At 45.2% G+C, this 576,716-nt stretch overlaps 4 protein-coding genes across 13 annotated transcripts in view; 2 read left to right on the forward strand and 2 right to left on the reverse strand.

Annotated features, from left to right (window-relative positions):
* Positions 1-72,924: 72,924 nt before the first annotated feature.
* SMAD2 (SMAD family member 2) lies at positions 72,925-114,148 on the reverse strand. 3 transcript variants are annotated; one of them, XM_077283289.1, is made up of 11 exons: positions 113,747-114,148; positions 99,160-99,423; positions 91,502-91,591; positions 88,650-88,843; positions 79,449-79,583; positions 78,810-78,884; positions 78,514-78,567; positions 77,628-77,840; positions 77,387-77,524; positions 77,042-77,186; positions 72,925-74,583 (listed from the first exon to the last, which is right to left on the reverse strand). In XM_077283289.1, exons 2-11 carry the CDS (start codon positions 99,393-99,395, stop codon positions 74,460-74,462), a joined length of 1,404 nt encoding a protein of 467 aa, XP_077139404.1. In that variant the 5' UTR covers positions 99,396-99,423; positions 113,747-114,148; the 3' UTR covers positions 72,925-74,459. The 3 variants fall into 3 exon arrangements, with proteins under 3 accessions (XP_077139404.1, XP_077139414.1, XP_077139424.1); XM_077283299.1 differs by lacking the exon at positions 113,747-114,148 and adding an exon at positions 104,547-104,632; XM_077283309.1 differs by lacking the exon at positions 91,502-91,591 and having other exon boundaries at positions 113,747-114,125.
* Positions 114,149-127,450: 13,302 nt separating this feature from the next.
* ZBTB7C (zinc finger and BTB domain containing 7C) lies at positions 127,451-412,556 on the reverse strand. 7 transcript variants are annotated; one of them, XM_077283344.1, is made up of 5 exons: positions 411,989-412,555; positions 263,474-263,542; positions 191,509-191,553; positions 136,439-137,617; positions 127,451-131,101 (listed from the first exon to the last, which is right to left on the reverse strand). In XM_077283344.1, the coding sequence occupies exons 4-5, from the start codon at positions 137,599-137,601 to the stop codon at positions 130,489-130,491; spliced, it is 1,776 nt and encodes a 591-aa protein (XP_077139459.1). In that variant the 5' UTR covers positions 137,602-137,617; positions 191,509-191,553; positions 263,474-263,542; positions 411,989-412,555; the 3' UTR covers positions 127,451-130,488. The 7 variants fall into 7 exon arrangements, with proteins under 7 accessions (XP_077139459.1, XP_077139476.1, XP_077139467.1 ...); XM_077283361.1 differs by lacking the exon at positions 191,509-191,553 and having other exon boundaries at positions 411,989-412,556; XM_077283352.1 differs by lacking the exon at positions 411,989-412,555 and having other exon boundaries at positions 263,474-263,725.
* Positions 412,557-465,996: 53,440 nt separating this feature from the next.
* On the forward strand, positions 465,997-469,184 carry LOC143793693 (uncharacterized). Its single transcript, XM_077280731.1, has 4 exons — positions 465,997-466,518; positions 466,829-467,024; positions 467,179-467,341; positions 468,175-469,184. Exons 1-4 carry the CDS (start codon positions 466,375-466,377, stop codon positions 469,136-469,138), a joined length of 1,467 nt encoding a protein of 488 aa, XP_077136846.1. The 5' UTR covers positions 465,997-466,374; the 3' UTR covers positions 469,139-469,184.
* A 95,616-nt stretch (positions 469,185-564,800) lies between these two features.
* Positions 564,801-576,716, forward strand: part of CTIF (cap binding complex dependent translation initiation factor) — a 174,706-nt gene continuing 162,790 nt past the window's right edge. The window contains exon 1 of one of the 2 annotated variants that reach the window (XM_077283384.1): positions 564,801-564,946. The gene's annotated coding sequence lies outside the window, so the exon portion shown is untranslated. The remainder of the gene's footprint in view (positions 564,947-576,716) is intronic. The other variant, XM_077283393.1, reaches the window with a different exon arrangement.

The raw sequence follows: 576,716 nt of genomic DNA on the forward strand, positions 1-576,716 counted from the left end.
TCATTAGAGTATGTCAGGATTGCATCAGGATTTGCTCAGGATTTGACGCAGGTAAAATCTGCACCAAATCTGCACCTGAGATCACTGGCAGGTCACCTGCGTTTTTGATGCGTTTTTACATGCGCTTTTGATGCAGTTTGTGATGCGTTTTTCATGCGGATTTGTGGGTGTTTTTGTAAGCTAAATAAAGATATGCCAAAAAAAAAAAGAATGGTTTCTTGTCCAACCTCTTCATTTACATATTCCATTGAAGAATAATGTTTACACACAGAGATAGATAGATGATAGATCGATAATAGGTAGATCCATTGTATCTATCTATCGTATATATCTATTATCTATCTATAAATATATCGATAGCTATATCTATCGATAGCTAGATAGATATATATCGATAGATAGATAATAGACTAGCTGTTTCCAGCCAGCTAACGCTCGGCATGCTCATTGCTGTCTAATTAACGCTGCTAGTGATTAAACTAAAGTAAATAATGACAACTTTCAATAGCGCTTACGCAGGTGGTAAATTAACTTAAAATTAAGTTAATAACAATAATAATAATAATCAGAATACTACTAATACATTTTATTCACAGTGCAAAATCAAAAGCAAACTGGATTCGTGTGGTAATGTGTGGGGACGGAGCCTCGTGTGGTAATGTGTGAGGACGGAGCCTCGTGTGGTAATGTGTGAGGACGGAGCCTCGTGTGGTAATGTGTGAGGACGGAGCCTCGTGTGGTAATGTGTGAGGACGGAGCCTCGTGTGGTAATGTGTGAGGACGGAGCCTCGTGTGGTAATGTGTGAGGACGGAGCCTCGTGTGGTAATGTGTTGGGACAGAGCCTCATGTGGTAATGTGTTGGGACGGAGCCTCGTGTGGTAATGTGTGGGGACAGAGCCTCGTGTGGTAATGTGTGGGGACAGAGCATCATGTGATAATGTGTGAGGACGGAGCCTCGTATGGTAATGTGTGGGGACGGAGCCTCGTGTGGTAATGTGTGGGGACGGAGCCTCGTGTGGTAATGTGTGGGGACGGAGCCTCGTGTGGTAATGTGTGAGGACAGAGCCTCGTGTGGTAATGTGTGGGGACAGAGCCTCGTGTGGTAATGTGGAGGGACGGAGCCTCGTGTGGTAATGTGAGGACGGAGCCTCGTATGGTAATGTGTGGGGACGGCGCCTCGTGTGGTAATGTGGTGGGGGGGCAGGATTGTGGTGGGGGGGCGGTATTGTGTGTGGTGATGTGGTGGGGGGCGGGATTGTGTGTGGTGATGTGATGGGGGGCAGGATTGTGTGTGGTAATGTGGTGGGGGGTAGGATTGTGTGTGGTAATGTGGTGGGGGGGCGGGATTGTGTGTGGTAATGTGGTGGGGGCGGGATTATGTGTGGTAATGTGGTGGGGGCAGGATTGTGTGTGGTGATGTGGTGGGGGGCAGGATTGTGTGTGGTAATGTGGTGGGGGGGTAGGATTGTGTGTGGTAATGTGGTAGGGGGGCGGGATTGTGTGTGGTAATGTGGTGGGGGCAGGATTGTGTGTAATAATGGGGTGGGGGGCGGGATTATGTGTGGTGATGTGTGGGGTTGGAGCTACTGTGCAGGGGGCGGGATTAGCGAGTAATCACGATGCCTCATATATATAGATAGATAAATAGATATTACCAAGCCCGATGTTTAGTAATAAATATAATAAAATGGTACATAAAGAGCTAGGCCGGGATCACACATGCGAGAAACTCAGACGAGTCTCGCATCTTAATACCCGGCACTAACAACGGCACTCAGGAGCGGAGCGTGCTGTTGCATGTATTTCTGTGCAGCCGCACGCTCCGCTCGTCTGAGTTTGATCCCGGCCTTAAATAAAGACACACACATGAAATCTGCGTTAGGCCAGGGTCACCCTTGCAAGAAACTCGCACGAGTCTCGCACCTCAATACCCGGCACTGCCGCCGGCACGCAGGACCGGAGTGTGCAGCTGCATGTATTTCTATGTAGCTGAACGCTCTGGCCCGAGTGCTGGCGGTAGTGCCGGGTATTGAGGCGAGAAACTCATGCGAGTTTCTCGCAAGTGTGACCCAGGCCTTAAAAGCAATATCTGTTTAATTGAAAAAAATTGAAAAAAAAAAAATGGCGTGGGCTCCCGCACAATTTTCTGCGCCAGAGAGGGAAAGCCAGAGACTGGGGACCGATCTTTGTAGCCTGGGAAGGGGTTAATACCCATGGAGCTTCCTAGGCTATGAATATCAGTCCGCAGCTGTATATTTAGCGTTTACTGGCTATTAAAATAGGGGGACCCACCAAAAAAAAAAGACGTGGGGTCCCCCTATAATTCATAGCCAGAAAGGCTACACAGACAGCTGTGGGCTGATATTCATAGGCTAGGAAGGGACCATGGATATTGGCCCCCCCTGGCTACAAATACCAGCTCCCAGCCGCCCCAGTAATAGCGCATCTGTAAGATGCACCAATTCCAGCGCTTAGCCCCTCTTTTCCCACTGCCCTGTAGCGGTGGGATATGGGGTAGCAAAGGGTTAGTGTCACCTTTGTAAGGTGACATTAAGCCGCTTAGTAATGGAGAGGCTTCAATAAGATCCCTACCATTACTAATCCTATAGTGGTAAAAGGGTAAAGGTACCATCACACTCAGCAACTTTGCAAAGAGAACGACAACAATCCGTGACGTTGCAGCGTCCTGGATAGCGATCTCGTTGTGTTTGACACGCAGCAGCGATCTGGATCCCGCTGTGCCATCGCTGGTCGGAGCTAGAAGTCCAGAACTTTATTCCGTCGCCAGGTCGGCGTGTATCGTCATGTTTGACATCAAAAGCAAAGACGCCAGCAACGAGCATAGGGGGCGTAACAGCGTCTCCTTCTAGCCAGTCGGTACACTCCGGCTGTTTGACATGGAGCTAACAACCAGTGAGAACGAGAAGTGAGTCACCGTTACGTCACTGGATCGCTCCTGCATCGTTCTGGAGTTGCTGTGTTTGACGTCTCTACAGCTACCTAAACAGCGACGCTCCAGCGATCTAGTTTAGGTCGGCTCGTTGTCTATATCGCAGCAGCGTCGCTGAGTGTGACGGTACCTTTAATAAAACACACACAGGCAGAATAAAGTATTTTAATGAAATAAAACACCACACAGTTTTGACCTTCTTTATATTGAACTGGTAATCCAAGCGAAGCCCTCGTTCATCTAGAAAAAAAGAAAAATAATAAACCAACAGTATACGCCCTGAGTCCGACGTAGTCCTTAATAACGAGTGTCCCACGACGAGTCCGGCTCTGCTACATCTGGATGCCTGACATCCAGACATAGCAGAGCTTGTAGATGACCACTGGAGATAACTCTCCAGCGATCACCTACACTGCAGCGTTCTCACGATCAGCTGATTGTGAGAACCAGACTAGTGACCGGAGATAACCCCCCCGGTCATGTGCACAGCAGTTCTCGCAGTAAGATAAGTTATCGCGAGAACTGCAGTGGACGCGGACTTCCGGCGGCGTGACAGGTGAGCCTGCAGACATGCGTAGTAAGCTGCGGTTACGCAGTTTCTACCATGTGACTAATCATTAGGTGCGGTTTTACCGCATCTAATGATTATCTATGGGTAGTGTATGGTGCGGCGACGGAGCGTCGCCACATTGTAAACAGACATACTGCGTTCTGAAAAGACGCACCGCATGTCCGTTTACGTGGGTCTGCCGCCTGCGTGTTTTACCCATAGTGGAGACGGGATTTCAGGAATTCCCCTCCACTATGCTGTAACATATGGACGCTGCGTGTTTGACGCTGCGGCTCTACACAGCGTCAAACACGCAGCGTTTCCTGACCGTGGAAACATACCCTTATAGTTTGTGAAAAACATAGATGAAACACGTACGTGAAGAACCGTCGTCTCTGAATCAGCTGCTTTCAATTAGCGCTGGATCCTACCAGCTCCTTAACTGTTTGGAGTTCACCCAAGGAGAGGTAACGCTGATAGAAAAAGTTAGGGTTCCACATAGAAAAGGTTGTTTTCTTGTATCTCGGCGCAGACAGTGTGATGCTGGAGTGTTTCGTTTGTATCTCTTATCAATGAAAAAACAAATTAAAAAAAAGATGAAACACCAATCAAATAAAGTGCAGATGTGAACCCCAAAGTCCGGACCACCGTACATATAAAACAAAAAATGGCAGCACTCCCATTTTAAAAAAGTTAATGAAGTAATTTATTACAAGTACTGTATGTATTCCAAGTATTATATATACTCATGTACAAATCATTTAGGCTCTGGGAATGAAAATGTGCTGCCATTTTTAAATCTGTTATCTATCTATTATCTATTATCTATCTATTACCTATTATTGATCTATCATTCATCTATCATCTATCTATCATCTCTCCTATTTATCTCATATATATCATATTATACAGATCAAAAAATAGATGAATAACATGTCTTTCTATTAATGTAACTATTGTTTCTTTAGAAAAGAGAAATCCAATTTCCGACAAATTACTGAGAGTTTACAGAGATTTTCTGATCATCAATGATTTTTTACATCATATAATTATGCTTCCACATAACGACTATCTAATCAACAGATTTCTTACCATTTACTTTAAGTTGTGACAACACTGGAAATTTTCAATGAAAAAAGTTGTAGAAGTAAATTCTTAATCAGGAATGTTCATTGTATTATAGTTTTATATGTGATATATGAAAGAGACGGATGAGAACTAGAGAAAGGATAAATAGATAGATAGAGATAGATAGATAGATAGATAGATAGATAGATAGATAGATAGATAGATAGATAGATGATAGATGATAGATAATATATACGGTAGATAGATATTAGATAATAGATAGATAATACATAGATAATAGATAGAAAGATAGATAAGAGATATATGATAGGTAGATAATATATAGAAAATGGATACATAAAAGATAGATAATAGATAATAAATAGAAAGATGATAGATAATAGATAGATAAATAGATAGATGATAGATAGATAGATAATAGATAGTTAATAGATACTGTAGATAATAAATAGAAAGATGATAGATAGATAGATAGATAATAAATAGAAAGATGATAAATAATAGATAGATAGATAGATGATAGAAAAAAGATATTAGATAGATAATAGATATAGATAGGAGACATTCTGTCCACTACTTTTGCTATTTAAAAAAAAAGCATTGTCTAAAAATAAGAAACAACATATACTCACCTACCAATCTCTCGCTGTACCTCTCCCGAGTCCCCAGCTGGTCTCACTCACTCTTTCGGTGGGACACAACACGTGATAATGCTGCCAATCACTGATTAAGATTCATAAGAGAAAGAAAGAAAGAAAGAAAGAAAGAAAGAAAGAAAGAAAGAAAGAAAGAAAGAAAGAAAGAAAGAAAGAAAGAAAGAAAGACTAAGAAAAAAGTAGGCAGCAAGAAAGATGAAAGGAAAAGGAGAAAGTAAGATGAAAGAGGAAATAAAGAAAGTAGGAAACAAGATACATGTAGATGGAAGAAAGAAAGAAAGAAAGAAAGAAAGAAAGAAAGAAAGAAAGAAAGAAAGAAAGAAAGAAAGAAAGAAAGAAAGAAAGAAAGAAAGAAAGAAAGAAAGAGTAGGAAGCTAGAAAGACAGAAAGTAATGGGGTTATGTTAGTTATGGTGGAGTGACATCAGGTGTTTTCTGCATAGATCCCGATTGTTCCCTTTCAGCCTGATGAGGGTCTCATGTGCAGGGATATGGGGGCAGCACACTGTGGAGGAGCAGCTCCTTATCGCGGCCCCCAGAAATAATCGCACTTATTACATCTCATTCTTGAATTTCTCTCAGATCTTTTACGACCCAACGAAAAGGACTCACTCCATTTCCGTAAGGCCTGGATTTAACACACACACTATGTTTTAAGGAAGACATAGAGCTCATTAAAAATGAATGGCAAATATAACAAAGCGGAATTAATATTTCATCAATGCTTTTATGCTATAAAAATAGATAAATAACATGCAAAATATTATTATTACATTACACCCGGCAGCAAATCGGTTAACACGCTGGAAGCGTGCGACTTCTAATAAACACTCAGCTAATTCTGTAGGAAAAACACTAATTAGAGAAGCAATAATAATTGGTGTAATTGTTCTAAATTACCTTCCTAGCAGAGAAGTGTGCTTATATGAACAAGCCCCAGCTGCTGCGCCACATCACACCTTCCCCTCTCTCTGCTGCCATCCAGTGGCCACCAGGGGGTACTGCACCCAGCCATAGGTAATAAATTTCCCAACTGCACAGCCATTTACCAGCACCCTCAGGTGTGCAAACAATTCAATTTAACATAAGAATGAATTGGGTGCATTTAAGAATTACAAGTTCAGATTACACTGGCACAATTTCTTATATATGGCTGCAGCTAAATTAACAAAGCGATACCGGTTCATACAAGTATTGGCAAACAAAGAGCAATTTCAAAGGCGCTTAAGGGGAAAAAAATGATTGTTGCTATTTATTTTCCAGTGCAAGAGTTTGGTTATCAAACACCTTGGCTACAATTTATTTTATTACATTTCCTTCTCATGTGTCTTGTTTTTTTTATTCTCTTTTTAATTCCAATGTGAATGAATTATTATATCAGACTTTTATGAACTTGGCGATTTATAACTGTTAAAGGGGTTGTCCGGTCAAATAATATTGATGTTGTGGCTATAGGATAGGTTATTGGTATCAGATCGGTGGTAGCACACATACTAATTAGCAGTTATTTTCTTTGGCAGCCGCCAAATGAGAATACACTGAGCTACAAAGTGTAGATCTATTCAATACGTAGTTGCAGCTGCCAAGTGCTGCAGAGCAGCTACTGATTTTTTTTTAAAGAACTGATCTGCAGCACCTGGCAGTCAAAACAAATGGATAGGATGATGACCCATCCTATCGGTAGGAAAAACCCTCTGGCTGAGGGTATGGGAGGAAAGTTTTGAAGCCAGTCACTGGTTCAGGAAACATTCCTTCTTTGACTATGTGCTCATGGGGTCTTTTAGACACCACCAACCAAGTTTTCCCAGGTAAAGTCGCTTCTGGAAAATGCCAGTGGTCTTTTTCATGAGATGGCTTTGCTAGTGGTTTTGACGTTGTTCTTGCAGTATTTTATTACTCTATACTGTGAAGGACAGAGAATGGGCAGCTTCCGGGTGGAAGCCACTTAAAGAATGAGCATGTCCCTTCTTTTACCCACATTTGAAAAAACTGACCGTCACATCCAAACATAGACTAAGTGTGAACAGGTGCTGAACCTAGAGTCACCAACTCATACAGTCAAGCAAATAAGGCAGCACACTGCAGCGCTGAAACATGCAAACATGAAACACGAAAATTGAACTGCATTACTGCACTAGAAATATGAAAAATGAGAGCGTTTAGCGCATAAAAAAGGCCAATTTTATGTGTACCTGGTAGCCACTTTACGGCATCTCTCTTATACCAGGTCCTACGCTTTCCTTTCCTCGCTGAGAATAAACATCTCCATCTGAATGGGTGCCTATGAAAACCTCTTGTGAGACTACCATTCTCTCTCTCTGTGGAGGGGTAATGGACCTGCTGTAATTAAAACACCTGTGACTAGGAGGTGGAGTGCTCGGTCAGAAGGCAAAATAATACATTTGAAAAAACTGACCGTCACATCCATACACAGACCAAGTGTGAACAGGTGCTAAACCTAGAGTCGCCAACTCCTATACATTCAAGCAAATAAGGTAGCACACTGCAGCGCTAAAACATGCAAACATGAAACACGAAAATTGAACTGCATTACTGCACTAGAAATATGAAAAATGAGAGCGTTTAGCGCATAAAAAAGGCCAATTTTATGTGTACCTGGTAGCCACTTTACGGCATCTCTCTTATACCAGGTCCTACAATTTCCTTCCTCACTGAGAATAAACGTCTCCATCTGAATGGGTGCCTATGAAAACCTCTTCTTAGACTAACATTCTCACTCTCTGTGGAGGGGTAATGCATGTTTCAGTGCTGCAGTGTGCTGCCTTCTTTTACTCACTGCATGGTTTCCGAACCCTGAAGCAGTCAAAAGAAGTGACATTATATTGTACGTGTGCACAGCAATGTTGTTTTCACATCGCTGTGCACTATGTTCATTTTATGGGGTGCTTTTGCAGCGCTTTTTCAGGCATGTTCCAGGAAAAATCTCCCTGAAAAAGACATAGCCTTTGGGAAGTTTTTCTTCTACAGCGGAGCCGTTAGAGTATTTTTTCACAAAGCCACGTCAGGAAAAAGCCTGTGGCTCTGCCTGCGTTTTCTCAGCTGCTCCAACATCTTTATCTTCTATTATGCAGAGCAGGAGCCTTCAAAATTGCCTGAAGAATTGACATTTTAATTCTTTTAATCTATTCCAGTGTTTCTAAACCCTGAAGCGGTTAAAATTAGTAACAAAATAGTGAACATGTGCACAGCAATGTCGTTTTGACAGTGCGGCGCTTTCTTAACCCTTTTTTCAGGCAGATTCCGAGCGGAATCTGGGTTAAAAGAACATTGCCGCTGGAGCATTTTGAAGCGTTTTTTTTTTGTTCGGTAAGCATTTTTTTTTGTAGCCTTTCGATGGGACATTGCCTAGTTTGAAGTGTTTTCCATCAGGAGATGCTTCAAAAAAATAACACGCACTTTCTTTTTTACTGCCATGCATTTTTCAAAACCTGAAAAGATAAAAACTCTTAAAAGACTGAGCAAAGTGGTTTTACAATAGAAATAAATAGGAAGAGTATTTCATGCGGTTTGTAGGCACATTTTCTTGTGTTCTTTTCAAGCAGACCCACTCAAAAAAAAAAAACTCCTCAAAAAACACTGTGTGCACATAGCTTCAGGGTCAGGCCAGAACCAGCAGAACAATTCTGTTATGGATTTTGCTGCATATCTTTTCATGGCCAAGCTTGAAAGCAACATTTTGTCCTCATGTCCCATCAGGCCTCTGGCATATTACCGCTACATTGATGACATTTTAATCATCTGGACGGAGTCTGAGCCACAGCTAAAGACGTTCCATGAACAGTTTAATCAATTTCATCCAACCATCAACTTGACACTCAACTACTCCTGTTCTGAAATTACTGCAATCGACCGTGCAACATACCTTAAATGGGACAGTTTCCATCCAAAACACAAACTCTATTGTCTACAGCCAAGGCATCAGATACAATCGTATATGTTCCAACCCAATGGATAGGGATGAACACCTTGGTCCCCTCAGAAAGACCTTTTCGAATCAGGGCTACCATCCAAGAACAATTGAAAACCACATAACAAGAGCCTCCAGAATATCAAGGAATCACCTGCTACATTACAAAGCTAAAGAAGAAAATAACCGGGTACCTCTAGTAGTTACCTACAATCCAAATCTGGAGGTGGTAAGGGGAGCTGCACGGAAATTACAACCTTTACTACAAAAAGATGCCCGATTACAACCCATTTTTCCAGATCCCCCACTGCTGTATTTTAGGCAGCCCCCAAATCTAAGAAGCATCATTGTCAGAAGCTCTTTGTCCTCTCCAACAGCTGCAGGAACCTTTCCCTGCAATCAGAAAAAATGTGAAACCTGTCCATTTATAATGACCACGGACAAGATAAAGATCCCCAATTCACATCAGGATGACAAGATCCCAGGTACTTTCAGCTGTGACACTTCTAATGTGGTGTACCTAATTATTTGTACTAAATGTCCAACTGGGGGTCTGTATGTGGGGGAGACAGGGCAGGAACTGAGAACAAGGTTAAATTCTCACCGCCATACAATAAAAGTAAAAATGGATTTACCTGTGGCCAAACATTTTTGTGTGCCTGATCATAGCACCAAGGACCTGAAATTACTTGTATTAAAAGGTAGCTTCAAATCTCAGAGAGACAGGAGAATCTGGGAGTATAAACTTATGACGACCTTTGACACACTTAGTGCAGGGATGAATGTGTCGCATGGATTTATGTCTTCTTATATCAAATAAGAAATGTGCACTTCAGACCTTATGGGGCATCATAACAGAACCAGACCCCAATCAGAGGACAACAAAACATTTACTCCTAATCTAGGAACTTTCCAATATTTATGGACACAACTGTTTATCACACTCTCATAATGACAGTTCTGTGCTATGTTGTGTATGAATATGTGATTCTTCAGATTTTGTGTTAGTCAATGCCTGATGAAGAGACCTGAGTAGTCTCGAAAGCTTGCAATTTGTTACCATCTTTTCAGTTAGCCATTAAAAGGTATCAATCACTGAGAACTCTCAATTCTAAATATTTTTCTATCTACTGGCTAACACGGTACAAAGATATATATCTTTCCTGCAGCATAAAATAATACACCCACTTTGAAAATTAATATTTTAATCAATATCTTAGTGATCACAAGAACATTTTTACAAGATTGAGTTTCATAGAACATTTTTTTAAACCATAACATGAAAGTAAAGTTAATGGTATAGCTTTCATTACAAAATCTTCAACTTTACTCAAATTAATTGATGCAAAACTGAGTACATCCCATATCAAAAAATACTAATCTAGTATTTTGTATGACCTCGATGATTTTTACGGATAGCAATACATCTTCTAGACATGGAATGAAGTAGTTGGCGACATATTATAACATTATCTTTTTCCATTCTTCAAGAATGATGTCTTTTAGAGACTGAATCCTGGATGGAGAGTGATGACAACTAGGGATGACCGGACCTGTGGAAGTTTAGGTTCATTGGGTTCAGAAGAAGTTTAGTCCAAAGTCCGGTTCAGGTACCAGAATTTGATCCAAACCCCATATTAGTCAATGAGGACCGGAACTTTGGTGCTGTAAAATGGTCACAGTAGGAGCTGGGGCTCAAAAAAGTAAAATGGTAGGGGGGGGGGGGGAGAGACTTCCTTACAAACAAATGTGGATAGGGAAATGACTTAAAATAACATAGAATTAAAAAAATAATAATAATAAATAAACCAGGAGGTGAAGATCCAAATGAAGGAGTGCAGCAGTGACTCAAATGTGTATTTTACTGTACTTGTTAAAAAATAAATGAAAACAACAATGTGGGTTCCACTTTCTTTTTATAACCAACCAAGAAAAAGCAGACAGCTGTGATCTGGTTTATTATGCTGGGAAGGGGCCAATATCCATAGCCCTTCCCAGGCTATTAATATCAGCCCCAGCGGTCTGCTTTGCATCTGCTGATTATTAAAAATGGTGGAACCCACAAAAAATGACTTGGAGTCACCCCTATTTTTAATAACCAGCAAAGGCTAAGCAGACAGCTGTGGGCTGCTATTAATAGGCTGGGACGTGCTATGGATATTGGGGCCTTACCAGCCTAATGAGACCGTCCCTCGGCTGACTGAGAAATGGTCCATCCATTATATTCACCAATTCTGACTCTTAGCCTCGACTTTTCCCGATTGCCTTGGTGCGGTGGGTAATGGGTTGTAGGGTCCATATCAGCAGCTGGTGCTGACATCAAGCCCTCAGGTTAGTAATTTGAGGAGCATGTGTCAGACACCCCTTTGCTAACCAAGTTGTCAAAAAAATAAACATACACAAAAAAATCTTTATTTAAAAAAAAAAAATCTACCCAACAATTTCCCTCTTTCACTCATCTATTAAAAAAAAACAACACACCAGTCCTCCGTAGTCCACATGGAGGTCCCACGCCGGTCCACTGTACCATGACGATCCCTTTCGACAAGTTTTATTACAAGTACACAGACTTCCGGCAGAAGTCCATGTTTAACCACTTTCTGACATACGACCTACTATCCCGTCGAGGTAGTATGGGGTCGTATGACCACCGACGGGATAGTACGTCATCACCAATCAGCTGCGCTCACGGGGGGAGCGCAGCCGATCGGGGCCGGGTGTCAGCTGACTATTGCAGCTAACATCCAGCACTATGTGCCAGGAGCGGTCACGGACCACTCGTGGCACAGTAACCCCCGAAACACTGCAATCAAACATGATAGCAACGTTCCGACGGCATAGGGAAGCATCGCGCAGGGAGGGGCTCCCTGCTTTCTTCCGAGACCCTCGGAGCAATGCGATGTGATTGTGTTGCTGAGTGGGTCTCCTACCTCCTCCTCCCTGCAGGCCCCGGATCCAAAATGGCCGCGGGGCTCCTTCTGGGTCCTGCAGGGAGGTGGCTTGCAAGCAGAGCAGGCGCCAGGAAGCCTCCCTGCAGTGCCTGTCAGATCGCTGCAAAGTGTCAGATCAGCGATCTGACACTATATAGTCATGCCCCCCAGGGACAAAGTAAGCAAGAAAGAAAAAAAATATTTTCATATGTAAAAAAGAAAAAATCCTAAATAAAAAAAATAAAAAAATTTTGTTCCAATAAATACTGTACATTTCCTTATCTAAATAATTTAAAAAAACAATAAAAAGTACACATATTTAGTATCCCGCGTCCGTAACGACCCGACTTATAAAACTGTCCCACTAGTTAACCCCTTCAGTGAACACCGTAAAAAAAAAAAAAACGAGGCAAAAAACGACGCTTTATTATCATACCGCCGAACAAAATGTGGAATAAAACGCGATCAAAAAGAGGTATATAAAAAAATGGAACCGCTGAAAACGTCATCTTGTCCCGCAAAAAACGAGCCGCCATACAGTGTCATCAGTGAAAAAGTAAAAAAGTTATAGTCCTCAGAAAAAAGCGATGCAAAAATAATAATTTTTTATATAAAATAGTTTTTATCATATAAAAGCGCCAAAACATAAAAAATTGATATGAATGAGGTATCGCTGTAATTGTACTGACCCAAAGAATAAAACTGCTTTATCAATTTTACCAAACGTGGAATGGTATAAACGCCCCCCCCCCCCAAAAGAAATTCATGAATTGCTGGTTTTTGGTAATTCTGCCTCACAAAAATCGGAATAAAAAGCGGTCAAAAAATGTCACGTGCCCAAAAATGTAACCAATAAAAACGTCAACTCATCCCGCAAAAAACAAGACCTCACATGACTCTGTGGACCAAAATATGGAAAAATTATAGCTCTGAAAATGTGGTGATGCAAAAAATATTTTTTGCAATAAAAAGCGTCTTTAAGGCTATGTGCACACGTTGCGGATTGGGGTGCAGAATTTTCTGCACAAAATCCGCATCCCCTGGCAGAAAACGTAGTTGCGGATTTGACGCGTTTTTTATGCGGATTTTGTGCATTTTTGTTGCGTATTTTCTGCGTTTTTTACCCCTGCGGATTTCTATAATGGAAGGGTTCAGAAATGCTGCAGTTCCGCACAAAAGAAGTGACATGCTACTTCTTTTGATCCGCAGCAGATTTTTCCGCTCCATTAGCACAGCATTTTTTTTTTTTACATTGTACTGTAAATCACTTTGCGGAACTGCAGCGTTTCTGCGTGGAAGAAAACGCTGCGGATCCGCACTAAATCCGCATCGTGTGCACACAGCCTTAGTGTGTGACAGCAGCCAACAAACATAAAAACCCGCTATAGGGTCTCTTTCACACGTCCTGATATCTCCGGTACCTGAGAGGTCAGTGTGTGTGTGTGTGTGTGTGTGTGTGTGTGTGTGTGTGTGTGTGTGTGTGTGTGTGTGTGTGTGTGTGTGTGTGTGTGATACTTGCGGCACACGTGTGGCATGCGTGCCGCATCAGTACCATATGGATGGGCGTCAGGGAAGCTTTACAGCAAGTGCTGTTCCCCGGCACCAGGTACTGAACACGGATCTCATCATTCTCCCCTGCTCTGCTGGCGATCGACGAGAGCAGGGGAGAATGATGAGAGTTATTTTTAGATGATAAAAGAGACAGCAGGCAGTGGCTGATGGGACTGTTACGCCAATAAGCCTACCCCTGCTGCCACTAATAATAGTGACAGCAAGAGTGGCTGATGGGTGTGTTTTATATTATTTAAATAAATAATTTTTAAAAAAATGGCGTGGAGTCCCCATCATTTTTGACAACCAGCCTTGCTAGAGCTCACAGCTGGGTGCTGGTATTCTCAGGTTGGTAAGGGGCCATGGATATTGACCCCCCAGCCTAAAAATAAAAGCCCCCAGAAGCCCAGAAAACGCACATCTACTAGATGAACCAATTCTGGCTCTTTGCCTGGCGCGGTGACAAGTGGCGTTCATATTTGTGGGGTTGATGTCACCGTTGTATTGTTAGGTGACATCAAGCCCAGAGGTTAGAAATTGAGAGGTGTTAATAAGACACCTATCCATTAATAATCCTATAGTTACATGGTAAATAAAGACACAGCCAGAATAAAGTCTTTAATTAGAAAACACACTTTTACTTTTTATTTAAAAATGGCAAACACAATTATAACGCCTATTCCACCGAAGCACTCGTTCTCCTGTAATAAACCAAAAATAAAAAACAACAATATCCCTCACCTGTCCGTCGTTCTCTCCCACATTGTAATCCATGTGTGGGGGAAAAACAGTTTTCAACCTGGATGGTGCCAAGATGCCAAGATGCGACTGTCCAGGCTGAGAACCACTGGTGTATGAGCTGCTGTGAGCAAAGCGTCAGTGACCGGTAGTGACGTCATAGAGGTTACATCCGGTCACTGGGCTCCGTTCCCAGCTGGGCTGAGCTGCGGTGAAATCCGGTGAGATCCCCGCTAGCTCACAGTGCTCTGGTGCACCAACTCTATCCACCATCAGTCTCAGGTTGCTTCTTGCTTCCGCTTCCTCACACACACACTGCTCTATGGAACTCTCACGTATATTTCACTTTCATAAACTAAACTCCTCTCCAGGTCCAGGGCTTTCTAACAAACCTTTAACTCGATCCCATATATAAAGTGTGGAGTAAAGTTTTTCAAGTGTCTCCTGTGTATATCTGCATTCCTTCCTCCATCACTAAGTGGATGCCCACTTTACTAGCTGATTTCCCCAATTCCAGTGTCGGCTGCCCACCCCTGCTAGGTGCTTTAGCTGCAATGGTGACATCACATATAACCACTGTAGATAATCACTGAGCTCAGTGACTCACAGTGTCTACCTCATCACAACTGCTTATGTTAAGGAATAGCTACATACAGCAGTGATGCGGGAGCCGGCGCTGGAACCCAGGGAGGTCTTTTTATTATTTTAGATAGTTTAGAGTCCACTTTCCTAACCATAGAAAACCCCTTTAAGTCCTTTTCTCTACAATTGCTAGACTCATGGCAAGGTGCCACATACTGTAGAGTAGAGGGGGAATCTGTAGCAGAGAGCAAATGTTCCTGGTATTGGTTCATTCTACCACATACTTCCATCCCCATATAGTGGACCCGGCTTGTGCTCACCTCCTACTTTCCTGTTTGTGGTATGAGAAACTGGTAGCAGGACCTACAGGTTGGCTCATGCTCCCTTCTCTGCTAATATTTTAGTGTCTGTGCAGAGGAGAGTGTAAAGGTGCCGAATGCCCATGAAGAAGTAGGATAGGTCCCTCTTAATGGATCCCATTGTAGATATCTTCAATGGTCTTAAACCCATAAGGTTCATATTATACTAAAATTAATTCTGGATAACCAGGGATCAGATGACCTTCTAATAACTTTGGTGGCATAGTCTACTACTACGGGAGGTCCTTTAGTTATCCTGCACAACTACTTTCTGAACAACTCTCTAAATCTATTGGCTCTCACCAAAACCTGGATCCAGGATTCTGACACTGTCTCCCCTGCTGCCATTTCCCATGGTGGCCTACAATTCTCCCATTCCCCGAGACCCAAAAACAGACCTGGTTGTGGAGTCGGCATACTCCTCTCCCCACAATGCACCTTCCAGGTCATCCCCCCAGCTCCATCATTCTCATTCGCTTCTTTTGAGGTCCACACCATCAGGCTCTTCCGTCCCCTCATCCTCAGAGCAGCGGTCATATACCGGCTTCCAGGCTCACCCACCCACATCCTGGACCATTTCTCTGCCTGGCTGCCACACTTCATGTCCTCAGAGCTCCCAACCCTTATCCAGGGAGACTTCAACATTCCCATAAACAGCCCTACTTCCACATTTGCATCCCAGCTTCTATCACTAACCACTTCGCTCGGCCTCTCACAGCTCTCAACCTCAGACACACAAGGACGGTAACACCCTTGACCTGGTCTTTGTCCGGCTGTGTTTACTCTCCTACCTAAATTATTATTATTATTATTTATTATTATAGCGCCATTTTTTCCATGGCGCTTTACATGTGAGGAGGGGTGTACACAATAAAAACAAGTACAATTATCTTGAACAATACAAGTCACAACTGGAACAGGAGGAGAGAGGACCCTGCCCGCGAAATAGCTCATCGCTTCCCCTCTCTGACCACAACATTCTCTCCTTCAGGCTCACAAATCCTCACCCAGCCCAACACTCTCCTACCTACCATACAGTCAGAAATCTACAAGCCATTAACCCTCATACACTTTCAGACTCCTTACAGTCATCACTGTCCCCAATCTCCTCTTTTTCCTGTCCTGATCTGGCAGTACATCACTACAATGACACTCTTAGAAGCACCCTGGACCAAGTAGCTCCCCTCACCATCAGAACCTCCAAACACAGAGTAAAACAGCCCTGGCTCACATCGCAAACCCGATTTCTCCAGCGATGCTCTAGGAGTGCTGAACGCTTATGGAGGAAAGCTCGCACACCAAAAGACTTCATACACTTCAAATTTATGTTAAAAACCTATAACTCTGCCCTTCACCTCGCCAAACAGACCTACTTCACCACTCTGATCTCCTCCCTATCCAACAACCCCAAGACACTTTTTGACACCTTTCACTCCCTCCTCAGGCCAAAAGCACAAACCCCTATCACAGACATTTGTGCTGATGACCTGGCCTCCCACTTTATAGAGAAAATAGACAATATCCATCAGGAAATCTGCTCCCAATCACTAAGTTCAGTGACTCCCTGCATCTCCCCTGGCTCACTCTCCACATTTGATCCCATCACAGAAGAAGAAGTCTCCAGACTCCTCTCTTCTTCTCGTCTGACTACATGCACTACCGACCCCATTCCCTCTCATCTCCTCCAATCTCTCTCTCCAGTCGTCACTACTCACCTAACTACAATCTTTAATCTCTCACTCTCCTCAGGCATTTTCCCGTCCTCCCTCAAACACTCTATCATTACTCCGTTACTAAAGAAACCCACCCTTGACCCATCCTGCACAAATAACTAGAGACCGGTCTCCAACCTCCCCTTCATCTCTAAACTCTTGGAGCGCCTAGTCTACTCCCGCCTTACCCGTTACCTTTCCATTCACTCCCTCCTAGACCCTTCACAGTCCGGCTTCCGCCCCCTACACTCGACAGAAACTGCACTCATCTAAGTGACCAATGACCTTCTGACAGCAAAATGTAATGGTGACCACTCTGCTCATTCTTCTCGATCTTTCTGCAGCTTTTGACACGGTTGACCACACTCTCCTACTCTCTAGGCTCCAGTCACTAGGCATTAAGGACATTGCTCTCTCCTGGTTCTCCTCCTATCTTTCTGACCACTCCTTCAGTGTTCTGTTCTCTGGCTCCACTTCGTCTCCTCTTCCTCTCACTGTCGGGGTACCTCAGGGCTCAGTCCTTGGCCCCCTTCTTTTCTCTCTCTCTACACGGCCCCAATTGGACAGACCATCAGCAGATTTGGTTTTCAGTACCATTTTTATGCCGACGACACAACTATACACGTCATCCCCTGACCTTACTCCCGCTGTACTACAGAACACCAGTGACTGTCTGTCCGCAGTCTCTGACATCATGTCCGCTCTCTATCTGAAACTCAACCTCTCCAAAACTGAACAACTTCTGCTCCCGCCAACTACTAACCTCCCTAAACCTGACGTTTCCCTCTCCGTGGGTTGCACCATAATAACACCCCGGCAGCAGGCGCGCTGTCTGAGTGTTACGTTTGACTCCAATCTCTCCTTCACATCCCATTTACAATCTCTTGCCCGCTCGTGCCACTTACACCTAAAGAACATCTCTAGAATCCGCCCTTTTCTCACTATGGAAACAACAAAAACCCTCACTGTCGCCCTGATAAACTCCCGCCTGGACTACTGCAACACTCTACTAATTGGCCTCCTCCTTACTTGACTTTCCCCTCTCCAGTCTATGCTTAATGCAGCAGCCAGGGTTGTCCATCTGGGTAATCGGTATTCAGACGTGTCCGCTCTTCGCCAGTCATTACACTGGCTGCCCATTCAGTATAGGATCCAATTCAAAGTACTTGTTCTCACCCACAAAGCTCTCCACAGTGCGGCACGTCCATACATCTCCTCCCTCATTTTGGTCTATCGGCCTTACCGACCTCTGCGCTCTGCAAATGACTTTCGACTAACCTCTGCACTAATCCGTACCTACCACTCCCGACTCCAAGACTTCTCCCATGCTGCGCCAATCCTCCGGAATGCTCTACGCCAAGATATTAGGACCATTCACAATTTGCATAGTTTTAGGCGCTCCATCAAAACATATTTGTTCAGAGCGGCCTATCACATTCCCTAATCAAAACCATTTTATGTTTGTGTGTAGCCCATTCCCTACTTCCATCTATTCCCCACTCCTTGAAGATGGCTGGACCATCATTGTAAATACATCATTGTAAATACACACCTGTACTTTGTATCTCCCCCACCTCATTGTAGATTGTAAGCTCTCACGAGCAGGGTCGTCTTATTGTGCTTTAATTATTGTATTGTTAACGTTACATAGTTATTAAGGTTGAAGGAAGACTTTAAGTCCATCTAGTTCAACCCATAGCCTAACCTAACATGCCCTAACATGTTGATCCAGAGGAAGGCAAAAAAAAACCATGTGGCAAAGAGTAAGCTCCACCTTGGGGAAAAAAATTCCTTCCTGACTCCACATACGGCAATAAGACTAGTTCCCTGGATCAACGCCCTATCAAGGAATCTAGTGTATATACCCTGTAACATTATACTTTTCCAGAAAGGTATCCAGTCCCCTCTTAAATTTAAGTAATTAATCACTCATTACAACATCATACAGCAGAGAGTTCCATAGTCTCACTGCTCTTACAGTAAAGAATCCGCGTTGTTACTTATGACTGTTGTGTTTGAAACTGTTAAGCTGTAAAGCGCTGCGGAATATGTTGGCGCTATATAAAGATTATTATTATTTATTATCCATGATACCAGATGAGAATTCGATAGAAAGGAGCAAATCTTCAAAAATTTAGATTCACTCACTGTCGGGACCACACTCAGTCGGAGCAGCCTTTGGAAGTGGGGAATCACCAGAAATAATACACAAGACACGTCTCGTATAGTATATCACTGGGAAGTCTCTGAAGCACGCCTGCCTTCAAGGTGCTATCCCCTCTTTATATAGTTGTACAGGTAGTTTCAGTGGTTATACAAGTTTTGCTTGTTTAAACAAAGAGAGAAAAGAGAAGACAAAAAAAACAGTTTCGGCTATGTGATAGTTTCACAACAAACAAAACAGTACAGTTTCGCCTAAGTGGCAGTTTCACAAACAAAAAATAGGATTTCACACTATAGCTAAAATGTCCTTGAATGGACAGGTCAATATTGATCACAAATTCTTTTTGGTTTATTGAGATAACCATTTTTGTTCCGCTCTTCACATCACTTTTGACAAAATTATTTGATTCAAGAAGGAAGACCATACCAAGGGGACAAAGGTCAGGGCAAGGTGAGGAAATAATTCTTTTAGCCCCTTTCCAGCCCTAAAACAAATTAGGCAAATTGTAGTCCAGACACCATTTGGCTAGATTTGGGGAAATCGAATCGCAAAACATTTGGTTAGCTTTGAATTGTTTTGCTCATCTCTTGTCTTCACCCTAAAGGCAGCGTCAGACATTGAACACAGAACATCAGAGCTGACACAATCCTCGTCTAGACCATAGACGGGTTTTATTGTCACTTCATTGATTGAGCCAGAGACCTCCTCAGATCGGAAGAGCTTTGTTTCCTGCTCATAAAAAGCTTGTGTTACTTAATCATGGGTTAGGATATATAGTTGGTGGCTTCTCAATGTGCAAAATGAATTGAAATCCTATTTAACATGGACAGCTAAGTCATGATATTAAGGAATGCTGCTCCTTTCATAGGAGTCATAGATTGAAGATAACTTGGCAATGAATTCTGCAAGGACTCCAAGAAAGAAGCCAAAAAGTTCATTTTTGTTATTTACATTGATGTATTTTTTTTCCTTAGGTATCAGGTTGAATGTGACAGTGATGTCACAGAACAGAGCTAACAAGCACAGCAATGTCACAGAACAGAACTAACAAGCACAGCGATGTCACAGAACAGAGCTAATAAGCACAGTGATGTCACAGAACAGAACTAACAAGTACAGTGATGTCACAGAACAGAGCTAACAAGCACAGCGATGTCACAGAACAGAGATAAGCAAAGCGATGTCACAGAACAGAGATAAGTACAGCGATGTCACAGAACAGAGCTAATAAGCACAGTGATGTCACAGAACAGAGATAAGTACAGCGATGTCACAGAACAGAGCTAATAAGCACAGTGATGTCACAGAACAGAACTAACAAGCACAGTGATGTCACAGAACTGAACTAACAAGTACAGTGATGTCACAGAACAGAGCTAACAAGTACAGTGATGTCACAGAACAGAGCTAACAAGCACAGTGATGTCACAGAACAGAACTAACAAGCACAGTGATGTCACAGAACTGAACTAACAAGTACAGTGATGTCACAGAACAGAGCTAACAAGTACAGTGATGTCACAGAACAGAGCTAACAAGCACAGCGATGTCACAGAACAGAGATAAGCAAAGCGATGTCACAGAACAGAGATAAGTACAGCGATGTCACAGAACAGAGCTAACAAGCACAGCGATGTCACAGAACAGAGATAAGTACAGCGATGTCACAGAACAGAACTAACAAGCACAGCGATGTCACAGAACAGAGATAAGCACAGTGATGTCACAGAACAGAGCTAACAAGCACAGCGATGTCACAGAACAGAGATAAGCACAGTGATGTCACAGAACAGAACTAACAAGCACAGCGATGTCACAGAACAGAGATAAGCACAGCGATGTCACAGAACAGAACTAACAAGCACAGCGATGTCACAGAACAGAGATAATCACAGTGATGTCACAAAACAGACCTAATAAGCACAGTGATGTCACAGAACAGAGCTAACAAGCACAGCGATGTCACAGAACAGAGATAAGCACAGGGATGTCACAGAACAGAGCTAACAAGCACAGCGATGTCACAGAACAGAGATAAGCACAGCGATGTCACAGAACAGAGCTAACAAGCACAGCGATGTCACAGAACAGAGATAAGCACAGTGATGTCACAGAAGAGAGCTAACGAGCACAGCGATGTCACAGAACAGCGATAAGCACAGCGATGTCACAGAACAGAACTAACAAGCACAGCGATGTCACAGAACAGAGATAAGCACAGTGATGTCACAAAACAGACCTAATAAGCACAGTGATGTCACAGAACAGAGCTAACAAGCACAGCGATGTCACAGAACAGAGATAAGCACAGGGATGTCACAGAACAGAGCTAACAAGCACAGCGATGTCACAGAACAGAGATAAGCACAGCGATGTCACAGAACAGAGCTAACAAGCACAGCGATGTCACAGAACAGAGATAAGCACAGGGATGTCACAGAACAGAGCTAACAAGCACAGCGATGTCACAGAACAGAGATAAGCACAGCGATGTCACAGAACAGAGCTAACAAGCACAGCGATGTCACAGAACAGAGATAAGCACAGCGATGTCACAGAACAGAGCTAACGAGCACAGCGATGTCACAGAACAGCGATAAGCACAGCGATGTCACAGAACAGAGCTAACAAGCACAGCGATGTCACAGAACAGAGATAAGCACAGCGATGTCACAGAACAGAGCTAACAAGCACAGCGATGTCACAGAACAGAGCTAACAAGCACAGTGATGTCACAGAACAGAGATAAACACAGCGATGTCACAGAACAGAGATAAGCACATGGATGTCACAGAACAGAGCTAACAAGCACAGCGATGTCACAGAACAGAGATAAGCACAGGGATGTCACAGAACAGAGCTAACAAGCACAGCGATGTCACAGAACAGAGATAAGCACAGTGATGTCACAGAACAGAGCTAACGAGCACAGCGATGTCACAGAACAGAGCTAACAAGCACAGTGATGTCACAGAACAGAGATAAACACAGCGATGTCACAGAACAGAGATAAGCACATGGATGTCACAGAACAGAGCTAACGAGCACAGCGATGTCACAGAACAGAGCTAACAAGCACAGCGATGTCACAGAACAGAGATAAGCACAGCGATGTCACAGAACAGAGCTAACAAGCACAGCGATGTCACAGAACAGAGATAAGCACAGCGATGTCACAGAACAGAGATAAGCACAGCGATGTCACAGAACAGAGCTAACAAGCACAGTGATGTCACAGAACAGAGCTAACGAGCACAGCGATGTCACAGAACAGAGCTAACAAGCACAGTGATGTCACAGAACAGAGATAAACACAGCGATGTCACAGAACAGAGATAAGCACATGGATGTCACAGAACAGAGCTAACGAGCACAGCGATGTCACAGAACAGAGCTAACAAGCACAGCGATGTCACAGAACAGAGATAAGCACAGCGATGTCACAGAACAGAGCTAACAAGCACAGCGATGTCACAGAACAGAGATAAGCACAGCGATGTCACAGAACAGAGATAAGCACAGCGATGTCACAGAACAGAGCTAACAAGCACAGTGATGTCACAGAACAGAGATAAACACAGCGATGTCACAGAACAGAGATAAGCACAGCGATGTCACAGAACAGGGATAATATACATAGTGTTGTCACAGAACAGGGATAATAACCACAAGTAATAGTACAGGGACAATAAACACCATGATCCCACAGTGCAAGCATAAATATACACTTTGATATCACAGTACATGGATAATAAACACAAAAGTGTTACAGTACAGAGATAAACAATGATGTCACAGTACAGAGATAATAAATGTTTGATGTCACATTACAAAGATAATAAACAGTGATGTCAAAGTATAGAGGTAAGAAAATTCTGAAGTCACAGTACAGGGATAATACAGATACAAACATTGTTACTTAATTTGCAACAACCTCTGAGAAACGATCACTTGACCAAGCATTCAGATATATTTAAAACCAAAACCCGTTCTCTCACGTTGATCGTGGGTCTATTCACAATTAATCAGATAATTAGAACAAAAAGATAAAATGTAACAGAATTCAGATAATATATGCAACAGTGTAAACTAATAAGTGGACAAGACTGGGGCAGAGGAGATTCCCAGACCAGTAAACTATAGCAGATGTTGTTTATTTTAAATCACAGCACCAAGTAGAGCCCAATGTTACTCACAGCACCACTGCTGCCTCTCCCTCCCTCCTCCCGACCACCAGGGACACTGCAAGTATCTGAAGAGGACACAACAGAAGGCATGCAGAAATTAAAGCATAAAAAAAATTAAAAAGCAAGATAAAATTTTATGCAAACACAAGTGTATATTAACTATTCGGATTACTCTGGTTTTGGCATAATTGAAGGGGAAAAAAAAAAAAAAAAACACAAGAAGGATGTGTGACAAATTTTTGCAAAAATTTGTGTTCTTTTCATCACTAGATAAACTTTCAAGGTGACAAAAGAAGTGGTCATGATGTCCAAGGAGATGTGGTTTAGGTAACATTTATCCGGGACACCATCGGTCCCTGCAATGTGTAGTGGCCGTTTTTCAGGATCAAAGTGAATAGTTACATGGTGTCTGATGGGGTCCAACTAGTTCCATTGCGGTTCTCATCAAATCTGCCGAGACTCCACTGATGGCCGTGTGTACACGTGAATGTGAGCCTTTTGATCGATGCAGATCTTATGCAAAATTTCTTCTACTGTGGTCTAAATCTGCATCCAAAATGCAGTAGTAATAACTTTGGATAAAAATGGAAAAAAATCCATAATGATGTTTCTCAATCAGCATATATACTATATGGACAAACGTATTGGGACACTCATCTTAATAATTTAATTCAGGTTTCTCATCCAGCCCCATTAACCCCAGGGTATAACATTCAGTCTCTCAACGCTGTGCTGATTCCACAACTGCAGAGTCCAGACCTCCTCTGGTATAACATCAGCAAAAACACTGCGTCCCCGCCGGGAGCTTTATGCAGCCGTACATCACCAAGCACAATGCTGAACATCGACTGGAGTGGTATAAAGTCGTCATCACTGGATTCTGGAGGAGACGTGTTCTGTGCAGTGACGGGTCACACTTCTCTATCTGGTGTCTGATGGAGAAGTCTGGATTTGGTGAAGGAGGACGTTACCCCCTGACTACATTGTGTACAGATGGTGGAGGAGGATAACACTATGGGCTGTTATCAGGGAGCAGCCTCGGCCTCTTAGTTCCAGTGAAGGGAAATCTTAATTCTTCAGCACAAGACACTGTGGACAATTTTAGCCTCCAACTTTGTGGGAACAGTTTGGGGAAGACCCTTTTCAGTTCCCCATGACTGTGCCCAGTGCGCAAGGTCCGTACAGACACAGAGGGGGAGAAACATTACAGGCCGCACAGAGCCCGGACCTCAGCCCCATCCAATGCCTATAATGGTGATTGGGAGTCCGGCCTCCCCCCAACATGAGGGTCTGACCTCACTAATGCTCTTCTGGATGAAGGGACAAAAATTCCCTACAACATCTCCAAAATGTGTTAGAAATCTATCCCAGAAGAGCCGGAGCTGTTTTATCGGCAGAGCGGAAAACTCCATATTAATTCCTATGGATTTAGGATGAGTGACATCTCTACCTGGATCTTCCCCAGTGACATTATTTCAGTCACCAAGCACTGCTGTATTCACTCTGCAAACTGTACTCTCTCTGGATAGCGCAGATGAAACTTGTGGTTCTGCTCAGATGGAGTAATCCGCTCCCAGCTGTTGCCAATAGCACAGTACCACACCTTGCTTAAAATCTAAGCATTCTGCTAAAATTGCCGGATAGTGTGCCTGGAGACTCTCTGGCCTCTGGTGGTGTTTGCATTCTGTACCCTGACTTTGCCTGATTCTGTTATTCCCCTCTGTCAGGACCTTGGCTTGTTTGACTACCTTTTGACTGATTACCTGCTATCTGGCCGTGGCTATACCGCAAATTTTGGATTTCTGATTCTGTCCTCGTTCTGACATCCAATTACAAACTGACTAGCTAACCTTCTTTTGCCTCTGGCTCACTCCTTCAGCCAGCAGCCACTCCATGAAAGCAACCCAGAGGACCCCATTTGAGCCCAGATCCCTGTATAGTGGTGACAGGGAGAAGGCTTGGGGCTTTCTCTGGGATCTGAAAGATAGGGTGACAACAGCACCAAGTCTGTCTGACACAGCTTTTTTGAGATAACATTCTTTGACTAGTGATGAGTGAGTATATTCGTTGCTCAGGTTTTCCCGAGCATGCTCGGGTGGTCTCCGAGTATTTTGGAGTGCTCTGAGATTTAGTTTTCATCGCCTCAGCTACATGATTTGCGACTGCACAATACTTACATCCATATGGTGCAGGAAAAGCAAAATGGCTAAATAATCATACACATGATTACTAGTGATGGGCGTACCCAAACAGTAAAGTTTGGGGTCTGTACCAAACACCTACTGTTCTGGCATGGACCCCGAACACTGACTTCTCCAGGAAGTCCGTGTTACTGTTCGGATTCGGTATCCCCAACATAGGGTGTTTCCTGTGCTGTCATCTGCATGACAGCTCTAGAAACACCGGCAGTTCTGATCGGTGGTAACATCATCAAAAAAAAGTAACTCCAGTCACAGAGGCGTCGAGTGATGAGAGTACTACTTCCATCAGCCTACGCCTGCTGCCGCCAATAACACGAGAGCAAGCGCGGCTGATGGGAGTATTCATCAGCCTGCACTATAAATACAATTAAAAAATAACGTTGGATCTGTTCTATTTTTGATAACCAAACCAGCATGACAAAACTGACCTGTGGGCTGCAACCCTCAGCTGTCAGCTTTATCATGACTGGTTGTCAAGACTTGAGGGGTCCCATGGCATTTTTTTTTTTTAAATTATTTAACCCCTTCACCAAAAGGCCTGTTTTCAACTTCCTGACCAAGCCAATTTTTATAATTCTGACCACGGTCACTTTATGAGGTCATAAATCTGGAACGCTTCAATGGATCCCACTGATTCTGAGATGTTTTCTTCTGACATATTGAACTTTATAATAGTGGTAAGATTTCTTCAGTATGACTTGCATTTATTTGTGAAAAAAATGGAAATTTGGCGAAAATTGTTAAAATTTTGCAATTTTCAAACTTAATTTTTATGCCCTTAAATCATAGAGTCATATCGCACAAAATAGTTAATAAATAACATTTCCCACATGTCTAATTTTCATCAGCACAATTTTGTTAATTTTTTTTTTGTTAGGAAGTAATAAGGGTTAAAAGTTGACCAGCAATTTCTCATTTTTACAACAAATTTGCAAAACCATTTTTTTTTTTTTTTTTTTTTAAGGGACCAACTTACATTTGAAGTGACTTTCTGGGGCCTATATGACAGAAAATACCAAAAAATGAAAAAAAAATCTAAAAACTGCACCCCTCAAGATACTCAAAACCACATTCAGGAAGTTTATTAACCTTTCAGGTGCTCCACAGGAATTTTTGGAATGTGGAAGGAAAAAAACATTTAATAATAATTTTATCTATATAGCACCAACATATTCCGCAGCGCTTTACAAATTATACATGGGATTTGTACAGACAATAGGCATTACAGTATAACAATAAATACAGTTCAAAACATACCGAGAGGAGTGAGGGCCCGGCTGCTCGCAAGCTTACAAACTATGAGGAATAAGGGGAGACACGAGAGGTGGATGGTAAAAATTGCTTTCGTTCTGACCAGCCATAGTGTAAGGCTCGAGTGTTCATGTAAAGCTGCATGAACCAGTTAACAGCCTAAATATGTAGCAGTACAGACACAGAGTGCTATTAACTGCATAAAGTGTATGAGAACATGATGAGGGGAACCTGATTATGGTTTAAGTTTTTTGAATGGGCCACACAAGGATAGTTAGGTTAATGCGTTGAGGCGGTAGGCCAGTCTGAACAAATTAGTTTTTAGGACATGCTTAAAACTGTGAGGATTGGGGATTAATCGTATTAACCTGGGTAGTGCATTCCAAAGAACTCGAAGCACGTGAAAAGTCTTGGAGATGGGAGTGGGAGGTTCTGATTATTGAGGATGCTAACCTCAGGCAGGGCCGGCGTTGGCACAGGCAGACGCCTGGGGCCCCCACCTAGAAAGGGGGCCCCCTACCTCTGCAGCCCCTGTATGAAGTGCCCAGAGGGTGTACAGCAGTGAAGCAGCAGTCTCAGAGCATCTCTCCCAAACCCCCCTTGAGACCCCCTCAGTGCTGTGATTTACTCATGTGGTCTGGAGCTCTGTGCTGTTTGCTGTAGGATCAGGTTTCACAGTCACATACAGCAGCCATCAGCATAGGCTCTGACCAGAGCCACTGAATCATTGCTTGTAATCTGACAGGGCGACCTGCTGTCACTACTGTCTGGATGACACAAGACAGGAATATTGTCTGCTGAATCAGGGCATTTATTATATAGAAATAAATGAATTCCCACGTGAAATAATAAGGGTAAACCATACACATATAGTACAGGTGTGCATAGGAATCAGCGTTTTTGGTGCATTTTTTTTTTGCAGCCAAAGCCTGCTCTCTTGGCAGTAAAAACACTGCTTTCAAAGCACCCTTTTTTTAGGGTATGTGCAGAGGATCCGGAAATGGCAGCCCTTTGGATGCAGTGGACATGTGTGTTGTCCAAAGTGCTGCCATGTTTTGAACACAGGTAATTCCACATGTGTTCATTGAACCGTACGGAATCACCGCGTCCTATACATTGCAGGGGTGAGATTTCTCTTGCGGAGACTCGCGCCTACACCAGATAAATTGACATGCTGCAGCCTGGACAGACGCGCCCCATGTCCGTCTCCACAGGTGAGGTGCAGGTGTCATTGCACGCATAGTAGAGATGGAATTTCTTGAAATCCCATCCACTATACTGTAACATCTGGCCGCTGCGGGTTGGACGCTGCACAAGTACACAGCAGCCAACCCGCAGCGTTTACTGACTGTGGATACATACCCTTAGAGCTTTTGCAGTTTGTTTTTTTACAGTATGCATTTTGTCTACAGTACATGTTTAATAAAGTTAGTGTTATTCACAAAAAAACGCAGCGAAAAACCACGTTGCAACATTTGCAGCATTTTTTTTACTTTTTCATTGCTTTGTACAGGTGAAAAAAATAGCTGAAAGAAGTGACACGCTGCAGATTTAAAAAACGCTGCAGTTGTTAAATTCAGTCAGGAGAAAATAAAAGGGTGCGCAGCAGATTTCTGAAGATCTCAATTTTTGCTTGTGCTGTAAAATGCTGTAAACTTCTTATTTGCAGAAGAAAAAGCTGCAAAAATTCTGCATATAAACATGGCCAAAGCTGCTTTATAAAGTGCCAGCAAAACATAGGAAATTTCCAAAAATCTCCTGCATGCGCTTGTTTGTTTTCTGACTGGATTTCAGAACTGTAGCGCTTTTTAAATCCCCGGCAGATTTACCGCGGATTTATTGTGGAATTACCGCGTTTTTTGTGCGGTTTTCAACAGCGTTTTTACACCTGTGGATTCCTATTGAGGAGCAGGTGTAAAACGCTGCGGAATCTGCACAAAGAATTGACATGCTGCAGAAAATACAACGCAGCGTTTCCGCGCGGTATTTTCCGCAGCATGAGTACTGCAGATTTTGTTTTCCATACGTTTACATAGTACTGTACAATGCATGGAAACCTGCTGCAGATCCACAGCAAAATCCGCAGCGTGTTCACATAGCCTGAGAAACACGTCACTACTTCTGTATTTCTCACCCTCCTGGTTTTGGCTTACATATGCTGATTTGAAATACTGACCAAACATCCTTACTCCAAAAAAAGAGATGAAAAAAGCGTGAAGAACACCACAAAACAAGCTGAAAAACAGGTGTTTTGAACCACTCCTGGTTTTGGCTTACAAATACTGATGTAAAATACTGACCAAATACTGCTAGTGTGACGGCAGCCTTAAAAAAAAAAAAAATTAAGAGTGGGTTGGGGGCAACTCTTTGTCTTGGGCCTCCATTCTTTTCTGACCCTAGCAACGCCCCTGCGTACAGCTAATAATGGCAGACCCGTTGGCCGATATAAGGCCCCTAAATATGGGGGCCACAGTGCAATGTTATCATTTGGGGCCCCCACTTTAAATTTTTGCCTAAGGCCCCACTTTGTCTAAAACCAGCCCTGACCTCAGGTCATTAGCAGAACGGAGAGCACGGGTAGGGTGGTAGACTGAGACCAGGGAGGAGATGTAGGGTGGTGCTGAGCCATGGAGTGCTTTGTGGATGAGGGTAATAGTTTTGTACTGGATTCTGGAGTGGATGGGTAACCAGTGTAATGACTGGCACAGGGTAGAGGCATCGGTGTAACTGTTGGTGAGGAATATAATCCTGGCTGCAGAATTCAGGACAGATTGGAGCGGGGAGATTTGGTAAGAGGAAGTAGTAAAGAGTTACAATAGTCCAGAAGAGAATGAATGAGTGAAACAGTGAGTTTTTGCAGAGTCGAAAGTAAGAAAAGGGCGAATTCTAGAAATGTTTTTGAAATGCAGATAAGAAGAGCGAGCCAGGGATCGGATGTGGGGGGTGAATCAAAGCTCGGAATCAAGGATGACCCCAAGGCAGCGGGCATGTTGCATGGGAGCAATGGTGGAACCACACACGGAGATGGTAATGTCAGGCAAAGGTAGGTTAGTAGAGGGAGAGAACACGAGGAGTTCAGTTTTTGACAGGTTCAGTTTCAGATAGAGGGAGGAAATGATGTTAGAGACAGCGGTAAGTCAATCACTGGTGTTTTCTAAAAAGGCAGGCGTGATATCAGGAGAAGTGTATAATTGGGTGTCGTCAGCATAGAGATGGTACTGGAAACCAAATCTACTGATTGTTTGTTCAATAGGGTCAGTATACAAAGAGAAGAGGAGGGGGCCTAGGACTGATCCTTGAGGAACCCCAACAGTAAGAGGAAGGTGAGAGGAGGAGAAACCAGCAAAAGATACAGTGAAGGATCAGTCAGAGAGATAGGAGGAGAACCAGGAGAGAACGGTGTCCTAGAGGCCAATGGAGCAGAGCATAGTGAGGAGGAGCTGATAGTAACATAGTAACATAGTTATTAAGGTTGAAGGAAGACTTTAAGTCCATCTAGTTCAACCCATAGCCTAACCTAACATGCCCTAACATGTTGATCCAGAGGAAGGCATGTTGGCATGTTGATCCACAGTATCGAATGCCGCGGAGAGATCCAAGAGAATTAGCATGGAGTAGTGACCATTAGATTTAGCTGTTAGTACGGTAGATCATTAGAGACTTTAGTGAGGGCAGTTTCAGTAGAGTGTAAAGGTACCGTCACACTCAGCGACACTGCGGCGATATAGACAACGAGCCGACCTAAACTAGATCGCTGGAGCGTCGCTGTTTAGGTAGCTGTAGAGACGTCAAACACAGCAACTCCAGAACGATGCAGGAGCGATCCAGTGACGTAACGGCGACTCACTTCTCGTTCTCGCTGGTTGTTAGCTCCATTACATCCATTGTTAGCGTTGTTGCTTTTGATGTCAAACATGACGGTACACGCCGACCTGGCGACGAAATAAAGTTCTGGACTTCTAGCTCCGACCAGCGATGGCACAGCGGGATCCAGATCGCTGCTGCATGTCAAACACAACGAGATCGCTATCCAGGACGCAGCAACGTCACGGATTGTTGTCGTTCTCGTTGCAAAGTTGCTGAGTGTGACGGTACCTTAAAGAGCAGAAACCAGATTGAAGAGGGTCGAGAAGAAAGTTATCTGAGAGATAGCGGATAAGAAGGGAGTGCACCAGGTGTTTTAGGAGTTTAGAGATGAAGGGAAGATTAGAGACCGGTCTATAGTTGTCGGCACAGTTTTGATCGAGGGATGGTTTTTCAACTAATGGATGTATGATGGCATGCTTAAATGAGGAGGGAAAGATACCGGAAGAGAGAGGTTGAATATTTTTGTGAGGTGAGAGGTGACAGCCGGGGAAAGGGACTGGAGGAGATGTGACGGAATGGGGTCACTGGTGCAAGTGGTCGGACGAGAAGATGCAAGGAGCCTGATTACTTCTTCTTCTGTAACTGGTTCAAAGTCAGAGAGTGAACTAGATGCAGGGGAGGAGGGAGGACAGTGCATGGTATGATGGGATTGGGAGATAATTTCCTGTCGGATGTTGTAAATTTTTTCTTTGAAGTAAACATTTACTTTTCTTTCACAATAATTTTCCTTTAGACTTTTTTTTTTTTTTTTTACTTTTGCAAGGGTAACAGGAGAAAATAGACCTTACAATTTGTTGTGCAATTTCGCCTAAGCATGCTATACCCCATATGTGGGGGAATGCTACTGTATGGGAGCACGTCATGACTTGGAAGAAAAGGAGCGTCATTTGACTTTTTGAATGCAAAATTTGCTGGAATAATTAGCGGACGCCATGTTGCATTTGGAGAGCCCCGTCACCATCTATTCCCAACCTGCACAAATTTCTCATCCTGCTGATACCCCAATACTGAGCCTCTGCTGTATGTGTCCCTATTACTGCCCCTGATACCCCAATACAGAGCCGCTGCTGCCATATGTGTCCTTATTACTCCACCTGATACCCCAATACTGAGCCGCTGCTGCTGAATGTGTCTGGAGCGCCCCCAGATGCAGGGCCGCGGGATACTCTGTATCGGGCCTCTCTGTCTCGGTCCTGGGGTTGGGGCGTCCAATGAAAGGTGTGATGATGGTGCGTGGTGCAAGGTGCGATAAATAACGAGGACACAGGGTTGCAGTCACTTTACCTCTTTACTGAAGGCTTTGGGATCCGCAATCCAGAGCACTGCTAACAGGGCTGGCTGAGACCGGCCGGTCCGAAGGCACATCCAGAGTTCCCTTTCCAGGTGGAAATCCGTGTCCTTCCTACCAGCGCCTGTGTGTTGTAGTACTTCCCTGCTGAGCACCACGGGATAGTCCTCACAACTGTTGTGTCTGTTTCTGATGTTCTTTCTCGCTCCGTCCCCCAGATGATATGGCTAGGACGCACCCGTATGACAGGGTAGGCCTGGAGTTATTTTATAGGGACCCTAGAGATGCCCCTCTCCCACAATTGCTTCCATTGTCTGTGTTAAGTGTAAAGGTGAGACAGCCAACCTATAGTTAACTGCCCGGCCATAGTTCAAAGTAATGCGTGGAGTCTCTTACTTTCTCGGCGTTCCCGCCGTCGGCTACGCGCCTCAGAAGGATGTTGCTACGATCTTAGGGCACAACTCCTTCTGGTTCTATCTCCTTTGTGCTGTGATCCCGTTTCTCACTCCTCCACAATATGCTTTGCTTCGTGTCCTTTCTTAGGAGTCTGCCACTATAAGGCACAGGCACGACTCCGTAACGATCTGTCCCTTTCTAGGCCTCTGTCAGGATCCCACCCCTGACAGGTCCTCTCTCGAGCTCTTCCCAGCTACTTTCTCCCTGACTTCCTATCCAACCCCCAGTTTTACCCATGTGTGAGGAGTGGCCTAGTAGATAGGACCTTTTGCTCCCCCTGGCGGCCGGAGTGTGAAGTGTAATGTGTATCTGTGATACTTGCAAGGTGAACTCCTTAAGTGCCATCAGACGTACCATCACTCCCCTTAGTGGCGGAGCAACAGTACTGCAACGACCAGGACTCTGGGGCGCTGCACTCTCCCCTGGTTAAATCCAGTACTCCCGGACTGGGAAAGAAGAACAACAATACATGTTAGCAAAAGACATACAAATTTTTGAAATGCAATAAACAAGTAAATTTTAGCAATGCTTTCCTTTATGGAAGGTGAGGACACTTGAACGTTGCGAAAGTTTGGTCATGCACAGTTTATGACTCTCAGTTCAGTGGGGGCAACCTTGAAACAGCAGGGACCCCGGGTAAACAAAGGGGTCCCTGTGAAAGTTTTGGAGCAATTCACTGTCCATTACTCCATCGTCCATTTTTAAACCTGTAACAAAGACATTTACACAAACATTTTCAACCAAATAGTAACTATCGTTAATATCTCCAAGTTTTGTAGCGAAGTGGAGTTTGATTCTTGGTGCTATGTGTAGACCTCCGCAGTGCAGGGGTTGCTATTGGCCTAACAGGGCCCGCTATGCTTACTACCGCTGGTGTAGTGCACTGTCTTCTAGCTACACTTCTAGTGAGTCTGGGTAGCACTGGCATGCTGGAGCTCTCAGGGCTGCTGCTACTAATAGTGGGTATGGCAGATTCACCGATAGCAGAGGGAGGACTTGCCAGTTCAACGGTTGGCATGGCATCCTCTGGTGGGGTCTGCTGTGATTGTGGGTCCGGATGATCTGGCACCACACTTAGTTCTGGCGGTTTCGGTTGACGAAACATTAAGACAGGTACCACGATGGCCTGATTTATTTGAGTCCAGGACTGGGGAAAATCGCCAAGAACAGTGCATCATCATCTCTTCTTCTACAGGCGGAGAGGTTCCTGGATCTGTTTCCCTCTCTCTCAACTTATCAGGACATATTTTAAGGTGGTCTCTGGATATTGCCGTTGAGGTTTCCCCTCCATCTTTACTGATGAGACAGACCTTCGTGTTGTCGAAATTGGATGGCAGGATTGTATACGGTTCCGCTACCCATTGGTCGTCAAGCTTGTGTAGCCTCCTCTTCCGTTTGAGTACTTGCTCACCGGGTGACAAGGGAATCGCAGGAGCATGCTGGTTGTAGTCCCTTTCTTGTTTTTGTCTGGCTTGGGCGAGACTTCTTTCCACGCATTCCTGTACCTTGCGGTACCTTTGCTGCCTTTCTGTATCCCAATCTGCATCTGGCGAGGTATCTTCGGGGGTTAGGACCCCCATGTCCAGATCAACAGGTAACTTGCTAGATCTTCCTCGCATCAGGTACGCTGGAGTGCAGTTGGTGGAATTCACTGGGATGTGGTTGTACATGTCTACTAGGTCAGGCAACTTTGTTGGCCACAAGTTCCGCTCCTCTACAGGCAAGGTGTTCAGTAAGTCGATCACCACTTGGTACACACATCCCGTTGGTTTGTGGATGGTACGGTGTGGTTCTGATCTTTTTACACCCGTATAGATTACAGAACTCCTGGAACACCTCCGCTTCAAATGCTGGTCCCTGATCGGTCAGTACCTTCTCCGGGTACCCATGGGGCCTACAGAAGTACTGCTGAAAGGTTTTGGCGGCCGTCCTGGCCATTAGATCTTTGACAGGTACAACCACCAGGAATCTGGAGTAGTGATCCACGATGGTAAGAGTGTAGACATAGCCTGACCGGCTAGGTGTTAGCTTCACATGATCTAGCACGACCAGTTCAAGCGGCCGTTTGGTGATGATGGGCTGCAAGGGAGCCCATTGGCTGTCACGGTCCTTCCTGCGTAGGCTACATGGGCCACACTCCCGACACCACTTCTCGATGGCTCTCTTCATGCCAATTCAATAGAACCTCCCTCGGAGTAGCCTCTCCAACTTCCGCCACCCGAAGTGTCCGGCTCCATCGTGGTACGCCCCCAGAACCATTGGCGCATCTTGCCTTGGAACCACTATCTGCCATACCAATTCATGAGTGCGTGGGTCGATACTTCTTTGGCACAACTTACCATCGTGAATAAACAGTTTGCCTCTCCCCTTCCACAGCTGTTGTGTTTCTTGTGGATCATCCGGGTCGGGATGCAAACCTGCCTGCGTCAGGAGCTCTTTCACCCGACGGACCGCGAGGTCACCATCCTGGGTCTCTGCCCATCCGTGGTGGGGCAGGGGATTCAGCGTGGCATCCTGTTTGTTCTTGTGCCTGTTCTTCACGTGATGGGAGCACTGAGTGGCTTTGGGGCGATGGAAAGCGGGCAGCTCTACCTCTTCAAGTGCCTCCGTGTCATCCCCCGTTTCTGGCAGATTGGGCATCCGAGACAAGGCATCAGCATTCGTATTCTTGCGTCCTGCCCGGTACTTGATGGTGAAGTCGTAGTTGGACAGCCGGGCCATCCACCGCTGTTCCAAGGCCTTGAGTTTTGCTGTGTCCAAGTGCGTTAGTGGATTGTTATCCGTGAAGACGGTGAATTTTGCTGAGGCCAGGTAGTGCTTGAACCTCTCCGTCACTGCCCATACGATGGCGAGGAATTCCAGCTTAAAGGAACTGTAGTTGTCAGGGTTCCTTTCCGTGGGACGAAGTTTCCTGCTGGCGTAAGCGATTACCCTTTCCTTGCCTTTCTGGACCTGGGACAACACGGCTCCCAGTCCTATGTTGCTGGCATCTGTATACAGCACAAACGGTTGGTCATATTCAGGGTAGGCCAGTACCTCTTCTCCCGTCAGCGCCGACTTCAAACAAGTGAATGATCCTTCCAATCCCTGGTTCCAATCAAATGGGGTATTCTTCCCCCTGGTCTTCTTGGATTGGCCCACCAACAGGTCTTGCAATGGCGCGGCCTTCTTGGTGAAGTCCTTGATGAATCTCCTGTAATAGCTTACCAACCCGAGGAACTGCCGGACTTCATGGAGGTTGCTGGGCTTCGGCCAGTCCTTGATCACTGTAACCTTGTCGGGGTCTGGGGCCACTCCTTCAGCACTCACCACATGGCCTAGGTACTGCACTTTGGGTTTTAGCAGGTGGCATTTGGATGGTTTCACCTTTAAGCCAAAGTTGGACAGGTGCTTCAGATGGTCTTCATGGGTCTTAGAGAAGACAATGACATCGTCCAGATACAGCAGCACGGTTTCAAAGTTCTTGTGTCCCAGACAGCACTCCATCATCCTCTGGAACGTCCCCGGGGCATTGCACAATCCGAAGGGCATGTAGTTGAATTCGCAGAGACCCATCGGCGTCGTGAAAGCCATCTTCTCCTTGTCCGCCACAGGAACCTGCCAGTACCCACAGGTGAGATCCAAGGTAGAGAAGTAGTTAGCAGATTTTAAAGCAGCCAGGGACTCCTCTATCCTGGGCAGTGGGTATACATCCTTATGTGCAATGCGATTTAACTGCCTATAATCAACACACATCCTCATTGTGCCATCTTTCTTCTTAACGAGGACTAATGGAGCTGCTCAGGGGCTACAACTGTCTCTCACTACCCCAGTCTCCTTCATCTCTCGCAACATGTCTTTGGCACATTGATAATGAGCTGGGGGTACAGTAGGGTATCTCTCTTTTATGGGCCGATGATCTCCTGTGGGGATATGATGTTGAATCCCTTTTACCTGCCCAAAATCTAGGGGGTGCTTGCTAAATACCCGCTCGTACTCATGAACCACCCTGTAGGCCCCCTGTTTCTGGTGAGATGGGGTAGAGTCAGTGCCCACATGCAATTCCCGACACCAATCTTTCGGTTGCTCTGCAGAACCGTTGTTCTCTGCCGGATTGGACGGGACCAAGGGTCCGGGTGCCTGTATCATACTACTATTAACAGTAAACAGTTTGGCAAGTGTGGCATATTTGGTTAGATGGACTTCCTCCTCCCCACAGTTAAGAACACGTACCGGCACCCTCCCTTTGCGGATGTCAACCACCCCTCTGGCTGTCAGAAGGGTAGGCCTATTATCTGAGTATACGGGTTCTACCAGGGCCTGGTAGTCTTTACCCTTGAGGCCTATGGCTGCCCGACACCATATTAACATTTCACTCCTGGGGGGTATCGCAATGGGGTTTGAATCACTCACTGTGACACGACCAATTTCACCACCAGTCAGCTCCACCTGCTGTCTCTGCATCAGGGCCCTGATTTATTTTTGCAGGGCGCGTTGTTCTTTGTAGCCAGCTGTTTCTGCTACCTGCTGTAACAAGACAATAACTTTGGCAAGACAGTTTTCTATGACATTAGTACCAATGGTCATCATGGGATTACATTCGCGGCGGTCAATATCAACAATTACAATCCCTTGGGCCTCTAATTCTACCCGCCCCACTTTGATGGTGACCTCTTTATACCCCACTTGCGGCAATGGCTGACCATTACTGGCTATTATGGTGAAATCATTATCGGGGCCACGGGTAATGTCGGTGTCCTCCCAATAACGTTTATAAAGGATGTAAGGCATAGTCGTCACCTGGGAACCGGTGTCCAGCAAAGCGTTCATGGGGATACCGTCAATCACGATAGGGAGAACTGGTCGCCCCCGATGTATTTGGCTCCCCAGTTTTGCGGGCCTGATCGTCCTACTCCTGGGGGTTGGCCCTCTGCCCCAGGGGATGCTCGTTTAAATGACAGTACATTGCAAGATGGCCCACCTGGTGGCAGCGGCGGCAGATAGGTCGTCCATCCCGATGAAAGCGATCGTCGTCCCTGCCTCTGGTCGGCGGAGTCCTCCTCCGCCGCTGCCAGGGGACATCTTCTGGGCTGGAAGCCAGCTGGATCTTCTCCTTGGGGGCCTCTTGTAGAGACTGTATGGTCCGGGCTAGGGCAGCAACACTCTTGGTCAGCTCCTGCATCTGGAGGCGTAGTCCTGCAGGGGAGTCATCTTCCAGGATCTGGGCATCGGCCTCGGCGGAAATTAGAGTATCCGGCGCCACCTCCTGGTGGTACGTGAGGGCTTGACGCCCGGGAAGTACGGCACGGCTGGGCTGTCGCTCTGGTAGCGCCTGGATGGCTTTATCTTTGAATTGCGCAAAAGTCAGGTCTGGATTCTGCATGGCAAGGAAATGTAATTGCGCCCTTTGGTGACTGCACAGGAGCCCCTCGATGAACCGCTCTTTCAGGAGTTTATCTTCATCTAGCATGTTGTTTGGGTCACTCTGCTTGATGGCCCGCAGCGCCTCCTGGAGATTAAGGGCATAGTCCCGTAAGCTATCCTGCGGCTTCTGTTTGCACCCATAGAACGTCAACTTAATTTCTGTAGCGGTGCGGGTGTCAAAGGTGGCTTTAAGCTTTGCAAAGACCTGCTGCACAGTTCCCTTATCCGCGGCGGGCCAGGACTTCACTTCTCTCAGAGCCGCCCCAAAGAGTTGGCCGGTTATCATATGAACTTTCTGAGGTTCTGTCAAGGGATAGAACTCGAGCAGGCTGCAGATCCCCTTTAAAGTCAGTCAATGTATGTGATTCTCCAGAGTATCGCGGGAGCCAGGCTGCTCCAGGTAGATACGGCATGGAGAAGGGAATTATGGCTGCTGTAGCCGCGGCAGTATCCGGCTGGCTGATGGGGGCGGCAAGCTCTGCAGCGACCGGCACAAGGCCCTCGGCGGCGTCTACTGCGGGGCCTGGAGCAACCCCTGGGTCTGCGGCTACGACCGCCGCCTCTGCCCCTCCCGACTCAGACATGGCCGTTCCTTCCCCCCGCTAACCTGCTGAAAGTCGAGGTTCCTCTTCCGGAATCGGCACTTCACCGCGTCTTCTGGTTCCGCGCTATTTTCGGCCGGCTCCGCCCACGAAGCTATGGCTCCTCCCTTCGTGCACGGCGATGGTGGATTTTGGCGGCAAATGGCAATACACAGTCTTTGCAATAAATCACGTTTCAGCACAATTCAGTCACAGTTCCAAGGCACACATCACCTGATTCCTCAGGCTTAAGTAGATCCTGTTCGTGACGCCAAATTGAAGCGCCCCCAGACGCAGGGCCGCGGGGTACTCGGTACCGGGCCTCTCTGTCTCGGTCCTGGGGTTGTCACGGTGGCTAGACCCGGTCTGTGACCCTGCTAAGGGGCGTCCAATGAAAGGTGTGATGATGGTGCGTGGTGCAAGGTGCGATAAATAACGAGGACACAGGGTTGTAGTCTCTTTACATCTTTACTGAAGGCTTCGGGTTCCGCAATCCAGAGCACTGCTAACAGGGCTGGCTGAGACCGGCCGGTCCGAAGGCACATCCAGAGTTCCCTTTCCAGGTGGAAATCCGTGTCCTTCCTACCAGCGCCTGTGTGTTGTAGTACTTCCCTGCTGAGCACCACAGGATAGTCCTCACAACTGTTGTGTGTTTCTGATGTTCTTTCTCTCTCCGTCCCCCAGATGATATGGCTAGGACGCACCCGTATGACGGGGTAGGCCTGGAGTTATTTTATAGGGACCCTAGAGATGCCCCTCTCCCACAATTGCCTCCGTTGTCTACGTTAGGTGTAAAGGTGAGACAGCCAACCTATAGTTAACTGCCCGGCCGTAGTTCAAAGTAATGCGTAGAGTCTCTTACTTCCTCGGCATTCCAGCCGCCGGCTACGCGCCTCAGAAGGATGTTGCTACGATCTTAGGGCACGACTCCTTCTGGTTCTATCTCCTTTGTGCTGTGATCCCGTTTCCCACTTCTCCACAATATGCTTCGCTTCGTGTCCTTTCTTAGGAGTCTGCCGCTATAAGGCACAGGCACGACTCCGTAACGATCTGTCCCTTTCTAGGCCTCTGTCAGGATCCCACCCCTGACAGGTCTTCTCTCGAGCTCTTCCCAGCTACTTTCTCCCTGACTTCCTATCCAACCCCCAGTTTTACCCATGTGTGAGGAGTGGCCTAGTAGATAGGACCTTTTGCTCCCCCTGGCGGCCGGAGTGTGAAGAGTAATGTGTATCTGTGATACTTGCAAGGTGAACTCCTTAAGTGCCATCAGACGTACCATCACTCCCCTTAGTGGCGGAGCAACAGTACTGCAACGACCAGGACTCTGGGGCGCTGCATGTCCCTATTACTGCCCCTGATACCCCAATACTGAACCGCTGCTGCCATATGTGTCCTTATTACTCCACCTGATACCCCAATACTGAGCCACTGCTGCCATATGTGTCCTTATTTCTCCACCTAATACCCCAATACTGAGCCGCTGCTGCTGTAGGTGTCCCTATTACTGCACCTGATACCCCAGTACTGAGCCGCTGCTGCCGTATGTGTCCCTATTACTGCCCGATACCCCAATACTGAGCCGCTGCTGCCGTATGTGTCCCTATTACTGCCCCTGATACCCCAATACTGAGCCGCTGCTGCCGTATGTGTCCCTATTACTGCACCTGATACCCCAATACTGAGCCGCTGCTGCCATATGTGTCCCTATTACTGCACCTGATACCCCAATACTGAGCCGCTGCTGCTGTATGTGTCCTTATTACTGCACCTGATACCCCAGTACTGAGCCGCTGCTGCCATATGTCCTTATTACTCCACCTGATACCCCAATACTGAGCCGCTGCTGCTGTATGTGTCCCTATTACTGCACCTGATACCCCAATACTGAGCCGCTGCTGCCGTATGTGTCCCTATTAGTGTTGAGCGATACCTTCCGATATGCAAAGGTATAGGATTGGATCGGCCGATATCCAAAAAATATCGGATATCGCCGATACCGATACCCGATACCAATGCATATCAATGGGACACAAAATATCGGAATGGTTCCCAGGGTCTGAAGGAGAGGAAACTCTCCTTCAGGCCCTGGGATCCATATTCATGTATAAAATAAAGAATAAAAATAAAAAATATTGATACTCACCCCTCGGACGGCTCCTGGCTCTCACCGGTCCAAGCGTCTGCCTCTGTTCCTAAGAATGCAGAGTGAAGGACTTTCGATGACGTCGCGGCTTGTGATTGTGGTCGCGTGACCGCTCACGCGACCAATCACAAGCCGCGACGTCATCGAAGGTCCTTCACTCCCTGCATTCTTAGGAACGGAGGCTGCCGGTTACATCGCTAAGGTCCAGGGTCCGCCGGAGGGGTGAGTGTATATATATATATATATATATATATATATATATATATATATATATATATATATATATATATATATCAAAAATATCGTAACTCGGTATCGGAATTCCGATACAGCAAATATCAGCCGATACCCGATATTTGCAGTATCGGAATGCTCAACACTAGTCCCTATTACTGCACCTGATACCCCAGTACTGAGCCGCTGCTGCCGTATGTGTCCCTATTACTGCACCTGATACCCCAGTACTGAGCCACTGCTGCCGTATGGGTCCCTATTACTGCACCTGATACCCCAATACTGAGCAGCTGCTGCTGTATGTGTCCCTATTACTGCACCTGCTGTGTGATTCTCTGTGCCCTCTAAATTCTAAAGCAACCCTCTAGAATATAGTAATGCCGGGTGCAAATGCCCTAGAAAACAGTGCCCACATTTTGCTCCCTAGAAAGTAATATTGCCATGTGTGCCCCTTTGATAGTCACAGTAACCTGAGATCCCCTCTAACAATAAGTGCCCACTTTTCATTTAATAATGTCCAAAGTCTCACCCCTGTACAGCTCCCCTATACAGTATAATGCCCCCTCACTGTATAGTACCATCCACACAGTATACGGACCCCTTAGTAGCCCCCAAACTGTTTGATGGCTCCAACACTGTATGATGGCCCCTTCACTGTAATCTCCACACTGTATGATGGCCCACTAGATGGCCTCCATATAGTATAATGCACTCCCCATAGGTCTCCATATAGTATAATGCACTCCCCATATGCCTACTCTATAGCACAAGACAGCACCCCCATAGGCAGACCCTGTAGTATAAGACAGCACCCCAGAGGCAGATCCTGTAGTATAAGGCAGCACCCCATAGGCAGATTCTGAAGTATAAGGCAGCACCCATATAGGCAGACCCTGTAGTATAAGGCAGCACCTCATAGGCAGACCCTGTAGTATAAGACAGCACCCCATAGGCAGATTCTGAGGTATAAGGCAGCACCCCCCCAATGGCAGATCCTGAAGTATAAGGCAGCACCCATATAGGCAGATCCTGAAATATAAGGCAGTCCCCCCCATAGGCAGATCCTGAAGTATAAGGCAGCACCCCTATAGGCAGATCCTGAAGTATAAGGCAGCCCCCTATAGGCAGATCCTGAAGTATAAGGCAGCCCCCCTATAGGCAGATCATGAAGTTTAAGGCAGCACCCTTATAGGCAGATCCTGAAGTATAAGGCAGCCCCCTTAAAAAAAACAAATACTCACCTCTCTTCCTCCTTGTTCCAGTGGTGCTCCGACCTCCCGCTCATCTTCTGACAGCGGGCACCGGGTGGTGACGTCATCGCGCCCACTGTCAGCGTCGGCGACGCCAGACACTGACAGGGGGATGATGGGAGGAGCGCAGCGCTCCTTCCCTCATCAGTGCGGTGACGGGCGGGGGGCCCACTACTGGCACCAAGCCCCCCCCGGCCTGCTCAGGGGCCCCATAGCAGGCAGCAGAGCAGGGAGATCGATTCTCCCTTCTCTGCCGCAGAACGTAACTGTATCGGCGCGCGCCGATACAGTTACAGTAGCGTAGCTCCAGGTTGGCCCCCTCTGAGCACCGGGCCCGGGGCAACGGCCCCCTCTTCCCCCCCCCCCACCGGGCCCGGGGCAATGGCCCCCTCTTTCCCCCCCCTCCGGTAGCTACACTACCGGACACTGCCGGATCACAGGTCCTATGGTGTCCACAGTGCTTCCCACGTATTTCAGAGATTTACACGGACACCCCGATGTAAGAACTCAATGCAGAGCCCAGGATAAATGTGCGCCAAGCCTTACTGCGATCTTTTGGAGGCAGAATGAAAAATGCATGTGAAGAATTGTTTTTATTTGTTTTTTATAAACTGCAACTTTATTCTTCAGGTCCGTGCGATTACAGCGATACCAGATTTATATCAGATTCTTAGGTTGCTGTCACACACTAAAAGACGCTTTTTATTGCGAAAACTAGTTTTTGCATCACTATATTTTGAGAGCTATCATTTTTCTGTATTTTGGCCGACAGTTATCTTATGGCTTGTTTTCTGCAGGATGAGCTGCTGTTTTTATTGGTACCATTTTCGGGCACATGACATTTTTTAATCGCTTTCTATTCTGATTTTTGGGAAACAGAATAAACAAAAAACAGCAATTCAGGAATTGCTTTTTTATACTGTTTCACATGTGGTAAAATAGGTAAGACCGCTTAATTCTTCGGATCAGTATGATTACAGCGATACCTCATTTATGCTTATTTTTATGCGCTTTTACACAAACTTATAGAAAAAATTATTTTTGCATTGCTTTATTCTGAGAGCTATAACTTATTTATTTTAAGCCACCTCCCTGCAGGACCCTGATGTAGCCCCGCGGCCATTTTGGATCCGGGGCCTACAGGGAGGAGACGCTCAGTACAAGGTGAACACATCGCCTTGTACCGAGGGTCTCAGGGAAGCACGCAGGGAGCCCCCTCCCTGCGCGATGCTTCCCTATGCCCCCAGAACGCTGCGATCATGTTTGATCGCAGTGTGCCGTGGGTTAATGTGCCGGGGGCGGTCCGTGACCGCTCCTGGCACATAGTGCCGGATGTCAGCTGACACCCGGCCACGCTCCCCCCGTGAGCGCGGCGATTGCATATGACGTTATATCCCATCACTGGCAAGTAAGTCCCAGGTCACCTCGACGGGATAGTACGTCATATGGGATTAAGGGGTTAAAAGGCGTGGGGACCCCTCTATTTATGAAAGCCAGCCATGATAAAGCTGACACCTTAGGACTGCAGCCCACAGCTGTCAGTTTTGCCATGCTTGTTACGAAAAATAGAAAGGCCCCATGTCATTTGTTTATTTATTTAATCCCTTTCTGACATCAGATGTACTATCCTGTCGAGGTGACCTGGGCCCATATGACCATCGACGGTATGGTACGTCATATCCGATCAGCCACGCTCACGGGGGGAGCACGGCCGATCATGGCCGGGTGTCAGCTGATTATCACAGCTGACATCTGGCACTTTAACCCCCGGAACACTGCGATCAGACAAGATCGCAGCGTTCCGGTGGCATAGGGAAGCATCGCGCAGGGGGGGGGGGCTCCCTGCATGCTTCCCTGAGGCACTCAGAACAACACGATGTGATTGCGTTGTCCTGAGGGTCTCCTCCGTTCTTCTCCCTGCAGGCCCCCGGATCCAAGATGGCCGCGGGGTCCTTCCAGGTCCTGCAGGGAGGTGGCTTGTCAGTGCCTGTTGAGAGCAGGCGCTGAGAAGCCTCCTGAACTGCCTGTCAGATCGCTTTGCTCTGCAAAATGCCAGATAAGCAATTTTACAATATATAGTGATGTCCCACTCTGGGACAAAGTAAAAAAGTAAAACAAAAACATTTTTTTTTACATGTTAGGGCATGTCAGGTTAGGCTATGGGTTGAACAAGGTGGACTTAAAGTCTTCCTTCAACCTTAATAACTATGTTACTATGTGTAAAAATATATTTTTTTAAATTCCTAAATAAAATAAAAAATAAATATTGTTCCAATAAATACATTTCCTTAGGTAAATTTATAAAAAAACAATAAAACTACACATATTTGGTATCCTCGCGTCCGTAACGACCCGACCTATAAACTGTCTCACTAGTTAACCCCTTCAGTGTACACCGTAAAAAAATAAACTAAGCAAAAAACAATGCTTTATTATACCGCCGAACAAAAAGTGGAATAACACGCAATCAAAAAGACGGATATAAATAGCCATGGTACCGTTGAAAACGTCATCTTGTCCCGCAAAAATGAGCCGCCATACAGCACCATCAGCAAAAAAATTAAAAAGTCATAGCTCTTAGAATAAAGCGATGTAAAACCAATTATTTTTTATATTAAATTTTTTTTCTTGTATAAAAGCACCAAAACATTAAAAAAATATAAGTGAGGTAGCGCTGTAATCGTACTGACCCAAAGAATAAAACTGCCTTATCAATTTTACCACACGCGAAATGGTATAAACGCCTCCCCCAAAAGAAATTCATGAATTGCTGGTTTTTAGTTAATTCTGCCTCCCAAAAATTGCAATAAAAAGCGATCAAAAAATGTCATGTGCCCGAAAATGGTACCAATAAAAACGTCAACCCGCCCTTCAAAAACAAGACCTCACATAACTCTGTGGGCCAAAATATGTAGAAATTATAACTCTCAAAATGTGGTGATGGAAAAACTATTTTCTGCAATAAAAAGCGTCTTTTAGCACGTGACAGCTGCCTAACATAAAAACCCGATAAAAAAACAGCTATAAAAGTAAGTCAAACCCCCTTTATCACCCCCCTTGTTAGGGAAAAATAATAAAATTAAAAAATATATTTATTTTCCCAGAGTTAGGGTTAGTGTTGGGGCTAAAGTAAGGGTTAGGGCTAAAGTTAGGGTTAGGGTTGGGGCTAGGGTTTGGATTACATTTACGGCTGGGATTAGGATTGGGGTCAGGGTTAGGGGTGTAGTTAGGGTTAGGATTAGGGGTGGTGTTGGAGTTAGAGTTGTCGTTAGGATTGGGGGGGGTGTTCGGGCTAGGGGTGTGGTTATGGTTAGGGTTGGAGTTAGAATAGGAGAGTTTCCACTGTTTAGGCACATCAGAGGCTCTCCAAACGCGACATGATGTCCGATCTCAATTCCAGCCAATTCTGCGTTGAAAAAGTAAAACAGTGCTCCTTCCCTTCTGAGCTCTGCCGTGTGCCCAAACAGTGGTTTACCCCCACATATGGGGTATCAGCTTACTCAGGACAAATTGGACAATTACTTTTGGGGTCCAATTTCTCCTGTTACCCTTGGGTAAATAAAAAATTGGGGGTAAAATATTTTTGTGAAAAAAATATTTTTTATTTTTATGGCTCTACATTATAAACTTCTGTGAAGCAATTGTGTGGTGAGCACTTTGAACCCCCATCTAGATAAGTTCCTTAGGGGGTCTACTTTTCAAAATGGTGTCACTTGTGGGGGGTTTCCACTGTTTAGGCACATCAGGGGCTCTCCAATTGCGACATGGCGTCTGATCTCAATTCCAGCCAATTTTGCACTGAAAAGTCAAACGGCGCTCCTTCCCTTCCAAGCTCTGCCATGCGCCCAAACACTGGTTTACCCCCACATATGGGGTATCAACGTACTCAGGACAAATCGTACAACAACTTTTGGGGTCCATTTTCTCCTGTTACCCTTGGTAAAATAAAGCAAACTGGATCTGAAGTATATTTTTGGTGAAAAAAAAGTTAAATGTTCATTTTTTTAAATATTTCAAACATTTCTGTGAAGCACCTGAAGGGTTAATAAACTTATTGAATGTGGTTTTTAGCACCTTGACGGGTGCAGTTTTCAGAATGGTGTAACTTTTTGGTATTTTCTATTATATAGACCCCTCAAAGTGACTTCAAATGTAATGTGGTCCCTAAAATAAAAATGGTGTTGTAAAAATGAGAAATTGCTGGTCAACTTTTAACCCTTATAACTCCGTAATAAAAAATAAATTTGGTTCCAAAATTGTGCTGATGTAAAGTAGACATGTGGGAAATGTTAAGTATTTAAGTATTATGTGTGACATATCTGTGTGATTTAAGGGCATGAAAATTCAAAATTGGAAAATTGCGAAGTTTTCAAAATTTCCGCCAAATTTCCATTTTTTTCACAAATAAACGCAAGTCATATCAAATAAATTTTATCATTGTCATGAAGTACAATATGTCACGAGAAAACAATGTCAGAATCACTGGGATCCGTTGAAGCGTTCCAGAGTTATAACCTCATAAAGAGACAGTGGTCAGAATTGTAAAAATTGGCCTGGTCATTAACGTGCAAACCACCCTTGGGGGTAAAAGGGTTAAAGCACAAGTGTCGACTGATGACTACTCACATCAGCCGTGCCTACTCTCGCTGTTATTAGTAGCAGGAGGTGTAGGCTGATGGGAGTAGCACTCTCTCATCAGCTGATGGCTCTGTGACCAGAGGTAAACTTTTTACCTCTGGTCACAGCTGCTGGCTCACGCTGTCATCTGAAAGCGTGGGAACCGCTGCTCTCTGACCTACAGTAATAATCCAGAAGCAGTGTTTGTCGCGCTGTCATGCAGATGATAGCGAGGCGAACAACAGATCTTTGGGAACCCCATTCATATGAATGGGGTCCGATTCGGGTACCCAAAACAAACTTTTTTAAATGGGCAATACAACTGTACCCAAACATCCAGGGGTTCACCTATCACTAATGATTACAGGTAAGCAAGATGCATATTGTAAAGCCTTATGAACAGCTCTGAGAGCCGTGGACAACCTAGAACATGGCTAGCTACTCATATAGCAAGTACCAAATTATTGGGCAAGCTACATATATTGTTCTAATGATGTTAGTGTAATGCTTGTTATCAGAGTTAGATAAAAGTGTAAGCATAGTGTGCTGCGATTCTCTCAGATGTGGAGAAGATGGAGAAAAAATTGTCTTTGTCTTCTCCGCTCTGTCAATCTGTGGAAACTACACTCGTATGTCATTCAAGTGCGGTCCGATCTTTTCCATGGACTGACTTGCATGATCAAGTGTGATCTAAATGTTGTATCAAACTCTTGCAGGCAGTGATTTTTTTTTCCTCTGAAGAAAATATGTGCATTGCTCTACAGGCTAACATTGGTCTGAGTGCTATCCGAAAATACGCTCGTCTGTATCTGCGCATTCCACTGCGACCGGGCTCTAGGGTTCGGCAACAAGTTCTTTTTACTTTTCTCTATGTTTAGAATTCATACATTAATAAGTTTTCCTGTAACAAACAATAAGAATCCAGTGATCCCTTTCAGAATAGGTTTCCGACCCCTCATTACAGGCCCCATCATTCATTACGGTAGACGTAGGTCTGGGGGGATATCCGTTTTCTCAGTGATTAGTCCGACTTCTATCTTCTTCAAAGAGCATTCTGGTATCTTAAGATGCCCTTGTTATTCTTGATCAGGAAGAGTGGAAAATTAATTTTGGACTAATTAGTCCAACATTGGTGGTTATTCTCGGATTACGGCAACAGCTAAGCCAAGGTGCGTTCATCCAACACTTGACACGGCCCGAATTAAGAGAGTTAACACAAAGACGCCAGGGCTGACTATTGTGTTGAGTGAAAGGTCAGGGGTAGATCTAACAATGTTCTAATTAACAATTAATAATTGACTACGCTGCCTATTGTTGGACTTTAATTATTAGTAGCATTTACGCTTCAATGGATGAAACCATATTGTTCTTTTTCTTCTAGATGTCCTTCTACTCTTTTCGGCACAATGAAGCGTTCTGTGCGGACAGAAGGCAAGACAATTTGCTTCTTTAAACTAAATGCGAGAATGTACAGAAGGTAAATTTCACCTTCAAGGTGTACGACAAGAAAAGGGCTAAAGGGCAACTCTACTTTAACCCCGTAGAGTTGTGGTCCGAAACCAGTATGGATTTTTATGGTAAATGTCTGTTTATTGTAATCAAATCGTTTTTCCAATATACTTTAAATGAAAAATAAAAATATACCCTTCCCTCTCTAGTCAAACTGCTTTATGTTTTGGGGATTTTCTCCACCCATTTCAATTTTAATGACATTTTGTTTCAGAATCTGCTGGGATACTCAAATGAGACGTCATCAGAGGGCAGTGGCTGCAGTCACTTCTGTAGCTGGTGTCCCCAACCTGAAACAAAGCATCATCAATTACGTTCTTTTCAGGGGCTGGGTTAGTGATCCCTTCTTTACTTAGCATGCATCAGTAAATCTCAACATATGCTAAGAACAAGCTCCCTTGACACTGTGCAATATTCTTGTCAATGCATAGTGACAGTGCGCTCCCTCGTCGTTGGCTCTAATGAGAAGTGATGAGCTGGCAAGAGAGTGAGTGCACTGTTATTGCGCATTGTAAGAAGAAAACGGGGTGAGTATGGAACAGTCCAGCCCCAGGAGCTGGGCTTTTTTCTGCTCTCATGAATGCTCATTAGAACTGGCGAGGGAGCGTACCGTCACTGTACATTGAAAAGAACCTCATCACTGGGGATTCTCTAAACAAAATGTCATCAAGACAGAAGGTACTTTTTTTTTTTCCCTCTCTGCTCTAACTAATTAACTAACTACATATATATTACTTAGTTAGAGCAGAGAGGGATCAATATTCTTAAAAAAAAAAAAAAAGAATTTACATTCTGTCTTAATGACATTTTGTTTTGAGATATATATATATATATATATATATATATATATACATACATACACACACACACACATTATATATATATATATATATATATATATATATATATACACACACATATACATACACACACACACTACTGTTCAAAAGTTTAGGGTCACTTAGAAATTTCCTTAAGTTTGAAAGAAAAGCAGTTTTTTCCACTGAAGCTAAGATTAAATGACTCAGAAACACACTCTATACATGGTTAATGTGGTAAATGACTATTTTAGCTGCAAATGTCTGGTTTGTAATGCAATATCTTCATAGGTGTATAGAGGCCCATTTCCAACAACCATCACTCCAGTGTTCTTATGGTACTTTGTGTTTGCTAACTGTGTAAGAAGGCTAATAGATGGTTAGAATACCCTTGAAACCCCTTGTGCAAGTATGTTAGCACAGCTGAAAACACTTTGGCTGATTAGAGAACCTATAAACCTGACCTTCCTTTGAGCTAGTTGAGAATCTGGAGCATTACATTTGTTGGTTCCATTAACCCCTTCACCCCCGGAGCTTTTTCCGTTTTTCCGTTTTCGTTTTTCGCTCCCCTCCTTCCCAGAGCCATAACTTTTTTATTTTTCTGTCAATTTGGCCATGTGAGGGCTCATTTTTTGCGGGACGAGTTGTACTTTTGAACGACATCATTGGTTTTACCATGTCGTGTACTAGAAAACGGGAAAAAAATTCCAAGTGCAGTGAAATTGCAAAAAAAGTGCAATCCCACACTTGTTTTTTGCTTGCCTATTTTGCTAGGTTCACTAAATGCTAAAACTGACCTGCCATTATGATTCTCCAGGTCAGTACGAGTTCATAGACACCAAACATGACTAGGTTCTTTTTTACCTAAGTGGTGAAAAAAAATTCCAAACTTTGCAAAAAAATAAATAAATAAAATTGCGCCATTTTCCGATACCCGTAGCGTCTCCATTTTTCGTGATCTGGGGTCGGGTGAGGGCTTATTTTTTGCGTGCCGAGCTGGCATTTTTAATGATAGCATTTCGGTGCAGATACGTTCTTTTGATCGCCCGTTATTGCATTTTAATGCAATGTCGTGGCGACCAAAAAAACGTAAATCTGGCGTTTCGATTTTTTTTTTCATTACGCCGTTTAGCGATCAGGTTAATGCTTTTTTTTTATTGATAGATCGGGCGATTCTGAACACGGCGATACCAAATATGTGTAGGTTGGGCTTTTTTTTTATTGATTTATTTTGATTGGGGCGAAAGGGGGGTGATTTAAACTTTTATATTTTTTTTATTTTTTTCACATTTTTTTTTACTTTTTTTTTTAACTTTTACCATGCTTCTATAGCCTCCATGGGAGGCTAGAAGCAGGCACAGCCCGATCGGCTCTGCTACATAACAGCGATCATCAGATCGCTGTTATGTAGCTAAAATGCAGGTGTGCTGTGAGCGCCGACCACAGGGGGGCGCTCACAGCCACCGGCAATCAGTAACCATAGAGGTCTCCAGGACCTCTATGGTTACAATGCACAAGCATCGCCGACCCCCGATCATGTGACAGGGGTCGGCGATGCGCTCATATCCGGCCGCACGGCCGGATGCGGTAGTTAAATGCCGCTGTCTGAGTTTGACAGCGGCATTTAACTAGTTAATAGCGGCGGGTGATCGCGATTTCACCCGCCGCTATTGCGCGCACATGTCAGCTGTAAAAAACAGCTGACATGTCGCGACTTTGATGTGCGCTCACCGCCGGAGCGCACATCAAAGCGGGGGTCCCGACATGTGACGTACTATTACGTCACATGTCGGGAAGGGGTTAAACTCTCAAAATGGCCAGAAAAAAAAAGAACTTTCATGTGAAACTCGACAGTCTATTCTTGTTCTTAGAAATGAAGGCTATTCCATGTGAGAAATTGCCAAGAAACTGAAGATTTCCTACAACGGTGTGTACTACTCCCTTCAGAGGAGAGCACAAACAGGCTCTAACCAGAGTAGAAAGAGAAGTGGGAGGCCCCGCTGCACAACTGAGCAACAAGACAAATACGTTAGTCTGTAGTTTGTGAAATCAATGCCTCACAGAACCTCATCTGGCAGCTTCATTAAATAGTACAAGCAAAACGCCAGTGTCAACGTCTACAGTGAAGAGGCGACTCTGGGATGCTGGCCTTCAGGGCAAAGAAAAATCCATATCGGAGACTGGCGAATAAACGGAAAAGATTAATAATGGCAAAATAACACAGACATTGGACAGAGGACGATTGGAAAAAGGTGTTATGGACAGACAAATCCAAGTTTGAGGTGTTTGGATCACACAGAAGAACATTTGTGAGACGCAGAACTGAAAAGATGCTGGAAGAGTGCCTGACGCCATCTGTCAAGCATGGTGGAGGTAATATGATGGTCTATGGTTGCTTTGGTGCTGGTAAAGTGGGAGATTTGTACAAGGTAAAAGGGATTTTGATTAACGAAGGCTATCACTCCATTTTGCAGCGCCATGCCATACCCTGTGGACAGCGCTTGATTGGAGCCAATTTCATCCTACAACAGGACAATGACCCAAAGCACACCTCCAAATTATGCAAGAACTAATTAGGGAAGAAGTCCCCTCCAAGTCAGTATTGAAGTCCCCTCCAGAGACAACCTGCCGACTTGTAAAAAGGTAGGGCTTGATCCTCAAAGAGACACTTCCCGTCTCACTTAGATTGGGGACCATAGATGTTAATGAGTCGGAGCTCTTGTCCCTTCATGAGGACATCTAAGATCAGGCACCTTCCCATTTCTACCCCAATAACCAGTCGGCATTCCACCGCTGCGATAAAAAGGACCACCACTCCGCATTACGGCTCGGCTACAAGAGACCAGTAGGAGGGCCTGAGTCTCCACTCCCTCTTAGCTTTAAACACGTCTGCCATGTTTGGCAGCCTGGTCTCCTGCAAAAAGGCTGAGAAGATCAAAGGCCGCAAATCTGGCTGTATTTGACTTTATGCTCGCGACATTAATGGAAGCCAGCGTCAACGGAGTGGGTACCGCCATCATTGGTGATTAAGCTAGATGGCTTTCTTCTTCCCACTCCCCTTGTCCTCTGCCTCAGAGGAAGAATCCTTCCCCCTTTTTAAGGGCTGTGTAAGGGCTATTTGTCCAAGAAGGAAAGTGATGGGGTGCTACGCCAGATGACCTGGCCTCCACAGTCACCAGACCTGAACCCAATCGAGATGGTTTGGGGTGAGCTGGACTGCAGAGTGAAGGCAAAAGGGCCAACAAGTGCTAAGCATCTCTGGGAACTCCTTCAAGAGTGTTGGAAGACCATTCCCGGTGACTACCTCTTGAAGCTCATCAAGAGAATGCCAAGAGTGTGCAAAGCAGTCATCAAAGCAAAAGGTGGCTACTTGGAAGAACCTAGAATATAAGACATATTTTCAGTTGTTTCACACTTTTTTGTTAAGTATATAATTCCACATGTGTTAATTCATAGTTTTGATGCCTTCAGTGTGAATTTAGAATTTTCATCGTCATGAAAATACAGAAAAATCTTTAAAAGAGAAGGTGTGTCCAAACTTTTGGTCTGTACTGTGTATGTATGTATGTATGTATGTATGTATGTATGTATGTATGTATGTATATATATCTATAACGGTCTAAGGGGTACTTCCGTCTTTCTGTCGGCAACTTCCGTCACGGTCTATTCATTCGCTGATTGGTCTCGCCAGCTGCATGTCATGGCTGCCGCGACCAATCAGCGACGAGCACAGTCTGATTAGTCCCTCCCTACTCCCCTGCAGTCAGAGCCCGGCGCCCGCTCCATACTCCCCGCAGTCACGGCTCACACAGGGTTAATTCCAGTGGTAACGGACCGCGTTATGCCGCGGGTAACTCACTCCGTTACCGCCGCTATTAACCCTGTGTGACCAAGTTTTTACTATTGAGGCTGCCTATGCAGCCTCAATAGTAAAAACATCTAATGTTAAAAATAATAATAAAAAAAAATAACAAATCATTATATACTCACCTTCCGCCGCCTTTCCGACGCTCCGGTGACCGGTCCATACAAGCGGCAGGTTCCGGTGCTAAGGTTGGTGTGCGACAAGGACCTGCCATGACGTCACGGTCATGTGACCGCAACGTCATCACAGGCCCTGCGCGCCTGCGCGAGAAGGACCTGCCGTGACGTCACGGTCATGTGACCGCGACGTCATCTCACCCTCGGACCGGAAGCTGCCGCCTGAACTGAACACAGGCGACAGAACTACAAGGGGCCCCTCGGAAGGTGAGTATATGTTTATTTTTTAACCTGTGACATAAGTGGCTGGGCAATATACTACGTCGCTGGGCAATATACTACGTCGCTGGGCAATATACTACGTCGCTGGGCAATATACTACGTCGCTGGGCAATATACTACGTCCCTGGGCAATATACTACGTCACTGGGCAATATACTACGTCACTGGGCAATATACTACGTCACTGGGCAATATACTACGTCACTGGGCAATATACTACGTCACTGGGCAGTATACTACGTCACTGGGCAGTATACTACGTCACTGGGCAGTATACTACGACACTGGGCAGTATACTACGTCACTGGGCAGTATACTACGTCACTGGGCAGTATACTACGTCACTGGGCAGTATACTACGTCACTGGGCAGTATACTACGTCACTGGGCAGTATACTACGTCACTGGGCAATATACTACGTCACTGGGCAATATACTACGTCACTGGGCAATATACTACGTCACTGGGCAATATACTACGTCACTGGGCAATATACTACGTCACTGGGCAATATACTACGTCACTGGGCAATATACTACGTCACTGGGCAATATACTACGTCACTGGGCAGTATACTACGTCACTGGGCAGTATACTACGTCACTGGGCAGTATACTACGTCACTGGGCAGTATACTACGTCACTGGGCAACATACTACGTGGACATGCATATTCTAGAATACCCGATGTGTTAGAATCGGGCCACCATCTAGTATAGTATAATATATAAATATATATATATATATATATATATATATATATATATATATATATATATATATATATATACATACATACATATACACACATACACATATACACACACATATAAACATACATATATACACACACACACACACACACAACTTGTAAATTATGCCTCAAAGATGTAGGCATATCTGTAAAACACAGAAGAGGAATTGCAGGATTCCATTAGAAAAATATTTAGAATTGAGAGTCCTCAGTGGTTGATACCTTTTAATGGCTAACTGAAAAGATGGTAACAAATTGCAAGCTTTCGAGACTACATACGTCTCTTCATCAGGCAAAGACTAAAACAAATTCTGAAGAATCACATATTTATGCACAACATAGTATAGAAAAAAAAAAAAAAAAAGGGAGAGGGGAAAAAACCATGGATAAGCTAGGTGACATGAAGCAGAATTACCATGGGTCAAACAGTTACGTCCATAAATATTGGGCCAATTCTTAGATAAGGATTGTTTTATTGTCCTGTGATTAGGGTCTGGTTCTGTTGTGATGACAGATGTTGTGATTTTATGTAGGGGAGACAGGGCAGAAACTGAGAACAAGGATGAACTCTCATCGCCATACAATAAGAGAAAAAAAGAAAGGATATACCTGTGGCAATACATTTCTGTCTCCCAAATCATAACATTATGGACATGAAATTACTTGTATTAAAGGGTAACTTCAAATCGCAGAAAGACAGGAGAGTCTGGGAATATAAACTGATGACGACCTTTGACACTCTAAATGCAGGAATGAATGTGTCACACGGATTTATGTCTTTTTACATCAACTAATGAACTCATCAGACCATGTGGGGTCATCACAACAGAACCAGACCCTAATCACAGGACAATAAAACAATCCTTATCTAAGAATTGGCCCAATATTTATGGACGTAACTGTTTATGACCCATGGTAATTCTGCTTCATGTCACCTGGCTTATCCATGGTTTTTTCCCCTCTCCCTTTTTTTTTTTTTCTATACTATGTTGTGCATAAATATGTGATTCTTCAGAATTTGTTTTAGTCTTTGCCTGATGAAGAGACGTATGTAGTCTCGAAAGCTTGCAATTTGTTACCATCTTTTCAGTTAGCCATTAAAAGGTATCAACCACTGAGGACTCTCAATCCTAAATATTTTTCTTTCTACTGGCTAACACGGTACCAAGATATATTTCTTTCCTGTATCAGGATTCCATTAGTAAATCCTTGGGAGCGCTCAATCTTTAAAATGTTGGACTGTGGCTCCATCTCGTGGTGAACTGACAAAATGCAGAAATGGTAGCTAAAAATAATCTGATGCACAGTACAGGAATTTTGGCATAAAATAGGAATGAATCCCATTACAAAAAAAAAACAAAGTACTTTTTCAAAGGAAATGGATATATTTTTATTTTATTCTTTGCTGCTGATGACGATTCAGATTTTTTAAAAATGCAAGATAATGTGTTCCCCTTATTCTACATCAGTATGATTACATTGGAGGACACAGTAGCATAGGTATATGTCATGCCACTTGGAAGCTGACACTAGGTGGGGGGGAAAAAAAAAAAGTGTTGTCTCTGGCAATACAGTCACTAGGAACCTCAGTGTTAGCCGTGTGCGTAGGAGGAAGACAACCTATACAGTCTACTTGCTTTATTTTTTTTGCCATTTCCATTGTTAGCATTTTTTTTTTCCCTTCACCATGACAGCACCGCACGGGAGATGGCATCCGCCCCCAGGAACAGGAAACCTGTAGCAGAGATAAAAGAATGGGGCGGCCCCTCTCTCCTCAGTTTGGTTTCCTGTTCCTGCAGGTGGACGCCTGTCGCAGAGCTCCTACCTCCGGAGGGATCCCCCTCTGATGATTCCGGTCCAGAGGCCGAGGTCCGCGGGGGGGCCAGCCATACTTGGCGGCATTGCGTGCGGTGCTGCCGGGTGAAGAGGCTGCTATGTCCGCGCCTTCCTTCCCCCTCGCTGGACTCCCCGGCGACCGCTCTGTGCAGGAGGCTGGTCCGGGGATAAGGGGCGTGTCCTTCACTGATGCCGAAGTGAAGGATGACGACTTCCAGTCGCGCAGGAAGTGACGTCACACACCGAGGGAGCCGGTGTGCTGGACACTTCCGGGCGGAAGTTGTTCCAGAGGCGCGCACACCACTCCTATATAACACCGCAACAAGAGGAATCGCTGGTCCTTCACTGCAAGCAATCTGCCTGCTAAGATGACCGAAACAGCGATGGATCCAGAGACGCTGATGATGCCTGCGCCCAGAATGTCTGAGGAGACACAAGCTGCCGCGGTATCTGGGGTCCTGGAGGGGTGCGTGCCTTTGTAAGGCAAATCACACATACTGACACCCTGTACACTGTGCTTTTTTTTAGGGAAGGAAAGCCATCTCCAAGCAGAAAAAATAGAATTAGAACTTACCGGTAATTCTCTTTCTAGGAACCTTCCACGACAGCAGTATCGGAGGATGTCTCCCCGCCCTAATAGGGGACAGGAACAGAAAGAGGTTAAATACCCCTCCCCTTCCTGCAACCACCAGTGTTTTTTCTGGACACAGTAGCATGTTTAGTTACCACTTAAGTGCAGGAAACATTTAATACATAAATCAGATAGGGAGGGAAATTAGTGCTGTCGTGGAAGGTTCCTAGAAAGAGAATTACCGGTAAGTTCTAATTCTATTTTCTCTAGTCACCTTCCACGACAGCAGTATCGGAGCAATACCAACCGCTAATTTCTTTAGGGAGGGACAACAGCCTGGAGAACTCGTCTGCCAAACGATAGGTCCCTATTGAAGTTGAGCCTGTAGTACCTGGTCAATGTATGGACTGACGACCAGGTGGCGGCTCTGCAAATCTGCTCTGAAGATGCGCTACCCCTCTCTGCCCAGGAAGTTGAGACTGCACGGGTGGAGTGTGCTTTCAGAGAAGCTGGAGGAGTCAGATTCTGGGATGAGTAGGCAAGGCTAATGGCCTGTTTAATCCAATTTGCTATTGTACTTTTGGCTGCCTTCTTGCCTTTATTTCGTCCTGACCACTGGACGAATAGATTCTGATCTACCCTCCAACTTTCTGTTTGTTGAAGGTAGAATAGGACTACTCTGCGGACGTCCAGGGTATGAAAGACTTCCTCTTTTGGGTTAGATGGATTCGGACAGAAAGAGGGTAAGATAATTTCCTGATTTCTATGGAATTCAGAGACCACTTTAGGCATAAAGGAAGGGTCTAATCTCAGGATTATGCTGTCCATAGTTACGGTCAGGAATGGCTCTCGGATTGATAAAGCCTGTATCTCCCCTATGCGCCTGGCGGTAGTGATAGCCACCAAAAAGACCGTTTTTAGGGTCAAGATTTTCAAGTTGGAGGCTGAAAGGGGTTCAAACGGGTCACCGGTTAGACTCTTTAGGACCAGATTCAAGTCCCACGGAGGGGTGTGGATGAGACGTCTTGGACGGATTCTTGTTGCTGAAGCTATAAACCGTTTGATCCATCGGTGATTTGCCAGATCTTGGTCAAAGAAAGATCCGAGTGCCGACACTTGGACTTTTAGGGTACTTGGTGAGAGTCCCAAATCCAAGCCATTCTGAAGAAATTGAAGGATCTGAGCAATCTTCGGGTTAAATGGATCTGGTTTGTTCGGAGAACACCATGAAGAAAATTTCTTCCATATTTTCCCATAGATGGCATTGGTTATCGGTTTCCTACTTTTTTGTAGGGTTTCAATCACGTCTTGAGAAAGCCCCCTGGCTTTCAGGATCTCGGCCTCAGAAACCAGGCTGCTAACTTCAGCTTGTGTAGGTCTGGATGAAATAGAGGGCCCTGTTGAAGCAGGTCGCGTCTCTGGGGAAGTAGGATTGGACCTTCCAGGCACATGTCTATTAACGCGTTGAACCAGCTTCTTCCTGGCCACCATGGGGCTATCAGGATGGTTGAGACTTGATCTATCCGGATTTTCTGCAATGTTCTGGATAGTAGCGGAATCGGCGGGAAGGCATATGCTAGGGTAAATTCCCAAGGATGGGAGAATGCGTCCAGTCCCCGAGTCTCGTTTGAGGTGTTTAGGGAGAAAAAAATTGTCTGACTTTGTATTCTGTCTGCTGGCGAACAGGTCCACCTCGGGGGTTCCCCACTTCTGGACCAAGGACATGAACACCTCCTGGTTTAGGGACCATTCCCCCGGATGAAAATCCCTCCTGCTGAGGTAATCTGCCTGGGAGTTGCCCAGTCCCTTTATATGTACTGCAGAGATGGACAGGAGGTGTTTCTCTGCCCAGGAAAAAATCCTTCCAGCAGTTAACTTCAGGCTTGAGTATCTCGTGCCCCCTTGGTGTCGGAGGTAGGCGACAGTGGTCATATTGTCGGACATCACCCGTACATGGTGACCCTGGATGAGGGCCGATGAGGCTTTTAGCGCCTCCTCCACTGCTTTTAATTCTCTCAGATTTGAGGAGCTGCGTCTCATATCTGGGGACCACAACCCCTGAAAGTGGGATTTCTCGATCACAGCACCCCAACCTCTCTGACTTGCGTCTGTTGTAAGGACTCGGAGAGGGGTCTGATCCCAGCTGACTCCCCGCTGTAGGTTTCGGGGGTTCTGCCACCATGAAAGGGAGGATCTTACATGAGTGGGAAGAGGGATCTTCCTGGATAGAGCCATCTGGTGTCCTCTTGAATAGGACAGGATATGAGATTGTAGAGTCCTTGTATGGGCCTGTGCCCAGGGAACTGCCTGGATACATGATGTTAGAGAACCCAGGATTGACATAGAGTCCCTTAGAGTTGGGAATTTCTGGACTCTGAATCTGGAGATCTTGTGGATAAGATCGATCCGACGGTCCCTGGGTAAGAAGGACATTCTCTTCTCTGAGTCCAGAAGAATTCCTAGAAATTTCTTCTGTGGAGATGGTTGGAGATCTGATTTTCCCAGATTCGGAATCCACCCGAGACGTTAAGATGTTGAGAACCTTTGTCACGTCCTGATTGAGGCGAGAAGCTGACGGTGCTATGAGGAGGAAGTCGTCCAAGTATGGAATGACACAGACCCCCTGTTGTCGGATAAAGATTATCACTTCCAGCATGATCTTGGTGAAGACCCGTGGGGCAGATGATACTCCGAACGGAAGGACATTGAACTGGTAATGGCTGATCCGATTGTTCTGGGAAATGGCGAACCTGAGGAACCTCCTGTGGTCTGGATGTATTGGCACATGGTAATATGCGTCCCTCAGGTCCAACGTGGCCATTACCCAGTTCCGTCCAATCAACGGGATTGCTGATCTGATAGATTCCATCTTGAATCTTCGATATCTTATCACCTGATTTAGGGGTTTCAGGTTTACGATGATACGGTGTTTCCCTGAGGGATTCTTCACCAGAAAGAGATGGGAGTAATGGCCTTCTCCTCTTTCCCGATGAGGTACATGGGAAATTACTTTTTCCCGGAGCAGGTTTAGAATATCCGCCCTCAGAGCCTCCTGAAGTTTTGGAGATTGTGGGGAAGTGATCGTTAGATGGTAAGGGGGAGGAGTCTCGAATTCCAATTTTAGGCCGTCCCGTATGGTACGCAGGACCCACTGATCCCTGGTGATCTCCTGCCACCTGGAGAGAAAATCCGAGAGTCGACCCCCGACCTGGGAGCAGTCATTGTTTTTCAGAGGACTGCTGGGGCTGGGGAACCATGATATTTCTGGTTTTCCCCCCTTTGGGGTAGCTCCATCGCCCCGTTTTGCCTTTTCCCCTATAGTTCTGTTGGGGTGGTTGTTCACGGGGGGGGGGACGAAAAAACCGCTTCCTCGGGTTCCGTTGTTCTGGAAGGACCTTCTTTTTGTCTGAAGCCTTGTCCAGGATGTTGTCCAAGGCTGGTCCAAAGACATGATGGCCCTGGAAAGGGATACCACAAAGTTTGGACTTTGAGGTAATGTCTCCTCCCCAAGACTTAAGCCACAGGGCCCTCCTTGCTGAGTTTGTAAGGACAGCGGATCTAGCGGCTACCCGAACTGATTCCGCGGAAGCGTCCGCGAGGAATCCGGTTGCTTTTTGGAGCAAGGGGAGAGAATTAAGGATGTCCTCCCTGGATGTACCTTGTACGAGGTGGTTCTCTAAGGTACGAAGCCAAAGAAACAACGATCTGGCCACACATGTTGAGGCCACGTTGGATTTCAATAAGTTAGTTGAGGTGTCCCAAGATTTCCTCAGTAAACTCTCAGTTTTACGATCCATAGGATCTTTCAGCTGGGAGGAATCTTCGAAGGGTAGGGCCGTTTTTTTAGTTACCCTTGACACCTGAACATCCACCTTGGGCATATCAAATAAAGAACAATCTCCCTCCAGGGGAAAGCGATTTTTGAACTCAGATGGGACGTTCAGCCCCTTTTCTGGCAGGCTCCACTCCTGGAGGATAATGTTCTCGATGTTTTCATGTATGGGGAATCCCTTTACCGATTTAGGTTTCAGACCCCCGAACATATCATCCTGTACGGAATGGCCCTCTATCTCCTCCTCTACCCCCATGGTGCCTCTCACCATGGCAATTAACTCTTCCAAATCTTCAGAGGAGAAGAGGTACTTCCTACTATCAGATTTGGGAGCAGAAGTAGAACCCTCTTTTTCCCAGCTGTACTCTGAACCCGAGGTATGTATCTCGCCTGAGTCAGAGTCTGAGGCTACCCGGCCCAATTTCCTTTTCTTAGGAGGGGGAGGCTGCGGAGTCAGGGCTTGAGAGGTTGCCATAGAGGACTGAACCTCCTGCCTGATGAGGGTTCTGATGCTATCCATTAAAGAAGGCTGTTCGCTACGCAGCACTTCGTCTGTGCATGGTTGGCAGAGCTTCTTTGTGTATGCTGAGGGGAGCTTGGCTGCACAAGCACCACACTTGCGGCTGGGCTTCCTAGTGCCAGTGACCTTGTCTCCCTGGAACGAGAGAGAGAGGTGGACTAAGCCGCTTAAACTTTTAAAGAATGGACAGCAAGGGACATCATCCCACTACTTACAGTAGAGGGGTGTGCGCTGGGCTCTGCAGTGGCAGAGTGAGAGGGTTTGTCGCCGTCCATAACGCCAGAGGTACAGTCACAGACAGACGTCTCACTAGGAGGGCTACCCCAGTCAGGAATAAGTAGTCTTACCGAGATTCCAGCGAGTTTGGTGCTCCTCCCTCGATAGTGTCCCTGGGGGGGGTCCCAGACACCCGCCCTGGCCGCCGCTGATGTTCCCAGGCTCAGGACGCCGGCCAGCTTGGGGAGAGGAGGAAGCCGGGGAGCTGCAGGAGGACCCCGGAGCACTACACCGCTCTGCATTGCCACCCGAAGGTGGCGCAGGAAGAGCGGGCGGAGGTCCCAAGTAACGCGGGGACCGCGGAGATGGGAGCAGTCTGGAGGCGGAGGAGGAGAGCGGAGCTCCCGACCGCGACTGCCCGGCTGTCAGGTAACAGTGCTCTCGTTCGCCGGCCACGGCAGCACTATCGGAGAACCTCTTCATGCCCCATAGGGGACAGGAAAAACACTGGTGGTTGCAGGAAGGGGTATTTAACCTCTTTCTGTTCCTGTCCCCTATTAGGGCGGGGAGACATCCTCCGATACTGCTGTCGTGGAAGGTGACTAGAGAAATAGGGTCTGTGCGCTATGTAAGGAGACACTCCCTAGGCTATACAGCAAGAAAATCTGCCAGTCCTGTATTGATAAAACGATTGCGGAAGAATCTTCTTCCTTATTACAAAATATTAAAACAATTATACGGGAGGAAGTCAAATCTACGGTTAAGGAACAGCTGAAACATCATACAGCAAAGGGAACCCCCCCTCCCCCAACAAGTGAACAAGGGTCGGACGTAGATTCAGGGGATGAGCCGGGAGCCTAAACCCCCTCTGATGCCTCAGATTTAGACTCCTCGGATGAGGAGTATGGCCAACCTTATTTTCAGTCATCAGATATTGGGAGACTGCTCAAACTCGTCAGAGCGACTATGGGGGTAGAGACCCCTAAGGAGCCGCGGACAATCCAAGACACCATGTTCAGTAATTTGGAGGGGAAAAAGCGTAAATTTTTTCCCTTCCATGATAATATAGTCAATTTAATTAAACGTGAGTGGAAAAAGCCTAATCAAAAGATGTCCATCCCTCAGGCCTTAAAACGCAAATACCCCTTTGATGAGGAGGTCTGTGAGAAGTGGGAAAAGGCTCCTAAGTTAGATGCAGCCATCGCCAGCACCTCTAAAGGGGTTGCGTTACCATTTGAGGACATGGGAGCCCTAAAAGACCCCCTCGACAAGAAAGCAGATGCCTTTCTAAAGTCAACTTGGGAAGCAGCGACATGGTCATTTAAACCCGGGGTTGCTGGCACTTGCACGGCATGTGCTATGGTCAAGTGGTTAGAGGAGTTAAGTGCCCGAGAGAGAGACTTCTGGAAGCATTGCCCTCTCTACAGGGTGCCGCGAGATTCCTGGCAGATGCCTCAATTGATTCTGTCAGAAGTGCCGCACGTGCATGTGCTTTATCCAACTCGGGACGTAGAGCATTGTGGCTGAAAAATTGGACGACTGACTTCCAATCGAAGGTCAAACTCTGTGGGGTACCCTGTGAAGGGCAATATCTTTTTGGTAAGGCTCTAGTCCGATGCCTTCTCAAGGATCTCGTCAAAAAGAAGCGGTTTCCACCTCCTTCCTTTCCCAGGCGCCGATGGGAGACCTCTCGTTCGTCCTTTCGTGGATCTGGATATAGAGGGACCCGCGGCCGATCAGATGACAGGTCTAGTCGAGGTAGACCCTGGAAAGATCGAAAAGAGGATTTCTTTTCAACAAGCCTCCCCCCCAAGTCTGATCCCAAACATCAATGACGCCAGCATTCCGGTGGGGGGGGGGAGACTCCGACGGTTTGTCCACCACTGGGCAGCACTGCCGGCTTCTCAATGGGTAACCAACTTATTGTCAGAGGGTCTAAGACTCAAGTTCTCCAGCCTCCCACCAAATCGTGTAATAATGACGCAAGTGGCTGGAAAAAAATCAGGCCACACTGGAGAGAGAAGTTCATCTCCTCATACAAAAGGAGGTATTAGTAAAGGTACCTCATCAAGAGATAGGGAAAGGGTTCTACAGCACCTTATTTCTAACGCCAAAACCAGACGGCTCGCTGAGAGTGATATTCAACCTGAAGGCCCTAACCCATTATATTCAAATAGAGAAATTCAAAATGGAGACCCTAAAAACGGCAGTAAAAGTACTCGACCCGAACTGTTACATGGCAGTGATCGATCTTACAGATGCTTACTACCATGTACCAATCGCTGTCCAACACCAACAATACCTGAGATTGGTGGTAAACCTTGCAAAAAACCCCATCCATCTCCAGTATCAATGTCTTCCCTTTGGGGTAGCTATAGCGCCCCGCGTGTTTACAAAAATCATTTCCGAAGTGGCGTCCTTCATCAGAAAAGAAGACGTAATGCTGGTACCTTATTTGGACGATTTTTTGGTAATAGCGAACAACAAAGAAAATTGCGAGAAAACGGTCGCAAGAGTACTGGAGGTACGGACCAGATTAGGATGGATGATAAACCTGAAAAAATCAAGACTTATCCCAACACAGGCTCAAGAATTCCTCGGAATCTTATTAGATTCAGTCAAGCAGGAGTGTGTCCTTCCACAGAGAAAAATTCAATCTATTCAACAGAAAGTACAACTGTTCCAGCTACAACGGACCATCTCTCTAAGGAATGCAATGTCGCTCTTAGGAGTCCTAACGGCAACAATTCCAGCAACACGGTGGGCACAAAGCCACACACGAGAGTTACAATGGCAGATACTAGCCGAACAAGTGAGGAATCCATACAATCTGAATCGGAAAATTCTTATATCTCCAAAGGTTCAGAACTCACTAGAATGGTGGCTGAGAACAGAAAATTTAAACAACGCAGTACCGTGGTCAGTACAGGATCCAGTAGTCGTTACTACCGATGCGAGTCCATGGGGATGGGGAGCACACTTAAAGGATCAGGTCCTACAGGGTCAATGGGGGGCCCCAATGACGGCAGCATCCTCCAATCTATAAGAATTGTCGGCGGTAAGGCAAGCACTTCTTCATATAGGAGAAAGGATACGAGTTAGACATGTGGTGGTGTTGTCCGACAACAACACAACGATAGCCTATATAAAATCGCCAAGGGGGCACAAGATCACCATCCCTTATGGCAGAAGCCAAAGAACTTTTTATATGGCCCGAAAACAACCTTCTTTCACTAACCGGAACATACTTAAAAAGGTCAGAGAATCAAGTAGCCGACTTCTTAAGCCGTCACACATTACATCAAGGGGAGTGGTCCCTGAACCAGAGAGTGTTTGGGAAAATATGTGCCAACTGGGGCGTTCCAGAAATAGACTTGTTCGCCACAAAAGAAAATCGGAAGGTGAAGAAGTTCTATTCTCTGAACCCAAGAGAACACCCGGAGGGAGTGGACGCGTTTCTATACCGGTGGAACTTCCATCTAGCATACGCATTTCCCCTAATACCATTAATCCCGACAGTCCTCAAGAAAATTCGGGAAGACAAAGCACGAGTGATCCTCATAGCTCCCTTTTGACCGAAAAGGGCATGGTTCACGTGGCTCAGACACATGTCTATCTCGGACCCGTGGATCTTTCCGGATGCCCCGGATCTCCTACACCAGGGACCAGATCAACATCCCCAAGTACACAGGCTACATCTCACTGCCTGGAACTTGAGAGGGGGCTTCTGTTAGCAAAAGGATTCTCAAACCCTTTGGTGACCACATTGCTCGCCAGCAGGAAAAAGGTCACCTCAGAGAAATACCAAAAAATCTGGCAAAAATTCCTGGAATTCTCGGGGCGTCAATTGTCCGAAACAAGTCAGGAAGTCCCGGTAAAAGAAATTCTTGAATTTCTCCAAAGAGGGTTGGAAAGGGGGCTATCTACTAGCACCTTAAAAGTGCAAGTCTCCGCCCGGGGTGCGCTGTTTGATCAGAAACTTGCTGACCACCCTTAGGTCTATAGGTTCATCCGAGCCTCCTTTACATCTAGACCCTCAAAATTGTTACCTAAGGTGGCTCCCTGGGATCTAAATTTAGTTTTAAATTGCTCTGTTTCCCCCTTTGAGCCTCTCGATTCCATTTCAATAAAATTCTTAACCTTAAAAACTGTCCTCCTGGTTGCATTAACTTCAGCCCGACGTACCTGCGAGCTGCCTCGGTGAACTCCCCTTACACTACCTTCCAGGATGACAAAGTAATTATCAAAACCGACCCGGCCTTCCTACCAAAGGTCAACTCAAAATTCCATAGGGACCAGGAAATTATTTTGCCCTCATTTTGTCCTCAACCAAAATCCCAGGGAGAGCAAATCTTCCATTGTCTTGATGTCAGACGCTGCCTGCTTCAATACATAGAAGCCACAAAATCTTGGCGTCTGTCATCAGCCCTTTTTGTCGCCTTCCAGGGGACAAACAGGGGAAAAAAGGTCTCAAAGGCAACTATTGCACGGTGGTTGCGTACGGCTATTTCACTTTCTTATTCCTCTTCTGGCCAAGTTCCCCCACAGGGTGTTACGGCCCACTCCACGCGTGCTATTGCCACATCCTGGGCGGAAAGGGCAAATGCCTCGGTGGAACAGATTTGTAGAGCGGCAGTATGGTCTTCACCCTCTACCTTCTTCCGACATTATAGGCTAGACTTAGGTCTATCGAACTTGTCTTTCGGGAGAAAGGTATTGTCTGCTGTTGTTCCACCCTAGGAGTCTTCTATTTCTTCCTCTCACGTGCGGTGCGGTCATGGTGAAGGGAAAAAATGATAATTACTTACGGTAATTTGATTTTCCAGAACCATGACAGCACCGCATTAATTCCCGCCCTATCTTGGTGATGGTTGTGATTCACAAAAAAAAAAAAAAAGGAAAAAGAGAAAAGCTTATTATATATGAGCAAATATATATGTGTGTGTGTGTATATATATATATATATATATATATATATATATATATATATATATAAGACATGTGTATAGATAGAAACTAACAAGCGGTTGTACAATGTAAATATAATACATGACTGTGTACTAACAAAGCGGTCATCTTCCATACTCTGAAACAAACTGAGGAGAGAGGGGCCGCCCCATTCTTTTATCTCTGCTACAGGTTTCCTGTTCCTGGGGGTGGATGCCATCTCTCACGTGCGGTGCTGTCATGGTTCTGGAAAATCAAATTACCCATAAGTAATTATCATTTTTTTTAAGGTAGCATGGATATCCTCTAGCTTTGCTCAATTGCTAGGGAGCCTAAATTATGTACTCTACTCCGATACTTCCTCCCGAAGCAGCCACTTTGGACACTCACTCAGACTACGTCCACAATCAAGAGTTATCATTACTATGTGACGCCACAAAAGGGGTGACTTAGGATGCCCAAAGACACCAGGCAGATGAAGATCAACTTTTTCCAAGGAAGACTGCCCATGCAGTCATTATTTTGTTTGTTCATGCTGCAAAAAGCGCTAGCAATGTGGTCGGCCCTTTGTGCCTTAACCCTGTGGTTTTCAAGGACCCACTCAAATCTCCTTAGGCACCAAATCTTCCAGATTGGTAGTCCTTCTTGGTTATGACCCAAGGTACCAAGGTATCCTGACCAGCATTTCCCAGACAATAGTAGAATCACGTATTGGCTCAGATTGCAGCTTAGTCAGGTACGATCCTGGCCCCTTCTGGTGACAAGTCTATTATGGTTCCTGGAGACGAGCCTGTGAAAGAACTAGAATCCTCTCCAACAGATCTTCCTTGGACATGTTTGCTCTATTTCCAGGAAAGAGCCACTATGGACAAAACTGTCTCCTCCTGCCCAGTCCGAATTCTCAGGAGGAGCATGTTGGGAGAAGGACACCTGACTCAGATTCTAAGCTTGAGCAAAATGTTCATCTGGCCTAGACAATGCGAGATCTTCTTGGGCAGTAAAACACATGCTCCATATTAATATTGCCTTTACTTATTCTTCCCAGATTTCTTTCCGCAAGGTATGGTGCCAACCGGTGTTCTACCCCAACATTTTTAGGATCACCTAGGCAAAGAATGGACACGTCCTGACAGGCTCATGCCATCCTTTAAAAGGTGCCAGATCCCCATTTCAGAGTAGTTGGAAGCAATTTGTCCACACCTCCCTCTGTGGATCCAGAAGTTGCTCGTCTATCTATAAGCAACACCTCACCTGTTTCCGATGCAGTATCCTTCATTGATCAGCTGTATTAAAAGATCAACACCCTCTCTAAAGCAGCTTCTTCAAGGCAGGTTCTGCCTTTTTTCCTACTTTCGCTGCATTCTAAGTCACCAAGGCATGTACAGATGGTCTACGCAGTTTCATCAGAGCTTGTACTCTGGATCCCAGCGGGATTTGTTGCATACTTCAAAATTCCTTTGTAGGTTTCTAGGGTCAACACCCCTTGCACTTCGGCCAATTCTTTTCATTTGTGTTGCTCCATTTAGCTCCAAAGCTTGGGCTGCTGATCCAACATCTTAGAAAAGGCCTTCACTGGTCTTCCTCTATGTGGAGGTAGACTTTTTGGCAAATGTCTGGATAAAATCATTTTTGACGCCAAGAAGAAAGAGTGCTTTTCTTTGCAAGAACCATGGACATTCTCAACCATCTAGGCCAGGGGTGTCAAACTGCATTCCTCAAGGGCTGCAAACAGGTCATGTTTTCAGGATTTCCTTGTATTGCACAGGTGATCATTTAATCACCTGCACAGAATGATTCCAGCACCTTGTGCAATGAGAAGGAAATCTTGTAAACACGCATGGTTTGAGGCCCTCGAGGAATGCAGTTTGACACCCCTGATCTAGGCAGTCCCAAACAAACTCCATTCACAACTCTTAGGGCCACTGTGACAAGACGACCTCCAGTTCATCTGACCCTTTGACAAGCCAAAACAATTCCAAGCATGCAAGATCTAACACTTCCGCCGCATAAAAGGTTTATCTCTACTCAAATGCTCTCCTTGGGAGGGGAATGTCTTCTCTTTTTTAGATTTGTCTTGCCGCAGTGAATAATGTGCCTTGGTCAGGGAGGTAGTAGGCAAAGGTCTTCTTCCTGCCCCTATGCAAAGTTTCTTGTTTCACCGTAAGAGTTGATGCACTATTTATAGGGTATCAACTGTCCAAGTCATCAATGTCCTCATTACTTTAACCTGTTGATGGCTAGGTCAGACACTTCCTTGATCTGGATAGACTGAACAGACTTCTGTTGTTTAAAGATTGTGCATGGAAACGCTGCAATTTGTAGTCACATCTCTGAAGGTATGAGAGTTCCTCTCTTCAGTGGATATATGCAAAGTGTACCTTCACATCCACATTACCAAGAGTGACCAACTATTCCATCGTGTTGCCGTCACCCTTTTCTTTGGCCCTTGTCAGCTGGTGCTAGTCCTAACAAGGTACTCACTCTGCTCGTGAAGCTTCTTTAGGCCAGAGGGTTGCGATCATTCCTTACCAGGACGATCTTCTGTTGAAGGTCCCTTCTTGAAAGGAGATTCATTCCAGTCTTCAGATCACCTGGGATTCTCCAACTTTTCAGTTGGATCTTTAACCGAAAGAGGTCAAGTCTCACACAGTCCCAAAGCATGCGTCTCCGGGAAGAGCTTCGATAATTGCATAGTTGGCTGTTTCTTACTCTAGATTACGACCATCTATCCACAGTCAGGACTTCATCAGAACCAACAGGACATAACTATCCATAACAAAAGCCTTCAGATTATATCTTTATGGTACCTGAAAAGCCTTGCAAGGACCTGCCGGGCCCCAAACCAACCATTGCCAGATGGATCAGATCTGCAATTAGTGAAGCCTACAAGGCCAGGAATAAAAGCTCAGTCTTTTACATTCACTGACGATTATTTTAAAGGGCAGTCCGGGTTCTGGCTTCCAATTCCGAGGTCTACAAGGATGCCATCTGGATTTCTGTTCACCTTCACCTGGCTCTACCACAACTCCTACTACAGCTTACTGTCGATGCTAGACTGGTGCATAAAAGTGCAGCTATCCATGCTGTGCTAAGCAAGTCGCATGGTCAACTGTTCTATTTCAAGTCATCTTATGGTGCTGTGTCCCACAATACTATCGGTAAGAAAATGTTGTACCCATCAAAAAATTATTAATTTGAAAAATTGTTTTGTTTTATTAATTTCGCTCATTGTAATTTAATTTTCTCTTTTTTTTTTTTAAATCAAATTATGCAAGCTGTTTTTTATGTTGATGACTTTATCTTTATTTGCAACAGTTTAGGAATACATATAGACTTTCCTTTTTTTTTTTTTTTTTTTTGGGGGGGGGGTGAAGCAGAATGAACAAACTGTGGCATACATCATGCATTATGAATTGAGATGTTACTTACCCTTCCGTTCAAGCTTACGGCAATATCAAATTTCATTAGTTTATGTAAATGCGATGAAAAATTCTGCTACAATTTGAGCTTTTTTCAATAAAGCACCATGATCAGGAGAGGAAGCATGCAAGGCGTTTAAGCCTCCTCATACTGGAGTGCCAAACCTGGCACTTGTCTCTTTCCACAAGGAGAAAACTTAACCCTTAGATCACAGTCTTAGCTTCTAACCCAGCCAAATCAGATCTCAGTTTGTACGGACGAGGGGCAATAACCCAAAACACCACGTCTGCAAATTGAGATTCTGGTTTGGCTTTTATCCCAAGTCATATTGCAAGGCTCGTTGAAGGGTCGATAATGACTTGTAGGATCGCTACTTCCAATAACTGGAGCTAGAGTTCAAGTCCTCTTCCTCTCTGAAAACACAATTTGCATAAAACCTTATTTAAACATTTTAGGCTACTTTCACACTAGCGTTTTTTTCAATACGTCGCAATGCGTCGTTTTGGCAAAAAAACGCATCCTGCAAAAGTGCTTGCAGGATGCGTTTTTCCCCATTGACTAACATTAGCGACGCATTTGCGACGCATTGACACACGTCGCAACTGTTGTGCGATGGTTGCGCCGTGTTGTGGCGGTCAGCCGGGAGCAAAAAACGTTACATGTAACGTTTTTTGCTGCCGACGGTCCGCTTTTTCCGACCGCGCATGCGTGGCCGGAACTCCGCCCCCCCGCCTCCGCCCCCCACCTCCCCGCACCTCACAATGGGGCAGCGGATGCGCTGGAAAAATGCATCCGCTGCCCCCGTTGTGCGGCGCAGAGAACGCTAGCGTCGGTAACCTCGGCCCGACGCACTGCGACGGGCCGAGCCCGACGCTAGTGTGAAAGTAGCCTTAAGCAATCTACTATATAATTGTCTAAGGGTCACTTCCGTCTTTCTGTCTGTCTGTCCTTCTGTCTGTCACGGATATTCATTGGTCGCGGCCTCTGTGTCATGGAATCCAAGTCGCTAATTGGTCTCGCCAGCTGCCTGTCATGGTTGCCGCGACCAATCAGCGACGGCCACAGTCCGATTAGTCCCTCCCTACTCCCCTGCAGTCAGTGCCCGGCGCCCGCTCCATACTTCCCTCACACACGGTTAATGCCAGCGGTAACGGACCCAGTGACCGCTCCATGCAAGCGGCAGGTTCCGGTGCTAAGGATGGTATGCGACAAGGACCTGCCGTGACGTCACGGTCACGTGACCGCGACGTCATCACACCCTTGGACCGGAAGCTGCCGCGTGCACCGGGCACAGGCGACAGAACTACAAGGGGCCCTCGGATCGGAAGGTGAGTATGTTAGAACTACAAGGGGCCCTCGGATCGGAAGGTGAGTATGTTTATTTTTTTTAACCTGTGACATACGTGGCTGGGCAATATACTACGTCGCTGGGCAATATACTACGTCGCTGGGCAATATACTACGTGGCTGGGCAATATACTACGTGGGCTGTGCACTATACTACGTGGGCTGTGCACTATACTACGTGGGCTGTGCAATATACTACGTCGGCTGTGCAATATACTACGTGGGCTGTGCAATATACTACGTGGGCTGTGCACTATACTACGTGGGCTGTGCAATATACTACGTGGACATGCATATTCTAGAATACCCGATGCGTTAGAATCGGGCCACCATCTAGTATTTAATAATGGTGAAATCTCGCTTCAAAATCGGGAGGAGCGAGGGGCTTGTGGCATCGCGTCTACACATTATTTCCGAGACGTGAGCAGGGAGTGGCAGGTATCGATCCCCTTCCTATTCATTATGGGGCCGATCGCTGTAGACTAGTGATGAGCAAGCAAGCTCGGATAAGTGTCTTCGACGTGATAAAAATAATATGTTCAAGTCCCCGCAGCTGCATGTCTCGGTGCTGTTCGACAGCCGCAACACATGCAGGTGCCGTGGTTGTTATTAATGTGTTGCTGCTGTCGATTATCCATGAGACATGCAGCCACAGGGACTCAGACATATTATTCGAGCATGCCGAAGACACTCAGCACCAGAGCATGGATAACACCTTATCTCAGCACGTTCGCTCATCACTACTGTAGACGTCACCATCCACACTCGTTCTTCAATGACGAAAGCAGCGCCGGATCACCCCTTCAGTTAGTGGTCAAATATTCCCATGACTTTACCTTGTGTTTTGTACAATTCTTTTGTTTTGTTTTTTTCTTCCCTTTGTTGCAGAGGTTCCAACCCAAATCTGCAAGGAGAGTATCCTGTATGTTTGGATTTTACTGGGCACTGTGCAATGCTTCTTAGCCCGCCATTGACTTTGCCTAATCATTGCGGCATTGGCATTAGGAACTGCTGATGGGCCGACGGCTGCCTGCCAGGTAACAGCGGGTGTCTGTTAAGGCCACCAATATCTGCCATTCTTGCGCCACAGTTCTGTCAATGGATTACCTTAGCAGTCTGATACCTAACTAAAAGCACCTCAGCCGCCATCTTGGTACTCCGATGAAGCCCAGGAGACTTCATATGAGATTGTTAATCTGATCATATACTGTAATACTACAGCATTGGTATATACTGCACCAGATCAAACACTTGCAAGTTCAAGTACCATAGGGAAAAAAGGAAGGAAAAAAAAAGTGTATAGTAGATCACACATTCCAAATCTTAAAAAAGCTGAATATTTGGTATTGTTGCATCCTCAAAAGTCTGAACTATCAAAAATATGAAAAATTGTTGAACCAACAAATAAAAAAAAGACAAAATTCCCACTTTCAGTCAGCACTCCTGTCTCAAAAATAATGCAGTGAAAAAAAGCAATCAGAACACTGTAGTATGTACCTCAAAAATGGTACAAAGAAAGACTACAATTAAACACAAAAAAAGACCTACATTGACAGGAAAAAAGGAAAAGTTACGAGTTTCAGAAAAATCACAAACCAGTATATATATTTTTTTTTATAAAAAAAAAAAAAAAAAAAAAAAAAGAAAACTGTAAATATAGTATCACAGTAATTGTATAGATTTTCAGAATGGTGTTGCCAGGTGATTTTTACCGTACACTAAACTCCATTAAAAAAAAAAATATAAGAAACCCAATAAAACCGCGGAATAGCTTTTTATTTTTCATCACCATTTCATCACATTTGGATTTTTTTTCAGTACATTATATACGGGGAAAAAAAAAGATGTATGGAGTCATTCAACACAAAAAAAAAAATAGAAAAATTTAAAAAATAAGTTACAAAAGTTATGGCTCTTGGAGAGGGGAAAAAAAATAAAAAAAATTGGGGAAGCAGTTAAACCATTCTGCAGCCCTATGTAAAAAAATCACACAATACTAATATGCCCTCTGTGACACTGACTTGTGATTATTGGTAGTGACGAAGTTTTGCCCATCTGTTGGAAATAACCCTTTAATGAACCTTATACGTGCAAACAAAGTAATATTGCTTAGAAGAATAAAAAACGTGACCATAAGAAACACCACCACCACAAGCACACTGCGTGAGAATTGATTTTTTTTTCTCTTTTTTTTTTTTTTTATTAGCGTATTCACATACTCTGCAAATGCAACACGCACAAAGCTTACGTCAAGTTCACGAGTTCTACCAATACACTGATCTACTGGTAAAACTAGTTCACAAATGTTAAATGCTTTGCCAGTTACGAGTCAATGGTTTGGCGTTGTGTTTTAACATCAGTGTGATTTTTTTACATTTTTTTATTATTTTTTTGGTTTTGGAGCTGCGCTATAGGCAGAACAGCAGAGGAAAGGGGGGGGGACTTTCTCAGGTTTGGCGCCCGTAACGAAAACACAAGGCATTCTTGGTCGGGCGTCCGATTTGTAGCTTGCAGTCGGAAACCTCGCAATCTGACCTATGGCGGGTGGGCCAGGGTATTGCCAACCGTGAGGCATCGTTAAACTGCCCGGCCGCTAGTTTGTTCTGAAACCCATGATTTTTTCACTAGAGGTACTCACAAAGTACACTAGCGTCACTGATACAGTCCATGGTGATAACGAGAGAGAGAGAGAAGAAAGGCAAGTCTGACACTGTCACGTGTATAAAAGGATGACAGACAGCTACAGAACAAGTACTGTATGTTAATAAGATGTACACTTAATTCTGAGTACCCTTTACTACACAACCTTTGTCCCCCGCCCGTCCCTAACCTTGCATGTCCGTAACATAATTCTAAAAATGCATTTTTTGTTGTTGTTTTTATAGGGTGCAAAATGTAGTGTCCAAGGGTTCAAAATAACATGCACTTTAAAAAAAAAATTATAATAAAATCTATTTCTGCTGTCTGAACTTTCTGCACTGCGAAAACGTTAAAAATAATAACGATAATAATACGGGAAAAAAAAAAAAGTTGCAAATCTTTCCAAAGTAGTAGCTGATCGTTGTCCGAAAGCTGCTTAACGCGGGGAACTACGGTCCTGGGTCTACGTAGCTTACAAGCAAAAAGAGACAAATTGAAATTGAGCAAGCGGATGCAAAATGAAAAGGCCAACTTATAAAAAAAAAAAAAAAAAAAAGGATATATTAATAATGGGAAAAAAAAATTATTAACCCATGTTTGGATTTATGGAAGAAAAAAAAAATTAAAAACGCTAAAATTAAGAAAGCAGACAAACCCTATCTGATATCTAAAAACAGCAAAAACAAAAAAAAACAGATTAACTACACATGACAAATAGGTAAGGGGCTACTCATGTTATTATTAAACCGTCTGGACACTTGCGCTATATGCCCGATAATACATTAAAAGTCCTTTTAAAATAAAAAGCTTCCCGGTAAGGAGTGACTTCACACGGCACTTTCTTCTAGGGGGGAGAGGGATGTTCATAAAACAAGGTGCTTTCGACGCTGATGGGACCTCAAGTGCTGCATTCTTGTTTTTTTTTCTCGTTTTTTTTTTTACATTGTAAACAGTTCATGGGGGACCATACACGAATACTATAACAGACGAGCTGTACTGTAAAGTCTGTTGTCAGGACTTCCGGGTTAGAACCCGTAGGTTGTATGGTAAAGAAGGACAAATAAAAAGGGGGAAAAATAAAAATTGGAGGGGTCCCCCATTAGGACATGCTGGAGCAACGGACTGAAGGAGAACCCATCTGAGTCAACACTTTGTCCAACCATTGCAAAGGTCCATTCAGGTGAAGCTCAATCCAACAGGGAGTGCTTGTGACTGTCTGCCGCCTGCAAAAAAAGGTACAAAAATAAGTAAGGACCAAGCATTGATCTCATGGACGCAGCAAGAAAGCATGGACTGAAACTAGACAAAAAGATGATGTGGAAATATGATCATGGCCTACATCTGGTATTCATTCACCTGAATGGGAAAAGATACAGTACCAGGCACAGCTAAAGTACCAGAAGACGACTGTCAAGGAGGGAGATGGGGGGCCTCTACCATGCTGCAATTTAAAGGGTTCATAAAAAAAAGGTACGCTATTTTACAGGGCTATTTCAAAAATCAGTTATCCCCTATTCACAGGATTGGGAAGAACCTGCTGATCCCTGGGGGTTTGGCCAATGGAACCTTCAACAATACCGATAATGGGGCAAAAAACAGAGGCGAGGTGGTTGTGCTCGGCCTCCGCTCCATTTATTGACTATACTGCTAGAAAAGGCAGAGCCGACCCCTTCTTTCTTTAGCCGTACCATAGACAAACGTATGCCGAGCATGTGCATCTCGCCTCCATTCAAGAGGGGACTACAGATTCCTGACCTCAGGATCACTGGTGAATAAAAAAAAAAAAAGTCAGACCACCAATGACAGGCAAGTCATCCCGGATCCTATAAGGATATGGTGTAAACTTGTTATTTTGGTAATAGCTCTGTAAGCGTCCCTCTTTCTGCAGGACTCAATAACATTATATGGATAATCAAACGACTTTATTGAAAACGGTGTAATGCTTCAGGTCTCCTGCGGAGGTGCTGCAGGAACATTGAATTGACAATGTCCTCCTTTATTTTTATAGTTGGAGCGGTTATCGTTATAATTTGCGACAATAAAATAAAAAATGTAGAAAGGATCAGAGTAACACAAAATAGTATAACTGACAGTGGCATCCATTTGCCTGTAAGCCATGATATACATATTACTCTTCTGGATATGTGTGGAGTAGCACAAATTATGCTATTCTATACAGCAGGTAGAAGGCGACAACAGAGACCGGAAGGGTGCTCTTTAGGACTTCATTTAGTTAATAGGGGCCTATAGATCCCTTTTATGGAGGGATTTTTAATATTGTTTCCTGACTGTTGCCTAGGTTACTGTCCACCTCTGCAGCTGGTCTCTTAAAGAGTGCAGCGATTAAGCGCTGGGGTGAAGCTGACCGTATCGCTGGATCTGACCAGCTTAAGTTCCCCAACGCTCCTCCGAGGCTGCAGAGACAAAGCTGTGTCTGCATGCAGCAATAAAGGACGCGACGCCCTAATCTGATCTTTTAGGCTATGTTCATATTGCATTATAGTCAGTGGCTTTTGTTGGAGCTTACGTCTGAAGCCCTGGAAAACAAGACGCTGTCGGACATCATCGGCCATATTGAGGTGGGCTCCAATACACAGTCGACCCTATAATATGCAAATAGTCTTGGTCAGGAGCCCACTGCCCCCCAGAAACAGGAGCTGGAGAGCAATGCACTCCTGACGAACAACCTTAGAGAAGCCGTTTAATGCCTACGCGCCTGACATCTACCTAAAATTGGCACAGGTGGGTTTGGAAATGTGTGCCAATGTGCACCAATATATTCAATGTATCCGTGTGACCCGCGCATGGGCTTAACACGTGGATTTCATGTCATGGATTTCATCTTTATTGCTGCGGATTGATTCCATTGTGTGGAAATATTATAAACGTGTCTTCACTGTCAGATTGCAAGGATCTGTAAAGCACTCTTAACACCCTTCATTTCTTCATGTCAATATAGACGGCTTAGGAATGACAGATGCCATTTTGTGCAAGCTTTTTTTTTTTTATGCAGAAGCAATAATTGTGGAAATTCCGTGCTGCTGGTGAATGAAGGGCAATTCCAGGTACACACAAGAAGGGTATGGTTTTTTGTTTGTTTTTTTTTTTATTTATGTCTACGCATTTTGAAGTAACTTACTTCTTCCTCAGGACAAAAACCATGTGCAAGTTAACAGGATACAGAAACATTTATACTGATGAATTTTCAAATTATGGCGCCAAGAGGGACACATGATGCGTCTAAGTTCATCATGACCATAATACAAGTGGTTAGTTGAAATGGCATGATGAACTTTGACACATCATGTGTCCCTCTTGGCGCCAGAATTTCAAAATCCATCAGTATAAATGTATTCCAAAGAAGAAGATACCTCGAAACGTGTAAATAGTAATAAAAGAAAAAAAAAAAGCATACCCTTCTTGTGTTTACCTGGAACAGACATTCAGCAGCAGCACGGAATATCCAAAATTATTCCTTCTGCAAATCTGTACCGCAGCAGCTAGGATTACACGCCCTCAATTTGTTATGTGATCACAACCTGACCAGCAAAACTTTTTTTTTTTTTTCACTATTTAAAACTTTAATTGGATAAAACCCTATTGCATTTTCCTTTGCTTCCTAGTATTGTATTTTGTGCAAGCAGTATTGGATTATAATGGTCTTCCTGCCCGTTTACCTACCTGTACTCGGCACCCCAGCCTTTTACAAAGCTCATTCTGATGGTGCACATTCTGGTTAATTGGTAAACTGCTTCGAAGCCCTGGTTCACAGACTGAGCGAGGAGGGCAGCAAATTCTTGGTTATTGAAAATCTTCAAATTGCAGCCTAAGAGAAAAAAATGAAAACAAAAGAACAAAAAGAAAAATAGGTGGAGAATCTAAAAATTGTAATAAAAGCCACTGGGTTTATACTTAATAGTCGTTTAGCAGCTTCCACCTTGTGGAAAATGTGCCATTAATTAAAACAATTAAGTAATCCTTTTGTAATTTCCATTGTGCTTCACATGTAAAGGGCGCCGAACTTACCGGGTGGAATCTTACACACCGTCGCAGGATGCCAACCATACCGCTGGTTACAATTAGGACTCTGGACAAATATAGCACTATCACTTAGGCACTCTGCGAATACTTCTCCCCCAATGTAATACAACCGCACTCCTCTTCCTGCGAGAACAGAGAACATTGTGTTTATAAGGGGAATTTTTTAAAAAAACGATATAAAATAAAATACTACTACGGTTTCTCCACTTGTAGCGGACGACATTACCTATATGGCGTCGGGTCATTTCCACCGTGGCGTTCCGGTTCACATTTGACAGTAAACCTAAACAGAATCTCTCTGAATTTGATGGATCTGTGAAACCGTCCACTGTGAGTGAAGGCTGTGATGCGTGAAATGTTTCCCCCACTCGCTGGTTCAGCTCATAATAAGCTATTGAACACCAGAAAGCCGGCTCAGAGTAAGTGACGGGCTGCAAGTCTGTACGAAAATAAAGAAATAACATTAAAGTCAAAACAGAGCAAAAAAGGTGCAACTACTGAGCAAAAAAAAGCTTGAATTATTTGTAGGATATGCTATCAACCATAGCTGTGATTACCATCACCTCTCCAATCAGTGGAGAATGGTGGACATAAGACCCCCTGTTCTGGCAATCCTTAGGGGGCCCATCTGGTGGGATCTACATGGATCTATGCATTATAAAGGTGATTATTTTACTGCCTAGAATAATCTTCAAGGGAACTCTTCATTTTCTGAGACCACAAATATGCAGATTGAAAAGCTGAAGACGGGCAGCAACACATTTCAAAATTATGAAAATACTCCTACCCTTTTACTCTGCTTTTAGGGCCACGTCCCAGGTTGTCAAGTCCCATATATACCCCGTGTGTCCGATGCAGCATTGTTGGTATAAAGCAATAAAGCACCGTGGAAAGTGATTGGCTGAAGCGCTCACGTGGGGTATACAGGACGTGACCTCTGCATGGAGCAGATGACAAGCAGAATGTATTGAGGGGAAGACATGCCGGATTTGCCGACATTAAAATGGCGAGTGTATGGATTTTATTATTTTAGATGTGATTCTATCTGCAGCTTTTTTTTTTTTCTTTTCTTATTACCGCCTTTAAGTCCAAGTTACTACTTTCAGACTTACCCAGGTTATGATTGACTGGAGAAAGTGTACTAGGAGAAAGCTCGGCCGGAGAGCCTGCAAATGAACAAAACACAGAAGTTAATCAGAGGTGACATTTGCATATGTTGGTCATTTGTTAGGGGATACACCAATATTATTTGATGGTCACATTTAGCACATACACAGATGTTATAGAAAGACTACATTAGTCTGTAGCTCCTCAATGGCCGCTTTCTGCGCTGTCAGAAAGACGTCTGCTGAAATTTCACCTCAATTCAATGATAAATCTTTACCAGCCGCCTGTGACGATTGGGTACCTGTGTCCATGCTTTGGTTAAGTTGCTGATCGCTTGTCTCGCCATCTTCACTAATGTATCCCGGAGGTGGCGTTTCTGCAAAAACCAAAATAATTAGTTACTGGCTAAAAGAAAAACTAAAAGAACCAGAAATCCCATAATAAAGATATCGCAATAGCAGTGCTGCAATTATAACACATTTTGCAAAAAAATTGTAAACTTTATGTGACCTTTTGATCTGAACATTTTAACCCGCCCTTATGAATGAGCCGGCAGATGAGTAGAAAGTAGTAAAGCAGGTGGGTTATAGAGAAAAATGACGGGCTCACGACAGACCTAAGGGCATTTGATTGGCACCAGACTGAAGTGACAACCCACCTGGCATTGCTGCCTGTAAAACCCCTTAGGTGCTGTGGACGCAATTAAATATGGATCTAAGGGGGTTAATGGTTTAGAGTCTTCAGACTCATCTCTGGAGAGCAGCTGTGGATGCCAAGGGCACAAGCCTGTGCCCACCTCGCGCTGTAATAACAGGGTGGTGGTAACCACCAGCTTCTTACACAGGCTGTCTAGGAGATTGGACTCTCTGCATTTCTTATAGCAGAGGTCTCCATAGGACACACGCATCTCTATACATTACACAGAAGCTGACGGACTCACCAGGTATGTAGTTGCTCTGGGGCTCGATTCCTGCTGGAAAGTTAGTGTTCTCCGGAATGGAATGCGTGTAGTCGTCGAGCGGAGGAAGTTCTGTTAATATCTCCGTGTGTCGCGGCACCAGTACCGGCGGTAAAACTGAGAAAAAAAACAAACAACATTATTCCATCACAGTGTACAGGGACAACTTCACTGTCTGCACCTAATCTCTGCGTTTGGTGGCCATGAGCACTGACGGCACGAGACAATCGACCCCAGTGACTGGCTGCAGTGGTTTTGTATTTGTGACAATTTCGACAAACACCATGGGCAGAAGCAGAGAGGCAGCGCAGGAGAAGAACGGGATAAATTATATTGTAGTCCTGGCCATGAACGGCTAAAAGGCTAATCACCAATTAAATTGGCCACATGCATCAGTTTTCTTGCAGTAGACAAGAATGGCCGGGCGATCCGTGCAGCTGTGTGTGAGGGAGGCTGCTCTGACTTTACTGAGCAATGTCGCACCACGTGGGACACCATTAAAGGGAACGCGTCGGCTCTGCAGATCAGAGTTATAAAATACGCACACAGTGGAGCATCTTTCCTTACTGGAAATGAATGTTATTGGGGGATCCCTTCATCAATGGGGCAGAAGCTTACACCCTGACTGTGTCCAATCTAAGCTGGCCACATCGGAGTGTGTAGGGGCACATCCTACCGACTTGGGGAATAAAGGAATGATCTCACTAACATAACCACAGTCCTCTGAGGGATCTGCAGATAAACCTGTGGATGAGGCCTCTGTTTTCACCAGACCCTACAATATACACACTTGGGAGTGTCAGAGATACATGTACGTACAGCAGAAGCAGACAAGCCACCTACTTCTGACAGCTGTCATTCAACCAACACAATAATCACAGCCATTTCATAACTCTTAATTGGTGTATGTGCCAATGCTCGGACCCTCGCCGTTTGCCAGAACAGGAAACTACATCTCCTAACTCAACTCCTGCTTCTTCTCTAGCTGAAATATTGAGCCGAGGAGGAGCTGCGGGTACCAAAGTACGGTAGGTTCTCCTTGGTGGGACATCCAGCAGCTCCTTTCTACTCCTCCTGGCAGTACCGTAATATTGTAACCAGAGAAGGAACCTAGGGGTCCAGCTCTAGTAATCAATCAGTGGGGGTCACGGTGGTGGGACACACATTGATCTTACAAATGTCACCTGTCCGTTCAATCAGCGATCAGTTTTGCAGGCTGGAATAGCCCTTATAAAAAAAAAACCATTTTCCCCCACTTTCTCTTCCACTAACACAGTCATATAAGGGCTTGTTTTCTGTGGGATGAATTGTGCATCGAGACATAAAAGGTCATAATTGAGTTTATTGGGCTCCAAATAATACTCAAATTTACCAGGGCTCAATGTTTGGTGTGGATTGTCATCCAGGGGTTTAATTGGACCACTTTTCTTGTTTTTTAATCACGCCACTCAACTTCAACCAGCGAGGAACCCTAAAGAATGTCGTATACCGCATAAAACCAAATATACTGACTTCCCTACGGGGAGAAAATGAAATCTCATGCAGAGCAGCGCACGAGAACTAATGCTGTTCATGCAGTAGTTTGCCACAATCAGAAATGTTTGGATGTTAAAAAGGTAACCGGACCAGGGTGCCTGGATGCGGCATCCCAAAAAATCACAGACAGATTATAGGCGCAATAAGGAACGCAGATTGTATTCAAAATCCAATAAAAGGTGCTTCATCCCCATCTCTGCATATTGTAGTACATATGTGTCCACAGAAGTGGTGTCCATCACAGCACAACCCAGCAACGTGCGCTCCCACCTTCTCCATTACTCTTAATGTACTGTCCAAACATACTCACCCCATGTGCACCTTTCTTTTTGTTCATATTGCATACCCTCCCTTCAAGGATATCAATGGTGACCACTTTAATGTCCGCAATCACATTATGTGCTCAAACATGACTTACAGCTAGCCTGCGTTTGTCTATATGTTCTGTGTACAGATATTATATATACAAACATACAGTGGGGGAAAAAAAGTATTTAGTCAGCCACCAATTGTGTAAGTTCTCCCACTTAAAAAGACGAGAGAGGCTTGTAATTGACATCATAGGTAGACCACAACAGAGTCAAAATGAGAAAACAAATCCAGAAAATCACCTTGTCTGATTTGTTAAGATTTATTTTTGGAAAATATGGTGGAAAATAAGTATTTGGTCATTAACAAAAATTAATCTCAATATTTTGTTTTATATCGTTTGTTGGCAATGACAGAGGTCAAAAGTTTTTTGTAATCTTTACAAGGTTGGCACACACTGTTGTTGGTATGTTGGCCCATTCCTCCATACAGGTCTCCTCTAGAGCAGTGATGTTTTGGGCCTGTTGCTGGGCAACATGGACTTTCAACTCCCTCCAAAGGTTTTCTAGGAGGTTGAGATCTGGAGACTGGCTAGGCCACTCCAGGACCTTCATATGCTTCTTATGAAGCCACTCCTTCGTTGCCCTGGTGGTGTGCTTGGGATCATTATCATGCTGAAAGACCCATCCACGTTTCATCTTCAATGCCCTTGCTGATGGAAGGAGGTTTGCACTCAAAATCTCACGATTCATGGCCCCATTCATTCTTTCATGTACACGGATCAGTTGTCCTGGTCCCTTAGCAGAGAAACAACCCCAAAGCATGATGTTGCCATCCCCATGCTTCACAGTAGGTATGGTGTTCTTTGGATGCAACTCCGCATTCTTTCTCCTCCAAACACGAGTTTTGTTTCTACCAAACAGTTCTACTTTGGTTTCATCAGACCATATATTGAAGAAAACAGCTGCACTCAGGTTTGGATTTTTTGAATGCAAAACAGGAGCAAAAAGTTTATTCAAGTCACCACAATGTTAAGGCAATTAGGAGAGGGACTCCATGGTAGGTATAAAGTAGGTAAGTAGGTAACGTTTAGACCCCGTGGTGGGTCTTTGTCAAACCTCACTTGAAAGAGGAAATTCCCAGTACGGGAATGCATGTGGAGATCCGGAATGGGACGGAAGGGGTATGTCCCTGGGAATACTGCAGGAGCTGGAGCGGTGCCTCTTTCAAGTGAGGTTTGTCAAATACCCACCACGGGGTCGAAATGTTACCTACCGTACTTACCTACTTTATACCTAACACGGAGTCCCTCTCCTAATTGCCTTAACATTGCGGTGACTTGAATAAACTTTTTGCTCCTGTTATGCATACAAAAAATCCAAACCTGAGTGCAGCTGTTTTCTTCAATATATGACTTTGTTTGGATCATTTCCACGTCCAGCCAGCACTTATTTAATCATACACTGAGTGCACGCCTTCTTCTCTATAACTCATCAAAGTATATGACATTCTCCCAATACTTCTGGATAATCCAAATTCTCTCTAGCAAACTTCATATATATTTATTGAAGGGGACAAAGATTTGCGCAGTATAGCAATCCAAAAAACTATTTTTTTCATAGAGAGAGGATGCAACTTGGGGGACATTCTGGTCCACAAAAGAATGGAACCCGTAATAAATAGCTGAATTTATAAAAGTAGTCCGAAAGGCAATTACAGGTATGGAAATTGCTCCTCCTGTCCGATGAACATAGTAAAATAATTACGATAGGTTCACTTCAACATCAAGTAGGGGATTTCATATGCGGAACCACACAAGTGGTTTGTATTATTCTTTGTTCTTGCAATTTTTTTTTTTTTTTTTAAATTGGGGAAAAAAAATTATTAGACCCCTTTTATCAGTTTTCGTGAGCATTATAAATCTATTAGCACTGGAAAAGGCTCCCACAATTGATTTAGCATATTCAAGAATCCCATGGATCAAACCCTAATGTATTGTGCTTTGCTGGTCTGGAAAGGGATAACTACCCTCTGCAACGGGGAGATCACAATAAAATGTTACTAAGAAAGGAGGCTAAATGGATAACGAAAACTTCAGCACAAGGTCCGTTAGGCTTAACCCCTTCATGAGCTCCAGCTTTTTTCAGTTTTGCATTTTCGTTCCCCTTCTTCCCAGAGCCATAACTTTTTTATTTTTTCCATCAATATGGCCATGTGAGGGCTTATTTTTTGTGGGACGAGTTGTACTTTTGAACGACTCCATTGGTTTTACCATGTCGTGAACTCGAAAACGGGAAATAAATTCCAGGTGCGGTGAAATTGCAAAAAAAGTGCAATCCCACACTTGTTTTTTTGTTTGGCTTATTTGCTAGGTTCACTAAATGCTAAAACTGACCAGCCATTATGATTCTCCAGGTCATTATGACTTCATAGACACCAAACATGTATAGGTTATTTTTTTTTTATCTCAGTGGTCAAAAAAAATTCCAAACTTTGTTAAAAAAAAAAAAAAAAACACGCCATTTTCCGATACCCATAGCGTCTCCATTTTTCGTGATCTGGAGTCGAATGAGGGCTTATTTTTTACGTGCGAGCTGACGGTTTTAATGATACCATTTTGGTGCAGATATGTTCTTTTGATTGCCCGTTATTGCATTTTAATTCAATGTGGGGGGCGACCGAAAAAAACGTAATTCTGGCATTTTGACTTTTTTTCCTCGCCACACCGTTTAGCGATCAGGTTAAACCTTTTTATTGATAGATCGGGAGATTCTGAAAGTGGTGATACCAAATATTTGTATGCTTGATTTTTTTATTGTTTTATTTTCAATGGAGTGAAAGGGGGGTGATTTGAACTTTTTTTTTTTTTCTTCATATTTTTAAAAACTTTTTTTTTTTATTTCGGCATCCTTCAATAGCCTCCATGGGAGGCTAGAAGCTGCTACAACTTGATCGGCTCTGCTACATAGAGGCGATGCTCAGATCGCCCCTACGTAGCAGAATTACTGAATTGCTATGAGCGCCGACCACTGGGAGACCTCTTATTAAATGCCGCTGTCAGCGTTTGACAGCGGCATTTAACTAGTTAATAGGTGAGGGTGGATCGCGATTCCGCCCGCGCCTATTGCGGGCACATGTCAGCTGTTCAAAACAGCTGACATGTCCTGGCTTTGATGCGGGTTCACCGCCGAAGCCCACATCAAAGCGGGGGTTCTATACTCGGATGTACTACTCCATCCGAGGGCAGAAAGGAATTAAACCACAGGATTGACCTACGAATGTTCTTGTAAATCGTTTTTTTTATAAAATGATAGTCATTTTAAATGTATTGTTGAAAAGTTTTTTCGCAATTAACACTGAATGTTTGTTAAAGCTGTGATGGGGTGTGGATTTGTCAAACTACTAACAAAAGGAATAGACTCCCACAATCCCTCCAGCACCATGCATTCTCCTGTGTACCCTATGTATGTCCAGATGCATTGAAAAATAAAGGATTTTCCATCTTTTAAAAAGGTTTGGCGAGTGCTGCTCTGTTTCTTCAAATGACTGTCGCATTATACTTGTGAGCTAGCACCACAATCTTCCTTCCTTACCTGCAAAAGCTCTAACAAATGGAAACCGTTTCATATGTGTGGCAAGTACCGTAGTTGGCTGGTGCCTGAGCTCACCTGTATCGTACATATACATACACAGTGATGGCAGTGTTGGGACTCTTGCAAGAGTTCCAGAAAATGAAGTATTTCTCACAGAAAATTATTGCAGTTACATGTTTTTCCTTTACGTGTATTCATATCATCATCAACAACCTCTCAACTGGAATTTCGGATTACTCTTCTTTTGCAAACTGCTCCAGATCTCTCATATATGAAGGCGTCTTCTCCCACCAGCAGTGTTAAGATCTCTACACAGTTGTTCATTGGGAGGTAGATCCGGACTCACTGTTGTCACTTCAGAACACTCCTACGCTTTGTTTCTCCGTGCTTCTTCAAGTATGTTTGGGGTCGTTGTTCTCCTGTAAGACCCATGACCTAGGACGCAAACCCAGCTTTCCGACACTAAGTAGTACATGGGGACCCAAAACCCTTGATAATCTTTAGATTTCATGATGCCCCATACACATTCAATGCACCCAGCATCAGAGGCAGCAAAACAACGCCAAAACAGGTTTGAACCTCCACCATATTTGACTGTGAGTAGTGTGTTCATTTCTTTGCAGGCCTCATTCCGTTTTTTGGTAAACTGTGAATGATGCGTTTTACCCAAAAGCTCTATCTTAGACTTATCTGTCCACAAGACGCTTTCCCAGAAGGATTTTGGCTTACTCAGCTTTCTTATGCCTCTGTCAGTAGTGGGGTCCTCCAGGGTGTCCTGCCATAGCGTTTCATTTCATTCAAATGTTAACAGATCGTTTCGCTGACACCGAAGCATCCTGAGCCTGCAAGACAGCTTGAATTTCTTTGAAACTTGATTGGGGCTACTTATCCAGCCGGACTATCCAGTGTTGCAACCTTTCATCAATTTTTCTGTGTTGTCCACGTCCAGGGAGATTAGCTACAGTGCCATGGGTTGTAAACTTGTTGATTACGTTGCGCACCATGGACAAAGGAACATCAAAATCTCTGGAGACGGACTTGTAACCTTGAGATTGTTGAAATTGTTCAACATTATTGGTTCTCAAGTCCTCAGACAGTTCTCTTCTACATCTGCTCTCCATGCTTAGTGTGGCACACACAGACACACAATGCAAAGATTGAGTCAACTTCTCCCCTTTTTATCTGGTTTCAGGTGTGATTTTCATATTGCCCACACCTGTTACTTGCCACAAGTGAGTTTGAACAAGCATTACAAGCTTGAAACAAAGTTGTTTTCCCCTCAATTTTTGAAAGGTGCCAGCGATTTTGTCCAGAGGGGCAGTGTGTAAAATTTTGTTTTGTGCCGGTTTTTTGTATTGTTCCAATACAAAGGAAATAAACATGTGTAATTACAATAATTTTCTGGTTACATACATGTATACACACACGCATTATAATTACACATACATTATATAGACATACAGTGGGGAAAATAAAAATTTGACACAGTTAATTTTGCACGTTTTCCCACCTATGAAGAATGAAGAAGTCTGTCATTTTTATGGTAGGTACACTACACCTGTGAGAGAATCTAAAAATAGAAATCAGAAAATCACATTATATGATTTTTAAATAATTGAATTTTATTGCATTAAATAAGTATTTGATCAACCAACCAGCAAGAATTCTGGCTCTCACAGACCTGTTAGTTTTTCTCCTACTCTGCACTCATTACCTGTATTAATTGCACCTGTTTGAACTCGTTACTTGTATAAAAGACACCTGTCCACACAATCACACTCCAACCTCTCCACCATGCCCAAGACCAAAGAGCTGTCTAAGGGTCTGTGCACACGTTGCGGATTTGCTGCGGATCCACAGCGTTTTTTGAGGTGCAGAAACGCTGCAGATCTGCAATTGATTTACAGTACAATGTAAATCACTGGAAAAAAAAAAAAGCTGTGCACACTTTGCGGAAAATCCGTTGCGGAAATGCTGCGGCTTTAAAAAAAAATAGCATGTCAATTCTTTTTTGAGAATCTGCAGTGTTTTTGTACCCACTCCATTATAGAAAACCGCAGGGGTAAAAAACGCAGCAAAAACGCACAAAAAAATGCTGCGGAACTGCACAAAAACCGCAGGTGCGTTTTCGGCCAGGAGAGACAGAATCCGCACCAGAAATTCCTAAGCCTAATCCGCAACGTGTGCACATAGCCTAAGGACACCAGGGACAAAACTGTAGACCTGCTCAAGGCTGGGATGGCTACAGGACAATAGGCAAGCAGCTTGGTGAGAAGGCAACAACTGCTGGCACAATTATTAGATAATGGAAGAAACACAAGATGACTGTCAATCTTCCTGGGTCTGGGGCTCCGTGCAAAATCTCGCCTCATGGGGTAAAGAGGATTCTGAGAAAGGTCAGGAATCAACACAATTTACACAGGAGGACCTGGTCAATGACCTGAAGAGAGCTAGGACCACAGTCTCACATATTACCGTTTGTAACACACTACACCGTCATGCATTCCAATCCTGCAGGGCACGTAAGGTCCCCTGCTCACGCAGCATATGTCCGTTTGAGGTTCGCCACTGACCATCTGGATGATGCAGGAGGCATGGGAGAAGGTCATATGGCCAGATGAGACCAAAATAGAACTTTTGGTATCAACTCCACTTGCCTTGTTTGGAGTTAGAAGAAGGATGAGTACAAACCCTGGAAACCCATCCCTACCGTGAAGCATGGAAGGGAAACAATACTTTGGGGGTGTATTTCTGCAAAGGGGACAGGACGAAGGCAACGTACTGAAAGGAGGATGGATGGGGTCATATATTGCAAGACTTTGGCCAACAACCTCCTTCCCTCAGGAAAAGCATTGAAGATGGGTCATGGCTGGGTCTTCCAGCATGACAATGACCCGAAACACACAGCCAGGGCATCTAAGGAGTTGCTTCTTAAGAAGCATTTCAGGGTCCTGTAGTGGCCTAGCCAGTTCTCCAGACCTGAATCCAATAGAAAATCTATGGAGGGAGATAAAACTCAATGTTACCCAGCGACAGCCTCAAAACCTGAAAGATCTATATGGAGGAGTGGGCCAAAATCCCTGCTGCAGTGTGTGCAAACCTGGACAAGAAATACAGGAAACATATGACCTCTGTAATTACAAAGATTTCTGTAACAAATATTAACTTCTGCTTTTCTATTGTATCAAATATTTATTTCATGCAATAAAATGCAAATTAATTAATTATGTAAAAATCATACAATGTGATATCATGTTTTCTTTATTTTAAATTCTGTCTCACAGTTGAAGTGTACCTACGATAATAATGACAGAAATCTCCATTCTTTGTAGGTGGGAAAACTTGCAAAATTGGCAGTGTATCAAATACTCATTCTCATCACTATATAAAAATTACATATATTATATCTCCCTCTAGAATTAGATATAGATATATATATATATATATATATATATATATATATATATATATATATATATATATATATATATATATATATATATATATATATACACACATACATACATATATAATTTACTTATTTATTTAGACTGTCTAGTATAGGACTTTGCAAGACTTGTTGGAATGAAAGTAATTTAAGTTACATTTCTTGAAGAATTTTATTGGACCCAGGGACCACTTTGTCTTGTCCCCTGTCTAGCAAAGAGACCAGAGGCTCCATTGTCAGTGAAGGAGAGTAGCAGTGAACCAAAAAGAAAGCACAAAAGTGTAACCTTGCACTTACCTGGAGTTTCCACCCTCTGATAGTGATAAGGGTTGACACAAACTTCATCTTTCTTAAGATTAAAAGCATATTCACAATTTTCAATAGCCTTCAGTTCATGATGACTATGGAGGTCCGGCCAGCGCCAGAGACGACAGTAAATAACGTGCGGTAAACCCTTGCGGTGGGACACTTGAAGGCGGCCATCTAGAGACCTGGGCAGAGGAAGAATGAATATTAGGGAGAAAAAAAAAAAAAGAAAGAAAAAAAAAATGAAAGCTTTAAAAGGATATCATTACATTAAATAAAATGTGCAAACACTGAAGCGAGAGGAGAAGATGGAAGATTACAGCAGAGAGAGTGCACAGAGAAAGCAGGAGCTAGATCAGCATTCACCGAGACGAGGAGGCACAGGGTGCGGGTGAATGTACCCACCACTGACACACAGCACATACACCTGGCAGTAACAATTAGTTGAGAGGAAGAAAAATAAAAATGAAGATACACTCGAGACTGTAGCAGCTGAGGTTATAACCAAGCGTAGAGAGAAGCTGCAGCAAAACGGATGCTAGATCATCATGCAAACACAAAGACGGCAGCAGCACTGGAAAAAACAGAGCAAAAACATAAGCAAAGCCGTAAAAAAGCGAGACACTGACATGTATCCTAACGTTTACAGGAGGCGGCATATTGCACAGCAGAACCATCCCGAAAGTCAGGACTACAGCGCCCCCTATCTGTACTACACTAACGGTCACCTATACTGCTAAGTCCATCTGGTATAAGAGCAGAAAGTATCAGCCGCAGTATGCATTAGGGAGAAGCAAAATAAAGAGTAGCCAAAATAAATACATTTATTATGCCCCATCTACAGCGCGCTCACTGCTGAACACCATTTTACACACACAAGAAATCTACGTAAAAAGTTGAGTCAAATTACATTACTTAAACTGTATTATACTCCAGAGCTGCACTCACTATTCTGCTGGAGTCACTGTGTACATACATTACTGATCCTGAGTTACATCCTGTATTATACTCCAGAGCTGCACTCACTATTCTGCTGGTGCAGTCACTGTGTACATACAGGATGAAACTCCTGATCTTCAAGATCAGTAATGTAATGTATGTACACAGTGACTGTACCAACAGAATAGTGAGCGCTGCTCTGGGGTATAATACAGGAGGTAACTCAGGATCAGTAATGTAATGTATGTACACAATGACTGCACCAGCAGAATAGTGAGTGCAGCTCTGGAGTATAATACAGGATGTGACTCAGGATCAGTAATGTAATATATGTACACAGTGACTGCACCAGCAGAATAGTGAGTGCAGCTCTGGAGTATAATACAGGATGTAACTCAGGATCAGTAATGTAATGTATGTACACAGTGACTGCACCAGCAGAATAGTGAGCGCAGCTCTGGAGTATAATACAGGAGGTAACTCAGGATCAGTAAAGTAATGTAATGTATGTACACAGTGACTGCACCAGCAGAATAGTGAGTGCAGCTCTGGGGTATAATACAGGATGTAACTCAGGATCAGTAATGTAATATATGTACACAGTGACTGCACCAGCAGAATAGTGAGTGCAGCTCTGGAGTATAATACAGGAGGTAACTCAGGATCAGTAATGTAATGTATGTACACAGTGACTGCACCAGCAGAATAGTGAGTGCAGCTCTGGAGTATAATACAGGAGGTAACTCAGGATCAGTAATGTAATGTATGTACACAGTGACTGCACCAGCAGAATAGTGAGTGCAGCTCTGGAGTATAATACAGGAGGTAACTCAGGATCAGTAATGTAATGTATGTACACAGTGACTGCACCAGCAGAATAGTGAGTGCAGCTCTGGAGTATAATACAGGATGTAACTCAGGATCAGTAGTGTAATGTATGTACACAGTGACTGCACCAGCAGAATAGTGAGTGCAGCTCTGGGGTATAATACAGGAGGTAACTCAGGATCAGTAATGTAATGTATGTACACAGTGACTGCACCAGCAGAATAGTGAGTGCAGCTCTGGGGTATAATACAGGATGTAACTCAGGATCAGTACAGGATCAGTAATGTATGTACACAGTGACTGCACCAGCAGAATAGTGAGTGCAGCTCTGGGGTATAATACAGGATGTAACTCAGGATCAGTGCAGGATAATTAAATGATTCAACCTTTTAAGTAGATCCTAGACTGTAACATAGTGCTCGATAGTGAACATAGCCTTAAATTAACTCCCCCTCCAGTTTTCTTTCCACACAACAGCCCATGAACACTAACTGCATATGTACATACACAAATGCAGATGTAAATGGTTGTGAAATGGACAAAATAATGAGACAAACAGAAAATAAATAACTGAAATAACATGAACCAAGAAATATCTAAGCGTGGAACTTGAATGTAAATTCTCTGGCTCCTCAATCAATGGCTGACAAAAGAACCGTGGAAGGATGGATCGGAGAATCACTCTTAGACTATGCTTGGGATCCGTTTGTGCAATACATGATGTAAACGAATGTATATGGCTTTAAAATGTACATGTTGTCCTGCCCAGTTGAAGGGGGTGAATGGCCACTGAGAAGTATAGTACGCCTTCATCACGTCAGCCGCTCCCCAACATTGATAATTGGATATTTCCGCTGGGCCTGACCAACACTTACACTCTAAAATCAGATTTCGTTGGTCAAAGCTAGTAAATAACAAAAAAAAAAAACACAAACGTAAAAAAAAGAAAAGAAGTTAAATTAAACATCCAGAAACGTAATTGTAAATTGATTTCAGAAGAAGCACCCTCCTGAGGTCCATGTCTAGCCCCTCTCCCCCCACCCAGAGCTCTATGCGACAGAGTGCAGAATATTCACCTGGTTTGTTCAGAGAAGCTGTAAAGGGCTGTGGTATCCCACTGATCTATGGTATTTGGTGTACTCAGTCCCCAAATTTCAGAGCAAGTGCTGTGCAATAAATCGAAAAAACAAAAATTGATGTGAACAATGGAAGCATGGTTATTTGATATACCATGAGGTCAAAACATGGAGGAAAAAAAAAAAAAGGTACAGAACACTTCCTTCACATAGAAGATACAAAAAGAATGGCATCGTTAGTGTAAAGGAAGGGGTTAAATGGAAGAAGTGATCGGAAGTAAAAGCTATGACAAAATGTGGAAAAGCTGAACACACAGAGAAGACGGGATGGAGGTCACAACAATGCAGCTCGGAGGATTACAGTTCGGCCCCCTCAAGAATGAGTGAAACATGGCTGACAACAATGGTAACAGCACAGAGCGGAGGGTGGTCCCATACTAATCATCAGTTATAGAGACCCCCCAATCTGGGAGGCCCTACAAGTACCAATATGACATGTCGCCTAACTGTGCTGCACAAGTGTCAATATCATATTCCTGCATTTAGAGAAGAGCAGGAGTCGGTGTATCCGGCAACGCTCCCTTCTCAAGTAAAAAGTCATCAGAGCCTAAATCGGGCAAAGCAGTGCTCACAACCGGCCCCCATAAATGAACACAGCCTCACAATCATCAATATTCTGCATGTCAACATTCAGATTTAAAGGGGATGGCCCCCTTTAAGGACATTTTTTTTTCTTTCATTTCATGTAAGTAGTAAACATTTTTACAATTCAGTTTCATTATATATATATTTTTTACACTGCTTGATGTCTACAGCTTCCATCTTACACAATGAGTGAACCAAGCTACAAACGACCCTGGTCACAACCAGACTCACTGACGGATTCTCTGACTTCCTATCACCTGATTTATGATAGCGGGCCATATCAAAATGGATCATGCAGGGAAAGAAACAGCCTGGAAATGGCAAATAGTGCAGACCTTCGTAATGAAACCTGAATGCAAATAGAGTATATATATATATATATATATATATATATATATATATATATATATATATATATATATATATATATATATATATATATATATATATATATATATATATATATATATAAAATTTTTGCATGCACTTTGGCCTAAAAAGACAAACACACAACTTTTGCATTACTTTTGGCATGAATGCTTGCACCATTTGCCTTTTCCTGGTTCTGACATTTGTACTGAAACCTGAATGCAAAAATGATTTTTAGCCCAAAATACATGCAAAAAAAAAAAATACATAAAAAAAAAAATATATATATATATATATTTATTTTATAGATTTTTCTTTTTTGCATGTATTTTTGGCTAAAAATCATTTTTGTATTTCTGCTGAGCGCTTGTTCCTGATCATGGGCCCCTGTAATCATGGCAGCGGCCAGGTGCGGTTTGCATCAAGAAATCAGTGATCGCACATCTTATGTAGACAGGAAAGGGGCAAACCATATGTAGTGAGGATTGATTGTCATCCCCCCATGTAAATTACCGCTGATTGACTTGTTACACTGCCGTTCGGCGCTTGCTGTGGCAGCTGTAAATGATCCCTTCAGGGTAGCACTGATGGTAATCTCATCACTAAGGGCATGATCCCAACGCACAGCCTGGGTCAGCCATCATTTATGTGATCACTGGGGACATCAGGCTGGTGGGATCTCTCATGGATATGTGCTATTAGGACACATGCATCATAAATACACTGGGAGATACATTATGTTCCATTAACTCACAAAAGAAGAAAACAAGGTCACCTCCAACTGCGCTCCTCCTTATGTTCTGCATCTACAGGAAAACAAACTTCACCATCTAAGTTTAGCTTTAAAATTCACATTAAAAAAAGGAAGTGCACCCCCTTCCCCTAAGGCCAGAGTTGGGCAATCTGCGTGCCAGATTTCACTAGAGGTTTACTCCTGCAGAAAGTGACCAGATGAAGCGATGAGTAAGTCCTGCGTCTGCCTGTGACACGAACGTTGCCGCTTCCGATGTCCGCGCCTTTAATCCGGAGACACAAACTCCAAGGTCTTATCTGCACCAGCCACATCTTCTGTCGTTACCACCTAGCTGACGTATACGTGTAACCTCTGTGCGAGCTGCAGACAATATCCGGTGGCCTGAATGAAGCAGGAGGCGTTCTACAGAGACTCCATATAAGCGACACACGGACTCTGTACATCTGCCGATGTGAAGAGCACGAGATACCAAGTGCTGAATCCAGGGTGCCAACAAAGCCTTCTTCATTGGTCTCCATAAATGGGGCACAGGATGTGCTAACAAGTCTGCCTCACCTAGTTATAGGGTTTGTCTCATCTTGCAATGTGTTTTTAAATACAAGCAACTTTGCAATATATCTCTTATTAAATATCTTTTTCGTTCCTGAAAGCATTTTTAGTTACATTGTATAAGGCTTGTTGCCTAGGTTACCGGCCACCTCCGCATTCTATCAAGAGTGGGTCGGCTACCTAGCAAAAGAGTGCAGCGCTTACACACTTGGCGCTTCAGCGGATGCAAGTCGTCTCTCGAACTAACATGGGAGGGTACATAGTTCAGACCGGCGGCACGGCCAAGCCGCTGAAATGTCAATCTTCAAGTGCACACCTCCTCCAAAAAGTAATAAGCCGGGAGGCAGAGGAACGGCACGCTCCTGAAGACACAAGATTAGATTGTGAGCCAATAAATTGTCTAAAAAAAGATTTTTTTTTTTATTGGATTGATTTTTTTTACTTAATGGAAATATATGAAATGGTTTTTTTTGCCTGTTGAAATGTATATTTAATTATCATCTGCGGGACAGTTACATCTCACTTGTATGGCCGGTTTATGTGAACATAAATGTCATCTCACTCACCGGGGCCACATGAATGTAAAGGCCGTGTTTAGAGGACGGGTAACGGGCGAAGACAAAACAGTCGCTGAGACAGTAACTCAGCCCTGAAACTTTAGAATACTTTCCAAGTTTTCCTCTTTGCTGGAGCGCAGCTGACCTCTGGTATTTTTATCAAATATTTGAGAGGCCGCAAAGCAAACACAGATAATTTAATGCACGCGATTACACAAGGGAGGACGTATGAGGAGACGGTCAGCGCGCACTGCAAGGTTTAGGAGGCCAGCTAAGCGCAATTAGACTCAAATGTCGTGTAATTACATTTTTACAGATTATCCGGAGCACAGAGATCCGTTCAGACGTTCGCTCTGGACCCACAACCGCTCACTCATCAGCTGGTCAGACAATCCGACACTAAAGGAGAAAGAACCCTGCTGACCGCAAGCAAATCCCACGCACACACGAGTCGTCATCAGCTCAACAGTTTCCTACTGAAACCTTGGGAAGTTCCCATTGCTTATGAGACAAGCACACTATAGATTTAAAAATAAAAATTAAAAATTAAAAAAAGCGCATCACTCAACCTCCTCGGGTCCGGCACTGTTTCTCCATTGCTATGGTAGTCTTCATTTGGTTGCAGTGGTGACGTTATATCGACAGCGCTGCAGCTAATCACTGACTGAGCTCAGCATCTTGTGCCGTCTGCCGTAACACCGCCAAGATCAGAGACAACTCCAATCCCAGCTCTTTAACCCCTTAGATATTCTGATCAATGACGACTATGGCATTCAAGTGATTAAAAGAAGCACTACCAAACTACACACATACATCCACACGTGTCGGTATTTAACAAAAAAACGGGCCAAAATGCAGAAGCAATGTGGGAAAGAAGTAAGTGCACCCTTCCTGCTTCCGTAGGAATTAAAGTAGCAGTCGGGTGCTGCCGATCAGATGCCATGTTCACCAGCAAGTGCGGCCGCCTTCATAAAAGCAGAAGTTTTTGCAGTTTCCTGGTCTTCACTCCGGCATGTGATGACACGATGCAGACGAGGAAAGACATTGGTAATGAGCTTACAGAAGGAACTGGTGCTACGGTTATCAGCCAATTTACTAATTATTTGGGGTCCATCAATTATTCTACATTATGAAAGATGCGTTTCAGCAATTTGTTTTATACATTTTTGCAAAAACTTGAGCTCTTTTGGTGAACCCTCAACTGATCATGATTCACAATCACTGCTACTAGGGGAAAATATAATAATAATCTAACCCCCCGATAGCACATGCATTGCATCACTGGTTGGAATACGCCATGTTATAGGACATAAATGAGCCCCCCGATGCCATGTGAACACAGAAAAACCAATCACTTCCCAAAAATTAACGATCCCCCATCCGCAGAGCGCAGTTTTATAGGAGCTCCTGAACACTGCCCTGAGCTTGTCCCACCCCGTCGGCCTGCCATTGTAAAGATCAGACAGCACAGACTCCGCTGACAACAGGTTGTACCCTCGCATACAGTATACAGCCATTAGCAGCAGAGCCAGGCACTCGCCGCATGCAATACAAACACACTGCAAAAGGTCATCACTGCACACATCAGGGCGGCTAAGACTAGTGTGATTCCATGGCTGCAGCCCTAAAAGCATTCATTTCTGATTAACAAAGCCATAATATCATGGAAATATGGCTGTAGCATTTGGGGGTGGGGTGGAGGGCACTGGTTCTTAAGTACATGCAAAAGGTCAATAAATGTAGCATATAAAAAGGTGTAAAATCAGGTACAATGTACACGTGTAGTGGAAATACGCCATCACCATGATTGGTCATTCCTGCGTCCTACTTTAGGTGTTTTTTTGTAAATCCACAGGATGAAAAACAGATTCTCAGCCCTGCGTCCTACTTTATGTGCTTTTTTTCTTTCCCGGTGGTACAAAGACACGGTGACTACTGGCCCATCAATCTCAGGATCAGCTTAAGACACGCTGATCCCAATCCGTGTGCATAGAATACCATGGTTCTAGGCAGCACATACAGTTTACGACACAATGTGCCGCTGAGAACAATCATTTTTAAGCAATCCACGATAGTTTCTCTCTTTTTTAGGGGGGCTGTGAGAACGATAACCGAGAATGAGTGCGGACCAGGAATGCTTGTTGCCAATTATCAGGCACTGTACATGGGCCCCCCATATAAAAAAAAAAAAAGGAATTGTTGCGATAAGAGATGGATTCTTCCAATCAGGACACCACCATTGCTCCGCCATTTTCTGCCTATAAAGGCTAATAACATAACAAGCTCTCTTCTCTGTCTACCTTGGATGCATGAAGATCATGTGAGAGGGAGTAACAACACAGGCCAGTTCATATCTCGCTCAGTGACATGGCCTCTACCGGTGGGAACACAATCATATTACATTGTGAAGAGTGCAATCAGCCTGTTCAGCGAGTTCATGAGGGTCCATGTTCCAGAATTTTGTAAAAGGGGTTGTCTGGCATTGGGGTACAAGTCTGCAGTCACTATGTGACTTGTGAATCCTCACATTGTAAGCACCAGGACTCTACGACGCTGGCAGGCCCATGACCGTAATCACCGTAGTCACATGCCGACTAGATGGGCTTGTATTGAGCAAGGAAAGATAGTCTAGTTGGAATGTGGCCAGAATTATGCATATGCTATGCCGTTCCCGGCACCAGAGAATCCTCACTGTGCGCACGATGTAAGGATTCGCAAGTCTGAAGTCGCAGGAGCTGGACAATCCCTTTAAGGAAAGGCTCAAGTAACGTTTTTACCCTATAACTGTGCAGGATATCAGGTGTACATTCCTATTCGAGCCATCTTGTGACACCTGGGAAGGCTTGCTTTTTTTTTTTTAAGTGGCTGCTAAACAGTAGTTCTGGCTTTCAATATTTTTTTTCCCGCTTTATGACGTCTTTTTGATGGGCTAGGTCACCAGTCTTTCATGGTAATCCATCGGCACCCAACAATAGTATTGCGTGGGGTGCTTTGGGTGAAGGGGGCCAGAAAGGTACCTTGACATTCACTGCACTTAAAAGGGAACGCTGCCGCTGGACCTGGGGAGGGCAAAACCAATATAAGTGACAAAACAGCAGAAATCAAGGCTTCATATTCAGCGATCAGGCACGTCGCTGTGGATTTCAGCAGCCGCAGCCCAAGTTATAGGATGTGCTCCACATCAAAGGCAAGTAATCATCCAAAGCCAATTATAAGGACAGTGGTCACGTGGATATTGGAGCCATTGTGCATAGTGATTTAATAGAATGGAAGGAGGGGGGGAATCAGATTCATGTAAAAGTGGTGGACTATTATATGGAGATTAAACAAAAACAGAAATAAGTCAGACATAAAAAAAAAAAAAAGCAATAAGGGTATGTGTCCACGTTCAGGAATACATAGATTGAACGTTGCGTACAGCTGCAGCGTTCAACCCACAGCATCCAGATGCTACAGCATAGTGGAGGGGATTTTATGAACGTGGACACGCACCCTAAAAGGGCAGCCATTGAAGGTGTTTGTCCCACAATTTACCACCCATGTACAGCGTAAGTAATAAGTGTCTGATCATTGGGCGGGAGTAGGGATTTAGCCCTGTCAGACCCTTAGACAAGGAATAGGAAGTGAGCGCACACATGCATGACCCCCCACCCATTCAAGCAGGGGGACACAAGACCCCTATAACCCTAGCATTGGAACACCCAACAATCAGACACTTTGTAATTGTGGGACTACTGCTTAAAGGATGTGATATTAAAAAAGGGAACCTGTCAGTAAGATCAACCCCCAACCACATAAGGTACATGAATATGCAGGTCTTTGAAATGGAAATCCACCGACACCTTTATATCTTCTATGGGTTGTTGCATTCCTGAGAAAGTAGCGTTTTTAATCTAAATGACAATAAGACGTTAAGTGCTCTGGGATTGTCTGAGCACTTCAGCAAGCTTCTGCCTCCTGAGGTTGTTTCACCGCATGACATCAGGAGAGGAAATCAGACAGTAAGCTATCAATCATCCTAGAGAGGCCACTGCTGGGTGGCAAAGCAACCTCGGGAGGCAGGGGCTTGGGAAGTGCTCCAGAACACCCAAAGCACTTAACTCCTCAAACGATTTGCAGATCGATGAAAATTAAAATTATTACAAGTATTTTCTCGCCAATGCAAAGGTAACGAACGATGGATTTGTATTTCACAGACCTGCATGCTAATATATGCAGTTTGGGGCGGATGATCTTACTGACAGATTTCCTTTAAGCTGATCTTCAATCACTATCTGATGTAGCAATTTGCATACTAAAAATGACATTTTTACCACTCATTTCCTTAATTTGTGCTGTAAAGTAAATGAAACGTGAGGACACAGTAACCACATACACGACAGCTTCACAAATATAGCCATTATGTTAGAAAATCCGCTATGCAGCCCACCAGGAAGCAGTGACATCACCCGAGTGAGTAATTCAGTGACAAGCCAGCTCCGAAACACATCGTGTAGTATCATCTGGTTATTTAAGACACAAAGAGCAAGATCCTGAGAACCATAAAACCTTGTGGAGCGGAGTTATGGAGGACACACAGCTCACGGAGATGTGCGGGGGAAACACACGACCCCGTCACATCTGCCCCCTCAAATGTTAGTCTTTTTAAAAAAATAAAATAAAACAAGTTAGGAACACTGGTCTGAGACACGTACTGCCAAAAGGGGAGTTTAAACAGGTACAACATACGCCCCGCTCCTCCAAATAATGAGAGCAAGACACTGAGCGGTGATCTCAGCGTATACCTGGGGATTGTAATACATTTGGTACTGCTGTTCTGCATTGTGATTGCCTTTTCGAGTTCATCCAGTTGTCCGGTCTTTTTCAGCTTTTTCACCAAGCTCTTTACCGCCTTCTCGCACCATTTTTCTTCCTGGCCATTCTGCTCCCCGCCGCCGGCTCCTGTGGTGCCACTTGCCGACTTTTTCCATCCGAGGAGACGTTTTACAACGGGAGGCGTAAAGGGCAATATGGAGGACATAATGGTGCAGGTTCAGCTCACGTCTGACCTAAAAGAGATAAAGCGAACATTGTGTGAATTGCTCAGACAACGACATTAGGGCCACAAAATACTTAATTGTAGTGGAAACTAAATTGCAAAAATCACTAAGTGGCTATAAAAAAAAAAAAAAAAAATCAGTCTAATGGTTCATTAACATAGGACCGACAACATGAACGCACGGGCGATGGAAAGATCCTATGAGCCCCTCTAGGCAACCAGGCGAGCCCCTCTAGGCAACCAGGCGAGCCCCTCTAGGCAACCAGGCGAGCCCCTCTAGGCAACCAGGCGAGCCCCTCTAGGCAACCAGGCGAGCCCCTCTAGGCAACCAGGCGAGCCCCTCTAGGCAACCAGGCGAGCCCCTCTAGGAAACCAGGCGAGCCCCTCTAGGAAACCAGGCGAGCCCCTCTAGGAAACCAGGCGAGCCCCTCTAGGAAATCAGGCGAGCCCCTCTAGGAAATCAGGCGAGCCCCTCTAGGAAACCAGGCGAGCCCCTCTAGGAAACCAGGCGAGCCCCTCTAGGAAACCAGGCGAGCCCCTCTAGGAAACCAGGCGAGCCCCTCTAGGAAACCGCACCAGCTCCTCTAGGAAACCGCACCAGCTCCTCTAGGCTACGTGGAGATTATGTGGATCCTTTAAGACGAGAAGCTTTTCCACTCCATGGTGCGTTCTTACTTTCCTGCATAGGTGCACGCTGACATTTGGCTGGTGAAAAAGTCTCTTGTTCTGTGCAATCATCATCAAGGCTCTCCAGCTGTACAAAACCAATAGATACTTAGCAAAATGAGAGATCAGCTGGGGATCACCCTGAAAAACCTCCCAAGACATCAACTGATTGAAGAGGGTGGCTTTAGTAAACGCTGGTTATAGCTCTGTACATTTATGGAGTAGGGAGAAGAGAAGAAAATAGGAATACCTGATACTGACGGTCATCGATTTAGCAGAGCCTCCTTAAGAGGATTGTCCCCATGCTGTCAGGGCATAATGACATCACAGCCGGAGGTGGACCCGCGCAGGGGAAGTGGGGGGTGACTCCACAAAATGAGCCACGTAGGAAAGCTGCCAATAGCCGTCATGGCATGCTACACTCCCCTGCAGGGACTGCCGCAATGTATCTCACTAAGGCTAGGTTCACATTGCGCTAGGTGAGTCCGTCTAACGGACACGTTTTTAAGTAGTGAAAACGCAATATAACGCACATAGACTTGCATTGTCTGACGCCTCGTGACGCATGCCAAATTTGGCATGCGTTAGTCACATAACGTTTTTTTCTGACGGACCTTGGAACGCGGCTTGCAGCGTTTTTGGGTCCGGCCAAGCTAACGCAATACTAACGGAAGCGTTAATTCTGCCATTGATGTCTATTGCAAACGCAGCCAGACGCAAATCTTGATAAATTTCAAAAAAGAACCATACGTTTTAATAGCGTTTGAGGGATGTCCATGTGGTCATGTGACAGGAAACAGGATTTCGGCCATTACTGTCCCCAGCGCACATCCTGAGGCCTGCTGCACACCAGAGAAAAAGTGTCTTGCAAAAGATCACAGGAAATGTAAGTACATTTGTATATATATATATATATATATATATATATATATATATATATATATATATATATATATACACTAGATGGTGGCCCGATAATGCATTGGGTATTCTAGAATATGCATGTCCACGTAGTATATTGCCCAGCTACGTAGTATATTGCCCAGTGACGTAGTATACATCACAGAGCCACGTAGTGTATTGCACAGAAAAAAAAAAAACTTTATTGACAGTGACAAACGCAGACAAACGGATACATCGCGAACGGACATCAAAATGAGAAAAACGCTGTCAAAAGCGTTAACGTGAAGCCGATTTTTCAACAAATTTGATCCTTTTCTGTACATGCGTTTAACGGATCCGTTTAACGCCATGTACTTGACGCAATGTGAACCTAGCCTAAGGATTATTCATATAGTCCATGGACTTTATTAGTGTGACTCTTTAATGACTTCTCCACAGAACAAGGTCATCAATGCAAGATCAATAGACTTCAACACCCAACACACACCCCCGGTCACCCATAAGCCGGCAGCAGCCGTACGGACACACTGTACGGAGCGACGCAGCACCACTCACTGCGTAGTGGCCATTCTCAAGCACTGCAGCTCAGCTCCTATTCACATTAATAGGCCCCTACAACCTAAAGAAGAGTCATGGCTATAGATCCGTACTGGACAAACCCTTTCACGAGTATCTCCCAAATATATCAAAAACGGGCAAAATAGACTTGAGCTAAAGGCAGCTCAATCCTATTCATGTGAACTCAGGCAAAGCCATACATGATAATGAAGTATCCTTTACAAAAAAATTACATGCACTTCATTTCTTCATTCTGAAAGTCACTTTATTTGTGAAACAAGGCAAAATAGAATTGAAGGGATTAATTGCACAGGATTTATATATTTTTTTCTGCATTTTCTATGTTTCATGGTCCTTCAATTCACCCAATAAATCTTCAATACCTTCATGAACAGAATTCTAGATCCGGTAGCTAGATATCCCACAAATAGAAGAGAACTTCTTCAAAGGAGAAATTGGAAAAAAAAAAATGGGTTAATATCGTGACAAAACCACATTTCCCCCATTGTACTGAAGTGTCACATACATGACTTCCCCTGCACTCAGGAAGAGAGTCAATCTGTTATTTCTATTACACCATGACATAAAAATACTGAACATAACACATTCTTGTGGGGGAAGAACAACGCTGCGGAGAAATGCAAGACGGTAACATTTCCACTTAAGGTGTCTGAACCACAGAAAAAAACAAAAAAAGGGCCAGAGCCATCTGAGGGAAGACAATAGATTTGTGCTATTCTCTGACAGCAGCAAACCTCACTTCTAGACCTACACAGATGTTGTCAGCTGCCTACAGGCCATGGCATTTGCACTAGACCCACCATTCTTTGTAGTTACCTTACTAAAGAGGCATTCCCATCATGTGAACTGTTAGGAAAAGCCGTGACGTTATGATACGTGGTGTTCTGGACTCTGTGACCCCACTAATGTGCTGCAGAGCTGCGCCCCATCGCTGTATTTCCCTGCAGCGCACTGGCCGGCCGTCCACTGTGCAGGGACATGCATCCAGCCATTCAGGTCCCCTGCACAGCTGGGCGTCTGAGAGACCCCATGCGGAAGCAATATATCACCACTTTACAAGATGCCAGCACATATTCAATCCTGGGTACAACGCATTGAACAAACTCTTGATAAAAGGGCTTGGTGATATAATGGAGGTCAGATTTCACTTTGACACTACATAAAAAGTATGCTGCAAATACTGCTGAGTTGGCAGGAAAAATGCAGCATAAAATACATGCATTCTTCCCAGTCATCAGTATGAACTATGTACTAGGAAACTGTTGAGGTTTTGTGACAAGTATGTGCAGAAAAAAATGCAACAAAAACAAGAGAAAACTGCAACGTGTGTACATGCCTTAAACCTCCAGAGCAGCACTCACTATTCTGCTGGTGCAGTCACTGTGTACATACATTACATTACTGATCCTGTACTGATCCTGAGTTACATCCTGTATTATACTCCAGAGCTGCACTCACTATTCTGCTGGTGCAGTCACTGTGTACATACATTACATTACTGATCCTGAGTTACATCCTGTATTATACTCCAGAGCTGCACTCACTATTCTGCTGGTGCAGTCACTGTGTACATACATTACATTACTGATCCTGAGTTACATCCTGTATTATACCCCAGAGCTGCACTCACTATTCTGCTGGTGCAGTCACTGTGTACATACATTACATTACTGATCCTGAGTTACATCCTGTATTATACCCCAGAGCTGCACTCACTATTCTGTTGGTGCAGTCACACACACATACATTACATTGCTGATCCTGAGTTACATCCTGTATTATACTCCAGAGCTGCACTCACTATTCTGCTGGGGCAGTCACTGTGTACATTACATTACATTACTGATCCTGAGTTACATCCTGTATTATACCCCAGAGCTGCACTCACTATTCTGCTGGTGCAGTCACTGTGTACATACATTACATTACTGATCCTGAGTTACATCCTGTACTATACCCCAGAGCTGCACTCACTATTCTGCTGGTGCAGTCACTGTGAACATACATTACATTACTGATCCTGAGTTACATCCTGTATTATACTCCAGAGCTGCACTCACTATTCTGCTGGTGGAGTCACTGTGTACATTACATTACAGATCCTGAGTTACCTCCTGTATTATACCCCAGAGCTGCACTCACTATTCTGCTGGTGCAGTCACTGTGTACATTACATTACATTACTGATCCTGAGTTACATCCTGTATTATACCCCAGAGCTGCACTCACTATTCTGCTGGTGCAGTCACTGTGTACATTACATTACTGATCCTGAGTTACATCCTGTATTATACCCCAGAGCTGCAATCACTATTCTGCTGGTGCAGTCACTATGTACATACATTACATTACCGATCCTGATTTACATCCTGTACTATACCCCAGAGCTGCACTCACTATTCTGCTGGTGCAGTCACTGTGTACATACATTACATTGCTGATCCTGAGTTACATCCTCTATTGTACTCCAGAGCTGCACTCACTATTCTGCTAGTGGAGTCATAAGAAAATAACCGGAAAATGGAGAATATGATTGATGTCCCATATCTGATGGATGGAGCGGTGGCCGAGCATTCACCTCTCTGCTCCATTCAAAACAGGGATCTGCAGTGTCTAACAAAGGCTTACACCACTCTCCCCATAGAGAATATGGGCACCTTAGAAAGTAAAGACAAGTATTACAAGTAGAACAACCATACGTAAAGTAGAAATGACTAATTACTACATTATTAATGCCTGGAGGGACTAGGGCACATGCCAGCAAAAAAAAACATAAGGGACATGCTGGGTCACACGAGGTCTCACACAGGTGTGCACCACAGATGCTTCAGATACGGCTGCTTTCTCCTACAGAGCAGAAAACCACAAGCAAAATCTGCACTGAGCAGCGACTGCTCCCCCGTAATGCCACAATCTACCAACCTGCCTCCATGAATTACTCTTATTCAGTGATAAATGCAATAGCCTGGAGAAGAAGCTACGTACCTAGCCTGTGAGGACGGACGCAGCATGCCTCGTGTGGACTCTTTCTCCAGACGAACATCTCTGGGTTTACTCGGGGAACATCGAGTGCAGACGCATTGATTGAGACTAGATCATTTTCTGCCAATAAGTCCCCCTTGGCCTAGAGTCTGGGGGGAGGGCAGATCCAGGAATGTAAACAATGGGGGATGGGAGAGCAGCAATCTCCGCTATAGATCCTGTAATGCACGTCCTGTCCTGTGTGTTGTACAAGGAAGGTGAGAACAATCCTCTGACAGGTTCGATAAGTTTATAAGACGAGGGCGACAGCTGTGGAACCCCCAAAAACTACCAGAATAAAGATTCAAAAACGATCAACACAGTTGTATGCAAGGGAGGGCATGGATAGGACCTGTCATTCCGTCTTAGGAAGTCTCAGACGATTACTTAAGTGGATTAAGACCCCTATTACCTGAAAACAAAAGCAGACAAAAAGGAACTCTGGACCTCAGAGCTTGAAATCACAGGATTCAGGCTCCCTAACTTTAGAAACACTGAGGATGCACATAAGGGGACGAGAGGTAATATAACAGCAGTAATATGTAATAATAAATGAAAACCAAGATCGAAGAGCTAGCAATCCATTCATGTAATCTGAGTCAGGGTGGGTTTTGATAAAAAAGATTTTCACGTAGTTTGCTATTGACAAATATATAAAGCTTATGCAAAAACTCAATATTTACAGAGTTGACCCTTATTTCTCAAGACTCCTGCATTTCCATTGGGAAACTGTGGTGAAGCGTCAAAAAGCAGAACGCCGCACAAAATCTCACAAATTGCGATAAACTCCAAGCACTGATAAGACAAGAATGGGCATCAGTCAGGATTTGGCCTAGGAGCTGACATCCAAGTGGCAGGAGTGAAGGGCAGAAGTCTTGAAAAATCAGAGTCGACACAGGAAATATTGAGTCCTTATATAAACAATGTATTTGTCAATGAAAGCGTAAAAACGTACATGATAACTGTACTTGAGTAACCATAGAAACATCCAACTAAAAAATCTAACAATAAAACAGCAAACTTTGCAAAAAATATAATTTGTCTAAAAACTTTTGCCCATGGTAATTGCTGCATAGAACGATTGTTGTCTATTCACAGGACCTCACCTATAATTGCCATGGCCTACCGTGCTGATCACAATGCATACAGGGACTCTGAAGATCAGTCATCAGCCTGCAAGCCAGGTCTAGGCAAAATGGCAATCCAGAAACATACATGGATGTGAAGACACTGGACATCCATGAATGGCCTGTTGGTCCAAAAGCAGCCTGTGTTTAACCACTTAACATCCAATGACGGGCATAGTCCGTTATTGGACGCCTCCCCATTTGGTGCGGGCTCTGGCAATGAGCCTGCACCTTTTCCGGCACATGACAGCTGATCTGATCAGCCGTCATGAGCCCCTAACAGCCGCAGGTGGAATGGCGATCTACCCGAGGCTGTTAACATGTTAAATGCTGCTGTCAAATTGACAGCAGCATTTAACACGCGGTCCCGGCAAGATCGCCTGAAATCCGACCCATCGGTGACCCCCGTCAGGTGATCGCGGGACACCGATGGGTTGGCATGACAACTAGAGGTCTTCTGCAGACCTCTATGGTTGTCACTGCCGGATGGCTATGAGCGCCGCCCAGTGGTCAGCACTCATAGCAAGTGAGTCATTCTGCTACATACAGGCGATCTGATTATCGCCTGTATGTACCAGAGCCGATCGGGTTATGACAGCTTCTAGTCTCCCATGGAGACTATTGAAACAAGCCAAAAGTTAAAAAAATCATGACAAAATACAGTTTCCTATGCTAATAATTTCAGTGTATCCGTAAAAACAGATGCAGTTCAAACCATTTATTTATTCATTTATATAACACCATTAATTCCACAGCGCTTTACAAACATTATCATCACTGTCCCCATTGGAGATCACAATCTAAATTCCCTATCAGTATGTCTATGGAGTGTGGGAGGAAAATGGAGAATCCGGAGGAAACCCACGCAAACACGGGGAGAACATACAAACTCCTTGCAGATGTTGTCCTTGGTGGGATTTGAGCCCCACTGCTAACCACTGAGCCACCGTACTGCCCCACATGGGATCAGACTTTTGTTTTGGGCACCCATAGACCTGAACTGTCAAGTCACAAAATTAAAAAAAAAATAATAAATGGAAGAGACTTGTGAATCTTGTGAGTCCATTACACAGACACTCATCTGAACACTATTCAATAACATCGGTCCATATGCGGCCTGTGAGATTCCCGATTCTAACATGGACAGCATACATTCTATGATTCTATCACATCTGTAAAGTTCGCTGGTCTGAGTCCAGCCTTAGGCAATCCTTGGTAAATAAAAAAAAAAAAAATTTCCTAAATAAATAAAACAAATTGGTATTCCTATAAATACATTTCTTTATCTAAATAATAATTAAAAAAAAAAAAAAAAAACAATAAAAGTAAACATATCTAGTATCGCCGCATCCGTAACGACCCCACCTATAAAACTGTCCCGCTCGTTAACCCCTTCAGTGAATGCGGTAAAAAAAAAAAAAACGGGGCAAAAAACAACACTTTATTATTATACCGACGAACAAAATGTGGAATAACACGCGATCAAAAAGACGGATATAAATAACCATGGTACCGCTGAAAACGTCATCTTGTCCCGCAAAAAAAGAGCCACCATTCAGCATCATCGGCGAAAAAATAAAAAAGTTATAGTACTCAGAAAAAAGCGATGCAAAAATAATTATTTTTTCTATAGAATAGTTTTTATCGTATAAAAGGGCCAAAACATAAAAAAGTGATATAAATGAGGTATCGCTGTAATCGTTCTGACCCGAAGAATAAAACTGCTTTATCAATTTTACTAAACGTGGAACGGTAAACGTGGAAAAGAAATTCATGAATAGCTGGTTTTTGGTCATACTGCCTCACAAACATCGGAATAAATAGCGATTAAAAAATGTCACGTGCCCGAAAATGTTACCAATAAAAACGTCAACTCGTCCCGCAAAAAACCCAAGACCTCACATGACTGTGGACCAAAACATGGAAAAATTATATCTCTCAAAATGTGGAGACGCAAAAACTATTTTTTTGCAATAAAAAGCGTCTTTTAGTGTGTGACGGCTGCCAATCACAAAAATCCGCTAAAAAACCCCGCTATAAATAGTAAATCAAACCCCCCTTCATCACCCCCTTAGTTAGGGAAAAATAATAAAATTTAAAAAAATGTATTTATTTCCATTTTCCCAAAAGGGCTAGGATTAGGGCTAGGGCTAGGATTGGGGCTAGGGTTAAGGTTGGGGCTAGGGTTTCAGTTAGAATTGGGGGTTTCCACTGTTTAGGCACATCAGGGGCTCTCCAAACACGACATGGCGTCCGATCTCAATTCCAGCCAATTCTGCGTTCAAAAAGTAAAACAGTGCTCCTTCCCTTCCGAACTCTCCCGTGAACCCAAACGGGGGTTTACACAAACATATGGGGTATCAGCGTACTCAGGACAAATTGGACAACTTTTGGGGTCCAATTTCTCTTGTTACCCTTAGGAAAATAAAAATTTGGGGGGCTAAAAAAACGATTGTTTATTTTCACGGCTCTGCGTTATAAACTGTAGTGAAACTCTTGGGGCTTCAAAGTTCTCACAACACATCTAGATAAGTTCCTTGGGGGGGTCTAGTTTCCAATATGGGGACACTTGTGGGGGGTTTCTACTGTTTAGTTACATCAGGGGCTCTGCAAATGCAACGTGACTCCAGCAGACCAATCCATCTAAGTCTGCATTCCAAATGGCGCTCCTTCCCTTCCGAGCTCTGCCATGCACCCAAACGGTGGTTCCCCCCACATATGGGGTATCAACGTACTCAGGACAAATTGGACAACAACTTTTGGGGACCAATTTCTCCAGTTACCCTTGGGAAAATACAAAACTGGGTGTTAAAGATAATTTTTGTGGGAAAAAAATAATTTTTATTTTCACGGCTCTGCGTTATAAACTGTAGTGAAACAATTGGGGGTTCAAAGCACAACACATCTAGATAAGTTCCTTAGGGGGTCTACTTTCCAAAATTGTGTCACTTTTGGGAGGTTTCAATGTTTAGGCACATCAGTGGCTCTCCAAACGCAACATGGCGTCCCATCTCAATTCCAGTCAATTTTGCATTGAAAAGTCAAACGGCGCTCCTTCCCTTCTGAGCTCTGCCATGCGCCCAAACAGTGGTTTACCCCCACATATGGGGTATCAGCGCACTCAGGACAAATTGTACAACATCTTTTGGGGTCCATTTTCTCCTGTTACCCTTGGTAAAATAAAACAAATTGGAGCTGAAGTAAAAATTGTGTGAAAAAAAAGTTAAATGTTCATTTTTATTTAAACATTCCAAAAATTCCTGTGAAACACCTGAAGGGTTAATAAACTTCTCGAATGTGGTTTTGAGCACCTTGAGGGGTGCAGTTTTTAGAATGGTGTCACACTTGGTTATTTCCTATCATACAGACCCCTCAAAATGACTTCAAATGAGATGTGGTCCCTAAAAAAAATGGTGTTGTAAAAATGAGAAATTGCTGGTCAACTTTTAACCCTTATAACTCCCTAACACAAAAAAAATGTTGGTTCCAAAATTGTGTTGATGTAAAGTAGACATGTGGGAAATGTTACTTATTAATTATTTTGTGTGACATATCTCTGTGATTTAAGGGCATAAAAATTCAAAGTTGGAAAATTGCAAAATTTTCACCAAATTTCCGTTTTTTCCACAAATAAACACAGGTAATATCAAAGAAATTTTACCACTATCATGAAGTACAATATGTCACGAGAAAACAATGTCAGAATCACCGGGATCCGTTGAAGCTTTCCAGTGTTATAACCTCATAAAGAAACAGTGGTCAGAACTGTAAAAATTGGCCCAGTCATAAACGTGCAAACCACCCTTGGGGCTTAAGGGGTTAAACAGAAGATCGATACGATCAGAGAAAGCTTTGGCCCATGGCGCCCAATACCCCTCTTACCTGCTCAACCCTGCTCCTCCAAAACCAGCTTCTCCACCATGACAGAAGATCAGCTCTCCACCCTCCTGTCAAGATCACACCTCACCATCTGTGCACTCGACCCGATCCAGTCCCACCTCATCCCTAACCTTGCAACGGTCTTCATCCCAACCCTAACACACCTCTTCAACCTCTCACTCACAACTGGTGTCTTCCCCTCATCCTTCAAACATGCCAAGATCACACCCATCCTCAAAATGCCCTCCCTGGACCCATCCTCTGTATCTAGCTATTACCCGATATCCCTTCTCCCTAAGGGTGCGTGTCCACGTTCAGGATGGCCGGCGGTATCGTCGGAGCGGCAAAGCCGCTCGGCGCTAAGCCCCGCCCCCTTCTGGGACGCGATGATGGTGAATGTGTTCATTGTACACATCCGGGATCATCGCACCCCTCGCATAGGGCCCTGTGTTATGCCTTGCGGCGACGCAGCGGCGACGCAAGGAACACGGACATGCTGCGATCTGAAAAGATGCGCAGCATGTCCGGAGTCGCAGGGCCGCCGCGTGCGTGTTTCCACGCATAGTGGACACGGGATTTCAAAAAATCCCCTCCACTATGCTGGAACATCTGGACGCTGCGTGTTTGACACTGCGGCCCCACGCAGCGTCAAACACGCAGCGTTAACTGACCATGGACACATACCCTTATGCCTCAAAACTACTGGAACAGCATGTCCATCTTGAACTGTCCTCCCACCTCTCCTCCTACTCACTCTTTGACCTGTTACAATCTGGCTTCAGACCCAATCACTCAACTGAAACTGCCCTAACTAAAGTCACCAATGACCTACTAACCGCCAAGAGCAAGCAACACTACTCTGTCCTCCTCCTCCTGGACCTGTCTTCTGCCTTTGACACTGTGGACTACTCCCTCCTTCTACAGATTCACTCATCTCTTGGCATCACAGACTTGGCCCTAACCTGGAACTCATCATATCCGGACATTCAGCGTCTCCCACTCGCACACCACCTCCTCACCTAGCCCCTTGTCTGTAGGTGTTCCTCAAGGCTCAGTTCTAGGACCCCTACTCTTCTCAATCTACACCTTCGGCCTAGGACAGCTCATAGAATACCACGGTTTACAGTATCATCTCTACGCCGATGACACTCAGATCTACCTATCCGGACGTGACCTCACCTCCTTACTCACCAAAATCCCACACTGTCTAAAACTGAACATGGACAGAACAGAATTCATCATCTTTCCCCCATCTCACTCTACCCTTCCACCTGACCTATCCATCAATGTCAATGGCTGCTGATTTTCCCAAGTCCCACATGCTCAGTGCCTCGGGGTGATCATCGACTCTGCCCTCTCTTTAAAGCCACATATCCAAGCCTGTGCCTCTTCCTGCCATCTCATACTCAAAAATATTTCCTGGATCTGCGCATTCCTTGACCACAAAACCACAAAAACACTAGTGCACGCCCTTATCTCCCACCTTGACTACTGCAACCTCCTACTCCATGGCCTCCCGTCTAGCACCACTCCAATCCATCCTACACTCTGCTGCCCAACTAATCTACCTGTCTCCCCACTATTCCCCAGCCTTTCCCCTCTCTGCCAAGCCCTTCACTGGCTTCCTATCGTCCAGACTCCAGTTCAAAACCCTTACTATGACATACAAAGCCATCCACAACCTGTCCCCTCCATACATCTGTGACATGTTCTCCCAATACTTAACCACACACAACCTTCGATCGTCTCATGATCTCCTTCTCTACTCCCCTCTCATCTCTTCTTCCCACAACCGTATCCAAGACTTCTTCCGTGCTTCCCCCATACTCTAAAACTCTCTGACCCAACACATAAAACTCTCACCTACCATAGAAACCTTCAAAAAGAACCTGAAGACTCACCTCTTCCGACAAGCCTACAGCCTGCAGTGATCCTCAACCTACAGAACCGCCGCACAACCAGCTCTACCCTCTCCTAGTGTATCCTCACCCATCCCCTGCAGACTGTGAGCCCTCGCGGGCAGGGTCCTCCCTCCTTATGTACCTGTTAGTGCCTTGTTTTTTGCTCATGTTTATTGTTTTTTTGCTCATGTTTATTGTATTTGTCTATATTTGCCCCCTTTTCACATGTAAAGCGCCATGCAATAAACGGAGCTATAAAAAATGAACAATAATCAAAATGTGTATGAGGGACTGTACTGTCATCTAAAGTGCTGACTGCACAGCCAGAAATGCATCATATGGTAAAGAAAGAGGTTAAGTTTACAGAGGTAGTGATCCCATCTACAAAAGCAGAACAGTGAGTGCAGCTCTGGGGTATAATACAGGATGTAACTCAGGATCAGTAATGTAATGCATGTACACAGTGACTGCACCAGCAGAATAGTGAGTGCAGCTCTGGAGAATAATACAGGATGTAACTCAGGATCAGTAATGTAATGTATGTACACAGTGACTGCACCAGCAGAATAGTGAGTGCAGCTCTGGATCAGTAATGTAATGTATGTACACAGTGACTGCAGCAGCAGAATAGTGAGTGCAGCTCTGGAGTATAATACAGGATGTAACTCAGGATCAGTAATGTAATAAATGTACACAGTGACTGCACCAGCAGAATAGTGAGTGCAGCTCTGGAGTATAATACAGGATGTAACTCAGGATCAGTAATGTAATGTATGTACACAGTGACTGCACCAGCAGAATAGTGAGTGCAGCTCTGGGGTATAATACAGGATGTAACTCAGGATCAGTAATGTAATGTATGTACACAGTGACTGCACCAGCAGAATAGTGAGTGCAGCTCTGGGGTATAATACAGGATGTAACTCAGGATCAGTAATGTAATGTATGTACACAGTGACTGCACCAGCAGAATAGTGAGTGCAGCTCTGGGGTATAATACAGGATGTAACTCAGGATCAGTAATGTAATGTAATGTACACAGTGACTGCACCAGCAGAATAGTGAGTGCCGCTCTGGAGAATAATACAGGATGTAACTTAGTATCAGTAATGTAATGTATGTACACAGTGACTGCACCAGCAGAATAGTGAGTGCCGCTCTGGGGTATAATACAGGAGGTAACTCAGGATCAGTAATGTAATGTATGTACACAGTGACTGCACCAGCAGAATAGTGAGTGCCGCTCTGGGGTATAATACAGGAGGTAACTCAGGATCAGTAATGTAATGTATGTACACAGTGACTGCACCAGCAGAATAGTGAGTGCAGCTCTGGGGTATAATACAGGATGTAACTCAGGATCAGTAATGTAATGTATGTACACAGTGACTGCTCCAGCAGAATAGTGAGTGCAGCTCTGGAGAATAATACAGGATGTAACTTAGTATCAGTAATGTAATGTATGTACACAGTGACTGCACCAGCAGAATAGTGAGTGCCGCTCTGGGGTATAATACAGGAGGTAACTCAGGATCAGTAATGTAATGTATGTACACAGTGACTGCACCAGCAGAATAGTGAGTGCCGCTCTGGGGTATAATACAGGAGGTAACTCAGGATCAGTAATGTAATGTATGTACACAGCGACTGCACCAGCAGAATAGTGAGTGCAGCTCTGGAGTATAATACAGGAGGTAACTCAGGATCAGTAATGTAATGTATGTACGCAGTGACTGCACCAGCAGAATAGTGAGTGCCGCTCTGGGGTATAATACAGGATGTAACTCAGGATCAGTAATGTATGTACCCAGTGACTGCACCAGCAGAATAGTGAGTGCAGCTCTGGAGTATAATACAGGAGGTAACTCAGGATCAGTAATGTAATGTATGTACACAGTGACTGCACCAGCAGAATAGTGAGTGCCGCTCTGGGGTATAATACAGGATGTAACTCAGGATCAGTAATGTATGTACCCAGTGACTGCACCAGCAGAATAGTGAGTGCAGCTCTGGAGAATAACACAGGATGTAACGCAGTTACAGGGGGAGATCAGGGCTAGACTGAAGAGCTTACAATCCTTCCCTATGTGATAACAGCTGAGCACACGGTGCGGTAGTAGTGCGGTAGTGGTGCGGTAGTAGTGGGGCGGCAGGAGGCCCGGGCTCACACCGCGGCGCTGGCGGTCACGCTCAGGGTTGCGGAGGGCAGTGGAGGGTAAACATGAGGGGCCTCGCTGCTCTGGAGGGCGGCAGTTACCTGGAGCCGGAGGTCGCGCAGTCTCTCAGGCCGGGGCTCCGCTGCGAGGTGCGGCTTGTACTCCGTTCACCCCCCGCAGGCCGCGGTCTCGGCGGGATCCTCAGCCCGGCAGTAGGCCCAGGCGGCCGGGGAAGGTGGAGGAGGAGGGGGTGGAATACGCAACGACGACCCCTGTTCAAAATGGAGTGAGGGGCAGAGCCCGCGCGGCGGCCCCGGCGTCGTCCGACCCCCGCTCCCAGATCTCCGCGATATCGTTATGATAACAGTAATATTGTTATTATTCCCCAGCAAAAAAAAAAAAAAAAATCTCCTCAAAACCGCGCACGCAACCGGCCAACCTCAACCTCGCCACGGCCCGCAGCACCGCCCCGCCGCCTCTACCGCTATGCGCCATTGGTTCACGGAAAAGAATCTGGATACACCATTGGCCAGCTCTACTGTCAATCTATCTTACCCCGCCCCTTTATTTCAACTGCAGTCATTCATTGGCTGAAAGAGAGGCATCAAGCTATTTTATTAGTTGCATAGACTGTCAATCATTTTCACCCCGCCTTCTTTCGTGTCCATGTCTTACGTCAGAGCTTTTTTTCATGCTGGAGGGTTTAGACAATCCCCGCCCATCGAGGGGCGTGGTCTAGTGAATAAGAGACAATAAAAGTGACGTTCCACTGGGATGTCGATCACGATGAGTCCCCGCCTACTTCCTATGACGTGTGACGTAGAGTGCGTGCCTTCGTGATGCGCTTTTGAGCGAGAGGCAGAAATTGAGTTTTCTGCGCATGTGCAATGAGCCACACGGATTTAGCTGCGGTTAGGGAAGTATTTCCTTTCTATTTAGGCTGTGTTTCTTTGCATTTTCCTGTTTATCCAGTTTTGACACCTTAATTTTTACCTTTTGTTGGAGTGGAATGAAATGGTGTAGAAAAAACATACAATTCCAATTTTTTTTTATGTGGTGTATTTATTTTTCTGCCATTGGAGCAATTTAACCCACATGCCGACTCTCTGACTTTAATGCAGGTAGATTGAAAAATGTATTAAAAAAATACACGTATTTGGTATCGCCACGTGCACAAACACCCGATCTATCAACATATAAAATAAATTAAGCAGATTTGTAACCGGCGTAATGAGAAAAATCAAAACACCAAAATTACGGTATTTTGGCCAACACTACATTGAAATAAAATGCAATAACGGGCGATCAAACTGTACCCCAAAATGGTTTCAATAAAAACTTCAGCTCGGTCCGCAAAATATAAGCCCTCTCCCAGCCCCGGATTCCAAAAAATGGAGACGCTACGGGTCTTGGAAAATGCCGACTAAAGCATTTTTTTTTTTTTTTTTTTTTACAAATTTGAATGCGCAAATTCTGAAAATTGCTTGATCGTGAAGGGGTTAAGGGCTAGATGGTTGTTTTTTGGGTTTTTTGGGACGTGATGACGATTTTATTTTAATGTCAATTTTGACCACATACGATGTTTTGATCTATACTTTGTTGCATTTTTTTTTAGGCAGGTGTGGCGACCAAAAAACAGCAAATTAGCTTCTTCGATTGGTTTTCACTTTTTTACCTTAATTTTTATTTTTTGATACATAACTTCTAGAAACCTGGTAATACCAAATATATATATATATATATATATATATATATATATATATATATATAATATTTTTATTTTATTTTTTATTTTTTTTAACGGGAAAATGGATTCAAATATATGTATTTTTACACACATAAAATTTTGTGTTTCTTTTTTTATTTTATTTTTTGTTTTCTTAGGAGACTTGAACCTACGTAGATCGCTCAGACTATTGCAGTAAATTGTATTATATTATACTGTAAATATATATTTATTATATTATAGTGTAGATTGTGGCCTCCTATGAATCCCAGCCCATGGCTAAGCTGTACAGGAGGAGCAAGATGGCGGCCACAGGGACCCCTGACTGCAATGGTAACTCGTCGCTGCCCCGTGAACTTCACCACAATGTTTCCCCGCAATGTTTCATCTGCTGTCAATCTCTGATGGAGGTATTGAAATGGCGCCCATCACCCTCCCACCACATGCGCCATGATTGTACAGTGCTGAGGGTTGCCATGGCATGCAGAGGCATATTAAAGGCCAGCACCATCTTATACACCTATGTACCCTGACCCAGGCAGGCCATCGTAGATCATTATTTGTGCTGTAATATTGATGTATTACAATATATCATATACAGTGCTGGTCACCGTTATTGGCATCCCTTCATTTTTTTCATAGACTGCTCAATATCTTCAGAATTAATTGGAAATGTACCATAGTTATATCCTCAGGATTTTTTCACGATACTTGGTTGCCCATCCTCTGGCATTGATGACGGCCTCCGAACCTTTCGTGTAGCCATCTATAAGCTTCTCGCACTTCTCAGCCGGTATTTTCTCCCACTCTTCCTTTGCAGTTTGTTCAAGCTCTTGAATGTGTGCAGGGTTCTTTTCCCCAATGGCAGATTTCAGTTCACCCCAAAGATTTCCTGTGGGACTTAGGTCAGGACTCATTGCTGCCCATTTTAGAACAGTCCATTTTGTCTTTTTTCAACCATTCCTGTGTACAGTGTAGTTTTGGATGTGTGCTTTGGGTCGTTGTCTTGCTGGAGGACCCATGCTCTTCGACTCAAACCAAGTTTTCTTACTCTGGGTAAGACATTTGGCTTTAAAAACTCTTCATAATTCTCTGATTTCATGATTCCTGTGATATGGTTAAGGCCTCCAGTACGAGATACAGCAAAACAACCCCACAGCATTATGGATCCTCCACCATGCTTTACTGTTGGTAGGGTGTTCTTTTCCTTGTAAGCTTCATTGCGCTGTCTATAAAAAAATAAAAAATAAAAAAAAATTGTTGCTTTTCTCTGCCCAAAAGCTCTATTTTTATTTCTTCTGTCCACAGAACACTTTCCCAGAAGGATTGTGGTTTCTCAAGGTAGTCTTTGGCAAAGATCAGCAGTTCCTTTTTATCTTTTTTCTTCAACAATGGTTTCTTCCTTGGCTTTCTCTCATAAAGCTTTGCTTGATTTAGGCTATGTCTCCACGTTCAGACGCTGCATCCCCGCAAGGTGTACGGACATGCTGCGATCTGAAAAGACGCGCAGCATGTCCGGAGTCGCAGGGCCGCCGCGTGCGGGTTTCCACGCATAGTGGAGACGGGATTTCATAAAATCCCCTCCACTATGCTGGAACATCTGGACGCTGCTTGTTTGACGCTGCAGCTCTGCGCAGCGTCAAAAAAGCAGCGTTTCCTGAACGTGGAAACATACCCTTAGTGTGTCGCGTATGGTACTTGTTGAAACCATGACCCCAGAATGTTCCAGGTTGGCTTTCAGGTCTTTAGATGTTTGATGTTATGTTTTATCCACTATTTGCACCAACCTTCGAAGACATCTCTTGTCAATTTTCCTCTTTCCCCCACGTCCAGGGAGGTTCTTGACCGTTCCATGCTTGGCAAACTTCTTAACATTGCGCACTATTGAAACAACTGGGATACTGAAGTCTTTGGAGATGGCTTTATACCTTTGGAAGTCCTGTGTTTGCTAATAATATCAGTTCTGATGTCCTCAGACAGTTCCTTTGTCTTCACCATTGTGACAAAGGAACATGGCCTACTATATGGCTTTTTAAAACACTGAAGTCCTCATTCATTGGCCAATTCATGTCACATGGGCACCGACAATTATTCACAGGTGAGTCAAAATGTGTTTTCATACTAATTTAAAGGGAACCTGTCAGAAGGATTGTGCACAGTAACAACACAGTGTCAGGTCGGCACCATTATATTGATTCCAATGATACCTGTGATGAAATCTGTCTTGTGGTTGTTGTGTAATCTTTATTTTCAGTTAATGAGATTGTCGTGCTCCTGGGCGGCCTGTGGAAGGGTCTTTATGTGGTGCTCTGATTACGTATTCATAATGAAGACTGCTGACAGATCACTGATCCCTTACTGATCTGCCCGCTAGTTTACATAATAAATTTATGTAAATACTGCAAAAAATCCTGCTGGTGGGTGCCGGCCGTGGTCCCTGCGGTGCAGCATAATCACATGATTACTGTGTTGTTAATAAATGTGGCTGAGGTTATCCTGAGGAGTATAAAAAAAAACCAATTTTTAAAATGGCGCCCGCCGCACCTGCGCAGTAGCAGCTATCTGTGTATATAAAGGGGATCTGATAGCTGATACTGTACAGGTGCCGGCGGCACCATGTTGCTAGAGAAAAAAAAATTCCTTCTCCAAGATGGCGCCGCCCGAGCAGTAACAGCTATCGGATCGCCTCTATACACCAATAGCTGCTACTGCGCAGGTGCGGCGGGCGCCATTTTTTTGTTATACTCAGGAAATGCTCAACCACATTTATTAACACAGTAAACATGTGATAATTTATGCTGCAGCTCAGGGGCCACGGCCGGCACCTGCCTGTAGAAGGTTTTTTTTTTCTTCAGTATGTACAGTGGGTACGCCTTTAAATTTTTCACTCTTTGTTTCATTGCAGCCATTTGTTAAATTCAAAAAAGTTCACTTTTTTTCACATTAATGTACACTGTGCACCCCATCTTGACTTAGAAAAAAACAGAAATGTAGACATTTTTGCAAATTTAATAAAAATAGAAAAACTGAAATATCACATGGTCATAAGTATTCAGACCCTTTACTCAGACACTCCTATTTAAGTCACATGCTGCCCATTTCCTTGTGATCCTCTTTGAGATGATTCTGCTCCTTCATTGGAGTCCGGCTGTGTACATCAGGATGGTAGCAACACAAATTTAAAGAATAAGCTTCGTCGACAAGAAAAGAAAAATGGTATGGAACTAAGGAAACGAAACAATTTCTTCCTAAAAAATTCCCCCTTAAATGTATCCAAGGTTCAATTTTTTTTGTAATAAAATCATAGCATATTTAAAAAATTTAGATGCATTTGATATCGCCGTAATCGTACAGCTCTGAATAATTGTTATCTGGTCATTACCACACACTGAACACCATTAAGATGAAACCCAAAAACAATAGTGGACTTGTTATTCAAAATAACAAGTCCTTCACCAAAGAATAAGACCACATATGGCTGTGACCGATGTTAAAATAAAAAAGAGATGGCTATAGAGGAAAAGGAGGAAATAATGAAAAGTGCTAAAAAAATGGTCTGCATCACTAAAGGGATGTTAAACTGGACACATAATAGAATAATGACTGCAGAGCTGGATAAAACATAGTTTTTATTTTTAATTTCTCATGTCCTTTGCCGTAATTTTAGCTTGAAAAGTTTAGGTGATACATTTCTGATAAACACAATGGGATTTTACCAGAGATTCAGAGGTCAGAAGAACAGGCTTCTGTAATGAGACAGCCCTGCTCTGCCAGTACTGTGTAGAGTACAGCAAAGATGAGTGTGATTACAAACACCTCCAGCTTTTATATCACAGCAGCTAGTGTGATGAAAGGGTACAAAGCAAAGCTGCGTGTGATTACAAACACCTCCCGCTTTTATATCACAGCAGCTAGTGTGGTGAGAGGGGGAACAAAGCAAAGCTGAGTGTGATTACAAACACCTCTCGCTTTTATATCACAGCAGCTAGTGCAGTGAGAGGGGGAACAAAGCAAAGCTGAGTGTGATTACAAACACCTCCAGCTTTCATATCACAGCAGCTAGTGTGGTGAGAGGGGGAACAAAGCAAAGCTGAGTGATTACAAACACCTCCCGCTTTTATCTCACATATATTGGTGGAAGGGAAGAAGACAGCAGAACTGAATGTGATTACAAACCCCTTTTGTAGCAAATCATGGCAGTCAGTGAGAGAGGAGTACAGTAGAGCTGACAGTGCTGTGAGAGGAAAGCTGCAGCTGTAATAGGTCTTTCTCGGTCTCCCATGACAGCACTATGGAGAGAGGGGATCCGCCCTTCGGGGACAGGAAACCTACAGATAAAAGGGCGGTACCTCTCCCTCGCATCAGATGGTTCCTGTCCCTGACGGGGAACCTCTTTTTCGGTGGTACCTGCAAGAAGACACCGTATTCAAAGGACCGGGACCGGACAGCCGGGTTCCGGCAGCGGGGAGGCTCCTGCCGCGGCTCGTCCGGTGCCTGAAGCCGCCATCGCTGGAACCGAGGGGTTCTTCAGGGTGTGCGGGGGGAGAATCGCTGCCACTCTCAGGAGAGGAAGGGGCGCTGGAACACCCGGAGCTCATGTGCCGACAAACACACGCTCCGGGTGTACAAAGATGGCAGCTGCTCCGGAAACGCGGCAGGACTTCCAGGTCATCTCCGCGCGCATGCGCAGTAGCTTTTTCTCCCCGGGGGACGTGACGTAGGAGCCGGAAGAACGCCGGGGGTGGCGCCAGATTCAAATAGGGAGATAGTGCACACATGGTTGTTGCACTAACTCCCTGGAAACATGGAGGACAGCGACGTGCAGCAAGAACCGGAGCAGAGAAGTGGGTCCAGCAGTCATTCCACGCAGCGCAGCAGATCTGCAGTGACCAACTCTCCTCCTCAAGAGTTTCCTCTACCAGACCTGGGCCCTCCTCCAGAACCGGTACCTACGTCCACGTCTGAATGGTGAGTGACCTCCCAGAAAGTTCATATTTTATAATGGGGTTCCTTCTTCTCCCTTAATAGGGAAAGAAGAGATTGGAGAAAAAGAAAAATAAATGCTGCCCCACCTGTAACAAAGCTTTGCCGGTAGCCTGGAACAAAAAGCTTTGTAAATCATGTATTCAACGGTTATTATGTAAAGAGACCCCTGATTTCGCATCTGAGCTAAAAACGATAATTAGATCTGAGGTTCAGAATGCCCTTACATCTTTCAAAAAAGTGAAAGATAAGAAAAAAGAGACGGTATATTCCCACTCTGACCAGTCTTCATCTGAGGACACGGATTCTAACAAATCTAATTCCTCCTTATCTTCCTCCGACGAAGATTCGGGCCGTCACTGCTTCCCACTGGAGGAGGTAGATACTCTAGTAAAAGCAGTTAGAGCTACTATGGGGGTAGAGGATCCCCGACCCGATAGAACGGCTCAAGATATAATGTTCGGTGGTCTGGGGCAGAAAAAGCGGAGAACATTTCCCCTAAATACCAATGTCCAAACACTGATTAAAAAAGAGTGGGAGAAACCTGATAGGAGAAATTCCTCAGTATCCTCGCTTAAAAGGAAGTATCCTTTCGAAGACGAGGCGTCTACTTCCTGGGACAAGGCACCTAAATTGGATGTCGCGGGCCAAGGCCTCGAAAAAATTTGCACTCCCGTTTGAGGATATGGGTACCCTTAAAGACCCTTTAGACAAAAAAGCGGATACTTTTCTTAAGGGGGCATGGGAATCGGCTGGGGGTAGCTTGAGACCTGCAGTTGCTACGACATGCACCTCCAGATCTTTAATGGTATGGATTGACCAATTAGAAAAACAGATTAAAGACGGGTCACCCAGGAATAAAATGCTGGATTCAATCCCAGTAATTAGAGCAGCAGCGGCATTCCTAGCGGATTCCTCAGCGGACTCTGTGCGCTTAACATCCAAGGCCGCTGCCCTCTCCAACGCAGCCAGAAGAACTTTATGGCTTAAAAGTTGGCTGGGGGATCTCCAGACGAAACTAAAATTATGTTCTATTCCATGTGAGGGGAATTTCTTGTTTGGGGAGACCTTGGATGATATCCTTCAGAAAGCTGGAGATAAAAAGAAAGGTTTCCCAAACCTGGGACCAGCTCCATTCAGACAGTCCTTTCGGAACCGGAGATTTTTTCGCCGAAGACCCCCCAGAGAGCAGAATACATGGGAAGAAGGAAGAAGAAGAGATAGGGGTTACCTTTTCGGCAACACCTCCCGTGACAAAAAAACCCTCTAAATGACATTTTTCCTACGGTGGGGGGGAAGACTCACTTCATTCCTTCCCGCCTGGAAGAAAATATCCAACAATACCTGGACTTTAAATCTAATTCACTTCAGTCTAAAAGTAGATTTTCTCTCTTTACCCCCCCCCCCCCCCAAAAAAAAAAAAAATTATGTAGTAACAAGAACAAGGTCGTCAGCAGCAGAGCAAGCCGCACTAGAAAAGGAAATTATTTCCCTGTTACAGAAATCTGTAATTCAGGAGATCTCCCCTCAAGAAATAGGGAAGGGTTTTTACTCCCCACTATTTCTAATGCCAAAACCCGACGGCTCTTTTCGAACGATAATAAATTTAAAAAACCTGAACAAATACGTAAAAAATCAAAAATTCAAAATGGAAACAATAAAATCAACCATAAAAATCCTTTTCCCGAACTGCTACATGGTCGTGATAGACCTAACCGACGCATATTACCATGTGCCCATCCACAAACAATCCCAAAAATTTCTCAGGATGGCGGTCTCCATAGAGGGACAAGAAATTTCCAATACAGAGCCCTCCCGTTTGGGATCTCAATTGCTCTGCGAGTATTCACAAAAATAGTAGCGGAAATGATGGCCCACATAAGGGAACAAAATATATTAATTGTCCCTTGGACGATTTCCTTATTGCAAGCGACTCGGCTCAAGGTTGCAGGGAACAGCGGGACCGAGTGATAACTATTCTGACAGACTTGGGTTGGCTCATAAATATAAAAAAATCAAAGTTGGAACCCTGTCAAATTCAGGAGTTTCTGGGACTAACATTAGACTCCCAGGTTCAAGAATGCCGACTCCCAGTTTCCAAAAAGGACAATATATTGACCATGATAGCACGAACTCTACACAACCCCTCCATGACTCTAAGGAGGGCGATGTCGCTACTGGGCTCTCTCTCTTCATGTCTGCCAGCAGTACCTTTCGCACAATTCCACACGAGAGAGCTTCAATGGCATATACTGGAATGGCAGTCAATACTAAAAAACTATTTAGAAGGTCGCATCATTCTAAACTCCTCAGTTATTCATTCCCTTCTCTGGTGGGGAAAGAACCAAAACCTTTCAAAGGGAATCCCTTGGGTACCAAAAATATCTCGGATAATAACAACCAATGCGAGTCCCAGGGGGTGGGGGGCCCACATGGAAAACAGAGTGGCTTCGGAAAACTGGACAGTTCGGGAACTATCAGCATCCTCAAACCAAAAAGAACTTTGGGCGGTGCATAGAGCTCTTCTATTTTTTCTAACTTACATTCGAGGACATCATGTCCAAATTTTTTCGGACAACAAAGTGACAGTAGCATATATAAATCACCAGGGAGGAACAAGGTCTCGATCACTGATGAGTTCCTCCGCCAAAATTATCAGTCTTGCAGAGGAAAATCTACTATCCCTTTCCGCGCTACATATTCAGGGGTCAAACAATGAAAAAGCAGATTACTTGAGTCGAACTCAGATGAAACAAGGCGAGTGGTCCCTAAACCAATCTATCTACAACCAGATTACAGAAATGTGGGGAACCTCAACAATAGATTTATTTGCCAATTCCAAAAACAAAAAAGTAAACAAGTTTTGCTCACTAAACCCGGAAGGGAATCCCCAGGCTCTGGATGCCTTTCTGATTCCATGGACCCACAAGCTAACATATGCTTTTCCTCCGAATGTTCTGATACCGGCAGTCATTCGGAAAGTCAGAGAGGACAAAACAAAAATGATCCTTATAGCCACATTCTGGCCAAAAAGGACATGGTTTTCCTGGCTAAGGATGCTATCGGTCTCAGACCCATGGATCCTACCGAATATGCCAGACCTGCTACAGCAAGGACCGATCTTCCACCCACAGGAGTCGAACTTACATTTAACAGCTTGGATTTTGAACGGAGACTATTAAAAGAAAGGGGGTTTTTGGACAACTTAGTAGCTACGTTGTTGAAAAGTAGAAAACCTATTACTACTAAAGCATACAGGAAAACATGGAGAAAATTCTTATCTGTCTCCAAAGTGAAAGTCCAGGATGGGCCTTCAATTGATAAAATACTTGAATTCCTACAAAAAGGTCTGGAACAGGGGTTGGCGGTTAGTACTCTAGAAGTACAGATAGCAGCTCTGGGAGCACTCTATAATCAAAATATTGCAGCCAATCAATGGGTAATAAGATTTATTAAAGCGGTAACAAGATCAAATCCTTTAGTTACTCAAAAAATACCCTCGTGGGACCTAAACTTAGTCCTCTCTGCACTAACGGGTTCTCCATTCGAACCCATAGACACAATTTCCATAAAAACACTATCACTTAAAACTATTCTTCTGGTAGCTTTAACATCTGCACGCAGAATAAGTGACATTCAAGCCCTGTCCTCTAACCCACCTTTTACAAAAATATTAGATGACAGAGTCACTCTTAGACCCGACCCGGCCTATTTGCCAAAAGTGGCATCAAAATTTCATAGGTCACAAGAAGTATCCCTGCCGTCCTTTTGCCCAAACCTCAAAAATGAGAAAGAGCGAAACTTCCATAATTTAGATGTTAGAAGATGTCTAGTCCAATATTTAGATTCCACCAGGGAGTATAGGAAGGAAGGCTCTTTGTCTGTTTTCAGGGTCCCAGGAAAGGATTCCGGGCATCCAAAGGTACCTTGGCAAGGTGGATAAAGGAGGCAATAGCCTTGGCATATTCATCCACGGGAATACGATCCCGGATGGTATAAAAGCGCATTCCACAAGAGCAGTAGCTACCTCATGGGCTGAGAGGTCAGAGGTATCAATTGAGCAAATCTGCAAAGCGGCCACCTGGTCATCACCATCAACCTTTTTTAGACACTATAGATTAAATCTAGCCTCTGTGTCTGACTTGACCTTCGGGCGAAGGGTTCTCGAGGCGGTGGTCCCTCCCTAAGCTTAATCTCTGCAATTCTCTCCGTAGTGCTGTCATGGGAGACCGAGAAAGTCATAGTTACTCACCGATAACGGTGTTTCTCGGAGCCCATGACAGCACCCGCTTATTCCCTCCCATCACGAGTGCGGTGAGCACTTTTCTTACATATAACTTATCTAATATAATATAGGCACGGTGTTCCTCTAATAAGCAATGTTATAATATGTTTTCTCTGTTGTAACTAACCTGGAGGTCCTCCGATGCTCTGTAAACCAACTGATGCAAGGGAGAGGTACCGCCCTTTTATCTGTAGGTTTCCTGTCCCCGAAGGGCGGATCCCCTCTCTCCGTAGTGCTGTCATGGGCTCCGAGAAACACCGGGAAAACATCCGAGAAACATCGGTGAGTAACTATGACTTTTGTATTGATTCTCTGCTCAGCTTTACCCGTCTTCCTTCTACACTGACTGCTGTGAAAAGAAGGCTACAAGAAGTGTTTGAAATCACACTGCCTGCTGCTCTTTTTGAGTCCCCCCACACTGACTGCCATGAAGAGAAAGCTGGAGGTGTTTGTAAAGACACTCGCCACTGCTTTATACTACACAGTATACTACACAGTAGGTGCAGAGATCAGAGCTGTGAATCATTACATGTATTATAGGAGAAGGCATGTTCTTCTGACCTTTTGTGCTTTTTTCTTTCAGCATCCCTACAGTAGTCATGCACATCTAAAAAAGTTTCTCTTGTCGATTCTCACGCCAACCAGCCTGCTCTCCATATAGGAGATTACTGTCTTGATCCAATCTGCTTCTTTATGTGTATAGTTATTGTCTTGATTCACCATCAGAGGAATGCCATAACGTTGAATAAAAGTGCTCCAGAATGGTGTCCTCGCTTCTATATTCACAGGAATATGATGGCTAAGCCAAATCTGCCATGATCTGTTGTAAGTACTCAGATCCCCTACTTGTTATAATAAAGGGAATGTGTCATGAGAAAATCACCTACTGTTTAAATAACGCAAAAAGTAAGCCCTCACCCGACCCGAGATCCTGAAAAATGGAGACACTACAGGTCTCGGAAAATTGCGCAATTTTTTTTTTTTTAGCAAACTTTGGAATTTTTTTTTCACCACTTAGATTAAAAATAACCTAGACATGTTTGGTGTCTATGAACTCATAATGACCTGGAGAATCATAATGGCAGGTCCGTTTTAGCATTTAGTGAAACTAGCAAAAAAGCCAAACAAAAAAACGCCCTTGGAATTTTTTTCCCATTTTCTAGTACACAACATGGTAAAACCAATGGTGTCATTCAAAAATACAACTCATCCCGCAAAAAATAAGCCCTCATATGACCATATTGACGGAAAAAACAAAAAAGTTATGGCTCTGGGAAGGAGGGGAGCGAAAAACAAAAAATACAAAACCGAAAAAAAACTCCGGGGGTAACGGGTTAAAGATAAAAAATATAAGCTCAAATCATCCCCCTTTTGCCCCGTTCAAAATAAAACAATATTAAAAAAAATACACATTTGGTGTCGAATTACGTTTTTTTTTTTGGTCATCGCAACATTACATGAAAATGCAATATTGGGAGATCAAAAGATGGTATCTGCACCAGAATGGTATCATTAAAAACGTCAAATCAGCAAGCAAAAAATGGAGTTGCTATACGTCTCGGAAAATGACGCAATCTTTTTATTTATTTATTTTTTTTTAGCAAACTTTGGATTTTTTTCACCATTTAAATAAAAAAAGCAACCTATACATGTTTGATGTCTACAAACTCATAATGACCTGGAGAATCATACTAGCAGGTCAGTTTTAGCATTTGGTGAACATGGTAAAAAAAAATCCAAAAAACAGTTGTGGAATTGCACTTTGTTTGCAATTTCACGACACTTGTAATTTTTTTCCCCATTTTCGAGTACACGATATGGTAAAACCAATGGCGTTGTTCAAAATTACAACTCGTCCCGCTTAAAAACAAGCCCTCACATGGCCATGTTAACGGAAAAATAAAAAAGTTATGGCTCGAGGGGAGCGAAAAACAGAAACACAAAAACTAAAAAGGGCTGCGGCATGAAGGGGTTAAACTGAGAGGAAAATCCTTTATCACGGTTTCCTGGTAGTAAGGCTATAGGGAATGGTTGTGAATTGTTTGACCTTAGCATATTTCAGGGCTAAACTGTGGGATTATTTCAGCCACATTCCGTTCTGCGTGGGAAGGCTCCGCTGTAGAACCCACCTCTTTTTCAGTCCAGTTCGTGGGACGGTCCTGAGAACATTGGGACTGTGAGTAGGATATATTTGGAGAACACTAAGGCTCTGTTCACATATTCATTATGACATGGCCGATCTGCCAGAAACAATAATCATTTTTACATTATTGACATATAGTAGAGACCATCAGGTACTTCCAAAGTTTCTGTAGTTTAGAGGGGGGAATTGTACTGCATGAAATGCTATTTTTCCCATTAAAAACAATGTTTGCTAATCAGTGTCCAAATCAATGACCAGATTTCACAGTACAAGCTGCATATATTATTAAATAGATCTTAGTCCTGAAGAGGCTGGTGTACTTTTATAACTCCATATTTGGATGGCTATATAATCCTTTTTGATTACTGCAGTCAGGCTGGGTGGGTAGAGACTGAAGACTCTGGGACTCATGAGCTCTGTCCCTCTTTAGCTGGATTCATAAAATGCTCCTACTGATATCACAGCCATCCTCATAGGGTAAGTACACCGGCCTCATCAGGTCTAATAGCTATTAATAACGCGTGCTGTTTGTATTGTAGAATCTGGTGACAGATCCACTTTAAGATATCGAAGCTCATGAATAATGAGCTCCACAGAGGACGACGGTGAGCGGATGACAAAGATCCTCCTTAAAGTCTCCATGTAAGAATTGATACAAGGACAACAAATTGGAACAGAATCAGTATTTATTAAAAAAGGAAAAAAAAAATCATAGAATTTAGGTAAAAGCCTACACAAGATAATCTTAAATAACTTTCAAAGGAACATGTTACCTAATTCGTTCTGCTCGAAATGCTGCAGTATTTCCGAGAAAACCGTCTGGAGAGAAACCTGTCAATCAAAAAGATTGGGGTGTGGAGAAGCTGCCGGGGACCTGCGTTGGTCAGGTCAGCAAAGATGTAGTCCCAGAACGTCTGATTTTTCAGAAATGTTGCAGAGTTTCCGAGTAAAACAAACACGGCTGTAATAGCATAGCCAAACTTTGAGGCATGATTCGGACAGCATGAATCAGTTCCCTTTAAACAATAACTTGTATTTTGGACATTTTATCACCTTTCTCGGAAACATTTCCTCATGTTATCACCACCTGACTAATCACAGCCTGTTAATCTCCTCTCCACCCCCTGTACAACCTCCAGGGATCCCATTGGAGATTATACAGGAACTTGTTTTCATGTGATCACCCCTCTTAATGATCACAGCCTCCTATTTGCTTATTCTTCGTAACCCGGAGAGAAAGGAAACAGAATCTTTTCTTCATGTTATCACCCCTTGTACCAAGTAGAAAGGTGATCTGGCATCTGATTGTCACATCTAGAGGGTGATTTTTATTTTTTCTTTCTAGTAAAGAGTGAGAAGATGAATATAATCTTCCCAAGGGCCTGATCAGACCAATTGTCATTTCTGTGGCTTCGATGATTACTGGCCTCTTCACCTAGGAGATGTTTGGTGACTTTAGTTCTATGGATCAGGGTCAACCTTTCCCACCATCTTTTCATTAAAAAGTTCCTACCATTTCATCTCTGTGCATGTCTGTAGAAGCAGACATCAAATTCTCTGTAGTCTGAGCCCACAGTCATGTCGTTCCTCTATTCCATTTCTTCTTCACATAAATTTGGTAAATTAATAGGAAGTCGGGAAGAGATGGAAGTGAGTGTGACCTCGAGATCTGACTACACAGGGTTTGTTGTCTGTTGCCATAGAGACTCATAAATCTGAATGCAAGCTGTAGTGGTCATGTGTCCATTTTTCCAAAAAATGCATTGTACATAAGTGCTATATATTGGAGGATGACTCGCTTCTGAAACAAATGTCACACAAATGGAGGAAAATATATGCTTGCCCATACAGACATGATCTCACTACCTGGAGAGGACCATCGGCAGGAGAAGTCGTGACCTGAAATGGGTTAAACATGTTTGTTTGTTTTTATAACTGGAAATATATTTTAATAATTTTATTTCCCTATATCCCTCACATTAAATTGATGGTTCGATATCTATAGCGCCTTTTATAAATATCTATCTTTAAACCGTAGTCACATTTGCAATTGCTTTATTATAAAATTCCCTACTACTCTCCCTATACAGCTATTCTCTATAGCAGTCATATTTTTCTTTCCCTCCTGTGATGTTTCGTTTGAGGGGAGTGTCAAAACAGGGTATCACAGGAGCATGGCCCTGCAGTCACTTCTCCGCACCTTCCATCACTCTTCTGGAACAAGACATCATCGGCAGGCACTGCTGCAGTAATGTATCACGGTTTCGTAACTTCCCCCTGATGTCCTGTGTCGGTCGGGTGCTATATGAGTGGCCACACTTTGCGTCCCACATCTTCAGCAGTATTGTTAGCCCCTGCTATACACCCTGCTTCTGACACCGCCATCTCTTTCGCTGAAATGAGAAGTCATCAGGGTGCGGTGATGAAAGCAGGGTAAGTGATAGCAGTGCTTTCCTAAAGTTTTTATCACTGCCCTCTAACATATAGTTATCAGGCGGCACTTCTGTCACTTACCCTGCTTCTATCACCGCACCCTCCTGACATCTCATTTGAGGGAAAGACAGCATGTCACAAGCAGGGACTGTGGCAGAGACAGAAGTTCGGCGACAGCCACTGAAGATGCGGGCACCAGGGATGTAACTACAATAGGTGCTGGGGTTGCAATCGCATCCAGGCCCTAGAGACTAGGGGACCTAAAATTTATTTTCCTCCATATAAGTTACTATTAAAGGCCTCTATTAGTTGGGGGGCACGGTTGGAGATTCTGCATTGGGGTTTGGGGCCTGCAAGCTTCAAGTTATGCCAGTGGCGGGTACCAAAGTTTAGAGCATTTCCCTTGCACCCCCCAACCCCTCCGAAACATGACACAATCCATGAACGGCGATGGAAAAAAGCTGAGGAAAGTAACTGCAGCGCTGTCCCCGGATGATGTCCTGTTTCGGGTGGTAATAGAAGAGACGGGAAGTGACTGCAGGGCCATCCTCCGGTGATGACGGAAGCTACACCTCTGGCCAGGGGCGTAACTAGTGGCAGAGGCAGCAGTCACACCCGCACCTTAGGAGGCCCAAAGGCCACCAGTATTATAAGGGGCATGTGGTAGCAGTGGGACCCACTTATAGATTTGTATTGGGGCCTGGACACTTTAGTCTCTGCCGTCCATAGAAAACCCTCTTCCATAACACCTACCTGCAGCAACATGCGCCATTATTCTAAAGCCTTTGTATAGTTGTAAACCTGGAGGGTGGATTTAATACTCTACCCAATTTTAAAATAAATTATTTGCTCTTTCAGAGCGTGAATTACAAATTCAGGTCTTTACCAAGTGTCATCAAAAAGTTTACTACAAGAAGAAGTTTACATGCATAAATGAACTTTATACTCGTATATACATATAGTCACACTATACATATATATCGTGTCTGTGCTTCTTTGGAATGATTCGTCGACTGTCAATTTCCATACAATTATATAGTTCTCATGGAAAAAAAAGGAAGAAAATAATCTACAAGGGATAAAATGGCGTGCATGTTGGTTCGTTGATGTGGACCAGCCACCTGGTCAATGGTTATGGCAGCAATTGCTTGTGTCCAAAGAGTGCAGCCAATCAAGAGCTGCACTTTAACCCCACGTCATTAGTAGATCAGGACACTATACAACATGGCCGCCTCCATGAAGTGGTGCCCCTTTTAAAGCCAATATGTTTTATCTAGTTACTAGTATCAGAAAGAGGAGCATGATTCAGTGTCATATTCCAAGGATCACCTGCTCCTACAAAGAACGGCTGAGGGGAGATATTCTCATTGTGCGCCAAAGAAAACGCGTAAAGTCTGTCCGACTCCAAACGCGTTCTCTCCAGGAGTTTTAGGTTAGAGTCCTCATATTGATTGTCCAATCCTTGTAAATTAAGAAGGTTTTTAGGTTCTTCAAGTAGATGTTTTGGGCTTGGCCCTGGTACACCAATGGTCCCATTAGGCCTGTGATTACCACCGCTTTCTAGACCTGGCGGCATCATAACAAAGGCCTCATCTTCAGGACAGTTGTTGTGGGCAAACAGTAGACTGGACGTTCTCCAGTAGGCCGGCTTCCTGCCTCTTCTGGGCCTGGACATCCTACAGCTCTGTCTCTTGATGTGACGGTGGAGGTGGTCGGACCTGGTGAAGCTCTTGTAGCAGAACTCGCACTGGTACGGCCGGATTCCTGTGTGGATGCGCATGTGATTCTTGAGGTCGTAGTTATGGACAAATTTAGCATTGCAGTGGATGCACAAATATGGCCGCTCCCCGGTGTGTTTCCGCATGTGAATCTTCAGCTTATCCTGCCTGAAAGAATAAGATATTTGTTTATTTTCTTGCCTGACACGTATCATACAATTCCAAATTTACATCAAATGTAGCTCATATCTATTTACAGCACTGGTGTCGCTAGCCACTGGCCCCGGCACGAGCCACGGACTTTTTACCTATTGCCCTGTATCTCCAGTGAGCTCCATTTTGAACTTGTATAGGTGTCAACATGGTGCCGATACAGTCCGATCATGTGGTAGTATAGAGAGCCATACACTCCCTGCCCAACCAGTCCTTGCTGGCGGCGGCGCCACTACGTCACAGCATTGCGCCACCTACGCAGACCCTCTCTCGTGAGCGGAGCTGAAGAAGACGACTCAGCTTCTGTGGATCATCGAGGGATAAGTTTAGTAGAGAATTAGCTTTATTTTTAGTGGAGGTTGTGGAAAAATGGTGGCAATACTCGAAATGGGACTCACTCAGGGGGCATTATTATTTGAACGGGGCAATCGGGGCATTATTATCTCAAGGAGCACGCAATGCATTATTACTTGAGGGGGGCACTCACTTGAATGGGGAACTCAGAGGCCATTATGACTTTCATGGGGGCACTCAAAGTATTATTACAAGTGGCCATTATTACTTGACGTGGCACTCATGGATTATTTTTATTTTAGCAGGGCATTGAGTCAGCACACAGGCCACATTTTTATTTTAAGGGGATGCTCAAGAGTCCCTATTACTTTCAAGGGAAATTATTATTTGAAGGGGGCACTGAATGTCGTGGTAGGTATACAGTGGTGGTATTGGTAATATATTTGGTTCTGTAGTGATATAGTAGTAGTAGTATTTATTCACTGTGCTGGCCATCATGTAGCGGTATTATTTGGCCCTTGTATAGTGGTCATTTTTGCTATTACTGGTCTCTGAAGATTGTGATATAGTATGTAGGTAATATTTAGCAGTTGTACTATATCATAATTATATATGTATATTTTAAGTTTGGGGGGGAGTATAAGGAGATAAAACACTTCAAACTTGGGCCCTTCATCTCTTTGGGACCCTAGCATCACCCTGATTTACAATATATACAGTGAGTAGCTAAGTTATCTTTTTTTTTATGTGCCAAATAGATTATACAGTGTTGTAAAGAGATTTAGTTATAATTATTCCATTCCGAGCCGCATTATCCAGGTATAGTTTCTATTGGGGCCTTGTTGTTGCAGTTTACATTTGTGACAACTAACATGGCCGCCTTTCAGCTCCCATAAGGGTTGTCACCCAGTTTAACCCATATTCCTGAAGAACACGCTAAGACTGAACTTAATGACACAACTTCACCTGTGGCGCCCAGCAACTTTAGGTGGAGAGGGGGAACAGGGTCAATTGCTCTGGGTGCCAAAATCTATAGGGGTGCAAGATTTCACACCAGTATGAAATGAGTTGTGCTGGTAAGCACTACGTCTTCTTAGAGCGGCCTGCCCAGCATTGCCCCCCATGCAGAGCGCAGCAGTCAAGATGTCATCAGCTGTTACGCTCTGCAAAAGCAGCGGCTGAGATGACAAAGCTCTCAGGATACATACATGAGCTTTGTCATCCTGATTGCTGCCTATGCAGAGGGCAGCAGCTGATGGCAAATATATATCGACTGCTGCACTCTGCAAAAAACTTGCTTTGCCCTGGTTGCTGGGAATCCACTTTACGCCACTGGTTGGGGTTGTCCAGATGAGCAGATCCGAGCTTATGGATGCGATGCCCCACTGGTAACTACCACTATGACATGTAGGGAATTTACTCTTTAACAGAAGCTATGTGATTTCTATAACATTTGAATCAGACAAAGTTTAAAAAAAAAAAAAGCAAGACCTTACCTGTCTGTCATCTACATCCAGAATATGGGGGGCGACCACAATAAAGGCTTCATATGACCCAGCCAGTGATGGTAGACGGTCATTATGTGTGTCACCGATTACAGGGCAGATCAATAGGGAATGGGTAGAAAAATTCTTTTAATTTTATTTTCAGTAGGACATGAGAAAATATTCGGGATTACAGGGAAGAGGAACTTTCTGTTTGTTTCTGTCCATCTTCTGGTCTAGGGAAATTATTACATTTTATTGCTGGATTACCAGTCTTGATGGGTCAAGAAATAGGTTCCCTTCAATAAAGTACCAGTCGATTCATGCTGCCCAAACCACAGGCCACATGAAACAGAACCCGGCTGAAAAGCTGGAACGTTTTCTGGATGTTGCTTTTTGGAGAAAATGGGGTAAAGATCTGGCTGGAGACCATGAGGAGAAATTGGCCTAGTTTGACTCCTCCTCTGGCCGGCCTTTCCTCGCATCACTCCAGATTATTGACAGGTCCCTCCTTATGTACATACATGGGAGACATCTGTCAATCAACTACAGCAATGTGAGGATCATTAGGGTATGTGCACACGTTCAGGTTTTTTCGCGTCTTTTTCGCATTTTTTCGCAGTAAAAACGCTATAAAAACTCATTAAAATCGCATACATTATGCATCCTATCATTTAGAATGCATTCTGCATGTTTTGTGCACATGGATGCGTTTTTTTCCGCGAAAAAAACACATTGCTGTAAAAAAAAGCAGCATGTTCATGAATTTTGCGGATTTTCCGCGTTTTTCCCGCAATTCTATGCATTTGGGAAAAAAGGCACAAAAAACGCGTTAAAAACGCATGAAAAAATGCGAAAAAAATGCATGTGGATTTCTGGCAGAAATGTCCGGTTTTTGTCAGGAAAATTTCTGCAAGAAATCCTGACGTGTGCACATAGCCTTCAACTGTTTTCTCTGAAATGCCAAAGAGCTTCTGAGAAAAAACACAGGGCAGTAATCGTACATGGTTCAGGCGGCAACTTTCGACCAACGGAAAAACAGGCTTATGTTTCACTGTTTCGTGCTTACGTGCCAATGGTTCCAATTTGGTCAAGACAGTCTCACGAACTCAGGAGACAAACAAGAGGGTTTTAGGAATCCCGTCTCAAAGTGGGTGTTTTGGGCATTCGTAGGCAGGGCTTAGAGTCCCGATTTTGATTATTCAAATGTTGGTAAGGTTTTCAGTAAAAATAGCAGTCACTGTCAAGCCCCGAAAACCTGAATGTGACCCAAGTACCTTCTTGATTGAAAAATACACAAATTTTGGTTCAATTGAGATCCTGAGTCAGCGTTCAAGTTCCACCTTTATCTCTGTGGTTTGGAATTTATTTATTGCAAAGCATGATCCTACACATAATATTTTTAACCTTTCCCGAAATACCGCAGCTAATCAGATATCGGATTATTTCTAAATTAATTTTTTCAAATAAAATGGAAAAAAAAAGTGTCCAACATTCACCTTCTGATCTGCGTCCTTTGTAACAGATTCCCAATCATTGCATTCTTGTTCTCTTTACATTTTACAGTGTCCCAACATTTTCAGAATGTAAAGATAAAGCATCCCCCCTCCTTTTGACAATACTTGCCAACTTTTCTAGGATGCCCAGTAGGCCCTCAAAAAAAATAAATCTTCTGGACTCCTGGAGGAGTTGGCAAATTTGCCAGGAGCCCCCAAATCCTCCTGAAATCGCACAGAAAATACTAGCAGCACTTTCAAAGGAAGCCTGAAAAGACAAGAAGGGGGTGCGGGCAATTTGTGAAGAAGACATGACCAAAAAACGCCCACTTCTGAAAAGTTTGAAAAAATGCATTTATGGCATATCCAGAGGACATATATCTCCAGCATGGTGGTCTGATGAGGTGCCCAGTGCATCCAGACAAAGAATGAATGGACAGGTGACAATACTCATCTCCAGCTCTCAACAAGGGCAGCCATTTGCACTAAATTTATTATCTGTGGAATATCTTTGCTGTCACTGGGATACCGCGACATTGTGGAGCCAGAAGACCAGCGCTGAAAAGAAGCACTTCTTCATTTTAAATGTGTTTATTCCTTCTGCCAGAACAAGGGTTAATCGGCCATGTTGGAAATCCCTGTGTTCACAGCTGTGCTCGGTTAGCCACTCCTTTTCCCTTTATAATCTGGGCTCTGATACTAATCCTTGTCAGAGCTAGTGTTTGCTGCATGGCTAATGGTGGGAGAGGAGCACATATGAGAAGGAGAGTTGAAGGAGTTATCAGTGACTGTTGCTTGGTTTGTATGCGTGGTAATTCCTTATACTTCTCTATTTTGGTTTATTCCCATACCTCCACACCCCGGTGCATTCCTCTGTTACATGTGAGTGAATATTTTGGATGTCTAGAGTTTTGTGTTAACCTTTGTTTGTGTTGCCTTGTTTGTTGGGTTGGTGTACTACGGTGCACAGTAGTGCCTCCTATTCCCTGTGTGGGGGAAGAGAACATACAGGGGGCTAACAAGAGATAAGGCAAGGGTGGAGGCCCCGACATCTTCACATCTGAAGCATCCCAGGGAGTAGGGTACCCCCCTAGTGTTAAGGACAGGGAAGGAGCCCTTGGTCCTGGGTCACCCGACCGTGACATATGCTATGAGGAAGTGTAGGTTTGTGCCAAAATGTGGTCTATAAATTTATCAAGCCACTAGAAAAGTTGCAAATTTTATGTTCTGCTTACACTAAACGCTGCGGCTTTATAAATAAATATATACAAGGTGTAAAATGATATAGGCTATGTGCCAATATGGTTGGCTGGCACATGAGTCCATATTTCGGATCATACACCTGATGGAGAGCATATATATGTATCAGAGGAGTATGCGCAGTCCAAAACTGTAGAGTGTGAGGACTTCTATCAGGGCATTTGGCAGCACATCCCATCCCTCTGGGACGGGCTGAAATTAAAAGAAGAATTAGGCATAATTGAAAAACAGGAGTAAAAACCCGAAAACTTAAAGGAAAAAAAAAGGAAAAAATGTAAATGAATTGGTTATGTAGAGTTAGTTAAAAAAATAAGAGGCAAAGGATTTATCGGGGATAAAAAGCTAACCAAAATGCACAACACTAAAAAAACAAAAAAGTTTGGAAACAATACCTTAGTTGACCACTAGATGGCACTAGTTCTTTGCTGACTGTATATGTGCTCCTGCTGCCCCTGTATACATGAGAATTGCTAAACTTTCTAAATTAATTCTCAAAACTGACCTTGAGATGTGTGACTGTTGTTTAAAGGTACGGATCTAATTATTTACCAGCTCCATACCCCATCAGATAAAGGAAAACAACATTTACAATACAAGCTTGAAGAATGTTTCCCGTTTGTATAAAATGCTACTTGCATACTTTGCCCCCTACAAGCTGTGATGCCCCGATCAGCTAAATTTTATACATTTTCTATGATACAATCAAGTAAATATTAGTACATAAGTAATGAAGTTGGTATTTTTTACTAGCTTCTAACCTGGTGAATCGGACCTCGCAGATGGTGCACATGTATGGCTTCTCTCCAGTGTGTGTCCTCATGTGTCTTGGAAGTTTTCCGGCTCCCATGATGACCTTATGACAGATCGGACATTGTTGGGAAGCCTTTGGCTTTATTTTCCTCTCTTCTTCCAAAGGCCATGGTGGAAACATACCCAGGTGAGCAGCACTGAGAAAGCTAAGGTAGGCACTGTAGTCCATTTCCGCCTTTATTTGCCCAAAATGTTTAGAGGAATGATCCAGGATCATCTCTTTGAAAAAATCAGTGGAGAAGGGAAGGGTTGGTATCTCATCGTTCTCTTCCTCCTTTATTTTTTTATCTTTGATCACGAGATTGAGCGGTCCGATATCGACCTGCGGTTCTTGGAGTTGGGAAAAGGCAGCGAGATCCCCATTCCAAAGCTGCGGAAAGAACCCTGGGACAAAATGAGAAATGGTCGGTCTTTTGTCTGACTTGGTGTTTTTAGGATGGGAGTCTTCACTTAACAAAGATTCGATGGAGAAGTCCTTGACAGCACTTTGGTGGCCAGAAGAATTATGGGTGGAAGAGTATTGGGTGGGTAAGTCCTTCTGAGATCTTCGGTAGGGTTCTTCTGTATGATCCGATGCAGAAGGGCTTTGGTTGCAGCTGCTTTCCTGAATATCAATTTGGTTCTCCTGGTTCACAAAGTCTTTTGTGTCATCTTCATCCTCCTCTTCATCATCATCGTCATCATCTTCTTCCTTCTCCTCCTCTTCCTCATCCCCATCTCTTGGTGCCTCTAGGATTTCAAGGCAGACATTGATAACACATTGGATCTCTAACATCTCAGCGGCATCCAGGATGTGTTTGACATTGGACGTGGTGATCGTGAGCGTGGACGTGTAGGCGAATTCCAATATGGCAGAAAAGGCTTCGGGTTTAACAAAGTCAATCTCGTAAATGTACGGTTGTTCGACAACGGATCCTGTGGTGAAAAGCTTCTTAAAATATTTGCTGCAGGCGGCTAGGACAGATCTGTGCGTACGGTACTCTTGGTCCTGGATGATAAGGATGACGTCACAGAGGAAGCCGTCATGTCGCTGCTGATTGAGTCCACATAGGATGTCGCTGCTGTGGTTCGGAAATGGAATGCCGATCAGATCTTCATGGCCACTTGCCATGTTCTCATGAGTGGTCCTACAATACAGAGAATGTGGGATCAGTATAGAAGCCAGGGGGGTATTAATACAACAATCAGATCACAGCTGATCACTAATGGTCCCACAACTGGCTGACACTTCATGACCAAGTCAAGGAGCTAGAGAGGAGAGGATTGATTCATGGGACTCTGGTCCAGCGTCAAGGTCAGTGGCAACTAACAGTTAGACACCCGCAAATCTCTTACCTTCTGGTGTACCCGGCGCAGCATTTAAATTGTTAGGGATGGCACAATGTCATCTTACAATATGGTGCACAGATGACATCTATCCAGCCCTGGTTAATCAAAGGTTTTGCCGGAGACGCCGAGAAGGTTAGAGATTCATGGGATTCCTACCTAGCCGGCATATACCACTGACTTGAAAGCTGAATTGTAGTCCCACAAAACGACCCGCTCATCTCTACAAGGAACCCTTCAACAATTAGGGAGTGTTCAATATGGAGAAACCCTTGTGAGACAGGTGTTATATGCGACGGTGGCTATGTGTCCCCCAGGATGGGCATAGAACTGTATTGAGACCGCTGGAATGCATTGCAGTCACAGGCATAGCTGTGATTGCAGTGCAAAATAAAAGTTTGGTCTTGGGCAATCTATTTGCCCAAGGCATATTTAAGAAAACCCGCCATGGGCTTTTATTTTTGGAGCGAACTACAGGATGGTAGTGGGGCATTTATCTCCCTCCAGGCCGGGTCTTACAAGTGGCCCATGGCCACAGATTCCATTTTAAAAACCCTGCAGCAAAGGGCTGAATGTGTCAGTCTTGGTTTGCAAACTTGCAGAGCAGGTGGCTCTGCAGAGCTCAGCTGGTGTGAAGTAAAACGGAGCCAAGCGAAGCCAAAAAGCCCGGTAGCGTAGAACGGTGGTGCAGTCGCCCACGGCAACCGGTCCCGGATACAGACTGTCTTGATTCACGGCTGCGATCCGGAGAATACCATTTATTTTCCGTTTGTGACTACGTTGAACATTAAAGAGACTTTATTTTGAACTTTTCCTGTGGTCACTGCCTGTCTATCATGTTGCACCAACCCCGCTGCACTACACCCTTTAAAGGGGTTGTCTGGTTTCATATAACATAACGAACAGGATTAACTAAAAAAGCCATTGACGATCCAGAACTTTCTCTTCGCTCCTCCCAGCTCGGCTTTCTTCAACCGGACTGAAGTTGGCTCTTGTCTATAGCATGTCACCACTTCTGCCAATCACTGAGCTTAGCGGACACATAACCTAACTACTTTGGCATGACTGCGAGAAGTGTGGACTTAAGTGAATAAAGGATGGGGCTTACATTTCAGAAAATCCCTGTCACCCGTTTGCAGTTTGCTTTAAAAAAAAAAGGGTCTTCCTCCCCTTTCTCCGAACCCAGCGCTGCACCCGATGATCGTTACTGTCTGCAGCGCTAACGTCCAATTGACAACACTGCGGCCAATTGGTGAATTCAGCGGTGCCATCTACTTGGGCGGAGCTTAGTTACTAGCCGTGGTGCTGTTTACGAGACGTCAGCACTGCAGGCAGTAACAGACAGGGAGCAGCGGTGAAGAGTCGGCACTGGACCTGGGAAGGTGAGTAAAGCACAGTTTGTTTCTAAAAAAAAAAAAGTAACTGGAAAACATTCTTAAAATGGACATCCCAGTTGTCTGGCTGCTTCTGGAGTTTGTCCCAGGACCGGACTATGATTTCTCCAGGCTTGATGTATGGTGCTTGCAATTTTAGCGCCAATCCTACAGACTATTTCCTTTGCGCGGCAGTATGGATTACAATATCTTCTCTCCATGACGCCCTGCCGGGGCTGGGACACCATTATGTTGTTGATGACGGCTTTTCCCTATAGGACCTAACTGTACCATGACCTCATGTCTCATGTAGTCATTTATTAGGACGCAGCTCCACCCACTGATGTTTCCAATATGCGTTACTCGGCTTTCTTTTTTACCCAAAACATAACACTGTCCATAAGTCTGTAATTAAGAAAGTGGTACAATTATATTATTTAATGCTTCCATCTTTTATTTTTATGCTATCATTTTTTTTACCTCCCTTTTCTTCCAAGAGCCATAACTTTATTTTTTTTTCTTATGACACAGCCGTACGAGGGCTTGTTTTTTTTTTTTCTCGGAAAGAGTTGTCATTTTGAACCGCATCATTAATTATATCATATAATATTAAAAAAAATTCCAAGTGTGGTGAAATAGTGAGGGAAAAAAAAAAAATCACAATTTTGTTTTAAGGTATTCATTGTGCAGTAAAATGAACTAAATATAATTGTCCAGGTCTATAAAAAGTATAGAATATATGGTATAAAATTCTGGACTTTTTTTTTATGTCACCACTTTTTAAAACGCATTCGTTTTTTATTATTCAATCCATGGAGTTGCTGTTTTTTATGTGGGAGTTAGAATTATTATTGATACCATTTTGGGGTGAATATCACATTTTGATAGCTTTTTAGTGCATTTTTGAGGGCAGGTGCGGATACATGGATTCATTGACTTACTGTTTTCATATATATTCATATTTCATATATTTAATTTATTTGTTGTTTAAGTGGGAAAAGGGAGGGTGTTGACTCAAATGTTTTTTTTTTTTAATTATTATTATTATTTTCTTATTTTGAAAACTTTTTAAATTCATTTTTACTTTATTTTTTTTAGGCCAATCTAAGAGACTTGAACCTGAGATTGTGTGTATGATATAGTGCCATATGACAGTGTTGCAGAATATAGTAAGAATAATGACCTATGAATCCCAGCCTATCCATTGGCTTCATTGAAGTATAAATATGGCGGTGACAGGGCCCTTCAGCGGGTCAACTGCCATGGCCATCCATCGGCGCCACATGATCACAACCTTTATATGCCACTGTCAGAGATTAACAGCATTCATGTGATTAAACAGCAGTGATCGGAGCCACCTCTGATCTCTGCTGCTAGCGGCTGACACTTGTCATGTATGTTGCAGGCTCAGCTCCTGAGCCTGCTCCATAAAGCCACACCTGATGGGTAAGGTTTAACAAAATTTCTATGTTAATTTATCACATTTTTGAAGATTTCTGCTTGCTGTCATTGAATGGGAACCGCCACTGATTATTCCCAGGGCCCAGGACAGATGTGTAGCCCATGAAAGTACCCAGATGTAGACCGCTCGTACAATACATTATATTGGATGCCTTCAGGATGGAGGGAATGGCGGCCTGGCCTGACCCTGCTACATCCCAGTTTCCTCTCCTATCTGCTGGAGCAGAAACCTCATCTTCTCGTGTGTTTTTCCTCCATGATCGGGGCACCTTTAATTTGCGCGGTGGAATTTACACGCTGCGCTGGCTTCCTCTTTCTTCATGGAAGATCAATGCATACAAGGGACCTTGTCCTGGGCCACCTCCCACCCCCACACACCCAGATAGCAACACCACCATGGTCAGCGTGTGGGAGCAGGAAGCCTGGGGCCATGGGAAAAGGGACGTGTAAATACGACCCTCCAGCTGCTGGAGGGGGCTACCTACATCCAAGAGCCAGTCAGGACGCTGACCCCTCTCTGCAGGGACTGTTAACCCTGTCCAGGATCATTTTCCCATCATTTATTACACACAAAAAAACATTTTCCTGTTTCCTTTATGCGATTTGTACAGGATAAGGCCTAACCAGCCTCCTTCAGCACAACTCTCTTATTGTAAAACTAAATTTGTTGCCCGCAACAACTAATCAGAGCCTATCAGTCATTTTACCATAGCAACTAATCAGAGCCTACCTGTCATTTTACCATAGCAACTAATCAGAGCCTACCTGTCATTTTACCATAGCAACTAATCAGTGCCTACCTGTCATTTTACCATAGTAACTAATCAGTGCCTACCTGTCATTTTACCATAGTAACTAATCAGAGCTTACCTGTCATTTTACCATAGCAACTAATCAGAGCCTACCTGTCATTTTACCATAGTAACTAATCAGAGCCTACCTGTCATTTTACCATAGCAACTAATCAGAGCTTACCTGTCATTTTACCATAGCAACTAATCAGAGCCTACCTGTCATTTTACCATAGTAACTAATCAGAGCCTACCTGTCATTTTACCATAGCAACTAATCAGAGCCTACCTGTCATTTTACCATAGTAACTAATCAGAGCCTACCTGTCATTTTACCATAGCAACTAATCAGAGCCTACCTGTCATTTTACCATAGCAACTAATCAGAGCCTACTGTACCTGTCTGTAATAATTATAGGGGATAACTCAGGACACTCTTTGTGTGGAACAAGACAACTACAGGACACAGTTTTATAAGTGGTAAAGTCTATATTATCACACGGTGATTCAAACAGGTGCAGAGAGAAACTCAAGTCCACAACACTTGGTGCAAATAATGAACGCAGCTTAGCAGTCTATAGGAAACTTCAGAGGGAAATGCAATCAAGCAGAAAGTCTATGAAGCACAGTTATTCTTGAGGATACTTGACACGAATAAATCCTTGTCTTAGTCCAGACACAGATAGATATGCTTATAAGGCAGTTCAAATCATATCTTAGCTCAACCAGGGAGGCCTGGGTAATAGTCTCAGGTATTCGCAGAGCAGCAACAGCTTACATGTCCAGCAAATGCAGATGGAAGTAAACACGAGCAGCAGATGAAGGAGGATTACTGAACACTGGTGTATGCAGCAGGAACTCAGAGCAGAGTAGCAGGATCACCACACAGGTTCACAGGAGCAGGTGTATAGCCAGGGAGTCACCAGAGGTCAGGAGCTGAATGCAAGGCAGAATACTCTAGCACAGACTGAAGGCTGGGGTGGAGTTTTATAGCAGGAAGACACAGTGCACATGAGACCAAAGATGCCATCTTGGAAAAGGGCAGTAATGCACAAAAGGTAAAAAATGTTCAGAGTCCTGACACTGTCATTTTACCTTAGAAACTAGAGCTTAGCTTTAATTTTACCATAGCAACCAGAGCTCTGCTTTCACTTTACCATAGCAACCACAGCTCAGCTTTCATTTTACCATAGCAGCCAGAGCTCAGCTTTCATTTTACCATATTATCAACTAATCAAAGCTCAGATTTCATTTTTCCATAGCAACTAATCAGAGCTCCACTTTAATTTTACCATAGCAACCAGATATCAGCTTTCATTTTACCTTAGCAAGTAATCAGAGCTCAGCTTTCATTTCACCATAGCAACTGACCAACGCTCAGCTGCCATTTCATCATGGCAACTAATCAGTGCTCAGCATTCATTTTACCATAGCAACTACTCAAAGCCCAGCTTTCATTTTACCATAGCAAGTAAACAGAGATCAGCTTTCATTTTTCCATAGCAACTAATCAAAGGTCCGCTTTAATTTTACCATAGCAACTAATCAGAGCCCAGATTTCATTTTTCCATAGGAACTAATCAGAGCCCAGCTTTCATGTTACCATAGCAACCAGATATCAGCTTTCATGTTACCATATTAGCAACTAATCAGAGCTCAGATTTCATTTTTCCATAGCAACTAATCAGAGCTCCGCTTTAATTTTACCATAGCAACTAATCAAAGCTCAGCATTCATTTTACAATTTCAACTGACCACTGCACAGCATTCATTTTCATGTATACAGCATTAGGCATCGCTGTAATTATACTGACTAGTAAAACAATGGTAGAATTTTGAAGGTTTTTTTGCACCATTTCAGCCCACTTGGATTTTTTTTGCCATTTTTAGGCACATTATATTTTAAAGTTAATGATGTCAAACTACATTTCATCCCTCAAAATACGCAAAATCCATTATACGGCTATGTTAACTGTAAAAACAACCCAAATGGATCCTGGAAGAAGAAGAGAAGGAAAAAAATGAAATTACAAAAACAAAAACTGTCCCGCCAGAAAGAGGTTAAAGTTATCTTAAAGAAGCCATTCTAGAAAATATGTTTGGATCCTTTGCTCCTCATTCTTGGGCCGTAGTTATACGTCTGCTAGCAGTGGAATAAGTTCATATTTGGCAGACATGTCAACACAGTACCCAGTAATGTAGACTTTGTCCTATGGGCATGGTGATGGACGGATTCTTAGCATCCAGATGCCTACACATCATGACTCATGTCCACTGGGACTGTGACGCCTTAATCACATTGTTTTCCATGGTATAACAGCCAAAGGCGTTACTTCCATGAATGTGTTAACAGCTATAATGAACATGAACCCAGGGGGCATGGGCCTTACAGTGCCAATGAATGAGCAATGCGTTACCCCATGGTAATCTGCCCTTCTGTGCCAAACTAAGGCAGCATTTGGACCTTTAAGGGAAACCCCAGTCTAAATATCTGCCACCCTTCTCTCCAATAGGGTTGGGGTGGTTGAACAAGGACCGAGCCCTTCTTCTGAGGGATGGTAGTAAACTTGCTGTAGAGAAAGTGAGCTCAGTAGTTGATACCACCCATGAGGAGGGTGAAGAAATTGAGGTTGGGCCCCCCTTCTTCATACACTACATAAACTACCAGTAAGGGGTAGGTCAAGCACTGGTTTTCTCAGCTTTTCTATGATAGAAAGTTGTCATCATGACCCTTAGGCTATTTTCCCAGCGGCCCATATACACACCCATGAACAGGAGGGTCAGGGCCATACTGAGCTGAAGCCCTCTTTTCAACACATTGAGTTTGAAACATATGGGGGGCATATATTATGGCGGTTGCACCAAAATGTTTGTTGTAAATATCTAAGCCAAATCGATCAATGTTTCACATCATTTAATAACCCATTTTTTAGTTCCTGTTCCATAACTTAAAAATGATGAGACAAGGGGGCATGGTTTGTCTTTTGGCATGAAGTACAACTTACATTTCTACATAAGTCACCAAAAGTCACTTTTCTAGACAGGTCATAGTTGTCTTTAAAAAAAATAATAATAAAAAAAAAATAACGTCTTCTCCTGACCCACACCCCTAGATGGGACATGCACTGGGAGAAACCTACCAGTCATTACTGGGGTTCACCTGGGGAGCTGTAGATCAGGGTGAACCCATGGATGGAAAGTGATGGTACAAGGGACAGTGTGGACCACACCATGGAGTAAGTCGGGTGGCAGGCAGGCAAGCACAGCAGTACACACCAGAAGTCACAGACCCAAAAGTGTAGACCAACACAGGAACCGAAAAAGTATAAGCCAGTCCAGGAATTACTGCAGCGTAATGTGAACAAATGCAGAGGAGTTCATTATACTTGCAGCAGCTGAAGTTTTTTTTTAGAAAACAAATGGATAGCCGTTGGTAGCAGAGATGAAGCCGCAAACATGTGCTGCATATAGAGAAGATGCACTTTGATGCATGAGCGTTTGAAGTGTATACAAGTTCAGATAACAGTTTGTTATGCTTACAGCAGATGAAGGGTTAATCAGCAGGTCTGAACCAAGAAGTAGATGATTGCAGCAGAGAACTGGATGTTTGCAAGTTCCAAATCTCATGGTAACTGAACATAAAGCTTACTCAATACTCATACTTGTGACCTAGCTGGAAATACAAGTGACCCCCGCCCATTAGTGCCAGTACAATAATCTGAGGAGCTTGAAGAGCATATTGTATAACGGCCTATCGTGGGGTGTGATGCCCGTTAAGCTGAGACAGAAAAACCTTAATAGCTGATCAATCAAGAGATAACTAGACAGAGCATAGAATTGTTATACTGATGTTGTGTGATTTGTTACTTTATACCCGGATAACCGTCTGATCCATGGTTAAACATTCATTCTGTGATAGTAAAATGAATAGCTTCAGTTGACTACTTCCTCGTCATCATCATTATCTGTGTTGTTGCATCCCAGTAATCTGTTAACACATATATACGGTAAGCTGTAAAACCGCAGCCTGTGTCTGATCCATTCCGTCCGTGGTTCCGGCAGGATGGATCAGCTGACAGATTCCCTTTCAGGTGGGACATTTGATAAATATGGAGTGACAGATTTATCACAAATTTTGCCGTTTTTCGTTAATGCTTTCTTGGAAAGTTTATTTTTTTTACCCTCAAATGTAAAAAAAAAAAAAACACTTTCTGAAATTTTCCTGTTTGTAAAGACCCTAAGTGCCAAACAATATAGCTGGCATGACCGGTCCAAAGGAATGGTCACCCAACCCCCACATGGCCTTGGTTACCGTGATGCACGCCCCATTTTCATATCCCTGGTTAACAAGACTAATGCACGGAACTTGAAACTCTTGGATTCCAAGGAAAACTTCATGGCCCACATCTACTAGTTGACATATACTAATGTTTTCTCAAATGAGAGCCCCCCAGGTATCAGGACCTGGATACAACTGCTAACGATGTGGCTTCTCTTTGACTTGACTAGAAGATATTGGTAGTAACCCTTCTATGGAGCCATAAGGTGGCCCGACTTTGCAAGAAACATGGTCATGGTTCATCTGAAAGCCTCATTTGCTAGTGATATAGGTGAATATAAGGGTTAAAGTTTCTTTTATCAGCCGAATTGAGGATCATTTTGAGAATAAGAAACGTTCCGGAATGCGAACACTCTGCGGTGCCTGTCATTAAGATCAGTGGCCCTTCCATTGACCCGCTCTTCGATTTTTCATGTTGTATAGGAAGAAGATGTTCACGGGTCGATATTTAATTGAGAAATAGAAGAGGATCCTGTTTATTCAGTATATACAGAACACATTAATTGGCGATGTGCGCTGCCTGCAGCCATTGTCCTGGTTAACCTTGATATATCGTAGATCAATACAGCAATAAAAATATAGCCACTTCTCCTGGAATAGTAGAAAAGTGCTCAAGGAAAGTAATTGTTTTGTTAATCTTAGGCCGTGTCAGGCTCTGGGGAGACATTCGTTCTAAGTCGCAGACACATGATACTCCGGCTCATCACACTCCCACGGCGAAACACACAAAAAAGGGAAAGCAGAAAAATATTTATCCAATTAGTGAATATTATGGTTCTTGTAACAGAATGAATACATTGTATCAGGTAGAATTCCCTTAAAGGGAACCTCACAATTAGAGGCCGAGAATGGAGGTTATTCTGCGCCCTCTGGAGTCCCGACAAACCACTAGTAAAGTAAAAATGTAGATTTATTGTCCACGCGTTTCAGAGTCCACCGACCCCTTCTTCAGGACAACTTGGGTAGATTGTGAGCTTTTTAGGTGTTGTGTCACACACAGCTCTATTATTTGAGCAGTTCTGTTAGTTCTTTACTAATCATTTATGTTGGATAAGAGCCTATTGCGGTCTTGTATTTCTTTATAGCTTAAAGGGAACCTGTCAGCAGGTCTACAGGCCACCACCACTATCTGACCGCGGTTTTAACCAGTACAAGACTGGATGATTCCTCCCCCCCCCCCCCCCCATTAATGAAAAGGTACATTTTCATTCTTTTCCCGTCCACCTGCTCTAAAAGCTCTAGATTTTTTTTTATGGATATTTAAATATTTCTTTTCCTCTTTCTTTCATAATAAGTAGGGTCTAATATTCTTTTAATTTTGTATATTTTAATATTATTTAATGGCCTTCAGCTCGATCTCGGGACATGGTGACTTGATGGATGAACAATCTGTAGGAAGAGCGAATTTGTACAAGCTTAGATAGGTCCACCAGGGTCTTCTCTGCCATTATCGATCTTGTAAAAGCCTAGATAGGTCCACCAGGGCCTTCCCTGCCATTATCGATCTTGTAAAAGCCTAGATAGGTCCACCAGGGTCTTTTCTGCCATTATCGATCTTGTAAAAGCCTAGATAGGTCCACCAGGGTCTTTTCTGCCATTATCGATCTTGTAAAAGCCTAGATAGGTCCACCAGGGTCTTCCCTGCCATTATCAATCTTGTAAAAGCCTAGATAAGTCCACCAGGGTCTTCTCTGCCATTTTTCGATCTTGCAAAAGCCTAGATAGGTCCACCAGGGTCTTCTCTGCCATTATCGATCTTGTAAAAGCCTAGATAGGTCCACCAGGGTCTTCTCTGCCATTGATAGTATCAAGTCATCGGGTTGCTGGTCTTCCTCTTCGCCTTGGTTCCTTCTATTCTTCCCACCATGATGTCCTTCTCCAGTGATGGCTTCCTTCGCATAATGTGTCCAAAGTAGACAAGTCGTAGCTTGGTGATCCTTGCTTCTAGTGACATGTCTGGCTTGATTTGTTCCAAAATTGATTTACTTGTTCTTCTTGTCATCCATGATATTGATAACCTCCTTCTCCAGCACCACATGCCACAAAAATTGGAGGCAAAACATGTCTGTTTTTCACATTTTTTATGACCACTAAAATACATTATAAATTGTGTTCCCTTTTCCATAAAAAAAACTATTTTTATGTATTAGACACTGACTGTCTTACTTTTTTTGTGTGCGCACCGTACAGAGTCCAAAAAGACTTTATTTAAAATACATTTTTATTGTTGATGATTTCCCCTGTAACTGTGACTAGCACATTACTCTCAGTTACAGGGGAAATTATTATTAATTTATTTATTATGCTTTATTTATATAGCGCCATTAATTCCGCAGCGCTTTACAGACATCATCACTGTCCCCATCGGGGTTCACAATCTACGTTCCCTATCAGTATGTCTATGGAATGTGGGAGGAAACCGGAGAACCGAGAGGAAACCCACGGAAACACGGGGAGAACATACAAACTGCCTGCAGATGTTTTCCTTGGTGGGATTTCCACCCAGGAACCCAGCGCAGCAAAAACACAGTGCTAACCACTGAGCCACCGTGCTACCCATAACAAATTAATTCTCTTGCCTGCACAGCAGAACTGCTCTGGCTTTGCTGAACGCCTACTGCCTCCCTACACCCAGCAATCCCATGATCACTGGAACCGGAGAGGGGAATGCTATCAGTGCTATCTCCTCTCATGTACAGCAATGACTCAGCCCTTTGTGTACAGAGATCAGGAAGGTGAGGATGGTAATTAACCATCTCTGCCTTCTCTATGGAGTGCAGCAGTCTCTGACCGCCAGCTCCCGGATCTTGTAGCTTTATAATGTTGTGTAGCTGCTTACATTGCAAAGATGTTCTAGAATATTATTGCGGAGTACTATGCGGACCAACCTGACGTTTTAAATCGTTGGGCGGTCCATAAGGAATTTAAAAAAAAAAATGTAGTACCCACAAGCGGCCGTATACTAATTACAGGGAAGTCAAACTAGCTGCTGACTGCTGCAGCCGATCACATGTGGGACCAGCTAGAAAGAACGCACGAAGACCTTCATGGCATCTAATTAGCATGGGTGATTAATGGGTAATTAACCTTAATAAGGCCGAATTTAGGCATCCGTATGCACCATTTCCAAATACACACCGTGACCAGATCTTGGCAGACTCCTAGGTATATATGATGCCAGTCCATGCATCACGGTGCATACTCAGACCATAGTATACAGGACTGATTTTGGCCTTAGTTTTATAATTAATTTGCTATTTTGAGAATATTTTAATACATCTTAAAATATCCAATTAGGGGAGTGTAAGTTAAATGCATGGAATTAAGAGAGGGGGGATTCATTGTTCAGGAACCTGGTTTGTTGGTCGGTTACAAAGTGTCTCTCACAATGGAAGACCTGTCCTGCCCTGCTTTACTAAGAAAAATGCATTGGTGTGAGTGGGCAATGTGTAATTCTACATTTCTCGTATGCTGGTGCTCCAGGGAAATTGAACTTTAAATGGAATCTGTCATTATTTTCCATGTAATCCGACAGCAGCACGATGTATGGGTAGAGACCCTGATTACAGCGATGTGTCGCTTACTAGGCTGTGTTGCGGTTTCAATACAATTATCGGGAGGAGATTATCACTACAGGAGTAGGTGTCTTGTGTCTCCAAATCATTCCGCTCTGCCCTCACCACTCGTTCACAGCTTTCTGCCTATGCATAGTGTATACAAAATGTGACCAATCAATGGTGTGGGCGGGGTTATACAGGGCTCAGCATTCCGAGCTCTGCTCCGTAAAAAAGCTGCGATTGTATCAGAGTGGCAGCAGCAGACTAGCAAGTGGGGGCTGGAATCAGAGTCTCAGCCCCTACAGGATGCTGCTCTCGGATTACATAGCAAACACCTGGTGACACATTCCTTTCCTTACAGGTTACAGCTGATAGTTGGGGCTTTAATCAGGTCAACATTTACTGCCCAAATAAAACCATCCCTTTAATAAGGCATTACAATCCCCAGCTATTACTTGGAAATAAAGCAGCGTCTTGCTCTGTAATGCTTACTTTGCCCTGTGGTGGCGCTGCAGGGTTATTGAAAAGTTACTGCTTGGCACCCCCACATCTTACAGGTAATTTGTTTGGGTCCCAGCATATTGATGGAGCGCCCTTTTAATAAAAAGGACTTTCTCAAAGCAGACGGCTCCGTTGTTGCAGAGTTATTATAAACGTGTTGGCTTTCTTTTTAAATCTAATATATAAAGCTGAATGTGTGTGTGTGTGTATGTATGTATGTATGTATGTATGTCCGGGATTGGCATCTGAACCGTAGCAGCTACAGCCACAAAATTTTGCACAGTCACACGTCTGGACCCCGAGAGCGTCATAGGCTATGTTGTGAGGTGAAATTTTAACCCCGCGCTTTCCAATTCACCAAACAATTTTGCCCCTATCTACATAATGGGGAAAAAGTGAAAGGAAAAGTGTTGGAGGCGTCGCAGCTACAGGCACAAAATTTTGCACAGTCACACGTCTGGACCCTGAGAGCGTCAAAGCTATATTGTGAGGTGAAATTTTAACCCCGCGCTTTCCAAGTCACCAAACAATTTTGCCCCTATCTACATAATGGGGAAAAAATGAAAGGAAAAGTGTTGGAGGCAAATTAACAGCTGCCAGATGTGAACAAGGGGGACTTAAAGAATGACAGCGATGGCACCAAAGAGTATATACTGTACAGTTGCTAAGGTGGGGCCCCAACATGGGATAATCACACCACCACGGGGATATGAACACACACACAAAATGCGCCACACACTACCACGTGCTCGAACACATATACCACCCTCAGTGCACATTTCACCACACATACACCAACCTCGCCACATAAAAGTAGAAACACAAAAGTCGCCGCTCAAAACTCGCCACGCGCAAAACTCTCCACATGCAAAACTCGCCACACGTGCAAAACTCGCCACACGCAAAACTTGCACACGCAGAAAAATTGCCACACGCAGAAAAATTGCCACATGCACAAAAGTTGCAACACATGCAAAAGTTGCCTCACACAAAACTTGCACATACTCAAAAGGCACCACACATAAAACTCGCCACGCGCAAAACTCGCCATGCGCAAAACTTGCTGCACACAACTTGCTACACTAACCTGTCACATGCAACTCGACACACAAAAAGTTGCTACACGCATGTCGCCACACAAAACTCATCTCACAAAAGTCCCTACATGCATGTCGCCACACGCAACTCAACACACACAACTTGACACACGAAACTCGCCCTAAAACACACACAAGTCTGGTATCCTTCAAAAATAAAAATCTGATTAATAAGCAGACAAACTACAAGAGCAACAAATGTACCATATAGGAATCCGGCAGCTGTCAGTCACATGACCAGTCTATTATGTGTATGTGTGAGCTAATATATACTGCCAGGGGGTGGGCTTACTGTTGGCTGGGGATTTATCAGGCTGCCATTTTAGCTTACAAATACTGAGGTAAAAATACTGACCAAATAACGTGTGAACGAGGGCTAATACAGGAGGAGATGGCATACAGCTATATACTATATACAGGAGATGACACACAGGTATATACTATTTACAGGGGAGATGACACACAGGTATATACTATATACAGGAGGAGATGACACACAGATATATACTATATACAGGAGAGATGACACACAGGTATATACTATATAGAGGAGGAGATGACATACAGGTACATACTACATACAGGAGGAGATGACATACAGGTATATACTATATACAGGAGGAGATGACACACAGGTATATACTATATACAGGAGCAGATTACCTACAGGTATATAGTATATACAGGAGGAGATGACACAGGTATATGCTATGTATAGGAGGAGATGACATACAGGTATATACTATATACAGGAGATGACACACAGATATATACTATATATAGGTGAGATGACACACAGGTATATACTATATACAGGAGATTACATACAGGTATATCTAATATATAAAGCTGAATGTGTGTATGTATGTATGTGTGTATGTCCGGGATTGGCATCTGTACCGTCGCAGCTACAGCCACAAAATTTTGCACAGTCACACGTCTGGACCCCGAGAGCGTCATAGGCTATGTTGTGAGGTGAAATTTTAACCCCGCGCGTTCCAATTCACCAAACAATTTTGCTCCTATCTACATAATGGGGAAAAAGTGAAGGGAAAAGTGTTGGAGGAAAATTGACAGCTGCCAGATGTGAACAATGAGGACTTAAAGAATGAGAGCGATGGCGACAAAGAGTATATACCGTACAGTTGCTAAGGTGGGGCCCCGACATGGGATACTCACCACACACGGGGATATGAACACAAACACAAAATGCGCCACACACTACCACGTGCTTGAACACATATACCACCCTCAGCACACATTTCACCACACACACACACCAACCTCGCCACATAAAAGTCGAAACACAAAAGTCACCACTCAAAACTCGCTACATGCAAAACTCGCCATATGCAAAACTAGGCTCACGCAAAACTCGCCACACGTGCAAAACTCACCTCATGGAAAACTCACCTCATGCAAAACTTGCACACACAGAAAAATTGCCACATGTACAAAAGTTGCACCACATGCAAAAGTTGCCTCACACAAAACTTGCACATACTCAAAATGCACCACACATAAAACTCGCCACGCGCAAAACTCGCCATGCACAAATCTTGCTGCACACAACTTGCTACACTAACCTGTCACATGCAACTCAACACACAAAATGTTGCTACACGCATGTCGCCACACAAAACTCATCTCACAAAAGTCGCTACATGCATGTCGCCACACGCAACTCAACACACACAACTTGACACATAAAACTCGCCCTAAAACACACACAAGTCTGGTATTGTCCTTCAAAAATAAAAATCTGATTAATAAGCAAACTACAAGAGCAACAAATGTACCATATAGGAAATACGGCAGCTGTCAGTCACATGACCTGTCTATTATGTGTATGTGTGAGCTAATATATACTGCCAGGGGGGAGGGCTTCCTGTTGGCTGGGGATTTATCAGGCTGCCAATAGCAACCAATCACAGCTCAGCTTCTATTTTGCTACAGTTAATTAACCTGAGCTCTGATTGGTTAATATAGGCAACAAAGACATTCTCAGTATAACAAAGCTAATATATGTTGTGAAATGCTTCTATTTGCTTAGTTTTTGCCTTTTAATAATTACATTTCTATCTATTTGTTTTGTGGTTTTTGTGTGCAGAATAAATTTTTGTTAACACATTCTATTTTGCTAACAGCAGTCATTAACCCGGGCGAAGCCGGGTAGTACAGCTAGTTGTGTTATAAACCGAAAATGAAATAAATCCAATTTTTTTTTTTTCTATACTATATTTCTCGGTTTGTTCTATATTCTTGAAGCAACCCCCCCCATGTAACAATTTTGGTTGGGGAGGTGTTTATTGCTGTCTGTTCTGTCTTCACTAGAGGGCAAAGCAAGTACAACGGTAAAGATATTAAATGCCGAAACACTGCCAAGAAGAAGAAGAGGAGGAGGTGGAGGCGGCAGCGGCGGGGAGACTGAGACAGGCAGAGGCAAGAGGAACTTGAGGGCATCAATTAACCCATCCAATGCCATGATAAAACAAGTTAGCTACTTATATAGGATGATAGAAAGAAATCTCCATTATATATAGAAGTCTCAGCATTAATAATGAAAAAGGATGAGAAATCGAAGGACAAAATCTGGACTAATTTAGAAGCTTCCTAATTATTGGCTAGAAGTTAATAATCACAGATTCACCTGGAGCTTTTGGCCCAACATATAGGAAAACTAATACAAGTCATAGGCTTCCTATGTATTTTTACAGTAAAATAAAAGGGATAAAATTATGTTAAATTCCCCACTTTAGGTATGGACAAGTCTAGCTTGAAACCGAAAAAAAAAACACATCGTCAATATATCGGCAACAACAAGCTATGGTGTAAACTCTGGGATACTAGAGCCATCAGAAGGAGCTTTAGGAATTTGGCACCCAGTTAGTCCTATTATTATGGGTCGGGATTCCAGTTTAATAAAAAAAAGTTTTCTTTCCATTATAATCAGACCGGCAATCCAGAAATATACCAAAAAATGTACATTATTTTACTAAGATGCAAAAAAATAAAGTTACTCCTAGACAAAAAGTATCAAGCGGTATATATTCGAACGTATGGGATGTTTTGGCAGATCTGAAGCTAACCCTTAGAAATTTGCAGAAAACGACTCAATAATGCATTATCCTTCCTTACTGCAGATGTACAGCACAGATGTTACAGAGCTGAGTTTGTCATTTTGCACAATATGTTGTCTAGAACACTGTACTTGGTGTTATCTCAGAGTTATCACAGCCAATACCACCCCAAAAAGCTTTTAGACCCATTATGTTCTGCTACGTCTACACCCATCTCACCCCCTTTTTCTCACTGTGCCCCCAGCATTGTTTCCATGATTTGCAATAGGATTTCTTAATATGCAGATAAACATACGATACCTTGGTGTGTCTGTGCTGCTGGAGTTATGACCCCATTTGAGCAGATTATTGCAGTTTGCAATCATTGGATTCAAAATACTGCAGTCAGCGCTGCAAACAGTAATCCAAAGCAAGGAACTGATGAGACACAGTCCCCTAGGGTTAGACCGTGCTCCAGACAAGCCTGAGAGTTTGGCTTCTACTCTGGTCTCACCACCTACTAAACAACCCTACTAGTCCCCCCCACCCAACAACATCAGCACGTCACATCTGAAGGTAAAGACCAACCCTTGTGTCTTCATTCAGAACTTGGAATCCGGGCCAAGAGTGTGATTGTAAACCTGCCTAATAGCCACACCCGAGCCAATAATCAGAGGGCCCAGCCCCAGCTTTCCCTGCTAATATCTCTGCTACACAAACACTTCTGGGTCTGTGCTATGCCCACTGTTACATAACCCTTAACTGGTCATAGAATCAATATATACGTGGACTATACCTTATACTATATTCTTGTACATAGGAGCAGTATTATAGTAGTTATATTATTGTGTATAAAGGTAGTATTATAGTAGTTATATTATTGTGTATAAAGGTAGTATTATAGTAGTTATATTCTTGTACATAGGAGGCAGTATTATAGTAGTTATATTCTTGTACATAGGAGCAGTATTATAGTAGTTATATTCTTGTACATAGGAGCAGTATTATAGTAGTTATATTCTTGTACATAGGAGCAGTATTATAGTAGATATATTCTTGTACATAGGGGCAGTATTATAGTAGTTATATTCTTGTACGTAGGGGCAGTATTATAGTAGTTATATTCCTGTATATAGGAGGCAGTATTATAGTAGTTATATTCTTGTACATAGGGGCAGTATTATAGTAGTTATATTCTTGTACATAGGGCAGTATTATAGTAGATATATTCTTGTACATAGGGCAGTATTATAGTAGTTATATTCTTGTACATAGGGGCAGTATTATAGTAGTTATATTCCTGTATATAGGAGGCAGTATTAAAGTAGTTATATTCTTGTACATAGGGGCAGTATTATAGTAGTTATATTCTTATACATAGGGCAGTATTATAGTAGATATATTCTTGTACATAGGGCAGTATTATAGTAGTTATATTCTTGTATGTAGGGGCAGTATTATAGTAGTTATATTCCTGTATATAGGAGGCAGTATTATAGTAGTTATATTCTTGTACATAGGGGCAGTATTATAGTAGTTATATTCTTGTACATAGGGCAGTATTATAGTAGATATATTCTTGTACATAGGGCAGTATTATAGTAGTTATATTCTTGTACGTAGGGGCAGTATTATAGTAGTTATATTCTTGTACATAGGAGCAGTATTATAGCAGTTATATTATCGTGTATAAAGGTAGTATTATAGCAGTTATATTCTTGTATATAGGAGGCAGTATTACAGTAGTTATATTCTTGTACATAGGGGCAGTATTATAGTAGTTATATTCTTGTACATAGGGGCAGTATTATAGTAGTTACATTCTTGTACATAGGGGAGCAGTATTGTAGTAGTTATATTCTTGTACATAGGAGCAGTATTATAGTAGATATATTCTTGCACATAGGGGCAGTATTATAGTAGTTATATTCTTGTACATAGGGGCAGTATTATAGTAGTTATATTCTTGTACATAGGGGCAGTATTATAGTAGTTATATTCTTGTACATAGGGGCAGTATTATAGTAGTTATATTCTTGTACATAGGAGCAGTATTATAGTAGTTATATTCTTGTACATAGGAGGCAGTATTATAGTAGTTATATTCTTGCACATAGGAGCAGTATTATAGTAGTTATATTCTTGTACATAGGAGCAGTATTATAGTAGTTATATTCTTGTACATAGGGGCAGTATTATAGTAGTTATATTCTTGTACATATTGGCAGTATTATAGTAGTTGTATTCTACTCCTACTGCAGGATAAATTCTGTATCAGAACTGGTTGGAATTAATACAATTGTAAAGTAATCGAATTGTATGAAATCTATAGGTTTGACTATTAGCTCTATATAGAAATATTGTCATTTACTGACCGCAAGCAGAGAAGTTGAAAATGGTGAGAAATTAAAATTAAAGGTTTATTTGAATGCTATGAAACTTTTTATTATACCATGATCAGAGCTTATGTATATAAAATCTCATAAAAAAAAAAAGACAAGTGAAAATTATCTCCTGCAAATAATGTAATAATGCGGTGCTGGCGCCCAGGTGATCACCAGGGAGTGATAGGTTTGACTACAGGGCAGAGGATGACGCGGCGTATTCTAGCCTGATAATAACAGGAGCGCAGTGTAATTTTCCTTCATTATCACCATCAGCGTCAGATGTCAGTGACAGGTTACATATTCAGCAGCTTGTCCATTAGCACATTAGACGTGGATGATAGATGAAAATCCAGGACATGCAATGGCGCACGCGTTGGTGGTAAACGGTTACATAAACATTTATCTCTACATGTGGATTTCACACTTGGATCTTGATTTCACCCTCTCTATTAATATTAGCCGTGAATAACTGACCAAGGAAATTATTGTTTTTGATAATTAATTAATTCATCATTATCAACCATCAACTGAAAATAGAAGTTTCTTTTACGCTTTTTTTTAAACTTGGATGTTTCTTAAAAATGCATGCGTGACATGTTATCTCGTGAATTATCCTTTTTTAATGATAAACACGGTTGTGTATGATCTCGCAACTTAAATCCATTGATGTCAACGTGGCTGTAATACCACACACAACCTGTGGACAAGTGTGGCACTGTTTTTGGAAAAGAAGAAAAAAAAAAAGTAGCCATGCTTTTCTAATCTTGGTCAACCTTCTCGATGTAAATCATAAAGTCCCCCCCCCAAAATGTCACAGAAAAGGGCGAGGTTAGTGATCTGAAACCTGTGGCTGTCCAACTGGAGCGAAACCACAGTTGGCCACAAAGCCTCTGGCTTTCAGGACATGGTGGGAGTAGTTGTAGTTTTGTAACAGCTGGAGAGCCATTAATTGAGCCAGAAGATGACTGTAGGCAGTAAGGATGCTGTATTGGTAATAACATTGTATCTCCTGATGGAGCACAGGCGAAACGTTGGGGCAGATTTACTAAGCTGCATGCTCCAGAAATCTAGATAAAAGGGGCTTTCCATTATAGTTATGTCTCCCCTATCAATACTTTTTTCTGTCCTCTTCAGTTTTGGGATTTTGCTCAACAATGTGTGCAATGCTTTCAGTTAATTCATCATGTGCAACTTTTTGAAATGTTGCCATTTGTTTTGTGCAAGGCCATTCTGCAGAACAAAATCTCCTTTTTTTGCCCATGCAACGTTCTAAAACTTGTCGTAGAGGATCCTAACAACACAGGAACATGTCCTTAGCTTATAGGGGACCTGCCATCAACCAAGAGAATAGTAGTTATCTGCAGCCACAGAGCTAATCTGCAGTTGCACGACATTATAAACATATTATGGGATCGTTCACACGAGCGATGGTTGTCTCTTCCGAGAGAATCTGATCGATAATGGTAATGAGACCGGTCTCAAACTCTGATTGGGGTCTGTTTACAGTGATCTCGCATGAGACAATCTGATCACAACTATGGAGAAGATGGAGAACTTAATTTCTCCATCTTCTCCATTGTTTGTGTCCAAGGATTTCGGACTGAACTTTGATGCAGTCCTATGTTTTACATGCATCCGTAGACTTGAATGGGTGCACGTGATCCGATTTGCGGAACCACCATTTTTTTTCTCATACCGCATTGGCGTGATAAAAAAACCAAAACGCAGATCTGCACAGCCCCAAAGAATAACATTGCTCCGAGTGCAATCCTATAAAACATCGGATAGCATTTGGCCATGTTTTAGGCTTGTGTGAGAGAACCCTAACTGGAAGTTATTTTGAATATAAATTTTTTTACATATCACTATCTTTATTAAAAAAAAAAAAAAAAAAAACTACTTCCTGTTCTTTTCAGGAAGAGTTTACAGCAGTTTCATTATCATCAGAGGCAGGATTACAATGACCAATAACATCTATATACACCGCTGATAACACAGTATCCACTAATCACAAGAGGTGATTTTCATAGATTCCGGACCCTTCACAATGATCTTTGCACACGCTCATTAGATGCTTCAAAACAAAAGATATTGCTGCTAATATTCGTGTGGATTTCCTGAAACAAAAGCAAGTTAGTCTAAAAAAAGCAAATGCCTAGTGCGAAATGTGCAAGATTTCATAAGGAATTATAATATAAGGAATTAAAGGAAATCTATCGTTACAATATTACTACCGAAACTAGTGGTACGGCTGTATAGGAACCAGTACAACAATTAAAATGATACCTGACTTGTAGCTATCCGATGCGTTAGTGCTGAGAAATATACAAGCTTTGATACCACATGCAAATTAGCCTTTGAGTGCAATGGGGGCGTGTTCATGAGTCTATTAACACGCCCCCAGTGCATTTCCTGGCTAATATGCAGCTGGATTTCTCAGCGCTAACGCATCGGATTGCTGCAAGACTGGTATCATTTTAATTGTTTCACTAGGACCTATCCAGCCGTACCACTAGATTGAGCAGTAAAGTAATCCTGACAGGTTCTCTTTAAACATGAAGCTGTGACAGATTCCTTCTTAAGTACAGAAATCATCCAGTCCTGCTCAGGATCTTCTTTCTCGCTGTGATTCCTTTCTACAGCCCCACAGGGCGACAGACTTTGCAGGGAGGACAATGCGGCCCCGGGTCTCCTCCTTCCCGCACACCCACATTTTGAACATCTTGTCTCAGGGATAATGTGTTATTAAACCACCCACCCTAATAGCAGCGAGCGCTTCCCCCCGGGCAAGAAGGTGTTTTCAGCACCTGCTAATATCTAAGTAGCGAGACACATCCAAAACATGAAATCCCAGCTATGTTTATTCAACCCTGGGCGAGATGATTACTACATGCGCCCCTCGCCCTCAGGGAGTGTCAACTACTCAGGTACGCCATCGCTCCGGATTTCCCTGCACTCACGGTCATGTACGGAGTCACTAACCTCATCATCACTCTTATTACACCGTCTACCCCAGGGGGTTGGACCCGATGACCCCGGAGGGCCCTTCCATCTCCAATACTCTAGGCTTCTATGATGAATATAACATTGCTATTCCCCATCTCATCACCCTTGTAATATGATCACCCTCATCTATAACAATTATAGGACTATCTCCCATCTCACTACCGTATAACACGGCCTAGTGCTAGAAGATAAAACATGGCATAGCCCTCGGCCCAGTGTTATTCTGTGGGGCAGATCACATCTGCGATTGTTTTTTCATGCCGATTTGGCATGAGAGAAGAATCCATTGGCAGCGAGACATGGCTTAGTCGCTCCTATACAAGTCTATGGGTGTCTGTGAAACATCGGACTGCACTCGGATATCATCCAAGTGCAGTGCGATTCCCACCGACGCCGGCAGCAGAGAAGATGTAGAAATTACTTTCTCCGTCTCCTCCGCACCTGTGTTCCGATCCTGTCAAGCGAGAAGATCGGAGGACAGTAGCATGACACTCGGCTCACGCTCGCAGCAGAGCAGGAGCCGAGGGTCGTTAGCATATCGCATCCAATGCTCTCACATCATATGCTATACGCTGGTGTGACTCCGGCCTTATTATTACACTTCCATCACCCTTACTACGGTACATCAAACCATCTACTCTCATTCTTATCATCAGTGTATTATATTATTATTATACCTTATTATTACATCGTACCCCAATCTCCTTATTAATGCCCTAATCATATAATATGGCCCACGTATTATAACCCTTAATACATAGTACACCCCATTCTCCTTACTATCACCCCTATTATATAATATCCCAGGAACAGCTATTGGCTTTATTATATCATACCTCTACTCTCCGTATTATCACCCTAATCATATAATACCCCTCATTCTTTTTATGATCATCCATATTATATATTACATCCCCACGCTCCTTATTATCACACTTATTATATGGTACACTCCCAATCGCCTTATTATATAGTATCCCCAATGCCCCGTACTATCACCCTTATTATATAGTACACCCCACTCTCCTTATTATCACCCTTATTATATAGTACACCCCACTCTCCTTATTATCACCCTTATTATATATTACATCCTCACTCTCCTTATTATCACCCTTATTATATAGTACACCCCACTCTCCTTATTATCACCCTTATTATATAGTACACCCCACTTTCCTTATTATCACCCTTATTATATAGTACATCCTCACTCTCCTTATTATCACCCTTATTATAATGTATAATACCCCCACTCTCCTTATTAACACCCTTATTATATAGTACACCTCACTCTCCTTATTATCACCCTTATTATATAGTACACCCCACTCTCATTATTATCACCCTTATTATATAGTATCCCCAATGCCCCGTACTATCACACTTATTATATAGTACACCCCACTCTCATTATTATCACCCTTATTATATAGTACACCCCACTCTCATTATTATCACCCTTATTATATAGTACACCCCACTCTCATTATTATCACCCTTATTATAATGTATAATACCCCCACTCTCCTTATTAACACCCTTATTATATAGTACACCTCACTCTCCTTATTATCACCCTTATTATATAGTATCCCCAATGCCCCGTACTATCACACTTATTATATTACATCCTCACTCTCCTTATTATCACCCTTATTATATAGTACACCCCACTCTCCTTATTATCACCCTTATTATATATTACATCCTCACTCTCCTTATTATCACACTTTTTATACTGTATAATACCCCTACTCTCCTTATTAATGTTATAATCACATTTGTTACATTAGTACTATCTTTACACGATCATAAATCTCATCTGATCATAATCGCCATCTTTGCCATCACTCCAATTTTCAGCATCACCCTTTTCTATAGTGCCCATTTCATCTGAGCTCGAACCACCTTTTTAAGGTCATGCCATAGCATCTCAATCAGATTAAGGTCAGGACTTTGACTAGGCCACTCCAAAGTCTTAATTTTGTTTTTCTTAAGCCATTCAGAGGTGGACCTGCTGGTGTGTTTTAGACCATTGTCCTGCTTCATAACCCAAGTGCGCTTCTGCTTGAGGTCACAAACAGACGGCCGGACATTCTCCTTCAGGATTTTTTGGTGGACAACAGAATTCATGGGTCCTGAAGCAGTAAAACAACCCCAGACCATCACATTACCACCACCATATTTTACTGTTGATTATTACCCCCCATGTATTTCATTATCCTCTCAAAAATCATAAATAGATTTTCTTTTTATTGTGCCCCCTTATTACTTCATTGTCCTGTGTCTGATGCTTAGTTGTAGCCGTTTTTTCAGCTGTAGGATGAGAATAACTTCTTATGTTATCACTCAACCACCGATTGTTAGATTTAGACATTTGTCTGCGCTGAGCTCCCCCTAGTGGTGGCTGACAGAAGCTACAATGTTATCAGTTTACTCCATTCCTTTGCAGGATATTCCTATATCTATATGAGAAAATAAAAAAATTATGTACAATCTAAAAATACATTAAGAAATTAATCAGAACAGGTTAAATGCATAAACCCCGACAATAGGTCCACTTTAACTCCCAATTGACCTTGATATACTGGACCGATCATTGCATTACATAAGTAGCCATAAAATCTGTTCTACCTTATTAAGTAAAAGTTGTGATCTCATGTAAAAGAAAAACTACACTTCACTAGTTATTACGATGGTTTATTTCCAAGCAATGGAAGTGAAAGGTGAAGGTGCTCTCAACGGGGAAGACCAATCCCAGTGATACATATCCTGCCAGAGAGAGAGAATAGCCAGGAAGGAGATCCCCTCCCTCCGGTCATTTATGCCCACACCTCTCATCTGTCCCATTGTATTTCTATATATACTGTATACATATATATCTCACTCACTGCACAATTGCACTTTTTCTGCCATTTGCTTCATTTTGGGTGTAAGCGGCAATAAAAGTGATGCAATAATCCTGTTTATTACACTGTGAATCAGTTTGGCTGTGTCTCCAGTTCCAGCTCTGGCGTATACGGACCCAGTATGGCAGACGGTCGCACAGACAAGAGGAAATGAAGACTCTGCAATTGTCTCCCCTGGCACTTCTGCCATGCAAGAAAATGCCAAGTATGACCTGAAAATTGACTCCCCGGCCATGAGGGTCGATTAAATAAATGTGCCACCCATGTCACCATTAGAGATGAGAGGACCAGTGGAAGTTACGGCTCATCTGGTTCTACCGACCGTTAGTCCAAAGTACCAGAACTTAAACCTGATCCCTAATCCCTTAGAAATCAATGGGGACCTGAACTTTGGAGGCTGGAAAATCTCTCTCTTTCTCTCTCTACCTCCCTCTCTTTCCCTCTCCTCCCCAAACTGTATTTCCAGAAGAAGTCCACGTTCGGAGTTGCTCATCTCTACTTACCATGTCTCTTGGTGGCTTCCAGATACGGATCATAGATGAGGGTCCAATAGTTGGGTCCAAATGAGAAGTGTGATGGTGTGATATGTTATGTGGGTATCATTTTGTGTATATTTATACTTTACTGATTTTCATAGTGTTCTCTTGTTGCCCTGTATCATTCAGTGTATTCCCCATATTGTCTAGAGTCTCAATTACCTTCCAAAAGGCTGATAATTGGATTAGCTCACTTACTGTCTGCAGCCTGACTGTATCTATGCCTCTTGATGACCTCCTGTAATTCTTTAATCCCAGAGGCACCTTTGTCAGGTCTGGGAGGCCTGAAAACCACCCTAACCTGTCTGACTACCCCTGGACATAAGGAGGGGGCTGGGGAGGACAGGAGCTGGGAAGTCAGATCCTGTGTAGTGAGGATGGTGTGAACACAGTACGTCAGAGAGAAAGGGAAGCATATGGATTTTTTTATCCTATGTCTGCTGGATTGTTGGACTCTCATCTCCTTGGACATTTTATCCTGTTACTGAACTGCATTCGTGTTCTGGACTATCTTATCCTCAGTGTGGTGGATTGTTTATGGACCTTTTAGTTTTGCCTATAATAAAGGTCTTGGGATTGTTCACACTTCCCTCGCTCTGTTGATTGTGTGATATCGGAGAAGGACCCCGTGACAAGAAGGTTCTGATACCAGTGCAGCAGAAGAAGGCGGGTAAATAGTCTGGAGAAAATCAGGATTTAGAAGCCACTTACATCCAATCTATTTAGAGGAATGAAGACAATTTCCCTTATACAAAGTTTTACAAAGTTTCGTAACTTTCCACGCTTGTCAGAATTAAAAGGAAAAAAAAAAGTTTAGTTCCTCTTTAATCATTGGGGCACTATGGGGTACTCATAGAGGGGATGTCAGTATAAGGTACTGCGCCATTTAACCTAAAAAAAAACCCTTACCCCAGGCTTTGTCTTAAACTCCCACTATAATCGGTATTACATTGCACACAATACCTGCCTAAAAGTATCAGGACTCATTCTGGTCCCCTGTCCTCAATTGGTGCAATATCCGTTGTATAGGAGCTTCCTGCAGTCTAGGCGAGGTGCAAGTGTTACTGCCAGGACATGTTTATATTGTGGAAGTTTGTGGCTGACCACCATGACAGCAGCAAACATTTCTGTTGTTTTTCTTGAACTTCTGACCACCACCGGTCACCTCCTTACAGGACACCTTAATATATGCCTACTTGACAATATGACTCTGCCTTCTGTTCAGGTGCCCAGAGGAAGCGACCCACTACCCCCTTTCTTTTTTCCTGAAATAAACCAAGATTTGGGAAGAGCCTGGGAGATACTATTTCAGCTGCAGCCCACTCTGGGTGGGTTCGCTTCCTTTCTAAAATAAAATTCAGACCATTTCCCGACCGCAACATCTCAAAGAGCTGAGGGCAGAATGGAAAAAGTCAGATAAACACATGGTGATAACTCTGCCCGTCACACAAGGATCGACGGTCGTGGCTGTGCCCACCAGGATGTGTATACATATATATATATATATATATATATATACAGTATATATACTGGGGAATGTGGGGGGACTGATATTTACTGCGTAGCAATGAAATCAGCAACAGATGCTTAGGGGAAATAATATCATGCAGGGTGGACGCCTGAGTCACTGACAGCGAGGGTGCGGACGTCAGTCGCAAGGATATTCTAAGGAGCTGGGTGTGGGGCTACAGGAGGGGGAGAAGGGCGTATTAAACAATGCAAACACCAAATGTCAGAATGTTTGATCTAGCTCAGCTCCGAGGGCGCAGCAGGTGAAGGCAGGCCAAGCTTAGTGTGCCAAGCAGAAGTGCCAGGCAATTTCTTGCAAAAGATGCCAATTGGAAGGCGGATGATTTGTGGGGTACTAAAAGTGTAGTTTGCGACGCTACTAACACATACCAGCATCAAAAAGCTTTGTGGGATTGTGAGGAAGCTTATATATTTCCCAGAAGGTATACAGGAGTGCCATTTTTTTTTTAGATACTTTATGGAAGTATTGTTACGACATTATTATTAGAACACTGTATGGAGGTATTATTTAAGTTGTATAGGACACTGTTATTTAGTCATTATTTTGGTACAATTTGGCAAATACCTCCATATGGCGCCAAATAACAGCACCAGATAATCTACATAATACTTCCATACAGTGGCCTAGCAACAACATGTATAGAAATATTATTTAGATTATCTGGCGCTTTTATTGGGCACCATAAGGAGGCATTATATAGGTACTATCCAACACTTTATTTGGATACTGTACAAAGTTATTCTTAAGCTATATGCGATTGTTATTTGGAAACTATGGAGGTATTATTTATACTCTATTTGGCACTGTTATTTATATTCTGAATTATTATTCCAACACATCAGACTCTCGCCTACCACGGAAACCTTCAAAAGGAACCTGAAGACCCACCTCTTCCGACAAGCCTACAACCTGCAGTGATCCTCAGTCTGCTGAACTGCCGCACGACCAGCTCTACCCTCTCCTAGTGTATCCTCACCCATCCCCTGTAGACTGTGAGCCCTCGCGGGCAGGGTCCTCTCTCCTCCTGTACTTGTGTGTGCCTTGTTTTACTCCTGTTTATTGTACTTGTCTATATTTGCCCCGTTCACGTGTAAAGCGCTATGGAATAAATGGCGCTATAAAAATGTATAATAATAATTAAGGTTTTATTTGGACACTATATGAACCTACTATTTGCATAGTGTGTGGAGGAATTATTTAGGTTGCGTATTACACAGTTCAATGGGCACTTGTGCATGACTTTATGGATGACTATGGGCTGTGCAATATACTTTATGGATGACTGTGGGCTGTGCATTATACTTTATGGATGACTGTGGGCTGTGCATTATACTTTATGGATGACTATGGGCTGTGCATTATACTTTATGGATGACTATGGGCTGTGCATTATACTTTATGGATGACTGTGGGCTGTGCATTATACTTTATGAATGACTATGGGCTGTGCATTATACATTATGGATGACTGTGGGCTGTGCATTATACTTTATGAATGACTATGGGCTGTGCATTATACATTATGGATGACTGTGGGCTGAGCATTATACTTTATGAATGACTATGGGCTGTGCATTATACTTTATGGATGACTATGGGCTGTGCATTATACTTTATGGATGACTATGGGCTGTGCATTATACTTTATGAATGACTATGGGCTGTGCATTATACTTTATGGATGACTGTGGGCTGAGCATTATACTTTATGGATGACTATGGGCTGTGCATTATACTTTATGAATGACTATGGGCTGTGCATTATAATTTATGGAGGATTATGGGCTGTGCATTATACTTTATGGATGACTATGGGCTGTGCATTATACTTTATGGATGACTATGGGCAGTGCATTATATTTTATGGAGGACTATGGGCTGTGCATTATACTTTATGGATGACTATGGGCTGTGCATTATACTTTATGGATGACTGTGGGCTGAGCATTATACTTTATGGATGACTATGGGCTGTGCATTATACTTTATGAATGACTATGGGCTGTGCATTATACTTTATGGAGGACTATGGGCTGTGCATTATACTTTATGGATGACTGTGGGCTGTGCATTATACTTTATGGAGGACTATGGGCTGTGCATTATACTTTATGGATGACTATGGGCTGTGCAATATACTTTATGGATGACTATGGGCTGTGTATTATACTTTATGGATGACTATGGGCTGTGCATTATACTTTATGGAGGACTATGGGCTGTGCATTATACTTTATGGATGACTATGGGCTGTGTATTATACTTTATGGATGACTATGGGCTGTGCATTATACTTTATGGAGGACTATGGGCTGTGCATTATACTTTATGGATGACTATGGGCTGTGCAATATACTTTATGGATGACTATGGGCTGTGTATTATACTTTATGGATGACTATGGGCTGTGCATTATACTTTATGGAGGATTATGGGCTGTGCATTATACTTTATGGATGACTATGGGCTGTGCATTATACTTTATGAATGACTATGGGCTGTGCATTATACTTTATGGATGACTGTGGTCTGTGCATTATACTTTATGCATGACTATGGGCTGTGCATTATACTTTATGAATGACTATGGGCTGTGCATTATACTTTATGGAGGACTATGGGCTGTGCATTATACTTTATGGATGACTATGGGCTGTGCATTATACTTTATGAATGACTATGGGCTGTGCATTATACTTTATGGATGACTGTGGGCTGTGCATTATACTTTATGGATGACTATGGGCTGTGCATTATACTTTATGAATGACTATGGGCTGTGCATTATACTTTATGGATGACTGTGGGCTGAGCATTATACTTTATGGATGACTGTGGGCTGAGCATTATACTTTATGAATGACTATGGGCTGTGCATTATACTTTATGGAGGACTATGGGCTGTGCATTATACTTTATGGAGGACTATGGGCTGTGCATTATACTTTATGGAGGACTATGGGCTGTGCAATATACTTTATGGATGACTATGGGCTGTGCATTATACTTTATGGATGGCTATGGGCTGTGCATTATAATTTATGGAGGATTATGGGCTGTGCATTATACTTTATGGAGGACTATGGGCTGTGCATTATACTTTATGGATGACTGTGGGCTGTGCATTATACTTTATGGATGACTATGGGCTCTGCATTATACTTTATGAATGACTATGGGCTGTGCATTATACTTTATGGAGGACTATGGGCTGTGCATTATACTTTATGGATGACTATGGGCTGTGCATTATACTTTATGGATGACTATGGGCTGTGCATTATACTTTATGGAGGACTTTGGCTGTACATTATACTTTATGGAGGACTATGAGATGTGCATTACACTTTATAGATGATTATGGGATGCATTATACTTTATGGATGACTATGGGCTGTGCATTATACACTGTGGAGGACTATGGGATGTGCATTATACTTTGTGGAGGACTATGGGGTTCATTATACTTTATGAATGATTATGGGGTGCATATATGAGGATGGAGGGTATTCATATATATATTCTGGATGGGGGGGCCCGGTCCATATCTTGCATTGGGGCCCATCAGACTCTACTTCTGCCACTGACTACCAGCCATGACACAGTACATTGGATGTTGACTTATTGGTGTATATTGCTATTCAGCGTCTCGGCAGGAACGATTATACAAGTAGAATATGCATGTGTATTTTTTCTCTGTTTTTAATCATGTTATTTAAAGGGGAAGCCTCTTTTTAAATCTGGAGGAAGTGGAGATGACCACACTTAACCCATAATTATCAAAAACACATACAGTTATACTCTCACAACCATATTTCCATGAAAAATTGAATTTGCTTTGTGGCCTGGAGACAATCAGATAAATTGTGAAAAACATATGTTAAACTCATCTTTTGATTTATTTTTTACTTTTTACTTATGAAAAAAAAGAAACACAAATTGCTCCGGTTTTAACCAGCAGTGATGGGCAAAACCATGAAAATGCAGAGATTTAGCCAAGTCCTCCAGGCTATGACTTTCATCACATAGCCAAGAAGACTGAGCTGAAGATATCCTTCTGCCAGAGCGAGTGGAAAAACACAACACGGTGTCATGAAGACCAGATTTCCATGTTTTATATGTGTATTTTTAGATAACCTATAGCCATGGGCCAGTAGAAGACAATGCCCAGAGATATCAGGAGTAAAAGGATCGGAAGACCTGAATCACTTGACTCTTCCCTCTGTAGGGCCTCATTCAGACATCCGTTTCTTGTGTACGAGTGTGATCTGTGCTTTTTACACATATCACGTTTACCTATAATAGAGAATGGGGTCAATCACACGTCCATGACTTTGCACGGACTGAGCAATCTGCGTAAAATCAAGGAAACATGTCCGGTTTTGACCTGAGCATTGGATCAAAATTGTCAATACAAGTGTGAAAAAAAAAATCCAACAGTACTCGAATGGCATCCGATTGCAGTCTGATTTTCATGGACTGTCAAATAGGAAAAGGTGGAGAAACTTTTTTTTCTTTTTTTTTCACGTACGAGAAATACTGAGGCAATTCGGACCAAACTTGGGCCGAACTCTCAAATGCACCCATGAGGCTGTAAAATTCGGGTCATATCTGCGGCCAGTCCGTGCTTCACGGTCCGTATATGGATCACAACACCCGGATGTGTGACTCCAGCCTCAGCTTTAGAAGAGGACTGGTTATCCTTAAAGGGGTTGTCCAGGACTTTGACATGGATAGATAAACAATATGAGATGGGTGGGGTCTAACACCTGGCTGCATGGGACTGCTGTGTCTCCCCCCCCCCCCATAAATTGCTGGATTTCAGCTTGTTGATGAGTGTACCAAAGTCGGACCCCCATCAATCTCATATTGATGACGATTCCTATGGATAAGTTTTCAACTAAAAAGTCCTGGACTACCCTGATAAATACGCAGACAACCCATTCTTAAATATTGTATTTACCCTTGTAAAATATGAGCACCGTGTACTCACTTATCACAGCGGAGTCGTTCCAGCAGTTGGCGCCAGGTCTCTGGCCACTCACTTCACATTGATAAGCCTCGTGAACTCTGCTGACAATCAGCGACCGCTGATAGCAAACTCCACATTGCAGTATACCCTAATGGTCCTCTGATTAGAGTAATGCTTGATTGGACCAAAAATTATCCGTGTCAAAAAATTATCCCAGTCCCTTTAGCTGACCCACCACTTTTTTTGTTTGGTTTTGTTTCAGATTTTTTGCATCCTGTGCAAATAAAAGTGTAGCCTCCTCTTCCTTTGAGCTGGATATTACATTCTTGTTGTTCCCCATGGCTTTGTGTCTACTAGCCGGGTCTCGGTCCTGCTCGCCCCATATCCACATGCATGTCACTTGACAAATGGTAAGGTTTTACTATGAGCAGTTAGGACTGTCTCGAATAGGGTCACCGTGACGTGGTGGGATGGCTTTTACATTTACTAAGCACACTATATTATTGTCATGCACTTTTGCTATTTATTTATTTACTGCCTTTGTGTGATAGTGTGTTTTGTCCACCACTATCTTTTCAAACATATGCCTAAAAAAGGCAAAAAATAGCTAAGTTTTGATTAAAAGTACCCTACGGTTTTTTGTACACAGGTCCTATTGGGTCCAATGTGTCTCCATGGTTACAGACTACAAACGAGCCCTATGTAGTCTGAGGCTGAAAAAAATGCATCTGTTAAAGAAGATCACTCCCATGCACAGTTATATGGCTCATGATGCTGTTTGTACAAATCCATATGCTGTGAGTTACCTCTTGAAGAGAAAGAAGGCGGCCAGAATTGTATTATTTAAAGGGATTTTCCTGAGACTTTAATATTAATTACCTATTCTTAGGATAGATCAGCAGGGAGTGAAATATCAGCACCGTCCTCAAGCAGCTGATTCCGTCAATTGAAGGAGCCTTGGTGTTCCACCCTCCACACATTCTTTACCTAGGACAGCGCCACACCTATGCTAGTGGATGTGTCTGGTACTACAGCAGTCTGCAGCAAATAAAGGGGACTAAGCTGCAATGTCAGCCCTATCCACTAATAATGTACAATGATTTGTCCCCATGAACCAGCTGATCAGTGGCGATGCTGAAGCCGGGATTCTACCAATCTGATATCGATGACCCATCGGATACGTAATTAATAGATCATATGTAGTAATAGCTATAAACCTTGTATAAGTTTGTGCACCCATTATCTAAAGATGAAATAACACTATGGAATATCTGATTTCTACAGGTCTGCAATTCTAACAACAAAAAAGGAATATCCACCCTGTATTTACCAGGCACCGTGGCTGTCCAGGCTGGTAACCGGCATCCGGGCTGAGATCTGGGCTCTAAATCCAGTGCCTTTGTTCTGCGCCATATCTGCACCTTCACATTATACAGGTCACAGGCTTTTCAGGGGCCGTTTTCTGTCCAGGGTCAGAGATGGCGACACGTAGGCTCCAACACTCAGAAAGAAAATATTGCTGCATGATATGCAGAATAAGAGAGGTTGTGCTCAGGTCCTTACTGAGAACCGCAAAGAGAAATCAAGTTATAAATCTGACGTATGTGTGCCATGACAAAGACAGACCCCATAATAAAGAGATCCACTAGGACCCCATAGCAAAGAGATCCACAGTGACCCCATGGTAAAGAGATCTGCAGTGACCCCATAATAAAGAGATCTGCAGTGACCCCATGGTAAAAAGATCTGCAGTGACCCCATAATAAAGAGATCTGCAGTGACCCCATGGTAAAGAGATCTGCAGTGACCCCATGATAAAGAGATCCACTGTGACCCCATAGCAAAGAGATCCACAGTGACCCCATGGTAAAGAGATCCGCAGTGACCCCATAGTAAAGAGATCCGCTGTGACCCCATAGTAAAGAGATCCGCTGTGACCCCACAGCAAAGAGATCCACAGTGACCCCATGGTAAAGAGATCTGCAGTGACCCCATAATAAAGAGATCTGCAGTGACCCCATGGTAAAGAGATCTGCAGTGACCCCATAATAAAGAGATCTACAGGGACCCCATAATAAAGAAATCGGCAGCGACCCCATAATAAAGAGATCTGCGGTGACCCCATAATAAAGAGATCCGATGTGACCTCATAGCAAAGAGATCCACAGTGACCCCATGGTAAAGAGATCTGCAGTGACCCCATAATAAAGAGATCTGCAGTGACCCCATGGTAAAGAGATCTGCAGTGACCCCATAATAAAGAGATCTACAGGGACCCCATAATAAAGAAATCGGCAGCGACCCCATAATAAAGAGATCTGCGGTGACTCCATAATAAAGAGATCCGATGTGACCTCATAGCAAAGAGATCCACAGTGACCCCATGGTAAAGAGATCTGCAGTGACCCCATAATAAAGAGATCTGCAGTGACCCCATGGTAAAGAGATCTGCAGTGACCCCATAATAAAGAGATCTGCAGTGACCCCATAGTAAAGAGATCTGCAGTGACCCCATGGTAAAGAGATCCACAGTGACCCCATGGTAAAGAGATCTGCAGTGACCCCATGGTAAAGAGATCTGCAGCGACCCCATAATAAAGAAATCAGCAGTGACCCCATAATAAAGAGATCTGCAGTGACCCCATAATAAAGAGATCTGCAGTGACCCCATAATAAAGAGATCTGCAGCGACCCCATAATAAAGAGATCTGCAGAGACCCCATAATAAAGAAATCCGCAGAGACCCCATAATAAAGAGATCCACAGGAACCCCATAATAAAGAGATCCACAGGGACCCTATAATAAAGAGATCCGCAACGACCCCATAATAAAGGGATCTGCAGCGACCCCATAATAAAGAAATCAGCAGTGACCCCATAATAAAGAGATCTGCAGTGACCCCATAATAAAGAGATCTGCAGAGACCCCATAATAAAGAAATCCGCAGGAACCCCATAATAAAGAGATCCACAGGGACCCTATAATAAAGAGATCCGCAGCGACCCCATAATAAAGAGATCCACAGGAACCCCATAATAAAGAGATCCACAGGGACCCTATAATAAAGAGATCCGCAGCGACCCCATAATAAAGGGATCTGCAGTGACTCCATACTATAGAGATCCACAGTTATCCCATAATAAAGACACAGTGGCCACACAATAAAGAGATCTCTGTTGCATCAAACTAAAGGTGCTGCCTGCACGGCTCCCATGATGGACTCAGTGGTTTCATAATAAACTAGCGCTACTATGTATCACAATACAAAGGCCACAGTGACACCATAGCGCCCCATAACAATACCAGCCAGTGCACAATAATAATAATACCCGCCAGTGCCCCATAATAATACCAGCTAGTGCCCCATAACAATACCAGCCAGTGCCCCATAATAATGCCAGCCAGTGCCCCATAATTATACCAGCCAGTGCCCCATAATACCATCCAGTGCCACAAAATAGTGCCAACCAGTGCCACATAATAATACCATCCAGTGCCACATAATAGTGCCAACCAGTGCCCCATAATAATGCCAGCCAGTGCCCCATAATAACTTGTCATGATTAAGGGAGCTTAGTCTCCAGAAATGCGTTGAGATTCTTACCCATATGGTTTGTGCTGAAGTCTGTATCCTCTATGTTTAAAGTTTGCTAATAAAGAAAACTATTTTCTATGGATTCGGTGAAGCTGGACACTCTCTTCTTTTTTGGACTTTATACGCTTGGACACAGCGGGTCCGTGCTCCCAAAGATTGGTTTATGCATCACGGGTGAGCTGGTTTATATTCCTGTCCCATAACAATACCAGCCAGTGCCCCATAATAATTCCAGCCAGTGCCCCATAATTATACCAGCCAGTGCCCTATAATACCAGCCAGTGCCACATAATACCAGCCAGTGCCCCAAAATACCACCGGTGCCCCATAATAATACCAGCCAATGCCACAAAATAATGGCAGCCAGTGCCCCATAATAATGCCATCCAGTGCCACATAATACCAGCCAATGCCCCATAATACCAGCCACTGCCCCATAATACCAGCCACCGCCCTATAACAATACCAGCCAGTGCCCCATAATACTAGTAACTAGCGCTACTATGTATCACAATACACAGGCCACAGTGACACCATAGCGCCCCATAACAATACCAGCTAGTGCCCCATAATAATAGCAGCCAGTGCGCCATAATAATGCCACCCAGTGCCCCATAATAATGCCAGCCAGTGCCCCATAATACCAGCCACTGCCCCATAATACCAGCCACCGCCCTATAACAATATCAGCCAGTGCCCCATAATAATGCCAGCCAGTGCCTCATAATACCAGCCACTGCCCCATAATACCAGCCACCGCCCTATAACAATACTAGCCAGTGCCCCATAATAATGCCATCCAGTGCCACATAATAATACCAGCTAGTGCCCCATAACAATACCAGCCAGTGCCCCATAATAATTCCAGCCAGTGCCCCATAATTATACCAGCCAATTTCCCATAATACCAGCCAGTGCCACATAATAATGCCATCCAGTGCCACATAATACCAGCCAGTGCCCCAAAATACCAGCCAGTGCCCCATAATAATACCAACCAGTGCCCCATAATAATACCAGTCAATGCCACAAAATAATGCCAGCCAGTGCCACATAATAATGCCATCCAGGACCACATAATACCAGCCAATGCTCCAAAATAATACCAGCTAGTGCCCCATAATAGCAGCCAGTGCCCCATAATAATGCCACCCAGTGCCCCATAATAACGCCAGCCAGTGCCCCATAATACCAGCCACTGCCCCATAATACCAGCCACTGCCCCATAACAATACCAGCGAGTGACCCATAATAATGCCAGCCAGTGCCCCATAATAATGCTAGCCAGTGCCCCAATACAATACCAGCCAGTGCCCCATAATAATACCAGCCAGTGCCCCATAATAATGCCATGCAGTGCCACATAATAATACTAGCCAGTGCCCCAAAATAATATCAGCTAGTGCCCCATAATAATACCAGCCAGTGCCCCATAATAATGCCAGCCAATCCCCATAATAATGCCAGCCAGTGCCCCATAATAATACCAGCTAGTGCCCCATAACAATACCAGCCAGTGCCCCATAATAATACCAGTCAGTGCCCCATAATAATACTGTTTATAGTGCCCCAATAGTTTTCTATTCCTCTGTGCTGCTGATCGTCCTCCTCATGGTGGGATTCATGCCCCTACTATAGACACTGTCTCACCCCCAATATACACTGCTTAAAAAAATAAAGGGAGCACTTAAACAACAGAATATAACTCCAAGTAAATCAAACTTCTGTGAAATCAAACTGTCCACTTTGATTGTCAATCAGTGTTGCTTCCTATTTCACATGCTGTTGTGCAAATGGAATAGACAACAGATGGAAATTATTGGCAATTATCAAGACAGCCTCAATAAAGGAGTGGTTCTGCAGGTGGGGACCACAGACCACATCTCAGTGCCAATGCTTTCTGGCTAATGTTTTGGTCACTTTTGAATGTTGGTTGTGCTTTCACACTCGTGGTAGCATGAGACGGACTCTACAACCCACACAAGTGGCTCAGGTAGTGCAGCTCATCCAGGATGGCACATCAATGCGAGCTGTGGCAAGAAGGTTTGCTGTGTCTGTCAGCGTAGTGTCCAGAGGCTGGAGGCACTACCAGGAGACAGGCCAGTACACCAGGAGAAGTGGAGAGGGCCGTAGGAGGGCAACAATCCAGCAGCAGGACCGCTACCTCAGCCTTTGTGCAAGGAGGAACAGGAGGAGCACTGCCAGAGCCCTGCAAAATGACCTCCAGCAGGCCACAAATGTGCATGTGTCTGCACAAACGGTTTGAAACCGACTTCTTGAGGATGGTCTGAGTGCCCGACGTCCACAGATGGGGGTTGTGCTCACAGCCCAACACCATGCAGGATGCTTGGCATTTGCCACAGAACACCAGGATTGGCAAATTTGCCCCTGGTGCCCTGTGCTCTTCACAGATGAAAGCAGGTTCACACTGAGCACATGTGACAGACGTGACAGAGTTTGGAGACACCGTGGAGAGCGATCTGCTGCCTGCAACATCCTTCAGAATGACTGGTTTGGCAGTGGGTCAGTAATGGTGTGGGGTGGCATTTCTCTGGAGGGCTGCACAGCCCTCCATGTGCTCGCCAGAGGTAACCTGACTGCCATTAGGTACCGAGACCAACCCCTTGTGAGACCATATGCTGGTGCGGTTGGCCCTGGGTTCCTCCTAATGCAGGACAATGCCAGACCTCATGTGGCTGGAGTGTCAACAGTTCCTGCAAGATGAAGGCATTGAAGCTATGGACTGGCCCGCTCGTTCCCCAGACCTGAATCCGATTGAACACATCTGGGACATCATGTCTCGCACCATCCACCAATGTCACGTTGCACCACAGACTGTCCAGGAGTTGGTGGATGCTTTAGTCCAGGTCTGGGAGGAGATCCCTCAGGAGACCATCTGCCGCCTCATCAGGAGCATGCCCAGGCATTGTAGGGAGGTCATACAGGCACGTGGCGGCCACACACACTACTGAGCATCTTTTCCTTGTCTTGAGGCATCTCCACTGAAGTTGGATCAGCCTGTAATTTGATTTTCCACTTTGATTTTGAGTATCGTTCAAAATCCAGGCCTCCATTGGTTAATAAATTTGATTTCCATTGATGATTTTTGTGTGATTTTGTTTTCAGCACATTCTACTTTGTACAGAAAAAAGTATTCGATGAGAATATTTCATTCATTCAGATCTGGTATGTGTTATTTGAGTGTTCCCTTTATTCTTTTGAGCAGTGTATATTACAAGTGTGACTTGAGCCAGAGATTGCAGCGGAGTCCACACCTGGATGTCATATTACAGCGCAGGATTATTGTGGAGGAGCCGCGCAGGAATCCCACTCTCCTCCCTCTATTCATATTTGATTTTCTCTGCCAAAAATAAATGAAAAAATAAAAGCCAATGTGACTGTGCGAACCTGTGGTGTAATCCAGCCAAGCCCCCACGTACAGCCAGACACCTGTGTAATCAGCCTGCACAATGCTGGGATATCTCCCTGCTGGAAACGCTCCACTATTCAACCTACGGCTGAGCGGCTTATGGGCTGCAACCTGACACTGAGCTGCCCCATGTGATGCACTGCCTATAAGAAAAGAACATAACCCTCTAATGTGAGATCCAAAGGGGTGAACAATAAGACGCAGAGATTCAGAATTATTTTGGAAATTGGGGTTACATTAAAAATGTTGAACCGTTTAGCGTTTATAGGCTCATAATTTCACTGCATATTTAACTTTGATGTGATCTGTGCTCATAAATCAGCTCAGAAGAAAACCCCAGAATAAAAAGTGTTATAAACTCACCCACCATTTCCATTTGTGCGAGCTCACTGATAGATTCTCAGTTAACTCATTCTGTAGCCAGCAATAGACAGCGCAGCAGAGAGGCTATGGAAAGTAAAAGGTGCACTACGGCGCTATAGAAATGGCTTGGGGCGCAGTCAGACGGCTGCGAGATCAGGACGCAGTGCAGTGCCTCGAAAAAGTATTCATTCCACATTTTGTCACGTTACACCCACAAATGTAAATGCTTTTTATTGGGATTTTTTAAATGTAATATATCAACATAAAGTAGCAAGTATTTGTGAAGTGTAAAGGAAATATGTGATTTTCTAATTATTTAAAAAATATAAATCTGAAAATCGTGTCATGCGTTTGTATTTGCAGCAAATGCACACAAAAAAACCCCGCACCATGGCAGCAAACTGTGAAAACAGCCAAAGATACATTTTTTACAGGCTGAACGAGGAGTTGTGGTCTATAGCAATGGGATGTGGTCTGTCAGGATGGGGTGTGGTCTGTCGAAATGGGGTGTGGTCTATAGGAATGGGGTGTGATCTATCGGATTGGGGTGTGGTCTATAGGAATGGGGTGTGATCTATCGGAATAGGGTGTGCTCTATAGGAATGGGGTGTGATCTATCGGAATAGGGTGTGCTCTATAGGAATGGGGTGTGATCTATCGGAATAGGGTGTGCTCTATAGGAATGGGGTGTGATCTATCGGATTGGGGTGTGGTCTATAGGAATGGGGTGTGATCTATAGAACTGGGGTGTGATCTATCGGATTGGGGTGTGCTCTATAGGAATGGGGTGTGATCTATCGGAATAGGTTGTGCTCTATAGGAATGGGGTGTGATCTATCGGAATAGGATGTGCTCTATGGGAATGGGATGTGATCTATCGGAGTAGGGTGTGCTCTATAGGAATGGGGTGTGATCTATAGAACTGGGGTGTGATTTATCGGATTGGGGTGTGCTCTATAGGAATGGGGTGTGATCTATCGGAATAGGGTGTGCTCTATAGGAATGGGGTGTGATCTATCGGAATAGGATGTGCTCTATAGGAATGGGGTGTGATCTATCTGAATAGGGTGTGCTCTATAGGAATGGGGTGTGATCTATAGGAATGGGGTGTGATCTATCGGATTGGGGTGTGCTCTATAGGAATGGGGTGTGATCTATCGGAATAGGTTGTGCTCTATAGGAATGGGTGTGATCTATCGGAATAGGTTGTGCTCTATAGGAATGGGGTGTGATCTATCGGAATAGGATGTGCTCTATAGGAATGGGGGTGTGATCTATCGGAATAGGATGTGCTCTATAGGAATGGGGTGTGATCTATCGGATTGGGGTGTGGTCTATAGGAATGGGGTGTGATCTATAGAACTGGGGTGTGATCTATCGGATTGGGGTGTGCTCTATAGGAATGGGGTGTGATCTATCGGAATAGGGTGTGCTCTATAGGAATGGGGTGTGATCTATCGGAATAGGATGTGCTCTATAGGAATGGGGTGTGATCTATCGGAATAGGGTGTGCTCTATAGGAATGGGGTGTGATCTATAGGAATGGGGTGTGATCTATCGGATTGGGGTGTGCTCTATAGGAATGGGGTGTGATCTATCGGAATAGGTTGTGCTCTATAGGAATGGGGTGTGATCTATCGGAATAGGTTGTGCTCTATAGGAATGGGGTGTGATCTATCGGAATAGGATGTGCTCTATAGGAATGGGGTGTGATCTATCGGATTGGGGTGTGGTCTATAGGAATGGGGTGTGATCTATAGAACTGGGGTGTGATCTATCGGATTGGGTGTGCTCTATAGGAATGGGGTGTGATCTATCGGAATAGGGTGTGCTCTATAGGAATGGGGTGTGATCTATCGGAATAGGATGTGCTCTATAGGAATGGGGTGTGATCTATCGGAATAGGGTGTGCTCTATAGGAATGGGGTGTGATCTATAGGAATGGGGTGTGATCTATCGGATTGGGGTGTGCTCTATAGGAATGGGGTGTGATCTATCGGAATAGGTTGTGCTCTATAGGAATGGGGTGTGATCTATCGGAATAGGATGTGCTCTATAGGAATGGGGGTGTGATCTATCAGAATAGGATGTGCTCTATAGGAATGGGGTGTGATCTATCGGAATAGGTTGTGCTCTATAGGAATGGGGTGTGATCTATCGGAATAGGTTGTGCTCTATAGGAATGGGGTGTGATCTATCGGAATAGGATGTGCTCTATAGGAATGGGGGTGTGATCTATCGGAATAGGATGTGCTCTATAGGAATGGGGTGTGATCTATCGGAATAGGTTGTGCTCTATAGGAATGGGGTGTGATCTATCGGAATAGGTTGTGCTCTATAGGAATGGGGTGTGATCTATCGGAATAGGATGTGCTCTATAGGAATGGGGGTGTGATCTATCGGAATAGGATGTGCTCTATAGGAATGGGGTGTGATCTATCGGAATAGGTTGTGCTCTATAGGAATGGGGTGTGATCTATCGGAATAGGTTGTGCTCTATAGGAATGGGGTGTGATCTATCGGAATAGGATGTGCTCTATAGGAATGGGGTGTGATCTATAGAACTGGGGTGTGATCTATCGGATTGGGGTGTGCTCTATAGGAATGGGGGTGCGATCTATCAGAATAGGGTGTGGTTTGATAGGAATTGGGGAGTAGTCTAAATTGTGATCAGATTGAGATAAAATGTGGCACAACTTATAGGACCAACTAGTAGGTGGGGCCAATTGAAACTAGATAGTCTAAAAATGCACCACAACCAGTATGGACCATTATGATAAATCTAGTGAATTTTAAGGCTGGATTCATATTCGTATTTGATGTAGATTTTACTTGGGGAGTAACATAAAATCCACAGCATTTCACATTTTGCATTTTTTGCTGCAAAATTTACTAGAAATTGGCTTTTGTCACATTTTTTAAAACCCACAGCATTTCAGGTTCTGTTTCAGGAGTGTACAGTTTTGGAGTAGATTTTACCCAATAATTTTACCAGGTTAAACCTCTATCCTGGGATTTGGTCAACAAAAAATGCACATAATAAAGTGAGGAAAATAGGCACGGATTTCAGCTGAAGTATTGATGTGGATTCCAATTTAGAAATCTGCTCGTAAAATGCGCACACATACACAACGTGTGAACCCAGTCTTGGAGTATGGTCACACCTAGCTTTTTTTTATGCATTCTTTTCGGCATGAAAAAAAAACACAGTGGAAATTAAGTGCATTTTTTGTGCATTTTTTTGGTACTAAAAGGCAGACAGATTTGCAAAATTTGTCCCAGTATGTGTGTCTGTATAAGTTCAGTATATTTTCATTTGTTTGTGTATATGCAAATGTATCTGTCCATATTCTTGTGAGTTGAGGCATGTTTGTGTGTATTTTTTTTTTCATATACCGTATTTTGTATTTGTTTTTTTGCTTTTTGCTAACCCTAAGCTATAACATTGATTTCCGCTGCTGTGGTCATAGCTAAAGGGAGCCCCAAAGCAAAATGTGCTGTACAATCTCCCGAGTGCTTGTTAGTTGTTACCTTCGTGGATGAAATATCACATTTATTTAGTTTTGTGGATACAAATATTACTTAAATGTTCTTATACGTTGACACATGTTAATGCCGACCTCTCTTTCTTAGCAGTTAATAACATCTAGTTACTGTCTACGCCAGGATAAGCGGTGCCAGGACAGAAATCACCTGGATGGCAATCTACATGGGTGGGGTCCCTTCTCCCACACATTGGCACAGAAAGAGAGCAAACGAGTGGGGTGTGAAGAGAGGAGAGGAGGGCAGAGACAGACCTGCTGAGAGAAGGGGCAGGCAGTCATAGAATGCTGCCACATGGATGAAGGGAAATGACTCTCATCAGATGTAGATGAACTGGATGAAGTACAATCCTAAACTCCAAAGCAAAAGACAGTAAAAAAACGAAATATATTAAGGCCAAAAGCTTCTCTATGACAATTAGGGCCCTTGCATATTGTAAAGATATGGTGACATGTTCAGTTCATACAGGTCTGTATGACTAACCCATAGACTCTCCATGTGACAATGAATGGTGCAGCCATAAGGCACCATACTGTTCCCCATAGGCAATGCTGAAGGATTCTGTATGATTGCATATCTCACGCAGTACTGTATACACCTACAGTATATGTCACTCACCTAGCCTGACTCCTACACTAGGTTGTTCTGGCCAGCTTTCTCTGGCAATCCGGTCACTCCTATGTTGTCGCACTGTTAAAGTCACCGAGTATTCAGGTTGAAACTGTCAAGGACTGGATCTAACCTTTTGACAACCCCAGCTCTAAAATAACGCTGGATACTTTGCAGTGGACTCTGTGACAAACCCAGCTCTGTAATAACACTGAATATTTTGCACTGGACTCTGTGACAAACCCAGCTCTACTATGATACTGAATAATTTGCATTTGGACTCTGTGACAAGCCAAGCTATACTATACAACTGGATACTTTCCTTTGGAGTCTCTGACAAACCCAGTTCTATTATACCACTGTATACTTTGCATTGGACTCTGTGACAAACTCAGCTCTACTATAAAACTGAATCCTTTGCAATGGACTCTGTAACAAACCCAGCTATACTATACCACTGTATGCTTTGCATTAGACTCTGACAAACCCGATTCTACTGTACTGCTGGATACTTTCCATTGGACCCAGACCTGTTATAACACTGAATATTTTGCATTTGACTCAGTGACAAACTCAGCTACACTATACCACTGTATGCTTTGCATTGGACTCTATGACAAACCCAGCTGTACTATAAAGCTGAATCCTTTGCATTGGATTCTGTGACAAACCAGCTCTACTAAACTACTGGATACTTTGCATTGGACTCTGTGACAAACCCAGCTCTACTATACCACTGGATGCTTTTCATTGGTCTCTGTGACAAACCCAGCTTTGCTATACTGCTGGTTAGCTTCCCTATATCACTATGCTAGTTCTACATTGGACTCTGTCACAGAGTCTCCGGTGGGCCCAGGCACTGACACCTGCTGACATATTGGCCAGCAGCTGCCTAGGGCCCCCACTGCTCCAGGGGCCCCTCAGCCAGTGGAGTGTCACTAATAGCGGCACACCCAGCTGCTATGGGGCCCCTGAGTCAAGGGGGGCCCTCCTGGTGCCAGAGAACAGCAGATGGACAGGAGCCTGTCCCCGCTGCTAAAGAGGAATGGATATCCACGCTTCCCCACGCCCCCATGGGCGTGGAGAGGCGTGAATACCATTTCACTTTAATGGTGGGCAGCATTAGCCGCAGGCTGAGGCTACCACTGCCCGCTGCTGCTGAATGTGGGGCCCCGGAGGTGGGCCCCTAAAGGGTGGCGATCCTTGATTGCGATCCCTGTAGCTTGGGACCAGAGCGGAGCTGCAGGGATCCACGCCATCCTCCTTCCTGCCCAGCACTTCCTGTCTGACTCATCATTCAGCGCGGCTGTTTCAGAGAGAAAGTTGCCAGGGTGTGTGAGTGTGCGTGTGTGTGTGTGTGCGGCTGTGTGTGTGTGTCTCTGCCTGCCTGCATGTGTGTCCCTGCCTCTGTGTGTGCAGCTGTGTGTGTGGGAGGCAATGATGATGATGGTGCTGGAGGCAATGATGATGGTGGGGGCAATGATGATGGTGCTGGAGGCAATGATGATGGTGGTGGGGGCAATGATGATGGTGCTGGAGGCAATGATGATGGTGCTGGAGGCAATGATGATGGCGGTAGAGGCAATGATGGTGGTGGTGGGGGCAATGATGATGATGGTGGGGGCAATGATGATGATGGTGCTGGAGGCAATGATGATGGTGGTGGGGCAATGATGGTGGTGGGGGAAGCAATGATGATAATGGTGCTGGAGTCAATGATTATGGTGGCGGGGGCAATGATGGTGGTGGGGGCAATTATGATGATGGTGGTGGGGCAATGATGATGGTGCTGGAGGCAATGATGATGGTGCTGGAGGCAATGATGATGGTGGTGGGGGCAATGATGATGATGGTACTGGAGGCAATGATGATGATGGTGGAGGCAATGATGATGGTGGTGGGGTGTTGTGAATTCCGTTCTTGGGCTCCATCCTGTGGCTATGAATGGTATTTTTGGGAGTTCTGCTGCGGTTCCCTGGCCTTGTTATTTAACTGGGCTTTAGTCTATAGTCGATGCCAGCTGTCAATGTTTTCCTGTTGGATTCAGTCCTCTCCTGGAAGTACTCTGTTGGCCAGTCCATTTCAGCTTAAGATAAGTTCTGCTAGTTCTTGGTTGTATCCCTGCTTTTGACCTTCTGTTCAGGTTTAAGTTATGTCTTTTTTGTCCAGCTTGTCATTATGAAATATTCAGGCTAGTTGGAAGCTCTGGGGTGCAGATTTGCCCCTCCACACCGTGAGTCAGTGTGGAGGTTATTTTTGTAAACTCTGCGTGGATTTTAGTTTTTATACTGACCGCACAGTATCCTTTTCTATCTCTATCTATTTAGATAGTGTTGGCCTCCTTTGCTGAAATCTATTTTCATTTCTGAGTTTGTCATTTCCCTCTCCACTCACCGTTAATATTTGTGGGGGGCTATCTTTCCTTTTGGGGGTTTCTCTGAGGCGAGATAGTTTTCCGTTTCCATCTTCAGGGGTAGTTAGTTCTTAGGCTGTGTTGAGGCATCTAGGCAGAGTTAGGAACGTCCCACGGCTATTTCTAGTGTTGGTGTTAGGAGTAGGGATTGCGGTCAGTAAAGCTACCACCTCCTCAGAGCTTGTACATTTTACCCACCAGGTCATTTCTGTGCTGCTCCGTAATCACCAGGTCATAACTGTGATTGTTGTCGGTGGAGCTGCCACCTCCTCGGAGCTTGTCCATGATTGGTTTTACCCACCAGGTCATCTCAGTGCTACTCCGTAACCACCAGGTCATAACAGTGGGGGCAATGATGGTGGGGGCAATGATGATGATGGTGCTGGAGGCAATGATGATGGTGGTGGGGGCAATGATGATGGTGGTGGGGCAATGATGATGATGGTGGTGGGGGAAGCAATGATGATAATGGTGCTGGAGGCAATGATGATGGTGGTGGGGGCAATGATGGTGGTGGGGGCAATGATGATGATGGTGTTTGAGGCAATGATGATAGTGGTGGGGCAATGATGATGATGGTGGTGGGGGAAGCAATGATGATGATGGTGCTGGAGGCAATGATGATGGTGGTGCGGGAGGCGATGATGATGGTGGTGGGGAAGCAATGATGGTGGTGGGGGAAGCAATGATGGTGGTGGGGGAGGCAATGATTATGGTGGTGTGAAGGAGGCAGTGATGATGATGGTGGTGGGGGGCAATGATGATGGTGGTGGGGAAGAAAGCAATGATGGTTGTGTAAAGGACAAAGATGGTAGTGGTGGAAAGGACAATGGTGGTGGGGCAGGAGGTGGGCAATGATGATGATGGTGGTGGGGGCAATGATGATGATGGTGCTGGAGGCAATGATGATGGTGGTGGGGGCAATGATGATGGTGGTGGAGGAAGCAATGATGATGATGGTGCTGGAGGCAATGATGATGGTGGTGGTGGAGGAAATGTGCCGCTAATTATAGACCTGTCTCTAATCTTCCCTTCATCTCTAAACTCCTGGAACGCCTGGTCCACTCCCGTCTTACCCGCTATCTCTCAGATAACTCTCTTCTCGACCCTCTTCAATCTGGCTTCCGCTCTTTATACTCTACTGAAACTGCCCTCACTAAAGTCTCTAATGACCTACTAACAGCTAAATCTAATGGTCACTACTCCATGCTAATTCTATTGGATCTTTCCGCAGCATTCGACACTGTGGATCATCAGCTCCTCCTCACTATGCTCCGCTCCATCGGCATCAAGGACACCGTTCTCTCTTGGTTCTCCTCCTATCTCTCTGACCGATCCTTCACTGTATGTTTTGCTGGTTCCTCCTCCTCTCACCTTCCCCTTACTGTTGGAGTTCCTCAAGGATCAGTCCTAGGCCCCTTCCTCTTCTCTTTGTATACTGCCCCTATTGGACAAACAATCAGTAGATTTGGGTTCCAGTACCATCTCTATGCTGATGACACCCAATTATACACCTCTTCTCCTGCTTTCACTCCGACCTTCTTAGAAAACACCAGTGATTGTCTTACCGCTGTCTCTAACATCATGTCCTCCCTCTATCTGAAACTTAACCTGTCAAAAACTGAACTCCTCGTGTTCTCTCCCTCTACTAACCTACCTTTGCCTGACATTGCCATCTCCATTCAATCATTACTCCAAATCAACATGCCCGCTGCCTTGGGGTCATCCTTGATTCCGAGCTTTCATTCACCCCCCACATCCGATCACTGGCTCGCTCTTCTTATCTGCATCTCAAAAACATTTCTAGAATTCGCCCTTTTCTTACTTTCGACTCTGCAAAAACTCTTACTGTTTCTCTTATTCATTCCCGTCTGGACTATTGTAACTCTCTACTAATCGGCCTCCCTCTTACCAAACTCTCCCCGCTCCAATCTGTCCTGAATGCTGCTGCCAGGATCATATTCCTCACCAACCGTTACACCGATGCCTCTACCTTGTGCCAGTCATTACACTGGCTACCCATCCACTCCAGAATCCAGTACAAAACTACTACCCTCATCCACAAAGCACTCCATGGCTCAGCACCACCCTACATCTCCTCTCTGGTCTCAGTCTACCACCCTACCCGTGCCCTCCGCTCCGCTAATGACCTCAGGTTAGCATCCTCAATAATCAGAACCTCCCACTCCTGTCTCCAAGACTTTACACGTGCTGCGCCGATTCTTTGGAATGCACTACCTAGGTTAATACGATTGATCCCCAATCCCCACAGTTTTAAGCGTGCCCTAAAAACGCATTTGTTCAGACTGGCCTACCGCCTCAACGCATTAACCTAACTATCCCTGTGTGGCCTATTAAAAATAGAAAAAAAAACAAAACACATAATCAGGTTCCTTGCATCGTGTTCTCATACACTTTATGCAGTTAATAGCCTCTGTGTCTGTACTGCTACATACTTATGCTGTTAACTGGTTCATGCAGCTTTACATGAACACTCGAGCCTTACACTATGGCTGGTCCAAATAACTAAAGCAATTGTTACATCCACCTCTCATGTCTTCCCCTTTTCCTCATAGTTTGTAAGCTTGCGAGCAGGGCCCTCATTCCTCCTGGTATCTATTTTGAACTGTGATTTCTGTTATGCTGTAATGTCTATTGTCTGTACAAGTCCCCTCTATAAGTTGTAAAGCGCTGCGGAATATGTTGGCGCTATATAAATAAAAATTATTATTATTATATTATTATGATGGTGGTGGGGAAGCAATGATGGTGGTGGGGAGGCAATGATTATGGTGGTGGTGGGGGAGGCAATGATGATGGTGGTGGGGAAGAAAGCAATGATGGTTGTGCTGTAAAGGACAAAGATGGTAGTGGTGGAAAGGACAATGATGGTGGGGGAGGAGGCAATGATGGAGGTGGTAATGAGTACAATAGTGGAGGGGGAGAACAATGATGATGGTGGAGGGGGCTGCATTATACCCTTTCAGGGGGACTGCATTATACCCTATGAGGGGGCTACATTATAATTCTGTGGGAGGCTGCATTATTCTCTGAGGGGGCTACATCATACTATATGAGGGGAGCTGCATTATGCCCTATGAGGGGCTACAGTATATTCTGTGGGGGGCTGCCTTATGAGGGGTTGGCATTATTCTCTGAGGGGGCTACATTATATTCTGTGGAGGGGCTGCATTATATTATATGTGGGGGCTACATTATTCTCTCAGGTGGTTAAATCATACTATATGAGGGGAGCTGCATTATGCCCTATGAGGAGGCTACAGTATATTCTATGGGGGGTTGCCTTATGAAGGGGTTGCATTATACTCTGATGGGCTACATTATATTCTGTAGAGGGGCTGCATTATGCCATATGAGGGAGCTACATTATATTCTATGGGGGGGCTGCATTATATCTTATGAGGGGGTTGCATTATATTTTGTGGGGTGCTGTATTATACCCTATGAGGGGGGCTGCATTATATTCCACTAGGGAGGCTACATTATATTCTATGAAGGAACTGCATTATATTCTATGGGGGGGCTGCATTATATTCTGTGGGAGGCTACATTATATTCTATGAGGGGCTCTACTTTATATTCTATGAGGGGGCTACCCCAACCCCTGCTACATAATTAAGATGTGTACTACCTTATATTATGCCCTTATATTAGCGTGTTTTACTACACAATTGGTGGTCTTGAATTTATTTCTATGTAGCTACATAGTGGGCCTCAAGAATGATATTCTCTGGTGGGCCCAAGGTGCTCCAGTCCTACGCTGACTCTGTGACAAATCCAGCTCTGTTACACTGAAACTCACAGCAAAGACGACTCTGCATCTTCAGTTGCCATTTTCCCCCATCATTGTCCCCGATGGTCCGCTCAAGGGCACCAATGCCACTTGTCTGTGCTGCATTAGAAATGCTCCCTGACAAAGGGCTTTACGGATCCACCTCAGCAGGTGAGACCTCACATAATAGTAGTCTCCAGCCAATTGCATAGATGCTAACATAAAAAAGACTAATAAGTCTGGAGGAAGGGGAGACTGGGATGTGACTATGTATACGAATGCATGTGTGTGACTGGGTGCCGGGGTGACCAAACATGACAGCTTAAAAAATTTTAAAATGGGAGACTACAGTCTAAAGTGCTAGTCCGAAGTGCAGCTCTGAAGCACTAACTGCTGCTCTAATGAGTGAAATACAGTGTATAGAAGTGAAGCAACGAGTATATATTTATATTGGAGCAGACGCTATCTTCAGATTACTCGCAAGTGACATGTTGCTGTTCTGCTGCAGCAAATATAGTGTTAACAAGACATTAGCTAATGTTGTCCTCCCCCGGAGCAGAGGAAAGGCGCAGCCTGTCTGTTTTATGTGGTTGACATTACTGAACTTGAGAACCGTACAGCAGCTGGCTGAATGGGATCCAGCAGAAGCCATAGGAAGCCGCCTGCCCTGCTGGATCTGTGCTCAGCACTATGGACCATGGGGCCGGTCCTTCCTGGTCACTGCCCTATAGATAACAGCATCTGACTGATGGCGTGCCCACTGGTGACTTATATTAGGTGTGCCAGTCCTTATTTACCCTACTTATCACAGGCTGGGGCCCCTCAGCCTCATTCCAAATCCTCCCACCTCTGGGGAAACCTCTGCAGTGGATGAAGCTTCTTCTCTTTCCATCTTGCCGGAAACCAACAACTGGTCAAAATGGATTCAAGTTGAGCCCAATTCCACCAAAATAGCATAATCCTCCCCGCACACCCCACGTCTGAAAGACCTAATCAAGTAACAAACATTTATGTGACTCCATGATTTATACCAATTACAATGAGTAAAATATAAAAAGCCATAAAATGATCTCTAACCTGCTTGCTGATGGTTTCCATCAGACACATCATAGTAGGCCCTTTTCATTCCTATTAGTAGTTTCTGTTTAGCTCCATACTAAGGCCTCATTCACCTGTGATAGTCTATGGGGCCATTCACATGTCCTTGTTTTTTTTGCTGACCGAGGAAAATCGAGGAGACGTTCAATTTTGATCAGATGGTTGGATCAAAATCGGCCATGCAAGTCTACTAGTCTGTGAAAAAAAATCGGACATTGGATGACTTCTGAGAGTCGTCCGATTTTCAAGGACTGTTAGGGTATGTGTCCACGTTCAGGAAACGCTGCGTTTTTGACGCAGCGCTGAGCCGCAGCATCAAAAACGCAGCATCCAGATGTTACAGCATAGTGGAGGGGATTTAATGAAATCCCGTCTCCACTGTGCATTAAAAAACGCATGCGTTTTTCCCGCAAAAACGCACATGCGTTGGGTTTTTTCAGAACGCAGCATGTGGCTACAATGAGCAAAACACGCAGGAACACCGCAGGTGACCTGCCAGTGACCTCAGGTGCATTTTTGGTCAGGATTTTACCTGCATAAAATCCTGACCAAAGCCTGAAGCAAACCTGAACGTGGACACATACCCTTAGGCTACTTTCACACTAGCGTTAACTGCAATACGTCGCAAATGCGTCGTTTTGCCGAAAATACGCATCCAGCAAAAGTTCTTGCTGGATACGTTTTTTCGTCATAGACTAACATTAGCGACGCATTTGCGACGCATTGCCAAACGTCACGTCCGTTTTGCGACGCTTGGGCGTGTGGTAGCGGACCGTCGGGAGAAAAAAACGTTACATGTAACGTTTTTTGCTCCCGACGGTCCGCTTTTTCCGACCGCGCATGCGCGGCCGGAACTCCGCCCCCACCTCCCTGCACTTCCCCGCACCTCACAATGGGGCAGCGGATGCGTGGGAAAAATGCATCCGCTGCCCCCGTTGTGCGGCGGAGACCACGCTAGCGTCGGGAACGTCGGCCCGACGCACAGCGACGGGTTGTTCCCGACGCTAGTGTGAAAGTAGCCTAACATGGGAAAAAAACTGATGTCATTCGGATTTGATCACAATAATCGGTCTGTTTTTTTCATAATATATATATATATATCTTGAAAAAAGTTCTATGAACGGAAACGTTGCCACCTGGGCTGAATAAAGTCCACACTTTTTTTTGCATCTTTACTGGAGTGCTGCCTTTTATATATACAGTATATACACATATAGATTCCTGCTTCTTATTTTTCAATAATTCCATTTTGTCAGACCTCGTAAAGTTTTTTTGGGGGGTATTTATAATTCATTGATGGAATTTTAGAAACTTGTAAAAATAAGTAAATGAATAAAAAAAAAACAGCAATTTAAATTCTCATAATAAATCAGTGTTAATAATTGCGGCAGATTCGTAAAAAAAAAAAATAATAATTATGGTGTCCGCATGACGTTTTTTAAATGCACCCATTGAATTTAATAGGTGAGCCTGATCACCAAAAAAACAAAAAAAAAACGGATCAGACTATTTCATGCTGGACCATTGGATCACAAGTAAAAATGTTAATGTGAACCAAAACATAGAATGCTGTGCTGTCCTTATGTTATCCATTTTGCAGGCTCATGTGAATATATAATTTGCTTACTTATTTTTATGTTATTTTTGCACCATGTAGTATAAATAATAAAAATATTTTAATATTTAAATTTTTTTCAAAATAATATTTTTTATTTTATATATATATATATATATATATATATATATATATATATATATATATATATATGTGAAGTACTTATACTCATACTACACGATCACCATACACTGTGCTGAAGGCCTCCAGCCTGCTTGTTGATGGTTTCTAATTAACAAGATATAAAGCAGCAGAAAAACCTTGGTCTTCCAAAAGTATAATAAATAAAAATAAAATACAAAATCAATAGTACAGAAATATTTAAAATAAATAAATAAAATTGACTGTGTGTTCCCCGGAGGGCACGTACATACGATACATATAAAATATTTGCTACATATGTGGAAGTAGAATAAAAGTAAAACTTTAAAACTAAAGATATAAATGAAATGAATGAACAAAAGAGACCGGACAGGTTCTGAACCGTCAGATTTTCCGTATTATTGGACATTGAAAAGTCTATCTTCCTTCTAAGGTTGCAGCTTATTGGTGACCTGGAGTCACCTCTGGTTCCAAGTAAAAGACTGCAGCATTGACATAACTCAGACTGTACATTGTTTCCCGATGGAAGAGATTGGTGGAAACAACCTTGCAAAAATTGAAAAAAAGAAAAAAATCCAACTGTAGGGAAAAAAAAGGTAAAATAATCTGCAGATATTACTTTTTTTTTAAAAGGGATATTCCCAATTATTATACAATGGTGTAAATACGCTCAGTTATGGGGTCAATTCTCCTTCATTATTTATACTGTTAACGTGGCACTGCTGTACAGGGAGCTGCTCCGGTCACATACATAGGGCTGTGTTGCACTTCCCTACACTGCAGATAGATGGCAGTGCTGCTGTGGAGGGGAAAAAAATGCTGCTGCCCCTGTTCTTTTGCAAGGTCCTGATAATCAGACCCCTTCTGATCAGTAAGCAAAATACCATTATGTTTAATGTTGGGGGATCTCCCTTAATCAGAATTCTGGATTATCAGATTATCTTCACGCTGGATTAAAGGAATTTTATTCCATTTTTTTAAAACTTATTATGATGCATTACTATTATGGTAATTATTCCGGGTAAAGGAACAGTATACGGGCCAATTGCAGTCCGGCAGGTCATCATATAGCCCTTTATATGTCTCCAAAGGGGCTGCTTGCTGCTTTGGAGGTGGATGTGGCCCCCTCTTATCTCTTGGGCCCCCTATTATATACTGAATTATAACTCGTAGGTATCATCCTTTTAGTGCAGCGGTCTCTAAAATAAGGCTTTCCAGGTGTTTTATTCTCAACCTGCAGCTGTTAGGACATGCTGAGAGTTGTAGTTCTACAACACCTCAAAGCGCCACATGTTGCAGATCACTGCCATAAAGTAAAAAATGATATTAGCAATATATAATTCAACTGTAAAGTCGCATCTGCACACACAACTACCCCCCCCCCCGAAAAAAAAAAAAATCATCCAAACTACATCTCACAGCTATTTACACTGCACAGGATCCTATAATCTCCCTTTTAGCCGGTCATATATATATATATTTTTTTCTCTTTTTATATCACATTGCAACGTATCCAGCAGGGCCTTCTCCGAAAATAATCCAGATCCCGTCTGTCTCCTATAACACATTATAAGCGTCCGGGGTTTTATAAGAAATCATGTCACTGACCTTTTTTCGCTGTGTCCGTCGGAGCAGGCTGCTATTATAGAACTGCTGGTTTGTTCCAAAAGTGGGAAGCAAAAAAAAAAAAGAAGAAGAATATCAGTAGTGGTGGTGGTGGGGGGGTGTGGACTGGAAATTGTCATTGATTTGTATGAAGAGAGCACTGCTTCCCTAGGAGTGGTTACATGAATGTACTCCCACCACTCCCTCGTAACCAAAAGTATTTGGCGTGGAGCCCTTCCCGTCCACCTGTACAATTAAGCTCTCGGCTCTGTGTGGGACTGTGCACGGTGCCATCTTTCATCAGCGCCGCTCCTGGGCGAGATTTGTTAGTCTGAATTACAGTATATCTACTACGGACTGAATGCAGTAAAGGAGAAGAGAATAATCGGCAAAGTTTAGTAACATGAAGCTCCTGGACCCCAATGCAAAATGTGCCATAGGGTCCCGCATCTACCATGTCCCCCACTAAGGGCTCGATTTTCTCGGATGAGTTCTATCTGTGGTTTTCACATAACTGTGATATTATATGGGGCTGTGCAAAATAACACGTTACTCAGGGGGTAAATAGACCCTATATAAGGGAGAAATTAAAAACTAACTTTTATTAATTTGATTTAAAAGTGGTCTTTTCTTAAAACTACTATAGTGGGCCAGTAGATAAAGGGGTTTCCCAACATTGGAATACTTCTATAACTGGCTACATATAACCAGCATCTTATAGTAAGAAAGCATCTTCCTAGCTAAATCATGGCAGCAGCCCATGAATTACTAAAGATCTAAAAAGCTTACCAAAACAGTTTCGCCTAGACAGGCTTCATCAGGGGTTTAGAGCTATAGCTCTATTACTGTAGCCCCTTGATGAAGCCAGTATGGGCAAAACTGGTTGGGGAAGCTATATACATGTGCTTCATGAGAAATTTTGCGTAGAAGCCGTATGCAAATCAGTCTCAAGGTGCACCGAGGGCGTATCAGTGCACTTACAGGTGCTTCTCACAAAATTAGAATATCATCAAAAAGTTAATTTATTTCAGTTCTTTAATACAAAAAGTGAAACTCATATATTAGATAGAGTCATTACAAAAAGAGTGATATATTTTACTTGTTTGTTTCTGTTAATGTTGATGATTACAGCTTACAGCCAATGAAAACCCAAAAGTCATTATCTCAGTAAATTAGAATACTTTATAACACCAGATTAAAAAAATTATTTTAAAATCCGAAATGTTGGCCTACTGAAATGTATGTTCAGTAAATGCACTCAGTACTTGGTCGGGGCTCCTTTTGCATCAATTACTGCATCAATGCGGCGTGGCATGGAGGTGATCAGCCTGTGGCACTGCTGAGGGGTTATGGAAGCCCAGGTTGCTTTGATAGCAGCCTTCAGCTCATCTGCATTGTTGGGTCTGGTGTCTCATCTTCCACTTGACAATACTCCAGATTCTCTATGGAGTTAAAGTCAGGTGAGTTTGCTGCCAATCAAGCACAGTGATACTGTTGTTTGTAAACCAGGTATTGGTACTTTTGGCAGTGTGGACAGGTGCCAAGTCCTGCTGGAGAATGAAATGTCCATCTCCAAAAAGCTTGTTGGCAGAAGGAAGACGGCTGCGCTGACTTTGGTCTTGATAAAACACAGTGGACCTACACCAGCAGATGACATGGCTCCCAAAACCATCACTGATTGTGGAGACTTCACACTAGACCTCCAGCAGCTTGTATTGTGGCCTCTCCACTCTTCCTCTAGACTCTGGGACCTTGATTTACAAATGAAATACAAAATTTACTTTCGTCTGAAAACAACACCTTGAACCACTGAGCAACAGTCCAGTTCTTGTTCTCCTTGGCCCAGGTAAGACACTTCTGGTGTTGTCTGTTGATCATGAGTGGCTTCACACAAGGAATGCGACACTTGTAGTCCATGTCCTGGATACGTCTGTGTGTGGTGGCTCTTGAAGCAATGACTCCAGCAGCAGTCCACTCCTTGTGACTCTCTCCCAAATTTTTGAATGGCCTTTTCTTAACAATCCTTTCAAGGCTGTTGCTTGTGCCCCTTTTTCTACCACACTTTTTCCTTCCACTCAACTTTCCATTAATATGCTTGTATACAACACTCTGTGAACAGCCAGCTTCATGACTTTTTGTGGCTTACCCTCCTTGTGGAGTGTGCCAATGACTGCCTTCTGGACATCTGACAAGTCAGCAGTCTTCCCCATGATTGTGGAGCTACTGAAACAGACTAATGGGCCTTTTTAAATGCTTAGAAAGCCTTTGCAGGTGTTTTTTTGTAAATTATTCTAATTTACTGAGATAATGACTTTTGGGTTTCCATTGGCTGTAAGCCATAATCATCAACATTAACAGAAATAAACACTTGAAATAGATCACTCTGTAATGACTCTATATAATATATGAGTTTCACTTTTTGTATTGAAGAACTGAAATAAAATCACTTTTTGATGATATTCTAATTTTGTGAGAAGCACTTGTATGTAGCAAAGGATCAAAAAGCAGAGGACTCTTTTGGTGACAGTGACTCAAACTGTTCTGTCTGGAGGTCGCCACCCGAGGTAAAGGACAAATAAAGCAAAGTCTGGGAATTAGAATGATGTAAAAAAAAAACTAGAAAACTTTGTGGGAAAAATTTAAATTGTTACTTATGCGGCAAAGCAAATTGTGTAAAAGATGTCTGAACAAAGCGACTCGTATTGGAACACAATGCGGCCTACAACGCAGGTTAATGACCGACATACAAGACGCGGGAATGAAGAAGTCTCTCTCTGGAGATCATAAAATCTACAGGACAACATTTATTATTCAGATAATGGCAAAAAGTTTCCAAAGGTCACAAATTGTGCAAAATTTCCTCTGGGCATGTTTAACAAGCACTGTAATCTAGATTTAATATGCCTAAAGCCAGAAAATGGAACAAAATGTGCCACAAATCTAGGTCTGCTCATAGCACGCATGGGGGTGGGGGAGCTGCTCATGCTTTTGCACCAGTTTTCTGGAGTCAAAATGTCTAAAACCTTATCCGAGGACGTTCACTCTTCACTACATCCTGTCTTTGTGCAAAAGATGTCAACTTTTTGCTATATTACATACATATATTACATAGCTCAAACATCGACACGGACACGGATGAATTTCGGCAACTAAAGATAATGCAAACAAAGGGCAACACAGGCACAGGCACAACTGACTTCAAAAATTCTTCCTGTAGATTTTATTTTCTGACTTTAGTTAGTGAAAAATGAGCCAAATTACGGTAATTGAGTTGTTGTGTGCCTTGGAAGACATTTGGCCCAATTTACTCCAATAATCTCAGACTAAATCTGGAAGTCAATGGCAAACATCCATTATGGAGAGCCAGATAGAAATCTTAACTCCTGCTATTTAAGGCTAAGGTCACATGTCCAGTAATCATCCGTTAGAACGGATCCAGAAGCAATCCGTTGACAAAAAAAGTTGTGCACACACAACTTTTTTGTCCTTCTGCAAAAAACTAATTTCAACTTGATCTGTTTTTTTTTTAACACAAGTCTATGGAAAATGGATCCTTTAATTAGCCGCCTGTTTTTTTCCATTTGAAATTGATCCAGTAAGCAAAAAACGGATCCTTCTCAAATGGAAAAAAAAACGGATGGCGATTTAAGGGATTCATTTTCCAAAACGTCAATGTAAAAAAAAAATGGATCTAGTTGAAGCCAGATTTTTTTCAGGAGGACAAAAAAGTTGTGTCTACACAACTTTTTTGTCAACGGATAGCTTTTATAACTGGTGATGATCACTAGACATGTGAGCATGGCCTAATGGACAATGTATATAAATTATTCCTGGAGGCTGCTTTGATCTAAATGTCTTGTGGCTATTCTGCAATGTCATTTCTACTAGGTAGGATGAAGTCCCACTGAATAGTCTAAAAATTATCCACCTGATATGTCCTACTGTTCTTGATACTTGTTCTCAAATCCATAAAATAGATAGCTACCTAACGTCTGTTCACAGTCAACAATCAAGACCTTTGGAGAAGAGTTGAAGGAACTTTTCTTCAAACTTCATAATTGTTGACCATGAATGTGTGTTAGGTACCAACTGTGTCTACTCCGTGGATTTGATAACAATCCCAGCTCCAGATAACGCTGTTATTTGCCAACTTTACTGCCAATAATAATTACGCTCTTTGTGGCCCAAGGCATCTGGCCTCTGTATGACCGTACTATTTTGGGACTGTATAAAAATCGAACATGTACACTGTATGGAACGATGTAGTCACTGATTGGTGGGTATATACAGTGTGGGCAGTGTTTAGTCAGATATTGATATACAGAGTACGTGGCCCTAGACAGTTTCTTCCTTCTGGAGGAGAGCAATTTTGCATATTTGCTCAGGCCTCATTACTGGTAAGAAGCCTTATGGAAGCAAGAACTCCACATTCTTTGGTATAACGGATCTTGACTCGGGGTGGACACTGCGGTGACAACCAAGGTGGTAGCTGAGAGCCAGATGAGCTGTCCTTAAGCTTTGAGAAGGTTAAGTCACTGATCAATTACCCTTGCGATAGAAGAATAGCAAAATTGTTTGTTGGTGGCCCTTTCTCCTTTTACATCCTTGTGTTTTTTGCACTTGGGTGAGGAAAGTCATGTTCTTGGGTTTTAAGAAAAGCCATGCTTGCAATGTTGGTTTAGCCCTGTCGTCTCCATTAGTGTGCCTTTCGTTGATCTACTATATATCTATCTAGGATCCTCAATGTATTTTCCTTCTACAGTAGACATTATGGAAGAAGCTGTGGCTCCTGGAGTTCCGAACTGACCTCATCCAACAGCAGAGATGAGTTAAAGATATGATTTGTCTTCCACGTGTACTGTGTCGATAGGAAATGATTTATGGAGGAAGGTTAACTACATGATTTGGCCTTATCCACTAGGTGTGGTGTGTTTATTTTGTTTTTGGGTGTGTTTGTATAGCTGTAAGGCATGCGGGAAGGGGCTAGAATTATTAGATCATGTGACCCACAGACGGGAAGAAGCACGATGACCTCAGAACGCAGCGCGCCCTCATCACCCACATGCATGTATATTCATCTTCGAACTTGCAGTATTACGAGCTATGACTGCTTTTATTAATCCCCTTTGAATGCTCTAATAGACCATACTTGTGTAAGGTCCAACATAATTTTTGGCCACAGGCTTCCATTTTGACCTAAAAGAACCCAGTAATTTCAGCAGTCGGCCTGGGCGTCACTTCACTGCAATGCTTTGCTCGGCACTGCCAGCTAACACATGAATGTTGAGGGCTACCCAAGGGGATGTCCAAGCTCCGCGGACCCTTGAAATCTTATTTGACAACTATCGAATAAAGAACATGGATAGTCCTTAAAAGGCCACTAAATCTAACGTCACAAGCTTTTAGAAGTGGTATAAAGCATTAAGGAGAGAGGATCATATCAGTCACCCCACGCACAGAAATGTTTCTGGGTGTTTAGGACCTATACTATATGGACAAAAGTACAGAACATACCTTCTAATAATTGAATTCAGGTTTCCAATTTCGTACTATTTCCCCACGATGTATAACATCTGGCCTCAGTGACTCCGTGTATAATACCAGGCCCCATTAATCCCAGTATATAATATCCAGACCCCCCCCCCACTGACCCTGGTGCACAGCATCCGGCCCAACGTCCCCGGTGTAAGATCTTCGTCCCCTGCCATGCTGTCTGATTTTACTAAAGTGACAAATTGGCTGGTGGTGCAGAGCTCACTGGTACCAGTGCGACCCTGTAATAAGAGCCACTGGGGTAACAAGTCCGTTCAGCTGCTGCAACCTTACATAACCAAGCACAATACCGAGCATCGGATGGAGTGGTGTAAAGTCGCCACAACTGGATTCTGGAGGAGACGTGTTCTGTGCAGTGACGGATCACACAAGACATTGTGGACAATTGTAGCTTCAGCTTTCCGGGAACAGTTTGGGGAAGACCCTTTTCTGTTCCCCATGACTGTGCCCAGTGCACAAGCTCCATACAGACATGAAGGGGAGAACATGAGCACAGAGCCCGGACCTCAGCCCCATCCAACAACTATAATGGAGATTGTGACCCCAGCCTCCCCCCAATGTCAAGGTCTGACCTCACAATAAATGCTCTTCTGGATGAAGGAGCAGAAATTCCCAAAATCTTGTAGAAATCCTCCTTAAAAGAGCGGGAGCCATTATATCTTCAGAGGGGAAGACTCCATATTATTATCTATGGATGTAGGATGGGAGGTCAGAAAAGCTCCTGGAGGGGAATGTAGAGGAATCCCAATATTTATGTCCTTATAGTGTATATGTCAGAGATTAATACAAATTGGGCAAGAGCTTTTTGTCATCCATCCTACTAAAGAATAATAAAATCAGTTTCTGTCCAGACCAATTCGTGACTATTTTTTGCCAGAAAACTGCCATACAAGCCTTGATGAATTCCACAAACTGGCAAAAAGTAGCACCCCCTTTTGAAAGTATCACAGCTTGTAAACGCTTTTTGTAGCCAGACGAGAGTCTTTCAATTCTTGATTGGGTGTTTTTCATCCATTCTTCCTTGGAAAATTCTTCCAGTTCTGTGAGATTCCTGGGTCATCTTGCATCCTCTGCTATTTTGAGGTCTAGCCACAGATTGTCAATGATGTTCAGATCAGGGGACTGTGAGGGCCATTGTAAAACCTTCAGTTTGCACCTTTTGAGGTCGTCTATTGTGGATTTTGACGTGTGTTTAGGATCATTATCCATTTGTAGAAGCCATCCTCTTTTCAACTTCAGCTTTCTTACAGATGGTGTTATGTTTACATCAAGAATTTGGTGAAATTTAATTGAATCCAATCTTCTCTCTACCTGTGTGGAAATGTTCCCAGTGCCACTGGTCGCAATACAACCCCAAATCATAAGTGATTCACCTCCATCATTAACCCCTGGAGCTTTTTTCATTTTCGTTTTTCGCTCCCCTTCTTTCCAGAGCCATAACTTTTTATTTTTCCGTCAATATGGCCATGTGAGGGCTTATTTTTTGCGGGACGAGTTGTAATTTTGAATGATACCTTTGGTTTTACCATGTTGTGTAACAGAAAATGGGAAAAAAATTCCAAGTGCGATGAATTTGCAAAAAAAGTGCAATCCCACACTTGTTTTTTGGTTGGCTTTTTTACTAGGTTCACTAAATGCTAAAACTGACCAGCCATTATGATTCTCCAGGTCATTATGAGTTCATAGACACCAAACATGTCTAGGTTCTCTTTTATCTAAGTGGTAAGAAAAAATTCCAAAGTTTGCTTAAAAAAATAAATAAATACAGTCATATGAAAAAGTTTGGGCACCCCTATTAATCTTAAGCTTAATGTTTTATAAAAATTGTTTTTTTTGCAACAGCTATTTCAATTTCATATATCTAATAACTGATGGACACACTAATGTTTCTGCCTTGAAATGAGGTTTATTGTGCTAACAAAAAATGTGCAATCTGCATTCAAACAAAATTTGACAGGTGCATAAGTATGGGCACCCTTATCATTTTCTTCTTTTAAATACTCCTACCTACTTTTTACTGACTTACTAAAGCACTTTTTTTGGTTTTGTAACCTCATTGACTTTTGAACTTCATAGCTAGGTGTTTGCAATCACGAGAAAAGCTACTTAAAGTGGTCACTTGCAAGTTGTTCTCCTGTTTGAATCTCCTCTGAAGAGTGGCATCATGGGCTCCTCAAAACAACTGTCAAATGATCTGAAAACAAAGATTATTCAACATAGTTGTTCAGGGGAAGGATACAAAAAGCTGTCTCAGAGATTTAACCTGTCAATTTCCACTGTGAGGAACATAGTAAGGAAATGGAAGAACACAGGCACAGTTCTTGTTAAGGCCAGAAGTGGCAGGCCAAGAAAAGCATCAGAAAGGCAGAGAAGAAGAATGGTGAGATCAGTCAAGGACAATCCTCAGACCATCTCCAGAGAGCTGCAGCATCAACTTGCTGCAGATAGTGTCACTGTGCATCGGTCAACTATACAACGCACTGTGTTTTTTTGCCGCCATGCATAACGCCTTTTTGTATTACCAAACAACTCAATCTTGGTTTCATCAGTCCACAAGACCTTCTTCCAAAAAGAAATTGGCTTCTCCAAATGTGCTTTTGCATACCTCAGCCGACTCTGTTTGTGAGGTGCTTGCTGAAACGTCTTCTTTCGCATCACTCTCCCATACAGCTTCTCCTTGTGCAAAGTGCGTTGTATAGTTGACCGATGCACAGTGACACCATCTGCAGCAAGTTGATGCTGCAGATCTCTGGAGGTGGCCTGAGGATTGTCCTTGACTGATTGACTCACCATTCTTCTTCTCTGCCTTTCTGATGTTTTTCTTGGCCTGCCACTTCTGGCCTTAACAAGAACTGTACCTGTGTTCTTCCATTTCCTTACTATGTTCCTCAGAGTGGAAAATGACAGGTTAGATCTCTGAGACAGCTTTTTGTATCCTTCCCCTGAACAACTATGTTGAATAATCTTTGTTTTCAGATCATTTGACAGTTGTTTTGAGGAGCCCATGATGCCACTCTTTGGAGGAGATTCAAACAGGAGAACAACTTGCAAGTGGCCACTTTAAGTAGCTTTTCTCATGATTGCATACACCTGGCTATGAAGTTCAAAGCTCAATGAGGTTACAAAACCAAAAAAAATGCTTTAGTAAGTCAGTAAAAAGTAGGTAGGAGTATTTAAAATAAGAAAATGATAAGGGTGCCCATACTTATGCACCTGTCAAATTTTGTTTGAATGCAGATTGCACATCTTCTGTTAGTACAATAAGCCTCATTTCAAGGCAGAAACATTACTGTGTCCAACAGTTATTAGATATATGAAACTGAAATAGCTGTTGCAAAAAAAAAATAAATAAATAAAACATTAAGCTTAAGTTTAATAGGGGTGCCCAAACTTTTTCATATGACTGTAAAATTGCGCAATTTTCTGAGACCCGTAGCATCTCCATTTTTTTGTGATCTTGGGTTGGGCGAGGGCTTATTTTTTGTGTGCCGAGCTGACGTTTTTTATTTATACCACTTTTGTGCAGATACGTTCTTTTTGATCGCCCGCTATGGCATTTTAATGCAATGTCGCGGCGACAAAAAAACATAATTCTGGCGTTTTTATTTTTTTCTCACTACGCCGTTTAACGATCAGGTTAATCCTTTTTTTTAATTGATAGATCGGGCGATTCTGAACTCGGCGATACCAAATATGTGTAGGTTTGATTTTTTTTTTTTTTACTGTTTTATTTTGATTGGGACGAAAGGGGGGTGATTTGAACTTTTATATATATATATTTTTTTTAATATTTTTAAACACATTTTTTTTTAAATTTTGGCATGCTTCAATAGTCTCCATAGGAAAATAGAAGTATCCACTACTCTATCACCTCTGCTACATAGAGGTGATGCACAAATCACCTCTATGTAGCTGAATTACAGCATTGCTATGAGTGCCGACCACAGGAGACCTCTGGTTGTGATGGCAACGCACTGAAGACCCCCGATCACGTGACGGGTCAACGGTGCGCGTATTTCCGGCCGCGCGGCCGGCAGCGCTTGTTAAATATCGCTGTCGGAGTTTGACAGCGGCATTGAACTAGTTAATGGGAGCGGGTGGATCGCGATTCCGCTCGCGCCCATTGCGTGCACATGTCAGCTGTTGAAAACAGCTGACATGTCACAGCTTTGATGTGGGCTCACCACCGGAGCCCACCTCAAAGTGGGGGATACTGCCAGCTGATGTACTATTCCGTCAGCTGGCAGAAAGGGGTTAATGGTGGGTGAGATGTTCTTTTCCTAAAATTCTGTGCCCTTTTTCCTCTACACATACCTTTGATCATTGTGGCCAAAGAGTTCTATTTTAACCTCATCAGTCCACAGGACTTGTTTCCAAAATGCATCTGGCTTGCTTAGATATTCTTTTGCATACTTCTGATGCTGAATTTTATGGTGAGGACGCAGAAGAGGGTTTCTTCTGATGACTCTTCCATGAAGGCCATATTTGTGCAGGTGTCTCTGAACAGTAGAATAATGTACCACAACTCCAGACTCAGCTAAATCTTTCTGAATGTCTTTTGCAGTCAAGCGGAGGTTCTGATTTGCCTCTCTAGCAATCCTACGAGCAGCTCTCACTGAAATTTTGCTTGGCCTTCCAGACCTTATCTTGACCTTCACTGTTCCTGTTAGCTGCCATTTCTTAATTACATTTCAAACTGACGAAAGAGCAACTTGCAAATGCTTTATCATCTTATCGTCTTCTCCTGCTTTGTGGCCCTCCACCATTTTCATTTTCAGAATTCTAGGTAACTACTTACAAGAACCTATGGCTGCTCTTGGGAAATTTGCATCACCTGGCCTTTCCTAACGATAATTGTGAACAAACCATAACTATAACCGGCTAATTAAGGACTGAAGCCTTGGTCAAAGTTATCTAAACACACAAATATCCAAGGGTGCACCAACTTTTGCATTGGCCCATTTTTGTTTTTGTAGTTTTTAAAATGTAAAAAATGACTTTCTTTTTTTTTTGTCTAAAATACAAAGGAAATGTGTCATTTCGAACTTTATGCCTTTTAGAGATCATTTCATCTTCAACTTGTGTAACTGTTCACAATATCAGTAATTTTGACCCGGGGTGCCCAAACTTTTATATTTCGCTGTATACTTGCAAGCATTTGTTGTTCCATAGCATATTTAAAATAAAGAAAAAAACAAAACATCCTGAATGCAAGCTGCAAGGAGAAGTGAGAAGTATGGAAGAATGAAGGTCAATAAAGAATAGGACTGGGAAGAGGGAGATCTTGTGTGACCGAGTGACAAAGAAATGGGAAACCATGATATCAGGCAGCTCTTTCCTGTCTCAAGTTCTAAAAGCGGAAGTCTGAGACACAAGTCAGTTTCCATGCTTTACTGAATACACTTGAAAAAATTCAGTGTCACTTCAACAAGCTTTGCATATATAAATAGTACATGCAAAAATAGTAGAAACTTTGTAATAAATCTTATTATATATTATAAATCTTTTATATATCATCCATTCCCTGCCTCAACCTCCTATACTTATCATCCACTCTGAAGAAATTCATCTTGGTCAAACTGCTTTCTAGTATTTTATCTCATTCGAGTGCTGGATTCACAGCTACACAGCTCAGAGCCGCTGTATAATGATCTGCATGCTGCAGCTGCTTCTGAACATATGTAAGCAAGTTACTTGGATGCAACAGCACAGACAATTATGAGACAGCGGTATTTAACCATCATTATTTTTTTAACACAAAATGGAAAATGTATTTAAAAGTTACAGCAACAGGGTTTATACAGTATATCATGACAAAGCAATACGACTAAATACAATATCTATGCAACGTTCTATTACATACACTGTTCATGTTATGAATCAGTTAATGCCTTTATGTCTCAACCTCTCAGGCGTCACTCTCCGTACTGGACCCGTTCCAGTTGTAGTTTCTGTAAACATCTTTGATCGTTATGCTGGCCCTAGCGGAGGTCACCGGTGTTTCCCACTAGGCCGCAGGCCCTAGATATACAAGTTACTGAGTTTACAGTATGCTCATTGCCCTGGCCATCTCCATTCCCTAAAGGACGGCCCCAGCCCACACCCTGTACCATACATCTATGCTGGAAGTAACGTCACCAAGGAACTGTCCTCTGCTACAGCCTGATCATCTCCCAAGCCTGGTTCGGATCTGGTTACGGACTTCTACTGATGCTGCTTACGGATCTACTACTGGTGCTGCTTACATATCTTCTAACCTTAGCTGCATACGGACTTCTGTTGGCTCTGCTTACAGATTTCCTCACAGCTCAAACCTTCTCTGGCATCTTATTGCTCTTAGACCATTCTGTGGCGATGGTGGCTGTAAGCCCACCTAACAGCCACATGACCTGTCCTGTACAGGTTCTGGTGCCAACTGCCTCTTCTTGGCCTGGCGAGGTCTTTTATAATTAGTAACTGCGACACAGGTGTTACCTGACCTGGTGCTGTCTTTTAAACTGTACCTAGGAGAGCATAGGTTCCCACTATTAGGTTCTTACAACTGTAATTCTTTCTTTACTTTCACTGTCGCCTTTGACCAGCAGATGGCGGTGCTTGCTTGCAATTACTCAGCTAGGCATCAACTTCAACTGAATTCTCCACTTCCTTACACATACATAGAAAAAGGAGAGCCGGCATCCCTCATGTCTGTGTGCACTGTGGATGGGAGACATAATGGCTGCTATCGTTCACCCACTAGCTCAGAGTCAGTTGCAAACTTGACATTGAGGCTGAGAGGGAATAACTGGGGAAAGATACAGAATATAGTCAAAGTGGCCAGAAATAGTGTTATTCCCCATATACACACATGACAGCTTGTACTAAAGAGTCACCTGAAATGACAGGAATGTTTTCAATGACTCAGACACTGCCTGCACGATTGCCTTGCCGCTGGGTATATTTTACTCTGAAACACTGCAGTGGTTCAGAGAAAACATACTTTTAAAATCTAGTGAGAAAATATGGACCTGAATCATTAAAGTAATTACACCAGAATTGTAGTATTAATTGATGTCACAAATTTTTTGCGCAACTTGGAATTGCCCCCCCAAAAAATGTTTCTACTTCTGGAGCTTTCACACCAAGTTCACTAATCTCTGCCAAAATGGATTAACGTGGGTTGTGACAGGGTTGCACCGATTGTGTGATGTCACAGCTTTGTGGTTCATCCCTGACTGGAGTAAGATTTATGGCAAGGGTTCCCTGCACACTTCCATCAGGACAACACAATGCGATCGCGTAATCCTGATGGTCTCCATAGAGACACCCAAGATGGCCGTGGGGTCCTTTCGGGTCCTGTAGGGAAGGTGGCTTCCCAGTTCCTGCAGAGAGCAGGACCTGAGACGCCTCCTTCCCTGCTTGTCAGTCGCTGCTTCGAAGTTCTGCAGTGCAGATGCATTGCAGAACATCAGATCAGCAATCTGATGTAATATAGTGATGCCACAGGATGGGACAATGTAAAAAAAAATATTAAAAAGTGTTAAAATAATTTTTTAATAAAAATCCCCAAATAAAGAAAAAAAATAAATATATTTTTCCAATAAATACATGTATATATACTAGGCTTGAGAAAGGCTCATTGCGAGCCGAAACGTAGCACAAGAGAGATGTGGGTTTGAATAAACTGCACATGTTTCCACTTTGAAAAGGACTTGGAGTGCTGCCTTCTTTTCTTTAATCTATATATGTGTATATATACATATATATATATATATACACTCACCGGCCACTTTATTAGGTACACCATGCTAGTAACGGGTTGGACCCCCTTTTGCCTTCAGAACTGCCTCAATTCTTCGTGGCATAGATTCAACAAGGTGCTGGAAGCATTCCTCAGAGATTTTGGTCCATATTGACATGATGGCATCACACAGTTGCCGCAGATTTGTCGGCTGCACATCCCAAAGATGCTCCATACAAGGCAGGATGGATCCATGCTTTCATGTTGTTTACGCCAAATTCTGACCCTACCATCCGAATGTCGCAGCAGAAATCGAGACTCATCAGACCAAGCAACGTTTTTCCAATCTTCTACTGTCCAATTTCGATGAGCTTGTACAAATTGTAGCCTCAGTTTCCTGTTCTTAGCTGAAAGGAGTGGTACCCGGTGTGGTCTTCTGCTGCTGTAACCCATCTGCCTCAAAGTTCGACGCACTGTGCGTTCAGAGATGCTCTTAGGCCTACCTTGGTTGTAACGGGTGGCGATTTGAGTCACTGTTGCCTTTCTATCAGCTCGAACCAGTCTGCCCATTCTCCTCTGACCTCTGGCATCAACAAGGCATTTCCGCCCACAGAACTGCCGCTCACTGGATTTTTTTTCTTTTTCGGACCATTCTCTGTAAACCCTAGAGATGGTTGTGCGTGAAAATCCCAGTAGATCAGCAGTTTCTGAAATACTCAGACCAGCCCTTCTGGCACCAACAACCATGCCACGTTCAAAGGCACTCAAATCACCTTTTTTCCCCATACTGATGCTCGGTTTGAACTGCAGGAGATTGTCTTGACCATGTCTACATGCCTAAATGCACTGAGTTGCCGCCATGTGATTGGCTGATTAGAAATTAAGTGTTAACAAGAAGTTGGACAGGTGTACCTAATAAAGTGGCCAGTGAGTGTATATATAAAAAGAAAAGTACACATATTTGGTATTGCCGCATCGGTAACAACACGCTCCATAAAACTAACCCACTAGTTAACCCCTTCAGTAAACACCGTAAAAAAGGGACAAAAAAACAATGCTTATTATCAAACTGCCAAACAAAAAGTGCAATAAAACGCAATCAAAAAGATGAATGTAAATAAAAAATGGTACCGCTGAAAACATCATCTTGTCCAGCAGAAAACAAGCCATCATACAGCTCCATCAGCAGAAAAATAAAAAGAGTTATAGCTCTCAAAATAAAGCGATGCAAAAATAATTATTTTTTCTATAAATTAGTGTTTATTGTGTAAAAGCACCATAACATAAAAAAAATATTAATTGGGTATCGCTGTAATTGTAGTGACCCAAGAATTTTAACACAAGCGGAAATGTATAAAAAAATAAAAGCAATTCCTGAATTGCTGTTTTTTTGTTCATTCTGTCTCCCAAAAATCGGAATAGAAAACCATCAAAATATGTCATGTGCCTGAAAATGGAACCAATAAAAACGTCAACTCGGCCCGCAAAAAACAAGCCATGAATCTGTGGGCCAAAACATGGAAAAATTATAGCTCTCAAAATGTGGTGATGCAAAAGCTATTTTTTGCAATAAAAAGCGCCTTTTAGTGTGTGACAGCAGCCAAACATAAAAACCTGATATAAGTCTGGTACCGCTGTAATCGCATCGACCCAAAGAATAAAGTCGCCTAATCACTTATACTGCACGAGGAACGGCGTAAAATAAATAAATAAAAACAATTCTTTACATGCTGTTGATGTTTTCATTCTGCCTCCCAAAGATCGCACTAAAGCTCGATACACATTTATCCTGCGCTCTGCGATGAGCGCTTACACCAGGGTTTCCGTGTAGATCTTTGAAATATGTGATTCAGATGGAACCACTGGTGGAAGATTCCCTATAATAAGGGAGATGGAGGCACTGTGGATGCCATGTTGTGTTTGGAGAGCCCGTGATGTGCTTAAACAGTGGAAACCCCCAACAAGTGACACCATTTTGGCTCTAGGACCTGTGATGTGGCGGTGTCTGTCTTTTTAGGATTGCATAAAAGTGCTGTCGGCAACAGTTTTGTGCACTTCTGAAAAGAAGGACACTGCTGAACAGAGGCCAGATGGAGTCCAGATTAACTCTTCTGCCTCATTATAGTGAATGGATTCATCGGGAGTTTCATCTGTCACATCATTCGGAGATTTAGAAGGAAACCCCGCTGTAAGCGCTCAGTGTAGAGCGCTGGATAAATGTGAAAAATGTTATGTAAAATGTTCCCAATAAAAGCTTCAACTCAATACACAAAAAAGCAAGCCCTCACTCAGGTCTGTCATCTGTTAAAGGAAATATAGGAGCTTCTACGTTACTGGTAGCACAAACGCTCTGGAAAAGCAAAATGTCTCGTCCCTCAAAAGAAATTCGGCAAATTCTCCACTCCCAAATCCAAGTGGATCCCCTTCTGAGCCCCAGTGTGACTAAACCACATTTAGCGCCCACATGTTTGGCATTTCTGTAGTGATAAGGGCTCGACTACCTAATGGGTGCTGCTTGCCTTCAGAAGCACGGGCAGAGCATAATGTACTGGTGACTGCAAAGTACTGGTCACTACAGCGTACTGGTCACTACAATGGTAGTTTGCAATTTCCACTCAGCAACATCCACTGCTGTTTGTTTCTGGAAAACACCCATGGAGTCAAAATCGTCATTACATCTGTAGATAAATTCCCAAAGGGTTATAATGTCCAAAATGGGGTCACTTAAGGGGGGATTCTGCTTTTCTAGCACTTAGGGGCTCTGTATATGGAGTCCACAAACTATTCTAGGAAAATCTGCACTCAAGGAGGAAAATAGCGCTCCGTCCCTGCTGAGTCTTTCCATATGGCTAAGTAGTGCTGTACAGCCACATATGGGATATTTCAACATTTAGCAGAAATTGCGGGACAAATTTTGGTGCCATTTTTACCGTTTTCCCAGTATGAAAATGAAAAAATTTGTGGCTAACACAATTTTGGTGGTAAAAATGTCAATATAATTACTTCACCCCTAGATTAATTCATTGAGAGGTTTAGTTTGTAAAATGGGGTCACTTATGGGGGTTCTACTTTTCTGGCACCTCAGGAGCTCTTCCAATGTGACATGGCACTGTGCCTCAGAAGTAGTTTTTGACCACATATTGGGTATCTGTGAACTCAGGAGAAATTGTCCTTGTAAAAATTTAAAATTTGGAGCTAAAAAAAGATTTTTGCGGGAAAAATGTGATTTTTTTATTTTCACGGCTTAATGTTATAAATGTCTGTGAAGCACTTGGGGGTTCAAGCTGTTCAACACACATCTAGATAAGTTTCCAAAGGGGTATAGTTTCCAAAATGGTGTCACTTGTTGGGGGTTTCCACTGTTTAGGCACATCAGGGGCTCTCCAAATGCGACATGGTATCCGCTAATTATGTCAATGAATTTTACATTCAAAAAGTGAAATGGCGCTCCTTCCTTTCCGAGCCCTGCCATGCGCCCGAACAGTAGATTTCCCCCACATATGGGGTATTGGCATACTCAGGAGAAATTGCACAACAAATTGTATGGACCATTTTCTCCTGTTACCCTTGCGAAAGTAAAAAATATTACGTCTAAAGGAACATTTTTGTGAAAGAAAAGTTAATGTTTATTTTTTCCTTCCACATTCCAAAAATTCCTGTGAAAAACCTGAAGGGTTAATAAACTTCTTCAATGTGGTTTTGAGTACCTTGAGGGGTGCAGATTTTAGAATGTTGTCACTTTTGGGTATTTTCTGTCATATAGGTCCCTCAAAGTCACTTCATATTTGAGGTGGTCCCTAAAAAAAAATGGTGCTGTAAATTTCGTTGTAAAAATAAGAAATCTCTGGTCAACTTTTAACCCTTATAACTTCCTAACAAAAAATAATAATGTTTCAAAAATTGTGCTGATGTAAAGTAGACATGTGGGAAATGTTATTTATTAACTATTTTGTGTGACATACACTATGGTTCCAAAGTTTACGGTCACCCAGACAATTTTGTGTTTTCCATGAAAACTCATACTTTTGTTAATCAAATTGCTTTAGTCACAGAATGCTCCATTTGCAGCAATTCCAGCATTGCAGACCTTTGGCATTCTAGCAGTTAATTTGCTAAGGTAATCTAGAGAAATTTCACCCCATGCTTCTGCAGCGCCCCAGAGTCCTGGTCGTTGCAGTACTGTGGCTCCACCACTAAGGGGAGCTATGGTACGTCTGATGGCACTGAAGGAGTTCATCTGACCAGGTATCACAGACACCAATACATTTCACAGTCGGGCCTCCAGGGGGAGCTAAGGGTTCTATTCATTAGGCCACTCCTCACATACTGGTAAAACTGGGGGTCAGGCAGGAAGTGAGATCAGAAAGCTGACTGGGTTGGAACCAGGCAACACCTTGTGGCAGAGGGTGTTGCAGGGGAAGATTCGGTAGGGTCCCTGTCAGGGGTGGGATCCTGACAGAGGCCTGGCTACTTGAGAGAACGTAACGGGACCGTGCCTGCTCAGCATAGCGGCGGTGCCCAAGGAAGGATCAGAAGCGAGATATATTGTGCTGAGTGAGAAACGAGATCAAAGCAAGAAGGAGAATACCAGTAGGAGTCGTGCTGTAAGACCGAGGCAACATCCTACTGAGGCGCACAACCGGCGGCCGGAACGCCGAGGAAGTATTTCTATACAGAGCTTCAGGCAATACTTCAAACCAACGGCAGGACAGTCAGTTATAGGCGGGCTGTCTCACCTAAATCCCCTACGAAGACATAGGGGGCAACCTGTGGAGAGGGGCGACTCTAGGGTCCCGGAAGAGCTCCGAGCCTACCCGTCATACGGGTGCCGTCCTAACCGCAACATCAGGGAGGGATGGAAGATTAGCAGAACATCACCTAATCGAGTTGTGAGGGAACTTAAGAAACAGACACAACAGTTGTGGGGACTTTCCGTAAGCACAGCAGGGAAGGACCGCAACACCTAGCGCTAGAAGGAAGGCACAGATTTCCACCTGCTAAGAGAACTCTGGAGGTGCCATTGGACCGGCCGGACTTGCGCAGCCTGGTTATCCGGATTCCGGACTGAGGACCCAGAGATCTTCAGTAAAGAGGTAAAGAGACTGCAACCTGGTGTCCTCGTTATTTACTGCGACCGGCACTTCACAACTACATCATCATTCACCACTCAGTCACCGGACGTCTCCCACTGACTGGCAGGGCCACGGACCGGGCCTAGCCACCGTGACCACATACCCCCAGAACAGAGACTCTGAGGCCCGGTACCGGGTTCCCCTCGGCCCTGCGGCAGTGGGGCCGCTCCATTTTGGCGTCACAAACAGGATCTACTTAAGCCTGAAGAATCAGGTCATGTGTGCCTTGGAACTGTGATTTGTTGTGCTTGGACTGTGCTTTATTGAAAGAACTGTGTGCTGCCATTACTATAAGGATTACCGCCAAAACCGCCGCCATTGCAGCGCTGAGGAGAAGCGCAGGAGAAGAAGAGGGGCGTGGAGTGGGCGTAGACGAGCTGGAGAGCACGAAGGACAATGGCCGCCCAGTCTAAATATTTCTGCACTGTGAGGACGTGTCCGTCAGCAGCGGAGATCCGCCTCCTGATCCTCAATGGAGGGCGGAGACCGAGAAAACGACACCGCCCACGAAGGAGAGAGCGGGAAAGAGACCAGGAAGCGACCCACGTAGGGGACGCCATGGCCAGCAGCTCTGAACCCGAAAGTGGGGTTGAAACAGGAATCTCCCCCAACTACCCGGAGGAGCACCGCAGCCAATCCTCCACGGATAGCACTGGTTTCTTACGGACTGAGATGGAGGACTTAATCGATCAGCTCCTCCAGCTGCATGAGAAGGCCCAGGCTCCGCACCAGGTGGCGCCGGAAGAGAGCCTCCGAGCATCGGAGCCTGTGCCACCGCTGGAGGTGCTACCGGAGTCCTCGCCGATGCAGCCAGCGGGGCCCGTCGCGGAGGAGGAGCCTACGCCGGCTGGTGAGTCCGCCGACCCTGTCTCGCTGAAGGAGGATTTGTTAGTGGGCCCCGTTGCAGCACCCCCTCTCCCTGGGACCCATAAACTCCAGCGCCTGTTACCATGGGAGGAGGCCACGGGTATGGAACACCGCATGAAAGCCCCGATCTCACCCACTCCCCTGCTGTGTGAGGTCCATGCAGAGCGCACAGTGTGCTGCTGGGTGAACCCAGGATCCAACCTTATGGGGTTCCCCAGGGTGAAAACCCAGGAGGGAGAGATGGTACAGGCCCTAAGCTGGGAAGAATACCAGGTCCAGCTAGAGCAGCAATGGGAGGAGAAACAGAAGGAATACCAGGCCGGGCTAGAGGCCTACCACCAAAAAGACCTGGCGGTCAACTACCGGGCCCGCAAGGACCCCACCGCTCACCAGGCCCCGCGCAGGCAGGGCACCGTTGTCACCTTTAGGCTCCGTGGAGGTTGGGGCTTCATCAAAGAACCGGGCCTGTATGCGGAAGTGTTTGTTAATCGGAGGGATGTCGAGTCTCACTTGAGGGAAGGTCACCGGGACCGGGACCTCCACCCAGGGGATGAAGTCACCTACACCCGGCACTTTGGGGAGAAGGGATGGTTCGCTTTAAATGTCTACAAGAGAAAGCTAATGGAACCCCCGACTAAGGTGCCAGAAAAGACATCTCCCGTAGCCAAGGTGTCCCCTTGTGGTCGGCCCATGATCACTACCGAAACCACCGTGGTCACCCCGACATGCACCGTTGTGAAGACCACGACTTGCAGCATTGTGACCTCCACCGCTGTCGTGGCTAAGCAGGTGCCTCCTCGGGTGATTAGTGTCCCTGCTGCCCCAGAACAGAAGACAGTGGGTACGCAGACCCCCAGATGGGACAACACTCCCCCTTATGCAGTACCAGGTGGCGCGCAATATCCTAAGGGATTGCCTCCGCCGGTGCTGCCGCCTGCGTGGTTCCAGTAAGAAAGAATACTGCATTATTTGTAAATAGTTCTTCAAACTGTTTGTTTCCTGATCTTTTCTGCTAAACCCATCTAGGGTTAACTCTTAAAGGGATCCCTTTGTTGACCCGGGATCCCTCTTGTTTTTGGTTATTTTCTATTTTCTCCTTCGTTAACAAGAACTGCTGGATCATGAACAATGCATGATACAAACTCCTTGTATATAGTGTGCACCTTCTTAAAGGTGCTCCCTACTGGTTTTACTTAAAGAAGGACTCTTTGCGAAGATACCGCACCGGAGCCTTTGCTGAGTACGGACTGGTAGCTTGAGAAGATGTGCTACCTCATAAAGACTTAGTCCTCTCTTAAAGGGGAAGTTCACCTGTAGCACTTATGAACAGTGTTGCCTTAAAATGGTTAAGTGGCAATGATGTCTTAAAGAGAAAGTGATGATAATGCTTACATGTAAAAGTTATATGTAGAAAATTCGTTTATTGTGAAGAAATGTTGATAATGTTGTCAGAAGACTGGGGACAGAAAGTGAACCCGTACGGGGTTAGTTAGCGAGTCCTCTTAGGAGCCATATAGGGATGGCTCAGTGATTTCAAACTGAAAGTAATGTTATGTTCTATACTGTGTATAGTAGTTGAAAAGGCAGTAGGCCTGGGCTGAAAGGGGCGGTCATGTATAGAAAGGAAAGGCAGTAGGCCTGGAGCAGTTAGGACAGGCGGTCCTGCAGACTTAAAGTAGGAGAATAAAAGAGACAAGTTAATTGGTATTATAGTGTTTTTATAAGTAAGTCTTTAGTGGATAGGAAGTGTACGTCCTTAAAGACAATGTTAACTTATTATTCAAAAGTTTGCACTGAGTAGAATACCCGGTTGGGTAACAGGAGTTATTAATAGCCTGTAATTTATAATGTTTAACCATGTTTGTAACGTTCAAGTGTCCTCATCTCCCATAAAGGGAAGCTCTGTTCAAGCTTACTTATTGTTATTGCATTTTCAAAATTGTATGTCTTTTTGCTAACCTGTATTGTCGTTTTCTTCCCAGTCCCGGAGTACTGGATTTAACCGGGGGGGAGTGCAGCGCCCCAGAGTCCTGGTCGTTGCAGTACTGTGGCTCCGCCACTAAGGGGAGCTATGGTACGTCTGATGGCACTGAAGGAGTTCATCTGACCAGGTATCACAGACACCAATACATTTCACAGTCGGGCCTCCAGGGGGAGCTAAGGGTTCTATTCACTAGGCCACTCCTCACATACTGGTAAAACTGGGGGTCAGGCAGGAAGTGAGATCAGAAAGCTGACTGGGTTGGAACCAGGCAACACCTTGTGGCAGAGGGTGTTGCAGGGGAAGATTCGGTAGGGTCCCTGTCAGGGGTGGGATCCTGACAGAGGCCTGGCTACTTGAGAGAACGTAACGGGACCGTGCCTGCTCAGCATAGCGGCAGTGCTCAAGGAAGGATCAGAAGCGAGATATATTGTGCTGAGTGAGAAACGAGATCAAAGCAAGAAGGAGAATACCAGTAGGAGTCGTGCTGTAAGACCGAGGCAATATCCTACTGAGGCGCACAACCGGCGGCCGGAACGCCGAGGAAGTATTTCTATACAGAGCTTCAGGCAATACTTCAAACCAACGGCAGGACAGTCAGTTATAGGCGGGCTGTCTCACCTAAATCACCTACGAAGACATAGGGGGCAACCTGTGGAGAGTGGCGACTCTAGGGTCCCGGAAGAGCTCCGAGCCTACCCGTCATACGGGTGCCGTCCTAACCGCAACATCAGGGAGGGATGGAAGATTAGCAGAACATCACCTAATCGAGTTGTGAGGGAACTTAAGAAACAGACACAACAGTTGTGGGGACTTTCCGTAAGCACAGCAGGGAAGGACCGCAACACCTAGCGCTAGAAGGAAGGCACAGATTTCCACCTGCTAAGAGAACTCTGGAGGTGCCATTGGACCGGCCGGACTTGCGCAGCCTGGTTATCCGGATTCCGGACTGAGGACCCAGAGATCTTCAGTAAAGAGGTAAAGAGACTGCAACCTGGTGTCCTCGTTATTTACTGCGACCGGCACTTCACAACTACATCATCATTCACCACTCAGTCACCGGACGTCTCCCACTGACTGGCAGGGCCACGGACCGGGCCTAGCCACCGTGACCACATACCCCCAGAACAGAGACTCTGAGGCCCGGTACCGGGTTCCCCTCGGCCCTGCGGCAGTGGGGCCGCTCCACTTCCAGTCAGGGGTAGATTAAGGGTAGCCAGGGCCCCGGGCTGTTCAGACACTGTGGGCCCTCCGGTCATGTGACAGGGTCATGTGACGGGGTCATCATATACCTGAACCAGATTATTCCAGAAAAATAGTTGCTGTGTGAAACTATAACCTGTTAAACATCCATTGATCTAGTCAACTTACCCTTCAGTTAGGAAGAAAAAAAAGAAAACAAAACACAATACTATCACCATAAGTGCCATTATTCACAGGAGATCTGTACTTAGTATGCAGTGTCTGTGTAGAGGTAATACAGTGATCACCGGTGACATTATACACAGGACCTCTGTATATAGTATACAGTGTATTGTGTCAGTGTATAGGTAACACACTGACTCACCAGTGGCGTCTCTAGGTGAAGTCCTTCATCTTTCATCCAGCACAGACCGCCATCACTTCTTCCAGCCAGGACTCGTCTCTGCAGGAAATAACACAGTTATCTAGAGCTCCGCTTGCAGAACACATTACTTAATTTTTCACAACTACTACATTACACCACATGAAGAAAAAAAGGCGACATAGTGTCACTCTGCACAGTAACAGGACCGCCCCCCCCATTTAAAACAGTATACTCAAAAAATAAAATAAATACATCACTGCAGTAATAATATCCCTTAATTAGCCCCTATGGTAATAATATTCCCCATCCTGGCCCCGTTTATCTCATTCCTGGCTCCAGCCATATGTTCTCGCATCCTGCCCTCATGAGTATCCATTCTGCCCCATATGATCTCCCCATCCTGCCCCATCAGTCTCCATCATATCCATCCTGCCCCATGATCCTGCACGATCTGTTTCCAATCCTGCCCCATGTCTTTCATTCTGCCCCGTGTCTCCAATCATGCCCCGTATCTACATTCTGCCCATGTCTCCAATCCTGACCCATCTGTCTCCAGCATCTCTGCCCCCAGTGTGTCCAGCATCTCTGCCCCCAGTGTCCAGCATCTCTGCCCCCAGTGTCCAGCATCTCTGCCCCCAATGTCCAGCATCTCTGCCCCAGTGTGTCCAGCAATCTGCCCCAGTGCCTCCAGCATATTGCCCCCAGTGTGTCCAGCAATCTGCCCCAGTGTCTCCAGCATATTGCCCCCAGTGTGTCCAGCATATTGCCCCCAGTGTGTCCAGCATTTTGCCCCCAGTGTGTCCAGCATTCTGCCCCCAGTGTGTCCAGCATTCTGCCACCAGTGTGTCCAGCATTCTGCCACCAGTGTGTCCAGCATATTGCCCCAGTGTCTCCAGCATTCTGCCCGTGTGTCCAGCATTCCGCCCCAGTGTGTCCAGCATTCTGCCCCCAGTGTGTCCAGCATTCTGCCACCAGTGTGTCCAGCATATTGCCCCCAGTGTCTCTAGCATATTGCCCCCAGTGTCTCCAGCATATTGCCCCCAGTGTCTCCAGCATATTCCCCCCAGTGTCTCCAGCATATTGCCCCCAGTGTGTCCAGCATTCTGCCCCAGTGTGTCCAGCATTCTGCCTCCAGTTTGTCCAGCATTCTGCCCCCAGTGTGTCCAGCAATCTGCCCCCAGTGTGTCCAGCATATTTCCCCCAGTGCGTCCAGCATATTGCCCCCAGTTTGTCCAGCATTCTGCCCCCAGTGTGTCCCGCATATTGCACCCAGTGTGTCCAGCAATCTGCCCCAGTGTCTCCAGCATTCAGCCCCCAGTGTGTCCAGCAATCTGCCCCAGTGTGTCCAGCAATCTGCCCCAGTGTGTCCAGCATATTGCCCCCAGTGTGTCCAGTATATTGCCCCCAGTGTGTCCAGCATATTGCCCCCAGTGTCCAGCATTCTGGCCCGGTCCCCCCGGATTGCCGTTCGCAATAAAAAAAGAATAAAAAAAAAGAGTTCTCATCTGTCCGCGCTCCAGTGTTGAAGCTCCCTCCTTGCAGCTGAAGCGCGCACTCGCCGGCGACTGACAATGACATCAGACGCCGGTGACATGTGCGCTGCAGCTGACATCAGCTGCCAGCCTCCGATTGGCTGGTGGCTGTTAACTATTGACGTGCGGGTGCAATAGCGTTAAACTACCGCAGCGCCGTTAGGGGCCCGGTAAGCAGATGAGACGGGGCCCGATGCGGGCCCCCTCTGCCCACCGAGCCCATACGCCAGTCAGGGCAGTAATGCCCTGATGGTGGCGGTCAATCTGAGCGGTTGCCAAGGGCCCCCCCACACCACTGGGCCCTGGGCTACCGCCCAGATTGACCTCATTATAATCCGCCCCAGATTCCAGTAACCCCTCCCACAAGTTGTTTTTTCTGGATGGGCACTTTGCGTTCCATACGGTCAAGCTGCTCCCACAACAGCTCAATGGGGTTGAGATCTGGTGACTGCGCTGGCCACTCCATTACAGATAGAACACCAGCTGCCTGCTTCTTCCCTAAATAGTTCTTGCATAATTTGGAGGTGTGCTTTGGGTCATTGTCCTGTTGTAGGATGAAATTGGCTCCAATCAAGCGCTATCCACAGGGTATGGTATGGCGTTGCAAAAAGGAGTGATAGCCTTCCTTATTCAATATCCCTTTTATCTTGTTCAAATCTCCCACTTTACCAGCACCAAAGCAAACTCAGACCATCACATTACCTCCACCATGCTTGACAGATGGCGCTAGGCACTCTTCCAGCATCTTTTTCAGTTGTTCTGCATCTCACAAATGTTCTTCTGTGTGATCCAAACACCTCAAACTTGGATTCGTCTGTCCATAACACTTTTTTTCCAATCGTCCTCTGTCCAATGTCTGTGCTCTTTTGCCCATATTAATCCTTTCCTTTTATTAGTCAGTCTCAGATATGGATTTTTCTTTGCCAGTTTGCCCTGAAGGCCAGCATCCCGGAGTCGCTTCTTCACTGTAGACATTGACACTGGCGTTTTGCGTGTACTATTTAATGAAGCTGCCAGTTGAGGACCTGTGAGGCGTCAATTTCTCAAACTACAGACTCTAATGTACTTGTCTTGTTGCTCAGTTGTGCAGCGGCGCCTCCAACTTCTCTTTCTACTCTGGTTAGAGCCAGTTTGTGCTCTCCTCTGAAGGGAGTAGTACACACCGTTGTAGGAAATCTTCAGTTTCTTGGCAAGTTCTCGCATGGAATAGCCTTCATTTCTAAGAACAAGAATAGACTGTAGAGTTTCACATGAAAGTTCTTTTTTTCTGCCCATTTTGAGAGTTTAATGGAACCAACAAATGTAATGCTTTGGATTCTCAACTAGCTCAAAGGAAGGTCAGGTTTATAGGCTCTCTAATCAGCCAAACTGTTTTCAGCTGTGCTAATGAAGCGCCCCCAGACGCAGGGCAATGGGGTACTCGGTACCGGGTCCCTCTGTCTCGGTTCTGGGGATGTCACGGTGGCCCGACCCGGTCCGTGGCCCTGCTAAGGGGCGTCCAATTAAAGGTGTAGGTGGTGGTGGTTTAGGTTGCGGTAAATAACGAGGACACAAGGTTGCAGTCTCTTTACCTTTTACTGTAGACTTCGGCATCCACAATCCAGAGCACTGCTAACAGGGCTTGCTGAGACCGGCCGGTCTGAAGGCACATCCAGAGTTCCCTTTGCAGGTGGAAATCAGTAGCCTTCCTACTTGTGCCTGTGTGTTGTAGTACCTCCCTGCTGAGCACCACGGGATAGTCCTCACAACTCTTGTATCTGTTTCTGATGTTCTCTCTCTCCGTCCCCCAGTTTGGATAGGACGCACCCGTATGACGGGGTAGGCCTGGAGCTATTTTATAGGGACCCTAGAGACGCCCCTCTCCCACAATTTGCCTCCGTTGTCTGCTTAGGTGAAAAGGTGAGACAGCCAACCTAAAGTCAACTGCCCTGCCGTGACTGAAGTAAAGCATAGAGCCAGTACTCCCTCGGTGTTCCGGCCACCGGCTACGCGCCTCAGAAGGATGTTGCCACAATCTTAGGGCACGACTCCTCCCGGTATTATCTCCTTTGTTGCTGTGATCTCGTTTCTCACTTCTCCACAATATACTTCGCTTCTTGTCCTTTCTTAAGATACCGCCGCAATGAAGTGCAGGCGCGGCTCCGTAACGATCTGTCTCTTGCTAGGCCCCTGTCAGGATCCCACCCCTGACAGGGACCCCCCTGAATCTTTCCCCGCAACACCCTCTCTCACTGGATGTTGCCTGGGCAAAACCCAGTCAGCTTTCTCCCTAACTTCCTATCCAACCCCCAGTTTTACCAGAGTGTGAGGAGTGGCCTAATACATAGAACCTTTTGCTCCCCCTGGTGGCCGGAGTGTGAAGTGTAATGTGTGACTGTGATACCTGGTCAGGTGAACTCCTTTAGTACAATCGGACGTACCATCACTCCCCTTAGCGGCAGAGCGACAATACTGCACAACCAGGACTCTGGGGCACTGCAATAACATACTTGCACAAGGGGATTCAAGGGGATTCCAACCATCCATTAGCCTTCTTACACGTTAGCAAACACAAAGTACCATAAGATCACTGGAGTGATGGTTGTTGGAAATGGGCCTCTATATGTGTCGCCCCCACCGCCGCAGGGCCGAGGGGTACCCGGTACCGGGCCTCTGAGTCTCTGCTCTGGGGTTATCACGGTGGCTAGGCCCAGTCCGTGGCCTTGCCGAGGAGGCGTCCAGTAAAAAGGGGATGAGGGATGGTGGTGTTGTCGTGGTGCAGTGAAGTGCCGGTCACAGTAAATAACGAGGACACCAGGTTGCAGTCTCTTTACCTCTTTACTGAAGGCTTCAGGGTCCTCAATCCGGAATACGGTTAACCGGGCTGCGCAAGTCCGGCCGGTCCAATGGCACATCCAGAGCTCCCTTTTCAGGTGGAAATCTGTGCCTACCTTCTAGCGCTTGTGTGTTGTGGTCCTCCCCTGCTGTGCTTACGGGATAGTCCCCACAACTGTTGTGTCTGTTTCTCGTGTTCCCTCACAACTCGATTCAGATGTTCTTCCACGTCCCCAGATGTTAAGGTTTAGGACGCACCCGTATGACGGGGAGGCTCGGAGCTCTTCCGGGACTCTAGCATCGCCCCACTCCTGTTGTTACCCCCCTGTGTCTTCCTAGGTCAATTGGGTGAGACAGCCCGCCTCTAACTGACTGTCCTGCCGTAGGTTTGAAGTATTGCCTGGAGCCTAATACTTCCTCGGCGTTCCGGCCACCGGTTATGCGCCTCAGTAGGATGTTGCCTCGTCTTACAGCACGACTCCTACTGGTATTCTCCTTGTTGCGTTGATCTCGTTTCTCACTCAGCACAATAAACCTCGCTTCTTGTCCTTTCTTGGGGCACCGCCGCTATATCGTGCAGGCGCGGTCCCGTAACGTTCTCTCTGTTGCTAGGCCTCTGTCAGGATCCCACCCCTGACAGGAACCCCTCCGAATCTTCCCCTGCAACACCCTCTGCCACAAGGTGTTGCCTGGTTCCAACCCAGTCAGCTTTCTGATCTAACTTCCTATCTAACCCCCAGTTTTACCAGACTGTGAGGAGTGGCCTAATACATAGTACCCTTAGCTCCCCCTGGAGGCCAGACTGTGAAATGTATTGGTGTCTGTGATACCTGATCAGATGAACTCCTTCAGTGCCATCAGACGTACCATAGCCCCCCTTAGCGGCGGAGCAACAGTACTGCAACGACCAGGACTCTGGGGCGCTACACTCCCCCCCCGGTTAAATCCAGTACTCCTGGACTGGGAAGAAAACAACAATACATGTCAGCAAAAAGACATACAATTTTGAAATGCAATAACAAGTAATTTTAACAGAGCTTCCCTTTATGGGAGGTGAGGACACTTGAACGTTACAAACATGGTTAAATATTTAAGATAATTTACTATAAATAACTCTTCTTACCCAACCGGGTATTCTACTTAGTGCAAATTTTCTGAACAATAATTTAACATTGCCTTTAAGGACGTACACGCTAAATCCACTAAAGACTTTCTTATAAAACATTATAATACTAAGCAACTTTTCTGCATTCTCCTTCTTTACATCTGCAGGACCGCCTGTCCTAACTGCTCCAGGCCTGCTGCCTCTCCTTTCTGTTACAGGACCACCCCTTTCCGCCCCGGCCTTCTGTCCCTCCGCTACTATACACAGTATAGAACTTATCATCCATCTTTCAGTTCAGGATCACTGAGCCATCTCTGTATGGCTCCTAGGAGGACTCACTAACTAACCCCATACGGGTTCACTTTCTGTCCTCATTCTTCTATCAACATCATTAAACATTTCTTACAATCAACTAGTTAGCTACATTTAACTCCTTCTGTCAAGACATTATTGCCATTTAACCATCTTAAGGCAACACTGTTCATAAGTGCAATATGTGGACATTCCCTTTAAGAGGGAACCAAGTCTCTATGAGGTAGTGCAACTTCTCAAGCTGCAAGTCCGTTCGCAGTAAGGACTCCGGTGCTAGTTCCAAGACCAGTGTCTTCGTAAAGAGTCCTTTCTTTATGTAAAACCAGTAGAGAGCACCTTTAAGAAGGTGCAACTATGTACAAAAAGTTTGTAATCATGCATTGTTCATGATTCAGCAGTTCTTTCAATGATGAATAAACAGGAAACAAAACAAAAAGCAGAAGAAGGGATCCCGGGTAAACAAAGGGATCCCTTTAAGAGTTAACCCTGATCGGGTTTAAAGTAGCAAAAAGTGGGAAAACAAACAGTTAACTATTTACATTTGCAAAGTATTAGGGTATTTACTTGAACCACTCAGGAGGCAACACCGGCGGAGGCAACCCCTTTGGGTATTGCGAGCCGCCTGGCACTGCGTAAGGGGGTCTGTCGTTCCACCCGGGGGTCTGCGTACCCACTGTCTTCAGTTCTGGGGCAGCAGGGGCACCGACCACCTGAGGAGGCGCCTCCTTGGCCACAATGGTGGTGGAAGTGACGATGCTGCAGGTCGTGGTCTTTACAGTGGTGCACGTTGGGGTGACCACGGTGGTCTTGATGACGATCGCGGGCTGACCACAAGGAGGCACCTTGGCTACGAGGGGCGTCACGGGGTTGCGCTTCTTATGAACGTTCAGGGCGAACCACCCCTTTTCCCCAAGATGCCGGGTGTACGTGACTTCGTCCCCCGGATAGAGATCCCGGTCGGGGTGGCCTTCTCCAAGCTGAGACTCCACATCCCGCCGGTTGACGAAGACCTCGACATACAGGCCCGGTTCTTTTATAAAGCCCCAGCCTCCGCGGAGCTTAGGTGACGATGGTGCCCTGCCTGCGCGGGGCCTGGTGAGCGTTGGAGTCCTTGCGGGCCCGGTCCTTGACAGCCAAGTCTTTTTGGTGGTGGGCCTCTAGCCCGGCCTGGTACGCCTTTTCCTTCTCCTCCCATTGTTGTTCCAGCTGGGTCTGGTATTCCTCCCAGCTCAGGGCCTGCACCATCTCTCCTGCCTGCGTCTTCACCCTGGGGAACCCCATAAGATTGGATCCTGGGTTCACCCAGCGGCACACTGTGCGCTCCGCACGGACCTCACACAGCAGGGTAGTTGGTGAAATCGGGGCTTTCAGTAAGTGTTCCATACCCGTTGTCTCCTCCCATGGTAACAGGCGCTGGAGTCTATGGGTCCCAGGGAGAGGGGGTGCCGCGACGGGGCCTACTAGCAAGTCCTCTGTCGACGGGACGGGGTCGGCGGACTTACCAGCCGGTGCAGGCTCCTCCTCCATGGCGGGTTCCGCTGGCTGTGTCGGCGAGGACCTCGGCAGCAACTCCGGCAGCGGTACAGGATCCGGGGCCTGAGGATTTTCTTCCAGCGCCACCTGGTGCGGAGCCTGGGCCTTCACGTTCAGCTGGAGGAGCTGGTCGATCAAGTCCTCCATCTCAGCCTGCAGGAGATCAGTGCTGTCCGTGGAGAATTGGCTGCGGTGCTCATCCGGGTAATCGGGGAAGGTTCCTGCTTCAACCCCACATTCAGGTTCCGAGCTGCTAGCCATGGCGTCCCCCACGTGGGTCGCTTCCGGATCCTTTTCCCGCTCTCTCCTTCGTGGGCGGTTCCGTTTTCTCTGCCTCCGCCCTCCAATGAGGATTAGGAGGCGGATCTCGGCTGCTGACGTACATGTCCTCACGGGCAGAAATATTTAGACTGGGCGGCCATTGTCGTTCGCGCTCTCCAGCTTGTCTACGCCCACTTCCACGCCCCTCTTCTTCTCCTGCGCTCTCCTCAGGGCGCTGTAATGGCGGATTTTGGCGGTAAATGGCAATACACAGTCCTTGCAATAAAGCACAGTCCAATCACAGTAAATCACAGTTCCAAGGCACACATGACCCGATTCTTCAGGCTTAAGTAGATCCTGTTCGTGACGCCAAGTTGTGTCGCCCCCACCGCCGCAGGGCCGAGGGGTACCCGGTACCGGGCCTCTGAGTCTCTGCTCTGGGGTTGTCACGGTGGCTAGGCCCGGTCCGTGGCCTTGCCGAAGGGCGTCCAGTAAAAAGGGGATGAGGGATGGTGGTGTTGTCGTGGTGCAGTGAAGTGCCGGTCACAGTAAATAACGAGGACACCACATTGCAGTCTCTTTACCTCTTTACTGAAGGCTTCAGGGTCCTCAATCCAGAATACGGTTAACCGGGCTGCGCAAGTCCGGCCGGTCCAATGGCACATCCAGAGCTCCCTTTTCAGGTGGAAATCTGTGCCTACCTTCTAGCGCTTGTGTGTTGTGGTCCTCCCCTGCTGTGCTTACGGGATAGTCCCCACAACTGTTGTGTCTGTTTCTCGTGTTTCCTCACAACTCGATTCAGATGTTCTTCCGCGTCCCCAGATGTTAAGGTTTAGGACGCACCCGTATGACGGGGAGGCTCGGAGCTCTTCCGGGACTCTAGCGTCGCCCCACTCCTGTTGTTACCCCCCTGTGTCTTCCTAGGTCAATTGGGTGAGACAGCCCGCCTCTAACTGACTGTCCTGCCGTAGGTTTGAAGTATTGCCTGGAGCCTAATACTTCCTCGGCGTTCCGGCCACCGGTTATGCGCCTCAGTAGGATGTTGCCTCGTCTTACAGCACGACTCCTACTGGTATTCTCCTTGTTGCGTTGATCTCGTTTCTCACTCAGCACAATAAACCTCGCTTCTTGTCCTTTCTTGGGGCACCGCCGCTATATCGTGCAGGCGTGGTCCCGTAACGTTCTCTCTGTTGCTAGGCCTCTGTCAGGATCCCACCCCTGACAGGGACCCCTCCGAATCTTCCCCTGCAACACCCTCTGCCACAAGGTGTTGCCTGGTTCCAGCCCAGTCAGCTTTCTGATCTAACTTCCTATCTAACCCCCAGTTTTACCAGACTGTGAGGAGTGGTCTAATACATAGTACCCTTAGCTCCCCCTGGAGGCCAGACTGTGAAATGTATTGGTGTCTGTGATACCTGATCAGATGAACTCCTTCAGTGCCATCAGACGTACCATAGCCCCCCTTAGCGGCGGAGCAACAGTACTGCAACGACCAGGACTCTGGGGCGCTGCATATACACCTATGAAGATATTGCATTACAAACGTTTGCAGCTAGAATAGTCATTTACCACATTAACAATGTACAGAGCGTATTTCTGAATCATTTAATGTTAGCTTCATTGAAAAAAAATGTGCTTTTCTTTAAAAAATAAGGAGATTTCTAAGTGACCGTAAACTTTGGAACGGTAGTGTAACTCTGATTTAAGGGCATAAAAATTAAAAGTTTGAAAAATTGTGAAATTTTCGCCAAATTTCAGTTTTTTTCACACATAAACGCAAGTCATATCAAAGAAATGTTACCACTATCATCAAGCACAATATGTCATGAGAAAACATTCTCTGAATCAGTGGGATCCATTGAAGCGTTCCATAGGTATGACCTCATACAGTGACAGTGGTCAGAATTGTAAAAATTGGCCTGGTCAGGAAGGTGAAAACAGGCTTCTGGGTGAAGGGGTTAAAGGCGTTGTCCAGGCTTGAGGTTCAAGTCTGCAGTCACGCTACTTGTCTGCAGACTTGTGAATCTTCACAGCCTGCACACTTCACACTATCAGAATTCTCCAGTGTCGGTGCCGGGAACAGGCAGACCACAAGTATACAGTTTGCACACTTCCAACCATATTCCAACTAGATGTGTACAGCCTCACCATGCACATCTAGTCTGCATGTGACCGCATGTATGCAAATCAAATACTTGCGGTCACTAGACTGCTCGCCTGGTCCCAGCACCGGCACTGGTGAATCCTGACAGCACACACTGCGAGGATTAGCAAGTTTGCAGTAACATAGAGTGAAATAGAGAATCAGAAGCGGTTGACACCCACACGTGTCTCATCAAAAACCAGTGTGAACTTGCCGAACTTGATGAATTAGCTCCTATGTCTATCAGCTGACTAGTCCGATGTGGTCTTAGGCCAACTATTCAACACCATGTTCCAATTGTCTGACAGGTCTCTTCCTCTGTGTGTGTATAGTCAGAGACCTGTTAATGAAGGAACGTGGAATCCACCAATTTCTAGACAAGAAAAACGAAAATTACATCTATAGAATGGGAGGAATAGAACTAAGCAACAGCACGTGTGACAAAGACTTGGATATACTAATAGATCACAGACTGAACATGAGTCAACAGTGTGATGCAGCAGCAAAAAAGGCAAACACAGTTCTAGAATGTATTAAGAGAAGCATAGAGTCTAGATCACATGAAGTATGTATCCCCCTCTACTCCTCCTTGGTCAGGTCTCATCTGGAATACTGTGTCCAGTTCTGGCACCACATAAAAAAAAAAGGTCATTGAAAAACTGGAGCAAATTCAGAGAAGAGCAACCAGGATGGTGAGCGGACTGCAAAGTATGTCCTACAAGGAACAGTTAAAGCATCTGGGAATGTTTAGCTTGTAAAAAAGAAGTCTAAGAGGAGAATTCATAACTGTCTACAAAAATCTGAAGGGCTGTCACAGTGTAGAAGGATCATCCTTATTCTCACTGGCACATAGAAACATGAGAAGCAATGGAATGAAACTGAAAAAGAGAAGATACAGATTAGACATTGGAAAAAAAATTGACAGTGAGGGTGATCAATGAGTGGAACAGGCTGCCACGAGAGGTGGTGAGTTCTCATTTAATGGAACTCTAACATTCTAGGATTCTATGATTCTATCAGTCAGCAAAGACGCATAGTCCTCAGCTGGCTTTTCGAAGTGTTTTGCAGAGTAAAGTGGAGCGCCCCCACACCGCCGCAGGGCCGAGGGGTACCCGGAGCCGGGCCTCTGGGTCTCAGTCCTGGGGTTGTCACGGTGGCTAGACCCGGTCCGTGGCCCTGTCTGTCAGTGGGGGACGTCCGGTGCAATAAGTCGTGTTGTAACGGTGCAGTTGTGGGGTGCAGGTCGCGGTAAATAACGAGGACACCAGGTTGCAGTCTCTTTACCTCTTTACTGGAGATCTCTGAGTCCTCAGTCCAGAATACGGTTCACCAGGCCGCGCAAGTCCGGCCGGTCCAATGGCACTTCCAGAGTTCTCTTCACAGGTGGAAATCGGTGCCTTCCCCCTAGCGCTATGTGTTGTAGTCCTTCCCTGCTGTGCTTACGGAAAGTACCCCACAACCGTTGTGTCTGTTTCTTAAGTTCCCTCACAACTCGATTAAATGATGTTCTTCTAATCTCCCGTCCCTTCCTGATGTTACAGTTGGAACGGCACCCGTTTGTCGGATAGGCCTGGAGTTCTTCCGGGACCCTAGAGACGCCCCTCTCCCGCAATTGCCTCCCAAGACTTCATAGGTGATATGTGTTAGACAGCCCGCCTCAAACTGACTGTCCTGCCGCTGTTTAGAGTATTGCTTGAAGCTGAATGTTATAATACTCCCTCGGCGTTCCGGCCACCGGTAATGCGCCTCAGTAGGGTGTTGCTCCGGTCTTACAGCACGACCCCTACTGGAATTCTCCTATTGCTTGATCTCGTTTCTCACTCAGCACAATCTATCTCGCTTCTAGTCCTTTCTTGGGGCACCGCCGCTATTCTGAGCAGGCACGGTCCCGTTACGTTCTTTCCAATGCCAAGCCTCTGCCAGGATCCCACCCCTGGCAGAGACCCTACTGTCTCTTCCTCCACAACACCCTCTGCCACAAGGTGTTGCTTCGTTCAATCCAGTCAGCCTTCTCTCTAACTTCCTGCCTGACCCCCAGTTTTACCAGTATGTGAGGAGTGGCCTAATGAATAGAACCCTTAGCTCCCCCTGGAGGCCCGACTGTGAAATGTATTGGTGTCTGTGATACCTGGTCAGATGAACTCCTTCAGTGCCATCAGACATACCATAGCTCCCCTTAGCGGCTGAGCCACAGTACTGCAACGACCAGGACTCTGGGGCGCTGCACTCCCCCCTGGTTAAACACAGTACTCCGGGACTGGGAAGAAAACAACAATACAAGTTAGCAAAAAGACATACAATTTTGTTGAGTGCAATGACAATAAGTATACTTGAACAGACTTCCCTTTATGGGAGGTAAGGACACTTGAACGTTACAAACATAATTAAATATCATAGCAACAGGCTACAATTAACTCTCATTACCCAACCGGGTATTCTACTAAGTGCAATTTAATGAACAATAATTTAACATTGCCTTCAAGGAACATACACTCCTAGCTCGCTAAAGGCCTTCCCATAATCACATTACAGGGCAAGTTAACTTTTCATTCTCCTACTTTGAACCTGCAGGACCGCCTGTCCCTATGGCACCAGACCTACTGCCTCTCCTTTCTCTTACAGGACCGCCCCGTCCAGCCAGGGCCTACTGCCTTTCTCTACTATACATGGTATAGACATAACATTCCTTTCAATTAGAGAACATGGAGCCGGCTCTACTTGGCTCCTATTAGGACTCACTCACTAACCCCTACGGGTTCACTTTCTGTCCTTAGTAACACATTATTAACTTTCTATGGGGACTCAGGGTTTACCTTCTATCCTCACCTTCATTATTACTTTCTTATATGCAAAACAGTTACATTTCTTCCAGAGCATCATCATCAGTATTTCTTTACATTTAACCCCTTCATGACCCAGCCTATTTTGGCCTTAATGACCTTGCCGTTTTTTGCAATTCTGACCAGTGTCCCTTTATGAGGTAATAACTCAGGAACGCTTCAACGGATCCTAGCGATTCTGAGATTGTTTTTTCGTGACATATTGGGCTTCATGTTAGTGGTAAATTTAGGTCGATAATTTCTGAGTTTATTTGTGAAAAAAACGGAAATTTGGCGAAAATTTTGAAAATTTCGCAATTTTCACATTTTGAATTTTTATTTTGTTAAACCAGAGAGTTATGTGATACAAAATAGTTAATAAATAACATTTCCCACATGTCTACTTTACATCAGCACAATTTTGGAAACAAATTTTTTTTTTGCTAGGAAGTTATAAGGGTTAAAATTTGACCAGTGATTTCTCATTTTTACAACAAAATTTACAAAACCATTTTTTTTAGGGACCACCTCACATTTGAAGTCAGTTTGAGGGTTCTATATGGCTGAAAATACCCCAAAGTGACACCATTCTAAAAACTGCACCCCTCAAGGTGCTCAAAACCACATTCAAGAAGTTTATTAACCCTTCAGGTGTTTCACAGCAGCAGAAGCAACATGGAAGGAAAAAATGAACATTTAACTTTTTAGTCACAAAAATGATCTTTTAGCAACATTTTTTTTATTTTCCCAAGGGTAAAAGGAAAAACTGGACCACGAACGATGTTGTCCAATTTGTCCTGAGTACGCTGATACCTCATATGTGGGGGTAAACCACTGTTTGGGCATACGGCAGGGCTTGGAAGGAAAGGAGCGCCATTTGACTTTTTGAATGAAAAATTGGCTCCAATCTTTAGCGGACACCATGTCGCGTTTGGAGAGCCCCCGTGTGCCTAAACATTGGAGCTCCCCCACAAGTGACCCCATTTTGGAAACTAGACCCCCCAAGGAACTTATCTAGAAGCATAGTGAGCACTTTAAACCCCCAGGTGCTTCACAAATTGATCCGTAAAAATTAAACAGTACTTTTTTTTCACAAAAAAATTATTTTAGCCTCAATTTTTTCATTTTCACATGGGCAACAGGATAAAATGGATCCTAAAATTTGTTGGACAATTTCTCCTGAGTACACTGATACCTCACATGTGGGGGTAAACCACTGTTTGGGCACATGGTAAGGCTCGGAAGGGAAGGAGCGCCATTTGACTTTTTGAATGAAAAATGATCTCCATCGCTAGCAGAGACCATGTCACGTTTGGAGAGCCCCCGTGTGCCTAAACATTGGAGCGCTCCCACAAGTGACCCCATTTTGGAAAGTAGACCCCCCAAGGAACTTATCTAGAAGCATAGTGAGCACTTTAAACTCTCAGGTGCTTCACAAATTGATCCGTAAAAATTAAAAAGTACTTTTTTTTCACACAAAATTTCTTTTAGCCTCAATTTTTTCATTTTCACATGGGCAACAGGATAAAATGGATCCTAAAATTTGTTGGGCAATTTCTGCTGAGTATGTTGATACCTCATATGTGGGGGTAAACCACTGTTTGGGTGCACGGCAAGGCTCGGAAGGGGAGGCGTGCCATTTGACTTTTTGAATGGAAAATTAGCTCCAATCGTTAGCGAACACCATGTCGCGTTTGGAGAGCCCCTGTGTGCCTAAACATTGGAGCTCCCCTACACGTGACCCCATTTTGGAAACTAGACCCCCCAAGGAACTTATCTAGATGCATAGTGAGCACTTATAACCCCCAGGTGCTTCACAGAAGTTTATAACGCAGAGCCGTGAAAATAAAAAAATAATTTTTCTTTCCTCAAAAATGAGTTTTAGCCCAGGATTTTTTAATTTTCCAAGGGTAATAGGAGAAATTGGACCCCAAATGTTGTTGTCCAGTTTGTCCTGAGTACGATGATACCCCATATGTGGGGGTAAACCACTGTTTGGGCACACGGCAGGGCTCGGAAGGGAAGGCACGCCATTTGGCTTTTTGAATGGAAAATTAGCTCCAATCATTAGCGGACACCATGTCACGTTTGGAGAGCCCCTGTGTGCCTAAACATTGGAGCTCCCTAACAAGTGACCCCATTTTGGAAACTAGACCTCCCAAGGAACTAATCTAGATGTGTGGTGAGCACTTTGAACCCCCAAGTGCTTCGCAGAAGTTTATAACGCAGAGCCGTGAAAATAATAAATGTGTTTCCTTTCCTCAAAAATATTTTTTTAGCCCAGAATTTTTTATTTTTGCAAGGGTAACAGGAGAAATTGGACCCCAAAAGTTGTTGTCCAGTTTCTCCTGAGTACGGTGATACCCCATATGTGGGGGTAAACCACTGTTTGGGCACATGCCGGGGCTCGGAAGGGAAGTAGTGACGTTTTGGAATGCAGACTTTGATGGAATGCTCTGCGGGCGTCACGTTGCATTTGCAGAGCCCCTGATGTGCCTAAACAGTAGGAACTCCCCACAAGTGACTCCATTTTGGAAACTAGACCCCCCAAGGAACTTATCTAGATGTGTGGTGAGCACATTCAACCCCCAAGTGCTTCACAGAAGTTTACAACGCAGAGCCGTGAAAATAAAAAATCATTTTTCTTTCCTCAAAAAAGATGTTTTAGCAAGCAATTTTTTATTTTCACAAGGGTAACAGGAGAAATTGGGCCCCAATGTTTGTTGCCCAGTTTGTTGTGAGTACAGTGATACCCCATATGTGGGGGTAAACCACTGTTTGGGCGCACGTCAGGGCTCGGAAGGGAAGTAGTGACATTTGAAATGCAGACTTTGATGGAATGGTCTGCGGGCGTCACGTTGCATTTGCAGAGCCCCTGATGTGCCTAAACAGTAGAAACACCCCACAAGTGACCCCATTTTGGAAACTAGACCCCCCAAGGAACTTATCTAGATGTGTGATGAGCACGTTCAACCTCCAAGTGCTTCACAGAAGTTTACAACGCAGAGCCGTGAAAATAAAAAATAATTCTTCTTTCCTCAAAAATTATGTCTTAGCAAGTAATTTTTTATTTTTGCAAGGGTAACAGGAGAAATTGGACCCCAACAGTTGTTGCCCAGTTTGTCCTGAGTACGCTGGTACCCCAAATGTGGGGGTAAACCACTGTTTGGGCACACGTCGGGGCTTGGAAGGGAGGGAGCACCATTTGACTTTTTGAATGCAAGATTGGCTGGAATCAATGGTGGCGCCATGTTGCGTTTGGAGACCCCTGATGTGCCCTAACAGTGGAAACCCCTCATTTCTAACTTCAACACTAACCCCAACACACCCCTAATCCTAATCCCAACTGTAGCCATAACCCTAATCACAACCCTAACCCCAACACACCCCTAACCACAACCCTAACCCCAACACACCCGTAACCCTAATTCCAACCCTAGCCCTAATTCCAACCCTAACCCTAAGGGTATGTGCCCACGTAGCGGATTCGTGTGAGATTTTTCCGCACGACTTTTGAAAAATCTGCAAGTAAAAGGCACTGCGTTTTACCTGCGGATTTACAGCAGATTTCCAGTGTTTTTTTGTGCGGATTTCACCTGCGGATTCCTATTGAGGAACAGGTGTAAAACGCTGCGGAATCCGCACAAAGAATTGACATGCTGTGGAAAATACAACGCAGCGTTTCTGCACGGAATTTTCCGCACCATGGGCACAGCGGATTTGGTTTTCCATAGGTGTACACGGTACTGTAAACCTGATGGAAAACTGCTACGAATTCGCAGCGGCCAATCCGCTGCGGATCCGCGCGCTGCGGATCCGCGGCCGATCCGCTGCGGATCCGCGGCCGATCCGCTGCGGATCCGCGGCCGATCCGCCGCGGATCCGCGGCCGATCCGCTGCGGATCCGCGGCCAAATCCACACATGCCATAACCCTAACCCTACCCGTAACCCTAACCCTAGTTCTAACCCTAACCCTAGTTCTAACCCTAACCACAGTGGGAAAAAAAAAATATATATATTTTCTTTATTTTATTATTGTCCCTATCTATGGGGGTGATAAAGGGGGGGGTTTATTTATTATTTTTTTTATTTTGATCGCTGTGGTAGAACCTACCACAGCGATCAAAATGTACCTGTAAGGAATCTGCCGGCCGGCGGGCGTACTGAGCATGCGCCCGCCATTTTGGAAGATGGCGGCGCCCAGCGAGGAGACGGCCGGACACCGGGAGGATCGGTAAGTATGAAGGGGTGGTGGGGGGGTGGATCTGAGCACAGGGGGGGTGATCGGAGGACGGGGGGAGCAGACAGCAGGACGGGGGAGCGGGCAGGAGCACGGGGCAGCGGAGCACAGGACGGAGGGGACCGGACCCCATAACGGAGCGGTGGGGGGGCGATCGGTGGGGTGGGGGGTGGTCACTTCAGGTTTTCCAGCCATGGCCGATGATATTGCAGCATCGGCCATGGCTGGATTGTAATATTTCACCTGTTTTTTAGGTGAAATATTACAAATCGCTCTGATTGGCAGTTTCACTTTCAACAGCCAATCAGAGCGATCGTAGCCACGGGGGGGTGAAGCCACCCCCCCTGGGCTGAAGCACCACTCCCCCTCTCCCTGCAGATCGGGTAAAATAGGAGTTAACCCCTTCACCCGATCTGCAGGGACGCGATCATTCCATGACGCCACATAGGCGTCATGGGTCGGATTGGCACGGGTTTTCATGACGCCTATGTGGCGTCATGGGTCGGGAAGGGGTTAACTAGTTAAAACACATACAACTTTTCTCATTCCAACATTATCATGGCATTACTGTTCTTAAAACAGTATCTCTCGTAAGTACGCTGTTAGACATCCCCTTTAAAAGAGGATCAAGTCTTTCTGAGGTAGCTCGTCTTCTCAGCCTACCAGTCTTTGTTCAGCAAAGGTTCCAGAACGGTATCTTCGCAAAGAGTCTTTAAATAAAACCAGTAGGAAGCGCCTTTAATAAGGTGCAAACTATTTACAAGAAAGTTTGGATCATGCACTGTTCATGATTTCTCAGTTTGTAAAACTTGTGCAAAACTGTAGAAAAACAAACAATAAGGATCCCGGGTCAACTAAGGGATCCATAAATTGTTAACCCTGGACGGGTTTAGTAACAAACAATCAGGAACAAACAGTTAAACGAAGAACTATATACATTTTCAGGTTTCCGAGGTTTATCCTCATTCAGGCGGCCTTGGCCCCTGGGCCCCGTCCACGGTGGCACGGATTCCAGCGGCAAGCCCCGCAGGGGCCACCAGGTCACTCGGTGTCTGGATTTGAAGATTAACCCGGCGGGCAAGCTCGGGAGCTACTACAACGCGCACAGTGGAGACAGTAACAAGATCCGGCAACTCGGGATCATTCATGATCGGAGCAACAGGGGGCGCTCTTTCAGGCCCACACCGTCGAACGTTCCGGGCACACCATCCCTGTGCACTCCGATGGCGGGTGTAGGTCACCTGATCTCCCCTCTGTAACGGATCACCATTTCGGCTGCAGCAGGGGGTCTTCACGTTATAGCTAGTAACAAAAACATCAGTTGGTAGCCCCGGTTCTTGTATGGAACCCCATCCCCTCTTCGGGTGGTAGGCCAGCACGGTTCCCCGCTTTATCACGTCTTTCCTACCGGGACCAGACTTCTTACGTTGTGTGTCGGGCGATTCGGTCTCGTCTCGATCTTTCCAGTGTTGAATCAAACATTGCTTATACTGTTCCCAGGTAAGTACCGCAAGGGTGAGGCCCTCTTCCCGGGTCCCATCCGGCCCGGTCCAGGGGGTGTCCCACCGAAGGATCAACCCGTCTAGGCCCACATCTAGGGGTTCTCCCATCTTGGTTGGTAGTGGGGGCACTAGCTTCCCCATCGCGTTAGAGGTGAGGATCACCCGCTCCACCAAGAAGGAACGATCATTGCTAGGGTGAGGAGCGGTCACAGGAGCGGGATCGATCGGAGGAACCGGATCGGTCGGGGGAGCAGAATCGACCGGGGGAGTAGGGGCGCTTTCCATACCTGCGCCTGATGTGATTCCACCGGTGTCGATCCGCTCCGCCGACAAGGACACTGGAGTCAGCTGCTGCTCGGACCGCGGCTCCTCCAATGCGGACTCCGAACGCTGCTCCACTCGCTGGGGTTCCCCCTCCGCTGACTCCGAGGCCAGGATTAAGTGACTCGGCTCCGCTATCTGTTCCAAAGGCTTCGGATCTGCCGGCTGTAGAGGACACGGGTCCACCTCTAGTGAACGAGGGTAAGCCGGGACTGCTCCTTCCCCGTTCCGGCACTCGCTGTTCTTCATCATGATCTGTTGATCGGTGGCAATGCATGCATCTGACTCCGCCATTTCTCCGAGGTCGGGCCTCTCCATCACCCGCTTCCCGCCGTTGCAAATCAGGGAGTTGTCCTCTGCTTTGGGGCAGGTCATCTCCTTGCAGCCAGAAGCGCAGGGGGCGGTATCCATTTCTCGCGCCATTCTGGTAGTCTCCTCCCATAGCACGCCCTCCTTCTTTTCCGAAGTAGCAATGGCGGCGGCTTTTGGCGGGAACTTCTCTTGGTCAATGATAGCACGCAGTCTTCTTAATAAAGTACAGTCCAAGCACAACAAATCACAGTCTCTAGGCACACATGACCTGATTCTTCAGGCTTAAGTAGATCCTGTTCGTGACGCCAAGTTTGGAGCGCCCCCACACCGCCGCAGGGCCGAGGGGTACCCGGAGTCGGGCCTCTGGGTCTCAGTCCTGGGGTTGTCACGGTGGCTAGACCCGGTCCGTGGCCCTGTCTGTCAGTGGGGGACGTCCGGTGCAATAAGTCGTGTTGTAACGGTGCAGTTGTGGGGTGCAGGTCGCGGTAAATAACGAGGACACCAGGTTGCAGTCTCTTTACCTCTTTACTGGAGATCTCTGAGTCCTCAGTCCAGAATACGGTTCACCAAGCTGCGCAAGTCCGGCCGGTCCAATGGCACCTCCAGAGTTCACTTCACAGGTGGAAATCGGTGCCTTCCTTCTTAGCGCTATGTGTTGTAGTCCTTCCCTGCTGTGCTTACGGAAAGTACCCCACAACCGTTGTGTCTGTTTCTTAAGTTCCCTCACAACTCGATTAAATGATGTTCTTCTAATCTCCCGTCCCTTCCTGATGTTACAGTTGGAACGGCACCCGTTTGTCGGATAGGCCTGGAGTTCTTCCGGGACCCTAGAGACGCCCCTCTCCCGCAATTGCCTCCCAAGACTTCATAGGTGATATGTGTTAGACAGCCCGCCTCAAACTGACTGTCCTGCCGCTGTTTAGAGTATTGCTTGAAGCTGAATGTTATAATACTCCCTCGGCGTTCCGGCCACCGGTAATGCGCCTCAGTAGGGTGTTGCTCCGGTCTTACAGCACGACCCCTACTGGAATTCTCCTATTGCTTGATCTCGTTTCTCACTCAGCACAATCTATCTCGCTTCTAGTCCTTTCTTGGGGCACCGCCGCTATTCTGAGCAGGCACGGTCCCGTTACGTTCTTTCCAATGCCAAGCCTCTGCCAGGATCCCACCCCTGGCAGAGACCCTACTGTCTCTTCCTCCACAACACCCTCTGCCACAAGGTGTTGCTTCGTTCAATCCAGTCAGCCTTCTCTCTAACTTCCTGCCTGACCCCCAGTTTTACCAGTATGTGAGGAGTGGCCTAATGAATAGAACCCTTAGCTCCCCCTGGAGGCCCGACTGTGAAATGTATTGGTGTCTGTGATACCTGGTCAGATGAACTCCTTCAGTGCCATCAGACATACCATAGCTCCCCTTAGCGGCTGAGCCACAGTACTGCAACGACCAGGACTCTGGGGCGCTGCAAAAGCATACCATGCTGCATTCGCACAGCCAATGTCCGATTCTTGCTGCTGTGATTCGAGCAGTATGGACCTAGTGACAGGATCTTTTTACAGCTTATTTTCCTGCCCCAGGAGACACTGCTCGGTGCTGCATTCATGCAGATTGCTGATCCATTATCGTTCATGATCAGAACTGCGATGCCATTACTCGATGTCGCGAGGGGCTCTCCTCATCCTCCTCATCCTCAGGTTGTGTGGCAGTAGACGCACTAATCCACCTGCCAGACGATTGTTTGCTATTGCATACAGTAGCTGTCATCATTCAGTGTCCTGCAAAGCTGCAGCTAAACCGCCATTAATCTATCTCGTCTGATTTTCACAAGGTGTACAGTACAAACTAGGGTAAGGTCTGAATGCTACAAAGCTACAAAAAGTCACCCTGCCCAACTGAACTGCTCAATAACCCCAGCTTAATCAGGGCTGGATTGAGCTGGAGGGGGCGCCATCCCGCATCTGAGACCCAGACACCCCCTGAAACTCTATGCATGCACCAGTCCTTCACCACTGAAGTCTATGGACGTCACACAGACCCCCTACTAGCATGCACAGCATCATTGGGGTAGTAAAGGACTTGGAACATGTGCCCTTCCTATCATATAATTTATAACATTCTATTAAGAAGTCTTGAGTTCTATTCCAGAATCCTCACCTTTTGGTGTCAAAATGAAGACCAAGTGCATAGGGCGTCTCTCGCCCTCCAGGACCTGTCCTGTCCTACATTGCACAGGCAATCTACTTATCTGTTTAGACACAGTGTAATTCTTCATTTCTCCTGCGGAGGTGCTGCAGAGAAATTGAACACTTACAGAGAGATTTCCCTACTCACAGGTAATTGCTGGATGCCAATCAGGAGAACACTTTGTGATCAGGGATAGGATTTTCCAAAGCAGAGATACCCTTTAACACTGTATACATTTGACATAGAAATTGAGTCTTCAAAGAGTTTAAGGGGTTTTATCATATTCTATAGATGGGTCAACAATATCAGATTCCCGCACCCCTCACTGCTTAGCTGACCCTAATCAGAAATTGCAGGCCTATCCTAAAAAATGTAATTTAATGGCCACATCTGTGCCCACTGGACGAGCTCTAATGTCACATTGCAAAAAATGTAAACATTTTATTAAAAAAATAAAAATAAATAAAGCACCCGTCTAGGTGTCAGTAATTTGCCATTGCAGTACCAATTTTCACCACAGTACATCCAAATACTTTCCATAGATATTTTTGCAATAGCGCCCCCCCCCCCGGGATCTGATTGGAGTCAAAAGCAGCACATTAAAAAGATAAAATCAGTGGATTACTCATTTCTTAAAAATACTCCTGGTTTTAGTCAACAAGAACAAGTTTACGCCATTTTTTTTTTTCAAATTGGTGATGCAATCCCTCTAATTATTAACGTCAGTGGGAAGATAAACACAAATTAAAAATATGTTTAACTCATTGAGTTAAGGCAGAAAATCAAATAGGAAATAACAAAAAAAAAAAATCCCATGAAATAAAACAAAACAAAACACGTAGGTGCCTATATTTACCCTCCCTATATCTCTGGCAATGCCTCGGTCTCTGTTGATTGGCTGCAGCGGTGACATCACAGGAGCAGCGCTGCAGCCAATCACTGTGCCAAGCAGCTCGTGCCATCTGCATGCAGTCACTTGCTTTTATTACTTTGCCTTGGACATTATTATATTCTCTGTATTGCTATCTTATTATTGAATGTGTGTGGAGGGGTGAAACATATTAGGGTGCAGCCCCATAGGTATCTTTGGAGCTTGTGAGATCTTTTAGGCTTGTGGGGTAAAAAATAGTTGAATAGGGACAATCCTATATCCCCATTAAACAGAATGAGAGGGTGGTAAAAGGGTTAATAGCTAAATATATTATTCAAGGAATACATGGTAAAAGTAATATTGACATTTTTATATTGGCCACTAGGACTATTTAGACTGATACTTCCTGGAATAGTTTTCAGCTGTTTCCTGATCATCAGGGTTACAATGACAGGTATCACTTTTATACACAGAGGGTGACACTCTACTCCCCCTCCCTTAACAATGACCTTTGCACACGCTCATTAGATGCTTCAATACAAAGGATTGGGTTCATTGTGACTAATGTACATGGGCACTTCCTGAAACAACAGGAAGTTAGAGTCTAAACAAGCCCCGGTGGTCAGTGTGAGAATTACAAGATTTCTATTTTTTTTATTGCTATGAGAGATCATGATAAGGTAAAAAGAAAAAAAAAAATAAGAAAACATTGCCAAAAAAAAAAAAAAATTTAAACAAAGGGTCATTTTCTTATGACAGTCTTCCTCTAAAAGGGATGTCCGCCACTTTGATATTGATGACCCGTCTAGTAGCTGATAACAGCTGATTGGAACAGCTGCCGGATGTTGGACCCCCACCATGGTATTGCTGACCTATTCTAGGGATATATCATCACTATCAAGGTAGTGGACAACCCTTCACCCCAAATTTTTTTTTTTTTTTTTTTAAATTGCTCCTCTTCTAGTGTTGCCTTCATCCCCGTTGGTCGCCATGCTTCCCCTGAAGGTGGGAATGTCATGTGACTGTCACCACTGCAGTCAGTGATTGGCTGCAGTGGTAGCATATTCTTATGACTGTAACAGGATATAGAGAGCCGATCAGAGCAATTGGTCATGTACTGGAGATGGCCCAAGATGTAAGGGGGCCCATTTCCACTTCCAAAGCAGATGGAATTTTGCATTATGATGATTTTTTGGACTTCAAAGGGCCCATATATTATTCTTGCACAGGGTCCATCTTCTGTCTGTGTCTGGGGTATGGTAGGTTAGTGTCCATTCTTTTTTTTTAATTACTATTTCTTTGTTTTTTATACATTGAGTATACAGATCATGATGGAGAAAAATATGAAAAAAGCGTAATTCATCACCTAACAATACAAATTCAATGGTGTTATCTTTCTTGGGTGTTAGTTCCAGAATGATCTAATCTCTATATTTATTTCTTTATTCCTTTATTTTACTCTTTTAAATAGCGCCATTAATTCCACAGTTCTTTACAGACATCATCATCATCGCTCTCCCCATTGGGTCTCACAATCTAGATTCCCGATCAGTACGTCTATTGGAGTATATCACTATTGGTATGTTATATTACGCCGCGATAATTAAATAGCTCGTATTCATGTTCATGTACAATTTTTATTATTTTTAGATTTTTTTTTTTTTTTTTAAGACTCTCACAATGACAGGTGCACCACGGAGGGTTAACCCATCATCAACAAATCTGCAAAATCTGTATTAACGGTATAGAGTAAAAATGGCCGTCCGATGCCTGCTAGATCTTCCGCCGTGAGCCGGTGCCAGCGTCAATGCAGCTTGAAGAGAAGACAGAATTAGGAACATGTTGTATCCACAAACACCCTCCTAAAAAATACATGACTTCAGCCTGGGCCACCCTCCCCCTCCCCAATCTCTGCTCAGGATGGAATGTTTTTCTTAGCCTCTCCCACACATGTTCACACAGCAGAATCTCTGACACTGCAACCCACCCAGAGATACAGGGTGGGCACCGGCGGCCCCTCCAAACGGCCACATGAATTAGACCAGTCCCTCCGTCCATTTCCTGGACCTCAATATTCACTACAATAGGGTCACATGGGTTTATCCCAACAGCGGAGCTTGGCGCCCGCGGGCAGTGCCATGGTGGTGCCTAAAAAAGACCCAATATAAAAAAAAAAAAGATTTTTACAAAATGATCAACTTTTGGAACCTCAAGGAGGTTTTTACGACTGTGGTGTCTATCCACCCCTTCTTTAACCCCTTCACACCATGGCGATTTTGAGTTTTTCGGGGTTTTTTTCCTCCCTTTATTCCAAGAGCCATAACTTTTTTTTAATTATTTTTCCATATGGCTATTTTTTTTTTTTTTTTTTTTTGCAGGACGAGTTGTACTTTTGAATGACACCGTTCATTTTATTATGTGATGCCCTGGAAAACGGGAAAAAAAATCCAATTTCGATGAAATAATAAAAAAAAGTGCAATTTCACAATTGATTTTTTTTTTTTTTTTTTAGTTACCATGTTCACTATACGGTAAAACTAACCAGGCAATATGATTCTACAGGCCAGTACAAGTACGCAGATACCTAACATGTTTTTTATTTTAGTGGTGAAAAAAAATAAAAAAATTTGTATAAAAAAAAAAGAAACCTCTGTGTCGCCATTTTCTGAGACCCGTAACATTTTCACCTTTTGGAATCTCGGGTTGGGTGAGGGCTGACGTTTTTACTGACACCATTTTGGGATTGATACAATATTTGGTCGCCTCTTGTTGCATTTTGCTGCAATGTTCGTAGGCCAAAAAACTATAATTCTGCATTTTTATTTTTTTTTATTTTTTTTTCTCGTTACGCTGTTTACTGATCGGACTCATTTGTTTTATATTTTGATAGATCGGACTTTTACAAATTCAGTGATATCAAATTTTTTTTTTTTAATTGTTTTATTTATAACTGGGCAAAAGGGGGTGATTTGACTTTTTGTATTTTTATCATATTAATAAACACTCATTTATACTTTTACTGTAGTTAATAGTCTCCTTAGGGACAGGTTAACAGCGGAGGGCGGACCACCGATTTTTAAAATTATTTATTTAGAGCGCAGGGTGTTATTAGCGGCAGCAGGCATAGGCTGATGGGAGCAGTAGTCCCATCAGCCCACGCCAGTGACCGGAGGTAAACTTTTTACCTCCGATCACAGCATCTGTCTGACTGCCAGCAATGATTTTACCGCTGATCAGAAGTAGTGTTTGCTATTTGCGACAAACACCTGGTGTTCGGGGTCCGTGCCAAAAAAGTAGGTGTTTTGCACAGACGCTGAATTTTACTGTTTGGGTTCATCCATCTCTACGCATCAAGTGTGTCTTCTGGATTTTACAGAGCTTTGAACTGGTAACAGTGGTGGCCGTTATCCTAGGCAAGGAGCTTGCAAGTGCGGCCCTGGGCAGATTGGTGGATCTAGGCATCTCCAGTGTCCCTGCACTCTTCCGATGCTGCAGAGGTAACGTGGCCTCTGCAAGCAGCATAGCAGAGTGCACAGTTCGGTTCAGCAGCCCAACGATGCTACAGTTCGGATATGTCAATCATCAGGTGTACACAGTTCCCCCGACAGGCAAGAGGCAATGAGCTCCTGACTGCTGACATGAGACAACCCCTTTATCCAGTGATAACAGTGCCAGCCATTGTGCCCTAAAAACAATAGCCGTGTCAGCCACAGTACCCACATACCGATGCATCCAAAATTGGTACGATATACACAGGCCGATGGAGAGAAAACAATGTCAACAGCAGCAGTGATTGTGCTCAGTCCAAGGGGTCACATCCCCCATATTCCCTTATACAGTATGCTTTCTTAAATCAGGCAATCGGGCAGATTTGCTATTGAGAGTATGACTAGGCTTTGTGGGGAAACTGACAAGTTTTATCAGCTTTGGATGCAAACTGCATGATCCTAGTTTTAGGCTTCTTTATTATGTGTTTAACCCCTTAAAGGGAATCTCTCAATGAGTTTTTGCTATGTAATCTGAGAGCATCAGAATGTAGGGGCAAAGACCCTGATTCCATCATCATATTACTTAATGGTCTTCTGCTGTCTTTTTGATATAATCACCATTTTCTGTGCTGTAGATCTAGCCAGGTTTAGATTAGCCTGGCGGGGTAACGGTGAAATGCCTGAGAGAAGAAGGGGAAACATTTTTTGGGGGGACACAGGCCCTTTAAAAGCGCAGGAGGCAGGGGCACGCGCACACTCTGACTTGACCCGCCGCAAAGACCAGGGCCGGCGTCATCACCCGAGGCACCTAGGCAAGTGCTGGGGCCCATTCACTGTCAGGGACATTGGCACGCTATGAGGCCTGTGAGTTTGGGGATCCCATTGCCAGCGCTGGCACCAAGCCCCCCCTCAAATACTCACCTCTCCCGTTCCCCGTAGCTCCATGTCTTCAGCTTCTTCTGACTCTGTGACGTTTCAGGGCAGAGGGCGCGATGACGTCACTACAGAGCGCCCTGTACTGAGCAGTGCAGAGAGTCAGGAGGCATAAATTGCAAAATTGTGTTTTTTTTCTCCATTTTTATTCCCTTTTTTTTAGAAAAAAATCAAAAAACTAAAAACGTAGTATTTGAATAAGGAGAACAAAAAATAATTTTGAAAGGTGAGGCAGAAAAAATGTAAGTGTTGCCAGGAATGTCTGTGCTGGGGAAGAGTTAAAGGATCGCCATTCCAGGACTAATGGGACCGGCAAAATAAAGGAAAACAAATGAACGATAGTGAAAAATATGGAAAAATACACCTTCTGCTGCAAATAACAAGCCGTCATTCAGCTATGACATGGGTATAATGAAGGTGTGCAAATAAAAATGCTGAGCATTAATCCTTAAAGAGAATCCATCAGCAGGTTTTTGCTATGAAATCTGAGAGTAGTCAGGTGTAGGGGCAGAGACCCTGATTCATGCAGTGTCACTTACTAGGCTGCTTTGTGCAGTTTTGATACAATCACAGGTTTCTCTACTGTAGATGTAGCAGAGCTCGAATAGTAAGCTGTGCATAACCGAGCACACATCACTGATTGGCAGCTTCCCTGTGCACTGTCAGCAATCTGCCAATCAGTGGTGGAGGCGGAGTTATATAGATTAGCTGGACTGGCTTGCACGTGACACCTAGTCCTGTAGTGATAATCTCCTGCTGATAAAACACTGATTTTATTGAAAGAGCAAAACATATCCCAGTAAGTGATACATCCCTGGAATCAGGGTCTATCACCCTATATTATGCTGCTCTAAAATTAAATAGCAAAAACCTGCTGACAAATTCCCTTTAAGGGATTAATCAAAATCACTGAAGTATAATTTTAGGCCTTTCATAAATGTTTGCATTCATCACTTTGATTATACACAACCTCTGACACAAATGTTTATCATTTTCCATTTCTATCTCTCTGCATCATAGTGAGATTCTACCTCTTATCATGTAAGGACAGGTGGTCCCGGCATCCTGGCCAGGACAGTATGGGCCAAGGAGCCCCTAATCTTTCACAGCATCTCACAAGACATTAAAGTAGCGGTATCTAAGCAGAAGACTGTAATGACGGGATTATTCTTGTGCAGCAGGAGCGGGTGAATGGATTTATACAACAACCTGGATAACATGAAACGTGTGGACGTCTTGTCAGGTCATAAACCGGAGTTAAATCACCTGAAAAATCTAGATCTACTGAATTCTAATAACCCCTTACGGAATCAATTTTCTCCTTCCAGATGCAGAATATGCATAATTTTTCCCCCATAAAATGTTTTATTTTTTCTCCTAATATTGCTGTATGAGGTCTTGATTTTTTTTTCTTCTCTTTTTTTGGGGGTATATGATTAGCATTTCATTTGCATTCATTTTTTTTTGCAGCTGAATACAAAATTCTAAAAAGCTTATGACATTTTCTTTATTTTACTTTACTTTATGTATTATTATACTATGACGGAGTATGAAAGTCCCCTCAAAATCGCCAAATCTGGGTTGTCAAAATTTGAGACTGAAATCCTCCCTTGTGACCATAGAAGGAGAAGGCTGAAGAATCAGTCAGAGCTGTGGATGATGGCAGTGCTGTCCCGTCATTCTGATGATCTGAGGTCAATGGCCGAGCCAAAAGAATAACCAGTAAGGGTTTTTTTTTGCCTGAGAAAAATAGAAATGTTCGAAACTTGCTAAATTCTTTTGGGAAGGTTGACGCATTTTGGCCGCCAGATTTGATTTTTTCTTAAGTTCCCCAATTGCCGTGAAAATATGTTTATCACCCTCTGAGGTCTCTCCAGAACCCATTGCTTGATAAACTGGGGGAGAAAAAGGGTTAAAACATAATATACTTTATACATACCGGTCCTTATGCCACCTCCGGCGCAAGTCCCCTGTCTTCAGTGCCAGTGTTTGGTTCTTCCTGCACTGGAACCAGTAATTGGCCTCACATGGTCACATGGAGGGTGGTGGTACAAGTCTTTGCCCTTAATAATATGTGTGTCGCCCACCCTCTCCTTTCATGTGAAAGTGAAGGTGGCGTAAGGGCAGATGAGCATAATTTATTTCATTGTTTCACACATTTGTGGCCCTCAAAGGCAGACAGCAAAAATTAATCTAGCTGGAACCCATTTTGCGGGATATTGGATTCGGTACTGATCAATTTACACATATCAAAAGAAATAACCCTTACTGAGTTGGTTTGGAACAGTTGGCCATTCCTAAGTTAAACTACAAGTCCCAGCATGGGTTGAGTGGGGCAAGAGGCCAGAAGTGGTTACACACAGTAATAGACTGTGCTCGACCATCTGACATAAAACATTAGCCTCCTGGGAGTTAATATGGCTGACAGGAAGTAGGTTTAGAACTGTGAACACTGGGAGAAGTGTGGAGCATAAACAGCTCGTAACAAACAGCTCGTAACATGACACGGGCCGGTAACCGTGGGCGAGGTACTCATGCCCCGGCATACTACATGAAAATGGAAGTCCTGGCTGCTTGTGTGCACTTCAGCTGTGATGGCGATAGGCCCTTGGAGATTGCATAGTGCCGTTGTTTTCAGCCATGACCAGCAGTTACAGAGTTCAATAAGGGAGGCCATAGTTCATAAATAAATGTGTTTTTACTGAACAATAACGTTTGAGGAACTATGTACAGCATGTAGTAGGAATTCATCTTCATGGACATTTCTGTTATGACTAGAAACATTATCACACTCTTCTTCCTGTCTTCCCGGGAGTCACTCTCGCCCACTACTTTATCTAACTCTTCTCCCTCCACACAGACTAGCATACTCTATTCAGGGAGCGTCCTAGTCTCCAGTAATGGCACTACAGTCCAGCAAGCAAGAGTCCCGTACTTCCAACCACTGTTCCACGTCATTTTCCCCTTAGGGAAGTTTTCTATGCCAATATGGCTTCCACTTAACTTTCTGCTTTATTGACGCCTCTGGACTATCACGCGGGGCCTTTTCTCTTCACCTTGCTTATCCTTTCTTCTCCGTTCCATTACCGGACTGACAGACAACCCTATACCGTCCCTCTAGGCTTCCTGCCCCAGGCCTCAATACTTCTCACTTTCCTCTCTTTCGCTCTGGACCGACTCTGGACACTAACCACGTCCATCTTGTTGTCGTTTCCTTCGTAGAATTTAATATCTGCCTCGGTCATCTCCCTTCTGCAACAAACGCACCCACCACATGCGGTTCTGATACTCAGCCAGACCTTGGGTCTGCTACTGCCTCAGGCACGTCCCTATCTGATATTCTACCTGGGAACTCTCTGTCATGCCCTCACTTACCTCCTCTGCCCTGGGCTAGTCCCAACTATTAACTCCAATTATTGCTGTCAACTACCTAGTGCTGGGCCGAACATAACTATATCACTAACAATGTAGATCACTAGACATTTCAAACACCATTACATCATTTTATATCTCTTTAAGGTAAAACGTCGACTTCCTTACAAGCTGAAGGTCTGGACTCAATTAATGCACTTTCGGCACCACTGGGTTTTTTTTTTCCCCTTTTTTGCTTGACGTACACCCTACAATTAATCATGAGAAATGCAATAGTGGTAAAGAGGGACCTCGAATCAGGGTCAAATGTACAAATTAATTTTGACGATACCATCTATGACACTTAATGCCTGGCAGTCCCCTCTTTAGAGCCTTGTGGCAACGATTGACAGTTTTGTGCCTTATAGTTGCTTCTGTGTAGAAACCTAGATTGGTCTAAATCTTTTAAATCTCATTTCCCAAGGCCAAGTCGCCTCAAAGAATGTAATACAAGACCAATTACTGCGCTCGGCTTTAGAGATTTGCTGCATTTTGAGGATCTATAAATATTTCAGCTCACTCAGAAGCAGGTAGCTACTTAGCAATCAGCCATTACCCATGTCCTGGAAAACAGGGGAATAGTAATTGACCAAAAAGCAACATAGTAATTCAGTCTACAATGACCTATTATCTGCAAGTCCCAGATGAATAAAGCATTTGCTTGTGCTAAGACTGTGAGGAGCCATATTATACAATACAGTACATAGAAATGGGATTTATAGTCCTCTCCGTCCAATATACCCTCATTTATAGCTGCAACTGGAGTCTAAAAAAAGGTGACGTGGTCATGATTGGATGCAATGCAGATATGTCGTTGCATCACGTCATCATTATAAGCTCCGACTAAAGTCTAGATTCTTATGGAATCCAATGATGCCCTATAGAGATGACCACCCAAAAAAAAAGTTCCAAGTTGTTCACATTCTGCTTCCATTACAACCTGCTTATGATTCTTTTGAATGTCACTTGACGGTGGGCATGGACAAGAACAGGCTGAGTCAACAAGGGAAGAGGTTGGTTGAGGGCATGGCTAAGAACAGGCCAATATTTACCAAGGGATGATATTGATGGTGGGCTTGGTCAAGAACAGGCTGATCATCACCAAGGGATGGCCCAAAACAGGCCAATAGTCACCAAGGGATGAAGTTGATTGTGGGCAAGGACAAGAACAGGCCGACAGTCAACAAGGGATGGGGTTGATTGTAGGCATGGCTAAGATCAGGCCAATAGTCAATAAGGGGTTGGGTTGATGGTAGGCATGGTCACGAACAGGTTAATCCCCACCAAGAGATGGCCATAAATATGCCAATAATAACCAAGAGATGAGGTTGATGGTAGGCATGTCCAAAAACAGGCTGATGTTCACCAATTTATAGAGAAGAAGAGGCCAACAGTCATTAAAGGATGAACTTGTCTTGTTTCATTTCTGTCTTGTATCAGAATCAAGAAAGACCACTTGCAGCAGTGACCGATGACTAGGATAAGCTCAATGGAGTTTTGTCAATTGGTAAACCGCCTGTCGTTATGGCCTCTCTAAGCCTATGGACATCGACATCATGCAGTCAAAAAAGGGTCTTCATCTGGCATCGTAATCTTTTTAAGCATATTGAGCTCTAAACATGCATGTTGAGCATTTCCCAATCTATGGTACAGCCATATTGAACATGGCCACTATTTCATAAGTTTAGATCCAGAAACCAAAACTCCCATTGTATCATGTCTTACCGGGTGAGGTGGATCCTCAAATCCATTGGTCCGGATGGACAGTTGTGATGCAGCATGGACAGAAGATGTGGGCTCAGCTGGGAGATCTAGATGGAAAATCTGAAGATCTGGTGGCAAAATGGCAAAAGGAGACGCAAAGGGGAATCCCAGATGAGGCAACATTGAGAAAATAGTCATGACAGAATTGTAAACCACAAGGAAGCAAATTAGCCTTAGTTATGAGAAACCATTGTACCTGAACTGAGTGACCCGACAGTTAAAGGGAACCTGTCATGTCTTTTGTAGCATGTGAGGTGTAGATGGACCGATGGTGTAAGTAGAGTTAAGTCAGTGATGTAGCAGAGCAACGTTTGTCATAGAGTCCAATGCAGAGCTGACTGCAGTATGGCAGATTTGACTCTGCGATATATAAGAGCTGAGTTTGCTCTTTTTCAATAGAGCTTGTAAATGCCGATTTAAAGCTCGCAGCATCACGATCCATCCGGTTTTAGAGACCCTGCATTTCTCTGACGCTGCAGCAGTATCAGAGAGCGTACGGTTCTCGACAGGGCAGCAATCGTGCCTTGGTGTGAACATTACATTTTCATGAGCGCAAACAGGAAGCCAGGAGGCAAGGAAATGGTGACTCCCGAAGGTAAGACTTAGGAACAACTCTTTAATTTATAATTCTCCTTTTCACAAACTTGTAATACAGTTGTGTGGTTAGTCAAAGCTATTTCAATAGAAACGATTGCTCAAAATGTTCACCCAATTGTCGTTAGTCCTTGATTAAATAAAAACTCTTTTAAAAAACGTTAGGGCCTGTGCAGACAGCCGTATGTTCTCCAAGCAAGAAAATTGGTCCGTTTTCCCTAATCACACTCTGATCGGAGTTTGATCACAGTGGGATCCGATTTTCCCAGAGGCCTAGAGAAAAATAAAATGTTACTCCATTCAGTTTGTCTGTGAAAATCTTCATGGACCTACGGCTGTGATTTTACACATGCGGCCCCGTGCTGCCCTGGAAGCCTGGCCTAACAGAACAAGAAGGAGGAACCATTGGAAGAATCAAGATGCCGAATGTCCTGTGTATTCCTGACACCCTGAGGAACGGTGCACCATGTCAATATATTATTCTGTGGAGCGTCAAAATTGGATTGAAACACAATTAATGAGCAAAAAAAAAAGATTATTATTCCTCTAGGTTTATAATCCTTTTTAATAAGGTTCCCGCACTGAGATGACTTGTGAAATATTAAGATCAGTATCCTGAAATAATCCAGTGCAATGTTTGTAATTAAAGCGTTCGTCTGGTTTATAAGACCCACTAGGACATCCTGAGTTCATGAAGACCTCTAGTAATAAGATGGGGAGTAGCAACAAAGAGCGTCTGTGCCTCTGTAGGTTCCAGCATGTTCGTCCATTACAAGAGCAGTCTATTGATTTTTAATAAGGTCGGTGAAATACTTACTTTTACCTCTGGAGGCGCTGTAGGGAAATTGAACATTTTCTGCCAGGTTTCCTTGCTGATCGCTAGTGATCCGCTCAGATGAACCACAATCCAGTGTTGCACAAGTAATTTGGCAGTTAGATGACAATATAAAATATCGGAGTCTTCTCTGTGATTGTGATTGACTTTCACTTTTATAGCAAAACTCCATAAAAAGTTGGAGTTACACTTTGCCTTTGGAAGTCAAGTGGGAAATCAGGCATTCATTCCTGAATTTGGCTGGTGTAGGACTGAGCAGCTGGTTAGTATTAGCGGCGGGAAGCTTGTGGTCCCGTTACTTTACTGGTATATATGCAAAATATGGCCCTACCCCTTTCGCCTTTATCTGATTATTTTAATAAAAGACATATAAGTTGTAGGCAATCTCACCCCACGCCCCGTGGAATTAAATCAAAACTATGGAAATTATCAAATTATCTCTCACCCGGAAGGAAAGAAAACTATGTTACTAGTTCCACCTTGATTTTCATGTTTTCCCATGAAGTATAGTAAGACTATGTTCACATTTTGCGTTTCTTTTTAAAATAGCAGCATGTCACTTCTTTCAGCGTTTTTTCAGCATTTTTTCAACCCTAGAAAGCAATGAGTAAATGCGAAAAACACATAAAAAATGCAGCAGATTCTACTGCGTTTTTAGTGAAAACAAGCAGGTACTATGCAGTACTTTTCCCAAGTTTAAACCATAATGTCTTTGTTTCCTCACCTGAGACTATGGAAGTTAGGATTAGTACCGTTTAATTAAATTAGTGATATGTGTAAAGTAAACTTTGGCCGACCAAGGTGAGAAATTGAACAATGCCTGATCAACAGAAAGGCCGACCAAAGTGTGAAAGTAAGCAGTGTCCTAACTCTGCCAATGTCTTAAGGTACCGTCACACTAAACGATATCGCTAGCGATCCGTGACGTTGCAGCGTCCTGGCTAGCGATATCGTTTAGTTTGACACGCAGCAGCGATCAGGATCCTGCTGTGATGTCGCTGGTCGCTGAATAAAGTTCAGAACTTTATTTGGTCGTCCGATCGCCGTGTATCGTTGTGTTTGACAGCAAAAGCAACGATACCAGCGATATTTTACACTGGTAACCAGGGTAAACATCGGGTTACTAAGCGCAGGGCCGCGCTTAGTAACCCGATGTTTACCCTGGTTACCAGCATAAAATGTAAAAAAAACAAACAGTACATACTCACCATCTGATGTCCGTCAGGTCCCCCGGCGTCTGCTTCCCACACTGACTGAGCGCCGCAAAGTGAAAGTGAAAGCACAGCACAGCGGTGACGTCACCGCTGCGCTCTGCTCTTACTGTACGGCGGCACTCAGTCAGAGCAGGAAGCAGACGGCAAGGGACCTGACGGACATCAGATGGTGAGTATGTACTGTTTGGTTTTTTTACATTTTACGCTGGTAACCAGGGTAAACATCGGGTTACTAAGCGCGGCCCTGCGCTTAGCAACCCGATGGTTACCCTGGTTACCCGGGGACCTCGGCATCGTTGGTCGCTGGAGAGCGGTCTGTGTGACAGCTCTCCAGCAATCAAACAGCGACGCTGCAGCGATCGACATCGTTGTCGCTATCGCTGCAGCGTCGCTTAATGTGACGGTACCTTATAACTATTCCCAACCATTTAACCCCCCCCCCCCCCTTCCCCGTCCCCGGATGTTAAATTTGTAATTTTGTATTTTTTCATGATTTTTTTTGTTCAGAATAGTACTTATTTTGCAGACATAAAAATCTTTTTGCTCTAAATAATTTGATCAAGTTGTCTCTTTTATTCCAAAATGGTTTTATGGTTTCATACATGTTTTGCATTGGTGACATAACACCTTGCATTGTTCAAGCTTCTGTGGTGGAAGATAAGGCTGAATTTTGGGATCTGAAAAACACAGCAGAAAATGCAGCAAAAGCTGCCTTTTGAAAGCAGCATCTTTACTGCCAAGAAAGCAGGTTTTGCCTGCAGAAAAAAAAAACGCAAAGTGTGAACAGAGCCTAAGACTCCATACCCAACCGGTTTTCCTTAAAGGAGCAAGTTTTCCCCAAAACATTATGCAAAATTATGTTATAAAACAAAAGGTGCCTCTAAGCTCTGACCCCCACTAGTCAGCTGTAATTTCTGGGGAAATCTGCGTCAAGTATGCGGCGCCCCAGGGTCCTGGTCGTCACAGTGGTATTGCTTTCCTCTCGGGGAGAGTGATGCTATGTTTGGAGGCAAAGAAGGATAACTGCATCCAGGTATCACAAACATGCAACACATTTCACACTCCAGGCCGCCAGGGGGGAGCTCCTGCTCCTATTTATTAGGACACTCCCTATATATATATATATATATATATATATATATATATATATATATATAACTGGTAGTCTGTAGGGAAAGTTAGAAAGTTCCAGATAGGAGTTAGTTCCTGACAGAGCTCCAGTCAGGAGTTCTGTAGGAGTCAGTTCCAAACAGTAGTCCGAGGAGGACAGAAGGTTAAAGGAGTTGTGCATGCCCTCAGAGCTGCAGCTCCCAGAAAGAGACATTGAAAGGCAGAACTGTATTGCAGCGAGCGTGAAGGAAGTCGAAGCAAAGGAGAGGATACCAGGAGGGGACCAGCCCCGCTCAGGCTGCCTCCTTCTGAGGTGCAAAATCCCAGTAGCCGGAACACCAAGGGAGCAAGGACCTCTACTCCTTATTTTGGAGACCGGCAGGACAGCTAATTGCAGGTTGATGAGCTTCTACATCAAGCATACCAGGATGGTATCATCACAGGTAGAATGTTGGAGGGGCTGGTCACACAGACACCGGTTATCCCAACATTCTACCTGATACCTAAAATACACAAGGATATGACAAACCCACCGGGTCGCCCTATAGTCTCGGGGATCGGAGGCATCAATGAGGCCATTTGCCGCTTTGTTGACTTTTATCTCCAACGTTGCGTAGAAACCCTGCCTTCATTCATTCAAGACACCACAGACATCCTCACACGTCTTAATAATGTGCAATTGGAGCAGGATATGTTTCTTGTGGTATGTGACGTTGAGTCACTGTATACATCGATATTTCACGACCATGGGATCGCGGCATCGAGGTCCTTCCTAGAGATGACAAATTTAGACAATTCCTTGATTTATTTCATTTTGGACCTTCTGAAATTCATTTTAACTCATAATTTTTTTACATTTAAAGACAGATTTTTCCTACAGCTCCAGGGAACTGCGATAGGGGCGACTTGTGCGCCTTCATACGCAAACCTGTTCCTGGGGCTGTGGGAGAAAGAGGTGGTCTATGAAATGGAGGACTTCTCTGCCGTGATCTCATGGTCTAGATATATCGATGATATACTATTTATATGGCAGGGCTCTGAAGCATCGTTGGTGACATTTATGACAAAATTGAACGACAATCCGTTCAATATCAAACTCACCTATAAATACAGCAAAAAGGAGGTGGAGTTTTTGGATGTCCTTATTCAAACGGACAGTAATGGTCTTCTTACTACAGATGTATATCGGAAAAGCATGGCGGTAAATGCCCTCCTTCATGCCTCTTCGGCACATCATCCCCAGACAACTAGGGCGATTCCGGTGGGTCAATTCCTCCGTATGAGACGCATCTGCTCTGATGAGAACAAGTTTCAGAATCAGGCAGGAATCCTCACCAGGCAGCTACAACAGCGGGGTTACAACCATAAATATATACGCAAAGGCTATAGGAGAGCCATTAGTACACAGAGAGGACAACTACTAGTCAAAAGAAGATTGCAACACCAACAAGATGAACCGATCAGATTGATCACAACATTCAACTCAAGATGGACCGATATTATGGATGTTTTGCGGAAATACTGGTCCATCTTGAAAGCAGATGAGGATCTAAATAGATATCTACCTGCTACCCCTTCGGTAACTTGGAGACGTTCCAAAAACTTAAAAGACTTGTTGACCCGAAGTCATTATGTAGCCCCACAAAGATCTCATTTTTCTACAAGGGTAGGTCCGGCTTGGGGGTCCTTCTGCTGCGGTGACTGCTCTGCATGCCAATATATTGAAAGGACATTTACATTTAACAACAGTGATGAGACCAGGACTTATAAAATTACACACCACATTTCTTGTACTACAGATATGGTGATTTACTATGCCTATTGTCCATGTAAACTAATCTATGTTGGCATGACAACGAGACAACTTAGGGTTAGAACCCTGGAGCATGTCAGGGATATCAGAAACGCAGCTTCAGCCAGTGACCTTTCAATATTAAAGTCGATTCCCAAACATTTTCGGATCCACCACAATAGTAATCCTAAAAAACTTAAGGTCAAGGGCATAGATAGGGTACAGCTGGGAATCCGTGGAGGGGACTATAAAAAGGAACTACTGAAAAGGGAAACTAAGTGGATGGTCTGCCTCGACACGGTTGCCCCCAAAGGCCTGAATGAGGCTATAAGCTTTAAGTCCTTTCTATAATAAGTAGGCGCGAATTTTAATGTTTTACATGGTTGGGTCTTTTGACGATTCAATCATGGTTTGTGTTTGTTTTTAATCGGTTGTTTGTCATCTTATGTTTTATCTAATTTTTTCATTTTCTGCAATACAGTTTAGGTCCACATTATTGTCTTATATATTATTTTTGAAGTTCCCGGTGAATATATGGAAGAGGTGAAAGATGGAGCCCTGGAAGATTTCATGGACTTTTACAAACCTATATGGCTGGCTCATCTATCCATCATCCCTGTACACAGCAGCCCACCTATGATGTTGGTCGTTTGAATGCAATGTGTATCATGTTGCACATACAATTTTTTGTATAATCAACAGCACGTCATGACATTAGGAGATAATAGGGTAGCGTAATCAGTGTGTGTACATGTACATAATACTCAGTGCACATTATGTTATTTATGTATGTTGAAATTATTCTTAAGATATGGCGGTACTAGCATCTATGCAATGTATACATCCGAACGCTCATGCTTGTGGGCTCTAGTTACAGAACCTTATTAGCTTAGGCCCTGAGGGTATCTCATTTTCATGCCATCTATCTGAGCCTTATAGTTTAGTCCCCCTAAATAGTGGCCATTCTGAGTTTATTCGGTATAGCCTGAGGGGCGTGACTTCTTCCGTCACATGTAAACACTGGGGCGTCACAGTTTCATTCACTCACCTCCTCCTGAATCAGCCAGTACGCGCACCGCGCATGCGCTGCTTCGCGCTGTGGTGGAGGGCGCTCTACAATGGTGACGCGTCGCCATGGTCACGGGGCGGGTCAGCTGACCGGCATCACATGACGTGGTGACGGGCATCATGAGCGCCGTCCTCCTCAGCAGCGACACAACATGGCGGAAGCGCACCACACGGAGCTGATTATAATTACAAATTCAAGCCATCTCATATATATAGGGGTCACATTCATAGCCTACCTACCTCCTGACGAAGCCACAGGCGTGGAGAAACGCGCGTCGAGGTGCATTAGTGCGGGACGGACGCTCTGGCCATCATGACCACAGGTACTATACATACCTCTTTCTTTTCCCCTTATGCCCTTATGTGAACGGTTATGATTAGGTTCAACTGGCATTTCAGGCTATAGGGCTGGTGCAATATAAGAGACAGCAGTATATGATATTGCAGACTGTTTTTCTATCGGGTGTATTATATTATTAGACTGCTTTTTGTACTAACACTTAGGGCTTATTATCATATTGCCCTACGGATGTTTTCAAGTTGGTCTCCTGGGCCTGGGGTCTTGTTCCCGTTACTTTCTATTTCTGCTGATACCCATCCACAGATGGACTGTTCCATCTAGCTGTACTCTCTTGTATTATAATTTTTCTATTTAATGTATGTTGTATTTTGGATATTTTAACTAATAAACGGTTTATATTGGATATTACTCCTCCAATTGTTTTCTTCTATCGGTACAATTGCAGGTTACCTGTCCGCCCTACACCCAGAAGGCACGGTGACACCTACGGAGCCGGGTTATCTAAGAGACCCTATAAACAGGCTCAAGTCACCAGTCATACAGGTATTGTCCTATCCTATATGGGGGACATTACATCTGTGAGGACCTTATGTGAAGCCATAGGCAGTAAGGGACTACACCACCGCAGCGCAAGGAAAGGCTACTGATTTCCACCTGGACAAGGGGACTCTGGATTTGCTTCCAAACCGGCCGGACTCTGTCTGCCCTGTGGTCTGTACCCTGGACTGTGGATGCTGAAGTCTTCAGTAAAGGTAAAGAGACTGCAACCTTGTGTCCTCGTTCTTCACTACGCCTCACACCATTCACCATCTACACACCGGGAGACCCTGGGGATACACTTCACCTGTGGGAAGGTATACCATCTAGCTGCCATAACATCTCCCCAGCGGACCCCTTAAAGCAGCATCGGTAACCCTGACCGAATACCACAGGTAGCGTCACAAACATAAACTTTACCCCTTTAAAGACCTTTCGCTTTTATACGGACGTCCCAGGGACACGGACCGGGTCAGCCACCGTGACATCCCCTGTGAACCGAAGGACTCGGTACCGAGTACCCCACGGCCCTTGCGGGGTGATCCAAGTATATGATTTCGCTCCACAATAACAAATGAAACATTAAACAGATCTGTCTGAAATCCGTGAGCTGATGTATTGTCTCACCTGGTAAGGGGGACCCTTGAAGCCCCTAATTTAGAAGTTCCTGAGCAGCTTGGACAGGTGCAGCAGGTTGGAGGAGTTGCTGTAGAGGAGATGCCGAAATGATGTAGCATAGCTAGATCAACGATGACTGATGTAGTAGAGCTAAATCATTGGAATAGCAGAGTTGTACAAGTGATGATCTGGCAGTGTGAAAACCATGGAATAGCAGAGTTGTATGGAGGAATTAAGTGGCGGCAGGATGCCAACTACCTGAATACTCTGGCGCACTGCCACCTGAGATGGGCTAAATGGCCCTGGAGGAAAATCACAGGAGTGCAACCAACTCATGGACCTCACAGGTAAAGAGGACACAACGGCAAATGCTGGAGCCAAGAGAGATGAGTGACAGCTGTAATGCATGGTCCTGCAACAGACAACAGTGCCCTGTGGATTTCCAAATGTTTCCATGCTATAATTATATGCAAAATCATATGAGAGAGGCATACAGTCCTGGAAACCGCATTATTCACTCTCCCATCATTAGATTACTGCAAATGGATTTATAAATTAAAAGTGAAATAGATCTACGGTATTTAGGTCTTCATATCTGGGACATAGCTCCTATAAAAATCGTACTAGTACAAAAAGTTGTAGTAAATTTATTGCATACATGTGTGAATGAGGGGCTTAGGTGCACCCTTGGTGTGGCCAAGTGCTCAGGCCACTCAGATACCATCCCCTGCTCCTCCCTTTATGGTGATTCACAGGGTTTGCTTTGCAGCCGTGCCTGATCTATGCCGCCAGCCCTGAACTCACTGAATCTGCAGGGGTCGAGTTCTCATCTCTTTCTCCTGTGTGTAGTGGTCGCTTGCTGCACACAGGATCGCACAGCGTTGGGCACCATTACACACAGGAGAGGTAGATGAGAACACGCACATACTGACATTGTGCACGCTCTCATCTCCCTCCCTCATCTCCATCTCCCCCTTCATTCAGTATCGGCAGCCGCTTCTTTGAGATCCTGTGTGCAGCGAATGGCCACTACACACAGGACAGAGACATGAGTACTCGGCCCCTGCACACGCTAGGAATTTAGATGAGGCAGCACTCCTAAATGAGTGTTGTCAATCATCATAAGGGGAGAATGGCAATTGAGCGAGAGGAACGATGCACCAAGGCCTTAGTCACACCAAGGGTGCACTGAAGCTCCTTATTTCCATATGTAATAAAACAAATTTACTAAAATGGACAGTGTCAATACAATTTTTATAGGGCCAAGTCCCTTCATATGAAGGTCTAAATAGTTCTATTTTAGTTTTGCGTGTGACAGACAGACCCCCTTTAGATTCAATATTAAACTAGTATACATTGAGCTCCCCCTAGTGGTGCCTGCAGGCAGACAGAAATCGATCATGCAAATGATTTAGACCTCTGTATCAGGAAAAAATATATCTCTGATCACAATAAATATACGTAATAAAATTTACCAGCACCTAAAAACGACAAGGTGTTAATATCTGAGACAGGAAAATATCTATTTTCATATTTCTTCAAAGACAAAATCAATTTTTCCAACATTGTCTTGTAAAATGATCACTCATCACTCTCGAATAAATCTGGATGCAGAGATTTATTACGTGTTATTTGCATGGCACAGGCTGTATTGCAGTATACCGGCTCCTTCATGTCCGTTCTGTGAATCTGTAGCCAGCCTTAGGAGAGGTCATTAATATTAGATCAGTCGGGGTCCAACATCCGGCACCCCGAAGATCAGCAGGCATTACTGCTCAGTCCTATGCACTTTGATAGGAGCTGAGTTGCAGTATCTGAGAATAGCCACTATACAGTGAATGGGGCTGTTTATCATGCCTTGGTTTGGGGATTCCATCCGGTGACCTGTTGTTGCATGGTCTGTTCCTATGTCTGCTGAACTACTGCCCTTTCTTCCCTGTCCAAATGTTGATGGTTTCAATTGTCTTTGTTTTCCATTCTTGGTTTTCTCCTCTCTTGGTGTTTCTTGTTTTCTCATTTTGGTCTACCCTTTCATATTCTGAGTTGGGTTCTATTTCTTCAACCTTCACTGCACTTCCTTGCTGGCTATACCTCATGGTGGATGTGTGTTCAGGAGTTCCAGCCCTTCAGCTAAGGGATTTACCTTGTTTAATATACTCCAGTTGTATATTTGCTGTGAATCTGTTTTCTTTCACTCCCAGCACCTTTTCATTTTACCACTGTTAGGTTTCTGGGAGGTTACTTGTTCCTTTTATTTTGGTTCCCCTTAGTTATCCCTCTCAACCTATGAACATGTTTTACTTTCTTACCCTGGATTTTAATATCTTTCTTCACATTTTCTTCTCCCTTTGTTGGCAGTGTGTTGCCAAATCTGGTTCCTCAGGAGGTATGACAAACCCTTCAACAGCTTTTCAGGGGGTTTAGTCCGAGGTGGTGTTTTTAGTTGTGCGGCTACAGTCTTTGTAGTGTGTACAGGGACCAGATGAGTGTAGGTGCGACATCTCCCTGTGGTTGAAATTCCCTTTGTCCATTACCCATGTGTGAGTGTGTACATGTTCATAACGTTGTGTTCCACTCTGTAAACTGTGGCGGCACTGCAAGCAATTAAAAGGTGGGGTGTCAGGTATAGACCATCAATATCTAAGCAGTGAACAACCCTTTTAAAGGGATTGTCCACTTTTCTAAAATTGATCTATAAATGTGTTTGCAACATAAATATATTGAATTTATAGTATACTTGTGTTTCCAAAGGTGCTTAGGATGGTCCTGAAAGCGCCACTTCAAGCCCTGTGCTGAACATGAGAGTATTTCCTTTTAAGGCACTTCAACAATGCTCATTTCAATAGCTAAGCCAGTCCCTTTTCTTTACATTGGCTGTAAAAGAGAAGGGGGCTGGCTTAGCTATTAAAATGAGCCAATCAGCCAGTTGCTTTTACACACAGCACACAAAAAATACTCCTGTTTTGAGCAGCTGAATTGAAATTGCCAAGATACAAAATATCGCTGATATCTGGAGATCAAATCAGGGCAGATATGGAAAAAAATATATATATTCGTAAATTTTATATATTTAATTTAAAGATTTTTTTATTGAACAACACCTTTAAGAAAAAAAAAGTAAAAAAAGGAACAGTTTCAGAAAATAGTAAATGGTTAAATAAAGGAAAACCATGAGTTTATACACTTTGTAAAAAGGCGTCTGTACAATTTTTTTTTTTTGTCTCCTGCCATAATGTGGTTTAAATGACAAAAGCTTTACAGCTTCAATAAAAAAGCAGGCAGCGGCAGTGCGCTCTCATCACACCAGGGAAGCAGTCTCTTGTAAAGCGTTCCTCCCTGTGCGCTGCCACTGCTCAGGTGCCCGATGTCCCCTCTATTCAGCTGCGCCCGCATCATCATTGATTTTACTATTGATCTTAAATCATTTGCTCTAGTGCCAGCTGGATGTCAGCGGCAGGCCTGCGCCTGTCTTCTGCCGGTGTAAAGAAAATGCCTGCATTCTCCCGAACATCGCCTGCTGTTTTTGTTTAAGCTGGGGGTGGAAAACACGCAGTATGGCGCTTATTGCGATCATTGTTCTATCACTTCATTGAGTGGGTGGTAAGTGCAAGGGTTTACATTTCTTTAAAGGGAATGTCTAATCTGAAAATCACCTATTCTTTAAATCCGGTTTTTGTGTTTATTGTATTTTAAAAAATATTTTGTCAATGAGGTTTTTTTTCCCATCACTGTATTAAAAAAAATTATAGATCTTGCAATTTTCATACTGTTTACAGCGGCTATTTTAGACACACACTTCCTCTTCTTTACAGAAAACTTTTCAGCAGTCTCATTATCATCAGAGCCTGTTGCTGTCACGATTCCAGGCGCTCAGCCATCCTTTGGGATCAAGGGCGTGCTGGACTGTCAAGTATTGTGAGTCACAGCCCAGTCATCCAAACTGAGACAGCGATGTGCTGGGCTGTTAGTATTGTGAATGACAGCACAGCTGCCCAATCTGGCCGGGTCTGTGGGGTTCCCTCCAGGTGTCATCCGTTCAGGGTGACTACCTAGCTATTTAGCTAGCTGGCAGTGGTTAGACCATTGCCAGTTGTAGCCTTGCTCAATGGTGTGTTAGCTCTGTGATCTGTGTTTTGATACTCTGATCTTTGTTGTCGGACCTTGGATTTGCCTTTTGACTACTCGTTTGCCTTTGACACACTCTGACCTTAGTTACTTGACCCCGGACTTTGCCTCTGATTATCCGTTTGTCTTATCCCTTTGTCTTTGATGTACCCTACTGGCATTTGACCTCAGGCTCTTAGACTTCCCCCCCTCATGGCTTGTTCATGAGAAGTGACGCAGCGTCACAGTTAGGTACGTGTACAGCAGTGTGTGCAAAGTGGTTAAAGAAAAATACCTATTTATCCATTTATCAGCACTTTTTTTCCTCCTCCTTCTCTCCTGAATTAATCTTTTCATCTGAAATACTGACAAAATCTGCCTTGGGAGACAAGATGTATTTTTAGCTCACTGAGGGATCAGATTACATCCTGTCTGTAGAAATCTATAGAGTGGAGGGTGAGGAGCAGGAGGGAAGAGGAGGAAGCAGCAGCAGAGAGAGACAGATGCAAAGACTCTCAAAGACATTAGCTTTCTAGTAATTGTTTTATGTCACCCCAGTGCTAGATCCACAGATGTATTATTGTATAATGCCCCCCATGCTGCGGCGGCTACTAAACATGTGCTACATAGAGACAAGAAAGTAGGAATCCCTCATATCAGTGTGTGCTATGTATGGGAGACTTCATAATAGATAGTCTCCACCCAGTAGCTCAGAGACAACTGAAATTAGACATAAAGCCTGTAGAAGGGAAAACTAGTAAAAAAATTCAGAATGCAAGTCATATAAAGAAATATATATATTGCTTATGTAAGTACATGGCAGCTTGTTCTGAAAATTGACCTGAAAATATACTTTAATATCAAAGAATTTTCATAAGATGTATAGGATTTTATAACAAGAAAAAATTTCCCCTGCAGTGAACATGTAACATTACACAGTGGCTATCTATAGTAGTGGCTGACCATGTAATGCATGGATATGCCAGGTCTGCGCTTTAAATGTTGTGTCATCTTGATGATGAGATGATTCTGTTGACTTTGTCCCAGTCTACACAGTAAAGCTGAAAACTGAATTGCAAAAAGTATAGTCTAGTAAAAATGTGCTTCAAATAAAAAAATAGGGTCCATTTTTTTTTTAAACTTCCAGGACTCCATGATTAGGAGGGCCTTTAGAATTTTCCAGTCTCAGTGGACCCCTTATTCCTCAGCTTCTTTCATTCATCCATTCATTCTCATCATTACTCATAACTTAACCCCTTACTGACTTCGGACGGACTAGTACGTTCGAGGTCAGTACCCCCGCTTTGAGGTGGGCTCTGGCGGTGATTCATCTACATATGGACGATCTGAACATCACCTCTATGTATCAGAGCTGATCGGGTTATGGCAGCTTCTAGTCTCCTATGGAGGCTATTGAAGCATGGCAAAAGTAAAAAAAAATGTTTTTAAAAATATGAAAAAAATAAAAAAATAAATAAAAGTTCAAATCACCCCCCCCCCCCTTTCATCCCATTCAAAATAAAACAATAGAAAAAAATCAAACCTACACATATTTGGTATCGTCGCATTCTGAATCGCCCGATCTATCAATAAAAAAAAGCATTAACCTGATCGCTAAACGACATAGTGAGAAAAAAATTAAAAACGCCAGAATTACGTTTTTTTGGTCACCACGACACTGCATTAAAATGCAATAACGGGCGATCGAAATAACGTATCTGCACCAAAATGATATAATTAAAAACGTCAGCTCAGCACGCAAAAAAATAAGCCCTCACCTGAACCCAGATCATGAAAAATGGAAACGCTAAGGGTATTGGAAAATTGCGCACATTTTTTTTTTTTTTTTACATTTTTTTGCATTTTTTTTTTTAGGTTATTATTTATCTAAGTGGTAGAAAAAAATTCCAAATATGTTTGGTGTCTATGAACTTGTAATGACCTGGAGAATCATAATGGCAGGTCAGATTTAGCATTTAGTGAACCTAGCAAAAAAGCCAAACAAAAAACAAGTGTGGGATTGCGCTTTTTTTGCAATTTCACTGCACTTGGAATTTTTTTCACGTTTTCTAGTACATGACATGCTAAAGCCAATGGTGTCGTTCAAAAATACAACTCGTCCCGCAAACCGTAAGGTCTCACATGGCCATATTGACGGAAAAATAAAAAAGTTATGGCTCTGGGAAGAAGGGGAGCGAAAAATAAAAACGCAAAACCAAAAAACACTCCTGGGGTTAAGGGGTTAAATTATGGACATCTATGGTTTGATTTCTTTGCCTGTGTGAATTGGATGGGTAGTTACCTACATCTGGTGACAATTTCGTGTCAATAGCACCCTTAGAAATAGATTTACTCAAAAAATTGATGACGCGTTCATAACTTATTTCACCCACTGTATCTGTATACACCAGTACATAAAACCCACAAAGAACAATATTGAGGTTTTTAGGCAGAGTAAATCCTCTCACAGACAACAATGCAGCCTGTGATCACTGTTAAGGTTTCTGCCTCCCACATAGATGTTCCAGACTTTGAAAGCAAAGGTTGAAAATAATGAAACATGTATGGAAGCATCTGCTGAGCGCTAGCAGGCAAATCCTGAAGCACTGAAGTAAGGGAACACAGCACTGGCCTCTGTAGTTTCTCCCCCTATGTCCTATGTAAGAGAGACTACACAGGTCACAAGAATGAACAGCAGCAAGTGGGTGCAGACCATTCTAGGAGATATACTGTATATATGTTTTATTTTATTTTATTTTTTTTTCTAAACTGGAGTGCTGTCTTCATTTTTTACATTATATATATATATATATATATATATATATATATATATATATATATATATATTAGATGGTGGCCCGATTCTGACGCATCGGGTATTCTAGAATATGCATGTCCACGTAGTATATTGCCCAGCCACATAGTATATTGCCCAGTGACTTAGTATATTGCACAGCCACGTAGTATATTGCCCAGTGACGTAGTATATTGCCCAGCCACGTAGTATATTGCCCAGCAACGTAGTATATTGCCCAGTGACGTAGTATATTGCCCAGCCACGTAGTATATTGCCCAGCCACATAGTATATTGCCCAGCCACGTAGTATATTGCCCAGCAACGTAGTATATTGCCCAGCAACGTAGTATATTGCCCAGCCACATAGTATATTGCCCAGTGACGTAGTATATTGCACAGCCACGTAGTATGTTGCCCAGCCACGTAGTATATTGCCCAGCAATGTAGTATATTGCCCAGCCACGTAGTATATTGCCCAGCAACGTAGTATATTGCCCAGCCACGTAGTATATTGCCCAGTGACGTAGTATATTGCCTAGTGACGTAGTATACAGCACAGAGCCACGCAGTATATTGCACAGTGACGTAGTATATTGCCCGCTGATTGGTCGTGGCAATGGTCGTGGGCATTTTGCCACGACCAATCAGTGACTTGGATTCCATGACAGACAGAGGCCGCGACCAATGAATATCCGTGACAGACAGAAGGACAGACAGACAGAAGGACGGAAGTGACCCTTAGACAATTATATAGTATATATATATATATATATATATATATATATATATATATATATATATATATATTGGTGTGTATATTAAAGTTTCTCAGTGTAGTTTTTAACATTAATGCTCAATTCTAAGATTTTCTAAAGATGAAAATCCCTGCTGTCTTTCTTTTTTTTATTAGAAATCTTTCGTTTAATCTCAGTAAATAAAGTTAATACAATACATATAAACAGTGGGTACGGAAAGTATTCAGACCCCTTTAAATTTGTCACTGTTTGTTTCATTGCAGTCATTTGGTAAATTCAAAAAAATTCATTTTTTTTCTCATTAATGTACACTCTGCATCTCATCTTGACAGAAAAAAGCCCAGAAATGTAGCAATTTCTGCAAATTTATTGAAAAAGAAAAACTGAAATATCACATGGCCATAAGTATTCAGACCCCTTGCTCAGTATTAGGTAGAAGCCCCTTTTGAGCTAGTACAGCCATGAGTCTTCTTGGGAACGATGCAACAAGTTTTTCACACCTGGATTTGGGGATCCTCTGCCATTCTTCCTTGCAGATCCTCTCCAGTTCCGTCAGGTTGGATGGTGAACGTTGGTGGACGCCATTTTCAGATCTCTCCAGAGAGGCTCAATTGTGTTTAGATCAGAGCTCTGGCTGGGCCAGTCAAGAATGGTCACAGAGTTGTTCTGAAGCCATTCCTTTGTTATTTTAGCTGTGTGCTTAGGGTCATTGTCTTGTTGGAAGGTGAGCCTTCGGCCAAGTCTAAGGTCCAGAGCACTCTGGAAAAGGTTTTCATCCAGGATATCCCTGTACTTGGCTGCATTCAGGTTTCCTTTAATGGCAACCAGTCATCCTGTCCCTGCAGCTGAAAACACCCCCATAGCATGATGCTGCCACCACCATGTTTCACTGTTGGGATTGTATTGGGCAGGTGATGAGCAGTGCCTGGTTTTCTCTACATATACCGCTTAGAATTATCAGCAAAAAGGTCTTATCTTTATCTCATCAGACCGGAGAATCTTATTTCTCATAGTCTGGGAGTCCTTCATGTGTTTTTTAGCAAACTCTGTGTGGGCTTTCATATGTCTTGCACTGAGGAGAGGCTTCCGTCGGGCCACTCTGCCATAAAGGCCTGACTGGTGGAGGGCTGCAGTGATAGTTGACTTTGTGGAACTTTCCCCCATCTCCCTACTGCATCTGGAGCTCAGTCACAGTGATCTTGGGGTTCTTCTTTACCTCTCACCAAGGCTCTTCTCCAGCGATTGCTCAGATTGGCTGGACGGCCAGGTCTAGGAAGACGCCTGGTGGTCCCAAACTTCTTCCATTTAAGGATTATGGAGGCCACTGTGCTCTTAGGAACCTTGAGTACTGCAGAAATTCTGTTGTAACCTTGGCCAGATCTGTACCTTGCCTCAATTCTGTCTCTGAGCTCTTTTGGCCTCATGATTCTCATTTGGTCTGACATGCATGGTGAGCTGTGAGGTCTTATATAGACAGGTGTGTGTCTATCCAAATCAAGTCCTATCAGTTTAATTAAACACAGCTGGGCTCCAATGAAGGAGTAGAACCATCTCAAGGAGAATCGCAAGGAAATGGACAGCATGTGACTCAAATATGAGTGTCTGAGCAAAGGGTCTGAACACTTATGACCATGTGATATTTCAGTTTTTATTTCTGGGGGGGTGGGGTTCATTCAAGATGGGGTGCAGAGTGTACATTAATGAGAAAAAAAATGAACCTTTTTGAATTTACCAAATGGCTGCAATGAAACAAAGAGTGAAAAATGTAAAGGGTTCTGAATACTTTCTGTACCCATAGTATACGGTATATATATATATATATATATATATCAAACTTACTCATGACAAATAGGTCATAAAAATGTTATGAAGCAACTTACCAAACGTTACACCCACATTGGATAATAAAATTGAGTTTTCTTCAGGACTAAAATAAGTTCAGATGAAATCTAAAAAAAAAAAAAAAATCCACGTTAACATATACAAATCTGCTGTATCATTATATAATATACTGTACTGCAGTTCAATTTTCTGAAATTGCTTAATTATATTTATTTTTCATGATGTCTGATTACTGTCAGTGAATTGAAAAATTCTTATTAAACTTAGATCCTGAAACCCAGTGCAAAAATTCTCACAGCTGATGGTTTGTTACAATTGAATCCATTGTACTCAATCCTCTATGAAGATTCCAGATTCCAGACTGATACATTTCACCTATCATGATATGTTGTAGCAATCAATATAGGAAACAGTTTTCCTTTTCAGTTTATTGCCACAATTACAGCAAAATTATGGAAAAATGGTGAATGGCCTTGCAAAATTGAGACAAAGCAATGTCATTTAGTCTCAATTTTACACCAGTCACTGCAATGAACCTGAGTTTTGACCATAGGATACAAATAGGCCTTATCCACTTTAATAGGAGCTCAGCTGCAGTACATGATTACAACCACTATTCAGTGTCTGCAGCTGAACCCCCAGATGAAGGCTGGAGGCGAAACGTGCATCGGGGATGGTGCCATTCCAGCGGGATAAGGCAAGTGCATTAATGGGTACAAAAATATTATACAAAGACAGAAGAAAGACTTGAATTGCGTGCATGTCCCATTGCACTTGTGTCCTACTCCATTTAAAGTCTGTGATACTAACAAATAGGGCCCTGATTGTAAGACCCTTGTTCTCCCCTGGCACAAGACCCTGACTACGAGAAGTTTAATGAAGCAGGCGGGCACACATGTGCCTTGCCCCCACTTAAAGTCTATGGCATTGACAAGGATACTCTAGCACTGCACCTTGAAATTATGGTCACTCCCATAGACAATGAAAAGAACAGCAGTGCGCATGTGCGACCAGCAACTCCATTAGGGTATGTGTACATGCATTTTTGAGGTCTGCGGATATTTTTTCACTGGGGATTTGAGAAATCCACAGGTAAAAGGCACTGCGTTTTACCTGCAGATTTACAGCGGATTTTATGCGGATTCCACCTGCGGTTTTACACCTATGGTTTCCTATTGTGGAGCAGGTGTAAACCGCTGCGGAATCTGCACAATGAATTGACATGCTGCGGAATGTAAACTGCTGCGTTTCCACGCATTTTTTTCCGCAGCATGGGCACAGCGGTTTCTGTTTTCCATAGGTTTACATGGTACTGTAAACTCATGGGAAACTGCTGCAGATCCGCAGCAAAATCCGCAACGTGTGCACATAGCCTTACACTTCTGGAATAAGTACTTATTTTTTATGGCAAACATACCAATCTAACACTTATCCAATGGACTGTATTTACAATAACTAAACGTTTTTCAAATGAATTACCCTCCAGTTATTGCAAAGTTATACACTTTTTTGTAACCTAATTCATTACCTTATTTTGCTTCCTTCTCTTCCAAACACTATGCTGCAGAGCTGTTTCACACCGACGGTTCATGCACCTTTAGAAGCTCCTTTCAACTACTGCTCAGAAATATCTTTACGCTATATTCAACCAACCATAATATGCAAAGTCCACTATCTAAGTAGTGAGCAAAGAGGAGATTGTTGGAGATTTTGTGAAAATAGTGCATGGATCTTACTGAGCAGCAGTTGAAAGCAGCTTCTAAAGGAGCATGGAACGGGATAGCAGCAGAATGTTGAGAAACAGGGAGAAGGAAGCAAAGTAAGATTCATTAAATATATTACAAAAATTCATAACTTTGCAATGCCTGAAGGATCACTGATTTAAAAAATGTGGTTACTTTGACTTAATGTTGAGGCATCTGGTTCTTCACACTCAAGCACTGACAGACTGCAAGACCCTAGTGACATGGAGATGCCAGCACTCCTTGATATAATTAGCTCTGTTACAGTTCCCCCTTTCTTGTCACTCAACAAGGCTGATTTGCCATTCAGGGACCTGGAAAAGCTGAATGCCAATCCCTATGCGAGCTATAACAGGGATTTTTCTGAAATTTGGTAATACCTGACGCACACCATCTCCTTTGTCTCCCTTGATGACTCGATTTTGTGTATTTTCTGGGATGCGGATGGGAACTGCAGCAGAGGCTGGTGATTAGGATTCAGTACCAGATATATCAAACGTTCCATAGAATCCATATCAAACAGCATTTCCCATCAATATTTAATCAGTACATCCATGTATAATATAAAGCATTACGTAGAGAATACTGAGATGCAATAGGGGGATACACAAGGCCAGGGTCACCTTTATAGAACAGCTGGTCATAGACAACAAGCAAGGTAAAAACTGTTTTCTCAGAATTTCAAAATCACTGGTGATCTAGTAGTGAAGAAGTTAATTTGAAACCTCCTTTACCCCTTCCATGTGGGACAGTGAAGGGATACAGTTTACAGGGTAGTTAAGCTGATGAATAGTAAATTCAGGCTACTCTAGGGGGTCCTACATTTATAGGGGTGTGCCTAAAAATTATGGGCCAGTAGCAATTGGACATGTCACAAGACTTGAAAATTGAATTCATTTTGAATTTTTAGGAATTCACTGAATCTGGCAAATTTAATCTATTTCTTTGCCATTCACTTTGCGTGAATCGCCTAAACTGGTTGCTGAAATTTTACACATTGCAGAAGATCGCATCAGCCAGAGAAGGATCAGATTACCTCTGGCGGAATTCCCCACCAATGCCTTTCTGGTCTCTTATCACATGGTATAGCACAGCCAATCTGAAATAACTATCATAGCCAGTGTAAAAGCAGAGGCAGGGAATGCAGCCGCCACTTTGTAGAGACTCTGGATAGTGAGAATACATCACAGCTCACAGCTTAGGAATAGAGATGAGAGGAATCCATAAAACACTGAAGAAACTGTCCAGATAGTGAAGAGGATTAGTGTGTGAGGAAAAGAGAATAGCGATTTACACGTCTTTGAGGTTTTGTGTATCACTGTCCAAGTATGAGCTTCAAAGGACAGACTGGCCACAGTTCAGTAGGAATATATGAGGCTGCCAAGTTCAGGTCAGGAGATTCATTGCCAGTCCAAGCATCGTGGTTCATACACTGCTCGTGATACACGAATGTCTGAATTCAGCCATAAGAAAAGTCAAGGATTAATTTGTAGGAAATTAGGATTTAATAATAAAAAAAATAGAGATATTAAATCACTGCTCTAAAATGTGTTGTGATTAGGGTTTCCACCTGGTCTGTAAATTATTAACTTAGCCTGTATTTTTACTCGGAGTCAAGTGAAATTAAAATATTTTTCTTGGCATTAGCAAAAGCCAGTATTTTTGAATTGTAAATCTCATCCACGTGAGAGTGACGGGATGAAGCTTGTGTGGGTACTAACCTCTGCTGCGTTAGCAACCAGCTCTTGTTCCTCCTTCTCCTCCTCAGCCTCCACCTCCTCATTGTTACCCAATCCGAGCTGAGCAGATGAGATGATCCTGGGCTTTGTATTATCGCACTGTCTCATGTCTTCCTCCATCCCCAGCTGCTCCGCATGCAAAGCTTCAAAATTAATTGTGAGCAGCGAGTGTTTAAGTAGGCACAGAAATGGAGATCGTTGCACTGATTATGGCATCATCGCCGCTCACCATCTTTGTGGAGTCCTCAAAGTCTTGGAGAACCACACAAATGTCAGACATCCATGCCCACTCCTCAGCTGCTATGTGTGGTGATGACCAGTATACCGACAGGCGTGTTGGAGCTGGTATTCAACAACTGGCCATTGTTGCTCACAAAGCCTTACCAGCATGTGCAGTTTGGAGTTCCAGTGCATGGTGACGTCACACCAGTCGGTGAGCTGGCACTTGCTTGCGCTGCTGCAGTACTGCCAGAGCAGCGGCAACTGTAGCCGACTTGCGGAAATGGGTGCTGAGGTGGTTGTAGGTACAGCAGCGAGAGCCACAGATCTGTCTGGTGTGTTATTCCTTTCAATAACTCTGCCACGGTGTGCAGTTTGTCTCCTAAACAAATTAAATTCAGTAGAGCCTATTCACACTTTGCTGAGACAGTGCCGCAGAGTTTCCCACTTCTGGGTGATGTGGACGATGTGCTCTGAGATAACACATCGGAGATGGAGGATGAGGAGGAGCAGGAGGGGGGTGCAGGAACTGCTGTAGGAGGTGGAGGAAACCCTGATAGACGTAGGGCCAGCAATTCTCATTGTCTGTAGCACATGTGCTGTGCCAGGGCCAGCCTCTGCCACCACAGTGTTCACCCAGTTTGCTGTCAGGGAACTAAACCGTCACTGGCCACAAGCTGTTATGGACCTGGTGGTTAGGAGCACCTGAAATGACCTGATAGTCAAAACTGCAAAATAGAGCGAGCTCTGTGAAGTGGGAGCTCTGCTGACCGCAGCCCTAATCCTATTATCACACACACTAGAATTAGCCGTGGATCGTGCCTGACTCTGCCTAGATGACTCTTCACAGCCTGAGAGGTAACTACCCCTAAAGAGAAATATAGCCTCACCTTGCCTCAGAGAAATTCCCCAAAGGAAAAGAGCAGCCCCCCACATATATTGACTGTGAGTTAAGAGGAAGGCACAAACACAGGGATGAGACAGGTTTCAGCAAAGGAGGCCAGACTTACTAAATAGACAGAAGATAGATAAAGGGATCTTTGCGGTCAGCACAAATAACTACAAAAAGCCACGCAGAGTGAGCAAAAAACCCCCGCACCGACTCACGGTGCGGTAGGTGCCACTCTGCAACCCAGAGCTTCCAGCTAGCAAGACAATATCATGATAGCCAGCTGGACAGAAACTTAGCAGGTACTCAGAAATATATTCAGCACACAAATGAACAACAAATGAGCTTAGCAGGGACTTAGCTTCTGCTGAAGTAGACAGGTCATCAGGAGATCCAAGTGAGATCTGAACCAGTACTGATACATTGACAGCTGGCATCAAGTAACGATCTGAGCAGAGTTAAATAGAGGAACCAGCCCAGTCCTAAACAATGCAGCTGAGGAAGCCACTTCAAAACCAGCAGCTCCACTTTCAGCCACCAGAGGGAACCCACAGACAGAACTCACAGAAATACCATTCCTGACCACAGGAGGGAGTTCGAGAACAGAGTTCACAACAGTACCCCCCCCCCTTGAGGAGGGGTCACCGAACCCTCACCAGAACCCCCTGGCCGATCAGGACGAGCCAAATGAAAGGCACGAACCAAATCGGCAGCATGGACATCGGAGGCAAGAACCCAGGAATTATCTTCCTGACCATAGCCCTTCCACTTGACCAGATACTGAAGTTTCCGTCTCGAGATACGAGAATCTAAAATCTTCTCCACCACATACTCCAATTCTCCCTCGACCAACAGCGGAGCCGGAGGGTCAACGGAAGGAACAATAGGCGCCATATATCTCTGCAACAACGATCTATGGAACACATTATGGATGGCAAAAGAAGCTGGAAGGTCCAAACGAAATGACACAGGATTGAGGATTTCAGAAATCTTATAAGGCCCAATAAAACGAGGCTTAAACTTAGGAGAAGAAACCTTTATAGGAACATAACGAGATGACAACCAAACCAGATCCCCAACACGAAGTCGAGGACCAACACGGCGACGGCGGTTAGAGAAACATTGAGCCTTCTCCTGTGACAATGTCAAATTGTCCACTACATGAGTCCAAATTTGCTGCAACCTGTCCACCACAGAATCCACACCAGGACAGTCCGAAGGCTCAACCTGCCCTGAAGAGAAATGAGGATGGAAACCAGAATTACAATAAAAAGGTGAAACCAAAGTAGCCGAACTGGCCCGATTATTAAGGGCGAACTCAGCCAATGGCAAGAAGGTCACCCAATGATCCTGATCAGCAGAAAGAAAGCATCTCAGATAGGTCTCCAAAGTCTGATTGGTTCGTTCAGTTTGGCCATTTGTCTGAGGATGGAAAGCAGAAGAAAAAGACAAATCAATGCCCATCTTAGCACAAAAGGACCGCCAAAACCTCGAAACAAACTGGGAACCTCTGTCCGACACAATGTTCTCCGGAATGCCATGCAAACGAACCACATGCTGGAAAAACAACGGAACCAAATAAGAGGATGAAGGCAACTTAGGCAAGGGTACCAAATGGACCATCTTAGAGAAGCGATCACAAACCACCCAGATGACCGACATCCTTTGAGAGACAGGGAGATCTGAAATGAAATCCATGGAAACATGCGTCCAGGGCCTCTTCGGGACCGGCAAGGGCAAAAGTAACCCACTGGCACGAGAACAGCAGGGCTTCGCCCGAGCACAAGTCCCACAGGACTGCACAAAAGCACGCACATCCCGGGACAAGGAAGGCCACCAAAAGGACCTAGCCACCAAATCTCTGGTACCAAAAATTCCAGGATGACCAGCCAACACCGAACAATGAACCTCCGAGATAACCCTACTAGTCCATCTATCAGGGACAATGTTGTGAACTCTATTTTTAGGCTCCCTCTAGTGGTCACAAGCGGTACTGTGTAGTGTTGTCTTTCTGCAGGTTGGCTGCATCAGCTGGTTCGTTATCCTTGGTTGGCTTACTATTTAGCTCACCTGGATACTCAGTTCCTTGCCTGCTATCAATGTATTCAGTGCTCTTCAGATTCCTTGTGATTACCTTGCTCCCAGCCTCTCCAAGACAAGCTAAGTTTTTGTCCGTTCATTTTTTGATTATCAGCATTCATCATGTTTCTTGTCCAGCTTGCTAAGATGTGATCTCCTCGCTTGCTGGTTGCTCTAGGGGACTGAGTTTCTCCCCCCACACCGTTAGTTGGTGCGGAGGTTCTTGAAATCTCAGTGTGGATATTTTGTAAGGGTTTTTTACTGACCGCACAGACCCCTTTACTATTTTCTGCTATCTAGTATTAGTGGGCCTCATTTGCTGAATCTGTTTTCACCCCTGTGTATGTGCCTTCCTCTTACCTCACCGTTATTATTCTTTGGGGGCTTTTATATCTTTGGGGATTATTTCTCTGGAGGCAAGAGAGGTCTTTCTTTCTCTCTAGGGGTAGTTAGTTCCTCAGGCTGGCTCGAGACGTCTAGGATTTTTAGGCACGTTCACCGGCTACTTCTAGTGTGTTTGGATAGGTTCAGATTTGCGGTCAGTCCAGTTTGCCACCTCCCTAGAGCTTGTCCTATGTTTGTTACTTAGCTGGAGTAATTCGTGATCCTCAACCACTAAGGATCATAACAGTATAGCAGGCCAAAAAAGTGTTTAATGCATCGCAGAAGTGGGATAAAAAGAAGACCTGAGTACATTTTTTTTTTCCCTCCTGCTTTTCCTTTGCTGCAGTCTGTTTAGCTTCTTTCATCCCCTTGATCTCTGGGTGGTTTTGAGCTCAGCTGCAGACATGAATGTTCAGACTCTGACTTCTAGTGTGGATCATCTTGCTGCACGGGTGCAAAGTATTCAGGATTTTGTTATTCATAGCCCTATGTCAGAACCAAAGATACCCATTCCTGAGTTGCTTTCTGGAGATAGATCTAGGTTTCAGAATTTTAAGAATAATTGTAAGTTATTTCTGTCTCTGAGACCTCGTTCCTCTGGTGATTCCGCTCAGCAAGTTAAAATTGTTATCTCCTTGTTGCGTGGCGACCCTCAAGATTGAGCTTTCTCTCTGGCGCCAGGAGATCCTGCATTGCTTAATGTAGATGCATTTTTTCTGGCTCTTGGACTGCTTTATGAGGAGCCTAATCTTGAGAATCAGGCAGAAAAAGCGTTGCTGGCTATCTCTCAAGGTCAGGATGAAGCAGAGGTGTATTGTCAAAAATTTCGGAAATGGTCGGTGCTTACTCAATGGAATGAGTGTGCCCTGGCTGCAAATTTCAGAGAAGGTCTTTCTGAGGCCGTTAAGAATGTTATGGTGAGGTTTCCCACCCCTACAAGTCTGAGTGATTCTATGGCTTTAGCCATTCAGGTTGATCGGCGTTTGCGGGAGCGCAAATCTGCTCATCCTTTGGCGGTATTTTCTGAACAGAGACCTGAGTCTATGCAATGTGACCGAACTCTGACCAGAATTGAGCGACAAAGTCATAGACGTCAAAATGGGTTGTGCTTTTACTGTGGTGATTCTACTCATGTTATCTCAGCATGCTCTAAACGTTTAAAAAAAATCGCTAAACCTGTCACCATTGGTACAATACAGCCTAAATTTATTTTGTCTGTTACTTTGATTTGTTCTTTGTCGTCCTACCCGGTTATGGCTTTTGTGGATTCGGGTGCTGCCCTGAATCTGATGGATTTGTCGTTTGCCAGGCGCTGTGGTTTTGTCCAGGAGCCTTTGGAATTTCTTATTCCTCTGAGGGGAATTGATGCTACGCCATTGGCTGAGAATAAGCCTCAGTATTGGACGCAAATGACCATGTGCATGACTCCCGTACATCAGGAGGTGATTCGCTTTCTTGTTTTGCATAATTTGCATGATGTTGTTGTTTTGGGTCTGCCATGGCTGCAGACTCATAATCCAGTTTTAGATTGGAAAGCTATGTCTGTGTCAAGTTGGGGTTGTCAGTGAATTCATGGCGATACTCCGTTGGTGTCTATTGCTTCTTCCACTCCTTCTGAGGTCCCTGAGTTTTTGTCTGACTACCAGGATGTATTTGATGAGCCCAGGTCCAGTGCCCTGCCCCCTCATAGGGATTGTGACTGTGCTATAAATTTAATTCCTGGTAGTAAATTCCCTAAGGGACGACTTTTTAATTTGTCTATACCAGAGCATGCCGCGATGCGGAGTTATATAAAGGAGTCTTTGGAGAAGGGACATATTCGCCCATCCTCTTCCCCTCTTGGTGCAGGATTTTTTTTTGTGGCCAAGAAGGACGGTTCTTTGAGACCTTGTATAGATTATCGTCTTCTGAATAAAATCACAGTCAAATTTCAGTATCCTTTGCCACTATTGTCTGATTTGTTTGCTCGGATTAAGGGGGCCAGTTGGTTCACTAAGATAGATCTCCGTGGTGCGTATAACCTTGTGCGCATTAAGCAGGGAGATGAATGTAAAACAGCATTTAATACGCCCGAAGGCCATTTTGAGTACTTGGTGATGCCTTTTGGACTCTCTAATGCTCCTTCTGTGTTTCAGTCCTTCATGCATGACATCTTCCGAGAATATCTGGATAAATTTATGATTGTTTATCTGGATGACATTTTGGTCTTTTCTGATGATTGGGAGTCCCATGTGAAGCAGGTCAGGATGGTGTTTCAGGTCCTGCGTGCTAATGCTTTATTTGTGAAGGGCTCAAAATGCCTCTTCGGAGTACAGAAGGTCTCCTTTTTGGGTTTTATTTTTTCTCCTTCTACTGTGGAGATGGACCCAGTCAAGGTCCAAGCTATTCATGACTGGACTCAGCCTACGTCTGTTAAGAGTCTTCAGAAGTTCTTGGGTTTTGCTAATTTTTACCGTCGTTTCATCGCTAATTTTTCTAGCGTGGTTAAACCTTTGACGGATTTGACCAAGAAGGGTTCTGATGTGACTAATTGGTCTCCTGCGGCCGTGGAGGTCTTTCGGGAACTGAAGCACCGGTTTTCTTCAGCTCCAGTCTTATGTCAACCAGATGTCGCTCTCCCCTTCCAGGTCGAGGTTGATGCTTCTGAGATTGGAGCAGGGGCTGTTTTGTCGCAGAGAAGCTCTGATGGCTCTGTGATGAAGCCATGTGCTTTCTTTTCAAGAAAGTTTTCGCCTGCCGAGCGGAATTATGATGTTGGTAATCGGGAGTTGTTGGCTATGAAGTGGGCATTTGAGGAGTGGCGACATTGGCTCGAAGGAGCTAAACATCGTGTGGTGGTCTTGACTGATCACAAAAACCTGATTTACCTCGAATCTGCCAAGCGCCTGAATCCTAGACAGGCTCGTTGGTTGCTGTTTTTCTCCCGTTTCAACTTCGTGGTCTCATACGTGCCTGGTTCGAAGAACGTGAAAGCTGATGCACTTTCTAGGAGCTTTGTGCCTGACTCTCCGGGAGTTTCTGAGCCGGCTGGTATTCTCAGAGAGGGAGTGATTTTGTCTGCCATTTCCCCAGATTTGCGACGAGTGCTGCAGAAATTTCAGGCGGATAGACCTGACCGTTGTCCACCAGAGAGACTGTTTGTCCCGGATAGATGGACCAGCAGAGTCATTTCCGAGGTTCATTCTTCGGTGTTGGCGGGTCATCCTGGGATTTTTGGTACCAGAGATTTGGTGGCTAGGTCCTTCTGGTGGCCTTCCTTGTCGCGGGATGTGCGTTCCTTTGTGCAGTCTTGTGGGATTTGTGCTCGGGCTAAGCCTTGCTGTTCTCGTGCCAGCAGTTTGCTTTTCCCTTTGCCTGTCCCGAAAAGGCCTTGGATGCACATTTCCATGGATTTTATTTCAGATCTTCCAGTAGCTCAGAAAATGTCTGTCATCTGGGTGGTGTGTGATCGTTTTTCCAAGATGGTCCATTTGGTGCCCTTGCCTAAGTTGCCTTCCTCCTCCGATTTGGTTCCTCTATTTTTTCAGAATGTGGTTCGCTTGCACGGCATTCCTGAAAATATTGTGTCTGATAGAGGATCCCAGTTTGTGTCCAGGTTTTGGCGGACTTTTTGTGCTAAGATGGGCATTGATTTATCTTTTTCGTCGGCCTTCCATCCTCAGACTAATGGCCAAACCGAGCGAACTAATCAGACGTTGGAAACTTATTTGAGATGTTTTGTTTCTGCTGATCAGGATGATTGGGTGACTTTTTTGCCATTGGCCGAGTTTGCCCTTAATAATCGGGCTAGTTCTGCTACTTTGGTTTCGCCTTTTTTCTGCAATTCTGGTTTCCATCCTCGTTTTTCCTCGGGTCAGGTTGAGTCTTCTGACTGTCCTGGGGTGGATTCTGTGGTGGATAGGTTGCAGCAGATTTGGAACCATGTGGTGGACAATTTGAGGTTGTCACAGGAGAAGGCTCAGCGCTTTGCCAACCGCCGCCGCGGTGTGGTCCCCGACTTCGTGTTGGGGATTTGGTGTGGCTGTCTTCTCGGTATGTTCCTATGAAGGTCTCCTCTCCTAAATTCAAGCCTCGCTTCATCGGTCCTTATAAGATCTTGGAAATCCTTAACCCGGTGTCTTTGCGTTTGGATCTCCCAGCATCGTTTGCCATTCATAATGTGTTCCATAGGTCTTTGTTGCGGAGGTATGTGGTACCTGTGGTTAATTCTGTTGAGCCTCCTGCTCCGGTGCTGGTCGAGGGAGAATTGGAGTACGTGGTGGAGAAGATTTTGGACTCTCGTATCTCTAGACGGAGGCATCAGTATTTGGTTATGTGGAAGGGCTATGATCAGGAGGATAATTCCTGGGTTGTCGCCTCTGATGTTCATGCGGCCGATTTGGTTCGTGCCTTCCACGCTGCTCATGCTGATCACCCTGGGGGTCTTGATGAGGGTTCGGTGACCCCTCCTCAAGGGGGGGGTACTGTTGTGAACTCTATTTTTAGGCTCCCTCTAGTGGTCACAAGCGGTACTGTGTAGTGTTGCCTTTCTGCAGGTTGGCTGCATCAGCTGGTTCCTTATCCTTGGTTGGCTTACTATTTAGCTCACCTGGATACTCAGTTCCTTGCCTGCTATCAATGTATTCAGTGCTCTTCAGATTCCTTGTGATTACCTTGCTCCCAGCCTCTCCAAGACAAGCTAAGTTTTTGTCCGTTCATTTTTTGATTATCAGCATTCATCATGTTTCTTGTTCAGCTTGCTAGGATGTGATCTCCTCACTTGCTGGTTGCTCTAGGGGACTGAGTTTCTCCCCCCACACCGTTAGTTGGTGCGGGGGTTCTTGAAATCTCAGTGTGGATATTTTGTAAGGGTTTTTTACTGACCGCACAGACCCCTTTACTATTTTCTGCTATCTAGTATTAGTGGGCCTCATTTGCTGAATCTGTTTTCACCCCTGTGTATGTGCCTTCCTCTTACCTCACCGTTATTATTCTTTGGGGGCTTTTATATCTTTGGGGATTATTTCTCTGGAGGCAAGAGAGGTCTTTCTTTCTCTCTAGGGGTAGTTAGTTCCTCAGGCTGGCTCGAGACGTCTAGGATTTTTAGGCACGTTCACCGGCTACTTCTAGTGTGTTTGGATAGGTTCAGATTTGCGGTCAGTCCAGTTTGCCACCTCCCTAGAGCTTGTCCTATGTTTGTTACTTAGCTGGAGTAATTCGTGATCCTCAACCACTAAGGATCATAACAGGACAAACAATCTCTCTGCAGGACAGCGGTCAGGTCTATCCGCCTGAAACTCCTGTAGAACCCGCCGCAAGTCAGGGGAGATGGCAGACAAAATTACCCCCTCTTTGAGAATACGAGCCGGCTCAGAAACTCCCGGAGAATCAGGCACAAACTCCTTGAAAGGGCATCAGCCTTCATATTCTTAGAACCCGGAAGGTATGAAACCACGAAATCGAAATGGGAGAAAAACAGTGACCATCGAGCCTGTCTAGGGTTCAACCGCTTGGCAGACTCGAGATAAGTCAGATTCTTGTGATCCGTCAAGACCACCACGCGATGCTTGGCGCCCTCAAGCCAATGTCGCCACTCCTCGAATGCCCACTTCATGGCCAACAACTCCCGATTGCCAACATCATAATTACGCTCAGCAGGCGAAAACTTTCTAGAAAAGAAAGCACATGGCTTCATCACAGAGCCATCAGAACTTCTCTGAGACAAAACAGCCCCTGCTCCAATCTCAGAAGCATCAACCTCGACCTGAAAAGGGAGCGAAACATCAGGCTGACACAACACAGGGGCCGAAGAAAAATGAAGTTTCAGCTCCTGAAACGCCTCAGCGGCCGCAGAGGACCAATTCACCACATCCGCACCTTTCTTGGTCAAATCAGTCAGTGGTTTGACAACACTAGAAAAATTAGCGATAAAGCGATGGTAAAAATTCGCAAAGCCCAGGAATTTCTGAAGGCTCTTCACAGATGTAGGCCGAGTCCAATCATAAATGGCCTGAACTTTAACAGGATCCATCTCGATAGTAGAAGGGGAAAAAATGAAGCCCAAAAAGGAAACCTTCTGAACTCCGAAGAGACACTTAGACCCCTTTACAAACAAGGAATTAGCACGAAGGACTTGGAACACCATTCTGACCTGCTTCACATGAGACTCCCAATCATCCGAAAAGACCAAAATATCATCCAAATATACTATCATGAATCTATCCAGATACTTTCGGAAGATGTAGTGCATAAAGGACTGGAATACAGATAACGCATTAGAAAGCCCGAATGGCATCACCAGATACTCAAAATGGCCCTCGGGCGTATTAAACGCGGTTTTCCATTCATCGCCCCGCTTAATCCGAGCAAACAAATCAGACAATAGAGGCAAAGGGTACTGAAATTTGACCGTGATTTTATTAAGAAGGCGGTAATCTATACAAGGTCTCAGAGAACCATCGTCCTTGTCCACAAAAAAGAACCCTGCTCCCAACGGTGACGATGACGGGCGAATATGCCCTTTCTCCAAGGACTCCTTTATATAGCTCCGCATTGCGGCGTGTTCTGGCACAGATAAGTTGAAAAGTCGGCCTTTAGGAAACTTACTACCAGGAATCAAATTAATAGCACAATCACATTCCCTATGAGGAGGCAGGGCACTGGACTTGGGCTCATCAAATACATCCTGGTAATCCGACAAAAACTCAGGCACTTCAGAAGGAGTGGAAGAAGAAATCGACAACGCTGGAACATCACCATGGGCCCCTTGACAACCCCAACTGGACACAGACATAGATTTCCAGTCCAATACTGGATTATGGACCTGTAGCCATGGCAAACCCAATACGACCACATCATGCAAATTATGCAACACCAAAAAGCAAATATCTTCCCGATGTGCAGGAGCCATGCACATGGTCAACTGGGTCCAGTACTGAGGCTTATTCTTGGCCAAAGGCGTAGCATCAATTCCCCTTAATGGAATAGGATGCTGCAAGGGCTCCAAGAAAAAAACACAGCGCCTGGCATACTCCAAGTCCATCAAATTCAGGGCTGCGCCTGAATCCACAAACGCCATAACCGAGTAGGATGACAAAGAGCAAATCAAAGTAACGGACAAAAGAAATTTAGGCTGTATAGTACCAATGGTGACAGACCTAGCGGACCGCTTAGTGCGCTTAGGACAACCAGAGATAGCATGAGTGGAGTCACCACAGTAAAAACACAGCCCATTCTGACGTCTGTGCTCTTGCCGTTCAGCTCTGGTCAAAGTCCTATCACATTGCATAGGCTCAGGCCTCTGCTCAGAGGACACCGCCATATGGTGCACAACTTTCCGCTCCCGCAAACGCCGATCGATCTGAATAGCCAAGGACATTGATTCATTCAGACCAGCAGGCGTGAACCACCATAACATCCTTAAGGCCCTCAGAAAGACCCTTTCTGAAAATTGCTGCCAGGGCACACTCATTCCATTGAGTAAGCACAGACCACTTTCTAAACTTCTGACAATACATTTCAGCATCATCCTGACCCTGACATAGAGCCAGCAAGATTTTCTCTGCCTGATCCACAGAATTTGGTTCATCATAGAGCAATCCAAGCGCCAGAAAAAACGCATCTACATTAAGCAATGCAGGATCTCCTGGCGCAAGGGAGAATGCCCAGTCTTGAGGGTCACCACGCAACAAGGAAATAATGATTTTTACTTGCTGACTAGAGTCACCAGAGGAGCGAGGTTTCAGAGCAAGAAACAATTTACAATTATTCTTGAAATTCAGAAACTTAGACCTATCCCCAGAAAACAAATCAGGAATTGGGATTCTAGGCTCTAACATAGGATTCAGAACTACATAATCCTGAATGCTTTGTACCCTTGCAGTGAGATTATCCACACTAGAGAACAGACCTTGAATGTCCATATCTACACCTGAGTCCTGAACAACCCATAGGTTTAGGGGGAAAAAAAAGACTAAACACACTGCAGAGAGAAAAAAAAAATGGTCTCAGAACTTCTCTTATCCCTCTATTGAGATGCATTAACACTTTATGGCCAGCTGTACTGTTATGGACCTGGTGGTTAGGAGCACCTGAAATGACCTGATAGTCAAAACTGCAAAATAGAGCGAGCTCTGGGAAGTGGGAGCATTGCTGACCGCAGCCCTAATCCTATTATCACACACACTAGAATTAGCCGTGGATCGTGCCTGACTCTGCCTAGATGACTCTTCACAGCCTGAGAGGTAACTACCCCTAAAGAGAAATATAGCCTCACCTTGCCTCAGAGAAATTCCCCAAAGGAAAAGAGCAGCCCCCCACATATATTGACTGTGAGTTAAGAGGAAGGCACAAACACAGGGATGAGACAGGTTTCAGCAAAGGAGGCCAGACTTACTAAATAGACAGAAGATAGATAAAGGGATCTTTGCGGTCAGCACAAATAACTACAAAAAGCCACGCAGAGTGAGCAAAAAACCCCCGCACCGACTCACGGTGCGGTAGGTGCCACTCTGCAACCCAGACCTTCCAGCTAGCGAGACAATATCATGATAGCCAGCTGGACAGAAACTTAGCAGGTACTCAGAAATATATTCAGCACACAAATGAACAACAAATGAGCTTAGCAGGGACTTAGCTTCTGCTGAAGTAGACAGGTCATCAGGAGATCCAAGTGAGATCTGAACCAGTACTGATACATTGACAGCTGGCATCAAGTAACGATCTGAGCAGAGTTAAATAGAGGAACCAGCCCAGTCCTAAACGATGCAGCTGAGGAAGCCACTTCAAGACCAGCAGCTCCACTTTCAGCCACCAGAGGGAACCCACGGACAGAACTCACAGAAATACCATTCCTGACCACAGGAGGGAGTTCGAGAACAAAGTTCACAACAACAAGCGTTTGTTCATGTGTTGGTCTTTAAGTGGACAATCCCTGTAAGTGCGTTGGTACGGGCATGGGTGATGTTCCTGGACATATGCTGGCACAAAGTGTGGGCACCACACCTGGAGAAATAGAGTGGCTGGGGACCGAGTACCAAGGGACAACTGCCGCCAGCTGGCGGACATCCTCCCTGCTCACAAGCCTAAATGGCAACATTTCCATGGCAAGGAGCCTAAAAATGTGCCCACTTAGCATTTGGGCCTGTGTGTGTGGCTGGGAACTTTCTTTTTCATTCTAAGCCCTGGGATAGGGACAGCTGAACTCTGTGCTGGGACAAGAATGTGGCAGTGCCTAGTGATTGTGCCTCAGAATGTGCAAGTACAGGTGTAGGGTGGGAGGCATCTGCGCCAGTGTCACGGACTGGGGATTGGCAAGCACCTAGAACCGAGGAAGATGCAGTGGTGTCACCCGCTGGCATCAATTGTAGACCCAGGCATTCAGCCCACCGAGTCGGCTGCTTAGATGACATGTGCCCGATCATGTTGGTGATCAAGGCTCTTAGTGATCAAGGCCCTACTGATCTTGGCATGGCACAGGTTCAGAGGTTACAAATTACCATTTTTTGTCTCAGAACTCTCTTTAAAAAAGTCCCAGACTAGGGAACTCTTTGACGTAGAAATTCACGAGTATTGGTGCTCTGTGAAACAGTTGTCCGCATTCTCCCTCTGGTCAACCCACTGTCATTTCCTGCCTGTTTTGGTGCTGTCGATCCTTCCCTCTCAGCACTGCTGGCCTTGCTCTGTAACCCAGCTTCCCAGGTTCGGTCGATGACTTTGTTTTCCACCACCTTGTCTTCCACCACCGCACCCTGGCCCTCCTGACTTGGTGACTTAACAACAACCTGACTTATCGTCAACTGTGACTCATGATCATCTTCCTCCCTAGACAATATTTGCAGTTCCCCACATCATCTTCTTGTGACCGTGGCTGCTCTAAGTTTTGTGCATCACTAAACAGGATGTCCTTCTGTCTCTTTTGGAACATGCACAGTTAAAGGCCACAATTAAGAAATGATTATGTAAATAGCTCCTTGGAGAGTTCTATTGTGGGATCACTGCTCTCCTTGGTCGCAACATGGAGGGAGGAAGGAGGATCATGGTGAGGCTTAAGTGATCCAGACTCTTGTATGTCAAGACTGGACCATGTGGAAGACTGGGTGGTGCTGCCAAGCTTGCTGAAAGCATTATCTGCTATCCAACCGACCACCTGTTTGCACTGGGGTGGCTTCAGAAGTTGTGTCTGACGCCTCCCTGCAAAGGAAGCTATGTGTCGTGGATGGGCTTGTTGCTTGTAGTACAGGAACAGGCATAGCCACATCTGCCCCATGTCCTCAACATATACGTGCACCATCATCAGCACTTCCACTTCCCCATATATTACCGCGCACCTTACACATTTTCTAATTGCTAGGTTTCTGAAAACCAAGTTTCCCTGATTAATTGAAACTAATTTTTTTTTATAAAAAAAAAAATGTGGTCAACTGTAGCAGGCCAAGCGTTTTTTTCTTTAAATTTCAAACCACCATAATATTGCATAAAGCACATTAAACTGTATGGATGACAATGGTCAATTTTTGGAACAAAAAATTGGGTCACCTGTAGAAGGCTGTCAGGGATTTAATTTCTCAAGGACTTTCTTAATTCCACAAATTCCTGATATCACAGTCTGGGAAGGTCACAAGTACCACCCGCTGTGATCTTTGGAGTGAACAGCTCTCTGCTGCCCCCTATTTTCCAGACAAATACACGATTGGCTGACAATCAACGGAGAAGGCTGCAGCCTATTCGTACCACTAGGCCAGCTATCGGAAACCTAACGGTAAAGGTAAGGTCTGTACACCTCCGGATTCCAACACATTGAATATGTATATACACCCTGGTATGGTCACAGCTAACTCTTCGATAACCTCAGACTACTCGCTGCCACCACAAAACTGTCTCGGTTATTTGGACACCGCTTACGGTAGCTTATGCTTCGAGGTGTAGTTTACAAAACAGAAGGAATAGAACTATTACATTTTATTTTTAATCCAAAGGGAGACAGTGTTTATCAAAAATATACCAAAGATTTTACAAGTGTTACAAAACAATCTACTATATAATTGTCTAAGGGGTACTTCCGTCTGTCTGTCTGTCCCGGATATTCATTGGTCACGGCCAATGTCTGTCATGGAAATCCAAGTCGCTGATTGGTCGTGGCAAAACGCCCACGACCATTGCCACGACCAATCAGCGACGGGCGCAGTCCGACGGCAACATGGCCGTTCCTTCCTCCCCGCAGTCAGTGCCCCCTCCATACTCCCCTCCAGTCAGCGCTCACACAGGGTTAATGGCAGCGCTAATGGACCGCAATATGCCGCGGTGTAACGCACTCCATTAACGCTGCTATTAACCCTGTGTGATCAACTTTTTTACTATTGAGGCTGCCTATGCAGCTTCAATAGTAAAAAAATCTAATGTTAAAAATATTAAAAATAAAAAATCATCATATACTCACCTTCCGGCGCCTTTCCCGCTCCTCGCAACTCTCCGGGAACCGGTCCATGCTGTGATCTCGCGAGGTGATGACGTAGCGGCCTCGCGAGACGGCTACATCATCATCTCGCGAGACCGCAATGCACTCTTCAGACCGGAGCGCACGAGCAGCGTCGGTAACCGCTTCCTGGATCCAGGCGCCAATGGAAGGTGAGTATATAACTATTTTTCATTTTAATTCTTTTTTTTTAACAGGGATATCATGCCCACATTGCTATATACGTGGGCTGCGCTATATACAACGTGGGCCGCACAAAATACAATGTGGGCTAAGCAATATACACCGTGGGCTGCGCAACATACAACGTGGGCTGCGCAATATACTACGAGGGCTGCGCAATATACACCGTGGGCTGTTGTTGTGAACTCTATTTCTGGGCTCCCTCTTGTGGTCACAAGTGGTACTGTGTGAGTGCTGTCTTTGGGCTCCCTCTGGTGGCTCTTTGTGTCTTTCTGCAGGTCTGTGGCTGGGATCAGCTGTCTCGTTATCTGTTAGTTGGTTTCCTATTTAGCTCACCTGGACTCTCAGTTGTTGCCTGCTGTCGATGTATTCAGTGCTATTCTGATTCCTTCTGACTACCTTCGCTCCACATTGGGGAAAAAAATTCCTTCCCGACCCCACATACGGCAATCAGACTAGTTCCCTGGATCAACGCCTTATCAAGGAATCTAATATATATACCCTGTAATATTATACTTTTCCAGAAAGGTATCCAGTCCCCTCTTAAATTGAAGCAATGAGTCACTCATTACAACATCATATGGCAGAGAGTTCCATAGTCTCACTGCTCTTACAGTAAAGAATCCGCGTCTGTTATTATGCTTAAACCTTTTTTTCTCCAGACGTAGAGGAAAGATCAGCAGAAAGGTCTTTGTACTGTCCCCTCATATATTTATACATTAACATAAGATCACCCCTTAGTCTTCTTTTTTCCAAACTAAATAGCCCCAAGTGTAATAACCTATCTTGGTATTGCAGACCCCCCAGTCCTCTAATAACCTTGGTTGCTCTTCTCTGCACCCGCTCCAGTTCAGCTATGTCTTTCTTATACACCGGAGACCAGAACTGTGCACAGTATTCTAAGTGTGGTCGCACTAGTGACTTGTATAGAGGTAAAATTATGTTCTCCTCATGAGCATCTATGCCTCTTTTAATGCATCCCATTATTTTATTTGCCTTTGTAGCAGCTGCCTGACACTGGCCACTGAATATTAGTTTGTCATCCACCCATACACCCAGGTCTTTTTCATTGACGGTTTTGCCCAGAGTTTTAGAATTAAGCATATAGTTATACATCTTATTACTTCTACCCAAGTGCATGACCTTACATTTATCCCCATTAAAGCTCATTTGCCATTTATCAGCCCAAGCTTCTAGTTTACATAAATCAGCCTGTAATATAAAATTGTCCTCCCCTGTATTGATTACCCTGCAGAGTTTAGTGTCATCTGCAAATATTGAAATTCTACTCTGAATGACCCCTACAAGGTCATTAATAAATATGTTAAAAAGAAGAGGGCCCAATACTGACCCCTGTGGTACCCCACTACTAACCGTGACCCAGTCCGAGTGTGCTCCATTAATAACCACCCTTTGTTTCCTATCCCTGAGCCAACTCTCAACCCACTTGCACATATTTTCCCCTATCCCCATTATTCTCATTTTATGTATCAACCTTTTGTGTGGCACCGTATCAAAAGCTTTTGAAAAGTCCATATACACTACATCTACTGGGTTCCCTTGGTCCAGTCCGGAACTTACCTCTTCATAGAAGCTGATCAAATTAGTCTGACATGATCGGTCCCTAGTAAACCCGTGCTGATACTGGGTCATGAGGTTATTCCTCTTCAGATACTCCAGTATAGCATCCCTTAGAATGCCCTCCAGGATTTTACCCACAGTAGAGGTTAAACTTACTGGCCTATAATTTCCGAGTTCAGTTTTTGTCCCCTTTTTGAATATTGGCACCACATTTGCTATACGCCAGTCCTGTGGTACAGACCCTGTTATTATGGACTCTTTAAAGATTAAAAATAATGGTCTATCAATGACTGTACTTAATTCCTGCAGTACTCGGGGGTGTATCCCATCCGGGCCCGGAGATTTGTCAATTTTTGTGATTTTTAGACGCCGCCGTACTTCCTGCTGGGTTAAGCAGGTGACATTTAATTGGGAATTTTTATCACTAGTCATATTGTCTGCCATGGGATTTTCTTTTGTAAATACTGATGAAAAAAAGTCATTTAGCATATTGGCTTTTTCCTCATCCTCATCCACCATTTCACCCAGACTATTTTTAAGGGGGCCAACACTATCATTTTTTAGTTTCTTACTATTTATGTAGTTAAAGAATATTTTGGGGTTATTTTTGCTCTCTCTAGCAATGAGTCTCTCTGTCTCAATCTTTGCTGCCTTGATTTGCTTTTTACATAATTTATTTAATTTTTTGTATTTATTTAATGCCTCCTCACTACCTACTTCCTTTAATTCTCTAAATGTTTTCTTTTTGTCACTTATTGCGCCCCTTACAGCTTTATTTAGCCATATTGGTTTCCTCCTATTTCTAGTATGTTTATTCCCATACGGTATATACTGTGCACAGGTTCTATCCAGGAGGCTAATAAACGTCTCCCATTTTCTTTGTGTACTTTTATGTCTCAGGATATCGTCCCAGTTAATTGCACCAAGATCCTCTCTCATCCGTTGGAAATTTGCCCTCCGGAAGTTTAGTGTCCTTGTCACCCCTCTACTACACATCTTATTAAAGGAGACATGAAAACTTATTATTTTGTGATCACTATTCCCCAAGTGACCCCCAACCCTTATATTTGATATGCGGTCTGGCCTGTTGGTTAATATTAGGTCTAGCAGTGCCCTACTTCTTGTTGGGTCCTGAACCAGTTGTGAAAGGTAATTGTCTCTCATAGTTGTCAAAAACCGATTACCTTTACTGGAACTGCAGGTTTCTGTACCCCAATCTATTTCAGGGTAGTTGAAGTCCCCCATAATAATGACTTCTCCTTGAGTCGCAGCTTCATCTATTTGCTTTACGAGGATATTCTCCATTGCTTCCATTATTTTTGGAGATATATAACAAACCCCTATCAGTAATTTATTATTTTTTCCCCCTCCCCTTATCTCCACCCACAGGGACTCTACATTTTCATTAGATTCACCTATATTATCACGCAGGATGGGTTTTAAGGTCGATTTTACAAACAGACACACCCCACCCCCTCGCTTATCTGTACGGTCATTTCTGAAAAGGCTATAGCCCTGCAAGTTAACAGCCCAGTCATGGCTCTCATCCAGCCACGTCTCAGATATCCCCACCATGTCATAATTATGCTCCAACAACATTAGTTCTAATTCGTCCATTTTGTTGGCGAGGCTTCTGGCATTAGTATACATGCACTTGATGTTCCTCTCTGTACCTCTATTCTTTCTTAAATTACTAACTGTTCTAACCCCACCCCCCATGCCACCGCCACCCCCAACTTCCTTATTTGTGCCCAGGTCTCTATCTGCACTATCTTCCCCTCCTATAAAATGAATACCCTCCCCCCCCAATCCCTAGTTTAAACACTCCTCCAACCTTCTAACCATTTTCTCCCCCAGCACAGCTGCCCCTTCCCCATTGAGGTGCAGCCCGTCCCTAGCGTAGAGTCTGTAGCCAACTGAGAAGTCGGCCCAGTTCTGCAGGAACCCAAACCCCTCCTTCCAACACCAATTCTTGAGCCACTTATTAACCTCCCTAATCTCCCGTTGCCTCTCTGGCGTGGCACGTGGTACAGGCAGTATTTCAGAAAATACCACGTTGGAGGTCCTTGCTTTCAGCTTGCAGCCTAATTCCCTGAAATCATCTTTAAGGACCTTCCACCTACCTCTAACTTTGTCATTTGTGCCAATGTGCACCATGACCGCTGGGTCCTCACCAGCCCCTCCCAGTAATCTGTCCACCCGATCAGCGATGTGTCGGACTCGAGCGCCAGGTAGGCAGCACACCGTTCGACGATCCCTGTCTTTGTGACAGATTGCCCTATCTGTTCCCCTAATAATTGAGTCCCCCACTACCAGCACCTGTCTGGCCTGCCCTGCTCTCCTATTTCCCTCCTTACTGGAGCAGTCACTCCTCTGGCTTTCAGAGGACATGCCTGGCTGCAGCAGTGCTACCCCTGTACTGGCACCCCCCTCATCTGCCAACTTAGCAAACTTATTGGGGTGAGCCAGATCAGGACTAGCCTCCCTGGCACTCTTCCCTCTACCCCGCTTTCTGACTGTCACCCAGCTAACTGCCTCATTGTCCTGCAGCTCCATCCTACCATCCCCGTCCTCATCTATCCCATTGAGCGTCTGCTCTGTGAGCAGAAGACTCCTCTCCATATTGTCTATGGATCTCAGTGTTGCCAGCTGCACATTTAGATCCAGTATCTGGGTTTCCAAATGCACAACGTGCTCACATCTCGCACAGCAGTATGCACCCTCGACCGGCTGATCAAGGACTGCATACATGTGGCAAGATGTGCACTGGATGGCATTAACAATAGTGGAGCACATTTCCTAATGGGGATTGCACCACAGAAACGTTAAATAAAAATAAATACAAAGTATTAATTAACACTAGTGCAGCGCCCCAGAGTCCTGGTCGTTGCAGTACTGTGGCTCCGCCGCTATGGGGAGCTATGGTACGTTTGATGGCACTGAAGGAGTTCGTCTAACCAGGTATCACAGACACCAATACATTTCACAGCCGGGCCTCCGGGGGGAGCTAAGGGTTCTATTCACTAGGCCACTCCCCACCATAGTGGGTAAACTGGGGGTCAGGCAGGAAGTTAGATCAGAAGCTGACTGGGTTGGAACCAGGCAACACCTTGTGGCAGAGGGTGTTGCAGGGGAAGATACAGTAGGGTCTCTGTCAGGGGTGGGATCCTGACAGAGGCTTGGCAACTTGAACGAACGTAACGGGACCGTGCCTGCTCAGCATAGCGGCGGTGCCCAAGGAGGGACCAGAAGCGAGATAGATTGTGCTGAGTGAGAAACGAGATCATAGCAACAGGAGAATTCCAGTAGGAGTCGTGCTGTAAGACCGAGGCAACGTCCTACTGAGGCGCGTGACCGGTGGCCGGAACGCCGAGGGAGTATTATCATATCCAGCTTCAAGCAATACTCTAAACAGCGGCAGGACAGTCAGTCTAAGGCGGGCTGTCTAACTTAAATCACCTATGCAGTCTTGGGGGGCAACTTGTGGAGAGGGGCGACTCTAGGGTCCCGGAAGAGCTCCGAGCCTACCCGTCAAATGGGTGCGTCCCAACCAGAACATCAGGGAGGGACGGAGGATTAGCAGAACATCATCTAATCGAGTTGTGAGGGAACTTAAGAAACAGACACAACAGTTGTGGGGACTTTCCGTAAGCACAGCAGGGAAGGACCACAACACATAGCGCAAGCAGGAAGGCACAGATTTCCACCTGTGAAGAGAACTCTGGAGGTGCCATTGGACCGGCCGGACTTGCGCAGCCTGGTGAACCCTATTCCGGACTGAGGACCCAGAGATCTTCAGTAAAGAGGTAAAGAGACTGCAACCTGGTGTCCTCGTTATTTACCGCGACCTGCACCCCACAACTGCACCGCTACAGTCACTACCATCATCCATCATATCTACCACTGACTGTGCGCCCCTCGGCAGGGTCACGGATCGGGCCTAGCCACCGTGACAACCCCAGAGCAGAGACTCAGAGGCTCGGTACCGGGTACCCCTCGGCCCTGCGGCAGTGGGGGCGCTCCACTTGGAACAGCAATTTCTCCCTTGGAAACTCCCTGATTCCAAAGTGACTGAGTCACAAGTCACACTTACCGCCGTCCACACTTACACTCAGGTCACACTCAGCTCGCTCACACTCGCTATGCTGAAGATTTATAGATTTATTTATTTTTTTCCTCTATTTCCCTTCAACAAGCCACCTTGCTGCTCAAATGCACTTCCAAAAAGGACTTGAGCCCCAAACAGCTGCCCCTTATAAACCCTTGATTATGACCGCCCACCCTAAGTTAACCCCTTGTGAATATAGCTACTCCCAATTCAACAACTCACACAAATTCACACAGGTATTTGTTAAAGGCCTTCCAAATACCTCCTCACTGAGTCACAAGTCACACTTACCGCCGTCCACACTTACGCTCAGGTCACACTCAGCTCGCTCACACTCGCTATGCTGAAGATTTAAAGATTTTATTTTTTTTTTCCTCTATTTCCCTTCAACAACAAGCCACCTTGCTGCTCAAATGCACTTCCAAAAAAATATATGTTTCTTGGTTTATTATTGTTCCTTGTCCAGCTTGCTAATATGTGATTTCCTTGCTTGCTGGTAGCTCTAGGGGGCTGAGTTTCTCCCCTCACACCGTTAGTTGGTGTGGGGGTTCTTCAATTCTCAGCGTGGATATTTTGTAGGGTTTTCTACTGACCGCACAGTCTTCTTCTATCTGTCTTCTGCTATCTAGTATTAGCGGGCCTCATTTGCTGAATCTGTTTTCTTTTCTACGTTTGTATTTTCCCCTTACCTCACCGTTATTATTTGTTGGGGGCTTCCTATATCTTTGGGGTTATTTCTGTGAGGCAAGTGAGGTCTTACTTTCTCTCTAGGGGTAGCTAGTTCCTCAGGCTGCGTCGAGACGTCCAGGAATTGTAGCCGGTGAACGTGCCTACTTTAGTGTGTTTGGTTAGGATCAGGTTTGCGGTCAGTCCAGTTACCACCTCCCTAGAGCTTGTTCTATGTTCAGTAACTTAGCTAGTCTGATCTGTGATCCTCAGCCACTAAGGATCATAACAGGCTGTGCAACATACAACGTGGGCTGTGCAATATATTACGTGGGCTGCGCAATATACTACTTGGGCTGCGCAATATACACCGTGGGCTGCGCAACATGCAACGTGGGCTGCGCAATATACAACGTTGGCTGCTCAATATACACCGTGGGCTGTGCAACATACGTGGGCTGCGCAATATACTAGGTTGGCTGCGCAATATACAACGTGGGCTGCTCAATATACTACGTGGGCAGCGCAACATACAAAGTGGGCTGCGCAATATACAACGTGGGCTGTGCAATATACAACGTGGGCTGTGCAATATACTACGTAGGCAGCGCAATGTACAACGTGGGCTGCGCAATGTACTACGTAGGCTGCGCAATGTACTACGTGGGCTGCGCAATGTACTACGTGGGCTGCGCAATATACAACGTGGGCTGCGCAATATACAACGTGGGCTGCGCAATATACTACGTAGGCTGTGCAATATACTACGTGGGCTGCGCAATATACTAGGTGGGCTGGGCAATATACAATGTGGGCTGCGCAATATACAACGTGGGCTGCGCAATATACAACGTGGGCTGCGCAATATACTACGTGGGCTGCGCAATATACTACGTGGGCTGCGCAATGTACTACGTGGGCTGCGCAATGTACTACGTGGGCTGCGCAATGCACTGCATGGGCTGCGCAATGTACTGCGTGGGCTGCGCATTGTACTACGTGGGCTGCGCAATGTACTACGAGGGCTGCGCAATGTACTGCGTGGGCTGCGCAATGTACTGCGTGGGCTGCACCATGTACTGCGTGGGCTGCGAAATGTACTGCGTGGGCTGCGCAATGTACTGCGTGGCTGTGCAATGTACTACGTGGGCTGTGCAATATACTACGCATACATATTCTAGAATACCCGATGCGTTAAAATCGGGCCACCACCTAGTACAGAATAAACAGTTACAGAAAACAAAAGGGATTAACAGTGCAGCGCCCCAGAGTCCTGGTCGTTGCAGTACTGTTGCTCCGCCACTAAGGGGGGCTATGGTACGTCTGATGGCACTGAAGGAGTTCATCTGACCAGGTATCACATACACCAATACATTTCACAGTCTGGCCTCCAGGGGGAGCTAAGGGTTCTATGTATTAGGCCACTCCTCACAGTCTGGTAAAACTGGGGGTTAGGCAGGAAGTTAGATCAGACAGCTGACTGGGTTGGAACCAGACAACACCTTGTGGCAGAGGGTGTTGCAGGAGAAGATTCGTTAGGGTCTCTGTCAGGGGTGGGATCCTGACAGAGGCCTAGCAACCAGAGAGAACGTTACGGGACCGCGCCTGCACGATACAGCGGCGGTACCCCAAGAAAGGACAAGAAGCGAGATTTATTGTGCTGAGTGAGAAACGAGATCAAAGCAGAAGGAGAATACCAGTAGGAGTCGTGCTGTAAGACGAGGCAACATCCTACTGAGGCGCATAACCGGTGGCTGGAACGCCGAGGAAGTATCAGGCTCCAGGCAATACTTCAAACCTACAGCAGGACAGTCAGTTAGAGGCGGGCTGTCTCACCCGAGTAACCCAGATCGACACAGGGGGGTAACAACAGGAGTGGGGCGATGCTCGAGTCCCAGGAAGAACCTCCGAGCCTCCCCCGTCATACGGGTGCGTTCTCACCATAGCATCTGGGGGACGTGGAAGAACATCAGAATCGAGTTGTGAGGGAACACGAGAAACAGACACAACAGTTGTGGGGTACTATCCCGTAAGCACAGCAGGGAAGGACCACAACACATAAGCGCAGGAAGGTAGGCACAGATTTCCACCTGCAAAGGGAACTCTGGAGGTGCCATCGGACCGGCCGGACTTGCGCAGCCTGGTTAACCGTATTCCGGACTGAGGACCCTGAAGCCTTCAGTAAAGAGGTAAAGAGACTGCAACCTGGTGTCCTCATTATTTGCTGCGACTGGCACTTCACTGCACCATACCACCACATTTCATTGTACGCCCCTCAGCAGGGTCACGGACCGGGTCTAGCCACCGTGACAACCCCAGAACAGAGACTCAGAGGCCCGGTACCGGGTACCCCTCGGCCCTGCGGCAGTGGGGGCGCTACAACAGGAGAACTTACTACTAGTGTTGAGCGATACCGTCCGATACTTGAAAGTATCGGTATCGGAAAGTATCGGCCGATACCGGCAAAGTATCGGATCTAATCTGATACCGATACCCGATACCAATACAAGTCAATGGGACTCAAGTATCGGACGGTATCCCTGATGGTTCCCAGGGTCTGAAGGAGAGGAAACTCTCCTTCAGGCCCTGGGAACCATATTAAAATAAAAAATATTGCTATACTCACCTCTCTGACGCAGCCTGCACCTTACCGCCGTAACCGGGAGCCTTCTTTGCTTAAAATGCGCGCGTTTAATGGTTTCCGTGACGTCACGGCTTCTGATTGGTTGCGTGCCGCCCATGTGACCGCGACGCGACCAATCACAACAAGCCGTGACGTAATTTTCAGGTCCTGAATGCCTAATTCTAGGCATTCAGGATTTGAAAATTACGTCACGGCTTGTGATTGGTCGCGTCGCGGTCACATGGGCGACGCGACCAATCACAAGCCGTGACGTCACGGGAGGCAGTAAACGTGCGCATTTTAAAATTACGTCACGGCTTCTGATTGGTCGCGTGCCGCCCATGTGACCGCGACGCGACCAATCACAAGCCGTGACGTAATTTTCAAATCCTGAATGCCTGGAATTAGGCATCAGGACCTGAAAATTACGTCACGGCTTGTTGTGATTGGTCGCGTCGCGGTCACATGGGCGGCACGCGACCAATCAGAAGCCGTGATGTCACGGAAACCATTAAACGCGCGCATTTTAAGCAAAGAAGGCTCCCGGTTACGGCGGTAAAGTCCAGGGGCCTCCCGACAGGTGAGTATATCCCTATTTTTTATTTTAATTCTTTATTTTACACATTTATATGGATCCCAGGGCCTGAAGGAGAGTTTCCTCTCCTTCAGACCCTGGGAACCATACACTGGAAACTTCCGATTCCGATTCCCGATACCACGAAAGTATCGGATCTCGGTATCGGAATTCCGATGCAGCAAGTATCGGGCGATACCCGATACTTGCGGTATCGGAATGCTCAACACTACTTACTACACCAATCGCAGAGACGATTCAGTTTAGCCGAAGGAGAGCACCTCGATTTGGCTGTCAATAAACGGGGTCCCTGCATACACGATATGTAGCTCTCTGCACGAACACAGATGATAATTGGGATTGATATTTTATCAGACCCTGAGTTCCACCCACACACCCTCCTGTGATGACCTCACATGGGCCCGGTTGTGGGCTGGTCTTAGCCCTTCATGATGTTAGGGAATCGCAACTCATGCAATAACTCCTCATAGTGCAATCGCAGAAGTTTAGAAGTTTGAGACTGATGTCATCTTTTGCGTGGGGAATTTATCTATGCTTACAGACCAAAAATGGCCTAGCTGCTGGCAGTCATATGGCCCCTTTGGTTTTGGGGCCTTTTGGGCGGGGTTATAATTATGAGAAAATATGTGTATTTTTGCCTAGTTATCCCGATGCCGACAATGTACGTCTCATTAATACCGGATGGATAGAAATTACAATATTCTATATTTTCTCCCGGAGACTTACTCTCTGCGTGGCTCATTGTACTGTACTGACCATGGCTATTTGTAACGGGTGTGAAATCTTCTTTTGATCCACTCAGATCTTAATAACTTTTTCCTGTCTCTCTGTCTGTGGACAATACACATAATTTTCAGTCACATGGGTATAAAGAGGAATCCTTGCATTTTAATGAAGCTGCTTCACATCTTTGTGCATTGCCATTTTACATAAAGGCAGGTTTGAGTGCTAGCTCCTGTTTCCTCAGGACAAATGGTAGAGGGAGAAAAAAAGGGAGAGGGGATATGAGGGACCTCAAGGATTTTTAATATCTTCTATGACAAAGGCCAAGCGTTTTTTTTCTAAATTTCATTGTAATTTCACACAAAGGACGTTAAACTGTATGAATGACAATACAAAATATTTTTTTCACAAAAAAGAAAACAATGTGGTCACCTGTAGCAGCTATATATTTAGCAACAGACTGCAAATCCCTAAGCCCTGCTTAGAGGCTGTATTCAGCCACTCTCCCTGCTCCAATGGCTGTCCCTAGGGTAAATGTAGAATGTATCTCATAGAAACAGCTACTTTAATTCCTAAAACTGTGCACACAGATCTGGACATCTACTCTGTCCCTCCAATCAGAACTGTGCCTGAGCTGTGCAATGGCATCAATGTGCAGAGCGTGATGCCGACGGTCCTTTTATAACCTCTGATGAGGTAATGCGGCCTGCCAATCACAGTAATGCCACTACTAAGATGGCTATGGCATTACAGTGACTGTGTTACGGGTGTGTCAGGTGTGACAGACAGTCATTCTGGATCCAGCTGTAGAAGGTCATTATGCTTGGCTCTGCAGACACCTTCTGGATCTTGAGTGATATCCTTCTCCCTCTAGGACCTAGCGGTGATCTCCACCATCTGTTGCTGATTAACACACCCTTGCTGGATGTTTAAATACCTTTAGTGGCTTCAGCAGGACGCCGATGATAGTTCTATTTCCCTTTGTTTGGTTGGAAGTACTAGCAGTCGACTAGTACCTTCTTGGAGGATATCTGGCGTGATGTCTTTGGTGTCTTCTCAAGATAAGTGTATTCCCTTGTTTGTTTTCCTTATTTGGCTTTAGTTGTAGTGGGAACTGACTAGTGTCTACCCTGTCACCTCCCTATCCAGGGCCTATCGCTACGGGCAGTCAGGGATTAGGCTCCTGCTCGGGGATAGGTGTGGAACCTATTTAGGGATGTTAGGGGAGACAGGGTGTTGTCAGGTCTGCCTAGGGGTCTCCACTCCCCCCTTTCTTAGTGTTTGGACTTCCCCACCCTCTTCCTGTTGTTGTGCACTTAGCTTGTCAGTCACCCAGCATGACAGACTGGCAGGCAATCCTCACATGTTTTTTGACTGTGTAACAGGCGCAAAACATGCAGGGCAGGAACCAATCCAAGCACCAGCCTATGCTCAGTGCATACCAAACACATCCGAGCACCCAGATACTCAAGTGATGTCCGAGTATCCCACAGCACGTTTGCTCATCACTAATCCCTATAGGAAGTTGGGGTGATTCTTTGTAACCTTACAGGAAGCAGAGGACAAGTCTTTGTATCCCTATATGAAGTGAAAAACAGGTTGGGGCGGGTCTTTGTATCCATATAGGAAGTGCATGACAGGTCTTTGTATCCTTACAGAAGTAGAGAGTGGGTCTTCATATCCTTACAGAGAGTCAAGGTGGGTCTTTGTATCCCTACGAAAAGTGGGGAGGCGGGTCTTTGCACCCCTACAGGAACTGGATGAGTAGGTCTTTGCATCCCTATTGGAAGTGAGGGCTTGTCTTTGTATCCCTACAGGAGTTTGTGTTGGAGGGTGGGTATTTGGGTCCCTACATTAAGTGGGGGTGGGTCTTTATAAACTCACAGGAAGTAGAGGGTAGGTCTTTGTATCCGTAGAAGAAGTGGAAGGTAGGTCTTTGTATTCCTATTGGAAGTGAGGGCAGGTCTTTGTATCCCTACAGAACTTGGGCTTGAAAGATGGATATTTGCATCACTACATAAAGTGCAGACAGGTCTTTGTATCCTTACAAGAAGTAAAGGGCAAGTCTTTGTATCCCTACAGGAAGTGGAAGACAGGTCTTTGTATCCTTATTAGAAATGGGTGTGAGTCTTTGTATCCCTAGAGGAAGTGGGAGACGGTCTTTGTATCTCAATATGAAGTGGAGGTGGGTCTTTGTACAGGAATTAGAGGGTGGGTCTTTGTATCCTTACAAGAAGTGCAGGACAGGTCTTTGTATCCTTACAGGAATTAGAGGGTGGGTCTTTGTATCCCTAGAAGAAGTGGAAGGTAGGTCTTTGTATCCCTACTGGAAGTGAGGGCAGGTCTTTGTATCCCTACAGGACTTGGGGTTGGAAGGTGGGAATTTGTATCCCTACATGAAGTGCAGGCGGATCTTTTATCCCTACAGGAAGTGGGGGGGCGGGTCTTTGTATTCCTACAGGAAGTGCAGACTGGTCTGTGTATCTCTATAGGGAGAGAGGGTGGGTCTTTTTTGCTCTAAAGGAAGTAGGGGAAGGGTTTTTTGTCTCTGCTCCCCATCAGTCAAACTGCATACAGGCATAGCAGAGAGGCGGGCTTTCATTTCAGGCAGACAACCCATTGGACAACGGCTGGAGCAATGCATTCTGGGAAGTGAGGCAATGGAAGTTCCATTTCCTATAGTGCTGGCAGAATGCTGAGGAAATGGAGTCTCAAAATCAAAAAGAGTAGATAGCAGGTTATGGAGCATGAGAATCGGGACAGTTCCTGGATATATAACACTTTTATTTGCCACAGGAGCAATTTATCTTGATAGTGGAAATGAGAACAGTGAAACTTTGCTTTTCTACAGGTGTTATATGAAAGGACAGGTATGATTTATCTATTCCGTCTTGTATGGCATTCATGGCTGGGTGATAACTCAACTTCAATTCTAAATGTAGGCCGAATATCAGAAGCAAACTTTACATTATATAGGGTAATTCTCTGCTGTGCTTGTTCTGGGTGCTAGCGTCTCCTTGCTGACCTTAGTGCTTGTGTCGTGCAGGAAGGAGCACTGATGCTGAAACTTTACATTGAGGTGATCAGACGTTTCACGACATTCAAAGACTCCAGTCAGTCTCATAGGATTAGGTGTCACAGAAAGATCCAAAGACAAGGATGAGATTACCATTGGCGGCTCGAGTCAAGACTGTTCATAAATCCAATGATATCATACAGCAAGAACAACACAGCGTGAAATATACAAACTGCTACAAATCCTGTAGGAACACTAGGCACCAGCCTAGGGCACTACACGGGAATTGTGATAAATTTGTCTTTTATTAGGCTTTCTGTTTGGAAAGGTAAAACAGGATACTTGTCCTCTGCCTCTGCCGCCAAAAAAAGATTATTGGGACTGAAAGACAATTTATTATATGTCCCAATGTGGCCAGAATCCAGATGTCCGTGTTTTTGGTCAATGTGGAATCCGTTTTGCACAAACACAGCGCACTAACCAACATAAGAGAATAAACTTATTCAATGTAATTTTTTTTCTACATGGAGCAAATTTCTGTGTGGAGGAAACACTGCACAAGTCTCTTCTATTTTGCAATTGAATCTCACCAAAAAACTCAATGGGTGCGTAAAAAAAAAAGATTCCACACTGATTTTTTTGCAGTGATTGCATAGCAAATTTTTTTAATGGTGGATGTAAAAAACAGATGTCATACAGAAAACCATATGGATAAGAAAAAAGGACATACACTAAAACCACCTGCCTAATATTGTGTAGGGTCTCCTCATGCCACCAAAACGTCTTCGACCCATCAAGCTACGGACTTGAGAAGACCTCTGAAGGTGTCAGGATGTAGCCAGACCTTTAGGACGCATTCAGACATCAGTGCAAAACTGTCCGAGAACAGATTGCAAGGCGTGGCCGTGGCTCTTCTGACTCAAAGGTCACAACCTCAGAGCGATATATGAGGCTGTGACACTCAGGTCGGGAGACCTGTGGCCAGTCCGTGCTGAGACCAATGTACACGGACTTTTCAATGAGTTCTGCCGAACCTTTTGCTCTCCGGGAGATAAGCCACCTTCTCAAAGACATGAGATCTTGGCCAAACCGGGGTTCCTGTATATGGGGGAGTTTGGAGAGACGTCTGTACGTGTGACAGCTATCTAATATGTTTTTTTGGGGGAAGCTTTTTGCCAGTGTATTAATTTTATGGCTGATTTTAGCATATCTTAATTATGAGCTTTCCTAATGAGATTCTGGAGGACAACAGGAGATCCACCGTGGGATTTGATGTTCTCCTTGAAGTTATGTAATCCAGAACCCAACAGAGATAACTGATCTAAAAACTGCGGAAAAAGTTCTAATAAAGGAACCTTGTAAGAAGCTACGATGGTTCTTGTTATTAGACACCGCTCATTAATTACAAAGATACGAACATCTGACAGCTGCAAAGCCAGATGGACGAGAATGACTTATAAGACTCAATATGTCAACACGGACGCATCGTTATTCTGCTTCCAGCCTGCTGGATCCATATTTGTTTTAGGAAAATATGTTTTTATGATCTTGCTGATGAAAAGTAAAGGTTTTGTCTGCTTCATACTTAAAGAGGTAATGCAGTCACAATGTTTGTAAAGATGAAACCAGTCCATCAAGTCAAGCCTAACTTCCTGCCATGTTGATCCAGAGGAAGGCCGAACAAGCCATTATATTTCATATGGGGTCCGAATAGTGATTTGTAAAGTGGTAGGACTATGTATTCACCATGTAGCAGGCCCAAAACATATATTAGTTATCCGTTCCATCCCTGGTATTCTTTCAAATCACAGATCCCCAGTATGTGCCCTAGACATGTACATGACTGTTTCTGTCTGGGCCAAGATCATGCTCGGCAGCCACCCCAGTTACACACCTTCTTGCAGGTATCATGGCCGAGGAAGGGAGAAATCAGTTCTCATGCTTCGCACTGACGAGGGCCAACAGCCCGAAACACCGTGTCTGCGAATTGAGATACTGATTTGGCTTTTATCCTAAGTCCTATTGCACGACTCGTTAGAGGGTTGATTGTGACTTGTAGGATCGCTACTTCCAACAGGTGGCGCTATAGAGTTAAGTCCTCTTTTTCTCAGAAGAGGCAATTTGCATATTTAATTTCCCAGAGGAGCATTGTACGACAAATAAGCCTCCTTACATTGACAAGCCAGCTGGTATGTCACTCTCCATAAGGAGAAACGTTACCCCTTAGACTACAGTACAGTTATACAGTGAGCTCATACCAGTGAAAGATAGAGCCTAAATAATATCGCCAGAGTCAAAATATTACCACTAACAAGATCTATAATTGTTACAATACTAAAAAAAACCACCAAACTGTGCGAACCAGCAGGATAAAAGAGTGCCCTCATATTAACAACACTTAAATCATGTAAAAAAAAAATCATGTAAAAAAAAAATTTGACTACGGCCATAATACTGACTTAATAATATAGCCAAACAGCATCATTATTGTAAGTTCACATATTGTTCCCTGCAGTAGAGTCATATTGTGTGCTCATCATCCCAGTGCAAGACAGACAAATAAATAATATCGCCAGACAGGGCCAAAAATGTACCACTACAAAGAAGAGAAATGGTAGTATTGCCATCATACTGACTAAACAAAACCATTATACTATGCTATATAGTGATCTCACATAATATTGTCTACCGTAAAGTCATATATAGTGAGCTCATACCAATGTAAGACAGATAAATAATACCGCCACACTAAATAAGAGCTTTAAACTATGCCAAATAGAGAGAGTAACGGGAGCGGCATAATAAAATCTACAATAGAGTCATAAAGTGAGCAAATACCAAATAGAAAAATGAACAATACCATCGTACAGTGGCAAACACTGGCTAAAAGGCCATACCCAGAGAACTGTGTTGAAGGACTACTTCTTTTTATGGTCTCCAGTTGTAAGTAGTGACCACGAGGTTCAGAGCTAGGTCCGCTATTATTCAATTTATTTATTAATGATATAGAAGACGACATTAATAATGTTGCTTTTATTTTTTCAGATGACACCAAAGTATGTATTATATTGCGGTCTTTGGAGGGTGTTCATAAGTTACAAGCGGACTTGGACAAATTAAGTATTTGGGCATCTACGTGATGAGTTTTAACTTGGTGAAATGTAAAGTTCTGCACCTGGGCACTAAAAATATGTGAATATCATATGTTCTATCTAGGGTAAGTAAAAACTAGGAGAGTCACATATAGAGAAGGATCTGGGTGAACTTGTAGATCATAGACTAAGTAAGAGTGTTCAATGTCAAGCAGCAGCTTCTAAGGCCAGCAGGATATTGTCATGTATGAAAAGGAGGTATAAACTTGTGGGACAGGTACATAACACTACCACTATACGAAGTGTTAGAGCGACCTCATCTGAGATATGCTGATATCTGGGCACCGGTTCATAGACGGAATGTCAGGGAGCTAGAAAGGGTACAAAGAAGAGTGTCAAAACTGGTAAGAGGCATGGAAGATTTATTTAGTCTTCAGAAAAGATGTCTAAGGGGGGATATGATTAACTTGCACAAATACATAAATGGCCCTTACATAAAGTATGGTCAAAAGTTGTTTTGTATAAAACTTCCTCAAAAGACGAGGAGGCTTCTCCACTGCCATCTGGAGAAAGAACGGTTCAATCTCCAGAGGATACGAGTCTTCTTTAACGTAAGAGCTTTTAATCTATGGAATATTATACCTCCGCAGCCGGTCGCACCTTTCAAAAAGGGTTTAGTCCCAAAAAAGTAATTATGTAAACAGGTAAAATTCTTTTCTGAATGTTTGGTCCAGTGGGTTGACAACTGGCAACAGAAGAGAAAGATGAGCTCTTTTGGAGCAGACTGGATCATGCATTGTGGTTGTACTTATACCCCATCCCTTCATAATTTCCCATCCCTCGGATGAAGTTGATTGACCCAGTCTTTTTTCGTCCATATTAACTATGAAAAATAACTATGAAATATAACTATAAAATAATTCAACCAGAGCCATTAGAAAAGAAATATAAAGCAGGTGACACCTAGTTTAGATAGGACGGTGTAGGCCCTAGGGCCAATGCCTCTTGGTCCCATGGCATATTGCTCCCCCAAATACACACGGGCTAATCCTTGGAATAATGCTTCAGGACACATAAGTGTATTAAGTAAGAATTTAGTCTCTCCTGGAGTATTAAGTGGAAATGCTCAGCTGTGTGAGCAAACTGTAAGAGATACATATTCCTCTCTGCTAGATAATCCTCGTGCCCTTGGCACTTCTCTTCCTGAATACTGATGAGATGAGAAGCCTGGAGATGGCATTTTTAGAAAACAGATCTATACACCTTGGACCTTTTCCTGCTGTCACGTCAGACACCGAGCTCGGCTGCTGAGCCCCTTGGAGGTGTTGATGAAGTCCCCACAGTCACATCGATGTCAGGAAGAATCCTCCGGTGTATCCTGGATGACACTGACCAATGAGAACGTGTCTGCGTGGACGGGAGCTGGGCTCGGTAATTACAGGCAGAGGGAACGCAGGATGCCGGGGTGGGGGCAACTCTCAACAGACAAAACGCATTAACGTCAGCGTTATGGAAGAGATATTTCTGGAAAACAAAACGACGCAGGGAAATCATAGGTCTGACAGAGCGCGGAATAAGCTTTAACCGTTTACATCTTTAGGTGTCTTGTCTCGTACGTCATCTTGTGTTCTGGATAAATTCCAAAAATTCATTCTGAAGTTGTTGTTTTTTTAAAAGGCGTATTCCAATCTCATAAAGTGGTGGCATATCGCTAACATACGTTATGTGGGGTTCTGACCTCTGTCATCTCTAGGTTGGAGTTTTTTAGTAGGTTTTAAGGATAAGTATGATTTTGGGCATATCAAACCTGCTCTATACTCAGCAGATTCCAACTGTGTTGTACAGGCGGCATCTGCCTCCGACAGCAGAAACTGGAGCTGGTTTTAATCACTGATGTCTTCTTAGAGGGGACCTTCATTGGATTTTTTAATTTAAACTGAGTACCTCCTAAAATTTGTCACTGCTCCACTGATCCTAGAACAGATTTTGTTTTTCTTCTGCGCCCGTCCGTTCCGAAGCTATGCCAAAAAATGTCCCTGTGGGCGTGGCAATGTTTTGATTCTCCAGATTCAGAGGAGAATAAACAAATGCCCACAGAGAAGTTCTGTGGTTGGTTAAAGAGAAAAATTGTATCTTTACTGGCATAACTTTGGGAAGGAGGGGCACAAAAGAATAAGAAAAACTGTTATCTCACCTCGTCTTGTGGTCAGTGCCATCTTGGACAACACATGCTTCAGGACTGGAGAAAGGATTCTCTTGTTACCTCTAACTTTGTGCTTCTAATACCAGCTCTAACCTGCAGTACTAACTTCTACCTCATCTTCATCCCTTCATCTTCCTCCTGTCGCCTCCAACTCAAAACTATTGCCAAAATCCATCCCTTCCTCAGCCCACACTCTACCAAAACTCTTGTGCACGCCCTCATCATCTCCTGCCTCGATTACTGCAGCACCCTCCTCTGTGGCCTCCCAGCTAACTCTCTTGCACCGCTCCAGTCTGTCCTCAACTCTGCTGCTCGGCTAATCCACCTCTCTCCTCGCTACTCCCCTGCTTCTCCCCTCTGCAAATCCCTCCACTGGCTCCCAATCCCCCAACGAATCCAGTTCAAACTACTAACACTGATCTACAAAGCCATCCAAAACCTGTCCCCTCCCTATATCTCTGAACTAATCTTACAATATCTTCCCTCACGTAATCTCCGGTCCTCCCAAGAACTCCTACTCTCCTCCACACTTATTCGTTCCTCACACAACCGCCTCCAAGATTTCTCCCGAATATCCCCCATCCTCTGGAATTCCACGCCTTAACACGTTCGATTATCCACCACCATCGGATTCTTCAGACGGAACCTGAAAACCCATCTCTTCAAGAAAGCCTACAGCCTGCAATAACCATTCTGCTGCCTCACCACCACCCTAGCTGCCACCCCACCACCACCCGAGCTGCCACCTCACCACCACCCGAGCTGCCACCTCACCACCACCAAAGCTGCCGCCTCACCACCACCAGAGCTGCCGCGTCACCACCACCAGAGCTGCCGCATCACCACCACCAAAGCTGCAGCACCCTGTTATGGTTCTCAATGGCAAGAGAACATAGCCCAGCAAACATAAGAACTAGCTCTTGGAAGGATGGAAACTAAACTTACCATGAACTAAACCTGCCGCACAACTAACAGTAGCCGGGTAGCGTAGCCTGCGTTTTATCCCTAGACGCCCAGCGCCGGCCGGAGGACTAACTAATCCTGGCAGAGGAAAATATAGTCCTGGCTCACCTCTAGAGAAATTTCCCCGAAAGGCAGACAGAGGCCCCCACAAATATTGGCGGTGATTTTAGATGAAATGACAAACGTAGTATGAAAATAGGTTTAGCAAAATTGAGGTCCGCTTACTAGATAGCAGGAAGACAGAAAGGGCACTTTCATGGTCAGCTGAAAACCCTATCAAAACATCATCCTGAAATTACTTTAAGACTCTAGTATTAACTCATAACATCAGAGTGGCAATTTCAGATCACAAGAGCTTTCCAGACACAGAAACGAAACTACAGCTGTGAACTGGAACAAAATGCAAAAACAAACAAGGACTAAAGTCCAACTTAGCTGGGAGTTGTCTAGCAGCAGGAACATGCACAGAAAGGCTTCTGATTACAATGTTGACCGGCATGGAAGTGACAGAGGAGCAAGGCTAAATAGCGACTCCCACATCCTGATGGAAACAGGTGAACAGAGAGGATGATGCACACCAGTTCAATTCCACCAGTGGCCACCGGGGGAGCCCAAAATCCAATTTCACAACAGTACCCCCCCCTCAAGGAGGGGGCACCGAACCCTCACCAGAACCACCAGGGCGATCAGGATGAGCCCTATGAAAGGCACGGACCAAATCGGAGGCATGAACATCAGAGGCAGTCACCCAATAATTATCCTCCTGACCGTATCCCTTCCATTTGACCAGATACTGGAGTTTCCGTCTGGAAACACGGGAGTCCAAGATTTTTTCCACAACGTACTCCAACTCACCCTCAACCAACACCGGAGCAGGAGGCTCAACGGAAGGCACAACCGGTACCTCATACCTGCGCAATAATGACCGATGAAAAACATTATGAATAGAAAAAGATGCAGGGAGGTCCAAACGGAAGGACACAGGGTTAAGAATCTCCAATATCTTGTACGGGCCGATGAACCGAGGCTTAAACTTGGGAGAAGAAACCCTCATAGGGACAAAACGAGAAGACAACCACACCAAGTCCCCAACACAAAGCCGAGGACCAACCCGACGCCGGCGGTTGGCAAAAAGCTGAGTCTTCTCCTGGGACAACTTCAAATTGTCCACTACCTGCCCCCAAATCTGATGCAACCTCTCCACCACAGCATCCACTCCAGGACAATCCGAAGATTCCACCTGACCAGAAGAAAATCGAGGATGAAACCCTGAATTACAGAAAAAGGGAGATACCAAGGTGGCAGAGCTGGCCCGATTATTGAGGGCAAACTCCGCTAAAGGCAAAAAAGCAACCCAATCATCCTGATCTGCAGACACAAAACACCTCAAATATGTCTCCAAGGTCTGATTCGTCCGCTCGGTCTGGCCATTAGTCTGAGGATGGAAAGCAGACGAGAAAGACAAATCTATGCCCATCCTAGCACAGAATGCTCGCCAAAATCTAGACACGAATTGGGTACCTCTGTCAGAAACGATATTCTCCGGAATACCATGCAAACGGACCACATTTTGAAAAAACAGAGGAACCAACTCGGAAGAAGAAGGCAACTTAGGCAGGGGAACCAAATGGACCATCTTAGAGAAACGATCACACACCACCCAGATGACAGACATCTTCTGAGAAACAGGAAGATCCGAAATAAAATCCATCGAGATGTGCGTCCAGGGCCTCTTCGGGATAGGCAAGGGCAACAACAATCCACTAGCCCGAGAACAACAAGGCTTGGCCCGAGCACAAACGTCACAAGACTGCACGAAGCCTCGCACATCTCGAGACAGGGAAGGCCACCAGAAGGACCTTGCCACCAAATCCCTGGTACCAAAGATTCCAGGATGACCTGCCAACGCAGAAGAATGAACCTCAGAAATGACTTTACTGGTCCAATCATCAGGAACAAACAGTCTACCAGGTGGGCAACGATCAGGTCTATCCGCCTGAAACTCCTGCAAGGCCCGCCGCAGGTCTGGAGAAACGGCAGACAATATCACTCCATCCTTAAGGATACCTGTAGGTTCAGAATTACCAGGGGAGTCAGGCTCAAAACTCCTAGAAAGGGCATCCGCCTTAACATTCTTAGAACCCGGCAGGTAGGACACCACAAAATTAAACCGAGAGAAAAACAACGACCAGCGCGCCTGTCTAGGATTCAGGCGTCTGGCGGACTCAAGATAAATTAGATTTTTGTGGTCAGTCAATACCACCACCTGATGTCTAGCCCCCTCAAGCCAATGACGCCACTCCTCAAAAGCCCACTTCATGGCCAAAAGCTCCCGATTCCCAACATCATAATTCCGCTCGGCGGGCGAAAATTTACGTGAGAAAAAAGCACAAGGTCTCATCACGGAGCAATCGGAACTTCTCTGCGACAAAACCGCCCCAGCTCCGATTTCAGAAGCGTCGACCTCAACCTGAAAAGGAAGAGCAACATCAGGCTGACGCAACACAGGGGCGGAAGAAAAGCGGCGCTTAAGCTCCCGAAAGGCCTCCACAGCAGCAGGGGACCAATCAGCAACATCAGCACCCTTCCTAGTCAAATCAGTCAATGGTTTAACAACATCAGAAAAACCAGCAATAAATCGACGATAAAAGTTAGCAAAGCCCAAAAATTTCTGAAGACTCCTAAGAGAAGAGGGTTGCGTCCAATCACAAATAGCCTGAACCTTGACAGGATCCATCTCGATGGAAGAGGGGGAAAAAATATATCCCAAAAAGGAAATCTTTTGAACCCCAAAAACGCACTTAGAACCCTTCACACACAAGGAATTAGACCGCAAAACCTGAAAAACCCTCCTGACCTGCTGGACATGAGAGTCCCAGTCATCCGAAAAAATCAAAATATCATCCAGATACACAATCATAAATTTATCCAAATAATCACGGAAAATGTCATGCATAAAGGACTGAAAAACTGAAGGGGCATTTGAAAGACCAAAAGGCATCACCAAATACTCAAAGTGGCCCTCGGGCGTATTAAATGCGGTTTTCCACTCATCCCCCTGCTTAATTCGCACCAAATTATACGCCCCACGGAGATCTATCTTAGAGAACCACTTGGCCCCCTTTATGCGAGCAAACAAATCAGTCAGCAGTGGCAACGGATATTGATATTTAACCGTGATCTTATTCAAAAGCCGATAATCAATGCACGGCCTCAAAGAGCCATCTTTCTTAGCCACAAAGAAAAAACCGGCTCCTAAGGGAGATGACGAAGGACGAATATGTCCCTTTTCCAAGGACTCCTTTATATATTCTCGCATAGCAGCATGTTCAGGCACAGACAGATTAAATAAACGACCCTTAGGGTATTTACTACCCGGAATCAAATCTATGGCACAATCGCACTCCCGGTGCGGAGGTAATGAACCAAGCTTAGGTTCTTCAAAAACGTCACGATATTCAGTCAAGAATTCAGGAATCTCAGAGGGAATAGATGATGAAATGGAAACCACAGGTACGTCCCCATGCGTCCCCTTACATCCCCAGCTTAACACAGACATAGCTTTCCAGTCAAGGACTGGGTTATGAGATTGCAGCCATGGCAATCCAAGCACCAACACATCATGTAGGTTATACAGCACAAGAAAGCGAATAATCTCCTGGTGATCCGGATTAATTCGCATAGTTACTTGTGTCCAGTATTGTGGTTTATTGCTAGCCAATGGAGTGGAGTCAATCCCCTTCAGGGGTATAGGAGTTTCAAGAGGCTCCAAATCATACCCACAGCGTTTGGCAAAGGACCAATCCATAAGACTCAAAGCGGCGCCAGAGTCGACATAGGCATCCGCGGTAATAGATGATAAAGAACAAATCAGGGTCACAGATAGAATAAACTTAGACTGTAAAGTGCCAATTGAAACAGACTTATCAAGCTTCTTAGTACGCTTAGAGCATGCTGATATAACATGAGTTGAATCACCGCAATAGAAGCACAACCCATTTTTTCGTCTAAAATTCTGCCGTTCACTTCTGGACAGAATTCTATCACATTGCATATTCTCTGGCGTCTTCTCAGTAGACACCGCCAAATGGTGCACAGGTTTGCGCTCCCGCAGACGCCTATCGATCTGGATAGCCATTGTCATGGACTCATTCAGACCCGCAGGCACAGGGAACCCCACCATAACATCCTTAATGGCATCAGAGAGACCCTCTCTGAAATTCGCCGCCAGGGCGCACTCATTCCACTGAGTAAGCACAGCCCATTTACGGAATTTCTGGCAGTATATTTCAGCTTCGTCTTGCCCCTGAGATAGGGACATCAAGGCCTTTTCCGCCTGAAGTTCTAACTGAGGTTCCTCATAAAGCAACCCCAAGGCCAGAAAAAACGCATCCACATTGAGCAACGCAGGATCCCCTGGAGCCAATGCAAAAGCCCAATCCTGAGGGTCGCCCCGGAGCAAGGAAATCACAATCCTGACCTGCTGAGCAGGATCTCCAGCAGAGCGAGATTTCAGGGACAAAAACAACTTGCAGTTATTTTTGAAATTTTGAAAGCAAGATCTATTCCCCGAGAAAAATTCAGGCAAAGGAATTCTAGGTTCAGATATAGGAACATGAACAACAAAATCTTGTAAATTTTGAACTTTCGTGGTGAGATTATTCAAACCTGCAGCTAAACTCTGAATATCCATTTTAAACAGGTGAACACAGAGCCATTCCAGGATTAGAAGGAGAGAGAGAGAGAAAGGCTGCAATATAGGCAGACTTGCAAGAGATTCAATTACAAGCACACTCAGAACTGAAGGGAAAAAATAAAAAATAAAATATCTTCAGCAGACTTCTCTTTTCTCTCCTTTCTCTGTCAATTAATTTACCCCTTTCGGGCCGGTCAAACTGTTATGGTTCTCAATGGCAAGAGAACATAGCCCAGCAAACATAAGAACTAGCTCTTGGAAGGATGGAAACTAAACTGACCATGAACTAAACCTGCCGCACAACTAACAGTAGCCGGGTAGCGTAGCCTGCGTTTTATCCCTAGACGCCCAGCGCCGGCCGGAGGACTAACTAATCCTGGCAGAGGAAAATATAGTCCTGGCTCACCTCTAGAGAAATTTCCCCGAAAGGCAGACAGAGGCCCCCACAAATATTGGCGGTGATTTTAGATGAAATGACAAACGTAGTATGAAAATAGGTTTAGCAAAATTGAGGTCCGCTTACTAGATAGCAGGAAGACAGAAAGGGCACTTTCATGGTCAGCTGAAAACCCTATCAAAACATCATCCTGAAATTACTTTAAGACTCTAGTATTAACTCATAACATCAGAGTGGCAATTTCAGATCACAAGAGCTTTCCAGACACAGAAACGAAACTACAGCTGTGAACTGGAACAAAATGCAAAAACAAACAAGGACTAAAGTCCAACTTAGCTGGGAGTTGTCTAGCAGCAGGAACATGCACAGAAAGGCTTCTGATTACAATGTTGACCGGCATGGAAGTGACAGAGGAGCAAGGCTAAATAGCGACTCCCACATCCTGATGGAAACAGGTGAACAGAGAGGATGATGCACACCAGTTCAATTCCACCAGTGGCCACCGGGGGAGCCCAAAATCCAATTTCACAACAGCACCCCCGGCCTTCTGTCTCTTCCCCATTATCCCATAGATTGTAAGTCAGCAAGGACAGGGTTCGCTCCCCTCTGTACCAGTCTGTCATTGTAAATTTGTTTACTGTAAACGATATCTATAACTCTGTACATAACCCCTTTCTCATGTACAGCACCATGGAATTAATGGTGCTATATAAATAAATAATAATAATCTTCCCTAACATCTCACCTAATCTCATCAAGGTACTGTAAATAAAACCTTCCGGACTAATCATGTGCAGCTCATCAGGAATAGGGGCACAAGTTAGCGAGTAACGCTATCTGCTATTGTTTATACAGAGAACTGTGTTCACATCGGTGGCCGAATACACTCACTTGTAGGCCACAGGCCTCCATCTTCAGGAGCCACCGCACATAACTCAAGGGACACCCATTTTGTTTTAACAATCGTAAGTTTACTCGACATTTCAAGTTCATCAGATTGTAGCATGCAGTATTGGGCACATCACGTCTTATTCCTTGTTTCCTTAATACATTACTTTTCCAGGATTACTATCCATTTCTCCTGGACTATCCCTACATTAACTGGCTCTGTCAGACTCAGGTATTTCTCATCCAGTGCATCTGGGATCCGTTACCTTCCCTTCATGCGGTTCTGCGTCCATCGTTCACTGTACACCAGAGGATTAGGCACTCTTTGTAGTACCTGTAAGGCCTCCCACTGCCACGAATAAAAGTTGCTTGCCCACTGCAACTTCAACATGACCTTGGTTACTCTACTTTCCTATGTGACCATCTATCAGGAAACAGTTCCCTTTTAGTGGGTCTTGTTCATACCATCATGGGCTAGTCCCAACTTTAACTATGTCTGTCCCTACTATATGTAACCCGGCAGACCACCCTCACAAAACTGTATTATACCATTTATCTAATACATCCCTATATTCCTACTGATCCTGTGCCTACCCATACACTATGCATTACTCACATTGTACATTAAGTCTTTACGTTACTTATACACTATACATTACCACTTCACATTACTCGCTAAAAGCCGCAGGACATAATTCACACTTCACATACCACAAAATCTGTATAATACCACATGACATATACCCAATTGTTGTCTTCAGGGTTAGGCACACCACAGTACAGTTCACACCTTTACATCTACTTAGGAAGGCTAGGTGTCACACTGGCTGTAATGGGGGCAGCATGGTGGCTCAGTGGTTAGCACTGTATGGTGAACGCAGTGGTTAGCAATCAAATCCCACCAAGGACAACATCTGCAAGGAGTTTGTATGTTCTCCCTGTGTTTGCGTGGGTTTCCTCCGGGTACTCCGGTTTTCTCCCACATTCCAAAGACATACTGATGGGGAACATAGATTGTGAGCGCCAATGGGGACAATGATGATAATGTTTGTAAATCGCTGCGGAATTAATGGCGCTATATAAGTGAGAAAAAATAAATGTTTACTACTCTTTGATTTTATAAATGACAGGGAAGACGTTTAATTGAACACTGTGCATTCTGTATGTACATAAAATATGATGCCATGTCCGTCTCCGGAATATGCCGAGTCCCAGAATGCTGCTGTGATTAGTGTTGAGCATTCCGATACCGCAAGTATCGGGTATCGGCCGATACTAGCGGTATCGGAATTCCGATACCGGGATTCCGATACTTGGCGCGTATCGGATACCGGAATCGGAAGTTCCATGATTCAAAATTCAGAAATTCAGCCAATGAGAAAGATTCCAAGTGTGGGCACATCCTGTTTAGCATGGAGGGCATGAAAGTACTGGCAAGGCTGTGATTGGCTGCTGAAATGATGTCATGATGCAGTTTAAAAGTCGCTGGCGCCATTTTGCGATCACTCTGCTGTGAATTCAGTTAGTGACAGGACGCTGTTTGCTGACTGAGGGACAGTTTAGAGATAGCGATTTGCTTCTTTGTGCTTTCCAAAGGCTAATTTAGCAACCGCTGTGTTCACCTACTATTCACCTTGCTTTTGCCTTGTAGCGCTGTTTTCACAGCGATCTGCAAGGTCTCTCTGTGTGTGTGTGTGTGAGTGCAGCCCACTCTCTAGTCTGAGTGCAGCCACATAGGCCATCCATAGCTGGTTGTATTCAGTTCAGGGAGGGTGGTTCATTGCCTCATACTGTCCTTTTTTTTTTTTTTTTTTGAAGTAGTGCAGGCTGCTGCACATTTTTTCAAATAATTCCTATTAGTGTCTTTCCACCCGTCTCCATCTAATTTGTGGAAAAACACTACATAGGATAAAGTAGAGGAGGGTTTTTGGGCCTTGCAGCGCCGTTTACGGCTGTCTGCACGGTCTCCGTGTGACTGCAGCTCGCCCTGTAGTCTGTGAGCAGCCGTAGCTTGGTTGTCTCCAGCTCAGGGTTGTTCACTGCGTCATACCGCCAAATCAATTTTAATTTTTTTTCAAGTACTGTAGTCTGCTGTTAATTAATTTAAAAAAATCCTATTAGTGTCTTTCCACCCGTCTCCAGCTAATTTGTGGAAAAACACTACATAGGATAAAGTAGAGGAGGGTTTTTGGGCCTTGCAGCGCCGTTTACGGCTGTCTGCACGGTCTCCGTGTGACTGCAGCTCGCCCTGTAGTCTGTGAGCAGCTATAGCCTGGTTGTCTCCAGCTCAGGGTTGTTCACTGCGTCATACCGCCAAATCAATTTTAATTTTTTTTCAAGTACTGTAGTCTGCTGCTAATTAATTTAAAAAAATCCTATTAGTGTCTTTCCACCCGTCTCCAGCTAATTTGTGGAAAAACACTACATAGGATAAAGTAGAGGAGGGTTTTTGGGCCTTGCAGCGCCGTTTACGGCTGTCTGCACGGTCTCCGTGTGACTGCAGCTCGCCCTGTAGTCTGTGAGCAGCCGTAGCTTGGTTGTCTCCAGCTCAGGGTTGTTAACTGCGTCATACCGCCAAATCAATTTTAATTTTTTTTCAAGTACTGTAGTCTGCTGCTAATTAATTTAAAAAAATCCTATTAGTGTCTTTCCACCCGTCTCCAGCTAATTTGTGGAAAAACACTACATAGGATAAAGTAGAGGAGGGTTTTTGGGCCTTACAGCGCCGTTAACGTCTGTCTGCACGGTCTCCGTGTGACTGCAGCTCTATCCGTTGTCAGTTCAGCCCCCAAAAAAGAAATAAATAATAAAGTTCACCAAACACACCAGTTACACCACTTTACATTTGTGTAGGCCACATTAACTCATATTAAAGTCTAGTCCACACTTTAGCTAATTAGTGTTTCTTATACCTGTTAGGAGGAGTTTTTCAGGAATAAGCACACAAAGCCGTTAGTACTTTTCTGCTTTTCTTTATCAGTCAACCACGATGAAGAAGGCAGTGAGTAAGGCACGTGGGCGTGGGCGCGGAGCAGGGAGGGGACGTGGGGATTCTGTGCCCGCTGCGGGCACCGGTGACTCATCAGCACCCACTTTCACGAGGGAACAGTCGTTCATGCGCAGCTTTGTCGCCGAGCGCCGTACACCGCTGCTGCGTGAAGACCAAATTGAAGCCGTTGTGGGATGGATGGCAGCTAATGCATCAACTTCCATTAGTGCCACATCCTCTCAGACACAGAGCACTGGAGAGCAGCCATCTGTCTCTTCACCACCTGCCAAATTGCCCAGGCAGACAGAGAGCCCAGGACAGGAGCCGTCTCTACTTCTGTTCTCTGAATCTCTTGGCTTGGAAACAGGGGGCCAGCCAAGCAGCATTGGAGAAATGGAAGAAGAGGCAGGGTGCAGTGATGCCCAACAGCTTTTTCTCTCTGAGTCTGAAGAGGCGGGTGGGCCAGTGGCTCCGTTCACCACATCGCAGGCCGCATCAGCTGATGATGACACTCAGGTGCCACTTACTGGTGCGTGCTCTGCTGCTGAGACTACCCGGGAGGAGCAGTTGGGGGCAGAGGGTAGTGTGGATGACGAGGTCCTTGACCCATCTTGGCGTCAGGGACAGGAAGGTGGTGGGAGCAGCTCTGAGGAAGAGATTCCCCGTACGGTCCAAAGAGGGAGAGGGAGGGGGAAGACTGCGGATCCTGCAGCCTCCGCTTTGGCACCCGTAAGGAGCATGTCTCTTCCAAAAGTCAAAAGGGGGGCTCCCAAGACTTGCAGTGCCTGGTCCTTTTTTGACACAGTTGCAGATGACATTTGCTATGTCAGATGCAAGGTGTGTCATCAAAAAATCAAAAGAGGTCAAAAAGTCGCCAACCTCAATACCTCCAACATGTGGAAACATGTGCGCAACAGGCACCCGGCGGAGTTAGACAAACACACTGAAGAGCTAGGCCAACCAACAGCGGCAGCTACCACCTCTTCAGCTCGTGTTGCCTCTTCCTCTAGCTCACACGCAGCTGGTTCGGCTTCCTCCCAGGATCGCCGTGGAAGAACCTCTGGCCCTGTTGTCCAGAGACCCGCTGTAATTCCACCCGCAGCACCACTTTCCCAGTCAACCACACACTCCCAGCCCAGTCTACAGCCATCGGTAGTACAGGCATGGGAGAAAAGGCGGCCTTTCTCGTCAAACCACCCACGAGCACAGGCTCTGACTGCAGGCATTGCCAAACTTCTGTCACTGGAAATGCTGTCATTCAGGCTGGTGGAGACTGACAGCTTCCGTGACTTGATGTCATTGGCAGTCCCACAGTACAGTGTGCCCAGCCGCTTTTACTTCAGCAGGCAAGCCGTCCCTGCCCTGCACAAGCATGTGGAGGGACACATAAAACACGCGCTACTGAACGCCGTCAGTAGCAAGGTCCACCTCACCACCGATGCGTGGACCAGTCAACATGGACAGGGGCGATACCTTTCCCTCACTGCCCATTGGGTTAATGTAGTTGAGCCGGGTACAGACCGTGCGAGTGGCGCAGGACGTGTCCTGCCCACTCCAAGGATTGCAGGAATCCATTCTGTACGCATTGACTCCTCCTCTTACACCAGTTCCTCAGAATCATCGCTGCAGGAGCCGTCACAGTCCACCTCCACATGGACCCGTGATGAACGTGTACCTGTTACGACCGACATGAGCACAGCCGTGGCCAAACGTCAACAGGCCGTCTTGAAATTAATTTTTTTGGGGAATCGTAGCCACACAGCGCAGGAGCTCTGGAATGCCATCAAGCAGGAGAGCGATGTGTGGTTTGAGCCAGCGAATCTCCAGCCAGGCATGGTAGTGTGTGATAATGGCCGAAATCTGGTGGCAGCCCTGGGCCTCGGCAACCTCACTCACATCCCATGTCTGGCACATGTGCTCAATTTGGTCGTGCAGAGTTTTTTGAGGGACTATCCGGATCTTGATGCACTGCTGCACAAGGTCCGCCTAGAGTGTGCTCACTTGCGGCGTTCCAGCACGGCAAAAGCGCGCATTGCGGCTCTGCAGCGCCGACACCGCCTGCCGGAACATCGCATCATATGTGACCTACCTACCAGGTGGAATTCCACGTTACATATGTTGGAGCGGTTGTGTGAGCAGCAGCAAGCTGTAATGGAGTACCAGCTGTATCAGGCGCACAAAAGTCGCAGTCAGCGCCGTACAGACTTCACAACCACAGAGTGGGCCACTATGAAGGATGTCTGCCAGGTTTTGCGTCCCTTCGATTATTCCACGCGGATGGCGAGTGCAGATGATGCACTAGTCAGCATGACTGTCCCCCTTATCTGCCTGCTTGAAAAATCACTGCAAGCGCTAAGGGATGATGTTGTGGAAGAGGTGGAGGATGAGGATTCACCACTTCCATCATCTTCTGGACAGTCAGCGCCACGTGGTTCCTCACAAACGCGTAGGCAGGGGACAGTTTGTGAGGAGGATGAGGAGGAGTCAATGGAGGAGGAAGACATCCGTCCAGAGGAGGGAGTTACACAATTGTCCAGTACTCAGTGTGTACAGCGAGGGTGGGGTGATGACGAGCGGGCAGAGATCACGCCTCCAGCTGGGGACAGCGTTTCTTGGGCAGTTGGCAGTCTGCAGCACATGGTGGATTACATGCTGCAGTGCCTGAGAAACGACCGCCGCATCGACCACATTCTCAACATGTCTGATTACTGGGTGTTCACCCTCCTCGATCCTCGCTACCGGGACAACGTAGAAAGCCTCATCACACCGTTGAACCGGGAGCGAAAAATGCGGGAGTACCAAGACACACTGGTCAGTTCCATCATCTTCTCCATTCCAACTGAGAGAAGTGCTGCTAGTGCATTCCAAAGCAGCTCAGTGCGTCCAGGCAGTGGTGGAGGCTCTGCACAAAGAGGGAGCAGAAGCAGTGCCTCTGCCCAAGGCAAGACCAGTATGGCCCAACTGTGGCACAGTTTTGTGTGCCCCCCACAAAAGTCTACACCATCACAGACGGCTCCAGTCAGCAGGAGGCAACGGTTCCGTCAGATGGTGACAGACTACATGTCTTGCCCTCTTGCTGTACTCCCAGACGGCTCTTCCCCTTTCAAGTTTTGGGTCTCAAAGCTGGATACATGGCCAGAGCTAAGCCAGTATGCATTGGAGGTGCTGTCTTGCCCTGCGGCCAGTGTATTATCGGAACGTGTCTTTAGTGCTGCAGGTGGTGTACTAACTGACCGTCGCATGCGACTATCCTCCGATAACGTTGACCGGCTTACTTTCCTGAAAATGAACAAGGCCTGGATCTCGCAGGAATTTGCCACTCCTCCTCCTGATTAAATAATTAGGTCACTGTATACGTTATCCAGGTCTCCTGTTGTGTTCATCTTTCAACCACCTGAACTTACATTCCTGGGCTCCAACAACGCCAGTTGAGGCTCAGAAGTGCCATCTGCACAGTCAAAACATACGACCCAGTGTTATTGGGTTTCAGTAACGTCAGCTGATCCCCAGCTGTGTAGCCGGCAATGTGTCCTGCGACCGCCACGCTGACACAACTGAAATGTAAGGGAACCTGTCCCCCCCCCCCCCAAGGCGTTTGTTACTGAAAGAGCCACCTTGTGCAGCAGTAATGCTGCACAAGGAAAAGGTAGCTATTTTCATTATGCTCCTTGCACACGCAGAACTTAACACTTATAAAATGTGTCCACTGATACCGTAAAACCGTCCCGGAGGTGGGACTTTCCTTCGTAATATGACGCAGCACAGCTGTCATTCCTACCCCCTCGGCGCCGTGCCCCGGCTCCTCATCGTTGTTTGATTCCGTCCCGGAGCCTGCGCTGTTATGTTATCCCTTGGCCAGGCACACTTAGCGCTGCCCATCTTCTGACATCATTTGGTGTCAGGCTGGCTGCGCCTGTGCGGCCGCGCTGTCCGAGAGCCCGCCTCGCAGTGTGGTCTAATGTAATCCCACCGCGGGCCTGGGATCAGTGGCCATGCGCAGTGCATATCCTCGCCTCTCGCTCCACTCCCTACGGCTTCTTCAGACTGTGCGGTGCCAGCTGATCCGTAATAGCATGCCACGGCCGTGGCAGCGCACAGTCTGAAAAAGCCGTAGGGAGGGGAGCGAGAGGCGAGGATATGCACTGCGCATGGCCACTGATCCCAGGCCCGCGGTGGGATTACATTAGACCACACTGCGAGGCGGGCTCTCGGACAGCGCGGCCGCACAAGCGCAGCCAGCCTGACACCAAATGATGTCAGAAGATGGGCAGCGCTAAGTGTGCCTGGCCAAGGGATAACCTAACAGCGCAGGCTCCGGGACGGAATCAAACAACGATGAGGAGCCGGGGCACGGCGCCGAGGGGGTAGGAATGACAGCTGTGCTGCGTCATATTACGAAGGAAAGTCCCACCTCCGGGACAGTTTCACGGTTTCAGGGGACACATTTTATAAGTGTTTAGTTCTGTGCTTGCAAGGAGCATAATTAAAAGAGCCACCTTTTCCTTTTGCATCTTTTGAGCTGCACAAGCTGGCTCTTTCAGCTACAAATGCCTTGGGGGGGGGGGTTAAAGGTTCCCTTTCTCCAATCAGGCTTCGGCCTACATTGTGTTCCTCTGCTTCTACTGCTGTCCCTGGGCTCCAACACCGCTAGTTGTTGCCTGGTAGTGCTGTACGCACAGTCAACAGTCGCTCCTCTGTTATTGGGGTTCAGTAACGTCAGCTGTTCCCCTGCTGTGTGTGTGGCAATCCCTCCAACCTCCTCCAACCTCATCCAAACTCCTCCTCCTCCACCTGTCCCTGGGCTCCAACACCGCTAGTTGCCGTCCAGAAGTGCTGTACGCACAGTCAACAGTCGCTCCTCTGTTATTGGGGTTCAGTAACGTCAGCTGTTCCCCTGCTGTGTGTGTGGCAATCCCTCCTACCTCCTCCAACCTCCTCCTACCTCCTCCTCCTCCACCTGTCCCTGGGCTCCAACACCGCCAGTTGCCGTCCAGAAGTGCTGTACGCACAGTCAACAGTCCCTCCTCTGTTATTGGGGTTCAGTAACGTCAGCTGTTCCCCTGCTGTGTGTGTGGCAATCCCTCCTACCTCCTCCAACCTCCTCCTACCTCCTCCTCCACCTGTCCCTGGGCTCCAACACCGCCAGTTGCCGTCCAGAAGTGCTGTACGCACAGTCAACAGTCCCTCCTCTGTTATTGGGGTTCAGTAACGTCAGCTGTTCCCCTGCTGTGTGTGTGGCAATCCCTCCTACCTCCTCCTTCCTCCTCCACCTGTCCCTGGGCTCCAACACCGCCAGTTGCCGTCCAGAAGTGCTGTACGCACAGTCAACAGTCCCTCCTCTGTTATTGGGGTTCAGTAACGTCAGCTGTTCCCCTGCTGTGTGTGTGGCAATCCCTCCTACCTCCTCCAACCTCCTCCAACCTCCTCCTCCTCCACCTGTCCCTGGGCTCCAACACCGCTAGTTGCCGTCCAGAAGTGCTGTACGCACAGTCAACAGTCGCTCCTCTGTTATTGGGGTTCAGTAACGTCAGCTGTTCCCCTGCTGTGTGTGTGGCAATCCCTCCTACCTCCTCCAACCTCCTCCTACCTCCTCCTCCTCCACCTGTCCCTGGGCTCCAACACCGCCAGTTGCCGTCCAGAAGTGCTGTACGCACAGTCAACAGTCCCTCCTCTGTTATTGGGGTTCAGTAACGTCAGCTGTTCCCCTGCTGTGTGTGTGGCAATCCCTCCTACCTCCTCCTACCTCCTCCTCCTCCACCTGTCCCTGGGCTCCAACACCGCCAGTTGCCGTCCAGAAGTGCTGTACGCACAGTCAACAGTCCCTCCTCTGTTATTGGGGTTCAGTAACGTCAGCTGTTCCCCTGCTGTGTGTGTGGCAATCCCTCCTACCTCCTCCTTCCTCCTCCACCTGTCCCTGGGCTCCAACACCGCCAGTTGCCGTCCAGAAGTGCTGTACGCACAGTCAACAGTCCCTCCTCTGTTATTGGGGTTCAGTAACGTCAGCTGTTCCCCTGCTGTGTGTGTGGCAATCCCTCCTACCTCCTCCAACCTCCTCCAACCTCCTCCTCCTCCACCTGTCCCTGGGCTCCAACACCGCTAGTTGCCGTCCAGAAGTGCTGTACGCACAGTCAACAGTCGCTCCTCTGTTATTGGGGTTCAGTAACGTCAGCTGTTCCCCTGCTGTGTGTGTGGCAATCCCTCCTACCTCCTCCAACCTCCTCCTACCTCCTCCTCCTCCACCTGTCCCTGGGCTCCAACACCGCCAGTTGCCGTCCAGAAGTGCTGTACGCACAGTCAACAGTCCCTCCTCTGTTATTGGGGTTCAGTAACGTCAGCTGTTCCCCTGCTGTGTGTGTGGCAATCCCTCCTACCTCCTCCTACCTCCTCCACCTGTCCCTGGGCTCCAACACCGCCAGTTGCCGTCCAGAAGTGCTGTACGCACAGTCAACAGTCCCTCCTCTGTTATTGGGGTTCAGTAACGTCAGCTGTTCCCCTGCTGTGTGTGTGGCAATCCCTCCAACCTCCTCCAACCTCATCCAAACTCCTCCTCCTCCACCTGTCCCTGGGCTCCAACACCGCTAGTTGCCGTCCAGAAGTGCTGTACGCACAGTCAACAGTCGCTCCTCTGTTATTGGGGTTCAGTAACGTCAGCTGTTCCCCTGCTGTGTGTGTGGCAATCCCTCCTACCTCCTCCAACCTCCTCCTACCTCCTCCTCCTCCACCTGTCCCTGGGCTCCAACACCGCCAGTTGCCGTCCAGAAGTGCTGTACGCACAGTCAACAGTCCCTCCTCTGTTATTGGGGTTCAGTAACGTCAGCTGTTCCCCTGCTGTGTGTGTGGCAATCCCTCCTACCTCCTCCTACCTCCTCCACCTGTCCCTGGGCTCCAACACCGCCAGTTGCCGTCCAGAAGTGCTGTACGCACAGTCAACAGTCCCTCCTCTGTTATTGGGGTTCAGTAACGTCAGCTGTTCCCCTGCTGTGTGTGTGGCAATCCCTCCTACCTCCTCCTACCTCCTCCTCCTCCACCTGTCCCTGGGCTCCAACACCGCCAGTTGCCGTCCAGAAGTGCTGTACGCACAGTCAACAGTCCCTCCTCTGTTATTGGGGTTCAGTAACGTCAGCTGTTCCCCTGCTGTGTGTGTGGCAATCCCTCCTACCTCCTCCTTCCTCCTCCACCTGTCCCTGGGCTCCAACACCGCCAGTTGCCGTCCAGAAGTGCTGTACGCACAGTCAACAGTCCCTCCTCTGTTATTGGGGTTCAGTAACGTCAGCTGTTCCCCTGCTGTGTGTGTGGCAATCCCTCCTACCTCCTCCAACCTCCTCCAACCTCCTCCTCCTCCACCTGTCCCTGGGCTCCAACACCGCTAGTTGCCGTCCAGAAGTGCTGTACGCACAGTCAACAGTCGCTCCTCTGTTATTGGGGTTCAGTAACGTCAGCTGTTCCCCTGCTGTGTGTGTGGCAATCCCTCCTACCTCCTCCAACCTCCTCCTACCTCCTCCTCCTCCACCTGTCCCTGGGCTCCAACACCGCCAGTTGCCGTCCAGAAGTGCTGTACGCACAGTCAACAGTCCCTCCTCTGTTATTGGGGTTCAGTAACGTCAGCTGTTCCCCTGCTGTGTGTGTGGCAATCCCTCCTACCTCCTCCTACCTCCTCCACCTGTCCCTGGGCTCCAACACCGCCAGTTGCCGTCCAGAAGTGCTGTACGCACAGTCAACAGTCCCTCCTCTGTTATTGGGGTTCAGTAACGTCAGCTGTTCCCCTGCTGTGTGTGTGGCAATCCCTCCAACCTCCTCCAACCTCATCCAAACTCCTCCTCCTCCACCTGTCCCTGGGCTCCAACACCGCTAGTTGCCGTCCAGAAGTGCTGTACGCACAGTCAACAGTCGCTCCTCTGTTATTGGGGTTCAGTAACGTCAGCTGTTCCCCTGCTGTGTGTGTGGCAATCCCTCCTACCTCCTCCAACCTCCTCCTACCTCCTCCTCCTCCACCTGTCCCTGGGCTCCAACACCGCCAGTTGCCGTCCAGAAGTGCTGTACGCACAGTCAACAGTCCCTCCTCTGTTATTGGGGTTCAGTAACGTCAGCTGTTCCCCTGCTGTGTGTGTGGCAATCCCTCCTACCTCCTCCTACCTCCTCCACCTGTCCCTGGGCTCCAACACCGCCAGTTGCCGTCCAGAAGTGCTGTACGCACAGTCAACAGTCCCTCCTCTGTTATTGGGGTTCAGTAACGTCAGCTGTTCCCCTGCTGTGTGTGTGGCAATCCCTCCTACCTCCTCCTACCTCCTCCTCCTCCACCTGTCCCTGGGCTCCAACACCGCCAGTTGCCGTCCAGAAGTGCTGTACGCACAGTCAACAGTCCCTCCTCTGTTATTGGGGTTCAGTAACGTCAGCTGTTCCCCTGCTGTGTGTGTGGCAATCCCTCCTACCTCCTCCAACCTCCTCCAACCTCCTCCTCCTCCACCTGTCCCTGGGCTCCAACACCGCTAGTTGCCGTCCAGAAGTGCTGTACGCACAGAGCCAAACACCTCGCCAATGTGTTAGTGGGGTTCAGCACCGCCAGCTGTTCCCCTGCTGTGTATACGGCAACGTGTACTGCGACCGCCACGCAGACACAACAAGTTAAATGTAAGGGAACCTGACCCCCCCCCCCCCCAGGCGTTTGTTACTGAAGGAGCCACCTTGTGCAGCAGTAATAATGCAAAGGGAAAAAGTGCCTCTTTTCGTGATGCTCCTTGCACATGCTGAACCTAACACTTATGAAATGTGTCCCCACACAGCGTTAAACCGTCCGGTAGGTGGAACTTTCCTTTGTCGTGTGACGCAGCACAGCCATCATTTTTACCCCCTTGGCGCCGTGCGCCCACTCCTCAGCGTTGTTTGAATCTGTCCCGGAGCCTGCGCTGTTAGGTTAGCCCTTGGCCATGCACACATGTTGCGCTGCCCGTCTTCTGACCTCATTTGGTGTCAGGCTGGCTGCGCCTGTGCGGGTGCGCTGGTCGAGATCCCGCCTCGCAGTGTCGTCTAATGTAATCCCACCGCGGGCCTGTGATCCGTGCCCGTGCGCAGTGCATATCCTCTCCTCTCACTCCCCTCCCTACGGCTTCTTCAGACTGTGCGATGTCAGCTGGTCCCTAATAGCATGCCACGGCCGTGACAACGCACAGTCTGAAAAAGCCGTAGGGAGGGGAGTGAGAGGACAGGATATGCACTGCGCACGGGCACGGATCACAGGCCCGCGGTGGGATTACATTAGACGACACTGCGAGGCGGGATCTCGGCCAGCGCACCCGCACAGGCGCAGCCAGCCTGACACCAAATGAGGTCAGAAGACGGGCAGCGCAACATGTGTGCATGGCCAAGGGCTAACCTAACAGCGCAGGCTCCGGGACAGATTCAAACAACGCTGAGGAGTGGGCGCACGGCGCCAAGGGGGTAAAAATGATGGCTGTGCTGCGTCACACGACAAAGGAAAGTTCCACCTACCGGACGGTTTAACGCTGTGAGGAGACACATTTCATAAATGTTTGGTTCCGCATGTACAAGGACCATAATTAAAAGAGCTAAGTTTACCTTTTCCAGCATTAGTGCTGTACACAATGGCTCTTTCAGCTACAAACGCCTGGGGGGGGGGGTGTTAAAGGTTTCCTTTCAACTTGCTCGAGTGCAGGCTTCGGCCTACACTCCGCTCCCCCTGCTCCTCCTGCTGACCCTGGGCTCTAACACCGCCAGTTTTTGCCCAGATGTGCTAGCTGCACAGAGAAAAACACCAGCCAATGTGTCAGTGGGGTTCAGCACCGCCAGCTGTTCCCCTGCTGTGTAGCCGGCAACGTGTCCTGCGACCGCCACGCAGACACAAGAACTGAAATTGAAGGGAACCTGTCCCCCCTCCCCCAGGTGTTTCTATGTTTTACAGCTACCTTGAACAGCAGTAATGCTGCATGTGTTCAAGGTGGCTCAGAAACTTATTCTCCTTGCCCATGTTGAAGTGAACACGTCTAAAATGTGTCCTCTGTGACCATTAAAACGTCCCTCAGGTGTGATTTGACTTTGTATTGACACACGCAACAAGCTCCTTGGTAGCGCTGCCCGTCTTCTGGCATCATTGTTTGGCTGGCTGCGCCTCTGCGGCCGCCCTGACCCACACAACGCCCCTCGGTGTCTTATTTATTGGGACTGCGAGGGTGTGATTGATGGGCAGGATCAGTGCATCAGTTCGCCTGTCCCTCCTCTCCTTCCGCCTTCTTCGGACTGTGCGGCTTCATGGCCGTGGCATGCGATAAGGGATCAGATGACGCCGCACAGTCTGAAGCGGGTGTAAGGACCCGAGTGTGAGAGGCCAACATATGTGCTGCGCCAGGCCCTGAATCCCAGCCCCGCAGTGTTTTAACAATGTTAAGACACTGCGGGGCTGGGATTCATGGGCATCGCGAACCGCACCGGCCGACATTACATGATGCCAGAAGATGGGCAGCGCTAACGGCGCTAGGCCAGGGGATAACACGACAGCGCAGACTCCTGTACAGCAAATAACAACGCTCAGGAGGCTGCACCCAGCACCAAGGTGGGATTCTTGACATCTGTGCTGCGTCTCATTACAAAGGGAACTCTCGCCTCCATTACACAGTTTGACTGTATAAAGGGCTAAATGTTATACGTGTTCCATTCAGCGTGTGCAAGGAGAAAAATTACAAGAGCAACCTTTGACTTGCGCAGCACTACTGCTGCATAAGCTGTGGCTCTTCTACTTTCTAACCCCTGAGGGGGGGTTAAAGGTGACTTTTGAAATCGGTTCAATTAGGCTTCGGCCTACACTCTGCTCCACCTGCAGAGCCCGGGCTCCAACAACGCTAGTTGCTGTCCGGAAGTGCTGGCTGCACAGAGCCAAACACCTCGCCAATGTGTCAGTGGGGTCCAGCACCGCCAGCTGTTCCCCTGCTGTGTAGCCGGCAACGTGTCCTGCAAAAGCCACGCAGACACAACACACCCAAAGCTGCCGCCTGTGCAGGCTTCGGCCTACACTCCCCTCCCCCTGCTCCTCCTCCTCCTGCTCCTCCTCCTGCTGTCCCTGGGCTCTAACACACCGCCAGTTTTTGCCCAGATGTGCTAGCTGCACAGAGAAAAACACCAGCCAATGTGTCAGTGGGGTCCAGCACCGCCAGCTGTTCCCCTGCTGTGCAGCCGGCAACGTGTCCTGCAAAAGCCACGCAGACACAAGAACTGAAATTGAAGGGAACCTGTCCCCCCTCCCCCAGGCGTTTTTACGTTATCCAGCCACCTTGTACAGCGGTAATGCTGCATGTGTGCAAGGTGGCTCATAAACGTATTCTCCTCGCACATGTGGAACTGAAAACACGTCTGAAATGTGTCCTCTGTGTGACCATTTAACCGTCCCGGGGGTGTGACTTTCCTTTGTAATGACACGCTGCAACCCCCTTGGTAGCGCTGCCCGTCTTCTGGCATCATTGTTTGGCTGGCTGCGCCTCTGCGGCCGCCCTGACCCACACAACGCCCCTCGGTGTCTTATTTATTGGGACTGCGAGGGTGTGATTGATGGGCAGGATCAGTGCATCAGTTCGCCTGTCCCTCCTCTCCTTCCGCCTTCTTCGGACTGTGCGGCTTCATGGCCGTGGCATGCGATAAGGGATCAGATGACGCCGCACAGTCTGAAGCGGGTGTAAGGACCCGCGTGTGAGAGGCGAACATATGTGCTGCGCCAGGCCCTGAATCCCAGCCCCGCAGTGTTTTAACAATGTTAAGACACTGCGGGGCTGGGATTCATGGTCATCGCGAACCGCAACGGCCGACATTAAATGATGTCAGAAGATGGGCAGCGCTAACGGCGCTAGGCCAGGGGATAACACGACAGCGCAGACTCCTGTACAGCAAATAACAACGCTCAGGAGGCTGCACCCAGCACCAAGGTGGGATTCTTGACATCTGTGCTGCGTCTCATTACAAAGGGAACTCTCGCCTCCATTACACAGTTTGACTGTATAAAGGGCTAAATGTTATACGTGTTCCATTCAGCGTGTGCAAGGAGAAAAATTACAAGAGCAACCTTTGACTTGCGCAGCACTACTGCTGCATAAGCTGTGGCTCTTCTACTTTCTAACCCCTGAGGGGGGGTTAAAGGTGACTTTTGAAATCGGTTCAATTAGGCTTCGGCCTACACTCTGCTCCACCTGCAGAGCCCGGGCTCCAACAACGCTAGTTGCTGTCCGGAAGTGCTGGCTGCACAGAGCCAAACACCTCGCCAATGTGTCAGTGGGGTCCAGCACCGCCAGCTGTTCCCCTGCTGTGTAGCCGGCAACGTGTCCTGCAAAAGCCACGCAGACACAACACACCCAAAGCTGCCGCCTGTGCAGGCTTCGGCCTACACTCCCCTCCCCCTGCTCCTCCTCCTCCTGCTCCTCCTCCTGCTGTCCCTGGGCTCTAACACACCGCCAGTTTTTGCCCAGATGTGCTAGCTGCACAGAGAAAAACACCAGCCAATGTGTCAGTGGGGTCCAGCACCGCCAGCTGTTCCCCTGCTGTGCAGCCGGCAACGTGTCCTGCAAAAGCCACGCAGACACAAGAACTGAAATTGAAGGGAACCTGTCCCCCCTCCCCCAGGCGTTTTTACGTTATCCAGCCACCTTGTACAGCGGTAATGCTGCATGTGTGCAAGGTGGCTCATAAACGTATTCTCCTCGCACATGTGGAACTGAAAACACGTCTGAAATGTGTCCTCTGTGTGACCATTTAACCGTCCCGGGGGTGTGACTTTCCTTTGTAATGACACGCTGCAACCCCCTTGGTAGCGCTGCCCGTCTTCTGGCATCATTGTTTGGCTGGCTGCGCCTCTGCGGCCGCCCTGACCCACACAACGCCCCTCGGTGTCTTATTTATTGGGACTGCGAGGGTGTGATTGATGGGCAGGATCAGTGCATCAGTTCGCCTGTCCCTCCTCTCCTTCCGCCTTCTTCGGACTGTGCGGCTTCATGGCCGTGGCATGCGATAAGGGATCAGATGACGCCGCACAGTCTGAAGCGGGTGTAAGGACCCGAGTGTGAGAGGCCAACATATGTGCTGCGCCAGGCCCTGAATCCCAGCCCCGCAGTGTTTTAACAATGTTAAGACACTGCGGGGCTGGGATTCATGGGCATCGCGAACCGCACCGGCCGACATTACATGATGCCAGAAGATGGGCAGCGCTAACGGCGCTAGGCCAGGGGATAACACGACAGCGCAGACTCCTGTACAGCAAATAACAACGCTCAGGAGGCTGCACCCAGCACCAAGGTGGGATTCTTGACATCTGTGCTGCGTCTCATTACAAAGGGAACTCTCGCCTCCATTACACAGTTTGACTGTATAAAGGGCTAAATGTTATACGTGTTCCATTCAGCGTGTGCAAGGAGAAAAATTACAAGAGCAACCTTTGACTTGCGCAGCACTACTGCTGCATAAGCTGTGGCTCTTCTACTTTCTAACCCCTGAGGGGGGGTTAAAGGTGACTTTTGAAATCGGTTCAATTAGGCTTCGGCCTACACTCTGCTCCACCTGCAGAGCCCGGGCTCCAACAACGCTAGTTGCTGTCCGGAAGTGCTGGCTGCACAGAGCCAAACACCTCGCCAATGTGTCAGTGGGGTCCAGCACCGCCAGCTGTTCCCCTGCTGTGTAGCCGGCAACGTGTCCTGCAAAAGCCACGCAGACACAACACACCCAAAGCTGCCGCCTGTGCAGGCTTCGGCCTACACTCCCCTCCCCCTGCTCCTCCTCCTCCTGCTCCTCCTCCTGCTGTCCCTGGGCTCTAACACACCGCCAGTTTTTGCCCAGATGTGCTAGCTGCACAGAGAAAAACACCAGCCAATGTGTCAGTGGGGTCCAGCACCGCCAGCTGTTCCCCTGCTGTGCAGCCGGCAACGTGTCCTGCAAAAGCCACGCAGACACAAGAACTGAAATTGAAGGGAACCTGTCCCCCCTCCCCCAGGCGTTTTTACGTTATCCAGCCACCTTGTACAGCGGTAATGCTGCATGTGTGCAAGGTGGCTCATAAACGTATTCTCCTCGCACATGTGGAACTGAAAACACGTCTGAAATGTGTCCTCTGTGTGACCATTTAACCGTCCCGGGGGTGTGACTTTCCTTTGTAATGACACGCTGCAACCCCCTTGGTAGCGCTGCCCGTCTTCTGGCATCATTGTTTGGCTGGCTGCGCCTCTGCGGCCGCCCTGACCCACACAACGCCCCTCGGTGTCTTATTTATTGGGACTGCGAGGGTGTGATTGATGGGCAGGATCAGTGCATCAGTTCGCCTGTCCCTCCTCTCCTTCCGCCTTCTTCGGACTGTGCGGCTTCATGGCCGTGGCATGCGATAAGGGATCAGATGACGCCGCACAGTCTGAAGCGGGTGTAAGGACCCGCGTGTGAGAGGCGAACATATGTGCTGCGCCAGGCCCTGAATCCCAGCCCCGCAGTGTTTTAACAATGTTAAGACACTGCGGGGCTGGGATTCATGGTCATCGCGAACCGCAACGGCCGACATTAAATGATGTCAGAAGATGGGCAGCGCTAACGGCGCTAGGCCAGGGGATAACACGACAGCGCAGACTCCTGTACAGCAAATAACAACGCTCAGGAGGCTGCACCCAGCACCAAGGTGGGATTCTTGACATCTGTGCTGCGTCTCATTACAAAGGGAACTCTCGCCTCCATTACACAGTTTGACTGTATAAAGGGCTAAATGTTATACGTGTTCCATTCAGCGTGTGCAAGGAGAAAAATTACAAGAGCAACCTTTGACTTGCGCAGCACTACTGCTGCATAAGCTGTGGCTCTTCTACTTTCTAACCCCTGAGGGGGGGTTAAAGGTGACTTTTGAAATCGGTTCAATTAGGCTTCGGCCTACACTCTGCTCCACCTGCAGAGCCCGGGCTCCAACAACGCTAGTTGCTGTCCGGAAGTGCTGGCTGCACAGAGCCAAACACCTCGCCAATGTGTCAGTGGGGTCCAGCACCGCCAGCTGTTCCCCTGCTGTGTAGCCGGCAACGTGTCCTGCAAAAGCCACGCAGACACAACACACCCAAAGCTGCCGCCTGTGCAGGCTTCGGCCTACACTCCCCTCCCCCTGCTCCTCCTCCTCCTGCTCCTCCTCCTGCTGTCCCTGGGCTCTAACACACCGCCAGTTTTTGCCCAGATGTGCTAGCTGCACAGAGAAAAACACCAGCCAATGTGTCAGTGGGGTCCAGCACCGCCAGCTGTTCCCCTGCTGTGCAGCCGGCAACGTGTCCTGCAAAAGCCACGCAGACACAAGAACTGAAATTGAAGGGAACCTGTCCCCCCTCCCCCAGGCGTTTTTACGTTATCCAGCCACCTTGTACAGCGGTAATGCTGCATGTGTGCAAGGTGGCTCATAAACGTATTCTCCTCGCACATGTGGAACTGAAAACACGTCTGAAATGTGTCCTCTGTGTGACCATTTAACCGTCCCGGGGGTGTGACTTTCCTTTGTAATGACACGCTGCAACCCCCTTGGTAGCGCTGCCCGTCTTCTGGCATCATTGTTTGGCTGGCTGCGCCTCTGCGGCCGCCCTGACCCACACAACGCCCCTCGGTGTCTTATTTATTGGGACTGCGAGGGTGTGATTGATGGGCAGGATCAGTGCATCAGTTCGCCTGTCCCTCCTCTCCTTCCGCCTTCTTCGGACTGTGCGGCTTCATGGCCGTGGCATGCGATAAGGGATCAGATGACGCCGCACAGTCTGAAGCGGGTGTAAGGACCCGCGTGTGAGAGGCGAACATATGTGCTGCGCCAGGCCCTGAATCCCAGCCCCGCAGTGTTTTAACAATGTTAAGACACTGCGGGGCTGGGATTCATGGTCATCGCGAACCGCAACGGCCGACATTAAATGATGTCAGAAGATGGGCAGCGCTAACGGCGCTAGGCCAGGGGATAACACGACAGCGCAGACTCCTGTACAGCAAATAACAACGCTCAGGAGGCTGCACCCAGCACCAAGGTGGGATTCTTGACATCTGTGCTGCGTCTCATTACAAAGGGAACTCTCGCCTCCATTACACAGTTTGACTGTATAAAGGGCTAAATGTTATACGTGTTCCATTCAGCGTGTGCAAGGAGAAAAATTACAAGAGCAACCTTTGACTTGCGCAGCACTACTGCTGCATAAGCTGTGGCTCTTCTACTTTCTAACCCCTGAGGGGGGGTTAAAGGTGACTTTTGAAATCGGTTCAATTAGGCTTCGGCCTACACTCTGCTCCACCTGCAGAGCCCGGGCTCCAACAACGCTAGTTGCTGTCCGGAAGTGCTGGCTGCACAGAGCCAAACACCTCGCCAATGTGTCAGTGGGGTCCAGCACCGCCAGCTGTTCCCCTGCTGTGTAGCCGGCAACGTGTCCTGCAAAAGCCACGCAGACACAACACACCCAAAGCTGCCGCCTGTGCAGGCTTCGGCCTACACTCCCCTCCCCCTGCTCCTCCTCCTCCTGCTCCTCCTCCTGCTGTCCCTGGGCTCTAACACACCGCCAGTTTTTGCCCAGATGTGCTAGCTGCACAGAGAAAAACACCAGCCAATGTGTCAGTGGGGTCCAGCACCGCCAGCTGTTCCCCTGCTGTGCAGCCGGCAACGTGTCCTGCAAAAGCCACGCAGACACAAGAACTGAAATTGAAGGGAACCTGTCCCCCCTCCCCCAGGCGTTTTTACGTTATCCAGCCACCTTGTACAGCGGTAATGCTGCATGTGTGCAAGGTGGCTCATAAACGTATTCTCCTCGCACATGTGGAACTGAAAACACGTCTGAAATGTGTCCTCTGTGTGACCATTTAACCGTCCCGGGGGTGTGACTTTCCTTTGTAATGACACGCTGCAACCCCCTTGGTAGCGCTGCCCGTCTTCTGGCATCATTGTTTGGCTGGCTGCGCCTCTGCGGCCGCCCTGACCCACACAACGCCCCTCGGTGTCTTATTTATTGGGACTGCGAGGGTGTGATTGATGGGCAGGATCAGTGCATCAGTTCGCCTGTCCCTCCTCTCCTTCCGCCTTCTTCGGACTGTGCGGCTTCATGGCCGTGGCATGCGATAAGGGATCAGATGACGCCGCACAGTCTGAAGCGGGTGTAAGGACCCGCGTGTGAGAGGCGAACATATGTGCTGCGCCAGGCCCTGAATCCCAGCCCCGCAGTGTTTTAACAATGTTAAGACACTGCGGGGCTGGGATTCATGGTCATCGCGAACCGCAACGGCCGACATTAAATGATGTCAGAAGATGGGCAGCGCTAACGGCGCTAGGCCAGGGGATAACACGACAGCGCAGACTCCTGTACAGCAAATAACAACGCTCAGGAGGCTGCACCCAGCACCAAGGTGGGATTCTTGACATCTGTGCTGCGTCTCATTACAAAGGGAACTCTCGCCTCCATTACACAGTTTGACTGTATAAAGGGCTAAATGTTATACGTGTTCCATTCAGCGTGTGCAAGGAGAAAAATTACAAGAGCAACCTTTGACTTGCGCAGCACTACTGCTGCATAAGCTGTGGCTCTTCTACTTTCTAACCCCTGAGGGGGGGTTAAAGGTGACTTTTGAAATCGGTTCAATTAGGCTTCGGCCTACACTCTGCTCCACCTGCAGAGCCCGGGCTCCAACAACGCTAGTTGCTGTCCGGAAGTGCTGGCTGCACAGAGCCAAACACCTCGCCAATGTGTCAGTGGGGTCCAGCACCGCCAGCTGTTCCCCTGCTGTGTAGCCGGCAACGTGTCCTGCAAAAGCCACGCAGACACAACACACCCAAAGCTGCCGCCTGTGCAGGCTTCGGCCTACACTCCCCTCCCCCTGCTCCTCCTCCTCCTGCTCCTCCTCCTGCTGTCCCTGGGCTCTAACACACCGCCAGTTTTTGCCCAGATGTGCTAGCTGCACAGAGAAAAACACCAGCCAATGTGTCAGTGGGGTCCAGCACCGCCAGCTGTTCCCCTGCTGTGCAGCCGGCAACGTGTCCTGCAAAAGCCACGCAGACACAAGAACTGAAATTGAAGGGAACCTGTCCCCCCTCCCCCAGGCGTTTTTACGTTATCCAGCCACCTTGTACAGCGGTAATGCTGCATGTGTGCAAGGTGGCTCATAAACGTATTCTCCTCGCACATGTGGAACTGAAAACACGTCTGAAATGTGTCCTCTGTGTGACCATTTAACCGTCCCGGGGGTGTGACTTTCCTTTGTAATGACACGCTGCAACCCCCTTGGTAGCGCTGCCCGTCTTCTGGCATCATTGTTTGGCTGGCTGCGCCTCTGCGGCCGCCCTGACCCACACAACGCCCCTCGGTGTCTTATTTATTGGGACTGCGAGGGTGTGATTGATGGGCAGGATCAGTGCATCAGTTCGCCTGTCCCTCCTCTCCTTCCGCCTTCTTCGGACTGTGCGGCTTCATGGCCGTGGCATGCGATAAGGGATCAGATGACGCCGCACAGTCTGAAGCGGGTGTAAGGACCCGCGTGTGAGAGGCGAACATATGTGCTGCGCCAGGCCCTGAATCCCAGCCCCGCAGTGTTTTAACAATGTTAAGACACTGCGGGGCTGGGATTCATGGTCATCGCGAACCGCAACGGCCGACATTAAATGATGTCAGAAGATGGGCAGCGCTAACGGCGCTAGGCCAGGGGATAACACGACAGCGCAGACTCCTGTACAGCAAATAACAACGCTCAGGAGGCTGCACCCAGCACCAAGGTGGGATTCTTGACATCTGTGCTGCGTCTCATTACAAAGGGAACTCTCGCCTCCATTACACAGTTTGACTGTATAAAGGGCTAAATGTTATACGTGTTCCATTCAGCGTGTGCAAGGAGAAAAATTACAAGAGCAACCTTTGACTTGCGCAGCACTACTGCTGCATAAGCTGTGGCTCTTCTACTTTCTAACCCCTGAGGGGGGGTTAAAGGTTACCTTTGAAATTGGTTCAAGTAGGCTTCGGCCTACACTCTGCTCCCCCTGCAGAGCCCGGGCTACAACACCGCTCGTTGCTGTCCGGAAGTGCTGGCTGCACAGAGCCAAACACCTCGCCAATGTGTCAGTGGGGTCCAGCACCGCCAGCTGTTCCCCTGCTGTGTAGCCGGCAACGTGTCCTGCGACCGCCACGCAGACACAACACACCCAAAGCTGCCGCCAGTGCAGGCTTCGGCCTACACTCCCCTCCCCCTGCTCCTGCTCCTCCTCCTTCTCCTGCTGTCCCTGGGCTCTAACACACCGCCAGTTGGGGCCCAGATGTGCTAGCTGCACAGAGAAAAACACCAGCCAATGTGTCAGTGGGGTTCAGCACCGCCAGCTGTTCCCCTGCTGTGCAGCCGGCATCGTGTCCTGCAAAAGCCACGCAGACACTTGCTCTTGTACCTTCTGCTCCCCATCCTGGTTCCAGTACCGTCAGCTGGTTCCGGGCAGAGCCTTTGGCTTAGGTGCCTCCCTTTGGTATCCGAGTTCCACCAACGTCAGGTGGTCCTTGGTAGTGCTTTCAGGCACGGGTACCTCCTGCTTAGTAACCGGGTTCCAGTAACGTCAGCTGGTCCTCGGTAGTTCCATTGGCTCTTGGACCTTCGGCTACCCATCCGGGTTCCAGCACCGTCAGCTGGTTCTCGGCAGTGTCTTTTGCTCTTGTACCTTCTGCTCCCCATCCTGGTTCCAGTACCGTCAGCTGGTTCCGGGCAGAGCCTTTGGCTTAGGTGCCTCCCTCTGGGTATCTGAGTTCCACCAACGTCAGGTGGTCCTTGGTAGTGCTTTCAGCACGGGTACCTCCTGCTTAGTAACCGGGTTCCAGTAACGTCAGCTGGTCCTCGGTCGTTCCATTGGCTCTTGGACCTTCGGGTAGCCATCTGAGCTCCAGTTCCATCAGCTGGTTCTCGGCATTCTCTCAGCCTTCTTGTACCTTCTGCTGCATTTCCAAGTTCAAGAGACTAAACACGATGACCCGGAAGACCACCCCTAAGATGACGACGACACCAGAGACGACAACCACCGTGATGACGACGACCCTGGAGACGATGACCCTGAAGACCACCCCGATGACGACGACCCCGGAGACGACCCCGATGACGACGACCCCGGAGACGACGACCCTGGAGACGACGACGACCTGGAAGACCGAGAAGCAGAAGAACAAGAGGCTGCAGAACAAAGAGCAGAAGGACATTAAGCATAACACAAAATATCAGAGCAAAAAATATTATGTAAATTATAAGCAGAAGAAGACTAAGCAGTGTATGGGGGTGAGTCCGTTCCTCCTCGTGGTGCCCCTGGATAAAGCCTGATGCTGCAGGCCAAACTGAACGCGGACAAATGTAACTGTTTTGTGACAGGCAGAACGGAAGGTGTAATCTTCAAACTTTTATAGATAACAACTACGGGAATGCCTGTCACAAATAAGAATATGATGAAGAAGTAGAATATGATGAAGATAATAGTAAAATAAAAAGAATATGAACAATGTAACCCAAAAAATAATAGGTAGAAGATGAAGAAGAAGATGAAGAAGGTGAAGAAGTTGATGTCAAAGAAGCTGATGATGAGGATAATGAAGAAGAAAGCGTGGGAGAAGTAAAAAAGAAGGTGAAGGGCGTGGAAGTAGTGAAACATCAATATCTGACATAAAAAAAAAAAATAACATAGTCAAATTCTTTCTAACGCCGAACGTCATAAAAAAAAAAAAAAAATCCTGCTATTCTATTAGATTGGGCTAAACCTCTGTGCCTTTAATGTCTCCGCCACGTCCCCCAATACATCCTACATTATTCTTAGTTGTTTTCCTTCATGTAGAATGAACCTACAAGTGTATAAAGGGTTTATTTTAATTCCGATATTTTCGTCCCATTGACTTGCATTGGGATCGGGTATCGGTATCGGATTGGATTCCGATACTGTGACGGTATCGGCCGATACTTTCCGATTCCGATACTTTCCGATATCGGAAAGTATCGCTCAACACTAGCTGTGATATCTCAGCCAAACCTTCCTGTCTTCTGGAGAAATGTCTCATGGGAACAAACAATACATGGACGGCACAGGCCCGGCCTCAATGTTATTGTTGGAGAGCGACCATGACAGCTCTGAGAGAAAAGTCACCAAGCTCAGGCCACACAGGTCACCTATGAGCCCGAGATGTCTGCCCCAACCTGCCCATGTTAGTCACACACATTGATGCCAACATCAATAAAGTCATCTCCAGGGGCAGTGTGCTGCTGTGCCCCCCGTATCTAAGCCAGTCATCTGTGATACTGTGCCCCCCGTATCTAAGCCAGCCATCTGTGATACTGTGCTGCTGTGCCCCCCGTATCTAAGCCAGTCATCTGTGATACTGTGCCCCCCGTATCTAAGCCAGCCATCTGTGATACTGTGCTGCTGTGCCCCCCGTATCTAAGCCAGTCATCTGTGATACTGTGCTGCTGTGCCCCCCGTATCTAAGCCAGTCATCTGTGATACTGTGCTGCTGTGCCCCCCGTATCTAAGCCAGTCATCTGTGATACTGTGCTGCTGTGCCCCCTGTATCTAAGCCAGTCATCTGTGATACTGTGTTGCTGTGCCCCCGTATCTAAGCCAGTCATCTGTGATACTGTGCTGCTGTGCCCCTGTATCTAAGCCAGTCATCTGTGATAATGTGCTGCTGTGCCCCGGTATCTAAGCCAGACATCTATGATACTGTGCCGCTGTGCCCCCATATCTAAGCCAGTTATCGTTGCTACTGTGCTGCTGTGCCCCTGTATCTAAGCCAGTCATCTATGATACTGTGCTGCTGTGCCCCGGTATCTAAGCCAGTCATCTGTGATACTGTGCTGCTGTGCCCCTGTATCTAAGCCAGTCATCTGTGATACTGTGCTGCTGTGCCCCTGTATCTAAGCCAGACATCTGTGATACTGTGCTGCTTTGCCCCCTATCTAAGCCAGTTATCGTTGTTACTGTGCTGCTGTGCCCCTGTATCTAAGCCAGTCATCTGTGATACTGTGCTGCTGTGCCCCTGTATCTAAGCCAGACATCTATGATACTGTGCCGCTGTGCCCCCATATCTAAGCCAGTTATCGTTGTTACTGTGCTGCTGTGCCCCTGTATCTAAGCCAGTCATCTATGATACTGTGCTGCTGTGCCCCTGTATCTAAGCCAGACATATGTGATACTGTGCTGCTGTGCCCCTTTATCTATGTCAGTCATCTGTGATACTGTGCTGCTGTGCCCCTGTATCTAAGCCAGACATCTGTGATACTGTGCCGCTGTGCCCCCGTATCTAAGCCAGTTATCGTTGTTACTGTGCTGCTGTGCCCCTGTATCTAAGCTAGTCATCTGTGATACTGTGCTGCTGTGCCCCCGTATCTAAGCCAGTTATCGTTGTTACTGTGCTGCTGTGCCCCTGTATCTAAGCCAGTCATCTGTGATACTGTGCTGCTGTGCCCCCGTATCTAAGCCAGTTATCGTTGTTACTGTGCTGCTGTGCCCCTGTATCTAAGCCAGTCATCTGTGATACTGTGCTGCTGTGCCCCGGTATCTAAGCCAGTCATCTGTGATACTGTGCTGCTGTGCCCCTGTATCGAAACCAGACATCTGTGATACTGTGCTGCTGTGCCCCCGTATCTAAGCCAGTTATCGTTGTTACTGTGCTGCTGTGCCCCTGTATCTAAGCCAGTCATCTGTGATACTGTGCTGCTGTGCCCCTCTATCTATGTCAGTCATCTGTGATACTGTGCTGCTGTGTCCCTGTATCTAAGCCAGACATCTGTGATACTGTGCTGCTGTGCCCCCGTATCTAAGCCAGTTATCGTTGTTACTGTGCTGCTGTGCCCCTGTATCTAAGCCAGTCATCTGTGATACTGTGCCCCTTTATCTATGTCAGTCATCTGTGATACTGTGCTGCTGTGCCCTTGTATCTAAGCCAGTCATCTGTGATACTGTGCTGCTGTGCCCCTGTATCTAAGCCAGATATTGTTGTTACTGTGCTGCTGTGCCCCTGTATCTAAGCCAGTCATCTATGATACTGTGCTGCTGTGCCCCCGTATCTTAGCCAGTCACCTGTGATACTGTGCTGCGGTGCCCCCGTATCTAAGCCAGTCATCTGTGATACTGTGCTGCAGTATATCTAGGCCTAAGCATGATACTTAAAGAGAATATGTAAGCAGAAATTGACATGTTAATTTTATTTGTACTAAATGTAATTTTTGTTTTTGCTTTCATATCACAATCTTTATTAAAAATAGAAATTTGAAATATTGCAATTCTCACACTGACAACTGGGGATTTTTTTTTAGACAGTAACATCCCATTGTTTCAGGAAATGCACATGTACATTAACAGCAATGATCAGACTGCTTGCTATTGAGGCATCTAATGAGCGTGTGCAAAGGTCATTGTGAAGGGAGGGGGAGCTGTGACATCCCCTATTGTGATTGGTGGATATTGTGTTATCAGCTGTGTATAGAAGTGTTACATGTCATTGTAATCCTGCCTCTGATGATAGTGAAACCACTGTAAACTCTTCTTGAAAGGACGGGAAATGAGTCTAAGATAGTTCCAGCAACCAATATGCAAATTGCAACATTACTAATTTTGTTTTATTAAAAAAAAATGTGATGTAAAAGAAAAAAAAATTGTCGAAATTAAAAAAAATAAATATAATCCCCAAAACCTGACTTTAACAATAGGTCATTTTCTGACAACACATTCCATGCAGAAGCGTTGCCCAGTAAAAGGAAGTTACACCTATCCACTGCATAGGTGATAACTTATAGATCGGAGTGGGTCGGACTGTTTGGACCCACACTGATTGCCAGAAAGGGGCACTTTTACCCCCGTCGGGATGGAGCTGCAGTGCGTATGCTTAACCGCCACTGCATAGTGCTCGGCAGACCCACTGAGATTAATATAGCATGTGCAGTGCCGCTCTTAGTTATAGTGTCCCATTCTGACAATTGGTGGGGGTCCCAACTGTTGGACCCCCACAATCTATAAGTCATTGTCTATCCTATGGATATTCTCTTCACCAGACCACCCCTTTCATTAATGACTGTTAAGGGCGAAGGCGCTGGTGGTAAATAGATGAACATACTGTGCAGTCAGTGGAGCGTGTCTGGATGCCCACTGCTACAACCACTAAATGTAACCCAGTGGCTTCAGAATTAACGATGTAATACCTCATTTTTCCTGCGGGGGAGCTGCAGAGAAACTGATCACTTGATCCCACATTTTCCCCTCGATTGCAGCTGATCACTAGAGTTCCCACTAATGGAAATGAGTCGCCCGCCAGGGCAGTGGGGTACTCGGTACCGGGTCCGGTCACAATTAAACGGGATATCACGATGGCAGTGACCCGATCCATGGCCCTGGGCACTCAATCAAAAGGGGAAAGGTCTTTTAAGGGTTTAATAAAGTTTGTGTTCGTGATGCCACCTGTGGTTCTCGGTCAGAGGGGACCGACGCTGCTTAAAGGGGTCCTCTGGGGTGATGTTACTGCAGCAATGATGGTGACGCTTCCCACAGGTGAAACGGGTTCCCCAGGGCTCCCGGTGTGCTGGGCAGAGATGGTGTATGCTGGCAAATAAATGGCGGACATTGAGTTGTAACGTCTTTACCTGGTTTACTGATGGTAGCAGTCCACAGTCCAGGGTACCAGGAACAGGTGGTGATAAGGTCCGGCCGGCATGGAGGCAAAGGTGGTTCCTCTCCCAGGTGAGGTCCGTAAGCCTACCTACACACGCTAGTATGCGAGGTCCCTGCTGCCTGTAGCTTGCTGGCAAAGTCCTCTCTCTCCTGTCCTGGGACAGATACCCATATGGAGGGCAGTGGGAGCCTTTTTATAGGGTCTTTATCACAACCTGGGCTCTTAGTGTACTGCTGCACCTTCAGGTGTGGGTGCGGGCAAATTACATAAAGTCCTATGCGCTCCGGTTCTGCCGTCGACCAGGAGTACAACACAACCTCGGGCTCCCGATGCCCGGTTCCTGCGCTTCGGCTCTGAGAGTGCCCGGTCACAGTTCCCCTCTGAGTCCCTTTCCTTCTCCTGTGCTTATTTCCTCTGATGCTTCACTATGATCCAACCCTTCAGGTTTACTTCCTCCCGTGGAGCTGCAGCTCAATCCTGGCTGCATGGCCCCACTGTCTGCTCTCCGTCCTCACTCCTCCACTGTCTCTCCAGACTAACTTACCTCTTCCTCCAGACCAGAATACATATATCTAGGGAAGCTCCCCTGAATCCGGGTTCAGAGCTCCCCTTTCTGGCCTGGATTCAGAAAGTGTTGCATGTAGGTGCGTTACCTGGTAAAGGGAATCCTCCTTGCCTCCAAGCATGATATTGCCCTCCCCGAAAGGGAAGGCAACATCACTGTAACAACCGGTTACCTGGAATGTTGCAGAAATTCCTGAGATCACTTTACTTTTGACAGCAGATCCTCTTTTATACCGTTCATACGTATAAAGACTCTCAGCCTTCATGGCTCTGGCCTTGTTTTACCTGGAGAAGGATTTTAATTAGGAGATTAGATATCAGGTAGATGGGTGTGCTCCGTCATGGCGACCACACGAAAACCAACAACACTACAGGAAGGCTGAGGTTGGTACTACGTGACACCTTTGTCCTAATCTACTGTTCTTTCCCACTTATCAAACTTGACCCCTCCCTGCAGATTATTACTAAAACCAGTGAGTATGAGGCCAGACACTAAATTATAATCTGCAGTGGTGGATCAAATCCTAAGGGGCCATTTATGTCTGTTACAGTGCTCCCTGCAGTTAAAATGAGAAAAAAAGCCATTTTACAAGTCATTTTTGCTAAAAATGTCCTTTCACTTTGTGCCTGCAGCTCCCATACAGAACTATACGTTACCACGGACACAAACTACAAACAAGCCCCGAGCATCTGACTACATAGGCCCTGTATGTAGTCTGTTACCATGGCAACATGCAGATGCACAGAACTGTAGTGATCGATTGTTGATAGTAAATGATGGTGAAGCTTCCACGTCTCATCATGAGCATTTTGTGGTTGCCAGTACATAAAAGAGGCTGAGTCTTATTAAAACCAGATTGGCTCAAAGTGCTACAGATGTCACCATGGCTGCGCTGTCTGGTGAAAACGGCACAAAAAAAGACGTGCGACTAAATGGGCAGCGGTATTATGTTGGCTGTACACAGTGGTGTCATCAGGGCTGGTGGTATTATGGGGCAGTGTGCAGCAGCATTATGTGGGATGTGTGTGTCAGTATTATGTTAGGTGTGCAGCGGTATTATGTGGGCTGTTTGCAGCGGTATTATGTAAGTTCCGTGCAGAGGTATTATTTGAGGTGTGCAGCAGTATTATGTGGGCTGTGTGCAGCGGTATTATGTAGGTTCCGTGCAGAGGTATTATGTGAGGTGTGCAGTGGTATTATGTGGGCTGTGTGCAGCGGTATTATGTAGGTTCCGTGCAGAGGTATTATGTGAGGTGTGCAGCGGTATTATGTGGGCTGTGTGCAGCGGTATTATGTTTGTTCTGTGCAGAGGTATTATGTGAGGTGTGCAGCGGTATTATGTGGGCTGTTTGCAGTGGTATTATGTAAGTTCCGTGCAGAGGTATCATGTGAGGTGTGCAGCGGTATTATGTGGGCTGTGTGCAGCGGTATTATGTAGGTTCCGTGCAGAGGTATTATGTGAGGTGTGCAGCGGTATTATGTGGGCTGTGTGCAGCGGTATTATGTTTGTTCTGTGCAGAGGTATTATGTGAGGTGTGCAGCGGTATTATGTGGGCTGTTTGCAGCGGTATTATGTAAGTTCCGTGCAGAGGTATCATGTGAGGTGTGCAGCGGTATTATGTGGGCTGTTTGCAGCGGTATTATGTAGGTTCCGTGCAGAGGTATTATGTGAGGTGTGCAGCGGTATTATGTGGGCTGTGTGCAGCGGTATTATGTTTGTTCTGTGCAGAGGTATTATGTGAGGTGTGCAGCGGTATTATGTGGACTGTGTGTTGCAGTATTATGTGGGCGGTGATATTATATGGGCTATCTCTATTATGTGGGATGTAGGTATCAGTATGACGTATGATGTGAGCGTCGGTATTATGTGGACTATGTGCGGCAGCATTATGTGGGATGTATGCATCAGTATTATATGAGATGTGTACTGCGTTATTATTTGACCTGTAGGTGATGGTATTATGTGGCCTTTTTATGGAAGAATAAAATGAGCTATGTACTACAATATTATGCAGCTACCTTATTGCAGTGGTATGATGCAGGTTCTCTATGGCAGTATATAATTAACTTTGCACTTCTGTATTATGGACCTAAGTGGAGTAATATTATGTGGGCTCTGTATGGCTGTATAAATGATGTTAGGGACCAGATTACAAAAATGCTGTGTAATCTTAGTTACATTTTCAGGTCATTAATGGGGAAAATTCCCTGGTTGAGGATAATCGTCATAATTGTTAACATTGGGGGCAACAAGGATCAGAGGTGTTTGGGGGACCCTTCCTTATGACAATACACTCTGCCTGCTCATGTGATCCATTCTTCTACCAGAGCGTTTCTGTGCAGACTAAGTGAACCATTCCTTACCGTACAGCGCTGGACGAGCCGTGCGTGTGACCGCCGCTCTGTACACACAGTCTGGAGTGAAGTCTATTATTTTCCTATCAATCCCTCTAGAGATAAGTGGTTACATACATCAGCCGACCATCACTGCTGTACAGTGTTTGTCTATGGCTGGTATGACAAATACTCCGGATGATGAGATCACGCTACCACTAATAGATAAATAGATATCTAGGTTAAACCATGAGGTTTTTTCAACTTAAAAAATATATAAATATACAGTATACAGTATATACGGCATAAAAAGTCTACACACCCCTGTAAAAATGCCGGGTTTTGTCATGTAAGAAAAATCATACACAGAAGAAGAATTTCACAATTTCTTCCAATTTTAATGTCGCCCATAATCTGTACAACTCCGTTGAGAAACAAACTGAAATGTTTTGGAATTAAAAATAAAAAACAACAAAAAATGGGATTGCATATATCTGCACACCCTTAAACTAATACTTTGTTTAAAGTCGTCTTTGGATTTATGATAGCATTCAGTCTCTTTGGGTAGGAGTGTATCAGCACATGGCACATCTAGAATTGGCAATCTTTGCCCACTCTTCCTTGCAGTAGCTCCACATCTGTCATATTGCGGGGGCATCTCCTGTGTACAGCGCCCTCTTTAAGTCACCCAGAGATTATTGGATTCAGGTCTGGGATCTGGCTGGGCAATTCCAAAACTTTGATCTTTCGTCAAAGCTGTTCTTTGCTGATTTGGAGGTCACTTAGGACCCGAAAGGTTAAATTCAACTTCTTCAACTTTTTAACAGAGGACTGAAGGTTTTGTTGAAACGTTGACTGATATTTGAAATTCTTCATAATTCCTTCCACCTTGTTTGAAGCCCCAGTTCCAGCTGACAAAAAACAGCCCCAAAGAACAAGGCACCACTATGCCTCAATGTGGGTATGGTGTTTTTTTTTGTTGGCGATGCACAGTGTTGACTTTGCGTCAAATAACCTTTTAAAATTTTGGCCAAAAAGTTCAACATTGGTCTCATCAAACCATGACATGTTCCCTATATGCTTTTGGCAGGCTTCATGTAAGTTTTGGCAAAACATAGCCGAGCTTGAAAGTTTTCGTTTGTAAGAAACAGCGTCCGTCTTGCCATCCACAGGCCAGAAATATGAAGAATACAGGCGATTGTGGTTGCATGCAGTACACAACCAGTACTTGCCAGAAACTTCTGCAGCTCCGATGATGTTGCTGTAGACCTCTTAGCACCCCTTGACCACTTTAATCTAATTGTTTTTTCATACATTTTTATGGTACAGTTCTAGGAAATGTCACTGCTGTGCCAAATCAAAGCCACTTTTTGATGACCCCTTCACAGTGCTCAGTACTATATCTAATGCCTTGAAAAAAGATTTTGTACCCATCTCCTGACTGATAACAGCAAGATCCCTTTGCTGTGTTGTAAGCTGTTTACGGTCCTTGGCCATTGCTGTAAAATGCAACTAAGAAAACGTCAGGAAAATCCTACTAGAAAAGCAAAAGTTTATATAGGTTTTATCAGAATCCCTGTAAATCATCATGTACTGACTACTATGTAGTTATCCCAGACAGATTGGATTATATTAAGATCAGAGCTCTTCTATCATTACATCTCTATATACCTGCATATTCCTTTAAAATTTACTAAAAAATAATTTAAAAAATCAATTACAATAATCACATTTTTAAAAATAAATGTCACAAATCAGTAAATAGCACGGACAAATTTGGTATACCTGTTTTTGTAACAACCCTTATCATACAGAGAGCCGATTATTTACGGTGCTCGGTAAATAGTAGAAATGGGCAGAACAATTTCCAGAACTCCGGTCCATGGGCCAGGTCAGTAGCCTCTGGCTGCAGCATGGCAGGCTCGCGAATCCTTTACCTTCTGCTATCCTTGGTGCGACTTTTGATTAGATGGGTGTTGTGAATTCCGTTCTCGGACTCCCTCCTGTGGTCATGAATGGTACTTTGGTGAGTTCTGTTCCTGGACTCCCTCTGGTGGCTTTGAGTGGAACTGCTGGTCCTTGAGGTTGGCTTTCTCAGCTGCCCTCGTTTATTGCTAGGCTGGCTTCCCTATTTAACTCCACTCAGATCGTTACTTCATGCCAGCTGTCAATGTCTCAGTATTGGTTCAGATCTCTCTTGGACTTCTCTGATGACCTGTCTACTCCAGCAGAAGCTAAGTCCCTGCGAGTTCATTTGTTGTTATTGCTGCCTGAATATATTTCTTAGTACTGCTAAATTCTAGTCCAGCTTGCCATCATGATATTTCCTTGCTAGCTGGAAGCTCTGGGGGTGCAGAGTTGCACCTCCACACCGTGAGTCGGTGTGGAGGTCTTTTTGCATACTCTGCGTGGTTTTTGTAGTTTTTTTGTGCTGACCGCGTAGTTCCCTTTTCTATCCTCTGGCTATTTAGTGAAGTCTGGCCTCCTTTGCTAAAACCTGTTTCATTCCTGTGTTTGTGACTTTCCTCTTAACTCACAGTCAATATATGTGGGGGCTGCCTTTTCCTTTGGGGAATTTCTCTGAGGCAAGGTAAGGTTCTATTTCTATCTTTAGGGGTAGTTAGCTCTTAGGCTGTGAAGAGGTGTCTAGGGAGAGTTAGGTACGCTCCACGGCTATTTCTAGTGTGTGTGATAGGAGTAGGGTTTGCGGTCAGCAGAGTTCCCACTTCCCCAGAGCTTGTCCTTAGTTCTAGTTTAACCATCAGGTCTTTCTGGGTGCTCCTAACCACCAGGTCCATAACAGTACAGCTGGCCCACAAAGTGTTAATGCATCTCAAAAGAGGGATAAGAGAAGTTCTGAACCCATTCTTTTTTTCTTTGCAGTGTGTTTTGTTTCTCTTTTCCCCTTAACCTCTGGGTGGTTCAGGACTCAGGTGTAGATATGGATATTCAAGGTCTGTCCTCTTGTGTGGATCAACTCACTGCAAGGGTACAAAGCATTCAAGATTATGTAGTTCAGAATCCGATGTTAGAGCCTAGAATTCCAATTCCTGATTTGTTTTCTGGAGATAGATCTAAGTTTCTGAGTTTCAAAAATAATTGTAGACTGTTTCTTGCTTTGAAACCCCGCTCCTCTGGTGACCCCATTCAGCAAGTAAAAATTATTATTTCTTTGTTGCGTGGCGACCCTGAAGACTGGGCATTCTCCCTTGCGCCAGGAGATCCTGCATTGCTTAATGTAGATGCGTTTTTTCTGGCGCTTGGATTGCTTTATGATGAACCAAATTCAGTGGATCAGGCAGAGAAATTCTTGCTGGCTTTGTGTCAGGGTCAGGATGAAGCGGAGGTATATTGCCAGAAGTTTAGAAAATGGTCTGTGCTTACTCAATGGAATGAATGTGCCCTGGCAGCAATTTTTAGAAAGGGTCTTTCTGAAGCCCTTAAGGATGTTATGGTGGGGTTCCCTACGCCTGCTGGTCTGAATTAATCAATGTCCTTGGCCATTCAAATCGATCGGCGTTTGCGCGAGCGCAAAGTTGTGCACCATTTGGCGGTGTCCTCTGAGCAGAGGCCTGAGCTTATGCAATGTGATAGGACTTTGACCAGAACTGAACGGCAAGAACATAGACATCAGAATGGGCTGTGTTTCTACTGTGGTTACTCCACTCATGCTATCTCTGATTGTCCTAAGCGCACTAAGCGGTTCGCTAGGTCTGTCACCATTGGTACTGTACATCCTAAATTTCTTTTGTCTGTTACTGATTTGCTCTTTGTCCTCCTACTCTGTTATGGCATTTGTGGACTCAGGCGCTGCCCTGAATTTGATGGACTTGGAGTTTGCCAGGCGCTGTGGTTTTTCCTTGGAGCCTTTGCAGTATCCTATTCCATTAAGGGGAATTGATGCTACGCCTTTGGCCAAGAATAAACTTCAGTACTGGACTCAGTTGACCATGTGCATGGCTCCTGCCCACCAGGAAGATATTCGCTTTTTGGTGTTGCATAATCTGCATGATGTGGTCGTGTTGGGTTTGCCATGGCTACAGGTTCATAATCCAGTATCGGATTGGAAAACAATGTCTGTGTCAAGTTGGGGTTGTCAAGGGGTACATGGCGATGTTCCGTTGATGTCAATTTCTTCTTCCACTCCTTCTGATGTCCCTGAGTTTTTGTCGGATTACCGGGATGTATTTGATGAACCCAAGTCCTGTGTTCTACCTCCTCATAGGGATTGTGATTGCGCTATTAATTTGATTCCTGGTAGTAAGTTTCCTAAGGGCCGACTTTTCAATTTATCTGTGCCAGAACACGCCGCTATGAGGAGTTATATAAAGGAGTCCTTGGAGAAAGGGCATATTCGCCCGTCTTCGTCACCGTTGGGAGCAGGGTTCTTTTTTGTGGCCAAGAAGGATGGTTCTCTAAGACCATGTATAGATTACCGCCTTCTTAATAAGATCACGGTCAAATTTCAGTACCCTTTGCCTCTGCTGTCTGATTTGTTTGCTCGGATTAAGGGGGCTAGTTGGCTCACCAAGATAGATCTTCGAGGGGCGTATAATCTTGTGCGTATTAAACAGGGCGATGAATGGAAAACAGCATTTAATACGCCCGAGGGCCATTTTGAGTATCTGGTGATGCCATTCGGGCTTTCTAATGCTCCATCTGTGTTTCAATCCTTTATGCATGACATCTTCCGAAAGTATCTGGATAGATTCATGATTGTATATTTGGATGATATTTTGGTCTTTTCGGATGATTGGGAGTCTCATGTGAAGCAGGTCAGAATGTTATACCAGGTCCTTCGTGCTAATTCCTTGTTTGTGAAGGGGTCTAAATATCTCTTCGGAGTTCAGAAGGTTTCCTTTTTGGGCTTCATTTTTTCCCCTTCTACTATTGAGATGGATCCTGTTAAAGTTCAGGCCATTTATGATTGGACTCAACCCACATCTGTGAAGAGCCTTCAGAAATTCCTGGGCTTTGCTAATTTTTACCGTCGCTTCATTGCTAATTTTTCTAGTGTGGTTAAACCTTTGACTGATTTGACAAAGAAAGGTGCTGATGTGGTGAATTGGTCCTCTGCGGCCGTTGAGGCTTTTCAGGAGCTGAAACGTCGTTTTTCTTCGGCCCCTGTGCTGTGTCAGCCAGATGTTTCGCTCCCTTTTCAGGTCGAGGTGGATGCTTCTGAGATTGGAGCAGGGGCTGTTTTGTCTCAAAGAAGTTCTGATGGCTCTGTGATGAAGCCATGTGCTTTCTTTTCTAGAAAGTTTTCGCCTGCTGAGCGTAATTATGATGTTGGCAATCGGGAGTTGCTGGCTATGAAGTGGGCATTCGAGGAGTGGCGACATTGGCTTGAGGGAGCCAAGCACCGCGTGGTGGTCTTGACGGATCACAAGAATCTGACTTATCCCGAGTCTGCCAAGCGGTTGAATCCTAGGCAGGCTTGATGGTCGCTGTTTTTCTCCCGTTTCGATTTTGTGGTCTCATACCTTCCTGGTTCTAAGAATGTGAAGGCTGATGCCCTTTCTAGGAGTTTTGTGCCTGATTCTCGGGGAGTCCCTGAGCCGTCTGGTATTCTCAAAGAGGGGGTAATTCTGTCTGCCATCTCCCCTGATTTGCGGCGGGTGCTGCAGGAGTTTCAGGCTGATAGACCTGACCGTTGTCCAGCGGAGAGACTGTTTTTTCCCCGATAGATGGACTAGTAGAGTTATTTCCAAGGTTCATTGTTCGGTGTTGGCTGGTCATCCTGGGATTTTTGGTACCAGAGATTTGGTGGCTAGGTCCTTTTGGTGGCCTTTCTTGTCACGGGATGTGCGTTCTTTTGTGCAGTCCTGTGGGACTTGTGCTCGGGCCAAGCCCTGCTGTTCTCGTGCCAGTGGGTTACTTTTGCCCTTGCCGGTCCCAAAAAGGCCTTGGACGCATGTTTCCATGGATTTTATTTCAGATCTTCCTGTCTCTCAAAGGATGTCTGTCATCTGGGTGGTTTGTGATCGCTTCTCTAAGATGGTCCATTTGGTACCCTTGCCTAAATTACCTTCCTCCTCTGATTTGGTTCCACTATTTTTTCAGCATGTGGTTCGTTTGCATGGCATTCCGGAGAACATTGTGTCTGACAGAGGTTCCCAGTTTGTCTCTAGGTTTTGGCGGTCCTTTTGTGCTAAGATGGGCATTGATTTGTCTTTTTCTTCGGCTTTCCATCCTCAGACAAATGGCCAAACCGAACGAACCAATCAGACTTTGGAAACCTATCTGAGATGCTTTGTTTCTGCTGATCAGGATGATTGGGTGACCTTCTTGCCATTGGCTGAGTTCGCCCTTAATAATCGGGCTAGTTCGGCTACTTTGGTTTCGCCTTTTTTTTGCAATTCTGGTTTTCATCCTCGTTTTTCTTCAAGGCAGGTTGAGCCTTCTGACTGTCCTGGTGTGGATTCTGTGGTGGACAGGTTGCAACAAATTTGGACTCACGTAGTGGACAATTTGACGTTGTCCCAGAAGAAGGCTCAACGTTTCGCTAACCGCCGTCGCTGTGTTGGTTCCCGACTTCGTGTTGGGGATTTGGTTTGGTTGTCTTCTCGTTATGTTCCTATGAAGGTTTCTTCTCCTAAGTTTCTGAAATTCTCAATCCTGTGTCATTTCGTTTGGACCTTCCAGCCTCTTTTGCCATCCATAATGTGTTCCATAGGTCGTTGTTGCGGAGATATGTGGCGCCTATGGTTCCTTCTGTTGATCCTCCTGCTCCGGTGTTGGTCGAGGGGGAGTTGGAGTATGTGGTGGAAAAAATTTTGGATTCTCGTATTTCGAGACGGAAGCTTCAGTACCTGGTTAAGTGGAAGGGCTATGGTCAGGAGGATAATTCCTGGGTTGTTGCCTCCGATGTCCATGCTGCCGATTTAGTTCGTGCCTTTCATTTGGCTCATCCTGATCGGCCTGGGGGCCCTGGTGAGGGTTCGGTGACCACTCCTCAAGGGGGGGGTACTGTTGTGAATTCCGTTCTCGGACTCCCTCCTGTGGTCATGAATGGTACTTTGAGTCGGTGTGGGGGTTCTTGTATTCTCTGCGTGGATAGTTTTTGATAGGGTTTTTTACTGACCGCACAGATCCCTTGCTATCTTCTGACTATTTAGTATTAGCGGGCCTCATTTGCTTAAACCTGTTTTCATTTCTACGTTTGTATTTTCCCCTTAACTCACCATCATTATTTGTGGGGGGCTATCTAAACTTTGGGGTAATTTCTCTGAGGCAAGTGAGGCTTGCTTTCTCTCTAGGGGTAGCTAGTTTCTCAGGCTGTGAAGAGGCGTCTAGGTTTTTAGGTAACGCTCCATGGCTGCCTTTAGTGTGTGTGGATAGGATCAGGGTTGCGGTCAGTATAGCTCCCACATCCCCAGAGCTCGTCCTAATAGTCTGGTTTACCTATCAGGTCAGTTTTGCGATCCTAACCACCAGGATCCATAACACAAAAGCTGGACAGGGAATCCCAGGAGGCAAGAAGATACACAGGAGCTACACAGGAGCAGCAGTATAATCTTAGAATGAAGGTGCATGTAAAAGGAAGCTTGACTACAGGCTAGTAGCTCAATAATTTAGCAAGGAAGGGAATGCTATGCCAGGTTTAAATACGATGTTCAATCAGGGTCGAGACAATGAGGAACTCAGGGTGGAGACAATCAGGAACTCAGGGTGGAGACAATCATAAACTACACAGGTACAAGTATATGGGTTAGCATGGAACTGTTCAGCAAGCTGAATGGCTCAGAGGGAAGAGCTGCTGCCTGGTGCACAAGAGCTGCCAGGTTTGAGTCCTGACAGGCAATTATGTTTGTCAGTGCCCAGTAAATCCCATAGAACCCATGCTTCTAGGTATGGTCAGAGAGGTGACCCTAGGTCAGAGAGAGATTGCTCTCCAAAACTGGTGACCGTAGTTACCCTGCCATGGCAGAAGAGGTCCATGTCCACGGCTGTCCTTCTGGATGCCGACTCTGCAGGCAACTTCATCCATCTGGATCTGGTACGTCATCTTCAGCTCTCTACTCAACAGCTAGATCACCACATGTCTATTACTTCCATTGAAGGACAACTCCTGGCAGAGCCTATTCATTATATCACGCTGCCAGTCACCCTACATATCAGAAATCAGCATTACAAAAAAAGATATTTTTATGAACTACTTCATTCTGGAAGCTCGGTTCTTCTAGGTCTCCATGGTTGCATCGACATTGACTGGTCCTCTGGCCAGGTGCTTCAGTGGGGACTGAATTGTGTTACCAACTGCCTTGCCAGGATTTTGCCCAAAATTTCGCCTTCTGTGCCTTAACGCCTTTCCTCTCCGGCGCATGGTCTGGTGTTTCCCCTGTCCCTGCCTGAAACTCATGTCTTGTCTTGATCCTTCGATTTGTCTGATTCGGAGGAGGAACCACAACATATCACTTAGCCAGTTTAGGTTGGGAAAATGGCTTTTTTCCTTCAAAGGGACATTTCTTGGAGTAAAACCGTTGTTCCATCGGCTAAGAGAAGGAGAAAGACTTGGTCATACCCAAGTTCTCCAGTAAAAAGCCTGCTGGGTTCCTTTTGCCTCCATCGGTTCCTCCTGTTTCTGTGGTTTCCTTAGATGTGTTTGAAGTGAAGGATTTTGGCTCTGAAGAGATTTCTTGGGAGTTTGACAAAAATATCTGCACCCCTGCCATTTTAGAGAAGAATCTCTGTCAGTCTGTCTTAAAGAGGGGGATCACAAGTGGTGGCACTGTCATGGCAGTAAAGGTACCGTCACACTAAGCGACGCTGCAGCGATAGCGACAGCAATGCCGATCGCTGCAGCGTCGCTGTGTGGTCGCTGGAGAGCTGTCACACAGACCGCTCTCCAGCGACCAGCGATGCCGAGGTCCCCGGGTAACCAGGGTAAACATCGGGTTGCTAAGCGCAGGGCCGCGCTTAGTAACCCGATGTTTACCCTGGTTACCAGCGTAAAAGTTAAAAAAACAAACAGTACATGCTCACCTGCGCGTCCCCCAGCCTCTGCATCCTGACGCTGACTGAGCTCCGGCCCTAACAGCACAGCGGTGACGTCACCGCTGTTGCTTTCACTTTCAGTTTAGGGCCGGCGCTTTAGTGTCAGGAAGCAGAGGCTGGGGGACGCGCAGGTGAGTATGTACTGTTTGTTTTTTTAACTTTTACGCTGGTAACCAGGGTAAACATCGGGTTACTAAGCGCGGCCCTGCGCTTAGTAACCCGATGTTTACCCTGGTTACCAGTGTAAAATATCGCTGGTATCGTCGCTTTTGCTGTCAAACACGGCGATACACGGCGACCTAGCGACCAAATAATGTGCAGACCTTCTAGCAGCGACCAGCAATTTCACAGCGGGATCCAGATCGCTGCTGCGTGTCAAATACAGCGATATCGCTATCCAGGTCGCTGCAACGTCACGGATTGCTGGCGATATCGCCTAGTGTGACGGTACCTTAACTTGCATGAATTCACGCCACTGTGCTTCTCACTGTGTTCACCACTCTGCCATGCCACCATACTGAGTCCATGCAGTACTTCCAACTCTGTTGCATGTCTCCACATGGCTATAGAGGGGGTGGGGGGGCGGCGAGATCCTGCAGGAATTTATCCCTGCTGTGTCCTGCAGGGTTTCGATTCCCCAGCCAATCACCATCCAGCAGGAACTATATTAGGTGGCGCCGTCCTACTCACCTTTGCCAGAGCTTATGTTCTTGCCAATCTCAGCAATCAGTCCTGTGTTATTTTGTCTCGTCTCACCTGCTACCATCCCGGCTCGTTTACCCGTTCTGTATGACCTCTCTACTCCTGACGCCGGCTTAGTTTTGCTGCCTTCCTCCGACCCTCTATGTTTATGTCTTGCCCCTCCTGTACCTTGTACACCTGCCATGATCCGTGGGTCAGCTCTTACAGTCCCGGGGACTGCCCTGGAGTGGTGCCTAATGTCTACCGGGCGGCCCAGCCTATCCTCACCATCAGAGGCTCTAGTAAATACTAGACACTTAGTCACGTCCCTCCAGGGTAAGTCCGACCCATGGTGGTTCTATTACTATTGCTCTATTTTGTTACAATGCAACAAAAAATGACATACCGTAAATAATTTCAGAATTTTTCCGCCTCTTGACATTGCATATAAAATAGTACATGAAAGAGAAATTCTACAAAAGGTTTGCATGCAAATATTGCTTCAAGAGTGTGTGCAACCAGATATTACAGTCTAGGGGGGGAGCAGTTACTTCTTCCAGGAGCATACTATGAATGCTTCATAATTTTGTTCCATAAAAAAGCAGTAAAAACTACTGGGCCAAAAATTTAAAATATTTGCAAGGGGTCACATACTTTTCCCCAGCCGTTTGCTACCCCTTTGTTATCTCTCACTGCCGTGCTGCTGTCTGTTGTTTTAACTGTTTCTCTATTTGGTTTGTTGCAGAAATTAAATCTAAAAATATAGTACCTATAAAACAGCAAACTACGGTGTAACACCTACAGCATATTACGGGGCTGCGGCCAGAGTTGCCAGGCAACCCGCGGGAGGTGGGAGTCGTACAGCTTAAATCAGGAATGTTACGAGCTCTCAAACACTGAGAAGTCCATAAATGTGAGATTATTGAGAAATGCAGAATCTGATGCAGAAAAATAAAAACGCGTTGTGCTTCTGCCCTTTTCTTGTTGCTGCCAGCAGAGGGAGCTAGTGAGCACATCTGCAGGTCACTTATATATAGGGAGAATGCAGCCAGAACCGATCTCCTAAAAAATCACATCGGACCCCCAACATGCAGAATCAATTGGACATTGCACAGCACTTAACCCCCGAAACCCTTCACCCCATTAAAGAGAAAAACTGTACAATGCATTATATGTTGCACATCATCATAATAGGGTGCAGGAGACATACTGAAAGGATGGAGATAACCTAGGAACACAAAGAACTTTAGAAGAGTGCACTGATTTTATAGGGCGCAGCGACCTGCTCACTCATGTAATGATGCTGGTGAGTAGAGAGACGCAAAGTGAGAAGATGAACAGTGTCGGGATATGAGAATGGAAATCAGAGGGAGAAATCACATAGAAAGAGAGTGGAAGGATCAGAAGCGCTAGACAGCACAGAGGATTTCAGGAGAGCAGCGGATAGTGGAGAGAGCAGGATCTCAGCATGGGAGGTGCTCAGCTAATGTAGGAAAATAATGTTGCAAAAGTACAAAAGTGATTCTAATCTTTTTTTTGTATTAAATGCAAAAAAAAAATTTCACAAACACAAAGTTCTCAAAAATCGACAACATCTCCAAAGTAATAAGATCATGAACGAAACCAGAATCGATAGGGACATTAGAATAACGCTTCTAATCCTTTCACCATACGCGCTATTAAGCCTGGCTAGCAATAGGACAAAAAGTCACACTGGGTATTTTTCCGATAAGTGTTCCAAAAAGCAGAACAAGGATTCTTAAAGGTGGAAAATGAAGAACATCTGCACAATACTGAGACTCTTGAGAGCCTGAATATTCTGAACTTCTAAACCGACGTATATTCATCTCCGAACCCCATTGTATAGATCAAATGTATTAAAACGTCAGTATGCATGTACACTACACTACTGGAGTTTTGCTGATTCTGAGTCACATCACGTGGCCTGCGGGAGACTTTGCCAGGTAGAGCTGTCTGCTGGTCATCATTGTTATGTTAAGGTTCAAAGAATTGTGATGAATAGGGTTGAGCGAAACGGATCGGACAAATTCAAAAATCGCCGACTTTCGGCAAAGTCGGGTTTCATGAAACCCGACCTGATCCTAGTGTGGGATCGGCCATGCAATCGGCGATCTCCACGCCAAAGTCGCATTTCGTATGACGCTTTCAGCGCCATTTTTCAGCCAATGAAGGAGGACGCAGAGTGTGGGCAGCGTGATGACATAGGTCTCGGTCCCCACCATCTTAGAGAAGGGCATGACAGTGATTGGCTTGCTTTCTGCGGCGTCACAGGGGTTATAAAGGGGCATGCATGCCGACCGCCATCTTACTTCTGCCGATCTTAGCATAGGAAGAGGTTGCTGCAGCTTCGTCAGAAGCAGGGACATAGTTAGGGAGGGAAGATTAACCCCCAAACTGCTTGTGCTGTAGTGATTTCCACTGTCCAACACCACCTTTTTTTTGCAGGGACAGTGGAGGCTAGATTTTTGTGCATCAGCTCTGTAGCTTATTAGGCTCCCTGATAGCTGCATTGCTGTTTGCACGCTGCTGTGCAAACCAACTGCTTTTTTAAAAGCAAAAATCCTGTTGCTCCTTTCTGCACAGTTATCTTGTTTATTTGTCCACTTTTGTGTGCAGCAGCCCTTTTTATTGCTGCCATACTTGTCCTGAGATCATTGTAGGGAGATTGAAATTGTACTACAGTCCTTGTATTTTTTCATATATCTTCCAGCCACTTTCTGCCACTTACATTGTGTTGTTTTATGCACAGGGCCTGAGTTTTGGTTCAGTCTCCCCCCCAAAAAAGGGAGATTTAAATTCTCAACAAGTTTAAATACACCTTCTACCTTGTTTTACAGTACCATATAACGGTTGTTATTTAGGTAAGATTTTCCAAAAAATGAGGAAGTCTGGTGGAAGAGCCCGTGGCCGGTCATTGCCAGCTGGCACTGATGGTGGTGGTGGTGGTGCATCTGGTGGTAGTGGGAAAAGCACAATAGCACCTAAGGCTGGAGGTGTTGAGCCAGCGTCATCGTCTGGCTACTCAAGGCCTCGAAGGCTCCCTTATCTGGGAGTAGGAAAACAGCTTTTAAAGCGGGAGCAGCAGGAAAAGGTTTTGGCTTTCCTTGCTGACTCAGCCTCTAGCTCTTTCGCCTCCTCTTCAGAAAGTTCCAAATATAAAAGCAGCGAGTCGTCAGTGGATGCTCCCGGTCAGGAACAAGACGTTTCCTTGTGTCCTTCACCCAAACCAAAAGTGAAGGATGCGTCAGGCGACACTACAGGTTACTCCATGGAGCTCTTTACACATACCGTGCCTGGGTTAGAAAGGGAAATTGTTAACTGCCCATTACAAGATGAATCGGACATGGAGTGTGTTATGACCCCAATGGCGAGGGTCTCAGAGGAACGTGGAAGTCTGCAGAATACAAAAATCCAGCTCATAGGGCAGTGGTAGCTGGGTTGACCATATATCTACTCCTAACGCCAACACTAGAAGTAGCCGGGGATCATTCCTACGTTGATTCTAGATGACACGCTCCAGCCGGAGAATCTAGCTACCCCTAGTAGAGGAAAACAAAAGACCTTTCTTGCCTCCAGAGAAGGGGACCCCAAAGCTGGATAGAAGCCCCCCACAAATAATAACGGTGAGGTAAGAGGAAATGACAAACACAGAAATGAACCAGGTTTAGCACAGAGAGGCCCGCTAACTGATAGCAGAATAAAGAAAGGTAACTTATATGGTCAACAAAAACCCTATCAAAATCCACACTGGAAATTCAAGAACCCCCGAACCGTCTAACGGTCCGGGGGGAGAACACCAGCCCCCTAGAGCTTCCAGCAAAGGTCAGGATATATATTTGGAACAAGCTGGACAAAAATACAAAACCAAAACAAAATAGCAAAAAGCAAAAAGCGGACTTAGCTGATATAACTGGAACCAGGATCAGTAGACAAGAGCACAGCAGACTAGCTCTGATAACTACGTTGCCAGGCATTGAACTGAAGGTCCAGGGAGCTTAAATAGCAACACCCTTAACTAACGACCCAGGTGCGGATAAAAGGAATGACAGAAAAACCAGAGTCAAAAAACTAGTAACCACTAGAGGGAGCAAAAAGTAAATTCACAACAGTACCCCCCCCTTAGTGAGGGGTCACCGAACCCTCACCACGACCACCAGGGCGATCAGGATGAGCGGCATGAAAGGCACGAACTAAATCGGCCGCATGAACATCAGAGGCGACCACCCAGGAATTATCCTCCTGACCATAGCCCTTCCACTTGACCAGGTACTGAAGCCTCCGCCTGGAGAGGCGAGAATCCAAGATCTTCTCCACCACGTACTCCAACTCGCCCTCAACCAACACCGGAGCAGGAGGCTCAGCAGAAGGAACTATAGGCACAATGTACCGCCGCAACAAGGACCTATGAAATACATTGTGAATAGCAAACGACACAGGAAGATCCAGACGAAAAGATACAGGATTAAGGATTTCCAATATCTTGTAAGGCCCAATAAAACGAGGTTTAAATTTGGGAGAGGAGACCTTCATAGGAACAAAGCGGGAAGAAAGCCATACCAAATCCCCAACGCGTAGTCGGGGACCCACACCGCGGCGGCGGTTGGCAAAGCGCTGAGCCCTCTCCTGTGACAACTTCAAGTTGTCCACCACATGATTCCAGATCCGCTGCAACCTATCCACCACAGAATCCACCCCAGGACAGTCAGAAGGCTCCACATGACCCGAAGAAAAGCGAGGATGGAAACCAGAGTTGCAGAAAAAAGGCGAAACCAAGGTGGCGGAACTAGCCCGATTATTAAGGGCAAACTCAGCCAACGGCAAGAATGTCACCCAATCGTCCTGATCAGCAGAGACAAAACACCTCAAATAAGCCTCCAAAGTCTGATTGGTTCGCTCCGTCTGTCCATTAGTCTGAGGATGGAAAGCAGACGAAAACGACAAATCAATGCCCATCCTACTACAAAAGGATCGCCAGAATCTGGAAACGAACTGGGATCCTCTGTCTGACACAATATTCTCAGGGATGCCGTGCAAACGAACCACGTTCTGGAAAAACACAGGAACCAGATCGGAAGAGGAAGGCAGCTTAGGCAAAGGAACCAAATGGACCATCTTTGAGAAGCGATCACATATCACCCAGATAACGGACATGCCCTGGGATAGCGGAAGATCAGAAATGAAATCCATGGAGATATGTGTCCAAGGTCTCTTCGGGACAGGCAAGGGCAAGAGCAAACCGCTGGCACGAGAACAGCAAGGCTTAGCTCGAGCACAAGTCCCACAGGACTGCACAAATGACCGCACATCCCTTGACAAGGAAGGCCACCAAAAGGACCTGGCCACCAGATCTCTGGTGCCAAAAATTCCCGGGTGACCTGCCAACACCGAGGAATGAACCTCGGAAATGACTCTGCTGGTCCACTTATCCGGGACAAACAGTCTGTCAGGTGGACAAGACTCAGGCCTATCAGCCTGAAATCTCTGCAACACACGTCGCAGATCCGGAGAAATAGCTGACAAGATAACTCCATCTTTAAGAATACCAACAGGATCAGCGACTCCAGGAGCATCAGGCACAAAGCTCCTAGAAAGAGCATCGGCCTTCACATTCTTTGAACCTGGTAAATACGAGACAACAAAATCAAAGCGGGAGAAAAACAATGACCAGCGGGCCTGTCTCGGATTAAGGCGTTTAGCAGACTCGAGATACATCAGATTTTTGTGATCAGTCAAGACCACCACACGATGCTTAGCACCCTCGAGCCAATGACGCCACTCCTCAAATGCCCATTTCATGGCCAACAACTCCCGATTGCCCACATCATAATTTTGCTCGGCAGGCGAAAACTTCCTAGAGAAAAAGGCACAAGGTTTCATAACAGAGCAACCAGGGCCTCTCTGCGACAAAACGGCCCCTGCTCCAATCTCTGAAGCATCCACCTCAACCTGAAAGGGAAGTGAGACATCGGGCTGGCACAAAACAGGCGCCGAAGTAAACCGGCGTTTCAACTCCTGGAAAGCCTCCACGGCAGCAGGAGCCCAGTTAGCTACATCGGAGCCCTTCTTGGTCATATCCGTCAAAGGTTTCACAATGCTAGAAAAATTAGCGATAAAACGACGGTAGAAGTTAGCGAAACCCAAGAACTTCTGTAGACTCTTAACTGACGAGGGCTGAGTCCAATCAAGAATAGCTCGGACCTTGACTGGGTCCATCTCCACAGCAGAAGGGGAAAAAATGAACCCCAAAAAGGGAACCTTCTGTACACCAAAGAGACACTTTGAGCCCTTGACAAACAAAGAATTTTCACGCAAAATTTTAAAGACCAACCTGACCTGCTCCACATGCGAATCCCAATTATCAGAAAAAACCAAAATATCATCCAGATAAACAATCAAAAATTTATCCAGATACTTCCGGAAAATGTCATGCATAAAGGACTGAAAAACTGAAGGCGCATTGGAGAGCCCAAAAGGCATCACCAAGTACTCAAAATGACCTTCGGGCGTATTGAATGCGGTTTTCCATTCATCACCTTGCTTAATGCGCACAAGGTTGTACGCACCACGAAGATCTATCTTGGTGAACCACTTGGCACCTTTAATCCGGGCAAACAAGTCAGACAACAGCGGTAAAGGATACTGAAATTTGACAGTGATCTTATTTAAAAGCCGATAATCAATACAAGGTCTCAAAGATCCGTCCTTTTTTGCCACAAAAAAGAATCCCGCACCAAGAGGGGAAGAAGACGGACGAATATGTCCTTTCTCTAGAGACTCCTTGATATATGAACGCATAGCGGTATGTTCAGGTACCGACAGATTAAACAGTCTTCCCTTAGGAAATTTACTGCCTGGGATCAAATCTATAGCACAGTCACAGTCCCTATGAGGAGGCAGTGCACTGGACTCAGACTCACTGAAGACATCCTGATAATCAGACAAATACTCCGGAACTTCCGAAGGCGTAGAAGAAGCAATAGACACAGGCAGGGAATCCCCATGAATACCACGACAGCCCCAACTTGAGACTGACATAGCCTTCCAGTCCAGGACTGGATTATGGGTCTGTAACCATGGCAGCCCTAAAACAACCAAATCATGCATTTTATGTAAAACCAGGAAACGTATCACCTCGCGGTGTTCAGGAGTCATGCACATGGTAACCTGTGTCCAATACTGCGGTTTATTTGCTGCCAATGGCGTAGCATCAATACCCCTAAGAGGAATAGGATTTTCTAATGGTTCAAGAGTAAAACCACAGTGCTTAGCAAATGACAGATCCATAAGACTCAGGGCAGCACCTGAATCTACAAACGCCATGACAGGAAAAGACGACAGTGAGCAAATCAAAGTTACAGACAGAATAAATTTAGGTTGCAAATTACCAACGGTGACAGGACTAACAACCTTAGCTATACGTTTAGAGCATGCTGAGATAATATGTGTAGAATCACCACAGTAGTAGCACAAGCCATTCCGGCGTCTATGAATTTTCCGCTCATTTCTAGTCAGGATTCTATCACATTGCATTAAATCAGGTGTCTGTTCAGACAACACCATGAGGGAATTTGCGATTTTTCTATCACATTGCACCGAATTAGGTGTCTGTTCAGACAACACCATGAGGGAATTTGCGGTTTTGCGCTCCCGCAACCGCCGGTCAATTTGAATAGCCAGTGCCATAGTATCATTCAGACCTGTGGGAATGGGAAAACCCACCATAACATTCTTAATGGCTTCAGAAAGGCCATTTCTAAAATTAGCGGCCAGTGCACACTCGTTCCAATGTGTCAGCACGGACCATTTCCGAAATTTTTGGCAGTACACTTCAGCCTCGTCCTGCCCCTGAGACATAGCCAGCAAGGCCTTTTCTGCCTGAATCTCAAGATTGGGTTCCTCATAAAGTAAACCGAGCGCCAGAAAAAACGCATTAATATCAGCCAATGCCGGATCTCCTGGCGCCAGCGAAAAAGCCCAATCCTGAGGGTCGCCCCGTAAGAACGAAATAACAATTTTTACTTGCTGAGCAGAGTCTCCAGATGAACAGGGTCTCAGGGACAAAAACAATTTACAATTATTCACAAAATTCCTAAACTTAAACCTGTCTCCGGAAAACAGTTCAGGAATCGGTATTTTAGGTTCTGACCTAGGATTACTGATAACATAGTCTTGTATGCCCTGCACACGAGTAGCCAGCTGGTCCACACTTGTAATCAAGGTCTGGACATTCATGTCTGCAGCAAGCATAGCCACTCTGAGGTAAAGGGGAAGAAGAAAAAAAAAAAAAAACTCAGAATCTTCTTTCTTATAATCCCTCTTCTGCAATGCATTAAACATTTAATACTGGCCTGGCAAACTGTTATGACCCCAATGGCGAGGGTCTCAGAGGAACGTGGAAGTCTGCAGAATACAAAAATCCAGCTCATAGGGCAGTGGTAGCTGGGTTGACCATATATCTACTCCTAACGCCAACACTAGAAGTAGCCGGGGATCATTCCTACGTTGATTCTAGATGACACGCTCCAGCCGGAGAATCTAGCTACCCCTAGTAGAGGAAAACAAAAGACCTTTCTTGCCTCCAGAGAAGGGGACCCCAAAGCTGGATAGAAGCCCCCCACAAATAATAACGGTGAGGTAAGAGGAAATGACAAACACAGAAATGAACCAGGTTTAGCACAGAGAGGCCCGCTAACTGATAGCAGAATAAAGAAAGGTAACTTATATGGTCAACAAAAACCCTATCAAAATCCACACTGGAAATTCAAGAACCCCCGAACCGTCTAACGGTCCGGGGGGAGAACACCAGCCCCCTAGAGCTTCCAGCAAAGGTCAGGATATATATTTGGAACAAGCTGGACAAAAATACAAAACCAAAACAAAATAGCAAAAAGCAAAAAGCGGACTTAGCTGATATAACTGGAACCAGGATCAGTAGACAAGAGCACAGCAGACTAGCTCTGATAACTACGTTGCCAGGCATTGAACTGAAGGTCCAGGGAGCTTAAATAGCAACACCCTTAACTAACGACCCAGGTGCGGATAAAAGGAATGACAGAAAAACCAGAGTCAAAAAACTAGTAACCACTAGAGGGAGCAAAAAGTAAATTCACAACAGGAGTGCACTGATGCACAGCCACAGCTAGATTATTATGCTGTTCCATTGACTCAGATCACTACATTGCCCTCGCAGCTTACTGAGCCTGAATCTGACCCTGATGAGACTATGGTGCCCCGTCCCGAACACTATAGCACCGGCTTACACGGTGACACAGAGGAAGGTGCACATGACATTGAAGAGGAGGTGATAGATGACCCAGTTGTTGACCAAGATTGGCAGCCATTGGGGGAAGAGGGTGCTGCTGCCAGTAGCTCAGAAGCGGAGGAGGATGATCTGCAGCAGCCATCTACATCGCAACAGCTGTCATCTGGCAGGCCCGTATCAGGCCAAAAACGTTTGTCAAAAACAAAAACAGTTTTAGGACAGCGTGGCCATCCGGTGAAAGTAGCACATCGTGCAATGCCTGAAAAGGTATTCGATAGTAGGAAGAGTGCAGTGTGGCAATTTTTTAACCAAGATCCGAATGATCAGTCAAACGTTATCTGTAAGAAATGCTCAAAGACCTTTAGCAGAGGGAAGAATCTTCAAAATTTAAATACAACGTGCATGCTTAGACATTTAACCAGCATGCACTTGCAAGCCTGGACTAACTACCAAACATCACGTACCGTTGGTGCACCTGCTCAGAATGAAGGTTAAAAGCAACGCTACATTGCTTCCCTCACTGTAAGCCCACCGGTTAGGACACCACCAGTAGCAAATGTGGAGGTATCGTCGCAAGGCCAAAGCAGTCAGGGAATCACAAGGTTCTTGGTAGGAAACACTGTATGTAGGCCAACATCAAGAATACCATCACCAACCCTCTCTCAATCCGCCATGTCCACCACCACCACCACTGCTAGTTCCACCATATGCAGCTCTCCAGTCCAGCTCACCCTACAAGAGACTCTCGTTAGGAAAAGAAAGTACTCATCCTCTCATCCGCGTACACAGGGTTTGAACGCACACATTGCTATACTAATCTCGTTAGAGATGATGCCCTACCGGTTGGTTGAAAGCGAAGCTTTCAAAGACCTGATGGCCTACGCAGTACCATGCTATGACCTACCCAGTCGGCACTTCTTTGCGAGAAAAGCCATTCCAGCCCTCCACCAGCATGTCAAAGACCGCATTGTCCATGCACTGAGGCAATCAGTCAGTGCAAAGTTGCACCTCACAACAGATGCAAGGACCAGTAGGCATGGCCAGGGACGTTACGTGTCCATCACGGCGCACTGGGTTAATGTGGTGGATGCAGGGTCCACAGGGGACAGCCATAGTGGGACAGTTCTGCCTAGCCCACAGTCTAGCAAACAGTTGGCTGTAGGCGTTCGCCACCCCTCCTCCTCCTCCTCCTCCTCCAGAAGCGAAAGTTCATCCACAGAGCGCAGTCGCACGACCACTCCATCCGCAGCTGCCAGTGTTGCACACGAGGTGTCCCATTATCGAACAGCTAGTGGTAAGCGTCAGCAGGCTGTGTTACAAATTAAGTGTTTGGGCGACAACAGACACACCGCGGAAGTACTGGCCGAGTACTTGCAGCAAGAAACTCAGTCATGGCTGGGCAGTGTACATCTTGAGGCAGGCAAGGTAGTCAGTGATAACGAAAGGAATTTTATGGCTGCCATAGCCCTTTCAGAACTGAAACACATACCTAGCTTGGCTCACACCTTGAACCTGGTTACCAGCCCTGCTCCTGAAGGTGCGAAGACTTTGCTCGCACATCCGCCGGTCGCCCGTACACTCCAGCCGTATGCTGAACCATCAGCGATCACAGAATCTTCCCCAGCACCGCCTAATAATCGACGTTGCAACAAGGTGGAACTCCACATTGCACATGGTTCAGAGGCTGTGCGAACAGAGGCGTGCTGTAATTTATTTGTGGGAGGATACACATACACGGGCAGGCACTTGGATGGCAGACATGGAGTTGTCTGGTGTGCAGTGGTCGAAGCTACAAGACCTCTGTCAAGTACTTCAGTGTTTTGAGGAATGCACACGGCTGGTAAGTGCAGACGACGCCATCATAAGCATGAGCATCCCACTAATGCGTCTGCTGATGCAAAGTTTGACGCACATTAAGGAGCAGGCGTCTGCAGCCGAGGAGGAGGGAAGCCTTGATGACAGTCAGCCATTGTCTGCTCAGGGAACTGTCCTGGACGAGGTGGCGGACAAAGAGGAGGAGGAGGAGGGTGATGGGGATGAATATTTATGGGAGGAGGATGCTTCTCAGGGGGCAATAGAAACTGGTGGCGTTGCAAGGTCAGGTACAGGGTTTTTGCGGGACACAAGTGATGTTGATTTGCAAGAAAGTGCTCCTCAACCCAGCACAAGCAGTGAATTGACACCTGGAACATTGGCCCACATGGCTGAGTATGCCTTGCGTATCCTAAAAAGGGACCCCCGCATTATCAAAATGATGACTGATGACGATTACTGGTTGGCCTGCCTCCTGGATCCACGATATGAAGGAAAATGACAAAATATTATGCCACATGAGAACCTTGACCAAATATTGGTTACCAAACAAGCAACTTTTGTAGACCGTTTGGTTCAGGCATTCCCAGCACACAGCGGCGGTGATGGTTCTCACACGAGCTGCAGGGGGCAACATGGCAGAGGTGTTAGAGGTGCACAAATCAGAAGTGGCGTTGGACAGAGGGGTTTTATGACCACGTTGTGGAGTGATTTCGCAATGACCGCAGACACGACAGGTACTGCAGCATCAATTCAAAGTGACAGGAGACAACATTTGTCCATTATGGTTACGAACTACTTTTCCTCCCTTATCGATGTTCATCCATCCAAAATAGACACCTGGCCTGAATTGGCAGAACATGCATTACAGGAGCTCGCTTGCCCTGCTGCTAGTGTGCTATCAGAAAGAGTCTTCAGTGCTGCTGGTTCAATACTGACCGAAAAAAGGACACGTCTGGCTACCCGAAATGTTGATGATCTAACCTTCATTAAAATTAACTAATCATGGATTTCAAATTATTTGGCCCCACCTTCCCCTGCTGACATGTAGCTTGCCTAAAAAATGTCTTGCTTTTGGCCTCCTCTTACTGACTGCTCCAATTCCTCCATTTGCAGCTGCTGAATGTCCACCATAGGCCATTTTTATACCTCCCTAAATGGGCTGACTCCCCCCAGAGGGCCGTGGTCACCACCTGGCGCAAGCACTCGTGCGTGTGCCGTTTGCCTGGACAGGTGGGTGTGCCCACTCTTGGGCGACAGCACTGGCACAGGGTCCCTCATAGTGCAATGAAGTGTCTCTGACGGTGGTGGTGCACAACCAACGTCAGACACACCATCGTAATATGAGGGGCCCTGTGCCAGTACCGCCGCCCACGAGAGAGTGTTCCCCCCAGCTCAAACAGTGCTCTACCACTTGCAATACTTACCTCTCCCTGCTCCACCACTGTGTAGTCTGGGCTGTTAAATCCTTCAATGGCACTGCCAATACAAATTTGGTGAAATGATAGATGATAGTTAAAATATACAGGGGCCCTGGCCTCCATTTAGACCAGTTAATACTTTGCGCCTACTACCACTGTCTGCTACTCAGCAGAGGAGCCCACCCCTATACCTAGCTATGCCACCTGTTTATTTATGAACAATTTTTTGGCAGACATTTAGCCCACTTTATTATTTGGGCCTACAAACTGTGTCTGCCACTCATTACAGTTGTCCTCCACTGAACAAAGCAATGCCGCCTGTTTAGTCCTGTTACCACATTTGAACTGCATTTAGCCTACTTTATTATTTGGGCCTACTAACTGTGTCTGCCACTCATTACAGTTGTCCTCCACTGAACAAAGCAATGCCGCCTGTTTAGTCCTGTTACCACATTTGAACTGCATTTAGCCAACTTTATTATTTGGGCCTACTAACTGTGTCTGCCGCTCATTACAGTTGTCGTCCACTGAACAAAGCAATGCCGCCTGTTTAGTCCTGTTACCACATTTGAACTGCATTTAGCCCACTTTATTATTTGGGCCTACTAACTGTGTCAAGGGTAAAAGGAGAAAATGGACTCCAAAATTTGTTGTCCAATGTCTTCTGAGTACACTGATACCCAATATGTGGGAGAAACTGTTTGGGCTCACGGTAGACACTGTAGGCGCACTGTTTGACTTTTTGAAAGCAAAATTGGTCGGAATCGAGAGTGGACCCCATGTCGCGTTTGGAAAACCCCGGATGTGCCTAAACAGTGGAAACCCCCCACATGTGACACCATTTTGGAAGCTAGACCCCTCAGGGAACTTATAAAGATGTGTTGTGAGCGCATTGAACCCTTAAATGCTTCACAGAAGTTTATAATCTTCAGCCGAGAAAATAAAAAACTCACTTTTTTCCAACAAAAATGTTTTCTAGCCCAAATTTTGCATTTCCACATGGGTAACAGGAAAAATTGCACAACAATTTGTAGCACATGTCCGCTCCGTCCAAAGCGCTTCCGGCTTTTGAACCCAGGTGATTCCGCATGTGTTCATTGAACCGTGCGGAATCACCGCATCCAACACATTGTATGGGTACATTTATCTTGCGGATGAATTGACATGCAGCGTTTACTGACCGTACAGTCTGTACCTGAATGTGTTGTAAAGGTAATGCAGCAAGTGCTGATGTGGCGAACTGACCTGTTGAGAAGACTAAGGCAGCACAGATGGACCCCGATGCGCGTTTCGCGTTAGCTTTATCCCAGGGGAAGTTCGCCACATCAGCACTTGCTGCATTACCGTTACAACACATTCAGGTACAAACCTTAGTTGCTATACTTGCTGGCAGGTATTTGTACATTTGCACTTTATATAAAAAAATCTTTTATGGCTGGTATAGACACTTATGTAATATGGTAAGGCATTTTACCTACCATTATTTTTGCTCATTAATTTCATGCACTCTTGCACTTTTATACCTTGACATATATTCTTTGTACTATATTGACCAGTAACTTTTTAACCCTGTTATGCACATCATAGATTTATTTGTTTTACACCGGTAATCTGGGTAAGGCATATTGCCTATTGTAATTTATGCAAATATTTCTACTATAGTATTTGTTCAAGGGAACCTATTTGGTCAACTATTGAATCAGCTTTTAAATTTAATTTTAATGTGGTGAACTACTTATAACGCTAGCCATTATTTGAGCATTGATTTTTAGGTGTTTTTTTTGCAACTTTGTCCCTACCTATTTTAATGTTGTTTCTTGATTTGTTTCAATAAATATTTCTTTATTTTATGGTATATGCTTCCTGCTTTTTGATAGGATATATCAGTTCTAAGGGAGTCTAAGAACACACACGTGTTCGAAATGCTTTCAGTTCTTCTATTGGCACAATTCCTCCAGTTAACACCAGCAGAGAATGTCATAGCAGCTATGTGGTATTTTAATGCATATGAATAAAAGTTTTTGATTTTATTTGATGAAGCTGGATCTTTTCTCTTTCTACAAGTAATTACCCCAGCGTCTGGCAGAGACACAATCCTGTTCTTCTTCTTCTGAGTTCATAAGGAATCAACTAAGGGTGAGCTGAATCATTTTTTTTTCTATGTGAGCATCTTGATCCCCTAGATGATTCACCGAAGTTTGTAACAATGAGCCAAGAAAATAAAAAAATAAAAATTTTCCCACAAAAATGTTTTTTTAGTCAAAAATTTAGCATTTTCACAAGGGTAACAGGAGAAATCGCACCATCCAATTTATTATGCAATTTCTGCTGAGGACGTGGATACCCGATATGTGAAGAAAGACTATTGTTTGGGCAGACGGCCTGACTCAGAGGGTAGGAGCACCATTTGACTTTTTGAATCCAAAATTTGCTGGAATAATTAGCAGATGCCATGTCGGGTTTGGACAGCCCCTGATGTCCCTAAACAGTGGAAACGCCCTAGAAGTTGCACGGTTTTTGAAACTAGATCCCTCAAGGAACTTATCTAGATGTGTGGTGAGCACCTTGAACTCACAAGTGCTTCACAAAATTTAGCATTTTCACAAGTGTGAACCTCACCAATCACCCGAGCTGCCGCCTCACCAACCACCCGAGCTACCGCCTCACCAACCACCCGAGCTGCCGCCTCACCAACCACCCGAGCTGCCGCCCCACCAACCACCTGACCCGCTGCCACGTCACCAACCACCCGAGCTACCACATCGCCACTGCCAGAGCTGCCGCCTCACCAACTACCCGAACTGCCGCCTCACCACCACCAGTGCTGCAGCACACCGACCTCCTGTCTCTTCCCCATTATCCTGAAGAATGTAAGTCCGCAAGGACAGGGTCCTCTCCCTTCTGTACCAGTCTGTCATTGTAAATTTGTTTACTGTTAACGATATCTATAACCCTGTATGTAACCCCTTTTCACATGTACAGCACCATGGAATTAATGGTGCTATATAAATAAATAATAATAATAATAATAAAAAAGTGTAACAGGAAAAATGTACCACAAAAATTTCCTGCACAATTTCTCCTGACTCCGCTGATACCCCATATGTGGAGGAAAACTACTGTTTTGGTGCACAGCAGGGCTTAGAAAGGAAGGAGTAACGCTTTGGAACACCTACTTTGATGGAATGGTCTGAGGGTGTCATGTGGCTTTTGGAGAGCTCCCGATGTGCCTAAACAGTGGAAATATCATCACAAGTGACCTCATTTTGGAAACTAGAACCCTCAATAAATTTATTTAGATGTGTGGTGAGCACCTTAAACTCACACGTGCTTCATATAACTTTACAACACTGAGCTGTGAAAATGAAAAAATATATATATATATATATTTTTCCCACAAAAATATTGTTCTAGCTCCATTTTTTTCCTTTTCACAAGGATAGCAGGAGAAAATGGACCCCAAAATTTGTTGTGCAATTTCCAATACCCTATATATGGTTGAAAACTACGTTTGAGGTACAGTGCAAAGCTCAGAAGGGAAGAAGCACCATATTGGATTTCAGATTTTGCTGGGTTGGTTTGAGGGTGCCATGTCACATTGGCAGAGCCCCTGAGATGCCAGAACAGCAGAACCCTCCATTAGAATCCCGGTTTAACAAACTGCACCTTTCAATGAATTCATCTATGGGTGCAGTGATTATATTGACACCACAGGAGTGTCACAGAATTTTATACCATTGGGCAGGGAAGAAAATATAATTATATATATATAATATAAATATTTTTACCACCAAAAGTTTTCACCCCAGATTTTACATTTTCACTCTGGGAAATTAGTTAAAATGGCACCAAAATGTGTCCCAGAATTTCTGCTGAAAGTAGAAATACCCCATACGTGGCTGTTCAGTACTGCTTAGCCACAAGGCAAGACACTGGAGGGACGGAGTGCTATTTGCCTCCTGGAGAGCAGATTTTCCAAGGATAGTTTGTGAACTCCATATACAGAGCCCTTAAGTGCTATAAGAGCAGAGTCCCACCTCAATTGACCCCATTTTGGAAATTATACCCCTTTGGAAATGTATCCACAAGTGTATTGATGATTTTAACTTCATGGGTGTTTTCCAGAAACAGGCAGTAGTGGATTTTGCTGAGTGAAAATTGTAAACTGTCATTGTAGTGCCCAGAGCGTTACAGTGAGCAGTACGTTGTAGTGACCAGTACGTGGTAGTACCCAGTACCTTATGCCCAGCTCATGCTTCTGGAGACATGCATCCATAAATTACGTGGGCTATCATCCCTACAGAAAAGCCAAACACGTGGACTCTAAATGTGGTTTAGGCACGCTGGGGTTCAGAAGGGAGGAGGCATTTGGATTTGGGAGCACAGAATTTGCTGAATTTCTATTGGGGGAGCGAGAAGCCATTTCACTTTTTCAGAGCCTTTGTACCGCCAGTAACATGGAAGCCCCCTATACTTCCATTAATAGACGACGGACCTGAATGAGGACTTGCTTTTTTGTTGTTGACTGAGTTGAAGCTTTTATTGGGCAAACAGCACTTTTATGCAATCCTAAAAAGACGGACACTGCTGGACCACAGGTCAGGTAAAATTGATAAAGGGGCTTTATTCTTCGGCTCAGTATCATTACTATCATACCGCTGCTGCCGCCTCCTCGCTCGCTCCCGGCCTCTGCTTCTCGTGCGCGCGCGCATACCAGGTTCAGTGCTGCGCGTGTGCACTTCTGATCTTCTGTTGGCGCTCCTCTTCATCTCCTCTATGGTCCTGGAGGACTAGTATAGGAAGTCGGTCCTCCTTATTGTACTCTCTATGGTTCTGGAGGTCTGTTACCCAGAAGTGCTACCCTGCCTTTAGGTATTTAGACTGCTTCCTGCCGTCCCTCTGTGCCTGGTTATCATTTGTTCCTTCAGGTGTTCCTGGCCGCTCTTGTTCTCTGTGAAGTTCGTTTTCCCTCTGACTTTGGGTTTATCCTGTCTTTCCTGTATCCTGCTAGCCTCTGCGTTTCCTCAGTTCCTCCGCCAGTCCCTGTACTGCTGCAGTTTACCCATCAGTCCTGTTTTACCCACCAGTCCTGTGTCTCTGCAGTACTCACCTATCCTGTGGTCCTACTATCTCCACCTCTTCTTGGTCTTCTCCCGTCCTGGTCCTCCAGCTTCCGTGGCGATAGTCCCTCACGGGCCTGCCCCTAACTCTCCCTGTATAGGGGGCGGTCTATCTGGTCAGCTCGTCCGTGAGGGGTTCGTCGTCGCGGTCTAGAGGGTCCACTCTCCGTTTTCCTTCTTTGAATCGTCACACTTAAATAGGACTGCACTCGGTTGACATCTGAGTGCAGCCTGATTCTTACAGCATAACAATTACAGTGATACCACATATATATTTTTTTATGTTTTGTCGCTTTTACACAATAAAAAACTATTTTATAGAAAAAAATATAGGTTTCAGAACAAAGCCATCCAGAAAATATAACTTTTTAACCCCTTTCTGACCTCGGACAGGATAGTACGTCCGAGGTCAGATCCCCCGCTTTGATGCAGGGCTCCAGCGGTGAGCCCGCATCAAAGCCGCGACATGTCAGCTGTTTTGAACAGCTGACATGTGCCCGCAATAGCAGCGGGTGGAATCGCAATTCAGCCGCCGCAATTAACTAGTTAAATGCCGCTGCGGCATTTAACTAGCTCTTCCGGCCATCGGGCCGGAAATGCGTGCATTGCTGACCCCCATCATGTGATCGGGGTTCAGCGATGCGTCGGCATGACAACCAGATGTCTCCTTGAGACCTCTATGGTAGTTGATGCCGAATTGCTGTGAGCGCCACCCTGTGGTCGGCGCTCATAGCGATGCAGCAATTCAGCTGCATAGGAGCGATCTATGCTTCGCTCCTATGTAGCAGAGGTGATCGAGTGGTGCCAGCTTCTTGCCTCCCATGGCTATGAGCCTATTGAAGCATGGCAAAAGTAAAAAAAAATGTTTTAAACTTTTATATATATATTTTTTTTTTCATATTTTATAAATCACCCCCCTTTTGCCCCATTCAAAATAAAACAATAAAAAAAATCAAACCTACACATATTTGGTATCGCCGCGTTCAGAATCGCCCGATCGATCAATAAAAAAAAGCATTAACCTGATCGCTAAGCGGAAGGTGAGAAAAAAATTTGAAACCTCAGAATTACGTTTTTTTTGGTCACTGCGACATTGCATTAAAATGCAATTACTGGCGATCAAAAGAACATATCTGCACCAAAATGCTATCATTAAAAACGCCAGCTCGGCACGCAAAAAATAAGCCCTCACCCGATGCCAGATCACGAAATATGGAGACGCTACAGGTCTCGGAAAATTGGTTATTTTTTTTTATCAAAGTTATTTCTTTTTACCACTTAGATAAAAAATAACCTAGTCATGTTAGGTGTCTATAAACTCGTACTGACCGGACAATCATAATGGCAGGTCAGTTTTACCATTTAATAAACTTAGAAAAAAGCTACGGTAAATAAAAAACCAGTGTGGGATTACACTTTTTTTGCAATTTCACCGCACTTAGAATTTTTTTCCCGTTTTTTAGTACATGACATGCAAAAACCAATGGTGTTGTTCAAAAGTACAACTAGTCCCGCAAAAAATAAGCCCTCACATGGCCAAATTGACAGAAAAATAAAAAAGTTATGGCTCTGGGGAGCGAAAAACGAAAATACCCCCGGTCATGAAGGGGTTAATTTTTCTGTTGATTGAGCTGTATTGCGGATTGTTTTTTTGCAGGACAAGATTATGTTTTCTTTTTACCATTAGCCTTTTTGATAGCGTTTTATTCCACTTTTTATTTGGCGGTATGATGATAAAGAATAGTTTTTTGCCTCACTTTTCAGTAAAGGGGTTAATTAGTGGGACAGTTTTATAGGTGGGGTCGTTCCAGATGCGGCAATATCAAATATGTGTACCGTAACTAACGGGAAAGTGTAAAATTTTACTGGACAAAAGAGACATCATTGAAGAAAGGTCCATGCCAATGGGAAGAAGGAACTGAGGTCCAAACCTACTGGACATCAAGGGTTAAAGATTCCAGAATTAACACGCTGTGGGTTTTTTTTTTTTTTGTTTTGTTTTTTTTAATATGTTTTTTTCAGATCCAAAACCGCAAGGAAAAAAAATGAATGAGACTTTAGAGATCTGATTTCATTTTGCTGTAATTGTAAAATGCTGTATTTTTTCAGAAGAAAACAAGTGCAGAAAAATGCAGAAAAATCGTATGAACTAGTGAACTTAGAGTGCGTTTTTTGGTGCATGTTTTCCTTATAAGCTTTTTTTTTTGGGGGGGGGGGTAACGAGCGAATAGAAAAGCATAAAAAATTCAACTGCGTTTTTAAGAGCAGAATCCAAACATTTCTGCAATAAAAAACTCATAGCAAAGTGGCATCAAATCTACACCTAAAATGCATAAAAAAAAGGGGAAACCGCAGTAAAAAAAAAAAAAGAACAAAAAAAGCAACACAGCAGACTGCTATTAGCAACAAACCGGATTGGGAACATGGTCTAAAGAAGCAGAAAAACAACAACCTGCCTTTTTGTTCCAGCAGTGACATTTTTGCCCTTGGATGTTCTTTTCCCTTCAATATTTCAATGTTTCATAAAAAAGGTAGCCAAATATTAAACTTTAAAATACACTTATATAATCCATCCATGCTGTAAAGTATAGAAAATCAGCAGCCGCCAAAAAAAGGAGAAATGATGGCAGCATTATCTGTCTGTGAAAGTGTATGAAATATTTATAGTGTGTCCTAAAAGTAGGCTACATCTAGTATTTCCCAAGTCTTATCTAACAGTGATTTCCTTCCCAGCCCAGTACAGCGACAGCTGCATGTAACACAGTGTGAAACCACCCTGATATCGGCCGTACAGATTTACACAGCGCAGAAGTCAAATACTAGTGGGAATATATACATAGCGCTAACTTGTGTGGATATCATAAAAGCTCCAAAAAAATGCAACACCCAAAATAGACTGGGATGTACGGTACCTATAGGTAATACCGTGATACCCGCTACCTTAGTGGGCGCAGAACGCAAGGTACAAGAGTCCCAGCCTTAATCACAGTGAGGTGAAACATTCATTGTGAACTACTATATACAGTAAATAATCATGAGGATGTTCCGAGAAAAGGGTTAAACTGATCTCCTTAAAAAAATGAAAAAATCAGCTCACCAGATATTTAAAATTCTGAAAAATGTCCCATCCAGCAATAGTAAGTGATATAGAATGTAAAATACTGCTTTCAGATACATGAGAATATGTCTAACATAACACTACTTCTACGCACAAATATATAACTACTATAATACTGCCCCTATGTAGAGGAATATAACTACTATAATACTGCCCCTATGTACAAGAATATAACTAATATAATACTGCTCCTATGTACAAGAATATAACTACTATAATACTGCCCCTATGTACAAGAATATAACTAATATAATACTGCCCCTATGTACAACAATATAACTACTATAATACTGCCCCATGTATAAGAATATAACTACTATAATACTGCTCCTATGTACAAGAATATAACTACTATAATACTGCTCCTATGTAAAAGAATATAACTACTATAATACTGCTCCTATGTACAAGAATATAACTACTATAATACTGCTCCTATGTACAAGAATATAGCTACTATAATACTGCCTCTATGTACAAGAATATAACTACTATAATACTGCTCCTATGTACAAGAATATAACTACTATAATACTGCCCCATGTATAAGAATATAACTACTATAATACTGCCCCATGTATAAGAATATAACTACTATAATACTGCCCCTATATACAATAATATTACTATAATACTGCTCCTATGTACAAGAATATAGCTACTATAATACTGCCCCTATATACAATAATATTACTATAATACTGCTCCTATGTACAAAAATATAACTACTATAATACTGCTCCTATGTACAAGAATATAACTACTATAATATTGCCCCTATGTACAAGAATATAACTACTATAATACTGCTCCTATGTACAAGAATATAACTACTATAATACTGCCCCTATGTACAAGAATATAACTACTATAATACTGCCCCATGTATAAGAATATAACTACTATAATACTGCTCCTATGTACAAGAATATAACTACTATAATACTGCCCCTATGTACAAGAATATAACTACTATAATACTGCTCCTATGTACAAGAATATAACTACTATAATACTGCTCCCTATGTACAAGAATATAACTACTATAATACTGCCCCTATGTACAAGAATATAACTACTATAATACTGCTCCTATGTACAAGAATATAACTACTATAATACTGCCCCTATATACAATAATATAACTACTATAACACTGCCCCTATGTACAAGAATATAACTACTATAATACTGCCCCTATGTACAAGAATATAATTACTATAATACTGCTCCTATGTACAAGAATATAACTACTATAATACTGCCCCTATATACAATAATATAACTACTATAATACTGCTCCTATGTACAAGAATATAACTACTATAATACTGCCCCTATGTACAAGAATATAACTACTATAATACTGCCCCTATGTACAAGAATATAACTACTATAATACTGCCCCTATGTACAAGAATATAACTACTATAATACTGCCCCTATGTACAAGAATATAACTACTATAATACTGCCCCTATGTACAAGAATGTAACTACTATAATACTGCCTCTATGTACAAGAATATAACTACTATAATACTGCCCCTATGTACAAGAATATAACTACTATAATACTGCCCCTATGTAATGAATATAAATGTTATAATACTGGTCCCTAACTATAAGAAAATATACTATCCCATCTATAAGATAACACATTTTCTTGCCACCTTGAAGTCTAGAACCCATAACTGTCGGCACGTTCTTTTCCTTTGTCGTCTTCCCTCAGGTGTTGCAGCTTTTCGCAGTGATCTTACATTGTGCAGAGAGGTCATATACAGAATAAACAGGAGTGGAAATAGCTGATTTACCACAGAGGTGCAGCTGCCGGCTTACAACATCCTATTCTTGAATCCTGGCACTCGGCATGTCGGCGGAATGGTAACATAACAGGAAGTGAGAACCATGCTGCGGAATATTACAAGACTGCGCTGCCAAAAACATATTTTGCCATTTATACTGGCTGACAGCGCACAGGTCAGTGCTAGATGTGGGTGTATAATCAGCACCTTAAGCTTCCACTTATTTCTTAGACATGGTATATAATAAAATGCTATGGCAGTTTGTGAAGAGGGCTTCCAGGTGCATGGGGTACCGAGTGCCAAGACACCAAAACGCCCTCAAAATATGAAAATTTGACCAACTATCTACCCATATCACGTCTCAAGGTTTTAGATTGGGTGTGTTGAAGCAGGGCCGGACTGGGACAAAAATTCAGCCCTGGCACTTGAAGTCACACAGGCCCACTTGTCACATGGTGACTGTATAATATCTTTGTACACTTGTAGGCAGGGCTGGTTTTAGGCAAAGTGGGGCCCTAGGCAAAGTTTAAAATGGGGCCCCAAATGCTAACATATTGCACATCACACAGAAGCATTTCGGTTGTATTTACAAGCACTGAGTTCAGGCCGCTAAATGAGTTTGATCGACAATACTGAAGTTGTTCAACGCTTGTTTCCCGGCCTCTTTCCACCAGCTGAGGAATAATGATGGGACAGAACGATCCCTAATAGATCACTAACAGATCACCATACAGTATCATGTTATCAGCAGCACATCTACAGTTTACACCGGCGATGTGCTGCTGAGAACAATGATTTTTGTTCCAGCAAAAACAATCTGAATATGCAGCATTTTACTTGTTTGGTAAAATACACCCCATAGTCCTCTATATATTATAATGTGCACCACAGTCCTCCACATAGTATAATACACTCCCTATAGTCCTCCATATATTAAAATACACTGCTCAGTCCTCCATGTAGCATAATACACTCCTCATAGTGCTCCATATAGCATAATACACTCCTCATAGTGCTCCATATAGTATAATGCACCGCCATAGTCATCCATTTAGTACAATTCACTTCCCATAGTATAATGCACCCCATAGTTCTTCACATAGTATAACGTATTTCCCATATATTTAGTACATTGAGTCCCCTGAGTGTAATTTATTCTCAGTATAACTACTGCTGTTCTGTGAAGGTATCTGTCACGCCCTACAGATGGGTCTATCGGGTGGACCCTCTGGACCGCAAATACAGCGGTTGCTGATACCAGGAAGGGAGAGCCAGACCAAGAAAGCAGGTTCAAAAGGTTTATTGTAAAGTAATACAAATACTAGGGGAGACTCCCCAAAGGAGGGCCACAGGACCACAACACCAGGGTGCCTCTAAGGAGTCCAAGGCTTGGAGTGACCCCTATACAGGGATTTCCCCTTGACCACCAATAGAGGGTCCGATGAAGCAGACACCTGTGTTAAACCGACCTAGGAGGCTGGGGAGAAATGAACTGAAAAGACAGGGCAGAACGTGGAACTAGGAAGCAGGCTGAAGACTGCAGGGAATCGTCCAGGATCCAGGACACAGGATGCCGAGAAGGCCAGACACGATCCTAGGGGAAAAAGGAACACAGAGTAAGGCAGGCAAACAGGATTGGTAAGCATAGCAGGACAAGACCTGGAGCAGCAACTTCAGGATAATAGAAGTTGCCCAGGCGGAGTCCAGGAGTGACTGAGATCCTTTTATCCCTCCAGCCTGCAGGTGATAGGCCGGGAGGAGGGGCAGTGAGTAGGAACGGGCTGGCCGTTTAAGAAGCCAGAGAGCTGGCCTGCCCGCCCCCTATGCACTCCCTAGGAGAGGGAGAGGAACGAGGAAGTGCAGCAGACATGGGAGCAAGGACCCGGGCAGCATGTCTGCAGGGATGGACCCCGGAGCGCCGGCGGATGACCGGAGCGTGACCCTGCTGGCTCAGGACAGAACCGGAGGAGGTAAGAACAGGCGGGGAAGAGAAAGTAGGTGCCCCGGACCGCGAGGTGGTGACAGTACCCCCCCCCTCCAGGCCCCCCCGGGCGGCGACTGGCAAGGAACCGACGTAGGAGACGAGGAGCATGGATGTTGCCCTCCGGTTCCCAGGACCTCTCCTCAGGACCAAACCCCTTCCAGTCGACCAGGTACCATGTGGCACGCCCTCTCTTCTTCACGTCCAGAATGGCACTGACCTCATACTCGTCATTGGCCGATATAGGAGGAGGACGCTCTCCCGGATCCTGGGAGAAGCGGTTGAGGATCACAGGCTTGAGGAGGGAACGGTGGAAAGAATTATGTATTCGCAGAGAAGGAGGCAGTCGTAGCTGATAGCACACATCGTTGAGTCTCCGGGACACCTCGAACGGTCCGATGTACCGAGGTCCGAGCTTGAAGGAGGGCACCTTAAGGCGGACGTACTTGGCTGATAACCATACCTTGTCACCCGGTTGAAACATCTGGGCATCAAGTCTTCTTTTGTCGGCCTGGTCCTTCATACGCTGGGATGCTTTCTCAAGAGCTACACGAGTCTTGTTCCAGATGTCGGCGAAGTCACGAGCCACGGCCTCTGCTGCAGGATTGGTAGTAGCGATGTCCAAGGGGGTCGGGATCCTCGGGTGCTGCCCATATACAATAAAGAATGGAGTGTTACGTGAAGACTCACCAACATGATTATTGTACGAGAACTCCGCCCAAGGCAGTAGGGACGTCCAGTTGTCGTGGTGTGCGTTGACAAAGTGCCGTAGATAACCTGCCAACACCTGGTTTACCCGTTCCACCTGTTCGTTAGTCTGTGGATGATAAGCCGAAGAGAAGTCCAAGGTAATATCGAGTTTCCTGCAGAGAGACCGCCAGAATCGGGACACGAATTGAACTCCCCTATCGGAAACAATGTTGGAGGGTAACCCATGCAACCGGAGGATATGTAGAACAAACAACTCGGCCAGCTTGGGTGCCGAAGGAAGACCAGGCAGAGAAACGAAGTGACCCATCTTGGAAAATCTGTCCACCACGACCCAGATGACAGTATTCCCGGAGGATGCAGGAAGATCCGTGATGAAGTCCATCGCAATGTGTTGCCATGGTTTTGATGGTACAGGCAAGGGCAAGAGTTGACCGGCGGGAAGCCGTTTGGGGGTCTTGTTGCAGGCACAGGAAGAACAGGCAGAGACGTAGTCTGTCACCTCTTGACGCATCCCAGGCCACCAGTAGTACCGGCCGATCAACTGTAGGGTCTTAGTCAGACCCGCGTGCCCAGCTAGTAAGGAGGAATGTCCCCAGCGGAGGATGCGTTCTCGATTAGGTTCAGGCACCAGCGTCTTCCCTGGGGGTACCTGCGACAGTCGGAGCGGTGCAACCATGATCACCTTGGATGGATCGATGATGGGACGAGGTTCCTCCTCATGATCGTCGGTAAGAAAAGAGCGGGAGAGGGCGTCAGCCTTGACATTCTTATCTGCGGGACGAAAATGAAGACGGTAATCAAACCGAGCAAAGAATAAAGACCAACAGGCCTGGCGAGGGTTGAGCCTCTGGGCAGAGTGGAGATAGGCCAAGTTCTTGTGGTCAGTGTAGATCACCACCGGGTGCACTGCTCCCTCTAGGAGGTAACGCCACTCCTCCAAGGCCATTTTGATGGCAAGCAACTCACGGTCACCAATGGAGTAATTCCGCTCACAGGGGGAAAAGGCCTTCGAAAAGAAGCCGCAAGAGACCTTACGTCCGGAGGCGGCTCTCTGCGTGAGGACGGCCCCGGCACCTGTGGAGGATGCGTCCACCTCCAGAAAGAACTGCTTCTCAGCGACGGGCCTGTGCAGGGCTGGTGCGGAGGAGAAGGCCCGTTTGAGTGCCTGGAAGGAGCACTCAGCCTCTGGAGCCCATCCATTAGCAGGTGTTCCCTTGCGTGTGAGTGCAGTGAGGGGTTTGACCAGATCCGAGAAGTGCGGGATAAACTGCCGGTAGTAGTTGGCGAATCCCAAGAAGCGCTGGATGGCTTTGATCCCGACCGGCCGAGGCCAGTTCATGATGGCCGACACCTTATCAGGATCCATCTCCAGCCCAGAGTCAGAGACGATGTATCCAAGGAACGGCAGAGAAGACCGCTCGAAGAGGCATTTCTCATACTTGGCGTACAAGCGGTTCTCCCGTAATCGAAGGAGAACTCGTCGGACGTCTCTTCTGTGTGTGGGTAGGTCTGGGGAGAAAACCAAGATGTCATCTAGGTATACCACAACACATACGTACAGCAAGTCACGGAAGACGTCGTTCACGAACTCCTGGAAGACGGCTGGTGCATTGCACAGTCCGAAGGGCATCACCCGGTATTCGAAGTGACCATCACGGGTGTTGAAGGCGGTTTTCCACTCGTCACCGGCCCGGATGCGGACAAGGTTGTAAGCCCCTCGCAGGTCCAGCTTGGTGAACAACCGGGCTCCCCGGAGCCGATCGAAGAGTTCTGGAATAAGAGGCAGAGGGTACTTATTCTTTACCGTGATGGCGTTTAATCCACGGTAGTCAATGCAAGGACGCAAAGACCCGTCCTTCTTTTTCACGTAGAAGAACCCGGCTCCGACAGGGGATGTGGACCTCTGGATGAATCCCCGGGCCAAGCTGTCTGTGACGTATTCTGACATCGCCTGGGTCTCAGCAGGGGACAGTGGGTAGATTCGTCCTGTAGGAAAAGAGGCACCTGGAACCAAATCGATGGGACAATCATAAGGCCTGTGCGGGGGCAAGACCTCTGCTTCTCGTTTATCGAAGACGTCCGCATATGCCCAGTAGGCCTCCGGAAGTCCAGGCAAGGACGTAGGTGAGGGAGGCAAACGGATAGGCCGGACGGACAGCAGGCAATGGCTATGGCAGGCCGAACCCCAACGCTGGATCTCCCCACTTCGCCAGTCTATGACTGGCTCATGCATACGCAGCCATGGCAGACCGAGCAAGAAAGGTGGGGAGAGAGTAGGTAGCACGAGAAAGGCAATCCTCTCAGTATGGAGAGCTCCGATCTGAATCTCCACCTCACTGGTAATGCCCTCAACGGAGTCTTGTAGGGGTCTCCCATCAACGGAGGTAATGGTGCGGGGATGCTGCAGGGGGTGTATAGGGATGCCGAGGCGGAGAGCCATGTCTCGCTGAATAAAGTTACCTGCAGATCCCGAGTCCAAATACGCCAACTCTGAGAACCGCCTGTCACCAATTTTCACCTGTATGGAAACAGTTAATGGTAGAGAGGTATCACTCTCACCTAGGATGGCCTCTCTTACCTGTCCTAGGTGGAGGAGTTTTCCGGTCTTCTGGGACATTGCCGGCGGAAGTGGTTGGAGCCACCACAATAGAGACACAACCTCCGGGCGACTCTCTCCTCACGCTCCCGGGGACTCAGCCGGAGACGATCCACCTCCATGGGTTCGGGTGCTTCGGCAGACGAGGCGTTACCTGGTAACAGGGGCCTCTGTAAAGAGGGTGCCAATCGAGGTGGTCTTCTCTCCTGGGCTCTCTCCTTGGTGCGTTCTTGTAGGCGGCGGTCCATCCGGACGGCAAGGGAGATGTATTCGTCCAGGGTATCGGGGAGGTCTCGTACGGCAAGCTCGTCCTTCAGGCGACTGGATAACCCTCTCCGGAAGACACCGATCAGGGGCTCGTCAGACCAGCGAAGCTCCGAAGCCAAAGTGCGAAACTGTATGGCGTATTGGCCAACCGAGAGAGTACCTTGCTGTAAGCTGAACAACTCCTCCGTGGCCGAAGCCACTCGACCTGGCTCATCAAAGATCTTCCGGAAGGTGTCCAAGAAGGACCGCAGATCAGATACAATGGGGTCCTCTCTCTCCAGTAGTGGGTTGAACCAGGCCAAGGCCTCGCCCTCCAGGTGTGATGCCAGAAAGGCCACTTTCGCCACATCCGTAGGGTATTGATGAGGGAGAAGCCTGAAATGCTGCTGGCATAGGTTGATGAAACCCCTGCACATTTTTGGATCCCCAGAGTACCTGGTGGGTTTGCAGAGACGAGGGGAAGAGAAGACGCCTCCTATGGCAACGGGATCCAACACGGGTGCAGTAACCGGGGCAGGAGGAGACCGCTGTAGATTCGAGAGCCGCTCGTCAACAGACGTCATGTACTCCAGCATCTGGGTCTGTATCCGTCCTTGTTGATCCAGCTCCTGATGTAGATCTGCAAGATGAGAGGAGTAAGATGCATCCACCCCCTGAGGGGAACCTAGACGGGCCTCCAGGGTCCGCATGAACACAACAACCTGTTCCTGGCTCTGGCGGAGACTAGCAAGCTCCCTCTGAGCATCGAACCTGGCATCAGCGGGGTCCATGGCCTGGGCAAAATCTGTCACGCCCTACAGATGGGTCTATCGGGTGGACCCTCTGGACCGCAAATACAGCGGTTGCTGATACCAGGAAGGGAGAGCCAGACCAAGAAAGCAGGTTCAAAAGGTTTATTGTAAAGTAATACAAATACTAGGGGAGACTCCCCAAAGGAGGGCCACAGGACCACAACACCAGGGTGCCTCTAAGGAGTCCAAGGCTTGGAGTGACCCCTATACAGGGATTTCCCCTTGACCACCAATAGAGGGTCCGATGAAGCAGACACCTGTGTTAAACCGACCTAGGAGGCTGGGGAGAAATGAACTGAAAAGACAGGGCAGAACGTGGAACTAGGAAGCAGGCTGAAGACTGCAGGGAATCGTCCAGGATCCAGGACACAGGATGCCGAGAAGGCCAGACACGATCCTAGGGGAAAAAGGAACACAGAGTAAGGCAGGCAAACAGGATTGGTAAGCATAGCAGGACAAGACCTGGAGCAGCAACTTCAGGATAATAGAAGTTGCCCAGGCGGAGTCCAGGAGTGACTGAGATCCTTTTATCCCTCCAGCCTGCAGGTGATAGGCCGGGAGGAGGGGCAGTGAGTAGGAACGGGCTGGCCGTTTAAGAAGCCAGAGAGCTGGCCTGCCCGCCCCCTATGCACTCCCTAGGAGAGGGAGAGGAACGAGGAAGTGCAGCAGACATGGGAGCAAGGACCCGGGCAGCATGTCTGCAGGGATGGACCCCGGAGCGCCGGCGGATGACCGGAGCGTGACCCTGCTGGCTCAGGACAGAACCGGAGGAGGTAAGAACAGGCGGGGAAGAGAAAGTAGGTGCCCCGGACCGCGAGGTGGTGACAGTATCAGAGGTTTGTTTGGGAACATTATCAAACAGCTTCATGAAAACCAAGAAACACACTAGACAGGTCAAGAATAAAGTTGTGGAGAAAAGTAAACCCGGGTTAGATTATTACAAAATATCTCTAAACATCTCATGGAACACTGTTCAATCCTTCATCCAAAAACGAAAGGAGTATGGCATAACTGCAAACCTACCAAGACCTGGCCGTCTACCTAAACTGACATCCCGAGCAAGGATAGCACTCATTAGAGAAGCAGCCAAGAGGCCCATGGCCACTCTGGAGGAGCTTCAGAGATCTACAGCTCAGGTGGGACAACTATTAGTCATATACTCCACAAATCTGGCCTTTATGGAAGAGTGACAAGAAGAAAGCCATTTTTGAACGCATGTCATAAGTCCCTGTTTTGCTGTTTGCAAAAACCCATGTATGTAACACAGTGAGCATGTGGAAGAAGGTGCTCTGGTCAGATGAGACCAAAGGAGAACATTTGGGGCTAAATGCAAAACACTAGGTGTGGCAGAAAACTAACACTGCACATCACTTTGAAAATACCATCCCCACCATCACACATGGTGGTGGCAGCATCATACTGGACACGGACCCTAAACATACAGCCAGAGCTACAATAGATGGTTTATATCTAAGTACATTCATATGTGTGTGAATGGTCCAGTCACAGTCGAGACCTTATTCACATTCAGAATCTGTTAGAAGATGTGAAAATTGCTGTTCACAGACGTCTCCATCCAATCTCACTGAGCGAGAGCGAGTGTGCAAAGAAGAAGGGACAAAAATGTCAGCTGCTACATGTGCAAAGCTGGTAGAGGTCCCTTGCAGTAGTAATTATAGCGAAAGGTGGTCCTACAAAGTGTTGACTCGGGATGGCCGAATACAAATACATGCCACAATTTTCACATTTTTATTTTTCAAATATTTAGAAAATTCTGTAATATTTCATTTATGCTTCACAAATACTTACTACTTTGTGTCGGTATCACATAAAATCCCAATAACATACATTTAAAGGGGTGGTCCGAAGGCATAAGTACATTTTATCTGAATCCCTATGTATGTGATGCCTTAATCTAAGCCGTTTTCTAATATACTTGTTTTAAAAATTCCCTACCGTTTGCTAATGACACTAACTTTAAATAATGTGGATAAGTTTATGGGGTATGAATACTTTTTCAAGGCACTGTATCTAAACTTTAGCTTGCTGCACTATAGTCGTGGCCAAAAGTTCATCAGAGAACATAACTTTACCCCGCTCCTCCGTAGTCCAATCCCTGTACTTCCTGCAAAGCTATTTTCTCTGAAACTGGTTCTGAAAAAAAGTACCTGACTGATTAGAATATCTCTAAACACCATGAAGAAGGGATGAAATTATCATCAAACGAGGCAAAGAAAACATTGCAGAAACCAAAAGTTCTAGGAAAAGGCTTTTCCCATCCAGAAAAGCTAAAAATACATCTGTGGACGCACCTTTTCCTATAAACACAGCAGCCGCTCACTCTCACTATTTCCCCACTTCCTCTGCACATATGCCAAATGTCATTTATAACACAGCTTGAATATTTCCTTTGTGGATGCAATATTTCCTGATGTGTATCTCCCTCCGTGTTCTCAGCTCCCGCTCTGAGCCATCTGGTACGGGATATTTTCACACCGATGCAGTTGAATAATTGGGGAATCATTGATTATCACTGGTAAGGACTAGGAGGCAAACATTGTCAGAAAAGATACAAAGGACCAGAGTGGCGCCTTGTGTGGCTTCCAAATGACCTCCTAAAAGGTGAATATAAAGAGTCCGCCATCTTCAGGAAGGTCACACCTATGGTCTGTTTCTTCAAGATTCAGTGCACATAGAAGCAGATCTGTCACTGCTAGAAATGGTTTTCTGCTTCAGATCAAAAAGTCTCCCCACACTGGGACCCTTAGGAATCAGTGGCCTCACCCTCACACCTTAGCTTACTATCAACCAAATCAGTCACTTTTGATACCACTATTTGACTAACGTGTATAGAGATATCCTGGGTTTTCCCCACAGGCAGATGTCAGGGGAGATAAAGATGAGGCATATATGATCACAGACTGCACATGAGTCAACAGTGTGATGCAGCAGCAAAAAAGGCAAACACAGTTCTGGGATGTATTAAGTGAAGCATAGAGTTTAGATCACGTGAAGTCATTATTGTCCCCTACTCCTCCTTGGTCAGGCCTCATCTGGAATACTGTATCCAGTTCTGGGGGCCACATTTTAAAAAAGACATTGAAAAACTGGAGCAAGTTCAGAGAAGAGCTACCAGGATGGTGAGCGGACTGCAAAGTATGGCCTACGAGGAACGGTTAAAGGATCTGGGAATTTTTAGCTTGCTAAAAAGAAGGCTAAGAGGAGACTTAATAGCTGTCTACAAAAATCTGATGGGCTGTCACATTGTACAAGGATCATCATTATTCTCATTTGCACACGGAAACACTAGAAGCAATGGAATGAACCTGAAGGGAGAAGATGCAGATTAGATGTTATAAAAAAAACGTTTTGACGCTGAGGGTGATCAATGAGTGGAACAGGCTGCCACAAGAGGTGGTGAGTTCTCCTTCAATGGAAGTCTTCAAACAGAGGCTAGACAGACATCTGTCTGAGATGGTTTAGTGAATACTGCTTTGAGGAGGGGGTTGGACATGATGACCCTGGAGGTCTCTTCTAACTCCACCATTCTATGATTCTTTCTTGGATATTAACATACCCAATCCTTTAGATCTTCTTGGAGATAAGCCACCACAGTAGACGTCTACTTGTCCCCCCCCCATTGTCATTAAAAACCAAGCTACAGTTGGCCAAGGGCAGGATGCATGTGTAGGGAGGGTTGTGGGAAACAGTTAAGATTTACTACTCAAATTTCTTGCAGTGCCGCCATATATCACTAGGTTTTCTGTGTAATACAAGACAGGACATGTCCTCCAGAGCGAGAACACACTCTGGGCCAAGACATGAGGATCTTGAACAGAGAACCTCCTTTATTAACTCTGTTTTACTATTTGCCACAAAGCAACAATAATGTAGATAAGGCGTCGTTAATCTAGCCATTTTTTTCAGCTTCGACCTCATGGGTTCTTTTGTCTCCCTCTGGATCAGTATTACAGATTTGCCTGGATGTACCTGTGCCATTTTTCAATTGTGAACTTTTTGTTTGGGAATTAAAAAAAAACATAAATAAAATGTAACTAACATGGTAATTTAATACATTTGATTAACAAATCTTATATAGGGAGGTGATCACTATGGTACGTTAAAGGGAATGTATCATAAAAAAATTGTCTCAACAGTTGAAAAAATGTAAAGTGTTAATGTATTAATTAATATATATATATATATATATATATACATATATACGGTATATATATATATATATATATATATATATATATATATATATATATATTTTAATGGTATAAAATCTGAAAAAATAATTTTTAAAAGTTTGATATTTCCCACTTTTAAACACTATGGTTAGCAGTTGCTGAAATTTGCCATGAAAACTTGGTGTAGTGCTAGCTCGGATTACGACTGTAGTAAAAGTGGGCGGGGTCTACTCACCTGTGTATGACATCACTCCTCTCCTCCTCCTCCAGGCATTTGCACAGGGATAAGGGAGGATGAAGTTTAGGATCACAGTTTGGAGCCATTACTTGTGACTGTGTCATATGATAGGGTTTATATACATAGCTTCTGAACACTGTGTGAGTAGCGACAGGAGGAAAATGTAGCTCAGAGCACCACTCTAGACTAAAATAAGATGGGAACTGGCTCCTCCTACAGCTGTGAAGAGGACAGCCAAGGGGACATGCCTAGTTCACAGCTGAGGCAGCCACAGTACAGGAGATGCGGTCAGATACTGACTGCAGTCTCCTATGTACAGAGGCTGCAGTATTTGCGAAGTGTAAGTGTAGAGCTCGGAAACGTACACACTAGGAAATAAAATGGCCACCCCAGCAGCTGCAGAGAAAAAATAACAATCAAAGATGGAACTGATAGTCAGATTTCACTACTTTGTTCTCTATTGGATTTCTACCAAATTGATTGTTTTCAAGGTAAGGGAGAAAATGCAACTGAGTAACAGCTATGTACAACTAACAGCTATCTACAACTGAGTAACAGCTATGTACAACTGAGTAACACCTATGTACTACTAACAGCTATCTACAACTGAGTAACAGCTATGTGCAACTGAGTAACAGCTTTGTGCAACTGAGTAACAGCTTTGTACAACTGAGTAACAGCTATGTACAACTAACAGCTATCTACAACTGAATAACAGCTATGTACAACTGAGTAACACCTATGTACTACTAACAGCTATCTACAACTGAGTAACAGCTATGTGCAACTGAGTAACAGCTATGTGCAACTGAGTAACAGCTTTGTGCAACTGAGTAACAGCTTTGTACAACTGAGTAACAGCTATGTACAACTAACAGCTATCTACAACTGAGTAACCGCTATCTACAACTGAGCAACAGCTATCTACAACTGAGTAACAGCTATGTACAACTAACAGCTATCTACAACTGAGTAACAGCTATGTACAACTGAGTAACAGCTATGTACAACTGAGTAACAGCTATCTACAACCGAGTAACAGCGATCTACAACTAACAGCTATCTACAACTGGTAACAGCTATGTGCAGCTAACAGCTATCTACAACTGAGTAACAACTATGTACAACTGAGTAACAGCTATCTACAACTGAGTAACAACTATGTACAACTGAATAACAGCTATCTACAACTGAGTAACAGCTATGTACAACTGAGTAACAGCTATCTACAACTGAGTAATAGCTATGTACAACTGATTAACAGCTATGTACAACTGAATAACAGCTATGTACAACTGAGTAACAGCTATCTACAACTGAATAACAGCTATGCACAACTGAGTAACAGATATATACAACTGAGTACACCTATGTACAACTGAGTAACAGCTATGTACAACTTAGAACACCTATGTACAACTGAGCAACAGCCATGTTCAGCTGAGTAACACCTATGTACAACTGAGTAACAGCTATAAGCAACTGAGTAATAGCTATGTACAACTGAGTATACCTATGTACAACTGAGTAACAGCTATGTACAGCTGAGTAACACCTATGTACAAAGGAGTAACAGCTCTGTACAGCTGAGTAACACCTATGTACAACTGAGTAACAGCTATCTACAACTGAGTAACAGCTATGCACAACTTCGTAACAGATATGTACAACTGAGTACACCTATGTACAACTGAGTAACAGCTATGTACAACTTAGAACACCTACAGTATATACAACTGAGTAACAGCCATGTTCAGCTGAGTAACAACTATGTACAACTGAGTAACAGCTATATGCAACTGAGTAACAGCTATGTACAACTGAGTAACACCTATGTACAACTGAGTATACCTATGTACAACTGAGTAACAGCTATGTACAGCTGAGTAACACCTATGTACAACTGAGTAACAGCTCTGTACCACTGAGTAACAGCTATGCACAACTGAGTAACAGATATCTACAACTGAGTAACAGCTATGCACAACTGAGTAACAGATATGTACAACTGAATACAGCTATGTACAACTGAGTAACAGCTATGTTTAGCTGAGTAACACCTATGTACAACTGAGTAACAGCTATATGCAACTGAGTAACAGCTATGTACAACTAAGTAACACTTATGTACAACTGAGTATACCTATGTACAACTGAGTAACAGCTATGCGCAACTGATTAACACCCTTGTACAACTGAGTATACCTATGTACAACTGATTAACAGCTATGTACAACTGAGTAACAGCTATCTACAACTGAGTATACCTATGTACAACTGAGTAACAACTATGTACAACTGAGTGCACCTATGTACAACTGAGTAACAGCTTTGAACAACTTAGTACACCTATGTACAACTGAGTACACCTATGTACAACTGAGTAACAGCTATGTACAACTGAGTAACAGCTATGTACAACTGAGTATACCTATGTACAACGGAGTAACAGCTATGTACAGCTGAGTAACAGCTATGTACAGCTGAGTAACAGCTATGTACAACTGAGTAACAGCTCTGTACAGCTGAGTAACACCTATGTACAACTGAGTAACAGCTATGTGCAAATGAGTACACCTATGTACAACTGAGTATACCTATGTACAACTGAGTAACAGCTATGTACAGCTGAGTAACACCTATGTACAACTGAGTAACACCTATGTACAACTGAGTAACACCTATGTACAACTGAGTATACCTATGTACAACTGAGTAACAGCTATGTACAACTGAGTGACAGCTATGTACAACTGAGTAACAGCTATGTACAACTTAGTACACTTATGTGCAACTAACACCTATGTACAGCTGAGTAACAGCTATGTTCAACTGAGTAACACCTATGTACAACTGAGTAACAGCTATGTACAGATGAGTAACACCTATGTACAACTGAGTAACAGCTATGTACAACTGAGTAACAGCTATGTACAACTGAGTAACAGCTATGCACAACTGAGTAACAGCTATGTACAACTGAGTAACAGCTATGTACAACTTAGTACACCTATGTACAACTGAGTAACAGCTATGTACAAATGAGTACACCTATGTACAACTGAGTAACAGCTATGTACAAATGAGTACACCTATGTACAACTGAGTAACAGCTATGTACAACTGAGTATACTTATGTACAACTGAGTAACAGCTATGTACAGCTGAGTAACACCTATGTACTGCTGAGTAACAGCTATGTACAACTGAGTAACACCTATGTACAACTGAGTAACAGCTATGTACAGCTGAGTAACAGCTATGTACAACTGAGTAACAGCTCTGTACAGCTGAGTAACACCTATGTACAACAAAGTAACAGCTATGTACAAGTGAGTTGTAATAATTATAGGGGATAACTCAGGAGACTCTTTGCGTAGAACAAGACAACTACAGGACACAGTTTTATAAGTGGTAAAGCCTATACTATCACACGGTGATTCAAACAGGTGCAGAGAGAAACTCAAGTCCACAACACTTGGTGCAAATATCAAATGCAGCTCAGCAGTCTATAGGAAACTTCAGAGGAAAATGCAATCACGCAGAAAGTCTATGAAGCACAGTTATTCTTGAGGATACTTGACACGAATAAATCCTTGTCTTAGTCCAAACACAGATAGATAAGCTTATAAGGCAGTTCAAATCATATCTTAGCTCAACCAGGGAGGCCTGGTTAATAGTCTCAGGTTTTTGCAGAGCAGAAACAGCTTACATGTCCAGCAAATGCAGATGGAAGTAAACACGAGCAGCAGATGAAGGAGGATTACTGGAAACTGGTGTATGCAGCAGGAACTCAGAGCAGAGTAGCAGGATCACCACACAGGTTCACAGGAGCAGGTATATAGCCAGGGAGTAATCAGAGGTCAGGAGCTGGATGCAAGGCAGAATACTCTAGCACAGACTGAAGGCTGGGGTGGAGTTTTATAGCAGGAAGACACAGTGCACATGAGACCAAAGACGCCATCTTGGAAAAGGGCAGTAATGCACAAAAGGTAACAAATGTTCAGAGTCCTGACATGAGTACACCTATGTACAACTGAGTATACCTATGTACAACTGAGTAACAGCTATGTACAACTGAGTATACCTATGTACAACTGAGTAACAGCTATGTACATCTGAGTAACACCTATGTACAACTGAGTAACACCTATGTACAACTGAGTAACACCTATGTACAACTTAGTATACCTATGTACAACTGAATAACAACTATGTACAACTTAGTACACTTATGTGCAACTAACACCTATGTACAACTGAGTAACACCTATATTCATCTGAGTACACCTATAAACAACTGAGTAACACCTATGTACAACTGAGTAACAGCTATGTACAGATGAGTAACACCTATGTACAACTGAGTAACAGGTATGTACAACTGAGTAACAGCTATGCACAACTGAGTAACACCTATGTACAACTGAGTAACAGCTATGTACCACTTAGTACACCTATGTACAACTGAGTAACAGCTATGTACATATGAGTACACCTATGTACAGCTGAGTAACAGCTATGTTCAACTGAGTAACAGCTTTGTACAACTTAGTACACCTATGTACAACTGAGTACACCTATGTACAACTGAGTAACAGCTATGTACAAATGAGTACACCTATGTACAACTGAGTAACAGCTATGTACAACTGAGTAACAGCTATGTACAACTGAGTATACCTAGGTACAACTGAGTAACAGCTCTGTACAGCTGAGTAACACCTATGTACAACTGAGTAACAGCCATGTACAAATGAGTACACCTATGTACAACTGAGTTTACCTATGTACAACTGAGTAACAGCTATGCACAACCGAGTAACACCTATATACAACTTAGTACACCTATGTACAACTGAGTAACAGCTATGTACATATGAGTACACCTATGTACAGCTGAGTAACAGCTATGTACAACTGAGTAACAGCTTTGTACAACTAAGTACACCTATGTACAACTGAGTAACAGCTATGTACAACTGAGTACACCTATGTACAACTGAGTAACAGCTATGTACAACTTAGTACACTTATGTGCAACTAACACCTATGTACAACTGAGTAACACCTATATTCAATTGAGTACACCTATAAACAACTGAGTAACACCTATGTACAACTGAGTAACACCTTTGTACAACTGAGTAACAGCTATGTACAACTGAGTAACAGCTATGCACAACCGAGTAACACCTATGTACAACTTAGTACACCTATGTACAACTGAGTAACAGCTATGTACATATGAGTACACCTATGTACAGCTGAGTAACAGCTATGTACAATTGAGTAACGGCTTTGTACAACTAAGAACACCTATGTACAACTGAGTAACAGCTATGTACAACTTAGTACACCTACGTACAACTGAGTAACAGCTATGTACAACTGAGTAATACCTATATTCAACTGACTACACCTATGTACAACTGAGTAACACTTATGTACAACTGAGTTACAGCTATGTGTCCATGTGATATATCAGGCATACAGGAGGGTGCGGAGAGAGAAGGTGGACAATGGCCGTTTCACACAAAGTGTGCTTCGACGGGTCCAGGACCCGTTGAAGCACACTTTGTGCGAAACGGCCGTCGTCTACCTTCTCTTCCCGCACCCTCCTGTATGCCTGATGTATCACATGGACATGTAACAACTTTTTCATGTCGGTCCAAATAAAAACAGCATGATTTCACAAGCAAAAAGGGTGAGTGCCACATCTCTTTCTACTATTTATCAGATTACATGGCTTTTATGCTGATCACCTCAAACCCTGGGATTTCGTGCAGGCTATTAAATTGGATTCACGTGTATCCGTGTCCGGATGATGTACTCCTCTGGTGCCGTTCATTCTACAAACTTTTTCTCTTTTAGGTCTGAGTAACAGCTATGTACAACTTAGGCTAAGTTCACATTAGCGTTGTGTAAGGCGCAGCCGCAGCGACGCATGCGTCATGCACCCCTATATTTAACATGGGGGGCGCATGGACATGCGTTGCACTTGCGTTTTGTGACGCATGCGTCAGGGCGCAGAGGACGCAGCAAGATGCAGTTTTTTCTGCGCCAAAAACCATGTAAAAGTGGACACATGCGTCAAAAAACGCTGCGTTGTGCATGCGTTTACATTTGTGTTGTGCGTTGTGTCGCCGACGCTGCACCGCACAACCCAAATGTGAACTTAGCCTTAGTACACCTATGTCCAACTGAGTAACAGCTACGTACAAATGAGTACAGGAATAAAAACAGTATCAACGCGTTTCTGGTGACAGAGCACCCTTAGTCATGACTAAGGGTGCTCTGTCACCAGAAACGCGTTGATACTGTTTTTATTCCTGTTGTTGCTGATGTTTTTATCCTCCACATATATTATTGAAGTGAATAAGGGAACGACACGTTTTTTCACTATCTCGTTGAGTTGGATGTTTCCTTCTTCTTTGATCCTTCTACGCCCTGACACAGCGGTTCCGTGCTCCGAGTATCCAGAGATGTCAACTGTGGTGAGCTGGACTTTGCTTTGCTCTATTACAAATGAGTACACCTATGTACAACTGAGTAACAGCTATGTACAACTGAGTACCAGCTATGCACAACTGAGTAAAACCTATGTACAGCTGAGTAACAGTTATGTACAACTGAGTAACAGCTATGTACAACTGAGTAACACCTATGAACAACTGAGTATACCTATGTACAACTGAGTAACTTCTATGTACAAATGAGTATACCTATGTACAACTGAGTAACACCTATGTACAACTGAGTAACAGCTATGCACAACTGAGTAACACCTATGTACAACTAACAGCTATGTACAACTGAGTAACAGCTATGTACAACTGAGCACAACTATGTACAATTGAGTAACAGCTATGTACAACTGAGTAACAGCTATGTACAACTGAGTAACACCTATGTACAACTGAGTAACAGCTATCTACAACTAACAGCTATGTACAACTGAGTAACAGCTATGTACAACTGAGTAACAGCTAGGTACAACTGAGTAACAGCTATATAGAACTGAGTAACAGCTATGTACAACTGAGTAACAGCTATGTACAACTGAGTAACAACTATCTACAACTGAGTAACAGCTATGTACAGCTGAGTAACAGTTATGTACAACTGAGTAACAGCTATGTACAACTGAGTAACACCTATGAACAACTGAGTATACCTATGTACAACTGAGTAACTGCTTTGTACAAATGAGTAACAGCTATGCACAACTGAGTAACACCTATGTACAACTAACAGCTATGTACAACTGAGTAACAGCTATGTACAACTGAGTAACACCTATGAACAACTGAGTATACCTATGTACAACTGAGTAACACCTATGTACAACTGAGTAACAGCTATGCACAACTGAGTAACACCTATGTACAACTAACAGCTATGTACAACTGAGTAACAGCTATGTACAACTGAGCACAACTATGTACAATTGAGTAACAGCTATGTACAACTGAGTAACAGCTATGTACAACTGAGTAACACCTATGTACAACTGAGTAACAGCTATCTACAACTAACAGCTATGTACAACTGAGTAACAGCTAGGTACAACTGAGTAACAGCTAGGACAACTGAGTAACAGCTAGGTACAACTGAGTAACAGCTATGTACAACTGAGTAACAGCTATGTACAACTGAGTAACAGCTATGTACAACTGAGTAACAACTATCTACAACTGAGTAACACCTATGTACAACTGAGTAACAGCTATCTACAACTAACAGCTATGTACAACTGAGTAACAGCTAGGTACAACTGAGTAACAGCTATGTACAACTGAGTAACAGCTAGGTACAACTGAGTAACAGCTATGTACAACTGAGTAACAGCTATGTACAACTGAGTAACAGCTATGTACAACTGAGTAACAACTATCTACAACTGAGTAACAGCTAGGTACAACTGAGTAACAGCTATGTACAACTGAGTAACAGCTATGTACAGCTGAGTAACAGCTGTCTACAACTGAGTAACAGCTATGTACAACTGAGTAACAACTATCTACAACTAACAGCTAGGTACAACTGAGTAACAGCTATGTACAACTGAGTAACAGCTATGTACAGCTGAGTAACAGCTGTCTACAACTGAGTAACAGCTATGTACAACTGAGTAACAGCTATGTGCAACTGAGTAACAGCTATGTACAACTGAGTAACAGCTATGTACAACTAACAGCTATCTACAACTACATAATATGGGTGCAGTTCACCTTGAATCCTGTGGTAGAGTCTGTAGGTGATATAAATTACACCGACCATTAAGGATATATATGAGCGCCATATGCCTTTAAATGTCCTCACTGTTAAAGTCTACAGTTACAGGGTAGAGCATGAACACACACCACTTCTGTAGCCATGAAAAAACACAAGACATCATTAGGAACAAGTGCTAAAGGCGACAGAAGCTGTAAATCCAGCAATCCTACAGTAATGAGCGCAGACCTGTTTGTTATCGCGAGTCTGGCAGTAAAGAGGTTAATTGTGCCTTGTCTCTAACCCTCCAAAGTGATGTCTCCCCAGGAAGCTAACAGCAGTCTCCTAAAAATACTTCTTGTGGTTTCAATAAAAGCATCAGCTTCAAAGAGCAGGACTGGGATCCTCTGCACCAGGCTGAGCCAAAGGAAGGGGGGACTGAAGAACTGCTACATCTGGAAGGAGCAGGAGATGGAGGAACCGGAAGCAAACATTCCCCAAGTCAGGTGCATAAGCTCACATATAGCACTGCACTCACTGCTCGCATATAGCACTGCACTCACTGCTCGCATGTAGCACTGCACTCACTGCTGACATATAACACTGCGCTCACTGCTCGCATGTAGCACTGCACTCACTGCTCGCATATAGCACTGCACTCACTGCTCGCATGTAGCACTGCACTCACTGCTCACATATAGCACTGCACTCACTGCTGACATATAACACTGCGCTCACTGCTCACATATAGCACTGCACTCACTGCTCACATATAGCACTGCACTCACTGCTGACATATAGCACTGCACTCACTGCTGACATATAACACTGCGCTCACTGCTCGCATGTAGCACTGCACTCACTGCTCACATATAGCACTGCACTCACTGCTGACATATAACACTGCGCTCACTGCTCACATATAGCACTGCACTCACTGCTCACATATAGCACTGCACTCACTGCTCGCATATAGCACTGCACTCACTGCTGACATATAACACTGCGCTCACTGCTCGCATGTAGCACTGCACTCACTGCTCACATATAGCACTGCACTCACTGCTGACATAGCACTGCACTCACTGCTGACATATAGCACTGCACTCACTGCTGACATATAGCACTGCACTCACTGCTGACATATAGCACTGCACTCACTGCTCACATATAGCACTGCACTCACTGCTGACATATAGCACTGCACTCACTGCCCACATATAGCACTGCACTCACTGCTCACATATAGCACCGCGCTCACTGCTCACATATAGCACTGCACTCACTGCTCACATATAGCACTGCACTCACTGCTCACATATAACACTGCGCTCACTGCTCACATATAGCACCGCGCTCACTGCTCACATATAGCACCGCACTCACTGCTCACATATAGCACTGCACTCACTGCTGACATATAGCACTGCGCTCACTGCTCACATATAGCACCGCACTCACTGCTCACATATAGCACCGCACTCACTGCTCACATATAGCACCGCACTCACTGCTCACATATAGCACTGCACTCACTGCTGACATATAACACTGCGCTCACTGCTCGCATGTAGCACTGCACTCACTGCTCACATATAGCACTGCACTCACTGCTGACATATAGCACTGCACTCACTGCTGACATATAACACTGCGCTCACTGCTCGCATGTAGCACTGCACTCACTGCTCACATATAGCACTGCACTCACTGCTGACATATAACACTGTGCTCACTGCTCACATATAGCACTGCACTCACTGCTCACATATAGCACTGCACTCACTGCTCGCATATAGCACTGCACTCACTGCTGACATATAACACTGCGCTCACTGCTCGCATGTAGCACTGCACTCACTGCTCACATATAGCACTGCACTCACTGCTGACATATAGCACTACACTCACTGCTGACATATAGCACTGCACTCACTGCTGACATATAGCACTGCACTCACTGCTGACATATAGCACTGCACTCACTGCTCACATATAGCACTGCACTCACTGCTGACATATAGCACTGCACTCACTGCCCACATATAGCACTGCACTCACTGCTCACATATAGCACCGCGCTCACTGCTCACATATAGCACTGCACTCACTGCTCACATATAGCACTGCACTCACTGCTCACATATAACACTGCGCTCACTGCTCACATATAGCACCGCGCTCACTGCTCACATATAGCACCGCACTCACTGCTCACATATAGCACTGCACTCACTGCTGACATATAGCACTGCGCTCACTGCTCACATATAGCACCGCACTCACTGCTCACATATAGCACCGCACTCACTGCTCACATATAGCACCGCACTCACTGCTGACATATAGCACCGCGCTCACTGCTCACATATAGCACCGCACTCACTGCTCACATATAGCACCGCGCTCACTGCTCACATATAGCACCGCACTCACTGCTGACATATAGCACCGCGCTCACTGCTCACATATAGCACCGCGCTCACTGCTCACATATAGCACCGCTCTCACTGCTGACATATAGCACTGCGCTCACTGCTGACATATAGCACTGCGCTCACTGCTGACATATAGCACTGCGCTCACTGCTGACATATAGCACTGCGCTCACTGCTGACATATAGCACTGCGCTCACTGCTCACATATAGCACTGCACTCACTGCCCACATATAGCGCTGCGCTCACTGCCCACATATAGCACTGCGCTCACTGCTCACATATAGCACTGCGCTCAATGCTGACATATAGCACTGCACCCACTGCTCACATATAGCACTGCACCCACTGCTCACATATAGCACTGCACCCACTGCTCACATATAGCACTGCACTCACTGCTCACATATAGCACTGCGCTCACTGCTCACATATAGCACTGCGCTCACTGCTCACATATAGCACTGCGCTCACTGCTCACATATGGCACTGCGCTCACTGCTCACATATGGCACTGCGCTCACTGCTCACATATGGCACTGCGCTCACTGCTCACATATAGCACTGCGCCCACTGCTCACATATAGCACTGCACTCACTGCTCACATATAGCACTGCGCTCACTGCTCACATATAGCACTGCGCTCACTGCTCAGATATGGCACTGCGCTCACTGCTCACATATAGCACTGCGCTCACTGCCCACATATAACACTGCGCTCACTGCTCACATATGGCACTGCGCTCACTGCCCACATATAACACTGCGCTCACTGCTCACATATGGCACTGCGCTCACTGCTCACATATAGCACTGCGCTCGCTGCTCACATATAGCACTGCGCTCACTGCTCACATATAGCACTGCGCTCACTGCTCACATATGGCACTGCGCTCACTGCTCACATATAACACTGCGCTCACTGCTCACATATGGCACTGCGCTCACTGCCCACATATAGCACTGCACTCACTGCTCACATATAGCACTGCGCTCACTGCTCACATATAGCACTGCACTCACTGCCCACATATAGCACTGCACTTACTGCCCACATATAGCACTGCGCTCACTGCTCACATATAGCACTGCACCCACTGCTCACATATAGCACTGCACTCACTGCTCACATATAGCACTGCGCTCACTGCTCACATATAGCACTGCGCTCACTGCTCACATATGGCACTGCGCTCACTGCTCACATATAGCACTGCGCTCACTGCCTACATATAACACTGCGCTCACTGCTCACATATGGCACTGCGCTCACTGCTCACATATAGCACTGCGCTCACTGCCCACATATAACACTGCGCTCACTGCTCACATATAGCACTGCGCTCACTGCTCACATATAGCACTGCTCTCACTGCTCACATATAGCACTGCGCTCACTGCTCACATATAACAATGCGCTCACTGCTCACAGAGCACTGCGCTCACTGCCCACATATAACACTGCGCTCGCTGCTCACATATAGCACTGCACTCACTGCCCACATATAACACTGCACTCACTGCTCACATATAACACTGCGCTCACTGCTCACATATAGCACTGCGCTCACTGCTCACATATAACACGGCGCTCACTGCTCACATATAACACTGCGCTCACTGCTCACATATAGCACTGCGCTAACTGCTCACACATAACACCGCGCTCACTGCTCACATATAACACCGCGCTCACGGCTCACATATAACACTGCACTCACTGCTCACATATAACACTGCACTCACTGCTCACATTTAGCACTGCGCTCACTGCTCACATATAGCACAGCACTCACTGCTCACATATAACACTGCGCTCACTGCCCACATATAACACTGCACTCACTGCTCACATATAACACTGCGCTCACTGCCCACATATAACACTGCGCTCACTGCCCACATATAACACTGCACTCACTGCTCACATATAACACTGCACTCACTGCTCACATATAGCACTGCGCTCACTGCTCACATATAACACGGCGCTCACTGTTCACATATAACACTGCGCTCACTGCTCACATATAACACTGCGCTCACTGCTCACATATAGCACTGCACTCACTGCTCACATATAACACTGCACTCACTGCTCACATATAGCACTGCGCTCACTGCTCACATATAGCACCGCGCTCACTGCTCACATATAGCACTGCACTCACTGCTCACATATAGCACTGCGCTCACTGCTCACATATAGCACTGCGCTCACTGCTCACATATAGCACTGTGCTCACTGCTCACATATAGCACTGCGCTCACTGCTCACATATAGCACTGCACTCACTGCTCACATATAACACATAACACTGCGCTCACTGCTCACATATAACACTGTGCTCACTGCCCACATATAACACTGCGCTTACTGCTCACATATAACACTGCGCTCACTGCTCACATATAGCACTGCGCTCACTGCTCACATATAGCACTGCGCTCATTGCTCACATATAACACTGCACTCACTGCTCACATATAACACATAACACTGCGCTCACTGCTCACATATAACACTGTGCTCACTGCCCACATATAACACTGCACTTACTGCTCACATATAACACTGCGCTCACTGCTCACATATAGCACTGCACTCACTGCTCACATATAGCACTGCGCTCACTGCTCACATATAGCACTGCGCTCACTGCTCACATATAGCACCGCGCTCACTGCTCACATATAACACCGCACTCACTGCTCACATATAGCACTGCACTCACTGCTCACATATAGCACTGCGCTCACTGCTCACATATAGCACTGCGCTCACTGCTCACATATAGCACTGTGCTCACTGCTCACATATAGCACTGCGCTCACTGCTCACATATAGCACTGCGCTCATTGCTCACATATAACACTGCACTCACTGCTCACATATAACACATAACACTGCGCTCACTGCTCACATATAACACTGTGCTCACTGCCCACATATAACACTGCGCTTACTGCTCACATATAACACTGCGCTCACTGCTCACATATAGCACTGCGCTCACTGCTCACATATAACACCGCGCTCACTGCTCACATATATCACTGCGCTCACTGCTCACATATATCACTGCGCTCACTGCTCACATATAGCACTGCGCTCACTGCTCACATATAGCACTGCGCTCACTGCTCACATATAGCACTGCGCTCACTGCTCAAATATAGCACTGCGCTCACTGCTCACATATATCACTGCACTCACTGCTCACATATAACACTGCGCTCACTGCTCACATATAGCACTGCGCTCACTGCTCACATATAACACGGCGCTCACTGCTCACATATAACACTGCGCTCACTGCTCACATATAGCACTGCGCTCACTGCTCACATATAACACTGCGCTCACTGCTCACATATAACACCGCGCTCACGGCTCACATATAACACCGCACTCACTGCTCACATATAGCACTGCACTCACTGCTCACATATAGCACTGCGCTCACTGCTCACATATAGCACAGCACTCACTGCTCACATATAACACTGCGCTCACTGCCCACATATAACACTGCACTCACTGCTCACATATAACACTGCGCTCACTGCCCACATATAACACTGCACTCACTGCTCACATATAACACTGCACTCACTGCTCACATATAACACTGCGCTCACTGCTCACATATAGCACTGCGCTCACTGCCCACATATAACACTGCACTCACTGCTCACATATAGCACTGCGCTCACTGCTCACATATAACACGGCGCTCACTGCTCACATATAACACTGCGCTCACTGCTCACATATAACACTGCGCTCACTGCCCACATATAACACTGCACTCAGTGCTCACATATAGCACTGCACTCACTGCTCACATATAACACTGCACTCACTGCTCACATATAGCACTGCGCTCACTGCTCACATATAGCACTGCGCGTACTGCTCTCACTGCTCACATATAGCACTGCGCTCACTGCTCACATATAGCACAGCGCTCACTGCTCACATATAGCACTGCGCTCACTGCTCACATATAGCACTGCGCTCATTGCTCACATATAACATTGCACTCACTGCTCACATATAACACATAACACTGCGCTCACTGCTCACATATAACACTGTGCTCACTGCCCACATATAACACTGTGCTTACTGCTCACATATAACACTGCGCTCACTGCTCACATATAGCACTGCGCTCACTGCTCACATATAACACCGCGCTCACTGCTCACATATAGCACTGCGCTCACTGCTCACATATATCACTGCGCTCACTGCTCACATATAGCACTGCGCTCACTGCTCAAATATAGCACTGCGCTCACTGCTCAAATATAGCACTGCGCTCACTGCTCACATATAGCACTGCGCTCACTGCCCACATATAACACTGTGCTCACTGCCCACATATAACACTGCGCTCACTGCCCACATATAACACTGCGCTCACTGCTCACATATAGCACTGAGCTCACTGCCCACATATAACACTGCGCTCACTGCTCACATATAGCACTGCGCTCACTGCTCACATATAACACTGTGCTCACTGCCCACATATAACACTGCGCTCACTGCTCACATATAGCACTGCGCTCACTGCTCACATATAGCACTGCGCTCACTGCTCACATATAGCACTGCGCTCACTGCTCACATATAGCACTGAGCTCACTGCTGACATAGCACTGCGCTCACTGCTCACATATAGCACTGCGCTCACTGCTGACATATAGCACTGCGCTCACTGCTCACATATAACACTGCGCTCACTGCTCACATATAGCACTGCGCTCACTGCTGACATATATCACTGCGCTCACTGCTCACATATAACACCGCGCTCACTGCTCACATATAGCACTGCGCTCACTGCTCACATATATCACTGCGTTCACTGCTCACATATAGCACTGCGCTCACTGCTCAAATATAGCACTGCGCTCACTGCTCAAATATAGCACTGCGCTCACTGCTCACATATAGCACTGCGCTCACTGCTCACATATATCACTGCGCTCACTGCTCACATATAGCACTGCGCTCACTGCTCAAATATAGCACTGCGCTCACTGCTCAAATATAGCACTGCGCTCACTGCTCACATATAGCACTGCGCTCACTGCCCACATATAACACTGTGCTCACTGCCCACATATAACACTGCGCTCACTGCCCACATATAACACTGCGCTCACTGCTCACATATAGCACTGAGCTCACTGCCCACATATAACACTGCGCTCACTGCTCACATATAGCACTGCGCTCACTGCTCACATATAACACTGTGCTCACTGCCCACATATAACACTGCGCTCACTGCTCACATATAGCACTGCGCTCACTGCTCACATATAGCACTGCGCTCACTGCTCACATATAGCACTGCGCTCACTGCTCACATATAGCACTGAGCTCACTGCTGACATAGCACTGCGCTCACTGCTCACATATAGCACTGCGCTCACTGCTGACATATAGCACTGCGCTCACTGCTCACATATAACACTGCGCTCACTGCTCACATATAGCACTGCGCTCACTGCTGACATATATCACTGCGCTCACTGCTCACATATAACACCGCGCTCACTGCTCACATATATCACTGCGCTCACTGCTCACATATAGCACTGCGCTCACTGCTCAAATATAGCACTGCGCTCACTGCTCAAATATAGCACTGCGCTCACTGCTCACATATAGCACTGCGCTCACTGCCCACATATAACACTGTGCTCACTGCCCACATATAACACTGCGCTCACTGCCCACATATAACACTGCGCTCACTGCTCACATATAGCACTGAGCTCACTGCCCACATATAACACTGCGCTCACTGCTCACATATAACACATAACACTGCGCTCACTGCTCACATATAACACTGCACCCACTGCTCACATATAGCACTGCACCCACTGCTCACATATAGCACTGCTCTCACTGCTCACATATAGCACTGCACTCACTGCTCACATATAGCACTGCGCTCACTGCTCACATATAGCACTGCGCTCACTGCTCACATGTGGCACTGCGCTCACTGCTCACATATAGCACTGCGCTCACTGCTCACATATAACACTGCGCTCACTGCTCACATATAACACTGTGCTCACTGCCCACATATAACACTGCGCTCACTGCTCACATATAGCACTGCGCTCACTGCTCACATATAACACTGTGCTCACTGCCCACATATAACACTGCGCTCATTGCTCACATATAACACTGCGCTCACTGCTCACATATAACACTGCGCTCACTGCTCACATATAACACTGCGCTCACTGCTCACATATAGCACTGCGCTCACTGCTCACATATAGCACTGCGCTCACTGCTCACATACAGGTGCTTCTCACTAAATTAGAATATCGTCAAAAAGTTAATTTACTGTATTTCAGTGCTTCAATACAAGAAGTGAAACTCTTATATTATATAGAGTCATTACAGACAGAGTGATCTATTTCACATGTTTATTTCTGTTATAGTTGATGATTATGGCTTACAGCCAATGGAAACCCAAAAGTCGTCATCTCAGTAAATTAGAATACTTTATAACACCAGCTTGAAAAATGATTTTAAAATCCGAAATGTTGGCCTACTGAAATGTATGTTCAGTAAATGCACTCAATACTTGGTCAGGCTCCTTTTGCATCAATTACTGCATCAGTGTGGTGTGGCATGGAGGCGATCAGCCTGTGGCACTGCTGAGGGGTTATGGAAGCCCAGGTTGCTTTGATAGCAGCCTTCAGCTGGTCTGCATTGCTGGGTCTGGTGTCTCTAATCTTCCTCTTGACAATACTCTATAGATTCTCTATGGGGTTAAAGTCAGGGGAGTTTGCTGCCAATCAAGCACAGTGATACTGTTGTTGTAAACCAGGTATTGGTACTTTTGACAGTGTGGACAGGTGCCAAGTCCTGCTGGAGAATGACATTTCCATCTTTAAAAAGCTTGTCGGCAGAGGGAAACAAGAAGTGCTCTAAAATTTCCTGGTAGACGGCTGCGCTTACTTTGGTCTTGATAAAACACAGTGGACCTACACCAGCAGATGACATGGCTCCCCAAACCATCACTGAATGTGTAAACTGCTCTAATGATGAAAAAACAACATTAAAGGACTAACATACATGGGACCAGAGCATTACTTCTGGCACCTACAAATGAGATGTAGCTAAGAATATCTACTATATAATTGTCTAAGGGTCACTTCCGTCTTTCTGTCTGTCTGTCCTTCTGTCTGTCACAGATATTCATTGGTCGCGGCCTCTGTCATGGAATCCAAGTCGCTGATTGGTCTCGCCAGCTGCCTGTCATGGCTGCCGCAACCAATCAGCGACGGCCACAGTTCGATTAGTGCCTCCCTACTCCCCTGCAGTCAGTGCTCGCTCCATACTCCCCACAGTCACCGCTATTCAGGGTTAATGCCGGCGGTAACGGACCGCATTATGCCACGGGTAACTCACTCCGTTACCGCCGTTATTAACCCTGTGTGACCAAGTTTTTACTATTGAGGCAGCCTATGCAGCGTCAATAGTAAAAACATCTAATGTTAAAAATACTAAAAAAAATAAAAAATCATTATATACTCACCTACACCGCCTTTCCCGCTCCTCGCGACGCTCCGGAGACTGCTCCATGCAAGCGGCAGGTTCCGGTGGCAAGGATCTTCCATGACGAGAAGGACCTTCCATGACGTCACGGTCATGTGACCGCGACGTCATCACAGGTCCTGCGCGCCTGCATGAGAAGGACCTGCCATGACGTCACGGTCATGTGACCGCGACGTCATCACACCCTGGGACCGGAAGCTGCCGCCTGCACTGCACAGAGGTGACAGAACTACAAGGGTACCCTCAGAAGGTGAGTATATGTTTATTTTTTATTTTGTAACCTGTGACATACATGGCTGGGCAATATACTACGTGACTGGCCAATATAGTACGTGGCTGGGCAATATACTACGTGGCTCTGTGCTGTATACTACTTCACTGGGCAATATACTATGTGGCTCTGTGCTGTATACTACGTCGCTATGCAATATACTACGTGGCTCTGTGCTGTATACTACGTCACTGGGCAATATACTACGTAACTGGGCAATATACTACGTGGCTGGGCAATATACTACGTCAGTGGGCAATATACTACGTAACTGGGCAATATATTACGTGGTTGGGCAATATAATACGTGGTTGGGCAATATACTACGTGGCTGTGCAATATACTACGTGGGCTGTGCTATATACTACGTGGGCTGTGCAATATACTACGTGGACATGCATATTCTAGAATACCCGATGCGTTAGAATGGGGCCATCATCTAGTTTTAAAATAAAAGGCATTATCTAAATATACATCGATGTTTAAGAATTTGTCAACCCTTCTGAATTTTCCAGAAATGTTTGCATACATTTAACCTAAAAATACATCACATTTTAACACAAATCCGAAAAGTAGATAAGGAGAACCAAATCAAACAAACAAGCAAAAAATATTAGACAATTTTACTTAGAGGAAAGTGATTGAAAATAACGTATGTGAATGGCAAAAATATGTGAACCTTTAGGATTGAAGGTGAAATTAGAGTTTGTTTTTTTCAATCAATGGGATGACAATCAGGTGTGAGTGGGTGAGCTGTTTGTTTTTATAAAGAACGGGGATCTATTAAACTTTGATCTTCACAATAAGTTTATGGAAGTGTACAATGGTTTGAACAAAGAAGATTTCTAAGGACCTCAGAAGTTGTTACTGCTCATCAGGCTGGAAAAGATTACAAAATCATCGCTAAAGTTTTTGGACTGAACCAACTCACAGTCACGCAGTTATTACAACTACCCAGGATTGATTGACCAATCCAATCAAGATCCCTCCAAGAGCAAGACATGTACAGTTGTGCTCAAAAATTTACATACCCCGGCAGAATTTTTGCTTTCATGGCCTTTTTTCAGAGAATATAAATGATAACACTAAAACTTTTTCTCCACTCATGGTTAGTGGTTGGGTGAAGTCATTTATTGTGAAACTACTGTGTTTTATCTTTTTAAACCGTAATGACAACCCAAAACATCCAAATTACTCTGATCAAAAGTTCACATACCCTGGTGATTTTGGCATGATAACATGCACAGAAGTTGACACAAATGGTTTGAATGGCTACTAAAGGTAACATCCTCACCTGTGACCTGTTTGCTTGTGTGTGCATAAAAGCTGAGTGAGTTTCTGGGATCCAGACAGACTCTTGCATCTTTCATCCAGCCACTGACATTTCTGGATTGTGAGTCATGGGGAAAGCAAAAGAATTGTTATTGTCAACGGATCTACGGGAAAAGGTAGATGAACTGTATAAAACAGGAAAGTGATACAAAAAGATATCCAAGGAATTGATAATGCCAGTCAGCAGCATTCAAACTGTGATTAACAAATGGAAAATCAGGGTCTCTGTAAAAACAAAACCACAGTCAGGTAGGCCAACAAAAATGTCATCCACAGCTGCCAGGAAAATTGTTCAAGATGCAAAGAAAAACCCACAAATAACATCAGCTGAAATACAGGACTCTCTGAATACTAAAGGTGTGGCTGTTTAAAGATGCACAATACGGAAGCACTTGAAGAAAAAATGGGCTGCATGTTGGAGTCGCCAGAAGAAAGCCATTACTGCGCAAATGCCACAAAGTATCTTGCCTACAATATGCAAAACAGCACAAAGACAAGCCTCAAAAAAACTTCTGGAACAAGGTAATTTGGAGTGATGAGACCAAAATTGAACTTTTTGGCCACAACCATAAACATTACATTTGGAGAGAGGTCAACAAGTCCTATGATGAAAGGAGCACCATTCCTACTGTAAACCACGGAGGTGTATCGCTGATGTTTGGGGATGTGTGAGCTACAAAGACACAGGAAACTTGGTCAAGGTTGAAGGAAAGATGAATGCAGCACATTATTAGCAAATACTGCGCATGGGACGTACTTGGACATTCCAATATGACAACGATCCAAAACACAAGGCCAAGTCGACCTGTCATTGGCTACAGCAGAACAAAGTGAAGGTTCTGGAGTGGCCATCTCAGTCTCATGACCTCAATATCATTGAGCCACTCTGGGGAGACCTCAAGAGCGCAGTTTATGCTAGACAGCCTAGGAATCTATAGGAACTGGAGTTTTTTTGCCAAGAAGAGTGGGCAGCTTTATCATCTGAGAAAATAAAGAACCTCATCCACAACAACCACAAAAGACTTCAAGCTGTCATTGATGTTAGAGGGGGCAATACACAGTATTAAGAAATGGGATATGTGAACTTTTGATCAGGGTCATTTGGATGTTTTGGGTTGTCATTAGCATTTAAAAAGAGAAAACACAGTAGTTTGACAATAAATGGCTTCAACCAACCACTAACCATGAGTGGAGAAAAAGTTTTGGTGTTATCATTCATATTGTCTGAAAAAAAAAAAAAAGAAAGCAAAAATTCTGCCGGGGAATGTAAACTTTTGAGCACAACTGTAATAGTCCATGATGTTACAAAGGAACCCAAGGAAACTTCTATGCAACTAAAGGCCTTTCTCATATTGGTAATATTACTGTTCATGAAGCCACCATCATGAGGACAATGAACAACCATGTTGTCTACATGGCAGGACAGCAATTAGTTAAGTTTGCTAAAGATCACATGGACAAGTCAGAAGGTTATGGGAGCAATGTTTAGTGGACGGATTTTAACACAATTGAGATTTTTGGTTTAAAAGACAAGCATTTGGAGAAAGAAAAATACTGCATTAGCGCACAAAACCTCATAATATCTGCTAAAACCAGAAAATCCTAAAGGAAAACTGCATGGCATCTATCTATGAGCTTAATCTCAAGAGAACATGGGTCATGCAGCAAGAAAGTGACCAAAGCTGACAAGTTGTTTTTTTAAAGAATGGTTAAAGAAGAATAAAGGTAAAGTTTTAGAAAGGACAAATCACAGTCCTGACCTTAATCTTATAGCAATGTGGTGTACAGTCGCGTTACTAGAGTCTTATAGGCCCTGATGCAAGATTTGGACACCCCCCTATCCTGATATACATGTCCTCCATCCAGGTATATATGTCCCCCATCCTGGTATATATCTCCCCCATCCTGGTATATATCTCCCCCATCCTGGTATATATCTCCCCCATCCTGATTTACATGCCCTCCATCCTGGTATATATGTCCCCCATCCTGGTATATATCTCCCCCATCCTGGTATATATCTCCCCCATCCTGATTTACATGCCCTCCATCCTGGTATATATGTCCCCCATCCTGGTATATATCTCCCCCATCCTGGTATATATCTCCCCCATCCTGATTTACATGTCCTCCATCCTGGTATATATTTCCTTCATCCTGGTACATATATATGCCCTCCACCCTGGTATTTATGCCCCTCATCCTGGTATGTATGTTCCTCATCCTGGCCTGGTATATAGCCCCCATACTGGTATATGTCGCTTATCCTGGGCCCCATCCTGGTATATATCCCCCATCCTGGTATATGTCCCCCGTTCTGCTGCTGTTCTTTTATGTATAGTAAAAAAAAAAACTATAGTCACCAGGGGCGTACATGGAAGTCATGGGGCCCCAGATCAGAAGTATAATGTACTCCCCATAGTCCTCTATATAGTACAATGCACAGTCTATAGTCCTTCCAATAGTATAATGCACCCCTCATATTCCTCCATATAATATAATGCACCCACCAGAGTCCTCCATATAGTATACTGCACCCCCATAGTCCTTCATATAGCATAATACACTCTATAGTCTTCCATATAATATAATGCGCCCAACAGATTTTCATGTAATATAATGAACTCCCCATATTCCTCCATATACTATAATGCACCTCCACATATAATGCACGGCCCATAACCCTCCATATTAGTATAATCAACACCCTATATCTTTTATATAATATAATGTACAGCCCATAGTCCTTCACATAGTATAATGCACAATCCATATAATATTCATCCATATAGTATAATGCACCTCTGTATATAGTGCACAGCCCATAGTCACCCATGTATCATAATGCACATCCCATAGTCATCCATATAGTATAATGCACAGCCCATAGCCATCCATGTTGCATAATACACAGCCTGTAGTCATCCATACAGTATAATGCACAGCCATAGTCCTTCGTGTAGTATAATGCACAGCCCATAGTTATGCATGTAGTATAATGCACAGCTCATAGTCATCCATACAGTATAATGCATAACCCATAGTCATCCATGTAGCATAATGCACAGCCCATAGTTAACCATACAGTATAATGCACATCCCATAGTAATCCATACAGTATAATGCACAGCCCATAGTCCTCCATAAAGTATAATGCACCCTCATAGTCATCCATAAAGTATATTGCACAGCCCATAGTCTTCCATAAAGTATAATGCACAGCCCATAGTCCTCCATAAAGTATGATGCACCCTCATAGTCATCCATGAAGTATATTGCACAACCCATAGTCCTCCATAAAGTATGATGCACCCTCATAGTCATCCATGAAGTATATTGCATAGCCCATAGTCTTCCATAAAGTATAATGCACAGCCCATAGTCTTCCATAAATTATAATGCACAGCCCATAGTCATCCATGTACTAGAATGGTCATGGGCACCATGTACTCAGTGATTTAAAAAAACACTTACCTTCCCTCCCAGTCAACAGAAGAGCATGACGTAATTTCTATGTGCCCCCGGTCACGTGCAAGTAAATATCAGCTGCTGGCCTCTGATTGGCTGGCCGCATGTATTGCAGCACATGGACCCGATGGGACTGCACGCTGCAATATACATCAGCTGAATGATTTGTTCAGATTTAAGGTCAAATTTATGTAGAAATATGGATTTTTTAAGGGTATGGCCATAACTATAATAAGTTGCAATCACACCCAGGCCCATGAGCCTAGTGGGGCCAACACTGAACCCTTTGGCCAATAGGAGAAAACTAGTACTATTAAAGACCAGTTGCATTGGCAACCTTGTTGGAAAGTTTGCAATGGGGCCCATGAGTTTCAAGTTATGCTACAACTAAATGGTTCATGAACTTTCAAACACCACTGTACAATACAATATGCAGTATCCGTTATAGCCATAAGTGTCCAGAAAGAGAAAAAGAAGATATACTATTTACATAAAAGTATGTGCCCCCTCCACATTCCCCTCCAGGAGCTTTTCTGACCTCCCATCCTACAGCCATAGACACTAATATGGAGTCTTCCGCTTAGCAGATGTAATGGCTTTTGAAAACGTTGCCACGTGAAACGCGCGTCAAGGGGGCCAGCAGGGAGACGTGTGGACACCACCAGTCATAATGGATAAGCGGGATTAACCCTGTTGAGCATATGAGTCTGGTGTTGCATGTACCTACAATTTCTGACTATTCACCAGCCTTTTTTTGTGTGCTTGTTACTACTATTGTTTGCACTTATTTTGGTATATGGTTCATGATCTTGCCTGCCTCAGGTTATTTTGTTGTTCACCATTTTCCTGCTGTATCAGCATTTATCCTTACCTTTTTTCCCTCTCTGTGCTACTATGTATGGCTTATATTTTACTTATGTAATATTTTTGCTTAATAAAATTACTTGGATTTTAACTCTTTTTGGTGGTTTTCCCTATCCCTAGTAGTAACACTAGCACCAACCATAGCCCTAACACTAGTAGTAACTAGGGTTGAGCGACCTTTAGTTTTTTAGGGTCGAATCGGATTTTGTGAAACCCGACTGTCTTAAAAGTCGAGTCGAGTGAAATCGGCCGACCACCGTGAAAAGTCGGGTTTCGGCCGAAACACGAAACCCAATGAAGGATTTTTTTTTTTTTTTTTTCTTCTCTCTCTCTCTCTCTCTCTCTCTCTCTCTCCCCCCTCCGTCCGTCCCAGCACAGAAATTTTCGTTTTACACATTGCAAATCCCTACTGCGCACAAGCGATAAAATGATGATAGCCGTGCACGCCCCTAACCCCTATGTCATCACTCTGCCCACACTCCTTCAGTGGCTGAAAAAATGGCACTAAACGCGTCATACGAAACGCGACTTTGGCGCCAAGATCGCGTACCGCATGGCCGACCCCACACAGGGATCGGGTCGGGTTTCATGAGACGCCGACTTTGCCAAAAGTCGGCGACTTATGAAAATGAACGATCCGTTTCGCTCAACCCTAGTAGTAACCCTAGTATTAATCCTAGCACCAACCATAGCCCTAACCCTTGTAGTAAACCTCTCCCTATCCTCAGAAGTAACCCTAGCACTAACCTTAGCTTTAATCCTAGTATTGACCCTAGCACCAACCATAGCTCTAACCCTAGTAGTAACCATTAGTCCTAACACTAGTAGTATCCCTCACCCTATCCCTAGTATTAACCCTAGCACCAACCATAGCCCTATCCCTAGTAGTAATCCTAGTATTAACCCTAGCACCAACCAGAGCCCTAACCCTAGTAGTTACCTAACTATTAACCCTAGCACCAACCATAGCTCTAACCCTAGCACAACCATATCCCTAACACTAGTAGTAACCCTAGTATTAACTCTAGCACCAACCATATCTCTAACCTTAGTAGTAACCATAGTCCTAACACTAGTAGTAACCCTCGCCCTATCCCTAGTAGTAACCCTAGCACCAACCATAGCCCTAACACTAGTAGTAACCCTAGTATTAATCCTAGAACCAATCATAACCCTAACCCTTGTAGTAAACCTCTCCCTATCCTTAGTAGTAACCCTAGCACTAACCTTAGCTCTAATCCTAGTAGTGACCCTAGCACCAACTATAGCTCTAACCCTAGTAGTAACCCTCACCCTATCCTTAGCCTTCATCTTAATTAGGGTTGTAAAATGTGTATAAACACAATAGCAGTGCTTAACAAATTAATACAATATGGAATCATGTGCAGTAGGCATAATTGAATACTTTCTCCATTTATTAGCTTCTCAATCTGTTACTTTTTTACTTTTTTGATGTACTATTTTAATACTCTACTCCTATTATTAACTCTATCCCTAATTCTAGCACTAACATAGCCCTAACCCTAGCAGTAACCGTAGCCCTAGCCCTAGCACTAACATAGCCCTAACCCTAGCACTAACATAGCCCTAACCCTAGCACTAACATAGCCCTAACCCTAGCACTAACATAGCCCTAACTCTAGCAGTAAGCTTAGCCCTTACCCTAGCCCTAACATAGCCCTAATCCTAGCAGTAACCGTAGCCCTAACCCTAGCACTAACATAGCCCTAAACCTAGCACTAACATAGCCCTAGCTCTAGCAGTAAAGGTACCGTCACACTGAGCAACTTTCCAACGAGAACGACAGCGATCCGTGACGTTGCAGCGTCCTGGATAGCGATCTCGTTGTGTTTGACACGCAGCAGCGATCTGGATCCCGCTGTGACATCGCTGGTCGGAGCTAGAAGTCCAGAACTTTATTTCGTCGCTGATCACCCGCTGTCATCGCTGGATCGGTGTGTGTGACACCGATCCAGCGATGTGTTCGCTTGTAACCAGGGTAAACATCGGGTTACTAAGCACAGGGCCGCGCTTAGTAACCCGATATTTACCCTGGTTACCATTGTAAATGTAAAAAAAAAACACTACATACTCACATTCTGATGTCTGTCACGTCCCTCGCCGTCAGCTTCCCGCACTGACTGTGAGCGCCGGCCGTAAAGTACAAGCAGAGCACAGCGGTGACGTCACCGCTGTGCTCTGCTTTACGGCCGGCAATCACAGTCACGCACTGAAGCTGACGGCGAGGATCATGACACGGAAGCGGACGGCGAGGGTCGTGACAGACACCGGAATGTAAGTATGCATTGTTTTTTTTTTTTTTACATTTACAATGGTAACCAGGGTAAACATCGGGTTACTAAGCGCGGCCCTGCGCTTAGTAACCCGATGTTTACCCTGGTTACCCGGGGACTTCGGCATCGTTGGTTGCTGGAGAGCTGTCTGTGTGACAGCTCTCCAGCGACCACACAACGACTTACCAACGATCACGGCCAGGTCGTATCGCTGGTCGTGATCGTTGGTAAATCGTTTAGTGTAACGGTACCTTAACCTTAGCCATAACCCTAGCACTAACATAGCCCTAACCCTAGCACTAACATAGCCGTAACCATAGCACTAACATAGCCCTAATCCTAGCACTAACATAGCCCTAACTCTAGCAGTAACCTTAGCTCTAACCCTAGCACTAACATAGCCCTAACCCTAGGAGTAACCTTAGCCCTGACCCTAGCAGTAACCTAGCCCTAACCCTAGCAGTAACCTAGCCCTAACCTTAGCTCTAACTATAGCACTAACATAGCCATAACCATAGCAATAACCTTAGTTTTAATCCTAGCACTAACATAGCCCTAATGAATTGTGTACAGCATGGATGATTCAATACTTTCTTCATTTATTATCTGCTCGGCGTCTGTCATCTAGAACACTGCCAGTGCCTATACAGAGCAGAGCTGGTGAGGTGAGTTTGTCATAGGCTGCTATGCTCTGCGTGTACAGTGACAGATGACAAAGCTCATTTCATCATACTGAGCTTTGTTATTTCAGTTGATGCTTATACAAATTACTAGCTCATCTCATGTGCTGTGCTCTGCATAGGCAGCAACAGACAAGCACTCACTGAGCCAGTGCACAACTCCAGCAGTCAGGACAGCAGTTCTATGTCACTGATTTATGAGAACAGCACGAGAGTGATGGGAAATCTAGTTCACATAAAAGAAACCTTATGAGAGGGATAGAAGGCATCAGAAAACAGATAAATGGCACATCAGCTAAAAAGTATGTACAAGGACTACGACATTATTCCTAACAGTAGCCTATGATACACTATATACTTTCTAGGGGCTGCCCACAATTAAATGATCTTTTAAATCATACAAAATATAACATAGTCTCAAAAGACTGCCCCTGTGTGTAGACATACGGCGCCCCCTGCTGTTCTTAAGGTACCCTCAGAGAATGTCCACCAGAACCATAGTTACCAGCATTGGAGTAGGCCTATTTTACATGAGGTTTGTGTGAGCCCTGCGCCCTTTCTGCCCCAAGAAATGTGCAAATATTCAGTTCTGGGGACAAGAAGACGCTCAAATGTTCTGGTTCGTCTTGGTTCTCCATACAATAGCAGGAATCATTCCTCTGCATCATGTAGGAGAGGAGCGAGGCAATTGGCCCAGGCTCCTGAGCGTGTGAGACCACCAGCACAAGGCTCAGGTAGATGGTCTTAGAGATGACAGCAGCTTTGGTTATGTTAGCAATCAAAATCACAATGGACAGCGCTCGGCTTTCTCCGCAGGTCCATAGACTTTCAAGCTTGATCGAAGCTTCATTCACACAAAGGTCATAAGACCCCCATTCTCATAATTAGTGGGGGCGTCACTGGAGAAACCCTCCTCTAATAAGACTCTTATCACCTGTAGAAAACTCACATGTTCTAAGTTTTTGACACTGGGAAAATCCTTCAAAACACAACATTTCATTATGTGGCCCTGATGTCCTGTTTCTATAAAGCCATGTGCACACGCTGCGGATTCCATTGCGGAATTTTCCGCAGCGGATTTGATTAAATCCGCAGTGCAAAAAGTACTGCGGAATTATTGCGTTTTTTTGTGCGGTTTCCACTGCGGTTTTAGACACCTGCGGTTTTTTAATATGGAGCAGGTGCCAAACCGCTGCGGATTCCGCACAAAGAATTGACATGCTGCAGAAAATAAACCGCAGCGTTTCCGCGCGTTTTTTTCCGCAGCATGTGCACAGCGGTTTTTGTTTTCTATAGGTTAACATTGTACTGTACACCGCATGGAAAACTGCTGCGGATCCGCAGCATCAAAAACGCTGCGGATCCGCAGCAAAAACCGCAACGTGTGCACATAGCCTAAATCATCTCCGAAAACATAGTCACCAAACTAGACCACCAGGAATGTTGGCGTTAACCCCTTAACCAGCCCCCAGCTCCAGAAACATTGCCTCCTTAGACCACCAGAGTTAAGCAGAGTTTGAAAAAATACAAACAAGACAATATTTATATGGTGGGATCTATTCTTCACCCAAGGTGAGGACATTGTGCAAAACAACAGCCTTGAGATAGAAATCCAACCGGTACAGAATAGGTTTATCTACTGTCATATGTCCAAGGACGCACACGTGTCATCGAGAGTTGTGTCACATGGCACACTGCATTATCGTCTATCTATCTATCTATCTATCTATCTATCTATCTATCTTTATCTATTATCTATCTATTATCTATCTATCTATCTATTATCTTTATCTATTATCTATCTATTATCTATCTATCTATTATCTATCTATCATCTATCTATCTATCTATCATCTATCTATTATCTATCATCCATATATTTATTATCTATCTATCTATCTATCTATCTATCTATCTATCTATCTATCTATCTATCTATCTATCTTTATCTATCTATTATCTATCTATCTATTATCTATCTATCTATTATCTATCTATCATCTATCTATCTATCTATAATCTATCTATATATCTATTATCTATCTATCTATCTTTCTAGGTTTTAAGAAAATGTGATGCAGCACAGGACAGCTAAAGGAGATGGCAGGTGCAAGGCCTCACAGGTATTTCCAGACCTTGAATAGATCCAATGAAGAAAAAGGCAGCACTCTCAAGCCTTGAGAAAGTTACACACGAAACGTCACCATTATGACCTGGTGTCAATATTTCTTTTTGGAATTTTTGGAGTGCTGCCTTTTTCTTCATTGAATATATCTATCTAATATCTATCTTTCAATCAATCATCTTTTTATATATAAATATAATTTTGATATACTGTATATCTATCATTATAAAGATATATTGATGACATTTATAATATATATGGTATATTTATCTATTTAATGTCTATAAATTGTAGATAGATCGATATTAATAGGATCTAGTTATCTACCTGTATCTATATGTATCCATCAAAGACAGTTACTAAAAAGATTGATAGATACACAGATGATTTAGGATAGACAACTTTGTAGATTATTCGATGTGACATATATCTATATCTATTATGTATATCTCTCCTTATATATCATATCTATCATAGATCTCATATCTATCTATTATCTATCAACTATCTATCTCATATCTATGTATCCATCTGTCTATTATCTATCATATGTCTCATAGCTATCTCTCTATTATCTATCTATCTATCTATCTATCTTTCTATTATCTATCTATCTGTTATCTATCTATTATATATTATCTATTATCTATCTATCTATCTATTATCTTTCTGTTATCTATCTATTATATATCATCTGTCTATCTATTATCTATCTATCTATTATATATTATCTATTTATTATCTATCTATTATCTATTATATATCATATATCTATTATCTATCTATTATCTATGTATACTGTATATTATATATCTATCTATCTATCTATTATCTATCTATTTTCTATCTATCTATTTCCTATCTGTCTTCGAAAGAAAAATATCACAAAGTGATAGTTAGCGGATGTTATGTCCGCATTGATTTTGGGTCGCCCTCCTGCAGGTGCTTTACCCTAATTACAGGTAAGTTCAGGTGACTTTTCTGAAGGTCCGCTGTACTATAATATACATTATAGTAATATCACAGCATGTATATAGTATAATCTACAGTTGCCTATATGTAGTATCCGGAATATGACTATTACTATAATAACTTACATAAGTTGGCTTTGACCATTCCGTACAATCGCCCATCCGTATCTAACCGTTTACGCCATTTCTAAAGCTTCTAACTATTGACAAAACCTCTAGCCTGATCTGTGCCATGGGACAACTTCCACTCTGCTACATCCCGCTACACACCGACAATGCAAAGGTGACTGAGCTCTCCTTCATTTCCCATACAGAAAAAAAGTTCTGCACCCCACAGGTCCCCCTGTGCCCCACCATACCTCCCCCTGAATGTATAAGACACCTCAACTTCCTCCAGACGTGCAGAAACTTTGTCATATAGAATTCAAAAACAGACAAAGAACCCCAATCAGCAGTGCAGAAGACCCCAAAATGATGCATTAATTGGGATAATGAGAGTGGCCTGGGTGAGGCGCTCACCTCTGTGCTGGCTGCCAGTGTAAGCCTGTGGTGGGTGTCTGCTCCAGCACTCAGGAATCTCTCTGCAGCTGCTAATGACAGGATACAGAAGAGATGTGATGTCTTCAGAGCTTCTTCTTCTTCTTGTCTTGGCTTGCAGAGGTGCAGTGCACTGAGCAGAGGAGGCTGTCTGTCTCACACTGGCTGTCTGCCTCCTTGGACATTGCTTGAGCCTCCCTGATCTCAGTCTGGATTGCTTGTCCCTGGTTGCACAGACTCATCTCTCTGTGTCTCTCCCTCCCCTGCTTGTCCTTTCCATTCTGCCCCCTCCCATGCATGGTTTTTTTTTTCTTTCGTCTCACTTCTTTTTTTTTTCTGTCTGTCCCTCACCGTTCTGGACTCTCATCTCCCACAGATATCCATCCTACCCTCTCCCCTGCCCTCCCAGCCTCTGTCTATACATCTTCTTTATTTCCCCCAAGCCCTCCTCTCCTCCCACTTACACTATTTTCTCTCTCCGATTCCATCTCTCACACTTGTTTTCATTAAAAGTGACATCGGTCGCCCCCAAGGCGCCAAGAAGGTGACCCCACAGTCACCCCCTCCAGTAAAGAGCGCTACCTTAGGTGGTTTATATATATTTTTTGCATTGGGACTTTTTTTTTGTTCTTTGCTGGCCGCACTCTGTAATCATCTCGCAGAAATAATGTGGATTTCAACGTATCCTTATTCCCAGCTGCCTGAATTTATCCCTGCAAGCAAGGAACGGAATAATTCTCAGACCCTTAGGAAAGACACCGGCGTAATAAATACATAGGATTATTCTTCTATAAAGCTCCCACGTCGCCCTTTAACTCGGCATGCTAATGAAAACTTCAGACCGCAGCCATGTAAATTAACCAGTGCTGCAGATTTCCACATATACTAACCTGGTTATGGAGAAGCTTATTCAGAAATTCGCAGATTATTATATGCGCTGCAGCGGTAAAAGTTATACTATAATCCTGAGGAGGAAAGACCCGGGATTAACATGTAAACAACCAAATTACTGACAAACTTAGATACCAGGAATATTTAATATTATCGCTTAACTTAAATATTTTTACAGTATACTAACTACATCCTTAAATATAGGAGCAGTATTATAGTAGTTATATTCTTGTATATAGGAGCAGTATTATAGTAGTTATATTCTTGTATATAGGAGCAGTATTATAGTAGTTATATTCTTGTATATAGGGGCAGTATTATAATAGTTATATTCTTGTACATAGGAGCAGTATTATAGTAGTTATATTCTTGTACATAGGGGGCAGTATTATAGTAGTTATATTCTTGTACATAGGAGCAGTATTATAGTAGTTATATTCTTGTACATAGGAGCAGTATTATAGTAGTTATATTCTTGTACATAGGAGCAGTATTATAGTAGTTATATTCTTGTACATAGGGGCAGTATTATAGTAGTTATATTCTTGTACATAGGGGGCAGAATTATAGTAGATATATTCTTGTACATAGGAGGCAGTATTATAGTAGATATATTCTTGTACATAGGGGCAGTATTATAGTAGATATATTTTTCTTGTACATAGGGGCAGTATTATAGTAGTTATATTCTTGTACATAGGGGGCAGTATTATAGTAGTTATATTGTTGTACATAGAGAGCAGTATTATAGTAGTTATATTCTTGTACATAGGGGCAGTATTATAGTAGTTATATTGTTGTACATAGAGAGCAGTATTATAGTAGTTATATTCTTGTACATAGGAGCAGTATTATAGTAGTTATATTCTTGTACATAGGAGCAGTATTATAGTAGTTATATTCTTGTACATAGAAGCAGTATTATAGTAGTTATATTCTTATACATAGGAGCAGTATTATAGTAGTTATATTCTTGTACATAGGGGCAGCATTATAGTAGTTATATTCTTGTACATAGGGGCAGCATTATAGTAGTTATATTCTTGTACATAGGCGCAGTATTATAGTAGCTATATTCCTGTACATAGGGGCAGCATTATAGTAGTTATATTCCTGTACATAGGGGCAGCATTATAGTAGTTATATTCTGTCATGTCGGACGCTGTTCAGACCAGGTCATCCGACAGACAGCGGTAATTCCGCTTTTGACCACTATGTGCTCATTGGCGTCGGCTAGATTTTATCTAGCGGGTCCGGGGTTAATTTACCTGATCCTCGGATTGGAAGCTGGGCCATGCCCACTGCCATTAAATAGTTCTCCTGATCATTGGGCGTCGCCGATTATAGCTTCTGTCTTGTGCGTTGTTATCTTGGTCTGGAGTGGAGAGCTGGTTGTTGGAGATTCGTTGCTGGTGGTGTATTTCCCTTTGTCTTATTTACTCCTTCCTATATATGTATTTATTTTGCCCTGCACATTTATAGTGTATTCCTGAGTGACTGCGGCGTGGTGTATATTTTCCTTTATCCTTGTCTGTGCTAACTGTGGGTATTGGTGTATTACCTCTTCACTGGGTGGTGGGCGCTTGGTGTCAGCCTAGGGTTGAAACAGGAGACAGAGCGAGGGTCGAGGCCTAGACATGCACACCATCAGTGTAAACTCTAGGTAGAGGGTCAGTCAGGATTTCCCTAGTCTGAGGGAAATTGCAGGGGCCCGGGTTATTAGCTCTTGCCCACCTAGTCTCCCCGTGACATATTCTTGTACATAGGGGCAGTATCATAGTAGTTATATTCCTGTACATAGGAGCAGTATTATGGTAGTTATATTATTGTATATAGGAGCAGTATTATAGTAGTTATATTCTTGTACATACGGGCAGTATTGCAGCGCCCCAGGGTCCTGGTCGTTGCAGTAATGTTATTCTTCCACCAGGGGGAGTGATGTTACATTTGAAGGCAATAAAGGAGATCTCTACCAGGTAACACCAACACACAACACATTTTATACTCCAGTCCACCAGGGGGAGCTATGCTCCTATTTATTAGGGCACTCTTCACAATTAGGTAAAACTGGTGGTCTGGATAGGAAGTGAGGCAGACAGAAGCTGACTGAGCTTGACTCAGGCAGCTGCTAGCTGAGCTCCGCTCAGTTAGTTGGCCCCTGACAGGGGTGGGATCCTGTCAGAGGCCTAGACAGAAGGCCAAGGATACTCACCGTCCGTCGGCCCCTTTGGATCCAGATCGGCCTTTCCCGCTCCTTGTGACGCTCCAGTGACTGCTCCATGTATTGCGGTCTCGCGAGATGATGACGTAGCGGTCTCACGAGACCGCTACTTCATCATCTCGCGAGACCGCAATGCACTCTTGGGACTGGAGCGCGCGAGGAGCATCGGTAACCGCTTCGCCTGGATCCGGGGCCAACGGAAGGTGAGTATAGAACTATTTTTTATTTAAATTCTTGTTTTTAACAGGGATATGATGCCCACATTGCTATATACTGCGTGGGCTGTGCAATATACTACGTGGGCTGCGCAATATACTAAGTGGGCTGTGCAATATACTACGTGGATGTGCAATATACTACGTGGGCTGTGCAATATACTGCTTAGGCTGTGCAATATACTACATGGGCTGTGCTATATACTGCGTGGGCTGTGCAATATACTACGTGGGCTGTGCAACATACTATGTGGGCTGTGCAATATACTGCGTGGGCTGTGCAATATACTACGTGGGCTGTGGAATATACTACGTGGGCTGTGCAATATACTGCTTGGGCTATGATATACTATGTGGGCTGTGCTATATACTGTGTGGGCTGTGCAATATACTACGTGGGCTGTGCAATATACTACGTGGGCTGTGCGATGTACTACATGGGCTGTGCGATGTACTACGTGGGCTGTGCGATGTACTACATGGCTGTGCGATGTACTACGTGGGCTGTGCGATATACTACGTGGCTGTGCAATATACTACATGGGCTGTGCAATATACTATGTGGGCTGTGCAATGTACTACGTGGACAAAAAGATTGTTAAGTACATAATCATGCAGAGTTACCCACATATAGTTATAGACAATCATAGAGGTATCTCAATGCATGTATATCCAGACATCAGTCAGGAAAAACCTGCCAACCATATGGTACAAAACACACTGCACTAGCAGTCGAAACTTCCCATAAAAATAGCTTTATTAATACAAAAATACATACATAAAAAGGCTGTAAACCAGGGAATTGGACAAGAAGGGGAAAACAAGCACGCACTACATGTCAGTCAGAGTGCCCATAGGCTCAGAGCAGATTAACTGCCACGGCACCAGTATACTGCAATCAGTATAGTACATACAATTTGGGGCCATAATAAATACTATGTAAAATCAATACCCCAAGCAGCGCACATAATAGCATAGCATTGCACAACAAGTGTATAACATATGTGACTACCTGATGCAGAGACAGCCGACCGCTCCGAGCACACCCGACGTGTTATGACCCCAGTGGACAGGGTCTCAGAGGAACGTGTAAGTCTGCGAGATTCAAAAATCCAGCTCATAGGGCTGTGGTAACTGGGTTGACCAAATAGCTACTCCTAACGCCAACACTAGAAGTAGCCGGGGATCATGCCTACGGTGATCGCTAGATGACTCGCGCCAGCCGGAGAATCTAACTACCCCTAGGAGAAGAAAACAAAGACCTCTCTTGCCTCCAGAGAAAGGGACCCCAAAGCAAGATACAAGCCCCCCACAAATAATAACGGTGAGGTAAGAGGAAATGACAAACACAGAAATGAACCAGGTTCAGCAAAGAGAGGCCAGCTTACTAATAGCAGAATATAGCAAGATAACTTATCTGGTCAACAAAAACCCTATAAAAATCCACGCTGGAGATTCAAGAACCCCCGAACCGTCTAACGGTCCGGGGGGAGAACACCAGCCCCCTAGAGCTTCCAGCAAAGGTCAGGATACAGATTGGAACAAGCTGGACAAAAATACCAAACAAAACAAAAGCAAAAAGCAAGGAAGTAGACTTAGCTTGAAATACAGGAACCAGGATCATAGGACAAGAGCACAACAGATTAGCTCTGATTTCAACGATGCCAGGCATTGAACTGAAGGTCCAGGGAGCTTATATAGCAACGCCCCTGAACTAACGGCCCAGGTGAGGATATAGGAAAAGACAGAAGCTCCAGAGTCAAATCACTAATGACCACTAGAGGGAGCAAAAAGCAAAATCACAACAGTACCCCCCCTGTTGTGAATTTGGATTCTGGGCTCCCCCGGTGGCTACTGGTGGAATTGAACTTGTGACATCATCTTCCCTGTTCACCTGTTCTGATTAGATCTGGGTGTCGCTATATAACCTGGCTTCTCTGTTAGATGCTTGCCGGTCAACAATGTTATCAGAAGCCTCTCTGTGCTTGTTCCTGCTCCCAGACATCAACTAGATAAGTTGGACATTCGTCCATGTTTTGTTTTTGTATTTTGGTTCCAGTTCACAGCTGCAGTTTCGTTACTGTGTCTGGAAAGCTCTTGTTGATCAGGAATTGCCACTCTGGTATTATGAGTTAATGCCAGAGTCCTAAAGTAATTTCTGGATGTGTTTTGTTAGGGTTTTCTACTGACCATGAAAGTATGCTTTCTGTCTTCTGCTATCTAGAAAGCGGACCTCAAATTTGCTAAAACTATTTTCCTGCTGCGTTTGTTGTTTCATCTCATATCACCGCCAATATATGTGGGGGGCTTCTGTCTCCTTTTGGGCATTTCTCTAGAGGTGAGTCAGGTCTTATATTTCCCTCTGCTAGCATTATTTAGTTCTCCGGCCGGCGCTGGGCATATAGGGATAAAAAGTAGGACATGCTACCTGGCTACTTCTAGATGATGCGGTAGGTTTAGTTCATGGTCAGTACAGTTACATCTTCCAAGAGCTTGTTCCTATAGAGGCTTATGCTAGTTCTCTGGCCATGGAGATCATGACAGTTTGACCGGCCACTAAAGGGTTAAAATCCTTGGCTGAGAAAGGAGAGAAATAAGAAGTCTGCTGAGAGTTTTTTTTTTTTTTTTTTTTTTTCCTCTGTGCTCTTAATTGGATCACTTGCCAGTCTGTCTATGCTGCAGTCTTTCTTTTTTTTCTCTCTCCTTATAATCTTTGAATGGCTTTGTGTTCACCTGTTAATAATGGATCTTCAGAGTGTAACTGCAGGTTTGAATAATCTCACCACGAAAGTACAAAATTTGCAAGATTTTATTATTCATGCTCCGGTATCTGAGCCGAGAATTCCTTTGCCGGAATTCTTCTCAGGGAATAGATCTAGCTTTCAGAATTTTAGAAATAATTGTAAGCTATTTTTGTCCCTGAAATCTCGTTCTGCTGGAGACTCTGCACAGCAGGTTGGGATTGTGATTTCCTTGCTCCGCGGCGACCCTCAAGACTGGGCTTTTGCATTGGCACCAGGGGATCCTGCGTTGCGCAATGTGGATGCGTTTTTTTTGGCCTTGGGCTTGCTGTATGAGGAACCTCATTTGGAACTTCAGGCAGAAAAAACTTTGATGTCCCTATCGCAGGGGCAAGATGAAGCTGAAATTTACTGCCAAAGATTCCGTAAATGGTCTGTGCTTACTCAGTGGAATGAGTGTGCCTTGGCGGCTACTTTCAGAGAGGGTCTCTCTGATGCCATTAAGGATGTTATGGTGGGGTTCCCTGTGCCTGCAGGTCTGAATGAGTCCATGACAATGGCCATTCAGATCGATAGGCGTCTGCGGGAGCGCAAACCTGTGCACCATCTGGCGGTATCCACTGAGAAGACGCCAGAAAGCATGCAGTGTGATAGAATTCTGTCCAGAAGCGAGCGGCAGAATTTTAGACGGAAAAATGGGTTGTGTTTCTATTGTGGGGATTCTACTCATGTTATATCAGCGTGCTCTAAGCGTACTAAAAAGCTTGATAAATCCGTTTCCATTGGCACTTTACAGTCTAAATTTATTTTGTCTGTGACCCTGATTTGCTCTTTGTCATCTATTACTACTGACGCCTATATCGACTCTGGCGCCGCTTTGAGTCTTATGGATTGGTCCTTTGCCAATCGTTGTGGGTATGATTTAGAGCCTTTGGAAACTCTTATTCCTCTGAAGGGGATTGACTCCACCCCATTGGCTAATAATAAACCACAATACTGGACACAAGTGACTATGTGTATTAATCCGGATCACCAGGAGACTATTCGTTTTCTAGTGCTGTATAATCTACATGAGGATTTGGTGCTGGGATTGCCATGGCTGCAGTCTCACAACCCAGTCCTTGACTGGAGAGCTATGTCTGTGTTGAGCTGGGGATGTAGGGGGACTCATGGGGACGTACCTTTGGTGTCCATTTCATCATCTATTCCCTCTGAAATCCCTGAGTTCCTGTCTGATTATCGTGACGTCTTTGAAGAACCCAAGCTGGGTTCACTACCTCCGCACCGTGAGTGCGATTGTGCTATAGATTTAATTCCGGGTAGTAAATACCCAAAGGGTCGTTTATTTAATCTGTCTGTGCCTGAACATACTGCTATGCGAGAATATATAAAGGAGTCCTTGGAAAAGGGACATATTCGTCCATCGTCATCTCCCTTAGGAGCCGGTTTTTTCTTTGTGTCAAAAAAAGACGGCTCTTTGAGACCATGTATTGATTATCGGCTTTTGAATAAAATCATGGTTAAATATCAATACCCATTGCCGTTGCTGACTGATTTGTTTGCTCGCATAAAGGGGGCCAAGTGGTTCTCTAAGATTGATCTCCGTGGGGCGTATAATTTGGTGCGGATCAGGCAGGGGGATGAGTGGAAAACCGCATTTAATACGCCCGAGGGCCACTTTGAGTATTTGGTGATGCCTTTTGGTCTTTCTAATGCCCCTTCAGTCTTCCAGTCCTTTATGCATGATATTTTCCGCGATTTTTTGGATAAATTTATGATAGTGTATCTGGATGATATTCTGATTTTTTCGGATGACTGGGACTCTCATGTCCGGCAAGTTAAGAGGGTTTTTCAGGTTTTGCGGTCTAATTCTCTGTGTGTCAAGGGTTCTAAGTGCGTTTTTGGGGTTCAGAGAATTTCCTTTTTGGGATATATTTTTTCTCCCTCTTCCATTGAGATGGATCCTGTCAAGGTTCAAGCTATTTGTGATTGGACGCAGCCCTCTTCTCTTAAAAGTCTTCAGAAATTTTTGGGCTTTGCCAACTTTTATCGTCGATTTATTTCTGGTTTTTCGGATGTCGTTAAGCCATTAACCGATTTGACTAGACAGGGTGCTGATGTTGCTAATTGGTCCCCTGATGCTGTGGAGGCCTTTCAGGAGCTTAAGCGCCGTTTTTCTTCTGCCCCTGTGTTGCGTCAGCCTGATGTGACTCTTCCTTTTCAGGTTGAGGTCGACGCTTCTGAGATCGGAGCTGGGGCAGTGTTGTCGCAGAAAAGTTCTGACTGCGCCGTGATGAGGCCTTGTGCCTTCTTTTCCCGTAAATTTTCGCCCGCTGAGCGGAATTATGATGTTGGGAATCGGGAGCTTTTGGCCATGAAGTGGGCGTTTGAGGAGTGGCGCCATTGGCTCGAGGGGGCCAGACATCAGGTGGTGGTATTGACTGACCACAAAAATTTGATTTATCTTGAGACCGCCAGGCGCCTGAATCCTAGACAGGCGCGCTGGTCATTATTTTTTTCTCGGTTTAATTTTGTGGTATCGTACCTACCAGGTTCTAAGAATGTTAAGGCGGATGCCCTTTCTAGGAGTTTTGAGCCTGATTCACCTGGCAACTCTGACCCCACAGGTATTCTTAAGGAGGGAGTTATCTTGTCAGCTGTTTCTCCAGACCTGCGGCGGGCCTTGCAGGAGTTTCAGGCGGATAGACCGGATCGTTGTCCGCCTGATAGGCTGTTTGTTCCTGATGATTGGACCAGTAAAGTCATCTCTGAGGTGCATTCTTCTGCGTTGGCAGGTCATCCTGGAATTTTTGGTACCAGGGATTTGGTGGCAAGATCCTTCTGGTGGCCTTCCCTGTCACGAGATGTGCGAGGCTTTGTGCAGTCTTGTGACGTTTGTGCTCGGGCCAAGCCTTGTTGTTCTCGGGCTAGTGGATTATTGTTGCCCTTGCCTATTCCTAAGAGGCCTTGGACACACATCTCGATGGATTTTATTTCAGATCTGCCTGTTTCTCAGAAGATGTCTGTCATCTGGGTGGTGTGTGACCGTTTTTCTAAGATGGTTCATTTGGTTCCCCTGCCCAAATTGCCTTCTTCTTCCGAGTTGGTGCCCCTGTTTTTTCAAAATGTTGTTCGTTTGCATGGTATTCCTGAGAATATCGTTTCTGACAGAGGAACCCAATTTGTGTCTAGATTTTGGCGGGCATTTTGTGCTAGGATGGGCATAGATTTGTCTTTTTCGTCTGCTTTTCACCCTCAGACTAATGGCCAGACCGAGCGGACTAATCAGACCCTGGAGACATATCTGAGGTGTTTTGTGTCTGCTGACCAGGATGATTGGGTTGCTTTTTTGCCATTGGCGGAGTTCGCCCTCAATAATCGGGCCAGCTCTGCCACCTTGGTTTCCCCGTTTTTCTGTAATTCGGGGTTCCATCCTCGATTTTCCTCCGGTCAGATGGAATCCTCGGATTGTCCTGGAGTGGATGCGGTGGTGGAGAGATTGCATCATATCTGGGGGCAGGTGATGGACAATTTAAAGTTGTCCCAGGAGAAGACTCAGCTTTTTGCCAACCGTCACCGTCGTGTTGGTCCTCGGCTTTGTGTTGGAGATTTGGTGTGGTTGTCTTCTCGTTTTGTCCCTATGAGGGTCTCATCTCCTAAGTTTAAGCCTCGGTTCATCGGTCCGTATAAAATATTGGAGATTCTTAACCCTGTTTCCTTCCGTTTGGACCTCCCTGCATCCTTTTCTATTCATAACGTTTTTCATCGGTCGTTATTGCGCAGGTATGAGGCACCGGTTGTGCCTTCCGTTGAGCCTCCTGCTCCGGTGTTGGTTGAGGGTGAGTTGGAGTACGTTGTGGAAAAAATCCTAGACTCCCGTGTTTCCAGACGGAGACTCCAGTATCTGGTCAAGTGGAAGGGATACGGCCAGGAGGATAATTCTTGGGTCACTGCATCTGATGTTCATGCCTCTGATCTGGTTCGTGCCTTTCATAGGGCCCTGTTGTGAATTTGGATTCTGGGCTCCCCCGGTGGCCGCTTGTGGAATTGGACTTGTCATCCTCTTTCCTGTTTCACCTGGTTCCATCAGTAGTGGGTGTCGCTATTTAAGCTCATTTCTCTGGTGGTTTCTTGCCGGTCAACAATGTTATCTGATGCCTCTCAGTGCTTGTTCCTGCTTCTAGACTACTACTAGATAAGTTGGACTTTTGTCCTTGTTTTGTTTTGCCTATTTGTTCCAGTTCACAGCTGAAGTTTTGTTACTGTGTCTGGAAAGCTCTCGTTGATCAGGGATTGCTACTCTGGCGTTATGAGTTAATGCCAGAGTTTAAGGTAATCTCTGGATGGTGTTTTGTTAGTGTTTTTCTGCTGACCATGAAAGTATACTATCTGTCTTCTGCTATCTAGTAAGCGGACCTCAAATTTGCTAAGACTATTTTCCTGCTGCGTTTGTTGTTTCATCTGAACTCACCGTTATTATATGTGGGGGGCTACTGTCTTCTTTTGAAATATTTCTCTAGAGGTGAGCCAGGTCTTATATTTCCCTCTGCTAGCTATTTAGGTCTTAGGCCAGAGCTGGGCATCTAGCGATAAATAGGAAATGCTACCTGGCTATTTCTAGTTGCGCGGCAGGCTTAGTTCATGGTCAGTATAGTTCCATCTTCCGAGAGCTTGTCCCTCTATAGGCTTGCTATGATCTCTGCCTGCAGAGATCATGACAGTTTGACCGGCCACTAAAGTGTTAAAGACCCAGGTTTAGAAAGGAGAGTTATAAGAAGTCTGCTGGAATTTTTTTTTTTTTTTTTTTTCCTCCAGTCTGCCTTGCTGCAGTCTTTTTTCTCTCTCTCCTCCTAATCTCTGTATGCTCTGTGTGCACCTGACAATAATGGATCTCCAGAGTGTAACTGCGGGTTTGAATAATCTCATCACGAAAGTACAAAATTTACAAGATTTTGTGGTACATGCTCCGGTATCTGAGCCGAGAATTCCTTTGCCGGAGTTCTTCACAGGGAATAGAGCTAGCTTCCAGAATTTCCGAAATAATTGTAAGCTTTATTTGTCCCTGAAGTCTCGTTCAGCTGGAGACCCTGCTCAGCAGGTTAGGATTGTGATTTCCTTGCTCAGGGGTGACCCTCAAGATTGGGCCTTCTCATTGCCAGCAGGGGATCCTGCGTTACGCGATGTGGATGCGTTTTTTCTGGCCTTGGGCTTGCTTTATGAGGAACCTCATTTGGAACTTCAGGCAGAAAAAACTTTGATGGCACTATCTCAGGGGCAAGACGAAGCTGAAGTTTTCTGCCAAAAATTCCGTAAATGGTCTGTGCTTACTCAGTGGAATGAGTGCGCCTTGGCGGCAACTTTCAGAGAAGGTCTCTCTGATGCCATTAAGGATGTTATGGTGGGGTTCCCTTTGCCTGCAGGTCTGAATGAGTCCATGACAATGGCTATTCAGATTGATAGGCGTCTGCGGGAGCGCAAACCGGTGCACCATCTGGCGGTGTCTATGGAAAAGACGCCAGAAAGTATGCAGTGTGATAGAATTCTGTCCAGGAGCGAGCGACAGAATTTTAGACGGAAGAATGGATTGTGTTTCTATTGTGGGGATTCTACTCATGTTATATCAGCATGCTCTAAGCGTACAAAGAAGCTTGATAAGTCTGTTTCCATTGGCACCATTCAGTCTAAGTTTATTTTGTCTGTAACCCTGATTTGCTCTTTGTCATCCATTGCCACGGACGCCTATGTTGACTCTGGCGCCGCTCTGAGTCTTATGGATTGGTCCTTTGCCAATCGTTGTGGTTTTGATTTAGAGCCTTTGGAGACTCTTATTCCTCTGAAGGGGATTGACTCCACCCCATTGGCTAATAATAAACCACAATACTGGACACAAGTAACCATGCGTATCAATCCGGATCACCAGGAGATTATTCGTTTCCTGGTGCTGTATAATTTACATGACGATTTGGTACTGGGATTGCCATGGTTGCAGTCTCACAACCCAGTCTTGGACTGGAGAGCAATGTCTGTGTTGAGCTGGGGATGTAAGGGTATTCATGGGGACGTACCTTTGGTTTCTATTTCGTCGTCCATTCCCTCTGAAGTCCCTGAGTTCCTCTCTGATTATCAAGACGTCTTTGACGAACCCAAGCTTGGGTCGTTACCTCCGCACCGTGAGTGCGATTGTGCCATAGATTTGATACCGGGTTGTAAATATCCAAAGGGTCGTTTGTTTAATTTGTCTGTGCCGGAACATGCTGCTATGCGGGAATATATAAAGGAGTCTTTGGAAAAGGGACATATTCGTCCATCTTCTTCTCCCTTGGGAGCTGGGTTTTTCTTTGTCTCAAAAAAAGACGGCTCTTTGAGACCATGTATTGATTATCGGCTTCTGAATAAGATCACTGTTAAGTATCAATACCCATTGCCATTGCTTACTGATTTGTTTGCTCGTATAGAGGGTGCTAAGTGGTTCTCTAAAATTGATCTTCGTGGGGCGTATAATTTGGTGCGGATCAGGCAGGGGGATGAGTGGAAGACCGCATTTAATACGCCCGAGGGCCACTTTGAGTATTTGGTCATGCCTTTTGGTCTTTCTAATGCCCCTTCAGTTTTCCAGTCTTTTATGCATGATATCTTCCGCGATTTTCTGGATAAATTTATGATAATATATCTGGATGATATTCTGATTTTTTCTGATGACTGGGACTCTCATGTCCAGCAGGTCAGGAGAGTTTTTCAGGTTCTGCGGTCTAATTCTTTATGTGTGAAGGGGTCTAAGTGCGTTTTTGGGGTCCAGAAAATTTCCTTTTTGGGGTATATTTTTTCTCCCTCTTCCATTGAGATGGATCCCGTCAAGGTGCAAGCTATTTGTGACTGGACTCAGCCCTCCTCTCTTAAGGGTCTTCAGAGATTTTTGGGCTTTGCCAACTTTTACCGCCGATTTATTGCTGGTTTTTCGGATGTCGTTAAACCACTGACTGATTTGACCAGACAAGGCGCTGATGTTGCTAATTGGTCCCCTCATGCTGTAGAGGCCTTTCAGGAGCTTAAGCGCCGTTTTGCCTCTGCCCCTGTGTTGCGTCAGCCTGATGTGAATCTGCCTTTTCAGGTTGAGGTGGACGCTTCGGAGATCGGAGCTGGGGCAGTGTTGTCGCAGAAAGGTTCCGACTGCTCCGTCATTAGGCCTTGTGCCTTCTTTTCTCGCAAATTTTCGCCCGCAGAGCGGAATTATGATGTTGGGAATCGGGAGCTTTTGGCCATGAAGTGGGCGTTTGAGGAGTGGCGCCATTGGCTCGAGGGGGCTAGGCATCAGGTGGTGGTATTGACTGACCACAAAAATTTGATTTATCTTGAGACTGCCAGACGCCTGAATCCTAGACAGGCGCGCTGGTCTTTATTTTTTTCTCGCTTTAATTTTGTGGTGTCATACCTACCGGGTTCTAAGAATGTTAAGGCAGATGCCCTTTCTAGGAGTTTTGACCCGGACTCTCCTGGTAATTCTGAACCCACAGGTATCCTTAGGGAGGGAGTAATTTTGTCGGCCGTTTCTCCTGATCTGCGGCGGTCCTTGCAAGAGTTTCAGGCGGATAGACCGGATCGTTGTCCGCCTGATAGACTGTTTGTTCCGGATGATTGGACCAGCAGAGTCATCTCTGAGGTACATTCTTCTGCATTGGCAGGTCATCCCGGAATTTTTGGTACCAGGGATTTGGTGGCAAGATCCTTCTGGTGGCCTTCCCTGTCACGAGATGTGCGAGTCTTTGTGCAGTCATGTGACGTTTGTGCTCGGGCCAAGTCTTGTAGTTCTCGGGCTAGCGGACTGCTGTTGCCCTTGCCTATTCCTAAGAGGCCTTGGACACACATCTCGATGGATTTTATTTCAGATCTGCCTGTTTCCCAGAAGATGTCTGTCATCTGGGTGGTCTGTGACCGTTTCTCTAAAATGGTCCATTTGGTTCCTCTGCCCAAGTTGCCTTCTTCTTCTGAGTTGGTTCCTCTGTTTTTTCAGAATGTTGTCCGATTGCACGGTATTCCTGAGAATATTGTTTCTGACAGAGGTACCCAATTTGTGTCTAGATTTTGGCGGGCATTCTGTGCTAGGATGGGCATAGATTTGTCTTTTTCATCTGCTTTTCACCCTCAGACTAATGGCCAGACCGAGCGGACTAATCAGACCCTTGAGACATATCTGAGGTGTTTTGTCTCTGCTGACCAGGATGATTGGGTTGCTTTTTTGCCATTGGCAGAGTTCGCCCTCAATAATCAGGCCAGTTCTTCCACCTTGGTGTCCCCGTTTTTCTGTAATTCGGGGTTTCACCCTCGATTTTCCTCCGGTCAGGTGGAATCCTCGGATTGTCCTGGAGTGGATGCGGTGGTGGAGAGATTGCATCACATCTGGGGGCAGGTTATGGACAATTTGAAGTTGTCCCAGGAGAAGACTCAGCGTTTTGCCAACCGTTATCGTCGTGTTGGTTCTCGGCTTTGTGTTGGAGATTTAGTGTGGTTGTCTTCTCGTTTTGTCCCTATGAGGGTCTCTTCTCCTAAGTTTAAACCTCGGTTCATCGGCCCTTATAGAATATTGGAGATTCTTAATCCTGTTTCTTTCCGTTTGGACCTCCCTGCGTCCTTTTCCATTCATAACGTTTTTCATCGGTCGTTATTGCGCAGGTATGAGGTACCTGTTGTACCTTCAGTTGAGCCTCCTGCTCCGGTGTTGGTTGAGGGTGAGTTGGAGTACGTTGTGGAGAAAATTTTGGACTCTCGTGTTTCCAGACGGAAACTCCAGTATCTGGTTAACTGGAAGGGTTACGGCCAGGAGGATAATTCTTGGGTCAATGCATCTGATGTTCATGCTTCTGATCTTGTTCGTGCCTTCCATAGGGCTCATCCTGGTCGCCCTGGTGGATCTGGTGAGGGTTCGGTGCCCCCTCCTTGAGGGGGGGGTACTGTTGTGAATTTGGATTCTGGGCTCCCCCGGTGGCCGCTTGTGGAATTGGACTTGTCATCCTCTTTCCTGTTTCACCTGGTTCCATCAGTAGTGGGTGTCGCTATTTAAGCTCATTTCTCTGGTGGTTTCTTGCCGGTCAACAATGTTATCTGATGCCTCTCAGTGCTTGTTCCTGCTTCTAGACTACTACTAGATAAGTTGGACTTTTGTCCTTGTTTTGTTTTGCCTATTTGTTCCAGTTCACAGCTGAAGTTTTGTTACTGTGTCTGGAAAGCTCTCGTTGATCAGGGATTGCTACTCTGGCGTTATGAGTTAATGCCAGAGTTTAAGGTAATCTCTGGATGGTGTTTTGTTAGTGTTTTTCTGCTGACCATGAAAGTATACTATCTGTCTTCTGCTATCTAGTAAGCGGACCTCAAATTTGCTAAGACTATTTTCCTGCTGCGTTTGTTGTTTCATCTGAACTCACCGTTATTATATGTGGGGGGCTACTGTCTTCTTTTGAAATATTTCTCTAGAGGTGAGCCAGGTCTTATATTTCCCTCTGCTAGCTATTTAGGTCTTAGGCCAGAGCTGGGCATCTAGCGATAAATAGGAAATGCTACCTGGCTATTTCTAGTTGCGCGGCAGGCTTAGTTCATGGTCAGTATAGTTCCATCTTCCGAGAGCTTGTCCCTCTATAGGCTTGCTATGATCTCTGCCTGCAGAGATCATGACAGGGCCCATCCTGATCGCCCTGGTGGTTCTGGTGAGGGTTCGGTGCCCCCTCCTTGAGGGGGGGGTACTGTTGTGAATTTGGATTCTGGGCTCCCCCGGTGGCTACTGGTGGAATTGAACTTGTGACATCATCTTCCCTGTTCACCTGTTCTGATTAGATCTGGGTGTCGCTATATAACCTGGCTTCTCTGTTAGATGCTTGCCGGTCAACAATGTTATCAGAAGCCTCTCTGTGCTTGTTCCTGCTCCCAGACATCAACTAGATAAGTTGGACATTCGTCCATGTTTTGTTTTTGTATTTTGGTTCCAGTTCACAGCTGCAGTTTCGTTACTGTGTCTGGAAAGCTCTTGTTGATCAGGAATTGCCACTCTGGTATTATGAGTTAATGCCAGAGTCCTAAAGTAATTTCTGGATGTGTTTTGTTAGGGTTTTCTACTGACCATGAAAGTATGCTTTCTGTCTTCTGCTATCTAGAAAGCGGACCTCAAATTTGCTAAAACTATTTTCCTGCTGCGTTTGTTGTTTCATCTCATATCACCGCCAATATATGTGGGGGGCTTCTGTCTCCTTTTGGGCATTTCTCTAGAGGTGAGTCAGGTCTTATATTTCCCTCTGCTAGCATTATTTAGTTCTCCGGCCGGCGCTGGGCATATAGGGATAAAAAGTAGGACATGCTACCTGGCTACTTCTAGATGATGCGGTAGGTTTAGTTCATGGTCAGTACAGTTACATCTTCCAAGAGCTTGTTCCTATAGAGGCTTATGCTAGTTCTCTGGCCATGGAGATCATGACACCCCCCCTTAGTGAGGGGTCACCGAACCCTCACCACGACCACCAGGGCGATCAGGACGAGCGGCGTGAAAGGCACGAACTAAATCGGCCGCATGAACATCAGAGGCGACCACCCAGGAATTATCTTCCTGACCATAGCCCTTCCACTTGACCAGGTACTGAAGCCTCCGCCTGGAGAGACGAGAATCCAAGATCTTCTCCACCACGTACTCCAACTCGCCCTCAACCAACACCGGAGCAGGAGGCTCAGCAGAAGGAACCACAGGCACAACGTACCGCCGCAACAAGGACCTATGAAACACGTTGTGGATAGCAAACGACACAGGAAGATCCAGGCGAAAGGATACAGGATTAAGGATTTCCAATATCTTGTAAGGACCAATAAAACGAGGTTTAAATTTGGGAGAGGAAACCTTCATAGGAACAAAGCGGGAAGAAAGCCACACCAAATCCCCAACACGTAGTCGGGGACCCACACCGCGGCGGCGGTTGGCAAAGCGCTGAGCCCTCTCCTGTGACAACTTCAAGTTGTCCACCACAAGATTCCAGATCCGCTGCAACCTATCCACCACAGAATCCACCCCAGGGCAGTCAGAAGGTTCCACATGACCGGAAGAAAAACGAGGGTGGAAACCAGAGTTGCAGAAAAACGGCGAAACCAAGGTGGCGGAACTAGCCCGATTATTAAGGGCAAACTCAGCCAACGGCAAGAAGGTCACCCAATCGTCCTGATCAGCAGAGACAAAACACCTCAAATAAGCCTCCAAAGTCTGATTAGTTCGCTCCGTCTGTCCATTAGTCTGAGGATGGAAAGCAGACGAAAACGACAAGTCAATGCCCATCCTACTACAAAAGGATCGCCAGAATCTGGAAACGAACTGGGATCCTCTGTCTGACACAATATTCTCAGGGATGCCGTGCAAACGAACCACGTTCTGGAAAAACACAGGAACCAGATCGGAAGAGGAAGGCAGCTTAGGCAAAGGAACCAAATGGACCATCTTGGAGAAGCGATCACATATCACCCAGATAACAGACATGCCTTGAGACACTGGAAGATCAGAAATGAAATCCATGGAGATATGTGTCCAAGGTCTCTTAGGGACAGGCAAGGGCAAGAGCAACCCGCTGGCACGAGAACAGCAAGGCTTAGCTCGAGCACAAGTCCCACAGGACTGTACAAATGACCGCACATCCCTAGACAAGGAAGGCCACCAAAAGGATCTGGCCACCAGATCTCTGGTGCCAAAAATTCCTGGGTGACCTGCCAACACCGAGGAATGAACCTCGGAAATGACTCTGCTGGTCCACTTATCAGGCACAAACAGTCTGTCAGGTGGACAAGAATCAGGCCTATCAGCCTGAAATCTCTGCAACACACGTCGCAGATCTGGAGAAATAGCTGACAAGATAATACCATCCTTAAGAATACCAACAGGTTCAGCGACTCCAGGAGCATCAGGCACAAAGCTCCTGGAAAGAGCATCGGCCTTCACATTTTTTGAACCTGGTAAATACGAGACAACAAAGTCAAAACGGGAGAAAAACAATGACCAGCGGGCCTGTCTAGGATTCAGGCGTTTAGCAGACTCGAGATACATCAGATTTTTGTGATCAGTCAAGACCACCACACGATGCTTAGCACCCTCGAGCCAATGACGCCACTCCTCAAATGCCCATTTCATGGCCAACAACTCCCGATTGCCCACATCATAATTTCGCTCCGCAGGCGAAAACTTCCTAGAGAAAAAGGCGCAAGGTCTCATAACAGAGCAACCAGGGCCTCTCTGCGACAAAACGGCCCCTGCTCCAATCTCTGAAGCATCCACCTCAACCTGAAAGGGAAGCGAGACATCAGGCTGGCACAAAACAGGCGCCGAAGTAAACCGACGTTTCAACTCCTGGAAAGCCTCCACGGCAGCAGGAGCCCAATTAACCACATCGGAGCCCTTCTTGGTCATATCCGTCAAAGGTTTCACAATGCTAGAAAAGTTAGCGATAAAACGACGGTAGAAGTTAGCGAAACCCAAGAACTTCTGAAGACTCTTAACTGACGAGGGCTGAGTCCAATCAAGAATAGCTCGGACCTTGACTGGGTCCATCTCCACAGCAGAAGGGGAAAAAATGAACCCCAAAAAGGGAACCTTCTGTACACCAAAAAGACACTTTGAGCCCTTGACAAACAAAGAATTTTCACGCAAAATTTTAAAGACCATCCTGACCTGCTCCACATGCGAGTCCCAATTATCAGAAAAAACCAGAATATCATCCAGATAAACGATCAAAAATTTATCCAGATAGTTCCGGAAAATGTCATGCATAAAGGACTGAAAAACTGAAGGGGCATTAGAGAGCCCAAAAGGCATCACCAAGTACTCAAAATGACCTTCGGGCGTATTAAATGCGGTTTTCCATTCATCCCCTTGCTTAATGCGCACAAGGTTGTACGCACCACGAAGGTCTATCTTGGTAAACCACTTGGCACCTTTAATCCGGGCAAACAAGTCAGACAACAGCGGCAAAGGATACTGAAATTTGACAGTGATCTTATTTAAAAGCCGATAGTCAATACAAGGCCTCAAAGATCCGTCCTTTTTAGCCACAAAAAAGAATCCCGCACCAAGAGGGGAAGAAGACGGACGGATGTGTCCTTTCTCCAGAGACTCCTTGATATATGAACGCATAGCGGTATGTTCAGGTATCGACAGATTAAACAGTCTTCCCTTAGGAAATTTACTGCCTGGAATCAAATCTATTGCACAGTCACATTCCCTATGAGGAGGCAATGCACTGGACCTGGACTCGCTAAAGACATCCTGATAATCAGACAAATACTCCGGAACTTCCGAAGGCGTAGAAGAAGCAATAGACACAGGCAGGGAATCCTCATGAATACCACGACAGCCCCAACTAGACACTGACATAGCCTTCCAGTCAAGGACTGGATTATGGGTCTGTAACCATGGCAGCCCCAAAACAACCAAATCATGCATTTTATGTAGAACGAGAAAACGTATCACCTCGCGGTGTTCAGGAGTCATGCACATGGTAACCTGTGTCCAATACTGCGGTTTATTTTCTGCTAATGGCGTAGCATCAATACCCCTAAGAGGGATAGGATTTTCTAATGGTTCAAGAATAAAACCACAGCGCTTAGCAAATGAGAGATCCATAAGACTCAGGGCAGCACCTGAATCTACAAACGCCATGACAGGATAAGATGACAGTGAGCAAATCAAAGTTACAGACAGAATAAACTTAGGATGCAAATTACCAACGGTGACAGGACTAACAACCTTAGATATACGTTTAGAGCATGCTGAGATAACATGTGTAGAATCACCACAGTAGTAGCACAAGCCATTCCGGCGTCTATGAATTTTCCTCTCATTTCTAGTCAGGATTCTATCACATTGCATCAAATCAGGTGTCCGTTCAGACAACACCATGAGGGAATTTGCGGTTTTTCTATCACATTGCATCACATCAGGTGTCTGTTCAGACAACAACATGAGGGAATTTGCGGTTTTGCGCTCCCGCAACCGCCGGTCAATTTGAATAGCCAGGGACATGGTATCATTCAGACCTGTGGGAATGGGAAAACCCACCATAACATTCTTAATGGCCTCAGAAAGGCCATTTCTAAAATTAGCGGCCAGTGCACACTCGTTCCAATGTGTCAGCACGGACCATTTCCGAAATTTTTGGCAATACACCTCAGCCTCGTCCTGGCCCTGAGACATAGCCAGCAAGGCTTTCTCTGCCTGAATCTCAAGATTGGGTTCCTCATAAAGTAAACCGAGCGCCAGAAAAAACGCATCAATATCAGCCAATGCCGGATCTCCTGGCGCCAACGAAAAAGCCCAATCTTGAGGGTCACCCCGTAAGAATGAAATAACAATTTTTACTTGTTGAGCAGAGTCTCCAGACGAACAAGGTTTCAGGGACAAAAACAATTTACAATTATTCCTGAAATTCCTAAACTTAAATCGGTCTCCTGAAAACAGTTCAGGAATCGGAATCTTGGGTTCAGACCTAGGATTTCTGGTAACATAATTTTGTATACCCTGCACACGAGCGGCAAGCTGGTCCACACTTGTAATCAAGGTCTGGACATTCATGTCTGCAGCAAGCTTAAGCCACTCTGAGGTAAAGGGGAAAAGGAAAAAAAAAAAAAAATGAGAGAGGGAAAAAAAAAACTCAAAATTTTCTTTCTTATAATCCCACTTCTGCAATGCATTAAACATTTAATACTGGCCTGGCATACTGTTATGACCCCAGTGGACAGGGTCTCAGAGGAACGTGTAAGTCTGCGAGATTCAAAAATCCAGCTCATAGGGCTGTGGTAACTGGGTTGACCAAATAGCTACTCCTAACGCCAACACTAGAAGTAGCCGGGGATCATGCCTACGGTGATCGCTAGATGACTCGCGCCAGCCGGAGAATCTAACTACCCCTAGGAGAAGAAAACAAAGACCTCTCTTGCCTCCAGAGAAAGGGACCCCAAAGCAAGATACAAGCCCCCCACAAATAATAACGGTGAGGTAAGAGGAAATGACAAACACAGAAATGAACCAGGTTCAGCAAAGAGAGGCCAGCTTACTAATAGCAGAATATAGCAAGATAACTTATCTGGTCAACAAAAACCCTATAAAAATCCACGCTGGAGATTCAAGAACCCCCGAACCGTCTAACGGTCCGGGGGGAGAACACCAGCCCCCTAGAGCTTCCAGCAAAGGTCAGGATACAGATTGGAACAAGCTGGACAAAAATACCAAACAAAACAAAAGCAAAAAGCAAGGAAGTAGACTTAGCTTGAAATACAGGAACCAGGATCATAGGACAAAAGCACAACAGATTAGCTCTGATTTCAACGATGCCAGGCATTGAACTGAAGGTCCAGGGAGCTTATATAGCAACGCCCCTGAACTAACGGCCCAGGTGAGGATATAGGAAAAGACAGAAGCTCCAGAGTCAAATCACTAATGACCACTAGAGGGAGCAAAAAGCAAAATCACAACACCGACGTACGTTTCGGAGCTTAGCGCTCCTTCCTCAGGGGGCTGTGCAATGTACTACGTGGGGTGTGCAATATACTACATGGGCTGTGCAATATACTACATGGGCTGTGCAATATACTACGTGGGCTGTGCAATGTACTACGTGGGCTGTGCAATGTACTACGTGAGCTGGGCAATATACTGCGTGGGCTGTGCTATATACTACGTGGGCTGTGCAATATACTACGTGGGCTGTGTTATACACTACGTGGCCTCTGTTATACACTACGTGGCTTGTGCTATACACTACGTGGCCTGTGTTACACACTACATGGCCTGTGTTATACACTACGTGGCCTGTGTTATATACTATGTGGGCTTTGTTATACAGTACGTGGATTTGTGTTATACACTACGTGGGCTGTGTTATACACTGCGTGCGTGGGCTGTTATCTACTTCGTGAGCTGTGTTATATGCTATGTGGGCTGTTATAAACTACGTGGCTGTGTTATATGCTATGTGGGCTGTTATACACTCCGTGGGCTGTCCTATATACTATGTGAACCACGCTTTGCTAATTGGTTGTGGACGGCCGAATCCTGTGTATTCATTGTATTATTCTAAAATCTTCATAAATAAACTACATACATATTCTAGAATACCCGATGCGTTAGAATCAGGCTGTGCTATATACTACGTGGGCTGTGCGATATACCACGTGGGCTGTGCAATGTACTACGTGGGCTGTACAATGTACTACGTGGCCTGTGCAATATACTACGTGGGCTGTGCAATATACTATGTGGGCTGTGCAATATACTACGTGGCCTGTGTTATACACTACGTGGCCTTTGTTATACACTACGTGGCCTGTGTTATATACTGCGTGTGTAGGCTGTTATATACTACGTGGCTGTGTTATATGCTATGTGGGCTGTTATACACTCCGTGGGCTGTGCTATATACTACGTGGGCTGTGCAATATACTGCTTAGGCTGTGCAATATACTACATGGGCTGTGCTATATACTGCGTGGGCTGTGCAATATACTACGTGGGCTGTGCAACATACTATGTGGGCTGTGCTATATACTCCGTGGGCTGTGCTATTTACTACGTGGGCTGTTATATACTACGTGGCTGTGCAATATACAGCGTAACCGGCCGCGAACAATCAGCGACAGGCGCAGTCCGAATCCTGTGTATTCAATGTATTATTCTAAAATCTTCATAAATAAACTACATACATATTCTAGAATACCCGATGCGTTAGAATCATGCTACCATCTAGTAGTAGTTATATTCTTGTACATAGGGGCAGTATTATAGTAGTTATTCTTCTCCTTTGCACACTTGCTCTCGCTCAGTGAGATTGGATGGAGGCATCTGTGAACTGCAGTTTTCAAGTCTTGCCACAGATTCTCAATGGGATTTTGGTGAGCACTGTTATTGAGCTGTTTACACGCATGAATATGCTTTGATCTAAACCATCCATGTATGTTTAGGGTCGTTGTCCTGCTGAAAGGTGAACCTATGACACAGTCTTAAGTATTTTGCTGCTTCTAAATTGCCCTGTATTTAGCATCATTCATCTTCCCATCAACCCCGAACAGCTTCACTGTCCCTACTGAAGAAAAGCCTCCCTATAATCCTGCCACCACTATGTGTGACAGTGGGGATGTTGTTTTCAGGGTGATATGAAGTGTAAATTTTCCGCCACACATAGCATTTTCTATTCAGCCCAAAAGTTCTCCTTTGATTTCATCTGACTAGAGCGCCTTCTTCCACATGTTCGCTGTGTCCCATACATTTTTTTTACAAATTGCAAATGGGACATCTTATGACTTGTTTTAAAAAATGGCTTTCGTCTTATCACTCTTCAATAAATGCCACATATGTGGAGTATACGACTAATACAGGTGCTTCTCACAAAATTACAATATCATCAAACATTTATTTCAGTTCTTTAGTAAAAAAAAGTGAGACTCATATATTATACAGTCATTACAAACAGAGTGATCTATTTCAAGTGTTTATTTCTGTTAATGTTGATGATTATGGCTTACAGCCAATGGAAACCCAAAAGTCATTATCTCAGTAAATTAGATTCCTTTATAACACCAGCTTAAAAAATGATTTTAAAATCTGAAATGTTGGTCTACTGAAATGTATGTTGAGTAAATGCACTCAATACTTGGTTGGGGCTCCTTTTGCATCAATTACTGCATCAATGCGGCGTAGCATGGAGGCGATCAGCCTGTGGCACTGTTGAGGGGTTATGGAAGCCCAGGTTGCTTTGATAGCAGCCTTCAGCTCTTCTGCATTGTTGGGTCTGGTGTCTCTCATCTTCCTCTTGACAATACCCCATAGATTCTCTATGAGGTTAAGGTCAGGCAAGTTTGCTGGCGAATCAAGCACAGTGCTACTGTTGTTTTTAAACCAGGTATTGGTACTTTTGGCAGTTAGGACAGGTGCCAAGTCCTGCTGGAGAATGAAATTTCCATCTCCAAAAAGCTTGCTGGCAGAGGGAAGCATTAAGTGCTCTAAAATTTCCTGGTAGATGGCTGCGCTGACTTTGGTCTTGATAAAACACAGTGAACCTCCACCAGCAGATGACATGGCTCCCCAAACCATCACTGATTGTGGAAACTTCACACTAGACCTCAAGCAGCTTGGATTGTGGCCTCTCCACTCTTCCTCCAGACTCTGGGACCTTGATTTCCAAATGAAATGCACCTTGAACCACTGAGCAACAGGCCAATTCTTTTTCTCCTTGGCCCAGGTAAGACGCTTCTGGGGTTGTCTATCGGTCATGAGTGGCTTAACACAAGGAATGTGACACTTGCAGACCATGTCTTGGATACATCTGTATGTGGTGGCTCTTGAAGCAATGGCTCCAGCAGCAGTCCACTCCTTGTGAATCTCCCCCAAATTGTTGAATGGCCTTTTCTTAACAATCCTTTCAAGGCTGCGGTTATCCCATTTGCTTGTGCACCTTTTTCTACCACACTTTTTCCTTCCACTGAACTTTCCAATATTATGCTTGGATACAGCACACTGTGAACAGCCGGCTTCTTTAGCAATGACCTTTTGTGGCTTACCCTCCTTGTGGAGTAAGTCAATGACTGCCTTCTGGACATCTGTCAAGTCAGCAGTCTTCCCCATGATTGTGGAGCCTACTGAAACAGACTAAGGGACCTTTTTAAAAGCTTAGGAAGCCTTTGCAAGTGGTTTTGTTAATTATTCTAATTTACTGAGATAATGACTTTGGGGTTTTCATTGGCTGTAAGCCATAATCATCAATATTAACAGAAATAAACACTTGAAATAATTCACCTTGTTTGTAATGACTGCACATAATACATGTGTTTCACTTTTTGTATCGAAGAGCTGAAATAAATGAACTTTTTGATAATATTCTAATTTTGTGAGAAGCACCTGTAATTGTCCTGTGAACAATCTCTCACCTGAGCTGTAGAACTCTGCAGCTCCTCCAGAGTGACCATGGTCCTCTTGACTGATTCTGTAATTTGTACCCTTCTTGATGTGGACAGCCACTTCTTGGTAGATTTGCAGTTGTGCCATACTCCATCCATTTTTGCACATTGAATTGACCAGTACTCCGAGAGATGTCCAGAGCTTGAGCTATTTTTTTATAACCTAACTGTGCTTTACTTTTCTCCACAACTTTATCACTGACCTGGGTGGTGTGTTCCTTGCTTTTCATGGTTCTGTTTGATCCTAATATTCAAACCTCTTAGAACAGCTGTAGTTATGCTGAGAAGAAATTTCACACAGGTGGACTCAATTTACTAATTGTGTGACTTCTAAAGGCACTTGGTCACTCAGGATTTTATTTAGGGGTATCAGACTACATGAGCCTGATGCACTTCACAATTTTTAGATTTATATTTTCAAAATTATTAGAAAGCCATGTATAACGTCCTGTATACTCAACAAATACTTGCCAGTGTTGGTATATCACATAAAATCCCAATGAAATACATTTAGTTTTGGGGATGTGGCGTGAAAAAATGTTGAAAAGTTTGCTGATTATGAATACTTTTTGAAGGCACCATAGATACCAATGACTTTGTGACACCCCAGGAGTTCGGTTGTCGCAGTTGTATTGCCTACCTCACTGGGAGGGTGATGCCATGCCTGGAAGCGAGGAAAGATCCCTTTAACAGGTAATACATACATACAACACTGTTCTGACTCCAGGCCAGAAGTGGGAGGTCTGATCCAGTTTGTGGGTGGCTTCCCTATATATATTCTGGCTGGAGGAGGAGTTAGGTAGTCAGACGAGAGAAGAACTGGAGCCGTGCAGACACGAGGTTCTGCAGTTCCTGACAAACAGTCTTGAGAAAAGCTGGGGCCATGCAGACATGAGGTTCTGCAGGTCCTGGAAAGAGCCAAAAGAGAGACAGATCAGACTGTGAGGGGAGAAGAAGCGAAGGAGAGGAAAGATACTGGGAGTGGAGCTGCGAGAGAGAGCTCACTCCAGAATCAGCGCAAGAAACCGGTGGCCGGAAGACCGAGGTTGTGGGGGTAACTGTATGCCCAACAGCAGAAACTGGCGGGCAGGAGATTTTAAGTCTCCTGGCCACCATTTCACCCGAAAGCACAGCAGCACATAGAGCCCGGTGTCATCATAGAGACACCTGTAAAAAGGCTTGAGTTGCCTGCCATGTGGGTATTGTCCTACATATAGGACAGAGAGAGAGAGAGGACCTTGTGTGAAGCCTCAGGCAGCAAGCGACTATAACACAGCGCTGTAAGGAAGGCTTCCAACCCCACCTGGCTAGGGGGATTCAGAAATGCCAGCACTTGTGATCCGTACCCTGGACTGTGGCTGAATACCACCAGTAAAAGGTAAAGAGACTGCAACCTTGTGTCCTCTCATTCTTTCTGGCATCACACCATCTATCATCTTTGCCACTACATCGGGAGCCCTGGGGACTAAGCTTCACCTGTGGGAAGCCACACCATCCCTGCTGCGATAACACCATCCCCAGGGGTCCCCTTTAAGCAGCGTCGGTCATCCCTGACCGAATACCACAGGTGGCGTCACAAACATTCTTTATTCAAAACAACCCCTTTAAAGACCTTCCCTTTAACTTGGACGCCCAGGGCCTCGGACCGGGTCACTGCCACCGTCACTACCCCTTTTATGACTACCGAACCCGGTACCGAGTATCACCTAGGCCCTAGCGGGCGCTTCAACTTTACCATGATACTACAGCAAAAGAAGTCCACAAGTGAACGGCACAAAGGTCTCACCCTGAAAGTGGGTCCACAAACGATCCTTAGAACTGATGCAAGTCGGTTTCTTTCAGCCGGTATACGGTGCTCACGTGAAAAAAACAAATACGTATGCTAGTGTTTGCAAGACAAATGTGCAGCACTCACCGGATTGCTGTTAACCAGAGTCCTTTATTATGCCATCCAAGGCTTGAACAAGGAGAACGGGGGTGTGGGACCCGTTGAAGCGTCATGCACGCGAAACGGCTGTCTGTGTTCCCCGCATTCCTCTACACACCTGCCCACACCCTCGGTCTCCTTGTTCAAGCCTTGGATGGCATAATAAAGGACTCTGGTTAACAGCAATCCGGTGAGTGCTCCACATTTTTCTTGCAAACACTAGTTTACCATGATACTTCACACTGCTCTACATCACCAGGGACTTTATCGTTATACCATTCACTGCTCTACACCACCAGTGGCTTTACTATTATCCTCTTCTCTCCTCCAGCTCACTAGGGACTTTATTATTATCAGCAACTTACTGAATAGGGCATAAAATACAAAAAAAAAAAATCACATAAAAATGATCATCCGTATTTACTAATACCAGATTAGAATAACGACCCCGGAGGCAGCACAGATGCAAAATACTGATGTACGACCACTCACACGCCAACCCTTCATGGAGGGGGCAGCTGCTAAGTTATATTTTGACTGGCCCCCTATGCAAGCCTTATCTGAGTACATTAATAACACTAGCCAATCACCCTCTGCATGAATGGTTGGTGTGTGAGTGGTTGTTCCTCAGTATTTTGCACCTGTGCCACCTTCACCCTTTATCATGGAGGCTGCTGCATCCTGTATTGCATTAGTATTATGCTGGTGCTGGTAAATATGGCTGCCTTTTTTCTTGTTATCATCTTCATTTTTCTAAATCACCAGGAATGTTACCATTGTGCCGATCAGTTTTCTAGATTAGTAGGTAGGGATTTTGCCATTATACTTCTCAAATCCCAGGGACATTACCATAGTTATCTTCACTGCACTACACCCTCGGAGACTTCACCATTATCATCTTCTCTACCCAACTAGGGAATTTACCATTATCCTCATCAATACTCTACATTACCAAGGACTTTACCATTATTCAACTCACTGCTCTACATTCCCAACAAGTTTACCATTGTCCTCTTCAATAGCTCAACAGGGACCATTACTGCCATCAACTTCACTGATCTAGAGCAACAGGGACTTTACCACTATTCTCGTCAGTGTTCTACATCACCAGGGACTTTATCATTAATTGTTTCACTGTTCTACATCCACAGGAACTTTACTGTATCTTCTTAACTGCTCTACCCTTCCAGGGACTTCTCCATTATCTTCTTCACTGAATGAGATCACCAGGGACTTTACCATTAGTCCCTTTATTGCTGTACACTCCCGGGTACTTTAGTGTTATAGTCTTCATAGCTGAAGATCACCAAGGACTGTACAATTGTCACCTTCACCTCTATAGATCATCAGGGACTGTACTATTATCACCTTCACTTCAATAGATCACCAGGGACTGTACTATTATCACCTTCACTTCAATAGATCACCAGGGACTGTACTATTATCACCTTCACTTCAATATATCACCAGGGACTGTACTATTATCACCTTCACTTCAATATATCACCAGGGACTGTACTATTATCACCTTCACTTCAATAGACCACCAAGGACTGTACAATTGTCACCTTCACTTCAATAGATCACCAGGGACTGTACTATTATCACCTTCACTTCAATAGACCACCAAGGACTGTACTATTATCACCTTCACTTCAGTATATCACCAGGGACTGTACTATTATCACCTTCACTTCAATATATCACCAGGGACTGTACTATTATCACCTTCACTTCAATATATCACCAAGGACTGTACTATTATCACCTTCACTTCAGTATATCACCAGGGACTGTCCTATTATCACCTTCACTTCAATATATCACCAAGGACTGTACTATTATCACCTTCACTTCAGTATATCACCAGGGACTGTCCTATTATCACCTTCACTTCAATATATCACCAAGGACTGTACTATTATCACCTTCACTTCAGTATATCACCAGGGACTGTCCTATTATCACCTTCACTTCAATAGACCACCAAGCCTGTACTATTATCACCTTGACTTCAATATATCACCAGGGACTGTACTATTATCCCCTTCACTTCTATAGATCACCAGGGACTGTACTGTTATCACCTTCACTTCAATAGATCACCAGGGACTGTACTATTATCCCCTTCACTTCTATAGATCACCAGGGACTGTACTATTATCCCCTTCACTTCAATAGATCACCAGGGACTGTTCTATTATCACCTTCACTTCAATATATCCCCAGGGACTGTACTATTATCACCTTCACTTCAGTATATCACCAGGGACTGTCCTATTATCACCTTCACTTCAGTATATCACCAGGGACTGTCCTATTATCACCTTCACTTCAATAGACCACCAAGCCTGTACTATTATCACCTTGACTTCAATATATCACCAGGGACTGTACTATTATCCCCTTCACTTCTATAGATCACCAGGGACTGTACTGTTATCACCTTCACTTCTATAGATCACCAGGGACTGTACTGTTATCACCTTCACTTCTATAGATCACCAGGGACTGTACTGTTATCACCTTCACTTCAATAGATCACCAGGGACTGTACTATTATCCCCTTCACTTCTATAGATCACCAGGGACTGTACTATTATCACTTTCACTTCAGTATATCACCAGGGACTGTACTATTATCACTTTCACTTCAATAGATCACCAGGGACTGTACAATTATCCCCTTCACTTCAATAGATCACCAGGGACTGTTCTATTATCACCTTCACTTCAATATATCACCAGGGACTGTACTATTATCACCTGCACTTCAATAGACCAAAAATGACTGTGCTATTATCACCTTCACTTCTATTGATCACCAGGGACTGTACTATTATCACTTTCACTTCAGTATATCACCAGGGACTGTACTATTATCACTTTCACTTCAATAGATCACCAGGGACTGTACAATTATCCCCTTCACTTCAATAGATCACCAGGGACTGTACTATTATGACCTTCACTTCAATATATCACCAGGGACTGTACTATTATCACTTTCACTTCAATAGATCATCAGGGACTGTTCTATTATCACCTTCACTTCAATATACAGTGGGGCAAAAAAGTATTTAGTCAGTCAGCAATAGTGCAAGTTCCACCACTTAAAAAGATGAGAGGCGTCTGTAATTTACATCATAGGTAGACCTCAACTATGGGAGACAAACTGAGAAAAAAAAATCCAGAAAATCACATTGTCTGTTTTTTTATCATTTTATTTGCATATTATGGTGGAAAATAAGTATTTGGTCAGAAACAAAATTTCATCTCAATACTTTGTAATATATCTTTTGTTGGCAATGACAGAGGTCAAACGTTTTCTGTAAGTCTTCACAAGGTTGCCACACACTGTTGTTGGTATGTTGTCCCATGCCTCCATGCAGATCTCCTCTAGAGCAGTGATGTTTTTGGCTTTTCGCTTGGCAACACGGACTTTCAACTCCCTCCAAAGGTTTTCTATAGGGTTGAGATCTGGAGACTGGCTAGGCCACTCCAGGACCTTGAAATGCTTCTTACGAAGCCACTCCTTCGTTGCCCTGGCGGTGTGCTTTGGATCATTGTCATGTTGAAAGACCCAGCCACGTTTCATCTTCAATGCCCTTGCTGATGGAAGGAGGTTTGCACTCAAAATCTCACGATACATGGCCCCATTCATTCTTTCATGTACCCGGATCAGTCGTCCTGGCCCCTTTGCAGAGAAACAGCCCCAAAGCATGATGTTTCCACCACCATGCTTTACAGTAGGTATGGTGTTTGATGGATGCAACTCAGTATTCTTTTTCCTCCAAACACGACAAGTTGTGTTTCTACCAAACAGTTCCAGTTTGGTTTCATCAGACCATAGGACATTCTCCCAAAACTCCTCTGGATCATCCAAATGCTCTCTAGCAAACTTCAGACGGGCCCGGACATGTACTGACTTAAGCAGTGGGACACGTCTGGCACTGCAGGATCTGAGTCCATGGTGGCGTAGTGTGTTACTTATGGTAGGCCTTGTTACATTGGTCCCAGCTCTCTGCAGTTCATTCACTAGGTCCCCCCGCATGGTTCTGCGATTTTTGCTCACCGTTCTTGTGATCATTCTGACCCCACGGGGTGGGATTTTGCGTGGAGCCCCAGATCGAGGGAGATTATCAGTGGTCTTGAATGTCTTCCATTTTCTAATTATTGCTCCCACTGTTGATTTCTTCACTCCAAGCTGGTTGGCTATTGCAGATTCAGTCTTCCCAGCCTGGTGCAGGGCTACAATTTTGTTTCTGGTGTCCTTTGACAGCTCTTTGGTCTTCACCATAGTGGAGTTTGGAGTCAGACTGTTTGAGGGTGTGCACAGGTGTCTTTTTATACTGATAACAAGTTTAAACAGGTGCCATTACTACAGGTAATGAGTGGAGGAAAGATGAGACTCTTAAAGAAGAAGTTACAGATCTGTGAGAGCCAGAAATCTTGATTGTTTGTTTCTGACCAAATACTTATTTTCCACCAGAATATGCAAATAAAATGATAAATAAACAGACAATGTGATTTTCTGGATTTTTTTTTCTCAGTTTGTCTCCCATAGTTGAGGTCTACCTTTGATGTAAATTACAGACGCCTCTCATCTTTTTAAGTGGTGGAACTTGCACTATTGCTGACTGACTAAATACTTTTTTGCCCCACCGTATCACCAGGGACTGTGCTATTATCCCCTTCACTTCTATTGATCAGCAGGGACTGTACTATTATCACCTTCACTTCTATAGATTATCAGGGACTGTGCTATTATCCCCTTCACTTCTATTGATCAGCAGGGACTGTACTATTATCACCTTCACTTCTATAGATTATCAGGGACTGTACTATTATTCCCTTCACTTCTATTGATCACCAAGGACTGTACTATTATCCCCTTCACTTCTATAGATCATCAGGGACTGTACTATTATCCCCTTCACTTCTATAGATCATCAGGGACTGTACTATTATCCCCTTCACTTCTATAGATCATCAGGGACTGTACTATTATCCCCTTCACTTCTATAGATCATCAGGGACTGTACTATTATCCCCTTCACTTCTATAGATCATCAGGGACTGTACTATTATCCCCTTCACTTCTATTGATCACCAGGGACTGTACTATTATCCCCTTCACTTATATAGATCATCAGGGACTGTACTATTATCCCCTTCACTTCTATAGATCATCAGGGACTGTACTATTATCCCCTTCACTTCTATAGATCATCAGGGACTGTACTATTATCCCCTTCACTTCTACAGATCATCAGGGACTGTACTATTATCCCCTTCACTTCTATAGATCACCAAGGACTGTACTATTATCCCCTTCACTTCTATAGATCATCAGGGACTGTACTATTATCCCCTTCACTTCTATTGATCACCAGGGACTGTACTATTATCCCCTTCACTTCTATAGATCATCAGGGACTGTACTATTATCCCCTTCACTTCTATAGATCATCAGGGACTGTACTATTATCCCCTTCACTTCTATTGATCACCAGGGACTGTACTATTATCCCCTTCACTTATATAGATCATCAGGGACTGTACTATTATCCCCTTCACTTCTATAGATCACCAAGGACTGTACTATTATCCCCTTCACTTCTATGGATTATCAGGAACTGTACTATTATCCCCTTCACTTCTACAGATCACCAAGGACTGTACTATTATCCCCTTCACCTCTATAGATCATCAGGGACTGTACTATTATCACCTTCACTTCTATTGATCATCAGGGACTGTACTATTATCTCCTTCACTTCTATGGATTATCAGGAACTGTACTATTATCCCCTTCACTTCTACAGATCATCAGGGACTGCACTATCATTCCCTTCACTTCTATAGATCATCAAGGACTGTACTATTATCACCTTCACTTCTATTGATCATCAGGGACTGTACTATTATCCCCTTCACTTCTATAGATCATCAAGGACTGTACTATTATCACCTTCACTTCTATTGATCATCAGGGACTGTACTATTATCTCCTTCACTTCTATGGATTATCAGGAACTGTACTATTATCCCCTTCACTTCTACAGATCATCAGGGACTGTACTATTATCCCCTTCACTTCTATAGATCATCAGGGACTGTACTATTATCCCCTTCACTTCTATAGATCATCAGGGACTGTACTATTATCCCCTTCACTTCTATAGATCACCAAGGACTGTACTATTATCCCCTTCACTTCTATAGATCATCAGGGACTGTACTATTATCCCCTTCACTTCTATAGATCATCAGGGACTGTACTATTATCCCCTTCACTTCTATAGATCATCAGGGACTGTACTATTATCCCCTTCACTTCTATAGATCATCAGGGACTGTACTATTATCCCCTTCACTTCTATTGATCACCAGGGACTGTACTATTATCCCCTTCACTTATATAGATCATCAGGGACTGTACTATTATCCCCTTCACTTCTATAGATCATCAGGGACTGTACTATTATCCCCTTCACTTCTATAGATCACCAAGGACTGTACTATTATCCCCTTCACTTCTATGGATTATCAGGAACTGTACTATTATCCCCTTCACTTCTACAGATCACCAAGGACTGTACTATTATCCCCTTCACCTCTATAGATCATCAGGGACTGTACTATTATCCCCTTCACCTCTATAGATCATCAGGGACTGTACTATTATCACCTTCACTTCTATTGATCATCAGGGACTGTACTATTATCTCCTTCACTTCTATGGATTATCAGGAACTGTACTATTATCCCCTTCACTTCTACAGATCATCAGGGACTGCACTATCATTCCCTTCACTTCTTCATCAGGGACTTGTCTATTATCCTTTTTACTATTGTAAATCACAAGGGGCTTTATCATTATTGTACATCTAGAGGGACTTTAGCATTTTCCTATTCACAGCTCTAGATCCCCAGGGATTTACCATTATACCATTCACTGTTCTGTACCAACAGGGACTTTACTATTATACTCTTAGCTCCTTTACAGCTGCAGGAAATTTACCACTTCCTTCTTCACTGCTTTCCATCACCTGGGACCTTGTTACTATCCCCTTCACTCCTCTTGATCACCAGGGACTTTACTATTATCTCCCTCACGTCTCTATATGATCAGACATTAAAAAGGTTGTCCATGCTTTTTGTTTAAGTCGGCAGTCCTCTATGTGACTACTGACAGTGTTAAGTGTACGCGCTGTCAGGATTCTCCGATGCCGGCGACTTGCAAATATGCAGTCACATGACGCCTAGACGTGCACTTCTATTGAGCCAGGCCGGACACGTCTAGTCGGAATGTGTCCAGTAATGTGCAAATTGGATACTTGCAGTCACTTGACAGCTCAATGCCGATGCACGGGAGAATCCTGACACTGCACAATGTGAGGATTCACAAGTCTGAGGTCACATAGAGTGATTGCAGACTTGAGCCCCAAGCCTTGACAACCCCTTTAACATTTTAAATATTTAGACATGTATGGTAGTATTATATGGGCACCGATTGGCAATATTTTGTAGTAATTGTACGGAACTATTTGGCACTTTAACAATAATATATAAGAATTATATGTATTGATTATTTGGCACTAAATGACAGCGTTGAGGTATCAACATTTGTGCATAAGTGCATAAGACAACTTGGCAGTTGGGGTCCTAATCTAATGCAGAAGAGAATAAGTATATAAAAATATGATTATTATGTTTCTAGATATTTACATGGTCACAGTCTTACAAAAATTGGAATTTTGTGCTACAAAAATGTATCTGCGAAAAGTACCAGTCAAATATGTGATATCTACATCTCCCTACCAGTGAAGCTTTTGTCAGTACCGGACATCATTCCTTCACTGTAATAAAAAAGTATTATGTAAGACGACAACAGAACGTACAGTGGAGTTGACCTCACAGACCCCAATGATGGAAGAACACTGTCTGTTTTCTATTGTTCTCCACATTCTTGTTGCCATAGTACTGAAAATATCTTATCAGAGCACAGAAGTCATTGGTGCCATTCATCCTTCCCAATGCAGAAAGCACCAGAATACAGAAAGCCACCTCTATACTCTGTGATATATACGTATATATATATATATATATATATATATATATATATATATATATATATATATATATATATATATATATATATATATACTCATTTTATCATCCAGTTCTCTAAACGAATGAGTGCTTTGTCATTAAAGGGGCTGGATATTTTAGAAAAACGCAGGTGCATATACCTTAAGGAGTTAAAAGGGGGGGAGCGTCCTCTAATCAGGATTCTCATTACTTAACCAGAAAGAAAAAAGTTTGCAAAGAGCGTCTCTCTCTTCGGAGGTCCCGTCCTGTACCGCACAGACAACTTATTAATTTGAATGAACACTGTGTAATACGTCATTTGCCCTGTGGTGGCGCTTTTGATAAATTTACATACATTGCCCCGTTAAAGGAGCCAGACTGGTCAACTATTTAGAAAGGTGAAAGCTAGGAAACATAATATACCGGTTTTGTTCTGGATTCTAATCCATGTTCTGTGGTCGGCGTCTCTTTCCGCTGAGCCACAACACACACACCTTTTCTTTTGGTGTTTTAGCTCCATTGTCTTTGTTTCGATTGGTTTTGTATAACAGGTGTTTTCCATTTACTCTGTTTGTCTGTCCTATCACCTTTCGGGTGCAGCGTTAAATACCTTCCCCTCCCTATGTTTCCTGCTGGTGATACACTTTGTTGGCTTCATTCACTTTGCTGTAGTTTGTATTGGTTGGAGTTTTTTTGTGTGTGATTCCTTTACTCCTTGGGGAACTGCTACTCTAGCGATCCTAGGAGCTGCTAAGGACAATCAGGGTAAGCCCCCTTTGAGTGGGGGTGCCATTGCATTATATTAGGATGACAACCTCCACTGTCAGGCAGGGACAGGGAATGTTTTTTCCTAGTCTGAACGGAGACCTGTCAGGTTGAGGTATGGTTTGTACGCTGCCGGTGAGAATGTGCTTTGGCAGTCATGACAATACCACACTGTTCTAGACAATTGAAACTGCATTACTGCCATAGAAAATAAGAAAAAAACGCTATATAATGTATATATAAAATATGAAGCTGCAAAATTGCTATGAAAAATACCGTAAAAAAGAAGGAACTTGGCGCATAGATTGGCTAATACATGTGAGCCCAACTGCCAACGTCAAAGCGTCCTTCAAAGTTGGGTCCCTGACCTGATATGTCACCTCTCCTGGGCAGATAAGCCTACAATTTATGGGGCAGGAATGAATCAGCTAACTTCTTAAAATCACCTGTGGCTGATGAGAGTAGGAGTGCACATGTCCAAAAAAGGATTTGAGACAAATAGAGAAAAAGGACCAGACCATCCAAGCCAGTGTGAACAGGTGCCAACCAAACAACACAACTACGGTATAAGGCTGCACCATGAAGGAAGCCTTTGTTTTGGCAGTCGGGCTCATACGTTGGCCAATCTATGTGCTAAGTTCCTTCTTTTTTTACTGTAATTTTCTATAGCAATTTTGCAGATTTCATATATACATTATATAGCGTTTTTCCTTTTTTCTCATTTTCTATGGCAGTAATGCAGTTTCGATATTCTAGAGTAATCATTCTTAATCATAGTGCAACCTTATAGTTTTTCAATACCCACTGTTGACAGGAGAAGAGGAATAAAGAATTCTTCAAAAGTATGTACAGTAATACTAACTGAACAATACTCCCATAAACCGTGCCTGGCATGTCTCCTGGATAGAAAATCAGGTGGCTTCCCAGTGGCTTTAAAGGGAATCTCTCATCGGGCTTTTGTTACCATATCTGAGAGCAGACCCTGATTCCTGTGATGTGTCACTTATTAAGCTGGCTGTTGCATTTTTGATAAAATCACCATTTTTTCCTCAACCACACCACTGATTGGCAGCTTTCTGTTTCCACTGTGCATAGGCAGAAAGCTGCCAATCAGTGGTGGCCAGAGTGTTATACAGAGCTCATTAATATGGAGGACTACATGGTAGCAGGTTTACTAGTCCTGTAGCGATACTCTCCTGCTGATAAAACTGTGATTGTATCAAGACTGCAGCAAATATTCTAGTCATACATTGCTGCAATCGGGGTCTTTGTCTCTACACTTTGCTGCTTTCAGATTAGATGGAAAAAAGCGGTAAGAGGTTTCCTTTACGTACCATGGCTTTCTAAAAACGAAAAATTGTTGGCAATAGATACACTCAGTGTCTGAGAGCAAGAAACTTTTCCTGTGTCACCTGGCACAAAAAAATTGTAATTATAAGAAATTTTCTTTCCTCGCAACATGTCGCAGGGGCCACCGTTAAAAAAAAAAATGAAGGTCCCGATTCATCATTTACATTCTTTGTTTTTGTGACCGGATGTTTTTAATATTAATTGTACCTGTAATTACAAAGATTGTTCAATTAGTGACACCTTACTAAAAATATGCAGCTTTCTATTCCACCAGTAGAGTGATGTGGACAGATGTAGACACAGCCTAATGAGGGTCTCCAGACAACCACCACCACCAACAGAATATTTTGAGAGGAATCCTACATGCTTTATCGTGTGTTCCTTTGAAAGGTCACCTGCAGTTAGGGGGGTCTGGAGAGGACAGGGGTGTTATTCTGCTCCTTCCATGATGTATGGCTGACTTTACATATAGAGGGGCCCAAAGGAGAGATATTAATTTTGCCTCCAATAACTAAATAATGGTTAATTGAATGAAAACGGTCCCTAAAAAAATCACAAAAAATATCTACCCTAAATTAGGCCCCATTTCCTATAATTTTATTTTTATTTTTTTTTATAAATGAGGCCTGCATAGCTGCCCCAGCAACCTAGCAGCTTTCATGTTGCTACGGGCAACGAGGCCTGTTTCATCTTTTGGAACCATTGACCGGATACCGCAGCTGCCCTTCAGGGAATTATTTATTCAAACTTTTTCCTGTCAACTTATTTAGCCATTGATATTTCTTCTTGACATCTCTGATGGTCCTTCTGACAGACTGTACATATTCCCACCACTATGAAGCCCAGTGTCGCCAGAAGACACCGGCCCAGGCTGGCGATGTTCCTCTTGATCGCATACCTGAGTGTCCGGCAACAGCTCATGGTTTGTATGTGGCGCTCAATGTGCTGGAATCGGTCTGGAGCAGTAGAAGAATTAGTGTAATAATGATGGAAGTAGATATTGTAAGTCGGGGGTAGATCTATCCCTCGAAAAGATGACGTTCAGCTGCTTTGTGGCTGCCTTGCTGTAGACCTCGGGACAGCTTATTTCCTCATGAGCAATTGATGGAACGTCAATCTGATAGAGCACAGAAGTGAAGTGATGATGAAGGATGGCGGGGCCAGGGCTGTAGTCATGGACGTCAACAATCCTTGTATTGCTCCCTGGCCCCAACCCTTTAAAGTACAGTACCTTGATGCTGCTTCTCTGTGCCGTCATGGTGTTCCCGGTACAGGACAGTTACCTCTGCAGACGATTGCAAGAATAAAGAGTCACTGTCCGGTTTCACTTCAACATGTTTACTCAGCAACTTGTCATCCAGGGCACACACTGCTACAGCATGGAGCATCGGTGTCTCTCACCCTTGCCTGTCGCTAAGCATGCGTTCAGGACGGTCCATACTATACGATCCCACAGTGTCCTCAATGTCCAGTATTTCTGCCTTCTGTGGGGGCATTCCCTGCTGTTTCGCCCCGGTCCTGAGAATGGCGGCCCACGCAAAAATCTGCCACGTCTTGGTGCACTTTCTCCCACTTTGCTCAGCCTTCTTCTGTCCATCAGCTGCAGTCCCTGTAATACTGCACTGTTGATTCTGTGGTTGCTGTACTTTATGTTCTTAGTTCTGCCTCCCTGGATACTACTGCTGGGCTCAGTCTTCCTAGAAGAACGTTACAGGGCATGATGTGCCGTGGGCCAGCCTGCCCTCTCTGAGCTGCACGGCCGCCCAGGCCCCAACTGAACTAAAGCAGGAATCTCTTACTAACTTATTCCCACCGTGCCCCTCCTATTCTAACTATTCCCTATCCTATCCTATATCTATAATGCCCCCATCTAGTGGCCAAGTTGGGGTACTACTTCCCTAACACTATACAGGCCCGGGGCACTTACTTTCCCTAACAGTGTGCATATAATGGCAAAACATATTATACATTTCAACAAATTCACAAAGAGTAATACGCTTAATGCGTAGCAGTACTCAGTCCGATTAGTGATAATACATTTTAAAGGGAACCTGTCACCCCCAAAATCGCGGGTGAGGTAAGCCCACCGGCATCAGGGGCTTATCTTCAGCATTCTGGAATGCTGTAGATAAGACCCCGATGTATCCTGAACGATTAGAAAAGAAGTTAGATTATACTCACCCAGGGGCAGTCCTGCTGCTGGTCCAGGTCCGGCGCCTCCCATCTTCATCAGATGACGTCCTCTTCTGGTCTTCTGGTCGTAGAGAATGGAGCTGAGCTGTAATACCGCATACAACCTATAAACTGGGGTGGCACTGTTTAAGGGCAATAGTGAGTCGCCCGCCTGGGCTTGTGGGGTACTTGGTACCGGGTCTGGTATTTACAGGGGGATGTCACGATGGCGGCGACCCGCTCCGTGGCCCGTGCGCCCATTGTTAAAGGAAATGTTCTTAAAGGGTTTTTTTGGAATAATTCGTATTCGTGATGCCACCTGTGGTGTTCGGTCAGTGGGGGACCGACGCCGCTAAAAGGGGTCCTCTGGGGGTGATGGCATGGTGGCTAGTTGGTGATGCTTCCCACAGGTGAAGCGGGGTCCCCAGTGCTCCCAAGTTGTTTGGCAGGGATGATAGTTTGCCGATAAATATATGGAGGACACAGTATGATAGTCTTTACCTGGTTTACTGATGGTAGCAGTCCATCTCAGTCCAGGGTACCAGGTACAGGTGTCCTGTGGTTCAGAGGCAATAGGCGAATCCCTTTTCCAGTTGAGGTCCGTCAACCTTTCCTACTTGCGCTGTTATATGAGGTCCCTGCTGCCTGAAGCTTACTGGCAAAGTCCACTCCCTCCTGTCCTGGGACAGGTACCTGTATGGTGGGCAGCTTGAGCTGTTTTACAGGGTCTCTATCACGACCCGGGGTCTTCAGGTGCTGCTTCGCCTTCAGGTGTGGTGTGGGCAAATCACATACAGTTCTGAGCCAACCGGTTCTGTCGTGCGTCCTGGAATACGACATGACCTCGGGCTCCCGGTGCCCAGTTCCTGCGCTTTGGCTCTGAGGGTGCCCGGTCGCAGTTCTCGTCTATTCTGCTTCCCTCTGTAGCTCCACCAGGTTCAACCCCTCAGGTTCTCATTCTTTCCTGGAGCTGCAGCTCAAATCCTGGCTGTATGGCTCCTTTGTCTGCTCTCAGTTCCAGACTTCCTTCTCTCTCCTCTCCCTCCAACTAACTGTCCTAACTCCTCCTCCAGACCAGGATATATCTATCTGAGGGAAGCTCCCTTAAATCTGGGTTCAGAGCTCCTGCTTCTGGTCTGGATTCAGAATGTGTTGTGTGTGGGTGCCTTACCTGGTAAAGAGAATACCCCTTGCCTCCAAGCATGATATTACCCTCCCCGAAAGGAAGGCAACATCACTGTAACAACCGGTTACCTGGGGTGTTACAATAGCAGACATGTTTTTTTTTACGACCCCTTTGAATATGACACTAGACAGTTGATCTCAATCCCATATTTGGTCTCCTTTGTTTATAAGTTATAACATGGACATACTTTCCAAATTTCCATAACAGGATCGAACGATAATGATAATGGGACATTTTGGCCCCCCAAAGAACAACTCAACATTGTAAGTGCTATTCAGATTTGAATAAATGTGCTTTACATCGCTCATTTCCTCAGTGTTTTCTACCAACAAACGTAAATTAACCCCTTCACCCCTCAGGCCTGTTTTCACCTTCATGACCAGGCCAAATTTTACAATTCTGACCAGTGCCCCTTTATGAAGTACTAACTCTGGGACACTTCAACAGATCCCACTGATTCTTAGATTGTTTTTTTTTTTGTGCGCTTCATGATAGTGGTAAAATGTATTTGATAAGATTTGTGTTTATTTGTGACAAAAATGGAAATTTGGTGAAAATTTTGAAAATTTTGCAATTTTCAAACTTTGAATTTTTATGTCCTTAAATCAGGGAGTGGTGTCACACAACATAATTTTTTTTTGTTAGGAATTATAAGGGTTAAAAGTTGACCAGCGATTTCTCATTTTTGAGGTTCTATATATGAAAGAAAATACTCAAAAGTGACACCATTCTAAAAACTGCTCCCCTCAAGGTGCTGAAGACCACATTCAAGAAGTTTAGTAACCCTTCAGGTGCTTCACAGGATTTTTTGGAATCTGGAAGGATAAAATGAACATTTAACTCTTTCTTAAAAATATATTTTACTATAGAAACAATTTTTTTTATTTTCGCAAGGTTAACAAGAAAAAATGGACTCCAGATTTGGTGTGGAATTTCTCCTGAGTATCCTCATACTCCATATGTGGGGAAAAAAACACTGGGTGCATGACAGGGCTCAGAAAGGAAAAAGCACCATTTCACTTTTTAAATGCAAAATTTGCTGGAATAGTTAGTGGGTGCCATGTTGCGTTTGGAGAGCCCTTGATGTGACTAAACAGCGGAAACGTTCAAAGTGACACCATTTTGAAAACTAGACCTCTCAGGGATCTATATTTTTCTCACAAAAATGTTCTTTCAGTCACAAATCTTTTTGATTTCACAAGGAAAAAAGAGAACATGGACCCTAAAATTTGTTGTGCAATTTCTCCTGAGTACGCAGATGCCCCATATAAGGTGGAAAACTACTGTTTTGGCGCATGACAAGGCTCATAAAAGGAGTGACGTTTTTGAACGCAGACTTTGATGGAATGGTCTGCACCATCACTATAGAAATGCCAAACATGTGGATGCTAAAGTGGTTTAGGCACAGTGTGGGGCTCAGAACGAAGAGGGGCATTTTGATTCGGGAGCATAGAATTTGCTAAATTTCTTTGGGGGGGCAAGGGCCATTTCGCTTTTCTATGGCCTTTGTACTAATTTTTCCATCGCATTGAGAGCTATAATTTTTCTATATTTCAGCCGACAGAGTTGAGGGCTTGTTTTTTTCGGGACGAGTTGACATTCTTATTAATACCATTTTTGGGCACATGGCATTTTTGAATTGATTTCTATTGTTATTTTTAGGAGGCTGAAAGAACATAATCCAGCAATTCAGGAATTGGTTTTCTTTTTTTTTTTTTTTTTTAAATGCTGTTCCTTGAGTGGCAAAATTTATAAGGCGGCTTTATTCTACAGGTTAGTAGGATTACAGCAATACTACATTTATATTTTTTTTATGTTTTGGCGTTTTTACACTATAACTATTTTCTAGAAAAGAAAAATATTATTTTTCCTTTGCTTTATTCTGAGAGATATAACTTTTTTTATTTTTCTGCTGATCGGGCTGTATGGCGGCTTGTTTTTTGCAGGAAAAGATTGTTTTCAGTCGTAACATTTTAATTTACATTTATCTTTTTGATCGTGTTTTATTCCACTTTTTGTTCGGCAGTATAATGAAAAAGCATCGTTTTTTGCCCCCTTTTTTTATGATGTTCGTTAAATGGGTTAACTGGTGGGATAGTTTTAAAGGTTGGATCATGCGGCGATACCAAATATGTGTACTTTTTTTTCTTCAGAAAACCCAAAATGTATTATCTCAGTAAATTAGAATAGTTAACAAAAACACCTGCAAATACTTCCTAAGCAGTTAAAAAGGTCCCTTAGTCTGTTTCAGTAGCTCCACAATCATGGGGAAGACTGTGTGCTGACCTGACAGATATCCAGAAGGCAGTCACTGACACACTCCACAAGGAGGGGAAGCCACAAAAGGTCATTGCTAAAGAAGCCGGCTGTTCTCAGAGTGCTGTATACAAGCATAATAATGGAAAGTTGATTGGAAGGAAAAAGTGTGGTAGAAAAAGGTGCACAAGCAAATGGGATAACCGCAGCCTTGAAAGGATTGTTAAGAAAAGGCCATTCAAAAATGTGGGGAGATTCACAAGGAGTGGACTGCTGCTGGACTCATTGCTTCACGAGCCACCACACACAGACATATCCAGGACATGGGCTACAAGTGTCACATTCCTTGTGTCAGCCACTCATGACCAACAGACAATGCCAGAAACGTCTTACCTGGGCCAAGGAGGAAAAGAGATGTGCTCTGTGGTCCAAGGTGTTGTTTTCAGATGAAAGTAAATTTAGCATTTCATTTGGAAATTAAGGTCCCAGAGTCTGGAGGAAGGGTGGAGGCCAAAATCCAAGCTGCTGGAGGTCTAGTGTGAAGTTTCCACAATCTTTTGGGTTTCTATTGGCTGTAAGCCATAATCATCAACATTAACAGAAATAAATACTTGAAATTGATCACTCTGTGGGGATGGTATTATTGGGGTGATGAGGTGTGTTGGTTTAGCACCAGACATAGCATTTACCTTGGTGGCCAAAAAGTTCAATTTTGGTTATCTCATTTGACCACAACACCTTCCTTCATACATTTGGTGAGTGTCCTACATATTTTTTTGGCAGACTAAAAATGAGCCTTACAATTTTTGTGTAAGTAAAGGCTGTTTTCTGCCACACTTCCATGAAGGCCAACTGTCATGGGGTTACCATGACAGTGAGGAGTCAGAAGACTGCAGCATCTGATTTCTCCTGCTCGTGCACTGATTAGAAGCACTTCACCTTCATATTAAACAGTGTAAGTTTCTTTTAGGAGGGCAGGGGTTAATCTGCTCTGTTGAGAAGTCCTGGAACCTTTACTGCTTAAGGCTCAGCTGTGCACTGCTAGCCTCTACCATCTCCTATATAATCTTGATCCTGGCTAGTAATCATTGTCAGAGCTAGCTTTTGCTGCACGGCTATAGGTTGTTGGTGGTTATTATTGGAGAAGGTGTTTGGTGGATTTACCTGTGACTGTTGCTAGGTTTTGAGTGTGTGATAATTCCCTTTCTTCTCCAACTTTGGTTTAACTCCATACTCCACTCGCCACTGCATTCCTCTGTTGTATGTGTGAGTATATTTGTTTGCTTTGGTATTTTTCGCTACCTCTGTTGTATTACCTTGTTAGTCTGTTTGGTGTATTACGGTACACTGTTACTCTCCTCTTCTCTCAGCAGGGGAAAGGTACAGACTGAGGGTGGATTTAGGAGCTAAGGCAAGGTATGTGGCCCCCAGCATCTTCACCATCAGAAGTAATCCAGGGAACAGGGTGAGCTAGGACACCCCTAGCATTAGGGACAGGAAAGGAGCACCTGGTCCTGGGATACCCATCAACAGAGTCATAACACCACTTCTATGGAGTGTATGGCTTATTGTGGTCGTTGTGATGCTAGTCACAACTCACAGACAGACCGCTCATTTAAATAGCTTCAGTAATCTCCAGAACAGAGAACACCTGGAGAAAGCCCTGCACCTCCCAGTCATAGATTGGACAGTCGAGCTTCCAATCAAAGCACTGACAGCTCAGCATGCCCATCACAAGATTGGATAGCCAAGCTTTCAATTATGACACTGACAGCTCAGCATGACCCAGTTTCCATAGTACAGCAATAAAAATCACTCACTAAGCGGAGGAATCGTGACAGTCATATGTACAGATATTCCAGTCTCTGCTTGGGAACTCTGCAGCTCCTTTCGAGTTACCTTTTGTCTCTGTCCTGCCTCTCTGATTAATGCCCTCCTTGCCCAGGCTGAGAGTTTTGTTGGACACCCTCTCTTGGCAGGTTTGTTGCGGCTCCATGTTCTTTCCATTTGATGATAATGGATTTAATGGTGCTCCGGGGATCATCAGAGATTGGGATATATATATTTTTTTTTATAACCTAACCCTGCCTTGTTTTTAGTTGTTTGATCCCATAAATTTAATTTATGTCAATATTTTTCTCACTTCATCAACGTAGACTATTTAGCGCTGATGCATCACACGCAAATCGGATTACAAAAATATTTACACCCAGGTTGTAATGTAACAAAATAGGTCAAAAGCAAGGGGGTGAATACTTTTGCAAGCCACTGTATATTGCCCCACTATATTCCACAATAATAATTATAAAAACTCTTTTAAAACACGTTAACAGAAGCATCACCATTGCTCCCTTAGGTGCAGTTCCTTTAGATCCCTTTGTCCTGTTGAGGTTCCCATGTGACAGTCTTCACTGTATTTCTGGCCTGATATTCATGAACAGTACAACAAGTCTATGCTGGATAGAGAAGTGCTGCAGTGCCTGTATCTGGACACAATTGATGGCGGTATTTTAGGAAAATGCGTGCAATGATCACCTGCTGCAACTACTTTGGCGCAATAACATTAATTAGTATTTTATTCCACATCCTGATCTGCACCAAGCGCTGAGGGACCTTCTAGGAGCTGATTTAGGAATCATTATCATCCTTCAAGAAACAGCGATCTACATCCCCAAATAAATTATCAGGTTATTAAGGCGATGGCTCACTTGGCGAGTCCTGGCAGCTGGGTACATGCATCCCATGGTACATTAAACCAGCTCTTAATACACAGTAAATAACCTGATAGAGAGATGAATCACACACGGCTGACATGTAATATACAGCGCAATCCTCCTGGCATCCATGAGACGGCACAGGAGAAGTCACTTGTGTGTTAAAGTCTCCACCATGCAGAACTTTACTATAGACGGATGTGTTTTCACAGCTGGGCTCATCTCTAGTCTTCTTCTCTTTTTCTTTTTTTTTTAAGAAAGTAAATCAATCTTGTAAAATAAAATCTGAAAACTTGGAGGTTACTTATATATTATCATCACATATTCTTTGTTTACTGTGAATTTTAGTTTTTTTTTTCTTAATAGCTCCTGCTTGGATGCATCGTCTACAGGAGTCTACGGTAGTCTGAAATCCGCTTCCTGTCATAAGAGAGGTTCAGACTTTTTCTCTATCAACAATTATGAACTACAAGCAGAGATGAGTGAATCGATCCACGGCAAATCAAATTTTTAAATAATTTTAAAATAATTTCTCAAAAATTTCAAATTGTTTTGATAATTTAACAAGATTCTTTTAACTCCTTCCCGACATGTCTATTTTCAGTTTTTTCTCTTTCGTTGTTTTTTCCTCCCCTTCTTCCTAGAGCCATAACTTTTTTTATTGTTTCCGTCTACATACAGGTGCTTCTCACAAAATTAGAATATCATCAAAAAGTTAATTTATTTCAGTTCTTCAATACAAAAAATGAATCTTGTATATTAATTAGAGTCATCACAAACAGTGATCTATTTCAAGTGTTTATTTCTGTTAATGTTGATGATTATGGCTTACAGCCAATGAATACCCAAAAGTCATTATCTCAGTAAATTAGAATAATTAACATAAAACATCTGCAAAGGCGTCCTAAGCATTCAAAAAGGTCCCTTATTCTGTTTCAGTAGGATCCACAATCATGGGGAAGACTGCTGACTGGACAGATGTCCAGAAGGCAGTCATTGACACACTCCACACGGAAATTAAATTTTGCATTTCATTTGGAAATCAAGGTCCCAGAGTCTGGAGGAGGAGTGGAGAGGCCACAATCCAAGCTGCTGGAGGTCTAGTGTGAAGTCTCCATGATCAGTGATGGTGTGGGGAGCCATGTCATCTGCTGGTGTAGGTCCACTGTGTTTTATTAATTTATCAAGACCAAAGTCAGCGCAGCCGTCTACCAGGAAATTTTAGAGCACTTCATGCTTCCCTCTGCCGACAAGCTTTTTGGAGATTTTTTTGGAAATGTCATTCTCCAGCAGGACTTGGCACCTGTCCACACTGCCAAAAGTGCCAATACCTGGTTTAAAAACAACACCTGATTGGCAGCAAACTTGCCTGACCTTAACCCCATAGAGAATCTATGGGGTATTGTCAAGAGGAAGATGAGAGACACCAGACCCAACAATGCAGACGAGCTGAAGGCTGCTATCAAAGCAACCTGGGCTTCCATAACCCCTCAGCAGTGCCACAGGCTGATCGCCTCCATGCCACACCGCATTGATGCAGCAATTGGTCTGTCTCTAGAAGGATGTCTCTAAAAGGATAACATCAGAAATATGTCAGAAAAATAATCCCCTGCTATAGATGCTTCATTCTTATTATTATTATGCTTCGTTATTGCTATCAATCTGACAATCGATCTGCTTCATCCTCAGGTATGTCCGCTGGCTGCAACCCCAATCCCATCACCATCACCCAACTTTCCTGATCTTCCTCACCCTGCTATTCCTGGTATGTCCGCTGGCTGCAACCCCAATCCCATCAACATCACCCAACTTTCCTGATCTTCCTCACCCTGCTATTCCTAGTATGTCCGCTGGCTGCTATTACTGTTTTTTTTTTTTTCCCCTGCATGTTTTCTCATTTTAATTCCTTGATGCCAATACACAGTTGGCTTTATCTTTCTATTTGGATCTATTTCCCCTTGCAATTTCCCTTCTGACTTCTAATTAATCCCCTCCTGTGTCTGTGACCAGTCTCCTTGCTGCTCCTCCCTCCTGATCACACCTGGCCTATTTCATGTGCACTTAGCCTGTTATAAATTCAGTGACACAGGTTTGTCTGGACCGTGGTCTGTCTCTAGAAGGATGTCTCTAAAAGGATAACATCAAAAATATGTCAGAAATGAGCCAGAAGTGAACAGAAGGTAAGACTAACCACTGTTAATAAATGTACTAAATTTGTTTCCCTTTCCACTACACTTACTCTCATCATACTGACATGCGCTCTAACAGTTTTGGCTCCATTACTCCTCACTCTCCTTCGCTATCCCCGAACCCCAGCACCCTCTAACCAAGTAATTATCTCTCCTTCCCTCTTGCCTCCCCACCTGTCCTCCTCTGCTGAGCTCCTCCTCAACCTCAGATCTCTCCTAATAAAACACAAAACAAGTCGCCCACTCTCCTTCTCCCACCTGCTCTGTCTCTCTCTGCTTCTCCTCACTGCTGGAGACATATCTCCCAATCCTGGACCCCCACAGCTCATACCTCCCATTTCTACCCCCTCCTATCGCTCCCAACCCAATATAAACAGCCAAAATCTTGCCCACCTCAAATCCGTGCCCATGACACCCACCCCTCTGCACCCTCTCTCTGGATCACTATGGAATGCCGGCTCCATCTGCAATAAACTCCACATGATTCTTGACCTCTTTACCTCTCGTAATCTTTTCTTTCTGGGCATCACCGAAACATGGCTGACATCCTCTGACACAGCCTCCCCTGCTGCACTATGTTACGGTGGCCTCCACTTCACCCACACTCCTCATCCCGGCAACAGACATGGTGGAGGAGTGGGCCTTCTCCTTTCTTCCTACTGTACCTTTAACCCAATCCCACCTCTACCCTCCTTTATCCTCCCCTCTTTTGAAATCCACTCTGTCCGCATCTACTCCCCCTACAGCCTCCAATGGCTGTCATATACCGACCTCCGGGCCCGACCACTGCCTTTATTGATCAATTCTCCACCTGGCTCCTTCACTTTCTGTCTACTGACATTCCCACCAACATCATGGGTGACTTCAACATCCCCATTGACACCCACCAGTCATCAGCCTCCAAACTCCTGTCCCTTACTTCATCTTTTGGACTTACTCAGTGGTCCTCCTCAGCCACCCACACAGACGGACACACATTAGACATGATCTTCACCCGTTTCTGCTCCCTATCTAATTTCACAACCTCCCCTCTCCCTCTATCTGACCATCACCTACTCACTTTCTCATCCCTATCCTCCTCACCTGTCACCCATGTCCAGCAACATGCGCACCCATGCAGGAACCTCGCACACCTAGACACCCACACACTCTCTGACTCTATCCTACCACTAGCATCCAATTCCTCACTCCCACGACACAGACACTGCCACTAGCTTCTCCATTGTCACTCTTGCATCAGCTATTGACACGGTCGCCCCTGTCATGCATAGCAGAGTGCAACAAACCAATAGACATCCCTGGCACAATAACATCACTAAAAAGCTTCAGCAAGTATCCAAAATTGCAGATCGGCGTTGGAAGAAAAGGCATTTGCAAGATGATTTCACTGCACTCAAACAAGCAACACTCACATTCAAATCAGCTCTCACCTCTGCTAAACAGGCCTATTTTACATCCCTCATATTTTCTTTATCCCACAACCCCAAACACTTGTTCAACACTTTTAACTCCCTCCTCCGCCAACCACTGCCCCCTTCGAGTTCCCTAGTCGTTGCCGAGGACTTTGCCACGTACTTCAAAAATAAGATAGACCAAACAAGGCAAGTCTTTGTTGTCAAACCACCACAACCCCTTTGTATACCAGACCAATGACCAGACCCCATAACTTCCCTCTCCAAAATCACTGAAGGGGAGCTTGCTCATCTTCTCTCCAAATCACACCTCACCACTTGTGCACTTGACCCAATCCCATCCCACCTCCTCCCCAACCTCACCACCACACTAATCCCATCCCTAACCCATCTCTTCAACTTATCACTAACTTCTGGTACCTTCCCCACTGCTTTCAAAGATGCCACAATCACACCTATCCTCAAAAAGCCATCCCTTGACCAGAGAGCTATGTCCAGGTATCGCCCCATATCATTGCTCCCATTTGCTTCCAAACTCCTTGAGTAGCACGTCCATGCTGAACTTTCCTCTCACTTTGCATCTAACTCTCTTTTCGACAACTTACAATCTGGCTTCCGTCCCCACCATTCCACTGAGACTGCCCTGACCAAAATTACTAACGACTTACAGCCAAAGCTAATAGACAATTCTCTATACTCCTCCTCCTAGACCTGTCCTCTGCCTTTGACACAGTTGGCCACTGCCTCCTACTACAGATCCTCTCTTCATTTGGTGTCAAAGACCTTGTCCTATCTTGGATCTCCTCATACCTTGCCAACCGCACATTTAGCATTTCCTACTCCCATACTACATCTTCATCTCGCCCCCTCTCTGTCGGTGTCCCTCAAGGCTCTGTCCTAGTGCCCTTACTCTTCTCAATCTATACACTCGGCCTGGGACAACTCATAAGGTCCTATGGCTCCCAGTACCATCTATATGCTGATGACACTCAGATCTACCTCTCTGGCCCAGATGTCACCTCTCTGCTCTTCAGAATCCCAGAGTGTCTATCAGCCATATCCTCCTTCTCCTCTCACTTCCTAAAACTCAATGTGGACAAAACCAAACTAATTATCTTTCCTCCATCTTGCATATCTTCCCTACCTGATCTATCTATCACAATAAATGAATTCACACTTTCCCCCGTCCTGATAATCCGCGGCCTCGGAGTAACCCTTGACTCTGCCCTGTCCTTCAAACCGCACATCCAAGCTCTCGCCACCTCCTGTCACCTCCAGCTCAAAAATATTTCCAGAATCCATCCTTTCCTCAACCCTCACTGTACCAAAATGCTTGTGCATGCCCTAATCATCTCCCGCCTTGACTACTGCAACATCCTCCTCTGTGGCCTACTTTCTAACACTCTCGCACCCCTCCAGTCCATCCTTAACTCTGCTGCCCGACTAATCAATCTCTCTCCTCGCTACACTCCTGCTTCCCCTCTTTGCAAATCCCTTCACTGGCTCCCAATTTCCCAGCGTATCCAGTTTAAACTACTAACACTGACCTACAAAGCCATCCATAACCTTTCTCCTCTGTATATTTTCAATCTAATCTCTCACTATCTTTCCTCATGTAATCTCCGGTCCTCCCAAGACCACCTCCTCTCCTCCACACATATTCGCTCCTCACCCAATCGCCTCCAAGACTTCTCCCGAATATCCCCCATCCTCTGGAATTCTGTGCCGCAACACATCCGGTTATCCACCACATTTGGATCCTTCAAAAGAAACCTGAAAACCCATCTCTTCAAAGAAGCTTACAGCCTGTAAAGACCACACGGCCTCCTCAACACCACCGGAGCTCCTGCAACCCCCGACCTACTGTCTCCTTCCCCATAATCCTGGAGAATGTAAGCCCGCAAGGGCAGGGTCCTCTCCCCTCTGTACCAGTCTGTCATTGTTACTTTTGTTTACTGTAAGTGATATTTGTATTTTGATGTAACCCCTTCTCGTGTACAGCACCATGGAATTAATGGTGCTATATAAATAAATAATAATAATAATAATTGATGCAGAAGGAGCTGCAACCAAGTATTGAGTGCATTTACTGAACATACATTTCAGTAGGCCAACATTTCGGATTTTAAAATAATTTTTCAAGCTGGTGTTATAAAAGATTCTAATTTACTGAGATAATGACTTTTGGGTTTTCATTGGCTGTAAGCCATAATCATCAACATTAACAGAAATAAACACGTGAAATAGATCACTCTGTCTGTAATGACTCTATATAATATATGAGTTTCACTTTTTGTATTGAAAAACTGAAATTAACTTTTTGATGATATTCTAATTTTGTGAGAAGCACCCTTTAGTAATATGAGTGCTTGATTTCTATGGCATATAGTAAAAATGACTTGTACATATGATTTTCCAGGTCAGTAAGAGTATGCAGATATCAATCATGTATAGTTTTGCTTTTTATTTAAGTGGCAAAACAATTTGGAAATTTGTAAGATAAAAAAAGTTTTGCTTATGTTACTATTTTCTGAGACTCATTACATAAAATTTTTAGCGATGGGTCTGAGTGAGGGCTTGTTTTTGCACCTTGAGCGTGGCCATATTTGGCATTCATGCTGTCCTAGGAAGTGGTTACGACCCCTATTGATCAGTCAGACTAAGGGTATGTGCACAAAGATCTGTAACCTGCCTGAAAAAGTGTTGAATGCATTCTAAAAAAAAGAACTCGCACGCTGTGATGGACAGATTACTTGCTGTTCAAATGTTCAGTGTTTTGAGATTCTTTTTTTGACCACTTCAGTTTCCTAAAACATGAAGAGGCTAAAAGAAAAAAACAAAAAAATAAGCAAAAAAATGATAACTAAAAGATGTAGGAAAAGACAACCAAAAAGAAGCCAAAAAAAAGTTGCTTCAGGACAAAATGACAACTGTGTCCTGAAGCGTCTTCCGGCTGAAAAACTATGGGGATTCACAGATGTCTAAAAGACGTCATGTGCACATACCCTGAAAGTGTTCATATCCTTCAGATAGCAGTTAAGACCCCCATGCACATTACACTAATATGGCCAAACCCGATATCAACAGGTTCCGTTATCAGTTTAATGTATATGGATGTCTCTGACTGATGATTGTCATCTGCAAACTCCAGTTTAGACGTACAAAAAACCCCCCAGGGACCAGGGCCGAGCTTCATCGGATGGAGGCGGCCAGCGTGAGGGTCTTGCTAAGTGACTCTTAGGACTTGCAGCCTAATGGCGGAGAATCGCAGACTCCCGTTAGGGCCTGTATCGTGTTCCATATTGCCTAGGGAGTGACAGAGAGTAATGATGGTTATGGGCTCTATGGAGTCGGTGACCACTTAGGGTTAAGTCTACGTTCACATTTGCGGTCTGCGCCGCAGCGTCGGGCGCCGCAGCGTCGCCGCATGCGTCATGCGCCCCTATATTTAACATGGGGGCGCATGGACATGCGTTGCACTTGCGTTTTGCGGCACTGCGGCGCCCGCGTCCGGGCGCAGAGGACGCAGCAAGTTGCATTTTTGCTGCGTCCAAAATCAACCAAAAAAGGACGCATGCGGCGCAAAACGCAGCGTTGTGCATGCGTTTTGCTGCGTTTTTGTTTGCTACGTTCACATTTGCGGTGTGCGCCGCAGCGTCGTCGCCGCAACAAAACGCATGAGTCGTGCGGCCCTATCTTTAACATTGGCGCCGCATGGGGCCGCATGTACATGCTTTGTCATGCGTTGTATTGCGTTGTATGCCGCATGCGGCGTTAGGGCGCACCTGTCAGGGCGCGGCAAACGCAACATGTTGCATTTTTCGGGCGGCGCCGACCTTTTAAAAAACGCATGCGTCGTGTTTGCGTTGTGTTTGCGTCGTCGATGCGCCTTTTTCCCGATTGACTTGTATTGACAACGCAGACGACGCAAGTACTTGCGTCGTGGTGCGTTGTACGACGCATGCGTTTTCCAATAAAAAATGCAAAACATTGTCTAGACTTTGTCTAGACACTAAAAAAACACTATATATATATATATATATAAAAAAAAAAGGGGGGGTTGTCATTGTCTTTCACAAGGCTATACACACAACACACAGAGAAGACACTGAGAGGAGCAATCTGCTTTCCAAACCTGTAAGTATATATTTCTCTTTGCATATTTTGTATTCTGTGTTTTATTTCTTGATTTTTATTTAATTTGTGCAATGTTTGGTCTGTGCTATTTTACGGTTATGGCACTGTGGGTTGTTATTGAAAAATTGTTTTTTTTTAATCTGGTTATGATGTACTTCTGGCGTTATGCTGGCGTTTATTGTCTTCGGCCTTGCTTGGTTTTGGATTGGTTTTGGGTTGTTCTGGTGTCATGCGGTTGTTCAATGTATTTTTTTGGGCTCATTTTTTCTTGTTAAATTTCTGGTTCATGTCTTTTTCTGGTTTCTATTGTTGGGGGCAACCGTATTGTGTTTTCTTGGCTCATGTCTTGCTGTGTTTTATTATGCTGTTGGCATTTTTTTTTCTTTCCTTGAGTGTCTTTCCGTTCGGCTATATCATTCTATTTTCAATTGTATTTTCCCTTTTTTTTAAATCTCTGATGGTTTTACATCGTTTTCCGTATGGCATATATCTCCTTCCTTGACTGTTTGCATTGCCAAGTGTGTAGTATAATGGTTTTTTTTTTTTTTGGTGGGGCCTTTTTTTTTTTTTTTTAAATTTCATGTGTTTTCTTTTCTATTTTATGGTTTATCTTTTGGGTTGCTGTATTTTGTAACAGCGGTTGTCCCGTAATGTTTATTGCTTATTATCTAGAATGGTATTTATCACCTTTTTCTGATGTATTTCTGTGGTTAGATGTCACCAGATGGTGTTGTTTTGGATCATGTCTTGTAATTGTAAAGTATGGCGTGCATTAGTTTGCTATTTCATTGGGCCTTTTTTTTTACCTGTAAGTTTTTTTTTAGTAAGTTTTTATATTTAAAAATTTGGACATAGGTGTCTATTTTTGCTTAATTTTGTTTGGGTCTATTCTTGTATTGTTTCTTCTATTGTATTCTCTTGCAATGTATGGCGTTGTGGTGTCGCTTTTGAGTTTGCATTGTCCTATCAGTCAACAGTCAATTGTGGTTGTTTTAATTTTTTGTGCCTATTTTATTGTATGTGGCATTGTGATGTGATTTTTTGCTCATTTTTTCATTGCAGAGCAAACGTGCAAGAATGGCGAGTGACTCACATGACTCGGAACATAGCCAATCGGCGCGGGGGAGTGCGGTGAGTAATTATGTCCAGTTGCTTACTATTCGCTGCCATTTGTAGCATTGACAATAATTTTGGTATACAATCTTTACAGGCTTCTTCAAGTGAGGGGGAAGGCAGTCGGCGGGAGCAGCGAGGTCGGGGCCAAGGTGTGGCGTCAGGCCGGCGAGTGAGTATTTTTTTTTTTTTTTTGAGTAGCATCCTGCTGTGAGGAACATTAAATTTGAGTAGCATCCTGCTTTCACTAGGGATGTTTACTAAGCTTAATTACATTATAGCTTTTCAGGGCAGCAAGTATTGGGGGAAGGTAAATTAAAGTTGAACTCCATGCACAAAAACATTCCAAAATACTGGTGTATAAACCATCATTATACATACATCAAATGGCAAAGGATAGGGCAAAGGTACATATCATGCCAGGTGCTGGTGGTTGTTAATATTTGCATATTTGTAACCTTTTTGTTTTCTAATTTTTCTAGGTTTCACAACGGGACCAAGGAGACAGTATAGATGTGGACCTCCTGATCTCCAGCATCCAGGAGCGTGGCCCGTTGTGGGACAGCCGTGACCCCCGGCACATGGACCAGGTGGTGTTGAGGCGTTTGTGGGCAGAGGTGGCAAAGTCGCTGTGGGATGGCTTTGACAGTGCCTCAGCGAAGGACAAAGGCAACTTTCGTGAGTATTGCTGATACGCTGCTATGACCCATCTTGCCAGGATAAACACAACCGTGTGTGATGCGATCAACACCTAAACTTTGCATCGCACACGGTTGTTTTATCCTTTTAAAATGCTAAATATGTAACCATTTTTTTTTCTTTACATTCACAGTTAAAAAGTTGAGGACCAGATGGCGATCCATGAAGGACCGTTTCAATAAGGGGCTCCGTACTGAGGAGGAGCAAACTCGTAGCGGTGCTGCTGCGGCCAAGTCGGTGCCCTATAAGTACAGCAGGGCACTACAGTTCCTAAGACCGATCCTTGGCCGCCGACAGTAAGTATTTTGTCCACATACCATATTGCACAGCCACATTGTACATTGCCCAGACACATAGCATATTGCACAGCCACATAGTACATTGCCCAGACACATGGCATATTGCACAGCCACATAGTACATTGCCCAGCCACGTACATTGTGCATCCACATAGTATATTGCCGGGCCACTATATCGCAGCCACATAGTACACGTTCTAGCCACTTATCCACATAGTATATTTCCCAGGCACATAGTGTATTGGCCATCCATGTAGTCAGCGTAGCATATTGGCCATCCACGTAACTTTTTCCCTAGTGGAATGGTATATAGCCCATTAGTAATTTTTTGGGTTAAGCGTGAGTCCTTGTAGTCCATGACAGGTTACGTTCTGAGTCAGGGTAGTTCTGATCGCAGGAATAATGATGACGTCTCGATCACATGATCCTAACGTCATGGCCGTTCCTGCGATCAGATCAGCAAAGTGACTGTTTTTTTTTTTGGTTTTTTTTAAAATGTTTTTCTTGACTTTAAATTTTATACTATTTTTGCGGCATAGGCAGCATCAAGAAAGATTTTTTGACAAAAAGTTTTTTAAAACGATGACAGAGGTATGCATTGGCTTTGGCAGCGGGAATGAACAGTCATTTTCTGCCGTAGGTATGTCCATGATTGTTATCGTCAGCCCTAATGGTCAGCTGGCAATCAGCAATTTATTATAGGCCACACAGACTGAGAGACAGGGGATTGTAATGTATTGTTGTGTCATGTAATGTTATTTTTATTACAGGAATTGGCGTATGTGATAGGTAATTAATTGAAGACTAATTCTTTCCTTATCTTTTCACAGGACACACAGCAGCACCCTCGAGCGAGCTCGCCCCGCAGGAGCGGACCTTCATGAATCGCCATCTGACCCGTCACAGCCCTCCCACAGCGACAGCAGGCTTGCACCACCATCTGGAGAACCGGCAGCCGGTCCATCAGGTGTTCCCCTGCCCGAGGCCTCTGGCGCACCTTCGTTCGGGAATTCCCGACAGCGGGCCTCGGACAGGCCAGCCATGCCCGAATTTTTGCATTTGAGCACGGTTTTCCAGAACTGTTTCAAGGCGTTGAGCGATAAAATGGACACTCGTCTGTCCAATATCGACCGGCGCCTTGAAAATCTGGAAGCCGAGCTCTCGAATCCGGCCAAACATTTTTTAAGTACTATTGGTAAGGGCATGGTGGAACACCTTACGCCGGAACTCCAGATTTCGGTGATGCAGTCCTGTAACAATGCCTACGTGAGGGCTCTGCAGCAGGCTCGGGTCATGCAGTCAGCGACACTGCCCGTAGTACCGTCGCTGGCTAGCATGACTCCGACTCCTGCTGCAGAGCCACTCCAGCCACCCCACCGAGGTCCACGTGCCGAGCGACGCCACCACAGGCACCATAGCAGTGTGCCGCCGACTCCTGCTCCTGCCAGGCCCTCATCCTCCCGTAGCCGTCATTCTGGGGGAGCTGCCGCGGGAGAGAGGAAAAGAAGGAAGAGGACACACACGGAGGCTCTGGCTGCTCCAATACCGACACCGAGGACGCATCGGGGCTCTAGTCGCAGCAGGAGCAGCCAGGGCCAACCAAGAAGCTGGCAAAGGCTTGTGTTGCCTCCTCCCTCCCCTAGAGATGTGCCGGTTTTCCCAGTATACCCTGCGGAGGGTTTGGACCTTCCTTCCAGTCTCCTGGACTCTGACTCCGCATCCTCTTCCTCTCCCCGTTCCCAACCACCAGAGACTTACCGTTCACCGCTGGTAGCGGAGGTTGATACCCCCTAAGTTTCTTTCCCCTTTTTTTTCTGTTTCCCCCCAATAAAAATTGTTTGTTTTAAAACTTTGTTCTTATTTTCCAGTATACTTCTTGGCAAGTCACGCCGTGCGTTGTCTACACATATTTTGTGCTTCAAACACGTCATATATGCAATGTCAGACACTATTTTTACAATTTTTAATTTGCCTTTTTTTGGGTGTCTCTCATTGCTGTATGAGGTGTTTACAAACACTAAAGTGTGTGAGCTGTTTTCAAACACTAAGGTATGTGTCCACGCTCAGGATTGCATCAGGATTTGGTCAGGATTTTACATCAGTATTTGTAAGCCAAAACCAGGAGTGGGTGATAAATACAGAAGTGGTGCATATGTTTCTATTCTACTTTTCCTCTAATTGTTCCACTCCTGGTTTTGGCTTACAAATACTGATGGAAAATCCTGACAAAATCCTGATGCAATCCTGAACGTGGACACATACCGTAAAGGTACCTTCACACTTAACAATGCTGCAGCGAAACAGACAATGATGCAGATCACTGCAGCATCGCTATTTGGTCGATGGAGAGCTGTCTGTGTGACAGCTCTCCAGCGACCAACGATGCCGAGGTCTCCGGGTAACCAGGGTAAACATCTGGTTACTAAGCGCAGGGCCGCGCTTCCGATGTTTACCCTGGTTACCAGTGTTAAATGTTAAAAAAAATACAGTACATATACTCACAATCGCGTCCCCCGGCGTCCGCTTCCCTGCACTGACTGAGTGATGGCATCACCGCTGTGCTGTGCATTCACTTTACGGCCGGCGCTCAGTCAGTGCAGGAAGCGGACGCCGGGGGACGCGAACATGAGTATATGTACTGTTTTTTGTTTTACATTTAACACTGGTAACCAGGGTAAATATCTGGTTACTAAGCGACGCCCTACGCTTAGTAACCCGATATTTACCCTGGTTACCATTGTAAAACATCGCTGGTATCGTTGCTTTTGCTGTCAAACACAACGATACACGGCGATCTGACAAACAGATAAATGTTATATGGTATGGTATAAATATGTTCTTTGAAGCAGGGTAGAAAAATTAGAAATTTTTTTATTAAACAACCACATTTTAAAAACAAAGGTTTACAATTTTTTATATAAGGCACATTACATTTGTGAACTATAGGTAGATGCCAAATTTGACATAACCAAACCAACCTAAACGGATTACATTTATTGCACATTTATTGGAGAATTAGTTTATTATCATATTATATTTTTAGCACAGCCACAGTAGAGGTATTTATTGGTGTAGTTAAAACCAGAATACAGTCCAACAGTAACATTATTACTACACCATTTGATCTTGCCATGACACACGGCCAACATCTGACACAAAATAGGCCGCAAAATGATCCCTCATCTGCGCAATTTCCACACTTGTCCTCAAAGGATGATCATGGTAATCGGGCAATGTGTTGGCTATGGGTTCATCCAGTTCCACATTCAGTCTCTCTTTGGCCATAATATAATTGTGGAGAACCACACAAGCCTTCAACACCTCATCCACTGTCTCAGTTTTCAGATTAATGGCGGATCCTAATATCCGCCATTTGGAGACAAGGATGCCAAAGGCGCACTCCACAGTCCTTCTGGCCCTGGACAGTCTGTAATTGAAAACCCTTTTTGTATGGTCCAAGCCCCGACTGGAGTAGGGTTTCAATAGGTTGGCAGACATTTGGAATGCCTCATCCCCAACCACAACAAATGGCATCGCAGGGCCTTCGGTGTGGGGAAGAGGTCGTGGCTGTGGGAAATTAAAATTGTTCCCATATAATTTTTGGCCCATATCCGACTCTTTAAATGTGCGCGAGTCATTTGCACGGCCAAACGCACCAATGTCCACTGCGAGAAAACGGCAGTCCGCACCGGCAATTGCCATGAGCACAGTGGAACAGTATTTTTTATAATTGTAGAAAAGGGATCCACTTTTCGCAGGCTTGGTAATCCGAATGTGCTTTCCATCCACCGCGCCAATACAGTTTGGAAAAGAACACACTTGCTCAAATTTCTGTGCGTTGGCCTCCCAGATTTCGCTTGTAGGGACGGGTAAAAATTCCTCCCGGAGATTATCCCACAAAGCGCGGCATGTCTCAGCAATAATTCCGGAGAGAGTGGAGACTCCAATCCGGAACTGAAAATGTAGTGGTCAAGGTCTCTCTGGTAGCCAGGAAACTGCCAAGAAGAGAAAGAAATTACATTAAAGTACATTGTAATTTATAAAAGTACATTGACCATACCAACCCCCAAAAATAATTAAAAAAAAAAAAAAAGGGAAGAACATATCACAGTCATTCAAACAGCTACGTACCGTAGAGTCACCAGCAGCTGTTCCTCTGCGGAAATAGCTCTCCGGAGCTGCGTGTCCTGCCTGCTAATGGCTCCTTCCACCCGATGCAGAAGATAGCGGAAGCTTTTTTTTTGGTGGGGGGGATGAAGAATGACTCACTGCACAAAAAACGCTTGCGGCGCAAAACGCTGCGTTTTTTGGTCAAAACGCAACTGCGTTTCCAAAAAACGCAGCGTTTTGCATGCGTTTTGCTGCGTTTTTGTATGCGTTGTGCGTTGCGGCGACGACGCTGCGGCGCACACCGCAAATGTGAACGTAGCCTAAGACATTAGAACCAAGATGCCATTGACGATCCTAGTGTTTAGTTGTAACAATAAGAATAGGAGTGAGCAGTTAGAATTGTATAAATATTCCGTGCAGCCAAATTAACTGTATTTTGTTATTTATTATATTCATTGATTTTGTGCCATAGGCATCCCTGTGACTGTGTTTTATCAAATAAATAAGTGTTGGTTAAGTTTCCACCGTCTTCTCATTCTCTGGAAGTAGCGAGTGGCTTCAGTTAGGAGGGGGACAAGGCGTTGTGTCGTGCTGTCTGCTCACTTCAACGCCCTTCCTCCTCATTGAATCCGCAGAGAAAATCAGGCAGCAGCAAGGCATCAGAAGGCGCCTGCAGTCTCATTGTGTGCGCACCCACACTGATACTTGGAGCGTCACTGTGCTCCTCCAGTGTCAGTGCACAAGCGCAGAAATGCAGTTATTTTACACAGCACTTTCTCTTACCAGGGGACCTCTGTCAATTATAACAATGGATTGGCAATAATATGCAAATAGGAGGGTGCAACAGCGCACCAAGGCATAGGCCACGCCAAGGGTGCCCAGAAGCGCCCTCATTTGCATATAAAAATGAAATACTAAGTTAAATTAAAAAGGTATATTAGGCTACTTTCACACATCAGTTTTTTGTCTTCAGGTATAATCCAGCGAATTTGTAAGAAAACGGATCCGGTGCAAATTGGGAAAAACTGATGAGACAGAGAGATCCAGAGCATGCTCAGTGTAAAAATACCGGATTCGGTAGCTGGATCCAGTCATTTCACCTCACGTTCCATAAGTTTTATCGCTGGAACCGTCGCTGTGCGTTTTTTCGCCGCACAGAAAAAACGTTCCTCTGAATGATTTCTCCGTCTGCCGGAAAAATCATTTTTAAAGAATCTGGAAAAATACGGAAGAAACGTGTGGCCATCAGGCGCAATCCGGCGCTAATATAACTCTATGACCACTCCACCGAAACTGCTCTGACCAAAATTACTAATGACTTACTCACAGCCAAAGCTAACAGACAGTTCTCCATCCTCCTTCTCGACCTGTACCATGCTTTCGACACAGTTGACCACTGCCTACTGCTACAGATTCTTTCTTCCCTCGGCATCAAAGACCTCGCCCTGTCCTGGATTGCCTCATACCTTTCCGACCGCACATTTAGCGTTTCCCACTCCCACACTACCTCCTCACCCTGCCCCCTCTCTGTTGGAGTCCCTCAAGGCTCTGTCCTAGGGCCTCTACTTTTTTCCATCTATACCCTTGGCCTAGGACAACTCATAAAGTCCCATGGCTTCCTGTACCACCTGTATGCAGACGACACTCAGATCTACCTCTCTGGCCCAGATGTCACCTCCCTGCTGTCCAGAATCCCGGAGTGTCTGTCAGACATATCCTCCTTCTTCAACTCTCGCTTCCTAAAACTCAATGTAGACAAAACTGAACTCATCATCTTTCCCCCATCTCGCGTATCCCCCTACCGGATCTGTCTATTATGGTAAACGGCATCACGCTCTCTCCCGCACCTGAAATCCGCTGCCTCGGGGTAACTCTTGATTCTGCCCTGTCCTTCAAACCGCACGTCCAAACTCTTGCCACCTCCTGTTGCCTCCAACTCAAAAATATTGCCAGAATCTGTCCCTTCCTCAGCCCACAATCTACTAAAACTCTTGTGCATGCCCTCATCATCTCCAGCCTCGATTACTGGAACACCCTCCTCTGTGGCCTCCCCGCTAACTACCTTGCCCACTCCAGTCTGTCCTTAACTCTGCTGCCCGGCTAATCCACCTCTCTCCTCGCTACTCCCCTGCTTCAGCCATCTGCAAATCCCTCCACTGGCTCCCAATTCCCCAAAGAATCCAGTTCAAACTACTAACACTGATCTACAAAGCCATCCACAACCTGTCCCCTCCCTATATCTCTGAACTAATCTCCCAATACCTTCCCTCACGTAATCTCCGATCCTCCCAAGACCTCCTACTCTCCACCACACTTATTCGTTCCTCACACAACCGCCTCCATGATTTCTCCCGAATATCCCCCATCCTCTGGAATTCCATGCCTCAACACATCCGATTATCCACCACCCTCAGATCTTTCAGACGGAACCTGAAAACCCATCTCTTCAGGAAAGCCTACAGCCTGCAATAACCATTCTGCCGCCTCATCAACCACCCGAGCTGCTGCCTCACCACCAACCACCCGAGCTGCCGCCACGTCACCAACCACCCGAGCTGCCACCACGTCACCAACCACCCGAGCTACCGTGTCGCCACCGCCAGAGCTGCCGCCTCACCACCACCAGTGCTGCAGCACACCGACCTCCTGTCTCTTCCCCATTATCCCGAAGAATGTAAGTCCGCAAGGACAGGGTCCTCTCCCCTCTGTACCAGTCTGTCACTGTAAATTTGTTTACTGTTAACGATATCTATAACCCTGTATGTAACCCCTTTTCACATGTACAGCATCATGGAATTAATGGTGCTATATAAATAATAATAATATGACAAAAAAAACGGATCCGGCGGAGAAAAAAACCCCGGATCCGGCGGAAAAAAACCCGCCTGAATGCAAAAACCTGATGTGTGAAAGTAGCCTTACTGGGCTAAGTTCCCTATATAAATGTGTGTGCAGATTAATTGGTATTCTGGGGGAGAGAGACTCCCTTTGAATATGATTGTTCTCAGCAACACCATTGTCCTGTGTACCCTAGGGCTGCTGTGTACACAAGATGATCATGATAATGATTGTTCTGTGCCCATAAAAGTGAGGTCACATCCTGTCTAAACAGGCTATAAAGTGAGTGCTGATTATCATTATGTAACAGCTCAGCAGTCATTTAAAGGCTTCAACTGACCAATGTGGATGCACCTTAGATCTACAGTTGTGGCCAAAATTATTGACACCCCTGCAATTCTGTCAGATAATACTCACTTTCTTCCTGAAAATGATTGCAAACACAAATTCTTTGGTATTATTATCATCATTTAGTTTGTCTTAAATGAAAAAACACAAAAAGAATTGTCCTAGAGCCGAATTGGATATAATTCCACACCAAACATAAAAAGGGGGTGGACAAAAGTATTGGCACTGTTCGAAAAATCATGTGATGCTTCTCTAATTTGTGTAATTAACAGCACCTGTAACTTACCTGTGGCACCTAACAGGTGTTGGCAATAACTAAATCACACTTGCAGCCAGTTGACATGGACTAAAGTTGACTCAACCTCTGTCCTGTGTCCTTGTGTGTACCACATTGAGCATGGAGAAAAAAGACCAAAGAACTGTCTGAGGACTTGAGAAACCAAATTGTGAGGAAGCATGAGCAATCTCAAGGCTACAAGTCCATCTCCAAAGACCTGAATGTTCCTGTGTCATCAAGAAGTGTAAAGCCCATGGCACTGTGGCTAACCTCCCTAGATGTGGACGGAAAAGAAAAATTGACAAGAGATTTCAACGCAAGATTGTGCGGATGTTGGATAAAGAACCTTGACTAACATCCAAACAAGTTCAAGCCGCCCTGCAGTCCGAGGGTACAACAGTGTCAACCCGTACTATCCATCGGCATCTGAATGAAAAGGGACTGTATGGTAGGAGACCCAGGAAGACCCCACTTCTTACCCCGAGACATAAAAAAGCCAGGCTGGAGTTTGCAAAACCTTACTTGAAAAAGCCTAAAACGTTTTGTAAGAATGTTCTCTGGTCAGATGAGACAAAAGTAGAGCTTTTTGGGCAAAGGCATCAACATAGAATTTACAGGAGAAATAAAGAGGCATTCAAAGAAAAGAACACGGTCCCTACAGTCAAACATGGCGGAGGTTCCCTGATGTTTTGGGGTTGCTTTGCTGCCTCTGGCACTGGACTGCTTGACAGTGTGCATGGCATTATGAAGTCTGAAGACTACCAACAAATTTTGCAGCATAATGTAGGGCCCAGTGTGAGAAAGCTGGGTCTCCCTCAGAGGTCATGGGTCTTCCAGCAGGACAATGACCCAAAACACACTTCAAAAAGCACTAGAAAATGGTTTGAGAGAAAGCACTGGAGACTTCTAAGGTGGCCAGCAATGAGTCCAGCTACCTGAACACCTGTAGAGAGATCTAAAAATGGCAGTTTGGAGAAGGCACCCTTCAAATATCAGGGACCTGGAGCAGTTTGCCAAAGAAGAATGGTCTAAAATTCCAGCAGAGCATTGTAAGAAACTCATTGATGGTTACCGGAAGCGGTTGGTCGCAGTTATTTTGGCTAAAGGTTGTGCAACCAAGTATTAGGCTGAGGGTGCCAATACTTTTGTCTGGCCCATTTTTGGACTTTTGTGTGAAATGATCAATGTTTTGCTTTTTGCTTCATTCTCTTTTGTGGTTTTTCATTTAAGACAAATTAAATGAAGATAATAATACCAAAGAATTTGTGTTTGCAATCATTTTCAGGAAGAAACTGAGTATTATCTGACAGAATTGCAGGGGTGTCAATACTTTTGGCCACAACTGTAAGTACCTGATGATGACTTCTCCCAACTCATCTCTGCAGACTTCCATCTTCTCCGGTCTTCTACAGCGCATCCCCAAACAGGGCCCTTAAAAATAGCAGAGTCATTATAATGTTACTGAATAAAAATAACCACGCAGGCGGTGCCCTAAATAAGTCCTATGCTGTGCACCTAAATAAATTATTGCCCCTCCTTGTAAGCCCTATGCAAAAACATGACCCCCACACTGTCTCACTTATGATACATGGTCCCCACACTGTTCCCACCAGTAAAATATTTCCACCACACATTGTTTGCCCTAGTGAAATATGGCAATCACAAAACCTCCTCAAACGGAAACCACCACACTGTCTTCTCTATTATGAATTATACCCACCATACCTTCCTCACTTATGAACTATGATCTCGTGTCCCCACTCCATGGGGCCCCCTCTTCACTGTCCCTGTCATGTTGTCCCCACTCCATACTGAGTCACCCCATGCTGCCCATCCAGACTACCCATTCTCCATACTGAGCCTCCGATTCTCCATACTGAGCCCCTATTCTCCATACTGAGCCCTCCATGCTAGCCATTCACTATGCGAAGCAGCCTGTTTTCCATATCGAACCCCTCTGTTATTCTATTTTCCATACCAAGCTCCCATACTAACCCATTCTCCATATCAAAACCCCATGCTATCTCATTCTCCATATCTAGCCAACCATGCCACCCCTTCATACCGACCCCCCTATTATGCATACCGAGCTCCCCCATACTACTCCCTTTTCCATTTTGAGCTCCCCATGCCATCCCTTCCCCATACCGAGCCCCTATGCCACCCCTTCTCCATACCAAGCTCCTCCCAATCTAGCACATTCACCATTTCAAGCCCCTCCCATGCTACCCTATTCTCCATACCAAACCCCCCATGCTATCTCATTCTCCATATCTAGCCCCCCATGCCACCCCTTCATACCGACCCCCCTATTATCCATACCGAGCTCCCCCATACTACTCCCTTTTCCATTTTGAGCTCCCCATGCCATCCCTTCCCCATACCGAGCCCCCATGCCACCCCTTCTCCATACCAAGCTCCTCCCAATCTAGCACATTCTCCATTTCAAGCCCCTCCCATGCTACCCTATTCTCCATACCAAACCCCCCATGCTATCTCATTCTCCATATCTAGCCCCCCATGCCACCCCTTCATACCGACCCCCCTATTATCCATACCGAGCTCCCCCATACTACTCCCTTTTCCATTTTGAGCTCCCCATGCCATCCCTTCCTCATACTGAGCCCCCATGCCACCCCTTCTCCATACCAAGCTCGCCCCAATCTAGCCCATTCTCCATTCCAAGCCCCTCTCATGCTACCCTATTCTCCATACAAAGCTCCCCTCATGTTCTCCATAATGAACCCCCCATGTTCTCCAAACCAAGCTCACCGCCATGTTTTCCATACTGAGGTCCCGCCATGTTCTCCATATCGAGCTTCACCCCATGTTCTTCATACTGAGCGACCAGCCATGTTCTCCATACCAAGCTCCCCCCCATGTCCTCCATACCGAGCTTCTTCCCAGGTTGTCTGTGAGCCCTTACCTGCTCCAGGCTCCGGCTTGTTCTCTTTCGTGACTTTCTGCTTTGATGTTGGCAGCGTGATGAAGTCACTCCATGCAACCCGCCACCCAAGGCACCATACCTCTGGTGCCCTTTGGCAAATGCAGGCCTGGCCCTGAGCTGACATTTTTATTGATACCATTTTGGGGTAGGTATATAGTTTTGATCATCTGTTATTGCATTTTATTGCAGTTTTGCAGAGGCCGAAAAACCATAAAATTGGCATTTAGATTTCTTTTTCATTACGCTGTTTACCGATTGAGTTAATTAATGTTATATTTTGATAGATTGGACTTTTACAGATTTAATGATGTCGCGTGTATTTTTTATTTATTTTAATTTCTTTACTTTTAATGAGGCAAAAGAGTGGTGATGTGATCAGTTATATTTTTTACACTTTTTTTTTATATTTGTAAAAACATTGTAGCTTTTTTGCCTATTTATTATTCCCCTTAGAGGATATGAACCTGCGATCATCTGACCACTTGTTCTACCATATATACAGTAATCCTACAGTACTTCTATACATAGCAAAAATCAAGGTCTCCTATGAACACCAGCCAGAAGCTGGCATTCACCGTAGTACTGTCATGACAGGCACGAGGATCTTCAGCAGACACCCGGCCATCATGGCAACCCATCGGTGCCCCACAATTGAGTAAGGGGATACTGATGGGTGCATAAAATGACGCCTCCCCTCCCCCCACCGGCTCACTGTCAATGCCGATGTCAGAGATTGAACAGGTTAACATTTAACAGTTTAACAGGCGCATAGTAGTTCGCCAATTGTGCGCCAATCTTGAGGGTTTCCAGATGTTTCCGCCTAATTCATCATTTGCTACTTTTTTTTCTACCATGGAGAGACTTTTAAGCCCCAATTGATCATTTGCATAATTTCTATCATATATATTTTTTGACTTAAAAAAATGCAAATTGTCTCTTCACAGAGGAAGAGAACTAGAACTCTAGTGCCACCTATAGGAAGTAGCAAGCCTAACAGTCAATGTCGACCCTTTAAGGAGCCTTGTCACATGACTTAGGATAATAGCCAAACCAGAATCTCAGTTTGCAGACACTGTGTTTCGGGGTACTGCCCCTCGCCAGTGCAAAGCGTGAGATCTGGTTTGGCTGGGTGAGAAGCATCTGACCGGGATCCATGTCACTTGATATGTCGCTCTCCATAAGGAGAAACGTTACCCCTTGGATCTTAAAAAAAAAAATGCAAATGATGAATTTGACCTTAAATGTTTAACTTTACTTCAACGTCACCACAGGGAATGGTACACTTCCATGCACCACGCCATAGTCTGAGCTGTCTTGGCAAAACTCTCTACAGTTTCGTCAAATTGTAAAAAATCCAGAATCCAAGGCACCAGACATTCTCCTCCAATTGATCACTTAATTGATGGATACCTCTTATCATTTACAGCTTGATAAAGGCCCTGCGGTGCCGAAACGTTGTATGTAATTTTATTCTGTGCACACTGTCAATAATCAGTAAGGTGATCAATCGGAGGAGAACGTCTTGTGCCTTGGTTTCTGGATTTTCCACCACAGGTGATATTAGACATTCCACAATGTCTATTCACATTAATGGATTGTCAGGTTTCATGCAGGTCAGGACACGTCCTCCAGAGCCAGATAGTTTTTGTAGCAGCCGGACTACGTGGGCTGTGTTATATACTGCGTGTGTGGGCTGTTATATACTACATGAGCTGTGTTATATGCTACGTGGGCTGTTATACACTCCGTGGGCTGTGCTATTTACTACATGACTGTGCTATATACTACGTGGCTGTGCTATTTACTACGTGACTGTGCTATATACTACGTGGCTGTGCTATATACTACGTGGCTGTGCTATATACTACGTGGCTGTGCTATATACTACGTGGGTTGTTATATACTACGTGGCTGTGCTATATACTACGTGGCCGGCCGCGAACAATCAGCGACAGGCTGGCCGCGAATTGGCGTGGGATATGAACCACGCTTCGCTAATTGGTCGCGACCAGCCGAATCCTGTGTATAAATTGCATTATTCTGAAAACTTCATAAATAAACTACATACATATTCTAGAATACCCGATGCGTTAGAATCGGGCTACCATCTAGTACAGAGGTGTCAAACTGCATTCCTCGAGGGCCGCAAACAGGTCATGTTTTCAGGATTTCCTTGTATTGCACAGGTGATAATTTAATCACCTGCACAGAATGATTCCAGCACCTTGTGGAATGCTAAGGAAATCTTGAAAACACTCATGGTTTGAGGCCCTCGAGGAATGCAGTTTGACACCCCTGATCTAGTATATATATATTTATCATGCACATATTGGAAATAATAAATATACTATAGAGAAAAATAAAATTTCTATCATGCTCAGTTAAAAAAAAAACGGATTCGGTAGCCGGATTCTGTCATTTGACGGATCCAGCACCATAGGCTTCCATTCTAGCAAAGATGGACGGCGACGGATCTGTTTTTTCAACAGTCACAAAAAATGTTACTATGTCTGTTTTCTCCAGCCGCCGAATAAACAATTGTCAACTGATCCCGCAAAAAACGGATGAAACGTGAGGCCATCCGTCGCAATCCGTTCGCTAATACAAGTCTATGAGAAAAACTGATCCGGCAGCTTTTGCCAGATCCGTTTTTTTCAAAATTCGCCGGATTGTGACTGATGGCAAAAAACTGATGTGTGAAAGCAGCCTTAGAGAGATTTTTCCACCTTGTTCATTGATGTGATATCTATAGGTGACACCAAAAATCGATGCTGGCCCCTCACCACTGATTGTTTTTTGTTGGGTCACAAACCGTCAGGCTGCTCTCTATTACACGTGAGCTTGTACTTTATTACCTTTCTGTCCTGATCCTAACGGGGTTGTGTAACGATTCCACCCCTCAGTGCTGAGCTGAGTGATTGACAGCTCAAATGTCCAGTCTCGTGCAGGGGCGTGCTGAGCTGTCTGTGCTTTGATTGACAGCTCGGCTGTCCAATCTGAGACCAGTAGTTGCTGAGCTCTCGTCAGGTGCGCTGAGTTTTCATAATTGCTCAGCTATTTAACTGAGTTAGCAGTCCCAGATATCTGTCAGTCGTAGCTTCAGCTACCGTAAGTGTGGTTTTATTGTGCTTTATATTTTGCTCACTGATCTACCGCTGCCTTACCTTGCACCTCGTTCTGACATCCATCTGTTTTACCCCTTTGCTCTGATCCGCTATCCTCCTGGTATTTTGACCCCGGACTGTGACCCGACTACTCTTTTGTCTCTTCCCTCTGTTTATGACGTACCCTCCTGGCTTTTGACCTTGGACTGCTCGATTATCCCGACTCACAGCTTGTCTGTGAGAAGTGACTCAGCGTCACATTAAGGCTTACAGATACGTTTTTCTTTTTCTCCAGTATGGAGCCTGTTCACACTCTCTGTGACCAGGTGGTGAATTAGAGGCAAAAAAAACTAGCAATTTTGCAATTTACTTGTCAAGAATGAAGGGATCTTTAATTTTATAGCCTAAGTTACCGACCAACCCTACAGCCTATCAGCAGCGGCTGGTCTCCTAGGCAAGGAGCATGCTACTTAGGAAGTCAGGCTGCAGAGGAGCCATGCACTAATGAAGAAAGAAGATGAGGCAGCCCCCTTTGATTAATTGTTAAAGGGCTTCTGCTAATACTTCGCAGCCAATCTGAACAAGAAGAGCTGCAGTGTAAAGTAATGGGAGAGAGACAGAGAACAGTCAAAAAGTCATATTGTATGACACAGAGTTATATATGGACAATACAATGGAGAGTCAAAAGCTATTAGACGTACCTAACAGTGATGCCCACATCCCTAATAAATCACAGCCAATCCCCTGTAAAAGTGACATGTACAGCCCCCCAGGGGCAACTCACCCGCTACCACTTTGGGGCCATTTAGCTACTAGCTAGCTTAAAGTGGTTGTCCAGGTTGGGTGCAAGTCTGCAGTCTCTGTATGACTGCAGATGTGCGAGTCATCACAGCACACCTGGTGTATGGTGTCAGGTGTTGGCGTCAGATGCGAGCGGTCATGTGACTGCAAGTATGCCATTTGCATACTCCCTGCCACATTCTAACTAGACGTGTCCATCCTCACTCAATTCACTTGTATGGCGAAGCCTTGCACGTCTAGTCTGTACAGGACCGCATGTATGCATATCACTAACTTGCGGTCACACGTCCGGCGCCTGCACCAGAGAATCTTGACAGCGTGCACTGTGCGCGTTGTGACGATGTACAAGCCTGCAGTCACATAGAGTAAATGTAAACTTGTAGTCCATGGCTGGACAACCCCTTTAAGTATAGATGACCCCAACCACTATGCACTTGGGTTATCAAGAGCTGTAACTTTTATACTTTTCTATTGATAGTGCTACCAGGGCTCGTTTTTTTGCAGTACCAGCTGTAGTTTTTATCCTTAATAAAGTGGAATCCATAGAACTTTCTGATCTCTTTTCATTCCATTTATTTGCGAGACAAAGTGCCAAAAAAACTGTGATTCTGGTGGTGATATGAACTTTTATACAACTTTTAATTTAAATATATATATATATAAATATATATATATACACATATTTTTTACATTTTTTTGTATTGGTGTTACTAGGGGATTTCAACCTGCAATCACTTGATCACTTGTCCAATACACTGCAATACTGTAATATTGAGATATGACTGATCCCCTATGAAGCTCGGCCACATGGGTACAAAAATGGCAGACACAAGGGCCTCCAGTGGCCTCATCAGCTGCCATGAGAATGCCATTAACATCCAGCAATAATTTCTAATCTCTTCACAGAAGGTTACACTCGGATGCCAGTTGTTAAATAAGAGCACAACAAAAACATTTAGATTTTTTTTTGTATTTTTATTGTAATTACATTTAAAGCTTTAAAATAAATTCTGTGCAGTACTTGCCCTTTAAAATCCAAGTTTTGAGGTCACCATGACACTGTTCAGCCCCACCAATTTCCATTTCATACTTTCCGCTGTCTACACCCAGTTTAGAAACTTTGCAAAACACTATTTTTTTCCCACTGACACCCAACAACAGCTACTAACCAAATCTTCCATCAGCTCACCAGCGCCATCTTGTGTTCATTTGCCTAAAAGTTCATATTTTAGGCATTTTTCGTTTTGGTTTTCATTTTTTTTTTCTGCTGGAGAAGATGATAAAGTGAAATTTACCCCTCAAAATAAATCCTATAAAGGCTCCATTAAATCAGCGAGACAACTCTGGAATGTATATATATGTATATATACATATACACTCACTGGCCACTTTATTAGGTACACCTGTCCAACTTCTTGTTAACACTTAATTTCTAATCAGCCAATCACATGGCGGCAACTCAGTGCATTTAGGCATGTAGACATGGTCAAGACAATCTCCTGCAGTTCAAACCGAGCATCAGTATGGGGAAGAAAGGTGATTTGAGTGCCTTTGAACGTGGCATGGTTGTTGGTGCCAGAAGGGCTGGTCTGAGTATTTCAGAAACTGCTGATCTACTGGGATTTTCACGCACAACCATCTCTAGGGTTTACAGAGAATGGTCCGAAAAAGAAAAAAAAATCCAGTGAGCGGCAGTTCTGTGGGCGGAAATGCCTTGTTGATGCCAGAGGTCAGAGGAGAATGGGCAGACTGGTTCGAGCTGATAGAAAGGCAACAGTGACTCAAATCGCCACCCGTTACAACCAAGGTAGGCCTAAGAGCATCTCTGAACGCACAGTGCGTCGAACTTTGAGGCAGATGGGCTACAGCAGCAGAAGACCACACCGGGTACCACTCCTTTCAGCTAAGAACAGGAAACTGAGGCTACAATTTGTACAAGCTCATCGAAATTGGACAGTAGAAGATTGGAAAAACGTTGCTTGGTCTGATGAGTCTCGATTTCTGCTGCGACATTCGGATGGTAGGGTCAGAATTTGGCGTAAACAACATGAAAGCATGGATCCATCCTGCCTTGTATGGAGCATCTTTGGGATGTGCAGCCGACAAATCTGCGGCAACTGTGTGATGCCATCATGTCAATATGGACCAAAATCTCTGAGGAATGCTTCCAGCACCTTGTTGAATCTATGCCACGAAGAATTGAGGCAGTTCTGAAGGCAAAAGGGGTCCAACCCGTTACTAGCATGGTGTACCTAATAAAGTGGCCGCTGAGTGTATATGTTCAGTGAAAATGTGCTTTGATTTGTACCCTTCTATTTCTGGGGTGGATGTCTAGGTGGCAGTACCAGTGGGATCTTTAATTTAACTTGGTCCTAAAGGGGTTGTCCATTCAGAAAGTGACCAAAACAGCTTTTCTGAAAAGTTACTATTTCATGTCACTTTAGGTAACTTATTAGAAAGAGCTGTGTGGACATGAAGAATAACACTATGTCTGACCATTATTTGACTTCTGTCCTGCATTTTTCATCAATTCTCCCCAGGATATATCTTTATTTTTCCATTATCAATGAGCTAGTGGAAAGAAACTAGCTGCTATGATGTCTCCCATACATAGGACATACAGACATGAGATTACTGCTCTACTGTCGCTCCATAGCACATGTTCAGAAGCAGCAGCAACATGGGGACATTATACACCTGTACTGAGCTGTGTAGCTGTGAATCCAAATCTAGGGTGCGCTAAACCACTTACTAGTGAGCAACAGTCTGTGTGTGTCTTTCTCTCTCTCTGTCTCCCTCTCTCCCCCACTCCATCCACCCCACTCTCTCTCCCTCCCAACCTCTCTCTACCCCTCTCTCCCTCTCTTTCCCCCTTTCTCTCTGCCTCCTCTCATTCTCAACGCTGTCTCTTTCTCCTCCTCGCTCTCTCCCGTCTCTCTATCCTTCCCTTCCTGTCTCTATCCCTCCTCTCTCCCCTTCTCACTGTCCCCTCCCTCTCTCTGTAACCCTCTCTCCCCTCTTCTCTCTCTCCTTCCCTCTCTACCTCCTCTCACTTCCCTTCTCATCCTCTCTCTCCCCTCTCTCTCTTCCCCTCCCCTTCTTTATTTACCCCTTTCTGCCTCTCTACCACTCTCTCCTCATCCTCTCTCTTTACCCCTTTCTCTCTTTTCTCTGCTTCACTCCCTCTCCCCCTCTCTCTTCTCTCTTTCACCCCTTTCTATCTCCTTCCCTCCTTCCCTCATAGACGTCAACAGCCAGCTGTTATCTCTTCCCTTAGGCTGGTTTCACACTTGCGTTTTTGTCTGCATGCGTTTTTAAAAAAAAACGCATGTGTGAAAAACGCATGTAAACGCGGTAAAACGCATGCGTTTTTTAGACGCATGCGTTTTTATAGAAAAACACAAGAAAACACAAGAAAACACAAGAAAAAACAAGAAAACCCTAACCCTACCCCTAACCCTAACCCTAAACGTGACTGAAATACGTGGCACTGAAATACGTGCAACTGAAATACGTGGTACTTAAATACGTGGCACTCAAATACGTGGCACTTAAATATGTGCCACGTGGCACTTAAATACGTGGCACGTGGCACTTTAATACGTGCCACGTGGCACTTAAATATGTGGCACGTGGCACTTAAATACGTGGCACGTGGCATACGTGGCACTGAAATACGTGATACGTGGCACTTAAATACGTGGCAATATGACTGTCAGAAAATGTTCATTAAACGGTTAGGGGTGAGGTTAGGGGTAGAGTTAGGGTTAGGGTTTGGATCCCTTTATCACCTTGATGGTGGTGGGTGGCTTTTCAGTGTGTTTTCTGTTTTTTTTCTATAAAAACGCATGCGTTTTTAGCGCAAACAAACGCATGTGCTTAAAAACGCATGCGTTTACATAGACAGCAATGCATTTTTTTGCCGCGAAAAAACGCATACGTTTTTTCGCGGCAAAAAAACGCGCAAGAAAATACTGCAGGTAGCATTTTTGAAAATGAACGCATGCAGACAAAAAACGCATGCGTTTGAAAACGCGACCAAACGCATGTGCAAAAAAACGCATGCGTTTTCAATGTTAAATATAGGGAAAAAAAACGCATGCGTTTTTTGTGCAAAAAACGCTGCAGACAAAAACGCAAGTGTGAAACCAGCCTTAGTGAACTGCCAGTTTTTCTGAGCTGAACTGATTGAAATACTATTCCAGAGACAATGGTGAGTTCAAGAAGCAGAGGGGAGGAGAAGTGGCTCATAAGTGTAGAAAAAGAATATTTCTCTGATATGTTACAATGTTTCTTATATTCTCTTGTACTGTTGATTTATGCAAAGTTTGTTAAAACGTAAGAGACCATTTATGAGTTTGGGTAACCACAGATGTAACTTGAAGCTTCTGAACCACAGCAGCATGGTGGCTCAGTGGTTAGCACTGTTTTGTCGTGCTGGGGTCCTGGGTTCAAATCCCACCAGGGACAACATCTGCAAGGAGTTTGTATGTTCTCTCTGTGTCTAAGTGGTTTCCTTCCAAAGACATACTGCTAGGGAATGCAGATTGTGAGCCCCATCGGGGACAGGGATGATGATGTCTGTAGAACTAATGGCACTATATAAGTGAGTAAAATCGATAAATAAAAAACACAATGCAAAATCTAATTTCGACTCCTGGTTTTGCAAAAATTCAGATGATCTTGCAACATTGTGCCAGAATATCAAAATTTCAAGACTAGCGGATGCCGAATCTTAGGAATTATATGAATAACACAGTCCTCGTGAGTTATCTGAACCCCGCTGCAAAAACTTTTATTTCTTCCCCGATCCTCCTCGTCGCAGCCTCAACCCGGCTGCATCGAAAATCTGCTAAACTGGTGAGATATATGGTTTAATGCATCAATGCGACGGGCGATAGAAGATCACTCGTCTTCTACCGAGACCAATGCAGAAAGAATAATGAGAGTGAAAAGTCGTTTGACCCGGTACGAAGGAGCCATGATGACTGATGTGTGCGCGCAGGACGCGGTCAGCCTGGATCCACAGCACAGAATTTTAATAAGCGGCAAACAGTGCGAGGGGAAGTGTGAGGTCGCTGGGGTCACTCGGATGAATAGTGATTGTTCCAGGCGCAGGTTTACAGCGCTAAAATGCCGGAGGCTTCATTATCCCGAACGCTTCTAATCAGGCTGCTTGTTCAGGTACAATAGCCGAGCGCGAGTTGTAGGGACACATACACGAAGGCAATTACAGCGAGCGCCGACGCCTGCGGTCACTTTGTAAAAAAGGACAACTTGCCGGATATTTTTGTCTAATCGGAGATCACGATGAAGCAGATAAATGTGCAAATCATTACATTGTTCACTTACATGCATCCCCGAGACAAGGCTTTTATTGAGAAAAATTGGAAAAACAATTTGTCGGATTTTTTGGCATTGCAAAACCTAGTGAGATTGTGGGCTTATGTTATGGTAGCACTCAAGTTCTTATGCAGCGCCCCAGAGTCCTGGTCGTTGCAGTAATGTCATTCTTCCACCAGGGGGAGTGATATTACGTCCGAAGGTAATAAAGGAGTCCATCCTTCCAGGTATCACCAAACATACACCACACTTCACACTCCAATCCACCAGGGGGAGCTATGCTCCTATCTAGTAGGGCACTCCTCACAGAAGGGTAAAACTGGTGGTTTGGATAGAAAGTTAGAGAGACGCTACCTGGGTTTGACCCAGAGAGGACCTGTCAGGCAGACAGGGGGAGAAGGAGGAACATCTGAGCTGCAGACAGAGGGTCCCTGTCAGGGGTGGGATCCTGACAGAGGCCTAGCGGGATAGAAAGCTACGGAGCTGTGCCTGCCCCACGTGCGGCAGCATCCTCAGAAAGGACAAGAAGAGAACTGTGTTGTAGAGAGTGAGAAACGAAGTCATAGCACAAGGAGAAAACACCGGGAGGAGTTCTGCCCTGAGATAGGCTGCCTCCTTCTGAGGCGCGTAGCTGGTGGACGGAACACCGAGGGAGTAATTGACTCTACGCATTACTTCAGAGACCGGCAGGACAGTCAATTCCAAGTTGGCTGCCCGACCTAAATACCTATGAAGACACAGTGGCAAATTGTGGGGGTCAGGGCGTCTCTAGGGTCCCTATAAACAAGCCTCAGGCCATCAATCATATGGGTTTGTCCTATCCATACCATCTGGGGGACAGAGAGGAAGAAACAACATCTAGAACATCCACGAAAGTTGTGAGGACCTTACCGGGAAGCTCAGCAGGGAGGTACTACAACACACAGGCGCTAGTAGGAAGGCTACTGATTTCCACCTGGATAAGGGGGACTCTGGATTTGCCTTCAGACCGGCCAGACTCTGCCTGCCCTGTGAACGGTACTCTGGACTGTGGATGCTGAAGCCTCCAGTAAAGGTAAAGAGACTGCAACCTTGTGTCCTTGTTATTTCCTGCACCTTACATCATCCACTATCACTATCTACACTTCTGGGAAGCCCTGGGGATATACTTCACCTGTGGGAAGGTATACCATCTTGCTGCCATAACATCACCCCAGCGGACCCCTAATCAGCGTCGGTCACCCTGACCGAATACCACAGGTGGCGTCACGAACACCGTACAAACTATCTCCCTTTTATTGGACGCCCCTCAAAGGGCCACGGACCAGGTCGGGCCACCGTGACATCCCCCTGAACCGAAGGACCCGGTGCCGAGTACCCCATTGCCCTGACGTGGGGGCGCTCCACTTACAAGGGTCCATTTTGGTGACAAATTACTTTCAACAATTATTGGTTGAATTTTTTTTTTTTTTTATCTGGGTAGGAAATTAATTCTTGTATTAACATTTGCCTTTTAAATCTTTTCTATTTTGAATGATTTAGGGTATTTTTTTTTTACGTTGAGTGTTTGAAGCAAATTTTTCCAAAACATAGCTAATTATTACCTCCGTTGAAACCCTTGCGTGTTACGTAAAGTTTGTCCTGCTGATTTTTTCATATTAATCGTTGAATTGCAAAGGATGAAATCCGCTCTGAATTCTGCATAAACAATTGACACGTGGCAGATCTGAAGATGATAATTTGCGTTCAGAAATTGACAGAATAATCTGACATGATGAAGTTTACATTGCAGGTATTTTTCACAGAGAGTGCACAATACTGGTGCTGTAAAATGCAGCAGATTCTCTATCCTGACAATTAAAAGAACGCAGGTACTAAAACAAGTTGGGGAACTGTGTGTCACACTCTGTTGTCGGGTATCCCGTAACCAAGGGCTCCTTCCTTGTCCCTAAGGCTAGGGGCGCCCTTGCTCACCCTGCTCGCCGTATTACTTCTGATGGTGAAGACGCCGGGGCCACGTACCTTGCCTTAGCTTCTGAATCCGCCCTTACCCTTTCCCCACCCAGGGAAGAGGGGAGTACCATATATATTCATGTATAAGTCGACCCGAGTATAAGCCGAGGCACCTAATTTTGTCACAAAAAACTGGGAAAAATTATTGACTCAAGTATGAGCCGGGTATGCATTGTGCCCTCATCCCTATCCTGGTATTTATGGCTCCCCATCCCTGTCCTTATATGCATGGCTTCCCATCCCTGTCCTTGCATGCATGGCTCCCCATCCCTGTCCTTGTATGCATGGCTAACCATCCCTGTATGCATGGCTCCTTATCCCGATCCTTGTATGCATGGCTCGTTATCCCTTGTCCTAGTATGCATGGCTCCCCATCCCTATCCTTGTATGCATGGTTCCTATAAAAAAAAAACACATCCTACTTACCTTCCCTGTGCGCCATCGCTACATCTCGTTCCGTGCCAGCAGCTTTTCTGGCCAAGCGATCACGTGTCCCAGCTCATTAAGATAATAAGTATTCACTCCACACCTATGGGAGTGGAGAGAGGTGAATATTCATTACCTTAATGAGCGGGGGACATGTGATCGCTCTGCCGGAAGAGCTGCTGGCACCGAAACGAGATGCAGCGTAGGAAAGGTAAGTAGGATGTGTGCTGGAAACCGGCGGCTGCAGCTGTAACTGTGCGCATGATAAGATAAATGAATATTCACTGCCAGTGCAGTGAATATTAATTTCTCTTTAGCAGTGGGCACAAGCTTTAGCTGCAGCCGCCGGCTCCTACCTCTGTGGCCTGCTGCTCCGCAGGTCCCCCTCTGTGTTTCTGGGACAATGACTTGTGTATAAGCGAGGGGGGGAGTTTTCAGCACAAAAAAATGTCCTGAAAAACTCTGCTTATACACAAGTATATACGGTATTAGTGTACCATAATACATCAACCAGACCAACAAGGTACAAACAGGAATAAAGGAAAATACCAATTGTAAGGACTCAGGACGGGTGGTAGCTCCGCCCCATGTGATCATGTGACCAGCTAACCCCACCCCCTGTGATCACGTGACCGGCTAAGCTCAGGCCCTGTGCGCACTGCACTCCTTGGTCTCCTCCAGGGCCGGTTTTAGGCAAAGTGGGGCCCTAGGAAAAGTTTAAAATGGGGCCCCAAATGCTAACATATTGCACATCATACAGAAGCATTTCGGTTGTATTTACATGCGCTGATCTCAGGCCGCTAAACGAGTGTGATCGACAATACTGAAGTCGTTGGACTCTTGTTTCCCGGCCTCTTTCCACCGTCTGAGAAAGAATGAAGGGGACAGAATGATCATCACTAATAGATCACTAACAGATCACCATATAGCATCATTTTATCAGCAGCACATCTACAGTTTACACCGGTGACGTCCTGCTGAGAACAATTATTTTTATTCCGGCATAAACAATCCAATCACCCAATGAATATGCAGCATTTTGCTTGTTTAGTATAATACACCCCATAGTCCTCCATATATTATAATGTGCATCACAGTCCTCCATATTGTAAAATGCACACCCCTTAGTCCTCCATATAATATAATGTGCCCCATAGTCCTCCTTATAGTATAATACACTTCTCATAGTCCTCCATATAGTATTATACACTTCCCATAGTCCTCCATATAGTATAATACACTCCTCATAGTCCTCCATATATTAAAATATACTCCTCAGTCCTCCATATAGCATAATACACTCCTCACAGTGCTCCATATAGTATAATGCACCGCCATAGTCATATATGTAGTACATTTCACTTCCCATAGTATAATGCACCCCCCCCATAGTTCTTCATATAGTATAATGTATTCCCCATAGTCCTCGATACAGTATAATTCAGCCCACATATAGTATAAAGCAGCCACCACCCCACAGAGTATAATGCAGCCACCCCAAAGAGTATAATGCAGCCACCCCAGAGTATAATGTAACCTCCACATAGAATATAATGCAGCCCCCCCATATAGTATAATGTAGCCCCCTCATAGAGTATGATGCAATCACCCCTCATAGAATACAAATATAATACAGCTTCCCCATAGAATATAATATACCCCCATAGTATATAGCACAGCCCACATAGTAGTATATAGCACAGCCACTTAGTATATAGCACAGCCCACACAGTAGTATATAGCACAGCCCACATAGTAGTATATAGCACAGCCACTTAGTATATAGCACAGCCCACACAGTAGTATACAGCACAGCCCACACAGTAGTATATAGAACAGCCCACACAGTAGTATAAAGCACTGCCTACACAGTAGTATACAGTACAGCCCACACAGTAGTATACAGCACTGCCCACACAGTAGTATACAGCACAGCCCACAGAGTAGTATATAGCACTGCCCACACAGTAGTATACAGCACTGCCCACACAGTAGTATACAGCATAGCCCACAGAGTAGTATACAGCACTGCCCACACAGTAGTATACAGCACAGCCCACACAGTAGTATACAGCACAGCCCAAACAGTAGTGTACAGCACAGCCCACAGAGTAGTGTACAGCACAGCCCACACAGTAGTGTATAGCACAGCCCACACAGTAGTGTATAGCATAGCCCACACAGTAGTGTATAGCACAGCCCACACAGTAGTGTATAGCACAGCCCACACAGTAGTGTATAGCATAACCCACACAGTAGTGTACAGCACTGCCCACACAGTAGTGTATAGCACAGCCCACACAGTAGTGTATAGCACAGCCCACACAGTAGTATACAGCACTGCCCACGGTAGTATACAGCACTGCCCACAGTAGTATACAGCACTGCCCACACAGTAGTATACAGCACTGCCCACAGTAGTATACAGCACTGCCCACACAGTAGTATACAGCACTGCCCACAGTAGCATACAGCACTGCCCACACAGTAGTATGCAGCACAGCCCACAGTAGTATACAGCACTGCCCACAGTAGTATACAGCACTGCCCACAGTAGTATACAGCACTGCCCACACAGTAGTATACAGCACTGCCCGCAGTAGTATACAGCACTGCCCACAGTAGTATACAGCACTTCCCACACAGTAGCATACAGCACTGCCTACACAGTAGTATACAGCACAGCCCACATCCCCCTTCCCTCCCCGCCTCTCCCCTCCCGAGAATGGCAGCACAGTCCAGTAAAAAAAAACAAAAAAAACACAAGCTCCTTACCTCTCCCCGAGCCCGCGCTGCTCCCTGCTCCTGTGTCGGCGGCTGCCGCCGCACTGCCTGGCACACAGTGAGTACGCGATGACGCGCACCCGCTGTGTCAGAGGCAGAGCGGAGAATGATGGGAGAGGGAGCGTCAAGTGACGCTCTCTCCTCCATCATTGCTTTGAACTGTACCGGCAGTGGCAGACGCCGGTATAGTTCAATGCGGCGGGGGAGTCAGCGCTGGCGGCAGGCGGGCCCCCTTGCCTCACAGGGGCCCCATAGCGGCTGCGTGACTTGCCACTAGCTGGGGGCCCCTGGGGGAGTGGGGGCACCAGGCAGCTGCCTGGTCTGCCTGCCCCTAACGCCGGCCCTGGTCTCCGCACACTCTGTGTATTGGCGCGCGTCCCCTGTTAGCGTCACCAAGCTTAACCCCGGTGACACTGTCCCCATGTCACTACACCAATCATACAAATATACACACATAAACAACAGAGGTAAAAACTGGGGAGTGGAGGATGGGGTAAACCAAAGTAGGAGAAGGAGTGGGATTAGCACACAACCAAAACCTTGCAATAGTCTCAGATAAATCCACCAAACACATTTTCAAACAACAACAAACCACCATCTCCTAATCTATGCAGCGTGAACCTCTCTGGCAATGAGTGCCAGTCAGGGCCAAGATTATAAGGAGACGGGAGTAGCTAACAGTGAACAGCTGAGAGCCTTAATGCAGGAAAACTTCCAGGAGCTCTCAACTGAGCATATTAACCCCTGCACTGCTAAAAGAAACCTGCACCATCTAATAAGAATGTGAATTGCTTCTAATCAGTGCAGAAGTAGGAAAAATCAGACACTTCGGTCTTCTGGCTCCTCGCTGCCATAGTAAACCTATGACACTGTAATTTGCACCAAAATTTGGAAAGAATGGAAATTGGCAAATTTTAGTGCATTGTGGGTTATTTTACACTATTATTATTATTAATTAGGAGGGGCATAGCTATAAACTAGTAACATACTAGTGTAAATACAGCACCAATCTTCTCCAGAATACAGTGGGCACAGATTTACTTTTTTGGCACAAGGACAGACAAACTTCTGGCATATTTGGTAATCCCTTCACGATCAAGTGATTTTTCACTTCTGACCTTATGTTTTTTTTCTCCCCTGCCCATATGTAGGATGGCAGCTTTTGGGGCTTTTAGCAGGATCAAATCCATCAGCACCCCACATTCGCATTATGAGGGGCTAAAGAGAGTTGCATGTGTGCACCGATAATCGTGGGAATGACAACAACATTTAAACGAGACTATGAAAAATCGTCCAAATTTCATACAGAAAACTTGGACAACTCTTTTCTAATTTTCATCCATGTGTGCGTTTGGTTTGGGCTGCAATTCCATGTTGTTACCACTGGGTGGCATTGTTACATTTCTAACTTTTCATTATGAGACCACATAAACCACAATCTCCCCCACCCGCCCCCCACCCCAAAAAATGGATACAGTTTATGTTTAAAGTGTATTTATTGTGCAAAAGTGTTGAAAAATAAAAATATTATATAAATTCAGTAATTGTTCAAACCCTTAGAATATGGTTAACATGTTATTAATAGTGATGAGCGAATATACTCGTTACTTGAGATTTCTCGAGCACGCTCGGGGGTCCTCTGAGTATTTTTTAGTGCTTGGAGATTTAGTTTTTCTTGCCGCAGCTGAATGATTTACATCTGTTAGCCAGCATAAGTACATGTGGGGGTTGCCTGATTGCTTGGGAAATCTCAAGTAACGAGTATATTCTCTCATCACTAGTTATTAATAATGCATAGTGAGAAAAACATTTAATTAAGAAAAATAACAACCAAATTGTTGTTTTTTTCTTTTTTTTTTTTTCTTTAATTATCTCAGAGAAAGAGTTATAAAAAGTTATATGTATCCTAAAAAATGAAATCAGTTATAAGGTACAACTTGTCCCATAAAAGAAACACGCTGTTATATGATAACATTGTTGGAAAAAAAAATAAAATATGACAATAAACGTTATAATAAAAAAATAAAATGCTGTGCTTCAAGGTCAAAAATAGGCTGGTGCTGATCTATTTGATCAGGGGTCCTATACCAAGTTTTTCTATATGTTGTAGGGGCTGAAACACCCTGCAGATTGGTGGTAGACCGGGTCTTGAGACCCCCACTGATTGCTCAGGAGACAGAGCTGCACAGGTCAGGCACCATCGGGCACAGAGCAATGAATCGGCAGCTAAACAGTTCAGTGGGTACGGAAAGTATTCAGACCCCGTTACATTTTTCACTCTTTGTTTCATTTCAGCCATTTGGTAAATTCAAAAAAGTTCATTTTTTTCTCATTAATGTACACTCTGCACCCCATCTTGACTGAAAAAAAAACAGAAATGTAGACATTTTTACAAATGTAATAAAAAAAGAAAAACTGAAATATCACATGGCCATAAGTATTCAGACCCTTTGCTCAGACACTCATATTTGAGTCACATGCTGTCCATTTCCTTGTGATCAGGGGCGTAACTACCGCGGTCGCAGCGGTCGCCATTGCGACCGGGCCCGCTAGGTCAGGGGCCCAGGGCCGGCAGGTCAGACGCCCCTGGTCACCGCACTATGTCCGCCTCCTGCTCCCGCACACTTCCGTCACTTACTTCTATCTATAGATAAGCAGCAGTGCGCAGGCTCAGTGACGCTGCAGAGCGGCTCCTCCCATCCATAGCAGGGGGTGGCTCTCTGTATCCGCCGCCACGCCCCTGACACGCCCACTACACAGACTGGTGAGGCGTCCGGCACTTCCAGCTCTCGCGTGCGGATGCTTTCTTCAGTTCCCATGTTTCCGGCGGTGCCCGGAAGCGGCAGCACCTGTTTCCATAGTGACCCGCGGCCGTCCTAGCCATGTCCTGTCACGCACTGCGGCTCCGACTCTGCCGCCTGTCCCCGGCCCTCAGGGGCCCCCGCAGGAGCCTTCATTATGTCCAGGGCCAGAACCCCGACCCCCAAACCAAGGAGTACTTCTACTACATCGACCACCAGGGACAGGTACGGGGGCACAGTGCAGCAGGAGCTCGGGCCCCTGGGGCCCATAGCTGTGATCGGCTGCAGCATGATTTCTCCTCTTTATTTTACAGCCCGCACAGTGGTATGTATATACCGCACAGCCCGCACAGTGGTGCTGGATAGACCACTGTGCGGGCTGTGCTGGATAGACCACTGTGTGGGCTGTGCTGGATAGACCACTGTGCGGGCTGTGCTGGATAGACCACTGTGCGGGCTGTGCTGGATAGACCACTGTGCGGGCTGTGCTGGATATACCACTGTGCGGGCTGTGCTGTATAGACCACTGTGCGGGCTGTGCTGGATAGACCACTGTGCGGGCTGTGCTGGATAGACCACTGTGCGGGCTGTGCTGGATAGACCACTGTGCGGGCTGTGCTGGATATACCACTGTGCGGGCTGTGCTGTATAGACCACTGTGCGGGCTGTGCTGGATAGACCACTGTGCGGGCTGTGCTGGATAGACCACTGTGCGGGCTGTGCTGGATAGACCACTGTGCGGGCTGTGCTGGATAGACCACTGTGCGGGCTGTGCTGGATAGACCACTGTGCGGGCTGTGCTGGATAGACCACTGTGCGGGCTGTGCTGGATAGACCACTGTGCGGGCTGTGCTGGATAGACCACTGTGCGGGCTGTGCTGTATAGACCACTGTGCGGGCTGTGCTGTATAGACCACTGTGCGGGCTGTGCTGGATAGACCACTGTGCGGGCTGTGCTGTATAGACCACTGTGCGGGCTGTGCTGGATAGACCACTGTGCGGGCTGTGCTGTATAGACCACTGTGCGGGCTGTGCTGGATAGACCACTGTGCGGGCTGTGCTGTATAGACCACTGTGCGGGCTGTGCTGGATAGACCACTGTGCGGGCTGTGCTGGATAGACCACTGTGCGGGCTGTGCTGTATAGACCACTGTGCGGGCTGTGCTGGATAGACCACTGTGCGGGCTGTGCTGTATAGACCACTGTGCGGGCTGTGCTGGATAGACCACTGTGCGGGCTGTGCTGTATAGACCACTGTGCGGGCTGTGCTGGATAGACCACTGTGCGGGCTGTGCTGGATAGACCACTGTGTGGGCTGTGCTGGCACCCAACACCATGTTGCAGTGCAGGAGATTCCTCCTGCACGGCAACAGTCCGAGGCGTATCTAGGGGAAGGGGGCAGCCGGGGCACGTGGGAGACAGGAAGCAGCTCCAGTCATCACGGTGAGACAGCTTCTCAGTCTGTATTTTTCTCCCCTCATACATCTCATGTACGTCTGAATGAGATCGTATTTAAGAGAAAGCCAAAATAACCCCGGGATAGAAGGCGAGAGCAGGGGGGAGGTGCGGGACAGAGCCGCTTTAGTCAGGAGAAGCTGAGGAGCTGCAGCCGGTTTACATCAGCCACCCCTGTACCAGAGAGGAGATTGTGAGTTGTGTATATGAGCTGGTATCTGGTGTGTGTGTGTGATATCTGTAGTGTGTGTGTGTGTGTGTGTGTTATCTGTAGTGTGTGTGTGATAACTGTAGTATGTGTGTGTGTGATATCTGTAGTATGTGTGTGTGTGTGTTATCTGTAGTGTGTGTGTGATAACTGTAGTATGTGTGTGTGTGATATCTGTAGTATGTGTGTGTGTGTGATATCTGTAGTGTGTGTGAGGCAGGGGCGTAACTACCACGGTCGCAGCTGCAAGCGGCTCTGGCAGGTCAGGGGGCCGTGTGTCCCCTTGAGCCTGTCTCCGTTATGCTTGTGTCCCTTGTCCCCATGTGCCAGTCTCCCTTGCCCACTAGTCCCTGTGTCCCCTTGTGCCAGTTTTCCTTGTCCACTAGTCCCCGTGTGCCCCTTGTGTCAGTCTCCCTTGCTCACTTGTCCCCCTGTGCCCCTTGTGTCAGGCTCCCTTGCCCACTAGTCCCCTTGTGTCAGTCTCCCTTGCCCACTAGTCCCCTTGTAACCTTCTCCCCTGCCTCCTAGCCCCCATGTGTCCCCTTGTGCCTGTCTTCCTTGCCCTCTCCCCTGCCCCCTCGTCACCATTTGCTCGTGTCTTTCTCACTGCCCCTGTATGGAGGGGCTGCATTATACTATGAGGGGGGCTGCATTGTATTCTATGGGGGTTACATTGAATTGTATGGCGGGGCGGGGCGGGGCCCCATTTGGAAGTTCGCACCGGGGCCCATAACTTTGTAGTTACGCCACTGCTTGTGATCCTCCTTGAGATGGTTCTACTCCTTCAGTGGAGACCATCTGTGTTTAATTAAACTGATAGGACTTGATTTGGAAAGGTGAAGCGATGGCCGGGGGACCACCACTGTGCAGGATGACTACTGTACACAAGATGAGGTGCAAACAACAAAGGGTTGATTTATTGGGAGGCAAGGAATGAAAGGAACGAGGAAGATGCAAACAGGGGTTTACACTAGCAAAAGACAATGTACATGAGTTATCTTTCCCGTAAAATAGCACGGTGCTCCAACTATTTCAGACTCAGAATATGTCTCACAAGCAAATTTAAATAATAAACAAATAACGATGCTGCTCTATGTATAACCTCCCCGGCCTTTACTAGGCAGGCCACACGGCTCCCGTGTACTGACAACTGAAGCCTGCACTAGGCCCTAACAGGTGCACCATACAGGAACAGACTCACGGTGATGTTGGGGACTCAGGTCCAGTCCCAGGGGGCCCCCAGAAGTCCAATATGGTGGTGCACACGGCTTTCTGTCAGCTCTGTGAAGCGTGGTCTTTTCCTTGCTTCTGGATTCTAGGGATACTCCTGGAAACTGTAAGTCCCTTTCTCAGTATCTTCGTGGCTTCACGAACTAGCACAGAACAGCCACCTTTGCTGTACCCGGAAAAGTCTTGCAAATTTCACAAGCACACTTCGTCCCAGGCTGTGGGACCTTTCTTGTAGCAAACAGCACACAGTTCTCTCTAGCAGCTCCAGCTCACACACACAGTTCAGGCTAAACTCCTCCCCTCATTCCAGGGCAGTCTATCTTCACCGTCTATAGCAGGGGGAAGCAGGACATTCCATCGCACCAGACAAGGGGGTGCTGTCTCTTAAAGTGGCAGCATGTTACTGTCCATAACAGCACCACCCTCTTACATGCCTCCCTTCTTAATGATGGTTGTCCTCGACCATCACAGAATCAAGATTGAAGCATAATGAAGGAACATGCAATGCGGAACAGCACCTATAGAGGAGGCGACAAAGATGTACAAACAGACAGAGCACACTGTTCTATATATCGGACTGGTGAAACCCCTGCATTAGACCTCTGGGATCTCCGAAGCTCTTGGCTGTCAGGCAAGGCATGACTATCTTCCAGAGGAACACTTGTTGCAGGAGACATTGTGAGCTCTTGTCTGGTCTCGTCCTCACATGGCGGTACTGGTACATCCATGGGATTACCGTCTCTGTGCGGCTGAGGACCCCCTACTGTGTCAGGGACGGTCCACCACTCATCATCGATTTCACCATCAGGCAAGAGAGATTCAGGAAGTGGAGTGGCGCCTTCAGGCGACAATGGCGTTGAACAGATCTCAGACCGGCAAGGCCGCAGCATATTTCTGTGAAGTACTCTAGGGGCGGATGCCCCATTCTCAATCTGTACCTTGTAGACAGGGCCGTTAGCATACACTCGCTCGATAACCTTGTACGGCTGTACTTCCCATCTCTCACTTAGTTTTCCCTTAGGGCGTTTCTCTCTGACTAATACTCGGTCTCCAGGTTGGAGTGGTAACTCTTGAGTCGGTTTGCGGCCCGTATGTTCTTTTTCTTGCAGCTGCTGACCCGCCAACCGCCGTATCGTTTGCAATCGTTGCCGATGCTCTCTCACCCATGAGGTGACAGTTCGCTCCATCAGCTCCTCTGGCTGTTCCAAATTCAGCTCAATGATCTCTCGTCCAGCTCTTCCAAACAACAGTAGATAGGGGGTATAACCCGTGGTGGAGTGGACCCGATTATTGTAGGTCCAGACCAATTCTGGCAGATAGTCTGGCCAACACACCTTCTTATCCTCCTCCAACATTCTCAGCATTTGAAGTAAGGTTCTGTTGAAGCGTTCACAAGCTCCGTTGCCTTGAGGGTGGTAAGGGGTGGTCCGGGACCGCTCGATGCCATACATGCGATACAATTCTTCCATCACCTTGCCTTGGAAACATGCGCCTTGGTCGGAGTGGATGCGCTTCAGGCACCCATACACCCGGATGAAGTCTTGACAGATGGCTCGCTCCGCCGATTCCGCAGTCTGGTCTCTAGTTGGAGTGACTACTGCGAACTTAGAGAAATGATCGGTCATCACCAAACAGTATTGCAGCCCCCGGGCCGAGTGTCCCACGAGGAGATAGTCGATCATCAAGACTTCTGGCGGTTCCTTAGTTTGTATGGTCTGGATGGGTGCCCTCTGTTCAGTACTCTTAATGAGGTCACATACTCGACATTGCCGGCAAACCTCTTCCACCACAAGCTCCAACCGGGGGTAATACACATACCGCTGTAACCATTGGTAGGTCTTTGTGGGGCCGAAGTACGCTCCGAATTCGTGGGCTTCTTTAGCTACTTCTTGAGCCATTCTTCCTGGGATGACCACTTGCCACCTTACTTCCATATCTTTTGGCTGTTGCCTCTTACGATATAGCACTGACTCTCGCACTTCCAGTCTATCCCACTGGTGCAACACACTCCTCATTTCAGAGTCCAGATCATCTCTCTCTTGCTTGCAGGCTTCCGCTTTTGCATTACCCACCATTTCATCTGTCTCAGCCCTTCGTCTTCATCCTGAACGTGTCCCCATTCCTCATTGGTTCTCCCCAGGGACAGGGGTAATGCGCAGGCCTCCCTTCTTGACTGGGCCGCAACCATTGGGGGCTTAAAATTATTAAAGTCTGGGGTTTCCTCCTCTTCGAGTTGCTCATCAAGATCCTCCACTGGAGTCTCCACAGGCACTCTTCACAGCCCATCAGCATTTGCATTTTCGGTAGCAGAGCGATAACGGATGGTAAAGTCGAACTTGGCTAGGCGAGCCACCCACCGTTGTTCTAAGGCCCCCAATTTAGCATTCTCAAGGTGGGCCAGGGGATTGTTGTCTGTTCGAACTTGAATCTTGGTACCTGTCAGGAAGCCTGCAAACTTTTCTGTCATGGCCCACACCAGGGCCAGGAGCTCTAACCGGAAGGAGCTGTAATTGTGAGGGTTTCTTTCGCTGACTCGCAGGGACCTGCTGGCATACCCGATGACTCTCTCATGTCCATCCTGTATCTGAGAAAGTACTGCACCGAGTCCATGAAGGCTACCATCTGTGTACAACAGGAACGGTTGGTCGAAGTCTGCGTAGGCCAAAATCGGGGCTGAAGTAAGGGCATTCTTTATAGCCTGGAAGGCCTCGTCTTGTCCCTGTGCCTAGGGGATGCGCTGGGTCTTCGGCACTCCAGCGGTCCCCCTCAGCAACTCATTGAGAGGACCCGCCACCTTCGCGAAGTCTTTAACAAACCGGCGGTAGTACCCAGCGAGTCCCAGGAAGGCCTGGAGTTCTCTCACTGTTTGAGGGACTGGCCACTTCTGGATAGCAGCCACTTTTTCTGGCGAGGGTAGAACTCCATCTTGTGACACTATGTGGCCTAGGTACTCGATCTCTCTCTTGAAGAGGTGGCATTTTTTTGGCTTCACCTTCAGGTTATGGGCTCGCAGTCTTCCGAGTACCTGTCCAAGCTGGGCAAGGTGTTCTTCGAATGAGGCTGAAAACACAATGATGTCATCCAGATAGATCAGGGTAGCCTTAAAATTTAAGTCTCCCAAACACTTTTCCATCAGCCGTTGAAAGGTGCCTGGAGCATTGGAGAGCCCGAAGGGCATCCGGTTAAACTCAAACAGCCCCATAGGAAGGATGAAGGCGGTTTTCTCTCAGTCTTTCTCTGCCACGGCTACTTGCCAGTATCCGCTTGCTAGATCCAGGGTGGAGAAGTACTTGGCTTTCCCCAACGCTGTCAAGGATTCCTCGATGCGGGGCAACGGATACGAGTCTCGAACAGTGCAGGCATTGAGTTTTCTGTAATCTACACAGAACCGGATGGTCCCATTCTTTTTCTTGACGAGCACCACCGGGGCTGCCCAAGGGCTCTGACTACTCTGCACCACTCCTGAATCCAGCATCTGCCTCAGTAATGTTTTCCCCTCTTGAAACATCTTGGGCGGGATCTGCAAGTATCATTCTCGAATTGGACGAGCTTCCCCAGTCGTTATCTCATGCGTGATGGCTTCAGTACAGCCGAAATCTTCGGCGTGACGGGCGAATGCGGCCTGATTTTCCCACAGCATAGGTTCTATTGCTTGCACACGCTCAGGGCCCAGAGCCTTCACATCCACTTTCATTTGATCAAGGATGACTGTTGTGAAATTGGATTTTGGGCTCCCCCGGTGGCCACTGGTGGAATTGAACTTGTGTGCATCATCCCCTCTGTTCACCTGTTCCCATCAGGATGTGGGAGTCGCTATTTAACCTTGCTCCTCTGTCACTTCCATGCCGGTCAACATTGTAATCAGAAGCCTTTCTGTGCATGTTCCTGCTACCAGACAACTTCCAGCTAAGTCGGACTTTTGTCCTTGTTTGTTTTTTGCATTTTGTTCCAGTTCACAGCTGCAGTTTCGTTTCTGTGTCTGGAAAGCTCTTGTGATCTGAAATTGCCACTCTGATGTTATGAGTTAATACTAGAGTCTTAAAGTAATTTCAGGATGGTGTATTGATAGGGTTTTCAGCTGACCATGAAAGTACCCTTTCTGTCTTCCTGCTATCTAGTAAGCGGACCTCGATTTTGCTAAACCTATTTTCATACTACGTTTGTCATTTTCATCTTAAATCACCGCCAATATATGTGGGGGCCTCTGTCTGCCTTTCGGGGAAATTTCTCTAGAGGTGAGCCAGGACTATATTTTCCTCTGCCAGGATTAGTTAGTCCTCCGGCCGGCGCTGGGCGTCTAGGGATAAAACGCAGGCTACGCTACCCGGCTACTGTTAGTTGTGCGGCAGGTTTAGTTCATGGTCAGTTTAAGTTTCCATCCTTCCAAGAGCTAGTTCCTATGTATGCTGGGCTATGTTCTCTTGCCATTGAGAACCATAACAGTTTGACCGGCCCGCAAAGGGTTAAATTAATTGGCAGAGAAAGGAGAGAAAAAAGAAGTCTGCTGAAAATTTTTTTTTTTTTTTTTTTTTCCTTCAGTTCTGAGTGTGCTTTCAATTGAATCACTTGCAAGTCTGCCTATATTGCAGCCTTCCTCTCTCTCTCTCCTTCTAATCCTGGAATGGCTCTGTGTTCACCTGTTTAAAATGGATATTCAGAGTTTAGCTGCAGGTTTGAATAATCTCACCACGAAGGTTCAAAATTTACAAGATTTTGTTGTTCATGTTCCTATATCTGAACCTAGAATTCCTTTGCCTGAATTTTTCTCGGGGAATAGATCTTGCTTTCAAAATTTCAAAAATAATTGCAAGTTGTTTTTGTCCCTGAAATCTCGCTCTGCTGGAGATCCTGCTCAGCAGGTCAGGATTGTGATTTCCTTGCTCCGGGGCGACCCTCAAGATTGGGCTTTTGCATTGGCTCCAGGGGATCCTGCGTTGCTCAATGTGGATGCGTTTTTTCTGGCCTTGGGGTTGCTTTATGAGGAACCTCATTTAGAGCTTCAGGCGGAAAAAGCCTTGATGTCCCTATCTCAGGGGCAAGATGAAGTTGAAATATACTGCCAAAAATTCCGTAAATGGTCTGTGCTTACTCAGTGGAATGAGTGCGCCCTGGCGGCGAATTTCAGAGAGGGTCTCTCTGATGCCGTTAAGGATGTTATGGTGGGGTTCCCTGTGCCTGCGGGTCTGAATGAGTCCATGACAATGGCTATCCAGATCGATAGACGTCTGCGGGAGCGCAAACCTGTGCACCATTTGGCGGTGTCTACTGAGAAGACGCCAGAGAATATGCAATGTGATAGAATTCTGTCCAGAAGCGAACGGCAGAATTTTAGACGAAAAAATGGGTTGTGCTTTTATTGTGGTGATTCAACTCATGTTATATCAGCATGCTCTAAGCGTACTAAGAAGCTTGATAAGTCAGTTTCAATTGGCACTTTTCAGTCTAAGTTTATTCTATCTGTGACCCTGATTTGTTCTTTATCATCTATTACCGCGGATGCCTATGTCGACTCTGGCGCCGCTTTGAGTCTTATGGATTGGTCCTTTGCCAAACGCTGTGGGTATGATTTAGAGCCTCTTGAAACTCCTATACCTCTGAAGGGGATTGACTCCACCCCATTGGCTAGTAATAAACCACAATACTGGACACAAGTAACTATGCGAATTAATCCGGATCATCAGGAGATTATTCGCTTTCTTGTGCTGTATAATCTACATGATGTGTTGGTGCTTGGATTGCCATGGCTGCAATCTCATAACCCAGTCCTCGACTGGAACGCTATGTCTGTGTTAAGCTGGGGATGTAAGGGGATGCATGGGGACGTACCTTTGGTTTCCATTTCGTCATCTATTCCCTCTGAGATTCCTGAATTCTTGTCTGACTATCGTGACGTTTTTGAAGAACCTAAGCTTGGTTCATTACCTCCGCACCGGGAGTGCGATTGTGCCATAGATTTGATTCCGGGTAGTAAATACCCTAAGGGTCATTTATTTAATCTGTCTGTGCCTGAACATGCTGCTATGCGAGAATATATAAAGGAGTCCTTGGAAAAGGGACATATTCGTCCTTCGTCATCTCCCTTAGGAGCCGGTTTTTTCTTTGTGTCTAAGAAAGATGGCTCTTTGAGGCCGTGTATTGATTATCGGCTTTTGAATAAAATCACGGTTAAATATCAATATCCGTTGCCACTGCTGACTGATTTGTTTGCTCGCATAAAGGGGGCCAAGTGGTTCTCTAAGATAGATCTCCGTGGGGCGTATAATTTGGTGCGAATTAAGCAGGGGGATGAGTGGAAAACCGCATTTAATACGCCCGAGGGCCACTTTGAGTATTTGGTGATGCCTTTTGGCCTTTCAAATGCCCCTTCAGTCTTTCAGTCCTTTATGCATGACATTTTCCGTGATTATTTGGATAAATTTATGATCGTGTATCTGGATGATATTCTGATTTTTTCGGATGACTGGGACTCTCATGTCCAGCAGGTCAGGAGGGTTTTTCAGGTTTTGCGGTCTAATTCCTTGTGTGTGAAGGGTTCTAAGTGCGTTTTTGGGGTTCAAAAGATTTCCTTCTTGGGATACATTTTTTCCCCCTCTTCCATCGAGATGGATCCTGTCAAGGTTCAGGCTATTTGTGATTGGACGCAACCCTCTTCTCTTAAGAGTCTTCAGAAATTTTTGGGCTTTGCTAACTTTTATCGTCGATTTATTGCTGGTTTTTCTGATGTTGTTAAACCATTGACTGATTTGACTAAGAAGGGTGCTGATGTTGCTGATTGGTCCCCTGCTGCTGTGGAGGCCTTTCGGGAGCTTAAGCGCCGCTTTTCTTCCGCCCCTGTGTTGCGTCAGCCTGATGTTGCTCTTCCTTTTCAGGTTGAGGTCGACGCTTCTGAAATCGGAGCTGGGGCGGTTTTGTCGCAAAGAAGTTCCGACTGCTCCGTGATGAAACCTTGTGCTTTTTTTTCTCGTAAATTTTCGCCCGCCGAGCGGAATTATGATATTGGGAATCGGGAGCTTTTGGCCATGAAGTGGGCTTTTGAGGAGTGGCGTCATTGGCTTGAGGGGGCTAGACATCAGGTGGTGGTATTGACCGACCACAAAAATTTAATTTATCTTGAGTCCGCCAGACGCCTGAATCCTAGACAGGCGCGCTGGTCGTTGTTTTTCTCTCGGTTTAATTTTGTGGTGTCATACCTACCGGGTTCTAAGAATGTTAAGGCTGATGCCCTTTCTAGGAGTTTTGAGCCTGACTCCCCTGGTAATTCTGAACCTACAGGTATCCTTAAGGATGGAGTGATATTGTCTGCCGTTTCTCCAGACCTGCGGCGGGCCTTGCAGGATTTTCAGGCGGATAGACCTGATCGTTGCCCACCTGGTAGACTGTTTGTTCCTGATGATTGGACCAGTAAAGTCATTTCTGAGGTTCATTCTTCTGCGTTGGCAGGTCATCCTGGAATCTTTGGTACCAGGGATTTGGTGGCAAGGTCCTTCTGGTGGCCTTCCCTGTCACGAGATGTACGAGGCTTTGTGCAGTCTTGTGACGTTTGTGCTCGGGCCAAGCCTTGTTGTTCTCGGGCTAGTGGATTGTTGTTGCCCTTGCCTATCCCGAAGAGGCCTTGGACGCACATCTCGATGGATTTTATTTCGGATCTTCCTGTTTCTCAGAAGATGTCTGTCATCTGGGTGGTGTGTGACCGTTTCTCTAAGATGGTCCATTTGGTTCCCCTGCCTAAGTTGCCTTCTTCTTCCGAGTTGGTTCCTCTGTTTTTTCAAAATGTGGTTCGTTTGCATGGTATTCCGGAGAATATCGTTTCTGACAGAGGAACCCAATTCGTGTCTAGATTTTGGCGGGCATTCTGTGCTAGGATGGGCATAGATTTGTCTTTCTCGTCTGCTTTCCATCCTCAGACTAATGGCCAGACCGAGCGGACGAATCAGACTTTGGAGACATATTTGAGGTGTTTTGTGTCTGCAGATCAGGATGATTGGGTTGCTTTTTTGCCTTTAGCGGAGTTTGCCCTCAATAATCGGGCCAGCTCTGCCACCTTGGTGTCTCCTTTTTTCTGTAATTCGGGGTTTCATCCTCGATTTTCCTCCGGTCAGGTGGAATCTTCGGATTGTCCTGGAGTGGATGCTGTGGTGGAGAGGTTGCATCAGATTTGGGGGCAGGTGGTGGACAATTTGAAGTTGTCCCAGGAGAAGACTCAGCTTTTTGCCAACCGCCGGCGTCGGGTTGGTCCTCGGCTTTGTGTCGGGGACTTGGTGTGGTTGTCTTCTCGTTTTGTCCCTATGAGGGTTTCTTCTCCTAAGTTTAAGCCTCGGTTCATCGGCCCGTACAAGATATTGGAGATTCTTAACCCTGTGTCCTTCCGTTTGGACCTCCCTGCATCTTTTTCTATTCATAATGTTTTTCATCGGTCATTGTTGCGCAGGTATGAGGTACCGGTTGTGCCTTCCGTTGAGCCTCCTGCTCCGGTGTTGGTTGAGGGCGAGTTGGAGTACGTTGTGGAAAAAATCTTGGACTCCCGTGTTTCCAGACGGAAACTCCAGTATCTGGTCAAATGGAAGGGATACGGTCAGGAGGATAATTCTTGGGTGACTGCCTCTGATGTTCATGCCTCCGATCTGGTCCGTGCCTTTCATAGGGCTCATCCTGATCGCCCTGGTGGTTCTGGTGAGGGTTCGGTGCCCCCTCCTTGAGGGGGGGGTACTGTTGTGAAATTGGATTTTGGGCTCCCCCGGTGGCCACTGGTGGAATTGAACTTGTGTGCATCATCCCCTCTGTTCACCTGTTCCCATCAGGATGTGGGAGTCGCTATTTAACCTTGCTCCTCTGTCACTTCCATGTCGGTCAACATTGTAATCAGAAGCCTTTCTGTGCATGTTCCTGCTACCAGACAACTTCCAGCTAAGTCGGACTTTTGTCCTTGTTTGTTTTTTGCATTTTGTTCCAGTTCACAGCTGCAGTTTCGTTTCTGTGTCTGGAAAGCTCTTGTGATCTGAAATTGCCACTCTGATGTTATGAGTTAATACTAGAGTCTTAAAGTAATTTCAGGATGGTGTATTGATAGGGTTTTCAGCTGACCATGAAAGTACCCTTTCTGTCTTCCTGCTATCTAGTAAGCGGACCTCGATTTTGCTAAACCTATTTTCATACTACGTTTGTCATTTTCATCTTAAATCACCGCCAATATATGTGGGGGCCTCTGTCTGCCTTTCGGGGAAATTTCTCTAGAGGTGAGCCAGGACTATATTTTCCTCTGCCAGGATTAGTTAGTCCTCCGGCCGGCGCTGGGCGTCTAGGGATAAAACGCAGGCTACGCTACCCGGCTACTGTTAGTTGTGCGGCAGGTTTAGTTCATGGTCAGTTTAAGTTTCCATCCTTCCAAGAGCTAGTTCCTATGTATGCTGGGCTATGTTCTCTTGCCATTGAGAACCATAACAGATGACCCGTCCACTCCACTCCGGGGATGGCGTCTCTTCGTCCCCCGCAGCAACTGCTAGGGTCCACCCCACGCCTTCTCTCGGTGATAAAGACATCTCCTTCTGACTCACCACTTCACCGTTATGTAGGTACACCAGGGCCAGATCTGTCCCTCGTGGCAAGGTGAACTCACCGGGGCCCACATTCAAAGCTCTTATGGGGACATGTCCTCGCTGGACCACAGCTATCGTACGAGCTATCATGACTTCATGGTCCACTCCTCTGCCTACCACAGGCTGAACAACCACTTCCAACCCATCAAGGTTGCGGTGAGTCCCCACTGGAAGGTATACTATAGTTTCTCGCTTGGGAGGTAGGATTACAGGTTCTTTACCAGGAGCCCGGATGACCCCTACGTCTGATAAGATGGCACACTCTTCTGCGTCCCACAGACGCCGATCAGTCATTGAAGGGCTTCTTGAGTAGGCTTATGTGTAGTAGCCTTCTTCCAATATCCAGGCCCCCGTTTGGTAAACATAATCTGATCGAGTTCACGTAGGATATTCATTCCCAGTACTACAGGCACATCTTCCTTGATAGGCTCAGGGACTAGCAGGATCCCTTTTCTCCCAACGTCTTGCCCACAGATTCGAATATTCATCCACACGACCCCTGTGACCGGGATCGGTTGTTGGTTGGCAGCAAACAACCGGGTCAATGTCTCTTTTTCTGGCTTGGCCAGGTCCTGGAAATGCTGCTTAAAGTACGCTTCTGGCATCGTTGTCACTTGTGACCCGGTATCTATCAGGCAATCCACTACAACTCCTTCGAATTCAGCACGTAGGATGGGGCTCCCAGCAATGAAGTGTTCGTTATGACATGGAGCAGCCTCTCTTCTTGCCTCCCCTGTTATGATCTAGTGGCCTAAGAGCGGCAGGAGACGTACTCTGGAGAATGTGGTGACTGTACTGACCGCAGACCCTGGACTTAACACTGCAACTAGAAGTAGCCGTGGGATGTACCTTCCAATCCTAGACACCTCGTCACAGCCGGAGGACTAATTAACCCTATAGATAGAAAAGGGAAAACTATCTTGCCTCAGAGAAAATTCCCAAAGGATAGGCAGCCCCCCACAAATATTGACTGTGAGAGGAGAGGAAGGAACATACACAGGCTGAAAACAGAATTTAGCAAAGGCCAATCTAGCTAGATAGAAAAGATAGGACAGAGAACTATGCGGTCAGTATTAAAAATACTAAGAAATGTCCACTACAGATAATACAAAAAAAACCTCCAAATCTAACTAAAGACTTGGAGGGTAAATCTGCCTCTCCAGAGAGATTCCAGCTCAGCTGCATAAATCCTTAAACAGATTAAGCTGGACAAGAAAAAACATGCAATGCACTGAACAATGAGGCCCACAAAATGTGGGCAGAAAAACAAGCAGAACTTATCTTGAAGAAATGAACTGCAAGCAGGGGCGACCAGGAAGGAATGAGAATCCTCCAGAAACAATGAACAACTGGCACTCACCAAAGGGTGAGGCCAGACTAAATAGCCCTGTCCGAAGTGGACGCACCTGATGACTGCTGTGAAGGACAAACAGCAGCACTACCACTTATAACCACCGGAGGGAGCCCAAGAGCAGAACCCACAACAAAATTCACAACAGTACCCCCCCCCTTGAGGAGGGGTCACCGAACCCTCACCAGAGCCCCCAGGCCGATCAGGACGAGCCAAATGGAAGGCACGAACCAAATCGCCAGCATGAACATCGGAGGCAACAACCCAAGAATTATCCTCCTGGCCATAACCCTTCCACTTGACAAGATACTGAAGCCTCCGTCTTGAAAAACGAGAATCCAAGATCTTCTCCACCACATACTCCAACTCCCCATCAATCAACACCGGGGCAGAAGGATCAACAGAGGGAACCACGGGCACCACATATTTCCGCAACAAAGATCTACGAAAAACATTATGGATGGAAAAAGAGGCTGGAAGGGCCAAACGAAAAGACACTGGATTGATAATCTCAGAAATCCTATAAGGACCAATAAACCGAGGCTTGAACTTCAGGGAAGAAACCTTCATAGGAACATGACGGGAAGACAACCAGACCAAATCCCCAACCCGAAGCCGGGAACCCACACGCCGACGACGGTTGGCAAAACGCTGAGCCTCCTCCTGAGACAACACCAAATTGTCCACAACATGAGCCCAAATTTGCTGCAACCTGTCAACCACAGAGTCCACCCCAGGACAATCAGAAGACTCAACCTGCCCTGAAGAAAAACAAGGATGAAACCCAGAATTACAAAAGAAGGGTGAAACCAAGGTAGCAGAACTAGCCCGATTATTAAGGGCAAACTCGGCCAATGGCAAGAAAGCCACCCAATCATCCTGATCGGCAGACACAAAGCATCTCAAATAAGTCTCCAAAGTCTGGTTAGTTTGCTCGGTTTGACCGTTTGTCTGAGGATGAAATGCTGAAGAAAAAGACAAATCAATGCCCAGCTTAGCACAAAAGGACCGCCAAAACCTAGAAACAAACTGGGAACCTCTATCGGACACAATATTCTCCGGAATGCCATGCAAACGAACCACATGCTGAAAAAACAATGGAACCAACTCAGAAGAGGAAGGCAATTTAGGCAAAGGTACCAAATGAATCATCTTAGAAAACCGGTCACAGACCACCCAGATAACAGACATCCTCTGGGAAACAGGAAGATCCGAAATAAAATCCATAGAAATATGCGTCCAAGGCCTCTCAGGGACCGGCAAAGGCAAAAGCAACCCACTGGCGCGGGAGCAGCAAGGTTTGGCCCGTGCACAAGTCCCACAGGACTGCACAAAAGAACGCACATCCCGTGACAAAGAAGGCCACCAAAAGGACCTACTAACCAAATCTCTGGTACCAAAAATCCCAGGATGGCCAGCCAACACAGAACAGTGAACCACAGAAATCACTTTACTAGTCCATCTGTCAGGAACAAACAGTTTCCCCGCTGGACAGCGATCAGGTTTATCAGCCTGAAACTCCTGAAGAGCCCGTCGCAAATCAGGGGAGATAGCGGAAAGAATCACCCCCTCCTTCAGAATACCAACCGGCTCAAGAACCCCAGGGGAATCAGGCAAAAAACTCCTAGAGAGGGCATCAGCCTTAACATTCTTAGAACCCGGAAGATACGAGACAACAAAATCAAAACGAGAGAAAAACAGGGACCATCGGGCCTGTCTAGGATTCAGCCGTTTGGCAGACTCGAGGTAAATCAGATTCTTATGATCGGTCAAGACCACAATACGGTGCTTGGCCCACTCAAGCCAATGTCGCCACTCCTCAAATGCCCACTTCATAGCCAACAACTCACGATTGCCGACATCATAATTGCGTTCCGCAGGCGAAAACTTTCGAGAAAAAAAGGCACACGGTTTCATCGAGGAACCATCAGAATTCCTCTGAGACAAAACGGCCCCTGCCCCAATCTCAGAAGCGTCAACCTCAACCTGAAAAGGAAGAGAAACATCCGGCTGACGCAACACAGGGGCAGAAGTAAATCGGCGCTTAAGCTCCTGAAAGGCAGAAACAGCCTCAGAGGACCAATTCGTTACATCAGCGCCCTTCCTCGTCAAATCGGTCAGGGGTTTAACCACACTGGAGAAGTTGTCAATGAAATGGTGATAAAAATTAGCAAAGCCCAAAAATTTCTGAAGGCTCTTCACGGATGTGGGCTGGATCCAATCATGAATGGCCTGAACCTTAACCGGATCCATTTCTATAGATGATGGAGAAAAAATGAAGCCTAAAAAAGAAACCTTCTGTACTCCAAAGAGGCACTTAGACCCCTTCACAAACAAGGCATTATCACGAAGGACCTGAAATACCATCCTGACTTGTTTCACATGAGACTCCCAATCATCTGAAAAAATCAAAATATCATCCAAATATACAATCATGAATTTATCAAGATAATTCCGAAAAATATCATGCATGAAGGACTGAAACACAGATGGGGCATTAACGAGTCCAAATGGCATCACAAGATATTCAAAATGGCCCTCGGGCATATTAAACGCAGTTTTCCATTCGTCACCCTGCTTAATACGAACAAGATTATATGCCCCTCGAAGGTCAATCTTAGTAAACCAACTAGCCCCCTTAATCCTGGCAAACAAATCAGAAAGCAAAGGCAAAAAGGGTATTGGAATTTGACTGTGATCTTATTCAAGAGGCGATAATCAATACAGGGTCTCAAGGAGCCATCCTTCTTGGCAACAAAAAAAAAACCTGCTCCCAATGGAGAAGAAGATGGCCGAATATGCCCCTTCTCCAAAGACTCCTTAACATAACTCCGCATGGCAGCATGTTCAGGCACAGACAGGTTGAAAAGTCGGCCCTTAGGGAACTTACAGCCTGGAATCAAGTCAATAGCACAATCACAGTCCCTATGCGGTGGAAGGGAACTGGACTTGGACTCATCGAAAACATCCTGGAAATCTGACAGAAACTCAGGAATTTCAGAAGAGGGGGAGGAGGAAATTGACATCAGAGGAACGTCATCATGAACCCCCTGACATCCCCAACTAGTCACAGACATAGATTTCCAATCCAACACCGGATTATGTACCTGTAACCATAGAAACCCCAGCACAATAGCATCATGCAAATTATGCAACACCAGGAAACGACAATCTTCCTGATGGGCTGGCGCCATGCACATGGTTAACTGTGTCCAAAACTGAGGTTTATTTTTAGCCAATGGTGTAGCATCAATGCCCCTCAAAGGGATAGGACTCTGCAAAGGCTGTAAGGGAAAACCACAACGTCTGGCAAATTCTAAGTCCATTAAATTTAAAGCGGTGCCTGAATCCACAAATGCCATGACAGAAAATGACGATAATGAGCAGATCAGGGTCACAGATAACAGAAATTTAGGTTGTAGAGTACTGATGGTAACGGAATTAGCGATTCTCTTGGCACGCTTAGGGCAATCAGAAATAACATGAGCAGAATCGCCGCAGTAAAAGCACAACCTATTCTGACGTCTGAATCCTTGGCGTTCAGCTCTAGACACAATCCTATCACACTGCATTGGCTCAGGACTCCGCTCGGAAGACAACGCCATAGTGTGCACAACTCTGCGCTCACGCAAGCGCCGTTCAATTTGAATGGCCAGAGACATAGAATCACTCAGACCTGCAGGCGTGGGGAACCCCACCATAACATCTTTAACAGATTCAGAAAGACCCTTTCTGAAAATTGCCACTAAAGCATCCTCATTCCATTTAGTAAGCACAGACCATTTTCTAAATTTCTGGCAATACGATTCTGCTGCTTCTTGACCCTGACACAGGGCCAACAAGGTTTCCTCAGCATGATCCACAGAATTAGGTTCATCATACAATAACCCAAGCGCCTGAAAAAAGGTGTTTACATTAAGCAAGGCCGGATTCCCAGATTCTAGGGAAAATGCCCAATCCTGAGGGTCGCCACGCAACAGAGATATGACAATTTTTACCTGCTGGATGGGATCACCAGAGGAACGGGGCTTCAGAGAAAAAAACAGTTTACAATTATTTTTAAAGCTCAGAAATTTGGACCTGTCCCCAAAAAACAGATCAGGGGTAGGAATTCTAGGCTCCAAAACAGGAGTCTGCACGATATAATCAGAAATACCCTGTACTCTAGCAGCAAGTTGATCCACACGAGAAGCAAGTCCCTGAACATCCATATCAGCGCCTAACTCTTGAGCCACCCAGAGGTAAAGAGGGAAAAAAAAACACCACAGAGTACAGAAAAAACAATGGCTCAGCACTTTCTTTCCCTTCTTTTGAGATGCTAACCGCATCCAACTCATTGATGCTAACCCAACTCATTGTTGGCCAGTTGTACTGTTATGATCTGGTGGCCTAAGAGCGGCATGAGACGTACTCTGGAGAATGTGGTAACTGTTCTGACCGCAGACCCTGGACTTAACACCGCAACTATAAGTAGCCGTGGGATGTACCTACCAATCCTAGACACCTCGTCACAGCCGGAGGACTAATTAACCCTATAGATAGAACAGGGAAAACTATCTTGCCTCAGAGAAAATTCCCAAAGGATAGGCAGCCCCCCACAAATATTGACTGTGAGAGGAGAGGAAGGAACATACACAGGCTGAAAACAGAATTTAGCAAAGGAGGCCAATCTAGCTAGATAGAAAAGATAGGACAGAGAACTATGCGGTCAGTATTAAAAATACTAAGAAATGTCCACTACAGATAATACAAAAAAAAACTCCAAATCTAACTAAAGACTTGGAGGGTAAATCTGCCTCTCCAGAGATTCCAGTTCGGCTGCATAAATCCTTACACAGATTAAGCTGGACAAGAAAAAACATGCAATGCACTGAACAATGAGGCCCACAAAATGTGGTCAGAAAAACAAGCAGAACTTATCTTGAAGAAATGAACTGCAAGCAGGGGCGACCAGGAAGGAATGAGAATCCTCCAGAAACAATGAACAACTGGCACTCACCAAAGGGTGAGGCCAGACTAAATAGCCCCGTCCGAAGTGGACGCACCTGATGACTGCTGTGAAGGACAAACAGCAGCACTACCACTTATAACCACCGGAGGGAGCCCAAGAGAAGAACCCACAACAGAATTCACAACACTCCCCCGCAGAGTGCCGCACCACTGCGGGGGTTGGTAGTTTAACGGCGGCTTCCGCTGGCATTGAGTATAGTTCCAACAATCTCTGGCAAGGTGCCCCCGTCCTCCACATTCCCAGCATTGGATGCCTCCTCCTCGCCGGGGGGTACTTCGAGCCTGTCCTCGTGCCTCCGATGCCTGACGGGAGGGGGCTTTCTCCCACTGATCCCTTATCGATCGGGCTGAAAAATGGTTGCATGAGCACGGTGGGTCAGACTGTTGTAGTTCCCCCACTCTTCGCTCCACGTGGGTCAGTTTCTCTTGCACGTTGACAAGGGACCGCTGCAAGTCTTGCACCACCTGAACCAGCACCTCCTGATGGTTTGGGTCCCCTCTGGTATTGGCGCCCTGGACATGCATCACCCCAGACGCATAGCTCTCTTCTTTACTTCGGGCCACTGTTTCCGCCAGGATTTGACGAAACGTAAGAGCCGGATCTGCCCGGACCCGTTCTGACAGTGCTCGCCTCAAGGATGTGCTGTGTAGTCCTAGAATTAATTGTTCCCGGAGTATCCGGTCTTTAGAGCCCATGCCGCCAAATCCATCCGCCTCCTTTCTCTGCACCTCTGCTAACACTTCTTGCAGTGCTGTTGCATACTGAGAAATTCCTTCTTCTTCCCGCTGCAGCCTAGAGAAAAATTTGGCGCGAAGGTGTCCGGCGCTAGCAGTCTCGCCGTAGATCTCTTCCAAGAACTTCACTAACTCCTTCAGGGTACTGTGGGTGAGTTCTGGTTGTAGGCAGATGTTTCTACGGGCTTCCCCCTCTAGGGCAGTTAACGCAATGTCCACTTCAAGGTCTGGGCTGATGTTATAAATCCTCAGGGTGCTTCGCAGCCGGGACACCCATTCGGACAGTGGCATATTCTTGCTGTCAAACTTTGGTAGCACACTAAATATGGTGCCCATAGGGAGTGTCCTTGCAGGGGTTCCACCAATGCCCACAGCATCTCCATTAACATTAGCATTCCCGCCATTGCTGTCTGCTGCCTCCATCTTGGTGACAGTACCCTGCGCGCAGCGCCACTTGAAGCGATGGCCGGGGGACCACCACTGTGCAGGATGACTACTGTACACAAGATGTGGTGCAAACAACAAAGGGTTGATTTATTGGGAGGCAAGGAATGAAAGGAACGAGGAAGATGCAAACAGGGGTTTACAATAGCAAAAGACAATGTACATGAGTTATCTTTCCCGTAAAATAGCACGGTGCTCCAACTATTTCAGACTCAGAACATGTCTCACAAGCAAATTTAAATAATAAACAAATAACGATGCTTGTTGTGAACTCTGTTTTTGGGCTCCCTCTTGTGGTCACAACTGGTACTGTGTGAGTGCTGTCTTTGGGCTCCCTCTGGTGGTTCTTTGTGTCATTCTGCAGGTCTGAGGCAGGATCAGCTGTCTCGTTATCTCTTAGCTGGTTTCCTATTTAGTTCACCTGGACTCTCAGTTGTTGCCTGCTGTCAATGTCTTCAGTGCTATTTTGGAGCTCTCCTGCAGTCCTTCGTTATCAGTCTCTTCAAGAGAAGCTAAGTTTTGCTTGGTTCATTTTTTGACCATCAGTGGTCATATGTTTCTTGGTTTATTTTTGTTTTATTGTCCAGCTTGCTAATATTTGATTTCCTGGCTTGCTGGTAGCTCTAGGGGGCTGAGTTTCTCCCCTCACACCGTTAGTTGGTGTGGGGGTTCTTGTATTCTCAGCGTGGATATTTTGCATAGGGTTTTTTACTGACCGCACAGTTCCCTATCTGTCTTCTGCTATCTAGTATTAGCGGGCCTCATTTGCTTAATCTGTTTTCATTTCTACATTTGTGTTTTCCCCTTACCTCACCGTTATTATTTGTTGGGGGCTTCCTATATCTTTGGGGTGATTTCTCTTGAGGCAAGTGAGGTCTTACTTTCCCTCCAGGAGTAGATAGTTTCTCAGGCTGCGTTGAGACGTCCAGGATTTTAGGCACGTTCACCGGCTTCCTTTAGTGTGTTGGTTAGGATCAGGTTTGCGGTCAGTCCAGTTACCACCTCCCTAGAGCTCGTGTCTATGTTCATAAACTTAGCTAGTCCGTTTTGTGATCCTCAGCCACTAGGATCATAACAGATGCTGCTCTATGTATAACCTCCCTGGCCTTTACTAGGCAGGCCACATGGCTCCCGTGTACTGACAACTGAAGCCTGCACTAGGCCCTAACAGGTGCACCATACAGGAACAGACTCACGGTGATGTTGGTGACTCAGGTCCAGTCCCAGGGGGCCCCCAGAAGTCCAATAAGGTGGTGCACATGGCTTTCTGTCAGCTCTGTGAAGCGTGGTATTTTCCTTGCTTCTGGATTCTAGGGATACTCCTGGAAACTGTAAGTCCCTTTCTCAGTATCTTCGTGGCTTCACGAACTAGCACAGAACAGCCACCTTTGCTGTACCCGGAAAAGTCTTGCAAATTTCACAAGCACACTTCGTCCCAGGCTGTGGGACCTTTCTTGTAGCAAACAGCACACAGTTCTCTCTAGCAGCTCCAGCTCACACACACAGTTCAGGCTAAACTCCTCCCCTCATTCCAGGGCAGTCTATCTTCACCGTCTATAGCAGGGGGAAGCAGGACATTCCATCGCACCAGACAAAGGGGTGCTGTCTCTTAAAGTAGCAGCATGTTACTGTCCATAACAGCACCACCCTCTTACATGGGCACACACCGTATATAAGACCTCACAGCTCACAGTGCATGTCAGACCAAATGAGAATCATGAGGCCAAAGGAACTGGCCAAGGAGCTCAGAGACAGAATTGTGGCAAGGCACAGATCTGACCAAGGTTACAACAGAATTTCTGCAGTACTCAAGGTTCCCAAGAGGACAGTGGCCTTTATAATCCTTAAATGGAAGAAGCTTGGGGCCACCAAAAGTTTTCCTAGACCTGGCCGTCCAGCTAAACTGAGCAATCGTGGGAGAAGAGCCTTGGTGAGAGAAGTAAAGAAGAACCTCAAGATCACTGTGGCTGAGATCCAGAGATACAGTAGATAGATGGGAGAAAGTTCCACAAAGTCAACTATTACTTGAGCCCTCCACCAGTTGGGCTTTTATGGCAGAGTGGCCCGATGGAAGCCTCTCCTCAGTGCAAGACATATAAAAGCCCACATAGAGTTTGCTAAAAAACGCATGAAGGACTCCCAGACTATTAGAAATAAGATTCTCTGGTCTGATGAGACGAAGATAGACCTTTTGGTGATAATTCTAAGCGGTATGTGTGGAGGGATCCAGGCACTGCTCATCACCTGCCCAATACAATCCCAACAGTGAAACGTGGTGGCAGCATCATGCTATGGGGGTGTTTTTCAGCTGCAGGGACAGGACGACTGGTTGTCATTGAAGGAAAAATGAATGCGGCCAAGTACAGAGGCATCCTGGATGAAAACCTCTTCCACAGTGCTCTGGACCTCAGACTTGGCCAAAAGTTCAACTTCCAACAAGACAATGACCCTAAGCACACAGCTAAAATAACAAAGGAGTGGCTTCAGAACAACTCTGTGACCATTCTTGACTGGCCCAGCCAGAGCCCTGACCATGTTAACCAAGTTAAGCATCTCTGGAAAGACCTTAAAATGGCTGTCCACCAACGTTCACCATCCAACCTGACGGAACTGGAGAGGATCTGCGAGGAAGAATGGCCGAGGATCCCCAAATCCAGGTGTGAAAAACTTGTTCCATCATTTCCAAGAAAACTCATGGCTGTACTAGCTCAAAAGGGTCAATACTGAGCAAAGGGGCTGAAGACTTATGACCATGTGATATTTCAGTTTTTCTTTTTTAATAAATTTGCAAAAATTTCTACATTTCTGTTCTTTTTTCAGTCAAGATGAGGTGCAGAGTGTACATTAATGAGAGAAAAATTAACTTTTTTAAAGTTACTAAATGGCTGCAATGAAACAAAGAGTGAAAATTTTAAAGGGGTCTGAATACATTCCGTACCCACTGTAAATTGAGGAGTTGGTGAGGTGAACCCACCAGTCTGCAGGTCCAGTTTTAGACAAAGTTGGGCCCTTGGCAAATGCCTAGTTTGCCTGCCCTTAATCGCAGCCCTACCCACCAGTCTGCAGGGCGCTCCACCATCTACAACATTAGTAGTAGCCATTGTTAAAAAAAAATAAAGACACCAACCAGTCAGGCATCTGTTGTCACATACGTCCAGGAGAGGATTATGAGAAGCCACAGGAAATCAAGTTGAAAATGATCCCAGCAGAACATGTCGACATGCACTGATATCACTTCACCTGAAGCCCCCAAGTGTCAGCAGTGCAAAAACAGAATTACCGTATGTGTGATATTGGAAATTACTCTAGGTAGGCAGCCATTTACCCTTTTAGCCCTTTTTGTAAAGGTTTTATGCATCATTCTTTAATTATCCTGTGTAATCCACACAAGGGAACCGGGTGTTTTTTGTGCACCAATCAAGAAGATGCTCATTTAAGCACCGCCTCTGGGACTGCTCAAGAAATAGTCTCCTGGGTGGAGTTATCGCCATTGTGATATTGGAGTCATGAGATTGTCCCAGCAAAATTGTGAATGTTCATGTCAGTCAGGGGCAGGGGTGGATTAAGGGTAGCCAGGGCCCCGGGCTGTTCAAACTCTGTGGGCCCCTCGGTCATGTGATGGGGTCATGTGACAGGGTCATGCGATGGGGTCATCATATACCTGAACCAGATTATTCCAGAAAAATAGTTGCTGAGTGAAACTCCACTTCTCATCTATCACACATTAACAGTTCCCATCACCAGATCACACATATAGCTGGCAGCTTTTGTTTTGGCCAAAAGATTTTTTTAGCCACCACCATAACATGGTAGACACTTTTGGCCAGGCCCTACTCTACTGTAACCTATTAAATATTTGTTAAAATATCCAATACAATTTAGGTATAATTTTATTTATTTTTCAATTTTTAAAATGACCAATAATATCACATACAAGGAACAAATACCGCAACACCATGTCCAGACCACATATTACCACCACAAAGTGACCAAATAGCACATACAAGGGACAAATACCGCAACACCATGTCCAGACCACATATTACCACCACATAGTGACTGAATACTACAATACTACAACCACCCGAGCTGCCGCCTCACCACCGCCAGAGCTGCCGCGTCACCACCACCAGAACTGCTGCCTCACCACCACCAGAGCTGCCGTCTCACCACCAACAGAGCTACCGCACCCCCGACCTTCTGTCTCTTCCCCATTATCCCGAAGAATGTAAGTCCGCAAGGACAGGGTCCTCTCCCCTATGTACCGGTCTGTCATTGTAAATTTGTTTACTGTAAACGATATCTATAACCCTGTACATAACCCCTTTTCTCATGTACAGCACCATGGAATTAAAGGGAACCTGTCACCTGAATTTGGCGGGCTCTTTTTTCTGTCCAATGGGCGGTGTTTTGGGGTCTTTTATTCACCCCTTCCTTTCCCGCTGGCCGCAATATTGTCTTGAAGTTGATTCGCTTTCCTCTGTAGAACACGCCTGCGCAACGCAATCTTGCCTTGCGCACGCGCAGTATGCTTTGCCCAACTGCGGGCAAAGCCGAAAAGCATTAGTGCGCATGCGCCGGCGCACTATGTCCCAGAACACAGCGAAATACTTCCGGGGCATAGTGCGTCAATAGTGTTAAACTGCCGCAGCGCCGCTAAAGGCCCGGTTTAGCCTGCCGGTAGGGGCCCGGTGAGCAGATAAGACAGGGCCAGATGCGAGCCCCCTCTGCCCCCCGGGCCCCATACGCCAGTCAGGGCAGTAATGCCCTGATTGCGGCCCTGAGGTCAATCTGGGCCCCCACACACCACTGGGCCCTGGGCTACCGCCCAGATTGACCTCATTATAATCTGCCACTGGTCAGGTGTATGCTGGAGGTTTCTGAACATCTTCCCTGCTCAAAGAGCAGTATGACCAACCTTGTCTGTTAGTGGGCCATTTCCGCTGCCATAAACTGGGCCCATGTTCTGCCCAATGCCAATAATGCAATTAGCCATGGTAACATATGACATGGCCCTCACCCGAGGCTGCTCAAATTGTATATGGACCATAATATTGCGGAGCAGTGATGTCAGGCCCCAACGATGTGTCTCTCGGGGGGTCTCGGCTTGTACATCTTATCACTGAACAGATGTGAGCTGCATGATGAGAGTCAGATCTTCCTCACAACATTGGCGCCTCTGTCCTTGGTAACCAAGGTAACAAAAATGGAGGAAGAACACAAGCACAAAGCAGTTCTGCAGAAATGCAGATAGTCTGTAATATCCTTAACAGCTCCGACCGCAGACTTCACATTCCCCTCCAGGAGCTTTTCTGACCTCCCATCCTACATCCATAGAAATTACTATGGAGTCTTCCCCTCTGCAGATGTAACGGCTCCCGCTCTTCTAAGGAGGATTTCTACAAGATTTGGGGAATTGTTACCCCTTTATCCAGAACGGCATTTGTGAGGTCAGACCTTGATGTTGGGGGAAGGCCGGGATCACAATCTCCAGTCTAGCTATTGGGTTGGTGTCAGGACTCTGTGCGGCCGCTCATGTTCTTCCCCCTCTATGTCTGTATGGAGCTTGTGCACTGGGCGCAGTCATGGGGAACAGAAAAGGGTCTTCCCAAAACTGTTCCCACAAAAGTGCTATGAGGGTATACGTGGAACGCCCGCCTGGGCCGTGGGGTACTCAGTACTGGGTCCGGTACTGAAAGGGATGTGTCATGGCGGCGGTGACGCAGTCCGTGGCCCTGGGCGCCCATGTTAAAGGAAAGGTCTTTAAAGGGGTTTGTGAAATAAGAAATGTTTGTGACGCCACCTGTGATATTCGGTCAGGGAGGACCGATGCTGCTTTAAAGGGGTCCACTGGGGTGATGTTATGGCAGCAGGGCTGGTATGGCTTCCCACAGGTCCTCACTTTCTCTCTGTCCCCCTTTAGGTAGGACACTACCCGGCATGGCAGGTAACGCGAGCCTTTTTACAGGGTCTCTCAGGATGACTCCAGGCTCTATCTGTTACTGTGCCTTCGGGTGTTAATGGTGGACAGGTGACTTGAAATCCTTCTGTCCTCCGGTTTCTGCCGTGGGGCATAAAGTTACCCCCACAACCTCGGTCATCCGGCTACCGGTATTCTGCGCTTCAGCGTGGAGGAAGCTCAGTCGCAGCTTCCCTCCAGCCCTTCACTCTCCTTTACTTCTCTTCCCTCTCAGTCTCTTTACAATTTGCTCTGCTCTCTTTGCTCTTCCCAGGAGCTGCAGAACTCTCTGTCTTCCTCACTCCTCACTCTCCTCTCACAATCTGACTAACTTCCTCCTCCAGTCAGAATATATAGGGAAGTTCCCCTGAAACCGGGTTCAGAGCTCCCCCTTCTGGCCAGGAATCAGAACAGTGTTGCATGTGCTAATTACCTGTTAAAGGGATCCTTCCTCGCTTCCAAGCATGGCATCACTCTCCCCGTGAGGAAAGCAATGCCATTGTAACAACCGGTTACCTGGGGTGTTACATAAGCAGGTTGCAAGATGCAGTGACGGACAGGAGGCAGAGCAAGGGTTAACAGTTTTACTCAACAGGGAATACTCCACGCAGGGAGGCAATGGGTTAACCAGGGGAATAAACAGTCTAATAGCAAAAAGAGGAGGAAGGTCCGGCTGGATAATGCTTCCCCCAGACAACAGGGGATCCAGCCTCGACAGTTCCGGCCATGACACACAGGTACCCGCGGTCTGATTGTTCCCCTTACATTGGCTTTATTTATTTATTTTTACTGCTGATCAAGTTGTAGCTTTGAATAACATTATTCATTTTAGCTCTTTATGTACTGAAAATTGGGAAACAAAATTCCCAGTCCGCAGTATTGGTGATAAAACTGCAATTCCGCCATTTTTTTATGCTTTGTTTCTACAGTATTTATTGATGGGTAGAAATGACCTAGCATCACGATTCTCCAGGTCAGTACGATTATAGTGATACCAGACTTGTATAGTTTTTTTTTCTTTTTGTTTGTGCCTCCATTTTCTGAGAACCGTAACTTTTTTACTTGTCCATTGATGGAGCTGAGTGTTTTGTTTCTTTTATAGCAAGCTGTAGTTTTTATTGGCACCATTTTGACGTACTGCTCATACGATGATCTCTTTTTACTACATTTTTGGAAAGGTGCGGTGCCCCCCAAAAATGGCAATTTTTGCGTTTCACTTTTTGTTTTTCTTTATGGTGTTATACGTTATGAGTGTAATCATTTTATATTGTTATAGACTGAATTTTCACAGATGTGATGATACCAAGTATACTTTTAAAAAAAAAGTTTCTTAAATTTTTACCTGGAGAAAAAGTGGTGATTTGAAATTTTAGTTTTTTTTTTATAGTTTTAAAACTTTTTCTGACTGCAAATCACATCTTTTTTTTTTAGTCCCCTTGTGGTGCTTGATCATAGTATATGGTAAAAATCACCCCACAATGAGCTCTTGGTGATTTTTTTGCGCTGCGTATTTATTTATTTTTTTTATAAAAAAATTATTTAATGGGTGAAGAAAATCTGCAACGTCAAAAACTCACCAAAATCTTATAGCGAGAAAATAGCCTAAAAGCGGTGACGAGGGCCTTTTTCCCAAAAAATGTGCAGGGTGGTGTAAATGGTGTAAGTATGCCCTCTGAAAAAATCTGTAACTTTATTGCACTTATCAGAAAGTTGTCGAACTTTCCATTTATATCGTGATTAAACTCTACTTACTGTACATAAAACCGAAAACCCTTTTAGAGCAGCGGCGGTCATTTCCCGTCTCTTCATTTTCTCAGATCTGCGGCGTTTGCGGCTGGTAATCTCTATCACAGCGAGTGTTATACGTGTAATTGAGTCCAGCGTTGTATCTGATCAGCATTATGTATCAGCGCACGCACAGGGAGAACGCGGCCGCCCTCCTTCCCTGCGGATAGTCGATCCGTCTGCTATAAATAGCCTGTGGTTAATAGAACATGACTGCTCCGATCAGAAAAATGGAAGGTGAGAGCGCGACCAATAACAAAATAATATTATAACATATATAATGGAACAAGAAGAATTAGGAATGTTATAAATGCAGTCTTCATATTGGCTGGACTGCAATGCTGTTACATCCATGTCTGATCCCTCTCCTACGACATCTGCTTTTTTGCCACTAGGCGCTGGCACACTTGCACTGCCAGTGGCGTTGGGGGCTCTGTTTTACTTTAGTCTGGCTGGGACTTGAGGTCCTTCCCAGACAAGGAGCACCCAGGGTGCTGATTATCTATTGCAATCAGTTCTCTACTGTGAGCTCTAGGCAGAACCACTCCTTATTTTATCCCCCGGCAGCTACTTCTAGGTGTCAGCTTTTGCGTGTTATTACCCCGATCTGTTGCTTTGTTTAGCCCTAGTATCCTGTATCTCGAGCCAATTTGTTCCTGACTTGGGCTTGTTTTTCTTTTTACTCAACACTCTCATAATTTTGACCCTGACCTTGACCTCTTGGTAAACGACCCTACTTGACAACTCGCACCACCGGCCAGCAGCTACTCCATGAACACAATCCAAGGGGCCCTGCATAAATCCATATCCATGTACAGGGGTTAGAGGGTGAATACCAGGATTCCCCATGGACTTGCTTAACAGAATGAAGAGCTGCCCGACTACCACAAGCAGAGCTACATTACAGTATAGTTGACCAATATTTATGGATCATGTCTAAATAGTTGTCAAACAAATGCAAGAATTGGCTTACGTGGTCCAGACTCTTGCAGAGCGGGTTCAGCTTTGTTTAACTAAGAAGGAGGCAGATATGGTTAATTGTAAATCTGAGAAAGTCCATACCTTCTTTAAGTTAAAAGGAACGCTTCTCATTAGGCATTGTATTAGTTGATCCTGACTTAGAATGTTCTTTTGTAGTGGAGGTTGATGTCATTGTGGTTGGGACAGTGTTATCACAAGGTACTCCTACTCTCTCTCAGCTTCATCCATGCGCCTACTTTTCACAACAACTCTCATCTTCAGAGTGGAATTATGATTTGGAAAATCAAGACTGACTGGAAGTCAAGTGGGCATTCAAGGAAAGGCATAATTTTCTAGACGGTGCCAAACATAGCATCACTGTTATCAAACACCACAAAAATCTTGCGCTTCTCGAATTAGTCAAGAGGCTAATCCCTGGATAAAATAGATGGCCTTTATTCTTCTCTAGGTTTGATTTTGAGGAGACATTTAGACTTGGTACTAAAAACGTTAATGCCGAATTCAGATGTCCATGTATTGGACTAGCCGTGGTTCTCCTGACCTGAGGTTGTCAATTTGAGTCAGGATACCTGCGTCCAAGCGGTACTGAATTCGGCCTTAAGCCATTGATGCATATTATACTAATGTTGGACAAACCTGCTGATATTGTTGGGTTCGGCTGATGGTCTAACGTGCAGCCCCAGACAATTTTTTGTATGGGTAAATATCAATGTTCGATATCAGACTGGCAAATTTTAGCCTGGGATGCAGGCACACAACAGTGGCCCATGAGTCGCAGCCCATCAGTATGAGATTTACATCTGACTGCTTCATAAAATAGAGGTAACAAGGCTATAAAAAGACAAAAATTGGTTGTCCTATTGGGATCACACACACCTATGCACTTACAGAGAAATGTCGCTGCCAGTAACAGTGCAATCCTGTAGGTGTTGTAGTGGTCAGTGACATAAGATCTTAATAACCTTATCACTCACTCGTCTGATTTAAACAGTTGTGTGAACAAGCCCTAAAGGTGGTCGTAAGTATAATTGTTTTACACCAGATCATTGTAATCTGGCTGTGATGATGGCTGTTAATAACTTCTCCCAGTTTCTCCTCACCATTGATAAAGACATACTGGGAATTGTAGGGTTTTAGGTTCATGCAATAAAATTGTTTATGGGGCTGATTTGATATTACAATTGATTTTTGTACTAAGTATGGTTCTTGAATTCAAGTACTCTTGGTTCTGGTCATGTATTCATGTACTTATGTTGGTTCTGGTCACATATTCATGTACTGCTGGAGGTTCTGATGACATATTAATTTACTGATGGTGGCTCTGGCTACGTAGTCAAGCACTGGTGCTGGGCCTATTGATGTATTCATGTACCGGCAGTGGATCTAGTGATGCATTCATGTGTTAAAATGGTAGTTCTAGTGATGTATTCATGTACTAATGGTGGTTCTGGTGATACTCATGTACTGATGGTGGTTCTGGTGACTGTTTTGCAAAGATAACAGAAAATAAACTGTAGGAGATAATATTAGAGGTAAATATTCGTCCTACAAGAATAATCAATACTTCAGACAACAGTTTATGATTCTGGGCCTACGTAATTTAAGTCTGGTTAATTAAGATACAAGGCTGTGTCTTCACAAGTAGTCATGGGGATTGACTAGCCCTCATCCTGTCCTTCCCGGTGCAGGACTTATCGCCAGGGTCAGGAAGGGATTAGGTATCCTGCTCAGCGATAGGTGCGAAACCTATATGGGGACGATAGGGCATACAGGGTGACGTTAGATCTGTCTAGGAGTCTCCACTACCCCCTTCCCTAGTGTTTGGTTTCCTTTCCCCTAGTGTTGCACTTAGCCTTTCCTACACATTGCATGACAGCGGGTCTATTTATTTTCCATTAGGGTATTTGCCAAATTCTGGACACCTTAATTGATTATTAGTTTCCATAACTATCCTTGGTGTCACGCCGTTCTGTCTGGATCTTGTTTTCGGCATGACAATGCATGTCTTTGCATTAACCCTTTGCTCCTTTCCCCCTAATTGAGCTGGGATACTATTGGCTGTTACCTGTATAGAGCCTGCTTAGTTCCCTGCTCTGCTGCGTAGCCGTACATGGGTGGTTAGGTCTTTGCTCTGTTGCATGTCCATCCGCATGTACAGTCCCTGGTTGCCACTGTGGAAGCTGTCCGTGGTTTGTGAGGTCATTTGCAGCTGGTGCATGACTTTCCACATGTGTCTGGGCTTGCAGCCCCTGCCATGTGCCCTGAGCCTCAGTTCCTGCACTGATTGTGCTGTAATGGTTTCTGTTTGTGCTAAGGGCCTGCTTTTATCAGGGTTAGTGTGTGTACTTGAAACGTTGTCCCCAGCCAATTGCTGAGGGGCAGCTCCTATATAAAGTTCCCCTGCCCTATGGGCGGGGCCTGAGCTACTCACAAAGCTCCTGAACTTTGCTATGTGTGGTTTGTGTTCCTGCACCTCTCCTGTCTATGTTTTGGTACCAAAGTCCTTACCTTGATTCCTGTTATGTCCTGTTCTGGCGCCTGTCCTGGAGGCGGTATATCCAGGCCTGAATTCTTGATCCTGTACCTGTCCTGTACATGACCATGTCTGAACTGTGTCTGCTGTGTTATGTTCCTGGAATCCCTCTGCGTCTGGAGCCTCGCACCCAGTGACTTTGAGTCTCTTGTAACCGGTGTTTCTGCTGAGCATCTACTACTCTGTGTTCTGGCTACCATGTGATGCTAGCTCCTGGCAGGCCCAGCAATCCTGCGGTTCTAGCACCGTCCCGCTTGAGTTCCTTCCTAGGTCTGATTCTTGGAACCTGATGAGTTTGGAGCCTGATGACTGTGGTGGTGCCTGTAGGTCGTGTTGGATGTCCGGAACCGAACGCCTCCTGTCTGATGTCTGCTGGTGACCCTGTGATGACATCCTTCGGGGATCTGTGTCTGATGTTCTCCTGCTGAGCTTGTGCTACGCCTGAGGCCTGATAGGCCATCCTAGTATGCCCATGCCAGATGACCCTGGATTGCATCAACCCGTGATGACTCCTACCATCGTCTGACGTCTGTCCAAGGTGTCCAGCCTGTGTCCTGATGACCTGATGTCCAGCCTGTGTCCTGATGACCCTGATGTCTTGTCTGTGTCCTGATGTCTTGCCTGCGTCCTGATGACCTCGTGTACCCTGATGTCCTGCCTGTGTCCTGATGTCCTGCCTATGTGTGCCTCGGTGATCCGTTGGTGCGTTGGGGTCCACTGGGCGGTACCCTTCTGGGAGGTGTGGAATCGGGAGCCTGGCATAGTCATGTTTGGTTTATGTACTGTGTGACTTTACTTTAGTAAACTTTACTTTCTCTATATCTGAAGTTGTGCGGTGTAATCAAGTCCTACATGTCTCTTTCCTTGTCCACATGCTCAGCTGTCACAGAACCCCGGTCTCTGCCCTCCCCTAGTTCGGGTAGGCCCGGGTCCCCCTCTGCGGTATAAAGGGCCTGTATTGCGTCCCCGGGGGATGCGCGCCCCACGTCGTCGTTGTCGGTAGGCGTGGGGGCGTCTATGGCCTGCGCCACATCAGCGGCTGCAGCTTAACGTGATACTTGGGTTGACGTCAGGGATGAATATCGCTATTTTTTCCACTGTATTGCGTAAATGGTCAGCAAAAAATGATTGATTTGGTATCTAACTTTGAAATTGCACTCCCTGTTAAGTCACATCCCTAAAGTACAACACTTGTTTTTACTTTTGATAACTTTTTTGGTGAAAAGTTTGCTACCTAACCGATCGGAAGGGAAGGGGAGATGTGCATTACGGGTCCCTGTTAACTTACCAGCTGGAGTTAGACTGAGCAATCTTACCCAATGAATAGTGAGTCCATGAATGTCGGAAAGATATATATCTTGGTACCGTGTTAGCCAGTAGATTCTTTTCAGTTAGCCATTAAAAGGTATCAACCACTGAGGACTCTCAATTCTAAATATTTTTCGATGAATGTCAACACTTTAAAAACCTGTTCCAAGCATTTTCCTGTCATGGACCATGATGTGGATTTGGACACATTTTTGAGAGTTTAAAAAGGCATGCAGGCAGTACCAGTTGCCTGATGACAAGTGAGCACGATATTTAACCATAGAGCCACGAGAAAAATCTCTGTAGGTGTTCACCCCTATCCATCAAGATCAAGATGGAAGCTATGAGGCCATCAAACAAGCCCTGATAATGAAATATCAGCTTACTCCTGAGGTGTACCAAAAAAGGTTCCGGACCCTCCAACATGGACTTCACAACAGCTACAGTGATGTCGTGTACGGGCTCAGAACCAACTTTGAGCAGTGGGTCCAGGGTCTATCGGTTACCACCTTCGAGGCGTTAAAGGATCTGATGGTGAAGGACCACTTTCTTCATCTTTGACCTGTGGTAGTGTGACAGTTCGTGATGGGCTGAGAGCCAAAGGAGGCTGCCAAGGTGTGAAAGTCGTTGCCAGCTGGAAGCATTGTAAGCCGACACCCAATGCCCCCGCCTAATGGTCATCGGGGGGTCTCACCACACCTTCCAGCACCCGTCCTGCATCTGACTCCCGCTATTGCTATACCTGCGACTGAACTGGCCATATCAGCTTCACCTGCTCACCTGCCTGGAGAGGCAGTAGAGGAACCCCATATTCGAGGCCCAGGGGTCTAATGCAGCTGTACTTTTTTGTGGGTAGGGCGGCTGAGAGGGCCCATGAAAACTTGCAACCAGTCGACACCATCACGGTGGGGCTCATGAACACCGATGCAGAACTTGAATTTGTGTTCCCTGAAGAATTTATTCCTGGGAAGACCCTGCCCATAATGGGATTGGGGTGTTTGCTGACCTTTACATGGCCAGGGTTTTCCTAGACTGGGGTGCCGGGAAAAGGTTAAGGGAAGTATGGGTGCCCGAGGAGCTCCCACAAATGTTTAATTTGGGACTGATATGGAACAGTGGGTCGCTCAATATTCTCCTGACAACCATCCTAGATCTGGTACTTCATATGATTCAAATGTTGATAACTTGGGTGTCAGTATTATGCATGATGATCATGTGTTTTGTAGTACAGGAGAACTCAGCCATGTCACGCTCGGGATTATGTTGCTGGGGATTCCCTAAAAGGAGCAAGTTTATCTCTCTGCTGTTTATGTTCTTTACCCTGCACCTATCTTCTGTTTAATTTCAAGAAATAGGCGGCATATTATCTAGCAGTACGTGTTTAATCCTTTATTTTGTATTTCATGGTTTGTTTTACTCACTCTGGGATCTCTTCTATTTCGGCACACTATCCCTTCTGTAGATAATATGCACTCTGCTCTTCCTTCTGGTTCTTTAGGAGGAATATGAAATGCTCGACGACCTTTCAGGCAGCATATGTCCAAGTTTCCATTGTCTAGTCTGTAGTTAGAACTATCTCAGCTCACATAGGTACCACTAGGAACTGCGGGGTCAGTATCTCTAGTCTGTACAGGAAATGGCAGAGTCAGTTGCAGTTTTCAGTGTGTTACCTATTTTCCTGTGGGAGTTGCTACACTATCATAACAAGTATAATGACCCCCACATAACCCTCTAAGCAGTATGATCCTTACATAGCTATCCAAAAATTATAATAGCCCCCACATATTCCTGCAAACTGTTTAATAGCCCCCACATAGACCTCTAAACAGTAAAATAGCCCCCTTAGTTCTTCAAACAGTACAATAGCTGACACATAGCCTTCCAAACAGAATGATGGCCCCACATAGCCTCTGGCACTCTCCAGTCCATCCTTAACTTTGCTGCATGAATAATCCAACTCTCTCCTCGCTACTCCTCCGCTTCTCCCCTCTGCAAATCCCGTCATTGGCTCCCAACTCCCCAATGAAACTAGTTCAAACTACTAACTTGACCTAAAATGTCGTCCATAATCTGTCTCCCCCATATATCTCCAAACTAATCTCCCAAAATCCCAATCACCTCCAAGACTTCTCCCAAATATCCCCCATCCTCTGGAATTCTGTGCCCAACAAGTCCAATTATCCACCACATTCGAAACTTTTCAGACAGAAAGATGATGCTTGCTCAGGTCATCTACACCTCCAAAAACATTTCTAAAATTCAAACTTTTCTTACTTTCGACGCGGCAAAAACTCTTAGGCTATGTGCACACGTTGCGGTTTTTACCGCGGATCCGCAGCGTTTCTGCAGCTGCGGGTCCGCAGCAGTTTCCATTGCGTTTACAGTTACATGTAAACCTATGGAAACCGCAATCCGCTGTGCACATGCTGTGGGAAAAACCGCCCAGAAACGCAGCGGTTTACATTCCGCAGCATGTCACTTCTTTGTGCAGAATCGCGGCAATTCTGCACACATAGGAAAGCATTGATCCGCTTACTTCCCGCATGGGGCTGTGCCCACGATGCGGGAAGTAAGCGGATCATGTGTGGATGGTACCTGGGGTGGAGGAGAGGAGACTCTCCTCCAGGCCCTGGGAACCATATTTGTGTTAAAAAAAATAATAAAAATAAAAAAATAATGATATACTTGCAGCGCCCCAGAGTCCTGGTCGTTGCAGTACTGTGGCTCCGCCGCTAAGGGGGGCTATGGTACGTCTGATGGCACTGAAGGAGTTCATCTGACCAGGTATCACATACACCAATACATTTCACAGCCGGGCCTCCAGGGGGAGCTAAGGGTGCTATTTATTAGGCCACTCCTCACCGTGTGGGTAAACTGGGGGTCAGGCAGGAAGTTAGACAGAAAGCTGACTGGGTTGGAACCAGGCAACACCTTGTGGCAGAGGGTGTTGTGGGGGAAGATTCGGTAGGGTCCCTGTCAGGTTTGGGACCCTGACAGAGGCCTGGCTACAAGAAAGAACGTCACGGGACCGTGCCTGCTCAGCATAGCGGCGGTGCCCTAAGAAAGGATCAGAAGCGAGATATATTGTGCTGAGTGAGAAACGAGATCAAAGCAAGAAGGAGAATACCAGTAGGAGTCGTGCTGTAAGACCGAGGCAACATCCTACTGAGGCGCACAACCGGCGGCCGGAACGCCGAGGAAGTATTCATATATCTAGCTCCAAGCAATACTTCAAACCAACGGCAGGACAGTCAGTCATAGGCGGGCTGTCTCACCTAAATCACCTATGCAGACTTGGGGGGGCAACCTGTGGAGAGGGGCGACTCTAGGGTCCCGGAAGAGCTCCGAGCCTACCCGTCATACGGGTGCGTCCCAACCATAACACCGGGAGGGACGGAGGATTAGCAGAACATCATCTAATCGAGTTGTTGTGAGGGAACACGAGAAACAGACACAACAGTTGTGGGGACTATCCCGTAAGCACAGCAGGGGAGGACCACAACACATAGCGCTAGCAGGAAGGCACAGATTTCCACCTGCGAAGGGAACTCTGGAGGTGCCATCGGACCGGCCGGACTTGCGCAGCCTGGTGAACCGTATTCCGGACTGAGGACCCAGAGACCTTCAGTAAAGAGGTAAAGAGACTGCAACCTGGTGTCCTCGTTATTTACTGCACCGCACCACCACCACTATCCACATCTATCACTGTACGCCCCTCAGCAGGGTCACGGACCGGGTCTAGCCACCGTGACAACCCCAGAGCAGATACTCAGAGGCCCGGTACCGGGTACCCCTCGGCCCTGCGGCAGTGGGGGCACTACAAACTTGGCGTCACGAACAGGATCTACTTAAGCCTGAAGAATCAGGTCATGTGTGCCTTGGAACTGTGATTTACTGTGCTTGGACTGTACTTTATTGCAAAGACTGTGGATTGTCACTTGCCGCCAAAAGTTCGCGCCAAAACCGCCGCCATTACAGCGCTAAGGAGAGCGCAGGAGAAGAAGAAGGGCGTGGAAGTGGGCGTGAACAAGCTGAAGAGCGCGAAAGACAATGGCCGCACAGTCTAAATATCTCGGCCCCTTGAGGACGTGTCCGTCAGCAGCCGAGATCCGCCTCCTGATCCTCAATGGTGGGCAGAGACAGAGAAAACGAAACCGCCCACGAAGGAGAGAGCGGTAAAAGGACCAGGAAGAAGGAGTCAGCGACATGGAGGACGCCATGGCGAGCCACCCGGAGTCGGAGCGTGGGGTAGGAGCAGAGGACTCCCCCAGCTACCCAGGGGGAACCGCAACCAGGCCTCCACCGCTGATGTTGACCTCCTGCAGACCGGAGCGGACGAGCTGATCCACCAACTCCTGCGGACGCAGCTGAGCACTGAGGCCGGGTGGAAGAAAACCATCATCGGGAGCCTCAAGAGACATCTGTCGGCAGCCTCATCTGGTCCGGAGCAAGAAAGAAGTTCCAGCGCTCCGAAGCCAGAAAGCAAGGCCCTGCCGGAAAGCGAGATGCTGCAAACGGAGATGACAACGCCGCAGCGCAAGGCCCTGCAGCCAGCATTCCAGACCACAGCGGAGGAAGAACAGACCGGCACCGGAGGGACGGCATCTGAAGCAGGTATGAAGGACGACCCTGCCCTGACAACCGACACCACTCCAGTGACTGCTAGTGCCACAACTGCTGACTCCATTCCAGTGACTGATCTTGCAGCAGCCGCTACCTCTGCTGCAGCAAATGCCCATACTCAAGCTGCGCAGACCTCCATCGCTGCGCATGATTTAACCGTACATGAAAGACGGATTAACGGCGTGTGTCCAGCACTGGGTGTAAGCCTGGACCTCACTTTTCCCAGGCCAAGAGGGGTTAAGTGCCAGGTGCAGCCCTGGAAGCCGTCCAACTAAACCTCGGAAACCTGAACCTGTAAATAGTTGACTGTTTGTCTTTTGCTGTTTTGCTGCTAAAACCCGTCTAGGGTTATTCTTAAAGGGATCCCTTAGTTTACCCGGGATCCCTATTTTTGTCTTTTGTTTTTGTTTTTGTCTATTCATGTTGAAAAGAACTGCTGGAATCATGAACAGTGCATGATACAAACTCCTTGTAAATAGTTTGCACCTTCTTAAAGGTGCTTCTTACTGGTTTTACATACAAGAAGGACTCTTTGCGAAGATACGGTTCTTGGAACCCGCACCGGAGTCCTTACGGTGTACGGACTGGTAGCTGAAGAAGCTGCGCTACCTCATAAAGACTTGGTCCCCTCTTAACCCCTTCCCGACCCATGACGCCACGTAGGCGTCATGAAAACCCGTGCCAATCCGACCCATGATGCCTATGTGGCGTCATGGAATGATCGCGTCCCTGCAGATCGGGTGAAGGGGTTAACTCCTATTTTACCCGATCTGCAGGGAGAGGGGGAGTGGTGCTTCAGCCCAGGGGGGGTGGCTTCACCCCCCCGTGGCTACGATCGCTCTGATTGGCTGTTGAAAGTGCAACTGCCAATCAGAGCGATTTGTAATATTTCACCTGAAAAACTGGTGACATATTACAATCCAGCCATGGCCGATGCTGCAATATCATCGGCCATGGCTGGAAACACTAATGTGACCCCCCCCACCCCACCGATCGCCCCCCCAGTGCTCCGTTATGGGGTCCGGTCCCCTCGGTCCTGTGCTCCGCTGCCCCGTGCTCCTGCCCGCTCCCCCCGTGCTGCTATGCCACCCCCCTGTGCTCCGACGCCCCCCCCCGTGCCCCGATCTCCCCCCCCCTTATACTCACCGAGGCTCCCGGTGTCCGTCCGCCTCCTCGCTGGGCGCCGCCATCTTCCAAAATGGCGGGCGCATGCTCAGTGCGCCCGCCGAATCTGCCAGTCGGCAGATTCGTTAAAAGTACATTTTGATCGCTGCGATAGGTTCTATCACAGCGATCAAAATAAAAAAAATAATAAATAAACCCCCCCCTTTATCACCCCCATAGGTAGGGACAATAATAAAATAAAGAAAATATATATATTTTTTTTTTCTTTTTCCACTAGGGTTAGGGTTAGAACTAGGGTTAGGGTTACGGGTAGGGTTAGGGTTAGGGGTAGGGTTAGGGTTACAGGTAGGGTTAGGGTTAGGGGTAGGGTTAGGGTTATGGCATGTGCGGATTTGGCTGCGGATCCGCAGCGGATTGGCCGCGGATCCGCAGCGGATTGGCCGCAGATCCGCAGCGGATTGGCCGCTGTGAATTTGTAGCAGTTTTCCATCAGGTTTACAGTACCATGTACACCTATGGAAAACCAAATCCGCTGTGCCCATGGTGCGGAAAATTCCGTGCAGAAATGCTGCGTTGTATTTTCCGCAGCATGTCAATTCTTTGTGCGGATTCCGCAGCGTTTTACACCTGTTGCTCAATAGGAATCCGCAGGTGAAATCCGCACAAAAAAACACTGGAAATCTGCTGTAAATCCACAGGTAAAACGCAGTACCTTTTACCTGCAGATTTTTAAAAAATCGTGCGGAAAAATCTTACACGAATCCGCAACGTGGGCACATACCCTTAGGGTTAGGGTTGGAATTAGGGCTAGGGTTGGAAATAGGGTTAAGAATAGGCTTGTGGTTAGGGTTACGGATAGGGTTAGGGGTGTGTTGGGGTTACAGTTGTGGTTAGGGTTGGGATTAGGGTTAGGGTTGGGATTAGGGTTAGGATTAGGGTTGGAATTAGGGTTACGGGTGTGTTGGGGTTAGGGTTGTGGTTAGGGGTGTGTTGGGGTTAGGGTTGGGATTAGGGTTATGGCTACAGTTGGGATTAGTATTAGATGTGTGTTGGGGTTAGTGTTGAAGTTAGAATTGAGGGGTATCCACTGTTTAGGCACATCAGGGGCTCTGCAAACGCAACATGGCGCCACCATTGATTCCAGCCAATCTTGCATTCAAAAAGTCAAATGGTGCTCCCTCCATTCCAAGCCCCGACATGCGCCCAAACAGTGGTTTACCCCCACATTTGGGGTACCAGTGTACTCAGGACAAACTGGGCAACAACTGTTGGGGTCCAATTTCTCCTGTTACCCTTGCAAAAATAAAAAAATTACTTGCTAAGACATAATTTTTGAGGAAAGAACAATTATTTTTTATTTTCATGGCTCTGCGTTATAAACTTCTGTGAAGCACTTGGGGGTTGAAAGTGCTCACCACACATCTAGATAAGTTCCTTCGGGGGTCTAGTTTCCAAAATGGGGTCACTTGTGGGGTGTTTCTACTGTTTAGGCACATCAGGGGCTCTGCAAATGCAATGTGATGCCCGCAGACCATTCCATCAAAGTCTGCATTTCAAATGTCACTACTTCCCTTCCGAGCCCTGACGTGTGCCCAAACAGTGGTTTATCCCCACATATGGGGTATCAGCGTACTCACAACAAACTGGGCAACAAATATTGGGGTCCAATTTCTCCTGTTACCCTTGAGAAAATAAAAAATTGCTTGCTAAAACATCTTTTTTGAGGAAAGAAAAATGATTTTTTATTTTCACGGCTCTGCGTTGTAAACTTCTGTGAAGCACTTGGGGGTTGAACGTGCTCACCACACATCTAGATAAGTTCCTTGGGGGTCTAGTTTCCAAAATGGGTTCACTTGTGGGGGGTTTCTACTGTTTAGGCATATCAGGGGCTCTGCAAACGTAACATGATGCCCGCAGACCATTCCATCAAAGTCTGCATTCCAAAACGTCACTACTTCCCTTCCGAGCCCCGGCATGTGCCCAAACAGTGGTTTACCCCCACATATGGGGTATCAGCGTACTCAGGAGAAACTGGACAACAACTTTTGGCATCCAATTTCTCCTGTTACCCTTGCAAAAATAAAAAATTCTGGGCTAAAAAAATATTTTTGAGGAAAGGAAACACATTTATTATTTTCACGGCTCTGCGTTATAAACTTCTGTGAAGCACTTGGGGGTTCAAAGTGCTCACCACACATCTAGATAAGTTCCCTTGGGGGTCTAGTTTCCAAAATGGAGTCACTTGTGGGGAGTTCCTACTGTTTAGGCACATCAGGGGCTCTGCAAACGCAACCTGACGCCCGCAGAGCATTCCATCAAAGTCTGCATTTCAAAACGTCACTACTTCCCTTCCGAACCCCGACGTGTGCCAAAACAGTGGTTTACCCCCACATATGGGGTATCAGCGTACTCAGGAGAAACTGGACAACAACTTTTGGGGTCCAATTTCTCCTGTTACCTTTGGGAAAATAAAAAATTGTGGGCTAAAAAATCATTTTTGAGAAAAGAAAAATTATTTTTTATTTTCACGGCTCTGCGTTATAAACTTCTGCGAAGCACTTGGGGGTTCAAAGTGCTCACCACACATCTAGATTAGTTCCTTGGGAGGTCTAGTTTCCAAAATGGGGTCACTTGTGGGGGAGCTCCAATGTTTAGGCACACGGGGGCTCTCCAAACGCGACATGGTGTCCGCTAAAGATTGGAGCCAATTTTTCATTGAAAAAGTCAAATGGCGCTCCTTCCCTTCCGAGCCCTGCCGTGCGCCCAAACAGTGGTTTATCCCCACATATGAGGTATCAGCGTACTCAGGACAAATTGGACAACAACGTTCGTGGTCCAGTTTCTCCTTTTACCCTTGGGAAAATAAAAAAAATTCGCTAAAAGATCATTTTTGTGACTAAAAAGTTAAATGTTCATTTTTTCCTTCCATGTTGCTTCTGCTGCTGTGAAACACCCGAAGGGTTAATAAACTTCTTGAATGTGGTTTTGAGCACCTTGAGGGGTGCAGTTTTTAGAATGGTGTCACTTTTGGGTATTTTCAGCCATATAGAACCCTCAAACTTACTTCAAATGTGAGGTGGTCCCTAAAAAAAATGGTTTTGTAAATTTTGTTGTAAAAATGAGAAATCACTGGTCAAATTTTAACCCTTATAACTTCCTAGCAAAAAAAATAATTGTTTCCAAAATTGAGCTGATGTAAAGTAGACATGTGGGAAATGTTATTTATTAACTATTTTGTGTCACATAACTCTCTGGTTTAACAGAATAAAAATTCAAAATGTAAAAATTGCAAAATTTTCAAAATTTTTGCAAAATTTCCGTTTTTTTTCACAAATAAACTCAGAAATTATCGACCTATATTTACCACTAACATGAAGCCCAATATGTCACGAAAAAACAATCTCAGAATCGCTAGGATCCGTTGAAGCGTTCCTGAGTTATTACCTCATAAAGGGACACTGGTCAGAATTGCAAAAAACGGCAAGGTCATTAAGGCCAAAATAGGCTGGGTCATGAAGGGGTTAAAGGGGATGTTTACCTGTGCACTTATGAGTAGTACTGCCTTAAAACAGTAAAGTGATAATGATGTTTTGAAAGAAAGTAATAATGCTGATATGTAAAAGTTAAAATGTAACCAACTAGTTGATTGTAAAAAAAATGTTTAATAATGTTGATCGAAGAATGAGGACAGGAAGTGAACCCGTAGGGGTTAGTGGTGAGTCCTCTTAGGAGCCATATAGAGATGGCTCAGTGATCTCAAACTGAAAGAAAAACATGTTCTATACTGTGTATAGTAGTGGAAGGACAGAAGGCTCGGGCTGAAAGGAGCGGTCCTGTAATAGAAAGGAGAGGCAGTAGGTCTGGAGCCGTTAGGACAGTGTTATGATCCTAGTGGCAAGGATCGCAAATCTGACTAGCTAAGAAACTGAACCGACGACTAGCTCTGGGGAAGTGGTAACTGAATTGACCGCAACCTGATCCTATCCGCAAACAACTATAAGTAGCCGTGGAACGTTACCTGGAAATCCTAGACGTCTCGTCACGGCCTGAGAAACTGACTATTCCTAGAGAGAAAGTAAGTCCTCACTTGCCTCAGAGAAATGACCCCCAAAGATATAGAAAAGCCCCCCACAAATATTAACGGTGAGTTAAGGGGAAAGCACATACGCAGAGATGAAATAGATTTACCAAATGAGGCCCACTAACACTAGATAGCAGAAAATAGGAAGAGAACTGTGCGGTCAATGAAAAACCCTATTCAAAATATCCACGCAGAGATTGCTCGAGCCCCCGCACCAACTAACGGTGCGGGGGAAGCAACTCCGTAACCCAGAGCTTACCAGCAGCAAGAAATCACATATTAGCAAGCTGGACTAAACTCATCATAAACAGAAATCATATTGCAGACAGATGAGCAAAAAATAATCAAACAGAACTTAGCTTCTCATGAAGAGACAGAAAACCAAGATAGTCAGGAGTAATCAGAATAGCACTGAATACATCGACAGCCGGCAACAAGTGGAGGTAAAGCAGAGCTAAATAGGAACCTCCCTAGAGAATAACGAGGCAGCTGATCCTACCACAGACCTGCAAGATAACAAACAAAGCCACCAGGGGGAGCCCAAAAATAAAACTCACGCAATACCACCTGTGACCACAAGAGGGAGCCCGAAAACAGAGTTCACAACAGTACCCCCCCTTGAGGAGGGGTCACCGAACCCTCATCAAAAACCCCAGGGCGATCAGGGTGAGCCACATGGAAGGCACGAACCAAATCGGCCGCATGAACATCAGAGGCGACAACCCAGGAATTATCCTCCTGACCATAGCCCTTCCACTTAACCAAATACTGAAGCCTCCGTCTAGAAACACGAGAATCCAACATCTTCTCCACCACGTATTCCAATTCACCCTCAACCAGCACAGGGGCAGGAGGCTCAACCGAAGGAACCACAGGCACCACATACCTCCGCAACAACGACCGATGGAACACATTATGAATAGCAAACGATGCTGGGAGGTCCAGACGAAATGACACAGGGTTAAGGACTTCCAAAATCTTATAAGGACCGATAAACCGAGGCTTGAACTTAGGAGAGGAGACCTTCATAGGAACAAAGCGAGAAGACAACCACACCAAGTCCCCAACGCGAAGTCGGGGACCCACACAGCGACGGCGGTTGGCAAAGCGCTGAGCCTTCTCTTGTGACAGCTTCAAATTGTCCACCACATGATCCCAAATCTGATGCAACCTATCCACCAAAATATCCACTCCAGGACAGTCAGAAGGCTCCACCTGACCCGAGGAAAAACGAGGATGAAACCCCGAATTACAAAAAAAAGGAGAAACCAAAGTAGCAGAACTAGCCCGATTATTAAGGGCAAACTCGGCCAATGGCAAAAAAGTGACCCAGTCGTCCTGATCAGCAGAAACAAAACATCTTAAATAAGTTTCCAAGGTCTGATTAGTTCGCTCGGTTTGGCCATTCGTCTGAGGATGGAAGGCCGACGAAAAAGACAAATCAATGCCCATCTTAGCACAAAAGGTCCGCCAAAATCTAGACACAAACTGGGATCCTCTGTCGGAAACAATATTTTCAGGGATCCCGTGCAAACGAACCACATTTTGAAAAAACAGTGGAACCAACTCGGAGGAGGAAGGCAACTTAGGCAAGGGCACCAAATGGACCATCTTAGAAAAACGATCACACACCACCCAGATGACAGACATTCTCTGAGAGACAGGGAGATCTGAAATAAAATCCATGGAAATGTGCGTCCAAGGCCTCTTCGGAACAGGCAAAGGTAACAACAAACCACTGGCACGAGAACAGCAAGGCTTAGCCCGAGCACAAATTCCACAAGACTGCACAAAGGAACGCACATCCCGCGACAAGGAAGGCCACCAAAAGGACCTGGCCACCAAATCTCTGGTACCAAATATTCCAGGATGGCCCGCCAACACCGAAGAATGAACCTCGGAAATGACTCTACTGGTCCATCTATCTGGGACAAACAGTCTATCCGGTGGACAACGATCAGGTCTATCTGCCTGAAACTTCTGCAACACTCGTCGCAAATCTGGGGAGATAGCGGACAAAATCACCCCTTCTCTGAGGATACAAGCCGGCTCTGAATCTCCAGGAGAGTCAGGCACAAAACTCCTAGACAGAGCATCAGCCTTCACATTCTTCGAACCAGGCAGGTACAAGATCACGAAATCAAAACGAGAGAAAAACAACGACCAACGAGCCTGTCTAGGATTCAGCCGCTTGGCCGACTCGAGATAAATCAGATTTTTGTGATCAGTCAAGACCACCACACGATGCTTAGCTCCCTCGAGCCAATGTCGCCACTCCTCAAATGCCCACTTCATAGCCAACAACTCATGATTACCGACATCATAATTCCGCTCGGCAGGCGAAAACTTTCTTGAAAAGAAAGCACATGGCTTCATCACAGAGCCATCAGAGCTTCTCTGCAACAAAACAGCCCCCGCTCCAATCTCAGAAGCATTAACCTCGACCTGGAAAGGAAGAGAGACATCTGGCTGACATAAGACCGGAGCAGAAGAAAACCGGTGCTTCAGCTCCCGAAAGGCCTCCACAGCCGCAGGAGACCAATTAGTAACATCAGAACCCTTCTTGGTCAAATCCGTCAAAGGCTTAACAACACCAGAAAAATTAGCGATGAAGCGACGGTAAAAATTAGCAAAACCCAAGAACTTCTGAAGACTCTTAACAGATGTAGGCTGAGTCCAGTCATGAATAGCCTGAACCTTGACTGGGTCCATCTCAATAGTAGAAGGAGAAAAAATGAAACCCAAAAAAGAAACCTTCTGGACTCCAAAAAGACATTTTGAGCCCTTCACAAATAAAGCATTGGCACGCAGGACCTGAAACACCATCCTGACCTGCTTAACATGGGACTCCCAATCATCAGAAAAAAACAGAATATCATCCAGATACACAATCATAAATTTATCCAGATATTCGCGGAAGATGTCGTGCATGAAGGACTGAAAGACAGAAGGAGCGTTAGAAAGTCCAAAAGGCATCACCAAGTACTCAAAGTGGCCTTCGGGCGTATTAAATGCAGTTTTCCATTCATCACCCTGCTTAATACGCACAAGGTTATAAGCACCATGAAGATCTATCTTGGTGAACCAACTAGACCCCCTAATGCGAGCAAACAGATCAGATAACAATGGCAAAGGATACTGAAATTTGACCGTGATCTTATTTAGAAGGCGATAATCAATACAAGGTCTCAGGGAACCATCCTTCTTAGCCACAAAAAATAACCCCGCACCAAGAGGGAAGGAGGAGGGGCGAATAAGTCCTTTCTCCAAAGACTCCTTTATATAACTCCGCATAGCAGCATGCTCCGGCACTGACAAATTGAAGAGTCGTCCCTTAGGAAACTTACTACCAGGAATCAAATTTATAGCACAATCACAAACCCTATGAGGAGGTAGAGAACTGAGTTTGGGCTCATCAAATGCATCCTGGTAGTCCGACAAAAACGCAGGGACTTCAGAAGGAGTGGATGAAGCAATTGACACCACAGGAGCGTCGCCATGAATTCCCTGGCAACCCCAACTTGACACAGACATTGCTTTCCAATCCAGGACTGGATTATGAGTCTGCAACCATGGCAGACCCAACACGACGACATCATGCAAATTATGCAGTACAAGAAAGCGAATCACCTCCTGATGAACAGGAGTCATGCACATGGTCACTTACGTCCAGTACTGAGGTTTAATCATAGCCAATGGTGTAGCATCAATTCCCCTTAGTGGAATAGGGAATTTTAAAGGCTCCAAAACAAAACCACAGCGCCTGGCAAATGACAAATCCATCAGACTCAGGGCAGCACCTGAATCCACAAAAGCCATAACCGGGTAAGATGACAGGGAACAAATCAGGGTAACAGACAAAATAAACTTAGGCTGTAAAGTACCGATGGTGACAGATTTATCAATCTTTTTTGAGCGCTTAGAGCATGCTGAGATAACATGAGCTGAGTCACCACAGTAAAAGCACAACCCATTTTGCCGTCTATAATTTTGCCGTTCACTTCTGGTCAGAATTCTATCACATTGCATAGACTCAGGTGTCTGTTCAGAAGACACCGCCAAATGGTGCGCAGGTTTGCGCTCCCGCAAACGCCGATCAATCTGAATGGCCAGAGTCATTGACTCATTCAGACCTGCAGGCGTAGGGAACCCCACCATGACATTCTTAATGGCTTCAGAAAGACCTTTTCTGAAATTTGCAGCCAGGGCACACTCATTCCATTGAGTAAGCATCGACCATTTCCGAAATTTCTGGCAATACACCTCTGCTTCATCTTGCCCCTGAGAGAGGGCCAACAAAGCTTTTTCAGCCTGGTTCTCAAGATTAGGTTCCTCATAGAGCAATCCAAGGGCCAGAAAAAACGCATCCACACTGAGCAATGCAGGATCCCCTGGCGCCAATGCGAAGGCCCAATCTTGAGGGTCGCCGCGCAAGAAAGATATAATAATCTTAACTTGCTGAACGGAATCACCAGAGGAACGAGGTTTCAAAGAAAGAAACAACTTGCAATTGTTCTTAAAATTCAGGAACCTAGATCTATCTCCAGAAAACAACTCCGGAATAGGTATTCTAGGCTCTGACATAGGACTGTGAACAACAAAATCCTGAATACTTTGTACCCTTGCAGCAAGATGATCTACACTGGAGGCCAAACTCTGGATATCCATGTCAGCAGCTGAACTCAGAGCCACACCAAGATTAAGAGGAGGAGAGAGGCTAGACACACAGCAGCTAGACACACAGAAACAGAAAAAAAAACAAAAACTCAAGGCTTCTCTTCTCCTGCTTCTGCCATGCAATTAACACTTTATTGGCCGGCTGTACTGTTATGATCCTAGTGGCAAGGATCGCAAATCTGACTAGCTAAGAAACTGAACCGACGACTAGCTCTGGGGAAGTGGTAACTGAATTGACCGCAACCTGATCCTATCCGCAAACAACTATAAGTAGCCGTGGAACGTTACCTGGAAATCCTAGACGTCTCGTCACGGCCTGAGAAACTGACTATTCCTAGAGAGAAATTAAGTCCTCACTTGCCTCAGAGAAATGACCCCCAAAGATATAGAAAAGCCCCCCACAAATATTAACGGTGAGTTAAGGGGAAAGCACATACACAGAGATGAAATAGATTTACCAAATGAGGCCCACTAACACTAGATAGCAGAAAATAGGAAGAGAACTGTGCGGTCAATGAAAAACCCTATTCAAAATATCCACGCAGAGATTGCTCGAGCCCCCGCACCAACTAACGGTGCGGGGGAAGCAACTCCGTAACCCAGAGCTTACCAGCAGCAAGAAATCACATATTAGCAAGCTGGACTAAACTCATTATAAACAGAAATCATATTGCAGACAGATGAGCAAAAAATAATCAAACAGAACTTAGCTTCTCATGAAGAGACAGAAAACCAAGATAGTCAGGAGTAATGAGAATAGCACTGAATACATCGACAGCCGGCAACAAGTGGAGGTAAAGCAGAGCTAAATAGGAACCTCCCTAGAGAATAACGAGGCAGCTGATCCTACCACAGACCCGCAAGATAACAAACAAAGCCACCAGGGGGAGCCCAAAAATAAAACTCACGCAATACCACCTGTGACCACAAGAGGGAGCCCGAAAACAGAGTTCACAACAGGACAGGCGGTCCTGCAGGCGTAAAGTAGGAGAATGTAGCACAGTTGCTCAAGCCTTATAATGTGTTATAAGAAGGTCTTTAGTGGATTTAGAGTGTACATCCTTAAAGGCAATGTTGAATTAATGTTTAACAATTTTGCACTTAGTAGAATACCCGGTTGGGTAAGAAAAGTTATTTAAAAGTATTTAACCATGTTTGTAACGTTTAAGTGTCCTCACCTCCCATATAGGGAAGCTCTGTTCAAATATGCTTATTGTTATTGCACTCACAAAAATTGTATGTCTTTTTGCTGACATGTATTGTTGTTTTCTTCCCAGTCACGGAGTACTGGATTTAACCGGGGGGGAGTGCAGCGCCCCAGAGTCCTGGTCGTTGCAGTACTGTGGCTCCGCCGCTAAGGGGGGCTATGGTACGTCTGATGGCACTGAAGGAGTTCATCTGACCAGGTATCACATACACCAATACATTTCACAGCCGGGCCTCCAGGGGGAGCTAAGGGTGCTATTTATTAGGCCACTCCTCACCGTGTGGGTAAACTGGGGGTCAGGCAGGAAGTTAGACAGAAAGCTGACTGGGTTGGAACCAGGCAACACCTTGTGGCAGAGGGTGTTGTGGGGGAAGATTCGGTAGGGTCCCTGTCAGGTTTGGGACCCTGACAGAGGCCTGGCTACAAGAAGGAACGTCACGGGACCGTGCCTGCTCAGCATAGCGGCGGTGCCCTAAGAAAGGATCAGAAGCGAGATATATTGTGCTGAGTGAGAAACGAGATCAAAGCAAGAAGGAGAATACCAGTAGGAGTCGTGCTGTAAGATCGAGGCAACATCCTACTGAGGCGCACAACCGGCGGCCGGAACGCCGAGGAAGTATTCATATATCTAGCTCCAAGCAATACTTCAAACCAACGGCAGGACAGTCAGTCATAGGCGGGCTGTCTCACCTAAATCACCTATGCAGACTTGGGGGGGGCAACCTGTGGAGAGGGGCGACTCTAGGGTCCCGGAAGAGCTCCGAGCCTACCCGTCATACGGGTGCGTCCCAACCATAACACCGGGAGGGACGGAGGATTAGCAGAACATCATCTAATCGAGTTGTTGTGAGGGAACACGAGAAACAGACACAACAGTTGTGGGGACTATCCCGTAAGCACAGCAGGGGAGGACCACAATACATAGCGCTAGCAGGAAGGCACAGATTTCCACCTGCGAAGGGAACTCTGGAGGTGCCATCGGACCGGCCGGACTTGCGCAGCCTAGTGAACCGTATTCCGGACTGAGGACCCAGAGACCTTCAGTTAAAGAGGTAAAGAGACTGCAACCTGGTGTCCTCGTTATTTACTGCACCGCACCACCACCACTATCCACATCTATCACTGTACGCCCCTCAGCAGGGTCACGGACCGGGTCTAGCCACCGTGACAACCCCAGAGCAGATACTCAGAGGCCCGGTACCGGGTACCCCTCGGCCCTGCGGCAGTGGGGGCACTACAAACTCACCTCTCAGCGCTGCACGCGGCCGTCCGGTCTCAGGGTTGCTGTGCGAGTAGGGCCTGCGATGACGTCGCGGTCACATGACCGTGACGTCACGAAGGTCCTTCTCGCACAGCATCTTTGGAACCGGACCGCCGCGTGCAGCGCCGAGGAGATCGGGACGTCAGAGGGTGAGTATAAACCATGTTTTATTATTTTTAACATTACTATTGATGCTGCATATTGCTGCATATGCAGCATCAATAGTATAGGAGTAAAACCCGCAGCGGAAACCGCAAGACAAACCGCGATAAATCTGCAGGGATAACCGCAGCGGTTTTGCCCTGCAGATTTATCAAATCCGCTGCGGGAGAACCCGCAGAAGACCCTCCCTACGTGTGCACATAGCCTTACTGTAGCTCTTATTCATTCTCATCTGGGCTATTGCAGCTCTCTACTCTTCCTTATCGAAGACCGTCACAGCATGACAGAATGGGGCAGGACAGCATGGGTCTGCGTGCCGTGAAGTGCTCTGGCTGAAATTTAGTCCCGGTCTGTCCCTGGGTACAAGATAGCAAGAAACTGACACTTGTGGGACAGGACAATGACACTGATACCTGGGGTAGAGGATAATGACACTGATACTTGAGGTACAGGATAATGACACTGACACTTGGGGTACAGGATAATGACACTGACATTTGGGGTACAGGATAATGACACTGATACTTGGGGTACAGGATAATGACACTGACACTTGGGGTACAGGATAATGACACTGACACTTGAGGTACAGGATAATGACACTGATACTTGGGGTACAGGATAATAACACTGATACTTGGGGTACAGGATAATGACACTGATACTTGGGGTACAGGATAATGACACTGACACTTGTGGTACAGGATAATGACACTGACACTTGAGGTGCAGGATAATGACACTGACACTTGGGGTACAGGATAATGACACTTGGGGTACAGGATAATAACACTGACACTTGGGGTACAGGATAATGACACTGACACTTGGGTACAGGATAATGACACTGACACTTGGGGAACAGGATAATAACACTGACACTTGGGGTACAGGGTAATGACACTGACACTTGGGGTACAGGATAATAACACTGACACTTGGGTACAGGATAATGACACTGACACTTGGGGTACAGGATAATGACACTGACACTTGGGGTACAGGATAATGATACTGACACTTGGGGTACAGGATAATGACACTGACACTTGGGGTACAGGATAATGACATTGATACTTGGGGTACAGGATAATGACACTGATACTTGGGGTAGAGGATAATGACACTGATACTTGGGGTACAGGATAATGACGCTGAAACTTGGGGTACAGGATAATGACGCTGAAACTTGGGGTACAGGATAATGACACTGACACTTGGGGTACAGGATAATGACACTGACACTTGGGGTACAGGATAATGACACTGACACTTGGGGTACAGGATAATGACACTGACACTTGGGGTACAGGATAATAAAACTGACACTCGGGGTACAGGATAATGATGCTGAAACTTGGGGTACAGGATAATGACACTGACACTTGGGGTACAGGATAATGACACTGACACTTGGGGTACAGGATAATAACACTGATACTTGGGGTACAGGATAATGACACTGATACTTGGGGTATAGGATAATGACACTGACACTTGGGGTACAGGATAATGACACTGATACTTGGGGTACAGGATAATGACGCTGACACTTGGGGTACAGGATAATGACGCTGACACTTGGGGTACAGGATAATGACGCTGACACTTGGGGTACAGGATAATGACACTGATACTTGGGGTACAGGATAATGACACTGACACTTGGGGTACAGGATAATGACACTGATACTTGGGGTACAGGATAATGACGCTGACACTTGGGGTACAGGATAATTACACTGATACTTGGGGTACAGGATAATGACACTGATACTTGGGGTACAGGATAATGACACTGACACTTGGGGTACAGGATAATGACACTGACACTTGGGGTACAGGATAATGACGCTGACACTTGGGGTACAGGATAATGACACTGACACTTGGGGTGCAGGATAATGACACTGATACTTGGGGTACAGAATAATTACACTGATATTTGGGGTACAGGATAATGACACTGACACTTGGGGTACAGGATAATGACACTGACACTTGGGGTACAGGATAATGACACTGATACTTGGGGTACAGGATAATGACTCTGACACTTGGGGTACAGGATAATGACACTGATACTTGGGGTATAGGATAATGGCACTGACACTTGGGGTACAGGATAATGGCACTGACACTTGGGGTACAGGATAATGACACTGACACTTGGGGTACAGGATAATGACACTGATACTTGGGGTATAGGATAATGGCACTGACACTTGGGGTACAGGATAATGACACTGACACTTGGGGCATAGGATAATGGCACTGATACTTGGGGTATAGGATAATGGCACTGACACTTGGGGTACAGGATAATGACACTGACACTTGGGGTACAGGATAATGACACTGACACTTGGGGCATAGGATAATGGCACTGACACTTGGGGTACAGGATAATGACACTGACACTTGGGGTACAGGATAATGGCACTGATACATGGGGTACAGGATAATGACACTGACACTTGAGGTACAGGATAATGGCACTGACACTTGGGGTACAGGATAATGACACTGACACTTGGGGTACAGGATAATGACACTGACACTTGGGGCATAGGATAATGGCACTGACACTTGGGGTACAGGATAATGACACTGACACTTGGGGTACAGGATAATGGCACTGACACTTGGGGTACAGGATAATGGCACTGATACATGGGGTACAGGATAATGACACTGATACTTGGGGTATAGAATAATGACACTGACACTTGGGGTACAGGATAATGGCACTGACACTTGGGGTACAGGATAATGACACTGACACTTGGTGTACAGGATAATGACACTGACACTTGGGGTACAGGATAATGACACTGACACTTGGGGTACAGGATAATGGCACTGATACATGGGGTACAGGATAATGACACTGATACTTGGGGTATAGGATAATGACACTGATACTTGGGGTACAGGATAATGACACTGATACTTGGGGTACAGAATAATGACACTGATACTTGGGGTACAGGATAATGACACTGATACTTGGGGTACAGGATAATGACACTGACACTTGGGGTACATGATAATGACACTGATACTTGGGGTACAGAATAATGACACTGATACATGGGGCACAGGATAATGGCACTAACACTTGGGGTACATGATAATGACACTGATACTTGGGGTACAGGATAATGGCACTGACACTTGGGGTACAGGATAATGACACTGATACTTGGGGTACAGGATAATGACACTGATACTTGGGGTACAGGATAATGACACTGACACTTGGGGTGCAGGATAATGACACTGATAATTGGGGTACAGAATAATGACACTGATACTTGGGGTACAGGATAATGGCACTAACACTTGGGGTACATGATAATGACACTGATACTTGGGGTACAGGATAATGGCACTGACACTTGGGGTACAGGATAATGACACTGATACTTGGGGTACAGGATAATGACACTGATACTTGGGGTACAGGATAATGACACTGACACTTGGGGTGCAGGATAATGACACTGATAATTGGGGTACAGAATAATGACACTGATACTTGGGGTACAGGATAATGACACTGACACTTGGGGTGCAGGATAATGACACTGATAATTGGGGTACAGAATAATGACACTGATACTTGGGGTACAGGATAATGACACTGACACTTGGGGTACAGGATAATGACACTGATACTTGGGGTACAGGATAATGACACTGACACTTGGGGTACATGATAATGACACTGATACTTGGGGTACAGAATAATGACACTGATACATGGGGCACAGGATAATGGCACTAACACTTGGGGTACATGATAATGACACTGATACTTGGGGTACAGGATAATGGCACTGACACTTGGGGTACAGTATAATGACACTGATACTTGGGGTACAGGATAATGACACTGACACTTGGGGTACATGATAATGACACTGACACTTGGGGTGCAGGATAATGACACTGACACTTGGGGTACAGGATAATGACACTGACACTTGGGGTACAGGATAATGACACTGATACTTGGGGTACAGGATAATGACACTGATACTTGGGGTATAGGATAATGACACTGACACTTGGGGTACAGGATAATGACACTGATACTTTGGGTACAGGATAATGACACTGATACTTGGGGTACAGGATAATGACACTGACACTTGGGGTACAGGATAATGACACTGACACTTGGGGAACAGGATAATCACTGACACTTGGGGTATAGGATAATGACACTGACACTTGGGGTACAGGATAATGACGCTGATACTTGGGGTATAGGATAATGACACTGACACTTGGGGTACAGGATAATGACACTGATACTTTGGGTACAGGATAATGACACTGATACTTGGGGTACAGGATAATGACACTGACACTTGGGGTACAGGATAATGACACTGACACTTGGGGAACAGGATAATCACTGACACTTGGGGTACAGGATAATGACACTGACACTTGGGGTACAGGATAATGACGCTGATACTTGGGGTATAGGATAATGACGCTGACACTTGGGGTACAGGATAATGACACTGACACTTGGGGTACAGGATAATGACACTGATACTTGGGGTACAGGATAATGACACTGACACTTGGGGTACAGGATAATGACACTGACACTTGGGGAACAGGATAATCACTGACACTTGGGGTATAGGATAATGACACTGACACTTGGGGTACAGGATAATGACGCTGATACTTGGGGTACAGGATAATGACACTGATACTTGGGGTATAGGATAATGGCACTGACACTTGGGGTACAGGATAATGGCACTGACACTTGGGGTACAGGATAATGACACTGACACTTGGGGTACAGGATAATGACACTGATACTTGGGGTATAGGATAATGGCACTGACACTTGGGGTACAGGATAATGACACTGACACTTGGGGCATAGGATAATGGCACTGATACTTGGGGTATAGGATAATGGCACTGACACTTGGGGTACAGGATAATGACACTGACACTTGGGGTACAGGATAATGGCACTGATACTTGGGGTATAGGATAATGGCACTGACACTTGGGGTACAGGATAATGACACTGACACTTGGGGTACAGGATAATGACACTGACACTTGGGGCATAGGATAATGGCACTGACACTTGGGGTACAGGATAATGACACTGACACTTGGGGTACAGGATAATGGCACTGATACATGGGGTACAGGATAATGACACTGATACTTGGGGTATAGAATAATGACACTGACACTTGGGGTACAGGATAATGGCACTGACACTTGGGGTACAGGATAATGACACTGACACTTGGTGTACAGGATAATGACACTGACACTTGGGGTACAGGATAATGACACTGACACTTGGGGTACAGGATAATGGCACTGATACATGGGGTACAGGATAATGACACTGATACTTGGGGTACAGGATAATGACACTGATACTTGGGGTACAGAATAATGACACTGATACTTGGGGTACAGGATAATGACACTGATACTTGGGGTACAGGATAATGACACTGACACTTGGGGTACATGATAATGACACTGATACTTGGGGTACAGAATAATGACACTGATACATGGGGCACAGGATAATGGCACTAACACTTGGGGTACATGATAATGACACTGATACTTGGGGTACAGGATAATGGCACTGACACTTGGGGTACAGGATAATGACACTGATACTTGGGGTACAGGATAATGACACTGATACTTGGGGTACAGGATAATGACACTGACACTTGGGGTGCAGGATAATGACACTGATAATTGGGGTACAGAATAATGACACTGATACTTGGGGTACAGGATAATGGCACTAACACTTGGGGTACATGATAATGACACTGATACTTGGGGTACAGGATAATGGCACTGACACTTGGGGTACAGGATAATGACACTGATACTTGGGGTACAGGATAATGACACTGATACTTGGGGTACAGGATAATGACACTGACACTTGGGGTGCAGGATAATGACACTGATAATTGGGGTACAGAATAATGACACTGATACTTGGGGTACAGGATAATGACACTGACACTTGGGGTGCAGGATAATGACACTGATAATTGGGGTACAGAATAATGACACTGATACTTGGGGTACAGGATAATGACACTGACACTTGGGGTACAGGATAATGACACTGATACTTGGGGTACAGGATAATGACACTGACACTTGGGGTACATGATAATGACACTGATACTTGGGGTACAGAATAATGACACTGATACATGGGGCACAGGATAATGGCACTAACACTTGGGGTACATGATAATGACACTGATACTTGGGGTACAGGATAATGGCACTGACACTTGGGGTACAGGATAATGACACTGATACTTGGGGTACAGGATAATGACACTGACACTTGGGGTACATGATAATGACACTGACACTTGGGGTGCAGGATAATGACACTGACACTTGGGGTACAGGATAATGACACTGACACTTGGGGTACAGGATAATGACACTGATACTTGGGGTACAGGATAATGACACTGATACTTGGGGTATAGGATAATGACACTGACACTTGGGGTACAGGATAATGACACTGATACTTTGGGTACAGGATAATGACACTGATACTTGGGGTACAGGATAATGACACTGACACTTGGGGTACAGGATAATGACACTGACACTTGGGGAACAGGATAATCACTGACACTTGGGGTATAGGATAATGACACTGACACTTGGGGTACAGGATAATGACGCTGATACTTGGGGTATAGGATAATGACACTGACACTTGGGGTACAGGATAATGACACTGATACTTTGGGTACAGGATAATGACACTGATACTTGGGGTACAGGATAATGACACTGACACTTGGGGTACAGGATAATGACACTGACACTTGGGGAACAGGATAATCACTGACACTTGGGGTACAGGATAATGACACTGACACTTGGGGTACAGGATAATGACGCTGATACTTGGGGTATAGGATAATGACGCTGACACTTGGGGTACAGGATAATGACACTGACACTTGGGGTACAGGATAATGACACTGATACTTGGGGTACAGGATAATGACACTGACACTTGGGGTACAGGATAATGACACTGACACTTGGGGAACAGGATAATCACTGACACTTGGGGTATAGGATAATGACACTGACACTTGGGGTACAGGATAATGACGCTGATACTTGGGGTACAGGATAATGACACTGATACTTGGGGTATAGGATAATGACGCTGACACTTGGGGTACAGGATAATGACACTGACACTTGGGGTACAGGACAATGACACTGACACTAGGGGTACAGGATAATGACACTGACACTTGGGGTAGAGGATAATGACACTGACACTTGGGGTATAGGATAATGACACTGATACTTGGGGTACAGGATAATGACACTGATACTTGGGGTACAGGATAATGACGCTGATACTTGGGGTACAGGACAATGACACTGACACTTGGGGTACAGGATAATGACACTGACACTTGGGGTAGAGGATAATGACACTGACACTTGGGGTATAGGATAATGACACTGATACTTGGGGTACAGGACAATGACACTGACACTAGGGGTACAGGATAATGACACTGATACTTGGGGTACAGGACAATGACACTGACACTTGGGGTACAGGATAATGACACTGACACTAGGGGTACAGGATAATGACACTGACACTTGGGGTACAGGACAATGACACTGACACTAGGGGTACAGGATAATGACACTGATACTTGGGGTACAGGATAATGACACTGACACTTGGGGTATAGGATAATGACACTGATACTTGGGGTACAGGATAATGACACTGATACTTGGGGTACAGGATAATGACGCTGATACTTGGGGTACAGGACAATGACACTGACACTTGGGGTATAGGATAATGACACTGATACTTGGGGTACAGGATAATGACACTGATACTTGGGGTACAGGATAATGACGCTGATACTTGGGGTACAGGATAATGGCACTGATACTTGGGGTACAGGATAATGACACTGATACTTGGGGTACAGGATAATGACACTGACACTTGAGGTTATAAATTGCAGAAGAGTTGGTAGCTCATAAATAATTCAATATGGAACTGTCAATCTCCACTAGGGGGAGGTAGCTAGCTATGAATTCATATTGCTAAGGATAGCACTTGTCCAGACACCTGTTTTTTGCTGCTTTATCCAAAGAAAAATGTCAGTCATCTGGAGGGATTGCTGGAGGTGCTATAGCTCATAAATATGAGAATTCAGCGCTACAGGAGCAAAATAGTGCTATTATCTGAACTAACTGCACGCAGTCCAGTAAGGGATACAACACTTCACTCAGGATCTTGCTTTTGTTGCCCAAAGATGGGGCCGCGTACACTGGTGACTGATGCACCTTAACCATTTAAGGACCCGGGGTATTTTCCTTTTTGCGTTTCCATTTTTTGCTCCCCTTCTTCCCAGAGCCATAACTTTTTTATTTTTCCGTCAATATGGCCATGTGAGGACTTGTTTTTTTGTGGGACAAGTTGTACTTTTGAATGGAACCATTGATTTTACCATGTCAAGTATTGGAAAACGAGAAAAAAATTCCAAATGCGGTGAAATTGCAAAAAAGTGCAATTCCACACTTGTTTTTTGGATTTTTTTTTACTATATTCACTAAATGCAAAAAACTAATCTGCCATTATGATTGTCGAGGTCATTACGAGTTCACAGACACCTAACATATCTAGGTTATTTTTTATTTAAGTGGTGAAAAAGAATTCCAAAGTTTGTAAAAAAAATAAAAAAAAATGGCATTTTCCGAGACCCATAGTCCCTCCATATTTTAGGATCTGGGGTTGGGTGAGGGCTTCTTTTTGTGCGCCGATATGATGTTTTAATGGATACCATTTTGATGTGTATTCGATCTTTTGATCGGCTTTTATTGCATCTTATTGCATATTAATTCTGGCGTTTCAATTTTTTTTTCTCACTATGCCGTTTACCAATTGGATTATTTTTTTATATTGATAGATCAGGTGATTCTGAATGCGGCGATACCAAATACAGTGCCTTGCGAAAGTATTCGGCCCTCTGGAACTTTTCAGCCTTTTCCCACATATCATGCTTCAAACATAAAGATACCAAATGTAAATTTTTGATGAAGAATCAACAAGTGGAACACAATTGTGAAGTTGAACGAAATGTATTGGTTATTTTAAATTTTTGTGGAAATTTAAAACTGAAAAGTGGGGCGTGCAATATTATTCGGCCCCTTTACTTTCAGTGCAGCAAACTCACTCCAGAAGATCATTGTGGATCTCTGAATGATCCATTGTTGTCCTAAATGCCTAATGATGATAAATATAATCCACCTGTGTGTAATCAAGTCTCCGTATAAATGCACCTGCTCTGTGATAGTCTCAGGGTTCTGTCTGAAGCACAGAGAGAATCATGAAGACCAAGGAACACAACAGGCAGGTCTGTGATACTGTTGTGGAGAAGTTTAAAGCCAGATTTGGATACAAAACGATTTCCAAAACTTTAAACCTCCCAAGGAGCACTGTGCAAGCGATCATATTGAAATGAAAGGAGTATCATACCACTGCAAATCTACCAAGACCCGACCGTCCCTCTAAACTTTCATCTTAAACAAGGAGAAGACTGATCAGAGATGCAGCCAAGAGGCCCATGATCACTCTGGATGAACTGCACAGATCTACAGCTGAGGTGGGACAGTCTGTCTATAGGACAACAATCAGTCGTACACTGCACAAATCTGGCATTTATGGAAGAGTGGCAAGAAGAAAGCCATTTCTCAAAGATATCCATAAAAAGTGTTGTTTAAAGTTTGCAACAAGCCACCTGGGAGACACACCAAACATGTGGAAGAAGGTGCTCTGGTCAGATGAAACCAAAATCAAACTTTTTGCCAACAATGCCAAACGATATGGCAACACAGCTCATCACCCTGAACACACCATCCCCACTGTCAAACATGGTGGTGGCAGCATCATGGTTTGGGCCTGCTTTTCTTCAGCAGGGACAGGGAAGATGGTTAAAATTGATGGGAAGATGGATGGAGCCAAATACAGGACGATTCTTGAAGAAAACCTGTTGGAGTCTGTAAAAGACCTGAGACTGGGACGGAGATTTGTCTTCCAACAAGACAATGATCCCAAACATAAAGCAGAATCTACAATGGAATGGTTCACAAATAATCGTATCCAGGTGTTAGAATGGCCAAGTCAAAGTCCAGACCTCAATCCAAACGAGAATCTGTGGAAAGAGCTGAAAACTGCTGTTCACAAACGATCTCCATCAAACCTCACTGAGCTCGAGCTGTTTGCCATTGAAAAATGGGCAAGAATTTCAGTCTCTCGATGTACAAAACTGATAGAGACATACCCCAAGCGACTGCAGCTGTAATTGCAGGAAAAGGAGGCGCAACAAAGTATTAGGGTATGTGCACACGTTGCAGATTTGCCTGTGGAATTTCCTGTGCAGATTCTTCCCTCTCTTGCCAGAAAACGCAAGTGCGTTTTTGCTGCATTTCTGATGCGTTTTTTTCCAGCTAAATAAAGATCTATTATTAAAAAAAAAAAAGATTTGTGATGTCATTTCTTGTCCAAACTCCTCTTTTACATTTGTCCAACCTACACTCCATTACACACAGACAGACAGACAGAGAGATAGACAGATAGAAGGAATGAGATAGATAGAAGGAATGAGATAGATAGATAGACAGACAGACAGATAGAAGGAATGAGATAGATATATGTATGGATAGATGTAGATAGATATGTGGATAGTTAGGCTACTTTCACACATCAGTTTTTTTCTGTCAGGCAGGATCCGGCGAACTGTTGAAAAAACAGATCCGTTGCAAATAGTGAAAAACTGATGCAACTGATCCGTTTTTTTTGAGAGAGAGAGAACGGAAAATGTGCATGATTTGAATGGAAAAATGCATGAAAAACCGAATTCGGAGGCCAGATTCCTCATTTCACATCTCAGTTTCATACGTTTTTCGCCGGATCCGTCGCTGTGCATTTTTTCGCCGGACAGAAAAACCGGTCCTCTGTACGTTTTCTCCGTCCCCCGGAAACAGCTTTTTTGACGGATCCGGCAAAAAACGGTTGAAACATGTGGCCATCAGGCGCAATCCTGCGCTAATGCAACTCTATGAGAAAAAATGGATCCGGCGGAAATATCCATAGATATATAATAGCAAGGCAAATGTTGATTAATTAACGTTTAATAAAAAAAAAAAAAAAACGGAAAAAAATGGCGTGGGCTCCCACGCAATTTTCTGCACCAGAGGGGGAAAGCTGATGGCTGGGGGCCAATATTTGTATGTGAAGGGGGTAATACCCATGGCCCCTTCCCAGGCTATGATTATCAGCCCGCAGCTCTCTGCATAGCCTTTACTGGCTATTAAAATAGGGGGACCCAAAAAAATAAAATGACGTGGTGTCCCCCTATATTTTATAGTCAGAAAGGCTACGCAGACAGCTGCGGGCTGATATTCATAGCCTATAGAGGGGCCATGGATATTTGCCCCCCCCGGCTACAAATACCAGCCCGCAGCCGCCCCAGAAATGGTGCATCTGTAAGATGCGCTAATTCTGGCACTTAGCCCCTCTCTTCCCACTCCCCTGTAGCGGTGGGATATGGGGTAATAAGGGGTTAATGTCACTTTGCTAATGTAAGGTGACATTAAGCCCGGTTAATAATAGAGAGGCGTCAATAAGACGCCTATCCATTACAAATCCTATAGTAGTGAAAGGGTTAAAAAAAAAACACCGCCAGAAGAAAATATTTTAATATTCTTAATTTCACCATACTTACAATACTCGATCTCCTGCAAAAAATTAAAAATAATAAACCAACCGTATACTACCTTTCCGCCGTAGTCCAATTAATAACTTAAATTCCACAAGCCTGGCTCGTAACACCTGCATCTATGGAGTATCTGGTTCCATATTTTCGCCTCCTGATGAACCGTATGGACAGGGAAACGCGTCGAGGCTGTGGCTGAAAGCTAAGTTTTATGGGATAACAGTCAGATATGCTTCTTTTCAAACTATTCATCAAGGGTCATAGAATTGGGTTATCTTTATGTCCTGATGTGAACTATCATGATTTTTTTGTCTGAACCAGGCTTGTGGAATTTATGATCTCTTTGAGGTACAGGTCTTGTTGGACCGTGAAGGGGCCTTAATATCTATCTGCTGTGCATTTATGGTATAGATGTATGAAATATAGTGTGCATTGGCATTCCCTTCATTTCTTTACACTGCTTATTGTTTTCCCACCTATAGCAAAGTAGGACAGAAACGGGGGTAGGTTGGGATAGCCGCCGTTGAGTGGGGGCGCCAAACAACCGTATCTTTTAGGGTGCCAACCCCCACTGTTAGGAAGGGACAGCAGTGAAGTACAGGGAAAGTGTCAGGTTATTGTTATAGACCTATTGTATCTTATTATAGTGTTATTGTCTACACTGGGATAGGGTATTTTCCGCACCATTAGCACAGCATTTTTCTTTCCCATTGATTTACATTGTACTGTAAATCACTTGCGGATTTGCAGCGTTTCCGCAAGGAAAAAAACGCTGCGGATTCTCAGGAAATCCGCAACGTGTGCACATAAGCCTTAAGTTAAAGGGGCCGAATAATATTGCACGCCCCACTTTTCAGTTTTTGAAATTCCACAAAAATTTAAAATAACCAATAAATTTAGTTCAACTTCACAATTGTGTTCCACTTGTTGATTCTTCACCAAAAATTTACATTTGGTATCTTTATGTTTGAAGCATGATATGTGGGAAAAGGTTGAAAAGTTCCAGGGAGCCAAATACTTTCGCAAAGCACTGTATGTGTATATTTGATTTTTTTTAATGTTTTATTTCGAATGAGACGAAAGGGGGGTGATTTGAACTTTTATATATATATATATATTTTTTTTTATATATTTTTTTATTTTTTTTAACTTTTGGCATGCTTCAAAAGTCTCCATGGGAGACTAGAAGCTGCCATAACCCAATCAACTCTGCTACATGCAGGTGATGATCAGATCGCCTGCATGTAGCAGAATACCTCACTTGCTTTGAGCGCCAACCACCGGGCTTCAGCTTGAGGTCATAAACAGATGGCCAGACATCCTCCTTCAGGATCTTTTGGTGGACAACAGAATTCATAGGTCCTGTAAAACAGCTCCAGACCATCACATTACCACCACCATATTTTACTGTTGGTATGATGTTCCTTTTCTGAAATAATTTGTTGCTTCTACGCCAGATGTAATGGGACATACACCTTCCAAGTTCAACTTTTGTCTTGCCAGTGGACAGAGTATTCTATCAAAAGTCTTGGGGATCATCAAGATGTTTTCTAGCAAAACTAAGACGAGCCTTTATGTTATTCTTCAGCAGTGTTTTTTGTCTTGGAACTCTGCTATGCAGGCCATTTTTGCCCAGTCTCTTTCTTATAATGGAATCATGCACACTGCCCTTACCTGAGGCCTGCAGTTCTTTGGATGTTGTTGTGGGGTCTTTCCTGCGCTCTTGGGGTAATTATGGTCTACCGGCCACTTCTGAGAAAGTCCACCACTGTTCAATGTTTTCGCCATTTGTGGATAATGCTTCTCACTGTGGTTCGCTGGAGTCCCAAAGCTTGAGAAATGTGTTTCCGTTTTTACCATCAGTGTTTTTCGGGTATGGATAGAGAAAGAAATAAATGACAAAGCTTCTCCTATACTTTGCAATGTTAATCACGGTTGGCAGACGCATTATACACTGAGACCATTACGTGTGCTGTACGTGCTTTTCACAGACCCATAGACTTGTATTGGCCCTTGTCATCCTTGCTGCTGGAAAAAAACAGACACTGTGTGGTTTGCATGGACATTTTGTCTGTGTAAAAACATGGACAAGTGAATAATAGCATAGGTTATAATGGGTACATGTGGGATCCATGAGAAGAATGGATACCACATGTACTGTAAACAGAGACGTGTGTATGAGGCCTAAGGCCAATTCCTGAAGTAATGGGTATCCTGCGCACTGCATATGGTTTTATATTTTTTTCATGTAAATTTGAAAATTGTGACATGCATTTGGATTCATGTCCCTGTAGTCTCATACCCCTAAATAAAATCCTGAGTCACCAGTTTCCTCCAGGAGTCACATAATTAGTACATTGAGTCCCCTTGTGTGTAATTTATTCTCAGTATAACTACAGCTGTTCTGTGAAGGTATCAGAGGTTTGTTTGGGAACATTAGGGATCAAACAGCTTCGGTTTGTTTGGGAACATTAGGGATCAAACAGCTTCATGAAAACCAAGGAACACATCAGACAGGTCAAGGATAAAGTTGTGAAGAAGTGTAAAGCAGGGTTAGGTTAAAAAAAAAATAGCCTAAGCTCTGAACATCTCACGGAGCACTGTTAAAGTCATCATCCAAAAATGGAAGAATGCACTACTGCAAACCTACCAAGACATGGCCGTCCACCTATCCTGACATCTCAAGCAAGGAGAGCACCAATTATTAAGCAGCCAAGAGGCCCATGGCCACTGAAAAAAATGCAGAGAACCGCAGCGCAGGTGAGAGAATCTGTGCACAGGACAACTACTAGTCGTATACTTCACAAACCTGGTCATTATGGAAGAGTGACAAGAAGAAAGACATTTTTAAAAGCAAGACATAAGAAGTCCCATGTGCAGTTTGCAAAAACCCATGTATGTAACACAGTGAGCATGTGGAAGAAGGTGTTCTGGCCAGATGAGACCAAAGGAGAACTTTTTGGGCTAACTGCAAAATGCTATATGTGGTGGAAAACTAACACTGCACATCATCCTGAAAACATCATCCCCACCATCACACATGGTGGTGTCAGCATCATGCTGTGGGGAGGCTTTACTTCAGCAGGGGCAGGGAAGGTTTTCAGAGTTGACAGCAAGATGGATGGAGCTTAATACAGGGCAATACTGAAGGGAAACCTGTTAGATGCAGCAATAGACATTAGACCAGGGCGTAGATTCACCTTCCAGCAGGACAACGGCCATAAACATCCTGTCAGAGCTACAATGGATGGTTTACATCAAAGCACATTCATGTGTGTGTGAATGGCCCAGTCACAGTCCAGACCCAAATCCCATTGAGAATCTGTGAGAAGACGTGAAAATTACTGATCACAGACGCCTCCATCCAATCTCACTGAGCGAGAGCGAGTGTGCAAAGAAGGAGCAACTTGTCACCTCTAGATGTGCAAAGCTGGAAGAGACAGACTGCAAAAGACTGCAGCAGTAATGGCCACCAAAGGTGGTCCTACAAAAAATTGACTCAGGGAGGCTGGAGACAAATGCATGCCACAATTTTCAGATTTATATTTTCAAACCCTGTATATTTCCTTTATACTTCACAAATACTTGCTACTTACAGTAGTGCTTGTATATCACAAAAAGTCTATAATCCCAATATAATACATTTAAGTTTGTGTAATGTGAAAAAATGTGTAAAAGTTCATGGGGTATGAATACATTTTCAAGGCAGTGTACCTGGAGAGAGCTTCCTGTGGATTGTGTCTCCATTAGTGATGTGTGTGGTGAGCCCTTACACTGGCGGTGTCTGCAGTGAGGTGTGTGGTGAGCCTTTACACTGGCGGTGTCTGCAGTGAGGTGTGTGGTGAGCCTTTACACTGGCCGTGTCTGCAGTGAGGTGTGTGGTGAGCCCTTACACTGGCGGTGTCTCCAGTGAGGTGTGTGGTGAGCCCTTACACTGGCGGTGTCTCCAGTGAGGTGTGTGGTGAGCCCTTACACTGGCGGTGTCTGCAGTGAGGTGTGTGGTGAGCCCTTACACTGGCGGTGTCTCCAGTGAGGTGTGTGGTGAGCCCTTACACTGGCTGTGTCTCCAGTGAGGTGTGTGGTGAGCCCTTACACTGGCGGTGTCTCCAGTGAGGTGTGTGGTGAGCCCTTACACTGGCGGTGTCTGCAGTGAGGTGTGTGGTGAGCCTTTACACTGGCGGTGTCTGCAGTGAGGTGTGTGGTGAGCCCTTACACTGGCGGTGTCTCCAGTGAGGTGCGTGGTGAGCCCTTACACTGGCGGTGTCTGCAGTGAGGTGCGTGGTGAGCCCTTACACTGGCGGTGTCTGCAGTGAGGTGTGTGGTGAGCCCTTACACTGGCGGTGTCTGCAGTCATGTGTGTGGTGAGCCCTTACACTGGCGGTGTCTGTAGTGGTGTGTGTAGTGAGCCCTTACACTGGAGGTGTCTGCAGTGAGGTGTGTGGTGAGCTCTTACACTGGCGGTGTCTGCAGTGAGGTGTGTGGTGAGCCTTTACACTGGCGGTGTCTGCAGTGAGGTGTGTGGTGAGCCCTTACACTGGCGGTGTCTGCAGTGAGGTGTGTGGTGAGCCCTTACACTGGCGGTGTCTCCAGTGAGGTGTGTGGTGAGCCCTTACACTGGCGGTGTCTGCAGTGAGGTGCGTGGTGAGCCCTTACACTGGCGGTGTCTGCAGTGAGGTGTGTGGTGAGCCCTTACACTGGCAGTGTCTGCAGTCATGTGTGAGGTGAGCCCTTACACTGGCGGTGTCTGTAGTGGTGTGTGTAGTGAGCCCTTACACTGGAGGTGTCTGCATTGAGGTGTGTGGTGAGCTCTTACACTGGCGGTGTCTGTAGTGAGGTGTGTGGTGAGCCCTTACACTGGCGGTGTCTGCAGTGAGGTGTGTGGTAAGCCCTTACACTGGCGGTGTCTGTAGTGGTGTGTGTAGTGAGCCCTTACACTGGAGGTGTCTGCAGTCATGTGTGAGGTGAGCCCTTACACTGGCGGTGTCTGTAGTGGTGTGTGTAGTGAGCCCTTACACTGGCGGTGTCTGCAGTGATGTGTGTGGTGAGTCCTTACACTGGCGGTGTCTGCAGTGAGGTGTGTGGTGAGCCCTTACACTGGCGGTGTCTGCAGTGAGGTGTGTGGTGAGCCCTTACACTGGCGGTGTCTGCAGTGAGGTGTGTGGTGAGCCCTTACACTGGCGGTGTCTGCAGTCATGTGTGAGGTGAGCCCTTACACTGGCGGTGTCTGTAGTGGTGTGTGTAGTGAGCCCTTACACTGGCGGTGTCTGTAGTGGTGTGTGTAGTGAGCCCTTACACTGGCGGTGTCTGCAGTGAGGTGTGTGGTGAGCCCTTACACTGGTGGTATCTGCAGTGAGATGTGTGGTGAGCCCTTACACTGGCGGTGTCTCCAGTGAGGTGTGTGGTTAGCCCTTACACTGGCGGTGTCTGCAGTGAGGTGTGTGGTGAGCCCTTACACTGGTGGTGTCTGCAGTGAGGTGTGTGGTGAGCCCTTACGCTGGTGGTGTCTGCAGTGATGTGTGTGGTGAGCCCTTACACTGGCGGTGTCTGCAGTGAGGTGTGTGGTGAGCCCTTACACTGGCGGTGTCTGCAGTGGTGTGTGGTGAGTCCTTACACTGGGGTGTCTGCAGTGAGGTGTGTGGTGAGCCCTTACACTGGCGGTGTCTGCAGTGAGGTGTGTGGTGAGCTCTTACACTGGGGTGTCTGCAGTGATGTGTGTGGTGAGCCCATACACTGGCGGTGTCTGCAGTGGTGTGTGGTGAGTCCTTACACTGGGGGTGTCTGCAGTGAGGTGTGTGGTGAGCCCTTACACTGGGGTGTCTGCAGTGAGGTGTATGGTGAGCCCTTACACTGGCGGTGTCTGCAGTGATGTGTGTGGTGAGCCCTTACACTGGCGGTGTCTGCAGTGATATGTGTGGTGAGCCCTTACACTGGCGGTGTCTGCAGTGAGGTGTGTGGTGAGCCCTTACACTGGCGGTGTCTGCAGTGAGGTGTGTGGTGAGCCCTTACACTGGCGGTGTCTGCAGTGAGGTGTGTAGTGAGCCCTTAGGCTACTTTCACACTAGCGTCGGGAACAACCCGTCGCCGTGCGTCGGGCCGACGTTCCCGACGCTAGCGTGGTCTCCGCCGCACAACGGGGGCAGCGGATGTATTTTTCCCACGCATCCGCTGCCCCATTGTGAGGTGCGGGGAAGTGCGGGGAGGTGGGGGCGGAGTTCCGGCCGCGCATGCGCGGTCGGAAAAAGCGGACCGTCGGGAGCAAAAAACGTTACATGTAACGTTTTTTTCTCCCGACGGTCCGCTACCACACGCCCAAGCGTCGCAAAACGGACGCACCGTTTGGCAATGCGTCGCAAATGCGTCGCTAATGTTAGTCTATGACGAAAAAACGTATCCAGCAAGAACTTTTGCTGGATGCGTAGTTTCGGCAAAACGACGCATTTGCGACGTATTGCAGTTAACGCTAGTGTGAAAGTAGCCTTACACTGGCGGTGTCTGCAGTGAGGTGTGTGGTGAGCCCTTACACTGGCGGTGTCTGCAGTGAGGTGTGTGGTGAGCCCTTACACTGGGGTGTCTGCAGTGAGGTGTGTGGTGAGCCCTTACACTGGAGGTGTCTGCAGTGTGGTGTGTGGTGAGCCCTTACACTGGCGGTGTCTGCAGTGATGTGTGTGGTGAGTCCTTACACTGGGGTGTCTGCAGTGATGTGTGTGGTGAGTCCTTACACTGGGGTGTCTGCAGTGATGTGTGTGGTGAGCCCTTACACTGGAGGTGTCTGCAGTGATGTGTGTGGTGAGCCCTTACACTGGGGTGTCTGCAGTGAGGTGTGTGGTGAGCCCTTACACTGGGGTGTCTGCAGTGAGCCCTTACACTGGCAGTGTCTGCAGTGATGTGTGTGGTGAGTCCTTACACTGGGGTGTCTGCAGTGATGTGTGTGGTGAGTCCTTACACTGGGGTGTCTGCAGTGATGTGTGTGGTGAGTCCTTACACTGGCGGTGTCTGCAGTGAGGTGTGTGGTGAGCCCTTACACTGGTGGTGTCTGCAGTGAGCCCTTACACTGACGGTGTCTGCAGTGAGATGTGGTGAGTCCTTACACTGGCGGTGTCTGCAGTGAGGTGTGTGGTGAGCCCTTACACTGGCGGTGTCTACAGTGAGGTGTGTGGTGAGTCCTTACACTGGCGGTGTCTGCAGTGAGGTGTGTGGTGAGCCCTTACACTGGGGGTGTCTGCAGTGAGGTGTGGTGAGCCCTTACACTGGCGGTGTCTGCAGTGAGGTGTGTGGTGAGCCCTTACACTGGCGGTGTCTGCAGTGAGGTGTGTGGTGAGCCCTTACACTGGCGGTGTCTGCAGTGAGGTGTGTGGTGAGCCCTTACACTGGCGGTGTCTGCAGTGAGGTGTGTGGTGAGCCCTTACACTGGGGTGTCTACAGTGATGTGTGTGGTGAGCCCTTACACTGGCGGTGTCTACAGTGATGTGTGTGGTGAGCCCTTACACTGGCGGTGTCTGCAGTGATGTGTGTGGTGAGCCCTTACACTGGCGGTGTCTGCAGTGAGGTGTGTGGTGAGCCCTTACACTGGCGGTGTCTACAGTGAGGTGTGTGGTGAGTCCTTACACTGGCGGTGTCTGCAGTGAGGTGTGTGGTGAGCCCTTACACTGGCGGTGTCTGCAGTGAGATGTGTGGTGAGTCCTTACACTGGCGGTGTCTGCAGTGAGGTGTGTGGTGAGCCCTTACACTGGGGTGTCTGCAGTGAGGTGTGTGGTGAGCCCTTACATTGGCGGTGTCTGCAGTGAGGTGTGTGGTGAGCCCTTACACTGGGGTGTCTGCAGTGAGGTGTGTGGTGAGTCCTTACACTGGCGGTGTCTGCAGTGAGGTGTGTGGTGAGCCCTTACACTGGCGGTGTCTGCAGTGAGGTGTGTGGTGAGCCCTTACACTGGCGGTGTCTGCAGTGAGGTGTGTGGTGAGCCCTTACACTGGGGTGTCTGCAGTGAGGTGTGTGGTGAGTCCTTACACTGGGGTGTCTGCAGTGATGTCAGCTTCATTCCTGAGCACATTTCTGACATTCCTCACTGTACAGAACCCTGTGTCACCATCTCCTTTTAGGACTACAATTCCCGGCGTGCCCCGCGGCGCTGCTGGGGACACGTGTGCCGTGTAGGGGCGGCACCGTGACGTCACTGTCCTGCATTCCCTGTGTCAGGCTTTAGCTGTCGGCCAGTGTCAGGGAGCAGGCGGCCGGCGCTTCCGGGGGAGCTCACTGCTCGCTGCCCAGGTACGTACCCGGCTATGCCCGGCGATACCGGCACTCTGCTCCCCGGGCTGGGCCTGCGGTGTGGGTTGTGTGTGTGGCTGCCCCCATGTGGACGTGGCTGTGCCCGGCTGGGATGATGCTGCTCCCTGCTGGGGTCCTCCCTTTGTTTACCAGGCTGTGAGTGCCAGCTGTGTGACCTGTGACCCCGGGGGTGGGGTGCCTGGTATTGGGGGGCAGTATGTCCTCTCCTGTCTGCACTGAGCACCAGGGCACTGCCTGGGGAAAGCACAACTTATTTCACCAAACTTTCATCATTTTCTGAGCCCATCTGTGCCACTTTGTTGAGCCCTGAGCCCCCCGGAGCAGCTTTGTTGATCCCTGAGCCCCCCGGAGCAGCTTTGTTGATCCCCGAGCCCCCCCGGCGCAGCTTTGTTGAGCCCACCGGCGCAGCTTTGTTGAGCCCACCGGCGCAGCTTTGTTGAGCCCTGAGCCCCCCGGCGCAGCTTTGTTGAGCCCTGAGCCCCCCGGCGCAGCTTTGTTGAGCCCTGAGCCCCCCGGCGCAGCTTTGTTGAGCCCTGAGCCCCCCGGCGCAGCTTTGTTGAGCCCTGAGCCCCCCGGCGCAGCTTTGTTGAGCCCTGAGCCCCCCGGCGCAGCTTTGTTGAGCCCTGAGCCCCCCGGCGCAGCTTTGTTGAGCCCCCCTGTGCAGCTTTGTTGAGCCCCCTAATGCAGCTTTGTTGAGACCCGAGCCCCACTGATCCAGCTTTGTTGCAAACCAACGCTGCTTTGTTGCGACCCGAACCCCTGACACAGCTTATTTGCAAACCGAAACGACCTTATTGTGACCCGAACCCCCGTGATGCAGCTTTGTTGTGACCAGAGCTTCTGACGCAACGCTGCGCCTACCCACTGGCATTACTTCTGTTGCAGCCTGAGCTCCTCCGACACTGCTTTTGATTAGACCTCAGCCCCAATTCCACTTTGTTGTGACCTGAGCCCTCAGGTGTTACTTCACCCTTTTGTAACCTAACCCCCACCACCACCACCATGGTGCCCTTTTACCCTCAGTACTCCATGCACATGGTGGGCACACTGCCCATCACTTCTGGCACTCATGTAAAGCTCATTCATCTGCATTATGTCACCCTGATGCCAGGCACAGCTATAGCAGCAGCGAACCACTTCAACTTCTTTTTTTTTCCCCCAATTTTCTTATTATTTGTTTCTGGGAAAACTGGCTGACAACCAGTATGACCGCAATCACAACTTCCATTCAGGTTGTCAGACAGCTCTGGCTGTGCAGTGATGCGGAACCAGGATTTGCAATGGAGAAGTGTCAAATAGCTGTGTGTTCATTACAGCCACTCTATATACTAAGACGAGGGGCTCCCCATCACCCACCAAATATATTGGGGTGCCGTTCTTACTAATGAGTGGGCCGATTTGGAGGGTTATGTGGACTCGGCCCATATGTGTCACCCTCTTGCTGCCCCCAGTTGTGGGTACATCGGGTATGTAGCTGTACCAACCCAATATTGGCAAACATGATATTGTCACACCCCCGGAAGAAGAATAGGCGAAACGTGCGTCGGGGTGAGACGCAGCAGTATTGACGCACCTTTCAGATATTAATATCATGGGATTATACACTTTGTCAGTAAAACAGCACTATTCACATAGACACTTTATTGAGTTGTGCTCATGGTTGGTGATTGTGGTTAATAGATTTCTACTATGTTGAACCATGTTGGTTTGATGAATGGCACTTTGCCCTAATTATGATTGCTACTATTTTGTTTCCATTGTCACCACTTGACCACATCATTCTGTGTCTAATTTGTTTCATGCCTTTAGGTGTGTCTTTCTGCTGATGGTCGTTAGGTGTTACTTGAGGCATCCATTATATATGATTGACAAGATTTTTGTGTATGTATTTGAAATAAACTTTATTGATTTTCTCTTATACACTTTATGTGCCTTTATTGGTTCTAAGTAATATATGATCAAAAAAAATAAAGTAAACACTCAAATAACACATCCTAGATCTGCACGAATGAAATATTCTCATTGAATATTTTGTTCTGTACAAAGTTGATTGTGCTGACAACAAAATCACACAAAAATCATCAGTGGAAATCAAATTTATTAACCAATGGAGGCCTGGATTTGGAATGTTACTCAAAATCAAAGTGGAAAATCAAATTACAGGCTGATCCAACTTCAGTGGAAATGCCTCAAGACAAGGGAATGATGCTCAGTAGTGTCTGTGGCCGCCACGTGCCCATATGACCTTCCTACAATGCCTGGGCATGCTCCTGATGGTCTCCTGAGGGATCTCCTCCCAGACCTGGACTAAAGCATGCGCCAACTCCTGGACGGTCTGTGGTGCAACATGACGTTGGTGGATGGTGCGAGACATGATGTCCCAGATGTGTTCAAGCAGATTCAGGTCTGGGGATCGGGCTGGCCAGTCCATAGCTTCAATGCCTTCATCTTGCAGGAACTGCTGACACACTCCAGCCACATGAGGTCTGGCATTGTCCCGCATTAGGAGGAACCCAGGGCCAACTGCACCAGCATATGGTCTCACAAGGGGTCTGAGGATCTCATCTCGGTACCTAATGGCAGTCAGGCTACCTCTGGCGAGCACATGGAGGGCTGTGCGGCCCTCCACAGAAATGTCACCCCACACCATTACTGACCCACTGCCAAACCGGTCATGCTGAAGGATATTGCAGGCAGCAGATCGCTCTCCACGGCGTCTCCAGACTCTGTCACATGTGCTTAGTGTGAACCTGCTTTCATCTGTGAAGAGCACAGGGTGCCAGTGGCGAATTTGCCAATCCTGGTGTTCTGTGGCAAATGCCAAGCGTCCTGCACGGTGTTGGGCTGTGAGCACAACCCCCATCTGTGGACGTCGGACACTCAGACCATCCTCATGGAGTCGGTTTCTAACCTTTTGTGCAGACACATGCACATTTGTGGCCTGCGGGAGGTCATTTTGCAGGGCTCTGGCTATGTTCCTCCTTGCACAAAGGCTGCGGTAGCAGTCCTGCTGCTGGGTTGTTGCCCTCCTATGGCCCCCTCCACATCTCCTGGTATACCGGCCTGTCTCCTGGTAGTGCCTCCAGCCTCTGGACACTACGCTGACACACAGCAAACCTTCTTGCCACAGCTCGCATTGATGTGCCATCCTGGATGAGCTGCACTACCTGAGCCACTTTTCTGGGTTGTAGGGTCCGCCTCATGCTACCACGAGTGTGAAAGCACAACCAACATTCAAAAGCGACCAAAACATCAGCCAGAAAGCATTGGTACTGAGATGTGGTCTGTGGTCCCCACCTGCAGAACCACTCCTTTATTGAGGGTGTCTTAATAATTGCCAATAATTTCCATCTGTTGTCTATTCCATTTGCACATCAACATGTGAAATGGATTGTCAATCAGTGTTGTTCCTAAGTGGACAGTTTGATTTCACAGAAGTTTGATTTACTTGGAGTTATATTCTGTTGTTTTAGTGTTCCCTTTATTTTTATTTTTTTTTGAGCAGTGTATAATGAAAAGCTCTGAATCTTCTGACTAACTGTCTTGTCTGCTTCCTGTCGGTGAATAGAATCCTGTTAAGGCTTGTACACACTATAATGGTGGCGTCACGCGTCATGCTCAGATTGTGTATTGAGCGAGATGGTTCATAGTTGTCGCTGTTTTGTAAAAATCGCAGTTTACTTTCTCTTTAATTCCGCTCTCTCAATTTTCATTCTATAAAACTGAAGACTGTAAACTCGTCCCGACCTTGTCCTGCTTGTATCGTTGAACGTTTGCTACAGTGTACCGGTGTGGACAGTCCTACACAAACTAATCAGATTGGTGGAAATAGAAAATGTTTCTTTTCCCAGGACTCAGAGCTGAGAATCATTCTCAACAATGAGACAGCGTCACAAAACTAAGGATGTGGATGTAGGTGAGCACTTTCCCATTCACTGACAGCAAGCAGTAACCTTGAAAACAGTGAAGAATTCCAAAAGAAAGTATTCTAGAAAAAAGTTGCTAAACTTTTCATTGTGCAATAAAGTCATGTTCCTCGTGGGATCTGTTACTTTTGGATGTTTTTATTGAGGGGGTCACCTACTGGTTTGTCGTATTGTGCCTTTGGGGTCACTGTATGCTGTCTGTATCCGCCAGCATTGTGGCTTTCTATGTCGGGAGCTGAATGTGACTGGTTTTACTCATGTTACAATCACTTGTGATACTTCTGTATCATTTGTTTAAAGTGGTATCACACCATAAACATCTGGTGGCTGCAGGGAGCAAAACCCACTGCTACCTAGACCTAGATGAATCTAAAATAAAAAGGTGTCCGCTTTTACTAAAACTTCTTTTTGCTTGTATTTTGTGTTAATAGTAATTTTTGCAATTGGGTTTAATTTAACATTTTGCACCAATTTGCCTCTTATAGCATCTTTGTTCAACTGTATTGCCGGCTGCAGAATGAGTTAACTGAAAATCCATCAGTGAGCTTGTTCTGTCAGTGTGATGTGGAGTTGGTAAGGCTGCATCAGACGTCCGTGCAAATCAGTCCAAAAACTGGCAGGTCTGGACTCTCCCAACCTGAGCATCACAGCCTGAGACAAATACGCAGCTGTCACGCTTGGGTCCGTGCTCGGACCGATTTGCACAGATGACTGAAGCATCCTTAACTTGGATCTGTCTTTTTTTTTTTTTTTTTCTTTTTGGAGCGCTGCTGTTTTATTACCGCTGATCACAATTGTGAAAGCCAATCCAATGAAACCCAATTGCAAAAACGATTTTTAGCCCCCAAAACATTCATCTAAAAAAAATAAAATTGACCCCTAAAAGTGGACAACCCCTTTAAGTGCAGTCTTACTATCCCCCAGTTCCATTGCTGGATCCCAAGTAGTACAAAGGGCATGGAGACAGGGCATGGTCGCCTGAGGCCGCAGGGCTCATGCATTGCTTAGCACGCGCAGTGCCTGCATACCCCGCACAGTCCCCAATCTATGTATGATTACTACATTTGTTTCCCTTTTAAAGGTACAGTACCCATTTGAAGTTGTAAGTAATATTTGAGTGCGATTTTGATGATGGTGACTCTTCTTGCACGTGTTGACCTGACTGCCGCCTCCAGCGAAATGAGTAGAAAGTCTTAAATGCACTAATCCAGTGAAGCACATGGTCACTGTGCCGCACATGGTACCTTGCCGCCCTGTTGACGGCCATGTGGCATCTGCTTAAAGGGTACTTGAGTACTTGAGAAAGTGATATTTGAAGGAACTCTGCATTGAGCCCCTCGATAGGTTGTTCTCAGTATTTAGGCGGGGGCTGGCCTACACGGCAAAGTGGCCACCGCACAGATCTCACGGCCATAGATCGCTCTGCGCGGCTGCTACAGTGCAGCATAAGGCCGATGGGGACCGTGATCGCAGCTAGGAAGGTGCAAAAAGTCAGAACTGGTTGGATTTGTTGCTTGTCGCTGTACCTTGCGGTTCGATTGTTGGTTGCATGACTTGTGTAGCTATCAAAATAGGGTGAGGGTCTGAGGTCTGGGACCCCAATGCTCATGAGAACAAGGCTCCGAATTGTCATTTACGACAGCATTTTTGGCCCCTTCCTTTGTCTGTGGCCCGGTCAGCAGTCCCAGGAGCGGCCGCTGCCCAATTCCAAAGGGACATTCAGTATCTGATATTTTCGGGAGCCGATTTTTGTGACCACCTACTATGAGAACTAGTGGACTTCTAGATTCTGCTACAAGATGCACATGTAGGACATCACACATCTGACCGGCGGTGGTGCCGAGTGTCAGACCCCCTCTGATATATTAATGTGGGTTTCTGGTTCCATTCACTGCCGGAGCTGAAAACCGCTGATCTGTCATTGTCATCTGATGCTAATGACCTACACTAAGGACAGGTCATCAATATCCAGTTCCTGGACAAGGAGTCCTGGATTATAAGCCTTTCTATGACCGGTTGATAATCCAAAACCTCTGATAATTATCAAAGATTCTGAATTGTCAGCCGATCATACAACCCCTGGCAAAAATTATGGAATCACCGGCCTTGGAGGATGTTCATTCAGTTGTTTAATTTTGTAGAAAAAAAGCAGATCACAGACATGGCACAAAACTAAAGTCACTTCAATTGGCAACTTTCTGTCTTTAAGAAACACTAAAAGAAATCAAGAACAAAAAATGTGGTAGTCAGTAATGGTTACTTTTTTTTAACCAAGCATAGGGGAAAAATTATGGAATCACTCAATTATAAGGAAAAAATTATGGAATCATGAAAAACAAACAAAAAAACACTCCAACTTGCAGGTTGTAGCCTTGTCATGGACCATTTTCTTCATCTTCCACCAAAGATTTTCAATTGGATTGAGATCCGGACTATTTGCAGTCCATGACATTGACCTTATGTGTCTTTTTTTCAAGGAATGTTTTCACAGTTTTTGCTCTATGGCAGGATGCATTATCAGCTTGAAAATTGATTTAATCATCCCCAAACATCCTTTCAATTGATGGGATAAGAAAAGTGTCCAAAATATCAACATAAACTTGTGCATTTATTGAAGATGTAATGACAGCCATCTCCCCGGTGCCTTTACCTGACATGCAGCCCCATATCATCAATGACTGTGGAAATTTGCATGTTCTCTTCAGGCAGTCATCTTTATAAATCTCATTGGAACGGCACCAAACAAAAGTTCCAGCATCATCACCTTGCCCAATGCAGATTCGCGATTCATCACTGAATATGACTTTCATCCAGTCATCCACAGTCCACGATTGCTTTTCCTTAGCCCATTGTAACCCTGTTTTTTTCTGTTTAGGTGTTAATGATGACTTTCGTTTAGCTTTTCTGTATGTAAATCCCATTTCCTTTAGGTGGTTTCTTACAGTTCGGTCACAGACGTTGACTCCAGTTTCCATCCATTCATTCCTCATTTGATTTGTTGTGCATTTCCTGTTTTGGAGACATATTGCTTTAAAGGGAATATGTCACCCCATTTTTCACCTATAAGCTTAGGCCACTGCCATTAGGGGCTTATCTACAGCATTCTGTAATGCATTCTGTAATGCTGTAGATAAGCCCCTGATGTATACTGAAAGATAAGAAAAACAAGTTAGATTATACTCACCCAGGGCCGGGCCGGTGCAGTCCGGTCTGATGGGCATCGTGGTCTGGGTCCGTCGCCTCCCATCTTCAAACGATGACATCCTCTTCTTTGCTTTATGCCGCGGCTCCTGCGCTGGCATAGTTTATCTGTCCTGTTGAGGGCAGAGCAAAGTACTGCAGTGCGCAGGCGCCGGGCCTCTCTGACCTTTCTCTCGTATGAAGATGGGAGGCCCCGGACCGCGACACCCATCAGACCCGAACTGGCACCACCCCTGGGTGAGTATAATATAACCTGTTTTTCTCATCTTGCAGGTTACATCGGGGGCTTATCTACAGCATTCCAGAATGCTGTAGATAAGCCCCTGATGGCGGTGGCCTTAGCTTATAGGCAAATTTTGGGGTGACAGATTCCCTTTAAGTTTCCGGTCCTGGCGCTTTGATGTCTTCCTTGGTCTACCAGTATGTTTGCCTTTAACAACCTTCCCATGTTGTTCGTATTTGGCCCAAATTTTAGACACAGCTGACTGTGAACAACCAACATCTTTTGCAACATTGCATGATGATTTACCCTCTTTTAAGAGTTTGATAATCCGCTCCTTTGTTTCAATTGACATCACTCGTGTTGGAGGCATGATTCATGTCAGTCCACTTGGTGCAACAGCTCTCCAAGGTATGATCACTCCTTTTTAGATGCAAAATAACGAGCAGATCTAATTTGACGCAGGTGTTAGTTTTGGGAATGAAAATATACAGGGTGATTCCATAATTTTTTCCCTCATAATTGACTAAATAATTTTTCCTCTATTATTATTTTTTTTTTTGTAACCATTACTGACTACCACATTTTTTTTGTTCTTGATTTCTTTTACTGTTTCTTAAAGCCAGAACGTTGTCATTTGAAATTACTTTAGTTTTGTGCCATGTCTGTGATCCGCTTTTATTCTACAAAACGAAACAACTGAATGAACATCCTCCAAAGCCGGTGATTCCATAATTTTTGCCAGTGGTTGTAGAAGATCCTGACACTAACTCGGAATGGAAATATTCACTTATCCCTGCTCTGGCCTGCTGTGCTGTTTCCCCTCCTGCTCTGGCCTGCCGCACTTCTCTCCTCTCCCCCTCTCTTCTCTCTGTATAGCAGGCCCTGACTCTGGTGGGTTAGGACTGTTGGTCCTGTGATCTGTTCCCGCCCCGGACGCCTTTCATTTGTTGTCATTCTGCCATCCAGTGTGCATTAGTGCCAATGCAGCGCCCCCGGCATACTCGATTACAGGAGCTAAATATACACATGGACGCTGGCATCTAATGGCGTGAGGGTCATTGTGCCCGTTATAAAGGTTGGCGGTAGTAACTCTATAGTGCTGGGTGTTTTGGCAATGTACCCATCGCCCTTTCTCTCTGACTGCGGCATTGCGTGGCCAGAAGAGAGAGATCAAGACCCGAAGACGTGAAGGCTGGCAGTGTCCCTGCCCCTGCCAGCCTGCATGCACGGCATACCCTGACAGCAGCACTAGTCCCATCCAAGCTGCCGTCCGCAAAAGAAAATAAAAAAAAAGAATATAATGAAAGTTGCTGTGGTTTCTGCTGCAGAGTGGGGTTGTGAAAAAAGTTCTGCCATTTACAAGATCTCTGCTTGCTGTCAGAAAATCTGGCAGTTTCCTGATCGCTCGCAGCGACTGAAAATCTGAACATTTTACATCAACCGTATCTAGTATAATATATCCAGGAACTGTTCTGATTCTCAGCCCTTTTTTTTTTTTTTTTAGTAGGCCATTTTATCAAGTGTGTTCTACCAGTATTATAGGTGCAGGAACTTCCTTTTCCTTTCCAACATGGATTACTCTTGACTTTGTCAGTGGCTTGCCTGTCCTGAGCTGAAAGCATGCCCCTCTGGTATGCCTGTACACAGCGTGACAGATGGGAGAGCAGGAGCAGAGAGGTCAAGACCCTCCCGACTGTTCAAGGTGGGTCTCTGTCTCGCGACAATAAGTGGGGGGGGGGGGAAGCAGGCATCTGTCCCTCCAATTTGGAGGAATTTTTCACTCTGAAAATGTAATTTTGGGTAAAATATTTTGACTTCGTTATTGCACTGGCCATCAGATGAACCTCAGTGTGCATGTACGCTGGGCGATTACCGTTGACGACAATAGCTCAGAGCAAAGAGGCCGCCAGTCACCTGACGAACTGGCAAAATACTCGTCGGGTGAAATGATTTTTAAGCTTTCTCGGCAGCAGACCGTCCTGTGTAAACGTGCTGCCGAGAACTATGATGATCCGTCTGGGCTGTCACAGTCCCTGCACTTTTAGACATCTTGCAGTCATCAATTGGAATATGTGAGAAATATCTTGTGGACAATCCCTTTAAATGAGCAAGTTGTGCTGCGAATGGATAAACTTCACATGGAAAAGGAGCCCCGATTTTTTTTTTTTTATTTTTATTTTTTATTTTTTTAAGCAACAAGCTCCAGTTCTGGAAGGTCGTCTTCAGGTCTGTGCCTGACATAGGACAAGTTTTCCCGAGTCAGCAAGTAAATAGTGTTGATAATGAAGGGGGCTGACCCACAACTCGTTTCTGTAAGTGAGCAGCCCGCCCCCTCCTCTATCACAGCCTACTACTAGAGAAGGGGGGATCGGCATTGCTCAACCCTACAAAGACCTTTTTTAAATGCTTTTTTTTTTGGTGGGCAACCCCTTTCATAGAGCCACAACCTTGTCGCTGCTGGATTACTACACCCATCATGCTCATAGCAAACCGCTGGGGCTTGGCTGCCGTCGTTCTCCATTAATTGCAGGTTTGGCCTCAGTTATAGGTGGGATGCCTCCCTCTGTATCTGTAGCCGCTGCCTTTGAACTTTTATAGTTTGTAAGTAATATAATGTCTGATATTAGGAGCGGCTCGTGACTCCCATCCTCCTCCAGACGGCTTGCGCGTCCTCATAAAGTTCTCATCCGTGGCCGACATTGCACTCAATGAACGCTGGTCACACACACGTTCTCAGAGGATTTCCGGACCCCCAGTCTTGGAATCGACACATCTTACTGGCTTATTGACATTTGCAGCCGTTCTTGAGATATTAACACTTTTCTTTTGTTTACATCTCGTTGCCTAGGAGACCGACCACCGCTGCTTTCTAGCTTGTAAGCACTGCTCTGAAATTGGCCGGGGTTAGGAGATAACAGAGAGAACCGGCCGGCTTCAAAACAGCACTAACAGGCACAACAGAGAAGAATTGGTAAGCACTGCCCATGTTCTGCTGTCTAGCAGCGGTGGTCGGTCTCCAAGGCAACAAGCTCCTATAAAGAAAAGTGTTAATATTTCAAGATCTGAAAATTTTAATAAGCAGTAAATCTGAAAACTGTTAGTATCTGCAAACACTATCCAATAATGCCCATCTGTAAGGATGGAAATAACCCTTTAAGTTTCTATCAAATTTTTTTTTTTTAGGAAAACTGCAGCATGTTGCCTCTTTCAGTGTTCTTTCACCTATAGAAAGCAGTGAGTAAGTGCAAAAACCGCAGGGATCAGGTTTAGCTGGATTTGGTGCAAAAACGTTTGCGCCCCCCCCCCCCCCCCCAAAAAAAAAAAAAAAAAAAAAAGTGCACCAATTTCTCACATAAATTAGAGCGATTCTCGTCAGTGTCGACTACTGAGACCGTCAGCGATCCCGAGAATGGGGCTCTGGAACCCGGTGGGAATGTCAAGCCCTTTTTTTTTTTTTTTTTTTTCTCTGCTGGAACCTGAAGAAAGCCAAGGTGCCAAACAGGGCTGTGAAGTCGAAAAGACAAATCTCCGACTCCTCAATTTCCCCGACTCCGCAGCCCCGGTGCCAAAACCCCCCACTTCTGCAAGACTCTACAAGGCCTCGTTCAGATGCCGGTACCTTCCACGTACGAGAAGGAAGGACCGATTATTCTGATCAGAGTTAGGTCCAAGTGGCATCTGTTTTTCTTGTACTTGGAGAGAAAAGCGCAGAAAAAAAAAAGTTTCTGCACCCTCTCCTTTGTGCCACTCCATAAAATTGGACTGCACTCGGATGTTATCCGATTTTTTTTTTTTACATTGGCGATTTTGATCCGATCCTTGGAATTAAGTCTGACATGTTTCCGATTATGTTCTACTGACCGCTTGGTCCATGGACAATATTGGGCCTGTACGCGGCCCCATAGACTTTCACAGACAGCACTCATATACATATGATAACCTATGTGGCCATACTCATTCCTATGATTTTTCGGGTACAGATTGGAGACATGCTAGATTTTCAAGGACTGTCAGAATGGAGAAGGTGGAGAAACGGTTTTCTTTTTTTTTTTTTTTTTCACATAGAAGAAAAATTGATGAAACTGGTATTGAACAAAAAATATGATCCGTTTTTTGTTTTTTTTCTCCATGGACAATACTGATGTCAATGAGGCCTAAGGCTGTTTGCTTTGTAGTGTTGGTGCTGTATATAGGAGCAGGGTTATGAGGAGTCAGCGCAGACACATGGGAGCGCCACCGCATCTGTCACGAAGCAGAAGAGTGGGAGCGTGTCGGCCCAGTTAGTGGCCATCATGCGGCCCATTCAGCTGTCCGGAGGGCATTGTCCATACAATAATGCTGTCACAGCGAAGCTTTACACATCTGATGGGACAGGCGCTAGATCTGTCTCGTGTGCTAG

This window comes from Ranitomeya variabilis, chromosome 1 (assembly GCF_051348905.1).
Source record: "Ranitomeya variabilis isolate aRanVar5 chromosome 1, aRanVar5.hap1, whole genome shotgun sequence".
NCBI lineage: Eukaryota > Metazoa > Chordata > Amphibia > Anura > Dendrobatidae > Ranitomeya > Ranitomeya variabilis.

Coding starts and splice junctions, on each gene's coding strand:
- SMAD2 (XM_077283289.1), bottom strand. CDS start 99,395: ATGTCCTCCATATTGCCCTTTACGCCTCCCGTTGTAAAACGTCTCCTC. Junction 77,187..77,386: donor GGTGTGTAAGATTCCACCCG/GTAAGTTCGGCG, acceptor TTTTTCTCTTAG/GCTGCAATTTGAAGATTTTC. Junction 74,584..77,041: donor GGCTGGGGTGCCGAGTACAG/GTAGGTAAACGG, acceptor CTTTTTTTGCAG/GCGGCAGACAGTCACAAGCA.
- ZBTB7C (XM_077283321.1), bottom strand. CDS start 191,645: ATGACAATTTCCAGTCCACACCCCCCCACCACCACCACTACTGATATT. Junction 137,618..191,508: donor GACGGACACAGCGAAAAAAG/GTCAGTGACATG, acceptor TCTGTATTGTAG/GACCACTCATGAGAACATGG. Junction 131,102..136,438: donor TGCGAGGTCCGATTCACCAG/GTTAGAAGCTAG, acceptor TTATTCTTTCAG/GCAGGATAAGCTGAAGATTC.
- LOC143793693 (XM_077280731.1), top strand. CDS start 466,375: ATGTCCAGTTGCTTACTATTCGCTGCCATTTGTAGCATTGACAATAAT. Junction 466,519..466,828: donor GTGTGGCGTCAGGCCGGCGA/GTGAGTATTTTT, acceptor TAATTTTTCTAG/GTTTCACAACGGGACCAAGG. Junction 467,342..468,174: donor CCGATCCTTGGCCGCCGACA/GTAAGTATTTTG, acceptor ATCTTTTCACAG/GACACACAGCAGCACCCTCG.